We start from the raw sequence: 567,133 nt of genomic DNA, 5'->3' as shown, positions 1-567,133 counted from the left end.
TCATTTGAAAGAAGCTAGGTTGAAGGCCGTTTTAAAAAATTTCTTTTGACCCATTCTTTTTCTTCCACAGGTAGAAAACAGACATGGTTGGATTTTAAGATCAATATTCCTGGCTCCATTTCTGCTTGGTATTTCACACTTCTTAAAGTCTCTTAGGAATCAGTCATTACAAAAGACAACCAAAGAGGTTTTTCAACATCCCTAACTAGGAGGTGAGCCAGACCAAAAAACTTAAGTCTAGTGAATTAACGCTTAGTGGAAGGAAAAGATGTCCAGAATGCCAATCAGATAAAATGCCAATAAAATGTTTGCTATTTAACATTGTAGCAAGTCAACTGGATAGCACATGAGTATAAAGAAACTGTTATAAACCCTTAAACACATCATTCAAGGGAAGGATGGTGAAGAATGAAAAACTCAGGCTGGGATTCCAAGGTGGCTTAGACTAGTATTTCCACAGTGATATACAGAAGATCCACTGGGGCAAGGAGAAAATATTAGAGCTTCTATTGTCTAAGCATGAAAAACGAAATGCTACTGACATTTAACCCATTAGTAATAAGCACAGATACATACACATACAGAAGTATAGTGAACGCACAAATAATACATAAGTGGAGGTGACGTGGTCCCCCATTTTTTACTTGTAGTACAATGGATTAATGACGAATTTGTTTAGTTTGACACTTTTGTGAAATTTATGCCACATAAAAACATTTAAAAAACTTTACACCATGTACCACTGCGGCCTCTATTATTCTCTCCAGTCAGGAAAAGGAAGTATTTCATTCCAAAGCTCAGATGAGTTAATTCTGTTTACATTTCTTATTCTATCAAGTTCCAGAGGGCAGGGAACAGGTGGACCCTGTGCACAGCTGTATTCTCAGAACCGAGCACTGGGCCTGGCCAATCCATCAGACCAACCGACCCACCTTATCCTACATGAAGTCACGCAAAAACACACAAACAAAAAACTCACAAAAAACAAAACTGTCTTCTGCCAATAGACTTTACAGCAACTATTCTTACTTTGGAGGTACCCCTTTGACAATATAATAAAAGTTGGAGGCTGTTTATTTACAAAAATACACACAACGGAAGCCAGTCCAAGGGCCTTAGGCTAACGACATTAGAAGAGACCTGTTAGAGGCATGTGCTTCCACACTGTGCCATCCTCACACTCAATCCCACTGAGATCTTTCCCGCACCCTTGAACAGTAACGTCTCACCATGGACGCCTTAATGTTACCGAGTTCAAGCTCACCCGCTCACCGCAGGACAGGCCAATAAACCGAGAGATGAGTTCTTGGGGCGAGGACTAGGGAATTTGTTTGGAGAGCTGCGGCAGACTGAGATGGGGGACTCGCGTGCCAAAGAACCATCTTGCCTGAGTTAGAATTCAGGCATCCTTTATACTAAAAGGGAAGGGAGTAAAGCCAAACATTTCCTGGAGTTCCCATCAGCCTCCGGAGGGGGTGTGTTAATTTCTTCCTTCCTGCAGTGATTCACAGGTGGGCCTGGTCAGGCTGTTTCCTCTGAGCTAAACAAAGGTATTTTAGCTTCATGCTCATGACCTGGGAGGCAGGGTTCCCAGAGATGGGCCATTAGGTGTAATTTAAGCTTACAGGCAACATCCCTTTAGTGATTAACTTGTAAGAGAATACAAAGGTTCTTCCCTATGAAATGCTTTCTTACCAAAGCTTTTCTAGAAAGATGCTGATTTTGCGGTTGTTTCTCCTGGATGAGCATGCCTCGCTCTCCGTTCTCCAGTTGCGATTTTAATGTCGGCCTCTGACAAACACAATCAGGGAAGTCACTCGACAGCACATACAATGAATAAATGTGGCAAAGTGCTGGGGCAAATTCAAATAACCGAGTCACCTGTAGGGAGGGCAGTGCTACCTCGGTGTTCCAGAAAGCAGACTCGACCACCCTCCTGGGCACAGGGCGGACCTCAAAGTTAGGCTAATCTTCGCCCGCCGCTCCTGCGCTCTCCAGCGGACTTCCCCGCCCCCAGCAGTACTATCTAGCGTACCCCCCTGCCCGTAACGTTTTCAGGAAAGCAGTCCTGCTGCTTCCTGGTTGGGGCCTCCCCGCAGCCCCCCAGCCCCCCAGCCCCAGGCGCCGGAGCCGCTGGGACGCCTAAGGGGGCGGAACCTTCGGCTTCAGGAAGCCCTCCCCCCACTCTCCTCTTGTCGCCACATTCGTCCCCAGACCTACGGCGGAGGCCCTAGGAAACATCCCCGCCCGCGGAAACTGCCCCCACGGCAGCGCCTCACCTCGCAAGACAGATAAGACCACGAAGCCCCGCGCCAGGCCCCCAGCACCCGCCCCCCCCCCAGCGCAGCCCACGCGCCGCTTCCCAACTCTCAGTCCTGGGACCCGGGGCAGGCCGTCCGCACCACTGCCTGATGCTTCTCAGCTATTTAAAAAAAATTGTGACCTCACAGGGATTTAACTCAAATACTTGTATCATATTATTCTGATATAGTTTAATTTAATTTAAACCTGGCTTGACTCTTAAGGTATCCCCGCTCGGCTGCGAACAGGCGAAAGCTCCGGCGACCTCTAACGAGGTCCTCTCTCCCAGAAGCTCCTGGTTGCTCCGAGCCCGCCTTTTCCTGTGGGCGGGGTTACCGGTCGGCGCGGCCGGGGTCGCACCACTGCGCAGCCGCGGGTGGGCGGTACCACGGCGGCTGCGACATGGGGGGGCGCGGATCAGACGCCGGAAGTAGAGGTGGTACGGGTCCCACAGAGGGGTACTCATCGCCGGCCGCTTCCACCGGAGCCGCGGTGAGAGCCAAGGCCCGAGGGTGTGGGCGTGGCGGCCGCCGGAACACAACACCCTCTGTTTTCTCTCTTCGCGGAGCGGCGCCGCGTCGCTCGCCTCCATCAGCTAACATGAGCGAGCGCCTCCGCCCCAGGTGAGACCGCAGGGGACCCTCTTCCTTTGCCAGCCCCTCGCCGGTTGCTGTGTCTTGGCGGTTGGAGCCGAGGGGGCGCGTGACGCGGGGTCCGAGCAAGCGTGGGCCCGGCAGGTCTCCATCTGGGTGCTTTGCAGTCCGGGGGAGGAGGGGAGCGGGATGCGCGGGTGATCGGGTACCTGGTCCCTGGGGGCGCCGAAGGAGTGACTCCCCAGGGCCCAGGTTTCTCTCGACCCCATCTTTTTCCCCCATCTTTCCCTATTTGGAAGGAAGTCTGATCGGTCCCGGAAGAGAGACGATGGCCCTAAAGCTTCCCTGTCCTAAATTTAGGAGGGTAGGGGGATGGGAGGAATGTCTGATCTTCGAGAGGAGCCCCTAGGGCGTCTGTGAGAGGACGGGGCGGGGAGCTGGTCTCCCCAAGGTCAGAAAGAAGGCTTGGGCTTAACTCCGCAGCAGGAAAGGGTTAGGTTAGACCGAAGAACTTGTGTCCTGGGCGGTTGTGAACACAGAAGGGCCGAGGACCCAAAGTGGCTTGTGGATTCTCTCTCGGCTGTAGCATTAAGAACAGGCAGGATTCTAAACTGTTTGGATGCGGAGCCGTTTGACTCGGAAGGCGGGAGGTAGGATTATATCGTGATGCACTACTTTTTCTCCGAGCCTAGGCCCTGGTCTTAATTTAGGGGGTGTTATGATTCCTTGAGCCGGACGGAGGACAGTCCAGACCAAGCTGCGAGTTTTCTTTTTCTTTTTTTCCCCTTATTTCCCCCTGTAAACAGGTGGGGAGGAGAAAGTTGGGATTGTACCCCAGAATGAAGAGGATCGGCTTTATTCGAAATTAGAAAATTCCCTCATCCTGGAGTTTGAACTGAAAACTGTAGATCAGCAAGTTCAGTCTTCCATATTTGTGATGAGGAAAGAGATTTAGAGAGCTCAGTGGGTCTTTATAGGTTCACTGCTCTTTTCCTTTATTCTGTAAAATCTCAGTAAGCCTTAAGTGAATAAGATAGGATTGCCTTGGTAGATTATGCTGGATCTTTTCTTGTCTTTCTGTGTTTCCATTGGCTTTGAATGTAATTGACAGTCTTTCCACAAGGACCCTACTCTGGAGCATGGTAAATTCATGGCAATGAGATTCTCATAAGCACCCTGAAGTTATTTGGGCCAATAGCGAAAATCTAGGTTCTCCAAACTTCTGCATATTGACTTGGGTCATGCAGTGAGTGGGGCATAAAGCCTCTATTTGTATATTAAAGAAGAGTGGACTAAATTTGAAATTAGGAGCCAGGTGTACCAACTTGCTACTGGAATTAGTCACAGGATGCTTAGGTACAGTAAGCCTGATCTAACTGCCTTTTTTTTCCTTCCCAAACCCAGTTCGTACTTCCAGTAGTCCCTTGGGATGTCTCACATATCTGAAAAAGTCGAAATATTTCTTAGCAAAATATTTCTTTTATTCTGTGCTATACACGGGTAATCTGAGTGTGTTTATACTAGTAACAGATTCTTTTTGTCTAGTTCACACAATCTCAACATGGTAACTTCTTTACTATAAAAGAAGTCATTTGATTTGGCAGGGGTTTCTGTCGTGGAGTATGATGGACCAGCTCCAGCTGTCTTAGCATCTCCAAGTCAGTTCTGGTCTCTGGATCTGTTTCCTCAGCTTTAAGATGAAGGGTTGGTCTAAGACGGTGCAAGAGGGGTAGGTTTGTGGGAGGGAGGCTTCTACTTTAAAACAGATCCTTTATCTCTTATGGAAATAGAGGGATTTTTTTTTTTGGTAGGACGAAAGAGTTCTGTTACTTTTTTAAAAAAAAATTGAAAACCACTAGTCTCCGTACTCTAGGATTTCTTCTATGCTTGATCTCTAGGAGATGACAGGAAGATTGGAGAGAAACGAAATGAGGAAAAGTGATGTATTTCTGCCATCCTTAGAAGTAACAGGTGGTAAACAATAATCTGTAACTAGATGGCTAGGGAGAATGTAATCAGTTATAGGGTGGCTGCTCAAGCTATAACCTGGTCTATGGCATTAATGTTAAAAGTTACAATCTGACTGATTGTGTGGATGGGGTTAAGCATGAAGCTGTAGTTTTGACAATTATTAATGATGTTGTTGAAAGAGAAATGTTTCAAGGATGAAATCTGCAAAGAGCTTAGGAAAAGGAGAATGAAGAAGAGGTAGGGCTCCTCCTCAATCTAGTGCCGCGCGAAGAAGAGGACTCCCAGGGGGCCGAAGAGATGATTCTGGCACCTGGAGAAATCAACTGATTCTGAGGCAGGGATATTTCATGAGACTTTCCCAGAGATTAATTGAAATCTTCAAAACCAGCCTATCCTCTTGACATTCATAGTCTTGTCGCTAGAAAGATGTATCTTATCCCCCATTATAAAAGAGGAAATTGGCAAGATTTGGTCAGGCTCAGGAGTTTGGTTAGAGTGACTCTGCAGCCCAGGCACAATCAGCTGTTGGCAGACTGATAAAGGAGGAGTTTGGGGACCAACACGCTGTCATTTGAGGAGTTTCTCTTTGCGCGTCAGCTGGCCTTCCATCAGGCAGTGTGCTTTGTAAGTGGTCATATTAGAACGAACGTAGCAATTTCTTGGTTCAAGTAGCACATCCATTTAATGATGATTCAAACCTGATATTTACCTAGTTTTTAACCTCCAGTACTTCAGGATGAGATCTAATCCCCTAAGAGAAAGATAAGGAGATCTTATTTTATAAACAACTGAGTCTTAGAATGAGGTAAATGGTGTAGCCCTCTGCAGGTTGGTTAATGCTTTATCAGAACCGCACACCCATTATTTATCACTCCAAGCCTAAACTATCCATACTCGTTCATTAATAATGTTAGATGTATTCACAAGTACAGAGGATTGAGCTTGGGGTGATAACTTAAATTTTCTCCGATGTCCAGACCTCAACTCAGAGCCTTAGGGTTAAGGGCCTACCACAGTAAGCCACCCTACTCACATAGAAAGTATAACTGTATAGAAGGTACTGTATGTTCAAATTCAGTACTTTCCAAAAAGCTCTTTTACCCTCTAGCTATAGAAACTTGAACCCTGAAGAGATTTCATTATAATAGATTGTGCTGCTTTGTATAAATTGGCCTCTAGCCAGCACTGCCCAGTAGAACTTTCTACAGTGGTAGGAACATCCTATATCTGTGCGGTCCCATACAGTCGCCACTAGCTATGGGTAGCCACTGAGCGCTGAAAGTGTAGCCAGCGTGATCGAGGAACTGGGTTTCAAATTTTATTTAATCTTAATTAATTTAAATTAACAAATATATCTCGTGGCTACTGTATTGGACAGCACAGTTCCATGTAATTTGACTTAAAATTATACCTCCTTTAATTTATTTCTGATTTCTAACTGGGGTTTGGAAGTCCTGATAGCACTTGATTCTTGCATAGAAAACATACAAATTTTGTCTTTCTTGTACATCTCAAAACACTTGACTGAGAAATATGTGTGATTTTTCTTGAAACCTGGACATTTTAAGTGGCTGGTGCTACAATCGCACAGTAACAACCTGGTGAAGTAACTTCTCGTAATACCAGGTGGTGTGGCCGGAATAATCAAGTTAACGTGTCCAAGAGCAGCCTTTCCAGTGATTGTCCAGAAAAGTAATTTAATATGTTAGCGGGCAGAGAGGTTTCGTGTTAATGTGATAATTGGGGAAAACTCAGGGCTGAAAGAAAATGAAAGATTAGAGGCGACCAGAACCTCTCATGCTCTTCCTGTGTAGCACCATTTTTATAAGGATTTTAGGTGTAAATAGGCAAAGGCAGTCACTCCTGTCTTAGATGTTGTCATACGGACAGGAGTTAAATTAGGTAACTTGGAATCGTAGCTTCAGGAGATGTAGGAAAAGATCACATTAATTAGGTGGCGTTTGAGAGCTTAGTCCTTAATGTCTTCCTGATCTTATTTGTTCCCAGCAGGCATTTCAAATTGTCAAGCTTTTTTTTTAGAAATGAGTTTTACTAATTTAAGCTCGACCATACTGCTGCTCTTTTATATTTTTGTTCTTCGTGCCTGGCGACGGTGTACTTCTAACTTTTTTTTACCTATTGGGATATCATGTGATGATTTATCTTTTTTTAGGCGAGAGGGCAAATTTATATGTTGTCATGGTTTACAGTTTGAAGTGTCCAGAAGGTCAGTTGTTGAATTTTTTTTTTTTTTCCTCCTTGTGATTTAATTTCAGGAAAAGGAGAAGGAATGGCAGTGAAGAAGACCACCATCTCCCCCCACAGACCAAAAGGAGTAGCAGGAACCCTGTCTTTCACGATTCCTGGGACACAGAGGTAGGAAGTGTGGTCCAGAGTATCTGCTGTTTTCATTGCTTGAGCTAAATAACCCAGTTACTTCCACGTAATTAAAATTTTTTTGAATAAAGAAAAGTGATCTTATTTGATTGCAGTGTTTTTAACCTCTTTTTTTTTTGAGTCATGGCCTTTTTTTTTTTTTTTTTTTTTTTTGGTACAGAATACAGAAGCCAGCTTATTGTCTAATCATTTCTAAACATTAATTGTCCTTAAGACAAGTATATTTTGCTGCTTCCATGTCTCTTAAAGATAAGCTTCCCATGTTTTTAAGAGAAACCGTACAAGCATTCGGAATATATAATGTATGTGTATGCGAAGTCCTATTTTTAATTGTGTTTATGTTTTCATTATGTTGTTCTGAAAAGAGCACCTGTGGGAAGCAGAGTGGAGTGGGGGAGAGGGGAAAGGGGAAAGTTCAAACTTCGGTTTGAGCTTTGGCTTCCTGGGCGCTGCAGTATGCCTCCGGTGCACTTGAGCACCTGGTCTGCAGTGGGGCAAGGAAGCTGACACTGAAGGGATGCTGCTATTAAATTACGCACCTAAAGACTTGACCCTCAACAGTTGTCACCCTAAGAGAGAAACTCCTCAGTGGCAAAGATTCCTAAGCCCTAGTCTCATCACTTAAAGCAGAATTCCATAGATCACAGTTCTTCCACAGCCAAAGTAATTTGTATTTTAATTAGTTCTCAGTAATAGGATTTGACCTATATCCAGTCTTTACCAGACATCCAAAGTAATTCCCTCAGGGAGAAAAAAAATCAGTAACTGTCATGTAGCAGTTGATGCACCGGTGCAGACTAGATCCTTTTACATGGAGACTTAAATTTCTATAGCTTTTATCCTCCCTTTTAAATCTTCCTATCACCTTTTTTTTTCTTTGTTTTTTTTTTTCTCCCTTAAGATTAACAGAAAAGTAATTGAGCTTTTGGTTAAACTAGGGAATCTCTTTTTTCTTTGGAAGAAAACCAAAGATTAGAGGCTGCCATGAACATCTAATGATAAAACTAACAGAATTGAGTCTCCATTATTCTTTTGAGTTATAAGACTATTCATTAAAAAGAGTATGCGGTGATTACTTTCACGGTATCACCCTGAATATTTCTTTTTTTTTTTTTTTTTTTTGCGGTACGCGGGCCTCTTACTGTTGTGGCCTCTCCCGTTGCGGAGCGCAGGCTCAGTGGCCATGGCTCACGGGCCCAGCCGCTCCACGGCATGTGGGATCTTCCTGGACTGGGGCATGAACCCGTGTACCCTGCATCGGCAGGCGGACTCTCAACCACTGCGCCACCAGGGAAGCCCCTGAATATTTCTTTACTTGTGTCTGTATGTCAGTCCTGCTATATGATGTTTGCATTAGTTCAAAGGTACAGTAGATCTTTTTTGTATTGATCTTTTTTCCCTATATCTACAATTTTGATGTTTGAGAACAGGAGTATAAATTGTCATTTTTTAAAAAATCAAACATTTCTGATCTCTTATTTTGAGTAATACTCCTTAGTATTACTGTTTTGGTTTGTTTTAATTGCTGTTTGTAGAGAATGACCTTCACTCCCTAATACCTTTCTTCTTCTCACAGAAGAAAACAGTGTATTGTTATTCAACCTGTGGGTTCACGTGTCTGGTTCTTACTTGTCCAAAGAAATTCAGTGGTTAAACCACTCTGTAATCATTAGTCTGAAGGATGGACTGGATTGCCCTTGTAATAAGTAGCAGTCAATACAGGTACTTTTTACCTGTCACGGTAATCTGAACTCACCATTAGATCCCTCACAGGCGGTCACGACCCTCCGACCCTCCGTTTCAGCACATTTACCGGCATCTGGTGCTGTCGAGTAATGAGTCTTTTTTTTTTTTTTTTAATTTTTATTGGAGTATAGTTCATTTACAATGTTGTGTTAGTTTCTGCTATACAGCAAAGTGATTCAGTTGTACATACACATATATCCACTTCTTAAAAATTCTGTTCCCATATAGGTCATTAGAGTATTGAGTATAGTTCCCTGTGCTATACAGTAGATTCTTATTAGTTATCCCTTTTATATATAGTAGTGTGTTTATGTCAACCCCAGTCTCCCAATTTCTCCCTCCCCCTCCCCTTGAGTAATGAGTCTGAGTGAACCCAGGGAGAACTAGAGCAGCAAAAGGCAGGGGAAAACTTTAAAATGGAAAGTTAAGTACTGAATAATTGAATCGTGACCACTGGAGTAGATCATTATGTTTATAGCATAAAAATATCCAGTTTAGGGACATTTGGCTGCTTGTTGACAATTGTGTATAAAGGGGGAAATAATAAAACACGTCATTACTAGTGGATTCTTAATTTTATTAATTTACATGACAAAGTGTATTGTTAATGAAAACGGTATCTTTTAATTCTAAGGTAGGGCCAACGGGGTAAGTTTCCTTAAGAGACTAAGTTAAGAGGAGCCATTTCCTGTGTCTTTATTTTATTATTATTTTTAAAAAATTTATTTATTTACTTAATTTTGGCTGTGTTGGGTCTTCGTTGCTGCACGTGGGCTTTCTCTAGTTGTCGTGAGCGAGGGCCACTCTTCGTCGTGGTGTGCAGGCTTCTCATTGCAGAGGCTTGTCTTGTTGCGGAGCACGGGATCTAGGCGCGTGGGCCTCAGTAGTTGCAGCACGTAAGCTCGGTAGTTGTGGCTCGCGGGCTGTAGAGCGCAGGCTCAATAGTTGTGGCGCACGGGCTTAGTTGCTCCACGGCATGTGGGATCTTCCCGGACCAGGGCTCAAACCCATGTCCCCTGCATTGGCAGGCGGATTCTTAACCACTGCGCCACCAGGGAAGCCCCTCCTATGTCTTTCTTGAGATACTTAAGTTTAGAATTTTTTTCTTGTAACATAAAGAACTTTCATTTGGAAGTTTATTTTCATTGTAAGAGAGATTTAAAACTGTTATTTATAATTAATTTCCAGAACTCACCTTTTTCTCCTAAATGTGATAACATTGGCAAGTACTGGGAAATAAGACACGAGGTGTTTGAATTGTTTCCAACTGTGCCACAAGTAAGTCATGTGTATCTGTAAAATGGAGATAGTATGGGCCTCTTTTTCCTAGATTCTAGGAAGCTGAAGAATGTGAACTGAAGAATGTGAACCGACTTGCCAGAGGAGTTATGTAAAGAGAAACTTTGTACATTTTCTTCCTGTCAGTTTGGTGGTTATTATGATCTCTACTTTTCAGATGGAAAAATTGGGGCACAGAACAATAAAGTCCCTTGCCCAAAGATACATAGCTGGTGAGAGGCAGACTGGGGAGCCCCAGAGTCCGAGTGTGAGCTACGGGCTCCTGCCCACGGTGTGTGCCGCCTCCCAGAAGACAGATCGGAAGCTCTGAGGGACTTTGCTACATATACCCAGGGCCACTAGGTTCTAGACTTCTCTTGAATCATAGGAACAGAGAAGAATAATTTTCCTCCCTCTATCTTTTAGCTGGAAAATATTTTTCTGAGTAAATGCTATGACATGGTATTAGCTGGAAAGCAGTTTTAGATTTCTAGCTACAAAAAGTAAGGAAATTGGGGTATAGTGGTTTTTTTCATAACTCGAATCTGTGTTTGCATTGAAGATCTTGAATTTTAACTCCAGTGACTTAGGTTTAATGCCTTGTGAGCTTTAGGATACTGGTTTTTAAATTGAGATATAATTTACAGGTATAGGAATAAAAAAGTTTTTTGAAAGGCATTCTAGATGATTCCTGGTAGTTAATATCTAAGGCAGGTTCGTTTTTCTCTCTGGTGAGCAAGGAGTGAAGTGATTTGTCACTCTGCATCTTCCTGTTGGGTCCTTTACAAAGGTAGCTCCATTCCCTGACCTCAGACAGTTATTGGATGGGTAAAAACTAGCTAGATTTAACTTATTTAAATCCATTTTCTTAGGCTGGCCGTTTTGGTTTGAATTGTAGCTTCACTTGTAGGAATAATGCTCTTTATTTTGAGCTTGAATATCTACAAATTACATTAGACACTTCCAGTAAATCTGGCTTCTGGTATGCAGGTATATGCCTTACAAGAAGTACTGCTACCTGAGTGAACAAAAGCAGTGCCTTTTTCAAATACAAAGACCCCAACTTTTTAAAAATACCTTTAACTTACCAAGACCGTTTTGATTTTTTAGATCACTACGAAGTAACAGCAAGTAGAGAGCGAGAAGATGTGGAAGTAAAACAGAGGTGGCTTAATTGGAACAGCCTCTGTCTTTTTTCTTGTTTCTACTAGAAGGGAAAATCTTTGATGGCATAACTCTAAAATCCCAAGGGTATTCTTAGTTGGCGTGTAGAGGCATGACAGATAAAAATATTACAGAACCAGGGGAAGCCATGTATCATTAAAATTAGGATTCTATAAATCCATTTGTTTTAACTGATAAGAATTGGCAGTATGTTAGGTGATTTTTTTTTTTAAAGCACTGAATTTAGATGACCCTGGGGATATTTTGCATAATTTTTACAGAAGGTATTTTAACACTCTTTGTTTTTGTTCATTCTCATCATTAATCTGTCCTAGTAGTAGGACCAGCCTAACAGACAAAACTGTTTTGGCAGATTCTGGGGTAAGGTGTTAAGGTTGTGTGTTTAAAACCCTGTAGCAAATTAACTCTGAAATTAACTTCTCAAAAGGTCCGTTCAAATGCAGGAACAGTCCTTTCAAAAGTTAACCCGATTTGTAGTGTCCGTCTTTAGAAACTTTGCTCACAGTTCAAGTCCTTGAAATATTTGTAATATGTTGCATCAACTCACAGCAAGAAAAGCCACCCCAAGCAGTTTCATATTGAACCTGAATGTTATCTGTTTAGTAATGAGAATACATACATGTTTTTAGGCAGAAACTTCAAACAGATGACGTGGTCCAATTTTATCTTGTAAGGATATGCCATTTACTCATTGACACAGAAAAGTGACCACCTGTGTTTTCTTCCCTTGCACATTTAGAAAGTGGTTTTAATTAGCCCACTGACTGCATTTGGAGTCTTATGGTCTCACTGGTATTAGCAGACCTGGAGCTCTCTTAAATCACTGGGCACTTTGGAAGCACAGAGTTTTACATTAGAAGCTCTGATAGACTTGGCTAGGATCATCCCTTGCACTTAATTCAGATTCTGCAGTGGCCTTAGGGTGAACTTCATTCTGACTCCAGGGATGGACTGTGTAATACAACGAGCAAGATTTCTTTTTTCATTTGAGGCTCATGTAAATTTAAAAGCACCACTGGATGGGGAGATGGATGTGAGGGGAAGCTGGGGCTTGAAAGCAAATAAAATACGCTGTTGATCTGCTTTTCTAACTAACAGAAAGCATTCAGCTCTAGGTAATAAGTGTACACATATACTCTGGCTCTCTTTTTATGAAGCAGACTCAGTAACAATCCCACCTGGGGGACTTCCTAAAGGTTATTAGTAGAAAGTGTCTTTAGAGCTATTTTGTTTCTACCATGGGTATAAATGGGCTCTCTCTTAAACTGACTTCACACCCTGGGAAAATAAAATTCAGGGCAGGCCTAGCTGAGGGGTCAGGAGCTCTGTATGATTTGAGCCCTTGGGACTAAGAAGATGAACTTCAGCTTGTCCGCCCTCTGCTCCATGATTTATGTGTATTCCTTCTGCTACAGGCAGTGCGCGTTCTTCTGCCTTTATCTGCTCTACCTTCTCTCAAGACTCCTGAAAGCTCTTTCTAATACTTCTCCCTTCTCTTCATCTCTGCCCCCCAAACAGTCTGATACAGAGAGGCTCCACTAAGCAGGGGAAATACAATTTTTTCCGTCTCGAGTTTTTTGGTTTTATAAGACAAAACGATTTACTTCTTCATACATCTTAAGGCTCTGATAGAGACTTAAAATTTGGTTTTATGCTTTTAGGGTTAAAAGGAAATAATGGTCTTTCCTTTATCCTACAAAGTTAGACCACTTTGATGGCTGACAGCGTTAAGACCCATTTCAGTAACTTTCAAACTTTTTGACCCGGTCCCACAGAAATGCCATATTTTGTGACCCAGTACGTACCAAATATACTTGTGCATCACAAGAGAAGTTTCACAGAACAGTCACCCTTAGCACGTTGCACTGCTTGCTTTTATTCTGCTGGTTGCTGCTTGGCCATCCGTAGATGGTGAGATATTCCCTAAAGCCCCTCGATAATGCCAAGAGCCATCTGAGTGGGGTGAAAATAGGAACCAGTGCACCTTTGAAAGAGATGTATTGTTCTTACCTTTAATGACAGTAGGGTGTAATGTTTTATGTGTATTAAGATAGCGTGTAAAGTGCGCTCACCCAGATTCCCAGGTTCCGTATAGGTTCTCTCTTCTTAGTCTAAGAGCATCATCGGCCTGCTGTCTGCTACAGTCAGCTGACGCAGTTTAGGGGTTCTTAAGCTGTCACGGGAGGCAAACAGCCTTCCTAAAATCTTACTGACAGTGTCAGTGTTTTCTTTAAGTCTCAGTCTTGAAGCTACGAGTGACTGGAGACCTTACTCTCTTTTGTAGTAGCACTCTTTAGTTCTCTTACTCATGACTGTATTTTGCCCTCAGAAGAAGTATTTTTTGTAGAAGCTATAGAAAATAAAGTTTTTTTTAAAAGTAGGAGGTCCAAATTCTAAATATTTTGGCATGTATATCCTTCCAGAATATTTTTGGTGTACATATATGTATACATTAAAGAAAACACTTTAAAAACCAGTGGACCTACTATACGTTGTTTTGTAACCTATAAAAAAGATGTTAAAGATCTCTTTCTACCTTGGTGTATGTACCTCTCTTATCCTCACTGTTACCAGCAGAATAGAATTTCATCGTTATGGATTATAATTCCTGTATTACACTTTATATACATATACCATAGTTTAACCAGTTTCCCTATTTTTATTTTATTATTTTTAAAAATACATTTATTTATTTTATTTTACTTTTGGCTGTGTTGGGTCTTTGTTGCTGTGCGCGGGCTTTCTCTAGTTGCTGCGAGCGGGGGCTACTCTTCGTTGTGGTGCGCGGGCTTCTCACTGCGGTGGTTTCTCTTGTTGCGGAGCATGGGCTCTAGGCACGCAGGCCTCAGTAGTTGCAGCACGCGGGCTCAGTAGTTGTGGCTCGCGGGCTCTAGAGCGCAGGCTCAGAGGTTGTGGCGCATGGGCTTAGTTGCTCCGCGGCATGTGAGATCTTCCCACACCAGGGCTCGAACCCGTGTCCCCTGCATTGGCAGGTGGATTCTTAACCACTGCGCCACTAGGGAAGTTGCAGTTTCCCTATTTTTAGACATTTAGGTTGTTTCCCATTTTTAGCTATTATAAACAGGGCCACACTAAACAGTTTTATACGTGTCTTTAAAAATCTGAGTTACAAGATACTTAAAATGGACTAGAAATTGCAGGTGTATTTGTCTCCCTCTCTCTCCTTTTTAACAGTTATTGTACAGCAATCTTTTTTAACCTGTTTATTTTAAAGAATTTTTATCTTTTCTCAGAATAGTGTCACCTTTGCTGTTACAGTGTGAAGTAAATATAATTTGAGACGGAAACTTGACTTACTAGAAACTGATTCTAGTTCTTGCCTTAATTTTCAGACAGTACCTGTAACGAGAAACAGGAAAGAAAACAGACTGAGAGGAGACAGAGTGCTCTGTGCTGTGGGCCTCCTACCCAGTGTGGTGACCTGCTTGTCACCGAGTAGCGGCCTTGCCGGCTGTGCCAGTGGCAATTCTAGCTGATTCTGTGCTAGGTTAGGGGAGGCTTTTATGGAACACAGCTTTTGTTTTGAATTGTTTTGAATTGGCTTTCACTTAAGTCTTTAAGTAAATGTAATCGCTGCTGCTGTTAACCCTGCCACCTGACCTTATTCAGCCCATTATCATGCTTTCATCAGTTTTTTTTTTAAGAAGATAGATAGGTTGTCTCCTGCTACCTGGGGGCAGTGGGCTAAGTGACCTGTTAAGTGTAAGTGCCTCCAGATGACCTATGGACCATGATAATTCTTGGTTAAGTGTTAAGACTGGATGCCTTTCGTGAACATTGCTTTCTTTGCCATTTTAGATAAGTTTATTTATGTACGTATTGTTTATGTACATATTGTTAGGTATAACTTTTGATCAAAAAAATGGATAGAACTAGTATTTTAAGAATCATTTTTAAAGTATCTATGTAGAAACAACATTTTATTTATACATTTACTTTTATAATGAAAATAGATAATAACCACATTGCAAAAAGTTGCAGTAAAGGGTAGAAAAAATCACTAACTATAACCCCTCCGTTTTGACCTAACTACTATGACCTGCTTCTTGGCAGTCTTTTCCCTTACATGTAGATTTCACACGGTCGTAAGCAGGCATTTCAAAACCATTGTTTTTGTATAAACGAATATAAATTTAGAAGTATCAAAGGGTAAAATCGTAAAAAGTTATACACCAGCTCATTAACCTCTAGAATTCTAAATGTCTCACGCATTGGTTCCTTCCAGCACAACATTGTGCTGAGTTGTAAACAGAGAGGTGCGCTGTTAATCAAGCTTTTGGGGCTGCCACTTATTAGACATAGCCAAAGACTGTAATTCGGAAAAGGATCCATCCTTACATTGCCTTCCCTTTGAAGATCCTCGCATCGGAAGGAAGGAGATTTCTGAGAGTGACTCTTACCAGGGCACTCTGAGTAGCCTCTTCAAGATGACTAAGACACCAAGTGACATTCGGGGCATTAAACAGAAAATTGGGCACGTGTGCACATGCGTACACATAGCGAACTGCAGAAATGCTAATGTAACTCTACAAGAAGTATATTCAAGTCTTTCAGGACAGTACAAACTACTAGGTATAAAATAAGCTACAACACAGGGAGTAGAGCCAATATTTTATAATAACTATAAATGAGGTATATAACCTTTAGAAATCGTGAATCAGCATATTGCACGCCTGTAACTTGTATTGTATGGCAACTATACTGCAATTAAAAAAAAAAGTCTTTCAGGCTATGTGTTCTGCCTTCAGAGGGTACGGTTTTGTGCCCATGAGATGTTAACCACAAAGTTGTCAAAATTTTCACTTGTGCCCAGAAGCCACCTTACTTGTTACGAGGGCACCTGTTTCATACCCTGTACCAATGACTGATGCTTCCCTTTGGAGGCTGAGAACTCCCTTCTGTGATTAGTGGAAATGATAGGAACGCGTGGTAAAAGCACGCAGGGAAGATGCGTAAAGGAATTAAGATGTAGTGGAAGGGATTTGCGGTCGGAGGGCCCACGCTGGAGTCTGGGACCCTGCCTCTTCCTGGGGGGGGGTGTGTTGGGTCATCACCCCACTTGACTTCGCGGGTAGGTGTGAGGACAGAATGAAGTATCTTAGTGAAAATGCTTTGTAAACTCTAAAGCCCAGTGTGTGTTCTCATGCTGATCCTCCTCAAACTGAGTAGGAAAACAGTCCTCAAGAGGGTATTTGAGGTTAACGCCCGTTAAGCTCCTAAGACCCTGAACAGCCTAACTGTGATGCCGTGTCTTTTCCCCCCGTTCCAGTCTTCAAGCAGTGACAGTGGCGGGAGCAGCGGCAGCAGCAGCAGCATCAACAGCCCGGACCGGGCCAGCGCGCCGGAGAGCGGCTCAAGCCACCCCACCGCCCGGTCCAGCCCCCACGGCCCGCAGCCCGCGCCCGTGCCGTCCGCGCTGTGCCAAAGCCCGTACTTCCACATCAACCAGACCCTGAAGGAGGCCCACTTTCACAGCCTGCAGCACCGAGGACGGCCTCCCACATGATGTGCCGGCACTTTCTTGCCTTCTGTGAAGGGACCGCGCTGCGCAGATTTGATATTTCAACTTAACGATGTTTTAAAAAGAATTGCACAGAAAGATGCCTGTTGGCTTTTCAGTCTATATTTGAAATAACAGGTTAACAGGCCGTCGTTTACTTGTGGTTTTGCTGTACTATTGCGATTTCAAAGGGGCTTTGAAGCAGTTTTTTATAGGATTCTTTTGAGGGTGGGTATGAAATCCAGGGCAAGTCAACAGTAGGAGGAAATCTCATCTGCGTGTTGAATCCATAGTTTGTCCAAGTCAGACTGGTTTCCAGATCTGTCACTTAGAAATTCTACTTTCTGTAAAAAGGCCTTTTCATTTTGCGGGATCTTCAATTTTTTAAATTCAATAAACTAGTAAAGAGTATCTACTTTCCATGAAAAAACCTAAGTTTTTTTCCAAAACATAGAAAGCTTGATTCAGTCTTGCACTGAAATTGCCATACTACCTCTTAGTATGTAGGTGTCCTGTTGAAAGTACTCTGTCCTCTGTGACAGGAGAACCACCAGATTGCAGTCAGACTGTATGATAAAGTCAGCACCCGCCCTGATAACCGTCCTCTCTCTGTTATATATTTGTATTTCCAGAGAGAAGGTCTCTCAGACCCTTGGATCCCCAGATAAACTTGTTACCGTTATTCCTCCAGAGCCTACATCTCAGACTTAGAAAACACTGCTCAGTTCGGACAGTCAAGGAATAGGTAAATGACTTTGTCTTATTCACAGACTTGTCCAGCAGCAGCCTGTGTGTGCTCTCTGATAATGCCGCCTTGTAGTGTCGAGAATTAAGGCGCTGGTGAAGGCTGACACAGTGTAAGCTCTCTGAGCTGGTGTCTGAAGTCACAAGTGTTGTGCAACTATTGGACAAGGATTCACTTCATGCTTAAGGTAACCCCCAATGGGAACCAGGGGGCCCCATCCCACCACGGCAACTGGAAAGACTGGTGTGGCTTAGAAACGAATGAGCAGAGGCACTTCTAGAAGAAATAATGCAGGAGTATTTATTTAGAGAGACGGATTGTCCCGTGTCACTTGGTCATACTAGAGAGCCACCCTAGTTTGAACAGTGAGGGCGCAGACGAGTCTTCCTCCTCGGTGACAAGCTGTCTGAACAAGGAGCCGGCGTGCGTCGGGTCATCTGCTCGGGAGAGTGCCGGGGGGACAGCAGCCTGCCGCTGTACGTAGAGGAAAGTGCCTTAGCGTCTACTGGACCCCCGGCCTGCTCGCCCTCCACTCCGCTTGGGGTCCACACGGCACACACAGCAGATCTGAGAAGCACGGACAGCTCTAGAAGGGCACTCTGCTCTTAGACCAGATTGGGAAAGGACACGGGCAGAACGAGATTTTAGTACGTGACGGAAGTAAAATCTGAAGCTGAGGACTGTAGGAAGAGGGTAAACGTGTACCTTCTCTTCATGGTTTGTTCCTCTCATGCGGGTAGAGCTGAAAGGTCAGTTACTTGAAGCAGAAACGGAGAGTTGTGAGGGAAAGGTACAGCACAGGCCTGGGCTTACAAAGTGGGAGGCTTGTGCAAAAACTTTTTTTTTTTTTCCACTACCATCTCCCAAGTTTTAAAACCAGATGTTTGACGGAGGATTTTGGATCTTACTGGGTTTGATGGCAGGGAATATGGAAAGGATACCTGGCGAATATTTTGTCTAATCAGAAAGCAAACAAGGATTAAATGCTGGAAGGAGGCAAGCTGTTGGAGCTCTCAGACACATGCGTACACAACACACTTCAGAAATACCCAGGAGGACTCCCGCAGGCTTAACGGATGGCAGCCTACTGAAACAAAACGTGTGTTAACAAGAACATGTAAACTTGAGAAAGCACATTTCCTTGTATTTCCCACCCGACTAAAAGAAATGAGAGGTGAAACCATCACTGGAACAAAGCAATTGTTTTTCCAAGTAAGTACAGTCGTAGTGCAGGGTTAGCAGTTAACTCTCTTACCCTATTAAACACAAGCAGTGTTCTCCATCCCGTCCTGCATATCTGCTACAGCCTTGGCAGCCTGAGATACATTTCTATCATGAGGCTACTTGATAGTGTCAGTGGGCATCTCTTAAAACCTCTATTAGCTCAAGCGAGTAACACCGTGTACTTCTGTATTGCGCCGCCATTAAAAGCAGCACTAGTGCATCCTGTCATCTGGTTCTTTATTGGTTATCGAAAGGGGAGCTGACGGGTGGTTTGGTGGGAGACGGGGCAGGATCGATGGGGGTGAACATCTCGTCTGCGCACTAACCTGGGCTCTGGTTTCGATGCTTCTGCCGGCTGATTTGGCCTTTCGAGGGCTCGTCATGCTCAGTGGAAGAAGTCCAAACCTCCAAGACAAGATGAGGGCATTTCAGTAGAAGGACCAGGAAGCTTTGGGGCCCCAGCAGGAACCACTCAGAATCATTACCTGATCTGACTCGATGCTAGTGGCAGTACGTTATGGGCTTCCTGGGAGCTGAACGTACTGCTTCTGGGGGTGAAGTGATTCTCTGTAGCCGTCACCAATCCAAAGAGAACCTGCCAGACGAGAGACGGGGCACAGTAACAGGCTGGGTGTTGGTACTGTCCGCTTAAAAGGAAATTCTGTCAGTAATCAGTCACTACTTTGTTTCTAACCATCCTTTTGGGGAAATGCTCTTTTGAGTGTGTTTGTGCTCCAAGATTACTTTCATCACTGCCCACAGGTCAGAATCTCCCAGTCCAATGGCTCTTTGTATTCCTCTCTCTGAGGCCTGGATAAAACCTGAATAGTCCTTATTCACAACTAAAGGGGTCATCCCGGGGTTGCCTCAGCCCTGAGGTTTCATCTAATCCTCTTTTCGGCCCCTGTAACAACCCAGCTCTGTGTCTCAGCCCCTCTCCCCACTGTGTCCTGGAGCACTGTGTGTTGGGCAGGTCTGTGCTGTAATCTGAGCCCGTGGCGCTGCGTTCACGTTCACGGTGAGCGTGTTCTCCCCGGCTTACAGAAGTCCGCCGCACCAGGCGGTTGAGGTTGCCGTGGAGGTGCGGTGTGAAAACGTCCAGGTCAAACGGGTCAATGAGCGCTTCAAGGTAGTCAGCCACTTTCTCAACTCTGAAAAAAGGATCGAGTGGCTCATTCTCCACGTTTTGTAGGACAGAAACCAATCTTTGGGTGTTGTAATGCTAGACAGGCCCTGGAACTGGGTCTGTTCTCCTTAACTGCTGGCTTAGCCCCACTTGTCACTGATCATTGAGCTTAAATGATCCTCAGGAGTTTCCACCAGATGGGATGTCTAAGTCCAGTCCACAACTTCCCCAGGTTGTTTCTGGGGAGGGTACCGGAGGTTCAAATGACACCCAACAGTTGGTAGGCTGACTCAGAAGAGAGGCATGAGATTCCCCGTACTACACTTGACTGTGGAATCTATCCAGCAGGTGGTCGTTCTTTCTCTTGCTGGTAACATGAGCCCTTACTGTTGAAAACAAACACAACTAATGGGCAACGTGAGGCTAACTCCAGTGGCTTCCCAGAAAAGGGCTGTGCAGGTTTGGGAGAGATGCACGGGAGGGTGAGCCTACCTACCTGGGATCCTGTTTGCTGCGGCCACTCTTCAACTCTTCACCCTTGGTCGTCAGAACGATGTTGAGATAACGCAGATCATAAAGCAGCTGCAGTGCCCGATTCTGGGTCATTGGAAATGCACCTTCTTTCTGCAAATGAATTTCCCGTCCCCACCCATTAAGGGAGATGACTTGTTATCTGAGAATAAACAGCTTTAGGGTTTGGCTGCGTTTCAGCTGGTTATTTCAGAAGCTTTTTATACTCAGAAGGCCAGTTTAATCTCATAACAATAACAAAAATAAGTTATGTTAGATACCTGGTCTTAAAACTAAAAACCTAATGGCCAGGAAGAGACCCGGCCCTTAAAAAAAGGTCTCAGGTGCTGTAGACAGTCATTTTAAAAGAAAAAAGCTCCTGGCATGAATGAAGGAGAGGCCTTTTGAGGAAACTCAGGAGAGAAGACTTAATATGAACTCCTTCGCAAGTCAGGAGTTGGTCCTGTCTTAAAAATGTCAGTAATGCAATGGGAGGACGCGCCAAAGGCAGAGGGCTGCAGCGCAGTAAGGCAGGAGGGCTAGGCGACAGGAGCTCCCACCGCGGGTGTGCTGGGCTTTGCTACTGTTCCCGAGCCTTCACACTACCCCCCACCCCCCAAGCAGCGCACGTGACCCGCTGCATCCTGAGGAAACAGGTTAATGAGCTGCCCAAAGCCTGCAGTGACCACGTGGCAGTGCTGGGCTTGGAAAGCAGGTCTTTTTAAAAAACTTTCAGGCTTTCGTCCTCGCCACTGGTACGGAACTGCCTTTTCAGTGACGACCAGCTTGACCCTTGGGAATGGGTGTGATTGAAGTCGAGGAGCTGGAAGCCACTACCGATTAGATAGCCCGGGGCAAGTGGTCCTTATCACCTGGAATCCTGGGTGCGAAGCGCCCAAACCCAAGAAAAAGCTACAGTTTTTGTTTTTAATGGGAAAAAATTCACACACCTACCTTCACCTGTTTTTCTTCTGAGAGTTTCTCATAGGCAGCTACTACTTCAACCAGACAGGTTTTCAGCATCTCCTGCAGTGTCACCTTGGGCAAGGCATGGCCTCCAACCCGATTAATTTCCTGGCATAAGCTCAACAGGAAGGACTGTACATACCAGGACGGCTAAAAGAACAAAGGAATGTCCAGTTGCCAACTTGCCCCAACGCAGCGAGACGGGCTAAGAGTGGATTCATTTACCCTACCTAGGCTTATACGCCAGGACCTTGACCCCCGCAGCCGGCCCCTCTCCGAGCAGAGACCAGTGAACAGATACAAGTGACGGCTGCTGCCATTCCCTTGGTGGCCTGGCACCGTGTTTTCCATTGCTGTTTCTACTTTAGGGCGAGTGGTTCTCTAATTAGCACAGAGTCTGTGCTGCAAAAGGCAAGACTCATGAACTGACTCCTCAAACAGTCTCCTATTTACTTGGCCCTACGCCCTCTTTGCTCCCAGAGTAGAAAGTTACACGTCTTACTTGCAGCCCTTCCTCAGAAGCTGTATGCTGAATGATTATTTCTCAAGTCTCGGTCCTTTCCACAGAGCAGGTTTTCCCCTTCCCAGTGGCGGGCCCCTCGTGGCGGCCCTTACATACCTGGACAGGCAGTCGGATCTTGGACGTGACACTGCTGCCAGACTCTGCTTCCTCCTGGATTTCCAGTTCATCCCAACTGGTGGCCGTGGCCAGGACTGAGCCAGCATCATCTAAAAGTAATGACTGGGTGAATCCATGAGCCAAAACCTGGTAATAGAAAGCAAATATCCATATGGGCCACTCAGATCCTTTGTGGAGTTTGTTGCAAACTACTCGAGTCATCTTGGGACGAGCTTCTGCTGCTTGCGCTGTGTGTGGGATGGCGAGTGGCACACCTCACTTTTCTTCTAACTGCTGATGCCAGCAACGGGGATTTCGTTGCCAACTACCCTACAGATGTCAGGGGCCACCTCTTAAGACACCAGTGGAGACGATGACATTTAGGTTGAAGAGCAGAAAACAGAGACCCTTGTCCAGGGAGAAAGTCTTTCATTCTCATCAGATGGAAGGAAAAAAATCCAGGGTTTCTGTCTATAAAATGTAGGCTAAAACGAATAGAAAAGTTTTTACATTTGAGCTATCTGGCAGAGATAAATGAAAATAACTGTGTGAAATAAGAATTGTTATTCCCTTACTATTGAAAGGCCTTATTGAGCTTGGCCAGCCTGGACTATGACAAAAAGGGGATAGAAATGGGGACTGCCTGGCGGGCACAGAAGGAATACGTTTACATGTCACTCACCTTCACAACCGCCGAGCTCCAGACCCTGTAGCCCATCACGCTCTGCTGTAGGAGGAGCTCCTTCACTTCCTGCCACTTGGCCTGCGTGGGAACTATTTCCTGAGTTTTCCCCTTCCCCTGTTTTTTCAGAGCCCTCGAATCCCTTGCTGGTTTCTCGGTGCTCCCTGACTTTCCCAAGATGCACTGCTTCAGGTGGGGACACAGTTCTCCCAGTGACTGGCAGAGTCTGGCCATGAAAAGGACCGAGTGTAGCTGGAGCCCGTCGAGAGCGTCCTGCTGCCCTTGTATAGCCTGCTGGATGCGCTGCAGCTCCGCCTGGACGCAGTCCGTGATGTGCCTGACACAGGCCGTGGAGTGCGTCCGCAGCATCTCCTGCACGGTCCCCGCGTCTGCGTATCTGTCAAAGGCACAGCTCCTGGCTTGCGCGGGAGAGACATCCTTGGGGGGTGACGGGTCGCCAGAGGGAAGGTAAGCCAGGAGGTCCTCCAGTTTCACCTTCAGTTTCGAATCTAGGGCAGAACAGAAGCTCTGTACACAAGGGCTAACGGCTTGTGCTTTCATGGAGAGCCCACTGCTCGGAAATTGAGCCCGGTTTGACACGCTGACCCAGGCAGCGTCGGGAGGCAGGTCGCTGGGACTCTCGGACCAGAGGAAGAGAGACATGTTATGCTCGAAGTGGATGTGCTTATTTGAAGTGGAGCTGCTGGTGCTACTTTCAAGTTCCCGCAAGGCTGAAATGAGGAGCTCTTTGGAACTACTGGAGATGGAGTCAAAGCCTTCTTTTGTCAGAGTCTGAAAGCAAAGGAGAGAAGAGTTCTTCAAATCCCAGTTCTTTCCAGGAAATCGCAAAACCAGAGCACTAAGTGGCAATCTATCCCAACATCCAGTGTTCTCCACCACGCTCAGGAAGATGGCATGGTGGTGGCAGAGAACAATGTCATCACTGATGGGCGTGGACATGTTCCCAACCACCCGACAGACGCCTGGCCTCTTTTTCAGCGCCAGAATCCGTTCATCTTTACGGCTCATTATCCAGAAGAGTCAGCCCTGGAGTAGGTCGGCAGGGAAAGAATATACTTAGGAAGTGGCGGGAATCTCCCCAGACAATCAAAAGATCACACCGGGACTGGCCACCGAACAGCTGGACCACGCGATTTCCCACCTCACCTGCAGTCGGTCCAGGAACAGCTGCTGCATCAAATCCTCCCAGAACAAGAGAGGCCTGTCCAGAAGCCGCCGACAGATCACATCCCAGCTGTGATGGATCGACTCATTGGCAAGTAACTCCCACGTGGCATCCCGGATCGCCGCGAGACCTTTCATGCTCGTCACGTACATAAGCAGGTTGCTGATCCCATTTTTAATGTCTTCATTACACCTGCAACAAAATCATTTTCCTTGGGCTTCATTAGTTTCGTGGTTTTCACACCTTTATTAAGAAAAATAGCTGGACTCCACTTGAAAACCTCTTACCTGGGTCCTACTATGTAAATATCTATTATGTATCAGAGTGTTTATAAATATATAAACACTTCAAGGAGTTTGGGATTAACATGTTCACACCACTATACGTAACACAGGTAAACAAGAGCCTAGTGTACTGCACAGGGAACTATACTCAATGTCATGTAATGACCTATAATGGAAAACAATTTGAAAAAGAATATATATGTGTATGTATAATTGAATCACTTTACTGTACGCCTGAAACTAACACAGTATTGTAAATTAACTACACCTCAATTAAAAAAAAACAAACACACACAACACTGCACTAAATAAAAGCATAGGAGTGGCAGAACTCTAACATAAAGAGGGTCTAAAATCCTCTACGTCACATGTTGAAAGACAAATTCCCTCTTGGTTCTCCCAGTGGGGGCTAAGCGCCGTGAGCGCAGTGAGAGACGGCTGAGGTGGGGCTGGCCTGGCCCAGAGCACCATCCATACGGTCAGGGCTCTCCCTCCTTCCTGTGGTCACAGGCGAGGCTGGGTGGGTCCTGTCCCCCGCCAGGAAAGCTCTGGCTACTTACATGTGGATCCACTTCTGCAGTGTGTCTTTCAGGTACTCCTGGCTGATGGGACGCGCAAGTGTGCGGAGAGCTGGCTGGAACTCGACGACGGATGCGGGCAGGTGTTTGAACCAGCTGCACAGCTTCATGCCCTCCTGCAGGACACCAATGCCCTTTCCTAAGGAGAGGGCCAAGGGACAGGTCATCGGGACCATCCTTTGAACGGCAAATTAATAAAGGACCTGGAAGGAATTTCCAAAAATCATCCAGTCTTCCTCTGGGCAGCCGGACTAGACCCCTGAAATAGGGGGAAAAAGAAAGCACAGAGTATGTCCAGGCCTCCCCTCATCAGGGAGGGAGTGTGGCAGCTTCCCTCCAACTCTGCCATCCTATTGGTTGACAAGGCAAAGGACAGAGAGGAAAGGAATGGGGGAAAAATGAGAAAGGAGGAAAATGAGGGCTATGTAATGCTTGGCATTTTAAAAGTAGAACTTCCGTTGGGAGAACTTCCGTTGGGAGATAAAGTAAGCCAGAAATGAGACTGTTTAATACACATCTCTGTCTGAAAATGACCTCCGGCTGTCACCACGTTCTACTCGCTTCCCTTCTACCTTTGGCCGTGCCTCCTCCGTCTGACCTCTGAGTTCTGGAGTTTCCTGAGGCTCAGTCCTCCGTCATCCCCTCCCCTTACTGATGTCATCCGCCCCAAGGCCTCAAACAACAGCCACTGCAGACGCACCGTGTGTGTCTCCCCGGCCAGACCGCTCACTGCTCTCTTCTGGACCCACGGTTGCCTCTCCACTCCACGTTCCCACTCCAAGGTCTCAGCTGTTTCCAAGGCAACATTTTCAAAAGTAAACCCATCAGCAGCCCTTTCAAACCAACTCCTTGTCGAACCTCCTACACTGTCAGTGGGAATGTGAATCGGTGCAGCCACCATGGAGAGCAGTATGGAGGTTCCTTAAAAAACTCAAAATAGACTTGTCATATGATCCAGCAATCCCACTCCTGGGCATATATCCAGAAAAGACGAAAACTCTAATTTGAAAAGATGCACGCACCCCAATGTTCACTGCAGCACTATTTACCACAGCCAAGACAGGAAAGCAGCCTAAATGTCCGTGGACAGATGAATGGATAAAGAAGGTGTGGTACAGATATGCCATGGAATGTTACTCAGCCATAAAAAAGAATGAACTAATGCCATTTGCGGCAACATGGATGGAGCTAAAGGTCATCACACTGAGTGAAGTTAAGTCAGAGAAAGACAAACATCATATGATACCACATATAGTGGAATCTTAAAAAATGATACAGACGAGCTTATATACAAAACAGAAACAGACTCACAGACATAGAAAACAAACTTATGGTTACGAAAGGGGAAAAGGGCGGGGAGGGATAAATGAGGAGTTTGGGATTGGCAGATACAAACTACTATATATAGAACAGATAAACAATAAGGTCCTACTGTATAGCACAGGGAACTATATTTAGTATCTTGTAATAAACTATAATGGAAAAGAACCCTAAAAAGAATATATAACTGAATCACTTTGTTACACACCAGGAACTAACACTGTAAATCAACTATACTTCAATAACGAAACAAAACAAAAAACTCCTTTCTAGTAAACTTGGACCCCTTCCTTCCACACCCTCTGCAGCCAATCCCTCACCAAACTGTCTGCTAAACACATGTCCAAGTTGCCCAGTCAGCTCCATCTCTGCTGCCCCCATCGTCTGTCACGTGGTCACGGTGAGCTCTCAGCATCCACTCCAGCCCCAGGGGGAACCACCGGCACATAAAAGCCAAACGCATTTAATTCCAATTGGGACAAATGCTGCCAAATAAAAGTACAGGGTGCACGGGAACATATAACAGGAGGACCACCAAGCCTGGAAGGTCCTAGAAGGCTATCCACTGCTCTGTTCACACAGCGCTGTATTCTCTGCTCCCAAATGATAAACTGGCCACGTGTCTTCTCATGCTACTCCTCCCCTCACCCACTTCCCCTCAGCTTCCCCTGCTTTTTTTTCAGTTCCTCATATACTAACATCCTCCTTGCCTCAGGACCTTTGCACCTCCTCTTCCTTTTGCCTGGAACCCTCTTCTTTGCCTGACTAACTCTTACTCAACCTTCAGGTTTCACTTTAAATATCCTGTCCCCAAGGAAGTCTCCGGCCTTGGTCCCTCCATTCAATGCTACCAAGTCAAGTTGCACTCTGCCTTTATAGCAATGACCAATATTGATATGAAGCAGATATCTGCATATCCACTAGACTCTGACCTCCAGGAAAGTGGGCCCATATCCGTCCAATTCACTGCTGTATCCCCAGAGCCCAGCACAGTCGCGGGCAGATGGCAGATGCTCAGTAAATGAATGAACCAGAAAATAAAAGCGGTCGGCTAAGGGCTCACCAGTAGGGTGCTGGCCTGTGATGTTGTCCAGAGTAGAGAGGAGCATGCCACAGGGCAGGGATGGATCTGGCAGCAGACCTTCCGGTAAAGTGTAGAAAAGAGCATGAGCTTGGTTCAAAGTGGTGGCCAGCAACTCCACTAATGAGCAAATCTGAGACTTGACACCAGCACCTACGAGAAGAAGCCATCCTCTTTTAACAACTTTCCTTCAGTAAAGTTAGAAACAGAGGACGCTGTGGAAGCTTCGGCCTCCCTCAGCTTGTTCTGCTCCGTCCCCGGGTTTATGGCCCAAATCCTGTGGAGAGCAGCCACACCCACCGTGGTGCTGCTGGTTGAGCAGTTTCTGAATAGCTGCCTTTCTGGCCAACAGGAAGTCCGCTAGGGCTTGGCGCGGAGAACTCTCTTCTAAGAGCATCACAGAGCACAGGGCCTCGGCCACGGCTTGGTCGGCCACGGCTTGGCATGTAAGCAGCATCTTGCTCTCATGCAGGATGGCTGACCTAGAGAGAGGACGACAGAGGTCATGGGGAGCTTTTTACATCTGGGGAGAAGAACCCCAGTACATCAGGAAAGGAGACACACTCCATAAAACTGGAGTGGGGGAGCATGGCCATCACCAGAGCAGGTCTTTTTACCGGAAGTGGCTGGCCGCCGCCAGCTGCTGGCTGAGTATAGGGAATCGGGAGAGGACAGGGCTGTATCGGGAACTAGAAGGATCCAGCTGGAGCAGCTTGTGAAGGTGGCAGCAGAGCAGGTAGAGCTGTGTGGCGTGGAGATACTCAGAGGCCTCCATGGAGCTCCAGATCTTCTCAGGAATTTCTAGCAGTAGTTTGATCTGGGCAGCCATGCTGTAGAACTTCTCCTGGGACGGCTGCTGTGGCTGCGGGGAAAGGCACAGAGCTAAGTCAGGACAAACAAAAGCGAGGTCAGCGTGGGGCCGGCTAGGGGAGAAGTATGGGGGCATCTGGGGGGGTACAAAGCTTCCACGAAGCCAGATTCAATGCCGCTCAGCAAGGCACCAAGGTTCGTGTAGCAGAATTACTGGAGTCAAGCTTTTCCTACCGGTTGCACCTTTGCTCCATCCCATGGAGGGGCAAACCGAATCTGGTCATCGCACAGACAGGCTATCAGGGAGCCGATGCTCCGCCCCTCGAGTGAGCTCTCCCCTTCCCTTGCTTGGCGCTCGGCCTCCCTACATTCTCTCCTGCTGCTCTGAAAGCATCGTGGGCTTCTCTGCTGGCTGCTTCTCTTCGCCAACCTTCCACCAGATCTTCATGTTCCACTCACCTCGGTCTGTCCTCTTCCTTCACGATTCTCCTCCCTGAAGCGCCAGCTCCAGGCAGATCACCACCGCATCTTGTAGTCCCCCGCTGCCCTGAATCCCCGTCGAGCCTTTTCTGCCGCTGCCAGACATCTCCCCTTGGAACTTTCGCTGCTATTCTATAATCAGTATATCTAAAACTAAATTCATCTCCCTATACCAAAAATTTTAGCCATCTGACCTCCCTCAACATCTTCACATATACCAATCACTCTGTCCCCAGATCCCAGGAAAGTCAGGTCCTTCTGATGGTTCTGTCGACATCTCTACGACCTAGGTTTCTGCTACCACTTCCATGATTCTACTGCGGGTCATCATCATCTCACACTTCGATGAATCCAAAAACATTTCGCTTGCTCTGTGTTCATTCTCTGTCCCCTCCAACCTATCCTTTTCCTTTGCTGTCAAGTCAACCTTCTTCACAGGCCATTAAGATCGTATCTTTGCTCAGTTCTAAAAGGCTCCTTACTGCCTAGTATCTTAGCCTGGTGGTCAAGGGTTTCCTGTCCTTCCACTGCTTTCTTCCAGGGACCTATTCTTTTTTTAAAAATATTTATTTGGCTGTGCCGGGTCTTAGCTGTGGCACACGGGATCTTAGTGGCGGCACACGGGATCTAGTTCCCTCACCAGGGATCGAACCCAGGCCCCCTGCATTGGGAGCACGGAGTCTTAACCCGTGTTTAAGACAGGACCACCAGGGAAGTCCCTCTAGGGACCCTTGAATCCACTGGTTCTCATGTGTGGGGAGGAAGAGGATTTCCTCCCCCAGGGAACACGTGGCAATCTCTGGGGACATTTCTGATTACCACAGTCGGGGACAGGAGTGCTACTGGCACCTAGTGGGAAGAAGCCAGGGATGCTTCTAAACATCCCTCGATGCCCTGGATAAGCATCTCCAACAAGGAATGATCCAGTTCAAAATGTCAACGGCACCAAGGTTGACCAACCCTGCTTTAATCAAATTGATACTTGGTTTTAATTGTCTTTACATACTCCAGACCCCCTATTCCAAATCTCATCTACCCTAAACGCCTCTCCTAACTAAGAAGGACCCAAGCCTGAAGTGACTTCCTTCAGAATTCTTATGGTAAATGTACACAATTATTCTGGGAATCAATCACCCATTATCCTAAAATGTCTTCGTCTGCTATTCTAAATTGGTTACATTTTTCTCATCAACTTTCCATGGATATAATTTCTCAACTAGATTGTAAGCTCCTTTAGAGCAGAATTCTGATTCTTTGTGCCTTGAACACAGAAGGCGCTCAAATTTTTGTGGGTTTGACTGAGAATAAATAAGATATAACAGGAATAAAAATAAATGTTTCCAAAAACAAGCCAGCACAAATTAGCTTAGGGAGGGATGAAGTCTCTCATTTCAGAAGTTAGCGAAGAATTTCCAATCTTCTATGGTTCTATCGTGTGAGTCCAGCCTAATGACCTGCATTTTTCTAAAACCCAGACTGTATTAAAAAGCTCCAAACTGGACCTAAACTGTACTTTTGCAATTTCTTCTTCCACGTCGCTGCAAGGATCTTCTCCCAGGTTTAAGGACAAGTGTCTACCCTTCTCACTCTCCACACCCTTTCACTGTGCCACCCTAAGTCATCGTTCTTTAGGAGCACAAAAGGCTGCTCCACTTTTAGGATCAGCATTTTTCCACGTTGGGTCTAATCATTAGCGTCTGGGGCGGGGGGCAGGGGGGAACACTTCGGATCACCTGATTAGAAAAACCTGAGTTCCTTAAAATGAAAATGTTCCGCTATTAAAAGACGAGAGCTGGATGGGCTGGTTACTAGCCTCCAACGACTCCCACGGAGGGTAGCAGAGCTCTTTGGGGCCGTGGGAGTTATTCTTGGGAGTGGGGTGGGGGCGGGGCTGGGAGGAAGATTGGGAGGAGGAAGGAACGACTTGGGGGGAAGGTGTCAACACGGGAGAACTCTGTTCCAGCGACAATGTCAGGAGACGTGATACAGGGAACGAGTTGAACAGTCTAGCGAGAGACCCCTGGCGTCTCCATCTCAGGTGGGAAGACAAGCCCGGCGACCCCACGGGTGAGGTGAGGGGGGCGACGCCCGGAAGCGCGGGAAGGCTCCCGAGGAGACGGCCGAGGGACCGTGGAGAACGGGTCAGCAGCAAGGGAAGGACCGCGGGCGTCCCCCCAGGAGCCGAGCGCAGTGGGTGGCGGGAGCTCTTCCAGAGGCAGGTGAGGCCCAGCCAGGGGCGCCGACCGACCCGCGGGGGTGGGAGCGGCCGGGCCGGGGGCGGGGGCCCGGGGCTGACCTGCGGGTCCCGCGGCGGCCGGGGCGCGGCTGAGCCAGCCTGGCGGAGGCGGGCGCAGTACTGGTCGGTGGCCTTCACGGCGCCCACCAGCCCCTCGGCGCAGCGGCGCATCTGGCCGATGGTGTCGGCCGCCTCGATCAAGTCGCGGTACCGCTCGCCCACCATCTGCCGCAGCTCCTCCTTCTTGTGCTCAATCTCGGCCCGAACTTGGCGCTCCAGCCCGCGAATCTCCTCAGCGCCATGGCTCTCGAAAAGCGCCGCGGGGTCCCTAAGATCCAGCCGCTTCAGAGCTGGGGAGGCGGCCGCGGCTGCCATGATGAACTCGTCAACCGCCCAACAGGCTACTTCCGTCCGGGGGAACGCCGCCCGGCGGCCATCTTGGTTGGGGGCGGAAGCGCTTCCGGCCCGCTGAGGGCCATGCTTGTTCGGGGGCGGCCGAGGGGCGGGACCGCCGATGGGCGGCGCTTTTTTAAAAGGAAACTGTGTGGTGGTTGATTCGCGAAGGCTGGCGGTTCCTCTGCGGGTCCAGCCTCTAGTGGATTTGAAGCCCCTCCCAGCGCGGGTGGAGCCTTTCCAAGTTGGAGGTAATTATAACCAAGCGCCCGCGGTCTGATTGAAACGCCTTCTCGGGATGCTCGGATCCCTCGCTGGGTCTGTCGCGCCCCGGGACAGGGGTCCTTCTCCTGAGACGGCGCAGTTGCACTCTCGGCCGGTCCCCTTCCCCTAGGCTCCCTCGGCCGCCCCTGTGTCCTGGGCGGGCTGGGGAGCCGGGTGGGCGCGCAATGCTGACCGTAGGTGCTGGACCCTCACCCCTGGCTCTCGGCGTGCAGCCTTCTGGGGCGTCCTTGTTATTCGTTATTTACTCTGGACATCCACCGAATGCAATGTTAGGAAAAGGGAAGCGTGAGTCCGTTTTTGTTCACTGGAAAGTAACTTCACAGATGCTGTGTACCGGGCCTGAGCGCCGGCACAGGCTCTCTCTTAAGGGGTGTGAGCGCGCGCTCGTTTGCTTCTGGTTTTCTTTTGTTGTTGCTTATTTTGGGGTTTTCGTTTTGTGTTTCAAACCAGTGTTATACCATCAAAGATGTCTTCCCTGATATAACCTTACACTGGCACCAGCACCAGTCTGGAGAGGAGGGTAGTGGGCAGTGAGGAAACGACCTAAATGCCTGAGAAAACAACGCCTCGGGGTGGGGCAAGGGAGCCGGGTTGGGGGGAGGACGCCTAACACTGACTCAGTGATAATGAAACTTGGAGAGTGTGGCCTCTCTCTTCTAAGTATTTCCAAGACCCTTCATTAAAAAAAAAAAAATTATTATTGAAGATTTCATATCCACACTAATGTAGAGAGAATGGTATAATGGGCCCACCAGCTGGGTTTTACACTTACTAAGTCACGGTCAGTCTCATGTATATCCCTACCTACTCCCTCTCCCTCCCACTACCTCCATTATTTTGAGGTGAATCCTGTAAATGAATCATTCATTTATAATATTCTAGTTTACCTCACAATAGCCCTACGATCTAGGGAATTTTACAGGTGGATAACCTGGGCCCCAGAGAGGCAAACAGATTTTACTCAGTGTCATTTTCAAAGCCTGTCCACAAAATGCTCCGATACACTTCAGCCCTGCAGAGTAGGTAGGAATAATTATTCTATGCATGACAAAAAACCAGAGAAGCTTGTTTATTCCTGTCCACGTCACATGGTTACTAAGGGACAGAATCAGCCCTTAGACCTAGAATTCTGAATTCCTTTTCTACTTTGTCACACAACTTCCCACAAACTCAAAGCACTCCCTGGTGGCAGGTATGCACTTTGCTGTCACTGCAGTGCCATCCTGTAGGGACACTTGTTGGTGTTTGACTTCCCAGCACCTGCAGAACCTCTTTTCTGTGTTTGAGAAAATTACTGCCTTACGGCAAGATCTGTTCCCCTTACAGCTGAGCTGGGATCAGCCAATCAGACACAACCAGCTAGGACTTTATTTTTTTTTTTATAAAGATACTTTTCATTTATTATTTATTTATTTTTGGCTGCATTGGGTCTTCGTTGCTGTGTGCAGGCTTTCTCTGGTTGCGGCGAGTGGGGGCTGCCCTTCATTGCGGTGTGTGGGCTTCTCACTGCGGTGGCTTCTCTCGTTGCAGAGCATGGGCTCTAGGCGCGTGGGCTTCAATAGTTGTGGCTCACGGGTTTAGTTGCTCCACGGCATGTGGATTTTCCCGGACCAGGGCTCAAACCCGTGTTGCCTGCATTGGCAGGCGGATTCTTAACCAGTGGGCCACCGGGCAAGTCCCACCTAGGACTTCATAGATGGAGAGCTAGTGATGTCAAGGAACAGGGACAGTGGAGACTTTGTTTTCATGGTGACAGAGGCGTCCCCTGCAAACATCCAGTCTCCGGGGGCAGCGGAGACATTGAATCCAGCTGCAGCGCTCAGCTGCCAGTGCCAGCAGTGGTCCTGGTGACAGCTATGGGTGACCAGAATGGTGTCCTCACCAGAATTGCCCTGAGGCGTGTTCTGACTGGGTTCTGAAGGTTAGTTTCCCTTTGTCCCTGTCTGTTTGCTGAGCCCGGTTCCCCACCTTTCCCAGAGATTCTATGAGTCGTCTGATATCTTATCGATAAATTTCATTTCTTTGAAAAGCAAAAACACTTTCAATTGCTTGCCTTAGAGACCCTAACTGACCCAGACTCCCCGAATTTCCAGCTCCACGAGAGTTTGGCTGGCCTCTTTCAAACGGCAAGAGGGAGGAATGTGAACAGTCAGCTAGGGTTTGCACGGGGTGGGGGGGGGCACTTGCGCACACACCTGTCATTTCAGGTAGAGGAAAGGCAAGCTCGTCAGCTGACATCACCGCAGAGCGTGTTCTGAAGGCAGGGCTTTCCCTACCCCTTCTCTCTGCTTCCCTAGCCAAGTTCACCGCGCTGCCCTGAAGATGCCGCTGTTGCTCTTCTGCTCGCAGATCCGAGTGCCTAACAGAGGCCGTTACCACACCGGCTTCTTGCCTGGGTGCTGCGAAAGCTCTGTGTCTTTGACTCTTTATCCTCCACACCCGCTTTCCCATTCCCCCGGCATTGAAGAGGCAGCCCTTTCTTTTTGCGCCTTCTGCGTTGTCGCCCCATAAAACCAGGATGTGGGCAAAGAGCTCAGCTTCAGCAGCTGGGCAGGGCACTGGGCTGAACCAGGGGCAGAGATGAGAAACCGTCTTTTTTTTTTTTTTTTTTTTTTGTCTCAGGGAGGCACACAAGTAAGAGGCACCTCCTCGTTTTATTGCCATCTTTTTTTTTTTTTTTTTTTTTTTGCGGTACGCGGGCCTCCCACCGCTGTGGCCTCCCCCGTTGCGGAGCACAGGCTCCGGACGCGCAGGCCCAGCGGCCATGGCTCACGGGCCCAGCCGCTCCACGGCATGCGGGATCCTCCCGGACCGGGGCACGAACCCGTGTCCCCCGCACTGGCAGGCAGACTCTCAACCACTGCGCCACCAGGGAAGCCCTATTGCCATCTTTTAATTTTGGCTTAGAGATGAGTGCGTATGTGTGTATCTTGTGGCAGTCTTGATGTCAGATTTTCTTCCTTTCACGTTAAATCTTTTTGGGTAGAATTTTAAGCATCCAGTATTTAAGTTCAAGAGATTCCATGTAGATCACATTGGGTTTCTGAAGTCAAACCTAGGCATTCTGCCAGTTATATAATATAGCTGTAGTTTGGAGCACCACCTAGGCACTCCGCATATATCTTTAATTCTCACAATAATTCTATAGCATAGCTGGTCTTACACTCATTTGATTGGTAAAACAAGGTTCAGCAGGACCAAGGCGTCCGCCTGAGATTACGCAGGTAGCCAGCGGCTGAGTGTGTCTTCAGATCCCAGTTAGTTTGACTCTCCAGTCCTTGATCTTTGTTGTATCGTTAGCTTCAAAGAAAATTTCAGAACATCAAGAGGCAGGAGAGCCAAACAATCTTGAAGCAAAATTCAGATGGTACCCACACTGCCTCCTGCCCTTTGCCCAAAGGTGGGGCTTTACAGGTACAAGCAGGGACTTCCCTGGTGGCGCGGTGGTTAAGAATCCGCCTGCCAATGCAGGGGACACGGGTTCGAGCCCTGGCCCAGGAAGATCCCACATGCCGCGGAGCAACTAAGCCCATGCGCCACAACTACTGAGCCTGCACTCTAGAGCCTGTGAGCCACAACTACCGAGCCTGCGAGCCACAACTACTGAAGCCTGTGTGCCTAGAGCCCGTGCTCCACAACAAGAGAAGCCACTGCAACGAGAAGAAGAGTAGCCCTGGCTCGCAGCAACTAGAGAAAGCCCCGCACACAGCAGTGAAGACCCAACGCAGCCAAAAATAAATTAAAAAAACAAATTTATTAAAAAAAGAAAAACAAGTACAGGCAGTTGGGGGACCCAAGCTGGAGCGGCTCTCCAGTGATTTGGGGGACAGATGACACATGGGGTGGCCATGCTTGGGAGGCAAGTTGTCTGCATGCTCGAGGGCCCTCTTTTAAAACTGGGAGCATGTTCCGATAGTTTCACTTTCTCTGGGCCCATCAGCACTGTTACCTCACTCAGAACGTTGAGGGGGCAGATTTCTCCCTACTTGTTAATAGGAATGTAGCAGGCAAGCCAGCATCATGCCTAAAATAGAATGGTTTTTTGAAAACAGATTTTTGCAGATACCACATGTCCTCCTCCTTTTATGCATTATGTGGTCTAGCATCTGGACCTTGGCTCCCTGACTAAATGATTCAATAAATATTTGCAAAATGAGTGAATGGCGTCATACATATATGTCACATAATCACAAAGTATCTGCTCAAAGGACGCATTGGAAAAGGCAAAAGAATCTTTTGCCATCAGTTGCCTAACAGCTGAAATACTGAAAGCAGTAAGACAGTTTTCACCTATGTCACAGCCCCTCCGATGCCTTGTTTCAGTACCTCTTCTTTTAGGGAAGGTAGCTGTATCTCTGGCCTGTCAGTGTGCAGTGTGAAGCGTGAACCTGCTCAGTCTTACATCTGTCTGTACTTGGATGATGTTGGAGGGAAGGCTGTTTTCTCATAGGATGAGGGGGGAATGGGGGCTGGGCACACCAGAGGAGAGATGATAAATGGAAGAGCCAAAGTAACTGAGGAAAATTAAAATAAATTTAACTCGGGCTCAGCTAGGAGAAATGGCAAGGGAGAAAGCAAGATGGTAGAAAAAGAAAACGGAGAGGAATCTGACAACAAATTAACAGAGGGCAAAGCAAAGAAAGGGAAATTTGATCTGGTCAAGGATAGACTGTGTCAGTAAAAGGAGTGTGAGGTTTTCTCAGGGTATATGCCCAGTAGTGGGATTGCTGGGTCATATGGTAGTTCTATTTTAGTTTTTTAAGGAACCTCCATACTGTTCTCCATAGTGGCTGTACCAATTCACATTCCCACCAGCAGTGCAAGAGTGTTCCCTTTTCTCCACACCCTCTCCAGCATTTATTGTTTCTAGATTTTTTGGTGATGGCCATTCTGACTGGTGTGAGGTGATACCTCATTGTGGATTTGATTTGCATTTCTCTAATGTTTACTGATGTTGAGCATCCTTTCATGTGTTTGTTGGCAATCTGTATATCTTCTTTGGAGAAATGTCTAGTTATGTCTTCTGCCCATTTTTGGATTGGGTTGTTTGTTTTTTTGTTATTGAGCTGCATGAGCTGCTTATAAATTTTGGAGATTAATCCTTTGTCAGTTGCTTCACTTGCAAATATTTTCTCCCATTCTGAGGGTTGTCTTTTGGTCTTGTTTATGGTTTCCTTTGCTGTGCAAAGCTTTGGAAACAACCTAAGTGTCCATCATCGGATGAATGGATAAAGAAGTTGTGGCACATATATACAATGGAATATTACTCAGCCATAAAAAGAAACGAAATTGAGCTATTTGTAATGAGGTGGATGGACCTAGAGTCTGCCATACAGAGTGAAGTAAGTCAGAAAGAGAAAGACAAATACCATATGCTAACACATATATATGGAATTTAAGAAAAAAAAATGTCATGAAGAACCTAGGGGTAAGACAGGAATAAAGACACAGACCTACTAGAGAATGGACTTGAGGATATGGGGAGGGGGAAGGGTAAGCTGTGACAAAGCGAGAGAGTGGCATGGACATACATACACTACCAAACGTAAAATAGATAGCTAGTGGGAAGCAGCCACATAGCACAGGGAGATCAGCTTGGTGCTTTGTGACCACCTAGAGGGGTGGGATAGGGAGGGTGGGAGGGAGGGAGACGCAAGAGGGAAGAGATATGGGAACATATGTATAACTGATTCACTTTGTTATAAAGCAGAAACTAACACACCATTGTAAAGCAATTATACTCCAATAAAGATGTAAAAAAAAAAAAGAGTGTGAGGGGCCGGACAGAAGATCGAGTTACGCACTGCTGCCCAGTGTGATTGAGACATTTGGTGTTTGCCCTTCCCTTGGCTGACATGCCAATGGGATAAGAGAGCCTCGCGAGAGGTGGTCTTGGCATCTTCACGTCAATGTCTATCAGCCTGTGTCAGCTGGAGGTGACATTTGTCATAGAAGGGATGGTTATTTGACTTAACTGTTTGCAGATAACTGAGACCCTGCCTTCAACAAATAGCCCGGCAGGCGTCACACCTGATAGAGGGAGCTTGGATGTCTGGGCTACACACATTCTCAACACCTTGACTAAAAAGGATGATATCGAAAAATTGCACTCCAAGCATTTTACCCTTAATTAGTGTGTATTCGAGTACCTACTGCTGTAACTAGCTCTGTGTTGGATGCTGTGGAGGATATAAAAGGTATTTGATGAAAAGCCAATGATTCTGACACAAGCTCTCACTTCTTTTCAAGCCTCCTACACTGTCTTTTCCCCTTTCCCACCATTCCACCCTAGCGGATGAACCTTCCCACAGGTATGGAGAAAACAGAAGTAATCAGGAAAGTCCTCATGTTACATCTACTAAATCTAACTCTGGACCTCACCCCTCCCACCTCTCAAAGATCTCACCCCCTTCTCTCTCCTCCATAATTTTCTCCTTCTCAGCTACATTGTTCCCATTATCTCAGAAATATTCCCTAGTGTCTCCCATTTTATAATCATGCCCTTTTGTCTCCCAGTCTCCTTCCAGCCCCCGCCCATTTCTCCTTTCCTCATCACAACGGATGGTCTTGACCTTTGGTCATTGCTGTCTCCACAAGACGCCTTCCATTCTCTTCTCCAACTCCATCCATTAGGGATCCTCGCATCATCACTGCATCCACTAAAATACCTCCCTCCCCATCTTGTCAGTTTCAGTAGTCACTTCTCAGTTTTTGGACCTTTCAACAGCACGGCTGACCTGCCCCTTGTTGACACAGTTGCCTTTTGATTTCTCTCAAAACACGCTCCACCAGCTTTCCTCTTACCTCACTAGGCCTGTCTTCTCAATCACTCCCCCCACCCCCTCACCGGTACGCGGGCCTCTCACTGTTGTGGCCTCTCCCGCGCCTCCAGACTTGCAGGCTCAGCGGCCATGGCTAACGGGCCCAGCCGCTCCGCGGCATGTGGGATCTTCCTGGACCGGGGCACGAACCCGTGTCCCATGCATCGGCAGGTGGACTCCCAACCACTGCGCCACCAGGGAAGCCCCACAATCACTTCTGCTGGCTCTTCTTCCTTTGTGTAACCTCTTCACGTTGGATGGACCCAGGCTCAAGCCTTAGCACTGGTCTCTTCTTGGTCTTCAATCCCTGTCTAGGTGATTCCATCCTGTCCTGTCGCCTAAAGAGTTAGAGCATTACTCCAGTGGTTGAGATGGAAATTATGATGGCAGTGGAAATCGAGAGAACGGAACGGATGTTTGCAGATGACTCCGATATTTGTTACTACAGCCCTGTGCTCCTGGATTATATATACATCTAGCCACCTCCTTAGACTCTCCACTTGGATGTCTAAGAGAAGTCTCAAATCTAACACGTTGAAAATAATAATTCTCTTCCTGCCACATCCATCCTGAACTCTTTTCTAGTCAACCCTATCTCAGGAAATGGCACCACCCAGTTATTCCGGGCTAAAACCCTCCCTCTCTCTCACTATCCACACCCAATCCATCTACAAATCCTATAGACTCTTCCTCCAAAACAGGGGTTGATGCAATTTAACTATGAAGAGGCAGATAGTCAGTGGGTGTTGCAGGGCCTGTGGTCTCCATTACAACTATTCTACAAGGCCATTGTAGCAGGAAATCCGCAGCAGACAGTAGGTAAATGAATGGGCGTGGCTGAGTTCCAATAACATTTCATTGACAAAAGCAGTCAGAGGGCCAGTTTTGGCCCACGGACAATAGTTTGCTGACCCCAGATCCAAAATATATCCCTGTCCTTTTCCATCTCCACTGTCACTAGCCGAGTCCAGGTCATCAGCTTCTCATCTGAGCCACTCGGATTACCTTTTTTTTTCTTTTAGTTTTTTTTGTTTTTGGCCACCCCACATGGCACGCAGGATCTTAGTTCCCAGACCAGTGATCGAACCTGCGCCCCCCGCAGTGAAAGCATGAGTCTTAACCACTGGACTGCTGGAGAAGTCCTTCAAATTACCTTCTAATTCCTCCTGATTCTACTCCTGTCCCGTTAGTGACTCTCCTCACTATAAAAGCAAGCTGAATCTTTCAAAAGTATAAATCAGGCCTTGTGTGTCGCCTGCTTCAAACCTCCAGTGGCTTCCCAGCCCTCTGGGTCAGGTTCCAACTCCTATCAAAGATCTTCAAGACCCTGCACGACCTGGCCCCATCCCATCCCACCCCTCTCTCGCTCTATTCCAGCCTCACTGGCCTTCTTTCTGTTTCATAAACAAGGCTTGGTTCACTCTTTTCTAAGGCCTTTGCTCTGACCGTTTCTTTTACCAGATCTTCACATGGTGGTTGCCTCCTCTGAGAAGCCTGCCTGGGCCACCCCAATCTAAATCAGGAAATGTTAACATTTATAAAGCGCTCACTGTATGTCAGCCAGTGTTATAAACTCTGAATATGAATTACCTTATTCAGTTCTCACAAAAAGCCCTCTGAACTAGATCCTGTTCTTATCTCCATTTTATTGAAGAGGAAATTGGGGCCAAGGGAGATTGTATAATTTGCCCCAAATGATTGAGGAAGTAGCAGAGCTGAGATATAAACCAGGCTGTCTGGCTCTGGGGTCCATGACCTTAGGCACCTAAGGCACCTAAGTAAAGACAGGCTCTTCACTGTCTATGTATTTTTATCATAGCATTTGTCACTGTGTTGTGATTACATGTTCATTTATTTGTGCTTTTGTTTGTTGAGTGTCTCCCCTACAACAAAAAGCAGAGATCTCGTCTGTCTTTTATCTCATCAAATTCCCAGCTTCTAGAACAGTGTCTGACACACAGTAGACATTCAGTACTTGCTGAGTGCATGAACAGTAATTTAACTTTGTAGCAAAGTAATTTATTGATATGCTGACAAATCTGTAATATTCAAAGTACACCTTACCTTAGAATTCCTATGAAGGAAAGGAATAGATTCATTACTCTAATTTCAGCAATGTTGAATTAATTCATAATCTGATCAGCCCTCCCCTCTCCCCCAAAATACATGAATTCTTTGGAATTTTGTAAAAATAAATTTATTTATTTTTGGCTGCATTGGGTCTTCAGTGCGGCACGCGGGCTTTTTCTCTAGTTGCGGCAAGTGGGGGCTACTCTTCGTTGCGGTGCGCAGGCTTCTCATTGCGGTGGCTTCTCGTTGTGGAGCACGGGCTCTAGGTGCGCGGGCTCAGTAGTTGTGGCGCACGGACTTAGTTGCTCCGCGGCATGTGGGATCTTCCCGGACCAGGGCTTGAACCCGTGTCCCCGGCATTGGCAGGCGGATTCTTAACCACTGCGCCACCAGGGAAGCCCCTCTTTGGGTTTTTGAATGTTACTTATGGAATTAGAATAGACTCCTGTCCATTTAACCTTCTTATTCCCTTATCTTGTTGCTTCTGGGCTATGTATGAGTGTGTTCATACACGTTGATACTCCAGGACAGCAATCCTGAAGGTCAGGATAAGTTCAAGGGAAGGTGGTCCCTTTCAGTGTGGCTGAATGTTTTCAACTTAAGGACAGATCTATAAGAGAAGCTGTTTTATTACAGTAATCCTGCCCTTGCCTTACCTAGAGAAGTACTGTGGCCAGGCACCCATAGCTGCCTCCGGAGAATATTCAGCTGTAATGATGACGGTTTGGTGGGGTATTTCCCTCTTGGATACAGCATAACTGGAGAAGTAGCTTGGGAGGAAGCAGTTTTCAAGTGTACCTTTCCTAGGGATGAGCCATTGTGAGGATCATGTCCCATCCTGGGATTCACACAACCTAAAATTATAAATGTCAACTAAGGAGGTCTTAGAACATTGAGCGTTCAAAGACTCCAACTGGGGAAATCAGATCCCTGAGGAAACTGCAGGGTTTTAGGAGGAGGTATGCTTGCAGGAAGCTCTGGTTCTACTGGGACGTGAAGTTTGTTTGTTTTTGTTGTATTTGAAGTTGTACTAGGTAAATCAGAAACAACCTGCTCGGCCCAAGGCTGGATGATAAAAGACTCTGAATCCTCAGGCTCCAGAAAGTTTGCAGTTTGGGTACTTGCAAATAGAGTTTGGGGGAAAATGCCACCAGTTGACTAGAATGTATTGAATTGCCTGGGCTTTTTTTTTTTTTTTTTTTGCCGTACGCAGGCCTCTCACTGTCGCAGCCTCTCCTGTTGTGGAGCACGGGCTCCGGACGCGCAGGCTCAGCGGCCATGGCTCACAGGCCCAGCCGCTCCGCAGCATGTGGGATCCTCCCGGACCGGGGCACGAACCCGCGTCCCCTGCATCGGCAGGCGGACTCCCAACCGCTGCGCCACCAGGGAAGCCCGTAGCCTGGCCTTTTTGATATGCTTTTGGTATAGGTGGCGGTCGTGGAAGAGTGCACTACTCGACCTTGGAATTTGAAAAGTCATGCCGATGAGTTTACATCTTGCAAAGGGAGATCATAAAGTTGCATTCTGCATCGGCCATGCCCAAAGCAGAATCTTTGGATGTTGACCACCTGGAATCCTGTGTGAGCGGGTGTTGCTCTAATCCTTCATCCCCTCTGCAGCTCCCAAGCTGTCCAGTGGTTATATTCTGAAAATCCAGTTTTTCTTCTCGGAATTTAGAGAGTGCTTTGAACGTTGGAAGGCCCCGAGAGCCTCTCAGTTATGCCTGTACCTTGGTGGAAGTTTAATGAGCCTGCTCCAGCTATTCCAGTAGACGGTGGGCAGCTTTGAGAGTGCTGGGATCCCGGGAAGGGGGGTGTCTCAGGAGGGGCCACATCCTGATTCTCCATCCCTCACGCCATCCGTTCTGCGCCCCTCTCTGGAGGCTGCCCTCTCTGCACTATCTCCTTTGGCCCTCTTACCTTCTGGCTCTGGCTGAATTCAGCCACGGGAGTGTTCCCGACCAGGGCTCTTGGCCTCCTTAATCGATAGAAATTGATCAGAGGCCAGACAAGAAATTCAGGCAAGGCTTTACTGGGGTCCCTGCTGCAGCAGCGGAGACTGAAAACAGGTAACGGGGTCCCCTGCTCACTCACCCTTTGAGCTGGTTCCTTATATGGGGTGAGGGTGGGGTATATCCAGGGTTTGGGCCGGAGGGGTGGCTTGGGGGTTTTGCCCACCCGCTTGGTGGTGCTGTGTGCAGGCGGCCTGCACAGTACCCTGCTTTTGCTCCCGACACCCTGTTTTTGCTCCCAGCCCCTCAGAAGTGTCAGTTGTGGTTTTGGTCTTTTTGTATCTTGTTGTTCATAATTTGCCCCAACTGCTCATGAGTGCAGTTATTTTTAGTCCCTTACAGTTTCTTTGTATTTTGTTGCTTGAGGAGATGTGTGTTCGGGGGCAAGCAGTGAAGCAAAGGGCCCCAGATCCCAGGTCCCAGGCTGTCTCAGGAGGAGAGCAAAGGGATGCACTGCGATTCTGGCCGATTTACTTTACAGGCACAGCTCCCGTTGGGTCTTACCTTCCTCGTGGCTTCTGCTCTCACTCGGCTGGTGAAGTCTTCCTTCCTCACCTGGTCTCCGGGCCCCTCATCCATCTCTTGCTGATTCCCTGACACCTCCCCACCCCTCTGTACGCAGCTCCTTCATTACATTCATTTTAGTTAAACCCCTCTGAGTGCGCCATCTGTTTCCAGCTGGACCCGTGAGCGATACAGATGGTTACAGTCCCGGACTAACGGCGTGATCCTCTCCCTCTGTTTAGCACCAGGCCCCAGGCCAAACCACGTTTTCACCCTGGAGGAAGAACAAAGAACTCAGATATTTAGAACACGCCGTGAACCCTAAGTTTCTAGAACACTTGGACAATATGAGGCTCTGTTTACGGAGCTGAGACGTTATATCCCTGGTCCATTCGGGCAGAGACCGAAGTCTAGTTAGGCTTAGCCGAGGAGCAAAGCCCTCTAGCCAGAAAGGAACACTCTGTGTAGATAGAAATCGTGTAGCGCCTTATCGGCAGACGCATAATGCATTTACTTTTCTGCACCGGACTTGCTTTCACCTTGCATCACGTGGTCGGTTGTGTTAGTGCCAGCTGAGCTTTCCTGATGGCAGGATTAGAAGCCATGGTTTAATGTTAGCCAGTTTGGAAAATCGTTGGTGGTTTAATAACCCAAAAGTTCCTGGTCTTCTCTTGCTGCGATTCAAGGTGAGGGGAATTTCATGTTTACTGGACATCCCTGTGCACCTGGTGATGTGATAAATTATTTAAAATATTTTATTTCAGGTAGTCTTTACACCACTCTGGGGGGTAGGTGGTGTGATCCCTATTTTGCAGACAGGGAGGCAGGGGCTTGGGAATGTCAGGCCCAGGCTCCAGGTCACACCTCCCATAGGTGGAAGTGCAGTGATGTGGTTAAGAAATCAGGTTCTGGGCAAGTGATGTAAGTACTGTATGCCTCAGTTTCCTCATCGATAGAATGGGGGTAACAGCTGGACCTACTTCATAGAGCTCTTGTGGTAACTGAACGCAATGATGAACATAAAGTGCTTAGAACAGGACTCAGTGCATCCAGAAGTTAGCTACTTTTCTTTTCTGATTTTAACAGTCTAACGCATAGTTAAGATTCTGTTTTAAGCACCTGGAAATTTTTGTTATGTTTTGATTTTGAGTGAAAGAAGTGATGAGAAGGTGATAAAAAGTCATTTTCTTTGACCTGATTTTCAAACTCTTGATATTTCTCTGTCATCAGTTTTGCTGTCAGCAGAGCTGACATGTCTTTATGACATTTTTAGAGCATCCCTTTCATCATCTGCTTTACAATGACTTAGTCATGCTATTTAAATCAGGTTACAAAATCTGGAAGAAATCAGATGAGGCCGTTAAAAACTGTCTGTGAACAAAATGGGACTCACTGGTGGTTGTTTTTTTTTTCCTTTTGCTACTGGACAAACGATGGCTAAGACATCTAGAAAATGTTTTGTACACTCTTTTGGGGGCTGGGAGTTTTAAGACAAATTGTAAAATTCTAAAGTTTACAGTTCCGTGTTTTAGGAAACCTGGGGAGTGTGGGTTACGTCACCTAGGACTCTGGCCCATTTTCCTGAATCTCTAAAGTCTTTCCCGGAAGTAGGTGGGAACCGAGGTGAGTCTGCATAGCTGGCCTCTTGAACAAACTTCACCCTAAGTCCCTTATTTGAGAGTGTGATTTCATGTGAAGGTAGTTTATAAAACAGTACCCTTGCAGAAATAAATAAAGTCACTAAAAAAATGTTCGCTTTCTGCTTTCTAGTATATAGAATCAATTATAACAGCAAAGATCGAGGTAAATTTATCTGACAGGAAACACATGCAGTTACCAAGGCTGGTGTAGCTTATTTGAAAACACAAGCAGTATTAGCTATTTTGTCTAAATACTGGACGCTCAGGAATGACAAATTAGCAGAAATAACCACATTCAAGATATCACGAGAATAGTAAAAATATCTGGCTTCTGTGCACACCTGTGCTCGGCATATTAAAACCATCCATCGTGGCACATAATTAAAACTGTTTTTGCCGTTGGGGCTGCTGAAAGCTTTTTCTGGATGTCCCAGGTTTCCGCATATGCATAGAGCATGGAAGGAATTTCTTATCTCCACCACCTTCAGAAAGGGGGGGCCAGGAACAATGCTGGGACCTCTCAAAGGAACAGAAAAGGGGGCGAATTGCATGTGAGAGCGTGTGTGAAGAGTCTTCAGTCTCCTTTGATGATGACTGATCTACTGTTTGTCAAAACCCGCTGTTGTTTACGGTGAGTGACAGCTGGGGAGTGATGGATAGATCAACTATGGAAGACGAGTGAAGGATAATTTAGGAAAAAGGCACTGCCCACTAGACGATCTTCACCACGTTCTAAACGTCAACACCACACATTCCGCACTCTGTTCTTCCCTAGTGAGATGGTTCCCAGGCTGCTGGAAACTCGAACGGAGACTCCTCCTGGGGAAAAAGCTTTCAGATCATTTGGGTAGTTGGATCGTCTGCCGTTATTTTCTTTTTTGTAAATTTTTATTGGAGCGTCGTTGCTTGACGACGTTGTGTTCGTTTCTGCGGTGCAGCCTACTTGGCATCCGATAGGGTGCGCTCGGTGGCCCTGTGGGGCTGCGCTGGCTGGTTTCCTCCTCCAGACGGGAAACCAGTCCTCGTTAGCAGGTGGTTCTAACTGGGAACCTTGTCCTCCCACTCAAACACGTATTAAACTGCTTCTGGGGACTTCCCTGGTGGCACAGTGGTTAAGAATCCGTCTGCCAATGCAGGGGACCTGGGTTCGAGCCCTGGTCTGGGAAGATCCCACATACCGTGGAGCAGCTAAGCCCGTGCGCCACAACTCCTGAGCCTGCGCCCTAGAGCCCGCGAGCCACACCTACTGAAGCCCACGTGCCTAGAGTCCGTGCTCCGCAACAAGAGAAGCCACCGCAGTGAGAAGCCCGTGAACGCAACAAAGAGTAGCCCCCGCTTGTCACAACTAGAGAAAGCCGGCGTGCAGCAACGAAGACCCAACGCAGCCAAAAATAAAAAAAAAACAAAAAAACCAAAAAAAACAAACAAAAAAAAAACTGCTTCTGTCTGAGGCGGTGCAGTGATGCAAAGGATGGAGAGATGGGGAAGAAGAATGAACGAGGCCTGGCTCTGGACCATCCACCCGCAGGAGTACATGCCTCTCTGCTGTTTCCTTCAAAATCCGTTCCCAGCCTCATTAAAAATATATATATATTTACTTAGGGCTTCCCTGGTGGCACAGCGGTTAAGAATCCGCCTGCCAACGCAGGGGCACGGGTTCGAGCCCTGGTCCGGGAAGATCCCACATGCCGTGGAGCAACTGAGCCCGTGCGCCACAACTACTGAGCCTGCGCTCTAGAGCCCGTGAGCCACAACTACTGAGCCCGCGTGCCTAGAGCCCGTGCTCCGCAACAAGAGAAGCCACCGCAGTGAGAAGCCCGCACACTGCAACGAAGAGTAGCCCCCGCTCGCCGTAACTAGAGAAAGCCTGCGTGCAGCGACAAAGACCCAATGCAGCCAAAAATAATAAATTAAATTAAAATTTTAAAATATTTATTTATTTATTTGGCTGCGCTGGGTCTTAGTTGTGGCACGTATGGGGGATCTAGTTCCCCGACCAGGGATCGAACCTGGGCCCCTTGCACTGGGAGCTCAGAGTCTTAACCACTGGACCACCAGGGAAGTCCCCCAGCCTCATTTTCTGAAAATGAAGTGTCCCTCTCTATTTAAAGGTGGGCAGGTGGAATGCTCAAAAGTAGAAATCGTTTCAAAAATTTCAAACTTTAAATGTAAGTATTAGAGAACACTATTTGGAAAGATGGACAGAGGAAATAAAGGAAACGAACTCTGATAGGCTAAGTTTTAAGAAATGTGCCCCTGTCTTGACTACACCTCTGGACCCTTACTGACCTTGACACCCTTTAAGAATGGAGCTGCTTGGGGGCTTCCCTGGTGGCGCAGTGGTTGAGAGTCCGCCTGCCGATGCAGGGGACGCGGGTTCGTGCCCCGGTCTGAGAAGAGTCCACGTGCCGCGGAGCGGCTGGGCCCGTGAGCCATGGCTGCTGGGCCCGCGTGTCCGGAGCCTGTGCTCCGGGGCGGGAGAGGCCACAACAGTGAGCGGCCCATGTACCGCAAAAAAAAAAAAAAAAAGAATGGAGCTGCTACTTCCGTGCCTTGCTTTGGTTCTTCTCTAGCAATTAGGATTTACTTTATCAGTCCCGGAGGCTGTAAGGAAGCCCTTGAGATCCCAGACCCTCTAAATACCCATCTCCATGTTGGCCCACCAGCCCAGAACCATGTTGCCGCTAGCAAACCAGATTTTGGGTCTGCTCGGCTGTTCTAGAGCTGTTCTGTTCAAGATTGAGGAGGAATGGGTTTCCTTGGTTGCAGAGATAGCCCCCAGCAACACGCCGTGTGGCTGAGGATGCGACGGGTGCCACCTTCCCGTCCTCAAGCCCTTGGAGCTGGGAACAAGCAGAGGGGGTCGCGTGAAGGTGCAGGAGAGAAGGACAGTGAGACAGCTGTGGTCTGTCGCTTCCCGGAACGAGCCTGCGATGAGCAGGGCCCATCCACCTGGGCGAGCTATTTAGGGGACTGTTTTATTTTATCTTGTTTACTGATGAATCATTTATTTGAACAAGACAAAAACGTCTCCACATTGTTTCCTTTTATACAGAAATTGGAACAGTTCAAATATATTACTTTTTCTCTTTTTCAACAGATCTTATTTGAGTCTGGTCCCAGGAACTTCTTTTCATTCTAGGATTCACGTTTTAGTAACACACATGCACCCATTACAGCCAAAACAGCATACTCGAATTTCGGATAGTCATTCATTATTATGGTGACAGTACCAACATATGGTAAAAGCCCTCTGGCTCTCCCCACCATGTCCTTCTTTTCGAGCCAGTTCTCGCCTTCTTTGTATGAACCTCTATCATCAACTTTAATATTATCTCCTTTAGTCAGAAATTCGATGTCTCCATTATCTTTCATGAACTTTGATTACTCTGTGTACTGTTGGAATGTAGGAGACTATTTTAATCTGCAAAAAAGCGTTTAAGTGGAAGCCAAAGTGAGTCTTCGTCCAGTCTGAGCCTTTGCTCCACAAGTGGCTAGACTCCCAAGTTGACTGTGCAACTGGGACTAAGCTAACTTTAGATAATCTTGAGCATGAACCCTGGAGACAGACCCCTGTTCATCAAAAAAGGCTGTAAGAAGACATTCTTCCCCATCACATACTGGCTGGTACTTAAAATGCACGAGACGAGCTGATGTAGGCATCCCGAGCCATGGAAATGGACTGGGGAGGGAGCGGCGGATGAAGGGAGGACTTCTTTTATCTTGAAGACACTCTTTTTTCGTGGAAGTGTGTTCACAGCTGAGAAGGAGAACTGTGATTCATTTTCTCAGTGGCCGAGCATCTCAGCTTCCCCCAAAAATGTTCAACCTAATATTTGCATTAGGAAGCGTGGCGGCAGGTGGGGAAGGCCTATGAAAACACTGTCCTTGATGAGAATCAATTTAAAAATTATTTGGAGCGACTTTTCTGCAAAGAAGTTGTCTTGTTTTTCTTATACAACATTATTGCTGTGAGCAGGACCTTCACTTTAGGTTGGTTGATTGGTGAGGATGATAACCCTTTTGCCAACCCTGTTTTTTTTTTTTTTTAATTTTGAGGTGTTATTGCAGGGACAGCTGGCTGGGGCTAGGTGTGCAGTGTGTGACTTGGCACGGAATCCTCCAGGTGAAAAATCACTGCAGGCACAATGTCCCTCTCCCCTACCAGGAAAAAAAATGACTCAAGGGCTTCCCTGGTGGCGCAGTGGTTGAGAGCCCGCCTGCCGATGCAGGGGACGCGGGTTCGTGCCCTGGTCCGGGAGGATCCCACATGCCGCGGAGCGGCTGGGCCCGTGAGCCACGGCCGCTGAGCCTGCACGTCCGGAGCCTGTGCTCCGCAACGGGAGAGGCCACAGCGGTGAGAGGCCCGCGTACCGCAAAAAAAAAAAAAAAAAAAAGACTCAGTATCCTTAGACTTCAAATGAGTTAGTCAGATTCTAGTTCGCTTCCTCAGTTGAAAGCCTTGGAGAATCTCTGCATTGGAGGTCTTGCCCAAAAGATACAGAAGGTGCGTTGTGTGTGCACGTGAGTGTGTTACACGTCCGCATGCATGTCACGTGCACACGTGTGAATGTGTCCTTCACGTGTATGTGCATCACATGTGTGTGCCTGCGCTCCGTTGCGTCACCCGTGTGTGTCTGAGCGCACCCAGTGCAGCGAAGGTACCAGTTGAGCTGAACTTGAGAGCCTTGGAAGACAGTCCATTTCTCCGGAGTAGTGGGATTCTGGTTAATGTTAAGAAAACAGCTAAGGCTTTGTTTTGTTATTTGAGAAGCATTTGGGGTTCTTGTTAAAAAACAGTGTCCATGAGAAAAAACATCGGCTCTCTCAGGAATGACTATGTTGCCTGGCCTGGAGGATGAGGGGTCTCAGAGGAACTGACTCCCAGCCAGCGGCCAGGTTGGGGCGCAGGACGCACCGTCCAGGAGGGCATTGCTGCTCCTTTGTGGTATCTGCTGCGACTACACATAGTCCTGCTACTGGTGGCTCTTCTTCTCTTGAGACTAGCAATCTTCTCTCAGGGGCCCCGTACTGGCTACCTAGTAATCTTTTCTTTGAAAGGACCTGGGACCCCTGTGTCTTCTGTGTCCAGGCTACAATAGCCTTATTTGGTAGCTCACAGCACACACCTCTTTCTCTCTTCGGGGACTGCCACTGCCAAGGGACCTTCTCTACTGCTTAAGGGATTGGAGGTCCCATCACTGAATAACTGGAGTCGGTAAAGCCCTGGGAAGCCGTTTCAGATTTCTTTTTAAGTGGGCCTTGCCTCCCATTCCTCGACGGGCTTTTCGAAAAGGATGGGGCAATTATATCTCTAACCAGTACATTCCTTTTCTGCTTCCAGTCCTTGTAGGATCAGGGTCACAAATAAGCCCCCTCTCTGGACCAGACACATATCCTGGCAAAGAGGTCTTTTCCTCCCCCGAGTCTGGCCCTTCAATGATGCCAGGAAAGGAGAGAGATGAAAAAAATAAAGCCTCTCCTTCTCCGTGAAAACTCCCTCTCTGCCCACCTGAACTTAGCCTCTGTGTCATCAGCTTTCTCATGCTGAACATCTTTGTCCTACGGGAGCAGATGTTCATGGAGCCCAGCGATCAAGCTACAGCGTTTCATTTAATGATATTATACTCACTTTCAATCTTAGGAGAATCGATAATGTTTTCTATTTAACTTGGTTAAGTCTTGGTTAATATTTAGCTCTGTTTTTAAGCCTAGTCCAGATATCTACAACCTGACACATCTAAACGAGGAAACTAGGTGCCCAGCCTGTGTTCAGTCACTGCCAAGTTAAAGGAAAGGGTGGTCAGTCACTGCAGTTGGCGGTGGGAGTGGCAGGTGTGAAAGCTTGGCCTTGAGCTGTTATTCTTAGCTCTGATGGTCTGCCGACTCGGCTAACTGTTATAAAAGCTTTCTAGCCGTAAGCAGAATACAGTCCCTGGTGCCTACTTTCTAGATGAGCTGCTAGGGAAAAAAAAAATTAGAGGCTCTGCCTATGAGAATGAAAGTTGTTTTGCTTCTAACATATTAGACGCAGAACAACTACTTAGGTGAAGGTTTGCTTTGCTAGAACGTTTGATAGGAAATTTGGTGTTTTTGAATCTGGCAAAAAATATGGATTAGAAAAGTGGCTGATTATAAGTTATTACTTATAAGCCCAAATGCTTGGTCCGCTAAATATTGTGATTTTTTTGTGGTGATACATGTTTCAGAAACACTCATCAGACCTTCTGCATCATATAAGGAACCTTTTGAAGGTTCTCTTCCACCTTTCTTCAACAAGGCCAAAGTTCATTTCTGTCTTTCATTGTAACTTGATGGTCTTGATTGGACAGCCACGTCTGGGGCTGATTACGAACATCTATCTCGACAACCACCTACTTGCTGCCTTTGTCAGTGACCAGGCTGTACGCTTTTCCAGCACGAGGCTCCTACTTAGGGCAGCTGGGGCCGAAAGCTTCAATACCTGTATTCTGTCTTGGAGGAGAGGATGAGTCTGTGTAAGCAGACTCCAGCTCACTGCCAGCTCTGAATTCCCAGCCACCAGCCTCCATCTTCTTATCTGCCTACCATTTATGAGAGATAAATAAGTTTATGCAAAAACAAAAAGAGGTACAATTATAAGATGACACTGTAGGGAAAGTTGTTACACAAAAATGCATGCAATAAACTATTATATATAGGATGGATAAACAAGGTCCCACTGTATAGCACAGAGAACTTATTCAATATCCTATGATAGGATAGACCTAGAGTCTGTCATACAGAGCGAAGTAAGTCAGAAAGAGAAAGACAAATACCGTATGCTAACACATATATATGGAATTTAAGAAAAAAAAATGTCATGAAGATACCTAGGGGTAAGACAGGAATAAAGACAGACCTACTAGAGAACGGACTTGAGGATATGGGGAGGGGGAAGGGTGAGCTGTGACAAAGCGAGAGAGAGGCATGGACATATATACAATAACAAACGTAAGGTAGATAGCTAGTGGGAAGCAGCCGCATAGCACAGGGAGATCAGCTCGGTGCTTTGTGACCGCCTGGAGGGGTGGGATGGGGGGGTGGGAGGGAGGGAGACGCAAGAGGGAAGAGATATGGGAACATATGTATAGGTATAACTGATTCACTTTGTTATAAAGCAGAAACTAACACACCATTGTAAAGCAATTATACCCCAAGAAAGATGTTAAAATATATATATATCCTATGATAAACCATCATGGAAAAGAATATAAAAAATAATATATATAACTGAATCACTTTGCTGTATAGCAGAAATTAATGACTTTGTAAATTAACTATATTTCAATTAAAAAAATTTTTAAATGCACGCAGCAAAATCACACATGATTACTCAGGATCAGCTACGAGTTCAACTCCGAACTGCCCGGCACTCACAGCTAATGGAGCGTGACTCCTTCTCCTTCTCTTTTCTTCTTCATAAAAACAAGCAAAAGAAAGAAGTGCAGCGTCCTTCTATCCTTCAGTGTCCTTGTCCTCGTGTCCTCTTAGACTGTTGCAAGCTATGGCATGAACCTCACCAAAGTTCCAACCCCATGTCCAATATTACTCAGCTCTCTGTGTTAACTGAAACACAAGCTGACATCATATTCCACACAGGCCCCAATGTCCTATCATCTCTCCTGATACCTTTCTCACTACATCCGCTTAGGTTTAAACCGCTCTTCACCACCCATGAGAATGGAGGGTAAGTAGTAGCTTGCATAACCCAAATGCTCTGATATCCTAGAATCAATGGAGTACCTCACTTTTTATTCTCTCCTGGCATCCAGCCGATCTGTCTTCATAATTACATGTTGAGTGGAGGCTAGGATTAAATTTTGGAACTAAAATGGTGTTAACGTTTAAATGAAAATGTGTATCCCCTCTTTTGAAGAAAAGAAATCAACCGGAGAGCCAATCATCCTAGAAAGAGATCGTTCACAAAGTGGAGAATACCTCCTCATAAAATAAAAACCTGACTTCTTATTTGGACAGAATGATAACACCAGGCTGAAAGGCCCTGTCCTATAGGCTTAGGATGACCATTCTGCTGATGCATACCCGCCATCTACCTGGGTACGTGTTTTAAGGCTTTAGATGGCTGCTCTGGACTCTGGCCTCCTTGCAGGTAGTTTCTCTGATTGCAGGGGCAGGAGTGCTATAGAATTAGTCTTTCTGCCTTGAAATTATTTCTACAGATTCTTGGTCCCTTGGAATCACTTCTCTAAGTAAATGTCAGCGTTTATACAAAGACCCAGGAACATCATGTATTACAATAATGGTAAAGTTGGGTTTAAAGCATTTCATTGCAAATCTTTGCTTGTTTTTTTTTTTTTTTTTGGGCACGTGGCATCTTAGTTCCCTGACCAGGGATTGAACCTATGCCACCTGCAGTGGAAGCGCAGAGTCTTAACCACTGGACGGCCAGGGAAGTCCCTACGGCATGCGTTTTGTGTAACAAGTTTCCAGATAGTCTCATCTTACAATTGTACCTCTTTTTATTTTTGCTTGGATTTATCTATCATTATTTATTGAACATATCTTCTGGGCCACGGTGCTTTTGGAAATGAGGTGGCATGAGTTACATAGGCAGATAGAAGAAAAGCAGCACCATAACCACAGGTGGAGCTCTTAGTCATTCTAACTGTCAGGCAGCCCTTGCCTAGGGAGCCAGAAGAGGCAAGCTCACTCCTAAATATGGTATAATTGATACGTGAGACACTAAGAGTGAGGCTTTCATACAAACCTAGAGACAATGGCATCATTGCAAACACCCGAGTGTGTACTTCTTTGTACTCTGGAAATTGTGATCAGCCAATGAAATGGGCATCATCTCTTTTCTTATTGCTTGTATACAAGCCCATGTACAATTTCAGGGACAGAAAAACGTCACTGATGGTGTGAAGTGCCGGTCTGTAACAGTGCTTGACGAGTAGCCCAGGGAATCCGTGGATTAAAGGTCGATGTTTAGTGTGTCTGTTGTGGGTGAGCAAGGTGGCATGGCCATACTTTTACTTTCTTTTTTTTTTTTTCCCAAAAACATACGGCCATGTGAACATACTGCCAAAGCAAGAGAGATCCCTGAAGCTTAAACTTTATTGGCTTCAGGGTAAGTCCATTCCTGCGGGTACCATATTGAAATAAACGTCCACCTATACTATGCACGTTTGAACTTTCTACTTGTGTACATGAACTCAGGAAACGAAGGTCATGACTATACAGGGACTAGATAGGAACAGGCAAGTATAAATGTAAGACCACAAGATTACACATTGGGCTTTAAACACACAGATAGGGTATTCTGTTTTTGTGGAACTTCAGCGTCTCCAAAGATCACCTCTCCAGACTCTGAATTGTCTGCCTGCATTTAAATGTTCACTTTAAGGGGGAGGTAATCAGCTTAATACATTATCATTCACTCAGACAAGCCGGACTCAAACACCATTCTCTGAAGTGGACCCATGCTGAGCACTTCCATATTCTAGAAGCCAGGTGATGGGTGAGGGAGGGAAAGGGGGTGGGGTGCGGAGCACACAGCCGGTTGCAGAGCTTGGCGCTTGATTGATTGATTTTTCAGGCAGTTCAGATACTGGTCTGGAGGTCTCCATTGAGGAGGGTCCTCTGGGTCTCCGTGGTCTCATTCAGCCGGGATTTGTCCTGCTTACTGTCACTTCGTTCCCCGTCGTCTGTGCCGCTCACCTTGACCAAGCAGAGGACATTCTGGAAGCTCTTCTTGAAGTTGTCAGACAAGAAGGCGTACAGGATAGGGTTGGCACAGCTGTTAGCATAGGTGAGGGCCACCACAAAGTCAAACATGCCCTTAAGGGCTGGGGTGGGACTGATGGCCACGGACACCGAAGAGACATTGAAGATGTAGAAGGGGAGCCAGCAGAAAATGAAGACGGCCACCACAATGGACACCATCCGGGTGACCTTCTTCTCAGACTTTTTCCTCTTGGAGGAACCCACTCGGATTCCAGAGGACTTCACTTTGATGATAATGAACAGGTAGCAAAGACAGATGATGGTGAGGGGCACCAGGAACCCCAAGATGAAGGCGTAGATGATGAAGCCTGTGTACCACGCCCCGGATTCGCCTGGCCAGTTGATGGTGCAGCTGCTTCTCCCCCATTGGTTGCTCCGAAGGCCAGCATATATCATGATAGGCAAGATGACCAGCAGAGAGACCCCCCACACAGCCACGTTGATCATCTTGGCTGTCCGGGGTCTCCTCCACTTGGCCGACTTGATGGGGTGGACCACAGCCAGGTATCGGTCAACGCTCATAACTGTCAAGCAGAAGATGCTGGTGAACTGATTGATGCCATCCACAGTCATGACGACCCGGCAGATGGCCTTGCCAAAGGGCCAGTGGACCAGAGCCACCTGCATGGCCAGGAAGGGCAGACCCAGCATGAAGAGTTCGTCTGCGATGGCCAGGTTGAGGATGTAAACGTTGGTGATGGTCTTCATCTTGGCATAGCGGAGGATGACATAAATGACAAGCGTGTTACCACACAACCCAATGATGCAGACCACAAAATATATGAAGGTGAGGACTGCATTGCTGGTCAGGTCATAGTATGGCTCTGTTTGGTTTGAAATGTTGGCTGTAGCCACGGAGCCACTGAGGCCAAATGGAGAGGAAAGCCAAGGTTGGGTCCCATTGAGTAGTTCATATGCCAGATCCATGGCTGCCTGACAGCTTAGGCTAGTTCCAACCAGCCAGAGATCTTATTCTCCCCTTCACGGGTCCTGGAGGCAAAGGATCCGCTGTGACATCTGCAAGGAAAAAAGGAAAATTGATTCATCAGAGGCTACATAAGTTCTCACCAGCTTTCCGTGTTTCTGGTTTGCCTTGTCAGATGCTCTTCAATTGGAAAGTGTGTTATCTTTCACATCAACGTGAGCCTACCAGCCCATTCTCATCAGCGTGCAGGCTTTTTGAGTTGTTTGTCCACTGGGGGGAAAGGGTTTGAGTTAAGTCATCAGAGTTTATCTTGTCACCTTTGGTGACGCACACATGGGAGTTGGTGGTGGCTGCAACACAGCGATTCCTAAGAAGCTAACTGGTCTGGACCTCTCCAAGCTCTGTAAAAAGGCAGAGCTTGGAGAGGTCTGACCTCAGAGGAGTCTGACGCCGGCATTCCTGGCCTTTTCCCCTTGGGGAAATCTGTGTTGGCTTGTTGACTGCTTTGGAGTCTTTCCATTCTGAAAAATCCCATCGTGGAAAAATCCCAGACTTTAGAGGTGAAAAAAACCTAGGGTTCACCCATGGAGCCCACGTGACCCCACGCCAGGCACTTAACCGCTCTGACTCTCACTTGTTACAGTGGAGGTGTCACGAAGGCCAAGTGATGTGGTGGAGGTGAAAATGCCCAGCACTCTGCTGGCTTCATCATCAGAACTCTAAAAAATTTTATCTTTTCTCCCTTTTTCATCTACCATTTTACTTATTTCTAATTTATTGAAAGCTGCCTATACGAGGAACCAATTTGTAGTCTTAACTATTAAAAATAAAGATCTGGCTTGCTTTTATTTTTCAAATGTATGCTGTAGTTGATTTTTGTTTCTTCCGTGTTTGTCTCTCGTTACTCTGTGCTTGACCTCCTCATGCCTCGGAGAGTCCTTGCCCAAGTCCCTCGGCAGGATGCTCATCTTTTCACACCTCAGAGAATTTGCCTGTGATCCCCTGATTACGCATAACAACAGGAACCGGTGTGAGGGAGGAAGGCTCATTCACAGAAGTGAGTTCCAAACACGGATGTCGCTCGTTCACATCCGCTGTCCCCTTGACCTTGCCAACCATCCTATGAGGTGGGGATAATTATCCCCATTTTACAGATGAGGAAACTGAGGCTTAGAGAGTTTAGGGAACTTGTTCCCATTCCCTTGTACATCATTGGTGGAGCTGGGATTTGAACACAGGACACCCAGGTCTTCCGCACTTTTCGCAGCATCACAGCTGCTGCTCAGTGGACTGGAAAACTAGGGGCTGATAACCGGGCTTTGGTTTGAAGCAGCTGGCTCCTGTTTCACCTCCATGCCGAGAAAGTAATTGTAACACTGTTGGCTTGTCCTAAGATATAGAACAATAGCTCATCACATAATTAAATAATTTATCTACGGTCATTCAGAAAACATCACTGGGGGGCTTCTTTGTTCTGGATACCAGGGGTATGGGAATGAACAGGATATGGAGGTGACAACTTAGGAGGGGAGACAGGAAGGATGCCAACTCTTACAGGCTGTGAGTTGCATGGAGATACGAACAAAGGATCTAAGAATGCCTTTCTCTGCTGGGGGATTCAGGGGAGGCTTCACATGAGGAATGTTTGAGCTGGGTCTTGAATACATGAAGCATGAAGCCACGAGGGCAGGTAAGAGGTCATTCTGGGAAGAGGGAGGCTGGAAAAGGGGTGATGTGCTGAGCTCATAGCGGGAATAGTTCATTTGGTGGACACATCTCCTCTGAGCAGGGCGCTTTTCCTGGTGCCTGAGTGGAGACTGGAGACAGCTCCTTTCTGCTTGGAGAGACTGCTGATGAGTTATCGGGGATTTAGCCAGCAACGAATGCCTCAGGGTGCTCGTCCACCTCTGCCTCCGGTTCATTCTGCACCACCAGGCGCGTTGCTCATCCTTTCTGTGCTGATTTCCCCACTACACAACTGCCTGTAGAGTGGGGTCTGGGCTTTGCAGCTGATCTTTCTGCAGGGTGCTTTGGCGACCCCGGATTCAATGTCTGCTCTGGGTGAAGAGCGTAAACTGGCAGCTGTTAAAAACAGAAGCTGTGAAGAAACCATCTTTGGCATCCCTGGGTTAACACAGGTTGTTTCCAATATCATTTCTATCTGTTTTGCTAGTTACTTAAATTCTTCTGACCCAGGATCTTATTTAAGGCGCCTGCATTGGAGTATACATTCATCACTAGCATTTCCAGGGTCCCATCTATGTGATGTGCAAGGTCACACTCCTATGTCTGGGTGAAACTGAAGACCTCTGGGCTGCAGAAGCCCTGTGTAGCGCTTTGGGGATAGGGGTGGTGATACAGGCAGGTGAGGGTGGGTTGGTTGAATGCAGACCTCCAGCCCTGACTGCCTTTTCCGCTAGAGTCTCACGAAATGGGATGGAATTGCATAGGGTCATTTTTTTTTTTTGAAATTAGGCTGAGAAGCTGCATTCTCCACTTTTGAGAGAGGTAGCAACAGACAGAGTTCAGAGCTTGGTGAAGGTGGCAGAGATGGTAAGCTGGGGAACCAGTCCGGAGTGAGAAGCCTCCTCCAAAGAAGAAATGAGTTTGAATCACAGTGAATCTTATTGCATCAACAGTGAAGTCAGCTGCCTAAGGTCTCTGAGTGACTTTGCTTCATTTGTGTCTCATTGGAGTCCGATGCCAGGCATCATTAGTTGCTGGATTGTGGTTAAATGCACCAGGAAGTTTGGTTTTTCTGCTTTATTTTTTCCAGCCTAAGAATTGTTAGATACTGGAAATGCCTGGTTGTTCGTTTCCTCTGAGACTGACTCCAGCTCTGTTGGAGAGGAGGGTGAGAATGGTCTAGAGCATCCCCTCCCCTCCCAGAGGGGCTGTGGTTCCCAGCCTAAAAATGTTGGGATGGGGACCATGCATCCGGGGTGGTCTTAAATCCTGCTCAGCTTCAGTTTTTCCCTTCTCCCCAGCATCTTTCCCTCCATTCAGGCCCCACCCCACTTCCCTCGGGCCTCCTAAACCCCAGTGGGTCACCGGGCGGCTGAAGCGTGAGCCCCACAGGTGGGGGGAGACTCAATAGCCAGATGCCGGCCACCGAGGTGCTGGTGCGCCTAGGAAAAGCCAAGGCAGCGCTGGCTGAAGGGCAGTGGGGAGAGGTGAGACTCCGGACCGCCCAGCTGGCTCTCCAGGCGGGCACAGAAAATCCTCCTTTGCGCCATCCACCTCGCTGGCCATCAGACCCAAGGGTTTCCTGAAGGATTCCCTTCTATTTCCAGGAGGAGGAGATTAAAGATTGTCCTGCCAGCACCCTTGTCTCTGAAGGCAGAGAGAGGCCGGGGTTATCAGGCACGGCTGGGAGCGGGCGACAGCCGCTTGGGGATTTGGCCGGCGGCTCGCGGGCGCAGGCCAGTCAGAGATTCGGTCTCTCCACACCTAGTCATCCTGTTCTCTCCGCCCGGGCGCTGGGGAGCAGACCCTGCACCGCTCGGGATCCGTGTCCCAGGCCCGGCGAGAAAGAACAAGGGAGGAACCCCCTTTCCTGCTCCGCCGCTTCCCACTCACAGGCTCGGATCCCGGGTGCGCGCCCGCAGGAGCCCCGGCGGTGTCCCCCGCCCCGGCCTCGCTCTCCTCGCGTCCCGGCTCTTTTGCGGGCGAATGGGAGAGAAACTGTCGCCGTCGAAGCTGTCATCTGGACACTCGGCTGGGGGACCAGGACCGCACAAGGGCGCACGCCACGCACACCAGCATGCAGCTGTGCGGACACGTCCGTTCCAGCACACACGACCCACGGCGCCCCACTCACGCCGGGACACCCGCTGTCGTTCATTCCCACCAAAATCACCCCCAAAAACACGAGGGTGGAGAACCACGCACCGGGACCTACAGTCGGGCACACCGACGCGCGCACCCCCATGCAGCGCAGATGCACCCAGGTGCCCAAGTGCTTGTCTCTCTCTCTCTCTCTCATACACACACACACACACACACACACACACACACACACACAGAGCTCACCTTTGCTTTTCCGCTGCAATCCGCCAACTCGGCTCGCCGGCACCCAGCGGCCGTCCCCAACCCAGCCGGGTGCGCAGCCGCTTGGCCGGCGCTCGGCGTCCAGAGCTGCCCGCTCCGCTCGCGAGTCGCACCGCCGAGAGCTCGCTGGGCCCACAGATCCCGGGCGCCGAGCCGCGGACTGAGGCTCCGGGCGCGAGTGACGGACCGCGCGCGCGGGTGGCTGCGCCGCCTGGACTGGCCGTGCCGAGCGCGGGCCCCTCGGCTCATTTCCCCACGCCCCCCCGTTACGTCACGGCAGCTCGCTCCGCCCTCCTGGTCCTGTGGGCGGACAGGGGTGAGCCGCACCGAGAATCCTGCGGGGGGCTCCGGGCGGAGGTCGTGGGCGCCCGGGGTAGAAGGGGACGCGTGTGCGGGGCGCGAAGGGTCGAGCGATTTCGGCCTCCCCAAGACCGGTGGCAGGGACACGCGCTGTCTTCCGTCCGCTTTCACAGAGTCTGTTCTGTTTCACCCAGCCTATTCCAGGCAGCTGGAGTGGCGCCCGGCGACCCAGACTCGCTCCGCGACCTCTGCCATCTCTGCATTCAGACAAGTTTGCAAAGCAGTGGGTCATCCTCGGGCGCAGGGCCAGGGGATGGAGCGGGAGAAAACGGGTTCGGGGAAGGCCCTTCTCCATGCGGTGACCAACGCCCCTCCGCACAGGGTGTGAGCCCGCACTCGGGTTCCAAAATTCGGGTGTGGGAGCAGTCAGAGGCCCAGCAAGGGAGCGTCTCATCCCAGCCCTCCCAGCTTTCCACAGCTTGGAGACACAGTGGCCGTGCAGCCCGTCCCCTACCTTAACCTTGACCGTGGGCACCTGCTGGTCGGACTCTGCACAGCCCCTCCTCTTCCCTGCTGTGAGGGAGCAAATGCATACAAACGTGCATGAAGCAGGTGCTGTGTCCCGTACAGGTAGAGCTATTTATTTTTTGACTGTGATGATTCAGCTTCTGTTCCAAGTTTAATGTCATAATTGGTCCTGCAGCCTCTCCTTCCTCACCCTCCTCCAAGTACACACACACGCACACACACACACACACACACACACTCACCATCCTGAGTACAGTATTAGAAGACGGGAAAACAGAAAGCAAACGCCAACTATAGTTTTTTTTTGTGGGCTGAGCTGGCTCTGACTGTGCTATTATCTGATTTGCAATTCACCAGTGAAAGTTACAGTCCAGAGGCTGGTTAGCAGGTACGGTGAGCCCTAGAGATGGGTGAGTGACCTGGGAAGTTGGAACCACCAGGTAAGGTAGCAATCAACTGCTAGTTTTTATCTGGGCAAGTCTGTGTCTTGGGGTACCCACTGCGAGGGTGGAAATCAAGGGTTATCATTGGATGTGTCTCTTTCTGAGATGTCAGTCCTAATGGGGCTTGAATCGTTATCCGGGTAGCTCAACAGAATAGGGGTGCCCCTGCTCACCACCAGCTGGAAGAAGGAGGGGTGGTCATAGTACCAGGAGACAGAGTGGAATTGAGCTCAAGAGAACCCTGCATGCTTGGGGTGGGGGGGGTCGGGGGGTACAGAGCTGCTGCAGTAGTACCTGTTGCAACTTCTAGTTTAAAACCAATGACCCAGGGCTTCCCTGGTGGCACAGTGGTTAAGAATCCGCCTGCCAATGCAGGGGACACGGGTTTGAGCCCTTGTCTGGGAAGATCCCACATGCCGCGGAGCAACTAAGCCTGTGCGCCACAACTGCTGAGCCTGCGCTCTAGAGCCTGCGAGCCACAACTACTGAGCCCACGTGCCACAACTACTGAGCCTGTGCGCCACAACTACTGAAGCCTGTGGGCCTAGAACCCGTGCTCCGCAACAAGAGAAGCCACCACAATGAGAAGCCCGCGCACTGCAACGAAGGGTATCCCCTGCTCGCCGCAACTAGAGAAAGCCCACGCGCAGCAACGAAGACCTAACGCAGCCAAAAATAAATAAACAAAAAAAAATACATTTTTTAAAAAATTTAAAAAAACAAAAACAAAAACGAATGACCCAACTGGTTTCCAGGAAAAGAGGAAGAAAAGGAAGATCCAGGAAATGCCTATTCCGGTCTCAAATTCCTTTCCTGGGAACCATGTTATCTTTTCAAAGATCTTGAGCTGTTGGTGCCAAACTCCTGTGTTGTTTTTTTGAAAAAGAATCGGTTTTCTAACCTATACAATAAATGAACCAGGGGCTCTCAATGTCCCTCTTCCCGTCCCCTCCCAACCCTCAGGGTAACCCTGACGGAACAATGCTTCTGTTTTAGTTTTATATAAATACTACCAGCAAAAGCAGACTGCCCCAGATGGATCGGCGGAATAACCATCTCCCTTCAAGGCAGCTAGCTGGGGCGGTTAGTGGTCGTCTTGGTTGCAACCTCAGGGGTTTCCCAGGTGAAATTCAAAACTGCCTCCCCTGGACACGGAGGGCAAGAAGAGACGGAAGAAAGGTAGCCACTGAAGATTGGTGGGTGGCAGTTTTAAGAAGCAAGAAAGTCACACATGAGGCTTATCTTGGGTGCTGCAAAATGCATAGATCTCTGCGCCCGCCCTCCAGAATCTTAGGCATTTATATAAAGGCCTTAAGGGGGTTCAGTCATGTATTCGGTCCCGATGGCCTCGACAACACATTGCTCTGAAGGCTTTGAGATGGTTCCTAGCAAGGGAATGTACATTCCAAGGACAGGGGAGGGGGCACCGAGCCTCAGATTGCCCTGGTCCGGCTCTCAGGTCAACCGGCTGTCATGTCTTCTCCAAGACCTCCTCCAACAATGCTCTTTATCTCAGATGATCTGATCCAGTGAAATCCCCCTTCGCTGTCCTTTCCTGGTGAAGCTTCCTCTCCCCCGCCTCCCCATAAGGCAGGTGGGGTGAGTCCAGCCTGGAAAAAGTACTGGCCTGATCCATCCACCTCAGGCACGCCTGTCTCCTCTCCACCGCAGGGCTGGGTGAGTGGGGTCTGAACAATCTTGACCTTGACAGCAGAAACTGTGTAATCTAGAACAATTGTTGATTTTGTCCGGACAAGGGAGGCTTCCTTCTCCCGGCTTTGAATGACTTGAGAGAGCTGTTCGATTTTGCTGCCACCTGCACTTGGCAGCTACACTCAGGGTTCCGGTCCCTCTTTGAGTCCTGATGGCTATTCTTCCGACTTCCCCTCCATCTGCCAAATGAAGTCTGCACTGTCACCGGTGGGGCTGCCTCCCCTTCCTCTGCAGTTTGCTGAGTAACTAAGTAACCAGACCTTGAGCCAGAAAAATAGAAGGGTTGGAGAGGAGATAACCTCCATCCTCGCTTGTTTGATATCTTTGAAGCAATTAAATAGTACCTTTCCCTCGTTCAGCACTTAGCAGAAAGACAATAGACAGCAGGAAATTAAGAACAGGGTCAGGACCAAGGATAGGGCCAGTGCTCTGCCTGTAACGTGGGGAGATGCCGCCGAGTTCAACCTTCTGTGAGAAGTTCACAGCCCAGGGGCTCTGATGTGAATACAGAAGTCCCAAGTAGGTCATTGTGTCTCTTAGCGGTGTAATAAATTAAATGGGCGAGGAATCGTGACCCTGCAATCAGTTTAGTGGAAGGAAGTCTTGCAGTTAAGCCTAGAGGAAAGCCGGAGAGCCCTGGGAGGAGGCTTGGACCCGGCTAGGAGAGGTGGATGCCCATCCAAACATCCAGGGTGGTTTTTACTGTCTCCATGGGAATGCCAAGGTGGAGGCTCGTCACGTCTATAGATGTGGGAAGGGCAGCGCTCCTGGGGTGGAGAACATACAGATGTACAGAGGAAGGGACGGTCCCCTGCGTGTTGCTCATGTCACATGGACTTCCTGGGATACTCCTGTTTTCAGCTGTTCTGTCCCTTGTCACCCACAAACCATGTGCCTCTTACCAAAATTGAGATGTCAGCTTCCACATTCCGTCTCCGAGGCTGCATCTTTTAACCAGTGGCACGAAAAACCCTTTCTGACATCATGGGTCCTGATGGTTAGTTTGGAAAATATGACATATGGTCACCAGAACTCTTCTAAAACTCTGACCTTTTGGCATGGTGGGTTGAACAGTCTCTTTAGATACAGAAGGGGTTAACGTGGGCCCTTTCATCCCCTCTCAATTCCCCAGCCCTTGACAGGTAGGAGTTTGGCTAGACACTCAACCATTTTTCTCTATGAGATTCCTCAATCCATAGGGAATGCAGTGGCTGAGTGAGTGAGCAGATGTCAGAACCTCTCTGAAAACCAACCCTAATAAGTCTAGAATCAGGGATCATGCTTAGAATACAGTATGGTTTAGATAGTGTTCCTTTTTCTCTGCCCTCCCCCACTGGGGCAGAACTGCACATCAACATAGAATCCTGGATCGAGAAGGGACCTTAGATTAGAAGTGCTCAAGTGTATAGCCCATGTTCCATCATTATACAGGTAAATAGATACCAGGCTCGGAGAGGCCCGGTGACTTGCCCAAGGTCACCCAGCTAGAGAGTGGCAAAGTCATGCCGAATCAGCTCTTCTGGATCCCAGGCGCCTGCCCCTCCCGTGGGGACACGACCCTGCACGATGAGTATGGGAAAGCTGGAGGAGGGGGTTCCCAGCTCTCCCCACCCTCCAGCCCAGCACTTTCTTCCATCCATATCCTTTTCCTGATAACCAAATCCCTGTAGTTCTCACCCTGGCCTAGATCCTTTCTTTCAGCCCCTTGGCGACATAGTTGGAAAACACGAGGCCATCCCCCTCTGGGTTTTTTCCCAGCACCTGCTTCCTATTGCACAGTTTCTGCCAGATGCTCTGTAGGAAAAGAGCAGGAGTCTGGGAAGCGCTGCATGTCCGCTTCTCTTAAAGATCCCTCCTCCCCGCCCCCGTGCTTATTAATAACACTCACGGGTAATGTTTATTAAGTACCCATTATGTGCGTGGTGGAGACTGAGCATTCCACACCATCATTTCATTTAATCTTCTCAACCTTTGAGGTCCATACCATTATTATTATTAATATTGTTATTCTGAGAAATCTTTTCATGAAGAAACCTATTTATCTTCAGCCCAGTGTTCTCCCAGTTCATTTCGCCATGGGGAATCTTCCCTGTGAATAATTTTGAACACTTGTTGAGTGTTTACTGTGTGCCAGGCACTGTAGTGGACACTTTATGTTAACTCATGTAATCTTGCTGAAACCCTAGGAAGCCTGTCACCATTATGACTCTCCCCATTTGTGAATGAAGCAACCAAGGCACAGAGAGGTTAAGTACTCGGCTCAAGGCCACACAGTGACCAGTGCCTGAAGCAGGATTATGCAGAGCAGCTTGGTGGAGAAGGGGGTCCTTCCTTCCTCCAGTCACACCTGGAGGCTGATTGAGGTGGAGGAGGAACTATGAATACCTTAATTGTTTTAAATTCTTCTCCCTTCCATTTATCCCCTAATCTCAGGGTGTTTGTTGATGAGTTTTGGATTGTTTCCAAGTTCTCCGAGGTCCAGACAACCATCCAGTCTTTTCTAGGACCCTTTTTCCTCCCCCTTCCAGGTCGAGCCAGGTAACGTGTGTCTGGTGCTCTCCTGCTGTGTGACCTGTCCCCTCTCCTGCTGTGTGACCTGTCCCCTCCCACCTCCATGCTGAATTGCCTAATTAGCTTGCTCTCTGGGCAGGCCTTTTCCTGGGAAAGAAAGAGCTGCCTTTAGGGTCAGATTTATAGATTCAGGGAAGCCAGATGGCCCTCGGAGAGCAGCTAGTACAGGGCTTCACGACCAGGTGGCACAGCAGAATCACCTGGGGAGTTTTAAAAACTAAACATGCCCTAGATCCATCCTTAGCGATTCTGATATAATGGACCTGGGACGGAGACCAGATCATTTGTTTTAAAGTTCCCCAGATGACTTTAATGTCAACTAGAGCAGAGAACCTTCGCTAGTTAAACCTTCTCATTTTAAACTTTTTTTTTTTTCTGTAAATGTATTTATTTTTGGTTGTGTTGGGTCTTCATTGTTGTGTACGGGCTGTCTCTAGTTGTGGCGAGCGGGGCCTACTCTTCGTTGTGGTGTGCGGGCTTCTCATTGCAGTGGCTTCTCGTTGCGGAGCACGGGCTCTAGGCGTGCAGGCTTCAGTAGTTGTGGCCCGTTGGCTCTAGAGTGCAGGCTCAGTAGTTGTGGCTCACGGGCTTAGTTGCTCCGCGGCATGTGGGAATCTTCCCGGACCAGGGCTTGAACCCGTGTCCCCTGCATTAGCAGGCGGATTCTTAACCACTGCGCCACCAGGGAAGTCCAACCTTCTCATTTTAGCGGTGCAGGAACTTTGGATCAGGTAGGGGAAAAGTCTGTCCTGGGTCAGACAGCAAGCAGCTCATCTCTTTACCGGGGCCGCTGTGGACTCACAATGCAGTCCACAATTCCAGGAATCCTGTGTCACTGGTAGAGGGGGTGCTGGGCAGGATTGGTGCAGGCGTGGGGCCTGGGAGCATCTGCTTTACAGGCAGATGGAACCAGAGTTTTTCCCTCATAAGGAAAAGTGCCACTGAGTAATGAACACCCTCGTTTCGTCGAGGGGTACCCGGGTGACATGGGGGCGGTGGCACCTTGGTGCCCTTTGGCAGGTACTCATTACTGATGCTCTGTCTCTTGTAGGCATGGGTATTTCACAGCTTCTGAGAGGTGGGCCATGATCCCCCAAATGGGCTAGAACCAGTAAATGGGTCTCAGTGGTTTTGTTTGTGTTTAGGTCGAGGAAGATCAGAGCCAGATTTCATCCTGGCCAAGTTAGAGAATCACTGAGCTGGGTCAGCCTCCTGTTTCTGGCATGTTTGCTCCTGGCGTCTGTGCTCCCCTGTCACCAGCAGCCAGGGACCTGTGTGAGGAATCCCACTGTGTCCTTTTCCCACAGCTAACTCCTTATGACTGTGACATCCCCCTTGTCCTTTTTTTCCTGTGTTAGTTAGCTCACCCTTCATAGGACATAGAATATTTACATTTTAAAGGGCTTTGAGGGAGGCACAAGCCCACAGGAGAGGATCTCCAAGTGGAGATGCCGGCCTGATGTTGGCAGAGGGGTCTTCATTACGAGAGGAGAGGCATCTGTCTCTGATGGCAGAGCACATACGTATCTGGCTGTCTTAGGATCAGGAATTTCAGATGCCCGAGGGCCTCCATCCCCCACGAAGCAAAAGCCGGGAGTTAATTCAGTAACTGCAGTTGCTAGATTTAAATGCTCTTTCCAAAGAGGCTGCAGTTCCTCTGCTGGCCCCAGGGTGGCGTGAGCACACAGAACTCACCGTCCCAGCAGGCCTCTGCCAGCTTGGGCCCCAGGGCTGGCAGGATGGGGGCCCCAGCCCCATCCCTTGGCTGTTCTTTTCTCTCTTTCCTCCCCTCCCCACCTTCCTGCCAGTCGGGTTTGGGCTGCAGCCCTGGTAGAATGAAAACAAGATCACAGTGTCTGGAACCCAGATTTGCTGCAGATCCTGAAATCCTCCGGATAAGCAGCCCCTCCCGGCTCCCCTGCCTGTGGTAGCTCCATCTCCTCTGGCATCACTGGCAAGGATCTCCCTTTGCCCTGGTCCCTGTACTGCTGGGCGGCCTTGCTGCGAGTGAGGCAGCTGCAGCTTTCGGTAGCCTTGTCTGGGGTGAGATGTGGAGGCACTGAGGGCGGATGCACATCTGCCAGGGGAGGTTTTACGGCTGGATGGGGTTGGCGAAGGGTTTGGAAGAGCTTTCTCGGGAGCCTAGTACCTGCCCTCGGGCAGCGCGCTGGAGCCTCAAGAGGGGCTGTCGCCAAGAGGGGCTGTCGCTGGGTGGTGCAAAAGTTTCCTCGAGACAAAGAGGCTAAATTGTCCCTCCTTTCTGTGGGAGGATGCTCCGTGAAGACCTGTGGGCATTGACACTGTGGTTTTTTTTTTTTTTTTTCAATAGAAGTATAGTTGATTTATTGATACAATGTTGTGTTAATTTATACAGTAGAGCAAAGTGATGCAGTGATACATATAGATACATTCTTTTTCACATTCTTTTCCGTTCTGGTTTATCCCAGGATATTGAATATAGTTCCCTGTTCTATACAGTAGGACCATGTTGTTTATCCATCGTATATGTAATAGTTTGCATCTGCCAATCGCAAACTGCCGCTCCGTCCCTCCCCTGCCCCCCCCCCCCCCCCCCCCCCCCCCCGCCCTCTTGGCAACCACAAGTCTGTTCTCTATGTCTGCGAGTCTGTTTCTGTTCCGTAGATAAGTTCATTTGTGACACCGGTTTTAACTGCAGCGCCAGGAGGGGCTACGTTGAGCTGGGTGAGGCTCCAGGGATGGGGCCTGGCCACTTCCCAAAAGTGAGAGACAAATGGCGCTTCTCCTTGTTCCTTGTGGGGAAGCCGGCCTGTTGGCTTTGTTTGCTGGTCTCAAGCTTCAAAGTGCCTGCCCAGTGCCTGAGGCCCCAGAGCAGATGGCTGGACTGGGGAGGGAGCCCTGAGGGTTCCATCCCCCGCAAGTCATTTGTGTGTCCGCCCCCCTCCCCCCACCTTCTGCAGCCAAATCTCTTCTCTGACAGATTGTCCCGTGGCTGCTACCAAACATTAATTTCTCTGTGCCACTTCAGACACTCCATCTTTCTCCCTGGCAAGACCCTTTTATTTGGGATTGTGAAGTGTGACAGTTTCTGGGTTTTGTTTCTAGCCTGCTGGCACGTGGAATCCTTTTGAATAATCAGCTTCACGGCGCAGAAGGTGTTTTTGCTCCTGGTAGAGGTAGGCGGGCGCACTGCGGAGCCCTAACCCCACCAGACAGAGCAGGTGTTGGGGGAGCTAGGGCTTGGCCTCGCCGTGGGACTCTGCAGTGGGACTCACTTTAGGGATCTTTCAATAATAAGTTCATTTAAACAGAGCTTATCTCACATACAACTATTCTAAGTATACACGGCGTATATAAATTTGAAACTACTTAGCGGATTACGACTAGTTCCAGAAACCAGCCCCGGCCCTAAGACATGATTTGTCACCGGTGGGTCTATTCTAAACATTGTGCTTTGGGCTCCAAAGTGAATTTTCAAAGAGGAGATCCAAAAATGATTTGGCAACAGCGATGTTGCCTGCATATTTAGTTTTCCAATATGAGCACTTTTGTTAGACTATTTAGAAATGGCCAACACTTCCTTTTTTTTTTAAGTTATTTATTTATTTTTGGCTGCATTGGGTCTTCGTTGCTGCACGTGGGCTTTCTCTAGTTGAGGAGAGCGGGGGCTACTCTTCGATGCGGTGCACGGGCTTCTCATTGCGGTGGCTTCTCTCGTTGCGGAGCACGGGCTCCAGGCGCGCGGACTTCAGTAGTTGCGGAGCGTGGGCTCAGTAGTTGTGGCTCGCGGGCTCTAGAGCGCAGGCTCAGTAGTTGTGGTGCAGGGGCTTAGCTGCTCTGCAGCATGTGGGATCTTCCCCGATCAGGGCTCGAACCTGTGTCCCCTGCATTGGCAGGTGGATTCTTAACCACTGTGCCACCAGGGAGGTCCCTAGAAGTAGCCCATACTCCCTTTGATGTACAGTTCTGATGTGATTGGCACAAAGAAGCAAACCCAAAATGTAGAATGGGCATTGGCAACGTGGACATGCTTCTGAAGATTATATCTGAACGTTATCCTCCTACAAAGGTACAGACCTTCACTCATTCGCTCATCCATCTGTCCATTTATCCAGTAAACAAACAGCCATATCAGAGAAAAATGGAGAAAAATTCTTTTCTAAGTTCTGTGATCAAACTTTGGAGTGTGCTTTCTCAGGGTGAGAGAACTCAGAAGCCCCTACCTCGCACCCTAATCCTTAGCAAGTGCTCAGAAAGCCTGCAGGGTAATAACTGCATTTGATGTACCTCTGGGTCTTTCCGAAATTAAATGTTTTTTCATGGTTTCTTATAACCCACACGGCAGAGAGGCTAAAAAGGGCCGTCATCTAAGACTGTCTTTGTCCCTGTTTCTGGTATCTTGCCACAAAGCGGACAGTTGGTCAGAAAGCAATGAGCGGTGCTTGACTTAATGAGCACTGATGCATTTTTTCAGTGGGGTAGGAGGGCATCAGTGGAGCCCTGTGGAGCCCGAGGCTGCCTGGTGGGTTCGAATTACTCATCCTGGTTAATATCTTCTAAAATGATATCATTCTCCACAATTTGAGGTCCAGATAGTAAAATGTAGGCTGATAATATATGCTGATCTTCAGTACAAGCCGGTAGAAGGAATTGCTTGGCCAGTAAAATCTTTTTATTTTTAATCTCGTTTAATTTTTATCAAGTAATGTATGTACATGGTACGAAAGTCAGTGGTAGGATTAAGCTTTTAATGAAAAACAGCATATTCCTGCTCCCTCCTTCTCCATTTCTGACAGTACCTAAGGGCAAATGCTTTCAATTCTTTTTGCTCTTTCTTCTACTTATTTACCTCCTTGTTTCTAAATAACACACTTGCATTTCCATTTCTTGATTTCTGTTTTAGATTATTTGGATTATTTATTCCTGCCATAAAAAATCCCCAACTCTTTACTCATACAATGAATTTCCCTACCCCCGTCCCTCTCATCATAGTTACCATCCTTTCTGTCAAATCACTGGTCAGTGTTTGCATTATTATAACTATGTAAATATTACCAAAAGCTGAGCCAGGCACTATTCTCTGCTGGCCTCCTCTTTCTTTCTTTCTTTCTTTTTTTTTTTTTTTGTACCCATGTGACCCAAAGCAACAAGAACATTTTCAGGGAGTGATTTGGAGAGTAGATTTTTCTGCCGTCATTCAGAATGTTTTCTGGCTCCTAATTTACTGGCTGCTCTTTTCATATACAAATCCTTATCTACTCTTTCTGGTCCAACTCAAATGTCATACTTTTTTTTTTTTTAATTTTATTTATTTATTTTTGGCTGTGTTGGGTCTTCGCTGCTGTGCGCGGGCTTTCTCTAGTTGCGGCGAGTGGGGGCTAGTCTTTGTTGCAGTGCGCGGGCTTCTCATCGCGGTGGCTTCTCATTGCGGAGCACGGGCTCTAGGCGTGCGGGCTTCAGTAATTGTGGCACGTGGGCTCAGTAGTTGTGGCTCATGGGCTCTAGAGCGCGGGCTCAGTAGTTGTGGCACACAGGCTTAGTTGCTCCACGGCATGTGGGATCTTCCCAGACCAGGGGTCGAACCCGTGTCCCCTGCAGCCTTTTGTTTTCCATGGAGTTAATGATTACCTCTTTCAAAAACAAAACAACTTGCTTACTTGTCTATGTAACTATCCACAGTTCGTCTCCTAATTCTGATAGAGTTGAAAATCTTCTCTATGAATTTATTCAACATATTGGTTCCATTTTGGGGTGAGGGCTTGGAGGCATCCTTCCTGGATCCCTTCGTCCTTAGGCTCAATCCGGACCAATTGCCCTGTGAGTCTTCTGTATAACTCTTCTCTCAGGACTTCTCTTCACCGTCATCCTGAGGATTTTCTTTCTTGCTTTCAACATTAGTTTTCCATTTCCTCTTTCTCGCTCTGTGTCTGGCTTACTTTTTTGTCTTAGTGGAGCATCTCCTCCAGGAACTTCTTGAGAAGGATATGTGGTAGCCAGTCTCAAAGACAACCCTCAATAAACCCCATCTCCTGGTGTCCTCCCACATCGTACCAGGATTGGTCTGTGTGACCAGTGGAACTCAACCAAAGTGATGGTACATCACTTCAGGGATTAAGGGATAAAAGACACTGTGGCTTCTGACTCTCCAGCTTGCTCTCTCTCCTCTCCCCTTCGTCCTCCTGGTTCCCTTCCTTCTCCTCCCCGCCACCCACCCCATCTACCATGAGATCATCCCTTCTGAGGAAAGCCAGTTGCCGTGTTGTGAGCAGTCCTACAATGGTGAGCAACTGGGACCTCCAGCCAACAACCACGTGAATGAGCTTGGCAATGGGTCCTCCAGCCCCAGCCTCAGAGGACTGCAGGTTTGGCTGACACTGTAATGTCTCCCTCATGAGAAGCCCCCAACCAGCGCCACCCAGCTAAACACTCTCAAATTCCTGACATACAGAACATGGGAGATAATAAGTGTCCATTGTTTTAAGCCACCAAAAGTTGGGTGATTGGTTATGTGGCAATAGATATGACCATGGTAAATTTTTTGACACTGGGCTTATCTGAAAATGTCTTTCTTATACCTTTACATTCAGCTGATGATTTGACTGTGTGTGGAAACCTCCTCCCTCTGAACTTTGAAGGCATTCGTCCATCGTATCCTGGCTTCCAGTGTGGACGTTGATGTGTCCAATGCCTTTCCTTTCCCTGTAATCTGTTTGAATCCTCTCTTCATTGCAGGTGTTATGACATTTCACAAGGTTATGCCTTGGTGTGAACCACTCTTTTCTTTTATCATTGGTTGTGTTTGGCATTCAGTGGGCTTAATCTATAATCTGGAAACTTGTGTCCCCTATATTTGAAAGATACTGTTAATGTTAGTTTTTTGAAGACTTTTCCACTTCTGTTGTCACTGGTCCCTCTTTCTGTCATATTATTCAGAGAGACCATTTCTCCAATTCCCTTGACTTTTCTTTTTTATTTTCTATCTCTTTGTTGTTTTTGTTTTGTTTTCTGAGTGATCTTTTATCTTCTAACGCTTCTATTGACTTTTTATTTTAACGGTTGTATTTTCAATTCCTAAAAGCTTGTTCTAGTCTATATACACTCTCTTTATAGCTTTCTACTGTTGTTTCATGGATGTAATATTTTGGTCGCAAATTTCTAAGGATTTTACTAATTTTAGTTTCCTTCTACTTCTTGCTTACCTGTTTCTTTCAGATTCCTTTATCTATTTTTATCTTTCTGCAGATGTCCTTGGCGATCCTTGATTGATTGTATTTGAGAGTGAAGTACTATAACGTGTATTGGAGGGTCTTTGCACACAGGTGTGGCTGTTGGCTGGTGGGCTCACTGTAGGATTATCAGGTGAGGGTCGGGTCACTTGCTTGGGGAACCTCCCTAATCTGTAGGTTGTTTTCATCGGGCTGGTTAGATTCCCGCGAATCCCCAAAGCTTGGATCTTGGGGCTTTATAAGCCTGGCTAACAGTGCTATTAGAGCAAAGTAGGAGAAGATGGTTTAGGGTTTCACTGTTCAGTATGTAGATGTTCGTCTAGTTTCCCTGTTCGTAGTATTGTAGCATAACCCCACCTTCCAGTGGACCTGGTGTCCCCAAGTCCAGAGACTGGCTGTTTCAACCACTTCACAGAGTAAACTTTATTTATTTAATTAAACTGGGGTTAAGGGAGTGTGCAGAATGGATCTAAGGATCTAACTACTTCTTTTTTAAAAAATTAAAATGAAGATTAAGAGAAGTATTGATTCATTTTTCAAATCGAGGTAAAATTGGTATATAACATTGTATAAGTTTCAGGTGTATGCCATTATAATTCAACATCCATGTACATTGCAAAGTGACCACCACGGAAAGTGCAATTACCATCCATTACCATATAATTGATCCCCTTTACCCATTTCGCCCACCCCCGCACTCTACACTTCTTATAAAGTCATTTAACCATCCTCTTTCCAACCCTACCTGGAGCCTCTAAGTCCTGGATCTTTCCGGAGTTCTGCCATGTGAACTGGCTTCCTTTCTGGTTGGCTTTACCCATTCGGAGTCATATCTCACCTTCTCAGTTCTGTGAAGTCACTTATCTCCCTGTCTGTTTTCCAGCTTCCAAATTTTTATTGGCATTTTCTTGTTTGTTGTCATTTCTTCTGTCATTCTCTTTCTCCTTAAACAGCTTTGCTTTTTGAAATTTCCTTACTGTCATTTTAGAGGAATTTGGAAGGGACGAGAGAAAACTACATGTGTTCCATTTGCCGTATTTAACCAGATGTCCTTACAGGTGGTCTGCACTCGAGTTTTTATTCATTTGTTTGCTTCTGTTTTGCATGCTTATCTATGTGAGTGTTTTCAGTTTCTGTTTGTTTTTAACCAGCTAAGTATTAGTGATTTGGTTAGCTTTGGACTTGGCTATTGACTTGGTTAGCTAAGTGTTACTGAGTGTGGATCATCTCACTGCTTGGTCCCAACCCCCAGGATGACTTGCTGCCCACTCTGTAGCTCACACTCTATAATCTGGTCATGGTGGGGATGGTGGCCACTGAAGGGCCCAGCTGGGAGTGGAGCTGGAATGGTGCCTGTCTTTTCGCTCTGGACTTACGCTTCTGATGACTAGAATCCTTTGCTGGGAATTGGACTCTGACTAGCAAAGTGGAGTGGCTCCCTCAGATATGTGGAAACGTAACTTCTTTCTAATTAGGGTGTCTACACATGGCAGATGGTTGTTAGTTGGCCTCAGGGCCAAATGATGTAATTGACCACCTCCTTCTTCTTGAAACTGTCTCTTCCATGAACCTGCCTTCCCACTTGCTACCTTATCCTGTTTTCTTTCCCCTGCCTCTCTGACCCTTCATCTGTCCATCTATTCACTCAACCAAATCGCTTGAGCACCAGCTATGTGCTAGGTCCTGTCTGAATAAGGTACAAACGTGTCCATCATGGTGTAGACACAGAGGCTATCTTGGGTGTACAAGGAAGGGCCTTAAACCCAATTTTGAGCTGGAGGTAGAGGGTTTAGGGAAGGATGTCCAGAGCAGGGTCACTGGCTGGGACTTGGAGGATGAATAGGAGATTTTAGAGTAGAGAAGGAACTTAAAGATGCTCCAGGTAAAGGGAACAGTGTATGCAAAAGCCCAGAGGCAAAGAAGAGCCTGGTGACAGGCAAAGAGTCTTTATGATTGGTCCATAGGGTAAAGGGGGGGATGGATGGCAGGAGCTGAGACTGAAGAGACGGTGCCCATGCTACATACGTCTTGCTGGATTTTATGCTGAAGGAAATGAGGGGATGTTGGGGGTTGTTATTAGGAGGGTGATGCAATCGAGTTCTCCTTTCATGGAGACAACCGGTCCAGACGTGGAAGAGTGGATCAAAAGTGATGACTTTTGGTTGGGGGAGGGAAGGGACCAGTTAAAGTCTGTTGGGGTGATTCAGGAGAGAGCTGTTGAGAACTTGAGCTGCAGCAAAGGGTGTGAAACAGGGACACAAATCTGAGAGCTTTTAGAGGGAAGACTCAGGAGTGCTCATGGCCTATTGGATCTAGGGGATGAGGGAGTGGGGGTGTGGTGGGAAGACGAGGACCCCAGATTTGTGGCTTCAGTAACTCGATAGATGGGTGCACCATTTACCTTAAGAGGAACAGAGGAGAGGAGCACACTGTGGGCAGAAGGGAGTGAGTTCTGTTTTGCTTGAACTGAGTTTGAAATGCCTGTGGGATGCTGGAGGGAGTGCCTAGTAAACAGTTTGATCTGTGAGTCTGGATACCTCGGGGGAAGGAAACTGAGCTAGACATTTAAATTTGGGAGTTATTATCTAAGGGTGATAGTTGGAAGTAAGGGAGAAAATGTGGTCATCCAGAGAGAATATAAGGATGAGAAAAGAAGAGAATGGGGAATGCCAACGTTTAAGAGATGGGTCCTTTTAGAGACAGAGATAGAGAGAGAAGTGGTGTGGGGGAGAAATGGGGAAAAAATATATATAGAGAGATGGAGACGCACACACACACAGGCAGAGAGAGAAAAGCAGGAAGGGAGCCTGGTTGTGTCTTGAATGGCAGGGGCAGAGAGAGTCTCCCAGGGAGGGAGGGTGGAGGAAGTAGGTGATGGAAGAGGAGAACTGGAAGGTGAACGTTGGATTTGACATCCAGGAAGTCACTGGAGCCTCGGGAGGCGGTGTGGGCAGAAGGCAGATGGCAGCATGTTGAGGAGGTGGAGGTGTGGAGGGAGAGGTGGTAGAGACACGAGTGTAGTCAGTTCTCAGCAGCCTAGTTGAGGAGAGGAAGGAGACAGCGATGGGTAGAGGAAAGCATATGGCTGGGAAGAGTTTTTTTAAAGGTGGTAAATGTCACGTATCTGTAACAGGACAGAGAGAGGGAGGGAGAGGGAGATTGAAGACATGGGAGGAAAGATAGACTTGGATAGCAAGTGGGGCTTCTCCTGCGTTGTGTTTGCAGAAGCTCACCCAGCCGGGAAGCTCCTGCGGGCGTTACAGGGGGGTGTGGGTGTGGCATACAGAAGAAGCAGGGAAAATTTGAGCATATTTGGTCCATGAATCTTCCATATAGCAAACACGTTTTGACCATTTACTCAATATAGTTCCAGACGTTGTAGTTCTCGCTGGGACAGGGAAATGAAAAACACACCCCAGCCTTCAGGGAGCTCTCTGTCTAGAGGGGCAGACAGACAAGTGGGTAAAATGTCAGGGGAATCCTGCCTGTGCCTGGAGAGGGGGGTGGGGGGTGTCGGGAAGCCTTCATCAGGTGGACTCTGGTGCCCACCCTGAAGTGAGGTCTGAAAGGAGGAGAAAGGGTTTTCAGGGTGAAGCATGTGCTTGGCTGTGCAGTTATTAAGCACCCGTGTGTATCAGGCACGATGCTCGCACGCCGGGTGTAAAGGCAGAGGCGCCTGGCGTTGGGCTCGCTCCCACAGAGCGGTATCAGCATCGGGGGGCGGAGGCTACAGATGGTCTCAGTGTCATGTGCTTAGAATTCTGACAGTAGAATGGAGGTCCTTTTGGGGAAACAGAATGTAGTTTGGTGTGAAAGGAAAAGAGAATACGGGAGAGGGAAAGGCAGGCAGGGCCAGGGTCAAGGTTTTAAAGGTCTTAGGTGCTTAGGTATAATGGGTTGGCTTCCTGGACTGGCTACAGGCTATAGGTCAGAGATCTGTTTTTTTTTTTTTTTTTTGCGGTACGCGGGCCTCTCACTGTTGTGACCTCTCCCGTTGCGGAGCACAGGCTCCGGACGCGCAGGCTCAGTGGCCATGGCTCACGGGCCCAGCCGCTCCGCGGCATGTGGGATCCTCCCGGACCGGGGCACGAACCGGCGTCCCCTGCATCGGCAGGCGGACTCTCAACCACTGCGCCACCAGGGAAGCCCAGAGATGTTTTTATACACGGTCTGGCCGTTGCCTGTTTGCATATCAGTCTCTCACAAGTTACGAGGAGGTCATTAAGGTAGGTCCTAATCCAGTATGACTGGCGTGCTTATAAGAAGAGACACAGAGATACAGACACACAGGGAGAAAGCGGTGTGACAACGGAGGCGGAGATTGGAGGGAGGTGGAGATTGGAGGGATGCAGCCACAAGCCAATGATTGCCGGCAGCACCAGAAGCTGGACGAGGCCAGGAAGGATTCTTCCCTAGAGATTCCGAGGGAGTATGTTCCTGCCAAGACTTTGATTTCAGACTTCCAGCTTTCCGAGCCATGAGAGAATACATTTCTTTGGCTTTAAGCCGTCAGTTTGGGACTTTGTTATGGCAGCCCTAGGAAACTCATATGGATAATCTATTGGTAACTGGGGGAGGGGCAGAGTTTCCTGTGCATGTGGTCTGTGGGCCACCGGCTTTAGACTTACCAGGGGGCTTCCTAAGATTGTTGAATCTGGGCCCCTTGCACATACCTATGGAATCTCCAGAGAAGGAGCTGGAGAATGTGGATTGTAGCAAGATTCCTTGGTGACTTTTACACTCACTAAAATTCCAGAACTGCTTGTGTTCAAGGGCAGTCAGGCAAGGGTTTGGGGGAAGGGAGTAAAGCAGTCAGACTATGTCTAAAAAAGATGATTCTATGGAGAGAACCATCCGTTTCTTCAACAAATATTCTGCAAGGAATCTAAACACAAGACGGAGGGGAAATCTGTAGATTACAAATGCCTGAAAAGACACATCAACCCATTTAGTGGTTCGAAGGTGACAGGGCCAGGTCTGTCTGTCCCTGCAGCCTAGGAGCACTGCACCCACTCCAGTTCTCAGAGGAGCCTTCCTGACCCTCCCCCACCCCACAACTGAAGCACACCCCCTCTTTTGTATGGGGAGCAAGCTATTGGCCATTTCTTGTGACTTTTGTCTCTCCACTGGCCCTCAAACTTTAGTGTGTACAAGAACGGCCTAAGACACTGGCCTAAACCCCAGACTTCCTAATTTAGTGGATGGGGAAGGGCCCAGGAATCTGCATTTAAACCATCGTGCCAGGAGATTTCTCTGAGGTCAGCCAGTTCCTGGTATGCCGTCGACACTGGTACACGAACAGATGAGTCATGATCACGTCACTTCCCATCCGTAGGTGGGATCCAAGTCTTCATCCCACCCTAGTCCTTTCTTCCGTATTCTTGCCACTTGTCTTAGTCTATTTGGGCTGCCATGAGAAGATCTCACAGGCCAGGGGAGCTTAAACAACAAACATTTATTTTCTCACGGTTCCAGAGGCTGGAAGTCCAAGATCAAGGTGCCAGCAGATTCAGTGTCTGGTGAGGACTCTGTTCCTGGCTTGCAGATGGCCACCTTCTTGCTGTGTCCTCACATGGTGGAGAGAGAGAGATCATCTTTCTTGTGTCTTTTCTTATAAGGGCACTAATCCCATTCATGAAGGTTCTACCTTCACGACCTAAGCTACCTCCCAAAGACCCCACCTCCAAACAATCCTCCCCCTGGGGATTAGGGCTTCCACATGGATTTGGGGGTGGGGAGACAAAAACATTGAGTCCATAGCACCACCCCAGGAGGGGATTGAGGCTTCGGGCCTTTTTGGGGGCAGGATAGAGGTGGGGGAGGAACCAGCCCCGTGTTTTGCCCCCATGTACATTTTCAAAAGAGATCTTGCTTGTCCTTTTCCTTCGCAGCCCCCACTCCTGCCCATATCCATTTTCCTGGTGATCATGATCATAGCATGAAAGAATTTGTGCTCAGTGAAGAGAACTTGGAAAACACAGAGGAGCACAGAGTAAAAAACACAAACAAAAAAGCTGGGTTAGGACTTCCCTGGTGGTCCAGTGGTTAAGACTCTGCGCTTCCAGTGCAGGGGGCACGGGTTTGATCCCTGGTCGGGGAACTAAGATCCCACGTGCTGCACGGCATGGCCAAAAAAATTAATTAATTAACAAAGAAAAAAAAAAAGTCTGGGTGATCTTCTTAGCCATACCAGCCTCTGTAAAAATGCTATGGACAGCCTTCCGGTGTTTTCCATGCATGATGTGGCTCCATATAAACATATCCTCTTCCTCCAGGCACATCCAGCAGCTTGGTTTCCTCAGCCTCCCCACTCTCCTTAGTGCCCAGCATGCTTCCAGGTATCACAGACCCACCTGTGCCGTCCGCCAGCTGCCGGGTCCCTCCCTCGCTCACCCCTCCCACAGGAATCACTGTCTTTGGGGGCAAGTGCTTTACTGACAGCACGTAATACCCCATCTCCCCTTCTCCTGTCTTTCTCCCTGCCCAAGGGCTGGGGGCTGGGGGCAGGTGACATCCTCTGTATTAACATTGTAAAATGTTGGACAGCCAGTGAAAAAAACCAAAGACCTAGATTCCCTCTGCTAATTGAAAGTTAAACAGCTCTGCAGGGGCTATTTCCCTGTGTCCCTCTCTTCCCTTAGCAGAGATGTCCTCTTGAAATCTATAGACAGGCTCGGCTTTGTCCAATCTCTCGTTAAAAACTCGGAGGCTGGGGCTTCCCTGGTGGCGCAGTGGTGGAGAGTCCGCCTGCCGATGCAGGGGACACGGGTTCGTGCCCCGGTCCGGGAAGATCCCACATGCCGCGGAGCGGCTGGGCCCGTGAGCCATGGCCGCTGAGCCTGCGCGTCCGGAGCCTGTGCTCTGCAGCGGGAGAGGCCACAACGGTGAGAGGCCCGCGTACCACACACACAAAAAAAAGAACAGGAGACAGGAAGCCTGGCAGGGTGGTTTGGATACTGTCAGTGTGAGGCAGAATAACAGCCGTCCTGCTTCCTCAGCATTGTCAATGCCATATTTTCACATCGTATTTAAAATCCTACGTTGAATAGTCCTACCAGAGCTGGCAGAATGAGTGCTTCACAGATGAGCGGCTCTGAAGTACACAGAGAACGGGTGAAGGACGAGGGGGTACAGATATCTGCCGTGTGCTCTCTGCGCCTCCCAGGGATGTCGCTTTAGGTGCCACATCCCATCCGATCCTTAGAACAGCACAAGGATTTATCTTCCTGGGAGAAAGGAACTTCCCACCTTCATTCCAGAGAGATCAAGGACTTCCTTTAGTTCTTGAAGCCAGTTAATGCAGAATCGGAGCTGCTTTGACTCCCAGACCCTTGTTTTGTTCCCCCATGCCCTTACTCACTTTCCCGGATCACTGAAGGAGCCCAAGGGGAAAGTGTCAAGGTTATCCCACAAGTTCAAAGAGAATATTATCATCTAATGGAATATAAGCTAATGGAAGGGCCCCAGCACTACTTGGAAACAGAACTGAGTTTCCAGGAAGCAGAGTTGGAAAGGATAAGGCCCCGCGGGGCCTCCAAGGGTCCACAGAGGTGCTTCTGGAGGAGGGCGGTGCTTTGGGGGAATGGCAGCAAACAGATGGTCCAGGCGCCATTTCAACTTCATCTTCGTGACCAGCTGTCACTAGGGAAACGTGCTTTAGGCTGGAAAGGAGCCAAAGGAAGGAGGGGAGAAAAATGCAGACATCCAGAACGGGTTTATTATTCTATCTTCTCCCACCGCCCCAGTGCCAGACGGTGGTGGTCTTTAGGGGAGTGTAGACAGCCAGTAAGAACCTTCCAGGTCAACCATGGGAACGTGGGTTTGCTGGCTCTGGGGTTTGCATCTCCTGGAGGGGATCTGTCTGCCCCACCCCATCTGCACCTGCTGTCGGGTCATCCCCTATGGTCCATCTGTGCCGGGCCGCTGTTTGCATATGCTGGTGCCGGGCCGGTACCTGGCCAGCAGGAGACTGCAGGACCCAAAGGGGCAGCCTGTGTGGCAGCAGCATTGCTGGGCAACACATGAATTTCCCACAGGTCTGACTTCAGCGGTGGAACTCCTGGCAAAGCGCACACACAGTGGGGGCATTTCCCGAGCAGGTGGGACTGGGACTTGTCTCCTGAAACTCATGACAGGAGATATGGTCCAAAGCACGCTGGCTGAGAGGACAATTATTTTCTCCAAGCACTGTGTGTGTGTGTGTGTGTGTGTGTGTGTGTATGTGTGTGGTGCACGCTTGAGTTGATAATTTTGGTGGACCATGGGGCAATTTCATAATATCTTATCAACTTTTTCAGAAAGGATTTTTGAGTTTTCTTTTTATGATTTCCTCCCTATTTAAAAATCTCTGATTAAAAACAATGTTTTTAAAACAATGACAGTTATTCTTATTTTTTTATTGGCTGCACCACACGGCATGTGGGATCCTAGTTCCCCGACCAGGGATCGAACCCACGCCCCCTGCGTTGGAAGCTCAGAGTCTTTTTTTTTTTTTTTTTGAGGTACGCGGGCGTCTCACCGTTGTGGCCTGTCCCGTTGCGGAGCACAGGCTCCGGACGTGCAGGCTCAGCGGCCATGGCTCACGGGCCCAGCCGCTCCGCGGCATGTGGGATCCTCCCAGACCGGGGCGCGAACCCGTGTCCCCCGCATCGGCAGGCGGACTCTCAACCACTGCGCCACCAGGGAAGCCCGAAGTTCAGAGTTTTAATCACTGGACCACCAGGGAAGTCCCTAAAAAAAAAAATTTTTTTTTAAGCAAATAATTCCTGTTCTGTGCTGATGGTAATTGTTACATTTGGAGACCACCTTGGTATCCAGTAATAGAGGCTTGATGAAACGTGCTGTTTTCCTAAGAATGACTAGATCCGTGCGTGGTCGAGGATCTGAAATACAGCCAGTGTTTCAGAAGTTCACTTTGCACCAGGTGTCTGCTCACAGCTTGGCAGACCTTATTTCTTTGAAGCCATACAACTACCCTATAAAAGAAGGGGCATTAACATCCTTTTTTTTTATATAAAAGAGAAAATGGAGCGTGGAGAGATCAAGGAATTTGCCCAAGGTCGTGGGGTCTTAGCCCTGGCAGTTTAAACGCAGAGCCTGTGCTCCAAGCCACTGACCTCAAGCTAATAGTACTTGTCATTGAGCAGTCAGACTGTGGGCATTTTTTTTTTTAATTTATTTATTTATTTATTTATTTTATTTTTGGCTGTGTTGGGTCTTCGTTGCTGCACGTGGGCTTTCTCTAGTTGCAGCATGTGGTGGCTTCTCTTGTTGCAGAGCACGGGCTCTAGGCGCGCGGGCTTCAGTAGTTGTGGCATGCGGGGTCAGTAGTTGTGGCTCACAGGCTCTAGAGCACGGGCTCAGTAGTTGTGGCTCGCGGGCTCTAGAGTGCAGGCTCAGTAGTTGGCGCAGCGGCTTAGCTGCTCTGTGGCGTGTGGGATCTTCCTGGACCAGGGCTCGAACCCATGTCCCCTGCATTGGCAGGCGGATTCTTAACCACTGCACCACCTGGGAAGCCCATGTGGGCATTTTTATATTTGTCTTTTCTGTATATTCTTACTTTTAACATGTACACATTCCTTTTGAAACGGGGGGAACTCCCAAACTATGTAAAAGTAGAGAGGAAATAAACAATAAAAGAAAAAGTCTGAATGTTTTGGAATGGGGAGAGTTAAAAGATATTTCAGTCCACTTTCGTGCAATTATTCCTGCTTTGCTGTTTTGGCAATGCTTGTCAGTTTTTTAATTTGCAAAGTCGCTGCAATAACCAAGTATCTATTTATATCTTATGTTGGTATACAGATTGCTTTGTAATCTCCCCTAATTCGTTTGAATGAATTGGTGGATGTTAAGGCTGTTTCTGACTTTTCGCTGTTCTGTATACATGGGGCTCAAAGTAAATTAGAAGTAAAAACCACAAGGCAGAAAAAAAATTGAATTGCAGAAAAAATAAAGTGTTATAAAACCACTTCAGGGTGTTCCAGAATGATTGATACTTGGGGAAAACATGAGGACAGTAGTTGGGTCAGACTGTCATCCTGATAAAATTACATTCAACCAAATTTTTTTATTTTTTAATTTTTAAAAAGTTTCTATTGGAGTATAGTTGCTTTATAATATTGTGTTAGTTTCTACTGTACAGCAAAGTGAATCAGCTATACATATACATATATCCCCTCTTTTTTGGATTTCCTTCCCATTTAGGTCTCCACAGAGCATTGAGTAGAGCCCCCTGTGCGGTAGGGTAGGTTCTCATTAGTTATCTGCTTTATACATAGTATCAATAGTGTATATATGTCAATCCCAATCTCCCAATTCATCCCACCCTCTCCCTTTCCCCCTTGGTATCCATACGTTTGTTCTCTATGTTTGTGTCTCTATTTCTGCTTTGTAAATAAGATCGTCTATACCGATTTTTTCAGATTTCACATATATGCGCTAATGTATGATATTTGTTTTTCCCTTTCTGGATTACTTTATTCTACATTCAACCAAATTGCATTGTGATGGATTCTCGTCTTCGTGGTTGTCCCTCTGTCCCCCTTCTGAGACAGAGCTCACCTCTGGAATAACCAGATATGACATTTCCTAGCCTCCATTGCAACAGGGGCATGGGTGCCATGAGCTGGGAAATCCTGGTCATAGGTACCTGCACATGGTTCTGAATGAGAAGCTGGTGACAGAAAGAAGAAGGGACCATGCTGAATCATTCATTCTTGTGAAGGTGGTGGCAACAGCAGTGATCATGTCCAGGTTCGAGACTGCAGCATCCACGCCCTGAGAGGGGCCGTGTTGCAGGACCACTGGCCTCACTGGGTTAGTTCTGTGGTGTAATTATAGGATTGCACCTGGCTCTCTACCTCTCTTTCTCCTGAGGATTCTGCGAGCAACTCAATAACCATTTAATACATTTTATTTCTGTTTAAATAAATCAGAGTTAGTTTCTATTTCATGCAACTGAAAACTCTGATGGATATTCACACATTACCATTTATTTCTATATATTTACCATGTATACCTTTAATTCAATAGTTTCTTTATGCAATAAAATGATCGTAGCGCCAGGAAATGCATTAAGGATCAAGAGAGTTTTTTCTGAATTTGGGAGCTTTAAAAATGAATACCAGGGCTTCCCTGGTGGCGCAGTGGTTGGGAGTTCGCCTGCCAATGCAGGAGACATGGGTTCGATCCCTGGTCTGGGAGGATCCCACGTGCCGCGGAGCAGGTAAGCCCGTGTGCCACAGCTACTGAGCCTGTGCCCTAGAGCCTTCGAACCACGGCTACTGAAGCCTGTGTACCTGGAGCCCGTGCTCCGCAACAACAGAGGCCACCGCAATGAGAACCCGCGCACAGCAACGAAGATCCAACGCAGCCATAAATAAATAAATTAAAAAAAAAAAAAGAAAGTTACTAAAAAAATGAATACCAGATATTTGCATGATTTATAGTTTATGAGTGATTTAAGCTTAAAATTTTATGGAAGCCACTGGAAAGAATTCTAGAGGGATTCTTGTTTCTTTTAGCTAATAAATTGGGTCCTATATCTAAAGTTTCAAAGGGCCATGAAGGTTGGGATGAAAACATTACTTATAATGAATCTCATCCTTAGTCATTTTCCCGAGTGGTGGTACATTTACATAATAGTAGGAGTTCTGTGATGAAGTCTTGACTTTTCATGTTACTGCAATTCTAGCTCATTTAATCCAATATGGTATTATTAATAACTCATCTTTATACACCATGGAAATCTCAGTGTCTGGGGGATATCCAAGAAAAAGAGGATATTCTTTTTCCAGCCATCCTCCCCTTCTCTCCAGAAGTGTAAAACTACATATCGATGTTCCTAGGTCAAGGATTCTGTGAGTTTTTTAACCATGTATTTTATTGCGGCTAGTGAGGGAAGGAAATTCATGGGCTAGAGTCTAGAGTGCAGGGAGTTGGTCAAACATATAGCAAGCATCCTTCCAACAAACTCTCCGAGTCCTTCTCAAGTGCCTCAGCACCTGCCTGCTCTAGGTGCTGAGGCCATTCATCACTTACGATTAAGTTCAACTCCAAGTTTAGAGAACCCAAAAGAACCATGGCTTAAATTAGGTAGAAAAAGTCTACAAGGGTCCAGGGCTGATTCTGTGTCCCACAGTGTGAGTGACCCAGTCTCCTCCAGTCTTGTTGCTCTGCTGGGGCTTGCTCTCATCCCCAGGTCCTTTGTGGGGATGTGATATGACATTTCCTAGCCTCCATTGCAACAGGGGCATGGGTGCCGTGAGCTGGGAAATCCTAGTCATAGGTATCTGCACATGGTTCTGAATGAGAAGCTGGTGACAGAAAGAAGAAGGGACCTAACGCTCTTTATCCAGGGTGGCCATGTGCCCAGCTAAGAGCTGGGGTTTCTTTAACTGGGGACAAAGAGGAGAATGGATTCCTGAAGACAACTGGCTGTGTTTACCCCAAGAAGTTATGAAGAACAGGGTGAGATTATTTTCTAAGAGAGGAAATCAACACGTCCACTTATTAACTACCATCCAGTGTATTAAACGTGTTAACAGTGATGTATTTGAAGGGCATGGGAGGGTAAGAAGGGAGAGGCCGCGTAGTATAGTGTAGAGACCCATCGAATCTGGTCTAGAGTTTGGCTACCTGGGCGTGAATGTGTTTTTGACATCTCCTAGCTCTGGGACCTTAGGCTAGTTCTTCCCCCACCCCCTGCTTCCTAGGGCTGCTACATAAAATACAGGATGCCCAGGGTCCTAATATTCGAGACATGCTTAAACTAAAAAAATTGTTATTTATTTGAAACTTAAATTTAACTGATTGTCTTGTATTTTTTTTTTTTTTTTGCTGTACGCGGCCTCTCTCTGTTGTGGCCTCTCCCGTTGTGGAGCACAGGCTCTGGACGCGCAGGCTCAGTGGCCATGGCTCATGGGCCCAGCCGCTCCGCGGCATGTGGGATCCTCCCGGACTGGGGCACAAACCCATGTCCCCTGCATTGGCGGGCGGACTCTCAACCACTGCACCACCAGGGAAGCCCTTGTCTTGTATTTTTATTTGCTAAATCTAGCCACCCTACTACCCCTTCCCCATCTGTAAAGTAGGAATTATTCAACTTAATAAACAAATAGTTAGCCAATGAATATACAAATGTATATTCTCTGAGAGCTTACTGTATGCTGGATACTGTTCTAGAAATGGGGATAAACTTACACTATGGGATTATTTGAAGATTAGACAAGAAAATTCATGGAAAGGGCTGGGCCTGGCCCAGGATCAGAGCCTGTTGACTAGTTATGTTGCTGCTACCCTTGCTCTTTGGCCTGGGGAAGCTCTGATGGAGAAGAGGCTGAGGGGTCCCAGCAGAACAACTTCTGATGAGTGATGCTTGGGAACCCATGACAGGGTAGACAGACGCTGACCATCTGGAATGGCCACGGGGCATGTCCTGCCCATCCCGACGTCCAGTCCATGGTCTCATCTCTCTAGAAACCCTTCTGGAGTGCCTCTGGGGAAGATGGTCTTTTGGCCATTAAGGAAAAAAATGTCCTTACGTCTTTCATCCCATAAGACATGAGGTTCCGTAGTTGGCAGTTTCTCGTTGACTGCACTGGCACAGCTCTCTTCTCTCTCCCTCTCTCTCTCTCAGTTATTTGATGTTCTGTGGTCTCCCTCGCTTGTTTGCAAGCTTCCTGAGTTCCAAGGCCATGGCCTACAGTCCGCAGAAAACATTCCTTCCAGGTTTAGTAGCTTCAAGGTGCCTCTGCATTTCCCGAGAGGCAGGCCCCACCAGTCTTTCAGGTCTTTGGCTGGAGAGTAAGTTTCAACCCCGCCTTGCTCTCCCTGGGCATCTGCTGGGGGAGCCTGTGGAGTCTTCTCCTGGTCTGGCCGTCGGCCACAAAGCTGTCATCTCTGAGTTTGCCTTTGCCTTCCCACCTTGCCGTCAGCAGGGTGGTGGAGGGGTGCTCTGGGAGTGTGGGTGCATCTCCACGTCAGCCTAAATCACGCATCATTAGGAGGATAAAGCTGCTGGGTGAAGTAGAGGGAGATGGACGGCTTCTGTTTGCATCTAAACTCAGTTATAAATGCCTTTGCGTTATCCACGGCTTGGATTTCCTGTGCCATCATGTGCACGGTTGGGAGTTGGCTGAACAGCAGAGGAAACAAAAGAGAGCAGAAAACTTGTTGGCTCTGGAATAAGGAGTGAAACGTCTGCCCTCCCCTGCAGTAGGACACTGGGTTCTTTCACTACAGGAGAGGCCCGCAAACTTCTGGAAAGGACCAGAGAGCAAATGTTCCGCTTTGAGGGCCGTGTGGTCTCCGTTGCAACCACTCAACTCTCACCTTATAGTAAAAATGGCCCTAGACAACCCATACATGAGTGACCATGGCTGAGTTCCAGTAAAACTTTATTTGTAAAAACAGACGGTGAACAGATTTGGTCCCAGAGCTGTAGTTTTCCCACCCTTGAGCCACAAAATTCACGAGGACCCAGTTCACCCCTGCGTCCTCCCTCCCTTTGAAAGTTTCCAACAGGGCAGGTTAGCGGGCCCCCCTGGTTCCCGCTCAGTCCCTCCTGGGTCCCATTGCCTTCTGGGAGAAACCCACTTTGATTTGTCAATGGATCTTGACATTTTCTGGGCCGTGTTTTGTGTAGCCTAGTTCTTGGCATAGAGAGCTTTAGCCAGCTTTTCTTGTTAATGACTCTTGTTTCATAAGCCTGTTTGGATGGTACCCCTGCAACTCCATCCAGCTATGTAACGCTTTTCCAATCTGTGCTGATGGGTTCCTGGACACCAGAGATGAAGCCCAGGACTCATCAAGGGTGTTGCTGTCCAAAGCCTCACCCACCAGGGTGGTCCCACTCCAAGCCAGGCAGCAAGGGTCTCACGGGTGCAACCGCCCTCTCCACAGGCCCATTTATGAAAAAAAAATTAAAAATGGATAAGTATACATTTATCTGTATGTGTGTCTACAGCTTTTAAAAACTGTGGTAAACACAATTTACCATCTGTGAAATGATAGAAAATATATATACTTTGCTCTCTGCCCCTGGTTCTTGGCACAGAGGTCCTGAAATTCTTGTAATTTCCTAAGGAATCAGAGCGCTAGGAACATCTCGTTTTAATCTTTGGTTTATGATCCCATCCCTGGCACAGGAAATCCTTGTGAATTCCTAAGTGATAAAAGTACTAGGGCTTGGGATTAGCAGATGTAAACTAGTATAAACAATATAAACAATAAGGTCCTACTGTATAGGACAGGGAACTATATTTGATATCCTGGGATAAACCAGAATGGAAAAGAATATGAAAAAGAATTATATATACGTGTGTATAACTGAGTCACTTTGCTGTACAGCAGAAATTAACACAACATTGTAAATCAACTATACTTGAATAAAATTTTTAAAAAGTACTAGGAGCATCTTTTGTTCTGATGAAATGACTCTTGGTGGGCTCCTGGATGGCTCCTGGATGGGGGCTGGTCACCAGAAAGACCGAGCCATGATTGGAAGCGTAGAATTTTCAGCCCCCTTCTCCCCGTTTCTCCAGAGAGGGGAGAGGGTCTGGAAATAGAGTTAATAATTGATCATGCTGGACTTCCCTGCGCTTCCAGTGCTGGGGACGCGGGTTCGATCCCTGGTCGAGGAACTAGGATCCCACATGCCGTGCGGTGTGGCCAAAAAAAAAAAAATGATCATGCCTACGTGAGGAAGTCTCCATAAAAATCCCGATAGTACATGGTTTGGGGAGCTTCCAGGTTGGCAAACACATCCACGTACTGGTAAGGGCCTCCCCTACTCCACGGGGAGAGAAGGTCCTGTGCTCAGGACCCTCTTGGACCTTTTGCCCTGTGTATCTTTTCATCTGGCTGATCATCTGTATCCTTTCTCACATCCTTTCATGAACTGGTAAACACAGGTGTTTCCCTGAGTTCTGTGAGCAGCTCTAACAAATTAAATGAACCCGAAGCAGGAGGTGGTCATGTAGCCAAGTCAGGCCGAAGCTGTGGGTAACCTGGGGACCCATTACTTGTGATCTGCGTCCGAAGTGGAGTGGGGAACAGCCTTGTGGGACCGAGCTCTTCACCTGCAGGATCTGATGTCATGTCTGGGTAGATAGGGTCCGAACTGAGTCCAGTTGTAGGACACCCAGCTGGGGTTGTGGAGATTTGCTTGGTGAGGGACCCACCCCCCATATTTGGTGACAGAAGTGTCTGTGAGAAGTGAAGTGTTCTGTGTGAGTGTAAGGGCGACACGCAGGAGGGAAAGACCGAGTTTTCCTATTGCACCGTCTTAACCATTTTTAAGCATACAGCTCAATATTTTTTACTATCTGCACATTGCTGTATACTAGCTCCCTGGAACCTTTTCGTCTTGCAAAACTGAAAACTCTATACCCATCAAACAACAACTTTTCTTCCCCTCAGCCCCTGGTAACCACCATTTTACTTTCTGTTCCAAGAGTCTCACTACTTGGGGTATTTCATGTGAATGGAATCACACACTTTTTGTCTTTTTGTGTCTGGCTTATTTCACTTAGCATCATGTCCTCAAGGGTCATCTGTGATGTAGCGTATGTCAGGATTTCCTTTGTTTTGAAGGCTGGATAATATTCCCTTGGTTGTATATCCTACATTTTCTTTATCCACTCATCTGTGGGTGGGCATTTAGGTTGCTTCTACCTCTAGGCTATTATGAATAAAGGTACAATGAATGTGGGAGTGCAAATATCTCTTCAATATCCTGTTTTTAATAATTTTGGATATATACCCAGAAGTGGGAGGGCTGGATCATGTGGTAGTTCTATTTTTAAGTTTTTGAGGCGCCTCCGTACTGTTTTCCATAGCAGCTGCACCATTTTACATTTCCACCAACATATTTATAGCTTTTTTTTTAAAGGAAAAAATGTAAACAGGATAGTCTATATAGTTTCATTCACTCATTCACTCAAAAATATTTATTGAATGCTTACCCATGTCCAGTCACTGGGTTACTGTGTTTTTTGTTTTTTTTTTTTTTTTTTTTTTTGCGGTACACGGGCCTCTCACTGGTGTGGCCTCTCCCGTTGCAGAGCATAGGCTCCAGACGCGCAGGCTCAGCGGCCATGGCTCACGGGCCCAGCCGCTCCACGGCATGTGGGATCTTCCCGGACCGGGGCACGAACCCGTGTCCCCTGCATCGGCAGGCGGACTCTCATGGGTTACTGTACTGAACCAGGCAAATCCTTGCCCTCTTGGAGTTAGTCTTGTCGGGGAGACAGTTAATAACAAATAGACATATAATTCCGCTAGAGAAATAAGAGTTTAATTTAGCTACGTTTAGAAGGAAAAAAACTGACAGTGGGGTTTCCCAGATAGAAATGGAGGAAGTGGTTCTGGAAACCCCAATGTCACTTTTTTTTCTTTCTCCCAAACTAAATTAAAGTCTTCTCTTATTAACCCTTCCCTAGTTAGGTAAATACATCTGCAGAAAACCACCGCTGGAGCTTAACTATGGTGAACCTACATCTCATAGACTTTTAAAAATATTGGGGTGAAATTCATAAACCATATAATTATTTTAACTGAAAAATTCAGTGACATTTAATACATTCACAGTGTTGTACAACTGTCATCTCTCTGTAGTTACAAAATGTTTTCCTCACTCCTGCTTTCTGTTTCTATGGATTTACCTACTTTGCCTATTTCATATAAATGGAATCATACAATCTGTGGTCCTTTGTGTCTGGCTTCTACCACTGAGCATAATGTTTTTGAGCTTCATTCACATTGTAGTATGTATCAGTACTTCATTCCTTTTTATGGGCAAATAGTATTTCGTGGTAGAGATAGAACCCATTTTGTTTATCCATTCATTCGTTGCTGGATGTCGGGGATGCTTCTGCCTTTTGGCTACTGTGAATAGTGCTGCTATAAACATGGGTGCACAAGGATTGGTTTTGTTACTGAAAGTGGGGTCTGGCTGCTCATCACTCAAAAGTAAATAAAGAGGCAAGGTTGGTGGAAAGGAAAGTTTGCTTTATTTCGGACACCGGCAACCGGGAGTGGGAGAGGGAGGGTGGACTCCTGTACAAAGGCCAACTCCCCCGCCCCCGCCACCCCCAATCAGTGGGCAAGAACTTTCATAGGCAGAAGGAGGGGCTACATGCAGAAACAGCCCAGTCGGCTCTGACAGTCATCTTGAAATTGGTCACGCGGTGGTCTGATCAGCGTCGTCTTGATTGTTTTGCTTCCATGTCCTGGCTATTGTAAATAGTGCTGCAGTGAACATTGGGGTGCATGTGTCTTTTTGAATTATGGTTTTCTCTGGGTATATGCCCAGTAGTGGGATTACTGGGTCATATGGTGGTTCTATTTTTAATTTTTTAAGGAACCTCCGTAGTAGCTGTATCAATTTACATTCCCACCAGCAGTGTAGGAGGGTTCCCTTTTCTCCACACCCTCTCCAGCATGAGCTTCTCGTATATTTTGGAGATTAATCCTTTGTCAGTTGCTTCCTTTGCAAATATTTTCTCCCATTCTGAGGACTGTCTTTTCATCTTGCTTATGGTTTCCTTTAATGTGCAAAAGCTTTTAAGTTTAATTAGGTCCCATTGTTTATTTTTGTTTTCATTTTCATTACTCTAGGAGGTAGGTCAAAAAAGATCTTGCTGCGATTTTTGTCAAAGAGTGTACTGACTATGTTTTCCTCTAAGCGTTTTGTAGTGTCTGGCCTTACATTTGGGCCTTTAGTCCATTTTGAGTTTATTTTTTTTTTACGGTGTTAGGGAGTATTCTAATCTCATTCTTTTACATGTAGCTGTCCAGTTTTCCCAGCACCACTTATAGAAGAGATTGTCTTTTCTCCATTTTATATTCTTGCCTCCTTTGTCATAGATTAGGTGACCATAAGTGCATGGGTTTACCTCTGGGCTTTCTATCCTGTTCCATTGATCCATATTCTGTTTTTGTGCTGGTACCATACTCTTTTGATTACTGTAGCTTTGTTTGAAGTACAGTTAGTCTTTAATTCCAGGGTCGGTTTGTTCCCATTTCTTTGAGGCCAGTTCTTGGAACTGTGGCAGCTTATGTCATGGCTACAGTCTGGTCATCATGTAGTTAACTTCCTCCACCTGGTGGGGCTTTCAGGATCTATAAAACAGCTCACAGGATATGGCTCAGAATATTATCTGTAGCCCTTGAGGAAGAACTAAAGGTCCTTGACTTTGCTTAATGGCTAAACTGTTATTATTTGGTCTCGTTGGACTGTTTTCCTTTGTTACTGCATTTTCTCACTTCTCTGATTAAACTTATTGTTTGGCTAAAGTTTTTCCACAGATAAAAGGCAGGCTGAGGACGTGGTGGGGAAGGACCATGAGGTCCTGCTCTGTTTCAGTTTGAGTACCTGTTTTCAATGGTTTTGGATCACAGACGTTTGCCGCTTGGGGGTCACTCAGGGTTTCCATCCTGTTATGAGAAGCAGAGCAGTGATGTGACTTGCCCCGGTGAGCTGGTGCGAAATCTAGCGCGTGAACTGGGCTGGGACTTCCAGGCACTCTCTCCCTCACCTTCTGAATCTTGAAAAGCTCCTACCCTCCTCACACAGTCCCCAACCCCCATAAATCACCTTTAATCAGAGAGAAGAAGAATTTACACAGTCAGCCATCCTGGAATCCCAAAGCCCCTGCCTGCTCCGGGCTGCCTGGTTCCCATCTGTGGCCTCTGCAGCGTCCCCTGGCAGATGTGTCCTGAGGCTGTGACTTCTCTCTGTCCTTTCTAAAGGGGTTGGAGGTGAGGGTGTCCTTGGGTATGGGAGAGGTGGGATTGGACTTCACATCTGCTCCGTGGAAGTCCTTTTGGGATGTGGGCTTTGCTTGGGGGCAGTGATAGATGTTATGGGCCAGTAGACATGACCAGGGGATGTTGTAGGACCCCTTCCCCAGAGGAAAGGATACCCTCTCCCTTGATGGAGCCTCCTCAGTGGATCCCCCTAGTGGATCCCCCAGAGCAGGGAAGAGTATTTGTCCTGGGATTGATGTTCAGAAGATTTTAGGATTCTCTAATCAGGTGCGGAGGAGGCCACAGCCCTTGGTTCTGAGCTTCTCTTTTCAGCTGCTTCTATTTCGGGGTGAGTGATTCGTTAAACTCCAGGGGTCACCGTTTGGTGATTTCTGGACTGCCATCTTTGGTAGGGTTAACTATAAGCAAGAAAGAGGAAGATGGGACAGTGGGAGAGAAAGAATGGAGGAGACGCAGTTGAAGGAGAGAACATGCCCTGGTGGAGAGGGTCCTGCCTCTGTGGGCTCAGCATCCCAGTTGTATCCCATGGCTTTGACCTCGAGGGGCTGAATTCTCTCTAGCGTGTAAGCCTCTCCAGCACTTCCTGAAGAGCCCAGTGTTCGGTAGATGCTCAGTAATGAGTCCGTTAATGTAAATGAATGACGTCTTCCATTGAAATGAGACCAGCATGGGGCATGCAGAGCTCACCAACGTGCCGCCCGACCCAGACCTTTGGGATGTTTTTCCCTGTAAGATGGTAAATCACTTATTGGGCATCCAAGTAACACAGTTACCCCTGCTCCAAACGGAATTAAAATGAAATGTCAACTGGTAGCTTGGTTTCCGTTCTGGAAATAATCATGTTTCCTGCCCAGGTCAGCCTGGCTTCAGGTCCTCAGAGGTCTGATTGACAAGGGTTGCGAGAACTCTGTATTCACTTATTAGTCTAATGAACAGGCTAGATGGTGGCTTCCCAGGGCAGAGCTGCTTTTATGGTCCCCTGTATTCCTGGGGCATAACTTATCACCAGGGAACATTCGCGTTATCTAATGTGTTCCTTTGAAGCATTTCATTCTTGTTGGTTGCTGCTTAAAGGTCATTTCCAAATAAACATGGAACGAAAGGTCACTGCACCCAGCAGAAAAATCATCAGGAAGCAGCTTTGGTTCTGTTCAGTTCCAATGCCAACCTCCTCACTGGCAGAGCCTGTTCTTGTTGTGTGTGGCTAATTGTGTTGCCGTTTACTTCTGGGCTCTAGATTTGGGGATGGGGGTTGGCAGTGGGGTGGCAACAGGTGCAAATCTTGATTTATGGAAGTGCAGGCCCATGTGTGGGTTTAGGGAATGGGGGTTAAGTCCTTTCCAGAGGTCACCAATGATACAAGTTCTGGCTGACATTACTGAACAACTATGCTCCTGGCCCAGGTGAGTTGGATGCCTAGAGACTTGTGGATGAAACTGTGAATTTGCTGAGAAGGATCTTAGAAGAACACAAGGAAGGGAGGTTATGGCAAAAGACAAGGGACGTTCACCTTAGTCTGTGTTTTCCAAATAGTAAAGAAAGACTTCAAACCAACGCTTGTTAATTTACTGCCAGTCCCGGGGTGTGTTCTTGGAACAGACTACTCTATAGGTGGTTTGTGTGCTACGGGGGAGAAGCTGCTTTGGTGTCATCCATCAGTTTTCTCCATTGGCTTAGTTGGCTGGTAGATGTGCTGTGGACATGGTACCATGGGATTTTAACAAGGCATTCACCAAGTGGGCCTGATGCTTGGGCAAGCTGGGTGGGCTTGAGAGCTGCCCACAGGGGCAACATCCCAGGTAGGTGTGTGGGTCCAGACAGAGGGGAGGGGATCTGCACATAAAGATGGGCTGCCAGGATCTACATGGATGGACCTAAAGATTATCATACTAAGCGCAGTAAGTCAGAAAGAGAAAGATAAATACCATATGATATCACTTACGTGTGGAATCTAAGATATGACACATACGACCTTATCTACGAAACAGAAACAGATTCACAGACTTAGAGAACAGACTTGTGGTTGCCAAGGGGGACGGATGGATTGGGAGTTTGGAGTTAGCAGATGCAAACTATTAGATATAGAATGGATAAACAACAAGGTCCTACTGTATAGCACAGGGAACTATATTCAATATCCTGTGATAAACCAGGATGGAAAAGAATATGAAAAAGAATGTGTGTATATGTGTATGTGTGTATATATATATATATATATATATATATATATATATACACATACACACATATATGTATGTATGTATAACTAAATAACTTTGCTGTATAGCAGAGACTAATACAACATTGCAAATCAACTATACTTCAATTTTTAAAAAAAGATGGGCTGCCAGGATAAGAAAAAAGAGTGTAGTCAGGAAGATCAAGAGGATTAAGGAGAAAGACAAAAAAACAAAGAATAGTGGGACAACCAGAGGTGAAATGGTGGTTGGGAGAAGTGAGAGAAGGAGATGGCTCGTGTAGGATGTATGGAATTCCACGGACTAGCTTACATTTAAAGAGGGGGGCAAGGGTTCTGTGCTAAGTGCTGTACCTGTACCATTCCTGCCTCATGGCAGCTCTGAGTTCTCCCATTTTATAGATGGAGAAATCGAGACACCGTCAATAAAAGGTAGAGGCAGGGTGAAAACACTAGGGCTTGTGCCCTCAACCACTGAACCCCGTGTTTCTCTGGGGACACAGCGGGCACATTAACACATAGGAGGGCCCCAAACATTGGGGGAAGGTTATCAATGAAGTGCTGTTATTCCCTATCATATTTGGAAAAGAAAAAGAATTCCCACTCACTGATAATGCAAGTGGAATTTGGAGAGCTCTTTCAGAAGTGTCATTTGCTGACGTCTGTCAAGAGAAAACCTGCACACACCTGAGGGCCCAGCTTGCACTTCCAGGAATGGATCCTGGGGAAGTATCCTCATCCATACTTCAGGATAGAGTCACAAGAGTAATTACTAGTGCATTGTCGATACTCGCAAGAGATTAGAAGCATCCTAGAAGTCCTCCAGGAGGGGGCCAATCAGTTAAAGTACAGCTCATCTCCGCAGCGGAATCCCACACAGCGTGAACAAGAAGGAAAAGGTAATGTCATAGGGACCAGCTTGGGAGATGTCTATGGTAAGAAAAAGAAGTTGTGGAATTAGATATATATATGTGTAAAATAAAAGAATGTGATTGTTCTGTACAATAATATAATAACTATGCAATATTGTAATAGTAATATAATAATTGGATAATTTTCATATAAATCAATTTATATTTATAAATTTGAATTATATAAGTAATGCATACAAATATATAGCATCATATAATTTAAATTATATGTATACACATGTTTGTGTGTATATATGTATATAAACATAGATATGCGAATATACATACGTGGATATATGTGTATGCATGTATATAAACAAATGTACATACACGCACACCTATATACACATATACAAATATACACACGTGTACATATGTACGTGTGTACATGCATATATAGCTGTGTGTATAGGTGTGTATATACACACATATACACATCTATATACGCATGTACACATATACACACATGTATATGTGTACGTGTGTATAAGCATGTATATAGGTGTGTGAATACATACATATACACACCTATATACATATATACACGGGTATATATGTATATAGGTGTATGTATACCTACATATATACCCACATATACACATGTACATATATATATACACACACACACATACACAGAAATATATGGGACGATTTTTTGGTCTTTTTTATTCTTTTTGGTATTTTCCAAATTGGAAAACAATGAGGGAAAACATGAGAGGAATCAACAACGCTGCATGGATGGAAGCTTTGTGCCACTAGCAGGGCAGGCAGGGCCGGGGGCTCTCTGAGAGGGTGTTTTTTCAGCTGTACCACACCCTGAGGGAACCAGTGTGGGTGGTGAGGAACCTGGGCCAGGTCATTGGGAGAACAGTCGGAAAAACCCATGTTTAGGTTGGAAGGGGGTAGAGTTGGGATGAACTGAATGCTGTCTTTAGGTCACAGGAAGGAGATGTAGGAGCCTCCAGAGGCCAAGCTGGACCTACTGGGTAGAAATTCTATGGGGAGAGATATAACGCCTTCACTAGGTTGGCGGTAGGGTCCCCGTCATAGGTGGGGTTCAAGAAGAGGCCACACGTCCACGTCTGGGGGATGTTGTAGGGGATGCTTGTCCTTTTGGGTGTGCCACGTCCCAACTCAGCAGATGACCGCTGATTTGGTTCAGTCGTTAACTTAGATAAGCCAAGGTGGTGGCTCTCCACTGTGTCTCTGCCCTGACACGCTGAAGGATTTGTGGCCCTCCCGCCCCCCCCCCCCCCCCCCGCCCCGCCCCAGCGGTGTCCGCACGGCAGTTATCCTCAGTTACAGGACCTTGCCAGTCGAGATGTATCTCAGAAACTGTAATCATTAGTATGGGGGCATGCCCCCATCTCTTTATCTGTAAAGTGGGCATGGCATCAGTCACTAGCCTCATTAGTTGTTGGGAAGATCAGATGGGGGTTAAGTATTTAAAACGGTACCCTGGGCAAGTGAAGTGTTAGCTATTGTATGTAATTCAAACAAATTCCCAAGGTGATCCTGATATATCTCCCTGCCCTTTCCGCCCCTCTCCCCAGCCTGACCAGTTGAGAACCTTCAGTCTAAGCTAGAAGGAGGGCTTTGAACCAATGGAGTCACTGGTGAATTCAGCAGATTTATTTTTGAGCACCACGACCTGTGCAGGTTCATTTCCTTCTTTCGTTTTTTTTTGGCCGTGCCACGCGGCATGCGGGACCTTCCTCGACCAGGGATCAGACCTGTGCCCCTGAATCACTGGGAGTGCAGAGTCTTAATCACTGGACCGCCAGGGAAGTCTTTTTTTTTTTTTTCAGGTTCATTTCTTTAGGGGCTGGTGATTCGAGGCTCAACACTGTTTTGGGACTTTCATTCTCGTAGGGAAGACACAGCCCACCAAACAGCGCAACGAACACCCGTCCCCTTAGCCACCCACCGACTGCCCGCAAGTGAAAACAAATAAATTGCATGTTGCAAGTTATTTAAGTTTTCGTATGCTGATCCCAAGATCTACACCCTTATCTGGGACCCTTTCGTTCAATGAACGTTGAACATCACCTCTAAGTATTTAAAGCCACTGTGTCATACGGTGCTCAACGCCGAGGCATCATTCCGTTTGGATGCCTCCTTAAGTCCACCTTTGCAGCTGAACTTTCTGATTCTCTGCCGCCCAAAGAAAAAGAGGGCCTGTCTCTCTCTCTCTGGGCTGGGCTTGCTTCCAGAGGCCAGGCCAGAGGGCTAAGCCCACTGCTGCTTCTTGTGTCATGTAAGCCACCAGGCTCCTATCATCCTGTTTCCCTCTAGGTTGTTTTTATCTGGCTGCAAAGCAATTCTTTTAGCCTCTAGTCAATTTCTGTCGGATTACAGAGGGACCTCAGAGCTCTGGCAGGCCCTGAGAGAGAAGTCAGGTTGAAAGGTCCAGGAGCTGCCGACTGGCAGCCTGTACGTCACCGAGGGCCGCCTCTCATGCTGATGTGCTCGCTGCCTTCTTTGGTTTCCCGACTTACTTGAGAACTCTGGGGTGCTAGGTCTTACAGGGGCCTTTGTTTCTGGGTTCACAGGCCCTCGCGGATACCCTAACTCAGTTCAGTTTCAAGGGTTGCAGCCGGCCTCTGCCAGCAGTGCACAGCTGTCATCCAGATGTCCAACTCATACTTTACTGTAGGTGCTCGGAGCATCCCAGGAAAGCCACAAGGATGCTGAGAGGATTGGGGCTGATGCGCGGTTCAGAGCAAGAGCCTAGCGGAGGGAAATAAGGCTGAGAAAAGGTCCATTTATCATCTTTTTTTTTTTTTTTTTGCGGTACGCGGGCCTCTCACTGTCGTGGCCCCTCCCGTGCTCCGGACACGCAGGCTCAGCGGCCATGGCTCACGGGCCCAGCTGCTCCGCGGCATGTGGGATCTTCCCGGACCCGGGCACGAACCCGCGTCCCCTGCATCGACAGGCGGACTCTCAACCGCTGCGCCACCAGGGAAGCCCCCATTTATCATCTTTGAGTGTAGGACACATCCTTGCATAGAAGATGGTGACTAGCTGTGGTCTAGCCTTGCTGAAGAAACGGATTAAACTGTATCACAAGAGATTTCAGTTAGACCAAGCAACATTAGCTAAGAGAACATGCATTCTACTGAATCTAAGACTCTATCAACTCGAGGAGGCGCTGTTACTTTGTGAACCACCGAGAAAGAAAAAGAAGAGACTGCCCCAAACTGTAAGACTTGCTTATAGTTAGACATTTTAAGTTTTACTTATTAAAAGAACTCATTTATGCTTCATTTTCTATCATTACGTACACATAAAGGAAAATATACATATACACAGATATGTTATGAATAAAGGCAATATAATTAAAATTAACTGGAAGAAGAATCATTTTGTGACACTTCTTTATATTTGATTTCTCAAGTCAAGAGTATTTAGGTAGTGCTTTTTTCTCTCATACAGTTTAGTCCTCATTTAGAGTGTTGCTGATGTAGCATTTCTTTCTTTCTTTTTTAAAAAAAATTTATTTATTTTGCTTCTTTATTTTTGGCTGCGTTGGGTCTTTGTTGTTGCGCGCAGGGTTTCTCTAGTTGGGGCGAACGGCAGCTACTCTTTATTGGGGTGAGCAGGCTTCTCACTGCGATGGCTTCTCTCGTTGCGGAGCACGGGCTCTAGGTGCGCGGGCTTCAGTAGTTGTGGCACATGGGCTCAGTAGCTGTGGCTCGCGGGCTCTAGAGCGCAGGCTCAGTAGTTGTGGTGCACGGGCTTAGTTGCTTCGTGGCATGTGGGATTTTCCCGGACCAGGGCTCGAACGCGTGTCCCTTGCATTGGCAGGCAGATTCTTAACCACTGCGCCACCAGGGAAGCCGTGATGTAGCATTTCTTAAAAGAATCCATAAAACAAATAAAAGCCATTGGTGCTAATCTCTTGATTTAAGCCAACTTTATAGATTTAAGCCAAAAATCTAGAGGAGTGCTTCTTCAGCTTAGGCATCATCAGAATATCCTGAAAGGCTTGTGGAAACACAGGTTGCTCGACCCCATTCTCAGGGCTTGTGATTCAGTACGTCTGGGGTGGAGCGTGAGAATTTGCATGTCTTTTTTTTTTTTTTTTTTTGTTGCGGTACGTGGGCCTCTCACTGTCATGGTCTCTCCCGTTGCGGAGCATAGGCTCCAGATGCGCAGGCTCAGCGGCCATGGCTCACAGGCCCAGCCGCTCTGCGGCATGTGGGATCCTCCCGGACCGGGGCACGAACCCGCGTCCCCTGCATCGGCAGGCAGACTCCCAACCACTGCGCCACCAGGGAAGCCCCAGGGGCCACATTTTAAGTGTGGATGTAGGACTGGCCCCCTCTGCTTCCTTCAGGAATGTCACTCCCTACCTCCTCACCCGTGCTCCGTGACCGTCTATCTCCCAGGGGCCAGAAGGGTCCCCCTCTGCTCCCTCCCAACTTCCAAGGCCCTACTGAGAATCTCATGCCTGTGCTTCCAGTGTTGGAGCCTGATCAGGCTGTGATGGCTGCTTCCCACCTGCCACCTGGCTGATGGCAAGTGTAACGTTGCGAGATGAATCAGATTTCCGAGATGCCAAATTGAGGGCGGGGTGGTGGTTCATGCATCTTCAGATGAACAAAATAGAGTCGTTCCTTCTCTCCGTTCCTTGAGCAAGGGTGAGGCTCAGGCTGGCCTGGAGGTAGAGGTGGGAGCTTCTCCCCTGTCCCCAAATTTTCTGGGGCCACTCAGACAGTAGACAGTACTGCCAAAAGTAGGGGATGGAGCTGCCAGTGCCCAGGGCTTTATGCCTTGTTACTAGGGCTGAGGACTCAGCCAGATGGTTGACTATGGTGATTCTAACAGAAACTACCCAGTCTTTTTTTTTTTTTTAAACAGCGCTGTTAGAAATCCTCTGATATCATTCAGCATGGCACTCTACTAAGAAGGCAGAAAGGCCTTCCTTGTCTCTGTGGTTAAACACTAATAAAGAGCAGCTGTAAGTGGAGGGGCAGGCGGCCTGAGCCAAGGGCAGTGGGGCCGCTCGTCTTCATTAGTGTCACCGCAGACAGCGTCGCCGTGGACATGGGCTGGGCCTTAGGTCACCCAGCTGGTTTTCTCCCGGAGCCTGCAGGGATCAGCCTGGCCTAGTTTTCGGGACTTGAACGAACTCCCCGGCAGGCAGAGCGCCCTAATCTGTCCTCTCAGTTCTCGTTGCCCTAATCTTTTCTTTGTCTGAGATGGTGGTACTCAACTGCGGGCTGTTTGGCCCCTTAGGAGACATTACTCGTTGTCACAGCTGGGACGGGCTGCTACTGGCATCCCGTGTGCAGAGGCCAGGGATGCTGCTAGACATCCTCCCGTGAACGGGGCAGCACCCCGCTTGCCCCAGCAAGAGACGACCCGGCACAGAATGTAAATAGTGCTGCGGCTGAGAAATGCTGCCCTAATAAATCAAGCGACCACTCGGTCTGAAACGTTGTTCTGGCCTGTTGCAGGCTCTTTCTCGAAATCTGGAGAAGAGATGGAAGAGAGGAAATAAGACCACTCTTTTTTTTTTTTTTTTTTTTTAGCAGATGTTGGGGTAGGAGTTTATTAATTAATTTATTTATTTTTGCTGTGTTGGGTCTTCGTTTCTGTGCGAGGGCTTTCTCCAGTTGCGGCAAGCGGGGGCCACTCTTCGTCGCGGTGCCCGGGCCTCTCACTGTCGCGGCCTCTCTTGTTGCGGAGCACAGGCTCCAGACGCGCAGGCTCAGTAGTTGTGGCTCACGGGCCCAGTTGCTCCGCGGCATGTGGGATCCTCCCAGACCAGGGCTCGAACCCGTATCCCCTGCATTAGCAGGCAGATTCTCAACCACTGCGCCACCAGGGAAGCCCCTAAGATGACTCTTGAGGCAGGATCCCCCGTGGCCTTCCTGCAGCGGGATGCTGTCATTGCTAATAAAAAGCTGTAATTCACTCAGCACTTTGGGATGGTTTCCCCTGATGTTGAAATGAGAAAAGACATAGCACATGCGCAGACGCACGGGCCACTTAAGGAACGAATTTTATCCCTGAACCTCCTGCCCCTCGGGGTTGAACGGTGGGTGCCATAATTCCAGTGCCTCTGTCCGGGACGGAGTCCCCAGTCTGCTTACGTGTAGGTTCTGATTTGTCACGTCGGGGCAGGGCCTGAGATTCTGCATCTCTACCGGGCTCACCCCTGCCCCAGGGGCTGCTAGGTGGAGCCCTTGCTGCAAGATCATAGGTCACTCGTTGGGTAGCAAGGTACTAACCTGACCTTCGAGATTCCTAAACCTGTGGACGGACTGGAGTTATGGCGCCCACCATTCAATCTGGGTAATGGAAAATTCTAGCAAAGCTCTGTGCACGAATAAGTCAACTTCCCTTCACGTGAGTGATGTGATGTGGAGAGATATACTCATCCTGGTGTGCCCAGAACTGTTCCAATTAAAACCCAAAGTTCTGTTTCCAAGGAACCCATCAGTCCTTTGAAACCTGGATGGTTGGTCACCCTATGAGCCCCGCTATAACCCCAGGAAAGGCAAGGTTGGAATTTTCAAATTTCCTTTAATAAGGAAGGCTCTGAGTCCCACGCTGTGGGGACTCAAGGAAAGCCTTTTATTTAGTTGTTTTAGCTTCTCTTCTGTTCTGGAAATAGCAGCAGGTATGATGTCAGGAAACGCCACCGCCTAACGTCGGGGCACATTTTGCGTCTCCAGGAAGATTGCGTTTCTCTCCCTGTGAGTTGTATTGTTCTCTGAACACCCTGCCTTTTCTTCCTCCCATCCTTGTTACCCACTGCTTCCAGATTCTTCCCCACCTCCTCCTCGGAGCAGGCCACTCCACTGCTCTAAAACTTTCAGCATTTCCTGACTGATACAGTTGTCAAGGGTTTTGCCCTCAAGGAAATAAGTTTTGTGGTGGGTAGAAAAAAGTGTGAGAGGTTACCAAACTCTTAAGTAGCTTATATTCCTAATGGTTGACGAATATTTGACTCTTTTTTCTTTTTTCCTCTTTTTTGGCTGTGTGCACAGCTTGCTGGATCTTAGTTCCCTGACCAGGGATTGAACCCGGGCCCTGGCATTGAAAACACCGAGTCCTAACCACTGGACCACCAGGGTATTCCTGTATGATTCACTTTTTTAAAAAAGGTCCAAGGTTTTATATAATTAAGGGTTACCATGCTAGATGGAATGTAGGGTCCATGTTGATGTGACTTTGCAGATGATTTAGGTTGGAATCAGTAAGCATGCTGTCTAAACCCTCCCTGCTATGGCTTGGCTAGTTTCTGTGTAGTTTTCCAAACATTTTGCCTAATTTCTGTCTCTGGGTCTTTGGGTCTCCCATCAAGAATGCCTTCTCCTTTCCTCTCGGTCTACCCCACGACATCCTTCACTGTTCTATAGGTTCCCACCCTCACTATTCCAATCCTTAATGATCTCTGGTCTAAAACTTTTAGCATTTAATCGGTGTGGCACTGGTTTCCAGCTGAGCAGTAACTGCAGTCTTGCCCAATGAGGTTCAAAGATGGGGAAACATCTTCAAGAGAAGAGAATGAATAAGCATTTACGGAGAAGAGACCATCTTAGGGTGAGCTCCTCCCCCAAGTCCGCTGTCAGCCTTGTCACCTCAAGTCTCACCGGCGTCCTGGAACAGCAGCTGCACTCAACTTCTCTGATGAATTTGGCATTTAGAGGTCTTGGTGAGATCACGCTCTAGAAGTCTTGCCTGGGAGTGTGCGCTGTAAAAATTAAGAGTCTTTAAAAAAATGCAGGTCACCACTCGTTTATTTGACAAGTATTTATGAAGTGTCTTCTCTGTTCACCCAAGGGATGGCACACATTCACTATCATTCTCTTTAGGGTTGAAAACCTCATGGGTAGCCATGTTAGAACAGCAATGGACAAGGGTTGGGAGCTACTCGCATAGTTAATTGTTTGGTGTGGATTTATTTGTTGTTTTCCTGGCTTCTCAAAGCCAAGGACTATGTGTTTCATTTATTCCCCACCCCCTGCAGCCATGATTCACAGCCTGGGGTTCCTGAACTTGAAGGGACTGCCTAGTACGGTGTTTATCCATTATTAATACTTCCCAAAGCCGAACGAGGCAAAGTCAACTTCAGATCCAATCTCTTCTGCTTTTGGTTGGAGTGAAGGCCTCTCAGTTCTGTGGCCCTGGTATCTCATGTTGATTTGAAGCTCTGATTGGTAGTTACCTCAGTGTATCTTTGATGAATTAAAAAGCGAGGAAAGGGACGAATTCTTGCTCTAACATCATTCGTTTGACTAAACGCTTTCAAATTATTTTTTGGAGGGGAGTGCAGTTGGAGACGGAATAACAGGTGGCTTAGAGAGCACAGAGGTGGTTACATACTAGATCATCCATGCTTGTTGCAATGAACCCAGAGTAGATTTTGGTATTAAAATGGACTAGAGAGTGCTTCCCTGCTATGGCTGTGGAAGCTTCTGGAAGATCTCAGGATAGCCCTCTCCACTCCAGAAGCAGGCACCTCCGGAGACATTCTGAAGTCCAGCTGTCACGAGGCCCCCCTGAAGGCAGCTGGGTAGGTGTCAGGGGCCCCGTGTGAAGGCCCGAACTCTGTGCTTTTCTGGGTTTTGGGATGGAGGAGAAGAGGAGGCTTAGGTGTGAGCGCTGTGCCCTGAGCGCATGGTCTCCTGGGAGTATCTAGGGGTCCTTTGAGATGGTCAGAGGCAGGGCCTCCGGCGGGCGGTGGGAGCCCCCACGTCTGCGGGCACCCCAGGGCTCACGTGTTCTGTCCGAGCCAAGGCCCCACCAGCCATCTGTCTGTGAGCTGCAAGACAGGAAACGTGACCTGCATCGTGACAGCCCTGCCTGGTGGTGACAGGCAGTCCCAGGGGCTCTGGGAGGAGCATGTGCGTGGGAGGGTGTGTGGCAGCGGGGGGGAACCGCCTCTGGTTCTTGTCATGGGCAGACGACCTCATCCTGCAGCTGGCCTGTTGGAGAGCTGATGAGGTGAAGAAAATCCATGGGAAATGACCGATTAAAACAAATCGTGGACATTTTCAAGGGAACCTGGCTTTCCGAAGCATCCAGGTGGTTTTGGATATAAGCACAGAGTCTACGTTATTGACTGGGAGTCTTGTGCATAGAATTAGGAGAGTCTACATTGGGTTTCACTACTGACCTTAAGTCATGTTATTTAAGCTCAGTGAGCCTTGTTTTCTGGATTCATCTCCTTTTATACCTGCTTGAAATGTGTTTAAATTATAAAAAGAGGGGACTTCCCTGGTGGCGCAGTGGTTAAGAATCCACCTCCCAATGCAGGGGACACGGGTTCGAGCCCTGGTCCGGGAAGATCCCACATAACGCGGAGCAGCTAAGCCCGTGTGCCACAACTACTCAGCCTGTGCTCTAGAGCCCATGAGCCACAACTACTGAGCCCACGAGCCACAACTACTGAGGCTTGCGTGCCTAGAGCCCGTGCTCTGCAACAAGAGAAGCCACCGCAGTGAGAAGCCCGCGCACCTGAAGGAAGAATAGCCCCCGCTCAACGCAACTAGAGGAAGCCCACGCGCAGCAACAAAGACCCAACCGCAGCCAAAATAAATAAATAAATTAGAAAAAGAAATTATAAAAAGAACGTAATGTTGTAGAAAGGGGGGAAAACGCTACACTCTCATCACCCAAGTACTTTAATTTGTATGAATTTTAGTTTTCTGTTATTTTTTGCCATTGTAATAACAAATGGTGTATATTTTTGTATATTGCTTCTTTCACAAAGCACCATATCATGTATTATTTCCTCTGCTGCTACAGTGTTTATCGTTTTGACTAACTGCCTAAAAGTCTACTGCCTTTATGTTCTGTAATGTATTGAACTCTCCTTCTTTTGTTGAGCACTAGAGTGATCAGTATCTTTTCTCCTCCCTATATTTTAAATCATTTTATTAAGCGACTTCCTGGGAAATCACACTGATGGATCAACCCCATTAGTGGAAACAGAGGGTCCAGGCCAGTTTGCATGGCTCCATCATTCCGTTTAATTAGACAAATGATTTTTTTTTCTGAGTGCCTCTTATGTGTAAGGTTTTCTGTCTGTATTGTTATCTGTAGCCGGTCCCGGCTGATGTTTCCAGAATATGTGGCAGGACTGTAAAACCTCAGCAATTACAACAACTTTGGGTAAAAGGCCAGGGTGAGTCTGTGTGAAGTCTCAGTGAAGTAGTATTTTTAAATAGTTGTAGAAGTCTGTCTCACCATGAAAATAACTATAGTATACGTACCTCTTGCTTGCAGGATCGTTTAAGACGGGGATTGGGAATGTCAGTTGTTTGTTAGTGGGTCCTCCTGGAAAGTACTCGAAACATTTTTATGACATTTGGTATTCCTTCTTTCTTTCTTTTTGGCTGCGTTGAGTCTTCGTTGCTGCGTGCGGGTTTTCTCTAGTTGCGGCAAGCAAGGGCTACTCTTCATTGCCGTGTGTGGGCTTCTCATTGCAGTGGCTTCTCTTGTGGTGGAGCGTGGGTTCTAGGCGTGTGGGCTTCAGTAGTTGTGGCTCACAGGATCAGGAGTTGTGGCACATGGGCTTAGTTGCTCTGCAGCATGTGGGATCTTCCCGGACCAGGGCTTGAACCCGTGTCCCCTGCATTGGCAGGTGGATTCTCAACCACTGCGCTACCAGGGAAGCCCGAGCTTTGGTATTCTGACCCATTTCCCTGTAGTCTTGCTTACAGTAATCATTTTCATGGTTGAGCCAGAAAGCTAGGACTCTGATCCGACAGCCCGGGAGGATTAGGGACTCACAAATGTGTGAGACATGGGAGAAATGGGGCTGGTGGGAGGTGTGGGTTCCAGCTCTGCATCCAGGGTTCCATCTGTGAAGCGAGGGGACGGGGCCAGAGGCTCTTGGAGGTTCTTCCTGGCGCTAAATTTTATGGTGTGGCCTACAGTGACCTTCAGCCCTGTGTTAGTTTCCCAGGGCTGCTGTAACAAAATACCACAGACCGTGACTGAAACGACAGAAATTTACTGTCTCACAGTTCCGGAGGCCAGCAGCCCCCAGTCAAGGTGTCAGCAGGCTTGGTCCCTCCTGAGGGCCGTGGGAAAGGGTCTGGCCAGGCTCTCTCCCAGGTGTGCGGATGGCTGCCTTCTCCCCGTGTCTCTTCATGTTGTCTTTCCTCGGTGTGTGTCTCTGTGTCCACATTTCCTTTTTATAGGGACAGCAGCTCTATTGGGTTAGAGCCCATCCTAATGATTCCACCTTAACCGGATTACCTCCGAGAAGACTCTGTCTACGAATAAGGTCACATTCTGAGGAACTGGGGGTTGGGACTCTAACGTGTGAATTTGGGGGTGCACAGTTCACCCATGAGAAGTCCAAGAATGGAAACCGAATTAGGAAACCTCCCTGTTAGGTTGAGATAGTTCGCGTGAGCACAGAGAGGTGATTTTTGTCCCTCCCTCCCTCCCTCCATCCTTCCCTTCCTCCTTTGCTTCCTGCCTTCCTGCTGGTCCCATTCCCTGGGGATGATGGTGACAGTAGGAAACAATCATCCCTTCCGGGTAGGTTCACCTGGCCCTACTTTGTCCCTATCACCAACCGTCTGCAAACTACAGCAAATCCATGTGAAATGAGTTCTGTTTCTGCTCCCACTCGGAGAGAGAAATAAAGCTTCTTGGAATCCAGCCTCCCTCCCCATTCCCTGGGGCCTCTTAAGATCTCTGTAGCTCCCTAAACGACTCCTGCTTTTGGAGATCTCAACCCATATCGCCCTAAGCATATTAAAATGCTCCCACATTCCACATTAAGTACTCCCCCCCCATAAAATAATCAGAAAGATTTTTTTATAATTTTGCTTTTGAGATGATTTGTCTCGAAGCTTATTTAATTTATGACTGGTTGTGATTTCTTGGCCACCATTGTGCCTACTTAGGAATTCTCTTGAAGGGAGAAACACTAAGACTCAGATTGTTTTCCAAATGTAATTAAATTTTTATGAATACAAAGTCAACAATTAACAAGGTTTTATAGACATTGCGTTAAACACTTGTTAATTTAAATTTCTACCGTTTGTTTTTTGGGAACCAAAACCCAATATGCTTTTTTTCAGTTCGTAACCTTTTTTTTTTTTTTTCGGTACGCGGGCCTCTCACTGTCGTGGCCTCTCCCGTTGCGGAGCACAGGCTCCGGACGTGCAGGCTCAGCGGCCACGGCTCATGGGCCCAGCCGCTCCGCGGCATGTGGGATCTTCCCAGACCAGGGCACGAACCTGTGTCCCCTGCATCGGCAGGTGGACTCCCAACCACTGCGCCACCAGGGAAGCCCAGTTCGTAACCATTTCACAGGCCCGTGGAAAACTTGGAGACCCCAGATACTGGTCCACTGGTTTCTGGTTGCTGAGATGCTCCTGCTTATTTTCTTTCCTAATCTCTCCTTCCCAGTAGGAATTGGAATATCTCCTTCCCAGATCACAGGCTCCCTCTGTGGGGTGTCCAGCCCCTATTTCCCATCTCCTGGGGTGTCTACGGCTTCCCTCCCTGGGCTGGCTTTGATGACTTTGGCCTCTAGTTGTGGTCTTGTCTGTACTTTCCCTGCATCTTCAACACCCTAGTTCTCAATCTCTCTGTGGACTTTTTTGCTGAATAACCAACCCTGGCCTGACTCCACCCCCCCCCCCCCCCACCGCCGTCCCCAAAGGCTCCATGCCTGGGTTAAAGCTCTGCTGTCACTGTCCTGAGATTCCTAATAATTTTATCTCTGAACTTGTGTTTTATAAGCAAAGTCTGATGGGACCATGGAGTCTGCAGTGAGCAGATGCAGAGAAAAGGAAAAGGTTTTATATTTTAATACTTTTAATGGCCTTTCCCCCCACTGCCTTTTGATTAAGGGGCCTCCCATTTTCATTTTGCACCAGGCCCCCAAAAGTATGTAGTTGGTCCTACCGAGTGGACTAAGGGTGAGGGTCCTGGTGGTTCATAGTTCCACCGGGGAAAGGTGTCAGTGAAATGAGATGCTTCCAGGCAAAAGAAGTGTATTCGTTTCCTACGGTTGCTGTAACAAATCATCACAAACTTAGTGGCTTCAGACAACATAAATCATTACTGTTGTGGATGTGGGAAGGGCTAACATCAAAGTGCAAGGCCACCTGTTCCTTCCGGAGCTTCTAAGGGGTCCTTGCCTTTTCCAGTTTCTAGAGGCTGCCCGCATTCCTTGGCTTGTGGCTGCTCTGCTCTGACCTCTGCCTTCTCTCACTCTGACGTGCTGCCTCCCTCTCTTCCTTTGTAAGGACCTTTGTCATTACAGGGTCCCACCCGGGAAATCTGGCATAATCTTCCTATCTCAAGATCCTCAGTCACGTCAGCAAAGACCCTTTTGCCGGTCAAGTAACACACCCAGGTTTCAGGGGTTAGAATGTGAACATCTTGGCGTGGGCATGGGCAGGGGCACTGCTCTGCCTGCCGAAGAAAGCTGTTTTCCAGCTTCAAATCTCCCAACACTTCAGATCTTCAAATCTTCCACCTGGGGCACATCAGGTTTTGTGGGTTCTGAAGTTCATGCCATTTTAAGGTGCCCCTTGAAGAAAAAAATGAGAAATTTTGGTATTAAAGTGAATATTCCTTTAGAATCAAAAAAAAAAAAATCCATCTTAGACTGGGTTCCTTTTCTTCCGAGGCCTCTTCGGCAAGTATCAGCAATGCTGATGCTGGCGTGTCCCCTGGTGTCCTCGCCACCTGGGACACTCTGCTCCTAGCAGCCCCCTTACAGGTGAGGGCCCCAAGCTTGGCTGTGTGGGACAGTTGCCTCTCTATCCACCAAAAGAAGGAGGTTTTCTCCTGCTGAGTTTTCCTCACTGGCTGGGGAGATTGCCCAGCAGTGGAAGGCATGGGTGTTTCTTTCCTGGAGAATAAGAAAAGGGAAGAAGCAGCTGAATAATACCATATAACAGCTTTCATCATAAGCCTTAATTTATAACACACTCAAGGCAATGCCTGCGGCGTCTGCACTGGCAGCATCGTGAGGGCACAGGTTGTCTCTGTCCTTTGCTGATGTGTATCCAGTGCCTCAAACATGCCTGTCACATAGTAGGTGTTCAGCAAACGTTTGCTGACTGAGTGAGTGAACCAACAGGCTATTCGTGTGATCCACAGGGCTCTAAAGGAACAGGCTTGAAGTAGAATTTACTTGTTCAGTGATTCCCCTTAATAAAACCGAGCAAAGTGGACTCCATAGAATTACTTATGAGATGCCAGGAGAGTTGTTTGAAGCCAATGTGGAAAAGATGGAAAGTGGATTTATGCCAATGATCATCTCAGAGACAGGGTTGATTTTTCATATTTAATCAGTGGTGGTTTTTACCTAGTAATTCCATATCTTTTTTTTTTTTTTTTTTGCGGTACGTGAGCGTCTCACTGTTGTGGCCTCTCCCGTCGCGGAGCACAGGCTCTGGACGCACAGGCTCAGCGGCCATGGCTCAAGGGCCCAGCCGCTCCGCGGCACGTGGGATCTTCCCGGACCGGGACACGAACCCACGTCCCCTGCATCGGCAGGCGGACTCTCAACCACTGCGCCACCAGGGAAGCCCGTAATTCCATATCTTAATTAAGCTGCTGGTTGAGCTTACTGCAAACTTCTCTCCCGATAATAGGTTCATATAAAGTCAGGAGAACCTGCACTTTTCTTTTTTTTCTTTTTTTGGGGGGGGTGGTTTGAAATATTACTGTCTTTTAAAATTTTATTTATTTATTTTTAATTGAAGAATAGTAGATTTACAGTGTTGTTAGTTTCAGGTGTATAGCAAAGTGATTCAGTTATACATATATCTAATAAATCCATCCTTTTTCAGATTCTTTTCCATTATAGGTTATTACAAGATATTGAGTAGAGTTCCCTGTGCTACACAGTAGGCCCTTGTTGGTTATCTAGTTTATGGATAGCAGTGTGTATATGTTAATCCCAAACTCCTCATTTATCCCTCCCCTCTGCTTTCCCCTTTGGTAACCAAAAGGTTGTTTTCTATGCCTGTGAGTCTATTTCTGTTTTGTAAATAAGTTCACTTTTTAGATTCCACATGTAAGTGACATCATATGGTATTTGTCTTTCTCTGTCTTACTTCACTCAGTGTGATCATCTCTAGGTCCATCCACGTTGCCGCAAATGGCATTGTTTCATTCTTTTTTATGGCTGAGTAATATTCCATTGTATATGTACCACATCTTCTTTATCCATTCATCTGTCCATGGACATTTAGAGAACCTGTACTTCCAAACCCTCCCTCCAACCTAGCTGGTGCAGGTTCAGAATTAATCAGTTGGACAAAGGTGAGAAGGGCCATGCTTGCTGCGTCCGTTTCCCCCTCAAGCCCTCGAGGGCAGCTCTTCCCTGTACGAGGCTCAGAAAACTGGCATCAAGTCGCTGTTGGCTCCTTTGGATGGTGCTTAGATAAAAGGCAGGTCAGAATCTCCCCTTCCTCAGTTTATCAGTTACATTGGAGAGCAAATCTTAAGGGCAGTTAGACCTGTTCCACCTGCCAGAGCCGTTCCAGGCATTTCCATTTAGGAAGCCCTGTGATGTCATAGCATCCTGACGTCAGAACCTTAAATAATCAGAACCCAGGAGGGTCGAGGGAATTGAGCACCTAGGAGGTTTGATTGTAGGTGTATCTTTGCAGTGATTGGAATATAAAGATTGGCTGGACAGTTGGTTCTCTTCTTTCTTGCCTTTTAGGGTGAATCAAATGCTAACTAGTGCTTTGACGAGGCTGGATGCTTCTTGAAGGGTGTGTTACATTTTAAAGAGTGAGTTTTGTCATCACTTCATACTAAGAAGAGTTATTTTATGGGATTACACCAGGGCTTCTCAATCTTGGCACTATTGACATTTTGGGTCAGATGATTCTTTGTTGTGTAGGCTGTGAGTAGTGATGGATGTTTAGCAGCGTCCCTGGCCTCTACCCACTAGTTTACTCCAGAGGCAAGGAGGAGCTCTCAGAGGCTTTGCAGTAGTAGACTGACGTGGTTGGACTTCTGTCTTTAAAAAATCACTTTGGCTACTGTTTGGAGGACAGACTGGGGGCGGGGGGCGGGGCGGGGATGCACAGTGGGAATCAGGGCAGGACGATGAGTCAGAGCTGTTATTTTGGGCAAAGTGGATGAATTCTGGATATATGGGTGGGGCATACTTAGAAAATCTCCTAGAAGAACAACCCCCCCCCCCCCCACATTTCAATAGCACTTCTTTGAACTGCCTATTACTTTCACTTCTTTAATCCCTTCAGCATATCAGCGCCAGTTCAGCTGGGTTTATCATCCGCACTTGGAAGGAACCGGCTCCCCAGGCTCAGAGGCTTATCTTGGTCCTCGTGATGTGTCAGTGGTCAGACTTCAGGAAAGGGAAAGAAGTGAGAGGCCAGAGAGGCTGGACCAGGTCACGCTATCTGTGTGTAGCTGATCTCCATGTGCCAGGGCCCAGCAGAGCCAACAGAGGCCCATGACATATCCACTGGATAAATGCATTAGTGAATAAACGAAGGAAGGAGTGAGGGTCGAGGGATAATGATCCTTCAGCCTGCCGTGATGGGTGCCCTGCTGGATGGTAGGAGCTTTGTTCCAGTTCCAGTCACCTGTAGAGAGAGCACAGGGTGATTACTCCCAGACCCAGGATGGCGAGACTGCGGCTGAGAGGGGTTGGGGAATTTGTCCAAGGAAACTCACGTGCCAAGCTGGGCTTCTTCCTGGGCTGTCAGATTCCAAAGCCTTTGCTTAATTGCTGCAGTACCTCCTAAAAGAAACAAGATTTCAGAGAGGAAAGGAGGGAGGGATGGTGGGAGGGGAGGGAAAGCGGGGGGGGGGGGGGGGGGGGGGGCAGAGAGACAGAGAGACAGAGAGAGAGAAGAAGGAGGAGAAGGGAGGAGGAAGGGGTGGGGAGGAGGAGAGAATAAGAGAAGCAACAGTGAAGACATTGAGGACTCACTGGGCTGGACCACCTGTGTCCATCTCCTGTCCCTTCTCCATCTCCCCCAACACTTCCTGTGAAGCTGTCTCCCTCCACCCCCTGCCCCGCCCCGCCCCGCCCCACCCCGCCCCATGCTCCAGTGGGAGGTGCTTGCTGCCGGCAGGTTGCTTAACCAGATCAAGCTACAGCAATTCCTCTGGAAAGGGCCACCATCCCACTGCCCTGCGGATACCTTGCTGACTGTCAAGTTCGTTCTACGGCCTTTGGACGTTTGGGAGGCAGCCCTCTCTGCCTGCACGGCACCCGCCACCTTTTATTCATTTTATTATATTTTAAATTTTATTTATTTATTTATTTTTATAAATTTATTTTATTTATTTTTGTGTGCGTTGGGTCTTTGTTGCTGCGCGCGGGCTTTCTGTAGCTGCCGTGAGCGGGAGCTACTCTTGGTTGCGGTGCGCAGGCTTCTCATTGCGGTGGCTTCTCTTGTTGCGGAGCACGGGCTCTAGGTGCACAGGCTTCAGTAGTTGTGGCTCATGGGCTCTAGGCGCGCAGGCTCAGCAGTTGTGGCACACGGGCTTAGTTGCTCCGCGGCATGTGGGGTCTTCCCGGACCAGGGCTCGAACCCTTGTCCCCAGCATTGGCAGGCAGATTCTTAACCACTGCGCTGCCAGGGAAGTCCCCCACCACCTTTTAATGAGCCCCTGCTAATTAGTTTGTTCTTACACACTCATCTCTTCTCTCCTACCCCAGCTTATGGAGGCTGCACGGCACAGTTTGCTTTGGAGGGAGAGAATGGGAATGGGCTGGGGATGGGCTGGAGGTAAGAGCCAGTGTACTTAGCTTTAAGGAAACATTTTCTTTTGGGCAACACTTGGGCACTTCTTACCATCAGTGAGTGCAAGAAAGACAGAGGCAATTTGTATGTCTGGGTTGGTGTGTGTGTGTGTGTGTGTGTGTGTGTGTGTAAGGGGTTCAGTGGGAAAGATGGGAAATGGCAGGATTTGTCTCCTGGGGGTTGGCCACCCTGCTTTAGGGCACTGGCATGGCTCAAGGGAAGAGAGACGTTTTGCTGATCAGGGTGTCCCGTCCCATCCTGTGAGTCCTGAATGTCTGAGGCAGGAAGAACACCATCTCTCGCGTCAGCTGGGCTTGGTTTTCCATACCTCCCTGTCAACTTGGGCTCAATACAGAGCTTTCCTGAGCCTCAGTTTTCTTATCTGTGAAATGGGGTGTCTTAGTCCCTTTCGTGCTGCTGTAACTAAATGCCACAGACTGGGTAGCTTATATACAACAGAAATTTATTGCTCACAGTTCTGGAAGCTGGAAGTCTGGGATGAGGGTGTCAGCGTGGTTGGGTGAGGGCCTCATCTGGCTTACAGACTTCTTGTGTATCCTCACATGGCAGATGGGGCAAGGGAGCTCTCTGGAGCCTGTTTTATAAGGATAACAATGCCATTCACGAGGGCTCCACTCATGAAATTCATATGCCGAAGCCCTAACCCCCAATGGGACTGCATTTGGAGATAGAGCTTTTAGGAGGTAATGAAGGTTAAATGAAGCCATAAGGGTGGGCTTCTCATCTGATAGGATTGGAAGCGTTATAAGAAGAGAGAGAGAGAGAGAGATCCCTCTCTCTTCCTTCCTGTGTGTGCACCAAGAAAAGGCCATGTGAGGACACAGTGAGAGGCAGCCATCTGCAAACCAGGAAGAGACCCTCACCAGGCTCTGAATCTGCACCTTGATCTTGGACTGACCTTGGACTTGCAGCCTCCAGAAGTGTGAGAAAACAGGTGTCTATTGTTTAAGCCACCCAGTCTGTGGTATTTTCTTACGGCAGCACTAGCTGACTAAGACAGCTGACCTGGCTCTCTCCCTGGTCTGGGAATCTCCTGAAGGCAGAAACCAGCTACTGTCACCACGCCGTCTTCCCTTCCTGGCCCAGTGCATGGATCTGGTGCAGTCATCAGTGCCCACAACTATGGACAAAAGTGGTCTGCTCCTATTGGATCCTCTGGTCTGTGGCCACTGTGATTACGGGCAGTGTTTCTGGTTACCCTCTGGTAGGGTCATCAGATAAAATACAGGACACCCGTTACATTTGAATTTCGGATAAGCAACAAATATGAAATATGTTTTTAGCATAAGTATGTCCCCAATACTGCCCAGGATATACTTACACTAAAAAACTATTTGTTGTTTATCTAAAATTCAAACTTAACTGGGCATCCTGTCTTTATTTTTGACTAAATCTAGCTATCTTACCCTACAGTCTTTTTGTAGAAGGCCTGGAGAGCAAAGCAGCAGTTCTCAAAGAGGGTTCCCAGGGGACCAGAGCAAAAGCAACAACCAGTTCAGAACAGAAAACCTCGGGCCCCACCCAGGCTTCCAGAACCAGAAGCTCTGAGGGTGCCAGCATTCTGTGTTTTGACATTTCTCTGGGTGGTTCCACCGGACGCTATAGTTTGAGGGCCATTGACCTAGAGAAGGATGCTGATGGTGGGAGATTCCATTCCCCACCCTCTCCAAACGCTTCCTGCTCTGTTGCTCACCCAGGGCGTTGGACTCAACTGCCAAAGTGTAGCAACATAAACGGTATCAAGGACGTTGCGAAAGGTGTCCTTTCCTTGGGCGTCTGGGGCTTCTTGGAAGATTGCAGAGGGTTCTGCAGGGCTGTTCCACCCGCCCCGATCTGCTCCCGAGCCCGCAGAGGCTGTGAACCAGAGAATTTCTTCTCCCGGCCGGATCTGCCAGTCGCAGCAGCGGGGGCGGGGCCTTAAGGCCGGGGGACACGTGTGCCGGGAGGGAAGCAGGAAGTGACCGCGGAGTGTAGCCGGGGAGCCAGCGGCTGCGGGGCTGATGGAAGTGGAGTGGGGGCTTGAGAGGGCACCGAAGTGAGTCGGCTTTTCTCTCCTTCGGCGCCTTCGGTGGGGCTGGAGGCCCGCGGGCTGGGGCCAGCGCGACCAGAGCGTGGGACTCGGAAGGGCAGCCCCATGCAGTTTGGAAGGGGGTGTCCCTGGGAGAGGAGGGGGTCGGAGGAGAAGCGGGGCGGCCTTGGCAGGTGGCAGAGGAGGGGGAGGGGTGCCCGGAGCCCCACCTCGGCCCCTCTCCAGGGCGAGCCGGAGGCTGTTGGCCTGCCCTCCTTTGACAGTGGTTCCCCAAGATCTCCTTTTCATTTAGTGCTTCTCGGTGGGCATGTGTGGGGGGCCCGGGAGCCCTGGGAACGGCCGTGGCTACAAGTCCAGCTGCTCCGAAGCCCCTCCTTCTGGTTCTGGGGGTCAGCGGGACCCCTTGAATTTGGCTGGGAATCCGGTTAAGTTGCAGCAGGCCCGACAGGGTGATTTCTAATCAACCCCCAGGTCGGCCGGTCCTCGGACCACACTTTGAGTAGCCAGGTGTTAGAGAACATTCTCCGCAGTCACGTCAGCCCAAACCCGAATCATTTTGCTCAGTTCCACTCTCGAAGTCAGGACATGTATGTAGGTTTCGTGAAGTGCTCTTTCCACCTCTGCAACTTTTTCATTGGCATCTTGAAGCTGACTCTTGGAAGCAGGGTGACAGGTTTAAAAGAGAGAGAAAATAAATAAATTCTCTATCAGCCAGGAGCCGTGTGCTGCTATGTGTGGCGTGGTGCTGGCATCTTTAAAGCCGGAGCGGGCAGAGAATAATCCTGCCTTCCGCAAAGCAGCCCAGGTTTATGTATTAGTATCAGCTCACGAGGAAGTCTGAGCCCCATTGCAGAAGCGGCTTTTGAGGTGCCCTGGCTGACCTTCCCGGCTCCCAAGGCGCTCCTGGTCTACCTGCTGGAGAAAATTTTCTGTTCTCTTGGGTCTCTGTGGCAGTGGCCCTGCTGATCCCTCTTAGGGCAGGAGAACTCACTTTCTAAGTTCTTGGTCTTGTAGAAGTTGTTCCAGTTTTAGACCTGTGCTTTCCACTTTGACGTGCGTAAGAGCCCCCCATGGGACTCGCTCAAATGCAGGTTCTGATTCATCAAGTCTGGGGTGGGGCCTGAGATTCTGCATTTCTAACTTAGCTGCTAAGGGCGCCTAGTGCTGCTGGTTCTGGGACCACCCTTTGAGTAGTGAGGATTTAAAACGGCAAATGGAGGAAGCTTCTCCAAGGGGCACTGAGCTTGCGTTGCTGACAGATGTGCTGTTGTAGGGATGGGAAGGATGGCGGCTTTGGTCTTCCCTCTGTGTCCCTTTTTCTTACATCTCAGGGTGCTCGGGTGTGAATAGGGTCTTGAAAGGGTGTTTTCCCCTCCCACTAGCCCCCAAGAACACCCGCGAGCTCCCTCGTTTGCCAGCTCACAAAATCCATGTTGACTTTGGCCCGTTGGTGAATGTAAACGGTTTCCTCTTTTCTGTAGTTATTAAAAGGCACATTCAACGCTGAAAAACAAAGTTGTTTTTTTTGTTATGACCTGTCTTGGACGGTAAGTACTGAGGAGATGATAGCTGTGTGCCTTTCTTCGTAAATGCTGTTTGAAATTTTATCCGCGAGCAGCTAGAAGGAGAAGGTTGGTGTAATGATCTGGATGTCTCTGTTTAAAGACAAATGTGAACCATTGTCTGTAGGGTACCCTAACTAGATGGCATATGTAAAAAGGTGGGTTTTTTCTAATATTTGCTTTTCTTTATTTGGTGCAGTCATCATTCTGAAGTCCACTTAGACTATGGGGACCCAATCGGAATCCAGAGATTCTGTTTCTCTCCAAGGATTCCTGGCACCTCGGCTGAGCCTGGGCACAGCTGGGCTCACCTGGGCTTATCTGGGTTCACCTGGACTCGCAGCCCTCCTAGGTCTGAATCCTGCTGTGTTGTTGACCCTCGTGGCATAAGAGGGCCCTTCCACCCTCTGCCCTGGTTTCCTTCCAGGGTCAGAGGCAGAATCTTCAGCTTTTGATCTGCAAGCCCAGGCTTCTGGCTCCTCTCAGACCACTCGGGCCTGGCAGGGCTGAGCCCAGCGGGGTCGTGTCCAGCCCTGTGGTTGCTGGAAGATGGCGGGAGCGGGGGGCGAGCTGAATGAGCCCTTTGAGATGAGGCCCTGACCCCCAGTGTTTATGTACCAAAACACAGGGCTTTTCAACCAACAGGTTTCTCCGCCTCGTAACTTTCCACAGGGAGCGTCTGATTCCCTGTCATTTTAGAGCTAGAATTGAAAACATGTCAAATCTAGAGATTCCCCAGCTTTGGGAGCAGGCGTGCTCAGTGGACTGGCGGAAATGCCCCTTGGGTCTCTGTTTCCTTGTTCTTGCTGAGTGTCTTATTCAAGTTAAGCTGGCCCTTTTCAATTCAACACATAGTTTTGGGGTGTCAGAAAGCCCTATTTTACAGGGGTGTCAAGTGTGAAAAAACATCATCCCTGTTTTTAAGCAACGAATGATATAAAAGATGAAGGAGGCAAGCCCACACAAAGAAAACACCAAAGGTGTGTCCTCGGACGGGAGTGGAGAGGAATCAGGGAAGCGTGGAATTGAATTCAGTGTTAGGTGGGCAACAGAGGATTCAGTGGGTCTGATGGCTGGAGGGTGTGGAGGAAGGCATGCTGGGAGGAAACCGGATAAAGAGAGACTTGGAGTAGGACCATCTGGGGCTTGTCAGAGGTTCTGGGAATAATTGGGTTGAGTTGGAATACGATGCCCACGCAGGGTGCAGTAGTCGAACAGTTATTGGGCTAGTTGCAGGTCAGTCTATGGCGTGTACCCTTTGCAGGCCTTGGGAACCGCCGTGGGAACCGCCCCGGGGAGCTATTGAAAGTGTGATCAGGATGTAGGTGGAAGAACTTCAGTAGGGAATCGGAGCTAGTCACCTGTGTTTGGAGGAGACAGAACCGCTGATGGACGATAGGCAAGGCCAGGTAGAAAAGGCAGAATGTGCTGGAAGGCTGCAGTCGCCAGACCCTCCCGCGCGCCCTTCCTCCAGGCTAAATAATTCACATTCTTTGCGCTTCTTCTCTTTGGAACTATTTCCCAATGTCGTCCCTTCTGTCGTGGCGTCTACTCCTCTGGCATCTCCCTATGCGTCCGCATGTCCCTCCTTTGGGAGTTAGATGATTTCCAGTACCGGGGAGAAGCTGAATGAAGCCGCCCGACCTGCGCCGGGTCATTGAGGTCACTGCGGGATGGATGGCGGAAGGGTGCGCACCAGCAGCCCAAACGTGGGCCAGCTCGGGTGGAGGGGCCGCGGGTGCTGACCCTCTCGTGCTCCTCTGCACACAGCTGTATCCAGCATGCTCCAAGGCCACAGCCCTGTGTCCCAGGCCTTGCTGGGGACCTTCTTCACCTGGGGGATGACGGCGGCTGGGGCAGCTCTTGTGTTCGTATTCTCTAGTGGACAGGTGAGTTGCCTCGGTTCGGTTCTGGGGGTTCTGGGGGTTCTGGGGGACTCTCTTAGCGAGCTTTGAAACCAGCCCCTTCCGCCCAGCCGGGCTGCAGACTCGCTCATGCCGCCGGCCACAGCTTCAGGTTGGGATGACGTTGGCTCTGCCCCCTTGCCTCCCCTTGTCCCCTCCAGCTTGCTGCGCCCGTGCTTCTGGGTCCCCTGCTTCCCCCCTCCTGACTCAGAGGGAGCAGTAAGTGAGAAGACCAGGTACTCAGCCTCCTTGAGCCCTCTGCCTGATTTCTATCCTCCGTCTAGTTTGGGTCCGGAGCAGGTGGTGATGTGCGTGAGGTTTGTACCTCTTCTGCCCTGTGGCCTTGAATTAGAGATGGTTGAAAAGACCTTGGGGAAAAGGGGGGGGGGTCGTCTGTCCACTTCCTCTTTTACCCCATTTCCAGGCTCTTCATGGACTCCCTCACCCTCTTTGGGATGAATACACGCACACCTGCCTCCCAGGCTCCTATAGACCCCACATCTGCCTACCCCTCCCACCCCTGCACCCCTAGATCCCCCAGACCCCACCTCTCCCTCCGCCACACGCTACACCCTCCTACACACTTCATGCAAACTCCCACGCTCCTCTCCCTCCCCTCTCCCCCCAGACCCCTACACTGGCCCTGTGCATCCCCCTCACATCCCCAGGGCCACCCTCTCCCCCCACCACTGTACACACCCCACCCCTCCCCTCCCCTCCCCTCCCCACGCCCCCCTCTTGTGCCCGGAAGTCCTTTTTTTCCTGCAACCTTGACACGCCAACGGCCTGGAGCCATCAGCCATGGATGCCTTGATGAAAGCGAAGCTCCTGCGTGGCTCACGCAGCCACAGACACTGTAGGGGTGGTTAGCCAGAAGTGTGCTGGGAGGCCTATCTGGAAAGCAAAACCCATCTAGGAAGCCGGCCAGCCGGGCACTCTTGTGTTAGAGCCTGAAAAGCAGTGTTGATGTTGCCAACAAGGTGGGGCCTCCCCCACTGCCCTCCCCTGCCTGGGGAGACCCACAGCCCCGAGGAGTCCCGGGTTACTGTCGACAGGTGACCTAACCCTCCTCCCGGTTCCTGACAGCCACGCCAGGTCTTCTGGGGTCCTGTCCTCGCGCCCTTCTGGTGCAGAGCACCTTCACCATCTCATCTCGTCTCATTTTCACCAGATTCTTTTGCGTTGAGAAGGCGAGATCTGAGTCGAAATAGCTGGGGTCTAGCTGGCCCACCTGGCCCTGGAGACCCGAGTGGAACCCCACAGCCCCGTGTGGCCCCAGCCGATGCTGTGGAAGCTCCTCAGAAGGGAGAAGCCATGGCAGAGGTGCCCCCTTCCCCTTGGGAGCCGCAGAGCCGCTCGTTTGTGTCGTGTTAGTGTAATCCCCAGGCCAGTAGGAGGAACTGCTGAGTCCTTTCTCTGTGTGGAGGCACACAGGGGCTCCCCGAGACCACTCACGCGTTTGGTGATTCGCTAGACTCGGAGGACTCAGCATCGAGTTGTTTTCATGGCTCAGGTTTCTTACAGCGAAAGGACACACGATAGCATCAGCAAGACGGAGACGGTCAGGGTCTGGAGAAGCCTGTGCCCAGATTTGGGATCCAATGCCCCCTTCCTCCCGTGAGGGGGCACAGAGCGTGCTTGTTCCGCCAGCAACGAAAGTGCAGTGACACGTGGGCCATGTGTCAGCCCAGGGATGCCCAGTTCAGACTCGGGCCCCAAGGTGTTTACTGGGGACTGGTCACGTGGGCATCTGTGCTGAGCTGCCAACCCAAACCCCAGACTTGAAGAAGGAAAGCAGGTGTCGTGCACAAATCACCTTGTTTGTGAAGCAGGCACCGGGGCCCACCCTTACTGCTCAGGGAGTGGGGCGAGCAGACCCAGTGCCAACTTCCCAGAAGCCAGCCAAGGGCTAACCTTGAAAGTGGGACCTTCTAAAGACAGCAGGCCCAGCTGGGCTGTGTGAGCCCTCTCTGCACAGGAGGGGTGCGGGAGGAGTGGGAAGGGGCTCCAGCACGAGGGGATAAAGCCAGCCGTAGACGTGAGCGCACAGGGGTTGGCTCTTCCCCTTCCCCTCCCTGGGGAACCTCAGTTTTCGCCCAGCTAGAATGGGGGCTGTGGTGACGGTCCCTCGGGATAGCAGACACTCAGCCATCTGCCCTCTGCTCTGCTGCTCTTGGCAGCATTGGCTCAACCTCAGTCAAGATTCATTTTCTCGATTGAAAAACTCACGTCGTAATTGTAGGAAGCTTGGAAAATATGGAAACGCTGAAAGAAATAATGAAAAAGTTCGTGATCCCGCTTCTCTGAAAGGAAAACCGAACATATTTGTTCAAATGTATTCAGCTGTATTTGAGTGAACATAAGTACAGACATATCTGTTTTCTTTACGTAATGAGGAGCAAACTGTCTGTGATGTTTTATAACCAGCGTTTCTCACTGGATGTTGTAAGTACGCCTCCCTATATCCCTAAATGGTTTTTCCATCATTTTGATTCACTCTGGTTCCTTAAACGGCTGTAGAATATCCCGCCATAAAAATGCATTGCAGTTGAGTTAGCCAGTCCCCAACCGCTGGACAATTAGTTTATGTCCCTTTTTCTTGCTTCTAGAAGCAGTGTTATGACGAACATGAATCTTTGAGCACACATCTGATTAGCTCCTTGAGACAAACGTCTGAAAGTAGAAGAACAGGTTTACTGATCTTAAGAAAAGTATAATGCTTCTCCTTTCAGGATCCAGAGGAACGCTGAAAGGATGATTCTGCCTGACTTTTGAATCATATCTGTCTGCTTTGATTAAATTAGTTGATTAGACCAACTTGGCTTATGTCGTGGCAGGCCTAGAGGAGAGTGTCATTTGTGTGGCTCACTGGGGTCAGAACCTTCCATCCACCCCTTAGCCACACAGAGGTGGGGAGAGGGTGCCTGTAGCCGTGGTGATTACCTGTCAGCACTAGCTTCCCAGACCTCACTGGGAGGCTCAAGGATCGGGGCACTAAGCATCTCAGTGTATCTCTAGTGTGTCCATGTGTCCGTAGATTATATCCCTAACTTAGGCCACTCCCTAAAAACAACAATAACAGATAGAAAAATGCACATTGTATAAGTGCACAGCTTGATAACTTTTCACCAGTGAAAATAGTACCCAGATCAAGTGCTGGAACAGGACCAGCCCCCCCATCCCCCGGCTCCCACCAGCCCTTTCAGGGTCCCTTCCAATCTCTGCCTCCCCACCCCTTACCTCCACTCCAAGGGCAGCCCCTCTCCTGCTCTCCAACTGCAGAGATTTGTTTTCTGTGTTTTGTATAGTATATAAATGGAGTAACCGTATAGTATATGCTCTTCTCTGTCGGGCTGATTTCACCCTATTTATTTTCCAGTCTGCTGAATGCCCCTGCCCGACTGTGAGCTCCATTCACCTGTATATGTGTGTTCTCATTTCCACGTGGTGTTCTCTTGTATGCGTACAACCTAATGGTGTATCCACTCTGCTCGTGGTGGGCTTTCGGTTAGTTTCTAGTTTTCGGCTCTCACAAATAATGCCGCAAAGAGCATTTTCGTACACGCGTCTGGTGAATCCAAATATGCATTTCTGTTAGGTGATTATGCGTGGCACTGCTGGGTCATAGGGTATGCTTAATTTCTAGTGGGTGCTGCCAGCTTTGCCAGGTGGCTGTACCAGTTTGTACTCTGCCTCTTTCAGTGTGGGAGGATTTTGATTGGTCCACATGCTCCTTGCCAGTGCTTGTCACTTTCCATCGTTTAGACCAGCTCCTTACTAAAGGTTTGTAGCCATAATTCACAGGGAGAGCCGAGGAAGAGGCAAAACACGTGGACCAATGAAAAGCAAGGGTCACACTGAGAAAATGCTCTGATTGGCTGTGGGATGGATGGAAGGTTTCAAAAAAATTTTTTCCCCCTGGTTCTTGGCCCATTTTATAAAGGCTCTGGTCCAGGATTCCAGATAGGTTCGCAGAGTGAGGCATGGGCTAGACTTTATTCATGTGGCTCTCTTAGGCCTATGGTTTCCTCTTATCCCACGGAACGTCCCTTAGAAACTGAAACATCTTGTTTTCATTTTCAGAGGCGGATCTTAGATGGAAGCCTTGGCTTTGCTGCAGGGGTAAGTAGCACGTGGTAGGAGGGATGTAAGTGGAGGACGTTTATTTTGTTATTTCTCTGCTAAGGGGTATTTCCAGTTTCTCCGCATGCGGCCAAGCTGCATCTCTGTGATCTACAGGTGCTAATGGCTCCCTCTTCTCGCTGACCCTGTTTGCATCCAGCGTACTGAATGCCCCTGCCTCTCCTTAGACAGTGAAAGAAGCTTGTTGGCAGCTGTCTCAGGACTTGTAAATAAGTATTTCCAATAAGATAATATTTAGGGAGGGCTTAGCACAGAGCTTTGCTGGCACTAATTAAATATCCTCTTTCTCTCCTCCTTCTCACCCTTGAAAGACCTTATATCATAGACATTATCTTTTTTTTTTGGCTGCGCTGGTCTTCGTGACTGCCCGCGGGCTTTCTCTCATGGCGGCGAGCGGGGGCTGCTCTTCGTTGTGGTGTGCAGGCTTCTCATTGCGGTGGCTTCTCTTGCTGCAGAGCACGGGCTCTAGGCACACGGGCTTCAGTAGTTGTGGCTAGTGGGCTCTAGAGCTCGGTAGGTGTGGCGCACGGGCTTAGTTGCTCTGCAGCACGTGAGATCTTCCCGGACCAGGGATCGAACCCGTGCCCCCTGCATTGGCAGGTGGATTCTTAACCACTGTGCTACCAGGGAAGTCCCCAAGACAGTTTCAAGTGTGTAATAAAGTGGAGCGAATCCTATGAGGCAGCCCAGGTACCCACCACCCAGCTTCAATCATTATTGACACTTTGCTAATCTCAATTTCACGTGTTTTCCCCCTCCTCCCACCCCATATTCTCGGGAGGTGGAATACTGTGTAAAAGCAAAGCTTAGACATCATGTGATCTTACTTGTAAATTCAGTGCACAGCTCTAGTTGAATGACTCTTTCTTTCTCTCTTTCTCTCTCCCTTCTTTCCTTCCTCCCTCCCTCCCTCCCTTTCTTTCCCTTCCTCCCTCCCTTCCTCCGTTCCTTCCTTCCTTTCTCTCTCCCTTCCTTCCTCTCTCTCTCTCCTTCCTTCCTTCTTTCTTTCTTTCTTTCTTTTGTTCTTTCTCTCTCTCTCTCTCTCTCTCTTTCCCTTTCCTTTCTCCCTCCCTCTCTCTCTTTCTTTCTTTCTTGCCTCACCACGCGTCTTGCAGGATCTCAGTTCCCCGACCAGGGAATGAACCTGGGCCACAGCAGTGAAAGCACTGAATCCTAACCACGAGGCAACCAGGGAACTCCCTGAATGACTTTTTAAAAAAAAACATAATCACCATGGTATTATCACAGCTACCAAAATTAATAATTCCTTATTATTATCCAACACTTAGTTCACATTCAAACTTCTGCCGTTTTTAAAAAAAATTGTCTTCTAAAATTGTTTTCTTAGGATCAGGATACAAACAAGATTTTCATATTGAATTTGTTTCGTACTGAATCTTTTTAGTCCCTTTTATTCTTTAGCAGTACCCCCCACCAGCCCCGCCGCCCCACGGCCTTTTTTCCCCATGCTCGTAATATGTTAGAGAAACTGGATCATTCATCTGTAGAGTGTCCCACATTCTGACTTTGGCAGATTGCTTCCTTATGGTGCTGTTGAACTTGTTCCTCTGTCCCCTGGGTCTCCTGTAAGCTGGGAGTTGGACCTCAAGGTTTGCTTAATGCAGATTCCCTTTTCCAGGCACGAATCACGTGAATCACTGTCACAGTGGTGCTGTGTATTCCAGTCACATCAGAAGCCATGTTAATATGTGGTTTTCCCTTGTGGTTGCTCAGAACTTGGTTCCTTTCTCCTCTTTTTGTAGTTCTGTGATCCGCAAAATCTGACCCGGGTGTGGGACCTCCCGGAAGTTCTCTAAGTCAGCAGCTGTGAGACTGGCATCTGTGGAGACATTCTGGGTGTTTCACAGGGCATGGAGAGTGGTCACAGAATCAATTCCCAGGTCCTCAGCTTCCAGTTTTGTTCTCTTTCCCCAGATTGCTCTGCCTGAGAATACCCCAGTGGCAGGTCCTGTCTTCCCAGCTTCCCCGACACAGTTGTCCTCTCCTACTTCACGAAGGGAAGATGCACTCTTGCCTTACTTCCTTGTCTTTGGGTAGCCACATCTCCACGCACAGACGGAGAGACCCTTGGCATGTTGGTGCTCGGGTAGAGATAGTGAAGGACTTGAACTACTGATCGCTGGACACAAATCCTTTAGCAATTTGGAGACTGTCCCGTCCTTTGAATCAAACTGTTAGCAGAGAAATCCTTTAATGTAGGGCATTCCCTGGTAGTCCAGTGGTTAGGACTCAGCACTTTCACTGCCGAGGGCCTGGGTTTGATCTCTGGTCAGAGAACTAAGATCCCGCAAGCTGTGTGGAATAGCCCAAAAAAAAGCCTTTAGTGTAAATTTCCATGGTGGACCACTCTGGGATTTTGAGCCTCCTTGGATAGAGTTCAAAGAACAAAATGACAATATTATAACAATATATCTATTTTTTTCTATCTTCTTTACATGAACACGTTTTCTCTTTGTTTACTTTAAGAAAAGAAAGAACCCAAAGAAAATCAGAAATAAAATCGATGCTTAGCCCTGTCTTATTCTAGCAATAACTTCGTAATGTTTATTCACAGTTATATGAAGGAATTGAAAATATAAGAAAAAAAGCCTCATCCATGAGAATATGCATTTCCAAGAATATTTTACTTTTGAGTGTCTAATAATTATGAAGCAGCATATTCAATTTTTGTTATTATGAATGTGTTCTTGACCACTAATAGTTCTAAATTTATTTATTTATTTATTTATTTATGGCTGGGTTGGGTCTTCGTTGCTGCATGCAGGCTCTCTCTGGTTGCGGCGAGCTGGGGCTACTCTTCGTTGCGGTGCGTGGGCTTCTCATTGTCGTGGCTTCTCATGTTGCGGAGCACGGGCTCTAGGTGCGTGGGCTTCAGTAGTTGTGGCATACAGGCTTCAATAGTTGTGGCTCGCGGGCTCTAGAGCGCAGGCTCAGTAGTTGTGGCGCATGGGCTTATTTGCTCCACGGCATGTGGGATCTTCCCAGACCAGGGCTCGAACCCGTGTCCCCTGCATTGGCAGGTGGATTCTTAACCACTGCGCCACCAGGGAAGCTCCTCGACCGCTAATGTTTCAACGGTCACTCAATCCAGGAAATTGTTATTTAAGCAGTTGGAGCCCTAGGCTCACAGGAAATTTTTAAAAATTAAATGGAAATGAATAGAAATATTTTTTTGCAAAGCAGTATGATAAAGAAACCAGTGACAGACTTTCTAGCATACAATGTCAGTTGCTCTAGGATAAAATTCTGTGGGGAAATGCAGTTGAAGTACAAATAAGGAGAAAGGAGAATGATGTACATTTTTTGACTTTTGAAGAAGAGCTTGCACATGTGGTTTTGCGTGTAGAATGTAACCCTCGAACAGAAAAGTGCATTAGACATAAACGCACAGCTTAGCTTGTGTATATTTTTAAGTGTATAATGGGAGAGTCAAATCCCTGTGCTGTTTATTTTTACTTATTTATTTGGCTGCAATGCGCGGCTTGCAGGATCTTAGTTCCTCTGCCAGGGGTTGAACCTGGGCCCCGGCAGTGAAAGTGCTGGGTCTTAACCACTGGACCACCAGGGAATTCCCTCTCTATGCTGTTTAGATCCCACTGGGTCCATTTAAACTACCGACGAAGCAGTTTTACTTGAAGACATCAATATTTACGTGCCAGAATTTATGTCTTTTGCGACGCTTTAAATTTGAGATGAAAATATTTATTTTTTATTTTTATTTTTTGAATTTTATTGAAATATAGTTGATTTACAGTGTTGTGTTAATTTCTGCTGTACAGCAAAGTGATTCAGTTTTACATATGTATATTCTTTTTCACGTTCTTTTCCGTTACGGTTTATGACATGATAGTGAATGTAGCTCTCTGTGCTATACAGTGGGACCTTGTTGTTTATCTATTCTGTATATAATAGTTTGCATCTGCTAATCTCACACTCCCAGTCCATTCCTCCCCCATCCCCCTTCCTCCTTGGTAACCACAAGTCTGTTCTCCATGTCTGTGAGTCTTATTCTGTTTCGTAGATAAGTTCATTTGTGTCGTATTTTAGATTCCACGTATAAGTGGTATGATATGGTATTTGTCTTTCTGACTTAACTTCACTTAGTATGATAATCTCTAGGTCCATCCATGTTGCTGCAAATGGCATTATTTCATTCTTTTTTACGGCTGAGTAATAGAAAACATTTTAAATGTCAATTTCAAAATGAGTGAGAGGGTACCTAGTTTTTCAGAATTCTTGTAGAGGTTACACAGATACAGAGTCTGCAGAACTGTGTTCTGTGCTGACCTGCCTCTTGGGTGTCCTGATCTAGTTTGCTCTTTTAGGCCAGGAGCCTCTGTAAGATTTATATAACAAAAGACAAAACCCAAGATGAAACAAGGGGGGAAACAAAAAACAGGTAGAGTATACCAGTCTTCAGGACCTGTAAGAATGAATTTGGGAGCATTAAACCATGAAAATTTAAGAGTTCCTTAAAAAACATCATCAGACCAGTGTTTTATGTTCTTTTCACTATGAGGATGTAAAATAGTTTACTTCTGAGTTTTAAAATAGTTGGTGGAAAAAAAGAGATTCTAAAAGTTATCTTTGTGTCTTTATTAGAAAATAAGTCATTTGTTTTTCTAACCGTGACCTCGAGAATATGCTAGTTGCATAGAGGAGCTCCTGACCAGTCTCCCGATGCAGCGAGAAAAGTACAAGCTTGGTGGGGGAGACAGATGGAACTCAAACTCAGGAAAATTCAGTGGCATTGGTGACTAGAAGTGGATTCTCATAAATGCCTCCCCAAACTAGAGGAAGGCAGTAGAGCCCCAGTAGTCCAAGCTGTAATAATTGCTTGTACTTATCATGGACCGATTTATATTTAATACAGTCAACCTACTGTGCACCGCTACGGTTGCACGGCTACAAAGAGTAGCCCCCTGCTCGCCGCAACTAGAGAAAGCCTGTGCGCAGCACCGAAGACCCAATGCAGCCATAAATACATAAATAAAATAAATAAATTAAAAAAAAAGACAAAGAAGAAGAAAATCCCCTTTTCTTTCTTACTGGCTTCCCAGAGGTCACCACCATTAACCCTGAGTGTGTGTCTTTGGAGAACTTTTATGACGCACGTACAAAGTGTCAGGATGGTTATTAGATGTGCCATAGTGCCTGATACCCTAAAGGCTTTGCTGCTTCAACACTGCTTTCAGGTGCTTTGAATCTACAAAAAGGGAAACCTGGCCATCAGACATTTGACTGGGGTCCCATTGCACCTTGCACAGGCATAACATGTTTCTACAGTCAGTTCTGCATACATTTAGGTATGTGTCGCATGTATATTAAAATCTGTCTCTAACACAATGCTGAAGTGACATATTAATACTGTATATAACTGTGCGCTGAGACAAGTGTTTCTGTGAGAGAGGTTCCCAGGACAAAGGACATAGGTATTTTTTAAAAATTTATTTTTATTCTTAAAAAACATCGCTTAGATGTTGCATTTATTTTATTTATTTTTTATTTGTGCCTGCCTGCGGGCCTTCTCCAGTTGCGGCGAACGGGGACCACTGTTCGCTGTGGTGCGCGGGCCTCTTACTGCAGTGGCTTCTCTTGTTGCGGAGCGTGGGCCCTTGGCGCACGGGCTTCAGTAGTTGTGGCACGCGGGCTCAGCAGCTGTGGCTCGCGGGCTCCAGAGTGCAGGCTCAGCAGCCGTGGCACATGGGCGCAGTTGCTCCGTGGCATGTGGGATCTTCCTGGACCAGGGCTCGAACCCGTGTCCCCTGCTTTGGCAGGCGGATTGTTAACCACTGCGCCACCAGGGAAGTCCCTCCGATGTCTCTTTTTCTGTGAACTAACTAGGAATCTCTAAATCAGTGTATATTCTCTCTCAAGGAGGAAGCACTTGTGTGGAATAAATATGACCATGAAACTGCAGAAGACAAAGATAGGCTACCAATCCAAAAGCTTACTTCTAGGCATGAAAAGGCAATTTAATATCTATTATTTAATCCCATAGGGAGCTGGCTCCTTATGAAAGACGTGATTTTTCTTAAGGAGATTTTGGCTGAGTCTGCTTTTGTGCCACAAGTGGTGAGTGATGTTTTCTCCAAATAACTGGCTCGCTGTTGGAAGTTAATGATGCTCTCCAGTGATGGCCTTTGAGTCTGGAGGGATGACGTTCTCCATTTCCATGGAGAAATGGATGGGAAGAAATGGACTTAAATTGTAGCATGAGAGATTCAGGGAGGAGATTCCAGCCAGATCCATTGGAAAGGTTTCTTCTAGAGTAAATAGGAGAGAGAGAAGGGCCAGGGGTGCAGAGTAGCCATTGAATCGGGGCTTCAGAAAGCCTAGCCTTTATACTCCTGGCTCTACAGCTCCTGGATTACGAAGTAATAATTGCTCTTACCTTTTCTCCTTCTTCCTGCCTGAGAGATAGGGAAGCCTGATACGTCCTAATGGAGATTTTCCAACGTGAGGTCTTCTGGACCACACTGAAATGGGCCGGGCCACCACCAGACAGTATGAGTACTCTGATGGGCTCTGGTGAGGCTCCTGCAAAGATCATTGCTGTCTGTTTCTCTGATTCTCTTCTTTATGAGGCTGAGTGAGATGAAGGGCCCCTGATGGCCTCCTGGGGATGCTGAAGCTGTGTGGACCTTGAGGAGGTTCCATCCCCAGCATCACCTGGACTGTGGACAGGTTACCTTGGAAGTTTCATGGCAGTTGTCCCTTGCGGACTCCTCTCTTAAATCTGCTTTTTCAAGATTTGAGGAACCAGGGAGCCCCAGGGCCTCCTAGATTTTACTGTCTGCAGCTTTTCTCTTGCACTGGGATGCAGAGACCAGGGAGGTGATGTTGGTCTGTTCTAGGGCTAAGGCCGCCCTTCTGGTGGGCGCTCAGTGCAGGGAGGGCATATTCCAGGGTGGGCTTGGTGGGACTTTGAGCCGCCTGTCACAGGGGTCTCGTTTGACAAGGTGGGTGTGGCCCGGTACAGGAAGAAGATGTGGGGCTGGGCCCTCCTCTTTTCTTTTTTTGGCCGTGCCACGTGGCATGTAGGATCTTAGTTCCCCGACCAGGGATCGGACCTGCGCCCCCTGCATGGGGAGCAGGGAGTCTTAACCACTGGAGTGCCAGGGAAGTCCTGGGAAGGGCCCTTCTCCAACCAGGACCATTCACTATTCAGGGTGCTTGTCGTTACGGGGCACCTGCCGCTTCTCCACAAGGCACTTGCTTTTTAAGGGTCTCAAATGACCAGTTTCCGGTGGGAAACTTCTGTGTCTCAGTTGAGTGTCCTCAAGCCATGCCAAGGCCAGGCAGGAGACACTGAACGCATCACAGGGGACAAGCCTGATTCTTGGCCGGCGCCCCCGGCCCCCAGACAGTAGTGGTTCCTGTGGGCGCGAGGACGACGTGGTGACAGCTCTTCCCCTCGGCCCTCCCCTCACCCTGTGCGCATGTGCGGGGCAAGATGAGGCCCTTCCTTCCCAGCACATCCTGACTCCACGTTGGGGGGCGGGGAGCGAGGTCTTGCTGCAGGGGAGGGGGTGGCGAGGCGAGAGAGAAGAAAGGAGAAAGGGAAGAAACACACTCGGGACGGAGGCAGATGACGATGGTTATGCTTGTGTTTTTTCTTTTCCATTCCATGCTTCAGACTTCCAGCACCCTTGTAAGCAGCGCAGGGGAGGAAGTGATACATGTTGCCTTCTCTCTGCAGTGATGGGAAGGAACCGCGTTTGCGTTGGTGGCAGAGCCCACATGTCTGAGCACCTGGGGTGGGGCAGCCCGGAGCCTGCCCAGGGCCCCGGATGGACGTTGCTCCCTCCCGGCCCCCGTCTCGCCCCATCCCCTGTCCTCTCCTTCCCCACGTGCATCCTTGGGCAGCCTCCACTCTCATGGCCTGGCAACCTGTTTCCCGCTTTCTTCCTCTGCTTTTCCTTGTGGTCCTGGGCCGACTCTACAGTTGGGCCAGGGCACCATCCTTGGGAATATCTGTGCCACTTTGTCTGGGGGCCTCCTCCCCTGCGCCCATGAAGGAGGAGGTATGAGTGTATGTCGGTGGCCAGCAGGGCTTCAAATAGTCAGATGTGAGTGCCCCAAAGTCACAGTAACCTCTCCCCTCCCCTCCCCTCCCCTCCCCTCCCCTCCCCTCCTCTCCCCTCCCCTCCCCTCCTCTCCCCTCCTCTCCTCTCCCCTCTCCTCCTGTATTCCAGGCACTGTGTCAAGTACTGAGCAGTTGAAAAAGTGCCAGGAGAGAGGGTCTCTGTCTTTAAGGGAGTTCTGATCTAGCGGAGGGGTGGGCACACTACACCAGTGGTCCAAGTCCAGCCCTCTGTCTGTTTTTTCCCCCACTGTCTGTTTTTGTAAATGGAGATTTATTGGAACCCAGGCACGCCCATTTGTTTACATATCAATATTATCAGCGGCTGCTTCTGCATGACAACAGCAGCCCTGAAGAGCTGCAGCAGGACTTCGTGGCCTGCAAAACTATTTGGCTTTTTACTGAAGTTTGCTGATCCCTGATGTAGTTGCAGGTAGGTGATGGACCACTGGGACCACAGCTCTGTGCTGTGCAGGGCTGCAGGCTGCAGGTCGTGGAACGTTCCCTGGAGTGTCCGATGTTCCCGAGTTGGTGATTTTCTGGGGACCTGGGCTTTGCTCCTGAAGTCAATGCTACTGCTTCCCTTTGCTGGAAGGGGGCCTTTAAGAACCTCCAGGGAATGGCTTAGCAGTGAAGCCTGATGAGTTATGTGGACCCTTTTGCTCCGTTGTCCTTGTCACATAAGGCACGCTGTGGCCATCAAGACGGACAGCCACAGGTGAACATGTGCAATTTGAGTTGGTGAAATAAAGCCAGGTGTCCCCCAGCTCAAACCGAACTCAACTTTGCCACTGTCATTGGCATCCATGGTCTAGCAGAGTGAGCTAACTTGGCCTAGCGTCCTTGGTGGTTTGATTCCAGGGAGCTCTCTGGCTTTGGGGAAGCTCCCTTCCTTCCGATGCAGTGGTTCGCCACCCTGGCCGCACGTTAGAATCACCTGGAGAGATGTGAAAAGCCCCATGGCCTGGGCGCACCCTGGACTACATCAGAATCTCCAGGGGGTGGGATGAGGCTTCAGTAGTTTCTAGAGCCCTCCCCTCTTCAGTAGTTTTAGAGCCCCCTACCCCCTCCACCTCCCATCCCTTTGATTGCATGGTGCCAAGGCTGAGCACCCCTGTTGTGATGGGAACCGTGGTTTAGTGAAGGGTGAGCTGGTGTTTTGAAAGAGCAGACTCCCTTCAGAGGCTCCATGCATCTGTGGGGCTAAGGATCCAGCTGAGCCAACACGTCGGGTTGGGGTCATGGTTAGAGGGGCACTGGACGTGGAGGATGGGGCCTTGGAACTTGGACGGGGAGCCCAGGAGGAGGCTCCGGCCTCTGGGTCCATGGAGGCTGCCATGATGGAGTCCACCATGTACTTGGCAGTTGGCTCCCAAGGCTGGCTGGTTTTGATACCAGCCTGGGGTGGAAGGGGACGGTTGTTGTACGAGAGAGGTGTATTTTCCAGTTGGTCAGGCGATGGTGGACATCCGCCATCTGGGAACTCGGGCTCTTCCTTGGGGCTCCTTGGAAGATGGGAGGCAGAATCTTTGCTGTTTGGAGACCTTGAGCTTGAGTTTAGATTCTCCCTTCATGCACTGTCCTCCGTGGATCACATATTGCGTCTGGAAAAAAAAAAAAATCTCAGGACTGGTGGGCCTTTCTGGGAGTCACCTCAGGCACCCTCTGCCATCAGACAGGGCAGTATTTCACCCAGTCCACACGGATGGTGGGAGCACAGCTTGTTCCCAAAGACTTTTGCGAAGAAAGACTTTATACACGTTTTCTTTTTGGGTGATCTGAGCGTTTAGTTAGCTTATTAGAAACTTACCTAACCTAAACGTCTTCTGCAATTTAAATAAAAGAGAGGGAGTAGCTGACATCACTTTTCATAGGCATCTCAGTACAAATCACATTAGAAAGCATGTATCGAGTGTCAGCTCTTTTGCAAGATACTCTGAGCACAAGGAATCCAAGTTAATATCGGTTAAGTTTTGTCCCTGAGCCTTCTCATGCCAGGACCATATCTATACATGTTACTCACATAGCGCTTTGTGCCAAGGCTGGTGTTGGGTGGCGTGTCCCTGCTTTTCCCCAGTGGCTAGTTCACCAGTGGGGAGAGGAGCGAATAATCAAAGCTCTGTGAAGGGCCCGTGTGAGTTTAGACATGGCCCAGACACGTGTTCTCTTCGCAGAAAAGCCCTTTGTCTTGGACAGGGAGAGAATCATCTTCAGGCCAAGCCATCTCACCATTTCCTGAGCACCTACTGTGTATTTGTGGGGAGTATGCAAAGAAGTAAGATATAATCCCGCTCTGTGGGGGGTTTAAGGTGGGTTAGGGAAGAGAGGTCATATTCATCTGTAATCAAGAGACAGGTCAGCGCCTGGTTGTAAAAAGGTAATTGATGGCAGGTGGTGGGAGCCCCCTGGGACAGGGAGGTTATTTCTAGTTGGGGAATAGAGAGCACTTCTTTGTGGAGGCAGCTCAGGTTGGAAGGATCCGTAGAGTCTGGGGGTGGGGAAGGAGGAGGGGAAGGAAATGAATTACAGGCGGAAGAACAGCAAACTGGAAGTACAGAATGGAAAATACTGGAGTGGTGATTGGTTTGGTTGGCCGGTGGTGCCAGAAGGGTAGGCTGGGGCCCGATGTGTCCAACCTGGGGTCCTGTGGAAGGGAGTTGGTGATCTGTTCTCTAGATCGATGGGGGAGACCCTGGAGGTTTTTGTGAGGGTGACATCAGAGCTGTGCTTTCAGGAAGCGCATTCTGTTGGTAGCAGATAACGTGGCCGTAGGGAGCATGGAGGGGGAGGCTGGCTATGGGCAGGCAGGCTGGAGGCTCTTGCATTACTTTAGGTGATACCTTGACTCACTGGAACCCTTGACTTTGGGCAGAGGCAGAGGAGTTAGGAGGGGAGACAGCAAAAGACATTCCTGCTGGAGAACTCGGGGGCTTGGCAGTCCTTTGATTATGAAGGTAGCCCAGGAGGTTGAAGCCCATCAGAAGTACTGTGTTCCTGGGGCTACCTCCCCTGGGGTTGTTAGAGAATTTAGCTTCACCATCCTGGCTTAAGGGCTGAGGGGGACTCTCCCAGAAATGGGGAGGTGGGGAGCCCCATTTACAGCTCATTGGCCAGAACTTATTCGTAAGACCGCATCTAGCTGCAGAGAAGGCTAGGATACATGGTCTTTACACTGGGATTCTGTTAGTGAAGAAGAGAGAACAGTGGAAACTTGAGCAGGTAGTTAGCACTCTCGGCCATACAGCCTAGTGCAGAGAGAGCTTTGAGCCCTAAGATATCATTGCTTTACCTTCTCTGTGTACATTTTCTATATGCTCTTTTAGAAAATGGGCTGTGTTATTTCTTTCTTTAACTTCTTTCGAAATGGAGGAGTAATACATGAAGTTGGTAAGAAATTCAAGTAGTCCAGTAAAAAAATAAGTCCCTCCGTCTCTTTGCACCAGGCAGGGCCTTGGCGGGGTGGGTGTGGGTCACAAATGACAAAAACCTAATTCAATCTGGCATAAGGAAGAAAAGACATGTATTGGTCCATGCAATTAAAATGTCCAGGCATGGGGACTTCCCTGGTGGTGCAGTGGTTAAGAATCCACCTGCCAATGCAGGGGACATGGGTTCAAGCCCTGGTCCGGGAAGATCCCACATGCCGTGGAGCAACTAAGCCCATGCACCACAACTACTGAAGCCCGCGTGCCTAGAGCCTGTGCTTTGCAACAAGAGAAGCCACCGCAATGAGAAGCCCGCGCACCGCAATGAAGAGCAGCCCCCGCTCGCCGCAACTAGAGAAAGCCTGCGCGCAGCAACGAAGACCCAACTCAGCCCCCCCACCAAAAAAAAGAAATGTCCAGGCATAGAACTGACCTCAGAATCTGCTGCATTCTGGATCAAAGGCCATCACTGGGACCTGCTTTTCTCCATCTCCTGGCACTGCTTTTCTCTGTGTGGCTCCATTTTCAATAGTCTGTTCACATCCTCTCAGGCTCAGCGTCCAGATGAGCGAGGTCTTTTTTCACACCTCTTGGAGTTGAGTTTCACGGGCAGCGAGCAACTGACCTGACTTGGGTTATGTGTTCATCCCTGAATGCTAATCCCTGTTCCCATGGGGATGTGACATGTGCCCTGTGGCCAGGGCTGGGCATGTGACCTCTCCCCTGCATTAGATAAAAACAAAGACTAATCATGACTAACAATGGGGGGCGGGGAGCAGAGATGATTTCTCCAAAGCAAAACCGAGGTACTGTCGCCAACGCGGGGGCGATGGGTGTTGAGTAGCCAGCACACAGCAGATGTGCCCGCACGTTCCTCGGCTTGGTTAGAAACCACCCCAGGACGTCGTGACTTAAGTCAACAACATTCCATTATTCCTTTCGATTCTGGGTTGGCTGCACTCAGCTGGGTGGTTCTTCTGGGCTCGCCTGGGGTCACTCGTGAGGCTGCAGGCATCTATCTGGCAGCTCAGCTAGGCTGGAGGGTATAAGAGGGCCTCACCCATGGTCTAGGGCCTTCATGCTACCAGTTAGTTGTCTGGCCCTCTGTCCACACATGGGGTCTGTCCACCTCATGGGTCAGTAGCTTAGTCCGGCCTTCCTTACAGGGCAGTGGAGGAGTTCAAGAACGTGCAGGTGGAAACCGCCAGGCCTCTGGAGGCCTGGACTCTACACACAGTCACTCCTCCATGTTTTATTGGCCGAAGCAAGTTGCCAGGCCCCACCAGATTCAGGGGCTTGGGAAATACTCTCGTTCTTAGCGGGGGGAGCCAGCAAAGCATCACGGCTCTGCTCTGCCATCTCCCCCCTTCCCTTGCAGAGGGGAGGCCTGTTGACAGTCTACCCTTCCAGGACCAGTCTTCCTGTTCTGTTGCCTAGTGCCTTCGTTGTTGCCATTTCCAGCGGTCACTGGACCGCTTCACTGGAACTCCCTTTGTCTTGTTTTTCCACCTGCCTCTTAGCTTCCCTCTGGACTTCCCACCCAGTGAGACAGAGTGCTGGCTTTCTGTGTTTCCATTCGGTTTGTTAAACACCCGAGGAAGAAATTCGAAGAGCCAGTGAAGCTTAATTTGTTTTCTGCAAGCAACAGAGAAGCAAAACCTTTATGAGAGGGATGAATCATAGGTGCTCTGGCCTCCTGGGAGGAAACGGCTCCGGCTCAGTTTTTCTCAGTACAAGGGCTACATTGTTCTAGAGGCAAGAATTAGCTCAGTATTGAGTGAGGTGGCCTTCTGTGGCTAACAGTAGTATAATCTCCCTGGAATCGTTCTGTGGGGAGACACTTGGCTTCTTGAGAGTGGGTGTGTCCGGGCCGTGGATTTGGAAGAGGCGTGGGTCAAATACTGCTTTTGTATATCCCATATGCTTCAGCACTTCTTGGTTTCATCATCCTGCACCTGTATAACCTTGATTTTTTTTTTTTTGAGTCCCCAAATTTCTGTTTGTTTTTTTTTTTGCGTTACGCAGGCCTCTCACTGTTGTGGCCTCTCCCGTTGCGGAGAACAGGCTCCGGATGTGCAGGCTCAGCGGCCATGGCTCACGGGCCCAGCCGCTCCGCGGCATGTGGGATCTTCCCGGACCGGGGCACGAACCCGTGCCCCCCGCAACAGTAGGCGGACTCTCAACCACTGCGCCACCAGGGAAGCCCCCCAAATTTCCTTTTAAATTCAGGAAGCAATCTTCTTCCCTCATTGCAGGGGAGTCCCCGCCTCATTTGGTGACCGTAAGTTATGGTTGTAAAGAGCCTTTTGCTGAGGGCAGGAGAGATGGAGAGAAAGCCCGTCCCGGTGTGTCTCGGGCAGGTGTGTGGGCAGCGCATTGGGTGGTGCCGAACTGTGGATTTTACTCCTCTCATTGCGCCCCCCCCCCCCCCCCCCCAACGAGGGTGGTGAGAAACGTGGAGCTCAGAGGAGCCATGGTCATGGGCTGAGCATCCTTGCTTGCCGCCTTTCCCAGGGCCTGGAGAGGTTTGTCTGACTCAGGGTCCAGGGTCGGATGTGAGATGGAGGTAGGGCCTCCCTCCCCACTCCTTCCTGATGCCTCCCAGCCTGAGGAATTGGACCTCAGGAGTGATGTCTTCCCTGGGGGAGAGGAGCCCCTCTTGAGGCATCTGAGGCCAGGAAGCAGAGCTCTGAGCCGACGACGCAGTAGTAAAGAGAGAGAGTGTTTGGGCTAGGACAGGGGGTCCTGAGGCCTGGGGTGCATCTCTAGCTGAGCTGCTTAGGACCCCCGTGATTAGTGGCAAGTCCTGTAACCTCCAGGCAGGCGTGTCACGGCTCCACCGAGACTGAAGTCCTTCCCCTCCTACCGTGAGAACATGGTGGGAGGAAAAATCCAGTCATGACTGTTTAATGCTTCTGTGCTCTCTGGAGCAAAGAGAGAACGAAATCCCAGGGAGACAAACATTTTAATAGCTTGCCCGTGGAAGCTGATCTTTGCTATCAGGGTGCCCTGGCTTTCAGTCCCACATCTGACTTTGGCTCGAGGCCAGGAGCTGATACCCTCCTGGACTTGCAAATAGTGAAGGGAACAGAACCATCAGGCCTGATGGAGATTCAGCTGCTCGAGAATCATGCAATTGACAAGCAAGGGAAGGGAAGGCTTCATCTTACCTGTACACAGATTTTCTTTTCTTTTTCTTTCTTTCTTATTTTTTTTGCTATAGCATTTCATTTCTTTGGAAACCTTTCTGTTTCTGAAGCTGTTTCTGGTCTTCTGTGAAGAAATCAACCACGACAGCCCTGGGGCTAAGTGAGTGAGTTCTCCAGGAGGGTGGAAAGAATATATATCTGTTAAATGTGTAAACCAGGGGAAAACGGATTAGTATCGTATTTAAGGCAGGAGGAAGGGGCACAGAAGTCATTGCCTATGCGTAACCTTTAAATAGATTTTACCGATCTGAATGTGCGCGACACTTTGTAATTATGCATAAATAAATCCATGGGGAGGGGCGTGTCCATGTGTGCACTTCAGGGGACACTTGCCTCTTATGGGCTCATGAGTCCCAAATACTATTATATGACACTGGTGTTTTGCTTCATAATTTTCAAAGCCCTTTCCCATCCATTACTTCATCTGACCCTCCCAGTAATCCTGTCGCTTGTAGGTTTTATTATTTGCATATAATAGATGAAGAGTGTGTCGTGTTCCATGCTGGACTCCTTTGTCTGATCTGTGCATGGGATGCTTAGGGCAGAAGGGGAAAAAAGGGAGCCTTCAGTGGTCCTCCTGCCGCCTCGCCCCAGCCCAGGGCATGCCAGATGGATGGAGATGGATGGATGGATATAGATGGATAGATAGATGAATGGATGGATGGATAGATGGATCAATGGATGGATGGATTTGGATGGATGGAGATGGATGGATGGATGGATGCAAGAGGAAGGATGAGTCCTAAGCGCCCCGCCCCATAGATTTGTGCTTCCTTTGAGAGCCTTAGAGTGCCTGAGTATTTTCGTACCCCCATTTTATGAGTCAGTGTGGACCACCCTAAGTGCGAACTTACCTCATGTAGTCTCTGGAGAGGGAGAGCCCCTCCCTGCTAGTGAGAGCCAGCATACAACTAACTGGCTTGGAACAGGAATGTGCCTGGCACTGTGCAAGTTGAGTTGGAAGTAAATTGTTGCCAACTGATCCAGGGAGAGTTTGCCTATCATTCACTCCACCTTGTCTTTCTCATTATGGACCTGGTTCTGAAAGCCCTGAGGATTTGCCTGCTCTGTCCCTCTGGGAGCCTGGTCCCTTCCAGATCCTTGCCATTGCAAGTTTCCTCCTTAGGGAAATTGACATCTCATTTTCTCCACTGTAATCTCTCAGGCCCCTCCAAGATGGGACTTAATACTCCTTGACAAGCATCTGTAGCTCTTTGTACTTACTCTGTATTGCACCTGTCTCTAGATGCTAACTGCTTCTTCATTCTTCTTCCTTCCCAAAGTAGAAGTGCCTAGAAGGCAGAGGCTGTCATTTTCACTGTGGAGACTTGGTCCCTTGTAGACGGTACTTTTGAGATAAGTGTTAAATGAGTACGGCACGTGCGTTTGAGATTTTCTTTGGGGTTGGCTGCCTACAGGCCCAGCCCAATTTCTCCAGATCCTCTGTGTGCACTGATTTAGGGTCCTGGAATCTCAGAATGAAATCTCCAAATAGGCAGTGAGAAACCCTCCCTGCTGAGTCTGTAAGGAAATCGGTCTTTCTGATTCTTCCAGTGAAGGAAGAAACTAATTGAATGTAAACTCATTACATCTCTGAAGCACTTTGAAAATTTCCCCACGATTTAATTATGATGAAATTCTCAGGATGTAGTCATGCCAGGAAATGTCACAAGCCATCAGCCGTGTGGGTTGAGCTCAGGCGGGAGGCCCTGGGCACCGAGAGGTAAAGCCTTTTTCTTAGCAGACGTGTACTCTGGTGTTACAATGAGCCCTGGAGTCACCTGGCTTGGGTTCAGTCCAGATTTCTCAACTTACGAGTTGTGTGAGCTTGGGCTAGTTACTTAGACTTAGTAAGCCTCAGTTTCCCCATCTGTTAAGCGGAGATCATAGTATTGTCTCCATCATAGGGTTGCTATGCAGATGAAATGAGTAAATGCATTTGGAGCACTTAGCACAGTGATTGGCACCTTGCAAATGTCCATTGCCTGTTGATCATTCTTATGTCTTGTCAAGGGAAGTGGTGGAGGACACATGAGGAGTTTGGGATTGATATAAATCAGTGAACTTGGGTATTACGGTTTTGGAAGAGTTTTCCTCCACTCTGTGGTCCTCGGTGTTACTAAACATCCCTCTTATTCATCCCCGGGAGACGCCTCCAAATCCCTCTTCTCAGCAACATACTCTTCTGTACTTCCTTTGTTCACACATAATTTTAAAAGTGGGATCATGCCATACATAATGCTTAAAAAGTGTTCTTTCACAATAAATCTTGAACTTTTTCTTGTTATTTTGGGGGTTGCATGGTACTCCATTACACAAATTGACCATAATATTTGTTTTCATCTTTATTGAGGGATAATTGAAGCTCATTACACTGCATACATAACTGTGGTATTTTTCACTAATGACTTTTTGGACATGTAAGTGGGGCTCAATTTTTGGGACCATTGTTTATTTTTATCAGAGTAATAGATGCACCCATGTGGAATGAGTAAATGTTAATAAAAGGCTTAGAAGGAAACAAACAGCAGTCCCCTCCATTCCCTGCCGCTGCCCATGGCCCCGTCCTCTTTTCTAGAAGTAATCACTTTTGTCTGTTTCTTGAGAAATTTTCTCCCCCATTTTTGTGAGTAGATTTATTCTGCAGTTTCTCGATTTGGAAGCCAGTGTCTTTTAGTTCTGGTAAACGCTATTTGATGTTCCTTTAATAGCTTCCCCCCGCTGGTCCTCTAGTCTCTGTTTATTAGTCTTATTGGTTGGCTATTGGACTTCCTGGACCGAGCTGCTCATTTTCCTCTCCTTTCTCCTGGTTTCTTATAAAACCTTGGCTGTTTTATTCTGCATGGTGGGGAGTTTCATCGACTTTAACGCCATAAAAAGAGCAAATGTTTTTTTTGTTGTTGTTGTCTTCAGAGTTTCCATTTCTGAAAACGATTTCTTGTTCTCCTGTTTTTGGTTTGTTTTTTGTTTTTCTCCAGTGTCCTGTGCTTTTTCATGGATATAGCCCCTGCATCCATAGCTCTATGATAGTAATGATAGGTTTTTCTCTTAACAGATGTTGTCTCCCTGAATCCCCTGGGTTCCCTCTGAGAGCCTCCATTTTTCCTGTTTGGTTATTTTCTTCAGCCATTGACTCCTATCATAGGCCACTTTTTAATTTTTTTTATTTGCGGTACGCGGGCCTCTCACTGTTGTGTCCCCTCCCGTTGCGGAGCACAGGCTCCGGACGCGCAGGCTCAGCGGCCATGGCTCACGGGCCCAGCCGCTCCGCGGCATGTGGGATCTTCCCGGACCGGGGCACGAACCCGCGTCCCCTGCATCGGCAGGCGGACTCTCAACCACTGCGCCACCGGGGAAGCCCGGGCACTTTTTATGCTAAGTGTTTTAGATGCTTTATTGCATTTAATCCTTAAAACAGCTCTAGGAGATCAGCACCACCTTGGGGACAGTGTTATGGTCAGCGACTCCAGAGCCGCACTGGCTGGGATTGCATCTTGGCTCTGCTGCCTACTGTCGTTAGTAACGACTGTGAATGACATAACCTCTCTGTGCCTCAGTCTCTCCATCTCTGAAGTAGAGATAATAATGGTACCTGACTCTTAATGTTAGGCGGATTTAAGAAAGTTCTGGCATGCACTCAGTCTTTATGGAAATGTTGTTATTGTTACTAATCCCATTTTATTTCTGAGTGTCACTATTATTTCCATTTTCCATATGAAGAAATAGGAGCCCTGGAGAGATTTACCCACGGTCTCCCAGCTGGGAGCTTGACGTGGTAGACCTTGAATTTGAATCAGGTAGTCCGACTCCAGAGTTCTGCCTTCTATCCACTACTCAGTATTGCTTTTCATAGAGAGTGAGAGACAAAAAAAAAAAAAAAAAAAAGATGGGAGATCTGCCCCAGAATTGCTGGTGGGGCTAGCCAGGGTTACCAGATAAAATATAGGATGGTCAGCTAAATTGGAATTTCAGATAAATAGTATTTAGTATAAGCCTGTAATTTCTATCACCGTAAATGGGTTTTGCATATACTTGTACTTCAAAGGAATCACACAGGGTAGGGCTGTATGTGTGTGTGTGTATTTATATACAGGCTTCTTTCACTCAAATAAAAAAAATGTTCATTGTGGGACTTCCCTGGTGGTCCACTGGTTAAGACTTCACGCTTCCGGTGCAAGGGGTGCGGGTTCCATCCCTGGTCGGGGAACTAGAATCCCTCATGCTGTGCGGCCAAAAACTTAAAAAAAAGGAAAATTCATTGTTTATCTGAAATTCAGATGTAACTGGACGTCCTGTGTTTTTATTTGCTAAATCAGGCAGCCCTAGGTGGGATTTTTTTTTTTTTTTTTCATCCTCCACCCAGTCCCTTCTTGAGATTCTGCCCCATTACTCTGGACCTGTTGCCCTCCATCTCCCAGGATCACAGCCACGGTACTGATGGCAGTCTCCTGCATCCCATTTGACAACCCAGGTTTTCACGTGTGGCGAAAACAAAGAGTGATTTCGTTTGGAACGAGGGGCGGCATCTTTCCTTCTTGACCTTGAAGATCCCGTCCCTAAGCCTCCCTGACGATTTCTTTCGAGCCAGGAGGGAAGCCCCAGAGCCGGTGGTTTGGTGGTTTGTCCCCTCTCTGGAGGGGGATCAGTGAAGCAGCTTAGACCTTGGAGTTTTCTCTCCATGGAGCCAGATGGCTCACTCTTCTCTTCTCCTTCACGTGTTCGCGGATCTTGCATCCCAGCCAGATCTGGAGCAGATTGGATCAGCGTGAGTGAGTGGTGGTGTTGGGGTGAGGAGGCTTGACCAGCTGGTGCAGTTGTCCATCAATAGGCCAAAGTCAAGAGGGTGCTGATGGGTGGGTGGCTGGGTGCCACGGAGAGGTTGCTTTGGGCAGCATCACGTTCTCACTCTCTTGGTGACCAGCTGGTGAAGAGATTTGATAAGGACACCCCCCCCCCGTTTTTTTTTTTTTAGTCTACATGGAGTTAATGATTTTGGCAGGCTGAGAGATTCTGGGAGTCCTCCCACATCTAGCTTGGCTGAACGTGCCTTGAAAGGACTAATGCATGCGTACACCTCTCTGTTATTCACAGCGGTGGGTCTGTGCAAGAGGAATGGTGAACACAAGCAAAAGGTCTAAATATTCTTTGACTTTGGAGCATCACGGTCTCATTTTAAATGTAACTAAGGTCATTGCTGGTAGGCGCTCCAGTCTAGGTGGGCATCTTACACACTGTAGTTACTTAGTAAATGTTTGTTGAGTTGAGTTCCACTTGGGAACTTAGATTTGGAGCAAGACTGAGCTCGATGGCTAGCTCTTTTTTTTTGATTTATTTTTAAAAATTTTATTGGATTATAGTTGATTTACAATGTTGTGTTAGTTTCGGGTGTACAGCAAATTGATTCACTTATACATACACATATATTCATTCTTTTTCAGATTCTTTTCTCATATAGGTTAACACAGAATATTGAGTTGAGTTCCCTGTGCTATACAGTAGGTCCTTGTTGGTTATCTATCTTACATATAGCAGTGTGTGTATGTTCATCCCAGGTGCCTGATTTATCCCTCCCCCCCCCGTTTCCCCTTTGGTAACCATAGGTTTGTTTTCCATATCTGTAAGTCTGTTTCTGTTTTGTAAATAAGTTCATTTGTATCATTTTTTAAAATTAGATTCCACATATGAGTGATAGCATACGATATTTGTCTTTCCGTCTCTGACTTATTTCACTTCATACGATAATCTCTAGTTCCATCCATGTTGCTGCAAATGGCATTATTTTATTCTTTTTTATGGCTGAGTAATATTCCATCGTATATATGTATCGATGGCTAACTCTTTTTCAGCCCTTTTTTCCTCTGCTTTTGGCAGAGGAAGTTAGAATTAGGTTGTTGGTTGGTAAATTCCAAGGCCAGATGTGTCTTGGGTGGTCGTCCTACCTTTAAGGCACTTAACTACAGTGTAGGTAGGACCTCACCAGTGGAGACCTGTGGTCTCTGAGAATGGATGCTGGGAGATCCTCTGTGGTATGATTGACAGATTTTTCTAACACTGCTGGCACTTAGGGTTTAAGAATGGCCTGACTCTCAGCTGTGGGCCTGGGCCTTGCGGGTGCTTGGTGATTGTGTGGGATGACCCAAGCCTATCCCCAGAGGAAACATTTTAGGGTGGACCCTGGAACCTGGATGCACGGTATACTATCTGTGGTGCAAATATGGCTCATTGGAATCTGGGGCAGCCTTCCTAAGAGTTAAAAAAAAAATGAATACAATTTACATGTAATAATATGCCCAGATCTTCAAGTGTCAGCCCAAAGGGTTTTGACAATTGTATACATCTGTTTACCCGCCACCCAAAATGGGATCAAAAACACTTTTGTCACCTCAGAAAGAACTTCTGTTACCTAAGTCAGTTCCGCCTCTCCTCAGGCAACCACTTTGTAATTTCTATCACCGTAAATGGGTTTTGCATATACTCGTGCTTTAAAAGGAATCACACAGGGTGGGGCTGTATGTGTGTGTGTGTATTTATATACAGGCTTCTTTCACTCAGTGTAATGAGTTTGAGACTCCTCTATGTCGTTATGATATCCGTAGTTCTTCTCTTTTTATTGCTAAAAATATTGCTTATAATATTTCATTTTATAAATGGACTACAGTGGGTTAGTCCGTTCTGCTGTGGATGGCCATTTGGGTTCTTTCCAGGCTTAGGCTCTGAGTAAAGCTACTGTGAACAGTCCTGTGTAAGTCTTTGTGTGGACGTACGTTTTCATTTCTCTTGGAGCAGGTCTCTAGGAGAGGAATTACTGGGTCATAGGGTAGACTTTTTTTTTTTTTTTAAGCTCAAGTGCTCTTTCCTAGTTTGGAGAGCACATGCAAACTGGTAGGCCAGGCCCCTGCACATCATTTTCACCGGGTAGGTTGTAGCTAGCAAGACTTAGGTCACTCAAGCGAGTCTGCCTCGATTAACAGCTATCATTAAGGCTGAATGTAAATGATTATAATTTTGAGCTTTTAGGCTTCATTTTGTAAAATTATATGAAGCTGGTATGTTATGAGGGCTTTTTGGTAAGAGATTAGTTACAGATAGAGCCCCCCTATGAATTGGATTCAGGCTTGAGTCATGACTAAGAATTGCCATGCTGCATCGGAGAGCTGAGTCAATGCGGAATTTATGTGGCCACCCAGCCTTGGCTTCTGATGGGTGACTTGATACTGAATGGATGTGGGCGGCCTCATTCTGGAGGGTCACATGCTGGTTTCCCCTTTCCTCCCCATCCCTCTGCTTCCATTCTGGTCAGGCCTTCACTGTCTCCTGTCTAGATCATGTCAGTAGCCCGGCACCTGGGCTGTTGCTTTCCCATCCAGGAGAGTCTGTTCCAGTAGTTGTAGAGGGGCCCTGGCAAACTTATAGAGACAGAGGGTAGAATAGAGGTTACCTGTAGTTGGAAAACTCCAGGCAATTCTGCTGTGCAACCGGAGCAGGAAACAGCCCACTCATTGCCTTGAGGCCAAGCCATTCTTCCAGGCTTCTTCTTATACCCAGCTATCTCATGGTACCCCTGCCAGGCAGATCACCCTGCAGTGCCCACAGTGTAAGCTTTGGCAAGCTTGCCTCCTGGACTGCTCGCACGGATCTTCCCAACTAGAGGGTCACACCTTTATTTTCCTTTCCAAACCATGTCCAACTTTCAAGAGCCCTTCACCACATTTTCTTTGCTGTTTTATTTTTTAACAACGTTGTCATCTCCTTTCTTGGAATGGCAGCAGGCTCTCTTCATTTGTCACTCTTGATGCCTTTCAGACGTCTTCTGTTGCCTCTCTCATTGTGGGACATAGCCAGTTCCTCAAAGGCAGGACTCAGATCAGCCTTTGTATCCTTTCTTCCTCCCTCCCAGCCCCCTAGGGTCTAGCATAATGTTGGTCGTGGAATAGTCACTGATTAGGTACTTGTCGATTGACTTTTAAGAATTAATTTAACATCTGATATGGAGACAGAACTTAGAGGCATTACTGGCTTCTGTACTTTTGGAGCGATTGTTGCCTTGATTTATATGAATTGCAAGTTTGTGCCCGTTCCTTATTTAGGCAGCGGCCTTCTTGGGGTAGAGTCCATGCTCACGTGCTTCGGCAAACATTTAAGAAGGACCTAGTCTGTGGCGGGCTCGGAGTTGGGTGCTGTTATTTCTGAACTCTTTCTGTCTTCTGTAGACTTCCATGTGTACCTTCTTTAGCAGCATGTACTCATTGAATAGCTGATACTGATATTCAGAGTGTCGTCCATAATCTTTGTGCAATAATTTCCTCCCCCTTTTTTTATTAAGAGGGAAATTTTGTTTTGTAGCTTGGATTTTCTTCCAGTCTTTAAGCTGTCATTACTGTCATAAAAGAAATGCTTAAGTGCACCCATCACGCCAGACTACGCTGATGTAGCCCTTAAGAAACTCTTCACAAATGCATGTATATTTCCAGAGCTGAAATTATCCCCAAATGAGCACTTAAGCAGAAATGGAAAGGTTTGCCTGCTGTGGGCTAGGTGTTTAGCTGATTGTTTTTGATTATTCTATGCCGGTACCCCTGATACCAGAGGGAAATTAATAGCATTATAAAATATGGATCCCTGTGGCATTTTGCATGATATTTTGAGAAAAAGAATCATAGGAGTTTTGCTAGGTTTGGGGAACTATGGAAGGGGAATGGGGGGTTTTACTCTCAGGCAACTTGAGAAAGAGCTTGCAAATGTCTGCTGCTTTTTTTTTTTTTTAACATTAAAACAATTTTTAAATTTTATTCGTGTATAGTTGATTGTCTGCTGATTTTAAATGTCTCCTCCTCCAAAAGTCCCATTTGGCCTTTTGGTGTCAAGGCTGCGATTTAGGAGCCTTCAACAAAAACACACAGTCCAGACGGGTGTCTCATTATCATGCAGAAACACGTCTGAAAATTCAGTTTTTGTCCATAGGATCTTCTTCCCGCATTGGGTTTTCACTGTGAATTCAGGGTCTTCTATGGTTAAAACATTAAAAGAAATCATATACATTTATTTATAACATTTACTTATATATTTACATATTTTAAAATCATATTATCAATTTATTAAAGAAAGTTTCTCCCCAAGATATATGCACGTATCGTTTAACAAGTTTGCTTTACGGGGCTTGTAATAAAGAGGTCTGCCGACCTTCCCCACCCCGATTCCTACTTAGGGATAGTGTGATAGCCGTTTCTTCACTCTTTTGCCTGTACGTTGCTCAACTGCATGCTACTCTGACGTTTCTTTTTTTGCGATACGCGGGCCTCTCACGCCAGAGCACAGGCTCCGGACGCGCAGGCTCAGCGGCCATGGCTCACGGGCCCAGCCGCCCCGCGGCATGTGGGATCTTCCCGGACCGGGGCACGAGCCCGCGTCCCCTAGCATCGGCAGGCGGACTCCCAACCACTGCGCCACCAGGGAGGCCCTACTCTGACGTTTCTTGACTTTTTCAGCTTTAAACATCTGCCGTGATTTCTTGGCGTGGAAGATGAGGATCTGGTTCTCTTATCCCCACCTGGTACATTATATTTTTTAGGTTAGTTCAGTCGTCCGATAGTCACAGCTTAAAAATGGAACATTGTTCAGCCTCAAAACGGAATGAAATTCTGACAGTGTGGATGAATCCCGAAAGCATTATGCTAAGTGAAATAAGCCAGACACAAAGGGACAAATCCTGTAGGATTCCCCAGATACGAAGTGTCTAGAATAGGCGAATTCACAGAGACGGAGAGTAGGTTAGAGGTTACCAGTGGCTGGAGGGAGGGGAGACGGGCACTTATTGCTTCACGGGGTTACGGAGTTTCTGTTTGGGCTGGAAAGGGTTTGGAGCAAGTGCTGATGGTTGCACACCTTTGTGAATGTAATTAACGCCACTGAATTGTCTAGACTTTAAAATGGCAAATTTTCTGTCGTATATATTTGACAGAAGTATTGGGAGATGTAGTAGTATTGGGAGATGATGTTCCAGGGATTTCTCCATGACCATGCAGACCAGGCCTTCTGAGCTAAGAACATGTTTGATAAGCAAACATGCTTTGCGAGCTAGAGATAATATATCCTAGAAAGATTTGGAGATGAAAACTCTTCTCTCCTAACACATTTGCTTGTACTCCAGCATAATAACCTACAAACTCCTTACCCACTCCCTTGGAAGACAATTCTTTCGTATATATTTGACCACACAGAGAAGTACATTGGTTAGTAATAAACAGTAGCTTACATTGTTAAGACTGTAAATGGTATTCACTTACTGCCTTTCTTGTGCAATTTTGGTGTTTTCCAGAGTTAGTGATGGTCTCCTTTTTTCCCTTTGCCTAGTTTCTTGGGCCTGTCATTAATCGGCCACGAGTCTCCCACTGAGAAGTGTAAAATCTCCCCTGCACACATTCAAACCTATAGGGTTTGAATCTGCTCTTTCCCGGAGCTCTCCAGCCCCTCTTCCCGTTTGGGGTCTAGTTCTCTGAGCCTGTTGAACTGTCGCTTTGACATCCTTTTTTTACCACCAACCTGGGGATGCCCTTCATTCCTCTCCCCTGTCATCGACTTTCTTGTTTTACTCCCTCATACCATAGAGCAAACACATCCTTGAGTATCTTCCTGAGAAGGGGCGTCAGAGAGGTAGGTCTACAGCTTCCCCAGAAGCAGAGCCTGATGTGGGGACACCTGCACAAGGAATATAGGGAGCATGAGCTCTGGGGGGAGCAGCCCCCAGGGGGTCAGGGTGGACGGGCTGGGGAAGAGGCTGGGCTGAGATCGGAGTGCGCTGGGCCCTCCCATTCAGCATGTAGACTTTCCCTTTCTCCTCCTGTTCTCAGTGTGGTACCCACCCCTTAGCTGGCGGGGGTCCATGAGTGCCTGGTGCCGTGGTTGCTTGGCCACATGGGATACAGGGAGAATCTTGGGGTGCCATGGCTTCTGATGCAGGCTTTCCACCAGTCCTCTTTATTGGCCTGTTTCCAGTGACTCCAGGGCCTTCCATCCCTGCGCTGTTCTGGGGTTCTGTGGGGTGAACCCCCTTGCTTCCACTGGGCTTAGGTGTCAGCCTTCTTGTGGAGGGGGGGGTCAGTCAGTCATTACCTGCTCCCTCTTTTAGCTTCCAAAACCCCATGACTGCCGTCTCCTCTCAGTCCTTTTGTCTTTGTGGTTGAATTCTTCCTCATCCCTTTACTTTCACCCTATTTCGGAGCAAGCAGCTTGTGTTCCATCAGCCGTGTTTAACTAGAAGTTCTACAAGTTACGTTTTGTGACATTCAGAAATGCACTAGGATTGACACATGAGCACAGCAAATACTGCTAGTTAAACATCGTCGACATTGAGCATTATACTTAGAAGGGAATTACTCTCTGATTAGATGTACTGAGTAGGTGATATTCTGAGCATTATTGTTTTTATTTATTTATTTTTTCAGAGGAATGGACCATTTATTACTCTCAGCAAGATTGGCAGATTGAAGCAGTTCCCCCCAACTGCTAAAGTGCCATAGGATGAGAGTCAGTAGTTTACCTGTGCATGCAGGGGTTGCACTAGAGGAGACGAAACACAAAACTGGCAGATCAGTTTTACATGGGACCTGCTAGTACAGCTGCCTGTCCCTTCCTCCAGAGGGAGATCTTATTCATTAAGGAATTCTCTTCCAAGGGAGTGGGTAAGGAGTTTGTAGGTTATTATGCTGGAGTACAAGCAAATGTGTTAGGAGAGAAGAGTTTTCATCTCCAAATCTTTCTAGGATATATTATCTCTAGCTCGCAAAGCATGTTTGCTTATCAAACATGTTCTTAGCTCAGAAGGCCTGGTCTGCATGGTCATGGAGAAATCCCTGGAACATCATCTCCCAATACTACTATGATTTGGGGGTCATTTTGTCTAAATTTTTTCTTTACCTACTTAAAATCAAAATACTTACATTAATTCGCACTTAAAATATTTTTTTTTCAAAAAAGCAAAACTCTGTGACACGCCCTAAAAATATTTCTTTTTGTTGCTGTTGTTGGATATTGCTTTTATTTTTTAATTTTTTTTGAATTTTATTTTATTTATTTATTTTATACAGCAGGTTCTTATTAGTTATCTATTTTATACACATCAGTGTATATATGTCAATCCCAATCTCCCAAGTTATCCCACCCCCCACCCCCCTGCCCCTTGGTGTCCATACGTTTATTCTCTACATCTGTGTCTCTATTTCTGCCTTGCAAACCGGTTCATCTGTACCATTTTTCTAGGTTCCACATATAGGCGTTAATATATGATATTCGTTTTTCTGACTTACTTTACTCTGTATGACAGTCTCTAGGTCCATCCACGTCTCTACAAATGACCCAATTTCATTCCTTTTTATGGCTGAGTAATATTCCATTGTATATATGTACCACACCTTTTTTATCCATTCTTCTGTCTATGGGCATTTAGGTTGCTTCCATGACCTGGCTGTTGTAAATAGTGCTGCAGTGATCATTGGGGTGCATGTGTCTTTTTGAATTAAGGTTTTCTCAGGGTATATGCTCAGGAGTGGGATTGCTGGGTCATATGGTAATTCTATTTTTAGTTTTTTAAGGAACCTCCATACTGTTCTCCATAGTGGCTGTATCAATTTACATTCCCACCAACAGTGCAGGAGGGTTCTCTTTTCTCCACACCCTCTCCAGCATTTGTTGTTTGTAGATTTTCTGATGATGGCCATTCTGACCAGTGTGAGGTGATACCTCATTGTAGTTTTGATTTGCATTTCTCTAATAATTAGTGACGTTGAGCAGCTTTTCATGTGCTTCTTGGCCATCTTTGTGTTTTCTTTGGAGAAATGTCTATTTAGGTCTTCCGCCTGTTTTTTGATTGTGTTGTTTGTTTCTTTAATATTGAGCTGCATGAGCTGTTTATATATTTTGGAGATTAATCCTTTGTCCATTGATGCGTTTGCAAATATTTTCTCCCATTCTGAGGGTTGTCTTTTTTTCTTGTTTATAGTTTCCTTTGCTAGGCAAAAGCTTTTAAGTTTCATTAGGTCCCATTTGTTTATTTTTGTTTTTATTTCCATTACTCTAGGAGGTGGGTCAAAAAGGATCTTGCTGTGATGTTTTTAAAGAATTTGAAACATGTACACAGCTTCAGGATTAAGGGCATGGCCTGGGTTTCAAATCCCAGCTCTGTCACTTCCAGCAGGGTACCCATGGGAGAGTGACTCACCTTCTCTAAACCACAGAGAGGAGGCTGTAGGTCTCAAGGAAGTGAAGCGTGTAAGGCACGCTGTCCCCTCTGACTACTGGGAATAGCGTGGCCCCAGGTCAAGCGCTTCGCTGACCCCAGAAAGCAAACTCTGGGCTCTCTTGGCTTCAAATCTTTGCGTGCACGGTTCACGCTTCTCAGCTGGAATGATCCCCCTCAATCTTCTCTTAGGCCTCAGTAACTTTTTATTTTAATAAATTTATTTATTTATTTCTGGCTGCATTGGGTCTTCGTTGCTGTGCGCGGGCTTTCTCTAGTTGCGGTGAGCGGGGGCTACTCTTCCTTGTGGTGCGCGGGCTTCTCATTGCGGTGGCTTCTCTTGTTGCGGAGCATGGGCTCTAGGTGCGTGGGCTTCAGTAGTTGTGGCACGTGGGCTCAGTAGTTGTGGCTCGCGGGCTCTAGAGCACAGGCTCAGTAGTTGTGGTGCATGGGCTTAGTTGCTCCACGGCATGTGGGATCTTCCCGGACCAGGGCTCAAATCTGTGTCCCCTGCATTGGCAGGCAGCTTCTTAACCACTGCGCCACCAGGGAAGTCCCTCAGTAACTGTTACTATTAATTTTTAATAAACTCTTTGATTTTGCAAGTATTTTAGATTTTCAGAAAAGTTGCACAAATAGTACGGGGAGTTTTCATATACCCTTTATCCAGTTTCCCCTAATGTGAGCATTTTATGTGACTACAGTACATTTTGTCAAAGCTAAGAAATTAACATTGGTACATTACTACTACCTGATCCCAAGACTTTACTTGGATTTCACCAGTCTTCCCACTAATGCTCTTCTTCTATTCCCAGGATCCAATCCAGGATACATGTTGCGTTAGAGTGTTCTTATTTTAAGGTGCTGTCTGCAAGAGGGGAAGGTTTGCCTTCAGTTCAGAGCCCTAGGCTCACAGTATAATAAACTTTGGCTTTGTTTTGAAACCCCAGCTTTAGCTGAGCGGCTAGGAGGGAATCATAGTTTTAGCTACATAATTACTTGTTTCCCTACCCCTAAGGCAGTTAGGGGCTATTAATGGGTTTAGGTTTGTAGGGTCTGATGTATCTCGCAGAGGGCCATGTTTAACAAGATCGTTACCACTGTTTACTGGTCGCCAAATATTTCCTTAGTGCTGGGTTTTCTTGGACTAGCTCCTATCGCAATAGTGGAGAATGTCCGTGGGGTTGATGACATTTGGTTATTGCTAAGGCTGATTCATCCCGGCCTGTGGTTCCGGGATGCTTTGGCTGATGATAAGGAAGACAGCAGCTTAAACCTTGTCTTTATTCTGCAGCTCTTAGGATTTCTTAGAAGTCTCTGGGTCAGCGTAGGGCCGAAGGATGGCACTAAGTTGATCCGGGGTGGTGTAGTCAGCTTTGGATGTCATGAGCTTGCTTTGCGGCTCTGGGGAAGCCACTGAATCCCCTTGGGTCTCAGTTTTTCCCTCTGTTCAATGAAGCCTTTGTTCTAGGTAGAGCCTCCTAAAATCCCTTTCAACCCTGTAACGGTGTGATTATGTCAGTAGACTATTCAGTGGAGAGTCCATGAAGCTCTGGAAGTTCCGTCAACTTCTCTCCACGCCCGAGAAAAACTCCGTTATTTTAAACAATCACTCATCCCGTGTTTGTCAGAGGAGTGGAGGCATTTGAGTATGAGCCTATACAGTACTTGATTTGGAAGGTGAAATCACTTTAAAATTAGGTAATAGACTAAAAAGTGAGTGTTGAATCACTCCCCGATTACGCCTTCTTCCAATTTCTCCGCCCCCATTGCTCCCTTTCCTTAGCAAGGATAACAGAGCACTCATCTGAGCCACAAAGAGTGAACAGCTGCTCCGTCCAGGACCACTCAGATGGGTGGGAGCAGCATGCAGAGCTGCTCCTAGCACAGCCCTGATCCTAGAAGAGGGGGAGAGGGTGAGGCGGGGAGGAGGGTGCGAGCCTGCTGAGTGAAGGCATGCTTGGGGGGAGGGAAGAGTCCAGCACAGCACAGCTTCAACACGTACTTCCTGCCAGGAATTGGATTGCTGCGGTATACGCGTTGCCCCATGTAATTCTTAAAACAACCTTGTTAAATGGTTTGTTGCCCCCATGTTTAGTTTTCTCGAAACTGAGCTGCAGAGAGCTTAGGTTATTTGTCTAGGACTCCCCAACTAGTAAGTGGCAGAGCCAAGGTCCAAACTCGGACCTGCTTCTAAATCCTGCACGTTCCCATCCATGATATACGTGGACTCAGGTAAAGGGTGTAGGATGCTTGAAAGAAAGGGCATGAGAGATGGGTCTTGATGTTTTGGCATTTTCACAGGTGGGAGTGCCTGGGCCAAGGCAGGGGGGCTGGAGGGTTCGGCACACAGCCGGGGATGGGGGCAGTGGTACAAGATAGGGTTTTTTGGTTTTGTTTTTTGCGGTACTCGGGCCTCTCACTGTTGTGGCCTCTCCCGTTGCGGAGCACAGGCTCCGGACGCGCAGGCTCAGCGGCCACGGCTCACGGGGCCCAGCCGCTCCGCGGCATGTGGTATCTTCCCCGACCGGGGCACGAACCCGTGTCCCCTGCATCGGCAGGCGGACTCTCAACCACTGCGCCACCAGGGAAGCCCCAATTTTTTTTTTTTTCCCTCAGCTCTTTTTTTTCAGGAGCTGTTATTGAAATGCTCACTCCCTTCAGCATCTTTGATTACTGAGCAAAAAATTGGGCTGCTTTGGTCTTAGCGACATTTAGCTGGAGGACGGGCTCCAACACAAGCTTTCCCATGGCTCATTTGATTGATTGGGCATTACATTTTCTTTTGGGGAATAAAGAAGCAAAAAGGACTTAGGGGTGCAGCGAGGCCCCTGTCACGTGCGCGGGAACCTGATCATGCATTCCTTTTGTAGACAGAGGCAGGAACAGGGAGGGACGATGGCCAGCTCCTCACGTTTACGTCTCATATCTTCAGGTCTGGTGCTGCTGCTGCCGAGGCCAAGCTCATACTGCTCACGGCACGACAGGCCAGTACATCGAGAGACGAGGTGCTGGGGCAAGGAATAGTGTCTTTATTCAGAAGGCTGTCAGACTGAGAAAATGGTGGACTCATGTCCCTAAGAACCATCTTACCCTAGTTAGAACTGAGACTTCTTTTATACTAAAAGGGGAGGGGGCGTGGTTGGTTGTGGCCAGCTTTTGGTGTCAGAATCCTTTGTTCTTGAAGCTGCCCACAGTAGGTCAGGTCATGATGTTCCTACAAGCCTCCCTTAAGACAGATGTTATTCTCTGTTCTGCAACTTTTTCTCTCTGTACAAATGGAAAGTGTTAGTCAGAGTCCTAAGAATGGACTGTCCTGTATATTTCAAGCTACGGACAACATTCTTAACTTGTAGCAAATGCAATAGAATACATTTTTCTTTTTCTTTTTTTTTAGATCCCATATATATGTGTTAGCATATGGTGTTTGTTTTTCTCTTTCTGACTTACTTCACTCCGTATGACAAGACTCTAGGTCCATCCACCTCACTACGAATGACTCAGTTTCGTTTCCTTTTACGGCTGAGTAATATTCCATTGTATATATGTGCCACATCTTCTTTATCCATTCAGCAGGAATAAAGCGATAGATATAGAAAATGGACTTGAGGACATGGGGTGGGAGGGCGGAGCCGGGGTGAAATGAGAGTAGCATCGACATACATACACTACCAATGTAAAATAGTTGGCTGGTGGGAAGCAGCCGCATAGCACGGGGAGATCAGCTCGGTGCTTTGTGACCACCTAGAGGGGTGGGATAGGGATGGTGGGAGGGAGACGAGGGAGGAGATATGGGGATATATGTATATGTATAGCTGATTCAGTGTTATACAGCAGGAACTAACACACTGTTGTAAAGCAATTATACTCCAATGAAGATCTGTTAAAAAAAAAAGGAATAGAATACAAAGGTTAAAGAAAAGGAAACAGATCCAATATAGAGTCAGATTTGTTCTTCCCTATCACACTACCAGCCCAGTTTGCCTTTATAAGCAGGGCTGCAGCTGCAGGAGGACTTTTGGTATCTACAGTCTGGAGTCATAAAGGGACTGGTTGACAATGACTTGTGTTTTGAGTTCATTCCCTGAAGTCTTGGGCCCAGTGGTTACCACCTCCTCTTTGCTAGACTATCGCTTCCAAGCTCTGCTTCTTAGGGGTAATTGAAGGTTAATCAGATATACTGCTTCCTGCTTCTGTATCAGCTAGTTAATATGTCACTACATCCAGATTTTAAAAAATGCCCGACATTTAAAGGAGCTTCGTTAGTGTTGACAGTTTCAGGGAAGTCACCTATGTTGGGGGATTATTAAAAAAAAAAAAAAAAGGTTTATCATACAGTCCAGCAGTCACACTCCTTGGTATTTACCCAGGTGAACTGAAGAGTTATGTCCACACAGAAGTCTGCACACAATGTTTACAGCAGTTTTATTCATAATTGCCAAAACTTGGAGGCAACCAAGATGTCCTGTAGTAGGTGAATAGATAAATAAACCGTGGTCCATCCAGACTATTATTCAGACCTAAAAAGAACTGTAAAGCCACGAAAAGACTTGGAAGAATCTTAAATGTATATGACTAAGTGAAAGAAGCCAGTCTGAAAAGGCTGCAAGACTGTACAATTTCAACTATAAGGCACTTCGGAAAAGGCAAAACTATGGAGACAGTAAAAAGATTAGTGGTTGCCAGGGGTTGCAGGGGAGCAGAAAGAGGTGAAAAGGTTGGAACACAGAGGATTTTTAGGGCAGTGAAACTACTAGTTGTGATACCAGAATAGTAGATACATGTCATTATGTATTTGTACAAACGCATAGAATGTGCAACACTAAGAGTGATCTCTAATGTAAACTATGGGCTTTGGATGATAATGAGGTGTCAGTGTAAGTTCATTGATTGTAACAAATGTACCACTGGCGTAGGATGTGTGTAGTGGAGAGGTTGTGCGTATGTGGTACAGGGAGCATATGGGTATTCTCTGTATTTCCTGCTCAATTTTGCTGTGAACCTAAAACTGCTCTAAAAAAAAAAAAAAAAGTAACGTATGCCTTTATATGCTGTGTTAGTTTTCTGTTGCTGCTGTAACAAAGTACCACAGGTGTAGTGGCTTAAAACGACTCAGTTGTATCATCTGACAGTACTGGAGGTTAGAAGTCCAAACTGGTTTTAACTGGGATAAAATCAAGCTGGCAACAGGGCTGTGTCCCTGCTGGAGGCTCTCGGGAAGACTCTGTTTCTTTGCCTTCTTCGGCTTCTAGAGCTCACCACCCTTCTTTGGTTTGTAACCTTTCCTCCATCTTCAAGCCAGCGGCAAAGCATCTTCTAGCCTCTCCTTTCTGACTACGATCTCTGCTTTTATCATCACATCTTCTCTCTGATGCTGACCCATCTCCCTTTCTCATAAGATTCCTTGTGATGACACTGGCCCCACCCAGATCCAGGATCATCTCATCTCAAAATCCTTAGCCACAGCTGCAGAGTCCCTCTTGCCATGTAAGGTGACGTATCCACAGGTTTTAGGGATTACGATGTGGTCCTCTTTGGGGAGAAAGTCATTATTTTGTCTGCCACATATGCCCTTTATTTAATTAATTTATTTATTTTAATAAATTGATTTTATTTATTTATTTTTGGCTGCGTTGGGTCTTCATTGCTGCGTGAGGGCTTTCTCTGGTTGCGGTGAGTGGGGGCTGCTCTTTGTTGCGGTGTGTGGGTTTCTAATTGCGGTGGCTTCTCTTGTTGTGGAGCACCGGCTCTAGGCGCGCGGGCTTCAGTAGCTGTGGCACGCGGGCTCTAGAGCACAGTCTCAGTAGTTGTGGCGCACGGGCTTAGTTGCTCCGCTGCATGTGGGATCTTCCCAGACCAGGGCTCGAACCCGTGTCCCCTGCATTGGCAGGTGATTCTCAACCACTGTGCCACCAGGGAAGTCCCCACATATGCCCTTTAAATAAACTTTTTTGGGGGCCCTATCGTCATTTCAGACAGGCAGCCCAATCTCTTTTCTCTCTCTCTCTCTCTTTCTTTTTTGGCCGTGCCATGCGGCTTGCGGGATCTTAGTTCCGTGACCAGGGATTGAACCTGCGCCCTCGGCAGTGAAAGCGTGGAGTCGTAACCACTGGACTGCCAGGGAAGTGCCCAGGCAACCCAATCTCATTTCAAGATTGATCCTTGGTCATGTTCCAGTTTATGTGGGAGACAGGGAGCCTGGCGAGGAAGAGAAATGAAAGAAATCCATTTGGGTTCTGGATCTGACTGGAAGGATAAAGGATCATTGATTCTCAAGGAGGGGACCCACCTGAATCGTCTGGGATGCCTTTCCATTTCAAGCATCCCAGATTCTGGCAAACCCTCCCTTGAGAGGCACATCCCTTCTGCCTCACCTTGCATCTTGTCCATGAGAATATGGTACATTGCTCACGTGCAGGGGACAGAAAAAAGATTGGTACCCAGTGATGCATAGGGATGGAAAGGAGCTTTGACAAGAAGAGGTTGGACTTGGTGTTGAGAAGGCGATGGGGATCCGAGGCTGGGGAAGTACCCCAAGTGCCATTGACAAGGATGGGATGTGGGGAGGGACTGGAAGATGAAGCGAGTGGCCTTACTGGTGACATGGTCTAAATGGGAGGCCCTGAAACAGGCAGGGATAGAGGTTGCTGGGCATGCCTGTGCCTCTGTGCTGGTCATCCTTGGTGGGAGCTTACCGTGAATGGCAATTACAGACTGTTGTTGAATTCTAAAGCAAGTGAGACAAAGTCCAGTAAAGGGATGGGTGAGCCCCTGGCATAGAGAAGGCTCCCACAGGCTTCCTTTGGTGGTCCCATGGAACTGAACTGATGAGCTGTTTTCATTGTTTCTGGGAGTCTCTGAGGCAGGTGCAATTTTCTACGGGCGGCGCTAGGACCTTTGCTGGGAGAGTCCAGTGCCAAACCGGTGACTGTGTGTAGGTGATGCATCAAAGAAGAGAAATCATTTTCTTTTTGCACAGATTTGTTTTTTATCGTTGCATTCGCAATACCTGGTTGCATCACTCTGAATGTTACTTGGGAGACGGATGATGCATTTATTTTAAAGGCAAGGCGTAGTTAATTTTAGAAACCCATTCAGCATTTTATACGTTAGTGCTGACTGTCATACGGTTACAATGGGTAGTGGGTGTGCTCTAGCCAAGATGTCATGGTGTCTGTAAGAGTAAACAACTGTGGATGAGTGTTTAATTCACTAAATGTCGGAGAACCTTTAATGAAATTGACCTCCCCGAGATTTGAGTCCAGCTTCAATTCTCCCTTTTCCCTTTTGTTTTTCCCCCTCATTGAGGTGATGATGGTGCCACTTTGCTCAGTTCCCTGGATCTGCCACTTCCTGGCTCTGTGACCTTGAGCAAATGATCTTATTACTTTGAGATTCAATTTCTTTATCTACAAATAGCAACGGAAAACAACTTCTTCCTCCCAAAGCTGTTGGGATGGATAAAATAAGATATCAGATGTGAAGCTTTGGTCCCTGGAAATAGTAGGTGATCAGTAAATATAAGTTCCCTTCTTCCTTTTTAGAGATGAGAAAATTGATGAGACAGAGTCGACATAGTCTCACTGGTTGCCTTCAGGTATTTCAAGGGCTGTCACATATCACAGGGGACAGACACCTTCCTTTAGTGCTCTGGAGAGCAGATGTGGTGCGAAGAGGTAAAAACCGAAGGGAGACAGATTTCAGCTCTACTTAAGGAAGAACTTTGTAGTAATTAGAGCTGTCTCACATCCAAGGCAGTGGAGCTCACGAAGTAGTGAGCAGTCTAGTTCTGGTAGTATTCAGTTAGCACAGAATTTCTCAACAGTGCCACTCACCTTTGGGACCAGATAATTCTTTGCTGTCAGCGGCTGTGATGTGCGTTGTGAGACGTTTACCAGCTTCTCTGGCCTCTGCTCACTAGATGCTACTAGTAACCTCCCCCTCACCTCCAGCCCTACTTGTGACAACCAAAAATGTCTCCAGACATTGCCAGATGTCTCCGGCAATGGTTGAGAACCACTGAATTAGAGGCTAGATGACAGCAAACTAGACTCCCTCTTCCCAAGGTCAACTCCATCCTACCCCACATGGAGTTCTTAACAACATTAGAATTCTCGCGGCGGCTTTGTGCTTTGGGATAGTACCTACCACCGAGGATTAAAGGCCTAACCCAGGTGACACTGTGGGGACCAGTTTGGGCCATAGAGAGCGAGGGAAGTCCCCACTTGGAAGGCCTTCAGGCGATGGTTTAATGGTTTGTTGCTTATCGTGGTTTTGCAGGTCATGCTGGCCGCTTCCTATTGGTCGCTCCTGGCCCCAGCGGTGGAGATGGCTACGTCCTCTGGTGGCTTTGGCGCCTTGGCCTTTTTCCCTGTGGCTGTCGGCTTCACCCTCGGAGCTGCGTTTGTCTACCTGGCTGACCTCCTCATGCCTCACCGGGTGAGTACCACTCCGCTTTGGGCTCTTGTGTCGGGATGTATCTAGCTCTGTGCCATGGATTTACTCCTGTTCAGACTTGACATGCCAACTCGTGTCTATGTTAAGTAGCCAGCGATATCGAAATAGATATTTCACACCATTTAGGTCTTTTACCTGGAGGAACGGAATTGTGACTTAATGCCTAAAAGAAAATAAGCTCTTGGTAGTCTGACTCATCCTCTCCTTAGTTACATTTTGATACGTTCAGATTTTAAATATCAGATCTCATTATAAATATAGAGTGCAGCTGATGTCGTGTGGTACAGCACTGTCTGTATGAGTGGACCTAGACACTGGGGGAAGGGAGTGCCCGTGACGGTGGTCCTGACTCTTAGAGAGCTTATGATGTCACCAGGGAGATGACAACACACCCACCTGCAACATAAGACCGTCGACAAAGCATCGTATCCACAAGGGCTTATTCATAGGAGGGCGAGGTGGGGAGACCGGGCAGTAGGGCCCTGGGCTGTGCTCACTTCTGCCATGAACCGGTTATGTGTCCCTTCTCCCCACTTTTCCTTCTTACGGCTTGAGAATAACTCCCTTATAGGGGCTGCCGAGTGAAAACTAAAAAAATGGAAAAAGGCGTCAGAATTGGGGTGTGCCGGCGATTTAGCTTTTTTATTTTTTTTGCCCTAAATAGTGCTGGTGGGTTGGGTTTGGGGGATGGGCACGTACTTGCTTACAGAGAAGCACAAAATGAACCACAGCCTGAAGTCTGGCTGTGGTCACTGAGCAGAGGGAGCCGAGGCCAGGCCACGAGATCGTGACCCAGCGCCATCTGCTAAAACCGGGTCGGCTGAAGGGTGGACGTCAGTAGGACCCAGTGCGGGCACGAGTCACCTTAGCAGATGCAGTGTCCCAGCAAGTCCCCGAGGTGGGCAGAAGGCCCCTTAGAGACCTGAGCTGGTGCTTGAATCCTCTGTTCACCCAGGGTGGGGGGAGGCACGGCGGGGACCGTGTCGAGGAGCTGAGTTTCTCTGCTGGGTTGCCGTGGGCAGGGTCAGGTCCGGCTCACTGGAGTCGTCTGGGCATGTACCCCAGGAGGTAGGCTCACATCCTTTCCCCGGCCCACCTGCCTTCTCCACTGGAACGTGGCCCAGACACTCGTGAGAAACTGATTACTCATGTTCCAGAATGGCCAGCCTCTGGCCCAAACAGCTGGATGTGATGGTTGGTTGGACAGCTGTGATGTTGTCTCGGAGGTGTGTCATTCTTGTTCACCGAGAGTGTGAACAGCCGTGTCAGGTTCTGCCCCCTGGGCCCTTTGCTTCCCTGTTGTCAAGGAACATCTGCTTGCTAATAGCTTTGAGAGGTCCTCAGCATGGATTGCCGTATTCTGTCCTCAAGTCCGCCCTGGTTATCTGTAAACTTGCTGCTGGGATGTATTCTACTTGCCCTGGCAGGAAGATCTGGCAGCCAGGGGCCTTAACTCCTGAACAGCAGACAGGGGGCTGGCTCAGCTGCTGTGCACAGCCCCTGCTGGTCTCATTCTGCCCTTCCCACCTGGGCCCACCCGGGCTTCTAAGGCAGTATCTTGTCCCACCTGGGCCCACCCGGGCTTCTAAGGCAGTATCTTGTCCCACCTGGGCCCACCCGGGCTTCTAAGGCAGTATCTTGCAGAGGGCTCTTTACAGTCGTGAAGGGTCGCCCTTCCCTGATACTGGGGCCAGGGAGTGGGGGCCAGGTGTATTTGACCAGCTGCGTGAACGTGACGGCTTTCTCTGGGCAGCGGAAATAGTCATTCGGCCAGTCTGTTCTGTGCAGCAGTACTTTTTTTTTTAACCTTTTGCTTCCTGTTTGTTCTACTGTATGCTTTGAATATAGAGGAGATCCCAGGGGAAAGTCTTGGGTCGAATACACAGAGAATTAGGCCTGGCTGGGGAGTGGTGGGTGAAGTCAATGGGTTTTGATCTTGAGTCCGTGTGGTTGACTGGGCAGCCACGGGGCGTACAGTCCTCTGTCGGGGAGAAAGCGGGGGCTAGAATTTGCTTTCAGAATGCTTGCTGCGATTGGAGTTTAGGAACCAGGAGTTCTGTGGGTCAATTCAGACTGAGATCTTTTCAGTTTCCTGTTCACTCCACCTTATGACAGAGCCCCACCGCTCAGCACGTGGCCCAGGGAGAGGACGAAGTGGTGAGAGCAAAAGGCTTTGGCTGCACTGGTGGTGGAGGGGCTCGTCCTGCAGAGCAGGCCCCAGGGGAAAGGGGGACCTGCCTGCAGAAAACCCCATGGCCTCCCTCCTGTCCTCTGGGAGGACCGTGCGTGGAGTTTGACGGGGTGAGAGGAAGTGAGTCAGTCTCTGCCTTATTTTACCTGCAGAAGTGAGCCAGTGCAGGAGTCCGCTCAGCACAGACGTGTGGTTTGAGCGATCCTGACATTGACTCGTGACCGTCCAAGCACAGGTGCCACCGCCTGCCCGCGTCGGAGATGTCCACCCTGGTTATACTTACATGTTCAGGGTGGCAAGACTCTGGGTGGGTGGGAAGGAAATGGTTAACAACCGGCCCTGTTCTCCAGCTCCATTTCCGTCGTTCAGCCTTTATTCCGATGTGTTTGTGCCCCTTTTGGAGCCGGAGCGCCATATTGCTCATGAAAAGGGTTTTACTCATAACAGCCTGTCAGGTTGAGCCCACTGTAGCTGTGTTAACTTCGGATGCATCAAATCGCTCCCTGAAAGGGTATTTATTTTCATGTATTTATCTGGGGATAGAGTAGAAAAGGCTCACGCGGTAACTGTTAATGGGAAATGAGCTGACAGGGTTTTACAGAGGCTTTGCCAAATGATATCTTAATGAGAGGGAGAGAGAGGCGGGGTAGGCAAGGAAGGTGCAGTCCGCCAGGGCCGGGAAGAGGCCTGACAGGAGGACGCTGATGGCGAATGCGGCTCGGGCCAGCCTGAGCCTAGCACTCCCCTTGGATGGTTCTAGGGAGAAGGGGAATGGACCTTGAACAGCTGTTTGGAGATACTGACATTTTTATGACCTTTGCAGTTTGCTTCTATATAAAGTTAAGGATGGCAGTGGGTGCGAAGACTTCACCTTTAGTTTAAAGCTGTGATTTTCTACTGGTGGGTAGAGGGGAGAGGAGGAAGAGGGTGGATGTGTGTCACCATGGCCTTGTGTCTTTCTTTATAGTCATATTAGTATTACATCAACACAGCACAAAAATCTCATAAAAATTAAACAAACTTTAACGTGTGACACTCCTTTCTTGCTGTAGACTGTGTCCTCTCAAAATTCCAATGCAGTGGTATTTGGAGGTGGGGCCTTTTGAAGGTGACCAGGTCATGAGGGTCGTGAGGGAGCCCTCACGAATGGGATTAGTGCCCTGATAAAGGAGCCCCCTTCCCATTCTGCCACATTGGGACACGTACACACTGTTTGTGAACCAGGACGTGGGATCTCTCCAGACACTGCATCTGCTGGCACTTTGACCTTGGACTTCTCAGCCTTCAGAATTGCCAGAAATAAATTTCTGCTGTTTATAAGCCACCCAGTCGATGGTAATTTGTTAAAGCAGTCTGACCAGGGTAAGAGGCTCCCCTGTTTCCGTACTCTTCCCAAACCAGTCAACCATTGTCATCAGTTTAGTGGGTATCCTTCTAGATTTTTCTCTTTTCTCTTTCTTTTCTTTTTTCTTTAAGAAAACGAATTACGTTGTGTCCTGTAAATATCGAAATATAAACACTGTCCCCTATGCTTGTGTTGTTCAAGTATGCTTTAAATCAACTCTACAGCTACATGAATCCTGACTCATTTATTTAGACTTCCCTTCTCTTTGCTTATGTACGTGCATGCATGCATTTCACACAGTTGGAACCGTCTGTGCGTTCTCTTACGTGTTATTTTTAAAATTCGAAACGATTTTTATCTTTAGTCATTTTAGTACATATACTGCACCCTTCCATCTTAGTGTAGTTCACCGGACCATTTCCCTGTCACTGAGGAGCTAGATTGCTCTGTGCTTTTGCTTATGTGTATATGTCTCTCTGGAAAATGTCATTTTGTTGTGTGTCTCCTGAAAAACAAGTGGTAACGTCTTGGCTGTGTTGTTGACACTTGCTTTTCCAGCTTTGCTTTGCATCTTGGCAACCTTCTCTCTGGGAGATGTGTGTTCCCCGCCCCCTCCCCTCCCTCTCTTGGGATTTGACATCCAAAGAGACTGCCCAAGGACTGCAGGGGGAGGGAAGGTAGTGGTGTCTGAGTCTGCCTGAGACCCTCGGGCGGGGCATCGCAGCTGACGGCCCCGCCCAAACGTGCTCAGGGCAGCAAGCGATAGGGGTGCGACCTTCTCCTCAGTGCCCTCCTTCATGTATCTGTGTCCCAATCCTGTTTAGTTTCTCTTGGTTTTCGCTGTGATGGCAAAGAAGATGCCTCCACTAAAAACTTAAACGAGAAGGATGTGCGCCTACCTTTAATATGCCCCTAACTGTTGCTGGTGTCAATTTCTGGCCACTGGAGTCGCTATGAGGGACCAGGTATGACAACTGTTTGGAGGTGACAGGTGATTATTTTCCCCCTCAGGGGTGGTGCATGTTTTCCTCCTCTTCATAGATCCTTTCCATCTTTAGCTTTACGAACGAATACCTAACAGAGGAGACTGGGGGTGGGGGAATGGCGAGAATCGCTTACAGAAGGAGAAATCGCAGTGGCGTCCACCTGTAGGGTCCATAGCATAATTCTGATATTATGAGATAAGCCCAGCTAGCTTCACAGTGAAAACCGGCTCCCTGCCTCCGTTTTACCACCTCCTTTCTTTTGCTTTGCTGTGGTTTGAGATCTGCACTTCTCTTTGATGCTCTGAGGTGCATCATGGGGTTGATGGACGGTTGACATTTCAGCTGGCCTGGAGAGAGTCTCCGTCCAGCTGAATCACCGGCTTCCTCCAGCGTGGGGGTTAGGGCTTCAGCATTTGAGTTTGCGGGGTGGCGGGGAGCAATTCAGCACATAACAGCATCCTCTCCGTTTCTTTTGATATCTGTGGTACTAAGATTGAGAGATAGTTCACCCTGTGGATGTGTGGAGGCCCTCAGTTCAGGCACTGGGTGTGCTGACCAAGAGCAGGCTGGCACTTGAACGGGCACGCTGAGTGGGCAGAGCTCGCTGATGAATACACGACGCTAACGAATACTGCAGTTTCTAATGGAGCAAAGCCGCGAGCTTGCTGGCATTGGAAGCCGTGGCTGGTGAGTCGTGGGCTGGGGAGCGTTGCCAAAACCTTGTCGTTCAGATGAGTCGCCGACAAAGGAGCGTTCTGAATCTTTTGTGAAAGCCAGTTTATTTCATCATACTGGGGGCTCTTGGCCCACTGATGCCGCGGGCCCTTCACAATGAGGTGTTTGTAGAGAGCTGGCGTTCAGGTCCCCCTGGGTCCCAAGCGCCCATTTCCGAGGTGCCTGTGGACGCCGCAGCCGAGGCTGTCTCCTGTGACGCTTAGGAAGGTGCTCGGTGTCGGTTTTGGTCCCGTTGGCATGCAGAGGGGCTCAGAAGGGGGTTGAGGCAGGCTCTAGTGTGGCGTGCTTGCTGACTCCCAGAGAAAGCCGTGGGTTAACCGTCCTGTGGACGCCCTGCTCTGCGCATGTACCTGCTGGGAACGCGTATCACAAACTCCCTTCCTCTCCACTTGCTCCCTTTGATCTCTAAGGCGGGCGGGGGCGGGGGGGCTGCTGTTCTACCCCTGTGTATGCCTGGGTGTGTTAGCTGCGTACCCAGTCCTGGCTAGTTGAGGCTACAGGAAAAATGTCTGTGGCTTTGCAGCCGAAGGCACAGAGCATCTGAGAGGGCCCAGTCAGAGCTTGGAAACCTACCTCTGTGGGTGCTGTGTATTCCCAGTTCCCTTCACTGGGTCTGGCACGAAGACGTGCACGTGTGCGCGCACATGTGCACACGGAGCGGCCATTTCAGCACAGGCTGGCTTGCTGAAGGGACCTCCCCAAGCACTGAATGACCCTTGTTATTTTAATAGAGTGGTGGGGATTCTGGAACGCAAATAGGCACGGTTGGGACCTTCTGAGACTTGGACTTCCTTCTCCATGCTTAGAGCACCTTTTCATAGTTTAGACCGTAAAGTGGTGACTGAATACTTGTATTCTCTTGCCCTGTGTTGAGCCAGGCGGCAAGATTATGAGAAATATCTAAGAGGCCACCACGGAAATTTATTGAACCAGTGGCTGGTTGGCAAAGATGACGGAGGCAAAGATGATTTACGAGGCTGGCTGGCTAAAGGAATTGGGTGTGCGTTTCATCATAATTCCTTCCTCCCGAGGGGTGGGCGGGGCGCGTCTGTCGGCTCACAGGTGTACCCCTCTCTAGGTGGCTGGTGCATCAGTGCCCGATAGAGCAGGTCCCGGCCACGCCTGTCCTGTCCGTCTTCTCTCAGATTGTGGTGGTGTTGGTGATAGTGTAGACGGCTCACCTCAAGGCTGGAGAACCATAACCCCAGAGGAGTTAGAGTTCTGGTATCAAAGAAGAAAAGAGGAGTGAAGTTTGGGAATGTAGATGTCGGATTGGCCAGTTCTTTGAGGGGAAGGAGTTGGATTAAAGCCCCTGGAAAAGCTAAAACGTTGTTTAGCTTTAGCTCGACGTCCCCATAATGAGCCCCAGGGATAAATGACAGAAGGCATGTCAAGGACGGTAGGAAATGGAAACGCCCTCTGAAGACGCTCTGTGCAGCCCCACGCCTGCCGTTCCTTTTGTCCTGTGCCCTAGGACTGGGAGGAGGGCAAGGGATCTTCAGCCCTGTGTCTCAGAAGCACACGTGTCTCCAGAATCCCAGCCAATCCCCTTCAGAGCCTCCCTTTTCCAAATGCATGGGTTAGCAATAGGAGGACTTACCTTGCCTCGACCTGAGCGAGACGGGGGAGTTCTGAACGTAATGCAAAAGCCAGTAGACCATTACCAGCACGCTGGCATGGTGCCCAGCTCAGAACACTGTCCCTCCAGCGTTCGCAGACTCTCTCCTAGTTACCCTGCAGGGCACACTGTGTGTGTTCCTTCAGCAGAAATCTTCCCTGGCAACCCCAGGTCTTGGTTCCACTTGGCACCTCCCCCATCTTGCCCTGTTTCTTCCCTGTGCCGTCATCACCGGTGGGGCTGGTCACTTGTGTCCTGAAGGCAGGGACAGGTCTGCTCTGGTCTCCCCTGTGACCCCGACAATACCTGGGCATTGTGCGTCTCCAGGAGGTATCCGATGAATGAGTGAATGGAGATGTTGGGAAGATCAGGTGAGATCGTTGTTATGAAAACTCCTTAGAGCCTCAAAGTTGAAAGCGCTTTACAGCCATGAGTTATTTTCTGGAGGCAGACCCACGCTCCTTGGCAAGTGGCCACTTTTGAGGCACTATAGACACGAGGCACAGAGAGTTGAATAGAAAAACTTAATCTGATTTGAATCTGCTATATTCTTGTTCACGCTTTATTTGCTTTGTTAATTACGTTTGCCTAAGACTCTAAAGACTTACACTGCTGTTTAGAGTCAACATTTTCCTAGCAATTCGACCAGGAAGTGTGTTAGAAGGAATGAGGGTGGGGACGGGGTGGGAAGGAGCTGGGAAGTTGCCTTCGGTGCTTTAGAGAAATATTGATGCCTGGGCCTCCCTCTGGAGGCTCTGAGTCATTGTGTCCCAGGTGGACCCTAGGTATCTAAATGAAAACATCCCCCCAGAGGCCCTGATGTTCAGCCGAGGTTGGTGGCCAGCAATTGAAGGCAACTTACAACTCGCTTTGATTCAAGTGATGGTTTTTGGATGGTTTACTGCAATTCAAGTACCGTTCTCTTTCCCTTGGCAGCCAGTCTTACGATTTATTGCAAAGGACTCAGTAAAGAGGGAGAGAAGGGCTTCCTGCAGGTGATGAAGGTACAGTCTCAAGACGAAAGGGGGGAACTGACCTGGTTCTATGGGTTGCAAACTTCAGAGTGCACCAGAATCCCCTGGGGGGGGGGGCTTCAAAGATGCAGGTGCCTGGGCCCACCCCAGACTCAATGACTTCTGAGCTCTTGGGAGGCAACCGAGGCCTCTGCATTTTAAAGTAGGTCCCTAGGGGACTTCTGGTGCGCAGCAAAGGGAGGGAATCGCAGAACAATCCGGGAAGGTGTGCCGGAGGAGTCTGGAAAGCTGTAGTATGTGAGGGGCACAGACAGAAAACTTGGGAGGTGGGGTACCCAGAATCCTCTATGTCTCATGGTCTCCTTAAAAATGTATTTTTTTATGACACAAATGAACTTATTTATGAAACAAAGACAGACTCACAGACATAGAAAATGAACTTGTTACCAAAGGGGAAAGCGGGTGGGGGAGGGATAAATTAGGAGTTTGGGATTAGCAGATACAAACTACTCTATTTAAATTAGGTAAACAAGGACCTCCTGTATAGCACAGGGAACTGACTATATTCAGTATCTTGTAATAAACCATAATGGAAAAGAATGTGAAAAAACATACGTATGTGTATGTGTAACTGAATGACTTTGCTGTATACCCGAAACTAACACAATCGTGTAAACCAACTATACAAAGAATTCGTTTTTTAATTGATGTGAAATTCACATAACATAAAATGAACCGTTTTATTATTTATTTTTATTTATTTATTTATTTTTGGTTGCACCTCACGACTTGCGGCATGTTCCCTGACCAGGGATTGAACCCTGGGCCACGGCAGGGAAAGCCCGGAATCCTAACCACTAGGCCACCAGGGAACTCCTAAAATTAACCATTTTAAAGTGAACAATTCAGTGCCATTTGGCACCTTCCAGTTTTGTGTAACCAGCATTGCTGTCTAGTTCCAAAGCATTTCCATTCCCCCAAAAGGAAACCCCCATCCCCATTAAGCAGCCGCTCCCCCTCCCTCCCTCCCTCGTCCCCAACCCCTGGCAGCCACTCACCTGCTTTCTGTTTCTGTGGATTTACCCACTTAGGCTGTTTCATAGAAAAGCAGTCATACAGCGTGTGACCTTTTGTGTCTGGTTTCTTTGACTCAGCATAATGGTTTCAAGGTTCATCCGCATTGTAACCTGGGTCAGAACTTCATTCCTTTTTACGTCTGAGCACTGTCCCATTGTATGGATGTGCCGTCGTTTGCTTCTCCATCCCTCCGTTAACGGGCATTTGTGTTGTTTCCACCTTTTGGCTATTGTGAACAGTGCTGCTGTGAATGTGGGGTACAGGATTTGTTTGAACACCCTAATTCTCCATCCTTTGGGGGTATGTATCACGATCTCCACTTCACTGGTGGTTAAATCAGGTCAGTCCAGGTGGGCAGCCTGGCTGGCAGCTCAGATGACCCACAGTTTGCTGGAGTAACAGATGCAAAGCTCTCTGAAGCTCAGCTCTGAATAAGGAGTGGCCAGGAGGGCAGTTGGGCAGTTAACAGGGCCAGAGGGAGGGGAGGTCTGGAGGGAGCTGGTCAGGGGCAGGGCAGTTCTGTTTGGCTGTAGCTTCAGGCTAGCTTCCGTTTTAAGTGCCTTTTCTCAGCAAGGTTACAATGGAAACAGCCAGAGTAATCTTATTAGAAATACATTTCTGGGACTTCCCTGGTGGTGCATGGTTAAGAATCCACCTTCCAATGCAGGGGACGCGGGTTCAGTCCCTGGTCAGGGAACTAGATCCCACATGCGTGCCACAACTAAGAGTTCACATGCCACAACTAAGGAGCCTGCCTGGTGCAACCAAAGTAAATTAAAAAAAAGAAAAAACATTTCTGACCGTTCACTCGCCATCCCAAATCCTTTGCAATCTCCCCAATGGATCCAAGCCTTTTTGTCTTTTTTCTTTAACATGGACTTTCTTCTGGGCTCTCCTCCAGGCGCCTCCTTACCTCCTTAGCTTCAGCTCAGGCCAGTCCTCCGCCACTTGAACCAGCCACCAGCTGCTGCAACGGGCTCTCAGGACTCACGTGCCCTTTGTCATCCTGAGCCTTTCCTCGCGGTCTCCCTCTGCCGGGAACCACTTTCCTCCTTTAGCCGTCACCTGGCCAACTCCTCCTGGTTCCCCTTCAGGTTAGGACAAAGGCATCCTTTCCTCCAGAAGCTTTCCCGGAGCTCCGATCTGGGCGAGGTGCCCCTGCATCTTTGTAGCTCTCCCCGCCGAGCCCCTGCCTGGCAGGGGCTTCCCTGGTGGGCCGGCAGCTCCTTGGGGGCAGTGGCTTGGTCAGTCTTGTTTGCCCTGAATCCCCAGCACCTGCCGCGGAGCCTGGCCTGGAGAAGGGGGCTCAGAACGTGATTTGTTCTGACGTGAGGAAGGAGTGAGTGTGTGTTTGATCCTGGGACTTTATTCTTCACTGCATCCTCCAACCTACATCAGTGCCTGCAGCAGGCTAGATGCTGTGGCCCCTCTAACACCTCCCAACACAATAAACACTTCCTAAATGTGGGATTGTTGAATGAAAAGGAGAATTGTATGTATTGCGTGTATTTATGTATGTGCGTATGTGTACGTGCACATGGCATTTTTTTAAAACAAACAATTCTAAGTAAAGTAGAGGGGAGAAGGCTGGTTTTGTGGAGAATCAGGTGGTCAGATGAGCTAAAACAGGGTCAAAAAACTTTTTCGGAAAAGGACCAGAAAGTATGTATTGTGGGCTTGGCAGACCTCTTATGGTTTCTGTTGCCTTTCTCGTTTCGTTTCCTTTTCCTTCCTTCCAACCCTTTAAAAATGGGAAAAACATCTGTACCTCATAGGCCGTACAAAAACAGGGCACTGGCAGCATTTGGGCCACGGGCTGTAGTTTGTAGACTCTTGATCCGCAAGGTCCTTTAAGGCCAGTTGCTTTTTAAACTTGGCTTTAGTGGTGTCATGTTATATGCATTTATACGTGGCCCTTTTTTCTTGATGGTTAAAATTATGTGTGTTAATTGTAAAAAAAAAAAAAAGCCTAGAGAATAGAAAAGTTCGAAGACATAAGAAAAATCTACTTTTAATCCCACTGCATGGGAGCAACTATAATTCATGTCTTGGAACATTTGCTTTCTGTATCTTTTCCTGTTGTTCTTTCTTCTCCGTGTGGGAAATGTCATAATAACTCACAGTCGTGGAGCATATACTGTGGGCAGGCACATTACATGCATAATCCTGTGGGGTCAGTGCTATTGTTGATTTTATTTTACAGATGAGGAAACTGAGGCTCACTTGTGTGATACGAGTGATCTAGATGCATAAGGACCCGTCTCACTAAGTAGCAAAGCTCAGGGATGCCCGGGTGGTGATGGCAGATGCGTGTGTTGAGGAGAAGCCTCTGTCCCTGGGTCCCTGGGTGGCTGGAATGAGCAGAGGTCCTGCTTGTAGAAGAGTAGGGTAGTTTGTTATTGCAGCAAAACACAGCCCATCCTGACTGATACCCCGAACCACTGAGACATTTGGGTAGCATCAGTGTTAGTCGTGTAATGCTGTCTCGGGGGCCTCTGTACCCTTGTTTTAGATGCCAGAGGCATTTTGGTGGGATACTTCCTGTTTGTTTGTGTGTTTTGTTGATGAGAAATTAATCAGTCCATCTAAGATAGAAATGGGAAATGTTATTTGAGCCTAAATGAGGATTATAACCTGGGAACAGCATCTCGCAAAGCTCCGAGAATCGTTCCACCCCTTAGAAGTCAAGGCACAGTTACATTAAGTGTTTTGAGACAGAGGGCTGTACATTAAATAACGTATTACTATTAAAAAAATTTTTTTTAACATCTTTATTGGAGTATAATTGCTTTACTACAGTGTTGTGTTAGTTTCTGCTGTATAACAAAGTGCATCAGCTATATGTATACGTATATCCCCACATCCCCTCCCTCTTGCGTCTCCCTCCCACCCTCCCTATCCCGCCCCTCTAGGTGGTCACACCGCACTGAGCTGATCCCCCTGTGTTAAGTGGCTGCTTCCCACTAGCTATTTTACATTTGGTAGTGTGTATATGTCAGTGCTAGTTTCTCACTTCGTCCCAGCTTACCCTTCCCTCTCCCCACGTCCTCAAGTCCATTCTCTACGTCTGCATCTTTGTCCCTGTTCTGCCCCGAGGTTCATCAAAACCATTAAATGACGTCTCATTGACGGTTTACACAATCCAGATGTGAGTGTCACCGTGGCGGGTCATGTGACCTCTTACAAGATCAAGAAAGAATGTTATCTTTTAAGGAGTTGTCTTGTTAACACTAGGAGAATGTTGCCCTTTATGGTTGAGCAGGTATTTCTGCGGATTGGGGGTGGTTTGGTGGATGCATAGTGCAGACACACGATGCACAGTGGTGGGGAGAGACGAGGCCAAAGGGCAGAGGAAATTTTTTTATGTTTAAATTTTTCTTGCCTTGCCATAAGATATGAATTTGATTTCACAGTTTCCTTATTGATCAGTCATCCCATTTGGACTCTCTCGGGAAGCAAAAGAGGACAGAATTAAAGGGATGCTTGCCACTGCTTTCTGCTCACCCCTAAATTCCATCACGAAGGAAAGCGTGTGGGCAGCCTTGGATACCTGTTCCCTGTGATGGTGATGTGTGAAGTGTGGGTGAGGCTGTGTTTCTCGCTTCCTCAATCCCAGGGGCTCCAGGCTCCTTTTGGGGCATTTGCACTGTTATCCCTGCCTTTCTCCTCCTCTTATTCTCCTGACAGCTGTCGTAAAAATAACCGCCTGCTTTGTCTGACACCCTGATCCCGACTCTGCTCACCCCTCCCCGTTTTGCTAGAAGGGCTTGCGTATGGAGTTTCCATATGGTGCAGTGAGTGGCAGTTGGAGGAGTCCCAGCAGACTGGCTCCTTGGTGATGCCCAGGGTTCCTCCGGTTCAATGGCAGGAACGATTTAGGGCAGGACTGGCAGGTAACGAGCCCGGGGAAGTGCGAGCTTGTGCTGGGCTCACATGCTGATGGGGTTCTAGGTTGGCATTACACTTGGGGCTAGTGCTGGGTGATTTATGTTATATGATGATACACTAGAATGTAATGATATATTACCTGACGATATACGATATAACGGTATTCCATAATGGCATTATGTAGCGACGCATCATTAGCTAGAGCGTACCATCATGCTTTCTAACACCCCCATGTTCCCCACCCAAGTCCACATTTCTCGGTTGCGTGAAAGCTTCTTTAGAGGCAATGTGTCGTACTGGAATACGCATGGACATTGGATCAAATTGCCCTGGACTCACAGGGCTGTGTGTCTTGGGGCAGTTACTTAACCTCTCTGAGCCCTGGTATCCTTATCTGTAAAATGGATATAGTCCTACCTGAGAGGGTGGCCATGAGGATTAAATAAAATGAATGCCTATAGAGTACCTAAGACGTAGCCTGGGCAGCTCACAGTAGGTCTTTAATAAATATGAGTTATACCAAGAAATGTGGAAGCAGCTGGGGATAACTTTTTGGTTATGTTTCTTATTTGCACGAGTTGTGGATTCAGGCATGATGAAACATTTGTAAGTATATGTGTCTGTGTGTGTGTGGGCTGCTTTTCTCTTTTAATCATTTCTCTGTGGTTATCGTCACAGGAAATAGCATCAGCTCCATTCCATCTCTCTGGTATCCTACGTGGTCTGGCTTTTCTTGCATCTTCACTGAGATGTTTCAGCAGGGACCCCCCCCCCCCACCAAACTTTTGCTTCCCTTTCCCATTCTGTTCTGTGGCTTGGTGACTGGATGAGTTTTTGTTACCATGAGGAGTACCCCCGAAGCAGCTGCATGTGTCAGAATCACACTGTGATGGGCATCTGGACCGGCACACTTTTGTAGACCTTTGCTGTCTTCTGTCCTAGGCTGAGACTCTTCTTCCCTTTTCCTCCTTACCCGCTACTGCCCTGTCCCCACCAGGTCTATTTTTCTTTGATTCATTTAGTGCCAAACTTTGGTACCGGTCATTTTGCTGGTCCCAGGGATCAAAAGCCCTATAATTAGATAAGCAATGGCAGAGCAGTAATTGCTATAGTGGAAGAGTATAAGATGAGAGCCCTGATAAATCATGACTCAGTCTACCTGGGGAAGGCTTCCTGAAGTTGGTGCTTGAGTTTAGACTTAAAGGTTAAGTTGGAATTTGTCAGGTAGATGGCCTTGACAGGAGGTGGTGGGGTATACATTTCAGACAAAGGGAACAATATATCTAAAGACGCACTACAGCAGGTTGACTAGTTCATCGTTGCGGTGGTACAAAGCATGTGTATTCGTTAGCCATTGCTGCCTAACAAACAACCCTAAGATCTCAGTGACACACCACAGTCAGTAAGGATTGATTTCCCAGCTGCCTGTCAACTGGCTGGGACAACTCTGCCGATGTCAGCTGGGCTCACTCATGCCTCTGTGGCTCAGCTGGAGGTCAGCCAATCTTGACTGCTCTAAGCTGCAGGACTGCAGATGGGCGTGGTGAGTCTGCTCCAGGTGTCTTCTTGTCATCTGCCTCGGGCCAGGGCACATTTTTCTTCTAGCGAGGGCAGAGCCATGAAAGGAAGAGCAGAAGCAAACAAGGCCTGTTCGGGTTGAGGCCCAGAACTGACACCCGAATACTTCCATCCATGTTTTATTGACTAAGCAAGTCACATGGCAGGATCCAAGGTTGACGGTGGTTGTTCTGGGATGAAGAGTGATCACCCCAGATCCGTTTGTTTCCTGGAACCTCAGAATGTGACTTTACTTGGAAACAGGGTCTTTGCAGGTGTCATGAGTTAAGAAGAGGTCATATGGGACTAGGTAGGCCCTAAAGGCAGTATGTGTTTTTATAGGAAGCAGGGAGAAGAGACGTAGGGGAAACAGAGAGAAGGAAGGCCACATGAAGAGGGGGCAGGGATTGGAGTTCTGCCACCACAAGCCAAGGAATGCCAAGGATTGCCAGAACCACCAGAAACTGGAAGAAGTAAGGAAGGCTCCTTTCCTCTACAGGTGTCAGTAGGAGCACGGCCCTGCTGACACCTTGCTTTCAGACATCTGGGCTCCAGAACTGTGAGAGAATAAATTTCTGTTGTTTTAAGCCCCCCAGTTGGTGGTTATTTGTTACAGCAGCCCTAGGAAGCTAATAAAGTAGCCATATATAAACCATGCCCGTGATAGGACCATGACGAGCATGGATGCAAAGAGAAGTAAAGAACTGGTGCCCGTGAGTGCACCTGCCACAGAGAGACAGATCCTGGTGGTGGAGAGAGACGGGGCCCAGACAGGTAGGCAGGGTTGGCATATCGTAGTCTACAAAAAGCTTGGCTTTTCTTCTGTAGGCAATGGTGAGAATGAAGGTTTGGGGGCACGGGCATGACTTCTTCAGATGTGGGTTTTAGAAGGAGGGGTCTGGGGTAATGGAGGGCAGAGTGGAGGATGTTGGTCTAGACTCAGGCTATGACAGTAAGCCAGGTGAGAAAGGAAGAGGGTAGGAATTAGGGTAGCACTTTAGAAAGAAATGGGTAGACCTAAAAACAATGTTTAGAGGAAATAGTTGGATTTTGTAATCAGTTGGACGTGGGAGGAAAGGAAGGCAAGAATCTATCTAGATTGATCCTTATTTTTGGCTGGGGACACCTAGTGGATTGGGTGCCTTTCCTCCAAAAGTGAACACAGCAAGCAGAGGAGCTGTTTACGGAGCGGAGGCGTTCAGTGGTTATGGGTCAGGCCTGGTGTGGTGCTCACTTCACCTGCTCCCTTTCTCCTGGTCAGTTCTTAGTCACATGCCCGTCTGCTTGCGTGGAAGGCAAGTCACATGACCAAGCCCAAAGTCAAGGGGTGGGGAAATATGCGATGCACACAATAAGGCCACGGCAAGGACACAGGGAGGGATAAAAACTGGGACCCATCACTCAGCCTGTGGCAGAGAGCGTGACAGCTGTGAGATATGAAGTCAGGAGAGGTGGGCAGGCTGGATCACATAAAATCTACCGCTGCGTCCAGAAAGAAGAGGAGAACGTAGGTGTCGGTAGGGATGGCTGTTGGCTCCGTGTGTTGTGTGGTTTGCTTGTGCATACGCTTGTGTGGTCTTCACCACAACCAAACTGCCGGTTTCAGCACCCCGAAATTCCCTTGTACCCCTTTGCAGTTAGCCCCCCACCCCCAATCTAATCCCAGGCCGTCACTGATCTGCTTCTGTCACTACTGCTTAGTTTCAGGCCTCAGGAGTTTCAAAAGCTCGTCAGGTGATTCTAATGAGTAGCCAGCTAACGATAAAACAAGCATTTTAAAATTTGCTGACATTAACAAACAAACAGAAAAAACTTCTCTCTGACACAAGACACCATAAAGTTAAAGCCACGCCAAAGTCTGTGAGATGTTTGCTATGCATATAACTGACACAAAGTATTGGTGTCTAGAATATATAAAGAGCTCCCACAAATCAATGAGAAAAGGGCAAACCATACTCAATAAAAAAATGAACAAATTATTTGATTAGGAATTTCAGAGGAGGAAACCCTAAAGGCCCAACAGATAGGTGAAAAGATGTTCAACATCACTAGTAATTGGGGAGATACGGTTTAAATTCTCACCCATTATATCTGACAAAAAATGAAAAAAAAGTTGATAATACTATTTAACAAGATTTGGGCAAATGGGAACCTGCGTGCACGGTTGGTGGGAGTGCAAATTAATTCAGCCATCGGAGTAATTTGGAAATATCTAGTAAAACTGAAGGCATGTATACTGTGACCAAGCAATTCCAATTTCAGGGATGTGCTCTCTAAACATTCTTGCAAATGTATACAAGGAGCCAGGTGTAGGAATTTTCCATTGCAGCACTTCTTGTAATGGTGAAAAATTGGAAATAAAATACCAGTCATCAGATGAGTGGATAATTAAATTGTGATAAATTCATAAACGGTGTGCTAAACAGCAGTTAAAATACGTGAGCTAGATCTATAAATCAGCATGGATAAATGTGCAGTGTTTAGCAGAAACCACACGTAAGTTGCAGAATGCTGCACGTAGTAAAATAGTATTTAAATTTTGAAATTGTGTCAAGTAAATTACCTATTTTATCTACAAATATTTTATATATGAAATTATAGGGGGCTTCCCTGATGGCGCAGTGGTTGAGAGTCTGCCTGCCAATGCAAGGGACACGGGTTCGTGCCCCGGTCCAGGAAGATCCCACATGCCGCGGAGCGGCTGAGCCCGTGAGCCATGGCCGCTGAGCCTGCGCGTCCGGAGCCTGTGCTCCGCAACGGGAGAGGCCACAACAGTGAGAGGCCCGCATACCGCGAAAAAAAAAAAAATATATATATATAAGCTTGTCTATGAAAAGTGTAAAAACATGGCTAAGAAGGGTACCCATGAGCTTTTCCAGTTATTTAGTATCTCTAAGTGGTAGGAGGAGAGAGGAACTTCAATTCTTTCTGCAACATTTTATTTAAAAAAATCTGAATCAACTATCGTAAAAGGCTAAGCTTTATTAACTGTAGGTGGGAGGTGCATGGATTTTGATCTTGTTATTGTCTGTTCATCTCTGAAATAGTTCCTTAAGGAGGAGTCTTAAAAACTATAGATAAAATTGTAAATAATAAAAATAAATGACATCAAAATGAAGGAAGAAAATTGTGTTTGACAGTGGATTCAGTGGACTTTGTGTTTTCATGTGATGGTTACCAAAACATCTTGAACATTTTTAAGTAATGGTCCCTAGCCTTGGACAGTCATATAATTAAAGTACTCTTAAATTTTTGTATATAAGCTATTAAAAAATCTGTAAGATTTTGGTGTGTGTGTGTGTGTGTGTGTGTGTGTGTCTGTATGTTGGGGGAGGGAGATAATTATTATAAAATCCTAAAATTAAAAGGAAATGCCTACCTTGAATGTATTTACACCATTATACTTGAACCCCACCTATTTTTTTTTTCTTCCTGGTCATTTCGTAGCGACTGTTGTTACATTGCTAATTTTGATAACTACTGAGAATCAAGTTGTCAAAATGTGACAGTCTTTGGGTCTGTAACTGGTTGTAAGAATTGATTCTTAGTGGTCATCAAGGTACTGCACTGTTTTGAATTCCAACGTTCTAACTTGAAAACCAGGCAGGACACAAGGGCAGTCCACATCACCAGTTCTTATTTTGTTAATTAAGTTCTCAGCCTAATGCTTGCTCCTGAGATGGAATGCTTGTGATGTTATGCCTTTCACGTAATGAGATAGACAAGCCATTTACAGCATCATCCGCAAATAGTCCGATAGTATGTGCAGCATTATCCATTTTTATGCTTTGTAATTTAGGATGCCTTCTCGCCAGAAGAGAAAATTGATGACTGGAGAGCCTCTTGCAAGAACATTCATTTTATCCTAGGTGACAGTAATGACCCCAAATAATGGAGTTTTGTGATATCCATATGCGAAGACCATCTTTGGAAGAACAATAGCCCAGGACTCAGATACTGATCGATACTCTTCTGCAGTGGACTGTGTTTAATTTTCAAGGCGGGACCTTATTTTTCTCTTCATGAATGCAAAAGTCTACATCTTGAAACAGTAGAATAAGAAAAGCTGTCTTCACTCAGAGCCTGGCTTGGTAAACTATAGGAGATGAGGGTGCATGACAGATTGTCAGTATAAGTTAACATACTTCCCAACCACAATGCTAATTTCTTAGAACAGAAGATGCTCTTTTAGAATTCTATTAAAATTCTATTAAAAGATGAAAACAAAGACACCAGACTGCATTGTTTAAAGGTAATCTCTATCCTTAAGACCTATCTTGGGGTGGTGTAAACAGAATGACATGAATGGAATATTTAGAACCTTGCTGTTAATCATGTTTTAAGGCATGATAGTTGCTCCAAGCAATTTAAGAGACACTTGGACCACTGCTCATTATTCATTGTTATCATGGGAAAATCATTTCATTGCAAATAAAAGTAATAAGCAATTAGAGGAAAGGAGATACCAGAGTAAAGAAAACAGTTTAAGATGCAGCCAGGATCTGGCACTCCAGCCTCCAGCATTTAAGGAGGATGGCTGACTGTTTTCTTTTGTTGTTGGTGTTTTTTTTTTTGTTTTTTTTTTTTTTTCAATTGATGTTGGACTTCATTCAACTTAAATCTTCTGCTCTGGGAAAGACTTTGTTAAGAGAATGAAAAGATAAGCCAAGAGACTGGAAGGAAATACTGGTAAAACAAATGTTTGATATTGGACTTATATCTAAAATATACAAATAAACCTTAAAACCAAACCATAAAGAAATAAACAAATCCAATTTACGAATAGGTAAAAGATGTGTCCGACAAGTTGGCCAAGATGGTGAACAGATGGCAAATAAGTATGTGGAACAATGCTCAATATCTATTGTCATTAGGGAATTTCAAATTAGGACAACAGGGAAATACCACTACACACCTATGACAACGAAGAAAGAAGGTCGGGGGAACATGCAGTACGTATTGCTGGCGAGTATTGTTTCGTTTTTCTTTTTGTGTATTGTGGTAAAGAACACACAGCATAAAATTGACCGCTTAACTGTTTCTAGTGTACAATCCAGTAGCCTTAGCTATGTGCATGTTGTTGTGAAACAGACCTCCAGAACCTGCTCATCTTGCAGATCGGAAGCTCTATACCCATCAAGCACCAGTCGCCCGTTTCCTCCCCCCCCCATAGTGGTTCCCTGGTAACCATCATCCTACTTTCTGTTTCTATGAACTTGACTACTGTAGATACCTCATATCAGTGGAATCATATAGTATTTGTCCTCTTATGACAGGCTTTTTTTTTTTTTTTCTAATAAACTCGTTTATTTATTTATTTTTGTCTGCGTTGGGTCTTCGTTGCTGTGTGCGGGCTTTCTCTAGCTGTGCTGAGAGGGGGCTACTCTTCACTGCGGTGCACTGGCTTCTCATTGTGTTGGCTTCTCACGTTGCAGAACACGGGCTCTAGGTGCGTGGGCTCAGTAGTTGTGGCTCGCGGGCTCCAGAGTACCGGCTCAGTAGTTGTGGTGCACAGGCTTAGTTGCTCCGCAGCATGTGGGATCTTCCCGGACCAGGGCTCGAACCCATGTCCCCTGCATTGGCAGGCGATTCTATTTTTTTTTTTTTTGAGGTATGCGGGCCTCTCACTGTTGTGACCTCTCCCATTGCGGAGCACAGGCTCCAGACACGCAGGCTCAGCTGCCATGGCTCACGGGCCCAGCCACTCCGCGGCATGTGGGATCTTCCCGGACCGGGGCACGAACCTGTGTCCCCTGCATCGGCAGGCGGACTCTCAACCACTGCGCCACCAGGGAAGCCCTGGCAGGCGGATTCTTAAGCACTGCGCCACCAGGGAAGTCCCTATGAGAGGCTCATTTCACCTAGTATGTCCTCAGGTTTCATCCATGTTGTAGCATGTATCCGAATTTCCTTCCTTTTTAAGGCTGAATAATATCCCACTGTGTGTGCGTGTGTGTGCGTGTGTGTGCGCGCGTGTGTGCGTGTGTGTGTCTGTGTGTGTGCCACGTTTAGTTACCCATCCATCTGTTGATGAGTGTTTGGATTGCTTCCACCTCTTGGCTATTGTGAGTAGTGCTGCTATGAACATGAGTTTGTAAATGTCTCACTGAGATTCTGCTTTCAATTCTTTGGAAACCCGGAAGTGGGATTGATGGATCGTATGGTAGTTCTGTTTTTAATTTTTTGAGGAAACTCCACATTGTTTACCATAGCAGTTGCACCGTTTTACAATCTCACCAACAGGGCACAAGCGTTCCAAATTCTCCACATTCTCAACAAAACTTGTTCTCTTCTGTTGTTTTCTCTTCCCTTCCCTTCCCTTCTCTCCTTTTCTTTCGTGATGTCCCCTCCCTCCCTCCTTCCTTCCTTCCTTCTTTGGTAGTAGCCATCCTCATTGGTGTGAGATGATATATCATTGTGGTGTTTAATTTCTCTTATGATTAGTGATGTTGAGCATCTTTTCGTAAGTTGGCCATTTGTGTAGCATCTTTGAAGAAATGTCTATTCAAGTCCTTTGCCCATATTTTAATAGGGTTATTTGACTTTCTTGTTGACTCTTTTCCTATCCAGGCTTTTCAATTTAATTTACTGGGGGAGAAATTTCTTTTCAAATATGGCACCTCTGTTTTTTTAATTGAAGTATAGTTACTGTACAATATTATATAAATTACAGATGTACAATATAGTGATTCACAATTTTTAAAGGTTATATTCCACTTATAAAATATTGGCTATATTCCCCGTGTTGTACAATATATCCTTGTAGCTTATTTTATACATAATAGCTTGTGCCTGTTGATCCCCTACCCCTATACTGCCCCTCCCCTCTTCCCTCTCCCGACTGGTAACCACTAGTTTGTTCTCTATATCTGTGAATCTGTTTTTTTTTTGTTATATTCACTAGTTTGTTGTATTTTTTAGATTCCACATATAAGTGATATCATACAGTATTTGTCTTTCTCTGACTTGCTTCACTTAGCATAATGCCCTTCAAGTCCGTCCGTGTTGCTGCACCTGGCAAAATTTCATTCTTTTATTATGGCTGAGTAGTATTCCCTTTACTATGTATTTATATATACCACATCTTTATCCTTTCATCTGTTGGTGGACACTTAGGCTGCTTCCATATCTTCACAACTGTAAATAATGCTGCTGTGAATATTGCGGGGCATGCATCTTTTCAGATTAGTGGTAGATATATACCCAGGAGTGGAATTGCTGGGTCATATGGTAGTTCTAGTTTTAGTTTCTCTGAGAAACCTCCACACTGTTCTCCACAGCGGCTGCAGCAACTTACATTCCCACCAGCAGTGCACGAGGGCTCCCTCTTCTCCACGTTCTCACCAGCATTTCTGTTTGTGTTCTGTCTGACGAGAACCATTCTTACAGGTGTGAGGTGATATCTCATTGTGGTTTTGATTTGTATTTCCCTGATAATTAACGATGTTGAGCATCTTTTCATGTGCCTGTTGCCCATCTGCATTTCCTCTTTGGAAAAATGTCTATTCAGTTCCTCTGCCCATTTTTAAAATAGGGTTGGTTGTTTGTTTTTGATGTTGAGTTGTATGAGCTGTTTATATGTTGGCTATTAATCCCTTATCAGTCATACCATTTGTAAATATTTTCAGTAGGTTGTCTTTTTGTTTTGTAGATGGTTTCCTTTGCTGTGCAAAACCTTGGCACCTCTATTTTAAAAAGTGGAAATCAGTGGCAAAATAGAACCTTCCTCCTAAAAGAAATCAACTATTTATAGTTAACTTTAAAAAACAAAACTTTTGATTTCATAAAATGAAAGATAGCTATACTTGCAAAATGAACACTTGGCTATTTAAAACACAAGCCTGGGAATTTTTTCGTTTGTTTTAGATCTACTCAGCTAACAAACAAAGAAAAAAAATGGAAACCAGTTACCATCTTTTATGTGTATCTCTTTTCTGGTTTATGGACACTTTTAAAACCATCCATGCTGTGGCTCAAATGTAATGTAAACTAGGCTTTTCTCCTCTAGGGTCCAGGACAAGAACATTGGAAGAAACAGTCTGTCCCCCACCCCCACCCCCGCTGTTTATTTTTAAAAGATGTCATTTTTTGGATGGGCGAGTGGATGAGAGATACCCTTTCTGCTTGACTTCACTTTTTTTTCTTTTTTGGGCTGCGTTGGGTCTTTGTTGCTGAGCGGGGGCTACTCTTCATTGTGGTGCGTGGGCTTCTCACTGCGGTGGTTTCTCTTGTTGTGGAGCACGGGCTCTAGGCACACGGGCTTCAATATTTGTGGCACGCGGGCTTCGGTAGTTGTGGCACGCGGGCTTCAGTAGTTGTGGCACGCGGGCTTCAGTAGTTGTGGCTCGCAGGCTTCAGTAGTTGTGGCACACAGGCTTCAGCAGTTGGGGCACATGGGCTTAGTTGCTCCGTGGCATGTGGGATCTTCCCGGACCAGGGCTCGAATCCGTGTCCCCTGCATTGGCGGGCACATTCTTAACCAGTGTGCCACCAGGGAAGTCCTTCTGCTTGAGTTTAGAATGTCACCTCTCTCTGTAAATTTCATAAAGTTGGGAAATGGGGAAGGACCTGGAGAGAGTAGTCTGGTTCAGAACTTTGTCTTCACTCAAAGAAAAAAAAATCTTTTTCTTTTTAAGAGATTTTCCGTAGAAATCTGATGCAACCCACATGTTCCTGTAATAGCCCATTCTCGTTCCTTGTTCAGGGCGTGGGGAGCATTTTTAGTACGGCCCAGTTTGTCATGGGGAGCAGTAGACTCCTCTCATTGAGTTCTTCAGTGGACTGTGGGCTGAATTGTTCGTTCTGTTCTGTTTGGCGCAAATCAGAGTCTTTGCTAAGTGCCCATTCAATCAAGTTGAATATACTTTACCCAAGTCCCTCTGGTGAATACTTAATGAGAGAGAACTTTGGGTCTCTGCAGAGCTCCGTAATATCCTATCCTTTTATTCTTCCCCTTCTTGTATAAAAAACTGTAGTCATTGTAGGTGAAGACAGTAACTAGGGCATCCCTTAGTTTTTTGGGGGCTAAGTAGCACTTATTGAGTGCTTACTATGTGCTAGGTGCTGTCCTAAGCCGTGCCTGTGTATTAACTCTATTAATTTTTTTTTTTTTTGCGGTACGTGGGCCTCTCACTGCTGTGGCCTCTCCCGTTGTGGAGCACAGGCTCCGGACGCGCAGGCTCAGCGGCCATGGCTCACGGGCCCGGCCTCTCCGCGGCATGTGGGATCCTCCCGGACCGGGGCACGAACCCGCGTCCCCTGCATCGGCAGGCGGACTCTCAGCCGCTGCACCACCAGGGAAGTCCCTGTGTATTAACTCATTGTCTTCCGTCCCATGAGGCAGGTACTGACTGCATCATCCCCATTTTCCAGATCAAAGACTTGAGTCCCAGAGTGGTGCCGCGAAGGAGTGCAGCTGCAGTGTCCATGCCGTTGACGACTCTGCAGTGCTGCCTCTTAATTCTCATTTGTTGATCCTTTCCTCGAGCATCTGCAAGTGCTTTTCACACCTGAAGGTGTACATCATTCGCCTAGGGAATCTCGCTAACACGCAAGATTCTGATTTGGTGGGTCCTGGGTGGGCCCGGGATTCTGAATGTCTTACAGGCTCCGAGGTGAGGCTGGTGTTGCTGGTCCCTGGGGCCTGCTCGGAGCGGCCGGTGGTGGAGGATACAGCTGTGTAGCAGTGATGGAGTCCAGCGGTTGGAGGGGCCCTGGAAGAGTCTGTGGGTCAGTGCTCGGCGGGTGGCTTCTCATACCCGACCCTTTGATATTCTGATTTAGGAGGCCTGGGGTAGGGCTCAGACATCTGTATTTCTAAGAAGCTTCACCGGGGGCTTCGGATGCACAGCCAGGTTTGGGAACCCACACAGCTAGTCCGGCTCCCCAGCTGTGGTTTGAATCTCTGCCTCAGCACCTCTCCCTGTAGGTTGTGCAGAGACTGGTAGGTCCCGCTTTTAGAGGCAGCTCCCAGTGCCCTCCTGCCTTGTGGGGAACTAGGGTCTCCCTGGAGAGTGTATTAATTTCCTAGGGCCGCTGTGACAAAGTGCCACACACTGAGTGCTTTAAACAACAGAAATTTATCATGTCAGTTCTGGAGGCTACAAGGCTGGGTCCAAGGTGTTGGCAGAGCCGTGTTCCTGAAAGCTCCAGGTAGTATTTTGGCTTCTGTGCGTCTCTGTCCCTTTATCCGAATTTCCCCTTTTAATAAGGACATAGTCACGTTGGACTAGGGCCCACCCGAATGATCGCATCTCAACGTGATCATCTGCAAAGACACCATTTCCAAATCAGGTCACATTCACAGGTACTGGGGGTTAGGACTCGAGCATCTTTTCGGGGGACACAGTTGAACCCATAACAGGGAGGTAGGGTACATATAACAGGGGGATTAATAGATGCCAAATTAAAATAGCAGACATTGGCATTAATAGGGGAGAAATGAAATTGGGGCTCCATGCTAGTCAAGGGTTTGGATGGAAATGAACATCTCAGGGCTTCCCTGGTGGCACAGTGGTTGAGAGTCCGCCTGCCGATGCAGGGGACACGGGTTCGTGCCCCGGTCCGGGAGGATCCCACATGCCGTGGAGCGGCTGGGCCCGTGAGCCATGGCCGCTGAGCCCGCGCGTCCGGATCCTGTGCTCTGCAGTGAGAGGCCCGCGTACCGCAAATAAACAAACAAATGAACATCTCAGATGAGCACCGCTTGACGTTGGGGGGGGGGGGTACAGCAACCAGCCTTGCCAGTGGAGCTGTGGGCGGACACTCAGGGAGCGATGGTGTAACTTGATCCCCTCCAGGTGCCTCCAGCTCTTTCTGCCCAGCCTGTTACAGCTCTCCTTCCCCGACCACTTCAGGCCAAGCAGCTCATTGCCTTGTACGTGGTGCCACGCTGAGTGGGCACACTCATGGGTGATTTGCAGCCCCCGATGAGTTAATGACCTTGTGCCCAGCCGGCCGTAGGCTGGGCCACCTAGCGCTCTGAGGAACTAAATCAGGGCAGGCTGAATTGTTAGGCGGAGTGACTTGTTTGTTTCCTAACCAGAGAAGATCGATCCTATGAGGGTTATTGCTGCTGCATACAATTCGCCAGTTACTGGTTAGCAGAATCATTAGCTTTAGAAGTAAATGAAATCGACTTGGGATATTGTTAACATTTCCTATAAACATGCGGCCTTCCTCCTTATTCATTTAGTCTTCTGTTTCCAGGGGGAAATGGTGGATGACTCAGGGCCTGATGTCATACTTCGGGGCACAAGGGACTGGCTGCCAGATGCGGTGTGACGGTACTTTTCTTGGCTTCGGTAAAAGGCTTTGCCTGACTGCAGTGGTTCTCACACCTTAGCTCGTGAATCCCCTGGATTGCTGGGCCCACCCCCCAAGAGGGTGAGGGTTCAGGAGGTCTGGAACGGGGCCTGAGAATTTGCATTTGTAATGAGTTCCTGGGCTTTTGCTGAGGCTGGCCCGGGTCTCACAGTGACCCCACTTTGAGAACTGCTGCCTCCCCGAATACAACCCAGGCCCCTGGGAAGCTTTTTGGATTCAATGTGCCTAATCTTACTCCCAGAGAAAAGGAGTCTTATTTTTGGCTGCGTTGGGTCTTCGCTGCTGCGCGCGGGCTTTTCTCTAGTTGCGGCGAGCGGGGGCTACTCTTCGTTGTGGTGCGCGGGCTTCTCATTGTGGTGGCTTCTCTTGTTGCGGAGCATGGGCTCTAGGCGCACAGGCTTCGGTAGTTGTGGCACGCGGGCTCAGTAGTTGTGGCTCACAGGCTCTAGAGCGCAGGCTCAGTAGTTGTGGCATGCAGGCACAGTAGTTGTGGCGCACAGGCTTAGTTGCTCCGCAGCATGTGGGATCTTCCTGGACCAGGGCTCGAACCCGTGTCCCCTGCATTGGCAGGCGGATTCTTAACCACTGTGACACCAGGGAAGTCCTGAAAAGGAGTCTTGTGTTTGAGTTTTTAAGAACTGCTGGCCGAGCTGACTGTATAATTAGCAAGTAACATTGCAAATAACGTCCACTGAGGTCATTTAACGGTGATGGGCCTGGACATTTTCTAGCTTCCATCAGTTTGCCCCTAGGTCCTCATCAAAGTCCTGGTTTATGTTGGCCTTATCCAACATGAAACCACTTTCTTGGGGATCAGATTACATGTTAACTGCAGCCCTGTAAGGGCCATGAGAGTGTTTCTCGGTCCACAAACCCCATGTACCTAATATCTCTCTCCAAGCTCTCTTTCTCTTGGGATGGCAAAAGCTCAGTCCTTGTGAATTTAGAGTTTTTCCCCACCCTCCTCCCCACTCCCCAGCCTGGTACATCATTTCAGGGGCTGAGGACCACAGGCATATGATCTAGGTCCTCTCTGGCCCCCATGGTCATTGCTGAGTTATTCTGTGTTCCCTGGACCGGGGTCAGCAATGTTTTTTTCCTGTAAAGGGCCAGATGGTAAATATTTTCAGCTTTGTGGGCCATATGGTCCCTGTGGTGACTATTCAGTTCCACCACTGTAGTGTGAGAACAGCCCTAGGCAATACATAAATGAATGGGCATGGCTGGGTTTCAATAAAACTTTATTTACAAAAAATGGGCCGTGGGGTGGATTTGGCCCATATGCAGTACCAAGCGTCTTCAGGTGTCTAGGCTGCCTCTCTGCCTGTCGTGGGGTTGGGGGTGGCTGGGTTTGTTCTTCTGCTTTGTGGACCTCTCCAAGGCCTTTCTCCTCCATGGGGGAGGCATGGGTGCACAGGCTGGTTTTCGCTGTGCTCCCCAACCTGGATGGTGGAAACTTATTAGGCTTGCCCCCAGTTCCCCCATCTCAGCGTGGCTTTGATGCTCCCAGGATTATTCCACTATTCCAGGGCCACGTTGGGTCAAAAGAAAACGATGAGGCTGTCTCGAGTTCTCTGCCTGGACACTCGCAGCTGACCCCCTCTGGAGCGTGCTGCCTGCCCCCCCTCTGGAGCGTGCTGCCTGCCCCGAGCTCCACCCGGGAACGAGGGTCTGGAGATCTGCTCTTTGATTCCCAAATCCATCTGGGAGTTCGGGCCCAGCAGTGGGGGCAGGCCACAGGGCTCTTTTTTCTCAGTGACCTGCCACTTCTCAGCCTTCCCTATGTCATGTCTTCTTTCCCACTATTGGGAATCTTTACCGAGACGGGGTGGAGAGTACCCTGGCTCTTGTTTGAAAAAAATAAAACCGTATGCCCATGGCTCACCAGTCAAAAGGTACAGAAAGGATGCTCAGTGAAAAGTGAGTCTCTCTCTCACTCCCGTCTACCTGTTACCTATTTCATTTACCCAGAGGGCAAAGTGCCCTATGTCTCTCTTAGCACCCAAGTATAAATGTGTCGAAACTGCTTTACGCCCTGATTTCATCATCTCTTAGAGAAGGGTTCTATATCAGCACATCTAAATGAGCCATCTAGGTTTTTTGGGGTTTGGTCTTGTTTTTTTAACTACTGCATAGTATTCCATCAAATGGAGGCCCTGTAACTTTTAAAACCAGTCCCCTGTTGAGGGACATTTAGGCTGATTCATATGCTTTACTCTTATAAACAGTGGTGCAGTGACTATCCTGGTCCATTAAATAGACATTTTTCATTGTTGTTGAACTTGACTTAATGGAGTTGCTTGATTAACAGACGCTCTGTGTTTGTTACCTGTAACACTTTGAATACCAGCTGGTGAGATCCTGCCCTGTCTTCAGCTCCCCCAGAGTCAGTTGTTAAATGCAGCTATTTATGCCAGTTGTATTTGTTGCAATCATTTGATGTAACCAAATATTACACAGATTGATGAAATATGTGGGTGAAAAAGGAAAAGGAGTTTGGATGAAAGTTCAGTCAACCACTTTGAATAGATTTGCTAGTGTTGAATCGCCAAGCTTCTGTCAAATAAGGCATAGCAGAGACAGCTGTCAAAGACGGGGCAACGAATCAGAAAAATTGAGAACGCTTCTGTTTTCAGATTTCTTCCCACATCTTTAAGTCCTTACACCACTTTAAAGAAGCCAAATCTGAAGATTATAAATGAAATATTATGGGTATGGTTTTTGCAATGTAGATGAAGCCAGACTTGATCAGTTGACCTAGATGCACTGATATGGCTTCTGTGTTAACGTCGTAGGACGGGCAAGTTAACGCACATTTATTTGCTTGAAATTAAAATTATTTGGGGAAGGGAGATTCATCCCTTTGTCCACCATTAAAATTAACTAATGACCAGTTTATGTCACGTCAGAAGGGAGAATATCTACCGTGTACAGTTGGGTCCGTGTGTCATGTCTTTAGTAGAAATTCCTAAGAGTAGGATTTGTGAATTTTCCATTTTTATAGAAATTGCCCAGTTGCCCTCTGTAGAGCTTGTACCAATTCACACTGTTTGTTTTTTTTTTTCCGGTACGCTGGCCTCTCACTGTCATGGCCTCTCCCGTTGCGGAGCACAGGCTCCAGACGCACAGGTTCAGCGGCCATGGCTCACGGGCCCAGCCGCTCCGCGGCATGTGGGGTCTTCCCGGACCGGGGCACGAACCCGCGTCCCCTGCATCGGCAGGCGGACTCTCAAACACTGTGCCACCAGGGAAGCCCCCAATTCACACTTTAACCAGCAGTGTGTGAGAAGGACACCCTCAACACTGTGGGGTTTTAGCAAACTTTTGGATTTCTTTTCTTTTTTTATATCAATAGGGATAGACAGAATGTTATTTTGTGGAATCTTTTGGGCCATTCTCTTCTCATAAGTCAGCTTGGGCATCTTTCCATATGTTTCAAAGCCATTTATATTTCCCTTTCTGTGTATCGTCTGTACCTTTCTATTATTTTTCTATTGTGTTGTTGGTTTTGGAGTTGCTTTTATACTGAGGAAATTATCTGTCATATTATCACAGTTATTTTCTCAGCTTGTCACTTACAACTTCATGGTGCTTCTATGTAGATTTTCATTTAATTTGTACTTATTTGAACTTGACAATTTTTCTTGAGTCTTACTTAGTAAAGTCTTCCTCATTCCAAGATGATTCAAAATACTATTTTTTCTATGCCTTTGTTTCACAGTTAGTTTCTGTTGTAAATGGGATCTTTTCTTTCATAGTGTAGTCTATCTGGCTGTTGTTTTTGCGTAGGAAAATTATTGATTTTTCCAAACTATTTGTACTGAACTGCCAAAGTGAGTACTCTTATTGACAGTTACTGTTCTTTTTTGGTTTTTTTTTTTTTTTTTGCGGTATGTGGGCCTCTCACTGTTGCGGCCCCTCCCGTTGCGGAGCACAGGCTCTGGACGCGCAGGCTCAGCGGCCATGGCTCACGGGCCCAGCTGCTCCGCGGCATGTGGGATCTTCCCAGACCGGGGCACGAACCCGTGTCCCCCGCATCGGCAGGTGGACTCTCAACCACTGCGCCACCAGGGAAGCCCCACAGTTATTGTTCTTTAGATGATTCTCTGACTTATGTATATACAATAACATCTTTATCATTAATTTTGGTTTCCTTTTCTCCCCAATCTGAGTGATGGGGCTGCCTGACTGGGAACAGCAAAAACCCTACGGATACAATGAAATTCTGGAAAATAGCCCAAATAATTCAAAATATTTGGCACTGAAATTGGGGCAGATGTGAGGAAGTTCGTTAACACAAGACTTGTGTTTTTTTACAAAAAAAAAGGAGTAAGATTGGCTTTATATTTGAGCAGCTCTTATGGGAACTCTAATGTTTCTGTCGTCATGCTCTCTGGGGGTTTTATAGCTGTTTGGCCGTAAAGCCATCTCTCCTATGGGTTTATCTTTCATCATAAGTTGGGCCCTTTCAGCTCTAGCTTATGTTTCCTGCCTTGTTTAAGCAATAACTGAACCCAGCGCTGTTCCAGGCTTGGTGGAGAAAGGGAGGTCCATGTCCTCAAGAACTGTACAGACTCTTGGAGGAGACAAAAACCATGCCCTTTGGGACTTCCCTGGTGGTCCAGTGGTTAGGGCGCGGTGCTTCCACTGCCGGGGACCCAGGTTCAATCCCTGGTCAGGGAACTAAGTTCCCGCCAGCCACTTGGTGTGGCCAAGAAACAAATAAAACGAAACAAACAAACAAAACCCGTGCACTTAAAGGCAGGAGGGCAGTTCAGGATCTCAGACACAGCGGAGGGAGATGGGGTCGTGTGTATCACACAGAAGTGTGCTTATGTTTGGGCGTCTTCGTAAGAAGTATTTATTTATTTATTTATTTAGGCTGCGCTGGGTCTTAGTTGCGGCACGCGGGATCTTTTAGTTGCAGCATGTGGACTCCTAGTTACGGCATGCATGTGGGAATTGGTTCCCTGACCAGGGATCAGACCCAGGCCCCCTGCATCGGGATTGCGGAGTCTTACCCACTGCACCGCCAGGGATGTCCCTACAACTTCAAGTTTGACGATTTCAGAAGACTAGCTGTTTGGCAGATATTTGATTAGTGATTGGAAGCTAAGGAGGAGAAGAGAAGGTTTGGAGCATCTGCTGTGAAGAGTTAAGTCGTGAAGTTGGAGGCTGGATGTGGACTTGTCAAAATGTGTCCAGCCTCCATTGTAAAGTAAGCTTCTGTGACTCAGATCTCTCTGGATCCGTCGTTTTGTCCAAGATCAACCTACAGAATAGGCAGGGGCAGAGAGACGGGGTGCTCAGGGGAGCAGAGCAGAGAAAGTGTATGTTCACTGGATGCCCTTCACAGCCAGGCGTCCTGAGCCACACAATGCACAGGTGATTTTATTGAAACTTTAGAACCATAGGCAATATTTGCTCCATTTTATGGTTGGTGAAACCCAAACTTGGAGTAGTTAAGTAATGTACCCAAGGTTAAATGGCTAAAAAAAAAACAAAAACAAAAACAGTGAAGCTGTGCATTGGAGCCCGTTCTGTCTGACTTCCAAAGCTCTAATCCTGTGTTCCCTGTGTTCAGGACAGTGGGGATAATTTCGTGTTCACCTCGTAGGGCTGGCTTTGCAGAAGCTTGGATGAATGAGAGTCTAGCGTACCAGCAAAAGGAGCATTGCAGCTGCTGTTAAAGTGTCCTGGATGGGGAGGGAATCCATGGGGTGACCGTATGAACCACAGGGACAGGACCTAAAGGTGAAGGGACCTGGTGGCCTCCGGGCAGACTGTCCACGCAGTATGGAAATCTAGGCTTCAGTTTGTCTAACAGGTGGTCATGGTGCCCTCTGTTTTGGGACGATTCTATGAACCAGAAACCTATTATTTCGCAAAATGGTGTATTCTACTTTTGAACAATATTGAGTAAGGTAGTTCTTTTATTTTTCTCTTAAAACGAGACGAAGGAGTGAGACAAAGCAGAGGTGAGAAATGGATTCTAGAATCCTACCTGGCTTCAATGAATGGCTTTTTCTTATAAGGCAGGTGACCTAAAAACTCTGTGATGTTCCCTAGACATCAGGCTTGCCGTCAGAGAGCTCTTCAGAGTAAGTTAACAGCCCCAGGTTCCCAAATAGGGAAGCAGTCACTTGAGGGACAGAGGGCATTTTGCCGGCTGGGAAACATAGCTTAGGAAGTATCCATTGGAGACTTAAATGGCTTTTAGCAGACTCAGCAGAGCCTTTGCAGAGAAGAAACCAAGTGTGCAGAAGTATTTCAAATGCTAGCCAGACTAAAGCCTCCTTGAGCTGGAGTGAATATGTTTAAAGCAAGTAAATCAGCCATTTGATACGATTTTCTTTGGCTTATCCTGGGCTTGAGTATCAAAGGGGCAATGGCATAATCGCTTTTGGAGTCCCTGACTCTTTTGTTTGTTTGTTGAATTCTTGGTCTCCTTGGGCAAAAACTCACCAGATGGCAACTGGAATGGGAAAGTAAACCAAAAAGGGGTTGTTAGATGCCCAATGTAGGCAGAAAGTGGTTTGCTTGCTGAAGGTTCCTCTAGTGATGGCGGGCTCCTGAGATGGTGGGTCTCAGAGCTTCAGGGAGGTGACACTACAGAAGCCTGAGTCTAGGGCATTATTGTACTTGCAAGTCAAGGAGAGAGAGCCATGCTCCGTACCTCAAAGGCCAACCAGGAAGCCAGCTCAGCTAGAGTCTAAAAAGTCTTGGGATGGCTGTTGCTGGGAAACTCTGGGGATTCCTGGGTGGACCCTGCTCGGAGGGCTCCTGACCAAGCTGGTGACCTTCTCTTCTTTATGGTCTGTACACCTCCCTCTCCATCCCTTTTCCTGTTACCTCAAAGTTACTGTTGGAGCCATAAATACCATAGTCCTGGTATTTATGGCCTCTTGGGTGGTGGGAAGTGGCATGGGTGGTGATCGTGAGAGCAGAACTCTGGAGTCAGATCGCCTGGCTTTTATTTCCCAGCTCCTCCAGGATTTACCGTGTGTGTATCCTTAAGAAAGGTCATTCAGCTCTCCAAGTCTTAGTCTCCTCATTGGTAAAATGAGGACAAAAAAAATCACTTTTGCCCCGTAGGATCGTTTGAGAGAGTTAAATGAAAATATCCATGTAAAGCAATAATCTCAGTGCCTGACATTTCAGCTTATAATAACTATTACTATCTTAAGTGAGACTGTCTTAGCAAAAATAACTGCCTTCTTGTTTAAGGAAAACTCAAGAGCCTGAGGTTTTAGACTGGAGGATGACTCCACGGCAGGCACCTAACGAGGTCCAGGTCTTTCCTCCATCTTCACTTTGACTAGTATCACTCCCCCTTTAACATGAAAGTATGGACCCAAATGCCTGACCCTTCTTTGCTGAGATAGGCTGACGTTTTTAGAGGCTTTGTTACGATGGAGGGAGGATAACAAGGAAATGCAGAGTGCAGGTTCACTCCCAGGATCGTGGGACCTTCATCCTTTCACACGACAAGTGAGGCAGCTACAGTCCATCCCCAGAGGGTCGGCACAACCTCACAGGCGTTTTGCCTCCACCCTTTTCCTCACTTTCCACTTTTCTCTGTGTGGCGCCATCAAGGTCAAGGATGCCGAAGAGTGAGGCGCCCCCAGAGCACTTTCTCTGCCTGAAGATTCCCCTTCAGGTGCCAAGCCTCAGAGAATCTGGACTTTGTTTCATGGTAGAGCATGGCCTTCCCTTACGTCTGCATCCTTCCTCCTCCTTAACTACCAAAAGATGCTTGTGACCCTACAGTGGGAAGCGGCCACTGGCTCATTGACACCTCTTTCCTGATTTCTCCAGGTCTCCTCGGTAGCGTTTGCTGACTCTCTGCTCCAGGGTGGAGCACCTGTTCCCTCCAGGTGCCCTGGCTGGCGCTGGCTCTACTGCAGGGTTCTGGCTGCACTTTGGCTGGGAGTCTACTTAGGTGGGAGGAGCCGTGATTCAGCTGGACAGAAAAGGGGCTTTAGCTCCTAGCGTGTCTTCTGGCCGTGCATCTACTTAGGGGTGGAAACATTTTGACAAGTGGACTGTTCCCGTTCCCAGTTCCTCTGTACCCGCAAGGAAGGCAGTTGAGTTGAGTGACTGTTCTTCTGAGGGGTGTCCCCGGGCTCTTGGAGCTCTCCTGCTGGTGCGGTTTGTTGTTTACTCAGCTGTGTTGCCTGGTGGGTTCTTCAGGTCGGCTCTGTGGATGTTGACTCATGTTTCAGTGACTTGAGTGTTTCCCTTTGGTGAACCCTACTGCAGTGATCACTCCAAGGAAAGCCTGGGGCCTCCTTGCAGGCCCACCATGTTTTAGCTTTCCATTTCCTTCCAAGGTTTTGCAAGGAAACTAAGGAAGCAACCCAGTGGTGTGCATTGTGGATCCCACTCCATCTTCGCCAGGAAGCACTAATTCCACCTCTCAGAGCTGGGTGTAAGCATCACACCATTCAAGGTCGAGTGTCATTATTCCTTTGCTTTAGGAACTTATTGGGTGGCAGTAATGGGACAGCGAAAGAACAAGGACTACTGAAGTATTTTAGCCAGAAGTTCAGTAGGGCTCATCCCTGGTGCTCTAACCCTCATTTCTCACGTGCATTTAGGTATTTGTGAGTACAAGATGCTTCATCACAGTCGGTGCCTTCGTCTCAACTTGTGATGTGTATTTCCACGTCCTGTCAATGGAACTGTATTAGAAAGTAGTCTGGGAGATGTTAAAGCTGCTGGGTGAGGATTGTGAAAGGACTGTGTCTGCGATGCTCCAGTCTCATCTGAGACCTTCCCACTCAAGGTGTGGTCCATGACCTACACATCAGCATTACCTGGAGCTTGTTAGAAGTACAGAACCTGGAGCCCTGACCTTGTGCCACTGAATCAGAATCGGGGTGTAACAAGATCCCTGTGTGCTTTGGGTGCACCGGTTAAAGACCAAGACGTGCGACTCTAAAAGCTTTAGAGGGTTTAATCGAGATCTTCCAGGAGCAGTTATGCTGCTGTCACTCCCTATGCTTTGGGTGAGCTGTCAGTCATTCTGGAACTTCAGAGGAATAGGCTGGGGGTGGCCCAGGAAGGACGCTAGAAGTGGCAGGAAGGTGGGGAGGGTAGGTGTGTACGGGCTTTACGCAAAACTCCCCAAAAGGGTTGAGCTATCTGAGCCACGGTGTCTAAAGGAATGTGAGAAATTTAGGCCAGTTCAGTCCACTGTTAATACCCCAAAAGGCCCAGGGCCCATGAGTTGTGGGGCCGTGGCATTGGGAGTTTACACATGCTGGACATGCTTGGACTCGGGCAGGAGCTGGGTCTGATTCTGCTGGGTTTTCCCAGGACAGGCGGGATGCCTGCCAGCATCCTGGCACAGCTTCTGGTGGAGGGAGTTACAGATGCAGAGATGGATGTCACGATCCTAACAAACCAGGTTGGCTGGGGATAGAGCAGGGCTGCTGTCCCACCTGGACCACAGGTGTGCCAGTCAGTGGATCCGGGCCCGGGGGCAGAGGGCAGGTCACAGGAGGCTGGCGAGCGGCTCTGCCTCGGCGCGCCTCCCGCACCTTGGGTGGCAACAGCTCTGGTTTGAGAATCTGCCAGCCGCTTGGCCTGAGGTCTGTTTCCTGGCACGCCACCTGCTGTAGGCACGATTTGTTTAGGTCTGACGTTGTAGGTGGGATTGGGGGGGGAACCCCGTTGAATGGCCTCTTTGCAGTCAACTGAGTAGGGAGGACACAGATGGTTCCAGAATGATTTCCAGCATTGGATGTTTCCACGCCTTCCCAGTCTCCTTTCCTAGAATGTTCTGTCTTGCTGCTTCTCAAGTACCAGCTGGGGACAGATGGGGTTTTCCCTGACCCGACGTGCTCTCACATGGGGCCCACGCTCCTCTCCCTCAACACTCCCTTAGCGGATTATCGGTGCCACGGATTCGTCTTTATTTCTTAAGTTTCTGGCTCGATGGACTCCTCTTGGAAGGGGCTGGGGGCATCGCCGTATCCAGAGTCGGCCTGCAGTGAGAGCGTGTGATGAGAATAAAGACCTGTTGTTTCGTTTCATTCTCAACAGAGGAGTGCTATTGGCTCTTTTCTCGAAAGGTCTCTGGAATCCATTGCATCTCCACCGCTGACGTCCTAATCCATCATGGGCTCTTGCCTGGGATTCCCTCTGCAGGAGCCTCCCCGCAGGTCCCCCCCACCCGCCACTGGCACATACATCGCAGCATGCTGCCTCCCTGCTCAGAACCCTTTGACAGCTTTCCTTTGTACTTAGAACTAAGGAAAAGGTCAAGCCGTGGCCTCTGGCTTCTGCCTGGGTCACCTGGAGCTCGCCAAGCCCTGTCCCTCCTGTGGGGCTTTGTGCCCGCTGCTCCATGTCTGCTTGGGCTTTGAGCAGCTCTGCGCGCGGCTGCCTCAGTGCAAGTCTCTCCTCCTCCCCGACCTCCCGGTGACATGCGTGGTTCTCCCAGTTCATGCCCTTCCTACAACTTGTCACCATCCTTCACTCCCCAGTTTGTTTCTGTGGGTTTTGCTGCTTCTTCTGCTTTTTTTTTTTTTTTGCAGTTTGTGTTTTGCTTCTGTTTTTTTCTTAATTTAAAAACTTTAAAAAAATTTAATTGACGTGTAGTCGATTTACAATGTTGTGTTGATTTCTGGTCTACAGCAGTGTGCTTTGCTTCGTGACCAAGTGTCTCCCCAACCAGAATGTAGGCTCGTTGAGGACAGGAACTGTCAGACTTGGTCCCAGCTGGGTCGCCAGCACCCAGCACAGGGGGTGACATCGGTAAATGCTCAGGAAATATCTGCTGAGGGAAGGAAGGAAGGAAACCCCCAGGGGCAGGTAAGGTGAGTGCTATCCTAGGGTTTACAGATGGCGGCCCGGCCCGGAAGCTGGGGGCAGCCGGGTTCTCTGGCCTCCCTAGTTCTGCCTGCAGGCTGGCCCCCATGGCTCCCAACAGCCAGCTAGGAAGCCGATGATGATGGAGAACTTTGGGGACTGGTGCTGTGTCACCTTTTCCCTGGTGGTCCGGTGACTCACAGCTGGTTCTCATTCCCACAGCTATGTGGGTGAGAGGCCCCTGGGAACGGATGCTGATAGAGTCGATTTCCTGGGTACCTTCCACCTCCAAGGCAGCTGGCTCGCTGCTGGTGCTTTCCCAGCCGTCTCAGCCACTTTACTGCTTTGTTGAATGAAGGCATTTGTTTACTCTGGGAGCTGTTGCCCTTTGGATCTCACCACTAGTGCGACTCTCATCTCACCTCCCCACACTCATTGTTGCTGTGTGAGGGTTTCTGTTGAGCTCTTTTGTTTGTGGCTATTATACGGGGGGGCTGGCACCCTGTGGGGAGTCTCCACCTACCCTGCTGAGCCCCTCTCTCTGCAGCAGGGAGCTGCTCTTGGCTTCCTCCCATTCTCCGATGCTTCTGCAGGTGGTAAATCTAAATCTTGTTCCAGGGCCAGGGCCCGTTGTCCCACTGCCTCAGTGATGTACAGTATGAGCCTGGTCTGCGCGGACCAGGCCCCTGGGCCATACCGCTTTGCTCTGCCCTGCTGTGTTGGCTTCCTCTTGCTCTGTAACAAATTACCACGCACTGAGTGGCTTTCAACAGCACCCAGAGTTCTGCAGGTCAGAAGCCTGGGCTGGCGTGGCTGGGTCGTCTGCTGGGATCTCACAGGCTAAACTCAAGATGTTGGCTGGCGGCATCGTCGTCTGGAGCTTGGATGCCCTTCTGAGCTCCTTCCTGCTGGCAGAACTCAGCTGGGTTGTAGGAGTGGGGTCTCCGTTCCCTTGCTGGCTGTTAGCCCGGGGCCTCTCTCAGCCCCTCAAGGCCACCTACATTCCTTCTCGCGTGGCCATTCCCACCTTCAAGCCAGCAGTGGCGCAGCAATGCAATACCTGCGAAGCTCAATAAAGTGAGGGCTGCTTGTCTCCACTCACTCCTTCCTCCTTTCTGATGGAACCCCAGATTTGTTTGATCTAGTGATGTGCCAGCCACGAATCCTCAGTCTGGCAGCCTCCCTTGCGGCTAGACCCACGTGATAGGGTCGGCAGAGAAATCTTAAGGGACGGCTTTCCTTCTCATCTTCTCCTGACCCCTTCTCCTTCATGGACCAATGAGAAGCACCCGGGCATGCTGCACCATCACTGAGGGTGACAGGGCGGGGAGCCAGAAGGAGCATGGTTCCTCCTGGCAATGTTGGATCCACTGTACCCTGGCCTTCTTGCTGAGTGAGACAGATAAACCCTTTATGTGTCTGAGGCACTGCAGTAGGGTTTTATGTTTCTTCCAACCTAATCTTAACTAGTTATTTGAACTGACTTCTGTTCAAGGAAAAGAGAAATTCCATAATTTTTCTATTTTACCGTGAGCTCAAATTCCCTAAATAAAAAGGACAAGCAGAAGAAGGCCTGGAGGTATCCTTGGTGGGCACGAGGGCTCGACTGGAAGTCTCTGTGGTTGCTGCAGAGAAAAGAATCAGATTGAAGGAGCTGGTCATGGTGTCCAGCAACCCACAGCATCCCCTTCCTTCCTGCCCGACCTACCACAGAATTTGGTATTTATTTTTTTGAGTTCTGGACAAAGGAAAAAAAATGTCCAATGAGAGGTCTGTCCAAAACCTCACCCTGGCAGAGGCGGCCGGGGCAGGAGGCCAGGCAGCTGACTGTGATGCCCAAAGCGATTTCCACGGGTGGAACCATATTCTGTTTCTGAAGTCAGCTCCAGAGGGCCCAGCGCGGCTGTCTTTGGTTGATGCAGTCTGGGAAGGGAGCCCCACGGACCCCAGGAAATAATCTGTGTTTGGCAAATAGAGGAGAACAAACTTCGAAACAATGACCTTTCCTCTTTAAGCTTCTCTGAGGGCTGTAATGATGGAAAATAATTATTAAGTCTTGGTTGGCCCAGGGCCCCTGAATGGAAATGGGAGAGGGTATTGATTACCACAATGACTCTTTAAAGAGCTGGCTGTGTTTGCCCTCATGCCTCATACGCAGGCAGCTTCTTTTCTTCATCATACTTATTGGATTTTCGATGGCAACGCACACAGATACTGCTTTCTCTGGGTAAATATTAGGCTTATGATTGGACGGGGAGACCACAGAATGAATCTGTCAAACGGAAGGGTCGGGGTCGGGGTGGAGGGGAGCAATCTATAAGGTAATGGCCAAACCGGGGCGGCTCTGGGCCCTTTCCTCCACCTCCTTCTGCCCACTGGTTCTCACCGTCCACTTGCCTGTGGTGACAGCCCACGGTGGTTGGCACCCACGGCGTAAGGAGAAAGCAGTGGCTGATAATCATAAAATGTCTCTTTCTCTTCTGCTTGGGATACACTTTTATCCACTCGCTTAGGTCTGAGTGGTTGACAAACTATAGCGAGTCCATCTTTTCCCCTTCCTTGTGTTTCCACTGCTAAGACAGTCCCAGTAATAGTATTGCGTGTAATAACGAGGATGTTGATGATGATACAGCTAATATTAACTGAGGGCTTGTCGCGTGCGAGGCGTCCTGCTAAACTCGTATAAATGTCTTTATTCTCATTCTAGAAGGACACTCAAGTCCCCGCAGGTTGCAGGCAGAACTTGGATTTCTGTGTCCCTGAGTCGGATTTCAGCTCCTTTATGCAAACCACAGATGCTTTGTAGATAAAATCTTGTCTCCCCAAATGGCTTCATGGGAGGTCTGCAGCCCCTTCACTGTCTCTGGCTTCTCTTCTTTAGTTAAACAAACTGTGAACCCATTCAGGTGTTTTGTGCCCAGTTATCCTGGGGTGAGGAAGCCCATTCAGGGGGCCCTGGGCTCCTAACAGCTGTCCTCCTCCGGGGCGGGGTGGTCCGCCTTCTGGAGAGGGAAGAGCCTGACCCGCAGGTGCGGCCCTCACGCTCTGCTCTGGCCCAGGCTGGACTCGAGCTGTTTGGAACCACGGCCCATCTGCTCTCTGCTCCACTCAGAGCTCCTCGAAGAGCTCTTGATCACAAGGGCCGGTGGCGCTCTCACTCTCGTGATCTGTATGTTTGCTCTCCATCTGGATGGAAGACAGGAAAAAGCACGTTCTCAGTCGGGAGGGGTTTGGGAATAAAGGGCTGCGGTTTTCATTAAAGTCGGGGCATTGTGCCATTTCCTGTAGGAGGCACAGCTGAACAATCCACCTAGAACGTCTTTCTTTGCCAGCTGAGAAATAAACTGATTTTCAGAGATAGAGAGAAAATGAGAATGTGCGCGTGTGCTCAAGGGATGGTGAATACACACCTCGATCACCTCTATAAGCAGATTCTAGAGGTAACTGGCTACCAGAAATCTCACTTTAACTCAAGCTCTCAACCAATTCCCAAATCTGTCCTGAGAGGGGGCCCTAGAAGGCAAGCCAACACACCGTGTTTTATCGTCTCCCACCTCCCACCTCCCACCTCCCTCTTGGGGTAAAAGCAAGGATTGATCAAAAAGCACAGAATGTGAGCAAACAAAAGGTCTGGGTGATTCTGAGGCAGGACAGTCAGCCTCTCAGTTTTACCATCCAGCAGCGCAGGGCAGGTCCGGCCGACGGCCAGCCTGTGTCCCGCACCCTGGAGAGGTGGGCAGGGATGCTGAGTCCCAAGCATCCCGGCGAGGTGCAGTGGCGCGGGGAACACGGAGTAGAGCCCAGTGGGCTGGGCTCTGAGGATGCTGGGCCCCCTGAGGTGAGCTTGCCTGAGTCCTTTCAGGAGAAGTGAGTTTCCATTGGTTCTCTGCCTCGCTTTTGATGGGGAAGCTTCCCCTCCCCGCCTGGGGAGCTTAGAAGCCCTGCGTGACCCCAGGACTCATAGTCCTTTGACTCAGGCCTCCCTGGATTGCCGTTCTCTTAGCTAATCCCTCCGTCGCCTTTTTAATAGGCATAGAACAAGAGCCTTCTGGGGCAAATCCTGGTGTATTACAGCTGACTTAATTCTCATCAGCAAGTTTGCCCTCAGCGAGATGTCAAAGCTGGGTTTCTCATGTAGATATTAAGCTGATGGGGCTGTAGTATATTTTGTCTTATTAGTGGCTTCTCTTCCCCGCCTGTCTGGCAGTCCGACAGCACATATGCTCAGGATTTTCTTTGTTTCAGGCATGAAAGGGAAATCCTGTATTAGTGCAGTGTAGCTGGGACCAGAATGCGGTAGCTTCTGATGAATGGCTTGTCACCTGCACTAAGCTCCTGATTACCGGCCCAAGTTAATAGTACCGCAGGGCTTCCCTGGTGGCGCCGTGGTTGAGAGTCCGCCTGCCGGTGCAGGGGACGCGGGTTCGTGCCCCGGTCCGGGAAGATCCCACATGCCGCGGAGCGGCTGGGCCCGCGAGCCATGGCCGCTGGGCCTGCGCGTCCGGAGCCTGTGCTCCGCAACGGGAGAGGCCACGACAGTGAGATGCACGCGTACCGCAAAAAAATAGTGCTGCAAATGTAAAGGTGAGAAAGTTGGGTGGAAGGCGGGGCTCTGTGGACATCATGTGGCCCTCGGCTCCGCCCTCCCACCTGCACCCACAGGCCAGGTGTGGATCTGGGCGGAGGCAGGTGGGCTGCAGTAGGCATGTCTGAGGGGACCTGACAGCCCATTAGTCATTTTCCTCCGTGTGACCTTAAGCCCGGCCAGTGGCCCTTCAGTCTCTCATGTCCTTCCTTCCACACAATTGTCCTGGGCGGGGACAATAAGAAATGGGGGGAAAAGAGACAAAGAACAGCAAGCAGCCGGGTGGCAATGATGGGTTCAAACTGTTTCTTGCGCTGAGCCTTGGGCTCTCTGTATTTACCTGCACAGGGGCACCCGTCTAAATTCAGCAACACATGCCTTCCCTTCCCGCGGCCCCTGTAGCTCATGGGGTTGCTTGGGCAACAGCTAAGTTTCCAGATATGCATTTGCTTCTACTGCCAAATCCCAGTATTGCTTTCCGGTGCCCCCCAGAGAGCACATTAATCTTTTTTCCCCATCCCTGTGCCCGGGGCAAGCAGGAGGATGTTACAGGTTAGAGGAGGGATGAGGCCGCCAGGAGGGGGAGGGTGGGGGGGAGGGGGTCTGGATGATCTCAGTTGCCCTCGGGGAGGGCAACAGCAACAAACAGCTGCAGGTGGAAAAGAACCTGGCAGGCAGAGGAAAGCGCTCGCCTTAGGTGTATGCTCCAGGGACCAGGACACAGTTAACCCTCCCTCGTGCCTCTCATATCCTGGCAGTGACTGTCTCTCCAGCCGGCTCTCTCGTTAATCCGGGGCTGGTTTGCTGGCCTCCTGCATCCGCTCAGAAGGTGTATAGTGTGAATGCCTCCTATATTTTTCCACCTGTGGCTACGTGGTGGAGAAAGGCAGTCAGTACCTTTTACCTGTCATGGGTTTGTGGTTTTGTTTTGTTTTGTTTTGTTTTTGCAAAAGGCTCTTTCGTCTGTGTTGGAGCTTTCCATGTGGATTCTTTTTCTAGTTTGGGAAGGGATGCTTGTGATTTTTCTCTCCTAAATTAGTCCACCTCTGTCAGTGAACACATCAATCCTTTGGCCTCCTTCGCAGGAGGGCACTCTGATGTGGAGGCCAATTTGAGGACTTCTGCCATGATGTATTTCTATCTGGGTCTTCCAAATAACAGGGACACACACACACACACACACACACACACACACACACTTGTATATGCATATTCCTCTTGGCAGGGTGCTTTCTCTATAGTAAACAGGTATAGTATCTAACTGTAGCAGGTCCGTGAATATCTAGATACAATATCACCTTCAAGACGTTCACATCTTTCATGTGTGGCTCTTTCCCCGGCTTCCCTGTGTGATGCGGAGGGAGTTATCTACAGATCATCCTCAGGGCAGAAATGCCCTTGTCTGAAAGAGTCTGGGCTGGCTTGTGTGGGCATCACATTTTCCTCTGTTCAGGCTCCGCGTTGAAGCCGGGGGAATCCATCCTCGGAAGAGATGGGCATTCTTCCTCTCGAGCACCCACTGGGTGTGATGTTCCCACGAGGAGCCTTTACCTGAGAAGCGGCAGCCCTGCTACGCGCTGCAGTGAGAGGTGCCAGCCTCCGGCCCAGGGAGACGCCCTTGAGGGTCTGGAGTGGCTGCACTGTTGCCCTCTGCTGGGTTGTCACCCTGATCCATCTGGGGTGAAGTCCCACCTTGCAGCCCTCCTTAAGATGCACTGTCTCAGCGGCTTGGAAAGTTAGGGTGTGGAGGAGGGATAGTTGGTGGGATTCTGTCTTCCATGGCGTGAGAGTTGATGTCTTTGTCTGGAACTAGAAATTTATAGATTTCTAGAAGGTTGGGTGTAGAACAGGCCTCAGGGACTGACCAGTCTGAATCCCCTTGTTTCTCGAGCAAGAGTTGAAGTTCGTTAATAACAGAGCTCCCTGTGTGACCCAGTGTCGCCACTCTAGCAGGGGATGACACCCCTGCCTCTTCCTGCATCTTCCATTGTCCATCCCGGTTTCCTTTTCACCCGTTCAGCCTTGCCCTCTTCTTTATGCTTTTATCCATCTTGGCATCTTTCCGTCCTTTCTTTCCCCCAGCTCGTGTTGGTATGTTTCTAGCCCCTTCCATCTTAATGCCCAAGTGTCACCTTAATACTTACCTCTGACACCGAGTGACACGCTCAATTTTCTCCTCTCTCGGTTTCTTTTTTAATGAGATGATCTCTTGACATTGTTCATGATAAATAGTCTTATGCCCATTTCCTGGCGTGTGAGGAGGGTTTTAATCGCTTCATTTGTGTCCTCACGTCCCGCTGGAGGCCATCAGCTCCCAGCCGTGAGGTGGTTGATGGCCGTTAGGTCTCCGACATAACCATGGGGCTCATCCAGGGACCAGACCTTGTTAGCCCCGTGTTTACAACTTCAGGCTGATATGTTCCCATCAGACTAATTAGCGTATCAGCACCGTCCTGCAGTGGCCGGGGATCTATCCTGCTTTGTCACTTAGTATTTTCAATTCACTTATTCCAAAGGTCAGCACTGTAGGACCCCGGGCTTGCCTGAGTCCTCTTTCTGAGGGAGAGTCAGATGCCCTCTGGAGTCACTGTGGGACTATGCAAGGAAAACCCATGTGTACCTTGAAGGGGCACCACTGCCAGGCCCACCTTTGGACCTTTGGGGGCCGTAGGAGCTTTCATCTTTGTGGACCCCTTCCTCCACCAAAAAAAAAAAGATGGAAAATTATATTTTATAGCTATGTTGGCGTAAAGATGAATATAATCCAGGCTGGATTCGTTAGTGTGTTTCATTATTATTCGTTTCTTCTTATTTTAAAAGAAATTAAAACATTCTGGGGGGGGAGCCCTGAAAATGGGTGCTGGGCTCTACACTTCCTGTACCTAATGGAGCAGTTGGCCCTGTGGCCACCACCAGTCTCTTCCGCATTGATGGCTGAGCCTCTGCCTCTGCCTGGTAGAACTCCTAGAATATGCCACCGCCTCGCCATGGATTATTGATGAGCCAGAAGATACTAGATGTGTTGTATGAGGTTGGGGCTTTGATGGAGACTTTGTGCTACAAAGAATTAGTGGACCACTAAATCTTGTCCATAATGTATGGCTTCCGATTTAGTCATTGAAGGGAAAATTTAGCCTCCAGAAATCTTAGGGTGATAGGGATGTTAAAGAGAGAGTTTTGCACTACAGGGATTGTGGTAGGTGGAATCCCGAGACAGCCCCTCTGAGTCGCACCCCCTGGTGTGCGCGCCATGGGATCCCCTCCCCTCGGTGGGGTTTCACTGCCATTACTTACTGCTCAGGTCCTCTGTCGGTTGACTTCTAGTTCATCAATAGGGAGAGTATCCGGGGTAGGCCTGACCTAATCAGGTGAACCCTTAAAAGAGTGTCTTGGCCCTTCTTGAGGTCAGAGGGATATGAAGTGAGACAGCGTCGTCCCCTGCTGACCTTGAAGAAGCCAGTAGCCGTGCTGTGAATTGCCCACAGTGGGGGCTGCCTGCAAGGACCTGAGGGTGGTCTCTGGTTGCTGGGAGGAGTCCCCAGCACCACCGCCAAGAAAATGGGAACCTCTGTCCTTCATCTGCAAAAAGCTGAATTCTGCCAAGAACCAGTGCACTTGGATGAGAGCCTCAGATGGGATCTCAGCCCCAGCTGGCTGTGATCTTTCTTTTTTTAAAATAAATTTATTTATTTATTTTATTTTTGGTTGCGTTGGGTCTTCGTTGCTGCGCGCGGGCTTTCTCTAGTTGCACCGAGCGGGGGCTGCTCTTCGTTGTGGTGCGCGGGCTTCTCATTGCGGTGGCTTCTCTTGTTGCGGAGCACGGGCTCTAGGCGTGCAGTCTCAGTAGTTGTGGCACGTGGACTTCAGTAGTTGTGGCTTGTGAGCTCTAGAGCACAGGCTCAGTAGTTGTGGCACACGGGCTTAGTTGCTCCACGGCATGTGGCATCTTCCCGAACCAGGGCTCAGACCCGTGTCCCCTGCACTGGCAGGTGGGTTCTTAACCAGTGTACCACCAGGGAAGTCCTGGCTGTGATCTTGAATTTATCCCAGTGAGATTCTGAGCAAAGGACCCATTTGAGCCCCTTCCTGGATCCTTGAACCGTGGAAACTGAGCGATAAGAAACGAGTATTGCTTTCAGCCCTGAATTTGTGGTAATTTGCTCTGCAGCAGCTGAGACCTCATATGGGCCTGCTGTGTGTCTCAGCTTGGCTGTTTGCTCTGGGACTGAGGCTTGGAAAAGACAGAAAAGGGGAAGATGCTGGTCCCCAGGTACCCACAGCAGGAAGCAGAAAAACATTCCTTAGAAGCAAGCTGCTTCCACCCCTTGTCAGCTGCCAAGCCCTCATCAAGCCCAGATCAGCTGAATAATTAATTCTGCCCCAAGCAGAGTGATGCTTTGGATAAAACCCCATTAAAAAAAAAAAAAATCAAGCATGTTCTTCAAAGCCACAGCTTCTGTTTTGAAGTGGTTTGCCTGCCATTTGCACACTAGCTCCTTAGCATAAAAATGCACAGGGATTTCCACCCTCTTCCAGAGCCTCTCCCTCCCCTCCCCGCCCTCCTTGGAGTCACTAACTGGCCCCTGATTCCACCTTTCCCAGCCGGCTTTCTTTGGGCTGTAGACCCTGGTCAGCAGTTCCGTTTAGGAAGCTGTGTGTCTCAGCCTTGGAGGCAGCAGTTATCAGGAGGCAGAAAGACTATTTCCAGAAACGGTTTGAGGTTTCAGATCCTGCTGGTCAAGGCCCCGTGGGTATGGGATGCTGCTGAGAAGATGGCTGGCCGTGTGAACAGGGGCCGAGGCCGGAGGGTGGACGAAGGCGTTGGCTGTGAGGGTGAGAGGCAGGGGCGATGCTGTGAAGTCCTTCCCGCACCCCAGGGCCCTGCGGTTAACGTCGTGCTTTGCCTGAAATGGTTCAGGAGACAAACGCTGAAGCCTTCCTGACATCTGAGTCCCACTGCTGCTCTTTCTCTCCTGGGCTGGAGTGGGTGCTTCTCGCTCCGATTGCCTGGACGCCAGTCCCCTGGACAGATGTCTGATGGCTCGGGGCCCCCAGCATGGCGCCGAGGGCACCTCTGTCCCTTCTGGCGACCAACCTCTCTCTGCCTTACTTCTCATTTTAGATCATCTTTTAACAACCACAGTAACATTTCCCCATTTTTTCCCTTGTAGCCTGGAGACCTGGTTTTCAGTTGGGTCCTTACCCCATAGAATCTTGCTAGTTTCTGTCCGTCTGCATCCGTGAAGTGAGTTCTCATGGGCCATCGTGCGTGGTTCATGGCTCCGTGTCTCTGAAATTCTGCCAGGACCACAGACAGGGGCACTGATCACCCCTCCGTGTCAACATCACACTTGGACAGCTCTCTCCGCTGAATGTACTGGCTCACAAGTCACAAATTGGCACCTAGTGTGTGCATTCCCACGCACACCCTTTGGGTTGATATGGGTGGGGTTGCTTCTTGAAGTACCCCCCTCCCTTGTCTTAGTGTATCCCTGGTTGATCACAGCGTGGTGGTGGGAGGAGTAGGGAGATTTGGAATCCGAGGTCCTGGGTTCGCACCTTGCCCATGCCTCCGATGAGTAGTGTAATGCTAGGTCCTGAGCTCCCTCAAATGTAAAGTAGGGGGATGTATTCGTCTGCTAGGGCTGCGTAACAAACTGCCTCAGACTGGACCGCTTAAACAACAGGTATTTATTGCCTCCCAGTTCTGGAAGCGGGAAGGCCAAGATCAAGGTGATGGCAGGGTTGGTTCCTCCCAAGAGTGATGAGGGAAGGGTCTGTTCTAGGCCCCCCTCCTTGGCTTGTAGGTGCCATCTTGTCCCTGTGTCTTGACACTGTCTTCTCTCCACGCATGTGTGTGTCCAGATTTCCTCTTCTTACAGGAACACCAGTCATATTAAATTAGATCCCATCTAAAGACTGCATTTAATTTCATTACCTCTTTAAAGAGCCCATCTTCACATAGAGGACCATTCGGAGGGACTGGGGGTTAGGATTTCAACCTATGAATTTTAGCAGGGGTGGGGTGGGGTAGGGGTGCAACAGTTGAGCCCATAATGGGGTTAATGACACTGTCTGTCTGTCTGCATCACAGAAAGATACTGAGGATGGAGTGTGACAATACAAGAAAAGGCGGTTAGAAGCTGAGCACGGGATAGACAAGAGGCTTTGTGCAAACATTGGGGTCAACACCAAGGATACTTCTTTCCAACCCACTCCATCTTCTCTGCCTCAGCTCACCCTGGATCTGGTGTTGCATTGTTTTAGTACTTTGATTCCTCACCAGAATTTTATGGGAAGAGGCCTCTTGAGTAATCAGTTCGCCCTGTGGGTCGTGACTGTCTTACAGATGCTCTTTTGCTCTCTCTCTCTCTTCTTCCTAGAGTTAAGAAAAATCGTTTTATGATTTTATGGTTGTCAAAGCTATATATTGGTGATGAGCCAGAAATATTAGCTTTTTTCTCCTCAGCGGTGCTCTGGTAGAGATCTCTTTTCCAGCACTGACTGTTTATATATAATTATTATTTTGTTACTATTATTTATAGTCGTTAAAAAAAAAAAAGGAAGGGCTGCGTTTTATAGAATAATTACCTTCTTGGTTTTCATAATATCCAGCTGGTGTGACTGCAGGGGGAGAAGCACACACAATACATTCTACTGACTCCTCTTTAAGGATAATCAGCAGGCCTGTATTAGTGAAAGTGATAGATATTTGAGGCCAAGATACCTCATCCAGCCTTTTGATTTTTTTCTGGATAAATATGATCATATTCCAGCGTAAGCAGCAGAAGTATTTTGCTGGATGTTCTGAGCATTGGGAACAGAAGAGAATTGCTTTGAGCGCTCTTCCCTTAAAGCTTCATCTGCCGAATATTGCTAAGTTCTGTGTGTGGCCAGTATGGGAAATGTAGGTTTAAACAGAACCACTTCTTTGCTGTGGGACTTAAGAGTCTTTATCTCTTCTATATGGACGTTCTCAAGTTTTCTGCGTTTATCTGTGGAATCCTTTCTCTTGGAGCATCTCGAGGAACAGGGGACCCTGGGAAATGGCTGCTCAGGACAAAAGGGGTCATTCAGGAGATTTTTGTCCACACACAGAAGTGTGTATGGTGTCTCGGTCAGCACGCTGCTTTGGCTACAGGAGGCCCAGAGAGTTGTGACTTCAACAGTCTCCATTATTTTGAGCGTAGAAAACCCATCATTGGGTCACTGTGTACTGTTAAGTTCTCAGTTTTAGAGAAGGGAAGGCAGACATTGCTGTATTTTGAAGGAGAGTTGATACGGCGGGAAACCCAGAGGAGGAGAAACCATTGTTTCGCCCTGTAGACCAGTGTTTTTTCCCCCCGTTTGACGCAACATACGTATTCATTTGAAAGGGAGTAAAGCTCACACAGCCCCAGCGTTGATTCGAGCTATTTTGACTGTCCCATTACAGACGCATTTATAAGCCTGAACGTGCACGAGTATGACGTTAGGGTATACGTTAGTCCTTATGCTTTTGGCTCTTCCCCAGTCATGAAACCAAAGCGTGTCCGTGCGTATCAAAACAACAAAACCGATCAAATCAAAACCAACAACATTTTTGTGATGTGACAGATGAGGTTTTGCCCAAAATAAACCACCGATTCCAAGAGCCAGGTGTGCTGACTGCCGCCATCAGCTGCCTTTGCTTGTGGCCGGTCTGTCCCAGGAACACTGCTGGAAGGAGTCAGTTCTCCCGCTGTCCTAGAACTACTTGGGAACCTCCCCCATCTACACAGGCCTTCACGAAGGTATTTGGCCTGAGCTTGGCTCCTAGTATCATCTGTCCATTGAGCCTGCCCTCAACAATGGAAGCAGTACTGCTCGGTCGGTCCCTGCTCCGTCATAAACACAAAGGCCAACAAAGGCACTGAAATCCAGCGGTAGGATTTGGTTATAAAGAGGCCACCCTGGTGATTCAGACTGTGGTGTTATTATTTTTTCTTTTGATTATAGCTTATTTTTATTTATTTATTTGTGTTTATTTTTGGCCGCGTTGGGTCTTCGTTGCTGTGTGCGGGCTTTCTCTAGTTGCAGCGAGTGGGCTTTTCATTGCGGTGGCTTCTCTTGTTGTGGAGCACGGGCTCTAGGCACGCAGGCTTCAGTAGTTGTGGCACGTGGGCTCGGAAGTTGTGGCTCACGGGCTTAGTTGCTCCACGGCATGTGGGATCTTCCCGGGCCAGGGCTCGAACCCGTGTCCCCTGCATTGTCAGGTGGATTCTTAGCCACTGTGCCACCAGGGAAGCCCTCGATTATAGTTTAAGTGAAAATACAAACTTAAAAAAATTTTATAGAAAACTTTCTGACCTCTGCGAATACATCCTTGGGTCGCCATTGGAGAAGCACTGCTTTAGGCGTGTGAGATTGAGTTTTGAGTCTCAGGATCCAGAGAGCTGTGTTTTGTCTGTCTGTGCCTATGTGCTGTGGTTGTTTGCAAAAACGGCCACAAATTCTCCCCCTGTTGTTATCCATACGGTGACACGTGACCCTGGACCCCACCCCTCCCCCCTGCCCGCCCACACACACAAGAGGTACAGTTGGTTTATCCATCCCTTCAATCTGGATGGTCATTGACCTGCTGTGGTACCAAATGTGATGCAAGCAGAGACTTGACTGGAGCACTTGACATTGGATGTTTCCTTCTCTTGCTGCCCCTGAAACCCGAGTTTGCCATATGAATGAGCCCACTTAGCTTGCTGGAGGACGGCAGGCCTCATGGAGAAGAATCTAGCAATAATAGTTATTGATGTTCTAAGCCACTAAGTTTTGGGGCATTTTGTTACCAACAATAAGTGTCTGATATGCATGCATTGTTTTTCCTGGGAAGAGAAATCTTGTCTTTTAGCAGATTTCTGGAGGAATCTGATACTCTCCAAAAGGATAACAGAGGTCAGAAAAAGTTGCCTGGAAAGACCAGCTGGGGGGTTCTCAAAATATTAAGAAGCCAGAAAAGGGTCAGCCTGGATTTTTTATATTTTTATTTTTATTGGGGTATAGTTGATTTACAATGTTGTGTTAGTTTCAGGTGTACAGCAAAGCGAGTCAGTTATACATATACATATATTCACTCTTTTGAAGATTCTTTTCCCCTGTAGGCCATTACAGAGTATTGAGTAGAGTTCCCTGTGCTACACAGTAGGTCCTTATTAGTTATCTATTTTATATATAGTAGTGTGTCAGTGTGGATTTTATAGATATATTTTAATGATTTCTAGGATTAAGGATAATCATTGAGGATTAGAAAGAAAATACTTCATTGTACTTAGGTATTTGCGTTCATTTAGATTTATTTTATTGTTTTAGGGAAAAGTCATATTTTAAGTTATAAGAAAAAGCATAATGCTTTGGAAAACTCTGCCACTCGCCGTCTCTCTGTCGACCATGCTAGTAGGAAACCTGGCTCTTTGGAGCACAGCACAGAGCCACTTACGTGGAGCAGCGATTGGAGGGCTATCTTTGCAGACCCTCAGGGAGCTGTACCTTTGCAGAGAGAGCTGTGTGGTGCTTTAGAATCTGTTGTATGTGATTAAATAGGCTTGATTATGAATAGTAATTTGGCATCAGAAATAGGAGAAGGTTTTGTCCCTCAAAAGATAGTCTGAGTAATAGCATACTTACACAGCTTAAACATAACTAGAATTCTGTAATTAACTTTGCCTTTGGGAAGCTTTAGGCTGAGGTCATGGAGGAGATGGGGAGGAAGCTGAAAGATGTGGCCTTGGTGGGATCCTGGGCTTCGGGATGGAAAGATCTTACCTTCCGGGAAGTGAGCTGGGCTGCCCCGCTCTGAGTATTTGTGCCAGGAAGGGGAGTAGAGCTGGAGCGTTTGGGTGGAGAGTCACAGGGTAGGTGGCTGCCCATCCCCATGTGGTCTCAGGGCTGATGTTGAGGGTCTTACACAATCATCAAGGGGAGAGAAGCTGGCGCTGGGTAGAAAGTCATGCTTTTTGCCATTACCGGGAAACTCTGATACTTCTAAGCCTTTTCTTGCCGTCTCTGCAGTAATCCCTTTTGCCTTCTTTCTTACGGCCTAAACATTTTGTGTTTACCCAGATCTCTGTCTTCTGTGTTATACAACATTTCCCCTCTCATTTTGGAGGTTTTGTAGTATCGCTCATTCCTGTAAATTCACTGAGTTCTTGGTCCCCGGACGCTGTGCTAGGCCGTCATAGGAGAGCCGGAAGACACAGCTCCTGCTTTCAGAATCTCATGATTTTGAGATAGCCAAGGAAACCGAGAGTTACCGTGCAGTTTGGCAAATTTGATGAGGGAAACGTGTGGGATGTCAGGGGAGCACAGAGAGGGAGGCGCATTTAATCCCGACTAGGCTGGGTTTATCCAGGAAGGCTTCCTGGAGGAGGGAGCTCAGACTTCCTCATCCAGGATTTTAAAAGCATCAAGGAAGGAACAATTAGAAGCTTGAAAACCTGCTTCACTGGCAACGGACGGGATGTCATGCTGTTACTGTAGGGAGAAGGGGCGGAGCTGGGTTGGGGTGCAATCTTAGTGCTCTCAGACAAGATGAATTGTGTTTCCCAAACCAGTAGGGACCAAGGACTTTGGGTTGTCCTTCTCCTTGTCTTTAGGGCTCCTGGCTATGACCCGGGATCCCTCAGTGTGTAGGCAAACGAGGCAGGGAAGACAGCAGCTACTTGTCCCCTCTGTCACTCTGTATCCCTGTTGGCTGTGAGGCCGGCCGCTCACCGCCCCGTGCCTGCCCGGCCCCGGGCAGCAGGGCGCTACCGGCCTACCCCGGAGAGAAGGAGCGTCTTTTCCAGCTCGCGTCTCTTGGCGCCGTCTTTTCAGAGTGGGTGGAAGTTGCTCTGTTTATTCTGAGCCAGGGATTTGCCCCAACCATTAATAATAATAATAATAATAGTCACCAGAGAACAATGATCTCAAGTTCCTTGGTCCTGGATGGACGTCGCCTGGCGCCTCCCAGCAGCCCCCTCCCTGCTCTCTGTACCGAGCTGGATTTGGAGGATTGGGTGGGGATGGGGGAGGAGGGCAGGTGAAGCACTCGATGGGGGGGTGGGGGTGGGGGTGGCAGGTGATGCAAAAGGAGAGGGAGATTTGTAGCTTGGGAAGCAGCCTGTGTTTCAGTGCCTTGACATTTGGGAGCTACAAGACGACGACACAGCAACCCTGAGCTGCCCAGAGTCCCGGGAACTCAGATGAAACAGTCAGGGGAAGGAGAGTGACTCATTGCCCGGCCGATGGGCAGCCTAGCGGGCTCTCAGGGATGCTGTGCAAAGTCGAGAACAGCTTGCATTAGTCAGATGTTTGCCCTGGAAGCGATCACGCCCTCACCTCGCCGTCCTTAAAGGGGCTGCAAGGATTGAGTGAGGTAGCCCCGATGGAAAAGCTTTGCAGAGATTTAAAAAAGCCTCAGAAGTGAAAGGCAGTGTTGATATCAAGTAAAGAGGGGCATGCTCAGCAAAGCAAGAAGATGTAGAGAAGGAATTTCCCCCCCAGGGGACTTGGTGGCCCCTGCTCAGGCCAAGCTGCGTTTATTTAAGGCTCTGGTAAAAAAACAAACAATGCAGCATCCCCTCCACCTGCAGTGTCCTTGCTGGGTGAGGAGACAGGGCTCCAGGGAGTGAGGGGTGGTGTCAGGCCTGCGGGATGAGAGCCCCTTGGCCCTGCAGGTGCTTCCTGACTCTCCCCCGACATCATGGACATTATGGTAAAGCAACCAAGGCACCGCTGGTGTCCCTTGCCAGGCTGTTCCTTGAAATTCCAAGGGATGTATTTCTCTGTTTTCTTCATCAGCAGTTGAGAGTGGAGGGAGGGGATGTTGGAATCCCGAAGGGAGTCTGAAAGGAGCCCCGGGAGGCTGGCCGGTGCCTGGGCTCAGGGATGCTCAGGGAGCACCAGGGCGTAGAAGCTGCCCCCCCACCCCGGCATCACCCTGTGGGTGTTCCCTGCCACTCCCACGCTGCACAGCTGCCCCACCCTTCCCAAGGCCACACGTGGGACCGAGTGCCCAGGACGGGGGTGAGTACAAGTGGGATCTGCTGGGGTTCTGTCCAGCTTTTTATTTTATTTTTTTGTGGCACGTGGGCCTCTCACTGCTGCGGCCCCTCCCGTCGCGGAGCACAGGCTCTGGACGCGCAGGCTCAGCGGCCATGGCTCACGGGCACAGCCACAAGCGGCATGTGGGATCTTCCCGGACCGGGGCACGAACCCGTGTCCCCTGCATCGGCAGGCGGACTCTCAACCACTGCGCCACCAGGGAAGCCATTGTCCAGCTTTTTAAAAGGCAGCCTCTAAGTGAAGCTGGGGTGGGATTGTATTAGTATACCCCGCCCCCCAGCACTGAAATAAAGCAGTACAACCAGTGGAATGTAGGTTGATGAAATGGTCAAAGGATATGGCCGGCAGGGGCGTCGTGGTACGGGGTGTTTGCTCACCTGCTCTGTGCCTGAAACCCCATCTTCAGAAATCAGTGTGGCTTGTTCCCTTCTGTTCAGGTCACTGCTCAAACACCGCCTTCTCAGAGAGACCTCCCTCAGCACCGTATCTGGAGGAGCCCTCCAGCTTTGCATTTCATAATGAGATGCTAGGGGATGCTAGAAAAATGCCTGGCATGGGGCTTGAACCTGGTACACATGACAATTGTCCCATGTAACTATGGCGATGAGTTTGTTTTTCTTCTCAACATTATCCCAACCTGGCCCTCGACTTTATAATTTATTGTTAGTTTATTGTGTGTCTCTGGAAGATCCGTGAGGAGAGGGGACTTGACTGTTCTGTACCATCAGGACCTGAAATGGTTCTGGTGCACAGCTGATGCTTGATACAAGTTTGCCAAACACATGAAAGGCAGGCTTCCTGGAGGAAGCGGGAAAATTCTTATCTTGACAATAAAAAGAGGGTCTGTGCATTCTCAGCGTGACCAGCAATACAGGGAGGTTCTGATCGTCCTAAATCTTTCTGAAGCAGAAGGTTTCTCAGCTTCAGCACTGTTGGCATTTGGCCGCATCACCCTCTGTGGTGGGAGCCGTCCTGCATGACATGGGGCTTTTAGCAGCATCGCTGGCCTCTACCCACTAGCTGTCCACACCCTTCTTCTCCCCCACGCCCACATACAAAAACGCCCATTGCCAGATGTCCCCTGCGGACAGAGACACCCCAGTTGAAAACTGCTGTCCTCGATTAAAACCAGGGTCTCTCCCAGCTGCACCCGACTGATTGGCCCCCGTCAAAGCAGCAGCCTTGAGCGTATTAAGGTGGCCGCATCTCTGCTGTAATGAAGTGGTTCTCTTTCCATATCCTTCCCCCCAGCTCTGCATCCATCACATTCTAAAAAGAAGCAAGACAAAGGAAGAAACACCCGCCGATGCGCGCACTCTCCTAGTGAAACATGTCTTTCACGGCTGCAGTGATTCCTCAGATGTCAGCATGAGATGTAGGATTAGAAATAATTAAAGCTTATAAACAAACAAAGAGCTGCGACTATGTGGCCCAAGGCACATGGCACAAACACCAGCTGTCACTCAGTGGGGGTGGGGTGGGGGGAGACGCTGGCCTTCCCCAAGTCCCTTCTGTCCCCAAGAGTCGTCCATCTGCAGCGTCAACCTTGACTTATACAGTGGGACAGTCTGCCTCTCTTGGTGCCTCTCTCAGTGACAGAGCAGGTGAAATCCCACAGCCCCTAGGATTCTACAGAGGGTCCTAAGAACTTTAACGAGGGCAGCTCAAACCACACCACCAGGCTTTTTTTCCCATTTAAAACAAAGTTAAAGGAGGTGTCGGTACCCTTATTAAAGTGCATTATAAGGGAACTATATTCCATATCTTGGGATAAGCCATAATGGAAAAGAATATGAAAAGGAGTGTGTGTGTGTGTGTGTGTGTGTGTGTGTGTGTGTGTATGAAACTGAATCACTTTGCTGTACAGCAGAAATTAGCACAACATTGTAAATCAACTATGCTTCAATTTTAAAAAAGTGCATTAAAAAAAAAAAGTGCATTCTAGGACTTCCCTGGTGGCGCAGTGGTTGGTAGTCCACCTGCCGATGCAGGGGACACGGGTTCGTGCCCAGTTCCGGGAAGATCCCACATGCCACGGAGTGGCTGGGCCCGTGAGCCATGGCCACTGAGTCTGCGCGTCCGGAGCCTGTGCTCCGCAACAGGAGAGGCCACAGCAGTGAGAGGCCCGCGTACTGCAAAAAAAGAAAAAAAGTGCATATTATAGAATACATTGTAAATAAATGATTAGGACAATATCAATATATTGGAGAAATGAGAGGATGTGAGAGGAAGGGTCTATGTTCTCGTTGTTCACATTTAGTTGGACAGAAATAATGAAGTAGAATGTCAGAATCATTAGTTTCTCTTTCTGATCCCTGATCAACATGATAATGAGAAAACAAGAAGGTGTGTGTGTGTGTGTGTGTAAGACACAGCCAGGCATAACTTTAGTGAGATTCCTTCATGAAACTTACCCAAGAAAACAGTTTTAGTATTTGCTTATGAATAGATGGATTTCAGTGATTGGATTAATAAGCCTTCTTCTCTCCCCTATTAGGGACACACGTTTATTTATTATTAATTAATTAATTAATTTGCACTGGGTCTTAGTTGTGGCAGGCGGGCTCCTTAGTTGAGGCTCGTGGACTCCTTAGTTGTGGTGTGCGAACTCTTAGTTGCGGCATGGATGTGGGATCTAGTTCCCTGACCAGGGATCGAAACCGGGCCCCCTGCTTTGGGAGTGCAGAGTCTTGTCCACTGCGCCACCAGGGAAGTCCTGGGACACACATTTTAAATAGAAACTTCTGTTTAGAGCTGTTTTTGCCTGGTTTTCAAAAAATATCTGCTGTTTCCTTCCCCATTGAGGTGATCCTGTTCACCGTCCCTTAGGGCCAGAGGGTTCCTGCACATGTCTTTGGAGGAGAAGCTCACAGCCCCGCTGTAGGTTCACTTGTTTGCCCCTCCTGTGTTCCACTGGAACATAAGCTCCATAAGAGCTAGAACTTCGTTAGTTCACCAAGTATCCACACCGTTGGCAGTCAATAAATATTTGTTAAATGAACATGGGGGTCAAAATCAAACTTTGTGTGGTTAATGCAAAAACAGTCAAAATGACTGGTTAGGGACAAAGCAGAAGGGTGACGTGGTGATCTAAGGCTGTCTGGGCTTGCCTCCAGCTGTGCTGTGTCCTCCACGACTGTCACTCATTCTCCTTTGAGGTGCTTTTGTTTGACTCTCGTCCCCTTTTGATCTCTGGAGAGGTGGTGACCTCGGTTCCTGCTGCGAGGCTGCCATTGAGCGGACCTGCCCTCCAGGCTTCTTTTGACAGTTGGGGAACTGAGTCCCTTCTGCCATCTGCCCGGCGGTGATGAATTGTGGAGGGAGGGGGGTTTGATGTTCGACCCGATCCTTCCCAGTGTGTGTTTTTCCCATTTCTAGGATCAGCACCGACGCCTCAGTTCCCGCTGTTGTCATCCTCAACGTTCTGCAGCCAGAAAGCTTGTCGCCTTGCTCTTGCCTCAGCCCAGCCTGACAGCTGGGTCTGGCCCGGGGACTAGGCTGGCCCGGGGCTCTCGGTAGAGGAGGGCAAGGCACCTTGGCTGCTGGGAGCTGGAGGGGCCGGGGGAATGAAGGCAGACAGGTGTTACAGTGATGGCCCTGCTTCTCGTTTCAGGATGCAGCAGAAGACCCCCAGATGGCCCTGGCACTGAACCTCGACCCTGCGTTGATGAAGAAGTCTGATGCTGAGGGTCCCAGGCCGTTCTTCCCCGAGAGTGAACTTTCCATCCGGATAGGTAGAGCTGGGCTTCTTTCAGGCAAGCTCCCTGCTGCAGACCCTGGGCCGAGTGAGACAGGGGAGACTCAGGCCTGGTGGCAGGAGGGATGGCAGGGAAATGCTAGGTGCTCTGTCCTGTCCTTGCAGAGTACCCACCCCACTGTCGCACGGCGCTGAGCCAGGGTCTGGCCCCGTGCTTTCCTTCCCCATTGGTTCTGCAAACCACCTGCCTAGTGCACAGGAGGTAACAGGGCCTTTTGATTTGCTCTTCCAACTTGGACAAGTGGGCAAGGGCCACTCTGATGGGACTGGGCTGGTTTGGGTTGGAGTGGATGGGCACCTGTCCCTCTGTCTCCGCCTCCCTGACGGACCCTGGATGTTCCTTTCCATTTACGTGGCTTTCATCTTTTTGGTCCATCTGGGGAAACTGGCTGTTGCTCTCACTGATTCAGTTTGGAGCCAGAAAACCTGAAAACACTGATGACAAAGTCATGCTTTTTGTCTTAAGTTAGAGGGAGTGCGTCCCTCAAGAGGAATAGGGTAGGAATTCCGGAATCTCTGTCAGGGGAGTGCAGACTGGGCCAGTGCCCCCTGAGAAGGAGTTCAGAGGATTATGCCGGTTTCCAGTCTCCGTGTAGGACTCCCCACTCCTTGCCCGGTCATGGCTCACCCAGGGCAGTTGGCTAATTTAAGCACCAGTTTGCACCAGGAGAGGTGGATGCCTGTTTTTTCCTTTGCATTTATTCAAGTCCCACGTTTAGCGGGCGAGCGCCACCCCCCTCCCCCCACCCCACGCTGTGAAACGTTTGTCCCTCCCCCTCCCCACTTCTGTAAACCTCAGACTTGGGAACTAAAACCAGGCAAAGGATGTTGAGAGTGGCTGTCTCCTGCCTCGCTTGGAGTTCTCCCTTAGGTGCGTCAGAGAGAAACAGACTGGTGACCAGTCGCTGTCTTCACATTAGTGATTTAAGGGAGAAAGTCCTTTCATGTTTCTGGGCTGGGACGTTAATTTTCTGTTTCCACCCTGTGTTGGCAGAGGTGATCTCTAGACCGCGGTACAGTAAACGTACAAAAGTTACAGCGATGCCCCGGCCAGTTCTCAGTTCTCTGCGTTCAGCTTATGTCCTGCATGAATTATTCATGGAGAACTCGAATACCTTCTCCACTTGGGTTGCGGCTCACTGCCGCCTACCGCTTTGGATGTGGGATGTAATCGGGAAACGAAAATCCATCTAACGTGAGCTCAAGTACTAGAGGGTTAGCACGAAAACCTGCCCACTGTGTCCAGTCAGTCTTGTCATTCATACTCAAATCAGAACCACTCGGTGCTGTCTGCTGTTCTCCTCTTATTGGAGAGTCAAGAGCTGTCCAGTGACCAGCGTGGGGCACCATCCTCCAGTAGAGATTGTCATTTTCCATGCCAAGTCGTGGGAACACAGGGACAGGAGGCTTTCTCTCCATTCTCCCCAACTATCTTGTCGTGGAGCTCCTGTGATCTGCTATGAAGACATTATGGTCCTGATTCTTTTTTTTTTTTTTTTTTGCTATAAAAATAGAATAGGAGGGCTTCCCTGGTGGCGCAGTGATTGAGAGTCCGCCTACCAATACAGGGGACATGGGTTCTTGCCCTGGTCTGGGAAGATCCCACATGCCGCGGAGCGGCTGGGCCCATGAGCCATGGCCGCTGAGCCTGCGCGTCCGGAGCCTATGCTCCGCAATGGGAGAGGCCACAGCGGTGAGAGGTCCACGTACCGCAAAAAAAAAAAAAAAAAAAAAAGAATAAGAGCACCTTTTAATTTATTCTGAGGCCAGTAATACCCTGATACCAAATGGATATCAAGGCATCACAGGAAAACTACAGACCAGTATATTTTTTAATAAGACAGAAATACCCAAATCACTCTAATGCCATATTTACGTTCCTAATTCTGAGCCTTCTCTACGATGAAGAAATTGGCTAGATTTTATTCTATCCCATTTTTTATCCCTATCCCACAGGCGGGAAGGTTCAGTGCCTGTCAATCCATCAAAAAAAAAAAAAAAAAAAAAGAAAAAAAGTAAAAAGGGGCGATTCCTTTGAGATGAATCTTTAACGCTGGGGCCATGGGAATATAGGGCCAGCGGGAGTTGACTTTCCTGGAAAGTCTCCCAGGATTGCTGGATCTTCTTGGCCACCCCAGTGTGGAGCCGTGAGCGGAGACTGCATGGGAGACGATGCAATCCCGTCCTCTGCTCAGAAACACCTAGGCATCGCCTGTTACCAGGTTACCAAGCAACCCTCAGTCGTTGTTGCTACCTGTTCAGATACAGAGGCAAATGCAGCCTTTGGGGGAGCACAAAGATGGTTTGCAGAGACCGAGGGAACCCAGCCACCTCCGGAAAGGTTGCTTTTCCTCCCACCTGGGCACACGTGTGGCTGTCAGGCAGTTGAAGACTGTTCAACTGGTAATGGTATTTGATGACTGGCCTTGTGCAGATCAAGTCTGAATACCTGTTGTTTGTACCATCTGGATTTGCCCTTGAACTAGCTGTAAATGGAGCCCGGAGATGGGTTTAATGGGTGTTTAGTGAGTAACATCAGCCTTTAAGAAGTAATGTTGGCACTGCTGTTATAATGTCCCATAATTGGTTCAACAAGAGGAAGGGCCAGAAAAACCACGCTGTGGGAGAGGAGGTCCGGCTGCTCTGAGCATCGCCAGCAGCCCGAGCTGGGAAAAGCATTTATGCATTTATGAGTGCTTTCCTATGTATGTCTTGGTGCCAAATGTTTTACAATATCAACTGTTCTCAGGGCCGGGGATATTTTGGGACTTAGCTAGACCAGAAGTTCTTATAAATCAGTCTCTCTCTGTCTCTCTCTCTCTCCCACCCCCCTCAACTATTTATCTCTCTCCAGCTAGCTTTCTTTTAATTAATTACTTAAGAAAGTAATAACATGGATTACAAATAAAAGTAAATTTTCTTCCACTTTCAGATCCCTTATGGTCTAGGTTCCCATCTCAGACACAAACACTGTTTCTAGGTTCTTGTGTTTCCTTTCAGAAATATTATGTTTATACCATCATACTTGGCCCGTTATTCTGTGCCTTGTGTTTTTCACTTAATAACACATTTTGGTTTTTGTTTCCTGGGCATTCATGGATTCTTATTCTTGGCCATGATCTTACCTAATTAGTCCCCTCTTGATGGCCCTTTAGGGTGTTTACACTCTTTTGCTATTATAAAGAAAGTGGCACAGAGCACTTTCATGCATACATCTCTATGGGCAATTCTATTGTAGAGTAAATTCTAGAAACGAGGCCAGGGGTTCTGTACATCTGGGGTCCATGAGTGGGCGCCAAAGGGTTTATGAACCTCTTGGAATCTAATGCAAAAAGATACGTGTTTTTGGAAGGCAAAGATCTATAACGTCCATCACACTTCAGATGGCTCCACGACCCCGGTGTTTATCTAGAACTTGGCTTTTTTGCCTCAGCCTCCCACATTCAGCCTCCAGTGGACTTTTTTTTTTTTTCTCACTAGCACTCTCTTTAGGCTAAAGAAGGGTAATTTTTTTTTTAATTTAACATCTTTAGTGGAGTCTAATTGCTTTACAATGTTGTGTTAGTTTCTGCCGTACAACAAAGTGAATCAGCTATATGCATACATATATCCCGATATCTCCTCCCTCTTGTGTCTTCCTCCCACGCTCCTTATCCCACCCCTCTAGGTGGTCACAAAGCACCGAGCTGATCTCCCTCTGTGACGTGGCTGCTTCCCACTAGCTATCTATTTTACATTTGGTAGTGTATGTACGTCCATGCCAGTCTCACTTCGTCTCAGCTTACCCTTCCCCCTCCCCGTGTCCTCAAGTGCATTCTGTACGTTTGCGTCTTTATTCCTGTCCTGCCCCTGGGTTTGTCAGAACCATTTTTTTTTTTTTTGCGGTATGCGGGCCTCTCACTGTTGCGGCCTCTCCCGTTGCGGAGCACAAGGCTCCGGACACGCAGGCTCAGTGGCCATGGCTCATGGGCCCAGCCGCTCCGCGGCATGTGGGATCTTCCCAGACTGGGGCATGAACCCGTGTCTCCTGCATCGGCAGGCGGACTCTCAACCACTGTGCCACCAGGGAAGCCCCAGAACCATTTTTTTTTTAAAGAAGGGTAATTGTTAACTGCCCCATTTCCATACGTTGTTTGTTCTGAGAGAGGAAGCTGAAACTTTTCAAGAGTTTTTTTTTTCATGGATCCATTATCATGGCAGATGGAGGATTGTCTGTAATTTTGTGTACCTGTGGAAGGAACAGAAGTAAGCATTATTCTCCAGGAGAGAAAGAGGTGGATTTAATTTGGGAAATTAGTTGTGAAGTGGCTTCTATTTATTATCTATAAACCTTTCCAAAGCTTGTCGGGTGGAGAAGTGAATGGGGATTTAAGTCAGGCAAGAGTAAGCCGTAAGAAACTCTGGTTAGAAACACATTTTTCCTTGATGCCTTATTCTTTTATGTTAGGAGAATTCACCTGGCAATAATTCTACCTGGACAGCCTGGCAGATGAGAAACCATGTTTTGCACAACAAAACCGATGCAGACCTAGCGTCAAGTGGCTTATAAATTTGGAGAAATTGCCAACTCCAGTCACGTGTATTTGTTTGTATCTTAGGAATTCCTCATTGGTTGTGCTCCGGACTTGCTGGGTGGCATCTTTCCGTACAACTAGAGCTGATCTTGGGAGACAGAATTTGCCTTTTCCAGCTCAAGTTTCCCAAGTGCCCGACCCCCAGATGAGCATCTACAGGGCTTGTCCACTGAGAGTCAGGAAGGCGCTTGGATGTGCTCTGATTCCCTTCCCCCTCTCCAAGGCGCCCCCATCTCTCCTCCAGGTATCATACTGTCGTCTTTCAGTCATGCACTTGGAATCATTCCTCTCCGCTATTTTCGCCTTTAAGTATCCTCCCTTCGGTGCCTCTGGGAAGAGACTTGATCAGCTGTTGAACGGGGAGGCATCAGTTATCGACAGTGTTTTACTCCCGCTCACGTGTTACGTCTTAACCAGGGACAGTTTCTTTAGCTGAAGGGTTTTCACACTGGTTGGCCTTTGGAGGATTATATTTTCCAGCACACGTGTGGGCCTGGGGCCGGGAAGCCATCGCTGTGAGGTGAGATCCCTTCTCGGAGGCCAGCTGCCTGTTCGCTCTGTAAGACCAGCCACGTGTATTCAACTCCCAGCTCCTAGATTTCCTTGGCACTGATATCCTTTAAAATAGCTGAATCCCAGGGAAGCAAAGAGGACTTTTTTTAAACAGCTTCAAGCTTCCTCTGACAATCACCTTTTTCTTCTCCCATATCTTCTAATTTTCCAAGTCTACCTTGTCTTCTGCCACCGATATTTCCACTCAAATTTAGTCACTTAAATTTGATCAGGAGCCAGATGTAGCTCTTAGGAGAAATTTTGATTTTCTTTTCTTTTCTTTTTTTTTTATGACTAAGTCTCCAAAATAATGTGTTTAGGGAAGTCTCTGAGAGGTTGTTCGTAATTTTGAATTTTTATCAGTAAGCTCTCTACAGATGAAAGAATGACATCACAGTTATTCATGTAATTTAATGTCTTGGCATGTGGTTTTAGCAATTAGACTCTTTTTTTTTTTCTTCTATAACTGGTTGGTCAGGGGACATTTTCAGGTCTTCTCCTGGCCTCCTTGAGAGGAGTTGCCTGGGACCTGAAAGATAGGCAGGTCCTGGCTTTGCTTTGTCCTTTCTGGGTGAGGGCCTGTAACCTGGGCTTCTTCATTCAAAAGGGCATGAACCCAACCTGTCAGCACATGGCAATCGCACTGAGGCTATTAGGCTATTAAAATATGCCACGTCTTAATTCCAAAACAAAAAACAAACCCAAAACTATTTTGCCAGAGGATAAAGAGCAAAGTGTTCAACAATAATAATTACCAGGAGCTCTTTAGCATCATGGAAGTTAAATAAAATAAGGAAGTAGTACAGAAATACCTTCCGGAACAGGGCTGTCTGTGGGTGGCCTGAGTGTCTTGGCTCAGGGGAGCATTATTAGGTGGATACATTTTCTAGATTTTTCTGCCTCTGATGAATGTTACATTCTGCCTGCCTCAAATTTACCACTCCAACAGCACTTTTCCTGTTTATTTGCTTTTTTTTTTTTTTTTTTCCTGTCCCGATTTTCTGAGCTAGGCAGTTAACTTGGAGTGCATTTTCATGGGGCCCAGGCCTAGAGGCAGTTTGGTACTTGTATACGCTTGCTTGGGCTCCCCTAACAAAGCACCGCAGGATGAGGGGCTTGTGCGGTGGAAATCGATGTTCTCACAGTTCCGGAGGCTTGAGGTCTGAGATCAAGGTGTGGGCAGGGTTGGTTTCTCCCGAGGCCTCTCTCCTTGGCTTGTAGACGGCCGCCTTCTCCCTCAGTCTTCCCTCTGTCTGTGTCCTAATCGCCTCCTCTTACCAGTCCTGCTGGATTAAGGTCTACCCGAATGACCTCATTTTAATGTAATTACCTCTTTAAAAACCCGATGTCCAAATACAGGTAAATTCTCAGTACTGGGGCTTAGGGCTTCAGTGCATGGATTTCAGGTGGACATGACTCAGCCCATAACAGTGCTTAACAAGTTTTTTGAAACGTTGTCTTCCCGTGGATGGTAACCCACCTGAAGGAACACCAGGTGGCACAAGCTCTTACTTGGTTCCCTCCCTTCCTTCCTCCCTCCCTTCCTTCCATCTTTTAAATTCTCTCCCTCTATTTCTGTCTCTTTTATCTGTTTGTCTCGTACCTGGATGTGCTGGGAATGCTGAGTAAGTATGGAAAAGAGTTGGATGAAGTTGGAGAGTTTCTCTGAGACAGCAAGTAGAAAGTCAGATGATTCAAGGCCCGATCTTACAAGACTCCTGGCAGGTTTGCGGTCTCTGCTAATGAAATGAAAAGGGTGGGGCAGTGCTGTCCACCGCCACCATCACCTGACATGATCGGCTCAGGTTACTTCTAGGGAGTTATTCATATACATTGGAATGTGTAGGTGTGCTCTCCTGACTGTGTTGAGTTCCCAGGGCTGCCATAACAACGTACCACAAACTGTGTGTCTTCACAGAAACGTTTGCTCTCACAGCTCCAGAGGCTAGAAGTTGGAAGTCAAAGCGTCCGCAGGGCCACCCTCCGATAACTTCCTTGATTCTAATAACTTCTGGTGGCTCCGGACGTTCCTTGGCTGGTAACCACACCACGCCAGTCTCAACTGCAGCTGTCACGTGGCCTTCATCCCTGTGTGTGTTTCTGTGTGTCAGTATCTGAATCACCCTCTTTTGTCTCCTACAAAGACACCAGTTGTTGGATTTAGGGCCCACCCTAATCCAGTATGACCACTTTTTAACTAATTCCATCTGCAAAGACTCTATTTCCAAGGAAGGTCACACTCTGAGGCTTAGGTGGACATGAATTTGGGGGGAACCCTTTTCAACCCGGTCCATTGATCAGCCCCACGCTCCGACCCCCTCCGTGGCCAGGCTTCAGGGAGCTTGGTTAGTCCGGAGGGGCTTTTGTCATGCACAAGGGAGGGAGAGGGGAGAAAATGGGAGGAAACAAGGGGAGGCTAATCCTGGCAATAATAGAAACCCACTTAAATTCACCGGGAGCCTTTAGAGCAGCTGCCAGGGCTCTTTGAAATATTCATTAAGCGTCTACCAAGGAGTTAGGGATACTGTCTCCTTATGCAAAATTTAACATTTGCTGGGCTAGCAGGTTCTATCCTATTTATTAGCATTCTGACACATTCATTTCAGCTCACAAGTCTATTGAACAGGGAAATGTGTTTTCAATGTGCTTTGGGGGAGCAGAGCAGACAAGTGTCTTGGGCAGCGCCAGCCCCGTCAGGATATTCCTGCCAAGCTTTCATTACCCAGAGATTTCGGGGTGCCAGCTGCCAAAGCCGGGCAACCCGGGCTCTTTTCAGATCATTTCGTTTTGTTTCCCAGATGTTAGTTTTTGCAGAAGCTCCTGAAGCTGGAGAAGCATAGGGCGGCACTTTGGTTTCAAGTATTTCAGATCTTCAGGGGTCCTTTCTATTTATTCACTCCCATCTCGATTGTTTATTTTTCTCCCCTTCTGGCTTTTATGGAAAGAGCCCAAGGCGGGAGCTGGTTTTGAGCCCATGAAGCTGGGAGGAAATGGACGCCACTTACTGAGCGCGGCAGCCGTAGAGCAGGGGTGTGCTGATGGGGTAGATGAGGAGCTGGGCTTTGAACCTGTGTCATCGACAGTCACAGCTCCGGCATCTGGGATGAGGTCAGTGCAACCCTGCCTTCAAGAAAAGGCATCCGGGCTTCCCTGGTGGCGCAGTGGTTGAGAGTTCGCCTGCCAACGCAGGGGATGCGGGTTCGTGTCCCGGTCCGGGAAGATCCCACATGCCGCGGAGCGGCTGGGCCCGTGAGCCATGGCCGCTGAGCCTGCGCGCCGGAGCCTGTGCTCCGCAGCGGGAGAGGCCACAACAGTGAGATGCCCGAATACCGCAAAAAAAAAAAAAAAAAAGAAAGAAAGAAAAGGCATCCGTGATAAGCTCCATTCAACCTGGGCTGTCTTTGTCAGCAGGTACCTCCTGCTTGGCCTCCCATCTCCTCTTTGGGCGATGTGTGTTCCGGTATTTTGTTCTGCTTTCTTCTCTCTGGTGCATTTCCCCTCCTGGCACCAGAGAGAGAAAACAGCTCGAAGTGTCTGAATGCTAAATCAGCTGTTGATGTTGAGGGTCGCAATATTTTGGAGATGTTGAGGGATGTGCCAGTGAAACAGTTGGTACCCAAAACAGGGCTGACTCTCAGGGTTCCCGACTCCTGATAACCCCAAACTAGTCATTGGCCTTGGGGGGGTGTGGAGGGGAGGCAGAGGCATTCCTTGAGGAGGGCAGAGGAAGCATGCAATGTCTCTCGCAGCTCTCTGACACGTGAGCCAGAGATCCCTGCTGTCTTCCCTAGGAAAGCAGGCTCAGCCAGCGGTATTGCTGCCCCGATCCCCGGCAGGTCTTGGAAAGATTTGCTCAGGTCAGTCTCAGTAAACATTGATCGTCGTGTTCTTTCTATTAGGGAAGTGCCTGTTATACACATAGAAACAGTTAGGAGACATATGCCTTCAAGGAGATTCAAGCATTCTTGGGAAACGAATCTGGGCATTTTGTATGGTTCAACCTAACATATGTAAACCTCTGACCATCCCTCAAGTGGGTCTTGAATATGTCCTTGGTGCTCCCACCCAGAGCCCTCTATTTTGAGTTATTTTTGGGTAAGGAGTGAGGTCGAGTTTGGAGTTCAGGCTTTTTTTTAATGGGGATGTCCAGTGGTTGCAACACCATGTATTGGAAAGACTGACCTTTCTCCATCGAATTGCCTCTGTGCTTTTGTAAACAATTAATTGACCATATTTGCGTGGATCTACATTTTTTTTTTTTTTTTTTTTTCCCGGTACGTGGGCCTCTCACTGTTGTGGCCTCTCCCACTGCGGAGCACGGGCTCCAGACGCGCAGGCTCAGCGGCCATGGCTCACGGGCCCAGCCGCTCCGCGGCATCTGGGATTTTCCTGGACCGGGGCACGAACCCGCGCCCCCCGCATCGGCAGGCGGACTCTCAACCACTGCGCCACCAGGGAAGCCCAGATCTACTTTTTGACTCTCCATTCTGCTTCTTTGGTCTATATGTCTATTGTTTCACCAATCTCCCATTCTCTTAATTATGGTAGCTTTAGTCTAAGTCTTGCCATCAGATATCGTGTGTTCTCCCACTTTATTCTTTTTCAAAATTGTTTTGGTTATTCTAGTTCCTTCGAATCAGCTTGTTAATATCTACAAAAAATCCTGGTGGGCTTTTGGCTTTTGGTTGGGATTGCATTGAATCTATAAATTAATTTGGGGAAAACTGACATCTTAATAATCTTGTCTTCCATTTCATAAACATGGTATAGCTCTCCATTTATTTAAGTTGTCTTTAATTTCTTCTATCAGTGTTTTGTGGTTCTCAGCATATATATCTTAACATATATTTGGTTAGATTCATACTAATTATTTCCTTTTATGGTGCTATTATAAATGGTATGGCGTTTTAAATTTAATTTCTAATTATTCATTTCTAGTATACAGAAATATAATTGATTTATACATGTTAGCCTTGTATCCTGCAACCTGGCTAAACTCATTTATTAGTTCTAAGAGTTGTTTTGTAGATGCCTTGGGATTTTCTATGTCATGTCTGTGAGTACTAACAGTTCTGTTTCTTCCTTCCAGTCTGTATGCCTTGTTATTTCTTTTTCTTGCCTAATTGCACTAAGATGTCAGATAAGACTGGTGAGAGCAGACATTCTTGCCTTATTCCTGGTCTTAGGGAGAAAGCATTCAGTCTTTCACCATTGAGTACGATGTCATCTATACGTTTATGGCAGACGAAAGGCATTGATATTTGAAAAGCCGTCCAGTTCCTGAAAGGTGGCATGCTGCAGAGACGGTACAGAGTTGGAGTGGGTCAGAGAATACTGGATAACTGTGAGACTGGGTTTGAATTCTGACTCCACCTCTTAGCAGCTGCTAGACCTTGGGCATCCTTCTTACCCTGCCTTCTCCTTCAGTTTCTGTACCTAAAATGGGGATAACAGTAATTACTTGACAGAGTTACGGTGAAGACAGGCTAAGTTAATGCGAGTAAGACGCTTAGAATAGTGCTCACTGCTTTGTATGTCCTCAGTGAATATTAGTTATTATTCTGTCTGGACAGCAGTAAAACTGGCCAGAGCATTCAGGGTGCCTGAATATGGGATTTTTTTTTTCTTTTTGGCCCAGACTGTAGAGATTTTGCTGCCCACCTGGAAAAGTACAGAGAGCTTTTGGGTTTGGATGTGGTTTTCTCTGGCCATTCAACACCCTTGTGTCTCCAGTGCTCTCCAGGTGCTCAGAAAGATGGACAGAGCAACAAACCAGGGATGGAGTATCCACACTAGAAAAGAGCAGATTGTCCTTAAGCTGGAAGAGGAGGTTTCTCAGAGGAAAAGGAAATCCCTAAAGAAGTTAAAGGAGCACCAGTGTGGTTAAGGAAAAATGTACGAGAAGATTGATGTGAAAAATTATAGAGAATCATGGGGTGAATGGAGAAGGAGAGAGAGAGTGTGTGTGTGTGTGTGTATGTGTGTGTGTGTGTGTGTGTGTGTGTGTGTGGTGAAGAGCGGGGGGAGGGTAGAGTCAGGATATGTGGTAGATGTGATAGTAACATGGGCTCATGGAATCATGACTGGACTGAGCTCCCCGTCACTGGAAGGATTCAAGTACAAGCTAGGTGACCAATGGTCAGGGAGGTTATAGAGGGGCTTCCTGTGCAGTGTGAAAGTGTGGGCTGAGACCCCTTTCTTGCTCCACAATTCCTCACTCATCAGCCAACCAAGAACACTGGGGAGAGGGCTCCTCTGCCCCCTCTGGCCTTTAGGGGAAGGGCTCACGGGACCTGAAAATCTGGGCCAGCGGGTTCTGGTCTGAGACCTTGGAGGTCCTGAGTGGGAGCTTGGGCACAGGCTTCCAGGCACAGTCTCCCAGGTGAGCAGAAGTGGCGGCAGGTATGGCCATCAGGGGCTGCAGGTGTCTCCTCTGCAGGGAGCTTGGTTAGTTGAAAAGAAATGTTGGCTCCAAATCAGGGGGCAGGTGTGTTTTCTAAGGTTGCCGTGATGTCTGTCTAGATGCTCTGGAGTAGCTACTTGCCTCTTTCCTGTTTGGACCCTCACACGATGACCCTCCACAACCCATCATTCTCAGAACATCTGCCTAGACCATTTTGTGGGAAGGAGACCACCTGGGCACCTGATGAAAACCACAGACTGTTGGGTTATTGGCATTTGTGGAGGGACAGTTCTTTGTGGTGGAGCGGCGTCCTGAACTTTCAGTCTGCTCTTCACTTCACCCCGATCCCCGGGAGTCCCTGTGGAGTTGGATCAGCAGAGAGAACCACTGGGACCCACCATGACCCGGAGCTCTATGCCGAGGTGCTCAGCATCCCCTTTTGGGGTCAAAAGATAACAGCAGATTAAAAAGTAATAAAACTGATGTGAACAAACACCGCAGAACTCATCTGAACAAATGAGTTTGGGCTCCCCAGAAGCGGTCAACTTGGGAGGATGGTGTTATTTGGAAAACTTTGGGAAGTTTATTAGGAGGCTTCTGAGGGTTGATCTACAATCCAAGTTTTTTTTTTAAAAACGCAGTCTTTTGTGTGTGTGTGTGTTTGGGCATGATCTTTAACAACAACAACATTCTCAGAGTAACTTTCTTCCTCCAAAACACTCAAGATAATTATTGAATTATAATTTTTCCCTGCTGCTTTCCAACAGGGGGCTTCCCAAGGCAAACCCATTCCCTGTACTGTGGTCTAGGACATTTTCTCATGACTATTTGGCCTCTGAGGCTTTAGCTGGTCTCCTCCTGGTCTCAGGAGCCATCGAGGTTAAGTGAGAGGCTACCAGAAGAATGCAATGGAGAAGAGAGATGAGGACAAGCTCGAGATACAATTTGTCATCTACCGCCTGGCTGGTTTAAAAAAAAGTCATGGTTTGCATTGTTGCTTTCATTATTAGTAAGTTTCACTGTTCGGTGACTCACAAAGATGATGGCATTGACCCAAAATTTGAAGGAGAGTGTATCCATATATAGAGCCAATTGTGCTCTAAGGCTCCTTCCCGGGAAAGAGGAAGAGTTAAAAGCCTGAGGGCTCACATGTGACTCCAGGTACAGTCCTTACATTAGAGCGTATGCTGCTGAGAGTTTTCATGTTGACTTCATGTATCTGAGTGTAACAGGCTGTATGCATCAGCTTTGCCTTGTAACAAGCAGCTCTCAAATGTCAGAGGCTGAATCCTGTTTGTGAACATACCCAATGTAGTGGGTGTTTTCATCTCATCCTCTCTCTCCTCACCCTCTATAGCACACACACACGTGCTCGTGCACTATCCCACCCCAACCTTTGGAGACGTTCTTTTGGTAATGCTTTGATAGTGGGGATGCATTTTAAGATTGACAAGGAATCGTGCCTCTTTTATTTCTGAATCCCGCATTTCAGTACAGTGCACTGTGTGTTCTGGATCATTAAATTCCACTTAAATAGTTGCTTATTGAAGTGAGAGAAGGCTATGAAGTTGAGGGAGGAGCAGATGCTCTTTACACTAATAAATGTGAAACTGTCCTCTGGGCATTTGGAAGTTTGTTTGAAGCATGGCTTCCGATTCAAGCTGGGTGCTTCTGCAGTCATTTGATATGCAACTAGAATGACCTCTCTGTGTCTCCCAGTGCACTTGATTGTGAGAGGTTCCTCGCTGGTGCTAAGGTCTGCAGCAGTGGGAGCCGTCTCTGTTGGGATGCTTCTGTGGGAGGCTTCTCAGACAAACCTAGGTTTGAGTTCTTGGAATTCTCGCTTATAAGATAGGAATCGTAACGTCACTGCATTGGGACTCAGGTAAAACGTGTAAAGGGCCTAGCACGGTGCTTGACATGCGGTGTAATTTGTAGATTCCAGGACTCTTCTTTGCATTTTCAACATCTCTGAAATTAGTATTTGTCTTACAGCCAATGGCATAGTGGAATTGACATGCCATCTAAAATAAAAGTGTGTCTTAAAATTGTTGTGTCTTAAGATTTGGTGAAGTATGGTAGTCAGCACTTAATACGTGGGTGTTTGTGGGACTAAAACGAGTTACAGAAAACATGCAAGTGTAAGTTAGTGTTTCTGGAAGTTTTTATTTTGGTCAACGGCCACTTTGAGAAGCTGATGAAAAGTATATCGATCTTTTTCCGGAAGTATGCATGTTCCCACAGGATTCTGCGTATAATTCCAGGGTGTCTTAGAACACCCCAGGGCTCTTCCCTCGACCTCCCCCCTTGGGAAAAGGTAAAGCTCTTGCGCCTTACTGTTATTGTGACTGCTTTTGTTTTTCCTTTGCCTCCACTCCAGTTTGCTCACCGAGTCGTGTTCGAGTTGTAGCTGTTTTCTTTTTTTTTTTTTTCGATATTTTAGGAAATGTACGTCTTCCTGCGACAAGTGGCAGCCCTGCGGGTCTCATTCACCTGTCCTTACCCTCCCTCTTATCTGACTTGGCAACCCCGCCGAGGAAGACCGCTAGCCTTCAGCACCCAACTGCCCACATCCCGCCCCCGAGTCCAGCACTGGGGCAGGTTCTCAGGAAGTACAGTTCCGTAGTCATTGGTCCAGGCAGGGAGAGGGAGCAGTGCGCTGGGCTTGCGTTCTCATCTTATCCATTTCCCGCAATGAGCAGATCCTTCCTGTGCCTCCCGGATGTGTTCTAGGCCCCGGGCTATACAGTAGGAAGCAGAAGTTGGGTACTACAAATGAACCCGATGGTGAAAACGACATAGAGAGCCGACATTCTGGTGGAGGAGACAAGAAGTTCCAAGTGAGTGAAATACATTCTGTGTTAGACGGTGTCGGCGGCTAGGAGGAAAGAAACAAAGCAGGCGAGGGGATAGGAAGTGGGTGGGTGCGTGTGTGTGGGATGGAGGTGGTGTGAACTTAGGTGTCAGGGTTGGGGGTGTCACCTGAGAGGTGATATTTATATAAAGACCTGAAGGAGGTGAAAGACCAAACCGTGCCCGTATGTAGCGGGAGGAGCTTTCCAGGAGGAAGGGACGGCCGGTGCTAATGCCTTCAGGTGGGATGCATCTGACATGTTCAAAGAAACCAAGAGGGAGGTGTGGCCCAAGCAGGAGGAGCTGGGAGGTGGGAGATGAAGTGGGGGCCTCCTACGTCATAGCAACGCTTGGCTTTGGTGCTAAGGGGTCCAACAAGCCATGTTGGGTTCGAACATGGTCTGACTTGAGTTTTCAGACAATCATCCTGGCTTTGGTTTCTGCCCCGGCTCTGGTAAACTTTCCCCTGGTGAATACTCATCTACTTACGTCTAAAAGGTTCCGGCAGTGTTTGGTGGGCAGAGAAATTGTTAAGTTTATAACTTTTTTAGTAAGACCTTTAGAAAATTACCATCCAGGCCAAATTTATTACTGTCACTCTCTCTACCAAAATGGAAAATAATCCAAGATCTGGCTTGTGGTCCATGTCTCGCAAGCATCGTTGGATACTGTGAAAATCTATAGCCACACAGCATTTCAAGAGGTCCTTGAAATTCATCATGACCAGATTTGTCCTTGTCAACAGAGCTCTATGAAAATGAATTTCGGCCGGATCGTGCGTTCCCAGTGGGGCAGTGGGGTAAAGCCAAGTGTCACAGACGCAGCCCCAGCGGCTGCGCTGTCCAGTCACCCTTTGAAGCTTGGTTTCTACCCCAGGTGGAGTCCTCACGGTCAGAGGGCTCTGAACTCCTCCTGTGGGTTGTCAGTTGTTGCCCTTCTCTTCGTTTCTGGAAGATCCACTTCCGGGCTCTCTGGGCTCCGTGTATGTCACTGAAGCTTCTCTAGGCTCCCCTCGGTGTCGCTGTGGGCTGCAAACTTCTGTCTCCCCATCCTTATGATCACAGTAAATGGTTCGTTTGGTTGTTCGTTTCTGTTTTTCTGAAATAGCTTTACCCCTTTCCTGCCAGTTCCTATTCTATACCTTTTAAAACATTTTTGTAAGAGTGGGCAGAGGCTGTCTTCCAGCACCTTCTCCTTCTCTTCTCCTCCATTTCTGGGTCTGCTGTGGCAAATTGGGAAGTTTGTAGCGGGCCCGGATGGATAACACGGAGAGGTGTATTCTGTGAAACCAGCTTCGGAGGCCTGAGTTGGGGTCTGAGCCTGCTTTCTGAGGCTGGCCGCTTCTCTCTTTGGGTTTGTGGCGCTCTGCAGGCTGACTGTTGCTGGATTATAAGTGTGTCATCAATACTGAAGTTATTGGCGCAACAAGGGTAGAATTGGGGGAAAGTTAAGGTTAGTTGAGAGGGACTTTTCTTCCTTCTCTTTACCCTTCTTCTGAGGCCAGTTGTGATCAGTGCTCTGAATTTCTTCCCTTACACATTTTCTGGGAGTTCTGTCAAGTACCAGAGCTCTGGCCACGGCTGGGGTGGGGGTAGAGTGTGGCCCATGTACCAGCTCCTGAGCAAGGGTAAAGGAGCACGAGAATGGTGGCCGTTAGTGTCGGGCACACCAGGGTTCCCATTTTAGCCCCACCCACCCAGTGCTGTGTGACTTTGGTGAGATGATCCGTGTCTCTGACCCTTAGCGTTCTCATCTGTAGAATGGGGATAACAGCACTCCCATTTGTGCTTGTTGAGGATTAAATGACAGCCCGGAGCGCCTGCCCAGTGTTCTTTGCCCTTTGCTGCAGCAACGAAGATGGAGTGAAGGAAAGGAAGAAGGGCCTGGAGTAAATTTGCATTTTGGGTGCCTGAAGGCTGCTTGCCCCACAGCAGAGCCTGCGAGTTTTGCTGTCATTGCTGCTTCTCTCCTGAATTGTCTGAATCAGCACCTGATGGATCGGGGAACCTCAGGGCTTGGATTAGGGTGAGACAAGTGAGACACTCATCTGAACATAAAATTAAAGTGAGCCCCCAAACCCTCAGTAGTAATCGAGGTAAAAGTATTTTAATGCGACGTTTTTAAAATTACAGATTAATGCAAAAATCCATAATAAGCAGAATGCCAAAGTGTTAAATACAGATAGGATTCCATAGTGTTGGGATTAGGGGAGGTGAGTAAGGCTGGCTTGTGTAACTGCAGGGTCAGATCCGGTCTTTGTTTAAAATGTTGACATTTTCATCATGAATTTAAAAATATGTTTTGTAATTTCATTGATTTTTAAAAAAAATATATTTTTACTAATTTTTTAATATATTTTTTAAAAATATATATATTTTAACGGAAGTCCTGTTAAAAATTCGTAACATGACCCCTGGTCTCTGGTCTGGCATATAAGAAGCTCGGAAGACACCATTTCACCCTAACGACATGTAAAAAGCTAAAGAAACAAAAAAAGCGATCTATCTTCTTAGATCTGTAAGGGAAGTGAGGTCACAGGGCAAATTGTTGCCCCTGCATTGGAGAGACCAACAGGTGAATGCAAAGACTCACCACTTTCCAGAGCTGACACTCACAAGCTGACACCCCATAGGCACTAGTGCCTGGTAGGAAATCTGAGCTGTAATTGACCAGTTGCTGGAGGCAGCAAGTCTGAGAGGGGATCAGTGATGGTGGGGGGGGCCCACACATTTGTGTTTTATCTCCAGGAGCTCAACCGGGTTCCCACAGGAAATATCAGGGAAAAAGAATCCTCCTGGGCTTCTGAACGGGAAAAGGAACTCTTTTGAAATACACCAGAGCACTGTGTTTGAACAAAAAGTCTGCCCTCTGGACAAACTATATACTCAGAGCTTCAGTGATGGGGCGGAAGGGAAATACCCAAGTCCAGTCCACTCTAGCCATCCTGTCCCACCTAAGGGGGAAGAGAAAGACTGAGGAAACACTTGTGAAGGTCACAGTTCAGAGGCACAGGTTCCCCCAAGACTGAGACCTAATCATAGGACTATAGGACCTTCCCCTCCCCCATACCTCAGCATCACATTATCAAAGTCCTGTTTACCTGGTACATCATGTCTAGCTATTAAGAAAAATTACAAGACATACTGAAAGGCAAAAAGCACATTTTAGGAGACAGAGTGAGCGTTAGAAGTATATTCAGATATGGCAGAGATGTTGGAAGTAACAGCCCAGGAATTTAAAACAACTCTGATTAATACGCTCAGGGTGCTCATGGATAAAGCAGACAGCATGCAAGAACAGATGGGCAAGGTAAGCAGAGAGACAGAATTTCTAAGAAGGCACCAAAAAGAAATGCTAGAAATGTGCTTAGAGAACACTAAACAGAGATGAAGAATGCCTTTGATGGGCTTATTTGTAGAGTAGATGGCTGAAGAAAGAATCTCTGAGCCTAAGGGTATCTCAATAGAAATCTCCCAAACTGAAAAGCAAATAGAAAAAAGAAGGAAAAAAAAACCCAGAACAGAATATCCAAGAACCGTGGAACAACCACAAAAGGTGTAACGTACATGTAATGGGCATACCAGAAGGAGAAGGAAGAAAGGAACAGAAGAAATATTTCAAGCAGTGATGACTGTCAGTTTCCCCCAAGTTAAAGTCAGACACCAAGCCACAGATCCAGGAAGATCAGAGAACACTAAGTAGGATAAATGTCAAAAAACTCTACCTAATAGGCGTATAATTTTCAAACTGTAGAAAATCAAGGAAAAAATTCTGGGAGAAGCCAGAAGGATGAAAAACACCTTACCTATAAGAGGAGCAAAGATGAGAATTACAGCAGCTCTTCAGAAACTATGCAAACAAGAGAGTGGCATGAAATATTAAAAGTGTTGAGAGGAAAAGAAAATGCCAACGTAGAATTCTTTACTCTGCAAAATTATCCCTCAAAAGTGAAGGAGAAATACTTTCTCGGACAAACAGAAATTGTTTCCAGTAGGCTTGCTTCGCAAGAGATATGTAAAAAATGCATCATGAAGTGTGTACTCTTAACCATTTCTAGGTATACAGGTCAGTAGTATTAAGTATACTCACATCGTTGTGCAATCATCACGGACATTTTTGCATCAACTTTGATCTTTTAAAACAGCGCATTAAAATACCGTCTGTCTTGTTCCTGAGGTTTTTGTTGCCCCCTTAAATTTTGTGCCCCTGGTGAGTGCCAGGCTCACGTCACCCTGGCCCTGACATGCTGCCAACCCCCACACCCGCAGAGCTACGTGGTGATTTACACACAGGTCGCTCCAGAACAGCTGCAGTCAAACCCGTGACTAGAAACAGATTTGTGAGCTCTGGTAACAGACCTGAAACGGATCTGACTGGAACAGACGCCTGCTTCATATGAATTCATACCACACAGTTGATCAACTAAAGCTTCCTTATTTACCCTGGTCCCTGCATTTTCTAGTAGGTCCTCCATAGAAGCCAAAGATAGGATTTTCTGGGCATGACCAGTGTGAAAGTAAAAGCTGAGTGTGACCATGGTGCCGATGGGGGATCTTTTTTGTTTTTTAAGTTTGTTTCCTATGTCTGTGAGTCTGTTTCTGTTTTTTTTTTTTTGCTGTATGCGGGCCTCTCACTGCTGTGGCCTCTCCCGCTGCGGAGCACAGGCTCCGGACGCGCAGGCTCAGCGGCCATGGCTCACGGGCCCAGCCGCTCCGCGGCATGTGGGATCTTCCCGGACTGGGGCATGAACCCGTGTCCCCTGCATTGGCAGGCGGACTCCCAACCACTGCGCCACCAGGGAAGCCCTGTTTTGTTTTTGTAAGTAAGCTCATTTGTATTATTTTTTAGATTACACCTGTAAGCGATATCATACAGTATCTGTCTTTCTTGGGGGATCCATTGGCTACCACATCAGGGGTATTTGGAGTTTAAGTGGACCTTTGAAATCACCTCCTGGCTTAACGCTTTCGCGTTGTAGGTAAGGATACTGAGTCCCTCTAGGAGAAACATATCCCAAATAACTCAGGGCATCTTGTGAGTTCGGCCCATGAAGTTGCAGTCTGCTCTTTTTCTTCTGTAGCGGGCCAGGTGATGGAGCTGGTGAGGCCAGGTCTGCAGATCCCATTAGCTTTATCCCGTTCCTGGGCCACCTGCAGCACCTAACCCCAGTCGCAGTCAGAGACCTTCCGAGTGTAGGTAGGTGGTGGTCATAGGTGAGACAGGGAAAAGCGTGACTGGCTCAAGAATGTCTCCTGGAGGACCCAACCCACTCATTAATCCTCACTTGTTAATCCTGGTCTCCCAGAGAGGACGCAACGGGACCCTAGTGTCACACATTCACGTCTCGGTGATTTATACACACTTTTATTTTATACCCAGCCCAATAAAGAGCAGCGGGCTGATTTCAGCATTGCCTGCACACCACCGGGACTCTGGCAAAGTTGCAAGGCAAACGAAATTTTATTTTGGAATGCTTCACCTCCCTCTTTCTAAGAACCTCTCCCCCTTCCCAGATTTTCCAGTGCCCCCAAACTCACCTCTGGCTTATGCAGACCTCTCCCTAGTGAGATGAGAAGTGAAGATTGCTGTCCCGCATACGCCCGGCATCGTCCCCATCCCCGGTCACTCCCCACTTCTTGCCTCCAGCCTCCTTCCCCACTCACAGTTCTTCTCTGAATTCATTCGAGGTGGAAGCATTTTGCTGTTGGGCCAACTCCAGAGAGCAGGGATCCAGCCTTCCTTGCCTCCGTATCCACAGCCCAAAGCCCGTGCTCGGCGCCTGGCAGGCGCTTCGTAAACACTGGCAAAGCACAGTCATTTGGGGGCTTAACCCAGGAAGTGGCGAAGAGAGTGCTAACGCTCGCGCACCCTTAGTCGGTGGGCTGTGGGGTACAGCCAAGCACTCACGGCTCCTCTCGGCAGCGTCATGTGTCCTACAGTGGCTGAGGCATCGCAGTGGGGGTGGAGCGCTGCTCGCCTCTTTGGGTATCATTTTACCAAGGGGAGAATCACTTCTTACCTGGTCCCCGAGGTTAGGGAGGGCAGCCCTTAGCCAATCATGACGTTTACACCCCTCCTCTTTCCAACTTCCTCTTACCCCTGTTAAATTTGTGGAAGTTCTCAGAAGTGTACAGTTCCGTCACAACCTTGACTACGGATGCAGTCTCCCTGTGTGTATGGGGCGTGTGTATACTCCTGGCTTGAGCTTAAGCTGTGTCTGCTAGCGGGAAGCCACCCTGTCTGGGCATGTGTGATAAATTGATCAGGTGGGCTTGACGTGAGTCAAGGTGCAGATGGGACGCGGGAGCCTCCTGGCAGCGTTCGTTCTTGGAGAAGGGAAGCCAGCCACGCGTGGGCCCAGGAAGACAGACTCAGGGGCCAAGGGGAGGCTGGGCTTTCTCCTTTGAACTTGGCCTCTGGTTCAATTTCAACTGTTGGGTTCCTGCCCAAGTACTAAGGAGAGAGAGAGCAGAGAAAGGAGGGCTTGTGAAATAGGAGGAGTGACATCCTGGAGAAGTGGCCGTAGGTCCCAGCTAAGCTGCCGCCGTGATGACAGCTGGACACGGCTGCCTCCGGGTTAGGAGGCCCAGAAGAAGACTAGGAAAGAAAGAAAAGGAAGATGCAGTGCTTGCCGCCTGCATAGCAGTGGGACCTTGGCGGAGCTCCTGGGACTGGCCTGAGGCCTCCCAGAAATACTTGTAGGAGGCTGGAGGCCTGCCTTAGCCAGTGTGGCCAGAATTGGGGCCATATGGTCATGTTTATGTTCGAGGCAATCGAGTTGTGTTTTAAGGTCTTTCTTCTCTCCTGTTTTATGTTTGGGCGTGTGTGTGTGTGTGTGTGTGTAATGTGCGTGCATTTCACTACTGTGAGAACGACTTCCAGCATGCCCTGTCTTGGAGATTACATATAGTATTGAGATTAATGGAGTATTCCAGGTAGTATTGAGATTAATGGAGTATTCCATGGAGTATTATATGTAGTATTGAGATTAATGGAGTGTTCCATGTAGTATTGAGATTAATGGAGTATTCCATGGAGTATTATATGTAGTATTGAGATTAATGGAGTGTTCCATGTAGTATTGAGATTAATGGAGTATTCCATGGAGTATTATATGTAGTATTGAGATTAATGGAGTGTTCCATGTAGTATTGAGATTAATGGAGTATTCCATGGAGTATTCCATGGAGTATTGAGATTAATGGAGTATTCCATGTAGTATTGAGATTAATGGAGTATTCCATGGAGTATTGAGATTAATGGAGTATTCCATGTAGTATTCCATGTAGTATTGAGATTAATGGAGTATTCCATGGAGTATTCCATATAGTATTGAGATTAATGGAGTATTCCATGGAGTATTGAGATTAATGGAGTATTCCATGTAGTATTGAGATTAATGGAGTTTTCCATGGAGTATTCCATGTAGTATTGAGATTAATGGAGTATTCCATGTAGTATTGAGATTAATGGAGTATTCCATGGAGTATTGAGATTAATGGAGTATTCCATGGAGTATTCCATGTAGTATTGAGATTAATGGAGTATTCCATGGAGTATTGAGATTAATGGAGTATTCCATGGAGTATTGAGATTAATGGAGTATTCCATGGAGTATTGGGATTAATGGAGCAGTCACATGCAGTGAACTCCAGGGCTCACTCACTGAGCAGAAATTCCCATTGTTCTGAAGGATGGAGCGGCTCCCCCCCAGCACAGTCCCCTTTTGAAAATCAAAAGGCCAGATCTCCCCTGTGTACTGGAGCATCCCTGGGTAAGTCCAGACGCGTGGACACGTGTTTTGTCGTCGGCACTAGACTTCAGCATACGGTTCCGTGGGTGTAGGTGGCTGGTTTCTGTTTGCGCAAAGAGAAAAGTTGAGGTTTCTTAAAAATGTCTACTTAGCAGACTGTTAAAAAGAAAAACTGAATTCAGGGACATTTCAGTTAAAACAGGCACAAAGGTGTGAATCTAGGAGCTGCCACGGTGTGAGCTGCTCCAGGCTGGTGATGCTCAGGACCATCTGGGCCCTGTGGTTTGTGGCTTCTCATCCGACTGGCTCAGCTGCCACCCACTGCCAGGATTAGCAAGGTGCTAGCATGTGAGTTAGAGGTGCGGGGAGCCGGACCAGGGGTGATGGCTGGAGAGAAGAGAGTGGAGGTGGGGTGGGGAGTGGGGGCCTCATTTGGACCCGTGGGATTTTGATACGGAGGTGACCGAGTGATGACCTGGAAAGAAGAATTTCTTACCTACATTCCCCAAGAGGAAGGGGCATGTCAGGGCACACAGGGCTGCAGCAGAAGCATGGTGGGGGCATCTGGAGACAGAGGACAGGAGGGAGGGGAAAGCCCAGGCCAGAGCCTTTACCGGGGTTTCCGTGGGAAAAGCAAGGCAGGCACGGTAAACAGCTTAGCACTGACTAATTCCGGTAAGCTCTGGGCTCTAGGAGCTGTCCCTGGTGGTCCAGTGCCTGGCCTGGTGTGTGAGAGTTTGATAAGGTGATGGTTGGTCTGTGTCCAAGAGGCATTCTTCTCCCAGGTAAGTTGTTTACTCTCTTTAGGAATTAGCTAGTCCTGGGAGGGACCATCGTTCCCCAGGTCGCCCGGATTGGCAGGATCCCCCAGATGTCAGAACATCTGCATGATTAACACATGGGGTGGGGGTGACAACAGGCTTTCAAGGCTGGGCGCAGCCGACGTGAGGTCAGCAGAATATCCACAAAGAAAGAATCAATCAAGTTTTCCCACTTAAGAAGAAACTCATCCAACGGTGCCCCTCGAACGCCAGTGGAATGACTTGCCTGGCCAACAAAAGCGAAAAAACAAAACCCCTCCATGAACGAAAGGCTCAGATAGTCAGACTTTTACGTACGGATTTCTTTTCCTTTTGCAATTGCGCGTTTTAACTTTGCAACACTGACATCCAGACTTCCTGATGTTTCCACACTTCCCTTGTCGACTGGAACTGGAGACATTGGAAGGGTATGGCACAGTGATTGTGGTGTATGCACACTGAGGTTCTTTTCTTCCAGGTGTCTTCTTGGTTATGCAACCAGAGAAGTGGCCTGGTTGCCGGAGAGCTGGCCCATAACCCCGTGACACTGCAGGCGGTCTCCCCGTCAAGGTCATGGTCTCTAACCAAGGATGAGCCTTGAGTGGAAGTTCCTGAGCCTTTAACACACACCACGTGTGCTCCCTTGCTTGTTTCCCCATGGTGACCAGTCCACATGTTTACCTGTCTCCCCACACCTCCTGCCTCGTCCTTGCCTTTTAGAATTTTCATTCTCAACAGATGATGTCATCTCCTATTTTACTGAGCAAAATAGAGCCTCCCGGGAAGGGACTCCATCAGCTTCCTTCCTGTTTGCCAACAAATGTGCTTTGACTTTGCACTCCTCCTCCTACTTCCTTTCAGAGGAAGTCAGGCCCCCCTCTTTCTGCAGCATTAATTTCTCCAGCTGTATTCTGGTCTCTTCAGGGAGCTTATCTCAACAGTTAGCTTTTCCTTTATTGCTTTTATGACAGTAGCCCCTGCGTTGATTTGCTTCATTCAGCTTATAAAGATGCTCAAGGCTGTCCATTAAAAAAATGTTTTTTTGGACCTTTTACATCTTCTGTCTCGCTGCTGCCCTCGTAGCTCATCGCTAACTTTCTCTGGTCTACAGCAATCTGAAATGTAGGCTGAGGACCTCTGGGCATTCAGAGGATAAATCGGGACCTTTGGGAACTAGACACAAATATTAGAATGGTTTTACTCCTACTTTGTTACCCAAGAAGAAACAAAGCAGCTGGGCGGCTCCTATCCTGGAACTGTGTCTCGGGGGAGCTCTTGATGGTCAGCTATCTCACAAGTCAAAGTTTTCGAGCTAATTGCCCGTGGAAGCGGGAGGGATGGGGGAGAAGTTAGAGGAGGTGGTGGAGCTCAGGGTCGGGGCTGTGGGATGGTGCGGTCAGGGCTGGGATGGGGGAGTCACGCGTACGATTGCCGTCTTGATTACGTCCTCTGCCTTCTCCACGTCAGCGTCCCCTTGGCACGGAAAGAGCCAAGTTAGATGCTCTCACTGGTGCCTCTAACCCAACGTTCACTCCTCAGTGTGACACCTTCAGGATCTTTCCCCTACTCGTCTGCTGGAGCTGCTTTCCTTGAGGACCCTGTCTTACGTATTTAATCATCTCGTCTTAACGTGACCTCCAGGGTGTAAATAATATTAATAACCCCTTCCTCTTTTTTAAAAAAATTTTTATTGGAGTATAGTTGATTTACAGCGTTGTTAGTTGCAGGTGTACAGCAAAGTGAATAGGTTATATGTATACCCCTTCCTCTTTTGATTTAAGTCGTCACTGTCTCCAGGTTCTCCTGTCTCTTTGACTGCTTCTAAGAGTGGGCGTGGCTTCAGTACCTCCAGTGTGCCAGGCGCTCTGCAGACGCCGTGAAGCGCAAACTTGCAAAACCCCCTGCAGGGTGCGCATTATAGGACTGTCCTGGCTGGAGATGAAATTGGGGCCCACGGAGGCCTGCTTGTTCAGCACCCCCATGTATTAGGTGGAGATGCCAGAGGATAAACCAGGGTCTGGCTCTCTCTGAAGCTCTTACTTTTCTTTGGCTGACCACTTTCTGCACGCCCCCTGGGTGATTTCTTTCATGCCGACAGCACCAATTATCCCCAAGAGTATGCCTGTGAATCCCCAATCCTAATATGTACCTCAGAACTGTTTCTTGAGCACCAGCCCTGAATTTTCGACTGCTTATTAGAAACGTCCAAAGTGACATGGCCATCAGACTCAACTTCTCCAAAACTCAATTTATTTCTCACTGTCCAAATCTGTCTTTGTGTATTCCTTCTACTGCTGAATGAAGCCGCTCGTCCACCCAAGTCAGAATCCCAAAGTCGCCTTTGGGTGTTTCACGCCCACTTGATTCTCTTCCTTAGAAACATCTCAAATCCATCCCTTTCCTCCCAGCTTCTGCCCCACTTGGTTGTGTCGTGTTCGTGCCATCTCCTGGCTGGCTGTTTCCGTAGACTCCTTAAAGATTTGCTCGCCTGGAGTCTCACCTCGCCAGTTTATCACTCCCCTGCTTAAAATTGGTCACTAGCTTCCCATCATCTCCAGGATAAAGTCTCAATCCTCAGCTTGAAGCTCAAAGCTCTCACAAGCTGGCCCCTGGCCTCGGCTTCCTCCACTCTTACTCACAAACGTTGAATTCCAGTCCCCTTGGACTGGTTGCTACTCCACGGACAGGCAGGGGCCGCAGCACATGCAAAGGCCTCGGGGCAGGAAGGAGCTTGCTTGTGTTTGGGGAATAGAAAGAAAGCCAATGTGGCTGGAGCAGGCTGAGTGGAGGGGAAAAGGAGTGAGCTGAGGCTGGAAAGGAAGCTCAGACCCAGAGCGCACAGGGCCTCATATGCCATGAAAAGGAGCTCGGCTCTGTGCTCTCTGCATTCCTTCTCCTTGCCAGACCCGAGCTCCTTTTCTTGGCAGATGAGGCCCTGTGTACTCTGCGTCTGAGCTACCTTTCCAGCCTCAGCTCACACCCCCTGTCCCCTCCACTCAGCCTGCTCCAGCCACATGGGCCTGCTGCCTAGTCAGCAAACACATGAAGCTCATTCCTGCCACAGGGCCTTTGCACAGACTGTGCCCTCTGCTTAGAATGCCCGTCCCTCCACTCTTCTCACGGCTGGCTCCTCTTCATTCTTCATTCACTCCTCAGCTCCTGTAGCCCACTTATCTCTCTGGACCACATTAACCTGTTTCTTTCTTATACTTATTCTCTTGATACAATCTTGTTTCTTTATTTACTGGCTTTTTGTTCACCTCCCCCATTAGAATGTCACTTCCCTGAGGGGGAGGACCCTCTCTGTCCACCTTTTTTGTTACATTCCTAGTGCCTGGACCAGTGCTTGACACACAGCAGATGCTCGGGAAAGATTTGTTCCATGGATGAGTCTGGGACCCAAAGACCATGCTGTGGTTTATTCAGTGTCCGTTCTGTGCAATATCTTACATGATATCAGCTCTTCCCTGGACACAGCACGTCACAGAGGTGCAAGGTGCGGGAGAGCACAGGATGTTTACAAACAGAATGGTTTGGGGTGAAGTTTTAAAACCTGGTTAATTTCTGAGTCTGTATGCTGGAGGCGGTGATACTATTTTATTTTGCATGTGTGGGGAAGATCTCTTTCTAAAGGTATAATTACTCAATTGCCTGGTTTATAGGTGGGTTTTAATATGTTTTAAACAAGAGAAAAGAATCTGTACTGAGTCTCCAGTAAAAGTCCCACAGAGATATGGTGGGAAGCGTGGAGCTGTGGCCAGGGTGACTGTGGTCCAAGAACAGAGTTTCAGGAATGAGGAGACTCTGGTTCTGGTCCAACCTTCTCCAGTAACTGTCAGAGAAACGCGAGCAAACTGGCCCCGGTTTCCTGATGTGCAAGGGATTTGGCCCAGATTAGCAACTCTTTATTTTTGCCAATATGGCCCTGTTGGGACTCTATCGAAGCCGAGAATCCTCTTCCCTAAAAGTATATACTTTTTTCCCTTAGGATTTTGGATGGTTCCTGAACCTCTGAAGTGCAGCGTATAAACCCCTGGAGCAGCTTTTCTTTATAGTTTTCCAAGTCAGTCTCCCCAGAGTGTATACCACGGAGACCCTTCCCTTGGGTGCCAGGAGATCACTAGTGAAAAGAGTATTCTCTGGGCAAACGAGCTCGGAAAATGTGATTCCAGTTAAATGGGTTTCTGAAGTGCCAGACCTCTCGAAGGTCAGTACTCTCCCCAGGACAGCACTTCTCATACCTTCTGGGCTGTTGAACCCTCTTTAGCCAGAACGGTGCACGTGACTAGTTAGAACTTTCTAGAATGCACCAGTTCTAAGGAAACCATTCTCTGAGATTATTTTCAGTCATCTAAGAGGTGTAGTTTTGAGACATCTCAGTTCAGCTTTGGGGTTCCACATATGGAGATACTTTTCGGTTAACCTTCATATACTATAAGACAGCCTAATGGGTCTCCCATGGTTTGGAGAATGTGAAAACATCTCTGGTCACGGTTTAAAATTTGGAAACGTCTCTGGTCAGCATCCTTTCTTGCCTGAGTAGGTACGGTCATAGTTTCGGCATGGGTGGAAATGTCTCTGGTCAGCATCCTTTCTTGCCTGAGTAGGTACGGTCATAGTTTCGGCATGGGTGGAAATGTCTCTGGTCAGCATCCTTTCTTGCCTGAGTAGATATGGTCATAGTTTCGGCCTGGGGGCAGCCAAAAGTCTCTGCTCCCTGTCACACTGGAATTAACTGCTGTTTGGACTGCATGTTTGTGTGTCCCCCAAATTCATGTGTTGAAACGCTCATTCCCGATGTGATGTCATTAGGAGGTGGGGCCTTGTGGAGGCAACTAGGTCATGAGGGCGAGGCCCTCACAATGAAGTTAGTGCCCTTGTAAGAAGAGACAGTAGAGAGCGCGCTTTTCTTTGTGCCCCCCGCCTCGTGAGGATACAACGAGAGCATCTGCACACCAGGCCCTTGCCAAGAACCAAATCTGCTGGCACCTTGATCTTGGACTTCCAGCATCCAGAAGAGTGAGAAATACGTTTGTGCTGTTTAAGCGCCCCCAGGCTATGATGATATGTCCCAGCAGCCCAGGCTAAGCCAGCCAGGGTACAGGTCTCACCCATGTGCTGACTGCCAGCATCCTGGGGTCCCATCACCCTCTGTTATGTAGCACCCACCTGGCGTCATTCCCATGGCATCCCCAGCTCCTCTCTCACTAACAAGGGTGGTCATTTCCATTGGAGTAGATGCTTCTTCAGAGCCTTCCTTAAGAGATCTGTCTGCCGTGATGGTCTGTGTGGATCTGCTTTCGTTGAGAGCCAGCCTAGTAAGCCAAGGGTCTCTGGGTAACTCTTCTCGTGCTCCCGGCAGAGATGGTATGGATAGCTGTGTGGTGTCACGTGGCTAATTGTGTACCATCTTGGTCGGGTGTAACCATATTGTTTGGGTTCTAAGGTGGTGAGTTGGGCCCGGTCCATATGGGAAGCACATTCCAGCAGTGCTTTGGAGGGGGTGCTAAGACCTTACCTCCCCCGAAATCCCTCTCCCACGATTCCTCCTGCCTTCTACCTCCAGAAGAATACTATTCAAAGGCCCTTTATTTGAAAAAGCATGGAGGCTCCTAGGTTCCTCCCACTCCCACCTGTGGATTTATCAGGCTGGGTGGTTAATATGCCAATGTTGGGGGTCTGTGGCCACTGAAGCCTGAGGTTTTGGTGAGGGCAGTCACAGAAGGGACCAGCCCAGGATGCCAGAGGCTAGTCTGGGGTCTCGCTTATGGTGGGTCCCGGAGAAAGAACACGTGGAGGGAGAGAGAGAAGAGGAGGAAAGTTCCCACCCCGCAGGGTCATCAGGGCCATGCCTGCCCGGAGGCCTGACCAAGGGCATCCCAGGATGCTTTGGGTGCTCTGTGGACCAGATGAGAGTCAGGCTGGAGTCCCGCTCTTTCTCTGCTGTTCTGTCTGCCTTCCCCTCCACTCCCGTGCACATCCCCACGCCCAGGAGCAGCGGTTCTCTTCCTTCCATCCCCTTCTTGTCCCCCTTGCACACTAACCCTCCCTCTTCTTCTGTGACTGCCCTGGGCTGGTTCACCACGTCCTATGGCACCGGCCCTGCGTGCAGAGCTGTCTGCTGGAGGGTTTGGGGTTGTCATCCCTATACGCGATAGGAGATGTGCCGGGACCTGTTCGGGGGCCCAGCTGAGTGGAGGTGGGATGCGGAGCAGTTAGATCTGTTCGTTGTCGTCGGGAGAAGGCGGGGGAAGGACAGCTATTTTAGGATGTTTGCGAGGCAGGAAGATGGGTGCCCGTTTCCACTTGGGTCCCGGCTCCGTGTAGGAAGGAGGTCTAATGCCATCTTCCTGACTCATTCTCTTCTGACAGTGCTTTCCTTCCACACCCCTCCCAGGACCGGGAGAAATGCGAGCAGGAGAGACCCCTGAAGAAAAACACAGGAAAAATCACTGCTTCCTAAATGCCACCTCTGCCGCCCACTTCCCTCCCCGTGCGAGTGTGGGGCTTTAATCATCCAGCCTTCTGGCTTCTGCGCGGTGGTATCTCATGCGGTACGTAGGGAAACTAGCTGTCAGAGCTTCTCGGGCAAGAGCAGGCATTTTTTTGTTTTTTTTTGTTTGTTTGTTTGCGATACGCGGGCCTCTCACTGTTGCGGCCCCTCCCGTTGCAGAGCACAGGCTCCGGACGTGCAGGCTCAGCGGCCATGGCTCACGGGCCCAGCCGCTCCGCGGCATGTGGGATCTTCCCGGACCGGGGCACGAACCCGCGTCCCCTGTATCGGCAGGCAGACTCCCAACCACTGCGCCACCAGGGAAGCCCGGAGCAGGCGTTTTGATGAGGCTACCCTGGCTCGCATCTACCCTGGCTCGCAGATGCAGGAGTTGACTCAGGGGCTTTGCTGGCGGGATTTGTCTTGAAGGGTGGCCTGGATCTACTCTGTCACGTTTACATCTAGGTTTCCACCCGAGTATCATCAGGTGGACGAGAGAAGAAGTACCGTCGGGGTCTGTAAAGTTTGTCCTAGAGGGGAAGGGTTATCTGAGACATAACTGCATTTTGATTTTAGACCCTTTATGAGATTTATTTAAGGAAGCTCTGCCAGTGGGTATTATTCTGTGTTGTCCATTAAAGCCACGTTTCGTGAAACGGTGTATTTCAGATGAGTTGCCTTGTCATCACTTGGAGTCAGGAGGATTTAGTGTCTGTCTCTTGAAGCACAGCAGGCCAACTGAAATACCCTAGGCATGGGCATCATTCCGGGCACTGGATCAGAAATTGCCTGGCATCGTACCTCCCTAGCCCTGTGCTCCAGAGGCTATCCACCTTTTCCTCCTGTAGGCTCAGATTCAGCTGAGCCCTAAGCCCATTTCTGGTTTGGGTAGGAAGGAAGTAGAGACCTTACCGCTGCTTCCAAAGGCAGGGGTGCCATCCTGACCTGTAGTGCCCATGTCTCCATCCTGACTTCGTAGGACTCCTTGGCCTGGCTTCCTGGCCATTTGCAGCTCAGATTTCTGGCTGACTCCCTCACCTTCTCTTCTGGACTCCTCGACAGCGTCAGAGCTCTGGACACGAACCCCCAGCCAATTTCCCACCTGCTTCCCTTTGCCATCCCTGACCTCTGTGGATCTGATATTTTTCCCATATGACTTACAGGAACCTTTAGGTGTCCTCTGGCCAGACTCCTCATTCTGGTCCTTCTGGTCTAATCTATCTACTTGTGAGCTTAAAATAAACATTAAGCATTGAGACCTTCTTACTGTCAATGCTGCGAGTGGTCATTGCAGGGGTGGAGGTTGAAACCAGAGGTTAGAGCAGCATGGAAACGGCGTTTGCCAGGACCGGTGATGCAGGAGACGCAGCAGCACCTGTTCTCAGAAAGTGAAATCTAAGAGCAGATCCGATCAGTATCTGCTGGGGTCAGGTTAGGAGAAGCCCATCCAAGAAAAAGAAGAACCGAGGTGATGTGGACCTGGGGCCTGGCCTGACACAATGTGTCCGCAGAGGTGTGCACTTGCGTTTGTGCCATCTACTCTGAGAGGCGTGTCCTGAGGACGTGCTCCAGGCTACGTATGTGTCCCTGCTCCCAAGATGCTCCTGGTAGAGAGGACACCTGGCATGTTTGCAGTGCCTTGTAGACAGAGCTCTGAGTGGGCCAGAGCCTAGTGATGAGATGATTTTTCTGAAGACATGTAACGGGTCAACATGCCCCCGTATTTAATGAGCACAAATTGTCTTGCTTCTCAGGCACTCGGGTGGAATATGGCCTGGAAAATGCTGGCACGTCTGAGGGCCAGCTGGGCACTGCCGCTGTCTCTTTGTTTGTCCTCCCTCTTGGCAGGGTTCCCCCTGAGCAGTCCAGGGGAGTCTAACTCACAGTGAGTGGATGGGGGAGGGGTGGGGACGGGAGGTCGGTTGTGCGTCCAGTTGAGGTTTTGCCCCTCCACGTGGGCAGTCCAGCACGGTCCTTGTCCAGGGGCCTGTAGGTCCTAAATTCGGTGTCCCTAGGTACGACAGATGGGGACGGGCAGCAGAATTCTGGGGACAGTCCTCCCTCCCTAACCCCGCTCCAGATGGCCGGGTCACCTCCATCACGTGCAGCCTGTGGCTTTCTGCACAGGCCTACAGCATAGGGGTCGAAGGTCAAGAATGATGGGGTGAGAGGCCAGAGGCTTGTGGTCAGCAGAGAGGCCTCCAGCAGCAGCTGTGACCCAGTGGCATCGTCCGCCGTTGCCTTTCTCTGTAGTCAGTGCTCCCTCTTCTCGGTTTCAGTCTCTTTCTCGTAAGGGCGCTAATCCCATTCATGAGGGTGCAGCCTGATCACCTCCCAAAGGCCCCGGCACCCGATACCACTGGGGATTAGGTTTCAACCTATGAATTTTGTGGGGACACAAACCTTCATTTTAGAGCACCCTTATTCCTGGAGTAGTCCTTCCTGGGTTCCATCACCAGGCTCCCTCATTCCCTCTTTGGATGGAGCATAGTCACTGCTCCTTCATCTTTGTCTTCCCCCTCCTGCAGGAGTTACTGCTGGGAATTACTGGTTTCTGAAGTCCCTTTCCCCAGCAAGGCCCGAGCTGTGTCTTCTTCATCTCAGGGTCCCGAGTGACCAGCATCCGGTCCCACAATCAGCGGGAAGAAGTGTGGGGAATTCCCTGGTGGCCCAGTGGTTAGGGCTCAGCACTTTCACTGCCGAGGGACCGTGTTCGATCCCTAGTCGGGGAACTAAGATCCCGCGAGCCACGCGGCCGAAAAAAGAGAAAACATTAAAGGAAAAAACCCCCCAAGGACTTAAAAAAGAAAGAATCGTGGCCACCAGCGTGTTTCCCTGCCCGGGAGCTCACAGGCTTGCATTCTGTATACGGCAGGAGCGGAGAGGAAGGCAGGGTGGTGGTTTCAGGGCAGGTGTAGCTGAGTTTACAGGTAAGGGAAGGAGGCTGCTTATCGAGCCTCCAGCATCTTTTGTCCCCTTTTCCTCCGGGCAGACAGATCATTCCAGACAGATAAAAGACCAGTCAAGCCCAATCCTTTTGAAAAATTATGATTCTTTTCCTCCATTCTCTTCTCTCCCACCTCCCCCCTTTAATTTTTTTTTTTTTTTTTTTTTTTTTTTTTGCGGTACGCAGGCCTCTCACTGTTGCGGCCTCTCCCGCCGCGGAGCGCAGGCTCCGGACAAGCAGGCCCAGCGGCCATGGCTCACGGGCCCAGCCGCTCTGCGGCATGTGGGATCTTCCCGGACCGGGGCACGAACCCGTGTCCCCCGCATCGGCAGGCGGACTCTCAACCACTGCGCCACCAGGGAAGCCCCCCCTTTCAAATTTAATGGAAAATCAAAACGTGAAGATGAACAATCTGGTTCTCCCAGCCTCTGGGAGATCTCGTGTCGGCTAATTCCTCTGGGGGTTGGCTGCCCCTCTGTGCTGTGGTACAGCTCAGGCCTCTGCAGCCTCGGTCCAGCAGGTAAAGCACCTGACGGCTTCACAGCTGCTGGACTTATTACAAGTGGTGGCTGCAGAGCACTGGCAAAGTTAGATTCTTTTTTTTTTTTTTAATCTTTATTTTTTGCCACGTTGGGTCTTCGTTGCTGCACGCGGGCTTTCTCCAGTTGTGGCGAGCGGGGGCTACTCTTCGTTGTGGTGCACGGGCTTCTCATTGCGGTGGCTTCTCTTGTTGTGGAGCACGGGCTCTAGGCACGCGGGCTTCAGTAGTTGTGGCACGCGGGCTCAGTAGTTGTGGCTCGTGGGCTCTAGAGCGCAAGCTCAGTAGTTGTGGTGCATGGGCTTAGTTGCTCCACGTCATGTGGGATCTTCCTGGACCAGGGCTCAAACCCGTGTCCCCTGCATTGGCAGGCGGATTCTTAACCACCGCACCACCAGGGAAGCCCAAAACTTGGATTCTTTTTCTCATGCCTGACGAGGGGCGTCTTAGAAACTAGGAGCTATTGCAGGTTCGGGTGTAGCTCCAAGACACCCGGCATCAGGGGCTGAAATGGGCTTTTGCTGGGGAGCATCCATCCAAGAAGCCAGGCCTGCCCTTGCATGCCTGTTCTGCCTGTGGCCGCTCCTGTGTCCTTGGATGGAGTTTCCAAATGACCTTCCTAAGCTTTTTCCTAACTACAATTGAGCATCTTTGACTAAAAGGAAGAAAATAATTCTTGGGTTCCACTACCTATTTGTGAGGCCAGCTCTGCACTGTAATGGCCACGGGGACAGAGAGTGAGTGCCTGGGACAGGCCTTGGGTCTTACCGAGCATCCCTCCTGGGCAGAGGGGTGCCCACGAGAACAAAGCGGTTTTTAAGCTAATACTGCGCTTTCTGGTTTTTTCCCACCAGCTGCATGTCAAACCTATTCTTTCTTTTACCGGTTTTCAGAGCATGTCCAGTTATCCTGTCTACATATACCGGCTCTTGGTGTGGTGGTGTGAACCAGCCTTCCCTTTCCTTTTCTCATTCGTCCATTCATTCATTCCTCCCTGAGCTGCTGTATTAGGAAACTACTAGGGCAGCTGTAACAAATGACCGTAAACTTGGATGGCTTAAAACAATAGAACTTTGTATTCTCATGGTTCTGGAGGCCAGGAGTGCAATGAAGATGTCAGCGGGGCCATCCACGCTCCCCTGAAGGCTTTTGGGGAGGCTCCTTCCTTGCCTCTTCCTAACTTCTGGTGGCTCCCTGCAGTCCTTGGCTTGTAGCTGCATCACTCCAACCTCTGCCTCCGTCTCCACATGGCCTCCTCCCTCTCTGTGTGTCGTCTCCTCTTATAAGGACCCACTCGTGGGATTTAGGGCCCACCCGACGCCAGTATGCCCTTAACTTTATTACATCTGCGAAAACCCCGTTTTCAGGTAAGCTTACGTTCTGACGTTCCAGATGGGCGGAGGATGCTCTTCCATCCACTGCAGCCAGTATCGTCAAAACGCATAAAGCTTGCCGGGCGCAGCGCCATCTGCTGGGAGTGGCGCGCAAACGCGGATGTGGTCCTGCCCTGCCAGACTGGTGGGGAAGACAGTGATAGAATCTTTCAGTAGGCATCCAGGTGTGAACTGGCGCCCCTCCCCTGCGGTCTGCTTTTCCCGTCCTCCCACCCGGGGCATCGTTTTCATCCGTACCTCGTCTGGATCTTCACTTCTCATAAAGGGAGTCGGGGCACACCTGAGGCTGTTGTCTTGGTCCCCAGCCCAAGAGGGCAGGGCTTTTATTGTCAGGCCCCGACCTTCCCCTGCAGCCCACACCTCTAATGAACTGTGTGGGGAGCAGACGCTGAGCCGCGCGCTGATCATCTTCAGGGTGCAGTGGCCTTCACCCCGACGGAGGGAGGACTGTGGGTGAGGACAGTCTCCTGCCTGGGATGAGAGGTCCAGTAGCTGCAGTTAAAAACCTTCATCACCCACGATTCTGGCCCATGTTGGAATTCCAGCCGTGAGGCCACCTCATTGGTTTTCAGCCTTGGTTCTCATAAGTCTGCGGGGAGAAAGCTCTGTCGCCAACTTTGCTTAAACCCGATTTTTCACGTCTTACCAGCGTTGCTGGTTCTCTGGGGGATTCTTCGGCGTTATGACCTCACGTAACACCATTCTTCTGCAGGGCGGCTTGCTTTCTTCCTCTGATCGGCATGAAGGCCATGTTTTGAAGCTTGCATTCTGCTTAGGGGGAAGAAGCAGCTGAAAACAAGGGCCCCCTCTGCGTGGTTGCCTGTGGATGCGGACCCTCCAACGGCTGCCCTTCCCTAATTAGCATCCGCTCTCCAAGCCCAGGGTCTCAGAAACGCCTGCAAGCGTGGCTTCTGTAGTTTATTGTTGTTGCTGCGTTCATAACTACAGACGAGGCTGTCTGATGAGGCTCCCACGAAATAACTGCTCCAAGTTACTTAACCACCATCTTCTCTGCCCTGGGGGGCTGCACCTGCCCCCTCACCGATCCCGTTCACTCTTCCCTCCTACAGTCGGTTTTTCAGCGAGCCAGCCGAGTGACCCTATAAAAATGCAAATCAGATTGTGTCAGAACCAAGTCCTGGGGACCTAACCGTGGGCTTCCAGGCTTCTGGCTGCCCTTGTGGTCTCATCTACTGTGACCCCCACCTCTCTCCTGCTTCTCATCCTCACTGGACCTGGCAGGTCCTCAAACGCACGAGCCTTCGACCTGCCCTTCCCTCTGGCTGTCCCCGGGGCTTGGTCCTCCTGTACTAACCTCTCTGCTCAAATGACACCCCGTGGAGAGGTGATCACCGCCCACTGAAGAGCATCCCCAGCCACTCTTCCTCTCCGTTTCCTCGTCCTGCGAGTCTCTCTCGGCCGCGCTCACAGCGCGCAGACCTTCTGTTTACACGTACATTTCTTTTTGGCCCGTCTCCCCTCCTGAATGTAAGTTCCAGAGACCTTGGGTTTTCTCTGTTTTGCCCATCGCCGTAATTCCAGTGATGAGATACGTGCTTTAGAGGTGGCACATGTTGGTGAAGGGGGATTGTAGTGTTGAAGAAATGAAGGAGAATGAGAGAGATCGCCAAGTCTGTCGGACCCTTGCCTTGCGGTAGGATTCTATTCTCCCCTCCTCAAATCAGGACTTGACACAGAGAACGTGGGATTTACAGAAAAACAAAACAAAAACCTTTAGATGGCTGTGATTGTTGGGCTAGTGGACGAGGAAGCCAGTGGGATTCAGGGTCTGGTGCAGGCTTAGGAGGGAGATTCCGGGAGCTTTTTTCCTTCCCCTCCACCTCCAACTTTGAGCGAGTATAGGTTGGGGAGGGCAGGAGCGGGAAGCTGGGGCTGGGCGGGTACAGTTAGGGCAGTGGGGCTTCCTGTTCACCCAGCTTGGACCCAGGCAGGCCCGTTTCAGCCCAGGCACTGTTAAGCCCAGCACAGCTAATGCCCACCTCAGACGGTCGCTGTGTTTCCTTTTTCCATGTTTGGGTTTCTAAAAAGCCGTTCAAGTTCCTGGATGAAGTCAGAGAGGTTGCAACCCAATTACTTGGGCTGATGGGGCTCAGTTAAGTGGCTTTTACCCAAATGGTTCTGGACGCTTGGCAGCCATTCAGGCTGGACACCGCGTGATCCATGAAACGTCACCTCCTTCCCTGCAAGAAACATTCTCTGCTTTCTCTTGGCAGTAGGTTCCCTGAGCATTGAGCGGCTGCTGTGGAGGGAAGAGTGCGGGGTCTGGAGGCGAGAGATCTGGGTTCTACCAGGCTTGGCCACTGTAGAAGACAAGAGAGAACAAGGGCAGTGTGTATGTGGTGCATGCATGAGCACAGATGCATGTGTGTGCACATGTGTACATGAATGCAAGTGTGCGTACACATGCATGCACGCACCCTGCACATTCACGCGTGTATACGAGTGTGTACATGTGTGTATGTGCAAACACGTCTGCGTGTGTGCACACTTGGGCCTGGAGTGTGCATGCGTGTGCACTAGCACGCACATGTATGTGTGCCCTCACCTGGATGCGTGTTCATGCGTGTCACGCCGCATATGTGCATGCGAGTATGTACACGTGTGTGCACACATGTGTGTACATGCACACAACTGTGTGCACGCATGCATGTTTGTGTGTGCATGCCAGTGTGTACACATGCCCGTGTGCACACATCTGTGTACGTAGAATTTATTTTTTCTTGAGGTAATATTGATTTATAATATTATATACATTTCATGGGGACAAAATTATGTTTCTACTTCTGTATACCCTACAAAAACTTAGTGTCCATCAGTCACCATGCGGTTGAGCCCCTTTACGTGTTTTGTCCCCCCCCCCGCCACCCCTTCCTCTTTGGTAACCGCTACTCTGTTCTCTGTATCTACATGCTTATTTTTGTTTGTTTGGTTTGTTCATTTATTTTGTTTTTGGTTCGTGTTTTAGATTCCACGTATAAGCAAAATCATACAATATTTGTCTTTCTCCAACTGCCATTTCATTCAGCATAATACCCTCAAGGGCATCCATGGTGTTTCAGTAGCGAGATTTCATCCTTTTTTTATGGCTGAGCAGCATTTCATTGTACACATAGACCACATCTTCTTTATTCATCCACAGATGGGTTACTTAGGTTGTTCCCGTATTTTGGCTGTTGTCAATGATACCACAATGGACATAGCGGTGCATATATCTTTTCGAATGAGTGTTTTCATATTATGTGGATAAATACCCAGAAGTGGGATATTTCCAGCCTGGTATTTATTCGTCTTTTGGAGTCCTGTGTGTGGTACAGCGCTAGTAAATGTTTACTGAGAGAATGAAGGAGGGTTGTGGATAATCTCCCGAGTGTGCTCCCTTGGGCTATGGATCATATTACATGCTTCTAATATTCGTTGTAAAAATTCCATCTATTGAAAACTCGTATAACTTGGAAACTATTTTCATAGTACCATAAAGTAAGTTAGATTCGCTGAGGACTGTTGATTTTAAGTTACTGAATCATACATACACACGGCAGAAAAAAAAAGGATTAAAAATATCTCGAATAGGGCTTTGGGATCAGTGCACTTTATTAACCACTAATTCTTTCAAAATTGGCAACTTGTGTATAATCTATATTAGCAATTTTCATTTAACTACAGTATTTGGTTAAATAAAATACCCCTTTCCAACCGTTCTGCAGGGAGAAAGAGTTTATTTATTTTTATTTTTATTTTTTTTGCGGTACGCGGGCCTCTCACTGCCGTGGCCTCTCCCGTTGCGGAGCACAGGCTCCAGACGCGCAGGCCCAGTGGCCATGGCTCACGGGCCCAGCCGCTCCGCGGCATGTGGGATCCTCCCGGACCGGGGCACGAACCCGTGCTCCCTGCATCGGCAGGCGGACTCCCAGCCACTGCGCCACCAGGGAAGCCCGAGAAAGAGCTTATTGAACATTGTCAACCGGGTTTTGCTGAAGGTGATGTGAATGTGGAATTTTCTTTCCTTGAACTCAAAGCAAAACTATGGTGGGGAGCGCTGAGTTGGAAGAACAGGAAATAGAGGAGGAGGAAAATGGAAGTGGAGACTTTGTTACGGCTGGTGGGGAGCTAGCAGCTGAAGTGCTTTGCTTCTATTTAGAGGAAGGGTCGGGAAAGGCTCTTCTTCATCTGAACAGCACATTTAGGGAAGTATTTGGCCCATCTGGGCAGTTTTCACACCGGGCCAGGGCGGTTGCCTTCTCTCCAAGCACTAACATCTTGGGGAATGTTCGGCAGCCGGCTTGTCTGCTGCTTGCTGCCCTCCTGCTTCCCCTACCACCTGCCTGTTCCTTCCCATCCCCACCCCATTCCCAGCCGTGCTACCAGCGGTATTCCTCTTGAAATAGCCACCCTCCCCCCATCGCCCCCAGACCTCCACGTTCTTCTGCTTTTAATCACTCAAGCAAAGATAGGGCTACGTGTCAGTCACCGTGCTGGGTTCTGGGAGACGGCGGCAAATAGGATGCACGTGGTTCCCCCTTGCGGCACTTCTCGATGGCTTCTTGCCGCTTGCAGGATCAAGTCCACACTCCAGCCTCATGCAGGAGGCCTTTCCAATCCGACCTCAGCCCTGCAGCCCCACCGCTCCACGCTACCCTGAAATGGTCCTCTCTGCTTGAGGTGTCTTCCCCACTGCCTGGTCATTTCAGAGTCATTCTTCGAGACTCGGCTTAAGTAGAGTTTTCTCTATGAAATATTTATGACTCATTCAGGTGGGGGGAACAGCTCCTTCGTTCAGATTCCCTCTGCAACGTTGTTTCCTATATTTGATACTAGCATTGGTTATTTTGTATTCTCCTGTATGAATCTATGTGTTGATCTCACTCACTACTTGTTTCTTCCAGATGTTGTGTCATATCTGTCTTTGTATCCCTAGCACCAGAAGTAGTCCCTGGTATGTGGCAGGAGGTCAGCAGGCATCTAAAAGGAGAGCAGTATTCTTATGGGGGTAGTAAGTGCCTTAGTAGCCCAAGAGAACTTACTCTCTTTCGACCCAGCAATGACTTATCCTATCTCATGTGGGTCTTTGGGGCCCTTCTTTTTCTTTCTTTCTTTTTTTTTTTAAATCGAAGTATACTAGGGGAATTTCCTGGCAGTCCAGTGGTTAAGACTTGGTGCTTTCACTGCAGTGGCCTGGGTTCAGTCCCTGGTTGGGGAACTAAGATCCTGCAAACTGTGCAGTGTGGCCAAAAAAAAAAAAAAAAAAAATGAAGTATAGTTGATTTACAATGTTGTGTTAGTTTCAGGTGTATAGCAAAGTGATTCAGTTATACATACACACACACACACACACACACACATATACTTTTCCATTATAGGTTATTATAAGATATTGAATATAGTTCCCTGTGCTGTACGGCAGGTCCTTGCTGGTTATCTGTCTTACATATAGTAGTGTGTGTATGTTAATCCCAAGCTCCTGACTTATCCCTGCCCCTGCCCACATTTCCCCTTTGGTAACCATAAGTTTGTTTTCGATATCTGTAAGTCTGTTTCTGTTTTGTAAATAAGTTCATTTGTATCATTTTTAAAAATTAGAATCCACATATAAGTGATATCATATGATGTTTGTTTTCCTCTCTCTGACTTACTTCACTTAGGTGATAACCTCCAGGTCCATCCATGTTGCTGCAAACGGCATTATTTCGTTCTTTTTTATGGCTGAGTAGTATTCCGTTGTATGTATGTATCACATCTTCTTTATCCATTCATCTGTCGATGGACATTTGGGTTGCTTCCATATCTTGGCTATTGTGCTGCTGTGAACATTGGGGTGCATGTGTCTTTTCGAATTAGAGTTTTCTCCAGATATATGCCCAGGAGTGGGATTCCTGGATCATATGTTAGCTGTGTCTTCAGTTTTTTAAGGAACCTTCATGCTGTTCTCCATAGTGACTGTACCAACTTACATTTCCCACCAACAGTGTAGGAGTGTTCCCTTTTCTCCACATCCTCTCCCCTTCTTTTTCCTAGTACCCGTTAGAAGAGTGGCATCAAGGTCTAGAACCAGATCTTGTTGTAATCAGTCTCTTTCTAACCATGGTTCTTCTCATGTGTGTGTTGGGGCTTTTGACAGCAAAGTCAAGCTCCTCCCCCCACCCCTTTTCCTACCCATTGTTCTTCTGACGTAAGTGTGTCAGGCAATCTAGCAGGAATGAGTTTCAAGGAACAAATTGTGGGTATAGGTGGCCAGGGAGCTTCCTGTTAGGCTGAACTTCCTGGTCCACATGCCTTTACTCAATAGTATCAGGTTTCTTTTTCCTTTCTCTCTCCCTTTCTCTCTCTCTCTCTCTTTTGAGGGGGTGGGGTGGATAGGGGGTATTGTTTTCTTACAACTTTGTAAAAAACGATCATTTCGACAAAGGAACAAAAGCCCTCATCCTGATGGGCACTGTATTTGAAATCAGAGTCACAGCTATCATGATGAAGACCTCATTTCCTGGTGATTGATGTAACATAATTGCTTCTTGGACAACTTACCCTGGAAAATACATCAATGTTGGCAATGAGCTACGAGCTGCTCTCATCCCTTCAGCTCGTCTCTTGGAGCCAGTGAGTCAGTTAGTTGGAGGAGTTTGGTGGGCAGTGGCCAAGAAATCTCCTTGAACAGTGCCATGCTTAGCTCTTTCTAACTCTCCAAATTGTGTGTGAATCAGCCGAGTGCCTGGTTTGTGGACCAGTTGCTTTAGCATGGTGTCATCTCACCTAGAATCTCTAGAAATTTAGAGTGTCTTTTATAGCCCTGGAACTGAGAGATTCAATATAGTCTGCTGCTCACTTAGAAAAGATCTGGGAAAAAAATCATCCCAAATCAATGGGGAAATTGACCACTCAACCTGGAAGGAACTGTACAATATTATTAAACTATTTCTCTTCATCCTTCTTCTTCGCCAGGAAGATAATTATCTCTTTTTTTTCCCTCCGCTATGACTCTCAAGGGAAGAAGATTCTGTACTTTTCATTATCATCTATTCTGGTCCCTCAGTAACTTTTATAATTAGAAAAGAGAGTTATAAATGCCTTTTCTTATCTTGTCATGGAAGCTCGTTTCATCCTGTGCAGTAGTTGGTAAAAATCAAGATCCTTACCTCTATCTACATTGGTCCTTTGTAGCGTTTAGTCAAGAAATCTTTATTGAGCACCTACTGTGTGCTGTCCTGTCCAAGTTGAGGCTCCTTCTCTCAGCCCCTCTTACTGTGGAGCCAACCAAGAGGCAGGGTTCATATCGCTCTTATTTTAACCCTTCATTAAAAGCCCTTCCTCTTTGAGGCTTGTGCCGTCTGCCTTTAGCACTCCTGTTTCAGTCAGCACAAGCTAACTGCTGTAACAGACAGCCCCAGATGCCCCAGTAAAGGATTGTTTTTTTGCTTCAGCCACAATCCCGTTTGGGTATGTTGGGAAGGGGTGTTCTGCTCCATGTGCTGTCCCATGCTCCTTGCTGTATTCTGGTCCCCAGACTCCATCCATCTGGTGGCCCCCAGGGTCTTAGGGTTCCCCACTAGATCCTCTGCCTTTGACCTACAGACAAAGAAAGAGTGTAAGCGAGGAGGATGTTGTGAGGAATGTTTTAGGGGCCAAGTCTAGAAATGATACATATCTCTTCTGCCCACGTTTCATTGGCCAGGACTGAGTCACATGATCCACATAGCTGCCAGGAATGCTGGGAAATGGAGTTTGTCAAACCCGTAGCACACACACACACACACACACCCCGCCGCCCCCACACCATCGCTTTCAGCTTCCATGTGGACACTTCTTGGTGTGCTCTTCATCAGTCCTCCCTTGTCACTCCCTGGGCCTTGTTCTCAATTACACGTCAGTATCCTGTCCTCTGACCTCAGCATCCTATCTTTCCATGCCCCTTGTTATCCCACTTCCTCCAGAGACCTCTGTTTTGCACATTTTTCTTTTTGGACATCCCTCCTTTCCTTGGTTTCTTTCTGATGTTTCTGGTGACCCTCTGAATTGCCCTCTTCCAAGCTCTCTCACTTCCCTCACACCTTGTCCTCCGACCTCAGCCTTGTCCAGTCCTACGAGCCACCTTTGCTTCCTGACTTGAGCTGCCAGGGGCCGCTGAGAAGGGGCACACACAACCCCGGGGATCAGTGCCATTCCGGACTCCAGGTCTCCAGCTCTGCCCACCATCAAGGCTTGGCCAGCTCTTTCCACCAGGCATTCGGTGATTATTCAACGATTCCCCAGACTCCTTAAGCCACTTACCCTCCTTCAACCTTCTAGCTCTCAGCAAACAGCTTCGTAATAGACAATAAGACAAGGTCACCCTCAGCTTCCTGCTCCCCTCGCTCCAAATTTACCCATCCACCAACCACCTCTTTCTCTTCAGACCCAGAAGGTGAGGTGTCTGCTCCCCCAGGTCAAGGTCGGTCTGTGTTCTGCCACTTGGTCTTCCATCAAAGATTCCTTTTTCCCCTCTACCCGCTCCTCTCCTGACTCTTGCAGGTCATTTCATACATGCCTCTTTTTATCTTGAAAAAAACCCAACATCTTTCCTTCAGCCCCGCTACCCCTATCTAGCCACCACCCACTTTCTTCTCTCATCTTTTCAATAGAACTTCTGAAAATAGAGGGCCACATTAGCTGCTTTCATTTCTTCACCTCCCATAACCTCCTGACCACCAGAGACTCCTAAATTGGGTCCAACGGGATATGGTGTCATCTGCTGAAATTCCCGGTAGACGTACAAGGGTTAGCCTGTGCCTCTTCTCGAAGTATCTTCCCCTCGCTTCTGTGCTTCCCTCCTCCTTCCCGGTTCTCAGCTCATCATTCCTTTCTGGTGATATTTTCCCCACCTCCCTCTGGAGCTTCTCTTCTTTGTCGATTCATTGAATTAGCTTTTTTTTTTTCCCCCACTAGCATTTCGTCAGCAGCCCTCTTTTCTTTTTACTCACATTCCCTCCTGGGGAATCTCACTCCAGGCTCACAGTTCTACTTCGAACTTATGGGCTGAGGCCCCCGAATCGGTTGTTGCGTTCACCTCTCTTTCATGGGTGTCAGCAACAAATATCCCTACTCTTGTTGGATATCTTGACTTTGTCTGATAGCCACTTAGGTTCGATAGGTCTAACATGAAATGCCTGCTCTCCTTTTCCCCTGACCTCAGCTTTCTCTGTCTTCTTTCTTCCTCATACCAGGAAGAATGTAACAGAACCAAGTCTACTCAGCCTCCCAAGCCAGAAATCTGAGCATCATTTACCTCTCCTCCTTTTCTGATTCTAAATTAATGAATTCAGCAGTGCAGATAGACTTGACGATCCCGTCCACTTCTGCATCTCCGAACGTTTACATATTCAAGTTAGCCAACTCTTTCCTTTGCAATGGGAAAATGGGGATTTGCCCTAGATTCAGAGTCAGTGTATATTGGGGCAATATAAGAGTTTATTCGAACCTTGATTAACTCTTAGGCCTTTTCACGATTATGTTTGAGCTCTGTGACTGTACCTGGTTAACGCCCGCCCCCCACCCCGCTCCCCAACACTTACCTTGAATGAAACAAGCTTAGAGCTGACCAAGGAGGCAAAGTAACGTCTCAGCATGGGACTCTGAAAAGGTCATGGCTTATATGATGCTGAGAAGCTTCTCTCTTTGGGCTGGTGAATGTTCCAGAAGGCCTTTTGAAAGACCTCTCGTTCCTAAATCCAAGTCGGCAAGCAGCCACCACCGCATCTGTTGGTCATGGGTAGGACTGATGGATTTGGGTCCTCTTGAGTGGCTTTGTTCACAGTTAGCCCAAGTTGATGGATGGAAAGTTAATATGTTGAAAGCTCTGTACAGTCCCTTCCTTAGCACTGTGGTAAGATACCAAAGAAATGGAAGGCATATTTTAGGCTTTTGAGTACCTTATAATTTAATGGAGTTGAAAATGTAGAAAATAATTTTAGTCTCAGAGTCTTCAGATGAATGTTGAAGCCCTCCATCTCATGGGCGATAGCTTCATCTCAGTGTCCGTGGAATAATTATTCAGTCCTGATCGTATGACTCTGGGAGGAATTTTCCAGCTCTTGGGATGGCTCAGTTAACAAAAAGAGAAAGCAAACAGTGACTTGAGGGCAAGAGAAATGGAGTTTTCAAGGAGGGATCGGAGCAATCAGGGAAACTTTCATTTCTAAACTCCCACTGAAAACAATCAAGAGATGGGGAAAAAGAACTTTTTCCACAGTCACATTCATATTTAGGGTTTAGGCTTGTATTTAGCTAGGACTGGGAGAACAAATGCAAGCGGAGGTCTGCTGAGGAGAGCCGGTATTTTTAATGAGCGTTTTTTTCCCCCTTTCTATATTTGCTGTAGTCCAGGCAAGCGTGTACACAGATAGCCGCCATTCGTAAATTGTTCCTGACATATTTCCTGCTCTTTGAATTCCCTGAGTGCCTGCAACATAATTAGAAAGAAGCAATCTTTAACATCAGTAATGGGGGAAAAGGACATGGTTTCGGCATGCAAATAAGATGTTACCTAAACAGAAAATTATAGATGCAATCAGTGAGTGTTCTCGTCGTGGGGACAGAGGGGAGCTATTGGAGGCATCGGGAACTCTTCCTAGCTCTGCCTGCTGACATATCTCTCTGCTGCCCAGGGCCACCTACTGCATACACAGGCACAGGGAAAACGGTACAGATGAAAAAGTAGGAAGCAAAGCCCCAGGAGAGGTGTGCGCAGTCTTCACAGATGTTTCCTTGCTGGGTTTAGCGTATGGACTTGAAAACGGAGTTTTTGTCGTGCTATTCTGCCCTGCTGCATAGGCCCCTTTCTGATACAGAGCAGAAGGGCTAGACAGACTTTGCAAGGGGCGCAGCTTCTAACTTCAGTTGATGACCAGTTGATTGACTGATGGACTCATTCATTCATCCACTCACCCAGTGAGCACCTGCTTAGTGCCATCCTAAATCCTGGGGCTACATCAACATCCTACAAAGGACAAAGTGCCTGCCCTACGGAACTGACATCCAGTGGGGGGGACACAAAGAGTAAACAAAGCATAAGACAATGTTCTCTGGTTCTGTGGGGAAAAATAAAGCAGAGAACAATAAAGCACTTCCAGAATGGAAGTGTGACTGGGCTGTTACTTTAGGTAAGGCAGTCAGGGAAGAAGACATCTCTAAGAAGGTGGCTTTTGTAAAGAAGGAGGGGACCATTAGAGTGTCTGTGGAGAGGGTGTCCTCGTCAGGGGAGGATCCCAGTCAAAGGGAACATCCTGGTTAAGGCAGCATCATTGAGAAGGCCCTGGAGCTGGGAAGTGCTTGGTGTCACACAGCCAGGAGGCCAGTGTGAATGAGGGGAACCCAGAGAACAGGCAGCCAGTAGGGTGGGTGGGCCTTGGACCACTAGGGCCTTCAGACTTCATTCCAAGTATGACAGGAAGGAAGTCATCAGGAGGTTTTGCTGAGAGGAGTTGCGTGAGTTGACTCAAGTTATAAAGTATTATTCTGGTGGCCATGTGAAAAGGAGATCCTGGGGGCTGGGGGACAAGTGTGGCATCCAGGTTATCTGTCGGGAGGGTATATTGCAGTGGAGGAGGGGAGACTTGGACTGAGGAAATAATGGTGGAGTTGAATGTGGGGCTGATGGGGTTTGCTGATGGATGGGGGCACTGAGAGGAGGAGAAAGGTAAAAAAGATTCCAAGACCTTTGGATCGAGCGGCGGGTGAGTGGCTGGAGAAGAGCACGTCTGGCGGGGGCGGGGGATGTGAGGAGCCTCGTATGTGATGCCCTGCGAATATCCAGGTGGCAATATTGAGCAGGCAGGTGGAGCCGTGACGTCGGAGCTCGTAGAGATGTACGGGCGGGGGACATAAATGTGCGGATGGTCAAAGCCATGGGGTTGGCTGAGATCCCTTAGGGAGCGAGTGTGGGCAAGAGAGAGAGGACTGAGTTCCGAGCGCTGGGACCCTCCGTTTAGACGTCAGGAGGTTGAGAAGAATCCAGTAGGGGAGACGGGAGGAATGGCCAGTGAGGACGCGGTTATACCAGGAGAGGATAAATAACATCTTGGAAGCCGAGTGAGGAATGTTCAAGGAGGAGGAACTGACGACCACGTGAAATTCTGAGAGGATAAGCAAGATAAGGTCTGAGAGGTGACCATTCGGTTGGGCCACGTGGCGACCACGGGTGACCCTGACAAGAGCCGTCTCAGTGGGTTGGTGGACAGGAAAGGCTGATTGGAGTGGGAGAGACCGGCAGGTGAAGGCAGTGAATACGGAAGATTCTTTTGAGGAGTTTATGCTGTAGGAGGGGGGCAGAGGAATAGAGAGGTGGTGGAGGCGTGTGTGACATCTGTGGCAGGACTTGTTTAAAGAGGGGAACACCATAGAAGGTGTATGCTGATAGAAGCAATCCAGGGGAGAGGGAGGGCTGCAGGAGCCACGTTGCTGGTGGGTGAGAGGGGCTGGGGTAAGAGGAAGGATGACCCATACGTGTGTCAGGGCAGAAGGCAGAGCAGATGGTGCAGACACAGGAACGCTGGTGCATCTGGTGGTGGCAGGCTAAGAGGGATCTCTTTCAATGTCTCAGTGAAATAAGAATGAAGGAATAGAACATCAGCTGGGAGGAAGGAGGTTTGGAGAAACTGAGAAGGAAAGTATGGAGTAGACGGACACCTTTGGAAGTGGGAGCATGTCTTCTCGAGGGGAATGCCGCAGAAATGTCAGGGAGCCCAGAGAGATTTCAGGTCAAGCCAGGCATCATGGTGGGATGCTTTTCTCCAGGCCCCTTCAGCTCTCTGGGGACAGGTGCAGAGAAGATGGGAGGTTGACATTAATTAGGCACGTGCGAGGGTGGTTATAACACAGGAACACTGCTGGCTAAGGAGGGAAGTGAGGACACAAGGTGAGTGTTGAAAGTAGAAAGGTGGTTGGGCCAGTGGAACAGAGGTGCCAGTGGGACCAAAAAAGTCTTGGATTGCGGGTTCAGAAGGAAGGAGCTGGAAGGATAGAAGGCAGGTGGTCAGCCATCTGGGATGCCTAGAATTGAAAATTTGGAGGTAGTTCCTTTATTAATAATGCCCTTGGGATTCATTGGGTAAAATAGTGGGTAGGATAAGTTCATTGAAGGTGAGGCAAGTAAGGAACCAAATAAGGGGTTGAAACTAAGGTACTGGATGGTTTATCTACATGATAAATTGTGGAGCTTAAATCTTCAATGAACGGGGAAGGGTCTAGGTGAGAACGCGATCCTTGTGAGAGATGAGCTCTTAGCTATCAGTATTAGAGGGGTGTCAAGAGTACGGATAGAATTAATCCCGCCTTTGGGATAGAGTCACAGCTGCGTAGACCCAGTGCTTGCTTTGAATAAATATGAAACTTGAGTATTCAGGAAGCATTGACATTCCAGGCTCCATCACAAGCTATTTCACCTGAATAGGTAGTGAGGAAACAGATGCTGAAAAGTAGCCGGTCTGAAAATGTAGGAAAAACCTAGCATTTGATTTTAGAATCCAAACCTAGTCCACAGGAAATCTCTTCTCTTTGGATAACCTACGAGTATCATCAGAAGTCCTTGAGACAGCTGGATAGGGATTGCTGTGTTTTCAATGTACTCTAGAAACGTACACACAGAATCATTTGAGCGCTGTGTGTAATGCCTTTGTCGAAACAGCCTTTTTAAGGTGAGGATAAATCTAAAGAAAGTTAAGTATCCTTCTACAGCAAGAAGGATGTCTTCATTATTACTGTTTTATAAAATACTCAGCGACGAATCCCACTCAGGATGAACTTGTCTTTTTTTGCAGATGACTGTGAGACTCTCTTTGTCCCGTGTAAACATTCTACTGTTATTTCAGCTAGAATTATATTAACGCCGTGAATTTGAAAAGAGTTCGGAGCTTTATAGTTTGTAACCTTTCCATCCGAGAACACAGAGTATCTCATCTCTTTCTTATTTTATGTATTTCAGTGTTTTCATGCTTTCCTTTTAAAATCTACCATTCAAGACAGACCCCGGAACTTTCTTGCTTACATATCCCACCGTCGCAGTGCAGTCCGGTCGTTAAAATACTGAATATGGTAGTTTAGAACAGAAGGCTGCCTGGCAAATCCGAAGCAAGATACAGCACAGGTGAACGAACAGGGTGTCCGTTCCGTCTTACTGAACTCTGCATGAAGCAGAGAGCAGATCATTCACTGGAGGTCGTCATGCTCACTGCAGTTTTGTCTTCCTAAAGAATTAAAACTGAAGACTTCTGAGCACAGCCTTGTACTGCAGTAGATGAAGAGCTGGGTGGGTAGAAGTAATGCTCTGAGGATTCATTGTCTGAAATGCAACTGAAAATAATGCACTGTTCCTGCACTGGCTGGGTAGCAGCCCCAGCACGTAGACCAGCGCTATCCTGGACCGTCTGCAGTGACCTGTTGCTTTGTAGAGCACAACCACGGGACAGCCAGCAGGCCTGGGGGCACTGTGGGCAGAATAGCAGATTCTGCTTCCCATGGGCAGAGTCGGGCTAAAGACCAGTCCCTCCTTGGCCCCGCAGGAGAAGGTCACACGTCAGTGTTCAACCTAGGATATATATAACGATGGCATTTCTTTCCCTCTAAAATAAAGAGGGATGGGACACGGATGGTAGCCATCTTCATGGCTTTCCACCAGACCAAGTCTTTTGGATGAGGCCAGAACACATTTTTATAGGCTGTTTCTCCCTCACAACCTGCTGACAATGGTCATTTCTCGGTCAAACCTCAGAAAATGTGGTCACTTCACCCTGGATCCATCAGCGCACCAGAGAACAGAGGTTTGAGTCTGGAATGCCTTCCCTGGAGCTAAGTGGCTAGGTCCTACCTCCATGAAACTTTTAAAAGTTTTGGTGTAAATGACGCCTGAGCATCGGTTTTGCATATTTAAATCTGACCCAGAAGGATGCATCAAGAAGGTGCCGCTCTGGGTCGCCTCTGTGATTTTCATCCAGATCTTTTGGCAGCGGCGCTCTGTGGCTTTATAGAGGATTTAAAGAGGAAGCAGTACTGAGAAGACAGAGCCGGTACAGGCAGCTCTGATAACGTCCAGGTCCGCCAGCAGAGCAGCCTCGGGCGTGCACGCATTAACAGTAGGTGGTGGAGTGAATAGAGCGCTCTTCATAGAACACAGCCCTTGACATATTTTATGCAGTTTCTGCTCACAAGTGCCAGTTCTTCCCTTTGAGCCAATCCACCTGAGTGACGTGGGGCTGAGGGATGAACCCTCTGCATGATTCCACTTAAAAGCATCCCCTGTCTCAGGCAGGCTGTGAGATCTTTGATCCAGAAAAGCAGGCGACCCGGTCTTGTTCAAGTCGGACGTGACTCCTTGCCATGATTAAAGCTTCTGATGACGCTCAGCCTACTAGATTAAATGATTAATTGAAGAGACTTGAGAGAGAAATAGCAGAGCAGGCCGGCCAGATGACATGGTTAAAAGGCATCTGTGGAGAGCTGCAGCTCTCGGGGTCAGTCCTGGAGTGGCCAAAGAAACTGGGAACAGGGCGGTGAAATTTACAGTACACTATGGCGTTCCAAGAGTTCGGAATCATCTTTCTTATCATCGCCCTTGGGTTTTCTGAGCTTTTCTCTTCTCCTTGTCTGTTGAACTGTGGGTGTACGTGGTGTGTTCCCTTAAAAAGGAGGGCTTCCTTAGGATGTCCCACTCCGTCCGGAGCGCCCAGATGATTGAGTGTTCCGGTTCCTCCATATTCTGCAGTCTAGTAGGTGTGTAATGGTATTTCCTTGTGGTTTTAATGAGCATTGCCCTGCTGACGAATGATGTGGAGCATCTTTCCATGGGCTTATGTGTCATCAGCTCTGTCTCCTCAACTCCAGGAGCCTGCCAGCTTCCCCCCGAGGCCCCTCTTCTTGTCTGCACCCTGGAACCTCTCTCAAGGTGGTAACTTGGGGACATCACAGGGCTCATTTCATTTGTTTCCCCTGTCTCAGAGATTACTGTCTTTTATTTCGTGTTGCCCACTTCAGATGGTTGTTTTATGTATTTTGTCTGTTTTGTTTTGGTTCTTTCGGGTGGAAGGTTAAATCCAACCCGTTACTCCATCTTTGCTGTAAACGGAAGCTTCTGAAAATACTGTTTTATGTTTATTTGGCTATGACAATCAGTTTTTCTTACCCTTTTTTTTTAATCTCACAGAAGTTTTGTTCTGGAGCACATATTGACCGAGATGAGATTGTGGTTAATATACTTGGTCAGGGAGCTCTATGCTTTTCATTAGCGCATACCAGATTTATTTCAATTACAGCCTCTATAATTCTTCCTTGCATTTTCATTATGTGAAATGTAACGTGATGTGCACATTTCATCTTCACATATCAGGCTTGTAGTTGACGCAGATGTCAGCGTTTCCATTTTAAAAACGAGGAAAGAATGTCACACACGTTTTTAATGAACATCTTTCAGGCATACTGATCCTTAGTGAATAGAGGTCTAGAAATATCTTTTTGCCTTTATCCTGGTTATGTTGAAACCTCCGAGGGATGTACCACCAGATTTCAGGACGAATGTGGATTTTCTCTCTAATCCATCATCGAGCTGCTGTGAATGTGAGCTTCCTAAAGATGCAGAATTGATGCAATGATTTTTCTACTTAGGCTTAAAACCTCCAACAGTTGTAGGATAAAACCCAATGTCCTTAACACAACAAAACGCTTTTATTATCTGCCTCTTGCCTGTTTTTGTGGCGTGATCTCTTATCATCCCCCTCCTCCACACCCTGCATTCCAACCACAAGGGGCTACTTGCTGTTCTAAAAAGAGAGCCCCATTCTTTGACATTTCCTTGCCTCTAGGAAATGTTCCATCTGTTTGGAGAAGCACTTATCCTTCAAGATGCTTCAGGCATCTCTTTTGATCTTTAGACTCCTTTGATCTTCCAGGCAGAGTCATTACTTTCTCTTGCTACCCTGGAGCCTCAGCAAGCCTGACACCAGTGTTATCATTTTGTATTAAAACGACCTGTAACCATAATTCGGAAACATACCTGCACCCCCATGTTCATAGCAGCACTGTTCACAATAGCCAAGACATGGAAGCAACCTAAGTGTCCATGGACGGATGAACGGATATAGAAGGTGTGGTCTATATATGCAATGGAATATTACTCAGTCATAAAAAAAGAATGAAATGATGCCATTTGCAGCAACATGGGTGGACCTAGAGATGATCATATGAAGTGAAGTAAGCCAGACAAAGACAAATACCGTATGATATCGCTTATATGTGGAATCTAAAAAAAAAATAATAATACAAATATATACAAAACAGAAATAGACCCACAGACATAGCAAACAAACTTATGGTTACCAAAGGGGAGAGAGGATAAATGAGGAGTTTGCGATTAACACATACACCCTACTATATATAAAATAGATAAACAACAAGGACCTTCTGTATAGCACAGAGAACCAGACTCAGTATTTTATAATAACCTATAAGGGAAAAGAATCGGAAGAAGAATATATAACTGAATCACTTTGCTGTATACCTGAAACTAACACAACACTGTAAATAAAGTATGCTTCAATTAAGAAAAAAAACAGAAACAAACTATCCATACGTTCCTCTCCCCTTCCTTCAGGTGCGCGAGGCGGTGAGTGTTTTTAGGGCAGCAACTTGGTCTCTGTTTATCCCTGCGTCTCCATTCCTCCTGCAACAGTGGCTTCAGTGCAGGGGCACCAAGGATTGAGCCCACCAACACCATATCTCTTCCTAGCTTGCTGGAGAACCAGCGAGTGTAGACAGAGCCTCCTACGTGTGCCTGACACAGTTAAATGACCAGGTGAATGATAAAAGTCCATCCCGGTAGGTCTGTAAGTCTACCGAGGAGACAGTTTAGTAATCTCTGCCTGAAACAGAGCCCTCCTGCGGTTCAGACCAGCATGCATTGGGGTCTTCACTCACTTCACTTCACCGTGTCTGTGCCGTTCTGGACTGGAGCTTTGGCCGTGTGGGGCCCGGTGTGTCTCTGTGGCTGTTTGAGACAGCTGGGCAGTGCAGCCGTCGCTTCTCAGAGTCGTTCCAGGGCAGCAGATCCCTTCAGACCGCTTGTCTCTCCTCCTTGGCCATTCTCTCCCAGAGAGGGTTTGGCTTTGTGGGATTTTACGTCCAAGTCTCTCAACGTCCTTCTTAGATTCTGCAGAATGAGGTGGTGTCTGGTTGTGGTTCAGATTTGTTTGCTTATAGTTCTCAAAGAGGTTGTGCGTGTTGGTGTTGAAGTGGATCACTGTGATTGGTCAGGAGGGAATATTTTGCTCCATGTTTAAATAATGGTTTAAAGAAGACTCTTATTTATTGTCTTTCTGGATGGAGGTAGTCATCTCTGTCTCACAGGTTTCCAGAGGTGGTTGTCCTGAAAGATAATGTTTTAACAAATGTTAGAATATGCATGTGTGTGTGTGTGTGTGTGTATTTGATCTCTTTTTCCTTCTCGTTCTCCTTTTTTAGTGGCAGAGATTCAGAGTAACCACAGCACAATGCTACCATGTCTCAAAAATATTTTTAAGTACTTGTGCTGCAAATGTACTGTTTCAAATATATTATTCTGCCCTTCTGAAGCAGTTATTGTGTTTACTTGCATTACTCCTTTAGACCTAAGTAGTGACTAATATTGAAAAGCTGAAGTGTCAGTTCAAAAAATTAAACTTTCTATGTGTGGGTTAGCTTTTCACTGGACTTAAGTTTCAAGGCTAAGGAAGAATTATAAGTGCAGTATGAAGTAAGCTTTCCTTTGTCCAGAATTTGGTGTTGATTTCCTAGTTAATGGGATCAGAGTCAGCTGAGCATTGGCTCCAAGATGTGGGGTAAGGATGGGGGTCTTGCTGGCCCAGAAGCTGCTTCATAGAGCATCTTGGTACTTCTGTCCCTGCCACACTTTCTCCCTAGGATAGAAGTTGATAACGTAGGATTAATTAATAACCATTTGGAGTTGCAAGAAATTTTTGTGTACATGTACATTTTTCTAAGGAGACAGCTAATACCTTTTATCAAATTCTCAAAGACTGGGACTTCCCTGGGAGCACAGTGGTTAAGAATCTGCCTGCCAATGCAGGGGACATGGGTTTGAGCCCTGGTTCCGGGAAGATCCCACATGCCGTGGAGCAACTAAGCCCACGCGCCACAACTACTGAGCCTGCGCTCTAGAGCCCGCGAGCCACAACTACTGAAGCCCCTGCGCCTAGAGCCCATGCTCCTCAACAAGAGAAGCCACCGCAATGAGAAGCCCGCGCACCGCAAGGAAGAGTAGCCCCCGCTCGCCGCAACTAGAGAAAGCCTGCATGCAGCAACGAAGACCCAATGCAGCCAAAAATAAATAAATAAATAAATTTAAAAGAAATTAAAAAACAATTCTCAGACATCTGACCACAGAAAAAGTTAAAAATCACTTTTTTGGGACAAGATGTGGGAAAGATGAACGCCAACACTTATATTTCTCAGGCGCTGTCCCCCAACCTCAGATTTCTTAGTTGTTGTCATGAGAAGCTGGTCCTGACCTTTTCAAGAATCCACTTCGGAGATGGAAACATATTGAAATGCAGGTTAGCTCCAGGGCTCCAGAGATTCAGACTAACACCAGGTACCTCTTACAGACCGAAAACCAAAGCAGAAACTCTTTATTTTTATTTATTTATTTATTTTATTATTTAAAGCAGAATCTCTTTTTTTTTGTTTTTTATTTTTTTAATAAAAAATTTTTTTATTAAAGTGTAGTCGATTTACAATATTGTGTAAGTTTCAGATGTACAGCACAGCAGTTCAGTTATACATATGTATGTGTGTGTATATATATTTCTTTTTCAGATTCTTTTCCCTGACAGGTTATTACATAATATTCAGCATTGTTCCCTGTACTATACAGTAGAATCCTCGTTGGTTATCAGAAACTCTTGATACAACTTTTTTCCTAAAATCCCTGGACCACCGTGCTCTCTCTGATAGGTGAAAGAACCCCTTAGATGTTAACTGGTTTAGCATCTCAATTCATCTTCCTAATGGAAGTTTAAGCAGCAACGGTACAGACCACTTAAGATGCTAAGAATGTTTAGAGCAAATTCATTATTAAAGAAGAGCAGAAATTACTTTCTCCCTGTTTCTAGAGGAGGAATGCAGAATTAACTGTTGCAAAAAGGTTCAAAAGTGAGAAGGGGATGAGAGTCACTACACACAGGGAGAACGAGAGATACCCCTACCCGTGTATTACCTTAAAATACCATTACTGCTCTGTCTGGGTCTGCAGCTCTCAAATGAGCATGGCTTTCATGGACTTTGAAGGAGTACTTCTGTGGTCAAACAGTGGAACCAGGATGGTAGCCTCCCCCCTCCCCCCCAACCCTTGCATCCTAGCAATTTAGGAGGCAGTTTTAGGAAAGAATCAAGATCTACAAGTCACATTCTCTCATTTTTCTCCAGGAACCTGTTGAAAGGAGCAGCTCATGAAGCTAAAATTTGTTTCCTTCCTCCAGGAATACGGAAGTATTAGTTGGCTGACAGCTCTGCTGCCCTCAGGTTCTGGTGAAAGACTAGAAACAAAGCCCTGGGGGTTCCAAAAGGTCAGTCTCTGAAGTCAGAGACTATTCTGTCATTTTAGATATATCAAAAAAAAAAAAAAGAAACGGTCAATCTTCGTGACTGTTTTTGGACTCTAGAAAATATATGAGCAGAGAAGCTAATTATCTTGCTTCCCTTTCTGCCGTCTCTTCAGAGAAAATGTGTTGTGTGTGTCCAGTATGTGCCTTTCACCATTCCTGGTTCTGCTCTCAGGTCCCAGAGCCCAGTGGTGGAAACAGACGTTAAATAAACACATGGAAATACACGCATGGTTATCACTTTCGACGTGTATTATTAAAGAAATGAACATGCTGTTACGATTAGGACCAGAGGACCTACTTTATTTTCTTTTTCCTTTCGACTTTAGTCATTTTCACAAAAACAAAACATACTCTTTGTAAACAGTTAAGAAATATGAAGAGTCCAGAGGAAAAGCCAAGAAATCTCCCCCAATAATCCCAGATATAATCCACCTCCCAGAAATAATACAACTATTTCGTAAACGCAATTCTAGAATCTGTCTTTGCATCTTTACAGATAACAGGAAGGATAGATGGAAAGAATTTAATTACTATAGAAAGGGGGTTCCATGCTGTTTTTTTTTTTATTTGTTTGTTTGTTTTTGCGGTACGCGGCTGTGGCCTCTCCCGTTGCGGAGCACAGGCTCCGGACGCGCGGGCTCAGCGGCCATGGCTCACGGGCCCAGCCGCTCCGCGGCATGTGGGCTCTTCCCGGACCGGGACACGAACCCGTGTCCCCTGCGTCGGCAGGCGGACTCTCAACCGCTGCGCCACCAGGGAAGCCCCTCCATGCTGTTTTAAAAATAAGTATTAACTTTGATTTTATTTGAATTTAGCTGAAGCAAAAGAAAATTGAAGTATGGCTAAAGGAATTGCTAAACTATATTTATTTATTTATTTTTACTAAAAGAGACAGTCATTCATAAAAGACCTAGAAAGATAAGACAAAAAATAGTATGAGGACCATTAAAGATAGGGTTGATGTGTTTTAATTTTTAAAATTTGGAATATATATAAATATTTTATATGTTACAAAATGATTCTGTTACAAAAGTATACTTTCTTCTGCCACCTTTCTCCCAGCTCCAGAATATGCGTTCATATGAGTTTTCATTGTGATTCATATTTATAACCCCTTCCTGCTGTTTTGCCATCTGTAAGTGCACTCACTGATCACCACAGCTTCTGTTATGATGGTTTCTCTGTTTGTAAGTCTTTTTGGAGTGAATCCATGGATGAATGAATTTCATCACGAAACCATCTTTTTTGAGAGAAAAAGATGGTGCTATCCTTCCCTCCTGGGTTCTTGCATCTTTAGTTTGGGGCTATTTGTGAATAAAACCGCTATGGACATTTTTGCATACTTTTATTTTGAACGTATATTTTTACTTGTTTTTTGAAAGTAGGAGTGGAACAGCTGGATCATAGGATACATGTTTGTTATACTTTAGACGAGATTGCCCACTGGTTTTACAAAGTGGTCGTGGCATTTGACACCTGTAGCAGCTGTGTAAGAGAGTTCCTGTCAGCATCCTTGCCAACATTTAGTGGTGTCGTTCTTGTTAGTTTTAACCATTCTGTCGTCGAGTTGGTGTGAACTGGTATCTTGTAGTTTCAGGGTATGTTTCCCTGATGAGGGAAATGTTGAATACATGGCTAAGTTCCTGCTGGCTCTTTGTATATTTACTTCTGTGAGGTTCAAGTCTTTTCCAATTATTTTTTTATTGGGTCCTTTGTCTTTTTATTATTGATTTGTAGACCTTCTTGATATATTCTGGATACAGGTCCTTTGTTAGTCCTTGTTATATGTATTGTGAATATTTTTAAACCTGTCTGTGGTTTGCCTCTTCAGTTTTTTAATGGCATCTTTTTCTTTTTTTTTTTTCATTTCATTTATTGGCTGCGTTGGGTCTTCGTTGCTGCGTGCGGGCTTTCTCTAGTTGCGGCAAGCTGGGGGCTACTCTTCATTGTGGTGCGTGGGCTTTTCATTGCGGTGGCTTCTCTTGTTGCAGAGCACGGGCTCTAGGCGCGCGGGCTTCAGTAGTTGTGGCTCGCGGGCTCAGTAGTTGTGGCTCGCGGGCTCTAGAGTGCAGACTCAGTAGTTGTGGCACCCAGGCTTAGTTGCTCCGCGGCATGTGGGATCTTCCCGGACCAGGGCTCGAACCCATGTCCCCTGCATTGGCAGGTGGACTCTTAACCACTGCGCCACCAGGGAAGTCCCTTAATGGCATCTTTGATGAGAAAAACTTTTAAATTTTGATCAAGTTTAATTAATCAAATTCTTCTTCTGTGGTTTGTGCCTTTTGTATCCTGTCTAAGAAATCTTTGCCTACCCTCAGGTTGTGAAGGGACTGTCCTAGATTTTTTTCTAGATGCTTTATAGTTTTAGCCTTATACTTAAGTCTGTAAAACATCTTGTATTAATTTTTGTTTGTGGTGTTATGGAAGGGTCAAGATTTAAGATTTCCTTCCTTCCTTCATCCATCCTTCCTTCCTTCCTTCCTTCCTTCCTCTTTTAACGTATTGAAATTCAACACCACTTTTGGAAAGGCTTTTCCTTTCCCCGTTGAATTATTTTGGCACCTGCTAACCATCTCAACCCGGGGTGGGCACAGGTTGGATCTATAGCTCTAGAAGAGCTGGGCTAAGGGTCCAAGTCTCTTTGGCAAACTGCAGGCGGCATCATGCCTCATCCCGGGCAGTGTGGCTGGAGCCTAGCCTCGACTCTTCAGCTACTGCCAGCTTCCCCTTTGCCCAGATGCCCCCGATGCTTGGAGATGGCAGTGAAAGGGGCAGGTGCAGGCTGACAGAAATCCTAGGGCAGCTCTGACAGCTCACTGGGTTGTGCTTATGAAGAGTCATTTCCAGGGTTCACAAGTGCAGTCAACATGCCTCCATCCTGCACTTGGACATCCTGCATTTTGCTCATCTCATCCCTGCGACATCATGTCCTCACTTGTAAAGTCCATGAAGAACGGGACCCTGCCTTGCTATTTTTTAAAATTTCTATTATTATTTATTTATTTATCTTGTTTATTTTTGGCTGCATTGGGTCTTAGTTGCTGCACGTGGGATCCTCGCTGAGGCACGTGGGCTCTGTAGTTGGTGGCACACGGGCTTTGTAGTTGAGGCGCAAAAGCTCAGTAGTTGTGACACATGAGCTTAACAGTTGTGGCACGCAGGCTTAGATGCCCCGTGGCATATGGGATCTTAGCTCCCTGACCAGGGATCACACCTGCATCCCCTGCATTGTAAGGCAGGTTCTTTACCACTGGGCCACCCGGGAAGTCCCCTGTCTTGCTATTTATGCCCATGAGAACCCGCCAGTGGAGAAGCCTGATCACAGAGTGATGCCTGAACACGAAGGAAAGGACCCCGGTGCCGGAGAGGTGTGATTTCAGAGTCCCACCATCCTCCCTGCCTTTTGGCATCCTCACTCCTCCATTGAGACGTTGCTTATCGGTCAAGCCAGCTCTGCCTGGGTAGATTTCCTGTCTCGTTCAGAGCAGCCATGAGCTGGGGGTTTGAGAGCTGTTGAGTCAGACGGGCAGGCTTGTTAGAAATAAAGTGGTGTAATTCCCTATTTGCAGCTTTTCTCCAGATTCTCTGCCCAGCAGCTGCCAAGTCAGCGTTTCTGACAGTCCGTAATTGAACCTCTGTGATGGGACAGGCTCCATCTAAGAACCACTAAGAAGTGGTTTTATTTGGTTGGTAACGTATTTATTCTCTTTTTCTGCTTGTGTTTGTTTTGCCCGTCTCTCTGTCTGATACCACATACATATGCAGCCGAGAGCGTCAGACCCGGGACCGGAAGGCGAGACCTGGATCCCTGTGTAACTCTGGGCAGAAAGGAGGACATTGACCTTTGTTCCTTTGGTGGATGCTACAAGGATCAAAGGAGAGTTGTAGGATTTTGTTTTGTTTTTTAACTTGAAAATAAGAGCTATGCAAAAATACAGCACAATGACATCATTCTCTGTGACTTTCCCTATGTAGATTCTGGCTTAGTTTTTTTTTTTTTTTTTTTTTTTTTTATGCGTTACGCGGACCTCTCACTGTTGTGGCCTCTCCCGTTGCGGAGGACAGGCTCCGGACGCGCAGGCTCAGCGGCCATGGCTCACGGGCCCAGCCGCTCCGCGGCACGTGGGATCTTCCCAGACCGGGGCACGAACCCGTGTCCCCTGCATCGGCAGGCGGACTCTCAACCACTGCGCCACCAGGGAAGCCCCTGGCTTAGTTTTTTGGTGGTGAATTCATGGCATCAGCTGCAACCAGTGTGTGAGGTTTTGTGACTTGACCACTTTCCTTATGCTGGTCTTTTCTCAGCCCCCTGGTCCGTACTTTGCATCCCGTATAGTGCATCACGTTTGTTTCTCAACCTGGAATTTGAGGTCCTCAGCCCCCGGAGCATGGTCTGTATTTTTCTTGTAACCTATTGTTTACTTCCACATGTTATTATTTAAGGGAACAAGGGGCCCTCAAGCCGGTCCTTCTGAAGGGCCTGCTGGGTGGAGCCGGCCAATGAGATAAACCCAGACCTGCACCGGACCGCACCTGTGGACCGCCCATGCTGGAGGTCGTCCTTAGGTGCAGATTAGCTTAAAGGGAAGGTCAAATCCACTTGTGAACTGGGTTTTTCTTCTAAATGCTTTCTGAAGCCAGTCATGACTCACGAATACCTTCTGACTCCATGACATCACTTTTTAGAAATCTTTTGCCTTTTTGAAACAAACTTTTTCAAACCCATTCCAAAAGGCTTTTTCCAACCCTGGCATTTGGGGAATGTGGGCTTCCTGTTTCATCTTGTGCTCTTCCTTGCTGTCCCCCAAATTTATTCCTTGTGACTTAATTTTTTTTTTTTTTTCACCTGGGAGACCTCATGTATCGCACTCTGCCTTCACCTTTAAATGCTGCTGGTGCAAACAAACGAGCAGCTCCCACATCCTCAGTGATATGGAAATGCCTCCTACTGGTTCCATTATACAGGTTTTTCTGTTCATTCATTCGTTGATTTATTCAGGAAGTATTCATTGAGCATCTCCCCTGTGTCTGGTACTAGGGGTAGGACATTAAATGAATTGACCACCCCCGCTGCCCTCCTAGAGCTTGTGTTTGTATGGGGGACTGCCAGTGATGGACAAAGTGAAAAGGCAGAACCTGCAGGACCTAGATGGCAGTGAGTGATGGGGAGGAAAAATGAAGCAGGCAGGGGGGTGTTGGCGGGCGTTGATGCTTTAAATGGGGTCCTGCGATTATTTACCGAGAATAGGTAAGGGGAGGTAAGGGGACAACCCAGAGAGCTGTACCAGATGGACAGAGAAAAATGAAACCGTACAACTCAGATGGGACTTGAACCTAGCCAAAACCCAGAATGGGACTTGAACCCACTGTCTTTTTTTTTTTTTAACATAAATTTATTTTATTATTTTATTTTATTTATTTATTGTTTTTGGCTGCATTGGGTCTTCATTGCTGCGTGTGGGCTTTTCTCTGGTTTTGGCGAGTGGGGGCTGCTCTTTGCTGCGGTGCACGGGCTTCTCACTGCGGTGGCTTCTCTTGTTGTGGAGCACGGGCTCTAAGCGTGCGGGCTTCAGTAGTGGCACGTGGGCTCAGTAGTTGTGGCTCGCGGGCTCTAGAGCACAGGCTCCGTAGTTGTGGCGCACGGGCTTAGTTGCTCCGCAGCATGTGGGATCTTCCCGGACCAGGGCTCGAACGCGTGTCCCCTGCATTGGCAGGCGGATTCTTAACCACTGCACCACCAGGGAAGCCCGAACCCACTGTCTTTGAATTGAAATTACACACCTGGTCTCGGGACTTACTGAATGAAGTTCAGGTTCCTTATGTCTCATCGCAGAAAGAATTCAGTGAGAGACAAAGTGATAGGTAAGAAGTGGATTTATTTAGAGAGAAACACATTCCACAGAAAGAATGTGGTCCGTCTCAAAAGGCGAGAGGCCCCGAAATATGTCGTGGTTAGCTGGTATGGGCTGGGTAATTTCATAGGCTAATGAGTAGGAGGAGTATTCCAACTATTTTAGGGAAGGGGCGGGGATTTCCGGGAATTGGGCCACCGCCCACTTTTTGGCCTTTTATGGTTGGCCTTGGAACTGTCCTGGCACCTGTGGGTGTGTCGTTTAGCTAATGCATTACAGTGAGTGTGTAGTGAGGCTCAAGGTCTACCTGGACTGGAATCTGCCACCATCTTGGACCTAACCGGTTCTAACCAGTTTATGTCATATCCACAATGGCTATGTCATTATTAAAGGCTTGCCCCCTTCCCTCCTGTTTCAAAAGCAGAAACAAAAGCTCTGAGGCAGGAGCAAGCTTGGTGTGTTCAAATAGGACAGAGGCCTCGACATTCGTGTGTTTTCCTGAACTGTTCAAAGAAAATACAGTTGACCCTTGAACAATGCAGAGGTTAGGGGCTCCGACCCTCCTCGCGGTTGAAAATCTGGGTGTAACTTAGAGTGGACCCTTGCTCTCTGCGGTTCCTTGGTGCTTGTGGTCCAGCTAACCGCGGATGGTGTCCTACTGCAGTATTTACCATTGAAAAGAACCCATGTACAAATGGACCCGCGCAGTTCAAGCCCATGTTGTTCAAGGGTCAACTGTATACTGACAGGCTGTCTTTTCCCCTGAAATCTCCAAGACGAGTGACACCCTTCCCACAGTAGTAGCAAAGGCTGACCGTGTCGGTGTGACGGAGTTACTGTGTTTCCAAGAGCTTTGCTTCTTGCCGGGGAGCACCTCCAGTTCCGGAGAGGAGGGATCTGCTTGTGCTGTTTTCAGAGTGAAGACAAACCCCATCCAATCACTTGCCCTTGGTGTGAAAACGTGAGCCCACCACAAAGCACACTCGTCTTGGGGCTCTGTCTGTCCAAATCTGTCACGACTCTGTGATCTATCACGGGCAGCATGTTTGATGGGCTCCCCGTAGGGTCAGCCCAGGCCAGTGGCTAGAAAAATCCCGTTCATCGAAAATCACCTGCAGTTTTTCTCTGTGCCCAGCTGCTGATTTTTCTTCCGCCCTAATTATCTTCCACGAGTAATTGGAAAAAAAAATAATTGGTGGGTTTCCGTGAGCATCATACCCAATTGCAAATGAAAGGTTTGGATCTCTCTTCCCCGTCTTTCCTCATTTTAACGTGACACTGACCAGAGTGAAAATAATTTCTTTGTGGGTCTAACTGCCTGCCCTTCAGAGGAGTCAGGGAAATGGGCCTGATTATAAAGCCACGGATAATTCTTGCCTTGTGAATTACTGTTCAAAGACCCAGTGTGATACATGATCACGAAGCAATGGCTTAAGAGAGGAGGGAAGAGGGAAGCCAGCTAGAAAAGAGGGCGAGAGGGCCACACAGTACATTGGAAAGACGTGAATGATCATCTCGAAGTCTTTCTCAGCATTTCCCCTCAAAAGCACACCCCTTAACACACCCCACCTTTTCTCAGTATAACTTGAGACTTAACACGTCTTTCTCAGACACGTACAGTGATCTTTCGAGCGTGCGGTGCCGCCCTTGTTGATTGAGGTGTTGATGCTTTTGAATCTTTTGGTAAGAGGGTGCTGAAGTTAAGTTTTATCTAAACCAGGTGGGACACTAAGTCCCATGATGCACCTCCTCTTGGTCACCTCCTCACCAAGGGCCTGCTCGTGCCGGGTGCCTGGCTGGGGCCTGGGGGCTCATGTCATGGCTGTAGGCACAGGGAAATTGCCAAGGTCCCACAGGATGTAAGTTTTGGTGATTGCGGCCCCACTAGCACTGTGTTCTAACAAACGTTCTGTCCAACGTTTAGAGCTTAATGCCGTGCTCCCTCGGCTCTTCCCTATTTGACTCTGGTTTTGGGGTCAGGGGACATCAGCCCCTGGTAGGAAGCCTTTGGCTTCTGCCAGCTTCTCTCTATAAGTGGTCCACAGTCACCCTTGGTTTGTTTATTCTTTATTCAACCATCACAATCCAGCCTTTATTTCCACCCCGTGAGCTGGAGGTTTCTGGACATGGCAGAGCATAATGTCACAAGAAAAATTCCAGGTTTAACTACGAAGAAGGAGGTGCCTAACACAGTAGCACTGAAAGTGCTCTAGGGGAAAAGGAAGGAGATGGGCTAGGAAGGGAACCCTGACTTCAGGACAAACGATCATGAATAAATGAGCACATACACACGGCGTAATGAATACGAACCACACAAATGGAGGAGGACAGACACATGCGTGGTGTGTGTGCGTGCGCGCGCACGCATGCATTGGTGGGAGGTGTGTGTGTGTGTGTGTGTGTGTGTGTGTGTGTGTGTGGAAAGGAAGGATGGGTGGATTGTAGAGCATTTGGCCGGCGTATGCTGGATGACCTCAGGGGGTTCCAGGGTCCCTTCTGCCCTCCTAGGGAGTCCTCAAGAGGGTGGCCGCTGTGTTCAGAAAGGTCCCTGTCACCCAGGACATTATGAAAAGTGCATCTTTCTCTTCGGGCGGCTCTCGGGGACGTGAAAAATGCTCCACCCTGCCTGGGTGTAATTGAGCTTTGGGCTGAAGTTTTCACCCTGCAGCTTTGCTGGCAAATTCAGTAATGATGAATTAAGTGGAATATACGCAGCGTTAACGTGAACAGGATTTAAAATAATGTCTGCAGTTCACTTAATTACAGTCCTTGTGGCTCCCCGCCCCCCACCATTCAAAATGTTATTCCAGCATCCAGCCTAATTGCACCACAGCTTTCCCTCCTCACAGCAGCCCCCACCTTCCTCCTCTCCTCTCTCCACGGCGATCTGCTCTGTCTTTCTCTCCTACCGTGTTTGAGATACATGCACCCTCCTGGGTGTTGTGGCTGTGCGGTTTCTTCCCTCCCCCCAGTTTATTCAACCTGCAGCCACTGTAACATCCCTTAGTTTCATTTGGGGTATAAAAGGATTCGGCCTTGTTTTCAGGGGAAAGAATCAGCTATGAATGGGTGCCGAGCCCTACCGTCTCAGTCCAGCTTGCTCTGTCCACTGTTGGGTGGGAGACCCTGGCTGTGCCCTTTCTCCTCGGGGAGGGGCAGGGGCAGGGCTGGGGCCCTAGCTCAGCGTGGCCAATACAGACAGCACCCGCAGTGGCCACCACGTTCCCCCCCACCCCCCACCCCATCAGGAGCACTTCTGCTCATTTGTTGACGGCTCTCTCTCTTTCTCTCAGGGTTGCCCCTGGTGGTGTCTCTGGGGGCAAGGTTTTGAAGGTGAAAGCAGGAGACAGACACCTCCATTTTTTTTTTTTTTCTGGGCTGATAACTTCCGGCTCCTGTATCAGCTCCAACGGGAAAGATGTACAGGACCTGGAGCTACCAAGCAGCGGGGTCTTCCCCTTTCTCCTGGCGTGAGGGTTGCTCAGCATCCCGAACAACCTTGGAGATAGATGTCCCGGCACTTCCTCCTACTGAGCGTCCGGCCTTGCTGAGGAGGAAGCTCCTGCCCCGCCCCCCGCCCCTGTTTAGGTGTAGAATTGGGTCTGGGGTGCGGGGAGAGTGAGCGTAGATGTCGCCGCATCCGTCAGGGGAGTTGGAGTGGACTCGGGAGTTTTCTCTTTTCTTCGGAGAGAAAACCATCCATGCTCATCTCTCCCGCAGGCTTGCTTTCCCTGGGCAAACATTTAAGTGGTTATTTCCCACCTACTAGTCTCTTGTTCCACCGTTAGCCGTCAAGACTTTCTTGCAACTGTGGTTTTTGTCTTTATCAAAAAAAAAAAAAAAAAAAAAAAAAAAGAGCTTGCAGTTGAAAGGGAGGGAAACCCAGACTAGCCAGAGGAAGAAAGGAGAATGCATTTTCAGGACCTTGAATCCAAGGGCGATGAGATCAGTGGGGCCTCGTGGGCACTGCAATTAGGAAATGCAAAGCTGAGGGCCCGTGTTTATTCATTCTGCTCTGCCTCTCCACCAAGGCCTCTCACTGCAGCTTTCCTTCTGTTTTCTTCACTCTGCAAACACGCTTTGCCAGCTGTGCCACAGCGAGTTAAGGGCTACCCCACAGCTCCCAGGGTGCTGTGTTCTCAGTTCGAGAGAACGGTCGAGTCTGAGAATCTGGCAGAGTTGGTGAGTGGGACCTGCCTGGTCCAGGTGACCCACTCCTGGGGAGCATGGTGGAGCACGCCTGTGTCCCAGGCTCTCCCGCCTGGGGGAAGGCACCCTCAGAGGGTGTGGCTGGGGTGTGGGTGGAGGTCTGGGCCCCCCTCCCCCGCCGGAAGATCTGTAAGTCTCGGATTTAGGTCTCCGCTTCCAGCTCCCCTTCCCTCCAGGACTCTGTCCTCTGGATGGGATCACCTGCCTGTTCCTGGGCCCCGGCATCCGGCACTCTCACAGGCCTCCCCGCTGCAGATCGCCCAGTGATAGGCATCATCTCTGCAGCCAGGAAAGGGGGGTGGCCGGGGATTTGGGGAGGTAGTTAGAGGAAGGATATCATAGGCTCATTAGCAGGCAAACCTTTTCCAACTGAAAGATCAGGGAGACCGGAAAATGATGCTTCGGACCAATCAACAGCGACGCTGTCTTTGGAGCCACTTAACAGTCAACCACAGATCTGCAGGAGAGTGTGGCCCGAGGAGGAGGGGAGGGAGGGGCCTCTCTGCATCCGGAGAGCCTCCGGGGCTGTGTAGGGCCAGCCTCTCGGCTTCTTCCTTCGCTTGGGCATTGAACCGACATTGAAGATGGATGAGTGGTGATTTGGGGTCTGCCCATGGTGCTTCGCAAGTGCACTGATTGCTTCAGGGCACACCGTTTTTCAGAGGTAAAGCCAGGAATAATTTCCTGCCTTAGTGCCATGTGACCCCCCAGCAGTTATCCTGAGACCCTTGCAGGTGGATGAAGAGAGTCTGGACAGGAATATCTACCCACCTGTACTGTGAGAGCAGTGACAAGGTGCAGGCCATTCAGAGATATTCCAGGGCTCTGCCTGTTAGGGAGAAGTGGATGGCGTTTCCAAAGCCTCTGCGTGGATTGACATCACAGGCAGAGAGAGTGCGGTCAGGCTTTCTCAGCGCACTCTGCTGACCCCCCGTGTTAGAATCACCGCAAACACTGATTGCAGATGTGATTCCTTCCTTCCTTTAAACCTACTTAAATGGACAAGGTAGGTTTTTTTAAGTGCAGATGTGTAGGAAAATCTACAGGTTATATTAAACAAAAAGAGCAAACTACGAAACTGGATACACCCTTATTTCTTCTGGGTAGGGAAAAGACTGTTGAAAAGGGCATAAATCCTGGAATTGATCTAATATTTTTTTTTCTGAAAGCCTGCATTAAGATCTGTGATCACTGGTTACCTAGGGAAGAGAGACTCCGAGTTTGCATTTCAGCCCTTTCTGTTCTATTTGCATTTCTAACCATGTATCTCTATGACTTTTATGCTTTGGAATGTCAGCACGGATTATCTGGGCAGTGGGATTACGTACCATTTTCTTTTCTTCTTTATGCTCTTTTCATATGAAGAAAATCAATTTTAAAAACTGCAATTTAGAAATAGGAATCTGCCACTGGCTTCCAGTACCAGATTCTCAGGGGAAGGAGCCCAGGGTTCCGTATTTAACAGGCACACCAGTATTTGAGAATGTAGGGGATCCGAGCATGCCACCCCAAAATATGCCACTTGGGCGTATTGATTATTTGGAGCTAAAAACACCTCAGAAATGGCAGATGCGGGACGCGCTCTCTGACCTCCCTCTTTCTACCTAAAAACAGGACATAAAATTGCCCGTGACAAGGAGACCCTCCCTGCATTAGGAAGGGCAGGAGTCTTCACCTCCAGAGACTCTTATCAGCCCAGAGAAGGCACCAAGGAATCTGTAACAGGCCTTCCTAAAACAACGCTTTTCCTCCATTAGTTCCCCTGTACATTGACCTTCTCAGCTTGTCATTCCTAAAAGCCTAAATCTCTTCTCCTTTGTCTTGTCCCTTCTCTACAAATTTGTTGTTCTTTGTTAAGGTGCTGCATAGGCTCCAAGTTCTAACCGCCCCTTTGAGTTACTCATCACTGAGTTTCCCCCATGTGTGTGCGCACTGCACACGTTAATACTCTGTTTTTCTCTTGTTAATCTGTCTTTGTCAGTTTAATGTACAGGCCCCCGGCTCAGAGCCTAAGTGGGCAGAGGAAATGATTTTTTCCCTTCCCTATAAGAACCTGCCACTTAATTCCACTTACTTCTAAACGTACTTCTTGACAAATGCCCAGTCAGTAAGTGCTGTCTGCTGCTTACTTGTTACTTCCACTACTACCACTCAGGGGTGGCAGCGGTGGGGCACTTACTTGGGGGTGCCCCCCGGACATGCATGTTTCTGAGCCTTATCCCCAGGGAAATCACTGACTTTCTCCTCTGGGACCTGCAAGAGCAAACTCTCTCTTTTAAAGAGCTCATGTGGTCAGGCCAGGCCCACCTGGCACGTCTCCCTATCTTAAGGTCAATTGTGACTAATCACAGGAGTGAAATCCATTGTATTAACAGTCCCAGGGGTTATACAAGGTGTGTACACAGCGGGGAGCGGGTATCTTGGGTGCTGTCTTTAGAATTCTGCGTACCATGTGGATGCTAAAGAGAAGATTTCTGTTTTTACCATTAATGTGATATTTACTATGGATTTTTGATAGATACTTTTTGAAAGATACTAAAGATAGCTCCCTTATATGCTTAGTATTTTGCATCTATGTTCTTAAATGAGTATGGCTTAAAATTGTTTATCTCTTATGTTGTATTTCTCTGGTTTGAATATTAAGGTGATACCAGTCTCATCCAGAGTTGGGGTGTTTTGCTTTTTCTTCCTTCCCCCCCCCCCACCTCAGTTACTTCTCTGGAATAGCAAACTTGAGATCGAGATTATTTAATCCTTGATAATTTGTGAATATAAGTGATAAAAAAAAGCTTTTCCTATACTCTTAAGTTCTGTCTGGGGCATGTGAATTAAAGTGACAAGGGACAGATTAACAGGAGAAAAGCATACAAATTTTATTTTTAACTTTATGTGCACGAGGGCTCCACAGAAAAGACATGAAAACTCAAAAAATCGTTTGCGGGCTTCCCTGGTGGCGCAGTGGTTGAGAGTCCGCCTGCCGATGCAGGGGACATGGGTTCGTGCCCCGGTCCGGGAGGATCCCACATGCCGAGGAGCGGCTGGGCCCGTGGGCCATGGCCGCTGAGCCTGCGCGTCTGGAGCCTGTGCTCCGCAACGGGAGAGGCCACGGCAGTGAGAGGCCCGCGTACCGCAAAAAAAAAAAAAAAAAATTGAAAAAAAAAAAAAAAAATCGTTCGCCTTGAGAGCTTATGTTACCATTGTAACAAAAGGCAATAAATCATAGAGAAGTGACTAGACGAAAAAAACAGATTTGGGCTTCTAGGGGCCATAAATTGTGGGAAGACAAATACCTGGGGGAAACTAATGGTAGATAAGGGCTATTTAGCAAGGTTTGTTATCCAGGTTCACGCCATCTCTGGTGTTTGCCTTTTCCTGGTACAGGGAAGGGAGACACCTTCACAAATGAAAATTTATATAACCTTTACAAAGGGAAAGTTATGTCCCACTTTTGGACGGAAAGGGAGAGGACAGAGAGTTCTTTCTGTGTCTTCTGTTCTGAAAGGGAGAGGACAGAGAGTTCCTTCTGTGTCTTCTGTTTCTCAATTGCCTTAAGCTCAAAATACTCCATATGCCATAGTGGTATATTTGAGGGAGGCATATTCTGATCTCCTTCAATACTTTTACCAGTGATACTGTCTTGCATCTAATGTGTTTGTGTATACATGTGTGCATGCATGGGTGCCTCGTCCAAAATACCAGAGGCTGTTTACCCTGGAGGCATGCTGTGGGTGTTGGCATGGCCTTGTTCAAGATGGATACTGCTTCTCAACATTTTCTTTTGTCCTTTTTATTTACCATGCATTTTCTTCCCTTTTTTTTTGTACTTTTTGGGGGTTGATTGATTTTTCTTTATCTCCCTCTTTTTTTTCTTAGTCTTTATTAGTTTGGAACTTTTTTTTTTTTTTTTTGGCCACGCCGAGGCATGTGAGATTTTAGTTCCTGGACCAGGGAGCAAACCCAAGGCCACCTGCAGTGTAAGTGCAGAGTCCTAACCATTGGACTGCTAGGGAACTCCCAGTTTGGAAGTTTTTTTTGTTTGTTTGTTTTTTTGTGGTACGCGGGCCTCATTCGCGGCCTCTCCCGCTGCGGAGCACAGGCTCCGGACGCGCAGGCCCAGAGGCCATGGCCCACGGGCCCAGCTGCTCTGCGGCACGCGGGATCCCCCCGGACCAGGGCACGAACCCGCGCCCCCTTCACCGGCAGGCGGACTCCCAACCACTGCGCCACCAGGGAAGCACCCCCAGTTTGGAAGTTTTTAATTCAATTTCTTTCTTTTGTGGCTACTTTTACTTTTTTAACACGCATACTTGACTCAGTGACATTCAGAATCAATCAGTATCTCTACTCTTCTCCCTAACAATTGAAGGACCGTAGAATGCTTTAACTTGGTTTACCCCCTCATTGTCCATGTTATTTTTCTAATATTTTAGTTGTATCCTTTGCTTTAATACCTTCAAATTAGTCACTCGTATTGCTATTTCTTAAGTAGACTTTATTTTTTAGAGAAGTTTTAGGCTCACAGAAAAATTGAACTAAAGGTGCAGAGATTCCCCATACACCCGCTGCCCCCACTGATTCATAGCCTCCCCCATTATCGCCATTACCATGAGGGTCGTGCATTTGTTACAACTGATGAACCTACGTTGACACAGCCTTATCACCCGAAGCCCATAGTTTGCATTAAGGTACATTCTTAGTGTTGTACGATCTATACATTTAGACAAATGTATAATGACATGTATCTACCATTATAGTATCATACAGAGTATTTTCACTGCCCTAAAAAATCCTCTGTGCTCCACCTTGTCATCTGTTCCTCCCTCCTACCTGCTGGAGAACGCTGACCGCTTTACTGTCTTCATAGTTTTGCCTTTTCCAGGATGTCATATGGTCGGAATCATACAGTCTGTAGCCTTTTCAGACGGGCTTCTGTCACTTAGTCATATGCATTTAAGGTTCCTCCATGTCTTCATGGCTTGATAGCTCATTTCTTTTTAGTGCTGAAGAATATTCCATTGTCTGGATGGACCACAGTTTATCCATTCACCTACTAAAGGATATCTTGGTTGCTTCCAGTTTTTGACAATTATGAATAAAGCCGCTATAAATGTCTGTGTGCAAGTTTTTTAACTCCGTTGAGTAAATACCAGGGAGAAGGATTTCTGGATCATATGGTAAAAGTATGTTTAGCTTAGTAAGAAACCACCAAACTGCCTTCCAAAGTGGCTGTACCGTTTCGCATCCCCACCAGCAGTGAAGGAGCGTTCCTGTTGCTCCACGTCTTCGACAGCATTTGGTGTTGTCAGTGTTCTGGATTTTGGCTGTTCTAATAGGTTTGTAACAGTATCCCATTTTTGTTTTATTTATTTTTATTTTTTTGGCTGTGTTGGGTCTTTAGTTGTGGCACGCGGGGTCTTCGTTGAGGCATGCGGGATCTTTTGTAGCAGCATGGGCTCTTTGTTGAGGCGTGCAGGCTTCTCTCTAGTTGTGGTGCCCGGGCTCCAGGGCGCGTGGACTTTGTAGTTTGTGGTACACGGTCTCTCTAGTTGAGACGCATGAGCTCAGTAGTTGTGGCTTGCGGGCTAAGTTGCCCCGCGGCGCGTGGGATCTTTTTTTTTTTTTTAATCTTTTATTTTTTTATTTTTTTATTTTTTTAACATCTTTATTGGGGTATAATTGCTTTACAATGGTGTGTTAGTTTCTGATTTATAACAAAGTGAATCAGCCATACATATACATGTGCTCCCATGTGTCTTCCCTCTTGCATCTCCCTCCCTCCCACTCTCCCCCCCCCCACCCCTCCAGGCTGTCCCAAAGCCCCGAGCTAATATCCCTGTGCCTTGCGGCTGCTTCCCCCTAGCTATCTACCTTACTACGTTTGTTAGTGTGTATATGTCCATGACTCTCTCTCGCCCTGTCAAAACTCACCCTTCCCCCTCCCCATATCCTCAAGTCCGTTCTCCAGTAGGTCTGCGCCTCTATTCCTGTCTTATCCCTAGGTTCTTCATGACATTTTTTCCCCTTAAATTCCATATATATGTGTTAGCATACAGTATTTGTCTTTGTCTTTCTGACTTACTTCACTCTGTATGACAGACTCTAGGTCTATCCATCTCATTACAAATAACTCAATTTCATTTCTTTTTAAGGCTGAGTAATATTCCATTGTGTATATGTGCCACATCTTCTTTATCCATTCGTCCGATGATGGGCGCTTAGGTTCTTTCCATCTCCGGGCTATTGTAAATAGAGCTGCAATGAACATTTTGGTACATGACTCTTTTTGAATTTTGGTTTTCTCAGGGTATATGCCCAGTAGTGGGATTGCTGGGTCGTATGGTAATTCTATTTGTAGTTTTTTAAGGAACCTCCATACTGTTCTCCATAGTGGCTGAACCAATTCACATTCCCACCAGCAGTGCAAGAGTGTCCCCTTTTCTCCACACCCTCTCCAGCATTTATTGTTTCTTGATTTTTTGATGATGGCCATTCTGACTGGTGTGAGATGATATCTCATTGTAGTTTTGATTTGCATTTCTCTAATGATTAATGATGTTGAGCATTCTTTCATGTGTTTGTTGGCATTCTGTATATCTTCTTTGGAGAAATGTCTGTTTAGGTCTTCTGCCCATTTTTGGATGGGGTTGTTTGTTTTTTTGTTATTGAGCTGCATGAGCTGCTTGTAAATTTTGGAGATTAATCCTTTGTCAGTTGCTTCATTTGCAAATGTTTTCTCCCATTCTGAGGGTTGTCTTTTGGTCTTGATTATGGTTTCCTTTGCTGTGCAAAAGCTTTGAAGTTTCATTAGGTCCCATTTGTTTATTTTTGTTTTTATTTCCATTACTCTAGGAGGTGGGTCAGAAAGGATCTTGCTGTGATTTATGTCATAGAGTGTTCTTCCTATGTTTTCCTCTAAGAGTTTGATAGTTTCTGGCCTTACATTTAGGTCTTTAATCCATTTTGAGCTTATTTTTGTGTATGGTGTTAGGGAGTGATCTAATCTCATACTTTTACATGTACCTGTCCAGTTTTCCCAGCACCATTTATTGAAGAGGCTGTCCTTTCTCCACTGTACATTCCTGCCTCCTTTATCAAAGATAAGGTGTCCATATGTGCGTGGGTTTATCTCTGGGCTTTCTATCCTGTTCCACTGATCTATCTTTCTGTTTTTGTGCCAGTACCATACTGTCTTAATTACTGTTGCTTTGTAGTATAGTCTGAAGTCAGGGAGCCTGATTCCTCCAGCTCCTTTTTTCGTTCTCAAGATTGCTTTGGCTATTCGGGGTCTTTTGTGTTTCCATACAAATTGCGAAATTTTTTGTTCTAGTTCTGTGAAAAATGCCAGTGGTAGTTTGATAGGGATTGCATTGAATCTGTAGATTGCTTTGGGTAGTAGAGTCATTTTCACAATGTTGATTCTTCCCATCCAAGAACATGGTATATCTCTCCATCTATTTGTATCATCTTTAATTTCTTTCATCAGTGTCTTATAATTTTCTGCATACAGGTCTTTCGTATCCTTAGGTAGGTTTATTCCTAGATATTTTATTCTTTTTGTTGCAATGGTAAATGGGAGTGTTTTCTTGATTTCACTTTCAGATTTTTCATCATTAGTATATAGGAATGCCAGAGATTTCTGTGCATTAATTTTGTATCCTGCTACTTTACCAAATTCATTGATTAGCTCTAGTAGTTTTCTGGTAGCATCTTTAGGATTCTCTATGTATAGTATCATGTCATCTGCAAACAGTGACAGCTTTACTTCTTCTTTTCCGATGTGGATTCCTTTTATTTCCTTTTCTTCTCTGATTGCTGTGGCTAAAACTTCCAAAACTATGTTGAATAAGAGTGGTGAGAGTGGGCAACCTTGTCTTGTTCCTGATCTTAGTGGAAATGCTTTCAGTTTTTCACCATTGAGGATGATGTTTGCTGTGGGCTTGTCATATATGGCCTTTATTATGTTGAGGAAAGTTCCCTCTATGCCTACTTTCTGGAGGGTTTTTATCATAAATGGGTGTTGAATTTTGTCGAAAGCTTTCTCTGCATCTATTGAGATGATCATATGGTTTTTCTCCTTCAATTTGTTAATATGGTTTATCACATTGATAGATTTGCGTATATTGAAGAATCCCTGCATTCCTGGAATAAACCCCACTTGATCATGGTGTATGATCCTTTTAATGTGCTGTTGGATTCTGTTTGCTAGTATTTTGTTGAGGATTTTTGCATCTATGTTCATCAGTGATATTGGCCTGTAGTTTTCTTTCTTTGTGACATCCTTGTCTGGTTTTGGTATCAAGGTGATGGTGGTCTCGTAGAAGGAATTTGGGAGTGTTCCTCCCTCTGCTATATTTTGGAAGAGTTCGAGAAGGATAGGTGTTAGCTCTTCTCTAAACGTTTGATAGAATTCACCTGTGAAGCCATCTGGTCCTGGGCTTTTGTTTGTTGGAAGATTTTTAATCACAGTTTCAATTTCAGTGCTTGTGATTGGTCTGTTCATATTTTCTATTTCTTCCTGATTCAGTCTTGGCAGGTTGTGCATTTCTAAGAATTTGTCCATTTCTTCCAGATTGTCCATTTTATTGGCATAGAGTTGCTTGTAGTAATCTCTCATGATTTTTTTTATTTCTGCAGTGTCAGTTGTTATTTCTCCTTTCTCATTTCTAATTCTATTGATTTGAGTCTTCTCCCTTTTTTTCTTGATGAGTCTGGCTAGTGGTTTATCTATTTTGTTTATCTTCTCAAAGAACCAGCTTTTAGTTTTATTGATCTTTGCTATCGTTTCCTTCATTTCTTTTTCATTTATTTCTGATCTGATTTTTATGATTTCTTTCCTTCTGCTAGCTTTGGGGCTTTTTTGTTCTTCTTTCTCTAATTGCTTGAGGTGCAAGGTTAGGTTGTTTATTCAAGATGTTTCCTGCTTCTTAAGGTGGGCTTGTATTGCTATAAACTTCCCCCTTAGAACTGCTTTTGCTGCATCCCATAGGTTTTGGGTCGTTGTGTCTCCATTGTCATTTGTTTCTAGGTATTTTTTTATTTCCTCTTTGATTTCTTCAGTGATCACTTCATTATTAAGTAGTGTATTGTTTAGCCTCCATGTGTTTGTATCGCGTGGGATCTTAGTTCCCCGACGGGGGATTGAACCCGCATTGGAAGGAGGATTCTTTACCACTGGACCACCAGGGAAGTCCCCCATTTTTGTTTTAATTTGCATTTTCCTGATGACATATCACGTGGAACATCTTGTCATATGCTTCTTTTCCATTTGTATATTTTCTTTTGCGAGGAGTCTTTTAAGGTCTCTGGCCCTTGTTTTAACTGAGTTGTTTGTTTTCTATGTGTTGAGTTTTAATAGTTCCTGGTATATTCTGGATAACAGTTCCTTATGCAAAGATTTTTCTCCTAGTCTGTGGTTTGTCTTCTCATTCTTGATACTGTGTTTGGCAAAGCAGAAGTCTTTTATTTTAATGAAATTCAGCTTACCAATTAGCATTATTTTTTTTTAAATAATCAATGGTTGCTTCTATTTTCCAACATTTTGCTAATTTCTTCACTATTGCTTCTTGCATTGCACTCCTTCCTGGATTCTCTTTTATTTTTCCTTTAATATTTCTTCACTTAGGATCCATGAAGGGAAAAATCTTAGTCTCATCTAAAAATATCTTTATTTTGGTCTGACCTTTGAAAGAAAAACTGAGTTGCTTAAATTTCTAGGTTGACAGAAATGTTTATTTCCTTTAGCATTTTGACAATATTATTCCATTTAGACTGCTTCCATCAAACTAAAGAACTGTGTTATAGGTTGTATATTCTCTGCAGGCATCATAAAAATCCATACGACAGCAGCCTTATTTCAGTTTTCTGGTTGCTTATACGTTTTTCACTTGGTGTTTTTTATTTTCAGTATGACGTAGCTTTGTGTGTGTGCGTGCACGCACGTGTGTGTTTGTTTTGCTTAAGACTTGGACTGCTCTTTTAGTCTGAATGCTTGTTTTATTATTATATTATTCCGGGAAAGTTTTTTAGTAATTATCTCTTCAAGTTTGCCTCTCCCTCATAGTCTTTTTCTTCTCCTGCAACAGTTATTATAACTTAGATGTATATCCTGTGTTCTTATTTATCTCCCATGTGTCTTAAGCATTTCTTAACGTTGTCCATCCCTTTACTTTTCTGTGCTTTAGATCTATTCTCTAGTCCATTGATAAGTCCCTGAGTTGATCCTAGTTTACAATTTAACTTGTCTGTTGAGTTTTTAAGTGAAATGACTATAGTTTTTTATTTTTTAATTGTCCTAGTGGGTTCTTGTTAGGATGTCTGCTTTTTCTTTGTCACATGTGCTTCTTTTCTTATGGTTTTAATTTCTTCTCTTATATCTTTAATCAGGTTGGGCATATATTATATATTATATTTATATAATTGAGGTTCAGTTGTTGTATAATATTATATAAGTTACAGGTGTACAACAGTGATTCACAGTTTTTAAAGGTTATACTCCATTTACAGTTATTATAAAATATTGGCTGTGTTCCCTGAGTTGTACAATATATCCTTGTAGCTTATCTGTTTTATACATAATGGTTTGTACCTCTTAATCCCCTATTCCTATCTTGCCCCTCCCTCCTTCCCTCTCCCCACTGGCAAACGCTCGTTTGTTCTCTGTATCCATGTGTCTGTTTCTTTTTTGTTATTTTCACTAGTTTGTTTTACTTTTTAGATTACACATATAAGGGATATCATACAGTATTTGTCTTTCTCAGTCTGGCTTATTTCAGTAAGCATAATACCCTCCAAGTCCATCCATGTCATTACAAATGGCAAAATTTCATTCTTTTTTATGGCTGGGTAGTATTCCATTGTATATATACCATATCTTCTTTATCCATTCCTCTGTTGATGGACACTTAGGTTGCTTCCATATCTTGGCTATTATGAATAATGCTACTGTGAACATTGGGGTGCATGTATGTTTTAAATCATGTCTGTTACATAAAGGCCATGTGTCTCCCTCTGTGTGTGTCCACTGACTCCAATTCGTAGTGTGTCGTTTTCTTCTAGGCTTTGTAACATTAATCCTTCTCTAGTGGGCTGCATTTTTCCTTAAGGATACCTAGTGTCCCGCATTGTGGAAAACCCTTCAGAGTAGTTTTGTATTTGTTTATGTAAGACCTCTTTGCAGTAACATTAGCCTAGAACCAATTTCTACAGTGATGTACAGATTGGGGTTTCCTAGCCCATATAGAAAGCAGAGACTCAGAAGTCCGACCTGTTCAAAGTATAAGCCCAAGGTTTTAATTTTACAAGTATTTCTTTTTTCCTCCAGAGACCAGGCAGAAACATGTAGTCATCTTTTTTGTCCCTCTGTGCAGCTGGATGGACCTTTTTCTCTAGCCCACTCTTCCACACAGGGACAGAATTTTATGACACTTGCATTTGTAGAATTTCACCTCCTACTTGATGTGGCCCAAGGCCCCCAGGTGGACAGTAACACCCAGGACCTATTCTTGGAAGCCTTGTTAATCCCTAGGCAGCCTCTGGGCTGGTTTTGTTGTATAGGCTCTGGTTTCTAGCCTCCTTATGCTTCCTGATTCCCTTTGTTTGTTGCAAGCTCAGATGTGTATTTGAAGTCCTTTTGATTTGTTTATTTCATGCATCATTTCTAGGTGTTTGTGGAGGGAGATTTTGGTTTTATCTTCATCTTTAATCTTGCTGAAAACTGACATATCTTGGGCAGAGACTTAAATCTGCAAACAAATTCTGCTACGTCTCGTCTTCAGTTGTTCTCCAGGTCCTCTGTGTCCCAGGTTCTGCCAGGCAACAAGCCATCCTTCACCCTCACTTCCTGCAGCTTCACGAACTTGTATCTTTTTCATGACTTGTGATTTGACGTTTCCATACATTTGACAAGGAAATGAAAATATAAACAAATGTCCACGATCCTGAAGACCTGACTGACGTAAGAGGTGGGTTAGGACTTCTGTTAAACTGTTAGGCTGGGAGGGAACTTTTGCATAGGGACTCGTTTTATAAGCGTTGAGTTCTTCGTGAATGTTTGGGGTTCTGAGCGTGTTTGTTTTCCTGTCCCACCTCGCAGCTTGGAGAAGGCATGCCCTGAGGGTGAGGAACCTAGGAGGTGTTTCCCATCTGCATCCAGCATATTCAGAACATGTGTTAGGGAGCTCACCTTGCAGCAGCAGGGGTCTCCTGTTAACCCTTTCACAGTCTGTGGCTCATTTCATGGGCTAGAGGCCATTTAAAGGTCCAGCTTTAACTGAGCTCAGCCCGCCCTGTGAAATACAGAGCTATGGGAAAACCCCAAATTGGTTGGTTTACATTTCTCACCAGGTGAATCTTGATCTATTTATATCAAGACTCCTCAGGGTGCTGGAGAAAAAGATAGAGATGCTTATGTTTGCCCCCGATTTGCCAAAGTCAACTCTCTAGGGACGGAGCCAAAGATCCTGCCTTTAAAATTCACCAGGTGATTCTCAGTCCTACTACCATGTGACAATATCTGTCCTGGGTTCCCGCAGCAAGGAGGTGATGGGGAAGCCAAGGCGTTCCAAAGAATCTTTGGGGCAAACAGAATTTCCTCTGAGATGGAGAGTTGACAGAGTGGGGTTCTCAGGCTGCCCTGTTCCTGAGTGTGCCGTGTGGGAGGGAGATTTGGCTCAGTGGTTTATCAAAAGCCTCATCTTCGGAGGTGATTTTGAGGGGTGGGTGGAGGGAGGAGATTGTTTAAAGCCACTTGGTGACAAGAAAAGACGGGGTGTGGGGAAAGAGGACAGGAGAAAATCTAACGGAGCACTAACTTCCTCGGGGTTTGAGTTAAAACGTTGCCTGGGTTTCAGTGCTGAGCACCTTCTTCCCCATCCCTGGTTAATTGTGGGTTGCCATGGCGGCAGGCACACTGCTATGTGTAGTCCACCCCTGCTACCTGCCTCTGGCACTGGCGGTCCTACAAGCTCTGCTGAGCCCAGACCTGACTTCTCCGCAGGCTGGGGGCTGCAGTGGAAAAATGGGGGACAGATTTTGGTGGGCAGGGGAGAACTTGCCAGGGGGGTTTAGGGTGGGTAAATGCTACACTCTGATAATTTCAAGAAAAGTGCCAGGTAGCTCTGTCTGGGTCGGATGTTCTGTTCTTGTTCATGTGCTTTGGACCAGAGTCAGGGACCGTTGAGCAAAGGCGTGGCACGTTATCCCCCAGACAGAGCACACCTCCGTGCCCCGTCCCCTCCGCACTCACTCCCCCAGCATCCCTCCATGGGTTTCCCCTGGGTCCCCTTGGAACAGGGTTTCTCAGTGTGGGTTCCTTGGGCTTTCTGCACTGATGCTTGCTCCCACGTTCCTCATTTGGTAAGTGGAGGTGATTACGGAATCGGTTATCCTAAGAGTGATTACAAGAGTGGGAACACATTTGGGGCATAAGGTGATGTGTTCCATTCAGTGCAAGGTGAGCAAAATGATGATAAGACCCACAAGTGAAGACACCCAGTGAACAGATGGCAAGAGACCAGGGCTGGACATAGCAAGCTCGGGGGTCCATTGCTAATGGGTTTCCATCGTTTTCCTGGATCCTTCTCTGTCCCCTAAGTTATGTTTTCTAAAGTGTCTGTCATACCTGCAGACTCCTGAGCCCTGCCCAGTTCTACCATGAGTTCCAAGAATCTGCACTTAAAAATTTCTTCTAAGGTACAAGCGTTACGAAAGTTATTTAGGTGATATTTCTTTTTAGATTTTATTTTCTTATGGTAAGCCTACTTAACGTGAGATCTACCCTCTTAACAAATTTTTTTAGTGTACAACACATTATTGTTGACTGTTGGTACAGTGTGGTACAACAGATCTCAAGAACTGAAGCATCTCATCGTGCCTAACTGAAATTTTATGCCCTTTGATTCTGAGGACAAAGAGTGTCACCTGCCATGTCCGTAAACAAAGGATGTTGAGGCCATCAAGCCATCAGCCACTGTAGCCACCCTGGACTGTGCACCCTGAGGGGATTTGGGATGGACAAAAACAGGAAACTGGCCCTAGATGGTTAAGGTGCACATCAAAGGCATGATTTCAATGAGCCAGACGCTTGCATCTTCCCATACAGATGTCGGGTTTTTCTTTTGATGTTCTGACTTTTTTTTTTGCAAAAATTCTTGTATATCCTGGCTCCCCCGCCTTGCCTCTTCGGAGCCTCCCTCAGAGCCATCTGAGAGGCTGTCTCCTGGGCTGAAGTCCTCAGCAAGTCCACCAAATAAAACATAATTCTCAGCTTTTAGGTCATGCATTTTTTTTTCAGTCGATAATTTGTTAACTCCCTATTTCAAAAATATGGAATGTGGGCTTCCCTGGTGGCGCAGTGGTTAAGAATCTGCCTGCCAAGGCAGCGGACATGGGTTCGATCCTGGTCTGGGAAGATCCCACGTGCCGCAGAGCAACTAAGCCCGTGGCCACAACTACTGAGCCTGCGCTCTAGAGCCTGCGAGCCACAACTACTGAGCCCATGAGCCACAACGACTGAGCCCGCGAGCCACAACTACTGAAGCCTGCGAGCCACAACTACTGAAGCCTGCGAGCCACAACTACTGAGCCTGTGAGCCACAGCTACTGAGCCCGCGAGCCACAACTACTGAAGCCCGCACGCCTAGAGCCCGTGCTCCACAACAACAGAAGCCACCGCGATGAGAAGCCCGCACGCCGCAATGAAGAGTAGCCCCTGCTTGCCGCAGCTAGAGAAAGCCCCATGCACAGCAACAAAGACCCAATGCAGCCAAAAATAAATAAATAATTTTTTTTAAAAAAAAGGGAAAAAGAAAAATATGGACTGCTTCACCAGTGTGGGTGTCATCCTTGCTCCGGGGCCATGCTAGTCTCCTCTGTATCTTTCTAACTCTGGCACGTGTGCTGCTGAGATGAACACAAGAACCTGCACTTTGCTCAGGCTTCCGAAATGGTGATCTTCCGTTGTTTTTTGTTTATTCATTTGTTCTTCCTTCATTCACTTTTGCACGCTCAAGTTTGAGAGACACCGTGAAAGACTCTAAACCTGGCCTGGGCTCTGTTAGGGTCTTCTACCATCCAGCTGGTCACAGACAGCTCCTACCATACACATCTTGGCCTCCCCACCCTCTCTGTGTAAGAAGCGCCACAGTGTGGCTTGAGGATGACTGATGCTCTGTCTTGCAGCCCTGTGGTCCTTTTTTGCATTAATGGTCAGTAATAATCTGAACGTCCCTTGGAGAGTCTGTCCTGCGGCCTTCATTTTCAGGAAGGCATCTCTGCTTTGAGCTGAAGCTGGAGGACTACAGAGCTCTCCCCAGCCATGTCTCTCCCCTTCTCTGGACCTCTGTTGGGTGGCATTTGTTTCCCACTAGAAACCAAGCCATTCTTCATGGGTTCCTTGTGGTCGCTGAGTGGGAACAGCATGAGAAAGTGTGTTCCCAGCCTGGCAAGGTTTCCGTTCTGTCCCCATTAAATCGTCTCGTTTCTCCAGGCAGGCAAAACGTGAGCGTGAGTGTGGCCTCCTTCGTCCCCATGCTGTCGTCACCGGTCAGCCCCACTCCATTGGATTCCTAATTCCTCTTATTCCTGCCATCTCAGAACCAGTTTCTTTCTTTGCTCTGTTGGCTCCCAACAGCCTCAGAAAGCAGAAGGCTCAGGGATTCAGCCTCCCCGCACATGGGAAGGGATCCACTGGAGCCCCCTCCGAGGCAGGGGGCCATCTATGCAGAGTGCCCACTGGATTTGTTACACAAAGACAGCCACCCTTTGAAGACCCCCAAATCTTAACCAAAAATGGTAGAGAAAGAGATGTGTTTCCCTTGCTGGGAGCTGCATTCTGTTGGCTTGATTAGTTTTTAGAAACCAATTTTCCTCCCGGCCATTTTCCTTATTAACTGTCTTTATGGTCAAATCCAGAGAGTAAAGAGTGGTGCTTCTTCTCCGCAGCAATTAGCTGTCTGATGCTCTCATTAAGCCATTAAGTTTCAGTTTCCAAGGTGGAGTTCTAAAATTATATGTGTGTGTGTGTGTATAAAATCATTATACATATATGTATAATTTAAAAAAATTTAAATCTGAAAATGGAAATATAATGGCTCAATGAAATAGCATTGGAATATTATTTATATATATTACACAGATCACGTATGTATTTATGTATGTAGATCTGCCTATCTACCCATCTGCTATATCTGTCTATCTGTCTATCTGTGTATATCTGGATAAGCAACCAACCAACCAGCATGCTTCAGGGATTCCAAATGCTCCCATCTCCTTGGTTGTAACATTTTTTAGGAAGTGCAAACTGGTATTACTGTTAACCTCAGTAAACTACATTAGATCAGTAAATCTTTTTTTTTTTTTTAATGAAAGAAAAGGAAGGGGAAAAAAAGTTACTTTGTACTCCAAAGCAAAATTGACAGTGATCTTGAAGGGCACTAGCCCTCTCCTTTTATGGATGCAAAGTCCCTGTTATCTTTAGCAGCAGGTGATCCTTTCTGAAAGTTGAAAATGTCAATGTGATTGTGGAATTTTGAGCTGTTCACATTAACAGCCAAGGCACGTTTCTGCTGTGCGGGCGTGGAGAGTTGGGATTGGATGGCACTTGAAAATTCTGCATTCAATCCGTGATCTAATTTTTTCTCCTTCACTACGAACCTCCTGATTTGGGGGATTTAAGTGAAGAATGGACTAGGTGTACTAGACACGCCATTAGCCTTTCTTTTATATTTTTATAAATGTAATACAAGTCCATGGTGGGAACTGCTGAGATGGAGTTCGTGTTGTATTTGACGTGTGCCCACCAGGGGACCCCCCGCCCCCATCCCCCCTCACCTGTCCTTCAGGGCGGGCAGTATTACCATCCGCACATGGCAAGCGTGGAAACTGAGATCCAAGGGTACCAAGTGACATCCCTAAAGATGCATAACCAGGAAATGGGTAGGACTGGGATGGGAACTTCGGTGTCCGGGGAACCGGCCCCTGGAAAGGGAGTGAACCCAGCATCTCATCTGGTCCCCCAGAACCACTCTTCCCGCACCCTTCATACCCGGTGACAGAGAGTCCCCTGTGTCATTACCTTGGAGAAGAAGGAAAGGAGAGTAGCCTGGAGAGGTGAGAAAAGGGGAACGTGTCAGGGAGCCTGCTGTGGGCTTTTCCCTTTGTCTTTCTTGTTTCCCTGGTGTGTGTCTCCCGGAGGACCCTACGCCTTCAGCCAGCCCTACAGCGACTCAGGCTGGGCCCGCCCACCGTTCTTTGCTTTGACTGACATTCCCCCAAGAGGAAGAGGAGAAACTGCTAGACCACCTCAAAGCAAATAAATTGATCATAATCTGGCTGTGGGCACACGTGTGCTCTCTCTCTCTCTCTCTCTCCCTCCCCCCTCCCTCCTTCCCTCTCCCCCCCCCTCCTTCCCTCTCCCCCCCTCCCTCCTTCCCCCTCCCTCCCTCCCTCTCTCTCTCTCTCTCTCTCTCTCTCCCTCTCACACACACACACACACACACACACAGATGCATACGCTGAAAAGGTGAGCAAAGGGAAACGTCTGGGACTCACAGCCACGGTAGCTTTCTTCCCCTTTAACCCTGGAGCAGGGTGGGTAGGGGGGGAACAGGCGGCTCCTGTATCCGAATCACTGTTGCTGATCTGGAGAGTGGGGAGGTGGTGGCAAACTGAGGCCAGGTCGGCCTGGAATTTCCCCTTGTGCCTCCCTGGCGGTGCCAGCAGATTCTTCTTTCCACGGTCCACCCTCCATCCACAAGTCAAACACGAGTTTGCTGTCATACGAGCTGACTTGTGTTCTTTTCCACGGAGAACAGCCAGGTTGGGAGGGCGGTTTTTCTTTACTAGATGGGACCCCGTTCTTGGAGAGTCGTTTTTTGGTTTTTTGTTTGTTTTTCTTAACAGCGTGGGTAGCTGTGCCGAGGTTTACCTCTGCCCTCTGTTCGAAATTTCTTTTGAACAGATTAATAGTACGGAAGTATTGCTGGGGAGATATTTAGCTGATTAGGAAAACAGACCTTCAGAGACAGACGTTTAGCTGCATTTACATAATGTGTAAATTATTTGCATCTCAATGATGTGCTAGTGGCTCCTTATTTATAAGCCCTAAGCCCGTGCTGATTGGAAATGAGCCCACCTAACCCAAGAATATCCAATAGGGCCTTGGTGGGGCTTCACCTTTCTAGCTTTGTAGGTTACGCTAACATAGGGGCTCTTCTCACCTAAAAGAATACAGGTTTTGGGCTTCCCTGGTGGCGCAGTGGTTGAGAGGCCGCCTGCCGATGCAGGGGACGTGGGTTCGTGCCCCGGTCCGGGAAGATCCCACATTCCGCGGAGGGCTGGGCCCGTGAGCCATGGCCGCTGAGCCTGCGCATCCGGAGCCTGTGCTCCGCAACGGGAGAGGCCACAACAGTGAGAGGCCCACGTACCGCAAAAAAAAAAAAAAAAAAAAGAAAAAAGAAAACAGGTGCTTCTGCCCCCTGCAGGTTCTCTGTGGCAGAATATACTTTGTGATGCCCTCGTCCTGTCCCCCAGGAAAGGGACTTTGCTGATCCTTGTTGAATGCTGTGCCATTTACCCCCGCTTTGTCCATCATCTCCCGGAATTTCTTCCTGGTTAGTAGGCTCCAGTCCCCTGTCCCATCCCCACATAATCCCTTGTTATTCTTTATGTGATTTTCTTGAATCCGACCAGTGTCTGGGAGCTTTCCATCTTGGTGACACAGGGCTTGCTTTCTGGAAGAGAAGAAGAAGGCGGAGGAGGAGACCCGTGCCCACTTGCCCTCACTGCCTCTCTCATAGGTGCCTCTGGGCTCCTGCGTTTCTGGACCCGGTCTTCTCTGGATGGGCTTTGGCACGGGATTGACACGTGACTGGCCTGATCAAGAAGACTGGCTGCTTTTGAGGGCAGAGTGGTTAATCCAGCCAGAGCTCAGGCCAGGAGACCGGTGCAAGGAACTGGGGATCTGCCTTGGGTGAGAAGATGGGCCCGGAGGCCAAGTTCAAGCCCTCTTTGCCCTCAGACGTCTAGTTTGTTCAGCACGGCGAGGGCCGAAGCTACAGGGGGCAAGGCAGTGACGTGCATCCTGGGGGGTCTGCGTGGTGGAAGGAAACGTTCCTGAGCCCCAAATGCTTCAGAGAATTAGTGGGTCGAGGGGATTTGGGGTTTTAGAAGCAGTGGTGGCGAGGCTGAAGGGGAAAGAGATTGAGGTGGTGTGGTTGGTGGAAACGGCCCCACACCGGCAGTCAGGAGATCTGGGTCTGCGCCCCGGTCCCTGCTGCTTTGTAGCTGAGGAGTCCTCATCCCTAGCAGGATCACTCAGTCTCTGAGTCAAGTTTCCTTACTTCAGGTCTGACCTCTCTTGGTTGCTGATGACGGGGATCAGTTAGACTAGGTGGAGCCAGAGGGATTTTTATTGGCTCCCTGGTGGGGAGGGTAGTACTGGGAGTTCATGGGAAAAGGGGGAGCTTCACGAATAGGCATCAGGTCTGGAACAGGGAACATGGCACCTCTGAGGTGACTTCTCCACCCGATGTATTTCCCTTGTCTTTGCTGGCGTGGCCAGGCTCGAGTCCATGGGGCAGGGTCCATGGGCATTATGTGTAGACCAAGGACTTTGATGGGCTGGCTTGAATCATAAGTCCATCCACGCGCTGACCACTGTGGACTGGACGCTAGAGCAGGTTTAGGACTGGGTGTTGGGTCTTCCCTGTCTGAATTCTGAATCAACAGTAAGAAGCAAAGGAGGCAGATGGAAATAACAATTTCACTGTCATTACCAGTGAAGGTTAGGTTAGAGGCATTGGTTTTGTATGCAGCAACAATGGGATTCATGATGTTGAATGCAGAATTAGGCAGACTTAGCCACCAATCACAGACACATCTGTGGAGCCACGTGGGCCCTGCCCCACCCCCCCGTAAGACTTGCCACATGGGGGATTAGACCAGAGACATGTTACCTGTGGGCGCCCTGGCACTCAAGGGAAGAGGGAGGGGGCTGAACCATGCATGTCCGTCCCCCCAGATTCATCTCTCAGGAAACTCACTTCTTCCCCACAGGAGGTGTGAAGGGCGGGACAAAAGGCCAAGAGTATTTAGGGAAAATTCCTCCTCCTGGACCAAGAGGATAGAGAAGAAGCATTACACACACACGCACGCACACACACACACACACACACGCACACACACGCACACTGTAGGCTGTCAGTTACAGGAAGGGGGCGGAGCTGGGGATAGTGGCTGAGCAGCTACTTGGAAGGAAGGATGTTGGGTAAGATAGGGTTCCTTACCTGTAAGATAGGGTTCATACCTCCTAGAGCTGCTTCTAGGATTAAAGAAGATAAAAAGTTCTCCAGGTCATTGAACATCCGGGGCCTTGCAGGGTATACAAGAAACACTCGGTCAGTGATAGTTGATCCTGAATCGGGGAGCAGAGGGGGTCATGAAGCAAGAATCAGCTTCGTCCTGGGCTGCTGTGTGTCACGGGGCCGGGGGGTTGGTGATTATATAAGGTTTTGAGTTTGACTATCCTGCTTTTCGGGTTGGCATTTACTGTTCATGGAACTGCTCTCCCCTCCTTCCCCCACCCCCCCTTTGTCTCCTGGGGAGGATTAGGTTGAAGTAGTGCCTTCTGTGAGTGGGTAGTTAGGATAACACCTCTAATAGGGTTAGTATGCGAAATATTTAAGTAACCTCTGTGCCAGACACCGTGCTGGGCGCCGTAGATGTAACTGTGAGCAAAGCTCAGGCCCAGATACGAGGCGATGGCCTTGCAAACAGACAACAAATAAATGATGAACGGGAAAAATGTTCAATATGATGGAAACGTAGGCTGCAGAAAGCACCCCTGCTTAGACACATGTTCTTTTTCATATACTGTTTAAATCGAGCCTAAGAAGGAAGGGCTCAGAAACCACTCCTAAAGATAACATTTACATCACAGAAGTCTCAGAACAAGAAATATTGGCCCTTTTAAGTTCCACCAACATTTGGCCAATTGTAAACTGGTGATTGATCGTTCCTGTCCAGCCACCTTTCATGATTCTAAACACCAGACCTCGCTGGAGGCCTGGAAGTTAATTGGTTGTACTTGACTTTAAAATGATTTGGACAGTAAGCACATCTTTTCTTCTGACAGGAAAAGGAATCTTGAGTCTGTATTCTTTTTTTTTTTAATTTAATTTTGCTTTATATTGGAGTATAGTTGATTTACAGTGTTGTGTTAGTTTCAGCTGTACAGCAAAGTGATTCACTTATACATATACATATATGCGTTCTTTTTTAGATTCCTTTCCCATATAGGTCATTACAGAGTATTGAGTAGAGTTCCCTGTGCTCTACAGTAGGTCCTTATTAGTTACCTATTTTATATACAGTAGTGTGTATGTGTCAATCCCAATCTCCCAATTTATCCCTATTCCCCTCTTTCCCCCTTGTTAACCTAAGTTTGTTTTCTACATCTGTGACTCTGTTTTGTAGATAAGTTCATTTGTACTATTTTTTTTTAGATTCCACATATAAGTGATATCATATGATATTTGTCTTTCTCTGTCTGACTTACTTCACTCAGTATGACAATCTCTAGGTCTATCTATGTTGCTGCAAATGGCATTATTTCGTTCTTCTTTATGGCTGAGTAATGTTCCATTGTATATATGTTTGAGTATGTATTCTTTTTTTTTTTTTTGCGGTACGCGGGCCTCTCACTGTTGTGGCCTCTCCTGTTGCAGAGCACAGGCTCCGGACGCGCAGGCTCAGCGACCATGGCTCACGGGGCCAGCCGCTCCACGGCACGTGGGATCTTCCTGGACCGGGGCATGAACCCGTGTCCACTGCATCGGCAGGCGGACTCCCAAGCACTGCGCCACCAGGGAAGCCCCTGAATACGTATTCTTAGCTCTCTGTTCGGCTACTGGAAACTCTGCATTGTGCGCATCTCGACCTCTAGCAGCTGACGGGAATCTGGTTGAGAACCTCTGATATGGGAGAATGTATTATGATATGGAACGTATTTACGATTTATTGTTGTGTAAAGTCATGTTTCAAAATAGTATGATTCAATTAAAAGATGTGTGTGTGTGTTTGCATTTATCCACACACAGTATAAATATAGAAAGGATTGTTAGGATTTTTAAAAGGTGGTCACTTCTGGGTGGTGAGTGGTTTTCTGTCTTTCTTTGTGCTCATCAGTATTTTGTATATTTCCTATAATGGATGGGAATTTGGGTATTGTCAGAAAATATTTTAAGGGAAAATAGGGCTTTTACTTGAGGTCACAAAAGAGGTTGATTCCCCAGGGGCAAATGAACTTGCTGCTCGTTTAGAGCACGTCCTTATGTTATGAACGGTTGGAATGTGCTGTCCGTGAAACTCATCTGGGGGAATTTCTTGGGCTAGAACAGAGTTCTAGAAACTCTGGCACTGGAAACAGCCGCTCTCTCCTACTCACCAGGGGTGAGTGGTCATTTAGGCCAGCTGTGTCAGAGGCTGTCTCCAGAAGCATAGAAGGTTCGTGCTGGAAGGGGCCCTGGAGTCTGTCTAATTCAGCCCAGTTACACTTGGAAGAAGCAAAAATCTTGAGCGGTTGGGACTTTCCTAGGGTTACGTGTAGAGCACTGGAGATAGAGTTGGCATGAGAATTGTCTACCATGGATTCCGTTCATTTCGTTGTGTCTTTCTAAAGAGTGAGAAAAATATGGTGCAACTTTAATGTAGAATTAGACATTGCAGACTTAGATGTCTGAGGACGCGAATCTCTCCCTCCCTCTCTCTGCCCCTCTCTCCCCTAGCTGCTTGGCCCCTGAACCCCTTGAGCATGTTTGGGACTCTCCCTTCTGCCCCATCTCGCAAGTCTTGGTGAAAGACAGAGCCTGGCTTTCAGGATAGAAGCTGGACTTCTAGCCTGTCTGGCAGCTGGAGGTGACCTTGGCTTGGCCAGTTAGATGGACCTGACGGCAAAGGGAGCAGTGTTACAGCAGGAGTGGCCAGCATTTTGGGACATTGGGGATAAGGGTGCCACCCCGAGGGCGACGTGGGGGCATTTTGTGGGTGGATCAGGAAGTCCTGGTCTCCCTTGGCCCTGTCTGGGTTCCAGGGTGGGTTCTGTGGCCTTCCTGGGTTGGTTCCACGAGCCCCTCCCTCGGGACACTTCCGATGAATGAGTTGGTTTCTGTTGCCCAGCACTGGGGACTGTGACCAAGAAACACTTCCTACTGAAGCCAGACATGGACTTACAGTCTCCTTTGCATCCGGGTCAAGCCCCAGCTCTCTGACCTTCTTGTAGCAAAGACAAAAAGCAAACCCTAAATCTTCAGGCCTGTGCTCGTCTTCTTTTTTCGTTGTTATCTCCAGCGATTATCCTGTGATCCAGCATCAACTGTTTGTATCCCGAAAAGCAAAGAAAATCCATAAACCAAGAAATATTTATGGAATTTTAGTCTCACTTAAACCTATTTAGAAGCACCATGTTTTCCTTTCAGTTTTGCAGCCTTTGACAAAAGAAAGATTTTGTTTCCCATTGTGGTTTGCAGAATGTCATGCTGTTTGTTAATATTGGCAGTGTGGATACTCTGTTGATTATAGAAGCTAAGAGTTTTCGTCTATCCTGTCATGTTTTGATTCCTGGTGACCAACTTCTAGGATAAAAGAGGAAACGCTATATATATAAATAGAGGGATTATATTGATTTAGACCCTATATAGTCCCTGTCTATAGACCCTATATCAACTTAGGCAAGATGAGTGAGTGTCTTGGTTTGAAGGAATTTATTTTTCTCTCAGTTCTTCTGCTGGTGATTGAATTTCCTTACGATGACCCATATCCTCTTGAAAAAAAAAAAGAAGGATGTTTATTTTATGTAAGGAAATGATGGTTCCTATCAAGATAGTTCAATTACTTTTCATCTTCTAGTCTTAAATTCCTTTACCTTTCCCACTGCGTGTTTGGAAAAAAGTCATATGACTCTTTAGGTGCCCAGCTATGACTAAGGGTCAGATATGTCTCTGTCTAGTACTTTGAGACACCAAATTAGGCAGTAGTACTTGGACTAAAGTACATTGAAAGAAATATTTATTTATTTATTTGGCTGCACCCAGTCTTAGTTGCGGAAGGCGGGCTCCTTAGTTGCAGCACGTGGGCTCCTTAGTTGTGGCATGCGAACTCCTGGTTGCAGCATTCATGTGGGATCTAGTTCCCTGACCAGGGATCGAACCCGGGCCCCCTTCAGTGGGAGTGCAGAGTCTTATCCCCTGCGCCACCAGGGAAGTCCCTGGACTAAAGGAAATTTAAGTACAGAGGTAATCCCTCGACTCATTCGTAGTTGGGCAGTCTAAAACATTCCTTTTTAGAGTGTAGTCTGTATCAGGAATATGTTGGGGTGAGCGTGAAGGGACATATGGCTTGTACAATGCAGATTCCTGGGCCCTTCTCCCATAGGTTCTAATTCAAGAGCTACCGGGATGGGGGTGGTGGTGGTTCAGGAGTCATCTTTTAAGAGCCTCCACCGCGCACAGCAATGGATGTCTTCATTCCACACTTGGAGATACAGTGGTCTTGGCTACGAATGTTTATCCTCAGAATTAGAGGAGATGGCAGGGTGGCCTTACGTCAAAGGTGAAAGTGACACAAATGACTATGAAGTTCATGTTAGCAGTTGGACACAAGCCTGAAATAGGTGCTGTCCTCTTGGACGATACCGCCTCGACCTGGTAATTTACAACCGTATGAGTCAAGTGAGGAGCCCCCATGTTTCCCGGAGAGGTTGAGAGTCCTCTGTAAAGCTCTTATAAGCAGTCTTCAATTCTCCAAAATGCCCTTTCTCTAATGAGGGGGCTGGAACTCTTTTGAAGCAAATGTCTTCTGCTGGTGGATCCCTCAGTAGTTATGGAGGTCTCTTGCCCACCAGGGTATTTGCACTGAACACAATGTGTAGGGTAAGCTAAGAAGAATTAGAGGCAGCTCTGGAGTCCACTTGGGATTTATTTTTGGAGAACAGTTAATTCATCAGGAATGAGCTCATGTTGATAAGGCGGTAGAAGAGCTGACCTGGTAGGTGGACGTTTTAATCTTATTGGAAATCTTGGTTCCGTTGACCGAGAGTAGAAATTATTATCTTACTTAGCTATTTGGAACAAACAACGTTTTAGTGGGTGGTTTGCTTAATGGATGAGAAATCTTTAGCTAATAGTGAACCCATTTCTTCTTCTGATGTACATTTAATTTTTTACCAATTACGCAGACCTACTTGTTTCTCTGTTGTAGCAAAGCAATTGCGTATTCATAAGCATCAAAGCTAAGGCATGGATGACTTTCAGGGCCTGGAAAATATGTACTGACTGAAAAGACAAGGGAATCTAATCAGCCTTCTTACACAGACAGCATTTCACCCTCTGACAATCGTGTGGATTGAGATTATTAGAATGATAAATGGAGAAATCTGTTATAGTTAAAAAGATTGTAAATAAGCTTTTCATTATGTTTCTTAAACTCCCGTTGCGTCTCTGCCTAAAGGTTAGTAACTAAGCAAAGTAAATACTTCAGTTGGGACTTCCCTGGTGACGCGCTGGTTAAGAATCCGCCTGCCAATGCAGGGGACACGGGTTCGAGCCCTGGTCGGGGAAGATCCCACATGCCGCGGAGCAACTAAGCCCGTGCGCCACAACTACTGAGCCTGCGCTCTAGAGCCCGCGAGCCATAACTACTGAAGCCCATGCACTTAGAGCCCGTGCTCCGCAGCAAGAGAAGCCACCGCAATGAGAAGCCCGCGCACTGCAACGAAGAGTAGCCCCCGCTCGCCACAACGAGAGAAAGCCCGTGCGCAGCAACGAAGACCCAACGCAGCCAAAAATAAATATATACATTTACAAAAAGAAATAAATACATATATACATACTTCAGTTATCTTTCCATGAAGTTTCCTTGGTCTCTAACAGAATCTTTTCCTACCCTGGATTATACGTGACCCATGTAGTGCATCATTGAAAGAGTTTTTCACTGAGACGAGTGTGTAGCTGCTTTCAGAGGAAAGTGCAGTCGGTCTGCCCATCTTCTCCCCGCCCTAGAACTCGGACCCTAGATTGGGTAAGTAGGACTGTTGGTTAAAATGCAGGATACCCAGTTAAATTCAAATTTCAGATAAACAATGAATACTTTTTAGCATAAGTATATCCCCTGCAATATTCGGCATATACTTATACTGAAAGTTTCTGTTTTATCTGAAATGCATATACAACTGAGCACCCTGTCTTTTTATTTGCTAAATTCAGAAACTCTAGCAAGGGTCCTGTCCACATTAGATTTTTTTGCTATACAGGCAGACCTCGTTTTATTATGCTTTGCTTTACTGAGTTTGCAGATTTTTTTTTTTAAACAAATCAAAGGTTTGTGGCAACCTTTCATCGAACGAGTTTTTAAATTTTTTTGGCTGCGTTGGGGCTTTGTTGCTGCGCACGGGCTCTCTCTAGTTGCGGCGAGTGGGGGCTACTCTTTGTTGCGGTGTGCAGCCTTCTCATTGCAGTGGCTTCTCTTGTTGTGGAGCATGGACCCTAGAGCATGTGGGCTTCAGTAGTTGTGGAGCACGGGCTCAGTAGTTGTGGAGCACAGGCTCAGTAGTTGTGGCGCATGGGCTTAGTTGCTCCGCGGCATGTGGGATCTTCCCAGACCAGGGCTCCAACCTGTGTCCCCTGCATTGGCAGGCAGATTCTTAACCACTGCGCCACCAGGGAAGTCCCTCGAACAAGTTTTATCAGCGCCATTTTCCAGCAGCATTTGCTCACTTTGTGTCTCTGTGTCACATTTTGGTAATTCTCACACTATTTCAAACTTTTTCATTATTATTCTGTTTGTTAGGGTGATGTGTCATTGGTGATCTTTGATGTTACTGCTACAACTCACTGAAGGCTCAGATGACGGTCAGCATTGTTTTAGCAATAAAGTATTTTTAAGATATTTTTAAGACATGATGCTGTTGCACATTAATAGGCTTCATCGTAGTGTAAACATAACTTTTATATGCACTGGGAAACCAAGAAGCTCGTGGGACTCGCTCTATTGCGTTATTGGCTTCACTGGGGTGGTCCCGAACTGAACCCATGGTATCTCTGAGGTCTGCCTATATGCTGTGCTGCATACAAGAATCCCAGGGGTGTGGGGGGACAGAAGGCTAGGGAAGCAAGAGAAGCTCTCAAATGTCCTCTGCTTTTGAAAAGAGTGGTGTTTCATACGACACAAATGAACCTATCTACGAAACAGGAACAGACTCACAGACATAGAGAACAGACTTGTGGTTGCCGGGGGTGGGGGAGCGGGGGGTGGGTGGGCAGGATGGATTGGGAGTTTGGGATTAGCAGATGTAAGCTATTATATCAACTATACTTCAGAAAATAAATTAAAAAATAAAAGTACACTGTCTGCAAAAAATTAAAAAAAAAAGAAAACAGTTGTGTTTGAATATTGAGAGAGAAAATTAGCTTTTGGGGCCATACCAGGTAGCGGTCTAAATCAAGCAGATAACACTTCGGAAAAAAATTTTATTTTATTGATGTATAGCTGATTTCCAATGTTGTGTTAATGTATGCTGTACAGCAAAGTGATTCAATTATACACACACACACATATATTATTTATCATATTCTTTTCTATTATGAGTTATCACAGGATATTGAATACAGTTCCCTGTGCTCTACAGTAGGACCTTTTTGTTCATCCATCCTGTATATGATAGCTTACATCTGCTAACCCCAAACTCCCAGTCCATCCCTCCCCTCCCCTAACCCCGCCTTGGCAGCCACAAGTCTGTTCTCTATGTATGTGAGTTTGTTTCTGTTTCAGAAGTAAGTTCATTTGTGTCACATTTTAGATTCCATATATATGTGACATCATATGGTATTTGTCTTTGTCTGGCTTACTTCACTTAGTATGATAATCTCTAGGTCCATCCATGTTGACGCAAATGGCATTATTTCATTCTTTTTTATGGCTGTGTAGTATTCCATTATATATATATATATATATATATATATATATATATATATATATATATACACACCACATCTTCTTTATCCATTTATCTGTCAGTGGACACTTAGGTTGTTCCCATGTCTTGGCTATTGTGACTAGTGCTGCTGTGAACATAGGGGTGCATGTATGTTTTTGAATTAGAGTTTTGTCCAACACTTATTTTTTTTAAGGGCACTCTGCCGTCTTGAGAAATGTCAAAAAGGAGTTTAGCAAATGGAGGCTGAAATTCCAGTGTGACCAGGTGGTTTCATCCATCTGATGTGTAATAATACCTGCTGCTCCCAGCTCCATCTCATTACTCACTGACACACATAAGTGGATCACAGGAAAGTTACTCGTATCTATAAGGAAAAAGCTAATCATATTCTCATTCCTTAAAGAGGCCTTGTTCGGACAGAGGACCTTTCACAAAAGAGGAAAGTAATACGCCTGGAACGATGAAAAATGTTCAATTTCACTTGTAGTCAAAGAAATACAAAGGAAGGGAAATGTCATTTCTCCCATAAATGAATACACTTATTTTTAAATGAGAAATACCCAAGCTGACTAAAAAATGGCATGATGAGAACTTGCAAACTCTGCCCAGGGGACTATAAATGGCGTGGCCTTTCTGGAAATTAATTAGACAAATATATCCAGGCCCTCTGATCAGCATTTCAGCTTCTGGGAGCTTTGTTCATTCAGACCTCTGATTGTTTATATAGGTTAAAGATTTTGCAGTGATATTTATAGGGAAGAAAATTTAGAAATAGCCTAAAGGCTCAATGGTGTGAGAATGTAAATAGTACTTTGTACTGCTTGAAATGCTTATAAGGGTTTTTAATCATACGGCGGAAACGTTTGTGTTACGTTTAGTGGGAGTAAAAATAGTCAGCAGTTGTATAATATGATCATCTCAGTTATGTAAAACCACCTGAGAAAACTTGGAAGGACATACACCAAACTCTAAATTTTTTTTTTTTAGCTGATGGGATTTCAGTTTTCTTCTGTTATACTTTGAGGTTTTCCAAGTTTGCTTAAATATGCATTTATATCTTTAGAATCAGAAATGAGGTTATTGGAAGGAGAGTTGTATTGGGGGTACTTGCCCAAAGGAGAGATGGATTAATGGCTGACCAGCCCTGCCTTGACTAGTTCAACCCACTAAACTTATTAAATTGATGACATTTAAATGAATGTCCTGCCATTGGTTCTATGCCAGGACTTTACATTTGCAGCCTAGATGTCGGTCTTTCCAAGGGGTTCCAGAGGATCTAGGGACACTCCTGGGTGGGTGACCTTGTAAGGAATTTCTCCCAGGAAAGGCGTGAGCATCGTTTTTCCTTCCCTCTTTCCTCTGTCTCTTGACCAACGATAGACTGCATTATATCACACTCTACTGCACCCCCAGCTTCCCTGTTCCTGACAGTTGAGGCACGTTTCAAGTGCCCACGGGGTTCTAAAGACAGCATTTAAGGCAAAATATTGAAGCGTCAAAATCTGCCCCACCCTCCTTGAAAATCCTTTTTCTTTCTTAAACCACCAGGACTTGCCTCCTACCCCCCAAGATCAAAAGCCAAGAATGAATTTGTTTTGTTTTTCTCTCCATTTCCACTGACGCCTCTCCTTTCTTGTGAGATCAAATCCAAAATTAATTCCAGGAGGTAGTACTGGAAGGTGGAAGGGGAGCCATGGGTCAAAGAAGGGAATTTTCTGTTGTTTCTTTTCAAATGCATCTATCTGCGTTTGCATTTGTAAAACACATGTGTGATACAGCTCCGCTGTGGTTCAATATTAGGAAACCAATTTTTGGCCGGCAGTTACTTACAAGCAAGCAGGGAAGCACCTGAAAGATTTAAGGATCTTTGCACAAAGATTCCCCATCCACCCCCAATTGCAATAGGAATTTTCCCTCATGTGCTAAGCTCTGTCTCCTGGGATAGGTCAGCCCTTTAACATGTTCCAGCGGTATGTATGAATCATGAAGCCGTAAAACAGAGAACTGGTTCGTGAAGTCAAGCAGTACTTTCCCCGGGTGGGTGGGTGCCCATCCGGGTGGGAGGGAGCCGAAGAGTGCGCCCCCATGTGGCAAGAGAGAAGCACTGTATCTTTTAGCATCTGGAAAAGAAAGAGCGACCGCTCAGGCTTGAATAAAAAAGAAATGGTTTTGCAAATGATTGGCTTGGAACTAAGCAAAAATGCCTTCGAGCCATTAAAAGCTAGAGTCCCAGAGGCTAAGAAATTTGGAAAATATTTCTGTAGTTTTAAAAGAAACAAATGGAATATGAAACTGTATATTAAGATGTATAACCAGGGAATTCCCTGATGGTCCAGTGGTTAAGACTTGGGCTTTCACGGCTGTGGACCCGGGTGCGATCCCTGGTTGGGGAACTAAGATCCCACAAGCCGTGTGGTGTGGCCAAAAAATAAAATGAAATGTATCGTATCTGTAAGGAAATAGCTTAAAATATTTTTTTAATATTTTTTATATTTATATAGGAAAAAATAAAATTCAAAGGAAGTGTACCAAAAAGAAAAAGTATGTATAATCAATTGCGATAACTAACATGAATCGTACTTTTCAGGTGCCAGGTTCCGTGCCAAGTGCTTTACATATATTTTAGTCCTCGTAACAGCCTTCCTAAGTAGATATGGCTATGAAACCCATTTTACTATAAAGGCACTGAGACACAGATACAGCATTTGCCTAAAGCCTTTATGGCTAATGATTGACAGAGTCACAGTCCCATGGTTGACAGAGCCATATCTCCAGCATCTGTTCTCTCTACCACGTGCACTGGCCGCAAATGTGCAAAACATCAACGTGCACATACTGGACGAGGGGTAGGAACAAGTGACAGTCAGTGTATCGGGGATATTGGTGACTCTTTTTGGGGAATGGTTTTTCATGTAGTTATATTTACAGCTTTACAAAAAGGAAACGGTATGAGAATTATGGATAGGTTTAGAGACAGAAACAGGCTGTAGTTTTGAATGTCTCCAAGCTGAGGCGTCTTCTGCCAAGATGGGGAGAACCACGCTGGCTCTTCCTTGAAGTTCCACGTGGCTGCTGAGAAGGGCCTCCATGGGCCTTGCTTTCTCTACGTGCCAAGGTTGATGTAACCCATGTTGAGTAGTTGCTTCACGTTCAGTGTTTCAAATTCAGCCTTCATTATATAAAGGAAGTTGTGCCAATCCCACAGCTGATGGAGGAAACAGAACCAAATTTCTCAGCAAACATTGCCACACTCATGTTGGTAATTGAATTTCTTCTCCCCGAGTTATTCTGATTCTCTGGGAAACAAGAAGGAAGGGGAAGGAAATATAAGTGAATGGATCCTCCTGTTTCCCTCTTTTGATCAGCCTTTGGATTTTGTGTGTGTAGACTGCATAGTGAATATATATCGCGCTTCATTTTAGGTTTTATAGCAGGGGTTTAGAAAGAAGGAGTTTTTCCAGGGATTTGAAGCTTTCTGTGTTTAGCAGATGAGGATTTGCCTGTTTGTGCTAATTCAACCAGATCATCTCCAGTGATACCTTGGGGACATTTTTAAAGCTCTTGTGGCCGGTGATCTGTTAATTAGTGTTGCCGTTATTCACCGGAGGCCCGAGCTTCCATCACTGGGCCTATTAGATTTGGCCGGTTACATCATCGCAGGGACAGCAAACATCCTGTGTTCCTGCTGAGACGCCCCCCGGGTTATGAAATGAAGGTTACCGTGGCATTTATCTAGCAAGATGCGCTCAGTCTGACGACCTTGAATCCATAAGGATTCAAACATTATTTTTAAATCGTCTGTGTATTTTTTTTTTGCTGGAGGGAGGAGTGTAAGCTCCACCGTACTTTCAAAAGCATCGCTGATCCCAAATGGTTTCGAGCCTATGATCTAGAGACATCAAGGCCTTTCACTTCAAGGGGTGGAGGCTTATCCCCTCCCCGCCCCTTCCCCGGCTTGTGCCCACCAGACCTGGCTCTGTTTTTGCCGTGCAGTATAACATGTTGGTACAAGAATCACATCCCTTGTTTGAGGGAGAAGAGCGCAGGGAACAAAAGGTGTCCAGTAAGGTGACCCGGTGATTCAGCGGGAAGAGTGAGCTTCGGATCGGTCTGTCTGTTCTCCTGCGGTTCTCATTCTCAAACTTAGCGATGGGGTGCCTCTCCCGGAAGCATGAAGTGGGGGACGGTAGGCCGAAGCCCAGCACTGGGCCCCTTCTTTCTGTGGATTCACAGACGCTTGAGTTTAAACTTCTTAAAAATGTTTTTTGACGATGGGCAACCTTGAAGCCTTTCCTTTCCACCTTCCCGAAAGGATTGTAACCCTGTGTCGCGTGCTTGGTGTTAATAAATACTTCCTGCTTAACAGCTGCTTTACACTTAAAACAGTAGGTCTGCTGGGTTAAGAAACAGCTTTGCCTGAAACGTTTTCAGGTTTGTGTACGAGCAGGTGTGATTGATTACAGATACGAGGTTCCCTCTGAGCCTTTTCTGCCTTTTCTGGTGTCGTGTAGTGCAAGCTCACTGGACTCTCTCCGAGCTAAACCTCTGGGGTTTCAGCCTCCTAAATGTCACTGCAGAGACTCGCTCGTGACCCTTTTTGGCGAACAGAGGGGCAGGTAACCACTCCACCCCCCACCCCTGGTCAACCACGGGGCCCAGGTGAAGAAGTGGCTTCTGGAGGCAGAGGACCCAGCTTGACTCCCGCATCCATCTTGGACCGGCTGTGTGACCTGGGACCAGTTCCTCCACCTCCCTGTTCTTCAGGTTCCTTGTTTGTTAAAGGGGGTGGTCTCCACTTCATGGGGCTTTTGTAAGGATCGAGGGTCAGTTGAGAATAAGTTCTTGGCATCACCCCTTCCCGGATGTCGCTGATGAAGTTTTTCATTTCTGAACCCGACATCGGGTGTTCCTTCCCTAAAATGTCCTTCCTCTCTGCCAAATCCTACTCGAAAAATGCCCAGACCTTTCCCCTCCCAGGAAATCTCACGGGTGCTTATCACTCTGGCAACACCCCTAACCCCGCGCCAGGCCTCCTTTAAGCGGTCCCTTTGTCCACGGCGCTGGTATTTTACTAGATGCTGTGCAATGGCTTAAGCAGCCTTTCTGGGAGAGACAAGGGTATTCGTTACTGGGGATGCATCCGGACTCTCTGTAATGATTTTTTTGGACTGTTTTTCCTCGTTGCAGACTCATTCGTGGCTGTTACCAAACGGTGGATTATTTAACTTTCTCAAGTGCATCAGGCGTTCATACCCTCCCATTTCCCACTAGGAGAGGCAGTGACATCAGTTTTCACACCTCGGGACCCCAAGGCGAGGCGTGCATCCTCGTCCCGGTTAATAACTCTTTATGCCTCTCGATGTTCCTATTAAACGCGTGTTTGGTGCTGGAATTTGCTGACGGGGCACCCATCATCTCCGTTGTTCTCTGTGCATTATTTGCAGGAAATTCAGAGTCGCATCCTTTTGTGACACTGACAGAAATCAGTCTGGCCTCCCGCGCTTGTTAGAGAGTGTGAATTTCTGTCCCTTAGATTTACAGGAACGTACTCACGTCTTCCCTGTCTGTCCTCTCTTAAATTATAAAATCCCAAAGGGAGGAGATGGGTTTTTTTTGTTCCTATCAATGCCCACTGGAGAGCATCCAGGTCAGGGCCGTGTGTGCAGAGGAGGTCCAGGGAATCTGTGGTGTCCACTGACTGGTCCAGGAGACAGCTGAGCTCCCTTCATCACCACTCGGCTTCCTTCCTACACGGCACTTGGGCCTGTTTGCTTGTGCCTTTAGTGTCTATGGGCTTGAAATCCCACATGTTTTGTTCAGTTCCACGACCAGCCTCTGCAGCCCAAGTCATCAGGTTTTGTCAACGATATAAGAACACCCGTGTGTGCACAGAAACACACACCTATGCATACACACACAAAGACGGTCTGATATCTGAGGCAAGAAAGATGGTACCCAGCGGTAATCACATGCATGTACACACATACACACACACACACAGTATAGATGCCACATGGTGAATATTTAGCTTCAGCTCGTGCAAATATTGTCTAGGAGGAGTTGTTGCTATCCCCTGAGACAGCTGCATCCTCCAGAGGCTGACGACCCTGGCATTTCAGAGGATCGATAAAAGGCCCCTTCTCCCCAGTGGGTCTGAGATCCAGCTGTTTCTAAGAGAACCAGCTGGGGAGGAGTGAGTCTACCTGCTCGCTGGCTCTCTCTTACTGTTCAGCCTGCACTGGCTTGATCTGAATCAACAAACACATAATGGCTTTTCAAAAGAAGTGGTTTTTTCTTTTCATGTTTTTGGCATACAAACCGTATTCCACTAAGATAGGCTCATCCGGAAAGGGAATCAAAGATCTGATCCAGTTTATAGAATGAGACCCTGGTCTTGAAGCACCTGAGGGGGTGAGAGATAACTGCCCTTTTCTTGCTTTACTTCCAGGAGTAAGGAGAGGCCGCACCAAATGCCCGGGCTCAGGCGTAAAGGCTCAAAAGTTTCTTAATTTGACTTTGGGAAAAATTTTCTGCAATTTTCAGCTTAGAGATGAGAATTATTTTGCTTGTGAAAAATTTGTCCCTAGAGAAGGGAAGTAGTTACCACGGAGAGTTCCCTCCTACCCCTCAAGTCGGCTGGACCCCATCTGAGCAGAGCCTCAGTCAGGCTTCTGCTGTTTCCCCCAACCTGGGGAGCCATAAAATTTATCTTTCAAACCAGGACACTTTGGGGAGTGAAAGGGGCCACTAATAATCCCCCTGGGGTAGCAGAGCCAACACTGGGCTGTAGGGTTGCCCTGTCCTGTGGTGGATGTCCCAGAGACAGGCTCTGGTGACCTTCTGTGGCATCTGGGTCAGGCTCTGCAGGTTCAGATGATGCAGGGACGCTTGTCTCCATCTGTGTCCCCAGGTGTTTCCCTTCCTCTTGCAGGAAGCCTGTCTGAAAGATCCTTCCTTTGCTGTGAACCGCAGCCTGGGTTCCCTGCCTCAGTCTCGGTCCTGTGTTTCAGATCCAGGCAGTTTGCCTCCATTAGGGATTAGCAAATAACCCAGGAGACCATGGGTGTTTGGCATAATCTGGCCCTAAGAAATGACACTTTTCAAATATATACCCAAAGGGGAACTTTATTTTATTTTTATTTTATTTTTAATTGAAGTATAGTTGATTTACAATTTTGTGTTAGTTTCAGATGTACAGCAAAGTGATTCAGTTATACATACTAGTATATCCTTTTATCCAGATTCTTTTCCATTACAGTTTACTACAAGACATTGAATATAGTTCCCTGTGCTATACAGTAAATCCTTGTTTATCTATTTTGTATCTGGTAGTGTGCCTCTGTTAATCCCATACTTCCAGTTTATCCCTCACCCCCTTCCCCCCAAAGGGGGACTTTTACAAGGAAGGTAATCTCATGAAACCCAAGGGCTGGGTACCTTAGTCGGCCCATGAGGGTCAGAATGTCCTATGGCACCCAGGCTGCCATTTGTCTGTATTTCTGTCTGTCTGTCTGTCTGTCTCTGGCTGCATGGTTTCCCATCTCTGCTTGTCTCTGTACATCTGTTACCTTCTGTCTCTCTGTCTGTCTGCCCCCTACTCCCATTCGTGCACGTACGTCGTGGCTGCCCTTATATCACATGACCTTTCGGATGCAGAGCCCACACTGGGGGTCATGTGGTCCTTCCCCATTCCCGTCCCCCATCCCTGGGGAGAGAATCTACTTGGTTGAGCCTGGCATCCGAGTTGGTTCCCCCTGAGTCAGTGTGATCTGTAGAGCAGGGTCACCTCCTGCAGGAGGGAGGGGACGTGTGACAGCAGCCACAGTCCACACATAAGCACTTTGTATGGTCTGAGCACTTTGGTGCAGCCTCTCATTTAATTCTCACAAAACCCTTGTGGCATAGGTTCTGTTCTTACCCCATTTTATAAATCAAGAAACTAAGGCATAGAGGGGCAGCACCACACGGCTGATGAGAGGCTGAGTCAGGAAGAGAGCCAGGCAGCCTAGTTCCAGAATCTGTGCTCAGTCCTGCTTCTCTTAAACAGGCAGTGTTAGGATGCCCCATTTTCATCTCTTTGCCCTTTTTTTTTTTTTTTTTTCGTTGATAAGTCCTGTACTCAGAGATAACCGTAGCTTACTATTTGACATTTATATTTTCAATCTGTTTTCGGTACATACACATAAATTTAAACAAAATTGTGCTATCACGTTCTATATTATAATTTTATTTTTATTTATCATTTTATTTTTTATTTATAAATTTTATTTTTATTTATTCTATATTATAATTTTTCCGTTTAGCAACATATTATTCAAATTTTTCCTAACATCTTTCTTGGAGTATACTTGCTCTACAGTGGTGTGCTAGTTTCTGCTGTATAACAAAGTGACTCAGGGCTTTCCTGGTGGCGCAGTGGTTGAGAGTCCGCCTGCCGATGCAGGGGACGCGGGTTCGTGCCCCGGTCCGGGAAGATCCCACGTGCCGCGGAGCGGCTGGGCCCGTGAGCCGTGGCCGCTGAGCCTGCGCGTCCGGAGCCTGTGCTTCGCAACGGGAGAGGCCACAGCAGCGAGAGGCCCGCGTACCGCAAAAAAAACCAACCAAAAAACCCCAAAGTGACTCAGCTCTACATAAGCATATATCTTTTTACCCTGTACATTGGGCACTGAATGTCTGTTCAAGGACTGATTGATGAATGAACGAGTAAGTGAATGACTGCAGGCGGGGAGGACTAGGCAGAAGCACACACGGGCCCTCAGGGAGTTAGGAAATAGACCATTTTCCAGCCCTGAAAGCTTCCTCCAGCTGCTGCTTGTCCAAGTGCTGACGTGCCCGTTTTCAAACTACTCTCTCTTTCCATCCCTCTCTTTTTTGCTCAGACAAGAGTGAGAATGGCGAGGCATATCAGCGGAAGAAGGCAGTGACCACCGACCTTCCAGAGGGCCCAGCTGCCCCCGTGCTGTCTCAAGGGAACCCGGTGCTGCCCGGCGGCAGCAGCTGGAGGAGGATCGTGCTACTCATCTTGGCCATCACCATACACAACATCCCAGGTGAGGTCTTGCCCCGAGCGGTCCAGCCACGGGTCTGAGGGTGAAGTGACTCTGTCAGCTCAGTTGCCTGGCTGGAAAAGGGGCTTGGGCAATCGTGAGGCTGGTCCTTTCTCGAGGGGGCATGGGGGAGGGAGTGCAAAACTTTCTTGAGTTTATTTTTTGGGTTACCGGCTCTGGATCGATCACTGCGTGTTAAAACTTCTGGTCCCAGTTACCGCAGACGATTTCACTCCAGTTTCCACCTATGAGTTCCTTTCTTCACATATTTGATACCAAGTCGTTTGGGCATAAATTCATAGCTGTTGTCCGATCGCTGTGGCTTGCACCTCTCGTAAACACAGAGTGTCTCTGGTTCTTCTTAATCCTTTTTAAAAGTATTGAATTCAGTACAGTTGTACACTGATGTTTGCCTTACCTGCTTTCTTCACGGGGACATCTTTCTGAGATGTCATTACCGTTACCGAGTCCAAGCTCGTACTCCTCACCACGTGACAGGTCAATAAATCGAGAGATGAGTTGTTGGGGTGAGGGATAGCGACTTTATTCGGAAAGCCAGCAGACCGAGAGGATGGTGGACTCGTGTCCCAAAGAACCATCTTGCCTGGGTTAGAATTCAGGCTTCTTTTATACTAAAAGGGGAGGGAGTAAAGTCAGACATTTCCTGGTTCCGGTCAGACTCCGGAGGGGGTGTGTTAATTTCTTCCTCCCTGCAGCCATTCACAGGTGGGCCTGGTCAGGATGTCTCCTCTGAGCTAAACAAAGGTATTTTCTTGCCCATTACCTGGGAGCCAGGGTTCCCAGAGATGGGCCATTATGTATAATTTGAGCTTATAGGCCACATCCCTTTAGTGGTGAATTTGTAACAGAATACAAAGGTTCTTCCCTATTACATTACCAATCCTTTCCTTTTAACATTTTGGAGTAATTTGTTTTGTGTCTTTGGATTTATTTTAGTCGATTGGTGTTCTGTTTCAAAAATAATATGTTTTATATGGAGTAACTAGAAAAGACAGATAAGCGTAAAAAAAGAGTAAAGATATTATTAAAAAAACAAATTGAGAGACCCTGAGGATCTCCTTGGGTTACATTGCGGAATTCCAGCTCTACTACTTAACTAACTAGTTTATCTTGACAAATGACGTGAGCTCCCTGAACCTTGGTGTTCTCATCTGTGAAGTGGGCATAATGCTACCACTGAGATATCTGGGATATTATTTACAAAGTGAGCTATACCAATTTTGATAATTAAAGAAGATTTTATATATATACAGTACCTGGGCCACTTGAGCACTTGAAAAGTGGTAGCTGTTATTAGCGTTAATAATACTCCCGACTCCTTCAGTCTTGTGTTCTTAAACATTCTGATCCATCTTTCATAGTTTTGGAACTCAAGTCTGAGTGACAACCTTGCTCAGGGAGCAGCCCCAGGTGATATATTATCTGAGTCCTTGCAGAGTTCATAATGTCAGCCTGTTACCCCAGTACAGGAGCAGAGACTGGACTAGGCATAGCTTTTGCTAGAGGTACCTATCTCTCCTTGTAGCTCTTGTAGATGTTGCTCTGGTATCTTCTGGCTTCAGTACTGTGGAAGCGAAGGCCACGGCCAAACCGAGTTTCTTCCCCTGTGTGTGCCTTTTGCTTGTGCGGTGAAGACTTCTTCTGGTCATCTTTAAGGAGTGAAAATATCAGTATGTTGTCTGTTGCAGTGTACATAGGAAATCTCTCAGAACATCTTGTCTAATCACTCAGCTGAGATCTTCCTCTAGATGAGAAGCCTTTTCCTCTCTTATTTCTATCCTGATCTTAGGAATTTCTATCATAGGATCGTATAGGCCAATTTGCTCCCAGTTTTTGTCAGCATCTGTTTCCCTTGCATTTTTCTCTTGGCTTTTTTCCCTTTGGGTTCTGAGTCAACTATTTTGGTTGTTTTCCGAGAGCTTGCTATTCAGTATGTCTTGAGATGATGTCTTACGTGGGACCCCAGCACACAAATCTGACCAAAGTGGATTTGCCTGGGTGGAAGGATCTGGTCATACTCACCCCCAGTATGTTAAAGAGCTTATCGAGAGACCAGGGTCTCTGCAGAGGGCACAGTTCCAAAACCTCCACGGTCACTTTCAACCTGTTAAATGCTAATCATTCAAGAAGAGAAGTTACTTAGGCCGTCTTTTCAGTCATAATAGTTAGCGGCTGTCTTTCTGCCATTTAAGACTCCTTCTTTAACCAGCTGAAAAAGAATAAAGATCTAAATACAAATAGATGTGTTTCTGAAGGCCCCCCCGGGGCTCAGTCCCAGAGTCTCAAGCTTCTAACTTCAGTCTAAAGGGAAGTTCACTCGCCCACCGTTGCCTTCTGACAGCTTCGTGCCTTTTGATGAGAACCGTTTCAAGAGCTTGTCTGTCGCCAACTTATCTTTGAAAAGGTCTCTTCTTTAGCGCTAGCCTTCATGGTTTATTAAAAATTTAACTAGAGCTTTGATGTTCCCCGAGACTCTGGGTTTAAAGGTAGATTTTCACAGCAACTAAATGGATAATTGATTTTTTTGAAGTTTTTTTGTCTTGGCTGGTTCAGTTATGTATGTCCTGGGGATGACATTTTGTTTAAAAAAAACTTTTTTTTAAAATGTAGGAGTTAAAAGGAAATCTTATTAGCCCGTGTGCTGTCTCCCAGAGGTTTCTGGAGCGCGAGGACCCACATGCAGACATGAGCGCACACCCAAGGCACTTGGCTTCATATTTTAGACACGTGTGCAAGGATAAATGAGTCCTGAAACTTCTGTGGTTCACAGTGCCCCCAGGAATCTGCTAAGAGCTATGGACCCTCTCGTAAGAGAAGGTTGCACGCAAACCAGTTACCAGGCAGTTTGGGGTATTCACAGATCTCACGAAGTCCACCCACGGCTCCAGAGCAGGAAGGAACCCCTGCTTTAGAGAAACAAACTGTCCAGCCGTGCAAGGACTTGAAATGTTTCAGGAGGAAAGGGTGATGCCCGATGGAGGCCAGCAGACGTGAGCCCTGCTCACCGGCGAGTGGTGGGTTCAAAGGCTCCCAAGGATAGGGGGGGCTTCCCCCTTCACCAAACGTTCCTTCTATGGCTCGGCCCGGGGAGCTGAGTCCTTTGGAAAATGATCTCCCAAGGAAACGGCATGTTTTCTGTGAAAGCAACCCCACTCTGTAGCCTTGGGAGCACACTGTCTCTTAACGGGCTTCTCCTGCCATGTCATACAGACTCCTGGGCTCGGAGCCTTCCAGGGATTTCCGGGCTTTCGGAAAACAGGCTCCCTCTCTGTGTCAGAGTGGAATTAAAAATCAACCAGCCATGGAGTTCCCACTAATCTCTTTTCATGAGTAGCTTACGGTCTTTGTACGTGAGAACGTTAGATTTAGAGCTTAAAGGGATTCTAGAACTTATCTCATTTAAGCACTGCTCCATCAGAGAATTTGGTGGGGTTGGCAGGGAGGGCGGGAGGGGGGGAGGAGGCGTGTGTGTTAATTATCCCTGTGGTTCCTTCCAGCTCTGGCACTGGATGATTCGGTGAGAAAGAAGACAAGTAGTACATTGTTAATTTCACTTATTTCACAGTGTCATCACTCGTTTCTGGGTGACACCTCTCTGTATCCTGTGTCTGCCTCTGTCTTGATAGTTATCACTCTGAATGCAGTTATTTGAATATATCTGTTTCCCCCCATACATGGAGCTTCTTGCAAGAAGACCTGTGCCGTCTCGTTTTTGGAACCCATGTTACACTTCATATTGAAGCACATTATACATTCCGGCTCCGGGGATGGCTGGTGCATTCGGGGACCTGGCCTCCTTTCTAGGAGGGGAGTCAGGTGTCTCAGTTTCCTATCCACCTTGGCCGCCAGGTGGGCTAAGGGACGCATTTAACTTCTGTGGGTCTCTGGGATACATTGGACTTTCCTTGCTGTTTGACGTGATTCATAAAGTTCCATAGAAAAAGAGGCTGGGTAAATCGCACACTTTATATTTACCTCTCATCAGAGCCAGGGGTCAAGTTTGCTTTGCTGGTGTGACTGTGATGCAGAGAGAGCTGGAGGTCACTGCCTGTGTCTCTAGAACATCAGGACAGTTGATTTTAATTGTTTGGCTTGTCCTCCTGACGGCTCCTGATAGGACCCCATTTCATGGCTTTAAATGAGACGCTTGACGTTTTCATCAGAAGTGATTTTGTTTGAGGGAACAAAACCCCACAGATTTATACACTAATATGTTAACAGTGGTTGGTTATTCTTGGGCTTATGGAGTTAGAGGATTACGGCTGATTTTTATTTCCTTCGTGTTTTGTGAGATTTATAACTCTACTTTTCTATAATGAATATTTATGATTCATGTGATCAGATAAAAATGCTTTTTGTTTTTATTTTATTTTTTGTATTGAATTATAGTTGATTTACAGTGCCTTTTAAATTAATTAATTGATTTTATTTTTGGCTGCATTCGGTCTTTGTTGCCGCACGTGGGCTTTCTCTAGTTGCGGCGAGCGGGGGCTACTCTTCATTGGGGAACACGGGCTTCTCATTGCGGTGGCTTCTCTTGTTGTGGAGCATGGGCTCTAGGCGTGTGGGCTTCAGTCGTTGTGGCACATGGGCTCAGTAGTTGTGGCTCGCAGGCTTAGTCGCTCTGCGGCATGTGGGACCTTCCCGGACCAGGGATCGAACCTGTGTCCTCTGCACTGGCAGGCAGATTCTTAGCCAGTGCGCCACCAGGGAAGTTCCTATGGCGTTGTGTTGATTCCTGCTGTACAGCAAAGTGATTTAGTTATATATATATATATATATATATATATATATATATATATATATATATATATCTCAGCCTCCGTGGTCACACTGCATCCTTTTCTGTATCTTATCTCCCCCTGCCTCCTTCTTATAAAGACCCTGTGACTGCAGTGTGGGCCCCACCCAGGTAATCTGGGGTCGTTACCCCATCCACAGATAATCCAGGGTAATCACATCTGCAGAGTCTCCTTTGCCAGGAGAAGGTGACACTCCCAGGTTCCAGGGATTGTTGGTGGCCTGAGCCCGGGCACTTGCTTCATTCTGCCGTGGTCTCCATATGCTGTGGCTTTGACAAGGCTGTGCTGAGCGTGTGTGGAAAGGAGCCAACGGCTCAACAGAAGAACTTACTGAGTCTTCATTTTCCTGGGGCAAAGAGTGAATAGAAAGTTCTAGTAGCCATGGAACTTTCCCGGAAAAGCCCTGATGCAGCAGCCTCCGCTTCACGTTGCTCTGCTCCCAGAAACTGGAGGGACATTTTGTGCAGCCAGACACCCAGGCTCAGTCAGTGAGTATGCTGAGCCCCACTCCACACCACAAATCACTGGCAGGAAAACAATGCCCTGATGACACCGGAGGCCACTGTTTCCTGGGGCCTTTCGGAGCTCCAGACATCAAGTGCTCCACGTATATGATTTAGGTATTTGCACCCCTGGTTTACATTTTAGCAGCTGAGACCCAGAGTGGTCAAAGACCGAGCTCACGGTCACACAGCAGGTCCCGGTAGACCGTGATTCATGCTCGTCTCTGTATGCCGCCTCCAGTCTGCCTGTTGCCATAGGGAGCTCACAGAGCTTTTCAGCCGTGATTCCAGAAAAGTTGAGCAAGTGCGTCTCACTGTTTGGAGCTTGCCACGCCAGATGTTAGCATCCGTGATGGTCACTCCTGATGCCGCAGGCCCATCTCAGCAAGGAGGTGTGGGTGGAGGAAGCCTGGAGCGGAAGCCGCATCCCCGCCAGGGCACCTGCCGCTGTGGGCTCCCTGCACATATGTGTGCGGGGTGAACACCGTGCAGCCCCCTTCACACCCACCACCACCACCGTCAAGCGAGGGCGGTCGGGACTCCCAGGCAGACGGTCACCGCTTCAACCCCGTCAAGGAAGGAGACGTGGAGGGAGGGGCCGAGCACAGGATTTAGAGTCTGAAAGGCCAGGGCTTGGACCCTGCAGCCACCAGCTCTGCCAGCTGGGTGTTCCTAGGTAAGATTATGGGAGTCTCAGTTTCCCCAGCTCTAAAACGGAGATAACGTCTATCTTGCTGTTCAATATTCAGTGAGGTGACAGCATGGCAACAAGCAAGGCCGCTCCCCGTGTTGCCTGCCATGTAGCGCAGATCACGATGCCCGGGACACAGTAGGGCCCGAACAACGTTAATCTCCCTCCACCTCCTCCGGGTCCCCACGCCCCTCCTCCCACCTACTTTTGGCTTCCCTTTGCTCCCCAAAGATCGTTCAGTTCTGGTCTCGGTGGTCTCGAGTGGGACCATCTCAGATCACTTTGCTTTTTGCCTCCAGGAGGTTACATGTGAAGATGCGTTTACTCCAGGAGTTTGGAAACATTGTAATGTTCTCCTGTAATTATCTGATTCTCAGTGCGGAGCCTGACATTATAATTAGCGCAGGCTCCTGTTTGGGGTGACATACTGCTTGGCATATTGTGCTCCTGGGCGTGTGCTGTAGCAGACACTCGTAGCACGCTCCCAAATCAGGCTGTTGGGTTTGAGCGTGAGAATTGGCGGCACAGACACCCAGAGAGTGAAATCGCAGCTCTCGGATCCCCACGTGATCCCTGGAAAGCGACTAGGCGACTTTTAGATTCGCCATCAACTCCGGCCCCAAGGCCAGCAGACACACAGATGCCTGTGCCCTACTCTCTGGCCTTCAGATCAAGGAGGCTACATTCTAAGGCTGCACAAGGATGAGGGTTTGAAATTGAGACCCATTTCCACATCTCCTAGGTTATGTCCTCCTTCTACCTGTTATGTAAATTGAAGAAAAAAGTTAAAGCAAGAGAATTTGAACCTATTTTTGTATCCGGACTCAATCCAGTCACCTCCAGTTGCCTTTCTACTATGGTCAGGCAGATCTTGGCTGGAACATGGTTTGCGTGAAGCCCTTTTGGAGGTGCACTGCCCAAAATGCCAGCTACTAGCCATGTGGATTAGCACAGGGTTTAGAATCAGAAAGGCCCGGGCTTGAATCCTGGAGCCACCAAATGTTCTGCTCTTTATTGATCAGAATTAAAGAAAATGCAGAATCTAGACCCTCAGTTGTACTTTGCCACATGTCAAGTGCTGGAGAGCCGTATGCAGCTATGGGTGCCATATTGGACAGCAGACAGAGAACAATTCCACGGTCACAGAAAGTTCTACTGGATGGCACTGCTGTTGGATGGACCGCATGGAAATGTAACTTCACCAATTATTCAGAGCCTACCCAAGCTTGCCTTGGGACGAGTTTTATTTAGGGAAGACATTTTGTTTCCTGAGGTGGTTTTTCTCAGTCATGGGGTGTGTCAAAAATACGTTATGAATAAAATACTTAGAGATCAAAACTTGCAAGTTATATATTTACTGTTTTAATAAATTAAGGGTGGTACAGGGTCATCATCATCATCATTCTTGTTCCCTTTGGTTCTGATCTGGTTTTGTGGGGATGGCACAAGGTGAGGGCGGCTTGTGCAGGGGAGTCATGCTGCAGGCTTGTGTCATGTCCAGTGTCCGGGGGCAATGGAGGGCTGCTCCCAGGTCAGCTAGTCACGCTCTCCTCTGGGCGCGATGTGTTGTCTGCAAAGAGACACACACCCATCCCCCGAGCAGGGCGACATCATTGGTCTGTGTCAGCTTAGCCCCTCACAGAACAGCCGCTCCTGACTCACCCTGGAGTTTGAAGAAAGGACGTTAACTGTCGCATGAAAATCATCGTGGCATTTATTGTCACATTTTTGCTGGGAACATTGCCCAGTTCATCACCCGGTTCTCTTAAATATTTATTTCAGAATGCACCACCTGGAAAAGCTTTGTCTCCCTTGTTGAAACGATACTTATAATTTAGTGTGTATAGCTTTTTTTTCACCCTCTGTGGCCAAGAAGCCCAGAGGCCCATTTGCGGCTGAGATAAGAATGAAATGGATTCTTCTGGTCTGATTCTCTGAATTCTTCTCTCACTTTACAACCTATTGTTGTTCTGCACTTTTAACCCATTTCAGGAGGAGGTAGGTTATTAATTGGCACAAGTGATTTTATTCCATTGTCACTAGTCTTCTGTGTTCTCTTTCCTGGTCACAGATTATATATCTAACCCAGATACGTGGCCTGAAAAATGCTTTTCTCTGGTTGTGATGGGCACCAGATGAGAGGTGAGGAAGTCATGTTTATAGTGTTCAAATAATCAATCATCAGCAATACTTTCTGGATACTTTCTATATATGGAGCACCGGGATCCCCCTTGTCTAACAGAAGTATATGCAAGCTACGTATCTCATTTTCAACTTTAGAGGAGCCATGTTAAAAAAGATATTTAAAAAAATCAGGTGAGGGGCTTCCCTGGTGGCACAGTGGTTGAGAGTCCGCCTGCCGATGGAGGGGACACGGGTTCGTGCCCCGGTCCAGGAAGTTCCCACGTGCCGTGGAGCGGCTGGGCCCGTGAGCCACGGCCGCTGAGCCTGCGTGTCCGGAGCCTGTGCTCCGCAACGATAGAGGCCGCAGCAGTGAGAGGCCCGCGTACCGCAAAAAAAAAAAAAGAAAAAAAAAATCAGGTGAAATTGGTTTTTAAAATATATTTTATTTACCCTAAATTAGCCAAAGTATGATCATTTCAACATAGAATCATTATTTTAAAAATTGAGATTATTTTACATTGTTCTTTTTCATACTAAAGTCTTTGAAATCCAGTGTGTATTTTACACTTCTGGCACATCATTTTCTGGGTGATTCAAGTAAAATGTTGCCCTACTGCAAAAAGATTTAATATTTCTTCCGTTTTCAAATTTAAACAAATTAATTAAAATTAAATTATTTATTTTCTCCATCATACTAGCCAAATTCCAAGTGTCTTGTAGACACACAGGGCTAGTAGCTGCCACTTTGTTTTTTTTTTTTTAATATTTACTTATTTATTTTGGCTGCACTGGTCTTAGTTGTGGCAGGCGGGATCTATAGGACTTCTTAGTTGTGGCATGTGAACTCTTAGTTGCGACATGCGTGTGGGATCTAGTTCCCTGGCCAGGGATCAAACCCGTGGAGTCATACCCACTGGCCCACCAGGGAAGTCCCACGGTAGCTGCCACTTTGGATGGCACAGATGTAGGTGCTCCCAGAGGTACAAAAAAGAATGCAAGGCGGTCCTTACTTTGAAAGAGTTTGCAATCCAACAGGAGAAAGTTTATACACACATATTATAATACACTGCAGGGTGAATCGATTCTCACAGGAGGCCAGCAGAATCAAGACGAGCTCTCAGTGCAAAGGTGTGATCTTTCTTTTGGTTCAGCGAACATCGAAGACTTTGAAGATGGTGCATAAAAAGTCATATTTACTGTTTAAAGAGTTGTGATTGAGCCCAGACGTTGTAGGACCAATTGCCAGTGTTTGCATCCACAGTAGAGGGGATGAGAAGAGGCCCTGCACACCGGCGGGCAGGAAGGCTCGAAGCCACTGGCTGGCTGGACATCAGGCTGGTCTCTTTCTTCCAGTAGTTAACGAGGTAACTAGGAGGTAATACACAGGCACAGCACTGACCCGCCTCCGTGACTGCGGGGCAGATCACCTTACTGTCAGCAGTCACCTTTTCTGCCAGAATTTTATCACTTCTGCTCTGTTCGGTTGGGCGGCTCCATCCCAGCCCCAGGCTGCGTGAGAAATACCTTCAGACCCTTCCCTGCTCCTGGAAAAACCACCCAGGACAGCACCCCGGTGCTGTCTGCCGCCATCCTCAGTAATTGAAGGTATGATTGTGTTGCTAACTAACTATTCCAGAGTCCCCGCTGGCTTTGCGAGGATCTTTGACAAGAGCTTGACTTGTCCTTGCTTCCACTGTAAAGAGAATGGTGCGTTTCTAAAATTTTGGTTTATAAAAATACCCAGCCCCTTCGCGCTAGCCCGAGAACCCTCCAGGGAACCGTGTCATCTTCCGACGAGTCTGTCTGTCCCCTGTTGAGTGACCTCATTTGTTCAGAAGCTGTAGCAGGTAACAAGTTTCATCAATCGGTGACATCCGAGGCACAGCTAAATCACTTGGTAACATTTGCGGTGCGTCCTTTATAATGGCCTCAGCTCATTCATATTCATAGATGCTAATGTCAGTGCCCATTAATTATGTGTTTAATAAGTCCCTGTTTATTCCATTTTGTCTGTACTCCCTTGATAGCTGTTATGATGTGGCGTGGAAAATAATTAAAATGTTACTGTGTTCTGCAAATAACAGTTAACCAAGGATGAATCCTGAAATCAACCTTCCATTTTCTTTTCCTTTCTCTGATTAAGTACAGCGAGTGAAATGACACCTAAAGGTACTTCGTGGTCCATCCCTGCTCTCGTTTGTTTGTCTCCCTTTTCAGGGAGGTAATTGCCATTCGAACTCCCCACTCAGCACAGATGGGACTTCACTTAACAACGTCCGTTGCTTTGGGCTGACATCTTCTTGGTGATGTGGAGACCCCTTCAGAGGTGGTGCACCCAGCCTGGGGATTTGGGCGCAGAGAGGAGAAGATGCATGGCTCCTGACAGCATAAAGGTTGCCAGTTCAGTCTGTGTGAAGCCCCTTGGGGGCTTTCCATGAAGCCGAGCTCCCTCCAACACCTAGATTTTCGAGCCGTTTCAAACCACCCATCTTCAGAGGCCCAACTCTTTAGAGACTAGCCAACCCCGTGGTCTGTGTTTTTTGGGTATTACCTGCCCGAAGGGGCAGCACCACATCCTCATTCAAGGCCTCGCCCTAATCAGCGGTGACTCTGCCCGCACTTGCCCTGGTTGGGAGCTATTGTGAGTATATATTTGATCCCATTTCCTGTTGCCCCGGACCTTGTGCCAATGCTTGCCATGCCCCCGTGTCCTACAAATTACTCAGCACAGTCACTCCCCCAGCCCCTAATCTTCTCCTCCCACTACTTGGTATTTTTCCTAACCCTGGAAGTGTCCCTAATCAGTTGATCTTTGCAGCCCCTGCTCGAGGTTTCAGCTCCACCCTCGGCAAAGCAGCTATTGGAAATGGAACTCAGATGAGGGCTTGATGGTGAAATCGGGCTTTTCTACTTAATAATTCCACTCAAAGGAGAATGAACGAAGACAGGAATCTCAGATCTGTCATGCTAATGGGCTCCCGAAAAGCATTAATCAGAAAATAACTCACAGCCCCTGGGGACAAGAAAACTTGGAGATTGCATTTGCATTGTAGCAGTTTAGACGAGCCAAACCACGGATAAGTAAGAGTTAGGAATCAGAGTCTCTAGTTTTCATCTCATTTTGAAAATAGCTGTGTGATCGTTACGTTTGACAACTTTCCAAGGTGAAGGAAGGAAGGTGAATAATTCTCACCCCACCCCCTAGTTCACGGGTGATAGAAGAACGAACTATGGTCGTGGAAATGAGCCTGCCTGAGACGTAAAGGTACCAGGTAAACAGCAGTGATCCTGATTGTTGGACATGGCAGTGGAAAGCGCCGTTTACCGGCACCTTTGCCTTCCAAATCTCATTCCCTTTCAACTTCTGAGCTTTGTACTCATCAGCTCTCTTCTCTTGCTGTCATTAAAGTTCAGAGCTTTCATTTCCAGAGATTTTGTTCACTTGCTCCTCTCTGTATATTCTCAGAAACCCTTCCTGCGCAGAGATGCTAGGGAAGAGGTGGGCTTGTGGTGCCAGGGGAGAAGTAAAAATCTCTGAATCCTGTTTTCAGGTGCGAACAAAGTCTTCTTAAATGTCAACCCAGCCACCCTTCTCTTTTAATCAAACACTTTTCTCCAGCCGAGCCGTTTGTTTATGAGAAGTCACGGTGGCATCTTAGCTTTCCTTTTTGTGCCCTGTGCTCCGGGGTCAGCCTCTCCTTCACACACGGGCCACGTAGGGCTTTTCTGTCGGCCGTGGGGCGTGTGAGGGGGGAAGCCAGCTGATGAACTGAGTCACTGACCCCTGCAGAGGACAGAGGCATAAACCAGGGGAGGAGGGTGGAGACGTGGAATTCCAAGCGCCAAGGGCTGGGGGGGGCGGGCGGAATGCTGGGGTGTGCATGGGGTCTGGGGAGGACATTTGGGCCCGTTCACCTTTCCATGCTCCTGGGCCCCTGCCCTGTAAGGGACCAGTTGCTCTGCTCTGATTTGCTTGGTCCTCAAAGGCTCCGGATAAGTGCTGGGTTTTACCTCCCGGTAATTCTGAAGAGTACCCTGTTGCTTAGAGACGGGAGACAGTGCCTGGAGTGGAGATAAGGTTGTCAAGGAAACCGAGCCACAAATTCCCTTGTTTTCCTTCGGGTTGCTGGACAGAAGAGGAAGGGAGTTTTGCTGTGACAACTGGAAGAAGAGAAGTAGCTTCTTCTGCTGTGTGCGTCTTTAACAAATTGATGTGTTATCCAAGGCACAGCTGAGTTAGTACCTGAGTTGACAAATGGAGTTGAGTTTTGCGTCCTTTTTTGTTATCAGTGAGCACTTTCTGATACAGACAGAATTAAGCAACGATTTTAATCCTGATTTCTTATCAGACGTGTGGACCCCAGGACCGCCCCCCCACCCCGCCCGCTGTTATACAACTTGGCTCTTGACTTTGGAGTTTTCATCTATTGTCCCAACTTTTCTCTTTCCGTGGGGGTGAGATGTTCTTTTTGGAGATTTCACAGCAGCAGCATATGCCCTTTTCCATTCTCCATCTTTGAATTATTTGCATGTTTCAGATGGTGGTAATCAATAAACCTAGATATCTTCCTCTGAACTCTGGTGCTCGTAATAAAGGAAAAAAAAAATCCTCACGGCCATCCTCAAGGGATTCTTTGTCGAAGCCACAAAAGTTCACACCTGCTCTACGCTATTGTGTCAGCAGGCTGAAGAATTGAAGGGGACCACATCCAGGAGTGGTACTTAAACGCTCCCTTCCCCCCTGGCGCGTTTAAGGCACAGATAAAGCTTCTTCATGTCTCAGAGGTAACAATTTTAGTTGAGAGGCCCCCAGGGCCATGTGTTCCTCTCCTTCTGTATTAGTCTCCTAGGGCTACTTAACAAAGTACCGGAAACTGAGGGCCTTAAAGAACAGAACTTTATTGCCTCACAGCTCTGGAGGCTGGAAATCCAACATCAAGGAGTCAGCAGGGTGGTTCCTCTGAGGCTGCGAGGGAAGGGTCTCTTCCAGGTTCTCTCCTTGCCTTGTAGATGGCCGTCGTCTCCCTGTGTCTTGTCACGTTTGTCTTCCCGCTATAAGTGTCTTGTTCTATAAGGACACCAGTCATGTTGGATTAGGGACCCACCCTATTCCAGTGTGCCCTCATCTTAGCTAATGTATCTACAACAACCCTATTTCCAAATAAGGTCACGTTCTGAGGTCCTGGGGGTTAGGACTTCAGCATATGGGTTTTGGGGGGCACAGTTGCATCCATAACACCCTCCGTTCAGAAAGACAAGACAAAGGATGTTTACTCTGCCTCTTAAAAAACCTGTAATACGAATATAAGCCAAATATAATTAATCAACTCAGATGAGTATGTTGATGGCATGCCAGTTAATCTGAAGCTGACACAAAGCTGGGACGGACAGGTCATTTGTGGAATGATTAAGTCATTAAATCAAAAGATCTCAACACGCTGGAATTCCAATGGGCCCTAACGAGGTGGAAATGAGCAGAAACAGGGACCCAAGTAGAGTCCTGAAATGAGATCCCCCAAACACGTGATAAAAACATACTCAGGAGCAAGAAAAAGAATTTGGGTTTTAATTCAATAAGAGACATAATCGTTCATTCAGTCATTTACTGGTATCAATATTCATTGCTCACCTCCTCTCCGCGAGGCACTGAGGGAGCCCCGGGAAGCTAAGTCAACCCCAAGAAGTGGTTCCCCTTGGGGCTTCTCCGAGTACCCAAGGGTAGAAGGCAGCTCCACACCCATGGGCCTGCAGATGAGAGCCTCCAGCCTGCTGGGCTAGAAACTCGACGAGGAAGCAGTGGCTCAAATGACTGGACCTTTTAGGCTGGAGAAAGCAGATGTGGGTGATAGAATCTACTTTCCACCTTAGAGGGACCACCATGGCGAAAAGACTCTGGGTTCATCCTATGTTCCCTTCCAAACCGGAAATAGAACCAAGGAGTGAAAAGTACAGGGGACTAGATGTTAGCACAGCTTAAGGAATAGCTTTTTCAGTTAGAACTGTCTAAAAATGAAATACCCTGGCTTATCTTGGGAGGTCATGGCGTTGTCACAGCCAGCATCCACTGAGTGCTTGCTGTGTGCCAACTTGCTCTTAACATTTTCTGATGAAAGAAAGCCCAGGATCTGCTGTAGTCAGCCATTCCTACATCTGCTATGACACAGCTGGCTCCCAAGAACCACCGAAGTCAGAAAATGCTCATGATCAAGATAACTACTTCCTTCCCCAGGCCACAGAGTCTGGAAGGCATAGTTCCTAGTGTGTTAGTGGATTAGAAGTGAATTTTTTCTTTTGGAAAAAGAACTCTCTTCTTCACATCTCTCTGCTTCAGCTTGGGCTGAGCCATGGTGTATGAAATCGAATCTCCGCTACCAGGAAATGATTACTTATTTGAAAGCTTCCCTAAAATCCATTAGGTGCTCTGCCGTATTAGTTTGGGATGATAGAGTTCGTGGCGATGCTGTTGGCGCTTTGGGTGTTTTTGGGTTTTGTTTTTGTATTTCACGCGAGCTCTTCTCTGTGCGTGGCCAGCAGTGAGTGAAGGGATTAGGAGACCCACTGTGACTGACAGACGCCTCTGCAGGTCTGGATCACCCTCCCCACTAGCCTGGAATGTATCCTCCAACCCCTGCTGCTTTGCTTAATATGCTAGCTTTGCGCTCATGGATAATTTGCAGATGCTCTTCAAGTGACTGTGCCACTGCTTTCCAAATGTTTTGCTTCTAATTAAGAAAAAGGGAATTGAATGTACTCTTGCCTGGCTAATTTTTTTTTTTTTTTTTCTCCCTAGCACGGGGATGGGGGTGGGAAGAAAGAGCAAAAGAAATAGCGAAGAGATGTTTTAAAAAATAACTCCCCAATGCCACCGATGCTCAAAGCTGTGTCTGGGAGTTTATGCCTGTAAAAGGTGTAGGGATCCCTGAGTTCAAGCCCAGTCTGAGGAATACGGTCGTGGAGATATACATACACTCTACAACTGGAAGACCACTGTCAGGAACTTTTCTCAACCCACAGAAATCTTGTCAAGATGCTTTCGAAGGAGGCATGTGGGACTTTGAAGACCATGGTATGTAATCTCTCCAGTGGCCTTTCTGATTTCCCAATTAGGATAGGGGGTTGGCTGCCTACACAGAAAACCTCAAGCAACGGTTTCTTCTCTCATTTAAAAGAAGTCTGGAGACAGGCAGTCCAGCATGGGTACGGCAGATACAAAACAAATCCAGAGACATAGGCATTTTCTAGTTTTTTGCTTTGTATGTGGCTTTAAAGTTGCCTCATAGTCCAGGATTGCCATTGGAGCTCCAGCCATCACTCCTTTCTTCCGACAGTACCAAGGAGGAAAACTTCAAACTCTTGCTCTGCCTTCTGCAAAGTTCTAGTACACAGTGTGCTCTTGCTAAGAAAAGGGGGAGAACAGATACCGGAAGTCAGCATCAGCTCTGCCCTACACAGTGGTTTACCAGAGTCTCAGAACCAGTGATGTGCTTAAGCTACCTCTTGAAAAGGGCCCCCCACTCAAGACCACTCCCTACAGAAGTGGCAGTGTGGTGGTGAAGAGCCCACTGGAGTTTGAATCCCGGCTTGGCCACTCAGGAGTCTTCTTGGGCTAGCTGTTGAATTTCTTTGAGCTACCATTTTCTCTATGTAAGATGGAGCTAGTTCTCTATGCCTTATGGCGTTGCCACGGCCAGTGGTCTACTTTCCAAAACTGGCAGGTCTCTGGTGTCATTCTTAATGTTGTTCTCTTACCGTCACCTCTTCATGGGCTTACTGCATCCTTCTGTCCTACCTGGGCTACACCTTTCTCATGCATTTCTTCTAGAACCTTCTGAATTTGTAGGGTAAAATCATAGAATGGCTTTATTTTCACATCCCTGTCTATCTAACTCCCCTGTTGATTCTCCCTTCCTGACCCCTGGGTGCTTTCACGAGCAGATACCTAAATTTTCCAGTAAGTTTTGGGTTGATGAGCACTTTCCTTGTCACGTTCAGTGCTGACGAGCCAGTCCACCGTAACGTCAGTGCCGCCTCTCCACCAAGAGCTCCTGGTCTCATTAGCCTTAGTGGCCTACAGTGGGTCAGAGGTGGGTGGTCTCTCTTTTCCTTGTTTGTTTGTTTTTTTAACCCCCTATTTTGTTCATCTTGCTGGTTCCTTGCAGTTGAAGGAAGAGAGAAGGAAGAGGTAGGAGGAAGCTGTGTTTGGGTGGCGGCTGCCAAAAGGTCTTCCCTGAAGGTCAGGGTTGTGATTCAGTGTTGGTGCCCTCAAGGCAGCATATTCTCAAGTGTGGAACCTTTATGTCATGGGGTCCTAATTTTGAGGGGGGTCTTCTGAGCCTCCCCATGGGAATACCCACTGGTGGAGGCAGGGCTTCTTGTGATGACCACTTAGGAGTCCCCCTCACCCCCAGTGGTCCTCTCTGCACCGGTTGCACGAGAGTCAATGTGCCCTTGTAGTTAGGTAGACCTCTGAGGGGTGAACCTTTACAGATTGTACCAAGTCACCTTCCCTTGGCCCCTTTGCCCTCTGGAAATGAAGGCTACTCCCAGGCAGCCCCCTCTCCTCAGTCTGCCACTGGAGTTCTCCTAGCCACCTTCTGCCCTCGGGACTCTTCCAGGAGAGTTCAGAGAGCAGTTCCCCCAGAAGCATGCCAAGCTCTGCAGGCATTTTCCTTGGAGCGGCCCCTCCCTTGTCTTGAGTAAGGAGACGTTCTTTCATCCTTTTACTCTGATTATTCTCTTCAAGGGGACCCTTGAAATGGTTGTGCTCCTTGCTCCCCGACTTTCCGTGGGACCACTGGGGAGCAGCACAGTTCTGGAGGGACCGCTCCTCACTAAGGCCTGCACAGAGCATCAGGCCCGTCTGTGTAGACCGGTACTGCCCAATAGAGAGAGCTTCCTACGGTGATGGAAATAGTCAGTATCTGCACTGGCCAATATGGTACCCACTAGCCACCCTATTGGATATGTGGGTAGTAATCTTATTTAGTTTTAATTAATTCAAATTTAAATAGCCACACGTGGCTACCACATTGGAGAACACGGTTTTAGAACGAGAGGGTGATGCTGGTTGTCTTTGTCAGCAATAGTTCTGAGACCAGGGAAGTCCCATGATACGTCTCCCTGGGCCCTTTCAAGAAAGTCATCCTCAAACCAGCCTTATAACCAGCCATCGCCAACCATAAGTAAGTAGCACTGTCAGTGACAAGTTTTAAATGTTGGTTCCCAAAGCCACACTAGCAGGGAGATTGACTCTAGTCTTTATTAATGGGGTGTAGGTGTCCTTCCTTGAAGCCCCCCCTCTGTGCCATTCCGCCCTGACCATAGGCATTTTACTCTTCAGAAGTGATGTTGGAAGCCATAGCTCTGGACCACCCGCTAAGAAGCTCATTGCTTCCCTGGCAGAAGAAATCCCAGAGGTGCCATAATGGGCTTTTGGCTGAGTGATCAGCTTCTGTTTTTCTCTCCAGGGAGTGCTTGGTAGATTGGATGCTGCCGAGAGTTGCAAAGGATTCTGGTGATATCCCTGATCATACAGGAGGACAGAACTAGTTCCAGGGTTTGCTACTTGAACGCAGTTGACCTTAGTTCTGGTCCAGCATGATAAAGAGCCATGCTCTTTTACCAAGTTAATCTTAGGACAGTGACAGTAGCAGAAAATTAAGTTTATGACTCGGAATGTGCAATAGCTCCACTATTTCTAGTTAAAGGAAAGGGATGTCTTATTAGATTTTTAAAATCTAGTTGTTGTTGGATTTTTAGGGTACTTAAAAATGAATACAATTCTATTACTTCAAAAGATAAAGTCCCACGATAGACCAGAAAAGAGTTCAGTGTCAGTTAGGATTCTTCGTTTGTAAGCAACAGAGGTCAGCTCTGGCCAGCTTAGTCATACCAAGGAGTTTATCAGAAGTATAAGGAGTAACTCAGAGAGTCAAAAGGAAAACGGAATAGCCAGGCCTTGGAGGACCAAGAGTGAGACATCCCAAGATCTGCAATGATAGGTGTGAGCTAATGGACAGTCTCTTCAAAGGGCTGACACCATAATGACTCAGAAACAACTCTTTTCTGCCCCTGTATTGTTCAGCTCAAGGTTTAATTCTGGAAGAGAAAATCTGATCGGCCTAGTCTGGTGGGGTTTCTCAGAGAAAATCAGAGTGCTGTCTCCACAAAGAAGAGGTAGGGATTCTGAGCATATGAAAACTGAGCCCCTCCCAGACACAGTGCTGCTTTAAAGACCGTCAAAATATTTGCAGACAGAGTAGGAAGTTATAAGAGCAGACTTCATATTTATCTTTGCAGTTTTTATCCATGTATCACACAATAGTAAAGTTCACCATATAACGGGGACTTTGGAAATTATTTAGTTTACCCACTTTACCCAGATCAAGAGACTGGATGGCTTGTCCAAGCTTCCACAGCTGGCCAGTGGCAGAGATGGGACCAGAAGCAGGGCTCTGGAGCCACTGGATGGTCCTGCTACTCCTCCAGTCTGCCTCACTCATCAGCAAAAGCGCTTACGTTGCTCGAAAGCACGTTACCGTCTTGTGTGGTTAACCGTTCCTTCTGCAACCTTAACAGTTGTAGTTGAATTGCTCGGACATCTTTGTAATAGATTGTATCCAACTCTTAGACTCTAAATTCCAAGTCATGGCCACACACCCTGGCCTGGGCTGGGAGTGGGGTGCATGCTTCCAACATGGGTGTGTGGCCCCCTGCTGGCTTTGCGTTGGGGCCAGGGCTTTCCATGACGGTGGCTGCTGGACAGAGATCCATGCAGGACTCCGGGGAAAGAATAGATGGTGATTCCACGCTCCTAGGATTTCACATTCAAACCTGGGGACTCAGAATAAAAATGTATCAGGACAATGTTTACAAGGAAAGGTAGAAACAGGAACAAGGGCTCTGGCACGGACTGCAGGCATTTGTCTCTAAGAGTTCATTTCGTGTGTAAGGTTGGTGAGAATGGGGTGTGATTGATGAGGCCTGAGAAAAAGAAAGGCATCTTACCACGGGGCGGCAGCAAAAACACCTGAATCCTGGCTGAATCATCTTCACCTCCATGGTCCACCTCACCTCCCCCCCTTTTAAGGCCACCGTGGGGAGCTTGGCGGGAGGATGAAGCGAGACTCATCCTTTATTCGATTAAATACCTATCAAGGGTCCACTCTGCCAGGCGTGGAGATGCAAGGCTGAGAAAACTGATGGGATCTGCCCTCTAGGGTCTGAGGACTTGGCTGGGGCGGGGTCAGCTCTCAGTGGGTCTGTTGCCAACCGATTGAAAAAGGACACCAGAAGGAACCTCACCGCGGGGCTTACCATCATCTTTTAAACTCTTTAAGCCCTGCATCCACGAAGGAAGTGGCATGCCATACCTGCCTAGCGCGGCACAGCCCAGGCGCCTCGGTAGCCTGTCTGGCTTCTTTGCATCCCCTGAGTGTGTTGGTTTTCTCTGCCCAAGAGTTCATGCCCAAGCAGGCGGTACAGCTTGTGGATGCACAGATGCTTCAACCCTGGAAAGGTTCATGGTCCTTAACTGTTTATGCAAAGGCAGGGACACAGCCAGTGAAGTCTGCATTTGAGGTCACTTGCCAAGCCCGTGGCTGGCCGAAAGGCTGGCTGGAGAGTGTGAGCCCGTAACAATATTTGCGAGCCCAAGATTCTGGAAGCATTGCCCCTGCTGTACTATGCGGGATGGAGCTGCACTGGGGGTCCTTAACCAGGGGCAGTGAGGCTGGGGGGCAGGTGCTTCAGGGGTGCAGTGTGGCTTAAAGCAGCACATGGCATTGAGATTGAATCTGCTGATGGGAAAACCAAATCCCTTGTTTCTGTTCTACAAACAAGAAAGGAAGACATCCCATTTAAAAAAAAATTAGTTATTTATTTTGAATTTTATTTTATTTTATAAAGCAGGTTCTTATTAGTTACCTGTTTTACACATATTAGTGTATACATGTCAATCCCAATCTCCCAATTCATCCCACCACCACCGCCGCCCCGCCACTTCCCCACTTGGTGTCCATACGTTTGTTCTCTACATCTGTGTCTTTGTTTCTGCCTTGCAGACCGGTTCATCTGTACCATTTTTCTAGATTCCACATATACACGTTAATATACGATATTTGTATTTCTCTTTGTGACTTACTTCACTCTGTATGACAGTCGCTAGATCCATCCACGTCTCTACAAATGACCCAATTTTGTTCCGTTTTATGGCTGAGTAATATTCCATCATATATATATGGACCACATCTTTATCCATTCGTCTGTTGATGGGCATTTAGGTTGCTTCCATGACCTGGCTATTGTAAATAGTGCTGCATTGAACATTGGGGAAGACATCCCGTTTTTGTCTGCTAGAAGGGACCATGCGTTTAATAAAAGAGCTGAGGCTGGGTGCTTGCCTTTGCGGGTCCCTCAGGACTGCTCAGTGGCTTGTCCCAACAGGCAGAGGGATTCTGTGGACACTTCCAGTCTGGGGCTGGCTCATCTGCGATGGGGACTTTGACACATCCTTTGGGCTTTGGGAACACAGCCAGCTGACACATACTAACATCCTCTTTCTTGCTTCCCCCAGGGCATCTACAAAGCCTTGCCGGTTACGATGCACAGTTCTCTCTTGTCCAACAGCTAGAAATGACTTTTCTAGCCCTTCCCCATTCCTTGATGTTGCATCACTTTGCTCCCTCCCCTCCCCACTCACACTGGCCAGTGTGATTTCAGGGCCAAGTTTATCCCTGGGGCCACAAGCCTACTCTCCACCCAGGAGGGGAAATCCTCTTATCTCCCTCGCTGGGTTGTATCTCAGAGGCTGCAGCTTCAGAGTTGAGATTCTTCCCCTTTAATCAGAGCTGTACTCTATTGAGAGTCTTCTGTGGGTCACAAAAAAGATTTTTCTCTTATCCTCACAGTGATTCTGCAGAGCTGTGATTCTCATTTGATAGATGGCTTCGTATATTTTGGAAGCATTTTCGTCCAAATGTATGGAAACTCTTATAGAGTGTTTTATCTACATTGTGAAGTTTTTAAAACATTTTATTGTTTTAAACAGCTTTATTGAGATATAATGGACGTACCATAAAATCTACCAGTTTTAAATGTACAATTCAGTGTTTTTTTGTAAGTTTATAATTGTGCAAACATCCCTATAGTCCAAATGTAGAGCTTTTATCACCCCCAGAGACCCCTCACATCCATATGCATATGTAGTAAGTTTTCTAACAGCTCTGTTGAGATATAATTCACATACCATACAACTCACCCATTTAAAGTGTACAGTTCAGTGGCTTTTAGTATATTCAGAGTTGTGCAACCATCACCCCAATCAATTTAAGAACTTTTCCCTGCCTCCCATACCCTGCACCCCTTAGCCGTATTCTTCCCCAGACCAAGGCAACTGATAATCTGCTGTCTGTCTCTACAGATTTGCCTGTTCTGGACGTTTCATACTAATGGAATCGTGTAATATATGATCCTTTGAGTCTGCCCTCTGTCACTGAGCGTGACATTTGCAAGGTTCATGCATGTTGTGGTCCGTGTCGTACCGTGTTCCTTTTGACCGCTGAGTAATATCCCATTGTGTGGTACAGTAGTTTTAAGTGTCATCTCTGAGTCACGCGATATAAATATGCTACTAATTCTGGCATTTCACTTTTCTGCCCCTTTCATTCCCTGCTTTCTAAATTCTAAACAGCCCATCCCATTTCCGGAGCTGGCTTGGAGTACCCTCCCCGCTCTGGACTCTCTGTTTTTCTCCTTCTCAGTTCTCTATCTGCAAACAAGCAAATCTCTCTAACATCCTGCAAGTCCTTCTTTTGGCCCTGCTGTCCTCTGAGGCGTTGTCTTCTGCCTCGCCCCTTCCTCAGTTTACTTGCAGTGTCTAGTCCCCTATCACTTCATGAAAACGGCTATATATTAATCTGTTGCCCCCCTGGTTGCTAAGTCTGTTAGCGGCTTTTAAATTCTTCTGCATCTCCTGGTCCTAGTGGAGCATCATCCAGTTTTGACTTTCTCCCCCTTCCTCATTCCTGGAATACTTTCCGTATTTGGCTTCCACTCTGCCCTTTCTTGGTTTCCCTCCTGCTTGCTTGCATTCACGTGATCTCTCTCTCTCTCTCATGTATACATGCATGAACAATGCGTGTGCACACACACCCTTGCACACTCACACTCATTCATGTCCGAGTGCACAAGCCAAACCCTCACCAATTCCTCTTGCCTCGACCACCAGCCAAGGCAGGTCCCCCACCCTCGGCCCCTTTCTCTCTTGCTTTGGCTTTCTCACACCCCCTCCGGTTTTCAACTCTTGTTGTCCAAATGCTTCTCGTGCTCTACATCTGGACCTCTCTTCTTTCTCAAGCTCCCCCTTATCACTTCAGTCCGCTAGCTAGGTGCTGAATTTTGTCATGGACTGAATGCTTGTGTCATCCCAAAATTCATATGAATTTTGAAGCCCTAACCGCCAGCATGATGGTATCTGGAGGAGGGGCCTTTGGAAGGTAATTAGGTTGAGATGAGGTCATGAGGGTGGAGTCCTCACAATGAGATTAGTGCCCTTATAAGAAGAGGAAGAGACCAGAGCTCTGTCTCTCTCCACCTATGAGGACACATCCATCGAGAAGGCAGCTGTCTACAGCCAGTAAGAGAGGCTTCACCAGAACCCAACCATGCAGATGCTCTGATCTTACACTTCCAGCCCCAGAACCGTGAAAAAACACATTTCTATATTTTAAGCCACTCAGTCTATGGTGTTGTGTTATAGCAGCCCGAGCAGGTTAAGACCCATTTGGATAGGTTGGGGTGTTTCACACTTCACGCATGTAACCCAAGCCCATCTCATCCTCTCTCCACCAGGAACCCTTCCTTCTATAAGTGATAACACCAGCCTCCCTGGAACCCAAAGTAGATGCCTCAGTCTTACGTCCAGCCCCCTGCTTTCTAGATCTGCACTCCCAACTCCCAAAGTCCCAAGTCAAGTCCGCTGCTCCCTCCTGTTCACTCCTGTGTGAGAGAGAGAGAGAGGGAGGTAGGGGGACACTACCCCCTTCATGCCACAGGGCACTCACTCCTAGGCTGCCAGATCTTAGATGCAAATGCTATCATCAAGCCTTCCACTCCTTGGCATGAAGCGCCCCCCGAGGCAGCCTGAAGAAGTGGTTATGAGCGTATACCTTGAAGCAAAGGACCTGGGTTTGGGTTCTGACTCTGCCACTAGCTTGGGTTGGATGCTTGATATCTCTAAGCATCAGTCCCCTCATCTGGACAGCGATGGTCGCATCTCATGTGTTAGTGGTGAGGATTAGATGAGACCGCGTCTGCCAACTTGGCACTTACAAAGAGCCAGGAAGTGGACCCACTGGTCTGATTACGTGTACTGCAATCGATCGGCCTTCCCCAAACCTTTGGCCCTTTTTTTCCAGCCTTTCCTGGAATAAACAGCACCGCCCATTCTCAGCACCCCATCCTTTAAAGCCCTTGTCTAATGCTGTCTTCTTCTTGCCTGATCCCTTTGCCGGAAGGGAAGGAGGAAGAAGGAAAGACGTTCAAGACCTCTCTACTGCCGGTGGCCGCCTTATTCCTTATCGCAGTCAGTGCTCACAAACCCATTCTGCGGCTGTGGAAACTGAGCCCTGCCGAGGTTCCACATCGCCTCCCAGTAGAGTAGACTGCTGGGCATTCCTCAGGCACATCGTTGTTATTATTTACTATCATTCCCAGTAACACCGGTGATCCGCGTGCTGCTTGGATCACAAGTATCGGTGCACATGTGAACCTCGCGTCTTCAGTTAGGTCGTAAACTCCCGGTGGGCAGATCCTGGCTTCGTCTCAGGCTGTTGCAGTGCCCTGCGCGTGGAAAGCAGAGCACACTCCTCATGCACGCGCAGGGACTTGCAAGCTGAGGCGCTGTTCTCCGTTTGGGAGTAATCTTCCCCGAAGCGTTGCAGGAATTTGGGAAGTTACTGCCCCAACTCTCAGGGGCTGCCGCATCCCAGTGGGCAGCTCCGTTCTGACAACTCTTGTGTGAATCACTTATTTAGCCTGTGGCATCTGCCACCTTGCATTATATTGTCATTTACCCTTTCTCTCTCCCTGTGTGTGTGCGCACGCGCGCGCGCGCTTTGAACGTCAGGACGGGGGTGGTGTCTTTCTGTATACCGAGCACTTCCCGTATCTCGCACGCAGTCAGTGCTACGTCTGTATCGGGTATGATGCTGCGACGCTCTTGGATCTCGGTGTGTGCGGTTTGCTCTGGACACTGCGTGTCTTCTCCAGGGCCTCCCATTGGTGAAACATTGTCTCCATCCTTCCCTCTCCCTACCTTTTCCTGGCAGCCCTCCTCTGCCTCCTGCCCCCGCTCCCCCCCCCTACCCCCGCATCTGACATTTCCCCGGGGGAAGCTGCAAGGTCCCGCCTCCAGAGGCCACTTCTCAGGCTGCCGTGTAATTGGTCATGACAGCCCGATGCCACGGGGAGGGCGTGCTTCCAGGTCTCTGGAGCAGGGGTGCTGGGAACAGCAGGGCAAGGAGCCGCCATACATGTGGGATGACGCCAAGTGAAGGAGACGGGGCAGACCGGCCGGCTGGCCTCCCTGGGTGCTGTTGATGGGAGCTGGTGATTTGAAGCCCATTACTACCAGGAGGACGAGGAAGGAAGCCTCATTTTACAAATGAGATGTGACTTCCAGGCTCCTCTGCATGCTCATATATCAGAAAACAGGTTTTCTGTGGTGACCAGGGGCCTGCTGAGCTGATCTAAGGAGTTTCCTGCCACTCGAGGCTGAGCCCAGGGCTCCCTCCTCATAACTTAGAGTGTCTGAGCTGCAGTCAAAAGAAAGGGTGGCTGACTGGCACGCTGCTCTGAATGGAGTCTGCATTTCATTGTGTTAACCTTGCCCTGTATATTAACAAAAAAAGCCTTGACTTCTTTCTTGTAGTCGTTTCTATATCCTGCTTTTTCCCCATCCTTTTTTCCCCTTCTGTTTGTTCCTTGTTCATTCTCTCATTTATTTGTTCATTCATCCAACAAATGTTTATTGAGCCCCTTTTATGTACCAAATACTGTATTACTCACCAGTTGTGCAACGGTCCTTGCCTTCATGGAGTCTTGGATTTAGAAAGAGAGACAGACAGCACCCTACACATTACACACGCCCGCCCTTGTGACAAGTCGTAAGAAGCAGAAGCGTGGCACGCTGTGACCGCTGAGCCATCGAGCAGGTGGATCTGACCTCACGTATTGGGAGGTTGTGGTTTTAAAAATATGTCCATAAGTTCTTTGATGTTCCTCCCTCCAAGTGGTGGAGCCCAGTTTCCGTTCCCTTGCGTGTGCGGGATTTCATGATCGGGGAAAAGCAGAAGCAACGGTGGGTAACTCCACAGACTAGGTTGTCAAGAGTCTCTGCTTCCATCTGGGTTGCTCCGTTGTTCTTTCTCTCTTGGATCACTTGCTCTGGGGAAAGCCAGCTGCCATATCGTGAGCAGCTCTCTGCAGAGGCCCAGGTGGTAAGAAACTGAAGCCTCCAGCTGGCAGCCACACGGACGAACTTGGAAGTGCATCCCCAGCCCCAGTCCAGCCTTTAGATGACCACGGCCCCAGCCAGCGTGCTGACAGCAGCCTCTCGAGAGGCCTTGAGCTGGAACCACCCAGCTAAGCCATTCCTGGATTCTCGACTCACAGAGACTGAGAGATCATGCTTGTTTATTGTTTAAAAGGGCTAAGTTTTAGAGCAATTTGTTACACCCAAATTAAATAGACAAACAGTTGAATAATCTGGAGTATGGTGGAGATTAATTCTTTGATGCCCTGCTTAACTGAAGTTTTTATTATTCCCTCACTTTGTTTTTTTAAATTAAGTTTCGTTGGAGTATATAGCAGCTTTACAATGTTGTGTTAGTTCCTGCTGTACAGCAAAGTGAATCAGCTATACATATACATATATCCCCTCTTTTTTGGATTTCCTTCACATTTAGGTCACCACAGAGCATTGAGTAGCATTCCCTGAGCTATACAGTAAGTTCTCATTAGTTATCTATTTTATACATAGTATCAATAGTGTATATATGTCAATCCCAATCTCCCAATTCATCCCACCCCACCCCCTTTCCCCCCTTGGTGTCCATATGTTTGTTCTCTGTATGTGTGTGTCTCTATTTCTGCTTTGCAAGTAAGATCATCTATACCATTTTTCTAGATTCCGCATATATGCGTTAACATACGATATTTGTTTTTCTTTTTCTGACTTACTTCACCCTGTAGGACAGTCTTTAGGTCCATCCACGTCTCTAAGAATGACCCAATTTCGTTGCTTTTTATGGCTGAGTAATATTCCATCATATATATGCACCACATCTTCTTTATCCATTTGTCTGTCGATGTGCATTTAGGTTGTTTCCATGACCTGGCTATTGTAAATAGTGCTGCAATGAACACTGGGGTGCATGTGTCTTTCTGAATTATGGTTTTCTCTGGGTATATGCCCAGTAGTGGGATTGCTGGGCCATATGGTGATTGTATTTTTAGTTTTTTTGAGGAACCTCCATACTGTTCTCCATAGTGGCTGTATCAATTTACCTTCCCACCACCAGTGCAGGAGGGTTCCCTTTTCTCCACACCCTCTCCAGCATTTGTTGTTTGTAGATTTTTTAATGCTGACCATTCTGACTGTATGCCCTCACTCGGGGTTGATGACTTGACTGTAGGACAGTACAGAATTCTATTCTACGGTAGGGAATCCTCTTCCCTCGGAATTTTGAAGGCATCCATCCACTGGGTGCAGCGTGGATATCGACGTGTCCAGTGCCTTTCTTTCCATCTCACGGCCCCCGACTCACAGAAACTGTGCGAGACAGTAAATGTTTGTTGTTTTAAGCTGCTGGGTTTGGGGGCGACTCGTCATGCAGCAGTGGGTGGCTAATACAGAGAGACAGGGAGGAGAATAGGAACAGTGTGGCGGACTTGCTCCAGGAAGCGAGAGATACCCCGAGACCTGAAGGAAGAGAAGGGCCAGCCAGGTGAAGAGGGGGTTGTCGGGACAGATGTGCACAGGAGCCCCGCACCCAGAAGGAGTGTGACGAGATGCAGGGAGAGAAAGGAGGCCCTTGCAGCTGGAGCGTAGGCGGGGGGAGCCAGGAGTGGCCGAGATGAAGCTGGGATGGAGGCAGCGGACAGGGTACCAGGGCCTCAGGGAGCGTGTTGAGTGTTCTGCTGCCCGAGAGCAATGGGAAGCAGAGAAGGTTTTAGTCAGGGGAGCAGTTTACCAGACGTTCTCTCTCGACTAGCAAAATGATTGCCTGGGACCCGAGGAAAGAAGGACCCACACTGTGCTGGTCCTCACTGCCCAGGCTGGCTTTTGTGGGGGCTGGTCTGCTCTGCTCTGTTCCCCAAGGCTTTGCTGCCTTCTCACCTCTGGGCGATTCGTACTCCTGGACCACACGGCTGCAATACGCGTGAGCTTCTGAATTCCCTTGTTCTGGGTGAAAGGAGGCTCTGCAACCCACCCTGAGCAGTTTATGGTGACTGTTCCCGGGTGTTACCATCAGCTCCTTTCCCCGGGGTGGCCCTGGGGAGAACGCCACACATCTCAGGCACAGCTGGGTGCTAACCGTGACCTAGATTTGAAGGCTGCTCTAATCAGCTGGAGGTGGGACGTGGGTCTCTCAAGCTCCCAGCCTGAAGACTCTGTCTTTTCCCTGTGTGCTCACGTGGGGTTGGGGACGTGGCTCGGGAAGCCCAGAGCTCTGGTTCACGTTTGCCAAGCAGGACTGTGTTGCTTCCACTGGCCGTGCCATGAAAGGAGAAAGGACCCAGGACGCAGGTTTGGAAACAGCTCAGGTCTACCCTAAACCCTAATCTCTGAGAAGCAGAGCTTGTTTACCATCATTGCTTATCCCTTTCTGTGCCCCTCATGCCATTAATTCAGACAGGACAATGTGCATATCAAGAGGCATTTTCCCCCTTTGAAGCTTGAAATCTATTATCCTTTTGAAAAAACTTTGTTTAATTAATTAATTTATTTCTTTCTGGCCGCGTTGCGTCTTCGTTGCTGCGTGCGGGCTTCCTCTAGTTGCAGCGAGCGGAGGCTACTCTTCGTTGCAGTGCACGGGCTTCTCATTGTGCTGGCTTCTCTTGTTGTGGAGCACGGGCTCTAGGCCCCTGGGCTCAGTAGTTGTGGCTCACGGGCTCTAGAGCAGAGGCTCAGTTAGTTGTGGCCCATGGGCTTAGTTGTTCCATGGCATGTGGGATGTTCCCAGACCAGGGATCAAACCCGTCTCCCCTGCATTGGCAGGCAGATTCTTAACCATTCTTAACCACTGGGCCACCAGGGAAGTCCCAAAATCTATTATCCTTAAGCCTTTTCCTCCCTTATCTGTCCGTTTCTCTGTTCCACACAATTTATTCTGTCATGAAATCCTGTGTATTATATTCAAGAAAAAAATCTGTCCAGTCCAGGGGTTACAACTATAAATGCTTCAGTGGACCCAGCAGTTCATGTAAAGAAGGCAGACCAGCTTCCCTGGTGGCACAGTGGTTAAGAGTCCACCAGCCAGTGCAGCGGACACGGGTTTGATCCCTCGTCTGGGAAGATCCCACATGCCACAGAGCAACTAAGCCCGTGCGCCACAACTACTGAGCCCGCGAGCCACAACTACTGAAGCCCGCGTGCCTAGAGCCCGTGCTCCGCAACAAGAGAAGCCACCGCAATGAGAAGCCCGCACACCGCGACGAAGAGTAGCCCCCGCTCGCCGCAACTAGAGAAAGCCCGCGCGCAGCAACGAAGACCCAATGCAGCTGAAAATAAATAAATAAATGTATATTTCTTCAAACAAGGCAATAGGGTGGGGTGGGGCCTGTGACTAACTGAAGAGCGCTGGCCCAGCCTCAGGACTTCGTAAAATGTGCTCCTCCTTGGCGGCGACCAGGAAATTTGTGAGCCTGATCTGGTCGTTGACCGTCCTACAAACTGTACAAGGACTTGTGTCTAGAAGGCTTGCCATAAGTCCATCCGTCTGTCCCCAGAATTATCTTCCTAAACTGGCAAACTGCTCACTAATCCCCCACTAAGGGCCTCTGCCAACTCCCCAGAGCCTGCAGGAGGCGGTCGAAACCTCTCAGAGATGAACAGAAGGCTCCTTGTCACGTTCCCCAGATGCTACATTCCTGTTTTGATTTCCCCTACCCAGCTGGGAGCTTCTTGAGTCTGTGATGTGTTGCCCTTGCACGCCTGGCTCCTAGCACAGTTCTGGCAAAAAGAATCGGTGCTGTTTGCTGAGTGAATGAGTATACCCTGCACACTGGACCGTGGGTATGCCCTTACTGGTTTACCAGAGGGCCGTGTGGAGGGGTTGGAAAGGGAGCGCGGCCACTGCGTGATGGGCCGTTTAATTCAGTGGAGGAAGACCTTTGCCCTTGCTATCCACAGCCTCCCTGACTCAGCCTGCCGCTCTTCCAGGGGTGTGTTGGCCCAAGGGGGATATGGCAGTTCTAGCAGTGGTGTACGATGATGTAAGGCAGTGGGGAGACAAGGTAGAATGGTAATGAAGACTAGAGCAGGGACTCTGGACCACATGGGCTTGGGTTCAAATCCTGACTCTGTCACCTCCTACCATGTGACTTTGTGTGTTTTAAGGCCTGAAATTCTCTATGCTGCCCTGACATCGTTGAGTCTCAGGGCCCCAGAGTTCTAGCCGTGAGTTCCCTGCTCTCATCAGATATGCTCCCCCCACAGTGGGATGGGGTTCCCTATCAACCCCTCCAGCTGCACCCCACCTGGTCCTCAGCCTAGTTGTCGGGCCTCCCAGCCAGCAGGGCTATTCAACCGAGCCACTCACCTCCTCCCTCAGGAATCAAGAGTCATCTCACGCTCTTGTTACTACAAAGCCTGCCTCCCAGGGCCCCCCTGGCTCACTCTGTTTCTAAATCCAAGCCCCACGTGGCCCTGCGTGGCATGTGGGGTCCCTCCTCCCCCGGCTGTGAATGTCTGTGGCCAGTAAACTGCTGACAGTCTCATCTGCCCAGTGTCAGGTGTCCTGTGTTTGGCCATCTCACACTATTTAGGGTGGGGAGCCCCTCCCTCACTCCCGGGGTGAGTAAGAGGCGGTCAGAACACATTGTAAAAAAAAAAAAAAAAGTGTCCTGACCTCTCTGTGCCTACGTTTCCTTCTCTGTAAAATGAGAGGTTACCGTAGTACCTACATCATCCGGTTGCAACGAGCATTGAATGAAATTGTATCTGTGAAGCACTTAACGCAGTGTCTGACGCACGGGGAACGCAACGTGAGTGTTTGCTGTTACAGTTTGTTCTTACTGACCTAGTGCAGTGGTTCTCAAACTTGAGCAGACATCGAGGTCACCTAGAGGGCTCTGCTGCATCCCACCTACCGAGTGTCTTATTCGGTAGGTCTGGGACGGGGCCCAGGAATGTGCATTTCTAACAAGTTCCTGTGTGCTGCTGCTTCTGCTGATCTGGGGGCCCCACTTGGAGAACCACTAGCTCCGTGGAAAGATGATCTACCAGGGAGCGGGTCAGGGGTTTTGACCTTGACTTGGCTAAGTGACCATATGGACTCGGTCCAGCTGTTTTCTCTTAGCTTCCCTTCTCCCTTTGTTCAGCATCCTATGAACTTCGCATGCAAACGTGCTATGAATTTCAGAAATTCATTGCTTCCGTTGAAAGAAGCATTTTCTTCTTACAGTCTCGCTCCTTGGAGATGCGGTTTCAGGTCTCTCCGTGGTGTAAAGAACATCCAGCCAAGGAAAATACGCGAGCGCAGTTCTGTTGTAGCGCAGGGCTGCCCGCTTCCTTGCCGGGTTCTGTGTGTCCAGGTCGCTTGGTGTATATTTCGGGTGTCCGTGTGTGAGAACTTGACCGTGGGCAACCAGGATGGAATCATTTTTCACAGTCAGAAAACCTCTGGGATTAGCCCAGCCTGCGGTCCTGGATGTACCGGTCTGCTCTCCTAGAGGCACAGGAAACTTTGACAGTAAACGATGCCTTATCTACAGGAAAAGAAAAATAAATGGATATTCTGCCCGGTTTGTTATTCCCAGGTCCCCATTGTGTAGCCATAGATAAGTAGCCTCCCTTGCTACTTTAGAAGCTACTATACATCTTTGAATCCTAGGCGGTGAGTGGATTTGATTTTCATAGCATCCTGGCAGCCCTGATTTCCCCCAGCTCACTTTTCTGTCCTCTGGGAGAAGCCAGAAACCCAAATTTATGTTAAATTCCCTGCACAAACATCTCCAGGTTTGCCAGACCAGATATAGAAGATGAAGCTTGATCCTGTTCATAAATTATCCAGAAGTCCAGGCTGGGAGGTCAAGCTTATTTTATGATTTTAAAATAATTTTTATTGAAATATAGTTGATTTACACTCTTGGGTTAGTTTCAGGTATATAGCAAAGGGATTCCGTTATACACATAAATATATATATATTCTTTTTTTATATTCTCTTCCATTACAGGTTATTACAAGATGTTGAGTATACAGTAGGTCCTTGTTGGTTATCTGTGTTATATATAGTAGTGTGTATATTTTAATCCCAAATTCCTAATTTATCCCTCGCCCCCCCAGATTGTGTGTATTAGTCTTACATTTCCTTTTCCGGGGGCGGGTTACTAAGCATGCCTAATGAAAATTTGGTTTTGAGAAAGCCATGAAGCAAAAATTGCTGAAAACTTAAGGAATGGAAAGTACAAACTGGGACCGCTAACTGGCTGTGTGAAGCCGGTCAACTTCCTTAACTTTTTTTTTCTCTTCTGTGTGAAAGAAAGTGGATAAGCACAAACTAATCTTCCGAAGTTCTCCAGATGCCAATGCGGTATCATTCTCAGGTGAGAGAGGTCATTAGAGAAAACTATACATGCACAGAGACGGGGAAAATGAATTCAGCCGGAAGAAGTAACGGCGAGAGAGCCACTGAGAGAGCTTGATGCAGGTGGGTGCTAGCAAAGGAACCAGATGAAGACGTTTCTAATTAAGGGACCCAGGAGGCGAGGAGGAAATAGCCTCAGGTGCTAATTTGGGTCCAATCAGTGGGGAAATGACCTCGCTTTCCCAAGCCCAGAGGATGCAGTTGGAGGCTCTTTGACTCCCTAAGTGCTGGGGAAACAGTAATGAATAAATCAAAGGCTACTTGATCTGTGCCAAGTGTTGGGGATACAGTGGTTAAGAAAACGTGCTGTTCCCGCCCTGCTGCAGCCCAGTGGGGAGAAGGACATTAATTAAAGAATTATGCAGATAAATGTGAATCTTCAACCCTGATAGGTCTGCCTACAGCAGAGAGGGACATGGTGCCACAAGGGCACACGATAACCGGACTGGTCCAGGGAGTGGGTCCAGGGAGGGAGAAGAATCAACCGGGCGGACAGTGCATCCCAGGAGGGGGACAGAACGGGCAGGGGATGAGGGGCACGGTGACTTTGGATGTGGCAGAAATGTGGCTGTGAAGTTGAGTTTAGCTGACCAGTGATGGATTCTCTGTGTCCTACTTGACTTTTGCTACCTTAAAAATTATCTTTACCCCCAAGGGTCAGTAGACATTGGCTGAGTCGTGACAGTCTGAATAGTTAGAAGGAAGGACTCCAAGAAAAGGGGAAGCAAGTACAGAACCCCAACATTTCAACTTTTAAAAGGGGAATTGCCTTGAAATCTTTGGGTTTCAAAAGTGACAAATGGTAGATGCTGGAGGCGTACTGTTTCAAAGCCTCTTGAGGTGTGTTTGTCCCAGTAAACTGATACCAGGTCCCCTGCACTGTGTCTTAAAGACATGGGATTGCTTCTATGCTTAGAGGCTGCCTCGAGGACCCCGGTCCGTAGCATCCCTCATAGCACTACCTCCAGTATCCCTTAATCTCATCGCCCATCCAGATGTAGATCCCACTTCCTACCTGAACAGAACAGGGAGCGAGTCTAAGACAGATCAGGAAGTCGCTGTGCATACCCCCTGGTCATCAAGGAATGTCCCGGGGTGCTCTAATCTCAAAAAAACACCCCAGAATTCACCGTGACATCTTCTGTTCTCACGTACTAAGCATTTTTAGGCATGGGGAGGGGAGCTTATTTTGGTATCTAGGACTCCTTTCCTATCTTGATTGAAAGGCAAGATGTCTAAAATAAGGCATATACGTGGGAGGGTGGATAGAGCATTTGCCTTTGAAATTGGGTTATTTACAGTAAGACAGGAAGATAAATGTAAAACTTTGGCTGGCACAGGCTGTAGGCTAATTGTCTAGAAGAGTCAGGATCAAAGGCATCTGTAGTTACAGTGTTAACTAAGAATAGAACTTTCCATTGGCTCCTCTGGCACACTCAGAGTCTTAACTGAAGCTCCCCATACGTTTGTAGATGGGGTAGGGTGATGGCTCTATCAGATGGCAGCTGGGTGCCCAGGCCCTGATGCCTGCTTTCCCATCTAGTAAATTACTAAAAGCCAAGGCTGTGCCACAAGGCCTCAGCATGTGCTCACGGCCCTTTGAGGCTACTCCCAACCCACCTGTAGGTTTCTGATCGTTTGCCCCATCGTGATCCACGGATGGGAGGGGAAAATCTCATGCGGTGAGCTCAAGCAAATGACTATTCAGCAGTCTGAAGGAGGACCTTTGATCAGTCCAGTGAAGCTTTTTTTTTGAGCATAAAAGATCATTTCTAGCCAAGCTAATATAGTTTCCTGGCCCAAGGTATTTCTGCATACCTATATGTGAAATGCATGTAGCATCTCTGTGTGACAGGACCGGGAAGATTCAGATGCATATATACCTTAATCTTGAAGCTCTTCTGATTTTCAGCTGGGAGGGCAAGAAAAACACATGGAAAAAAAGAACGCCATTTGCCCAGCACTTGTTTCTCCTCAATCTTTTCCTTCCTTCCAGCAGCAGGAAATTCAAGTCCCCACCAAGTCCTTCCACCTTCCCCAGCTGTGATCATTGTGGCCTCCAACTTCTCTAAAAACTGTGAGGCCACCTGGGTGGAAGTTCCTTCACTCTGCTCTCTCTACCTGTGAGCTTAAATGAAGTCGCAACCCATCTTTCGAGCTTCTCTCCTCTTCAGAGATGGAGGAGCCCCAGAATTGCAGGGCTGCTGCCTCCGTAATCTCACACACTCTCCAGCCGTCTTTCCTCAATCTTGTTCTCTCTCTCTCTAAAGTTTTGTTGGTTATTCTCTCTCCGTATTCTTTCTCCTTGTCTGGCTTCTTCCCTTCAGCCTACAAACATCTCTTCTAGCCTTAGAGGGAAAAGAGAGAGAGGGAGAGGCAAGAAAGAAGAGAGGAAGACGAGGGAATTATCCTCAGTGATAATATCCCCGTCAAGCCCTCATCCTATTTCCTTGTTTCTTTTCCGAAGTAGGTCGAGGCCTTAGAAAATACTCTTCTCGAACTCTGCTTTGCTAGGTTGACATTCTGGTGACAAACCCGCTGCCTGGGATGTGTTTCCTCTCCTTTGTTGATCTTCTGAGCACTTCCGCATGCTTCATTCATCCTCCCTCCCCAGAGCTCCCACACCTGTTCCCACCTGTTCCCACCACTCTTTGACCTGCACTTGAATTGTGGGACAGCCCAGCCCGTGCTCCTGAAGGACCCAGAGCCCCAGAAGCCTTTCCGCACTGGCTGAGTTGGGCCAGGGAGGCATTGAAAGCCCCTAACCTTTTAGAAATTTACACTCACGACTGCTTTTCCGGTTCCTGTTAATTCTTCGGTCCACCACCGTCTGACTTGGGCATCTCTTGTCTCTGACTATTCCCTCTCCCTTCCCTTTGCAGGCCGGTCCTCTGCTGCCTTTTAGAAACTGATGTTTCCTTTGATCTGACCCATAGTTCTCTGAATCCACTGTTGCGTCCTGGTCACCTTTCCCTGCCACCCTGGCTTCAGACTCTCTGTACGTTGATAACTTCCAAATTAAGGTATGCCATTCACAGTCCTCTCCTCCGCTGCAGGCCACATTGCTTATTGCCTCTCACAGTTCATCTGAATGCTCCATAAGCTTCAAGCTCCACATGTTAAAACTTGAGCCTGCATCATTTGCTATAATCTCGATGTCCATTAATATCGCGACAATTCATTTCCCCAAGAAAGAACCGTGATGTCCTCGACCTGTTTTCTCTCATGTATAGTATCTAGTTGATGTTCAGATCTTCTGTGTTAACACCGTGTAAATGCCGAAGTCCATCTTCCACCTTCCATCCATTCTGCCACTTTCCCTCCAGTTGAAAGCAGCTGAACAAAGGTTTAGTGGGTTCCACTTGGTACTTTGTTACAAAGGCTTGTTAGATGTGCTCCCTGTACATTAGGAAAGAATCTCCCAGACTGGCCGATGATTTCAAAACAGTGTGACTGGTGTTAGCGTGGAGGTAAGTCAGCTATGAGGAGGGCATGGGGGAGGGGGGGAGGGAAGGTCAGAGAAGGCCTCCTGGAAGTGGGACGCCTGTGCTGGGTCTTAAAGGGGGATGGAAGCAGGTACGGAAGGAGAGCATCCCATGGCGGGGGGCGCGGGGGACGATGAATAGCGAATGCGGTTCTGCCAGGTGTAAGGATGTTCAGGCTCGTCCTGCGTCTGCCAGCAGTTCGGACTTGCTGAGGGGCTGTTGTCTGATGAGAATCGGGGCCAGAGGGCCTTTACCCTGTAGGCAGTGGGAAATGCCACTTCAATGTACACTTGACCCAGATGGCTTTGGCAGCATCACGGGAAACACATTTGAAAGGGGAAACTAGAGGTGTGCAATGCTCGTTGGAAGGCAGTTGCAGTAATCGGAGCAAAGGCTCATCGGCGCCTGTGTCATCTGGGGTACTGCTGAAGTGTCTGTCACAGACCTGAAATACAGTGGCTGGTGTGAGCTACAAGGGTATTGGTGTCGTGATAGTTTATATGCCTTATTCCAGCTACGGGGGAGGCTAGAAATAAAGTGTCTGGCTTGATGGCCCTGTGCCCAGCTAAGACTCTGTTACTGGAGAGTGTGGAAGGAGGAGAGGATGGATTCCCAGGGTGTGGACTCGGGCTGCCACAGTAATGATGTAGGCTAGGCATGTCTGCTGGGGGAGGTCCAGCATTTACTGGGCTTGGCAGTTGATTGGTACGGGCAAGAGGGGATAACTGCGAGTAGCCCCTGTTTCTGGCTCAAGAGAGACAGGAAGTCCAGGAGAAGGAACCAGGCCGAGAGGAAAGCTGGGGCCTTCTGGCGGGAAATGTGGATTATGAGCTCCCTGTAGCTCCTCTGGGGGCAAACGTCCATCTCTTAAACTCGATATACTAACCTTGAGCTCAGGAGGAAGGTCTGGGCCAGTGAGGTGATCAGGCAGGCCAGAGCACAGTTAGAGGAGGCCCTTCCCAGCGCAGCACTGCCTTAGCCCCATCCCCATGTCCTGCCATTGCACCCCAGTCCCTGGCTCCAGCCACACCGCCCTCCTCACCATCCCACCCACGGGCCACGCTCTCTGAGAGAGCCAGCCTCCAAAGGCTGCTATTCACTCTCTTCGTAGGGTTCTTCCCCTCTTCGCTCCCTGGCAAACCCCTATACATCCTCCAACACCCAACTCAAGAGCCACGTTCTCCATGAAGGCTTCAGGCCAACGGGAACACCTCTGAGTCAAGATGGGCACATCTCTAACCTCACTGAGCGCCCACGTCTCATTCCACTGTGGGTCCCCGAGGCTCGGCCTGGAGGTGTACATACAGAAGAAATGCAGCTGAACTGAAGGACGTGGCCCTTCCCAGCAGGGTCACCCACTCCCCTCCGTGGGCTCCCATCACTCCAGCGCTCATGACTCTGACTTGCACCTGTGCGCTTACCTGTTTGCCTCCGCCCTCGGGCTGCCTGTTCCTACTGAGCAGGGACTGGCCCTGGTCCATCTTTCTATCGCTGGGTCCTACCTGGGGCTGAGTCGAGATCTGTAAGTCAGTTAATAAAAGTGCGTGTGAGACATGCTACGTTCCTATTAGGGCAGTTTGGCGACGGCAAGATGATTGAGGCGTCTAGAGTTTTTTTTTTTTTTTTAATAAATTTATTTATTTATTTTTAGCTGTGTTGGGTCTTTTTTGCTGCATGCAGGCTTTCTCTAGTTGTGGCGAGCGAGGGCTACTCTTTGTTGCGGTGCGCGGGCCTCTCACTGCGGTGGATTCTCTTGTTGCGGAGCACGGGCTCTAGGCACACGGGCCTCAGTAGCTGTGGCATGCAGTGTCAGTAGTTGTGGCTTACGGACTCTAGCGTGCAGGCTCAGTAGTTGTGGCTCACGGGCTTAGTTGCTCCGCGGCATGTGAGATCTTCCCGGACCAGGGCTCGAACCCGTGTCCCCTGTGTTGGCAGGCGGACTCCTAACCACTGCGCCACCAGGGAAGTCCCTAGAGTTTTTTCTTTTTTAATTTTTTTTATTGAAGTATAGTTGATGTGCAGTATTATATGTTACAGGTGTACGATTTAGTGATTCACAAATTTTAAACGTTATACTCTGTTTATAGTTATTATGAAATATTGGCTATATTCCCCGTGTTGTACCATATATCCTTGTAGCTTACTTTATACATAATAGTTTGTACCTCTTAATCCCCGGCTCCTATACTGCCCCTCCCCCTTCCCTCTCCCCAGTGGTAACCCCTAGTTTGTTCTCTGTAGCTGTGAATCTGCTTCCCTTTTGTTCTGTTCGCTAGTTTGTTGTCTTTGAATCGGCTTACTGGGGAGAAATGGGACTGGGAACTTGACCTTGGAGGGTGTGTGGAGGTTCTTATGGACGAGGCAGGGGGAGAGCATCAGGGCTAGGAGAGCCGTGGACGCAAAGGCTCAGGCATAGGGATGAGTGCGCGTGTTAGGAGGGGGCCCTCGGGAAGGCCAGCCCGACAGGAACAGAGAAGAACGTCTGGTTTCACAGAGCAGTGGCTGTCTTCGGGGCAGAGGCAGGCCTGAACACCCACGGAGGAGAGGAGGCCGGGGGCTGTGACAGGTCCCTGGGAAAGGGTGCCACTGGAGTGTCACTTTAGAGAGATGAACCTGAAAGCAGGGTGCTGAGAAGCTGTTCAGATCGTTCCAGAACCAGGTGGCAGGGATCTTGGCCGGGGCTGTGATGGGTAAACGGAGGAACGAGTGAACCTGAGAGGCCTTTTGGAGGAACGGACAGTCCTGGGTGACAGATCGCTTTGGAGGCTGAAAAGGCAGAGATGAGTCACTTGAGTTTTCTATGTAGTTAACAGTAGTAGAGTGGTTAATTTGGGAACGAAAGGTGACCTGTAGGGGAGGAAGAGGACGGGCTCACGTCAGGACCCGTCCCATGAAGGCGGATGTCTGGGGAGTCTGCGAGGTGGGCAGGGGTCAGGCTGCAGCTCTGTTCTTTTACTCGAGCTCTGTTTTGCCACGTTGATGGGCTGTGACCCTGTCATCCATCTGTGTTACCGGGACCCCTTCATATTCAAATGAACAAGTGGCAATTTCAGTGACAGCCTTCATGACAGTCGGGGGGTGAGGCGCTGGCTCTTTTGACGTCTTCCTCGACCCCGCTGTCTTCCCCGCCTAGCAAAGTGGCAGCTTCAGATTCTGTCCCTAGAAAGTGTGTGTCAAGGGGCTCCGCCAGGTGTGTTAGTTTTCAGTAACACAGCACCACACAGCGGCTGGTTTCACGGCTCACAGTTCTGGAGGCAAAATGTCCAAAATCAAGGTGTTGATGAGGTCGGTTCCCTGGAGGCTCTGAGGGGGAATCTCATCCGTGCCTTTCTCCCGGCCTGCGGTGGCTGCTGGCATTCTTGGCTTTGCTTACCTTACAGACACATCACCCCAGTCTCTGTCTCCATCTTCACACTCTCTCCTCCTCTGTGTATCTCTGCCTGTTTCCCCGTCTCTACACTTACAGGGACCTGCCATTGGATTTAAGGTCCATTCTCAGCTGAGATCCTGACCTTAATTATACCTGCCAAGAACCCTTTTCCAAATAAGGTCATATTCACAGGTACAGGGGCTTAGGACTTGGACGTATATTTTTGGGGGAGGGACACAGTTCAACCCACTACAATGCGGGACAGTTTTTCTAGAAATAGAATCTCTAGATTCTCCTCCCTTCCCCCCAGTGGTGATGGATGGAAAGTCTGAAGTATCTTCCCAGGGCCAAATGTACTGCATGTCTGTTCTTTAAAAACAACAGTGTCCTGGATATGCTTTTTTTTTCTTCAAGAATATTGGTAATACGAGCTCCACTTCCGCCCTAACCCCCAACATAAGGTCGGATTAAAAAGGAAAATAGGGGGGTGGGGGTGGGGTGATAAATTGGGAGATTGTGATTGACATCTATATACTAATATGTATAAAATGGATAACTAATAAGAACCTGCTGTATTAAAAAAAAAAAAAAACCTTAGGGACCTAGAGAAAGAAGAAAAAAAGACACAAATCTCTAATATTAGGAGTGAAACAGGAGATATCACTATAGTACCTGCAGCTAGTAAAAGAATGTTAAGGAAATACTACAGGCAACTTTGTGCTCACAAATTTGAGAACTTAGATTAACTGGACCGAATTCTCAAACACTGCAAAGTACCAAAACTCAACCTATGTGAAATAAATAAATGTAGTTGTTCTATAGCTATTAAAATAAAAAGGAAATAAAACAAACTGGTGGAAACTTCAAAGCATTTCCAAGGAGGTGGGAGTCAGAGGGTGAGTTTAATCTGTCCTCGAAAGTTTGTGGGGAAAGGGATTCTCTGAAGTGGATTTTCTTGGCTTACGGTGGAGGGGGAGGTGATGGAACAGAGGATGAGAAGGGCAGGTTCAGGAAGCAGCGCGACAGTGGGAAATGCATGTAGATTTCCCGAACCTTGTTACAGAGAATGTTTATTTTGGTGATGGTGTTATAGGTGAAGCACAGAAAAGAGGAGAAACTGAAGGTGTCAAACCAGCCTGGTGATAAGAGCTTGGGCTGAGATGATTGAGTGTGGGATAGAAAGAAAGAAATTAATTTAGGCAATATTTTACTCAATGCTCTGTGATGACCTTAATGGAAAGGAAATCCAAACAAGAGGGGACATATGGATACGTATAGCTGATTCACTTTGCTGTACAGCAGAAACTAACACAACATTGTAAAGCAACTATACTCCAATAAAAATTTATTTAAAAAAAGGAAATGTGTTAAAAAAAAAAAAAAAGAATGCTGATCTCATACAGAGAAGAGATCAAAAGGAAAGAACAGTTCCGGTCCGTGTGGAAGGATGAACTTGTAAAGTCCGGAAACATTTCTGTACCCCTACGGCACCTCATACTGTGCTGGGCGTGTAGGAGACATGTAATAAATTCCCACAGATTGAATACTGCCCCTTTCATCCTAAGTGAACAACATTGGTCCACTCAGAGTTCCTACTCTCTTTTACATTTTTTTCCCATCATGCTTGAATCCACAAAACATTCGAGTGGAAACAGGGACCATAAGGTTTAGCCCTGTGTCACCTTAGCCACTTGATGGGCCTTGGGTGCACAGGCCGGGGGCTGGTCAACGCTTGATCACCACGAGAAAGTCCGTGCTGGCCTTGGAAGTGGGTCCAGGGTCATCGGGAAAAGAACCCCTGATGCCACACACTCGGAATAGAAGGCTGTGTGGGCTACAGGTAGACGTGCTTCCTGGGTCCCTTAGACTCCTTGCCCTGTCAGGAGGGGCGTGGCTGCCAGAGACCCAGACAGGAGCCCCCTCGTCATTGCGGGGCCATAAGCGAGCCTGATGGCCCTGGTCTAAAGGCAGTTCTGAGTTTGATGATGTTCCTCACCACGGACTGCGTGTAAGTAATCACACACAGTCTGGGGATCACGTTATTTCAGCAGGAACGCAGCAAATGAAAGTAGAGACCGGGAGGTGTGTATTTCCTCTTAAACCTGAAATGCTGCTGTGACCGTGTTGAGTGGGTGAGGGTGGGGTGTTGGTGGCATTCCTTTCCTCAGCAGCTACAGTGAGTGGAGTGATGCGGTGGTGCAGTCAGATGAACTGGCTCTTAGGGGCTTGTCCTGGAGAAGCAGAAGCCAGCCAAGAGTTACCTCTTATGTCCCAGGATCTTTGGGAGGCTCTCTAAGCCAGCCCCCTAAATGCCTTCTAAAGACCATCCTGCCAACTGGAGAAAAAAGTAGATGAACACTAGGTGGACGTGTGTGTGTGTGTGTGTGTGTGTGTGTGTGTGTGCGCGCGTGCGTGCGCGTGTGCATGCTGGCAGCCTGTTATAACTCACTAATTCACTCCCAGCCCCAGAAACCGGGTGCTTCTGCAGTTCAGCAGTGTCGGGGTAGGATGGTAAAAAGCTGTTTCATGGAAAATGCAACCGGGTAACAGGAAATCAGGGGTAAGAGGCTCTGCATTCCAAGAGAAAGATCAGAAAAATCCTGAAGCTTATGGATTTGATGCACAAAAGAACGGGCATGTATCTGGAAAGGATGAAAACCCTAATTCGAAAAGATACATGCACCCCAGTGTTCCATGCTTAGCTGTTGTAAATAGCTCGGGGTCCATTGACAGATACACGGATAAAGAAGATGTGGTCTGTATATACAATGGAATACTACTCAACCATAAAAAGAATGAAATTTTGCCATTTGCAGCAACATGGATGGACCTAGAGATTATCTTACTAAGTGAAGTAAGCCAGACAGAGAAAGACAAATACCACATGATACCACTTATATATGGAATCTAAAAAATAATGCAAATGTACTTATTTACAAAACTGAAACAGACTCACAAACATAGAAAACAGACGTATGGTTACTAAAGGGGAAAGGGGGGACTGAATTAAGAATTTGGGGATTAACAGATACACACTACTATATATAAAATAGATAAACAACAAGGACCTACTCTATAGCACGGAACTATATTCAATATCTTGTTAATAACCTATAATGGAAAAGAATCTGAAGAAGAACATATATATATATATTTATTATATTTATATAACTGAATCACTTTGCTGTACATCTGAAACTATCAAAATATCGTAAGTCAACTATACTTCTACTGGGAAAAAAGAAAAAAGAGAGAAGAATGCTTTAGTCCAGAATACTACTTCTCTTTAGTCTCCGACCAACTCTAAGACATTTGGTTATCTGCTCCCCAGACCTTCATTAGATGAGGAAGAAAGACTAAATGAAATGTGAAAGAGAAAGGACTAGCTCTGTGCAGGCCTCCTGACAAGCAGGAGATAGGAACGCAAATGCCCTAACGACAATGACTGGGACATAAAATTGACGGCCACGTGTCACTCATGCAGATGCCGCCTCCATCAGCAGACCAGCTGGGTGGCTCTAACGAGGACTGACATCCCCTCCTACCTCCAGATGTCTGAGGCCACCGTGTCTCTTGTCCTCACACTGTAATGAATGTTTCTGAGCTGAATCTGAGTCATCAACGCAGAAACGAAATTCAGTTCAATTAAGGATGCAGGAAGATGAGTTGTTTCTTGAGAACAGCTTCTATCAAAATGAAGGAGAACCTCCGTGCTTAAGGATGGGCCCTCAGCTATAGGAAAAGCCATGTGAATTAGATTGTTAGAGCTGACTTCACCTCTCTGGAACACCGCAGGCTTGGCACCTGCAGGATGGAATGGATAACACCTGTGAAATGCCGCTATGGGAACGGCAATGTAACTGAACTGTGGCTCCCCAGAGGTTCTGAGTAACTGTGTTCCGCTCCATCGGGGCCTGTGCGCTGATCACAGTGGCAGGCGGTGAGAAGGCAGGAGCAGCCCTGCTGGCAGTGTGGTCCAATGGCTGAGACCAAGGCTGGCTGATCAGATCATGAGTCCTGCTGTCTCCATAGACCCATGCGCACTTGGCCGAGCTCCGTCGCCTTTCTAAGCCCTCGTGGCCCTCTCTGTGAAATGGTGGTCCAATACCACCCCCTCATAAGGATGAATGAGCAAATGTACTTAAAGCACAGCGCTTATCCCAGAAACTTCCATGACTCTTTGTATCAATTTCCTAGGGCTGCCATAACCAAGTACCACAAACCGGGTGCCTTACAAACAACCCAAGTTTATTCTCTCGCGCTTCCGAGTCTAGGAGTCTGAAATCCAGGTGGTGGTAGGGCTCTACTTTCTCTGAAGCTCTAGGGGTCATCTTGGATTCTTCTAGCGTTCTGGTGGCTGCTGGCAGTCCTTGACGTTCCTTGGCTGGTAGACGCATCGCTCCCACCTCTACCTCCGTGCACACACGGCCTTCTCTCTCTGTCTGTGGGTCTCTATTTTCTCATCTTAGAAGGACACCAGTCATTGGATTTAGGACTCACCCTAATCCAGTAAGACCTCATCCTAAATGATTACATCTGCAAAGACCCCATTTCTAAGTAAGACCATATTCTGAGGTTCAGGATGAACATGAGTTTGGGGGGAACCCTGTTCAACCTAGTACCCTATTCCCTGGAGTGATTTACAGTTTCCCGAGAGGAAAACTGTTGTCGTTTTACGTCTTATTTAAATACTGAAGCCAGTCAGAAAGAGAAAAACAAATACCGTACGCTAACACATATATATGGAATCTAAGAAAAAAAAGGTCATGAAGAACCTAGGGGTAAGATGGGAATAAAGACACAGACCTGCTAGAGCATGGACTTGAGGATGGGGGAGGGGGAGGGGGAGGCTGTGACGAGGTGAGAGAGTGGCATGGACATATATACACTACCAAGTGTAAAGTGGATAGCTAGTGGGAAGCAGCCACGTAGCACAGGGAGATCAGCTCGGTGGTTTGTGATCACCTAGAGGGGTGGGATAGGGAGGGAAGAGATATGGGAACATGTGTATATGTATAACTGATTCACTTTGTTATAAAGCAGAAACTAACACACCATTGTAAAGCAATTATACTCCAATAAAGATGTTGAAAAAAAGAAAATAGAAATGCACATAAAAAATATAAATAAATAAATACTGAAGCCGGGTGTGATTTGAGGGATTCAACACACAAAGCAGGTCCACACTTGACCTCAGCTGATCCCCACAGCCCCCCAGAGATAGGCAGGCCAGACAGCCCCATATGACAGATGAGACGAGCGCAGCTGGGAAAGGTCACGTAGCGATGAACCGTAAACGTCAGCTTCAAAGCCCGGGCCCTGGACTCCTGGACTTGTGGCAGGTGGTGACCAGGTGAGAGGCAGAATCCATGCTTTACGTGGCCAGGTTGTTACCCTGGCCGGTGACTTCATCTCTCTGGACCACCACAAGTTTGGCACCTGTAGGATGGAATGGATGACATCTTCTTTGAAATCAATAACCTGTCTCTAGGTTTTGCTTAATGCCTGCCCTGCGTGATCCCAGGATGCTTTGCATTTGCTAAGTGTCAGGTGCAGTAGGCGTTCGTGGTGGGGGGGGAGAAAGAACGGAGGCAGTGGCTCTGGGTCCCTGCAGGATCCCAGCGTCTGTCCAGCATGGGCACCAAGTGGACATCCTGGGGGAGGTGTGTGACTCCACTCTGCCATCTGGCACTTGCAAACACGCGTCCCGGTCTTGCCGCTTGTAATCCCATCTCGCCCAAGCAGGGGCGTCTTGCCCATCTGCGTTTCCCAGTTCTTCCCGGATGAGCCCGACCCAAGGAGACGTAACCTGTGGCAGCTCCGTGGGATCTGCCTGGAAAGAAGGCTTCGTAAATAACTCAGCGCCACAGGGGACCTGGGGAAGGCCTGGTGGAGGAGTTCTGTGTGGATATCCGTGGTCGCTCAGAAATTAAGTGCATAAATGTGGAGCCAGCGAGCACCAACCTTGCCTCAGCAGCTCAAGAGCAAGGGTTAAAATCTTCTCCTTCATTTCTGGCCCAGCTCCAGAGAAGGGACTTAGTTTGGTCCTTCAAGGCAGACCTGAAAACACGCCTTAAGGTAGAGTCTGGCCTTGAGCTCAGGGCAGGGTGATTCCTGTGTGATGCGCCTCGAGGCTCCACCCATTGAAATGAGCTGCTACCTTGTAGCCTGGCTTCCTGCGGCTGCTCCCAGGTAATCAGTTGATGTTATAGGTCCAGTGCCGCCATGATGGTCTTACAAGATGCAATCCCTTAGGGAAGACTTTGTCTCCTGGAGGCTTCTGTTAGGGTATAGATCTTCCCGCTGGGTCAGCTGTGAGAGCTCCTTTAAGCCCATCTAGTTGTGCCCTGGACCTGGTTCCCCAGTGACTGCAGTAGACAGAGCTAGGATCAGTCTGGCACGCTCGTCACAAGTATAGCTTCCCTGGCCCTTTTGTGTTTCACTGACTCCATAGTGCGTATTTTTGAGGCGGGCCACAGGTGATTCAGAGGCAGCCCATTCAAGGACCAGCCAGGAGGAGTGTTCTCAGTGGGGCACCCCAGCTGCCTGGAGACTGGGCTGCGAGGCTCTGGAGGCTTTAGCAGTGCTCCAGGCTTAGAACCACAGAAGCGGTTACAGAGATAGGGCGAAGGCGCTACTTGGGGTGAGCTCCCCAGCGAAGGGTCTCAGGGATGGAAAGTGGGCTGTGGAAAGTAAGTGGAGCAGAGAAAAGGGCTGGGGTGCTGGGAGAAGTCAGTAGTCACGGCATTAACCAGAGCTTTTTCCCTTTCTCCTGCTGCGTAGCCAGGCTCCATTACTCCCTTGACAATGAGTGCCTGAAAGGTAGACAGGCACGAATCGGAAGATGGTACATCCAGCGTGAAACAGAACAGAGGGGCGAGGTCTCAGTGCCTGAGCCTCGTGGAGAGGAAGAGAAGGGAGGAGAGGACGAAGACGTCATTTTCTGAGCTCCAGGTCGTCTTGGGCAAATGAGATGTCCCCCTGACCTTGGCTCAGAAAGAAGAATAAAGCAATCTAGCCTGAGTGGCAGATACATACGGCTAGATTCAGACAGATGGGGGAATGTTCAAACCAGAGGCCACTGTTTCCTTTTCAAAGAAGCTTTTTAATTTTTTCAATAAAGAACGGGGCACGGGGGCTTCCCTGGGGGGTGCGGTGGTTGGGAGTCACCTGCCAGTGCAGGGGACATGGGTTCGAGCCCTGGTCGGGGAGGATCCCACATGCTGCAGAGCAGGTGGGCCTGTGCACCACAACTACTGAGCCTGGGCTCTAGAGCCCGTGAGCCACAACTGCTGGGGGCCTGTGCGCCTGGAGCCCGTGCTCCGCAGCAGGAGAGGCCACCGTAGTGAGAGGCCCCCGCTCGCCACAACTGGAGAGGGTCCGTGCACAGCAGCGAAGACCCAACACAGCCAAAAATAAATATATAAAATAAATAAATTTATTTAAAAAAAAAAGAATGGGGCACAGAAATGGCCTATTTGTCAGCCGTTGATTGGGTTACTCCCTGGGTGATTGGATTCTTAGGGCCCATTGACACCCCCAATTAATGCACGATTGGGAGTCCCCTCAAGTCACGGGCAGGCTAGTCTGTTTTCCTTTATTTGGTGAAAAGGGGTCTTAGTAGGATCTTAGCGGGCTCAGGCTATTCCAGGGAGATGTCACCTTGGCCAATTTAATTACCTGCTGCTCTGTTTTGCTTTTGCAAAACAAAGAGCTGGAATGGAAGACCTGTTATTTGGTTGCCTGGAAACTAGCGCTCTTACTACCTAAAGTCGTCACCAAGCGCTTCTGGGGAGGGAAGGCGAGCCGCCATAAGCTCCCCCAAGTAATCAGTTTCTCAGGAGCCAGGCATAAATCAGTGGAGCAAAAAAGGGAGATTTCGTGCTGTTGTCCCACAACTGCGGACAACTTGTGTCCCTGCATTTCCACGGACCAAGTCACCGTGCGGCGTGAGGATGCAGAGAACCACAGAAACCAAGAATGATGCCGTGACGTCTCGCAGCCCAAGAGAGACACGTGGCCCAGAGCGGTTAGTTGGAAGCCCAGGCAGCGTGGATTTCAAAGCTGTCCCCACTGGTACTTCTGGCCTGGTTAATATCACCCCTTGCTCTTTGGCTTTTTAATTCCGCAGCCAGGCTGATAGGACATACCCGTGCCTCGCGCTGCAGGCTCTGTCTGTGGGCCAAACTGCTCCTACCAGTTCAGAAACGCTAGGGAAGGTCGATGTTGTGGCCTCCAGCCCCTGCACCCCTCCTTGCAGAAGTGTCTACCTAGTTTATGGTTAAGCCCGAAGTGTTTTCCGGGTCGACAGGTCAGCGATGGTGAAGTTATTCAGGTCCTCTTCTAGCGGTTGTGGAGGTCAGCCTTGTGCCAGGTCACAACCTGTGCTTTCGGCCACTCTGCGGGGGACACCACACCATGCTCTCCCGTGCGTGGGTGGTGGAGGAAGATGGTCTCTCCCTGTCTATAGAAGATGCATCTCAAAGCAGCAAACCAGTCGAGGGCTGAAGCGTGCCTCTTCAGTGCATTTCAGGACAGTTTGTGCCAAAGCAAAGTTCTCCAGCCAGCTCTTCCGGATCCAAGAATATCTGTGTGTTCCTCTCCCTTTCCTTTTCCACTTCTCTGTTCTTTTGATCGCGCCTTCTATCCATTTCACTCATTTGTTTCATTCATTCGTTCACCCGTCACGAGCCACGCCCCATGCTATGGGCAGACTGTCTGCAGTGAGGGTGACAGAACACCAACCTGAACTTAGGAATTCTGCAGCTCGTCCCACTTACCTTCTCTCTCTGTCTCTCCCCCCGGCTGAGTCCTGCCAAGTGGGGACTGGGTTCCCTTATTCATTTCTTCCCTTCACCGGAACCACAGAGAGCATTTTCTTGAGCGGGGTCCGTCATTCTGCATGTGGTTTTGAACACTCACTGTCTGGCTACCAGAGCCCTGGAGGTACAGGAGATGCTTGAGGCAGAGCTGTGGTCCCCAACTCCAGGTAGCTTCGAGACCTGGAAGGGGAGGGGGTATCATATGTAAAAAAACGGATCGAGAAAAGTAGAGGGCAGAGGTGTATGTCACTGTGCTAAACCTCGGGGGTACTGGTGGGCTGGAAACCTGGAAGGTCTTGAACTTGGATGTGTCAGTAAGGGAACAGAGTACTCAGGTGTAATGGGGAAGGAACAAGTATGGCCTGAAGGATGGGAACTCCAAAGACTGCCCTTAGTGGGGTGGAAGGATAACAGCAATTCAGGTGAGGGTATCGGGGAGTAACCCACTGTTTCTTTTTCCGATGACCAGTTTATTGTACTTAAAAAATTAACGCGGTGTGAGACATTACCTTTTCCTTGACTGTTTGACATCTAGAAGAGAAAAACTGTTCTTTCTGTAAATCACACATTTGTTGCTTTCTCAGTTTGCCTTTCACCTTAGCCACGGCTGATGGGTGCGTTACAGCACCGTCTGGTGTTATGAGGAATCTGAGTCGTGTGCTTGATTATCCATTGTCCTGTCTTCTCACTGGCGGTGCCTGGCGTGAAACCAGAGGCGGCTGCAGGAAGCTTCAAAGATAATCCGTCAGGCTGCGGGACTCAACTTGGAGGCTGTGTCATCAGGGCAAAAAGGCTGATTTGCGGGGGGTGGAGGCAGCCTGCAAGGGGGGCCTGCAGGGCCAGGGATGTCGTGATTCCGCGTTCCTCCTCCAGGCCACCTCCTCTGAAGGGTAGCGCACTAGTGGGTCTCAGTACACATCTGTGCTCTCACTCTCCGTCCTTCCCTGAAGTGTAGGGCTGTTTTCGGGATTTTTTTTTTTTTTTTTTTTTTAACGAGCAGAACATAAAAAGTATTAGACAGCACCTGGCGTGCAGTAAATGTTAAATGATGTTGACTATTATTTTTATCATCATTAATTATAAGCAGCTTATACATTTATCACAGTCTCTTGCAGTGTACTCGTGTGCAAAATGGGGAGGAGAAAGCCAGCCTGCCTTGTGAGTGTGGGGTGTACACATGTGTGCCGTCAGCAGGGGCTTAATACACACTTATTAAAATGGAAACTGTAAGGTCTGGAAAAGCTTAAGGCTTTTTTTTTTGCTGCTCTTCCAAATGCATATGCTGTTCTGCAGGGCATTTATTGGGTATTTCCCTCTTTTGACAATGTGATGCATATCAGCTCAGGTCGTTGAAGACGAAGGTACCAAGAAGAGATTAGAGATGGAAGCGGGAGGTGGCAGGGAGAGCCTTCAGCCTGTGATGCAAGCCTGGCACCTGTGAAAGGAGAGGGAGAAGGAAGGAGGGCTGGGGATGAAGAGCCTTCAACCAGGGCACAGTTCCAAGAACGTTTCAGTCAGGACAATGTGGGGGAGGTCACTGAGCCAGAGGCATCCTCTAGGAAGTCTCCTGTCCTGTAGTGCATCCCCCCACCATCACCAGTCACTGGCTGGGAGTGGCTGGGGGCAGGGGATGTGGTGTTGGATTCTGAGGAGCACCAGCCGCAGCAGGAGAGCTGAAGGATGCATGTTCACAGCCACCACAGTTGGTCAGCCTAGGACAGGCGATAATCTCTAGAGACACGGAATGGATTGTCTCTGCCTTTCTTTTTCCCCACGTGGGTGTCTATCGCTTATCTGTAATTGGGGTACGGGCTCTGGGTGTGTTTGCCGAGGCTTCCTCAGGAGGAAGCAGGAGGATGAGCACCCCTTGGGGGTGGGAAGCCTGGAGTCAGAGGGAGGACGAGTGGTCATCAAGAATCGATTGCGAGGTGCTGTCCAACAGCCCTAGTGCTGAATTCTGATCGAAAGACAGCTAGTTATGTGCGGAGCCAACTGCTTCCTAAGAGAACTGGCATCCCAGGAACACACTGCGTATGTTTTCCACCATCCTTCGGCAGATAAGAAAACTGAAAAGCTAAGAGCCAGAATGACGTGTTTAATCCACCACCACCACTGCCTTGTCAGTGGCCAGATCTGAGAACTCACCTTTGGTTTTCAAGCTGCTGGTCCATCATCTCAAGTACCTTGAGGGTCATTGTAGTTTAGTGGAAGGATAATGCACCTAGAGGTCTGAGTATCTGGACTGGCGTCCTAACACCCCAATGAATTTGCTGAGTGGTTTATTCACCAACACATCCGTGTTGAACCGCGCTCAGTCCTGTCAGCGATTACTGAGGCATTAAGGACACGTTCCTCCTGTCCCCGGTGTGCCCGCAGTTTTCATCAGCAGTCTAGCCTACCTATAAAATGATTCTCCACAAAGATCAAGGTTTGGGGGTGATAGTTGGAAATAAATCAGGTCTCCTTCCTATTTCCTTAGAGGTTTGTTAATCAAGGAGCTGATTTATATCAAATTTCCCAATAATGTTAGATGTGGTGTAAGTTTTTACATCTAAAGAGGGCACACATTTTCCCCCCTGCACCTCGTATTTTTTTTCATTGTGGCAAAATATACATAACATAAAATTTGCCACTCTAACCATTTTAAGTGGTGAGGTCTGTGGCATTAAGTACATTCACATTGTCGTGCAACTGTTACCACCATCCATCTCCAGAACTTTTCCATTTTCCCAAACTGAAACCCCGTACCCATTAAATAATAATTCCCCACTCCCTCTTCCCCACACCCCCTGGCAACCCCCGTTCTACTTTGTGAGTCTGTGACTCTGACTGCTCTAGGTGCCTCCTATAAGTGGAATCATACAGTATCTGTCCTTTTATGACTGGATTATTTCATTTAGCGTAATCTCTTCAAGGTTCATCCACGTCGCATGTATCAGAATTGCCTTCCTTTTTAAGGCTGAATACTATTCCATTGTACGTAGCTAATGGGTTTTTAAAGGTCGTGAACCTCTGCTCTGCTGTGTCTCAGATGAGAGATACACTGGGAAGGTGCGTACCAGGCAGGGCAACGAGTTGTTGAATATCATGGGCTCCAGGATCTTACCACCTGGTATTAAGGGTTTTTTTTTTTTCTGAGTCAGAGCCACTGGCTAATAGTGTGAACTCCAGGCCATTTGGGCGGTGGGGGTGGGGGGTGATAAGCAGTGAAGGGTGCCTGGGCCCGGGGGTGGGGGAAGGTGTTTGAGAAACTCAGTCCAGAATCCAAGTGGGATCCCTGCTGGCTCACACCTGGTCATCTCTCAGAGGCTGCCCGGGATCCAGCTGCACCAGTGATTTTGCCATATGCCAGCACTAGAGAAGCAAGGAGGGGTGGGGAGGCTGGAGTCGGCAGGTCTGGGGGTGAGAGAGGTGGAGAAAGCTGCTCCCTAGTTCCTGCCTGGGTCAGTGGTTGGGAGACTACCCTCCGACTCTGGGGTTTCTCCAGGCTACCAGGGATGACCACAGAGGCAGAGGGCGCTAGGGCTCCTTGAAGGCGGAGTTGAAATCATTTATCCATTTATCCTGTTATGTGCTAAGCTGTTGCCTTGATGCTGGGGACTCACATGACGGGAAATAAAACAGACACAGGCACCTCTTACCCAGAGCTCATAGTCTGCGAGGGTGATGGAGGCTTATCCAAGCCCCTCTTCTTTGAGGCTCCCATGATGATCCCATTGAAAGTAGCTCCCTGTGGAGTATTCTCCCCACTCCAGGATTACTTTTCTTTATGGTATTTAACCGATACCTGACCTTATATTCGATCCCTTTGTTTATCTAGTCTTCTCTGTTTCCTCTACAAAAAAGTAGACTCCGAAAGGGCAGAGACTGTTTTATTCATTGCTGCCTCTAAGTACCTAGAGCAGTCTCCAGCCCAGTGTAGGCGCTGAATAAATACTTACTGAGCAAATCAGCAAAAGAAATACTTGGCAATAAACATGCAATTCAAACCGTAGCAAAGGACAAGTGGAAGGTGCCCTGGGAGCATAGAGTGGGCGTGCCTGACCTGGTTTTGGGGGCTCAGGAAGGTTCTCTGAGGAAGTTGTATGAAAACTGAGATCTGAGAGCCAAGTAGGTGTTAACTAGGCAGGCAGAGTAGAGAGAGGAAGAGCCACCAACCAGAGGAAGCAATGGTCCAAAGGTCCCGAGGTCGGAGGAAGCATGACTACTTGCAAAGTCCAGGAAGCTGGACTACGGAGAGAACACAGGGTGAGACAGACAAGGCCAGATGGAACAGCTTTCCATTTTTACATCTTCCTAAGTGCGGAGGAGAGCCATTAGGGGGTTTTAAGTAGAGGAGAACGATGCTGAAATCTGTGCTTTCAAAAGGTGCCATTGACCCAACAATTCCACTCCTACGTATATATCACAAAGAATTGAAAACAGGTACTCAAACAGACGGTCGTACATGAATGTTCATAGCACAATTCACAAGAGCCCAGGGGTGGAAACCAATGTCCCTCAGTGGATGATGGCTAAACAAAACATGGGTTTTATCCATTACCCACCCCTACAATGGAATATGACTCAGCCATAAAAAGAAGTGCTGCTGAATGCTACAACAGGGATGAAACCTCGAAAACATCATCAAAGAAGCTAGACACAAAAGGTGTTTTTTTGGTTTTGTTTTGTATTGTATTGTATGATCCCATTCCTATGAAATATCCGGAATAGGCAAACCCATAGATGCAAAAAGCAGCCCGGTGGCCGTCAGGGGCTGGGCTGAGGGGAAGGAGAGTGTCTGCTTAACGTATATGGGGTTTTCTTTCGGGGTGATGAAAGCGTTTTAGAACCAGATAGAAGTGGTGGTTACACAACGTGGTGGCGAGTGCACAAAACGCTCCTGAATGGTGCGCTTGAGAATGGTGGCTTGTATGCTGTGTGAATTTCACCTCAATAATAGTAGTAATAACAATGTTCTGTTGGCTTCAGTTGTTTGGTGTAGAAGGAGACTCTCAGGAAGCGTTAGTCGATTACGATACGCATGGAAGGATCAGCTAAGACAGCCTTGTGTGCCGGTTACCCCTGTGATACCAACGCTGCCCTACCTGAGCCCATCCTTAAGTGCGTGGAGGCGAAGGACTGAACCTCCCATGGCCAAGCCGACCCCTGGGTCTGTGGTACACGGGCACCATCGCCTAGATATTGATCAATCTGTCTTTACCTTTAGACAGGAAAGGTAATGACAGAGCACCTTCACCCCAGTTTCACAGGTGGCAAAACTAGGTGCCCGTCTGAGATGGATGCAGGCTGGGGCAGCATCTCTGGCTGTTGGTCAACATGACTATAAAAGAATGAGTGATTTCTTTTCCCCTTTTTCTAGAAGATAAGCGGATCCATGAAAACCAAAAGTCCCAAGGACTGGAAAATTCTACCTTTACCAGGAAAACACATTTAAAATGACTAAATTACTAGGTTTTCCTCCACCCAGTGAGGGGTAGGGCTATGATTAGACCCCCTTTTGGGCTATGGTTCCTTTGAGACTAATTGTCTTTCCACCTTTATGGCCGCTGAACATAGGACAGTGGTTTCGGCCTGCTTTATTGTTGGGGAAACCTCTCATGCACCCCATCTCCCTGGACCCTCACCTCAGCCTTGTGGGGTAGGTATCATACTACCCTCCCAGGTCTAGCGCGGAAGCCCCTGGGTTAATTCACGGAAGGACACTCCACTGGTAAATGACCTCAGGCCACTCGGCATCACCTTCACTCCTAGATTTGCGTCTCACATTCCACCACAACACCCCGTGGCCTCTTTTGCCAAGAGGAGCTCCCAGGGGCTTCGTGATTCCTGTCCACACTCTGGCTGCCAGCTGCGGAGAAGCCCGCACAGGCTGACAGCTGCGGTGCTGTCTGAGCTCCAGAGGCTGACGAAAACTTTCTTGTTATCTTGCTGCCAGCGCTGGGCCAAGCTCTGAGTCAGATGAGAGAAAATTTTAAAAAAATCTCTCTTTGGGGGAGGGAACGCAAAGATAAAGATGAAATCTTTATCTCTCTTTGTCTCTCTTAGAACATAAAGATGAAACTGACAAATATGTCATTACCAGCTTGAAAAACAGACGGCTTGCGATTGATCTGTTTTTAAAAGTGTGTGGCTGCGGGGACAGATTGCTGGGACTTCACTGGAAAGGGAAGCACCCTGGCCAGCCCAGCTCCCCAGAGCGGCACGTCAGTGGCGGGTACCTCCAGTCAGACTGACCTGATTCCACCATCACTGGACGGATGACCCTTTGTGGTAGGTCTGCAGAGTATGGTGGCTGACCGCCCTCTCCCGCACCTGCCTTTATTCACTCTTCCTCCTATTGCTGGGCTACAAATTGCAGACGTGTAATACAGCTGCTGCCGGATACAGGATCAGACCCAAACTCCTGATTTGGGAACACGAGTCGGGTGACAGGCCGGCTTACGTCTGCGTCCCCATCACTCTGTCCAGTCCCAGTGGTCCATGCGCTGTCTCACCGGTGAGGCCACTTAGGCTCTTCTTGTTCATGAGACAGACCCTGGGGCTACCTTAGGGGAAAGCATGGGGCACCGGGGGGATCCCAAGGGCTGCAAGTGTAAGAGAAAGTCTGGTGTCCCTGCTAACGACCCAGTGCCTGGAACCAATGCACAGTTCCACGCCAGGGGTCCACTTCAGTTACCGTTACGGATGAATCAAGGGAAACTTGGGGCGGGGGGGTGGGAATGGCGTGGACATCATTCTAAACTGTAGAAATGCCCTTTGCCCCGGGCAAGTGCAGAAGAGTTTTACCTTCGTTTCACCACTGCTTTGCTACTGTGAAGGCCCAGGGCCTGCAAACCAAGGGGGACAGCACAGCACACGGCTCCCCCTGCACTCTCCCCTTTCTGTGAGCTACAGTTTCTGAGACCCCGCTTTCCGTCTCCCACCCCCTGAAAAGGTCAGCCATCATGATGGCCCCTCACTCAGCCACCTGGGACATCCTTGGCCAGATGTGTGACGAGGCTCAGAGACAGACAAGGAGTCAGAGGGGGAAGGGTCTTGGGAAAGAGGCCAGCGGTTAGTGGCCCCGGGCCTCCCTTTGGGAGGGACATATGAACATACGGCGAAGCATTGGATCCAGAAGAAATGGAGTAAACCATTATCAAGGGAGATGGGGGATAACAAGGCAGTGGAAACAGCTGACGAATAATCACGTTTACCAGGTTGTTTCAGGAAGGGGGACCCCTTCCAGGGCCCGAGAGCGGGCTCCTGTCTAACACTGGGAAATGAATTGTCCGAGGAGACAGACGCACGTGCGGACAAAGCAAGAGACTTTAATGGGAAGGGGCGCCCGGGTGGAGAGCCAGCGGGGTAAGGGAAGCCGGGAGAACTGCTCTGCCACGTGGCTCGCAGTCTCGGGTTTTATGGTGATGGTGTTAGTTTCCGGGTTGGCTCTGGCCAATCACTCTGACGCAGGGTCCTTCCTGGTGGCACGTGCGTCGCTCAGCCGAGGTGGATTCCAGCGGGAAGGATTCTGGGAGGTTGGTAGGACATACGGACTGGCGTCTCCTCTCCCCTTTTGACCTTTCCCGAATTCTTCCGGTTGGTGGTAGCTTGTTAGTTCCGAGGTCCTTACCAGGACGTCCTGTTGTAAGAGAACTCATGCAAGTGGTTACTGCCGTGCCTGGCTGGGGCGGCTGGTTTCAGTCCGTGGTTCCCCTAACAAGGTGATCTGGGCTCCTGGGACACAGGCTTTGAGAACAGAACTGGGTGTGGCCAGGTGAGCTGGGGCTGCCTCACCGCACTGGGCACTGACCACCAGCTTTGTTTTCTGGAAAATTCCACAAAACCTTGATTCAAAAATCGCTTCTTCCGTGCAGTCCTCACTGACCCCTCCAAGCCAAGCTGGTTATTCCTGCTTAGAGGGCTACTTCCTTGGCTGGAACACTCGTGTTTCAGTGCATCCACAATTCTAAGCAGACGCCTGGTATGGATGGAGTGAACACTCCATAAGTCCTGTGAGTTGGATAAATGAGTAAGACACACGGAAGAGTGAATTTCCTTTTATTCAAATACAGTGATGTGATGGGGGAGACGGGCTTGAGACCAGCTTAGAAAGCTCTTAATTATTTTGAATCCTCCCAGGCAGTGTTTCCCGAAAAACAAGTCCCACAAAACACAGGTTCTGCAAAGATGTTAACAGGTGTTATCTAATAAAAGGGTTCTGTTGTCAGATACATTTGGAAAACAAAACTGTACAGGTTTCTTCACTGTGGGGAATTCTTCGAGCCTTTAAAGTGTTCATGTGGATTCTGAATATAAGGTTTCCAGAACTCATTAGGTTGGACCATATGAGATTGCTGTTTTATAGTTCCGGGCTGGGGCGCGGGGGAAAGCAACAATTAAATAGCAGTTATATCAGATGGTGGCGGGGGTGGGGGGTGGTGGGGGTGGTAGTGGGATGAATTAGGAGATTGGGATTGACATGTATACACTAACATGTATAAAATGGATAACTAATAGGAACCTGCTGTATACAAAAATAAACAAAATTCCAAAAAAAAAAAAAAAACAAAAAAAAAACAAACCCTCTTCCGTTGTTACTGGTGCTCTGTGCGGCTCCATTTGGAAAACATTGATGTAGGACCTTGGTTTTCCTTTCGTAGGAAGGGAAGAAGATGGGGAGGAGACTGGAGGGTTCATGGATGAGAATTTAAGTCACATGGAAAGCCTTTCCACAGGTATGTCCTCTCCCTGGAGATGCGGCTATGACTGTCCCCACCTCCACCCCGCAGCAGCCGCCTGAAAACCACAGTCCAGGAAGAGAACCTCTAGAAAGACCAAACACTTATCTGCTGGAGGTCAAAGCCTGTTTCCTCATCCCAAACAGGCAGCAGTCTAGGTGGGCCCTAAAAGTCAGAAGAGCTGCAACAAGCAATAATGAATAGGAAATAATAAGGAACAGATACCGGGGAGGCTGGAACTTTCCGGGCGTTCTGGTTGTCTGTCTGTAGTTGTAGAGGAGGGTTGTGTTTGAGCAGGGATGGGGGGAAGGCCTGCAGTGGGTCTAAGGAAATGAGGTCAAGGCGGCAAACACCACTGCTTTGGGGGAACAGCATATCCACGGCCTCCTGGGTCCCTATTGAAGGTCAGGCTTTGCTAATCTGATGAATAGCGATGTAGAGCATCTTTTCACGTGCCTGTTGGCTTTCTGTTCATCTTCCTTGGAGAATGTCTATTCAGGTCTTCTGCCCGTTTTTCAGTCGTGTTTGTTTCTTGGATGTTGGGTTGTGTGAGCCGTTGATGTAGTTTGGATATCGACCCCTTGTCAGTCATATCATTTGCAAACATTTTCTCCCATTCAGTAGGTTGTCTTTTCATTTTGTTGATGGTTTCCTTTGCTGTGTGAAAGCTTTTGGGTTTAATGAGTGAAGCACTTTTAAACCTCAGCCTTCTTTTTAGAACGCTGACCCCCACTGGGTTCACGACAGTGTCCCCTATGTCTGCCAGTACTATTGCTTCTTCACCCTGGTGGGTTTGGTCCTAACTTTCCTTCTAGCTTCTTCGCCCATCTGCTTCCCTCTTTTACCCCACTGCCCCCACTTCTTTATTTCCTGCTCCTCTTTCACCCTTTGCAATCTGCCTTTCATCCATCTCTTTATTAACACTTTACTTGCAAAGGTTTCCTGTAACTTATTTCCAGACAAATTCAGAGACCTTTCTTGTTTTTCAACCATGACCCCAGCAGGTATTTGAAACCAGCCCCCAGGGCTGGTTCTTTCTCCTCCCTCAGGGTCCCCGTGTGTGTGTGTGTGTGTGTGTGTGTGTGTGTGTGTGTGTGTGTGTGTGTGGTCCTAAGCTTGCTGTCCCTGATCAGAGAGACCAGATCTGAGTTTCTATATGACAAACCATCAAGGTGTTGTGTATATATAATAAGGCAGGCTTGTGAAAGCGTGCTCCAGTGTTCTAACATTTAAAACAACTGAGTCAGACTTTTGTTCCCATGTACTTAGGCCGTCTTCTCAGTCTATTTCCGTCTACACGTGTGTGAATTTTTTTTGTGTGTGTGTGTGAACAGACCTGTTCCCAAGAGATGCTCTGCCCCTCCTATATCACGTTCCTGGCAGATGTCACCCTGGCTGCTGCCTATCGCACCTGATGTTTTTGCTTAGGAAGTAGCTATGTGGAGGACATGCCATTAAATCATTTTTAACACTGTAGTAGGTTGTAATCTAAAAATCGATGACACTTAACTTTATTATTCCTGCACTTTTCTCTTCTCCTCCTTGTTCCTCTCTCATCCTCTCTGCCTCAAATGCCAAGTTGAAGCAATAACCTCGTGAAATGAAATTGTTTATTTGCCTCCTGAGGAGACAGACTGTACAGCCAGCCACAGAGGAAGCCCTTCCTAGCTCCTTGATCAACCTTGTTCTGCATCTATGAATGCACTCCCAGAGCTCAGGACCACCAGACGTAGGAGAAAAACCCAGAGAATAGGAAAGAAGGACGAAAGTGAATAAGACAGCCTACCCTGGAGAAAACAGATAACCCAAGAGACCAAAGAAAAGACTGTAAAAATTCTAAGTCGTATGTTCATCCAGTTCAAGAGGATATCATCATACCCATAAAGTAAGAACTGACTATAATGCGAATGGAACAGTCAGAGAATAAGAACGTCTTCCTCAAAATTAACACTGTAATTGTTAAAGAGTTTTTTTGAAGTTAATTGGGTAGACTGATAAGAATATGCCAGATGAAAGGCCAGACTGGTCATCTGGAGGGTTAAACAGAGAACAAGCCTCCAGTTCGCAGACAGAAAGGCAAGCCTGTAAAATGGGAGTAGAAGCACGCAGGGAAATTTGTCCTCAAGGGCAGGAAAACACAAGCTTGCAGATTCAAGGGCGCCACCTGGTGCTGAGAAGTAGGAATGAACAAAGACCTCTCCCACAGATGGATCTTGGTGAGATTTCAAAACTGCAGAAAACAAGGATGGAAAAATTTAAGAGCTCCCAGAGAGAAAAATTAGCTTAACTACAAGGAACCAAGAATCAAATGAGCACCAGACTTCTCAGCAGCAACACTGGGTCCGAGAAGATAATGGGATAATGACCTCGGTATTGAGCAGAGGTCATCCGGGACCTAGAATTTTCCATCAGGTCAAGCTATTAAGTCACAGAGCAAAATCAAAATTATTTTTACAAATGCAAGGACTCAAGGCTTCCCTGGTGGCGCAGTGGTTGAGAGTCCGCCTGCTGATGCAGGAGACGCAGGTTCGGGCCCCGGTCCGGGAGGATCCCACATGCCGCGGAGCGGCTGGGTCCGTGAGCCATGGCCGCTGAGCCTGCGCGTCCGGAGCCTGTGCTCCGCAACGGGAGAGGCCGCAACAGTGAGAGGCCCGCGTACCAAAAAAAAAAAAAAAAAAAAAAAAGCAAGGACTCAGAAGTTTATCACCCACTCATCTCTTATGAGCTCAAGGAGGTCCTCTAACAAAATGAAGAAGGAACCCAAGAAAGGGGAAACAGGACACATAGGAAAGGTGGCGTCACAAATACTGTGTGAGTCCACTCGTAGGGGGGACCTGGAGGTGTCAGATCCACAGAGACGGAAAGCAGATCGGTGGTTGACAGAGGCTGGGGGAGGGGTATGGGGGAGTTAGAGTTTAATGGGGACAGAGTTTCAGCCTGGCAGGGTGAAAGGAATTCTGGAGCTGGATGGCGGTGATGGTTGTACAGCAATGTGAGTGTATTTAATGCCACCGAGCCATACACTTAAACATGGTTAAGGTCGTAAATGTTATATGTATTTAATTGTTAAAAGTAACAATTGGGAAATGAAGGAAGGAAAGAAAGGAAGGAAGGAAGGAAGGAAGATGGTATCTAATTAAGAACTAGAAGGTGGGGTGGTGGGATGAATTGGGAGATTGGGATTGACATATATACACTAATATGTGTAAAATAGATAACTAATAAGAACCTGTTGTATAAAAAATAACTAAAATTCAAAAAAAAAAAGTAAATTTATCTATTTCTCCTTTCAAAAAAAAGAAGACCTAGAAGATGGAAAGAATGCCAAAAAGAACCAAGAAGGAATCCAGCGGGCCTTGACTCTTGGGACCATCTTCTTCAAATGGGAAGAGTTTAAAGGCTCAGGATTGTTTTTCCTTCCCTTCACGTAGCAGCCGGATTATATAAAGAGTAATATGTTAGCACCAATATTGTAAATTCAATTTTTGGACTGCATTTTTTTTGAATTGGCCTGAGAGTAAATCATAAATGAAATGTTATTTACAGAACAATATCAAACGCTCTAACTTTGATAAAGACAGAAAGAAAGCAGAGGTCGGAAGCATGTGCTCTGTATTCCTCAGCATTTATAAGGAAGACTCAACAGGGTAAGGTCGATAAGGAAGAACCCGTCATGCTGTCAACAGACTATCTAAATCAAGACTGTGATAAATTAAGAAACCAACGTATTCATGGTATTTAAAGTGATACCCATCAGAGAATTGAAAATCAGAATTGTTAAAAAAAAATGCTTTACCTTTTGGGAGTAGAACTAGGGGTGGGGAAGTGGAGATAGGGAAATTTATTACTTTAGACTCTTTCGAGCATTTTGAATTTTTTTTCCATGTGTAAGGATATCGCCGTGATTAAAAAGCAGTGTAATGGAAAACAACCACCTTTTAGTTTCCAAATAAGAGTGTGAAATGAGGCCTTTTTATGTGCCTAAAGTCTTTGACAAAGTAAAACTGGAAAATGGTCTTCAAGTTCATGGAAGTAGTAGCATTTGAGATAGTACTAGTACTAATGAGGGTTTCCTGGAAAGCAGTAAAGGAAAGCCGGGGAGAGCAGAGCCCAGGGGTGTGGAGACCAGTTTCCACATCTCTGACAGGACGAACAATGGTACCAGTCTCATAGGGCTGTTGAAAGGACCAAATTAAACGGTTCAGTGAAGAGCCCAGGCGGAGCCTCGACACTTGTTAGCTAGAATTGCAGATGGCTCCCTGAATTCATAGCTCTCATTCCCAACCTGTTGTACGTTTGGAGCCACCTAGAACATTTGCATTCAATGTCTTTTTACTTTGAACTCAACATATCAAAAACCACATTCATCCTTTTCTGCCCAGTCAGTGCCCTTTGCAAACCTCCCCTTTGAGTTAACGCCTTTATGCCAGTTTCCTAGACTTCATCTCGGCACCTCCATCCCTGCAATTTCCCCTCGGGCCTGGGGACTCACCGAGCCTCGCCAGTGCCTGGCAACGCTCTGAGGCTGATCCGCCCACTCGAACCTGGTTCTCACCCTATGCCTGAATATGGCAATCTCTGCCAGCCCGTCCCCCGCCTCCCTTCTGTCCCCAGACTCCAGCTTTTCTGATATTTCAACATTGTTCTCCAGATCGCTCTTTCTAAACGTTTTGAGCAGAGAAATACGTTTCTAATTTTGTTACTCTAAAAGAATATCTAGATCGTGACTCCCTTAAAGATGCGAACCACGTCTCACACGTTTCGTATCCTACACAACACCTAGTGGCTATTTGACGAATATTTGGAGTGGTGGCACCCAAGTGGACCCTCTTGCTGACACTGACTCAGTGCCCCGTCCTTTGGGTCATAATGATCAGTTAAACCGGAAGTCAGTGTGATGTGCTCTGAACCAGAAGGAACACGTGGGCTGAGCATCTTACAAGCTGTGTGGCTTTGGGCATGTTGCTTGACCACCCTGAACCCCACTTTCCTTTTCTGGAAAATACAAATAGTATCAATTTTGTAAGGTCTGGACAGGTTGAAGTCAGATGATGAACCTAGAACGCCTAGGACAGAGTTTGGCTGAATCGTTGAGTCCTTGCGCTGCAGATTGCAAAGCGAGAACTCAGAGTGGTTTAGGAGAAAAGCGGGGTGTTGTAAAGGATGTGGGTGCATCTCAGACACACGAAGGAAGGATGGAGGTGCAGCCGGGCTTCGGGCTTCAGGGATGGATGAAACACAGATACGAACACCTCTGGGCCAGTTTTCTTGTTGTCAGCATGCCCGCGACACTGTCTCCTCCTGTAGGTCAGCTTTGTCTACAAGATGGGGAGAGCCACGACAATGACAGCTTCTGAGCTTTGCATCCTGTGCGTGAGGAGCCATAGCTGTGCGGACAGGTCCACACATCCTGATCCGGACCACGTGGGGCCCACCCTGAGGAGCCCACGGGGCCCCCACCTGGCACCTGGCAGTCCCAGAACTGGGGTGTGCAGGGCTGAGCGTTAATTTCCTCCTGAGTTAACTTCCCTGTAAGAAAACAAGTACCCCTCCCATGCCCCCACTGCCCCCATTAGCTACATCATGGTGCTACACCATCTGCCTTCGATGTACCGAAACATAGCAGTGATCTGAGACGTCAAAATCTTTCCCTTGCCTGGTTTCCGGAGATACTTTGGTGGGAGTCAACTATGGGGCGTGATAATGGGGATTACTCATCATCCTAAAAGAACTACCAAAGTCTCATTTTGTTGAAAAGTCCTCCGAAGGGATTTCACAGATCCTTTCCTCCCAATTTCTTGAGGCTCTCCAGTCCAGAGGAATTACAAAACCATGGCTAAGTACCCCTCCGCGCCTCCAAACGTGTCCCCCATCCAGGCGTGTCCAGGAGTTAGTTACACCCCGGACGCCACTTGCAGGGCAGAGTGCAGCCAGGTGCACTGACAGCAGTGTAGGTGTGACTGCAAGGCAGCTGGCCCTGGGCTGTCCTTCCCTGCAGCAAGGCCGCTCCCCCTGAGCTGGGACGGACCCAGGCTGCAGCGCCTCTTCGGGGGACAAGAAGCAGGGGTCAGTGGCCGTCCACTTCCTGAGGGCTGATAAATCCTCTGGGTAGGATCATTCGCAGTTTGATTCTGTTGGTTTTCGAGGGGCGCAGAGTGGATGATACCAGCATGCTGCTGGGGGACAGCTGACTCCCCGGTTCACCTGCCTTGGCCCTGCCCAGGCATCCCGGTCCTTTGTGGGGTGGAGCATCCTTTGCACGAAGCGGGCAGCAGGCTGGGTTATCTGCTGTGCCTGTGCTCGCTGTCAGCTCCAGACATGTCAGCAAGGAGGGGTATCTGGCTTAATTCCCACTACAGCTTCTTTCCAGTAACACTCTGAAGTGGGAATGAAGCCATGGGAGTAGCTTTTGGCTGGAGTGACTGGAGGAGCGTGGTTTTCTGGGTCCATCGTTGTGTAACTGGAGCCTAACTGCAGACGGTAGAATATGCACAGAACCAAAAAACACCCAAAACACACACACTTGCAAACATCAGTCAGGAAGTTATTTTAATTAGAGCGGGACTCACGTTAGAGTATCTTCAACTACGGACGTCTCTTAACTTCATCCGCTATGAATAGCAGGGTCCGCAGTCCATGGTAGAAGAGCGCGTCGAACTACTTTTTCCAAAAAAATAACACTAAGTTGATAACTTCCATTCTCTAGAGGACCTTTTCGAAAGGCCCTGTAGGAATTTTGTGGCAATACCTGGCTGGGCTCTACCAACATTTTGTTTAATTAATGTGTAATATGATCAGAGTTGCCACCTTCCTGGGTTTCCTTCCCGCTAGAAGTCTGCGGCCAAAGACAGGCCAGGCAGGGGGGGTGAGCATATTGGGGGCCAGTCTCCCCAGAAGGCTCAGCCATGCTATGGGATCAGAGTGGGAATGAGGCAGTAGGACTGCCCCATTGGTGTGTGTAAGCCAGACACGTTGACCCTTGATGGCCAGGGAACCCCTACTGTCATGTGATGTGACACTGCCCCCTCACCTGGCCTGGTACCCATCTCCCAGCTTAGTGACAGTGCCCAGATGGGCAGGAGCAGAGGAGGAATCTAAGCTGAGCTGGCACGGCACCCTTGGAGGCTACGGAGGCCACCCCCATGGCCGCCATGGTCCCGTCCAGCAGCAGATACGCTAAGATGGTTCTTTCTCTATTTTCAATGAGTGACCTGGGAACGAATAAGTGGATGTTCAGACTTTCTCCTAGAACTGGGCCCACACATCATGTTAAAGGGCTAGAAGGGACATTATGAGGCTACCCCCTCCCTTCTTCTCACCTCACCCTTCTCCCCATCACAGCCATCCCTGACTGAGGAGTAGTCACCACCTTCAGAGACCAATTCTCCACCCAGGGGAGGGATATTCTCAACCTCCCTTCAACGAGCTAATCATATGTTTCAAAACCCTCTTCCCTCCCCTTTTCCCTTGGCTAAATCCCTCTGGCTGCAATTTGACTTGTTTTTCTCTCGTTCTGTCCTCAGTGGAGAAGGGAACGAGTAAGCCATCCTGTTTCGCATCATTTCTCCACCTTTTTTTTTTGGCCGCACGGCCTGTGGGATCTTAGTTCCCCGACTAGGGATCGGACCCGGACCACGGCAGCAAAAGCTCTGAGTCCTAATCACTGGACTGTCAGAGAATTCCCCACCTCTCCAGCTCTGAGGTTTGTTGTTGTCATTTTTGGTGGCTGTGTTGAATCTTTATTAAACCCCCACGAGATGTTAGCTGCTGTCTTAAATTTAATATTAAGAAAAGATTTCCAGAACTCATTAGGTTGGATCATAGGAAATTGCTGTTTTATAGTTCCAAAAAATAAAAAGCAACAGTTAAATAGGGAAAAAAGTCATAACATCGCTGCTCATTTCCTGCGTTGCTGTTGTTACCCAGAACAAGAGAAATGAGACACTACAGGCTTCAGCCCTGGTCAGACCACTGAGTTCCATTGCAGAAGCCCCACTCCTGCTGAGATCATCTGACAGCTGGACCCACACGCAGAGGAGCACAGCCAGGCAGGAGGAAGCAGGATGTCCTCACAGCAGCTCGGATTGCCCTGTCTCCACCCCAGCAGGGATTTCAGCTGAACCAAGATAACCCCCTTTCTCTCTACCCCACACAGGTGTTCTTTCCCATCTGCCCATGGAACCCGATGCCCATGAATGTCAGGCAAGGCCGCGATCACATAGGCGCCACTGTTTTTGGAGGCTGGAGAGTCTCTTACAGAAGACCTGTGAGCTCCACCCCATGTGCTTTAAACTAAGGGCTTCTAAGCCCTCAATTGAAAAAAAGAAAATACTATTTGCTATAGTCTGAATGTTTTGCATCTGGCCCCCCAAATTCGTATGTTGAAATTCTAACCCCCAAAGCGATGGTATGAGGAGGTCAAGCCTTTGGGAAGCATTTAGGCCATGAGGGTGGAGCCCTCAGGAAGGGGATGAGCGTCCTTAAAAAAGAGGCCCGAGAAAGCTCCCTTGCCCCTTCCAGCATGTCAGGACACAGAGAGAAAGCACCATCTGAGAACCAAGAAGTAGTTTCTCACTAGACACCCAGTCTGTCAGCATCTTGATGTTGGACTTCTAGCCTCCAGAACCGTGAGAAATAAATTTCTGTTGTTTCTAAGCCACCCAGAAGCCAGTTTACAGTATTTTGTTATAGCAGCCTGGATGGGCTAAGACACTAGTTCTTAACCGTTCCCTTTCCGACCACCTACGCAAACTCCAAGAGCGTTCTAGAATAATTGAAAATTTTTGTGAAAAGTACCCCTTGATGGGAGGCGATGGTTGTGGGGAGGAGGTGTTACTGGCATCTAGTGGGTAGAGGCCAGGGATGCTGTTCAACATCTTGGGCTGTACAGGCCAGCCTGTCACAACAGAATGTCAGTAGTGAGAATCCCTGCCGTGTACACACCATCCTGTAAGCAGAGCGCTATCATCCTTCTTTCCTTTTTACAAGAACCTTAAATAATATACCAGGATTTGAGCCCAGGCCCGTCTCAACAAAAAGCCCATGCGCCGCCATCCCCGCTGTGCCCCAGACGGAGATTCAGGAGGGATGGGGGATGGAGAGAGGCAGCCACACCCACCTTCCAACCCCCGAGAAGATTGGAGCAGGGCTGTGTGGTCGGAGGGATCAGCTTTAGAGCTTATTCTCAAGTTTGCCCTTAGGACTCTGCCTCACCCTGCATCCAGGGGGCTTATAACCCCAGGTTTGGAAGTTTGTTTTCCTTCGGTCTGCATCTGAGTTAATGGCCGTAGCTGTGAAAAGAGATCCGGCTTCCTAACAGTATTGCAGCCACTTTGGATTCTTGTCCTGATTACCTCCCTAATGTGCACTTTTGCTGGAAGGCCTGGGGGTGTGGACGCCGGTCGCATTTTTTCCTCTGCTCTCTTTCACCCCCGGGTTCCTTCTGCCATCTGTTGATCTCCAGTGTCTGCCTTCATTCCCTTAATATTATGTTCTTGCCGCCTGGGTCGTTTGTCTTGGTTTCGCATTAGTTTCGCTCTCAGGTAATCCCTCCACCTTCAGAGACGGTAGCAATTACATTCCCTTCCTCCATTACGTCTTCTTCCTCTCCTTTACTCTAAATCCAGGGGGAGACGGAGTTGGCCACCTCCTAAGGCACCATGTGGTGTGCGTTTGGCGGGGGGCGGGGGGTGTGTGTGTGTGTGTGTGGGAGGGGCGTGGTACCCGCTGTGGGCGTGGCCAAGGTACAGGGCTGGGCAGAGGCGCAACTTCTTTAGGATAGAGATATTCAGATGCCAGCTCTTGCCGCCCACACCTGGGGTGGTGGGGGGCCGGGGGTAGGGACTGAGGGTCAAGCCTGGTTCTGCCCCTTGATGCTGTGTCACTGTGGGCGAGCCCTTCCTCTCCTGCATTAGTTGGGTAACCTAATGAGCCGTTGTGAGCATTAGTAGACCAAGTGCTGCTGGCTGCGTGCTAAATAACTAGAAAGGGTTAGTTTGCCAATTAATGTTAAGTCCCGTCCTCAGGACCGCACTATCATTAACATTAGAATGACTAATTAGAGCAAAATCTTTAACAAAAGAGCCACCAGCTGTTGCTTATGGTTTAGAAAAGCAAGTTTTTTCAAAAGGAGGGATTTGCCCCTCTGATGTCAGGAAACCCCTGGTCAGTCTCTGCCTAGCTTTTTTTTTTTTTTTTTTTGCGGTACACGGGCCTCTCATTGTTGTGGCCTCTCCCGTTGCGGAAAACAGGCTCCGGACGCACAGGCTCAGCGGCCATGGCTCACGGGCTCAGCCGCTCCGCGGCATGTGGGATCTTCCCGGACCGGGGCACGAACCCGCGTCCCCTGCGTCAGCAGGTGGACTCCCAACCACTGCACCACCAGGGAAGCCCTCACTCGGTAGATTTTGACCTCTTCCCTCTTCATAACAGAAGTTCCTCCGGGCCCCAAGCCCTTGGTCTTGATTCTGACCAATATCGGTTATTCTCTTTCCTCTTTGGATTGGGGTTGCACTCCCCCATAGATGTCAGAAAGGGGTCTTCACGTTGTGCTTCTACGCCATTGATCCCAGGCCACTGGGGCAGTTCCTTCCTTTCCTCCCTCCCTCCCTTCTTTCTTTTTCATAGCCCTTCTTACCTCTCTATCAGATACATGCAGACCAGCACGGCTCTTCCACGTTTGATCAGGGCATTGGTGAACTTGGCAAGCTCACTCCTACTGGACAGGGCTTGGAAGATCATCTGTCCATCCCCAAGCTTCAAGCTACACTGTGGTCACACCATCTCAGAGCAGACTGTAAGAGTCCCTGCCATTTGAGGATGGATCGTCAATGTCTGTGATGATGTCATTGGACCACCATATCAACCTTGGACTTCTCGTTGCACGAGCTAATAAAACCCTATGTGTTTAGGTCCGGGGTCATCAAACTCTTTCTTTAAAGGGCCACATAGTAAATATTTTAGGTTTTCAGACGATTTGGTCTCTCATTACTCTCTGCTGACATAGAGAGTCAAACAAAATAGTCACAGTTCATCAACAAACAACCATGGCTGAGTGCCAAGAAAACTTTATTTATGGGCAGTAAATTTTGAAATTCATATAATTTTCATGTGTCACGAAATATTCTTTCCTTGATCTTTTTTGACTATTTAAAAATGTAAAAATCATTCTTACAACTTCCCTGGGGCGCAGTGGTTAAGAATCTGCCTGCCAATGCAGGGGACACGGGTTCCATCCCTGGCCCGGGAAGATCCCACATGCCACTGAGCAACTAAGCCCGTGCGCCACAACGACTAAGCCTGCGCTCTAGAGCCCACGAGCCACAACTACTGAAGCCCGCGCGCCTAGAGCCCGTGCTCCGCAACAAGAGAAGCCACCGCGATGAGAAGCCCGCGCACCGCAACGAAGAGTATCCCCCGCTCGCCGCAACTAGAGAAAGCCCGTGCAGAGCAGTGAAGACCCAATGCAGCCAAAAATAAATAAATAAAATAAATAAATAAATAAAAATCATTTTTAGCTTGCAGGCCATACAGAAACAGGCAGTGGGCTGGATGTGGCCCCTGGGCTATAGTCTGCTGACCCTTGGTTGAAGCTACTGTTCTGTGGATTTTCTGTTACTGGCAGCCTCGTGCAATCTTATGTGACGTAGTGATGGGGATGAACCTTTTTTTTGGTTTTATTAATTTAAAAATGGCAAGCATTTTTAATTAATAAAAAGGATTAAAACAGTCAAATTCAAATGAACTCTGGGACTCAAAAACTTCTAGTTTCTAGTTGCAAAATCAACACATAATGGAAAAATCCAATGACATTTAAAAATGTAAGATCCATTTTTCTAAAATAAATTTATTTATTTTTGTCTGCATTGGGTCTTCATTGCGGCGCGCGGGGGCTACTCTTCATTGCGGTGCGCGGGCTTCTCATTGCGGTGGCTTCTCTTGTTGCGGAGCACGGGCTCTAGGCACGTGGGCTTCAGTAGTTGTGGCACGTGGGCTCAGTAGTTGTGGCTCGTGGGTTCTAGAGTGCAGCCTCAGTAGTTGTGGTGCACGGGCTTTGTTGCTCCCCAGCATGTGGGATCTTCCCGGACCAGGGCTCGAACCTGTGTCCCCTGCATTGGCAGGCGGATTCTTAACCACTGGGCCACCAGGGAAGCCCCAAAAATGTAAGACCCATTTTTTTATGGAGTTCTTTTACTTGCATTTGCAAATACAGCGGTACACCCATTTCGGAGATTAGCCTTAGCAAGATCTGCTTTTAACCTGTATTGCGTCACATCAAAATACTGTTGTTCTGATTTCTTACGGAAGACGTGAAGAAACTGCTTGCTCTTAACAGCTGATTAAGTATAAGCCTGTTGAGTAACTATAAAGTATGCAAAGGAGACCAGGGGATTTGCCAATGTGATGAAGTGTGTAACTGGTTCCTCACCCATCCCCGAACGGACAGCAGCGCTAATCCAGCCCACAGGAGTCTGCTGGCTTTGGCTTCTGAGCAAGCTTCGATTGTACGTGCATGTATTATAGAAAAATGATTCCTAACCCATCGTACTTTTTTTATGTCTGTTTCAGAGGGTCTTGCTGTTGGAGTTGGATTTGGGGCTGTAGAAAAGACGGCATCTGCTACCTTTGAGAGCGCCAGGTAAGCCGACACCTAGTGCCTTAGAGCGTGGCACTGCACCCGGTGGTACCCGGAAGTGCCTGTTGCCTCGGGTGAGCTGTCTGCCCGTAACTGTGCAGCAGCCCCAGCCCCCCAGGTCTGACTGGCGGAGGCGAGGAGGAGGTCAGGGCAGCTCATACCTGAGAGAGGTACTCTTATCAAGAAGCAGGTTTACACCACGTTTTTCCAATGAGCTGTCTGATGGGTAACCGTTTTGAAAACCAACCATGGATATAATCCCATGCTGTTCTCCAAACGCTTTAAATGTGTAAGTACATGATAAAGACAGTGTCCGGGGGGGACTGGTTCCAGGACCCGCCGGCGGATACCAAAATCCTCGAATGCTCGAGTACCACAGTCGGCCCTCGGTATCCACGGATCCTGCAGGTTCCGCATCCGCGAACTCAGCCGCGGGGGGGTGGCAGGACCCGGAGGGCCAGCTGCACCTCGAAGGCAGCAGCTGACGCTTCTCACCGCTCTCTCCTTTAGAAGCCCTCGCTTTCTCTTTCTGGCCACTGGCCTCTCCTGGTTCCTTCCCCTTCCGTCTGCTTCTTCACAGGCTCTTCTGCAGGTTCGTGTCCTACGGCCTGTCCTGAAATATTGATGTCCCCCAGCGCTCCATCTCTGGGGCACCCTTTCTTCTCACTTAGCGCACTTTCTCTGGGGATTCTGCCCCATGCCCATGGCTTTATTTTCCGTCCGTTTGCTGGTGATGCCCGGGTTGATCTTCTGCCTAGATTTTCCTCCCGAACTTACTCTTACGGGTCCGGCCACCATCCATATGTCTCCACTTGGGTGTTACGCAGGATCCCCGCACCCAGCATCTCCAAAGTTGAACTTATTATCCCCATCTGCTGTCATGCAAAACCCCATCATCACCTGGTACCCGGTCGACCAAGCCAAACTCACTGTCATCCTCGGCTTCCTATTTCCCCTCGTCTTCCCTAGACAATCAGCAGGCCTTGTAGATTCTTCCTTTCCTCTGCCTCTGTTGAATTACAGGGCCTAGATAAGGCTACAGCCTTGGGACCATAAAGAGGCGTCATAGAGATAAGCTACCTGGTTCACCTGTGCCCACAAAACCACAAATACTACAGCCTCCAGGCTGAAGGAGGGCGGGTAGAGCCTTCTGTCCAAGGGCGGCAAACTCAGATGCCTGTAGAGAACTAAGAGGTAGCAGATAAGTGCAGACAGACAGGTGGAGACAGTTGGGAGTGGCGAGGACAGAGGTGAACTTCGAACAGACAGCACGCACACTGTCTAAAAGGTGCTGGAAGTCACAATTATTTTGAAAACATAATTCGGATCAAAGAGATGGTCCGGGGGCCACTGGTTTCTGTATCGAAACCACTCTCACTCCACTGCCCTCTGACTGCTATAATCTCAAACTCTACCTTTCACCCGCCTAAGGCAATGGCACCACCTCCTTTAATGATCTGCCCTGTGTCTATGGATCACGGTTGCCAGGAACTAATTCCTCACGGAATCCCTTTCTCCCCTCTTCCCTCGTCCCCAGCCTTGCGTGGGGCCTCTTTACACCCCATCACCTCCTTTTCTCGATTCCCTCAGCTGCTCTGGGGCCCCAGTGTGTCGCTGTAGTCGCTGAATTCTAATGCTTCGTGTTGAGGGACGTGTCTGCTCCATGAAGCCCCAAACACACGTGCGGGCTGGCGCAGTTCTAGGTTGAGATCTTCTCTCTTCTCAATTCTTCTTCCTGCCTGTCGGACTCCCAAGTCACTTCTTCGCCCTGACTCCAGGGTCATCAGTAACAAGATGCCTATGGTGAAAATCACAGGAGCCATGGATGGGGAGAAGCCTTTAGAATGTAAGAAATGTCACCAAAATCCAGGGCTGATGGTGATTCGTCATGCCCCGTGGGGCTGACCCCTTAAGCATCCAAGCGCCAGGTCCTCCCAGAGCTCGGGGAGCTGCACGTGCTCCAGAAATGTCTGTGCCGGCAAGTGACAGCACTGCGCTCACGGGCCAGGCTTCCTGTCTGTTGGCACCATGTCTTCTGCAATGTCAAAATGTCAACTCCGATGTCCCTCTATCCTGTCACCCTGCACTTTCTGCTAATCTTTATGTTTCTGAAGAAAGCAGAGCGAAAGCCTTTCCAACCCAACTCCCCCCTTCGCTAGACCAGACAGATCCCTCTCTGAGTTACATAAACCCTCAACGGGGCTCTTCAGCTGGGATCGGGCTGGGGCGCTGGACTGGGTATTTTCAGCCTCATAAAAACCTCTGATAAACAAGCATCCTTGGGTGTTTTTATGCCCCTACACTCCACCCACCCCCCGTTACAGCTGGTGGGCAGAGCCCTGAGAGCTTTGCCCCCATCGCCACTGTGTCCAGGGTATCAGAAGTAGGGGTGGGGGGAGAGCATGTCCATGCAGGCCACAGAGAGGGAAGGAGGGTGACCTCATGCAGACCCTCTCCTTCAGCCTGTCTTCCCCACTTACAAATCCGTATATAGTTTGTGATTTGGGTGCTTCCTTTCAAATTCCTCTGATCTTACTCTTCAGTGGTGAAAGTCAGAACAGCCCCCAGGCAAGACTCGTAAGCCTTCTCCGCCCGTAGCTCATGCTGCAGACCGGGGGTTTCGTGGGAGGGAAAGGAGGGAGGGAGCGAGAAAAAAAAGGAGAAAACAGGCTAATACTGAGGGGAGGGGTGCAAAAACAGTCATCAGACGATTAAATACATCTTTTGAAAGAGCGAGGTTTTGCTTTTTAGAATTCCACTTCTATGTAATTCACAAGCGACACACCTAAAGCACAACATGCAAAGCTGGCAGATAGAGGAATGAAAAGACACAAGGTGAGTGCTGATCCAAAGAAAGCAGGTGGGAGTCCGCCTGCCGATGCAGGGGACGCGGGTTCGTGCCCCGGTCCGGGAAGATCCCACGTGCCGCGGAGCGGCTGAGCCCGTGAGCCATGGCCGCTGAGCCTGCGCGTCCGGAGCCTGTGCTCCGCAACGGGAGAGACCACAGCAGTGGGAGGCCTGCGTAGTGCAAAAAAAAAAAAAAGAAAGCAGGTATTACAATCTCAGTATCAGACCAAGCTGACTTTACGGCAGACAACCACAGAAAGAATAAAGGTCAGTACTTAATGCAAAGAGAAACAATGTACCGGGATGACAGAACGATCCCGCATCTGTACGCCTCTAGCAACGTCAGCCTCAAAATGCTCAAGAAAAATTGTCAGCATCGCGGGGCACAGCCGACAGAACTGCAGTCACGGTGGGGAGCACCACGCCCCTGTCTGACACCGATAAAGCGTTACCAAGTGTACATCGTGGACACATGTAGACCCCCAACCCAGCAACTAGAAAAACGTAAACATTCTTGCCAAGCACACGTGTGTATGTTTCCCCAAACTGATTACCGTGCTGTGCCACAGAGAAAGATCAATACCGTTCAGACCACACCCTGACCTCAGAGCAGCGTAACTGAAAATCAGTAGCAAAGGAGATAGCTAAAATCATTGGTTAGTGGGCGGTGAAACCCTCAGGTGCCATAAGATAAGCACAGGGAGGGATGCGAACCAAGTGACCTGAGAAACCAGTGGACGAAGGGCAAGGTCTTCCCCCGTCTCAGGGGCGCTTCATAGAACGGGTGGCCTTAGACCAGCAGCGTGGCTGCTGTCCACCTGGAGAAGCGGAGGTGATGAGGTCAGTTAGTACTGCGAGCTGGCGGGTGCGTGATGTCACCGAGATGGGCTTCGTGTGGCGCTTTATGGAAGTAAGACTGGAGGCCAAAGGAAAAGTGCGTTCTTCAGCAAGAGGCTGACAGCCTTGGTGGGTTCCGGTGCCCAGCACTGTCGAAGCCCAAGAGGAGACTTAATCTGGCTCAACGGAATACTTTTGGGGGGAAGAGGTAGACGATCCGTGCGAAGAACCCAGCAGTTGAACAGACGCGATTGACACCACTGCTACGTGTTACAGCAGCTGCGGAGAAGATAAGGGTTGAGTTGATGATGGTGGGAATGAAGAGAGATTGGTGGGAAGAAAGCATTTTAAGCGCAGAACAAACAGGCAGCATTTGTCAACCGATTCCGTTGTCGTGTGGGAGGGAGAATTCAAGTTCGGGAGACATAAGTAATCACATAGGAAGCTGAAAGGGGCTGAGAGGGAAGGAGGGATGGGTGTCTGCATGGATTCGGGAAAAGAAAAGAGTTAGCTGGCAAATGTCTGGGACGTGTGGACCAAGCTAGCTGAGCCAGAGAGAGTTCTCTGTTCATTTAGTGGAGGGGTCGGCAGATGATGGCGTGCGGGACAAATCTGGCCCACACACTCTTCTGTGAATGAAATTTTATTGGAACACAGCCATGCCCAAGTTCCCCATCAAAGGCTCTGACACCGGGAAAGAGGACAGGTAGGTCCCCGGCATGTAATTTGTGTACGGCTGCTGCCATCTAGTGTTCTGATGCTGTTACTTCATCATGTACATGGAGTGCCCCTGCCCCCGGCCCTCTTCCACCTGGTCCACCCTCCTCCTGCGCTAGATAGCCTACATCGTCGGGGGATCCCTTCAGAATTCAGCATCCCCTGAAGGATGACGAGTCTCAGCCAGCAAAGGCCAGGCTGTAGTTCAAGGGAAACACAGCTTTCTTCTTTCTGATCCGGTCCCACAGCAATTCCTTTGGGTTTCACCGCAAAGAACTTCTTCAGACCTCCTGTCCTTGGGGAGTTGGCTGCTTCAGCGGTTTTTCCTTTCTGAAGTATCATTACATCCAGCGCACGCGTGCTCCGGAGAGGAAGCATGCCCTCCGCTCTCACTTACCTCAGTCGCAGGCATAATTCAAACCAGCAGGGAGAGCGAGGTGATTTATGCTTCAACATTTCGCTTCACGCGCTGCTTCCTACTTAAGCTTTGACTTAAGCACAAGTCGAGAGGCGTTTGTAATCCAGGAGCACACCCTGACCGACAGGCACCGCAGGCATCCCGGAGCAGGCTCGGGCAGAGGACGCTGGCCGCACACCTCACGGCGCACCACGCAGAAGCCACAGAGCACAGGCTGGATATATTTTTTCTTTTCTGCTGAGCGCCCCGACCAGCCACTGCCAATCAACACCCAGACACTTAGTAAAGGATGCCTGGTAGCTTAGCCTGCATTCGGACCTAACATAGCTCTTTGAGTTACACATGCAGGCATCAAAGTAAATTTTAAGGGGTGTGTTTGCCTCTCGGATCAAAGAGTAAAGCAAAAGTCGGGTGTATCTTTCTGCCTGGCTTCTAAACCAGTTCTGCCTGTTGAAATAGCAACGCTCGTTTGAGACAGCAGCAGCTGATCAGCCAAGCAGCCATTTGTTTCGAAACGAGGCCAAGCAGTCGATGGGTACGTCTCTGGGCATAGACCCGTATGTGTGCATCCACCTGTGCAAGTTGTCCACCTACTTCCGCTCAAGTTTATTCAGGGAAACACGTTGCAGGGGGAGGGAGGGGATTTAGGGAAACAAAAGATGCGCTTTCTCACTAGAGTTCGCCCAAGCGTCTCTTAAGGAGCAGGCTACTCTCCCAGTGTCCCCAGGCCTCCCTGTGGCAGGACCACGTTCCCAGACGAGACCATCTCTTCCTCAAGGCTGCCCATCTTGACCCCCTCCTGCCCACTGAACTGGGTCCCACCATTCGGCGGGGAGGCAGGAGCCAAAGCCCAGCCTAGGCTCCCTGGAGAGTGGTCTCTAGCCTGAGACGTGGAACCCCGGCGTGAGGACACACTCTGACTCAGCCAGCCACACCCATGCTGTTCTCCCCACCACCCCTCCCTTCCATCACGTCAGCAGAATTGGAAGTCAGTTCTTGCACTGTTGCTTATTTGCAATAGCAGGTGGCATTTTAGCAGATCCATTTTAGTGTATGCAAACAAGACCTTCTCTTGAACCCATGAAACCACCTTGCCTGGAATTCTAGACTCATCTACTGACAGCTCCTTCCCGCAACTTTCTGGTCCTCCCACACAGCTGCTCGCCTTACCTTGAATTATTAAGAGCATTTGGCAGTGGTGGAGGGCAGGCGGTGGTTGGCAGACAGTGCCACCGTGCGGTAGTGGGGCGTCATAGCTTGACTCTGGGTAGCACGCACCTGGCCATCTGCCCGCGTCTTTGGCTCTTACTACCGACGTTTCAGTTTCCACGTGTGTCCCATGAGAGAGGTGGGTTGCATCTGTGGTTCTAAGACCATCAGGCTTTGTGGGACAATAAAAGTGTCCCCCAGGCATGTGAAGACTGGTGTAGAAATGCCTCCTTTTATATTTTGCAAAGTAATGGCGTTGAGAGAAAGCTGCTCTCACTGCCACTCACACTCTCTTAGAAATTGTACTAATCACCATCACCAAAAATTAGTTCGTAAACTCAGGATAGAACAAAGTCCTTTCTGACCCCAGACAGGAACTTACTTCTCTCTCTCTTTCTTGCTCCATTCAAATTCATGAAAACCTTGAGCAATAATAATATGTAATTATGTTCTCAATACAAATTAGTCCGTTAAGTCCCATTGGCTAATGCAAAAAGATGACCTTGACTCTCCAATTTATTCTACTACTGTCTTTTTTTTTTTTTTTTTTACTACTACTGTCTTTTAATCTATGTTGAAAATCCAGTTTCTCTAAACCAGGATGATATATTTTTTATTATTTTCTTTTGTGTTTTTCTTCCCTGTCATCTTTCCGTGTACACAGAAGCCATCTCGCGGGGGAGGGGGGCAGGGGAGAGAGGAAGTTACAGCCTCGGGAGGGATCTTGATTCCTGATTCCTGAATTACTAGTTTTATCCAAAAAAGAGAGCAATTTAGCTTGGGAAAGAATCTGATTCTGGAAGAGACGAAACTCCATTTAATTAATTTTTTTCCCGCTGCTGTGTGGAAATGGGGGCTATAGGACAGGGTAATATCAGGGTGTAAGTCTTGACACGGATACCCATGAAATATGCTCATTTGCCCAAAACGGGGTTTGCGGTGTGAGCTGAGAGAAGTCAAGGAACACAGGCGACTCCAGACCCTTGTCCTCTGCTCCCACGGCCGCGAAGAAAGCAGGTGCTCACACGTGGGGAGGGGGTAGAGCTCCCCCTGCCGGCAGCTGCGCACGCGCGCACGCGGGGAGCCCTGAGGACCCAGTCAGGGAGGCCCCGGGGATGCCCTGGGGGGATGGGGGTGGGGAAGGGGACCGGGACCCGCGCTCCCCAGGCCTCGTGATGTGGCGCAGCCGCGTTCCCAGAGGGCGGGGGCGGCAGCCGGAAGCGGTAGGCGCAAAGCACCCTCCCCCAGCTCCGAGCTGAGGCGCCCATGGGACTGGAGCTGTTGGCTCGCGCTGCAGGATTGGACGTGGCCCTCTGGGGAACGAGGTGGCAGAGCAGTGCCTGTGTGAGGGCAGCTCGCGACTCCGACCTTGTCAACCATCCATCCAGCCCCACCCCATTTGGACTCCAGGCAGAAGGCCAGGTGCCCACAGGGGTGGCTCCCAGGCTACCTTCTCTTTCCCCATCCCCGCCGTTCATGCAGGGTGGATGCTGCAGCGGGAATGGAGCCTCCTACCTGGCTCCGAATGGCACCGTTGAGCCCGGAGCCCTGGAATGCAGGCGCATGTCACCCAGCTGTGAGCAAACTCAGAGTCAACCCCGGCGGCTTCCAGACGGGACGGTAAAGAGCTGAGCACCGCATCCTACCTGGGAGCGACTTAACACCCCCCCCCCCCCCCCCCCCCCCCCCGCTCCTGCATCCTCCCCTTCTATCCACCCGCTTCTCCCAGGGCACAGCCACAGAGCGGTGCAGCCGTCACCACTCTCTGCTTCCGGAACATTCTCGTCACCCCCAAAAGAAACCCCATACCCATGAGCAGTCAGTCCCCCTCCCTTCCTCCTCGTAGGCCCTGGCAACCACGGACGAGTCTACTTTCTGTCTCTATGGATTTGCCTGTTCAGCACATTTCATGTAAATGGAATCAAACCATGTGTGGTCTTTTATGTCTGGCTTCTTCCACTTAGCATCACGTTTTCCGGGTTCAACCGTCTTGTAACTCCTTTTCATGGCTGAAGAATATTCTGTCGTATGGCCGTACCACATTAGTTGACGGAGGTTTGGGTTGTTTCAGCATTTTGGCTATTACAAATAGTGTTGCGGTGAATACTGGCATACAGGTTTTTGTGTGGACATAGGTTTGCATTTCTCTTGGGTACATACCAAGCGGAGGAATTGCTGGGTCGTAGGGTAACTCTAAATTTAACTCTTTGAGGAAGGGAGTTTAACAAATGATCTTCTATGCCAAAACAAAAGGATCCAGATTGGGCCAAGAGTTTACTTTAACCTTGAAAGTTCCATTCACCAAACATTATCATAGCAGGAGCCCTTCCCAGGGCCGATCCCCTTCCTCTTGGGCCTTAAACCACAGGAATGCCGAGTGTTACAACCATAGGTGGTTCCCGCCGTGTCCTTGCTGTGTGCTCCCTTCTGTGCTGTCCTCGCCCTTCGTTCTCTTGTTGGCTTTTTCATGAGAAGACTCATGGGGGAAGGACCCGTGAGTTGCCCCATTTTACAGACAAGAAAGTTGAGTCACCGAGAGGTGCTCTGTCCACAGCCTCAGAGCTGGTAAGGCGAAGGGCCAGGTATGTTCCTAGGTCTCTGGCTGAGGACCTAGCCCTTCCCTGGAGCATCTGGTGGCCTGTGAGGTGCTTTGGCCACCATGAGAGGCTGAGTGACAGAGCCCGCGGGGAGTGGGCAGGCAGGTCTCGCTTCCCGCTGAGCTTCCTTTGCTGCAGACCCTTTTGAGTAGGTGTGTGGTTGGGGGTGGTGGGGGGAGAGTATGGGACAGGCTGGATTCCGGAGCTATAGGCAGCCTGGCTGCATACCCCGGCTCTGCCACTTACCGGCTGTGCGACTTTGATGCGTTGCTTTTTTTTTTTTTTCTCCTGTTCCTCTGTTTCCTAATCTGCAAAATAAGAATAATAATCGTTTCTTACCTCAAAGGGTCGTTCTGAGAATTAACTGAGTTTATACGCGCAAAGCCCCGGCACAGGGCCGGCATGTAGGAAGGCTGTATACGATGCGGCTGTGATGTTTGCTTCCTGGCCTGCCTGTTTCAGACACTACACTCCAGAGAGATGCCCAGTCCACCCCTGTCCCAGCCCGGGCTCCAGGACAAGAGCTCCCTGTCCCCCCTCACCTCCCCCTGCCCCCCAAAAGAGAACCAGTTCAGAAGTGGCTTCCACAGTCTGTGTGGACCCAGCACGCAGGCCAGAGGTCCGGCTCCAAGCCTCCGTGGTCTCTAGGTGTTGCGTCTGCTCTCCCGTGTCGTGGGCTGCATGCCCGACACTAGACCTTAGCACCCTCCCCTCTGTCCCCGCCCCCCGCCTTGGCCCTCCCAGGCTGACTTTGCTGTCGTGTCTCAGCACGGGGTTGGCGTGCCGGGTGTCTCTTGCTCCGGGCTTGCTCAGTGAATGTAGCTATTTGTCCATCCCGCACCCTCACCTGGAGCCTCTTCTCTACCCTGCAGGGGACCCAGGACCAGGCTGGGAGGGGCTGCTCTGCACCTGGCCTCGACGGCCCGCCTGAATTCTGCAGATGGTTTTCTAGTGGGCAGCCCCCTCCAGACAGCACGAGCTGCTGCTTCCCTCTTGCCCCGCCCCCCACGCCCAGTTCCCTGGACTCACTCTCAGGCCCCGCCGTGTCACCACACAAGTTACACGCTCAGAACAAGGAGGGAGGCCCTGAGTGCCCTCCTGTGTCTGCCCAGAGGCAGCCCCTCTCCATCTGCAGCACAAGGAGCCGTTTATGCCGGGCCCCTCCCCCTCCCCGGCCCCCCGGCCCCCTCCACCCAAGTCCCTGGCGACAGGGTTGGCCGTCTTGGCACGGGGGACCGATCTCTACACAACGTGCACCGTTTAGCGTGAAGCAGGCTTCAGGGCAGGCTCGGACCCCGCAAGGCTCTTTGAGAACAGCAGCGTCGTTTCTCTGTGGCTTTCCCAGGCGCTGGAGGTGACACAGACTTTTACCCTCCTCTAGTCCCATCGCTGCCCGGTCCACCCTCCTGGACAGCTTGTTACAGGCGGCGCGAGGCCGAGAGCAACTGTGCTTTACGGAGCCGTGGGCCGTGTTCAGTTGGGCGGCGGGTGTTGACCGCGCTGCCAAGAGAGGCAGCTTGGGCGCATCGGTGGGTTCACCACGTGGCACTAGTGGCTGCCTTTAGGGGCTGTTTACATGCACTGCTCAGTCTTTACTGCCATCCCAGTAAAGAGGGGAGGACACAGAGCCCGGGAACTTTCCCTGAGGTCATGCTTACGGCAGGTGGCATGTTTTGGGAAGCCCGTGAATTAACACCTCTGCCCCTGCTGGCTCTCTCACCCCACCCTTGCCTCTGGCAATCATGGGACAGTCACGAAAGCTAACATTTACTGAGTGCTTTCCACGTGCAGATCCTGTGCTCCTTGACTCCTGGGGAATTCACTAATCCTTAAAGCCCCCTGTGAGGGAGAAATCACTGTGGCCATTTTACGGATGCAGGATGTGCCCAAAGGCACAAGGGAGTGAGGGCAGAGGCAGGATTTGAGCCCAGGCAGCCTGGCCCTGCAGCTTGTGCCCTTAACCCTGACATCCTCCTGCCTCCTGTGACCGTAGAGGCTTGAAAACTGCCCCCCAAAGTGGTGTGGGAAAGGAGGTCAGCGCCGTTGTAAAAAGTATGTAATTTCCCAAGCGTCGGCTCTAGGAGTTCTGATTCCACCGTCCAGTGTGGCTTTAAAATCATGTCTCATTGGGCGAGTTGGGAAACAGAAGCAGATGTGAAATCTCTTCAGGGAGGGGCAGGTTTCCAGCCAGCCTCACTGGCAGCAAACATACATGTTCAAGATCATGTGGCACATCAGTCCTGGCATTTGTTGCCACAGTTGGGAACCGTCACCCTTGCCAGGTGCCTCCAGGCAGCAAGGGCTGAGGGGAGAGGGAGAGAGAAGAGAGCAGTGCAAAGAGACAGCACCAAGATGCTCCAGGCGGCTGCTAGGGTCATGACCAACTTCCAGCCTCACCTCCTGGAAAGTGGACGGACGGGTGGGCTGGGTCACTGGGAGGCTAGAGCTCCCCAGCAAGAGTTACCTGCCTACAGGCTCCAGGACAAGGGGAGGTGGGGGGGGGCGGGTTTTTAGAACGACGGTGTTGTAGTAGAATGGCATCCCCCAGAAAAGAATGTTGAGTCCTAACCCCAGTACCGGGAATGTAACCTTAGTTGGCAGGAGGGTCTTTGCAGATGCAGAGTTAAGATCAGGTCACAGTGGATTAGGGTGGACCCTAAATCCAATACGACTGGTGTCCTTATTCGACAAGGAGAAAAGTCACACACAGAGGAGGACGCCGGGTGACAACGCAGAGACACCCTGAGGGGAGACGGCCATGTGGTGATGGAACCAGAGATCAGAGTGACACAGCCAGAGGCCAAGAAATGCTACCAGCCGCCACCCGAAGCTGGAAGAGCTAAGGAAGGATACTTCCCTAGAGATTTCAGAGGGAGCGTGGCCCTGCTGACACCTTGCTTTTTGAGCATCTAGCCTCCAGGACCGTGAGAATAAATCTCTGTTGTCTTACGCCACCCAATCTGTGGTCCTTGGTTACAGTGGCCACAGGGAACCGATAGATAGGGTCTCCCCAGTCTCCATCCACATCTTCCGAGCCCCACTGGGCTTTCTTCACCTCCTCCCACGGTGGACGGAAAGCTCTGAGCATGACTCTTGAATCCATCCTCTTCTGTATCCCGATGCATTTTGTTATCCCCACCCCTTTGCTGGTCTTCATTTCCTATTTCAAAAGGAGGCTCAGGTTTTGTTTTGTTTTGCTTTGTTTTGTTTTGTTTTTTTCCTTAGGCCTCTCTCGGTTCAATTTGAACCCAACCGGGGGAAAGCAGCAGCTTTCTCCTTTCCTGAGAGGCCGCCTTCAGACGCCGGCCCGCGGGAGTCTGGGCTGTCCCCTGCACTGGAGCTATTAAACTGTCATAAGAAAGAGGCCTTTGTCACGGGGAACACGGCCCTCGGCTCAGAAACAGAGACAGATTGTGCCAGAAAACAAACAACAGAAAAAAAGGTCCAACCACAAAATTCTTTGGGACTTCAGTCATCGGCTTCTCACTTGTTCTTAAAAGACAAATTTCCTTTCTTTGGTGTAAGTCCGTCAGATAGGTCGTCGGGATTTTAGTTCTGTCCAGAACCGAGGGCTGGGGGCCTCCACCCAGCTCCCTGCTTGCATGATGTCACGCCTGCCTGCCTGCAGGTAGGGGAGTCGGAGGTGGCCCTGGACCTGCGCAGGGGGTGGGGTGAGGTTTTGCAGGAGACTGAGGGCCTGACTTAGCTTTCAGTGCAGGGAAGGGGGAGGCGATGAAAATAGTCACAGAGGCCAAGTTACAAACGTCATGTTACAAATGCGTGATGACCTTCTGACTTGGCATTGGCTCTGCCAGAGGCCTCAGAGAGCCTCATTTCATGCAGGAGAGAAACAGGACAGTGACTTGCCCAAGGCCACATCGTTCCCTAATGTCAGACCATTGCTGCCTGCTCAAGACCACTGGCCAAAATGCCCCTTGACCCAGCCTGGCACCTGGAACGGCTGCGGCCCGAGCCTTCTGTTTGGCACATTGACCTCAGCCCCCTCCGGGCCGGCTTTCGCCCTTGACCATCTCAGGGTGGGGTGTGGGAGGGCAAATCAGCATTTTCAGCAGGGTCCCCTGTGCTGGGTTGCACCCCATGGCATGAGAACCATGGTTCTAGAAGGAAAGCGGAGAAGAAAGGCTTAGGGGACCCCCCCCCCCGCCGTTCCCACTGTCCCTTCCGAAGGGGTTTATGCTTCCCAAGGCCGTGGCTTTCCTAAGTCAGGGGAGAGAGGCACCGCTTCAGAGGATGCATCCTCTTAAGGCCAGCATTTCATTGCAGGTGAATGACAACGAAACAAACTTTTTATTACAGGAGGGCAAACGACCACATAATTGGCAGGACCTCACGCAAAATGAAAATGCAGGCTCTCTTGTTCAAAAAGCAGGAAAAAAGCTTTTTCCTTTGTTCTGTGATGTCTCTCTCAACCTGTCATGGTGTTTTGTTTCATTTTATTTTTAAAATTTGTAATTGTGGTAGACTATACATAGCATAAAATTAACCATGTTTAAGTGTATTCTTCATCTCCAGAACTCTTTTCATCTTTTTTGTTTTTGGTTTTTGGCCGCGTTGGGTCTTCGTTGCTGCGCGCGGGCTTCCTCTAGTTGCGGCGCGTGGGGGCTACTCTTTGTTGCGGTGCACAGGCTTCTCATTGCAGTGGCTTCTCTTGTTGCAGAGCACGGGCTCTAGGTGCGTGGGCTTCAGTAGTTGTGGCATGTGGGCTCAGTAGTTGTGGCGCACGGGCTTAGTCGCTCTGCAGCACGTGGGATCTTCCCGGGCCAGGGCTCGAACCCATGTCCCCTGCACTGGCAGGTGGATTCTTAACCACTGCGCCACCAGGGAAGCCCGAAGAACGCTTCTCATCTTAAAAAAATCAAAACCCTGTCCCCATAAACAACAACCCCATCCCCAGGCAACCACCACTCTACTTCCTGTCCCTAGGAATTTGACTACTTACTCTATAGGGACCTCAGAAAGGGAATCATTTCATCTGTGTCTTTTTATGACGGGCTTATTTCACTGAGCACAATGTCCTCAAGGTTCACCTGTGTTGTAGCATGTGTTAGAATTTCCTTCCTTTTGAAGGCTGAATAATATTCCGTTGTATGTATGGACCACATTTTGTTTATCCATTCCTCTGTCGACGGACACCTGGGTTGCTTCCACCTCTTAGCTTAGCTATTGTGAATAGTGCTGCTGTGAACACGAGTGCACAAATATCTCTTTGAGACCCTACTTTCAATTCTTCAGTGTGTGTGCCCAGAGGTGGAATTGCTGTATCACGTGGGAATTTGATCTTTAGTTTCTTGAGGAACGTTGTCATGGTGCTTTTTATCTACTATTTAAGGCAGGGGTGCTTTCTGGAGGAGTGCAGACCCTCATAGGCTCCCAGGGCCGCACTTGATCTTGGCCGGGTGCCTGGGGAGTGTGTGTCCGACCCTGACCTTCCTGGTGCCCAGGCCCCTGAGTGGCTGCCACGGTCACTCAGCCCTGCCTGAAGGAGAGCAGAAAGAAATTGGGGGAGAAAAAGTGAGCGTCGAGGAGCTGCGGTGATGCCAGGTGAGGTGATGTTGAATATGTACATATAAAGGTCTGTGATTCCAGACTTTTCCATCAGTTGTTGTGTGACCAAGCGAACCTCTCATGGTTGGCCTCCTGCATCCACATTCCCTCTTCAGCCAGGCAGGTGGGCAGCCCCGAGGACCCAGGTCTGAACCTGGGGCAGGGGCAGGAGGTGCACAGTTTGCGGGCTCCTGGTGGCCCCAGCTTCCAGCCAGGTTCAGGAAGCAGCCCCGTGATTACAAAGGGTTACTGTTCTCTGGGTCTAAACACAGGCAGTGTTCAAACTCAAGCTTTCTTCTTTTTTTTTTTTTTTGCGGTACGCGGGCCTCTCACTGCTGTGGCCTCTCCTGCCGCGGAGCACAGGCTCCAGACACGCAGGCTCAGCGGCCATGGCTCACGGGCCCAGCTGCTCTGCGGCACGCGGGATCGTCCCAGACCGGGGCACGAACCCGCGTCCCCCGCATCGGCAGGCGGACTCCCAACCACTGCGCCACCACGGAAGCCCCTCAAGCTTTCTTCTTTAGCCTCGGTTTCCTCATCTGTAAAATGGGGTTGCCTTGAGCAGTACACAGCCGAGAAGGTCAGTCTCTTCTGGGCAGCCGGCACTCGAACCTTGGGAGCTGTTAACACCCCCAGCAGCTGGGTTGAGGGTGCAGGCGGCTGTGGCTGCAGCATGTGGAGACCACCCCCCCGCCAAGGGCTGGCTGGTAGCTGGGGGAGCGTGTCTCTCTTCTGACTCTAGGTCCTTATGGCATCTGCTTGTTGGTGATACACAAGCAGTTTATGTCACTAGAGATAACCATGACGTCATCGCTGCGACCTGTGTGCCGTATAACATGTGGACATCTCGGTAACGCCACATGACGGTCCATAACCTGGGTCTTCTGCTGCCTTAATACACTCTGAGGGTTTACCCGAGTCCCCACCTAAAGACTAAAAAGGAACCTGGCATGACATGCTCCTCGGTGTGTACCAGACGATGCTTGAAAAATTAACGTTTGTTATAACCATTATAAATATACCTAATAACATATTTTGGGAACAGCTTTACTGAGATATAATTCACATACTGTATAATTCACCCATTGTAAAGTACACAGATTAGTGTGGTTTTTAGTTTACTTACAGAGTTGGGCAGCCATCACCACAGTCAATTTTAGAACATTTTTATCGCCCTCAAAAGGAAAAAGGAACTCTGTACCCTTTAGCAGTTGCCTCTCCCCATGTCTTTTCGACCCCTTAAGCCCCTAATCTACTTTCTATCTATAGATTCTCCTATTTTGGCCCCTTTCGCTGTAGATAGATAGATAGACAGATATTTAGGTATATATGGAACTTTATAACATGTGGTCCTCTGTAACTGGTGTCTCCCACTTAATATAATATTTTTAAAGTTAATCTATGGGGGCTTCCCTGGTGGCGCAGTGGTTGAGAATCCACCTGCCAATGCAGGGGAAACGGGTTCGATCCCTGGTCCGGGAAGATCCCACATGCCGCGGAGCAACTGAGCCAGTGCGCCACAACTGCTGAGCCTGTGCTCTAGAGCCCATGAGCCACAACTACTGAGCCCGCGTGCCGCAACTACTGAAGCCCGCGTGCCTAGAGCCCATGCTCCACAATGAGAGAAGCTACCGCAATGAGAAGCCCGCGCACCGCAATGAAGAGTAGCCTCCGCTCGCCACAACTAGAGAAAGCCCACACGCAGCAACAAAGATACAACACAACCAAAAATAAATTAAAAAGTAAATAATAAAAAAAATAAAGTTAATCTATGTAATTATATATGTACCAGTACTTTACTCCTTTTTATGGCCAAATAATATTCCATTGATAAGCAAAATATACCACATTTTGTTTATCCATTTATCAGTTCATGGACATTTTGGGCTATTGTGAAAAATGTTTCAGTGAACATTTGTGTACAGGCTTTTATGTGGACATTATTTTCAGTTCTCTTGGGTGTATACGTAGGAGTGGAATTGATGGGTCAGATGGTAAATGTGTGTTTAACCATCTGAGGAACTGCTGAACTGTTTTCCAGAGCAGTTGCACAGTTTTTACATTCCCACCGGCAGTGAATGAGGATTCTGACTTTTCACATTCTCATCAACTCTTGTTATTATCTGACTTGATTATAGCTATCCTAGCAGGTGTTAAATGGTGTGTCATTGTGGTTTTGATATAAGTTTCACTGATGGCTAATGATGTTCAGCTTATTTTCAAGCGTTTTTTGGCCATTTATATATCTTCTTTAGAGAAATGTCTATTAAAGTCCTTTGCCTGATTTTTAAATTGGGTTATGTGACTTTATTTTTGAGTGGCAAGAATTCTTTATATATCTGATTTTACAAGTCCTTTATCAGACATACGATTTGAGAATTTGTTCTCCCATTCCGTGGATTGTTTTTTCACTTTCTTGACGGTGTTCTTTGAAGTACAAATTAAAAAAATTTTAATGAAGTACAATTTATCTCTTTTCTTTTGTTGTTTGTGATTTTGGTATCATATCTAAGAAACCATTGCTTAATCCAGGGTTGCAAAGATTGCCTCCTGTTTTCTTCTAAGAGTTTCATAGTTTTGGCAGTTTTGTTTAAATATTTAATTCATTAGAATTAACTTTTGTATATGGTGTGAAACAGGGGTCCAACTTCATTCCTTTGCATGTAGATATCCAATTGTCCAGCACCATTTATTGAAAACAGTCTTCTTTTCCTTATGAATTGACCTGGCATCCTTGTTAAAAATCAATTGACTGTAAATGGGAGGGTTTTTTCCCTGAACTCTCAACTCTATTCCATTGGTCTATATTTCTATCCTTATGCTAGTACCACACAATCTTGAGTATGTAACTCTGTAATAAATTTTTAATAATTCAGGAAGTGTTAATCCCCCAACTCTGTCCTTCACTGTCAAATATTATATTAGCAATTCTGGGTCCCTTATGTTTCCATACGAATTTTAAGATTGACCCATCAATTTCTGCCAAAAAGCTGAGAGTTTGATAGACTTTGCATTAAATCTGAAGATCAATTTGGGGCATGTTGTCATTTTAATATTAAGTCACTCAATCCGTGAATATTGGATGTCTTTTCATTTGTTTTGGTCTTTTCTTTCTTTCAGTAATGTTTTATAGTTTTCAGTGTACAAGTTTTTCACCTCCATGGTTAAATTTATCCCTAAGCATTCTTATCGATGCTATTATAAATGTAATTGTCTTCTTAATTTCATTTTCAGATTGCTTTTTGTTAGTGTATAGAAATACAGTGGATTGGGGGGGTATATTTATCTTGTATCCTGAAGCCTTGCGGAACTCATTTATAGCTCTGATAATTTTTTGTGTGTGTGGATCGCTTTGGATTTTCTATGTATAAGCTCATGTTATCTTTAAATAGGGGTAGTTTTACTTCTTCCTTTCCAGCCTAGATACCTCAATTATTTTTTTTAATCTAATTTCTGGCTAGAACCTCCAGTATAATGTTGAACAGAAGCGGTAAGAGTGGACATCCTTGTCTTACTCATGTTCTTAAGAAGAAAGGTTTCAGTCTGTCACCATTAAGTATGATGCATGGTGTTAGCTGTGGGTTGTTCATAAGTACTCTATGTCAGGTCAAGGAAGGTCCCTTCCATTCCTAGCTTGTTGAGGGTTTTTATCATGAAATGGTGTTGGATTTTGTCAAGTGCTTTTTCTGCATCTATTGAGATAATTATTTGGCTTTCATTTTTAAAATCCTATTGATGTGGAACATTGCATTGATTTTCAGATGTTAAACCAACCTTGCATTCCAGGGATAAATCTCCCTTGGTTATGATGTATAGCTTCTTTTTATACATTGCAATATTTGGTTTGGTTGAGGAATTTTGCATCTATATTCATAGGAAATATTGCTCTCTAGTTTTATCTTCTAGTGTTGTCTGTGTCTGGTTTTAGCATCAGGGTAATGCTTGGAGTCCAATTAGATGTAAGGGGTGAGAATGATTAGAAAACCTCCTCATGTTTTGGGATTTGTACAGCTAGATGTTAGTTCCTCTCACACAGATTGGGATTCCAAGGGAGATGCTGACCTAGCAATTGCTAATCAGTACTAGGGAAAGTATGGCTCATGACCCATACCTTCCCTGGGATAGTTGGTTGGCCTGTCACTTACCCTCAAAGCTCTCCCATCGACATTCTGGTCAAAGAATGCAGGAGTAGCTCCTGCTGTATACGATGCGTGTACAATATCGAAGTGAGTCTCGTTGTCAGAACCCTCCCCTGTGCTTGGCTCCCACCTTGATACTCAGTTTCTGACCTGGGTTTTAGGTTCTGGCTATGAATTCCTTCAGCCTGGATTCCGACCCCATTGCCTACCAGGTCTGTGGATACGGAAGTCCTCATCCTTCACGCACTCCATGGGTGCTGAGCCGCACTGCCCCAGGCTCGGATAGCATGTTCTGTGTGCCTGAACCTGCTTCTCCTCCTCTACCTTTACCTTCACATGGATTTTTTAAACTGTCTTGTCTGCATGAATTTTGAGCTGCTTGTCTGTTCTTCCTCATTGGTACTTCTCCCATTTCTCCTTATCGTTGGGATGTCGACTTTTGTTTCCCTACCGGGGGTTAACTCTTCTTACACGCTGTCCTGATACCCACTGGCCTCACCTCTCCGCCTTACTCCTACAATGTCTAGTCTGTCCATATTGTCAGTCCTGGCCTTCCCTGGCCTGTCCCGTCCTGCGCTGATCATATCTCAACTGTGACCCATGGCATCGACTTTCAAGGTAAAAATTCAATTTGTTTCCCTCTGTGGTTTAGTTTAATGCATGAAAGCATATCCTTTGACCAAGGGTCTTTATAGATGGAGTAACAGGGAAGTGCTACAGCTTTCCAGGGGAGGATTACCTGTAAGCTGTCTGGAAGGTTCCTCATATCACCCAGCAAAGCACTGGAAACCTTTCAAAGCAGATCAAAAACTCAGACCTCAGAATCATAAGCACTGCTTTCTGGTAGGGCCATATCCAAGATTTTAGCTGGTTCTAATAATACATCAAATGTTCTTTCCCTGTTACCTTTTAGATGGCTTTCTATTTAAAAAATGAGAAGTGGAAAAGGATAGATTAAAGATAGATTAAAATGAGACAGAGGGCAAGTAATAGGTGTGTTTGGTGGAACAGATCCCTCTGAGATTTCCACGTGTTCCCAAAGGGGCAGCCAGATCAATTAGAAGGTGCAACAACCAAAGCTGTAATGACAAATTTTAGGGACCTGGAGGGGGAATAAACGTCTGAGGATGCAGTGGAAGAGAACTTACCGCATTTCAGGTCAATTTAATGAAAAGAAACTCACAATTAGACGTATCCCGGGAAAGTTTTTGAATTACAAAGGTAAATAAAATGTCACAAAACTGTCAAGGTAGGACAAGCAGGTTCCTTATAAAGGGGTTAAATTCAGATTGATCAGAAACTAGCTCTAGTGAAAAGGGACACTCCTTGAAAGGCTACAGGAGATTAGGAGCAAGAAAACCAGCAGCCTAGTGAACAACTGAAGTAAGGTCTAGAAAATCTCATACGCTCACATGCACATACTTACGTACATTCTTTGCATTTAATGCACGGCTCAATAAGGCAGTCAGTCAGTCAGTCCATAATATCTTGGCCCAACAACCACTGTCTATTGAGTATACCTCTCTCTGTTAAATTTTAATTAACTGAGAAAGGGAAGATATTTGGTTCATCTCATCTTTGTTCAGGGAGGGGCCCTCAAACAACAAGTCCAGGACCAGCCTCTATTCACCTTGGGCTAGGTATCCACTCCTGGTCCAATGTGTGGGCACTCCCAACGAAAAAGAGCTTAGCTCTTTCCTGGTCAAGCAAATGAATTGAAGAAGAAAAAGGATGAATATCTGAGCCTGGGTTTCTTAGAAACCAGAGCCTAAGGCAAAGATGACATTCTACAATTTATTAGGAGGTACACTCCCAGAGGAGCAAGAGTGAGGGGGAAAAGAAGTGAATGGCACAGGAAAGGCAAAAAGGAGATCGAAGGCATATCATTGAGATGGTTGTAGCTTCTCAAAAAAGTAATTCTCTCTTCTCAGTCCTGGGTCATGAAGAACATCTTCAGAGAGACTGAATGGGACTGCTGAGTCTCAGAACTGTGTGTTGGAAGGTGCAAAAGGGGTGGTAGAAGAAAGGATAAGCAATCGATCTCATGATCCCTTCATCTCCTGCTTGTTTGGTCCAAGTCCACCTTCCTCATGCTTCTGAATTGTATTACCTGTCCCCTCCCCCCCCCCTCCCCCAGGCCTGCTATGGCTTTAGTCAGGGGGATGTGGGCGCTTCGGCTGCTGTGGGCCCAGGCATCATGGACGAGACACTGAGCCACTCCTCCCTGAGACCATCCCCAGTGTTAGGAGATGAGGTGACAGACTGCAGTTGAGACTTTAGGAATGGCATGATGGATTATTCACGGTTCTCCAGAGAAACAGAACCCAGTAGGATGTGTGTATATATATATATAGAAAGAGATTTATTATAAGGAATAATCTCATGCACTTAAGGAGGCTGGCAAGTTGAAATTTGCCCCTATGGGCTGGCGGACTTGAGACTCAGAAGAGCCAATGGGGTGCAGTTCTAGTCCAAAGGCAGTCTGATGGAGATTTTTTTTCTTATTCTGGGAAGGGTCAGTCTTTTTCTTCTAATCAGTCTTCCAACTGATGAGATGAGGCCCACCCACGTTGTGGAGAGCAATCTGCTTTAATTCATCTTGGAAACTCCCTGGCAGTCCAGTGCCTAGGACTCGGCAGTGTCACTGCCAGGGCCCGGGTTCAATCCCTGGTCAGGGAACTAAGATCCCACAAAGCACACAACGCAGCCAAAAGAAAAGATATTAATCTCATCTAAAAACACTCTTGCAAAAACACCTGGAGTGATGTTTGACCAAACATCATGCATGGCACCCCGCGGACTAGTCAAGCTGGTACGTACAATGAACCATCACACACGGGAATCTCTGGGGCTGCTTAAGGAATTCTCTGCCAAAGTCCAGAATTCAGGCAGGAACACAGGGAAATGGGATGGGATGGAGCAGACTGGTATACTGGATTTGGCAAGCAAACTGATCACCATGTCTGGTACAAGATTATGACTGTGTAGTTCTTTACTGTTCTTCGGAGATTATCACTGGTAATGCGTCTATCTTTAAGTTCTAGTGACTTTCCTCTTGCTGATAAAAAATTTTATCATTTAAACTGGTTATATTTTAAGGATATTTTTTGGCCGTGCTTGAGAAGAATGGATTAAAGAGAGGTTTCAAGTCCGAACTGTGACTTTTTCTTGGAAACTCTAGTTCCACACCACAGAATTCGCCTTCCTGATCGCGTTCTCTTTGTTGGAGAGAAAATGAACCAAGACTTCGGGGCGATGTGCCACCACAAGCTTATGTGCCCGTGTGGGTGTGGGTGTGCTCGGGGGATGATTAGGGACTAGTGCTCCTTATAAATGAAAATGGTGATGTCTTAAGAGTTGCCTGAAGTCATGCGAGTGTTTCTTCTGTCTTTCTCTTCCTGGAGGGCTTCCGTATGGGTTTCTGGTCTACCCCACGGCATTACCCACGTGGTCCTGCCTACACACAGACACCCACTCTCACTCAGGACAGGCCCACATTGTTTTAATTGTAATCGACATAACAACATTGTTAATGATGTAGTTTACGTTGTCTTTTTCATGCTGACTCTTGGGAATCTGGTGAGGACTTTGCATGCACAGCACATCTCAGTTTGGATGTACTATATTTGCAATACTCAGCAGCCACATGTGGCCCGTGGCTGCCACAGTGGATAGCGTAGCTCTCGGGCAGTGGTTCTAAATCTGGCTGCACACTGGAATCACCTGGGGGACGTTAAAACACTGCTTTCTAGATTCTCCCCTGCAGTGATTCCGAGTTAACGGGGCTGGGCTGCTTCAGGCTGAGGATCCTTTCGGGTTATAAGAAGCACTGGTCTGCAGGGCACTCTTCTGGGAAAGTGTGTCCTTTCCCCCACTCAGACCAGACCTCTCTTCCCCTCCATCACCACGAGGCTTACGGTGTAAACAGAAATTAAGCAAGCTGTAACTTGGGTCGGGGGTAGAAGAAAAACAGAAACAGGATGGTATTAAATTCTGTCTGACAGGCAGGAGTGAACAAGCTGAATTCAGTTGTCTTCTCTGGGTCTGTTTACCAACAGACTCAGTAATTATTTGTTCTGCCCCTGCCCTTGAAGCTTGCAATGTGTTTCTTGTTCTCTGAGAATTGAGAATCATTTAGGAACATTGTAGATTTGGCAAGATTTCCCAGCTTCCCCCCATCCCCACCCCTGTTCCATCGGGAGCTTCCAGTGGGAATGAAAGCATTCCGTGGGGAACACTGATTGCTGGAGAGAACAGCAGGAATATATGTGACGGGAAACCAGGGATACCGTGACTTCTACAGAACCCATTTTTCTCTGCCCTAGACAAGTGAACTCCCCTCCACAAATAGAAACCAGTCCAGACAAACCACAGAGACTCAGGTTTCTAAATGCATCCAGAAAAGATTGTTTCAGGGAAGTGGACAAATGAGGCATGAGTAATTCAATCAGCCGGAAAGCAAACACGATGCGACCCCACGTCTGAAACCCAGGGTGCCGGCAGGCAGCTGTTTGCCAGTCCCGGCAGCTCACAAACCCCGGGGGCCCCATCTACCTACTTGGTCCCTCACACTCAAATTGGACTTCCACAGATGGTGCAGAGCTGGGAGCCAGGAATAGAAAATTGCTGAGGGTTTCCTGGGGGCTGTGAAGCCAGAGAAAAATATATGGAGAATAGAATCACTGGGGGCGGGTGATGCTTGCTCGATCTTTACTCTGTTTGCATGTCTTCGATCCAGAGTTCATAGAGAAGTAACTGGTCCAAGCAAAAGCTTTTTGCTATAGTGAGTGTGTTTGGGAAGATGCTTCTAGCCCAGCCTTTGCCACTGAGCTAGGTAGCCCTCCATCTGCTAGGGTGCCAGACCCTTTATGTTGACCTTCAGGTATAGGAGATGGGCCAAGCACCCTTATCCATCCAGCCCTGGCTAGCTGGTGTCAAGGGTACCATGTGGCTATAGATGGGAGGGTTGATGAATAACTCACAGAGGAACCAAGTCCATGAATTAACTAATGACATTCACAGATAATCTACTGCTCCTATCGAAATAGTTCATATAAAGCCAACCCCATTTCTTTCCCATGCTCTCCTACCATTCCATTCTCCTTTTGGGTAGAGGTATGGGGAGAGAGGGCAGGAGCTCAGTGACTAACCTTTTCCTCACTCTGTTGCCAACCAGTATAGTGTCCTTTTGCAACTGTTTTAATAAGATATTTTTAGTTTTCATTTATATCATTTGTAAGAAACAGAAGCATAATGCATACTGTCTTAAGCTGAAAAGAGAATTTACTGGCTCACCGACATGAAGACTTCAGGGATTTGACTTCAGGAACCATTTGATCCAGGGCCACAGATTGTAACATCAGGCCTCTGCTCATTTTTCTCTCCCTCAGCTCTGTCTTCTTCAGTGTTGGCTTGATTCTCAGGTTCTACCTGGTGGCAAGATGGCTTCCTGCTAACGTCTCTAGTCCTGTGTCCTCCCAGGTTCAGGTCTGACAGAGACAGTTCGTCTCCTCTCAGTAGCTCTCTTGGGGTCTGATTAGACCAACTTACATCACGTACTCCCCCTTGAACCAATTACTGGGACTGGAAGGATGGAACTAAAACCGTTTACGGAGCAGTATCTCAGTTTGCTTTCTGGAGCTTGGCATGGAGCCTCCACTGAGCCCCATGGACTGAGAGTGGGGGAGTGGGGGTCCCCAGAGAGAACTTCCTGGTCACTCTGAGGTATGAGAGGGGGCCTTCATACTCTTGGTCCTTCGTGGTTGATTCCATTGGTCCTTCTTGGATGTAACACACACACAGAGATGGTGCTTTGGCTCTTTTTGGTGATTGCATCATTGCATGCATAGAGGCAACCATCAAATTCAGGGCCTTGCAGGACCCACTGGAGATCATATTGAAGGAAAGTACTTGGTAAACTGTCCAGCACTTTGCAAACTCAACGTTTGCAAAACACTTTTTACTGTTATTTCTTAGGACCTGTGAATTTAGCTGTCTCCTTTACTTCTGTAGTCTAAAGAACTGGGGAGTTATTCTCGAGAGAGGTAGCTTAGCACAGCGTTACAAACATGAACTCTGAAACCAGCCTTCCTGGGCCCAAGTCTGGGCTCTGCCATTGATGAGCTGCGTGGCCTTGAATAAGTTACTCGACATCTCTGTGCCGTGGTTTCGTCATCTGTAAACTGGGGATGATAAGACTATCTCCCTCGTGTCAACGTCAACACGCATGAGCTGCTCACAACAGCATCACGCATGTAGCATATACTTCACAGTAAAAATAATAGCTTTAGGGATCATCAACCAACAAATTAATTTCTAAGTCTCTCCCAAAGAGATGCTGAGGTGGAAGGTAGCCAGACTTCTCCTACATTCATTCAAGGTCTTGGTCCCTAAAAACCTTGAGTCCATCTTGGTTCGAAAAGGGATGTTCCCTCTTTCTGAAAAGGATTTAAAGACTGGATCTCCCTGCTCCTCAGTTTGGCCATAGAAGAACTACTTCAGCGCATCAGAACAGTGGTTCGGAACAAGAAAATCTTACTGTGTGTGCCGCACAGGCCCGGTGTCGAGACAAAGAATGTGGGTGACACGCTTGGAGCCCCGTGGGGCAGAGACGTTCCGAGGGTCTCACCCGTGGGCGGGGCCCCTGCCGTTGTTTCCTTCACCCGGGCAGGAAGATGCCCCTTTAAAGGCGTTCCTTTGCCAGCTTGTGTTCCTACTGTCATAGTTCTGCCCCCTCTTTCCCCCGCAGAACTGCTGTAATTAAAAGGCCATCAGCTCTGCACCTCATGACTTGGCCGTAGAGTTTCTGCAGGTTGGAACTTGAGTCTAGAGGGATTGATTTTGATACACAGGGTTTACGTTGTCGTCTGCCTCCATCCCGAAGTGCAGACACAACAGGAACATCGGTCCCACGGGCGGGACTTTTTACTGCCTTATGGTTTGGAAAGGGTCCCCTCCTGATGGAAAGTCCCTAACATTTTGGGAAAAGCCTAACGAAATGAACCTGAGTGGGAGGAAGAGGCAGAAGAACAAAGAGAAGGTGATCCACAGCTCTGGGGCCTGGTGACGGAGCTCAAGAGATCAAGTTGCCCATTTCAGTCTTCTTTGTTCACCCCAGACTCCCAAACCCACAAGGACAGCTGGAATCCATTCTTAAAATTCCTTGGAAAAAAGAAATTCACATCCTCTCCCAGGCATCCTTCCTGCTTTTGTGCAAAAGCGATTGCCAGAACCCGGCATCATTGAGATTTCAGACGGATTGTCCTTGTTGTGGGGGCTGTCCTTGTCCCTTGTAGGGTGTTTAGCAGCATCCCTGGCCTCTACCCACTACGTGCCGGTGGGACCCCTCCCCACAGCTGTGATGACCCAAGATGTCTCCAGGCATTGCCTGGTATCTCCTGGGCAGGGGAGGGAGGGCGGGAGGGCAAATCGCCACACTTGAGAACCACTGCCATAGACAGTCTTGTAACATCTTACGGGAAAACCTGAACGAACTTTTTTGGCCAACCCAATACGTCCTTCAAATCTTTGAAAGCCTACTACGTACCAGGTGCTTCTTCAAGAAAAAAAAAAACAGTAGGTCCCTAAACTTGGACTGAGAAGAACAGAGTTAAACCACTTGCAAATCAGTGGAAATGCGTAGGTCGTGCATTGATGCATCCGGGGTAAACTGGTGATCCGTTCACGCTGACAAATGTCTCTGTTCAGTAAACGGCATTACTCGGCTTCTTCCGACAGGGCTCTCGCTGGCTCTGAGCTCTTCCCACTTAGCTGCCCCTGAAGACTGTCCCGCACACCCTCCTCGGTGGGAAGGAACAGCTGCTCCCCATAGGACCAACGTCAGAGGCTTGGCCGGCTTCCTCTTCGCCTCCCTCTCTCCAGGCGAAATTCCAGGTCTCGAACCTCCTGGGAGGCATTGTGGCTCAGGCTGAAATCGTGCCAGACATCTGGATGAGAACCATAGGACGCGGCCAGCGCTGCCCAGATCTCCAAACTCTGCCCCCGGGGTGGAACGTTCAAGGGGCCCGCCGCTGTGTCATAAAAGCCATGCTTGATTCGGTGCTTTGGGCCGCAGGGTCTGCTGTGGGCGAGGGTGGGGACTCCCTCTCTCCCTCTCTTGGGCCCCCCGTCAGCTCACCTTGGACTCGTCATATGTCTCTTCTGCTAGGGTCCGAGAACCCGAGGGTAGGGGCTGTGCCATCCGAGCTCCTCCCTCCCTGGCAGCCCCCAGCCCCCACTTTTGTGGTAGCGTGTCCAGGAGATGCTTCGAAATGGGTAAATACCTCTAGATGTTTGAAGCCATGTCTAGAAACAGTCAAATGTCCCCCTGGTATTTTAGGTTCCCTTCAAACCGTCTGGTTCCTCAGCGGCTGCACTCACTCCCCAAAGGTTCCATGGGAATGACTTCAGGATCCTGAATCTGAAAATCACCTCTCCGCCTGATGGGAAACCGTCCAGAAAATCCGAATCCAATTCCTCGTTTCAAACAAACTCATCAGAGCAAGCACAGGGTGCAACAATAGGAACTTTGCAAAATAAAGAGAGAAGCGGACGCAAACCTTGCCCATCTCCTGGCAAAGAAGCCAGTGACGTGATGGCGTCCCGCCCCTGAAGGAGCACGGGGACGTGCCGACCTCAAAGCCAGGTTTTCACGTTCTTGACCTTCCTCTTCCAAAGAGCTCCCGTTTTTCCAGAAGCCCTGTCGTTCGTCTTCTGTCTGGCCCTGGCTGAGCTAGCGCAGGTGCGGCTGCAGAGCGGGCAGACTCCCCCTTGGGGGCGTCCCCTGGACTGATTTTTAGGCGTGGGACTCCATCTCAACCCAGATTCTGAAAACAGCCTCCTGAAGGATGAACCTACGCGGCAAACCCTAAAGCTGGCGGTTCCAGGATTTCAGCTGCCTGCCCGCCGCCAATTAAGAGGAATCATGGGCGACGCAGTTAACAGCACGGAGCAGCACAGAAGGCCTTTGTCCCCGGGTCCCTGGTTGACAACATTCACAGCACCGGCAGCTGTTGCCAGCCTCTGCCTCCTGGTCCCCGGAGACCTTTCAGAACGGGATAGACAGCGGTTGGTCCGGAGTGTTTACAGCAGGCCCCCAAGGCGACCAGTGGCTTGGAGCCTCTCTGGAAATACCTCTCAGGGACAATGGGGGTGGCTGTTATTAATGAATGACATTAATAAACAGGTCCCAGCGCACATTGCGGGGACCTCCTAAAGCCCCTGTCCCTCCATCCTGCGCCCAGATTCCTAGGAATAACAGACCGGACAGATTCCCCAGCGGCCAGCCCCTCCCCCAATCCCCAGCAAAGTCTAGAATGATTTCAACCCCCCCTCCCCCCCCCCGACAAAGACCCACCCCCAGAGGGTCCCCTGGAGGAAGCCCAGCCAGAAGTTCACACTGGAGGAATATTTGAACTTCGGGGATAATGTCAGCTCCCCGGGGCCAGGGACCCCGTCCTGTCCACACACTGTTTTCCCATCACCTCGGACAGTATGTAGCACAAACAAACATCTGTTGAATGATTGAATGAGAGGAGAGGGGGTTTTAAGCCATTGCCTTTCAGCCAAAGTGCTTTTTTTTTACCCTTTTTCTTTTTAGCACGGAACATTTTAAACAAACATACAGGGAGGAGAATACTTTAATAATAAATCCCCATGTGCCCGTCACCCAGCTTCAGTAATTACTCAGCCAGAATTGCCTCTTATATATGACTTTTGCTTTTATTATGGAAATTTGTAAACATACACAAAGGTGGGAGCCTACTTTCATTAACCCCGCATGTGCGTCACCCAGCTTCAACGATTGCTAGCAGCAGCAGCCCAGCTTCACCGCCCTGAAAACAGCATGACCGTTTTAGGGCCACCCTTTTGGGAAGTAACCAAATCAGTATATTTCTGAGCTGTTTAGAGAGAGACAAACCTAACGTCTTACAATTAATTATACCCAACTTCCTTACTGGAAAGAGATCCAGAAAATGGCTTTCTCTTCTCCCTTTGGACTGAGAGGCAGCCCCCAAACGCCAGCCGGTGCCCAAGTAAATGCAGACACGGAGACATATATATAAAAGCACCCCACCTCCAGCAGGTCATTATCTGTGTTGATCTTATCAGGGTAATACTAAACCAGGCCCACTTAGAACAAGGCGTTTAGTCTTTGCAGCCTGGGCTTCTGCTTCTAGTCACCAGTTCGGTTTATAAATCCACTGTCCCAGGCGGAAAGCTATTTGAAAGGCAACATTGTTACCGGACAAGGCTGTAACTGTGATAACGGAGCTTGTGTGGCCCCTGTCTGGTAACAAATTGCTGGGCCCCAGGGTTGCGGCCAGGCGGCCTTGGCAGGGCACCGTGACCTGCATTTTCTCCTTTCCAAGCGCATCCCGACGGCCACGTAGAGATCAAATCAGACAGAAGAGTGTCTCTTGAGCCCCTGGGATCATGGAGTGGCGGGGTCTCAGGGGTGTGGTCCCCGCCGGGGACACGTCCCCAGCCGTGCCTCAGTGTTTCGTAGACGGACCGCTCAGCCGTGGTGATCTGATCCGGGGATTTGCCCTGCAGTACAGCGAGTTCATTGTTCTGGACACTTGGATTTTGGACTTCTTTGAGCTGGTTTGGTGGCAGTGGGCACTGATGGAAACTAGGGGAAGTTGGGTGCGTGGTCCCCTGCTTCCAACCTAGCCGTGTTCTGGTCCTTATTGAGGGCAAACTGAAGAGAGATGCCTTCGTGTGGGAGTGGAAGTTTTTGCAGTCAAATGACATACACAAAAGTACTTTGCAAAACCATAAAAGGCCGTGTAAAAGTTGATGTTATTAGCAGAAAGATATAAGAATGCTATGTGCACGGTGTAGCAGAATGCACTGGGCTCAGACAGACGTCACCTGGGGCCGGGGTCCTGAGTTCGTGTACAAAAGGCAGACGCTGAAACATTTCTCACGAGGCTGCTGTAGTAATAAGTTGATAATACATGTAAAACGTCTGGTGCAGAGCCCATAGCAGGGCTGAAAAAATGTGGGCAGTGATAATATAACACAAATATTATCTATAATGATATTTATGTATAATAAATATAGGTTCATGGAGGCGCTAAAAAGAGGGGGTAGGTCTCTATAGGTAAATTGGAAGGTTCCTGACGGCTCGTGGCAGTAAATGAGAAGATTTATGCGGAAATGAGAGTTAGGGGCACTGAGTGTTCCATCGAGGGGTATAAGGGTTTGGGGTTTTCTTTAAACTGAAGTATGGTTGATTTACAATATCATGTTAGTTTCAGGTTTACAGCATGGTGATTCACTTACATATATTTTTTCAGATTCTTTTCCCTTATAGGTTATTACAAAATACTGAGTATCGTTCCCTGTGCTGTACAGTAGGTCCTTGTTGGTTATTTATATATAGTCGTGTGTATCTGTTAATCCCAGCCCCCTCATTTATCCTCCCCCAAGAGTATGGGTTTTTCATGTGAGGCGGTGGACGATCCCTGGAGGCTCTGGAATAAGACGGGGACGGTGAGGGGTCCACGCAGCCCAGGGGGAAGAGGAACAGGCTTTGCAGTCTGATCTCAGTTTGAACGTGCAGGTGTCACTTAACCCCCCCAGCCTCTGGTCTCTGATCTGTAGAATGAGAATTCGTACCTGCCACCTCACATCCTGCAGCTGTCCTGATAGGCACCTTTGAAATGGTGACTATTATTGGCTGTGCTTTAGGAAGATGGCCCGCTGCTGGGGTGGAGGATGGGGGTAGATGAAAGGAAGAAGCTACTTGAGGCAGAGGCCAGCGTCAGGACCAGGTGAGGACCCAGGTGCAGACCTCAGCTCTGCCACTCCTTCCCACCCCTGAGACCTGGGCTGCAACGCCCGCCTCCCCCTCTGCCCTCACCCTCGTTTCCTCTCCATCCCACCAGCCAAACTGTTTGCCCTTTGCAAGCTGTAATTATATATGCTTTTCTCCTTACTTAATTATTATTTGTCCCCTCGCAGACTCTGCCTCACACATGGGTCTGTTTCGCCCCACCTGGCACCCAGGTGTTACAGATGCTCCTCCCTCCGCATTAATCCCTGTGGCTGCCCTAACAAATTACCGCAAACCGAGAGGCTCAAAACAACAGAGATGGATTCTCTCACGGTTCTGGAGGCCGGGAGTCGAGAACGAGGGCAGGGCCACCCTCCCTCTGAAGCCTCCCGGGGAGAATCCTTCCTTGTCTTCTCCAGCTTCGGGGGGCTCCAGGGGACCCCTGGCTCTCAGCAGCCTAATTCCAGCTCAGCCTCCGTCTTCACACGGCCCTCCTTCCCGCCTTCTTTCTGGGTGTCTCCTCTGTTTGTCAATTATAAGGACACTTGGCGTTGGATTTAGGGTCCTTCCGGAAAAGCCCAGATGATCTCACCTCCAGAGCCTTGATTACATCCGCAAAGACCCCTTTTCCAAGTAAAGACACGTTCACAGGTTCCGGGACACAGACGTCTCTTTCGGGGACCACCGTGTAGCCCACCGCACCCTGCTTTGTGCGAGGTCTCCTGGAGTAAAGACGTTTGCAGCAAGAGAGCAGCTTGCCGGGTACCCACTGGGCCCAATGGAGTTTGCCTTCTTTGAGTGGGCGGGGCTGATGGTGAGCTCGCGAGTGCGAATGTGTCCAGAGGCGGACACACGCGCTGAGAAGAAAACTCAAGGCGGCAGGGAGGCCGAGCATGGCCGGGACTGGTGGTGGAGGTGGGTTCTCTGTGGACAGGAGCTCAGGGAGGCCTGCAGGAGGAGGGTGCGAAGGGGCCCGTTTCTGCCCTTCTTGCCATTCCTGACCTCTGACCTCTGTGTAGGCCATTCCCCTGATTGCCAAGGAGAAGCAAGGAATTCTGTACCAGACCAAGAAAAGGGGCAGATTTCTCTTCAAGAGAGGAGAAAACGACAGAAGGACCCAGGGAAGGTCCGCACTCAACCACGGGGAGGGCGGCCCTGCACACACCACGCGCCAGGCTGTGGCTGAGAGAGAGGGACCCGCCCGCCCCAGGAGGAGAATTCGGAGTGGATGCCCACCGGGGGCCCCCCACCTCCAGGCCACAGAGCAAGGATGGCAGAGTCTGTCTGCGGGCGGCCAGTGACGGTCGTCCGGCTGACCCCAGCCCCATGTCTCTTCTCAGGTGGCCCAGGGCTGGTTAAAGGGAAAACGCTATTTCAGATTGTAGTGGACAGACCCTCCTTCCTGCCACCTGATCTCAACCACCGGAGGTGACAGAAAGGACCAAGCAGCTCAGGGGTAGGGGACACCCCACCTCCCCTCACGGAGTGCCAGCCGCGACCCCACAGCAAGTGGGTCCGGGGTGGCTCACCAGCTGGGGGGAGCCGAGCTCCAACTGGTTCAGGGTCTGCAGCCCAACAGGACCTCTGCCTCTCGAGGCGTTTCCGAGCCAGCTCCTTACGAGACCAGAGGCTCCCCGGTGCTGGGGGCTGCAGAGTGGGGGGCGCCATGGAGGCTTTCTAGAGACGGCAGGGTGGTCAGCCCCTGAGGTCACGGGAACCGTGAACCCTGAGAGACATCAGGACACAGTTCCTTTGACGCCTGTGAAACAGGAGCCAGACCAGGAAGCCGCAAAGGATACCAGGGCTCCGGGCACGTCCCGGAGCCGCCTTCCTGCTCCTGCGGGGCTCTGTTTCCCCGAGGCAGTGGCCGCCAGTCGCGGCTGCAGGCGGGGGGCCCCACCTCCTCTCTCTCCTCACTCTCTTCGTCCCCCCAAACTCCCTGAGCACGGCACGCAGACTGAGACCGTCCCCTCGAGCGTCAGGGCAGGAAGGAGGGCACGGCAAGGTGACCATCTGCGTCTCGAAAGAGCCAGGCAGTGAACGTTGAGGCTTTGCACCGGCTGTGCTCGGCTCTGCCCGTGTGTCCCCCAAGCGGCCGTAAGCAGTGGTACAAATGGGCGGGCTCTGGCCGGGCGCCAATAAGACTCTATTTACCGAAACGGGACAGGTTAGCCGCGGCCAGTGGCCGTCGTTTGTCGACCCCGATGTAGATGGTGTGGAGGGTTTCCAAGCGGAGGGACGGTGTGACCAGTTCCGTGCTCTGGGAAGATGGCTGGGGCAGCCGCGGTCGGCAGAGGTGGGCCGGGGGCCGGGGAGACTGAGGTCCCCTTTGCTCGGGGTCTCGGTTGGCTGGTGGACCCAGTGTTGCTGAGTATGAAGCGGTTTTCCCAAGGTAATGCGGTACCTGCCACCCTTCTGGAAAGCAGGACGCTTGCCACTCCGGGTCCACCCAAGGAGCGGACGGTTTATTGATCTAATTTTTAAATCAAGTATTTTAGTAACATTTACAAGCTCTCTCCAGGCCAGGACCCACCCGGCATGTAGGCAGGTTCTGGACCGAGCGCTCTTTTCGGGCTGCTCTGCAGTCTCCACGTCTGTTTTGATTAAAGATGGGAGGGAGCGAGGGAGGAGCTTCCCCAGGCCGTGGGCTTGCTGGACGGCCAGCTCCGGAGAAGGGGCCCTTTGAGGGCCTGTGAGCTCACACACCCTTTGGGGGCCCAGAGGAAATCGGAGAGGCGGTGGCTGGAGGATGTCCCTGACGGGGAGGCTCAGCCTAAATTGGTGGGGGCGTGAGGGGGGATTTGGATTCCGACGTTAGTACTTCCCTTCTTTTCTTCTATTTTCTTTTTTTTTTTTTTTTTTAGAAGTGAAGTGACACCCCTTTGTTCATAAATTCATCAGAGGCAATCAATAGTTTCCAGTCTCTCTCTTTTTTTTTTTAATAAATTTACTTGTCTTATTTATTTATTTTTGGCCGCGTTGGGTCTTCATTGCTATGCGCGGGCTTTCTCTAGTTGCAGCGAGCGGGGGCTACTCTTCGTTGCGGTGCGCGGGCTTCTCACTGCGGTGGCTTCTCTTGTTGCGGAGCACGGGCTCCAGGTGCACGGGCTTCAGTAGCTGTGGCTCGCGGGCTCAGTAGTTGTGGCTCGCGGGCTCAGTAGTTGTGGCTCGCGGGCTCTAGAGCGCAGGCTCAGTAGTCGTGGCGCACGGGCTTCATTGCTCCGCGGCATGTGGGATCTTCCCGGACCAGGGCTCGAATCCCTGTCCCCTGCATTGGCAGGCGGGTTCTTAACCACTGCGCCACCAGGGAAGCCCTTTTCTTACATTTTCGTCTGAGGGCTCTCGCGAATTGAAAATTGATCCAGATGCTTGGTTTCTATGAAGGTTCTTGACATCTGATAAAACCAGCGGGATGCTGGCAGATTTGGACACTCCCGCCGTGCTGGGTGCACTCCAGTTGTGTGTCATGCTGTCGCTTATTGGCAAACAGGTCTCACGTGAGCAAGCGGACCCTGGCGAGGTCAGAGCCCCGTTCGGGTGAGAAGAGGGAGAGAGCTGACAGAATGCTGCCGAGGAACGCAGCCGTGACCTTTCAGTGCCTTTCTCTCTGCTTCTCCCTCTCCCTCGGCCGCCAGCTCACCGGGGAGCACAGGGTCTCGTGGACATGGGGTGCCTATGTGTAGACGTTCCCCTCTCTCCTCACCCCACTCCACCTGACTGCCCTGGGATCTGAGCCGTCTTACACGCCCAGCACAAATAGATAGCCATGCAGTCGCGGTCGGCAGGGGGACAGATTGCTATTCCCTGGGTCGGGTCAAGACTCCTGGGTTCAGGGGGAGAAGCCTGTCCCCTGTCTCCTGATTCCTCAACGCCAGACGTCACCCCGCCTACTCAGCCCACTTGACCACACTTTGACAGTGACAAAGCCGGAAGAGAAATATCTGGTCCGGAAATCCACGTGTATGCAAAGATCCATCAGGGTTTTAGATATAACATTCCGGCATGAAAGGCACCTAGACTTGGACGTGACTCACGTGTGAGTCTAGTGCAATCACACGCTTTATTCATATAGTGTCCACTTGTGAATAATTCTCCAAGATGCCGTGGCGTTCAGTACACTCACAGTGGTGCACAACCACTGCCTCTATCGAGTTCCAAAACCTTCCATCACCCAAAAGGAAACTCCATCCTCATTAAGCACTCACTCCCCATTCTCCCTGCCCCCAGCCCCAGGCAACCACTAGTCTACTTTCTGTCTCTATGGATTTGCCTATTCTGAACATTGCATGTTAAATGCAATCATACGCTATGTGCCCTTCTGTGTCTGTCTTCTCTCACTGAGCATGACGTTTTGGAGGTTCATCTGCATTGCAGCCTTTATCGGTACTTCATTCATCTTTATGGCTGAGTAATATTCTATTATATGCGTATCACATTGTTTACCCATCCATCAGCTGCTGGGCATTTGGGTGGTTGCCACCTTGTGGCGATTGTGAACCGTGTTGCTACGAATGTACTACAACTGTTTTTTTGAGTGCCTATTTCCAAGTCTTTAGGGTATCTGCCCAGGAGTGGAATCGCTGGGTCACACGGGCATTCAGTGCACAACCTCCCCCTTTTTTTAAATGGTGCTCCATCGGGCCTTCCGTGTTCCTCACTAGCTGCACAAGGGCCCAGCTGAAAGTTTTCGAACGGTCACTTGTAAGAGCTGGCTAATTTCTTGGGAAAGGCAAATCCTCCCCCATATATCTGTCTTGGGAAAGCGAGAGGAGGTGAGATTTTATCTTTTCAGTTGCATTTAGAATCACGCGTGTAAGGCTTTAGCATGAAACCAAGGGTCTGGCTGGTCACCTACAAGGTTGTCCCTGTGTGGGATTTTGACTCCAGAGATCAGAAGGGGCAGGGATACATTAGGAGTTTGAGATTAACATATACACAGTCCTATATATTAAATAGATAACCAACAAGGACCTACCGGATAGCACAGGGAACTAGACTCAATATTTTGTAATAACGTCTAAGGGGAAAGAATCTGAAAGATATATATATGGATAACTGAATCACTTTGCTGTACACCTGAAACTAACACAACACTGTAAATCAACTATACTTCAACTAAAAAAAAAAAAAAAAAAAGTCCAGGAGGACTCCCTAGCACAGGTGGCTGAATGTGGGGCGCTGGCTGGCCCACCTCAGATGCCTCCTCCGAGAGGGGCCCTGGGCACCAGAGAGCAGCCTTGGTGGCAGATGGAACACTGGGTGTCTGGGAGTAGAGGAGTGCCCAGAGCCTGAAGGGTGAGTGGACAGATGTCACAGATGAACTTGACATCTTCACGTGTGGAGCAAGGTCGGGGATGGTGTTGCCACAGCACCATTTCCTGAGCTCCCAGAGAGCCTGCCCACCAAGGGGAATCCTGCCCTTCCCACCTCTGCCTGGACCCCTGTACATCAGAGCCAGCAGCTTGGTTCTAGGGATGTACACATGACAGTTGACACCAATCCCTCCCCCTGGGGTCCTACGGTCACCTGTGGTCTTCCTGAAACCATCCCTTGCCCTGTGGAAAGTAGCTTGGCCACTTGAGGCCTCCAGGACATGTACTTGTGAACAGCTCCTGTCCTAACAACCTCCTCCTATTGCCAGCTGAAGCCCTGTTAAACTTGGGGAACCTGTAGGGGACACCCGAGGGGCAGCTAATGCATCTCCCCACTCCTGTATCACAGCCCTCAGAGGGGACGTTTGTCCCAGGGGGAGGGCAGCCCAGCCCTGGACACACGTGCGATGGCCTGGCAGCCAACAATTGGCCTGGCCTGGGTCGAGCTGTTTGCCCACAGTGAGGTCATGGCTGCATGGTCTGCAGTTAGAAAAGTGGCATTGTTTGCCCAGAAGATATTAACGTCATCCCCTTGCTGCAGTAATGCTTGGCCCCGGGGCCCTCTTGTCGCCTGGCACTGGCTTCCATCTCCAACAATGGCGATACTTTGTCCTTCCTTCCCCTTCTTTCAGGCATCTGAGGGCCTATTCTCGTTCTGCCGGGTGCCAGCAAAGCACAGCTTCCTCATTCAAGAGGGCGGAAACAGGCCCCAGCAGGCCCGGGAGAGATCTGGGGTGTCAAAGCACATTTGTCTTTCCTTAAGTTCAAGTAAATCAGCCCAGAGCATTTGACAGTCAGGTCAAGTGGCCTCTAGAGCTGTTGGGTTCTTCCTGGTTTGTAATCAGCTTGGGCCGTTGGACTGGAGTCATGCAGTCCTTCACAGAGAGTTGCCCTCCGATGCCAGTGGTTATAAGTAGGACACATCTGGGGTTTAAATGGTGACTCTTCGGGAGGGTGGAGGAGGCCTTGGGGATGTCACTTAGCCTCCTGTCTCCTCAGTTTCTGCTTGTATAAAATTAGGATAATTCCACCTACTTGACAAAGATTCTGGAGGTTCAACCACAGAACATATAGAGCATTTAGCTCAGCCTGGGCATGTGCTTGCTTAGTAAAAGGTAGCTATCATGAAAGCATATTTTATATATTTGTATAAATCTGAATATGTTTACTATTTTATTAACAGCAAAGGGCTGTTAGGATTTTGTCATTGCATCACTGTTAGCATTTAGGGCCCTTCCCTTTCCTATGCCTCCTCCTCCCAGGCTTCTGCGGCTCCACTGCTTAGGACCTCTGAATTTTCCACGACGGTTTTCCAACTGTCTCTAGAGTTTCCGTGGTGGGAGTGGGGAGCCAGGCTCTGTTCTCATCTGTTTTCAGTGTTGTGCTTCTGTCCAAGACTTCGCTGGAGGAAAAGCATTTCCCAGCCTGATGAATTTGGAAAGTAGCTATCCTAGAAGCCTCTTGAGAGCCTGTTTACTCTCAGCAAGACTTCTTGCCTGGCCACAAGGCCATGGGACGACTGTTTTGCCAGGTAGCACCAATACTCTACATCTTTTTAAAAAATATTTTATTTATTTATTTATTTTATTTCTTTGGCTGCGCCGGGTCTTAGTTGCGGCATGCGGGATCTTTAGTTGTGGCGTGTGAACTCTTAGTTGCGGCACACGGGATCTAGTTCCCTGACCAGGGATCGAACCCGGGCCCCCTGCGTTGGGAGCGCAGAGTCTTAGCCGCTGGACTGCCAGGGAAGTCCCAACACTCTCCACATTTACTGGCAAGTGGCAGAGTGAGGGCCTGCAGAGGCCCCGTCCTGTCCCTCATTTAATGACACTCGGATTTAAACCTCCTCTGCTGCAGCTATAGGGAAATCTGCTGGTTGTCAGTCTGCTCGCAATCTCCCCTCATAAACTAGAACGCATCCCTGATTCCTGCCTGTGGGACATCTCAGGTGGGCACCCTGGGTGGTTATATCTCAGGCCACAGCTGGGCATTCACAGCAGCAGTTGGAGAAGAGATGGGCGGAGGCGTGGCCCTGGGACGCAATCTCTCCTCCCTGGATGGAAGCACTCAGCTCCAGATGCTGAGAGAAGGCTCCACCAGCCAGGCAGATCCAGGGTCTGCAGGGAAGGGCTCCAGGCGGCGGTGGGGAGGGGTGGTGGGCAGCCACCTTTACCAACAAGAACCAGACGAGAGTAGCGCATAACGTGGGGTCCTGGAGGCAGGTGGGGCACGACGGTGGCGGGATTCAGGATCAAGCGCTATTTGAAAACGCAGGCACATCGCGTTCGGCTTTGGGAAGTTTTGTCGCCACACAGCAGGGCTCTAGATGCGGGACGATGGTCCAGGCAGGATGTGGGCTCTTGGAGCAGGGGCAGGCAGCTAGTGAGAGGAGGCTCCATTCCTGGAAAAACTCAGCACCAGGCAGGAAGCTTGCCAGTGACAGAGCTGAGTTGCAGGGACTTGTTCAAGCGTCGGAAAAAGACAGATACCCAGTTTGCAGAACAACAAAGAGGGGATGTTGAATCTCACCTTATTGGACTGGGAACTCCTAAGGGTATCGCGTGTTCAACCAAGATTGGTCCTGTAGGTGGGGGTCAAGGAGTCCAGCACGGATAGATCTCATTCAGAGGATGGAAATCTGGCTGTTTCCAAAGCAGAAACTTGCCCACGTTCCCAAACCATCCCCTAATCCTAGCTGGCTACCTTGCATCCGTAAGGGTGTGACAACAGAGGCCACGCGGAAAGCACGAGGGGCCTGGTTCAAACCCATCATGAAACCTAACCCGTGCCATGTTCCTGACATGAATTCTCTTAGGGCTCATAGCATTTGGAATAAAGTTCAAGTTCAGTCTCCCCCTCACTCAGTAGGCTCCAGCCACACAGGACTTCTTCCCATTTCTTGAGCACACGAAGATCTTGTGCACCTTTATTCTCTCCTCCGCACAGAACGTCCTTTTCCCCTGACGCTCACCCTCAATCTTCAGATCCCAGTTTCACTTTCGCCTTTTCCAAGAGTCCATCTCTAAGCACCCTTTCTAAGTTAGGTCCTGTTCTGAAATTCTCCACCTGTCTGCCCCCGCTCTTCATGAGAGCGTGGAACGTGGCACTTAGGATGCGCTCTGGGCATTTCTGTCAACTAGATGAGTGTCTGTTCAGCGAAGTTTCATAGAAGATCATTTTCCTGCTCAGCACTGTTTCCATCCCTTGCTTGGCCCATCCTGAATTGGGTCAGCTGGAGTCAGAGGCCATGGGGTGACACAGCTGTCACCCATGAGCTTGACGTTTCACCAAAACTCTCAGGGGCCTGGGACAACCCACGTGCTGACAAATTCAAGCCACAGGGGCCCCAGGCTGCAGAAGTCCAGGTTTACAGTAGCTTTGTAGGGTCTGGAGGAAAGTCCCATGAGTTATTCTTGGTCACTGTTGTCAGGGCTGGCTGTCCGGCCCGCCCCAACCCAGGGTGGTGGCTCCATTGGCCTCCCTGGTCAGAGAGAAAGGCCATCTGTCCTGGCTTGTCGGCTTCTTAGCATTTACTGCTCACTTTTATGATGTGTCACCTCGCTCGTAAATTGTCTGCCTGTCCCACGAGCCTGGGCACGGCCTCCAGCCCACAAGCTGGGCCCCAAGCTGCCAGACCTCTGAGAGGAAGCCTGGGCTCAGTCACCTCCAGGGAAATGCAGGCGATGGCATCGCAGGGATTCTGGACTCTCTGGGGAACCCATCCTCCACTACCATGTCTGGCTTTGGTTTCCCGGCTCTGTGGTTACCTACATGGAGTTTTCTACCAGGTCGCCCCTTTGCCTCTCAGCAGGAGCTGTTATAGGTCAAGTGTGGGGTGTGAAATCCCCTGCTGACCCAATTCTGTCCTCTCTGTCATCCAAATCAGCCTCTAGGAAATGCAGTAGCAAGTCCAAAGTGATCATGGCATTGGCTGTCTTTCTTCTCTGTTCTATGGGAGTGTCTGTTCTCTCCATTCAGTTGCTCATCTCTCCTTCCTTCCACCTGTTGAGAGCTAGCTACATGGGAAGGTCTTGAATAGGTCTTCTGCTAACCACAGTTGCTTGTGGGGAAGTAGCATGTTGGAGGCACCCAGAAGATTTTGCAGGAAGCAAAGCCTTCTTCAGAAGATACTTGGCCACGTGACATATTTTCAGTCCGAGGGTCTAGTGCCCGCACCTTCCTGGACCGCCCTCAATTGTAGAACAGGAATGGAAATAGCTCCTTGTAAAGACTCCGGGCAAGAGGTCCTCTCCTAGAGGCTGGTCCCCTGCAGAGGGACGAGGTGCCAGTGGACCGTTTTCATTTTGTTTTTGTTTTAAAGAAGTGGTGCCTCAAGGTAATGCTATAGGTCTTAACTTATTCAGACTTGAACTTTTATCCTGCGCTGGAGATTGACTCGTAAGTCAAGCAGTTATATAAATAAGAGGGTTGATGCGGAGATAGCAGAGACTCCATTTCAATAAACAGCATCCCTTAGGGTGGAAATCACCTCGGGACCGGAGGTGGGGAGTTGAGCTGCATGGCCAGGTTACAGGCAATGGTCTGGATACGAAGATTCCTCCAGACATAGTAATGGGGACTCTTAGCTTTAAAAAAGACCACGTAGACTCCACGTAGGGAGTCCTAGTGGTTAGGACTTGGCGCTTTCATCACTGCCGTGGCCCGGGTTCAACCCCTGTTTGGGGAACTGAGATGCCGCAAGCCACGCGGCTTGGCCAAAAGATAAAAAGGTCATGTAAAGCTTTTGGGGGGCCAGTGAGTTTCTCAGAGTCCAGCTGGGAAGAAGTTCAAAATCAGCTTGACACACCTGTCTTGCCTACAGTAGGCTCTGCTATTGACCCACTGGTAGTTTCAGGGGAAAATGGTTCTTTCTCACCTGAGGCTAGATGTCCAAAGCTATGATGGAAAGAGCAGGAGGGGATGGCAGAATGAAGAGGATGGGACCAGTCACTTCTCTCCTGCCCCTGCCACTCTCGTCTGACCTCTGTCACCTGAACTACCATCCCACCGCCGGCCACTCCTGCCTCCACTGACCCTCTACCCATGTCAGCATAGCGAAGGCTCAAAAGCACAGTTCTGATCCTGTGGCTGTTACTTCAAAGTCTCCAGCTGCTCCTCAGACAAGCACCAAATCCCTAACATCCGGCTCAGCAATTCCGCTCCTGTTTTCTACCCCAAATGACTGAGACAGGTGTTCCAACAAAAACGTGTACACCCATGTTCACAGCAGCACTGTTCACAATGGCCCAAAGGTTAGAAGCCACCCACGTGTCCAGCCATGGATGAATGGGTGAACAAAATGTGGTCGATCCACACAATAAAATGTTGACTCAGCCATAAACAGGAATGAAGCATCGGCACAGAATTTAATACAGATGAACTTTGAAAACATTGTGACAGGTGAAAGAAGCCACCCACAAAAGGCCACATCTTGTGTGATTCCATTTATATGCAGTCCAGAGTTGGAAAACCCCCAGAGACAGAAAGCAGATTCGTGGTTGCCAGGGGCTGGGGGGAGAAGGGGATGGAAAATGGTGGCCAGTGGGTACCGGGTTCCTTTTGGGGCAATGAAATGTTCTGAAACTAGAGAGCGGTGATGGTTGCACCGTATCGTGAATGTACGAAATGCCACTGAATTGTACACTTAAAGATGTTGAGATGGTAAATTTCATGCTACGTGAAGTTTACTACAATTAAGAAAAGAAATCCTTACTGCGTCCTCCAAGCTGGCCTCGCATCAGGCTATCGTCCCCTTGCTCCCTCCTCCAGTCACCACCAGCATCTCCGGCAGCTTCCGGCCACCGGGCTCGCGCAGGCCGGCCGTTGCCTCGCGTGGTCTTTGTCTTCGTGCCTGGCCAGCTTCCCTTAAGGAATATTCAAGAACCCGAGGTCTGGCGTGGCCGTCCTTCTTGTTCCAATAGCTCCTGCCCTTCCCTGCAGAACAGGATCCCCTGGGAGTTATTGCCCCTTCCGTGTTGGCAAGCTCTGTTCTTTGTTGCATCCCCAGCGTTGCGTCCGAGAGAGAATAGGAACTCAGCAGTTACCCACGGATCAATCCACCGCCGAATCACTTCATTCTCGTCACACCAGTGGCACAGGAATTCACTCCTCGGGAGTTTCATGGCCCAGGGCCATTCCTCCAGTCTCCCCCTTTCCGTTTCATACTCATTTCCTTAGTGCCCTCTTGTTTCCTTCCCACTGTTCAGAGGGAAGGCATTTTCCGATAGGAAAAACAAACAAACAAACAAACAGGTTATAGGTGGTGATTCAGGTCCTGAACTCCCCCACAAGCTTTATGTAAGCCGTAAAGTATTTAAATCCTGTTACATGGGCTTTTGTGAGCTCAGTGGGCACCCAACCTGCCATATGTAACACAGCTTTATCGGAAAATGTGCTGGGAGCGCCAAAAAGGTATAAATGTTTTTATTCCCTGAATGCCGTTGAAATTTGGCCCCTCCTCTTCTGTTCATGGGCTGTTAGTTGATGAACGTGACTGACTCTTTCTGAGATGCATCAGGGGAGAAGCAGCTGGATTAAGCTAGGGATTCAGGCTAAACTGAGAATGCGATGTGCCTCGCTGGGCCTGGAGGTGGTGATGTGGCCACGGCCGTGGCCTTGGTGGCAGAGGAAAGGCCTTTTGTGGGCCTCCTTCCTTCCTTCCGCCCCTCACATGATGTTCTGTGACCCTGTGCTACACTGTGTTCTGGAGACCCTCTCAGCACAGCTAGACTCTGGAAACCGAGCGAGGCCCTTCTAGCTTCATTTTCCCAACATCACCACTCTCCACTGATGCTGTGCATCCTGTCTGAGAGCCCGCTGGGTGCAGGGTTTCGGGCGGGCTTTCTCAGCCTCTCAACGCCGTTGATATCTTGAAGCAGATACTTCTCTGCAACAGGGGTGGGTGTCGTAGGATGTGTGCCAGCATCCCCGGCTTCTCCACGTTCAATGTCAGTCACCTGTCTCCAGATGTGACAACCAAAAATGTGTCCAGACATGACCAGTATTCCCCGGGAGGCCAAGTCGCCTCCTTGGTCTACGCAAATAGCGGGGAAAAGTCGCTCTCCCAGATGCCTGCAGTCTTTTCTGGAGTGGAGAACTCGTGCCCTTGTGGTGGGAGGATCCCGCAGCAGGGCCAGGACCCTGCCCGCTGTGAAGAGGGTCCTGCCTGGACTCTGACTTTGGCTGGGGCATCCCGTGCACATCTATGCCTGGTGAAAGGTCCCTGAGACAGGGTCGCCACGTGCAGCTTCGTGGAAGGCTCTGGAACCAGCCACAGCTCCCCTTCCCCAGAGCTCTGCCCAGACAGCCTTACTTGATGAGCCCAGCCGCCCCACGTGGGCCCAGCGGCTGCCCGTGGGGTAGACTCCTGAAGCTCTCATTGCCTAGCGTTGCTTATACAGTTTGGGGGCAGGTAATTCTTCCTTCTCCTAAGCTACAGAGACCTGTTCCTCAGGTTCCCCTCTCTCAGAGACAATTCGGACGTGGGACATGTAACTGTGTGTCTCTGTATCAGTGGTTCTCAAAGTGTGCATCTCCTGGCAGCATGGGTGTCACCTGGGAACTCATTAAAACAGTAAATTCTCGGAACCCACCCCAGTCTCCGGGATGCTCCGGGCGTGGGCCCAGCTGTCTGTTTTAACAAACCCTCCAGGTGATTCTGATGCACGCCCAGGTGTAAGGACCACCAACCCCACACCCTGGGATCCCTGCGCCGAGCCCTCATTTGCCCTGACTGGTAAGCACATGCCTTTTAAAGACAGCCCTGTCACTTCCACTCTTAAACTTGCTCAGCTCAGGATATGAACACAGTCAGTTGGAGATTCCCCCTCCCTTTCCTCCTTTTCCCTAGAGGAGATCCGAGTTCCCAGTGTCCCCCATGACTTGGCCGAGGGGAGAGGCATCTGGTCGGATGCCGCCCTTTCTCCTTGCAGCGTCCACCATGATGTGGCAGGGCCCAGTTGGCACTGGGCACCGTCTCCATTTGGCCTCTATTGCTGGTTCCTGTGGTCCCATTATGACCTCTGGCCCTCGGGTTTATGCACCAACCCTCTTCCAGCCCACTGGCCCTCCCTCCTCTTGAGGCCGCACTTCCAATCCACGGAGTCGGGAACCCTGGCTGCCTTCCACCCACGACCCTGGGCTGTGGCGGGTTCTGTGAGCAGCTTCCCTTAGGTCCCGCCATGCTGCTTCTTGTGCTGGGGGTCCCCAAGCCCACCCCCAGATTTGGCGATTCACTACGAGGACTCACAGCACTCAACACATCGTCGCGCTCACAGCTGAGATGTATTAGAGTGAAAGGATACACGGCAGAATCTGCAACACGGAAAGGCACACGGGGCAAGGTCTGGAGGAAGCCAGGCACAAGCGTCCCCAAGTCCCTTCCCTATAGAGTCACCCAGGATGCGCTTATTTCCGTGAATTGTGACAGTACGTGCAAGTTATTGTCCTTCTGGGAAGCTCATTAGAGGCTCAGAGCCCAGAGATTCTATTGGGGCTTGGTCACGCAGTGCCCTCCGCCTACCACCAAGCTCCTGGAAGGAAAGCAGGCGCTCGGCATAAACAATATGATTTGCACAAACAGCTTAGGTGCAGTGAACGCTCTTATCATTTAGGGAGAGTTTTCTATCAGTGGAGGGAAGAGTTTACCATTCAAGTTCTGAGATGCCAGCCAAGTGCCAGCCTTGCAAACAGGTCTTTCTAAGGAGGAGAGCAGTCTCAGGCCTGCTCTGTTACCTCTTCTCTGCACACTGTAGATGATGAAAAGCAGTGAGCATTTATTGAGCACTTACTGTGTACCAGGCTCCATTTGCAGAATTTTCAGCATGTTGACTAATTTCATCTGCCTCCCAGGCACCATATTGGAACAATGTGATCATCCAGGCTACAGACACCATGTGCACTGGGAATCTTCTCCCTACCCCACCCCCCCAAATTATCTGGAATTTCTGTTGAAGACACCTATCGGAGATTTTACTTTAGAAGGTGGCAAGGGGCTGGGGTCCCTCCCTGGACCACCCACCAGTGTCTAGGTTTCCATCACATCCACATCGACCCACTATTTCTTTTTTTTTTTTTTAAATATCTTTATTGGAGTATAATTGCTTTACAGTGGTGTGTTAGTTTCTGCTGTATAACAAAGTGAATCAGCTATATGTAGACATATATCCCCATATCCCCTCCCTCTTGCGTCTCCCTCCCACCCTCCCTATCCCACCCCTCTAGGTGGTCACAAAGCACCGAGCTGATCTCCCTGTGCTATGCGGCTGCTTCCCACTAGCTATCTGTTTTACGTTTGGTAGTGTATATATGTCCGTGCCACTCTCTCACTTCGTCCCAGCTTCCCCTTCCCCCTCCCCGTGTCCTCAAGTCCATTCTCTACATCTGTGTCTTTATGCCTGTCCTGCCCCTAGGTTCTTCATAACCTTTTTTTTTTAAGATTGCATATATATGTGTTAGCATACGGTATTTGTTTTTCTCTTTCTGACTTACTTCACTCTGTATGACAGACTCGATAAGTCCATCCACCTCACTACAAATAACTCAATTTCGTTTCTTTTTATGGCTGAGTAATATTCCATTGTATACATGTGCCACATTTTCTTTATCCATTCACCTGTCGATGGGCACTTAGGTTGCTTCCATTCGACCCACCATTTATGATTTGCTTTCAACATGTGTGCCTTTACAGTTACTTTCTGTGCCGGGCAAATAATGGTTTCTTCCACTTGCAGCAGTCTTACAATTTTACTTGAAAATAAATTTGAAGAAAAGAAAGGGAGTTGACTTAAAGCAAATAATTGTGCAAGAGTCGTGGGCGTGGCAAACACTGTTAAGGTTGGCGGGAGTGATGAGGCCTGGGGAGGCCCGGCTCTAGGATCCCAGGAGACATGGGGCCCCTGCTGGGGTCGTCACTCACTGATAGCACTCAGAGAGCAATGGCTGGAGACCTGGGTTCTCTGCCAGTTTCCTCGGCCTCATAGGCATGTGCCCAGCCTGTCGGCATTGAAGCTGTTCCTGGGATGTCTTGTCACAGGGGAGCCTGGAAGACACAGGAGGCGTTTGGGTGGTTGAACATGTCTGCCGTAGCTACAGAAGGGAGCATGGTGGCCTGTTGATGACTGACACGTTTTTCATGTATGTGGTGGGGGGGAGGGGCTCTTCTTTACGTTTGTGTGTGTGTGTGAAACTGTTGTTCTTTCTATAGATGGATGAACACACTCGTACACACACACACACACACACACACACACACATGCGCGCACTTTCCCCCCCACTGAACCATTAAGATCTACATATAATAGCCAAGGAATTCTTTGCAGTTACTGACTTGGTCCAGAGAGAAAAGGACACCAGACACGTGTCAGAAGCCAGCCATTCCTTTGAAAACACCGGGAACGTCTTTTTAAGATCATCAAGCAGCATTCATATGTTAAACAAACAGGGATCTTTTTCAATGTTTGTGCTAGGTCCCACCCTGCAGTGGAATATTGGTAATAGATGGCTTCATGATACGAAATATTGCTCATAATCACAGGCTACCCCCCGCCTCTGCCGTAAACTGGAAGATCCACTGTCGCTCTGCCCTGTGTGCAGAGTGTGGTGGGCTGCATAGGACACATGGGTGAAGCCTTTGAGCTCTGGAATCAGCAGACCTGAACTGGAATTTTATCTGTGCAACTATGGGCTGGTGAACTTGGGAGAGATATTTAGCTCTCTAAGCCTCAGTTTCTTCATCTATAAAATGGGTTGATAGCACTTCCTTCATCGGGTCATTGCCAGGGTAAACCCAAAGGATGCCTGAACAGTACTTAGTAAGTCACAGTGGTGCCCTGGCTGTGGTTGCTGTTAGCCAGGCCCCTCTGCAGTCACCACCAGGCATTTCTAAAGGAAGTGGCTCTGATTCGCGGTGGCTGCTTCATCCACCATCTTGGTGTCATCAGTAGCACGTGCAAAGCAGCAGGCGTGGAACCTTCCAGCTGACGATTATCCATGCTGAGAAGCCAAGAAAACAGAGACCTTTCCCAGTGGTGAAGCTCTGAGTCTCCAGCTAGCTAGAAAGCACCCCAGAAATACACAGCACAAGGACGAAAAAGATTTCTCTTTCTTCAGATTTCTTTCCAGCATCTCACCTGGTTTTCCTCAGGCCCAGTCTGCACCCAGGGGCAGGGGGCTGTGGGCACAGTGCTGGTAGGGTTCAGAGTAGAAAGTGGTAACACCGACGTCGATGTTCTGAGTCTTGAGGTTGTGCTGTTGTTTGAGGGCAAGGGTTCAGGGCTGGGCTTCAGGGCTGTAACTTCCCGTGTTCCTGTACTTTTTTTTTTTTTTTTTTTAAATGCGGTACGCAGGCCTCTCACTGCTGCGGCCTCTCCTGCTGCGGAGCACAAGCTCCGGACGCGCAGGCTCAGCGGCCACAGCTCGCGGGCCCAGCCGCTCCACGGCACGTGGGATCCTCCCGGACCGGGGCACGAACCCGTGTCCCCTGCATCGGCAGGCAGACTCTCAACCACTGCACCATCAGGGAAGCCCTGTTCCTGTACTTTTAAGAGAAGTCTAAAGAAGGATGCTGAAGGATGACCAGACACCCCAACCCCAAGGTCTTCTGCATTCGTCCCCCTTGTTCGCAGGACATTGACCCAAAGACTCCCTGTTGTAAACCTGAGTCTTCCTGTGTCCCAGGTTGTCCTGGCCATCAGGCCGTTGACGTCACCAGCTGTGAAATTGCAGGTGTAGAGAGCCCCACGTTTCCCTGCCTGCTTTTCCCCTCCCTGCGCTGCTGAAGAGCTAGCAGGGAGTTCCGAGCCCCTGAAACTCCTTTCACGTGCAAAGGACTATCATCCCTCTTTGTCCTGGGAGCCCAGGCTGGCTGTCAGACTGACTGCATGTTAACGGAGAGTAATCTCTTCCGGGCCACGGAAGGATGGAGGGATGGAGGGTCAAGCACGTTCTAACTACATGCAAACAGCCAGTGATTCCCCACCAGGGCTCAAAGCTCCTTGTTCAGTTTGCATTAAGCTTGCGGTTCAGTTACTTTCCCTGGAGGAGGAGGGGCCGGCGGAGGGGCAGGTGGTGTTCAGCTTTGAACTTGGTGCACGGCCCCCGAGGATAACTGAAGGTATAGTTCGGTCTGAACAAGGGAGTAGGGGGCGGGAAATGGCCCGGGAGCCAGGCAGAGAAGGCAGTGTGACAGCGACTGCCCTCGAAGGCTATTGAGAGCATGTTACTCAGCCACGGAGCATTCAGCTTCTGAGATCGTGTCCAGAAGCCTGTTTCGCGGCTGCAGAAGAAAGAAGCCTTTCAGCCCCTCTCGTGTGGCCTGTGCCGCAGTTTTCGCTGAGCAGCCGTTTCGGAGTTTTCCTCTTGGCATGATCAGTTTGTGCCGTCCAGATGAGCACAGACGGGAAGATGAGCTCTGGCCTCTGCAGCCCCTGGACTCTGGACAACCCACAAGGCCGTTGTCGTGTGGGAGCCACAAAGCTTAGGGTCTGGAAAAGGGCTTGTGGGTCGCCCAGTGTGACCTCCTTCCTGTACAGCCGAAGACACCAAGGTCCAGGGAGTCGTGACATGCTCACTGCTGCCTGCCTGCCTGCCTGCATCTGGGAGCCGACGAGACCTCAACCTTTGCTAGAATTCACGGGCCTGTGTCTGTACGTAGGTCTGTTTCATCGCTGTGCGCATCTGGCACTCTTCTAGGTGCTCAGGACACATCGGGGAACAGACAAAGATTCCTAGCTTGTTCTGATGCCAGGTCAGATGGGAGGGTGACATAAAACATGAGTACGTTATACAGTAGGTTAGAAGGTAAGAGTTGCTGACCAAAAAAGAACAAAAAGAAACATAGACTAGAGTTAAGGGGGCATGGCAGTGCTGGGTGGTTTACATTTTAGAGAAGGGGGTGAGGGTGGATCTCACCGAGAAGGTGACTGTCTTAGTTATGTATTACCGTATAACAGAGTAGCTCAAAGACCATCGGCTCAACCCAGTAAACATTATCTCACTTTTTTTGTGTGTGGGTTAGGAATTCGAGAGCGGCTCTGCTGAGTGGTCCCTGCTCAGGGTGTCCCTTGAGGCTGCAGTCAAGAGGCCAGCCAGGGCTGCAGTCGTCTGAAGGCTGGACGGGGGCTGGAAGATCCGCTTCCCCAAGGTGGTGCCCCCGCACGGCTACTGGCAGGAGGCCTCAGCTCCTTGTCCCGTGGGTTGCTTGAGGGTCCTCACAACATGGTAGCTGGCTTCCCCCAGAGCTAATGGTCCAGAGAGATAGACGGAAGCTGTAGTGTCTGTTATGACCCAGCCTTGGAAAAGTCATACGGCTCAGTCTTGTTTTTTTTTTTTTTTTGGCCGCGTTGGGTCTTCGTTGCTGCGCGCAGGCCTTCTCTAGTTGCAGCGAGCGGGGGCTACTGTTCACTGACGTGCGCGGGCTTCTCGTTGCAATGGCTTCCCTCGTTGCGGAGCACGGGCACACGGGCTTCAGTAGTTGTGGCTCGCGGGCTCAGTAGTTGTGGCACACTGGCTTAGTTGCTCCACGGCACGTGGGATCTTCCCGGACCGGGGCACGAACCCGTGTCCCCTGCGTTGGCAGGCGGATTCTTAAGCACTGCGCCACCAGGGAAGCCCCCGGCTCAGTCTTAAAAAAGGTGAAGCGGTGAGGCACAAATGTCTGAGACGGAATGTTCCAGTAGAAGCGTCCCCTGAGGTGGGAGTAGCCAAGCACATTTGAGGAAGGGAATGGAAGCCAGAAGCTGGAGTAGAAGGAACCAGGGGAAGAGTGTACCCAAAGAGGCCAGGGAGGAACGGAGGGCGGGAGCACGTGGGTCACCAAGGCCATGGGAAGGACCTGGGCTCTGCCTCCGAGTTCAATGTGCAGTGTGTTCTGAGCAGAGAAGCACCATATGCGGACGTAGCAGACGTAGCAGAGGATAGACTCTAGGGGCAAGGGGAGAAGCAGGGAGCCCAGTTAGGAGCCTGTCCCTGCAAACCAGGGAGGAGATGGTGGTGTGGTGGGGGGGGGTCCCACCTGGCTCCCTGGCCACGTTTACTGTTACTCCCTGAGAGAGGAGGTGTGGGAAAGGGCTTGGAGTCCAGCACCGTTTCCCCGCCTCCAGCGACCCAGGCTATGTTCTCAGGCTTATCGCTCACCCTTTCCAGGCCTTGATTCCTACGTGTACAAAATGGAGAATGAACTTAAACCTCCTAAGTGAAAGTAGTAATAAATGCTCATAAAGGCACTTGAAAACGCCCTTTAGAAGACAGTGCCAAAATGCTGGAAAATGTTTTAGTGGTTTGCAATGGTATTTCGTGTGCTGGAGAAAGAAATGTTTTAGTCCCAAGCCCTCCCCTAAAACGTTGATCTGGACTTGACTGCAGGGTTCAGTGACTAGGAGAGCAGAGGGACGAACTTCGGTATCCTGAGGAAACACCCTATAGAGGCACACCTCAGAGACACCAGACCCCTGCCACAAAGCGAGTCACGCGAATTTTGGGGGGTTCCCAGTGCGTGTCAAAGTGACGTTTACTCTCTGCTTCCAGTCTGTTAGTTGTGTGATAGCAGGATGTCTAAGAAAACAGTGTGCACACTTGAATTAAAAAAATGTAAAACAAAAAATTACAGTGGTAGCATCCAAGATGTTGCATACAGATCACCATGCCAAATGTAGTAACCATGAAAAAGTTTGAAACAGTTGCGAGAATTGCCAAAATGAGACACAAAGAAAGTGAGCAAATGCTGTTGGGAAAACGACGCGATAGACTTGCTCGGTGCAGGGTCGCCACCAACCTTTAATCTTTTAAAAAAGCACAATATCTGCGAAGCACCGGAAAACGAGGTGCGCCTGTACAGAGGCCCAAGCCTACGGCCTAAGGCGACTACCGACATGCCACATTCACGGGAGATGAGAGTGCAAAGCCCTTGTGTCCAAAGCCCCAGAACACCGTCGACTGGGGTCTTATACGGCCGCCTAAACTCCTGATGTGAAGTTCAAAAGCAGGCAGCACTGAGCTTCGCGGGTTAGAGGTGAGGGTCATGACTCCTCTTGGGGCCAGGCCAGCGCGGAGCGGGAAGCCCAGGGCTCAGGGGCTCCTGGGTGCTGGTACTGTCCCGTTTCTTGATCTGGGTGTGGGTTTCATGAAATTCAGCGAGTTTGTGAAAAGACATCCAGCTGGCCACTTATAATGTGTGCTCTTCTCTGCACGTACATTCAGCCTCGGTGAAACATCTTTATTAAAAGGAGGTTATGCTCTTCCCAAAAGTCTGACCCCCACCCAGGACTTGAATTCCTGCCTTTATTCTAGAGTCCCTATATTTTGCTCAAATGCATTGTTTTTAAAATAAGAGTGATATTTCTTTTTTTTAAATAGATTAAAAAAAAATTTATTTATTACTTTTGTTTGGCCGCGTTGGGTCTTCGTTGCAGTGTGCAGGCTTCTCATTGCGGTGGCTTCTCTTGTTGCGGAGCACGGGCTCTAGGCGTGCGGGCTTCAGTAGTTGTGGCACATGGGCTCAGTAGTTGTGGCGCACGGGCTTAGTTGCTCCGCAGCATGTGGGATCTTCCCGGACCAGGGCTCGAACCTGTGTCCCCTGCATTGGCGGGTGGATTCTTAACCACTGTGCCACCAGGGAAGTCCCAAGAGTGATATTTCTTGACCTTACTATAAACAAAGTTAAAGTTTAATTATTTCTGATTGAGTATACCACGCTGGGTTTATTTTCTAGCAGGGTTAGTGATTTGTATACAAATGGACTTTTCTTGGTTCTCTCCTGGAGCAGATGGCTGAAAAATCATAATAATAAAATAAAGTTCCAAGTATATTAGGGAGAATTAACCCAAAAAATCGTTGCTCTCGGCCACCGGCACCTCATATCAATTCACGGATGAGAAAGCACAGCTTAGTTTTGCCTGTTTAGAGACTTTCTATAAATAGAATCACAGAGCATTTTACTGTTTTGCGTCTAGCTTCTTTCAGTCAAAATTCTGTCTCTAAGATGCTTCGTGCTGTAGCATGGCACTGGAGATTGTTTATTCTCACTGCTGTACACCGTATTCCATCGTGGGAACGGAACACAATGTATTGATTGATTCTGTCTTGGACGGGCATTTGCTTCATGGCCAGTTTGGGGCCATTATGGATAGGGCTGTACTGTGAACCTCCTAGTACATGGCTTTGAGTGAACATATAAGCATATTGCTCTTGGGTATGTACCCCTGGGTGCTTTTCACATCGCGTAAGGCAGCCTCACACCTGGCCTGTGCGTAGGCTTGACTTACTTGCTGGGATACTTAGCAGGTCAAGGTCCCCAGGGCATCCCTCGGGGACCTAGAGATCCCCTAGCTGTCTGTAGGCTTCTCTGCTTTCTGACAAGGAGAAGTGCACAGAGGTGGCCTGAGTCACCTGCAGACACCACCCTGCCTTGTGGCTTGACTTCCTGGGGCTGCTCCCCGCCCACGTTGGGGAGGGTGCGGACTTGAAGGGAACCCATGGGTCGTCTCATCTTTCCAGCCCGTGGCAGTAAGCCTCCCAGAACAGAAAGAAGGGGTGGGGGAAGATCCCTTGCGTGCTAAGCCAGCTCCACTGAGCAGGTGGGGCCGGGCAGCCCTGCGGGGAGCACCCAGCCCCTTCCCACCTACACGCTCGTCAAACACCTCAGCAAGCTGCTCGAGTGGGAAGCCGGTGATGTCACCGCAGAGCCTGAACAATCAGGCCTTTCATGGCAGGATGATAACAATCAAAACAGTATGTAAGGGCCTGCCACGCAAGAACACACACGCTCATGGCTCATGGGAGGATCTGAAAGCCGAGGTGAAGCAGGTCTTGTCAGGAGTACGCCAAGCTCCTTTCACACTCAGCCGGCCAGAGAACGTAGCCTGGAGAGCCAGGCTGCGGGTTGCAAGGACGCTCACTTGCCAATTTTCAGAGAAAACCAGGACTCTCTCTACCACCTCCCCAGGACGCCTCACCTCCAACCCCAGAACTAACCCCTACGCTGAGCATAAGCTGTGCTTGGGGTTCCAGCAGGCATGTCCCACCGCACAACTCCAGGGGGTGCCGTTCACCGAGAACACAGTGTGCTCCCAGAATTGTGCAGCATTGGGTTTCTGAAGCTACTGCCTTTGGGACAAGGGAGCAGAGGCCTGGTGGCTCTCAGCTGTTGTTTTTACCTTGAATCCCAGGAATCTGTCTTGCTTGAGCTAAGCTCCCTAGAAAACTCGACTCCACTGAGCCTAGAAATTCTCAGATAAGATGCACAAGATCAGATGCTTTTCTCGTTCAGTCTGGGCAGTTTCCCGTGTTCAGATATTTGCTGCGGAAGCAAATATCTCACCTAAACTCTTGCTTACTCTGGGTCAATTGTTCTTAACCAGGGGACATCTTGCAATGTCTGGAGATGTTTTTGGTTGTCCCCGCCAGCGGGATGCTACTGGCATCTAGTGAGTAGAGGCCAGGGATGCTGCTAGACATCCTACAATGCACAAGACGGGCCCTCACAACAAAGAATGAACTGGTCCAAAATGTCAACAGTGGCAATGTCAAGAAGCCTGCTGTAGATAGGATGTTCTGACCCCATTAACCCCGGAGGCCACTTGTTAACATCTGCCCCACCTGGCCTTCTCTCCTGTCTACCAGAGTGGGCCAGAGCCTCAGCTCACTGGTCCAGCAGGCACGAGGCAGCACCTGGTTCTCTTCTGGGGCTTTGAGCCCAGGTAACCGTCTGTGTCCACGATGCTTTGATGGGTCCGTGTGAGGCCCAGAGGACCCGAGGCTTATAGAGTAGCGGTTAAGAGGACCCTCTGTCACTTCCCAGCTGGGTAGCCCTGGAGACAAGTCGCTGAACCTTGTGCATCACTTTCCCCATCTGTAAAATGGGGATAATGATGGTAGGAAAGACTTAGGAGGTGGTGGCGAGGGGTGAGGCGTGTTGCTGCATGTAAAATGCTTCCAACCACGCCTGAAACTTAATCACACTGCGTAAACGGCCGACATGACTATCATCACTCTTATTCCAGCCCGAGGACCTTAGTCTCTCTCTGACGGGCGCGGTAACAAAAGAGAAGCTGGTTTCCGCCGCAGGTTGTTGCAGTGGGATCTGTGCTGCTCCCAGCACAGGCTTTGTGCTGCTGCCGACCCTCGCTGAAAGCTTTCCCCGAGCTCAAGGCCCGCCCGAGACATACATTCTTTTTTTTTTTTTTTTCCTGGCTGTGTGGCATCTTAGTTCCCCGACCAGGGATCGAACCCATGCCCCCTGCAGTGGAAGCGCGGCTTCTTAACTGCTGGGCCGCCAGGGAAGTCCCCTGGAGACATTCTTAAGTGAAAGGCTTGAGTGGATACGGCTAAGGCATGGATTTCAAGGGAACCCCCTTCAAGGGTCTCATTCAGCACAGGGGTCGGTCTCCAAAGATGGGTGTAGACTCCTGGGATGCAGCCTCATACTTGGCCTTGCAGAGACCCCTGGGGTGGAGCTGGGGCATTTAGCACTTGTCCTGAAAAGCCGGGAGACTCAGCTGTGCACAGGAAAGGTTCTTAGGAGATGACGCCAAGGAGAGACGGGCTTTGACTCCAAAGCATCTTCTGCTCTTGTTCGTGCGTTGGTTTTAAATCGGGGAAGGGGAGACAAGGGCAGGCCTGGACTGCCCTGCCCTAGCATCTCACACTGCTGCTTCCATCGTCGCTTCTTCCTGTAGCAGAAGCATCTCCCCATCTCTCTCTAGCTATCGAAAGGCTCCCCACCCTTCAAAGTCCATCTTGAGTGCCACCTTCTCCAGGAAGGATTCCCGGATCACCTTCCTCCCTGTAGGCTCTGTGCTTCTCTTATGGCCTTTGGCAAGCTCTGTGCTGTCCTGCAGTCATTCGTAGGCGGGTTTCTTCACCCGCTATTAGGTGGTAAACCCCTTGAAGATGGGGGCCCTTCCCAACATCTTCGTGTGCTGCGTGAGCTCTCACACATGGCTGGGGCTCAGTGCTGGATTCTGGGGTCACTCCTGAGAAGAGAGTTCCCCCTGGCTGCCAGCTGCTATTGCCAGCCTTGGTTCTGACCCGGAGGTCACAGAATCTGGAAGGGTGGGAAGCATGAGTTGGAGGAGAAATTCGCCTGAAGTCGGAAAGGCCACCAGGCTGCGGGGACCTAGGGGCCTGAGCGTCCGGCTCATTCAGGAGCCTCGGGCAGTTTTCACGCAAGCTGCCATTTAAGGAGCGTCCGTCCACTCTGGGCTGTGAGCTCTGCCCGGCGGCGTTTCACAGAGACCATCCCCCATCCGCAGAAGAGCCCGATTTAGGAGTAAAAGCAGACGCAACGCGCCGGGTCTCAGCGGTGCACCTGGGGATGCAGGCAAGTGACACTGCCTGCAAAGACCTTGAACTTCTCTGTGCTTTTGTTGTCTACTAACAAAGAAGGTGCTGAACAAGGGAACTCGGAAGGCCCCGTAGCCTGGGTGACTTTTAACTCTGAGGTGGGGCAGGAGCGGGGAAGGCAGCCCCTGGAGGGAAAGGGGGTCAGGCCTCTTAGAAAAAGCAGAAGCACCTGCCCACTGGGACGGCCTTCCTTCCTGTCGCCCACCTCTTGGGAAGACTGGTATCTGAAGGTGAGGGTGGGTAGCACCACCCCGCCCAAGCTGGCAGCCCGGAGGACCAGCATTGCACCTCAGAGGCCCTGGCCATCTGCCCCCACGGGCTGGGAGAGCAAGGAATACGAGAGGCAGTGGAGGGGCACCCTGGGGCTCTGGCTTGCGCCCTTGCATCCAGACTGGGGCGTGAGCGCCCACCGCCCCGCCTGTGCCTCCTTGGCACCCCCCGTGGGCCCAGCCCATTCTGTCTGCAGAGAGGCAGTACCTGGGGGTGAGCCCCATGCCTTCCCTGCCCCCTCCAGGTCCCCCCAGCCCCGGGGTTTTCAGCTGCCTTCTAGCCCCAAGCAGGCTGACCAGTCCCCTTGTGCCCCTACCCCAGACGGAGAGCAGCGTGCTTGCTGCTTGTCACTGCAGGGAGGCCAACCTCTCCTGCCCGCGCCATGCCCGGCGACAGAGGGCCACACTCATTGTGGGCCGACCTGACGCTCTTGGGTCTGGTGAGGGCTGGAGGGAGATGTATCTGAGGGGTCCAGGAGTGGTTAGAACGTGCGTTAGACCATCAGAAGCGTTGGATAGTGAAAAACGACAACAACAACACAACATCTGCTCAGCTTCCAAGATTGTGTGCACGTCCTCTGCGGCAAATTAAAATTCTCACCCAAGTTTGCTTCTGCCACCCAGCAGGCTTCTGGGGGCTTCCAAGGATGACCGACCTCATCCCAGTTGGCCCCAGGCGTCCCCCGTTTCAACACCGAACGTCCAGTGTCCCAGGAAACCGGGGCAGTTGGGCACCCCAGTTACCATCACAAAACTCAGACTGCAGTCAGAGAGTCCTGACTTCCACACATTTGCTTACGCTGTGGACAGCATGTGTGGGGGTGGTACGTGGCTGCTCACCCCTCCCCCGGGTCAGAGGAGAGTGAGGTTTTGTCTTCTTCCTTCCTGCCATTCTCTCTTACATCTTGGCATGTTAAAAAAAAAAAAAAAAAAAAAAAAAGACTCCTAGGAAATGAACTTTAAAAACAGCTGGACTGGGTCTGCCCCTCCTAGAAAATTCAGGTTCTTAAGGGAGAGGAAAAGAGAAGTGTGAAGAGTCCAAGCCAAATCCAGCTCCTCTGCAGAGGTAACCCTTCTGGACGGACCCTGGGCTCACCTACCCAGAGCCCCTGCACGTGCACCCCAGCTTCCAGGAGCCATCACCCCCCACCACTGCCCCATGGCCCCTGGCCCTTAACCCTCCCTCCTCCTTGCCCTCTTTCCCCTCCACTTGCTCTCCCCACCCACCCCCCGCCCCGGCCCCGTTCTCCCATAGACTAGCCTTTCCTGGCCTTTCCCGGCCCTTCTCACAGGATTCCCTCCCTTGTTGCTCCCTTAAGTCCTGGGGAGCAGGTCACCGTGGAGCTTGACTTGTCACCAAAGGGCAGGGACCCTGTCAGGGACAGCCTGTGGTTTCTTTCTTAAAGAACCCTTCCTTCCCACTTCCCTCTCCCTGCCACTGACTTGCTGAGGTCCGGACTGGTCACGGTGTCTTTGCTCCCCTGCCCAAAAGAACAAAACCCAGGAGGCAGGGGCCTCGCATCTTCTGAAGGGCCAGGGTTTGGGCTTTTCCTGTTGCTTTTTTTTTTTTTTTAACATCTTTATTGGAGTATAATTGCTCTACAATGGTGTGTTAGTTTCTGCTTTATAACAAAGTGAATCAGCTGTATGTGTACAGATGTCCCCATATCCCCTCCCTCTTGCGTCTCCCTCCCTCCCACCCTCCCTATCCCACCCCTCTAGGTGGTCACAAAGCACCGAGCTGATCTCCCTGTGCTATGCGGCTGCTTCCCACTAGCTACCTACTGTACATTTGGTAGTGTATATAGTATATATACACCATGCCATTCTCTCACTTCGTCCCAGCTTCCCCTTCCCCCTCCCCGTGTCCTCAAGTCCATCCTCTACGTCTGCGTCTTTGTTCCTGTTGCTTCTGAATCCTGTTTGGAACCTTCATAGCCCATCCTGGAAAAGAAGCCTCTCATTCGGGCTTTCCCTTCCCAGGTGTAAATGATGGACGGGAGAGCCCTGGAGATGCCGGCAGGGGCAGGGTGTCCGTAGGCGTGGAGGCCACGGGGGGAGCACAGTAGGGCTGCAGGAGGGGGTGAGCGCGCCTGGAGCGTCCTGCACGCCCAGCGCCCGTGGAGGCTGCGCGCCCACCCCTGGCAGCCAGTCTAGGCCCCCCCGCTCCTGAGTCAGCTCTGAGTTCGGGCTTCCGAGGGACCAGCCCTGCCACCCTGAGCCCGGCCTCACTGCTGCTGCTTCGCACCTGGACACACGGGGCGTTACCCCCCTGTCACTTCTGTTGGTATGTCCTGTGTCCCCAGTCACCCTCCACTTTGATGCTCCTGCGGTTTCCCAGGATCCCCTCCAGCGCCCCGACCTAGTCTGCAGGCCACCTGACTCAGTCACAAGTGGCCGCTGGTGTCCTCGGCTCCCAGCAGGGGCCGGCCCTGGGATGCTCCCTTGGTGGGTGTCAGGTAGCAGGGCAGGGGCTCCTGAGTTGGAGGTGGGTGTGGCCACCGCCCTCATCCTCAACCCCTCTGATAACTTCTTGGGCCAGTGGTCCTCGGCGCGGTCATCACGCTCCTAAAACCTGCAGGCACGCTGCCTGGCGCCGCAGCTCATCGGAATACCCAGGGGGTTTCATTCGATTTCCTGAGCTGATGCAAGTGGCAGAGCAGAATAGAGGGTGTGGAGGGGACTGAACCCTTCCGTGGGGTCACCCCCACAGATGCAGAGCACACGGAGGCCAAGGGAACGTGACGCACTGGCGTGTGTGTGCAAAAGGGACATGTACGAAGGTGGGAAGGGCAGAGAAGCTGCAGTCCAGCCCTTGCTGTGGGCTGGAGGAGCCCAGGTGCACTCAGGAGAGATTCCACGGTCGCCCAGCGAGGCGACGCCCTGCTGAGAAAGGCTGGCTGGCAGGATCCCGAGGGTGTGGCACCTGGCTGGGCTGGCAGCCCCGTGCCAGAGCGGGGGCAGGGCCCAGGGGACGTGGCTCACCAGGCGTAGAAGAATGGGGTTTCTGTGCTGCGTATCAGGATGGCGGCTCCCGGGCGGGATGCAAGGAGGTTCCAGAGCCCGCCCAGCGGATGGCTGCCATCCGTCCCAAGTCATGGCAAGGACTTTGGACGGGGGACCCCACCTCCGACTCACTGGCGACACGGGGCGGCAGCTCCCTCCCGGTTCGGTCTGGGGCGAGTCGTGTGCCTGCCTGTGGACACGGGGGACAGGCGATGGCTTTGGACAGCGAATCAGCTGTACAGTGCTGTCAGACGAGGGATGGAAGACCTGGACAGACACCTTGACCTTCCTCGTTGAAAGAAACCTTGGACCTTTGCAAAAAGTCAAGGAGCTGGTTGTATCCGCTCAGCCATTTGGGGGGCAGTGAAGAGATAGTGAAAAGGTTTGGAGGAGAAAGACGCCACTGTGAGGGTCGGTCAAGAAGGTAGGGCAGGGGCTAGTGAAACATTGGCAAGGATTCGCCCTTAAGGTTCACTCCATCACCAGAAATATATTTCAAAGGCTCCCCACTCCTGGAATAGGAGCTCAGGGTCAGCTTGGGCTATGAAAGTGACAGCAGAAGCCTCTAGAAGAGGCTGTATTCCTGCCCAGGGCTGGTGGGAGCACGCTTGGCAGGGTCCTGTAACTTGAGTGAGGCTGGACAAAGTGACCCAAAGCTGGGTTTGGATTCCTAGACCCGGGACCCAGCAGGTGAGAAGAGGCGAGACTCTTGACTCTGATCCCCAAACCAGCCCCCAGCCCCACCCACCGAGGCCGGCTCTCATCCTCCCCCACCCCCCCACCCCCGACAACAGAGGTGTTTGTTCTCGGGCCTTCTGAGGCAAGAAAGGACACTCTCGACCCTTTCACCCTGCCCTTTAGACTGGCTGGGGAGTGATGGTTAGGGACTCAGAAAGGGAGGAAGCCTAGCTGGCCAGCAGGCCTCACCGCCTTGCACATCTGCCTATTTAAAAAGCAAAGGAGCAGAACAGTAGCTTTTGCCTAAAAATCACAAGCCAGATTTCTCTCTGGACCCTGTCTAATTTCTCCTACTCTCGTTGTCTCCTGTGAAATCGGGGCGGATCTGGGCTGCCGTGGAGAAGGTGTGGGCCAAGGTTCACTCCCAGCCCTCACCTGGCAGAGGTACTTCTGCCTTGGACAAAATCTCAAGGGTCACCCAGGGGCGACCCCCTAGGCTCGTCATCCACTGAGGACGTCCATACTCAGAAAGGCAGCAGGACAGTCAAGTCCAAGCTCATCAAAGTGCCTCGTAAGCCCTCCCAGCAGCTCATGTCCCTTCTGTGCCAAGGGGAGGATCCGTCTCTGGGCACTTCCTGGGTCTCAGCGGGGATGGACCCCGGAGGTGACCAGGGGAAGGATGCCCGCCCAGGGCAATCATGAGTCCGGGGCTCCTGGGAGTTTCTGTGCCCCGTGAGCCGACCGGCCAGCAGCACGCAGGAAGCCCGGTATCAGAAAGACCTTCACGTTCACAGCGGCTCTCCAGGGAGGTACACTTGGCCTGTCCAACCTTACAAGGGGTGTAAATGTCTCACAGCAGTGTCAACAAGAACAAATGAACCAGTGCTGGTGGGGATGTGAGCACAGGTGGGCCAAAGCCAGATCTGTCTGACACAGGACTTTGCAAGGGCATGAGTCTTGACTCGGGGCGGCAAGTACTCAGCCCGTCTCGGAAAGGGGACCTGTGAGTTCTTGGAAAGACCTCCCAGCCGGAAAGGGGTCAGCCCCACCCTGGCCCAGCCCTGCTTCCTGAAGCTGAGTCAGTTCTCTTGTTGACCCTGACTGTCCTACAGTCCCATTCTCTGTCACCCCTCCTGTCATCAGCTCACACTGGAACCTTAGTGATGACGCTCACCTCCACCTCACAGTAGACTCTGATTAGGTTCTCAGGACACGCCAGCTCCTGTGTGCCAAGGGCTTTGGAGGGCCCATCCCAGGGCATCACCCTGGCAACCCTGGGATGCCGGGGGTTGTATTGTTCTTTGAATTTCACGGCAGGGGGAATGGAAGGTAGCACGCCAACATATCGTGGGCCCAGGAGTCGAACACAAGAAGACGAACTGCAAAGCCCAAACTTTACTGTGTGCCAGGCGGCGAGGACCTCAGGGGGCTCACGGCCCAGGGTTGTGGTTCCGTCTTGTCGGATCTTTCTGTACCCCTCAGGCATTAGGGCAGGAGTCTGCCAACTCTGCAGCCCGTGGGCCTAATCCAGCCCCCGACCTGCTTTTATAAATAAAGTTTTATTGGAACTCAGCCATGCACTTTTCTTTACATATTGGCTGCTCTCCCACTGCAGTGACAGAGCTGAATAGTTGCAACAGAGACCCGATGGCCCGCAAAGCCTAAAATATTTACTTACTGGCCCTGTTTGCTGTCCTCTGGATCCTGGGATGAGGTCAGAGCATGTCTGAACCCCTTCCTCTCTAAGAAGTAAAAGGAGAGGGCTGCCTTAGGTAACGTAGGCAAGGATGCCAGTAACCTTGCGGGGGAAGGTCAGCGCCCACTGAGCGGTACCGCCAGGGGCCCTTTGTGGACGTGCCAGGTGGGGTGTCTTCCTGTCTGCCCACTTCATCTTATGAAGAGTTTGGCCTGGCTTTGGGGGGCCACGCTCAATGACCCTGTCAGCCCTAAGCCACCAGAACAGTTCCTTTAACAAAAGACTAATAATAATTTTTCAGATGCTCATCGTCACTTTGATGTGCTGGTGGGTGGATGTTCAGGGGAAGCATCGTGAAGTTGTCCAGAAGGGACAGGGTGAGAGTTGATTAAAGGAAGCCCGTGCAAGATAAATGTAAGTCCAAGATTCTGGAAGGGTCAGGATCTTCCTAAGAGTCTCCTTGACCTGGCAGCTCCCAGGTGGAGGCTCCCTCCTCCCAAGGTGTCTGGAGCTATGAGTCCCGTATGAAGGATGCATGCGTGAGTTGGGGGAATAAAAGGAAACACAGGCTGAGTTTCAGGCCCTCAAACAAAAAGGAGATGAAATACTAAACGCTGGGGATTATCGTAGGTATTCTCTGCCAGAGGTAGGGCAGGAGCCCGTGGCCTAATGGAAGCGTGTCCCTGTCCCAGGATCGTGGGGTAGGTGAGTGGGCAAGGAGGCCAGGGTGGAGCCGGCTGCTGGTCGACAGCACTCCCTGGCCGCTCTCCAGAGCTGATGGGCGGATTCCTGTTGGCAGCAAGGTAGCCGGACGTGAGCACATTGACCAGAAAGCCAAGTGACAGTGGAGTTTCCCTTTTCTATCTAATCCATCCACAACTCCCTCAGGCCACATTCCAGCATTGCTTGCCAAGTGGCAGCCACATGTCATGCCCTTGAGATCCTTAGTGACCAGGTGAGTCCTCGTGGACCTGTCCAGCCAAGGTAGAATCTCGTCTTGGGAGATACCCTAAAACTGCCTCCCTGTTGCCTTCAGACTGACCCTGTTTCCTTCCCATCTTCCCTTTCCTTCCTCTACCAATGGACGTGCAGGTTCAGTCATGGTAGTTTGTTGCGCGGGGAATGAGGCTTCTTAATTTATGTGCGCGCCTGGGGACCTCCCTGGGGGGTCATGTATCGCTTTTGTCCCCGTCTCTTCCTGTTTCTCCTTCCCTTGTACTCCAATACCTGGTTTGCCTGCAAGGCAGGCTCTCGAGGCTTGGCTCCGACTAAGTGACCAATTCACAGAGCCCAGCCCCTAAGTGTCCTGCAGAGGCAGGAGGGCAGAGTGTCACCGTGAGCTCCCCAGGGGCCCCAGGAAGTCCAGTGCCAGTGCCAGACCAGCATGCAGACAGCCCGTGGGGAAGCCCAGCCCAGCCCCAGATCTGTGTCCCCATCAGAGTGTGCATCCGTACTTCCTCGTCCCATTTCTGAAGTTGCTTCTGGACAAAACGTGATCTCTCCATCTCTATGCCGTAACGGAATGGAACCCCAAAAGTGCTGAACACCTCATATGTGCTAGGGACTTCATAGGCATGAAATCAGGCCCCTGGGTGACAGCAGTCCTTCATGGTTGAAGTTAGTACCCCCACGTGACCCCCTGCACGTTAGATCTGAGGTGTAGAAGTTCGATGATTTGTGCAGAGTCGTGCGGCTAAGTGGCAGAACTTGGGTTATCCTAACACCCAGTCTGTGTGCTCCCCGCCGTGCTGTAAGGTCCGTAAACGTGGAGCATCTCCAGGGACCAAGGACAGCGTGAAGCGGGGAGGATCCGTGTCCCATTCCTCCTTGTGTTCACCTGCACGCGTGCCCTGAGCTTTCCCCTTCCCTCACCTGTCACAGGGATGCACTGGGGCCTCTGATACCATAGGAGGGCATTGGGCAGTGGCCAGGGCCCCCGTCCGTGTGGGCGCTCCGTTCTGGACATCCGCCTTCACGTGCCTTCTTGGTCTTTCAGGAATTTAGCCATTGGAATTGGGATCCAGAATTTCCCGGAGGGCCTTGCTGTCAGCCTCCCACTGCGAGGGGCTGGATTCTCCACCTGGAGAGCCTTCTGGTAAGTGCTCCAGACGCCCAGGGTCGGGTCCGATGTGGAGCTCAGAGCAGTCCTCCTGCGGGCAAGAGCAACTTCTTCTGGCCTGGGAGTGAATCTGAAGCTTCTGGAAATGCCAACAACCTGGTTGAATGCTGCACCCCCAGAGCTGGGAGAAGCCTCCAGAAACTCACCTCTTGACCTTCAGCCCGTGGTTCCTATTTTCAGAACCCCTCCAGGGATAGACACGCCCACTCTGGGTGGGGTTTTCTCTCTCTCTCTCGGGTGGGGAGAAGCAAGGCAGACCTTGTGTCCACTCTCCATGTCCCATATGCCCTAAGGAGGCTCACTCACCGCAGCCTGTCCTCAAGAGTCATCACATTAGCTCCCGCCATGACCCTGGTCACAGCGAAGACCAGGATTATGTGAACAGCATCTGGGCAGGTGAAGCTGTGGTGCTCACGCTTTGCGTTTTCATAGCCCCCAAAGGGCTTTCAAGTCCATTCCCTAATTTTACGTTTTCAGTGACCTGTAAGGTAAGGCCCCAGGTCTCAGAGGAGGGGATCATGGCCCCGAGTGTCAGCCAGCCGGCTCATCAGGCGGTGATGCCAAGGCTGCTGCAGGCTCTTCTGCCCCTCAACTCAGGACTCTGAGCCTCAGAACACCTCTTTATTGAAGGAGCCGCTGCTCTAGAATGTACGCTGAGAGCACTCAAGGACTGCTCATAACAACAGTCAAAAAACGCCTTCCAGGGCTTCCCTGGTGGCGCAGTGGTTGAGGGTCCGCCTGCCGATGCAGGGGCCACAGGTTCGTGCCCCGGTCCGGGAAGATCCCACATGCCGCGGAGCGGCTGGGCCCGTGAGCCACGGCCTCTGGGCCTGTGCGTCCGGAGCCTGTGCTCCGCAACGGGAGAGGCCACAGCGGTGAGAGGCCCACGTACCGCAAAAAAAAAAAAAAAAAAAAGCCTTCCATTTTATAGGGCCTTGTGACTTACAAGTTCTTGCATATACTTAAATCATTTTAGTTCCATCCTGTGTCATCTCTTTCTCCATTGCTGGAGACTACAGAATAGAGGTTTCGGGGGAAGGGCAGAGAAACATGGCCCTGGAAATTTTTTTCAAATGTGAGTTCTGTGAGCCCAGAAGCCGTGACTGCCATCTCATACAGGAGAGACTCCAGGGGCAAGGAGGGGAGTGGAGGGGGGTATCTGTGGTCAGTGTCCAGACCCTGAGATTAAAGTGTTTGTTTAACTGGACACACTCAAGAGCTGCAGAGTCTGCGGGCCCGTGCATGTGAGCACAGAGCCGGGAAGCAGTGGCCCCTTGGAGGATGCTGCAGTGCAAACAGTGTCTCCCCCGTGCCCACCATCTGCTCCTGGCCAGGAAGAAGCGGGGGGAGGTGGGAGTTCACAGTCCTATCCTGTCATCTGCGGAGGAATGGAGGGGAAGTTTTCTCTCACCCCCATTTTACAGATGAAGGGACTGAGGCTCGGAGCCAATAATATCTTGCCAAGTGCCCACAGCAAGGAACAGTGGGAAAGATGTCCCAGCACCTTGTCTATTGGTGTCCAGCCTGTACAGGAGTCTCTTGGCGGTAGGGCTTAGCCGTGGGGTTCAGGTACTGGCTTATCTCCTGGCACTGAATTCTCAGGGCTCATGTGGGCTGCTGTTTTAATCGGGGCTCATGTGATTTCATCCTATAGAAACCCACTCTCACTAGCTCAAATAAAGGGAGTTTTTGAAAGGAGAAATCTCACCTTAATCCAAGATGGAGGGTAGTGGGGCCAGGCCCTCACTATATACATGGCCCGGTAGGTCCACCTTGTCGGCAGAGGTAGGTGAGTACAGCTCCTTCAGAAGGGGTGCCGTTGTGGCCGGAACCCCCAAAGATACCAGGCACAGCTGTCCTTGGGAAATGTCCATACCACTCCTAGTCAAGTGTCCTATCCTTCAGAAGACAATGTAGCCATCAGCCAGTGAATGGGTATATAACATGTGGTGTATCCACACAGTGGGATATTATGCAGTCATCAAAGGAGTGAAGTACTGACAGTTTTTACAACGTGGGTGCACCTAGAAAACAGGATGCTAAGTGAAACAAGCCAGTAAAAAGGATCCCCTCTTGTATGACTCCGTTTATAGGAAATGTCTGCAAGAGGCAAGTCCCTGGAGACAAAAAGCAGATTAGTGGTTGCCAGGGTCTGGTGGGAGGGAGGAGTGGGGTGTGGCTGCCAGTGGGTGTGGGGTTTCTTTTTCGGGATAATGAAAACGTTGTGGAATTAGATGGTGAAATGGTTGCACAGCCTTGTGAACATCCTAGAACCCCCTGAACAGCACGCGTTAATTGGGTGCGCCACTTGGTATGTGAATTATATCTCAGTCACAGGACCATGTGGAAAACTTAAAACTCTAAAGTAAACCTGGGAGGGGTGTCTCCTGGAACTCTGTAATAGGGAGCTGGGAAAGGACACAGAGGTGGTGTACAAACAAACAGAAACCAGCAAAGTGCTTTGGCACTGCCATGCCGATCTGATGTGGAAGACAAGGCATCGTTTTCTAGAACTGAGTCAGCAGTCTGGGCATGCCTGCGTCTGCTTGACCCTCCCCGCGGCGGGACGTGTCTCTGTTCTCTCCTTAGGTACGGGCAGCTCAGCGGCATGGTGGAGCCTCTGGCCGGGGTCTTTGGTGCCTTTGCCGTGGTGCTGGCGGAGCCCATCCTGCCCTATGCTCTGGCCTTTGCTGCCGGCGCCATGGTCTATGTGATCATGGATGACATCATCCCCGAAGCCCACATCAGGTGGGAGAGCTTCCCCTCCCCCATCTGTCCTTGTCTCTGTCCCAGCCCGGCTGGCCCCTACCTCTAGATCTGCCCTGTCTTTACTTGCTACTCTGTTCTTTACTCGCACCCCTTCCAGCCCCTTCCCAAGATCATCCTCACCGCCCTGCGCCCCCAACTGTGTTCTTTGAAACTAAAAGAGGAATAACGGGCAGGTGGGTGAAGAGTCAGACCAGGTCATATTAGGCAGTGGCATACATGCCCTGCCCTCCACCCCCAATGAAACAGACTATTATTTTCTTATATTCTCTCTTTCTCTCTCTTTAGATTTTTCTGGGGCTGGAATGAGGGAGAAGTGAGCTCTTAAATGTTGACCACAGCTATTCATTCAGGTTCTCATTGTCTAGCTATAGGCCAAGTGTTGGGGATGGAGGATTCCTCTCTTTGTTTCATTTTGGTTTTTATAGAAGAATGATTTTGAGGCTAGTGTTCAAGGTCAGATTATATAATATCTGCAGGAAATCATCGCTGCTTTTTATTATTCAAGCATGGATTGCAGAGCCATGATGGGTGACCTTGAGTAAGTTACTTACTTCTCTATGCCTCAGTTTCCCCAGAATAAAATGAGGGTAATAATAGTACTGATTTCATATGTTTATCCTTTGGTATTACATGAGTTAGTCAGTTTGCCTGGCATATATATAGTAAGCCCCAATAAATGATACTTTGAAGCGTAGTTAATTTACAATGTCGTGTTAGTTTCACGGGTACAGGAAAGTGATTCCGTTATACATAGATAGATAGATATTCTTTTTCCGATTCTTTTCCGTTATAGGTTATTACAAGATACCGAATATAGTTCTCTGTGCTATATAGTAGGTCCTTGTTTATTTTATAAATAGTAGTGCATCTGTTAATCCCAAGTCAATATTATTATTATTAACGGTAGTAACGTATTTCTCTTGGAACTGGACATTGTGGAGGATGCTTTCAGCCTGGACGCTGTCCCACAGTGCATCAAAGTCTTCCTTTTCTTCCCTCCTAGTGGTAACGGGAAACTGGCATCCTGGGCCTCCATCCTGGGTTTTGTGGTGATGATGTCGTTGGATGTTGGTCTGGGCTAGTTGCTGAAGTACCTCGGACCCCAGGAAAGGCAGCACGAGGAAACAGCCAGGATTGGCTTCTTCAGGACCACAGCCTCTTTCTTCACATCAAAACGTTTTTCCTTTCTCTCCTTTTTGTCTCATTACCCTGATTGACTCTGATCATGACAATTTTTAGTTTTCTTTTAAGGGAGTTAGTGGTTTTATTTGGAATTTCCGGTAGTCACGGAACTACAGATTTTTGCTTGGCCACTACTTGGACTCTTTCTTCGGTGGGAAAACCAAGGACCTACAGATCAGGGAAGTCTCTGCTTTTGCACCTTTGGTCTCCCTCACTGGACTCAATGGCAACTCCTCAAGGTCACCTACAGAAGCAAGCTCCCAAGAGAGAGGTCTCCCAAGCATCTTTGCCTAGTGACTCAGAGCAGAGTGGCCAGGACAGCTCTTGTCTGTCCTTCCCGATCTTTTACCGTTGATCCTCTGTCCATCAAGACTCGAACAGCAGCATCGTGGACAAAGCAACCTACTTCCCAAGGCCCAAGGAGGAACATACCTTCTTCTGCCTCCCCCGAGGGGGAGGCTGCATGGGGTGAGACACAGACAAAGGGAAGAAAAGCAGCTAGTCTTTCTCTCTCTCTCTTTTTTTAGGCAAAGATTGACACTATTGAAGTTAAGGGAATTAGGACGACTGTGAACACACAGTGAGCCCTGTGAAAAGAGGACAGGGTGGAGCTTTGATCAGAGACCTCTGCTCTCTCTGGATTCCAAGAGCAAACCGGTTTGCCGTGGTTTCCAAGTCCCCTAGACATGTGTTTTGATAAGCTTATAGGCTTCATTTTTCTAAGAGACTTGGGGACACCAGCAGACTGCTAGAACTCAACCCCTTCATTTACCTACGGAGGGAGCCACTTAAGCTCATTTAAGTGAACGAAAGACATTTGGAATCTGCACTGGGTCCTTCTCTGTTGACTATTCGGTAACTTACAACGTGACCCAGAGCTCTTAAGCTGCTGTGCTGGATTTTGGCCAGAGAGCTCAGGATAAGAAAGGAAAAGGGGTAGGAAACGAAGAGGTATTTTTAACATTTCCCTTTTAAAGTAAACTTGAGACAAATCATCATTCTAAAATGGCCCTAAAGAATGACTTGAACGAGACTACTCCCTTATCCACACAGCTTCTCCATCAGGGGTGACATAACTTGTCTGCTTCCAACATAGCTCAGGCCTGCCGTCCTCACTGGTCATAGGAGCCTTTGGGACCTTGAGTGGGCTCTGCTGACAAGGCAGGCAGCCCAGGAGGCAGGTATTCAGACAGTGTGTGATCAATGCCTGCCCTGCGTTTACATGTCTCATTGCTGCCAAGGGTGAATACTCTGTTCTGGGAATGCCCTATAACCCTACGCTAGATCTATGTTCGTTCTTCCGGAGCACTGATGATCAAAATTGAAGACACATTCAGAGGTTTGATTGGTGGAGATTCGTTGGTTTGGTGGTTGGCGTATGGGTATTTTTATGTCTTTGTATGTCGTTCTATATAATGCAGACTTCTTTCTGATGGACAAGACCTCATAACTGTGATTAATACCAATAAAGGGGATATTGTTGTGGATGACCTGTGCTACGTCCAGTCCTTTTCAAAAGGCTGCTTCTTTCCAGGGTTGATCATATAAGAGCTAACTAAAGTTAGTCCTAGTATCTACCCTACCCAACACCAGGAGAAGCAAAGGCAGTCCTAGTATCTACCCTACCCAACACCAGGAGAAGCAAAGGAAGGAGTGCACACGAGAAGGGCTAGCTAGATTCATGGTTGCAGACAACAGCATCCAACTCCAGCTTACTTAGGCAAAGAATTTAATGGAAGGTTATCAGGGAGCTAATAGGATCTATAGAGAATCGGGCTTGAAAATGGGTTGGATCCAAGAAAACTATAGAGGTCTGGGACTATGGCCCAATCGCATCTCAAAAACAGCTTGATTTGGAATGCCGTGGTCCCTCGAAACTGGACCATTACTCAGACTGCTGCCATCACCACCATGGGAAGGAGCTCTAAAGTGACCCTGATTCTCTGTGTCCTGGCTTCACGTTCAGCGTTCTGAGCAGGGCAGGACCATCTAGCTGGCAGAGTTTAGATCCTGTGCCCAGGAACTAACCGGTCTTGTCCTCTTATTAAGACTCACATAATAATGGATTTGCCAGTTTGGGGAATGAGTTCAGATGGTGGAGAGCCAAAAGAAGAAAAAAGTAAGTTTATGACAGCCTCACTGTTTTGCTGTTCGACATCTACATATACTTTGATTCTTCGGTTTTGTCTTAAAAACAAAAACAAACAAACAAAACTTCCTGCTTAGATAACGGAGCTGTCCCGAAACTTCAGAATTCCCCTTTCCCCCAGTGGCTAGCTGCCCAGTGGTGGAACACTCCCTTCTTGGATTCAAACAGTCTTAACCAGGTGGAGCCCAACGTTGAAGAGAGTGTGTCATTTGGTAAAATGGGGGTGGCACCATCCCCACTCTCCCTTCTTCCAGACCTGCCTAATCTGGCTACGGGAGAAATAACACCACATGTTGAATACTCATTCTGAACAAACACCCATCTTAGCCAACAGTAGCTCCACCTCATTAGATACTGTCTCCTAGCTAGTCATAAAACCAAATCTTTATTAATTCGTGTCACAGTTCAAAAGAGATGATTGTTTCTGGACAGTGGGATCAAATTCCAAGGATATCTGCTTGTTGCCTCCCCTGTTTGACTGTAAAGTGAATCCCTTGGTCAGAACTAATGTTATAGGATGCCACGATGATAGGACGGACAGGAAGGCTATTCTAAATCCAGACATATGAGCCTGCCTCTTCCATAACGGAAGAGGTCCAAAGTAATCAGTCTGCAGCCAAGCAGTGTGTGGGACCATTGGAGTGTCATCAGTATCCGGGGTCAGGGGTCAATCACCGATCCTATGTGCACTCATTGGCCAGGTCTGATGGATGATGGACAGCCAAGTGGTTGAATCCATGCATTGTTCCATCTTTGGCAACATGGCCACTTTTATTCTTGAATCAGTTGAGAAGGCAACGATGTCCCCGGGGAAAGAAACTGTCATTTGTAGATAGGCTTGGCCACTTACTTAGTAAGAGTCTCCTCCGCAGTAGAGACTATGGGTGACCTTTCACTCGAGGGACAATTATTTCCACACTTGCCCTTTCCTGAGGGGCGCAGCCATCTCTGCCTCCCCAAACGTCTCTGTCACCAGACCTCTAATCTTGCTTCTTTCCAGTGCTTGACCATTTGGCCAGACCATTTGTCGCAGTTCATAAGCTGGTGTAGCTTCTTGCATCAAATCATCTTTCCTTCCAGGCAAAGCGGACGTAGAAATGTGTGCTTAGAATTCTCCCCACTGGGAGGTCTTCTCTTCACCTGCTACCCTCAGTGGAACTCTAACACCACAGATGGGGCCGGCATATCAGCAGAGCCATTGGTAAACTAGGCTCAGCAGTCTGTCCTCTCTCAGTCACTTGGAAACTGTCTTTTTTTAAAGCTGCTAGCACCACTTACCAGGACTGCCTCTCGTCTCTCAGATCCCTGACTGTCTGATAGCAGAAACATCTCATTCCCTCAAGACTTTGCCTTTGATGGACACCTTGACTCATCCCAGGGGACTGGTATGGGACGTGGGGAAGGGAAGTGGGGGAAGGTATGGGCGTCTGGATCTTCTCTGGGGACATTCTCATCCTGCCGTGCTGACGGTGGGACCGGAAGGCCGTTGGTTAGACTGCGCCAGGCAGGGTGCTTCCCGCCCTCGTCATCTCCTTGAGTCCTCCTTGACTTCTATATTATAACCGCACTTGAACAGCGAGGCCGGGGAGGTCCAGGAGTCTTACTCGCCAGGGTGGCGCTGGGCAGCGGCAGAGTCGTTTCTGCTTTGCGCGGAAGATGCCCAAATTGACTTCCCGACCCCCCTCCTTAGGGCTTTCTTGATGCAACATCCTGCACACCTCCACCTTCCACAAAAGTTGGTTGAATCCGTGAAAGGTGGCTAAATGGGAGCCCAGGGGCTGTTCGCCTTTTTTTTCCTTTTAATTGGGGTATGATTACACATACCACCGATCTTCTGTGTTTACAGCACTCAGGGTCGGCCCTGCGGCAGGGTCTTCCAGAGGCGCGGGTTCCCCAGCTCTCGGGTCCCATCTCCGCCTGGCTACTGTCCTGGGCCCGACTGGCCTGCCCGCAGGTGCGCTCCCAGCGCGGCCGCGCGTTCCCGGGGCGCAGCGCAGAGGATCTCCCGCTGGTGCCCGGGCGCGGCGCTGTTCACCTGCTTGGGGCGGGGGCGGGGGCGGGGGCGGGCCCACGGGGCGGGGCGGGCCCGCGGGTGGGCGGGGCTTCGCACGCGCGCTGCCCGCTGCGTTCCCGGCGCCCCGGGACCCGCCTCCTTCCGTCGTCCGCCCGCGGAGCGTCGCAACCATTTTCGCGTGTGACGCCGCCGGGCTACCGCGGGGCCAGTCCACTCCACCAAAGGGACCCCTGGTTTCCCGGGGCTCCTGCCGACTGCGGCTGGTCACTCCCAGCTTGTCTCCTCCGATGATGGACCCGGGTTTGGGTGAATTTGGAGTTTGTGTAATTTGAGGAAAAACAGTACTCGAGTACAAAACACAAAATTAGGCCCAGAGCTTTGGAGGGGCGCCTGTGAGCCAGCGTCCCTGCAGTTCAGGCTTCGCTGGCTTTGAGGTAGGTGCACCTCTGGTCCCCGTGCGTGCTTTAAATTTACCCCGCTTGCCTGGGGGGCGGGGAGGCCTGCAGTCCTAGGGGGTGTCGAGGCGTCAGCAAAAACACTAGTCCTCTGTAGTGAGTTCATGTTTTGACCATCTTTCTAACACAGCTCAGCCCTGCAGCGTGTTCCTAGCAGGAGGAGGTTCCTCCAGGCGGGTTTAGTTCTTCCTCCTGGAGAGTGGACTGGTTCCCCTCCCTCCAGCAAAGGGGCCTTACATGGCCCCCGTCTGTCCCCAAGAGCTGTCACTGAGAGGTCTGCAGCTTCTGTTGGGGCTGCACAGCCTCAGGGCCCCCCAGTATCCTTAGGGCACTTGCTGCTGCCTTCTGTTCCAAGACATGGAAGACGTGGGTGGATGGATGAGCTAAAAGGGCAACGGGATTATGTGGCCCAAAGACAGGCACATACGATTCTTTGTGCAGGGTAAACCTTGGAACCTGAATCCCAGCGTCCCTGCACCCCATGATCCTTCCCCTAGTTAGAAGATCAGACTGGAAATTGTGTGGGATCTTTTCTGATGTAGCCCCCATTCTCTGGCAAACTATGAGCCATAAAATTAATGTCTCTCACTGGCCTGTCTCCAACCAGCAGGGAGGGGTATGGGTCTAGGCTCTTTGGAGCTGGTGAGGACCCAGCCCTGGGGATTAAGGCCAGGCTAGCATCTCCCTCCACTGATGCGGGAGCCATGACCTCCAAGAAGCCCAGGATGTGCCAGGGAAGAATGAAAATACAGCACAAGCTGGGAGGGTGGCGGGGACGGTGGGGTGGGGGAACGTGCAGAGAGAGGAGAGGCCCTTAGCCGTTTTTTTTCAGCTTTCCAGATGTGCGGTAAGGGTGTGACAGGTGTCTCGGACCATTGCCTTTTAGGGATAGAGTTCCATATGCACTGGGGTCTGCAATCTACGTTGGTCACTACCACACCCTGGAAGGTGTCCCATGGGAAAGAACGATGAACTGATGTAAGGTGAGTACAAAGGTTTGCTTGAACGGGAGCCTGCTCCCTTCCTGCTTTTTCAGTGAAAATGCTGATTGAACTTAATGTGTGAAATTATAAGGAACGTAAAAGCGTTCGTGTGCTACGAGCCTACAATACAGGTTGCAGGAAAAAAGACTGCTCTTAAATAAACGGTTCGTGAATCTGCAGATTTCTTCCACACAGACTTTGGTCACTTGGTAGGAGAGGGTCGTTGTATTAGTTCTCTGCTGTCGTGTAGCAGGCTAGCACAAACTAAGTGCAGAGGTGTCTTAATTTTGGTCACTGCTTTTAGTTAGGTGTAGGAGCTTGTGCACATCAGCTCCCCACATGGTGAATTCCATGGCTATGGCTATCTAAGGCTCAGCTATTGGCTACACTTTGCAGGCAAAAGGAAAGGATAACAGTACCCCCCAAACAGAGTCCACTAACCAGATCTATAAGAGCGTATAGACCTAGAAGTTCCCAAGGATTTTTTTCATATATATACCTTACATTCAAAATGTGTATCATAGACTTGTATGATAAAAAGAACAAAAATCTTGTAGGTCAAAATCAAGCCTTAACTTTCTTGCTTTGGAACCCAAACTTGAACACAAAGGAGATGTTTCAGGTCATCTGGCGGAGGTGAGAATGGATTATGCTGTGGAAACCAGAAAGGTTCATGAACCCATATGGCCCTCCTTCCTAAGAGCTGTTTCCTTACCCAGTAGGTTATGCCCGCTTGGGGGGAGGAGGTGATGTAGGTGTGTATTTATTTAATGTAGAATTCTTGGCAAATGTAAAATTCTTGGCAAACCTGTCAGGTTGGCAGGTGCTGAAAAGTAAAATCCTCTTTTTCCAAGCCAGAAAAACTCGGGTGCCAGTTTCCCGTCCTTCTCCTCACGGCGCCACCAGGCAGAGGGCCACTTCTCCTAGCACTCGGGGGACCCAGGCACCAGACACAGTGACAACCTCTGGCTGGATGACACAGCCGTCAAGGTTAAAGGGAGAGCCGGGTTAGATCTTTTCAAGGGGCTCTGTCATCCTGAATATTTGTTGTGAAAGGCCAGGACGCAAAGGGGTGCATGGTTTAAGCTCATCTTAAGGTTAGGGTTGTGGTAGGGCTGGCGGAAAAGGGCAGGTAGGAAAGGAGAGAAGGAAGTTAACGGGGATGCAGTTGGCAGCATCACCACCGCTGGAGAAGTCTGCTGCTGTAGGCCTGGACGCCCAGACAACCTGGCTTTGGGAAAAGGCAAGATTCCCCAGGGGAGCGCCCTTAGCATTCACAGCGCTGACTGAGCATCTGCCCGAGAGGTGACAATGCAGATAGCACGGTAGATTGCGATCAGCCTTGGCAGAGGAGCTCCTAGCAGGGCTCTGTGGTTTGGAAAAGTGCAGTAAGCAAGTAGGGAACAGGGCTCCCCCGGAAACACGCCCTTCTCTGCCACACCCAGGTGCCTCCCACTGTCAGCTCAGCATCCATTTCCTCCCTCCTTTTTTTTCTTTCTTTTTTTTTTTTTTTTTTTTTTTTTTGCATTACGCGGGCCTCTCACTGTTGTGGCCTCTCCCGTTGCGGAGCACAGGCTCCGGACGCGCAGGCTCAGCGGCCATGGCTCACGGGCCCAGCCGCTCCGCGGCACGTGGGATCTTCCCGGACCGGGGCACGAACCCGTGTTCCCTGCATCGGCAGGCAGTCTCTCAACCACTGCGCCACCAGGGAAGCCCTCCTCCCTCCTTTTACTGGTCAGGGAGGCTGGTCCCAACTGTTGGGCCCCTGGAGTCATGACCCACCAGCACCTGATGCTGTGTTACTCCGTCGCTGACTTCCTGCGTTGCCCGCGTCTCATGCACGGGTCAGTACCATTCCTCACTTAGATTTTGTTGGCAAGTGTGAAGAGGGATCAAGCCAGCTCGGGGTGTTAGATGCTTAAATAAGTTGAGACGGTTAGGATTTTGCCAGTGAGAAGGAAAGCTAGCGCCTATGCATTCGGATGTCAAGGTGTCATGATTCAGGCGTTAACTGGTGATTTTTGATATTAACCCTCTAATCGCCACCTCAACCCACTAAGAACAGAAACAGCACGAGGAAAAGATTCGGCAGATTCCGTTACGTGAGCAATGTACCGGTTAAAAATGGAACCGCCGCTCTCTCAGAACTCCTACAGAAGTCATGACAGTGTCCTTCAGGCTGTTGTGATGCTTTACGTGGGAGGACTAGGTGATGAAGAGTGAGTTTTGCCCGTCATGCTAGCTAGCCGATCTGCCCTTCTGCTCAGGAAGTCTTTATGACATCTCCTTTATTTTTCTCCCTCCCTTCCTTAAATTTATTTTATTGACCTATACTTGATTTACAATGTTTTCTTAATTTCTGAGGTACAGCACAGTGATTCAGTTATACGTATATATACATTCTTTTTCATATTCTTTTCCATTGTGGTTTATCCCAGGATATTGAATATACTTCCCTGGGCTATGCAGTAGGACCTTGTTGTTCATCCATGCTCTATATACCAGTTTGCATCTGCTAATCCTAAACTCCCCGTCCGTCCATCCTTCCCCACCCCCGCCCCCTTGGCAACCACCAGTCTATTCTCATGTGTGACGGCTTCTTTAAAACCATCCCTACAACTTCCATCACAGTGTGTCCTGAGTTTAGGAACTGCCTTCAGTCGTCCGATCTCTACTCTGTGACCTAAGTCTGTACTACAGCAGACATATTTTGGGAGTCAGTGCCACTAGATGCTGCTCTGGAGTCCTACCAGAAACGCTGAGTGGTGCATTGTCCAACATGAGCAGGGACTTACTCCCCTTTATAGTCTGGTTAAAAAAAAACCAAACCACCTGTCTTTTAGCCACTACAATGCAAAAGCAAGGCCAGGTCTGATCAGTTGCTGCCTTACAAGGCCTATGTAAGTTCGTAACACTGGCAGATTTATTCTCTACTCATTTTCTTTTCTCTTTGAAGTCTGTTTTTGTTCAACTTTTTATTATGAAGAATTTTGAACCTACACTCAAGTAAACAGAAGGGTGTCCTGAACCCCATGTATCCACCATCCAGTTCCGACAACCATCCCCCCCTCGGCCAGTTTGGCCCCCTTCACCTCCGTCTTCCTCATTATTTATTTATTTATTTCTGTATGGGTGTTGGTTGGTTGTCTTTTTTTTTTTTAATAATTTTTATTTTATTTATTTATTTATTTTTGGCTGCTTTGGGTCTCTAGTTGCAGCGAGTGGGGGCTACTCTTCGTTGCGGTCGCGGGCTTCTCGTCGCGGTGCCTTCTCTTGTTGCAGAGCACGGGCTCTAGGCACACGGGCTTCAGTAGTTGCAGCACGGGCTCAGTAGTTGCGGATCGCGGGCTCTAGAGCGCAGGCTCAGCAGTTGTGGCTCACGGGCCTAGTTGCTCTGCGGCATGTGGGATCTTCCCGGACCGGGGCTCGAACCCCGTCCCCTGCATTGGCAGGCGGATTCTCAACTAGTGCGCCACCAGGGAAGCCCTTCCTCATTATTTTTAAACAAACAAACAAAAAAAGCTCAGACATTGTGTCATTTTATGCATAAACAGGTCCGTATGTATCTTGAAAAGGAAAGGTTTTTCCTTAGACACACACAAAGGAGCATTATATAGTTTACTTTAAATATTGTATATGTCTTACTCCCTCTCTTTAAGTTGAGCAGTGGCCTTGGGTCAAAAACAATAAAACATGACCCAGTATGATTCAGCTCAGATATCCTGTATTGCTAAAGGAATTTGTGCTTTTCTCAAAACTCATTCACTTTCTCATTTCCTTCCCGTAAAGAAGCCTGTGGGGTAAAAGCCCGGGGAATGGGGTCCGGGCAGTGTGGCTGAGTTGCTGCTAGTTGTAGCTCTGAACTCGCCTGGCACACACGGCCTGGGCAGGTGGTGCCAACGACCCCACCCCAGAGGGACACACTCTCCTCTCCCGTCCCTTCTCTCTGTGTTGAGTGCTGGGGCCAACCTAGGATTCTGTGAAGAAACAGTTGTTTGCCCAAGGAAAGCGCTTGTGTATTCCTGGCCACAGTGACTGGCGGTCACGTGGATGGAGAGTGGAAAAGGAGGGGCTGGCCGGACGGAATAGGGCAGCCAGGGATGCTTCACAAAGCTTGTCGCAAAATACACATATAACCTGGGCAGCATCCGCAGAGGCCACTTCTGGGTTCTCTTAGGACACAAAGCCCCCAAACTTCTCTAGAGCCTGCCACCTCTCTGGCTACAAAGGACAGAGTTACACCTTTCTGGCTGGTGTCACATTTGTAGGGAGTCTCATTCGGGAATTCAAACTTCCATCCTCCCTCCTTCCCGGGCAGGGTTCTGGGACCTTAAACTTCTGGCCACGTGAGCCAGGGGTGGGGACGTGCCCTGCACATGTGCCCATCCTCTGTGCCCAAGTAGCTGGGAGATCCCTCTGCCCACATGGGAAGACGATTTTTCTTAATGCATGTCGCTTGGGGCTGGTTTTTAGAAAGGATGCATCAGAGTTCCAGGGACACCTTCTCCGGCCCTGCTTGGCTTCTGGGACTGAGAGCTGGTGCCCTGCCCCCGCCCCCGCCCCCAGCTTACCCGGGTCCCCACCCCGGGCTTGTCAAAGGTTGACTGACACTTTGCGTGTCAGCTCGAGCTGCCTGCTGGAAGCCTGGGGCTTTGCCGGAGAATGTGGATCGTAACTCGCATTGTGTGCATCAAGGGCCCTGACAAGCGCTGATGGATTTGGCCTCCTCGCGGATCCTGAGAGCTCTGGGCAGGGACAAAGGGGTGCATTGTTTGGTGGGGCAGGCCCCTGCCTGCAAACCCACTCATTTGCCTGATGGTAGAGACAGGTGTATCACAGGCTCAGCGTGCCAGAGCGACACTGGGTGATTAAGATCTTGGCTTTGTTCCCCAGGGCCAGGCTTAGAGGAGCAGATGTGCAGAGAGGAATGGCCGTGGTCACTCTCCTCTCCCTGGAAACCGGCCCCTGACTCTTCTTCTCTTAGTTTGCTCTTTGGGGTGTTTCTCCTAAAAACAGCAAGTTGTCGGGATGGGAGACTTTGGATCCTGTCCTGACCTCTCGCGCTTTTTAGCTGCATGGGGACGAGGGGGGCACGGCACCTCCTTACCTGTTGAGCAGGGGCTGTGCTTCCCGTTGGCGCCCTCAGGGACCATTTCCCGTCTCCCAGGAGACTCCTCCAGCCTGACCCACCTCAGCCAGGGGACGTCGCCTGGGTAGGTGTTTTCCTTGCACCTCTGGGTTGTTGCCATAGCGCTCCAAACCATTTTCATCGTTTTTAAAATTAAAATCTTATTTTTTTTTTTTTTTTTTTTTTGAGGTACGCGGGCCTCTTACTGCTGTGGTCTCTCCAGACGCACAGGCTCAGCAGCCATGGCTCACGGGCCCAGCCGCTCCGCGGCATGTGGGATCCTCCCGGACCGGGGCACGAACCCATGTCCCCTGCATTAGCAGGCAGACTCTCAATCACTGCGCCACCAGGGAAGCCCTAAAATCTTATTTTTATTAAGGACCAGGTGAATGAAGCGTCATCAATCGAACAGTGTGATAACATTTTTAAAGAAGTGCAGCCGTGCTCTCCCTTCCTCTTCCTCAGCTGGGAATCTCTTTCCATCTCCCCCGTAGATGTTTCTTTTGCTGTTTCCCTCCTAACATTTCCCAACACCATGCTTGTCCTCGCGTCGCTCCCTGTTTTGGTTTCAGACATTATCTGTCGACTTCTTACCTTGGAAAGTGACAGTTCCCTTAGCTTTCGATTGAGCTTCATTCAACAAAAGTCTCCCTACGGAAGCTTCACCAAACGAGGGTACGTTTCTCTCTCGTAATTTAAAATGTGATAGAGGTCCAGTCTGGGATTGGAGCAGTGGCGCCGTGGTGCCGTGGGGGGGCCCTGCCTCCTCTTACCTTTTCTGCTTCGTAATCCTTAGCATGTGCCTGCCTTACATCCGCTCTCCCCTTTTCCCTGAATAAAATGACCCAGATTTTGTACAAAGCTGCAATATGCCCCTTTTGGTAGACAGAGATGCCTACATCCTAAGCCCCAGAACCTGTGAATATCTTCTGTTACAGGCTAGGGTGAGTCCAGGTTGCAGATGGAATTAAGGTCGCTGATCAGCTGACCTTGAGATGGGGAGATTCTTCTGGATTCTCTCCATTGTATTGTGGGTCCAGTGTAATCACACGGGTCCTCATAAGCTGGAGAGGGAGGAGGGGAGGGCGGGCAGAGTGATGTGATGTAAGAAAGACGGACTGGTCATTGCAGGCTTTGAAGATGGAAGGGGCCATGAGCCGAGGAATATAAGTGGCCTCTAGAAGCTGGAAGAGGCAAGAAAAGGATTCTCCCCCTCGCCTCTGCCGAGACTCCATGACCTTCTCTCCTGTGTTGCTGTCGAATAGTTTGATGCTATTTGGATTTCTGGTCCTTTGTACGGGAGATCTCTGTCTCTGCCTCCTTTCTTTCCCTCCTACCTCCCTCCTTTGAAGGTCTTCTTTTTATTCCTAATGAGCTGAAATTTTATGATACAGGATATTGGTGTGGGTCTGTTTTCATTCTTTGTCCTGGGCCCTTGATACCCCCTTACAACGTGGAAACTCATGTCCATTTTCTTATATTATTTATTTCCCAGTTTTCTCCCCTTAATTTTTTCTGTTTCTCTCCTGGAATTTTTCTTTGTTGGGTCTTGGCACCCCTGGCTTGACCCTCATTCTTATTCCTCTGGATTTACCCGGTCTTTTTATGTCTCTTGGTTCTCTTAACACTGTATTCCAATTCTACTAGTGATTTCTTCTCTTCAATTTCTGCTGTCACATTTGTAATTTCCAAGGGCTCAAACTGCCATAATAATTCTTCTTGGGGTCTCTTGTTCTTATTTCTGGGATGCAGTACTTTCTTCTGTCTCTCCAAGGATAATAACGAAAGGAGTTAGTGGTTTTTGTTATGTTTCTGTTTTTTTCTGCTCCCTGCATTGCCTCCATCTCCCCCGGGTTTCTTTCTTCTCTCCCTAACCCCTGCCTCATTTTGTTGTTTTGGTCTCTGTCTGTCCTGCTTGGAACTTTCCCCCAATGTCTGGTGATGCTTGTCTCATTGAAAGCTCTGTATGTAGGAGTGAGATTGGATGGGATGTGAAAGCTAGTCAGCCCCATGGAAGGCATTTGGGGAAAAACTAGACTTTTCATTGAGGGCCGTCAAATATCATTATTGTTGGGTCTTTTCTCTTGGGATGATTAATTTTACCAGAGAGGAGCCCAGATGTTTCTTGTCAGGGGGATGTAAGTTGAGCAGTAACGTTTGGAGACCTGACTTGGTGAAGGGGCAGGTGGACATTCCTTTAATATCCCCGTCTTTGCTCCCTGCTTTGCCCCTGCCCTTGGAAGTGCCCGTGTCTGGACTCTCTCGCGTTCAGTTTCTCTGGCAACTAAATCCTCAGGCTCCTGTTGGGCTGGGGGTGAAAGTGAGTGCACAGTGTGGGGATGTTCTGGGGGTCTGGGTGCTCTAGCAGCCCCTGGTGCAGACCTTCAAGGTATCTGCTGTCCCCACCCCACCTGACACTCTGCCTTTGGAGGAAGCCAGTGCTTCCAATTCCTTTGCCTCTTTAGCGTACCTCAGAATAGTATAATATAAGCAGCCACTGACACATAACAAATGTTTGCAACTCAGCAGACTTCCTGGAACATCGCATTGGTCAGAAATATGTTAATATGGCCAATCCTAGCTGCAAGGGAGTCTGGCAAAACAAAAGTAGAATTCGTTTTTTCCAAACGTGACAGTTCTGAATTTTGATGCCACTCGACATACCCTGGTTGTAAAAGTGACAAGGACACACCAAGAAGTCAGCTTATTGCTTCCCCAAAGCCAGGAGACTAGGGAACGTCTTCTCTTCTCTTCCCCTGTTCCTGTGACCTCCCTTGTTCTTGTTCTCTTCTGCTTCTCTTACTGCCTCCATCCTGTATGTAACTCAGAGGCGTGTCACGAATATTAAATAAGGTAATATGTAATGAGCTCACCCAGTGCTTTGTTCGTGCTCAAGAAGAATATACAGGTTAGATATAAAAAAAAAAGAAAGTTGGGAAAGACTTTCTGAATGCTGACAACTGTGCAGCCTTAGAGGTGTTCGGGAACTGAATGAGCAGCGTGTGTCTCAGATTAGTCCATGCTGCACTGCTGGAAGGTGGGTCATGACTTGCAGCAAGACTTCGTGCATTTGAACGTGCGGTAAAAAGCCACCCGTAGCCCACTCCTGGGCATGTACCCAGACAACACTCTAATTTGAAAAGATACATGCACCCCAGTGTTTGTAGAAGCACTATTTACAACAGCCAAGACAGGGAAGCAACCTAAATGTCCATCGATAGATGAATGGGTAAAGAAGATATATATACACACACACAGTGGAATACTACTCATGCTTAAAAAAGAACGAAATCATACCATTTGCAGCAACGTGGATGGACCTAGAGATGATCACGCTAAATGAAGTAAGGCAGACAGAGAAGGACAAACATCATATGATATCGCTTACACGTGGAAGCTAAAATACGACACACGCAAACATACCTACGAAACAGAAACAGATTCACAGACGTAGAGAACAGCCTTGTGGTCGCCAGGGGAAGGAGTGGGAGTTTGGGACTAGCAGATGCAAACTATTATATATAGAATGGATTAACAACAAGGTCCTACTGTAGAACACGGGGAGCTATGTTCAGTGTCCTGGGATAGACCATAGTGGAAAAGAATACAAAAAAGAATGTATATACATGTATAACTGAGTTACTTTGCTGTAACAGCAGAAATTAACATGACACTAAATCAACTATACTTCAATAAAGGTTTTTTTAAAAAAAAATCACCTGTAGCGTTTACCAAATGCAAATTCCTAGATTCCCTCTCCCCACCCCTGCTCATTGGATGGGTCTAGGACAGGGCCTGGGAATCTGCATTTTAAACAAGTGTTCCCATTTGTGACCAGATTCCTGAGATTCATTCCAGCTCCAAGATTCTGAGATTCTGCAAAAGCTGAATTGATTTTCAGATACTTTAGGAAAGCAGTGTCCTTATAGCTCTCCACGCCTGGCTTTTTTGATAGGAATTTTGGCATCCCAGACCTTCAGTCTCTGAGGAACTTTCCACAGAGGGGGCTCCTGTCAGGTTTGGGGACAGCCTCGGGGCTGGAGCCACGCTGGGGTGGAGGTAGAGCTGCTGCAGGGCGGGTAGGAAGCGCCACGGCAACCCGTGCTCTGTTATTCCAGGTTACCGTAACCCCTGCAGGCGCACGCGTACACGCACGCACACACACACACACTCACACAGAGGCAGGCGCGGCCACCTGCTGGAACAGAGGGACCGAGGCTTCTGCAAGCACACCTGTACCTGTGTGTACCTGCACACGGTTCCAGGGAAGCGAGGAAATCATCTGGCTAGAAATGGAGTTGGGATGCTGTCCCCTTTGGACATTCCAGCAGCATTTGTTCCTCTGCCTGGCCCTGTCCAGACGTGAAACATGTTCCCTTGTTGTGTGGACTCCTCCGTCTCTGCACCCTCCCTCTGTTTTCTTCAACCTCTGTCTGAGTATCCCTGCCCACATGCTCTCCGATCCATCCTCTTCCCCTCCGTGAGCACCTCTTCAGTGTTCTTTGATATAAATAAGGCGCTAAAAAAAGAACGTACTCAGAAGAGCACCTGGCGCATGGCACGCACTAGACAAGCCCTGGCCGTTATTTATTGTCTTACTCTCCTGGGCCCACCTCTTGCTGATCTGGCTCTCACGCCCATTCTCCTCGCTCACTCCCTCACCCTCTCTGCCCCCCTGCCGTTCCCAGCTCTCTGGGATCTGGAGCTGTATTTTAACGCCAGCCCATTTCCCTGCCACACAAAGGGGGCCTTTGTCACAGGTCCTTCCAGATGTTGAGTATTTGGAAGATACTCCGATCGGAAAGTATTTGTCCTCCAAATGCCCTTGGAAGAGGAATGAATCCAGGACGGGGATTCAGGAGTGGCAATCCCAGACCTCAGAGTTGGGACTCCCCGAGGGACCTGGGGAAAACTGGGGGTGCCCTGTGGTATCATGTCCCCCATCCTCGTCAATTTGGTCCCAGTTGGTTCACTCAGCACTTGACTGACGTGCCAGCAGAAGCCTGGCACCGGGACCCTCTCCCGGCTGTGTGCCTTCGAGTCGGCTGAGCTTGGTCATGTGTCCATTTAATTTGACCCAAAGATCAGTGAAAGTGCAAGGTGCCATGGGTTGAATTGGGCCCCCCTAAAATTCACGTTGAAGCCCTAACCCCCAACGTGACTGTACTTGGAGGTGGGGCTTTCAGGGAGGGAGTTCAGGTTAGGTGAGATCGTAAGGGTGGTGTCTTCATCTGATAACATCTGATAAATTTATAATAAGAGGAAGAGAGAGAGAGAGAGATCTCCCTTCTCCCTGTGAGCCCACAGCGAGAAGGTGGCCATCTGCAAGGCAGGAAGAGAGCTCAGGCCAGAATCTGACCATGCTGGTGCCCTGACCTCAGACTTCCAGCCTCCAGAACTGGGAGAACGTAAATGTCTGCTCTTCAAGCCCCCTGTTCTGTGGTATTTTGTTACAGCAGCTGAGCTAAGACATGGCCAAGAATTGTGATTCACACTCAAGCAAAACCGTGGCTTCAGGAAGAAGGGTGACTTTTAAATGGAGGACACATGACCAGAACTGTGTGTTCTGATTCCAAATCCAGCAACTCTTCCATCACAGCAGGTCTCCTCTTTATCAGTTCCTCAAGAAAAATAGAACATACCACTGTCTGGGGACTCACCTGCAGGGTGGTGTCTGGCTGACCTGTCCTGGTACCTCCTGGCTCTAAGGGGCCCAGTGATGCCTGGGAAGTCAGGAAGGTGGTTCGTAGACAGAGAAATTGAGATCCATCCAGGGGGCTTGGACAAGTTGCCCTGGGCCACACGGCGAGTGAGTGGGAAGCCAGGGCAGGACTGGAGTCTGGCTCTGGGTGGATTAGCACAGGGCCCTTTTCTTTTCTTTTCTTTGCTTTTTCCCGCTGTGAAATTAATTTAACTGTAACCAAAAAAACTAGTTCTGAGAATTTGAGTCATACATTCGGTAGGATTCAGGGAGATTTTGTACATGTGAAACCTGAGCAAAGCATTTATTAAAAAATAATCAAGTGAGGAATGATTACAGAGAAATAAAAAATCAGAACAAATTTTCGGCTTTCAAATGAAAATGGAGACAATGAAGAGAAAGGTATCACTGCAGAACCCTGAACTATTAATGATGTCCTTTCTGGGGTATGCATTCACTCCCCGGAATAGGAAGGGTCAGACAGTAATTTAAAGCCTTGGTAATCCACGTGTGGTCTGGACTTGCAGTGTTGGTTTCCTCCAAGAAATGCAGTGTCTTGGACTCCACTCCAGAATCAAAAACTCCTCTTTTTTTTTTTTTTTGAAAACAAGATTCACAAGTAGTTTATATGCAAATTAAAATACTAGAGCACCGCCATAAGGCCAAAGATTCTAGAGCTGCCTACAAGGTTACTAACCAAAGTACTTTGCAGCCAGCACAGGGCTCTCTTCTGATGGCCTGAAGCAACAGGAGGTGAGAAGCTCGCCCAAGGTTCAGCCATTCCTAGCCATATCAGCCGATGATCAGGCCACGTGGAGGCCGCCCAGACATCCCCCTGCCGGCCGGCCTGCCTTTTCGGAGCTCCCCCTGTTTATAGGCTAGACCCTCTGTTTCTGTGGGTCAGCCCCCGTTTCCAGGGTGCCCCCTCTGCTCCAGCCCGGCCCAGGTGTTCCACATTTCTTGTCAGCAGCTGCCCCCTTTAACCTCTCTGGGCCTCAGTTTCTCTCTTTACAAGGCGGCCGTTCTCCTCCAGAGGGCCTGTTACTAGGACCACAGAGAGAGGACCTCATGAGAGCAGGGGCTCGGGGAGGGGGCAGGGCAGGGGGGTAGTCAGCAGCCGCTTAGAAAGGGTCCGAGGGACACACAGGTTCTCCCACTGACTGTGTGGCCGCTGAGAAGTTGCTTTTTGCTTCTGTAGAGCGGGATAGTCCTCATAATAAAAGCTGGTTGGGGGTTTTTGGAGGTTTAGTCCTCAAAACAGGGTTCCCACACCGTCCCAGTTTGCCCAGGACAGAGGGGGTTTCCGTGATGTGAGACTTTCAGAGCTAAAACCAGGAGAGTCCCAGGCGAACTGGGACGAGTGGGCCACCCCTGCCTTAACCCTCCAAAGGAGGAGTTACCCGTGTTTTGGGGGCAAGCGCTAAACACTGGAGGTTACAGGGGTCCTAGTATAGCTTTGATGGTTGCTCCGTCTCCACGCACCCTCTTCCTCTCCCCGCTCTCCCCACACCAGGGATCTTAGCCTCGGCCATGTCACTCGCTTTGGCCAATGGAATGTGAGCAACCAGGTCAGGGGCAGAGGCTTCCTGGTTCGGTGCTTTGGGCTCCTGTGGTCCACCTCGAGAACAGCATGTCCCAGGTCTCTGCTGGTCCTTCAGTCGTGGCTCCGGCAAAAACACAGGTGGAGTGGATCTGAACCCACCTGGGGCAGATCGAGTGAATAACTCACTGTCTGCCCTGCCCCACCAATGAATCATGCCACCCCGAGTCCATTCCCCTTCACAGCGTGAAGCTGCCGTTTGTGACAGCAAGAGGGGAGCCTGTGTCTGCTGACCCTCCGCCCCTCGCATCTTGGCCGGCGGCCTCGTGATTTGCTTTGACCGATAGGATGTGGCCAAAGTGATGTGCGTGGGATCCAGAGGCGAGCCCTTAGGAGACCTTGCGTGTTGAACCCTCCCTCTTGGGAACCCTGAGCCCCCCATGTTGTGAAGACGTTGGTCCAGATTAGAGACTGAGAGTCCACGAGAAAGAGAACCTGGGCTCCCCAGTGGAGAGCCAGCACTAGCTGCGGGACATCTGAGTGAGGCCATCTGGGACCCTAACCACGCGAGTGAGCCCAGGTGAGATCAGCAGATCTACCCAGCCAGCCCGAGGAATCACGAGAAAGAAGGAAATCGTTGTTTTTCTAAGCTGCTAAGCTTTGGGGTGGTTTGTTAAAGCACAATGATAGAAAACTAATATCAACTCCTAGCCTGGGATCCAAGCTCAGCCGATAGGCAACTTCAAGCCACGGCGCCCAGTTGCGTCCATCCCAGGTTGGCAGAACCGCAGTCGACCTGCAGGCCTGCGAATGTGGGAACAGATGCCTCCTGCTGTGAGACACTGAGTGTTCCCGTGGTGCGTCTGTAGCACAGTTGTGCCAGTAACTGATAACACGGGGGCATCCAGACCCAGGAGAGGCCTGCTCCAAAGCTCATCCTTAACCACCTTGCGGTCCTGGGGTGTTGCCTCACAGGTCACGAAACACCCAGGAGATGCTGATCTGTATGCCCAAGGCCATTCCCAGGCTGTGCGGAAGTGCCCAGAGACCCTTTGTCCAGCCTGGGTCCCACTTCATGATCCTAATTGTAGAGAGCCTTCCATGTTACTGGATGAAGAGGGGAGTGTAAACAGTATATCCTGAAATGTAAATTAAAATAGCACAGATGATACCCAGGAGTGTTGGAAGTAGAGAGAAACAAAAATGGTGGAGAAGAAAACACAGGAAACTACCCTCGTCACTTCAGGGTCGGGGACGTTGCAGACTGCATGGAACCTAATACCATCTTGATGAAGTTCAAAAGCAAAACTAAGCAACGTGTTTCTAGAGGTCAATACACGTGTAGTCAAACCGAAAATAAAGGGATTAATAAACAGAGGTCAGCGTATTCGTCCTTCTGGGGAGCAGAGAGGACCGTGCAAAGAATGTCAGCGGAACCGATCGTGTTCCAGAACTTACGGTGGGTGGTGGCGTCCAGGTCTCCTGTTACCCACACGGAAGGGTGATGTCTGCACAGGAAGCAGCGTGACGTGATACGTAGGTGTGTGGACTCTGCCTGGGTTTGAATCCTGGTTTGCTGCTCGTTGGGTCTTGGGCAAGTGACTTAACCTCCTTGTTTCTCTGTGTCTCATCTGCAAATTCAGGATTGATGGTAACAGTGCCGACCTCCGAGACTCTGCAGGAGGAAGTGCGACGAGTGATGGTTAAACAAATGAGTTACAGATGTTACTTTGTATATATCGACGATTACACAGTAGCTTGGATTGAGTTGGAGGGGACACTCATCTGTGTTCTTTCCTCAGTTCAGCCCCGATTAAACATCTGCTCTGAGCCAGGCACGGGGGCTTATATGGCTCAGCGGAAATAAGTTGGTGAGTTACGCGGCTCCAGCGCCATTTACTGATTCATAAGGAAAGCGTTTACTGCAGCCGGGGTTGTTGTAAAGATGCTCTTTCACAGGTATCAGGGACACAAGGGTTGGGAAAGGCTTCCTAGAGGAGGGGAATTTGGCTTAGCAGTTCGGAGCCCGTCTCCGGGGGTGGGACTGACTCTCTCCCCAGCTGGCCTGCGGTGACGGTGGAGTCCGCCTCGCCTCGGCAGTCAATGGGAGTGATTGTCGTGTGCGTGGGGAGGAGCTGGCTATGAAGTTCAATAATTAATTTGCCACAATTAAACCAGAGACTTCTGTCTCCAGAGCAGATAAGCAGACGGAGAGCTAACAGCAGGGAAGGGAGGGGCAGCTTTGACAAACCGGTTGTGAAGGGCAGGCCAGGCTGATTGAGCGTTGATAGTGGCCGTCATTGCTTTATTGTGGCAATAATATTGTCATCAGGCATCTGGGGGACCGAGGAAGACAGGCGCCTGCCGTGGGGGTCGGTGGGGGAAACCCCAGCCAGGCTTTCTTTGGGCCACCAGGGGAGGCTTCGGGGTCCCCGAGGCCAGCCCGCACTGTCCCTTCCTGTCTGGGCCGGGTGGCCTGGGAACAGAGGCAGTGGGCAGATTTGAGGTCTCCACTGAGAGGCAAGTGAAGTCAGCAGAGGGGTCGTAGGCAGAGATGTGATCAGCCCAGGGGAAATGGCTTTCCTGGGAAGCAGGCAGGGAGCAGGCCGTGTTAGCTTAGACTCCAGGAAGAACTTCCTCCCAAAGCAGCAATAATGAGAATGGCCAACATCTGCTGAGCGCTTGCCAGGCGCCCAGCACTAAGTGCTTGACATGAATTCACTAATTCCTGTAACCTCAAGGTGGGTACTTTTATTATCCCATTATAGGGATGAGGGAACCGGAAAGTTAAATTCCTTGCCCGGGGTCACGTAGCTCCACAGCAGCAGAGACAGGAGTTAAACTCAGACAGCCTCTTCCTGGAGTCTCTAGACCCCAGGTATGCTGTCTTCCTAAAGGTGCCCATCAATCCGAGGTGTTTTGGGACAGTCTTATCTCTGGAATCTTCCTTGGCCCTCTTGTTCTGGCATTAATCGCTGGTCTGGCCACACACACACATCACACCATGCACATACCATATACACATAACAACACATGCAGGCACACATACCACACAGACATGCACATACACAGCACACCCCACCTAAATGCACGTGAACATCACCCCCTCCCATCCCCCCACTCCCCCACCCCTTTGAGGAAGTAGCTCAGAATCATTGACCCTACAGCCCCAATTCCTGGGGCAGCTGGGGAAAGACCGAGAGTCTTCCTGAAATACACCGAGGGTTGTGCTAGACCCACCAACACTTGGCGGCCAGGGCCACACTGGAAACAAACCTCATACTGGCCCTTGAAGTGGTCCACACTTCTGCATACTTGGCTCCCATAATCAGGTCATGTTCATCTTTGCAGGAGGTCTGCTGGGACCCCTTTAACTCTTGAAAGAGCTCATTAAACTGTACAATGGTCATGAGATGATGACTGGGGACCATGTCTGCCCACCTTGACTTTATTAAATTGAGGTCCAGTGAGGGTGAGCGTCTCATGTAAGACCGGTCCACTGGTGAACCACAAATTGAGGAAGGAGAAAGCAAAACCCAAACGCAACCTCCCAAACCCCCAATGTGCCAGGATTGGTAGAGACTCTAAGACAAAGTAATGGGTGCTCACACCCCTTGGTACAGAAGTTACTTGGCCAGTCTGCTAAATGGTCAGGCAGTGACTTAGGAATGCCAGTGTGATTGATACACACCCTCTGTGGATTTGTCTCCAGAGTTAGTCAAAAGGAGATTACGGCACCATTGCACGTGTGGGTCTAGGATTTCCCTCCCTCATGCATCCTGGAAGAATGGGTGGGTTTATGGAACTGTCATGGGCTGATGGACTGACTGATGCCATCTGCAAAATCAGAGGTGGCCTGGGCTGCGGACTGGGTTCTGAGAATTAGATCCAGAGTGGGATTTCCAAAGCTCAGCACTGCGACCTCAGGGCTGGAGCATTCTGTGTCTTGGGGGCTGTCCTGTGCGTTGGAGCGTGTTTAGCAGAATCCTGGCCTCTCTCCACTAAATGCCATTTCCAGCCCCCCCTCCCACAGCTGTGACAACCAAAAATGTCTCCAGACTGTGTCCGCAGGGGGAGGGGAGAGAGACCACTGCCAGTCAGGAACCAATGGTGTCGAGATTTTAAAACTGGGGGCAAAAAAAAAAAAAAAAGAGGGGCTTCCCTGGTGGCGCAGTGGTTGAGAGTCCGCCTGCCGATGCAGAGGACGCTGGTTCGTGCCCTGGTCCGGGAAGATCCCACATGCCGCAGAGCGGCTGGGCCCGTGAGTCATGGCCGCTGAGCCTGCGCGTCCGGAGCCTGTGCTCCGCAACGGGAGAGGCCACAGCAGTGAGAGGCCCGCGTACCGCAAAAAAAAAAAAAAAACAAAAAAAAACTGGGGGCTGTGACTGTCCTCATGCCAGCCCTTGCCCTGTTTCTTCGTCCCTCTGGCTTCTCCGTCCATCCACACCCTTCCCATCTGTTCGATGGGTGTTGTGACGACTGTGGACCAGACCATTTGCTTTGGGAGTCAGGAGGGAGATAAACTCATGCCATGTCTCACAGCACCTCTTCCCCCAGCAAATGTGGTGGCAGGTGATCATTTCCAGAAGCAAGTCACGCCTGGGAGGGTGAGGGCCAGGGAGCTGGAGAAGTGGGACCTTCTTGCCCTTCCTGTCAAAGTCCTCTTTCTCCGCGACCTCTGCGAGTGGCCAGCTGAGACTCGAGTCCACTCTGCAGGCACGGACAAGCCAGCGGCACAAACACCCCTCTGTCCTTCCTCCAAAGGGAGTTTTCCTTCCTCCGTCCTCCTCCCCCTCCCCTTTTAGCAACTCTCATTTTGTTTCCCCCCATCGGTCAGCTTGCACTGCCTCCCCCCCGCACCCAGTCCTGGTACACCTGACTTATTTATTTATTTACGGCTGGAGTGTTTGTGCTGAGGGTTAGTTCGGGTCTATTAAGTTTGCTGCTTTTCCTGCCTGGGAACTCGGGTAATGAGTAACCATAGCGTGCTACAGGCAGCTGTCTCGGACAAACCCCGAGACTCCGCGGGAGCTGCATAAGGGCGCGTTTGTTCTGTGCCTTCTCAATAGTTCCTTGTGCAAGAGGCAGGGTGATGGGAGGGGGAGAGAGAGGGAGGGAGAGGGAGAAAGAGACAGACATTAAATCACTGCACTTTTGACAATCCCTCTTTTCTCGCCTCCCCCCAGCCTCCCCGACCTGTACCCATTATCGTGGACTTCAGACTTGAAGCCTCTTCTCCCTGACTACGTGAACCCCGGGACGGGCTCACCGGGTGCTTTTGGGTGGCTTGTGGATGCCAGGGAGCCCGAGGGCTGATGTTTTTAGCGTGGGGGTGGTTTAGGTGCCCTGGGTCTCCCTTACCGTGTAGATGAACACAGTACCTATTGTCTTCTACTTCCCTTAATAATCCGATAAACCTCTAGATATCTGTTCCCAATCTTGTGTGCTGGGCTGTGCTATTAAGCTGTTTGAAAAGTGCTTTCCTAAAGCAGTGCAGGTCTGTTATGGGGTTAGTCACGTGCTCTGCCAGCAACGTGGAGGCTCATTAGGGCTGGCCTTGATTCGCGATATTATGTAGACAAGAGAGACAGACCAAGAAGGAGACTCTGCACGTTTGGCCTGTGGAAAATCTCCGAAGCGAGAGTCACATCCGTTCATGCTGTACACAGGTATTAAACACCTACAGTGAGCTGGCTGGTTGGCTAGTTCCTAGGGGCAACTACAGAAACGAACAGGGCATGATTTTCTGCCTCAAGTTTACAATGTGGTAGGGAAACTAGGAAAGAAGCCCTGTCCTTAGATTATGGTTATATAAGGTAGAATGGGATAGATGCCCTAAGAGAGGTACGAGCAAAAATATCTAAGGAGAGTGGAGGAGGGAAAGGTCAGAATCTTTGGGGAGCATGAAGGAAGGCTGGGCTCCAGGAAGTAAAGATGGAGGGTGGTCCCTCCTCCAGGCAAAGGAAAAGTTTTAACAGAGAAATTGAGACCGGCAAGCATGTGGCATATCTGGGAAACGGCGAGGAGCTGGGTTGCTCAAGTCGTGGTGTGATGAATCGAGGCCCGTGGTATGTTTTAGATGCATCGAGCTACGGCGTGTAAGATGCATTCAAAGGGGAGGATGTCAGCTACGGCGTGTAAGATACATTCAAAGGGGAGGAATGTCAGCTACGGCGTGTAAGATACATTCAAAGGGGAGGATGTCAGCAATGTCGCAACCAGTTAGAAGATGCCAGCAGTCTAGATAGAAGAAAAGGGGAAGAGACAGGATGGGTGAGACGGTGAAGCATAGGATAATATAGGGCTTAGCAACTGATGGAGAGAGCAGAGGGGAAGTGGCCCTGAGGCTTTAAGCCTAGGTGACCAGCAGGACAGAACTAGGGAAACAGAGCAAATCAGGAGGTCCAGGGAAGGACCAGCACTGAGAGGCAAGATGAGCAGTGTGGTTCGGATGTGCTGAGTTTGAGAGGCCAGCAGGCCACCAAGGGGAAGATGTCCCAGAGCCAGTTGGAAATGGAGGTCTGGAGCTTTGGGGGGAAGTCAGGGCTGTCACCTCTCCCTAGCTCTCCACTCTGATGCCTCCACAAGGGCTAGATCTCTTCCTTTTGCCCGTCCCGGTCCTCTTCCACCCTTCCCCCCCCTGCTCTGTGCTCCAAGAGCTGTTCTATCAGCATGGAATCCACAGGCTCTTTTGGCCTCTGGAGGCAGCCAGTGGAGCAACAGGCCAGAGACTGGCGGGTGAAAGGCAAGTGGCCACAGTCCTTGGCAGGTGGTCCCCCCTATGTAGCTGCCCTCTCTCGATTCTGGAAACAACGGCTTCCCTTGTTCCTGCTGACTTAGCGGGGCTCCAGCCTCACCACTGTGGCTGGTCCTGAGGCTCTGCCCTCTCCCTTGCTGGTTTCCCTGAACCTTTCCTTCCCATCGCCTTGTATGTAGTCCCTTTCTTAAGCTCTCTTCAGTCCCCCAGTTTGTCGGGCCATCTGGTTGCTGTTAGGACCCTGAATAATACAAAAATTAGGGTCAAAAGAGACACAGAATGTATCCTCTCTCTTTCTCACAGATGTTATTCCTGAGGAACCGAGGCCGCCTAAGAAGTGCGCACAGAAGCATTACAATTGAGAAGAGCTTTACGAGCTGACATTTCCGAAATTGTCAGGGTGTCCTTCATTCTAATGAATGTTAACGTACTGGTTCTTCATCTCTTGCTTTTGAACATTTCTAGATTCTTCTCTGTCATATTGTGTCTTCAGCCGACTTACCCAGGTGACTTCAGACCTTCCTCTTAACACTAAGGGGAGTTGCTGTTCCAAGTTGAAGCCACGCCTTTTGATCAGATTCTGCTTTCTTTCCTGCGGTGCCGATAGAGATGGACTTCTTTGCTATGATGGGTCACGGATAGTGGAGCCAGCATTACCTAAGCACAAGGGAATTCTGGGCAGGGGCAGTTGTCTTTTTCAAGTTTATTGAGACTTCTTCTAAAACTTAGGGAATCTTTTAGCTGGACGATTGTCTGTAAGCATCAGTCTACTCTTTTTTTTGGGGGGGGGGGTACGCGGGCCTCTCACTGCTGTGGCCTCTCCCGTTGCGGAGCACAGGCTCCGGACGCACAGGCTCAGCGGCCACGGCTCACGGGTCCAGCCGCTCCGCGGCATGTGGGATCTTCCCGGACCGGGGCGCGAACCCGTGTCCCCTGCATCGGCAGGCGGACCCTCAACCACTGCGCCACCAGGGAAGCCCGCATCAGTCTACTTTTACTTTTATTTTTTTTAATTTATTTTATTCAAGTATAGTATGATTTACAATGTTGTGTTAATTTCTGCTGTATAGCAAAGTGATTCAGAGATGTATATATATATATACACACACATTCTTTTTCACGTTCTTTTCCATGATGGCTTATCACAGGATATCGATTACAGTTCCCTGTGCTCTACAGCAGGACCTTGTTGTTTATCCATCCTCTATGTAATAGTTTGCATCTGCTAATCCCAAACTGCCAATCCCTTCCTCCCCCACCTCCCCTCCCTCTTGGCAACCACAAGTCTGTTCTCCATGTCTGTGAGTCTGTTTCTGTTTCGTAGATAAGTTCATCTGTGTCACATTTTAGATTCCACATATAAGTGATGTCATATGGTATTGTCTTTGTCTGATGTACTTCACTTAGTGTGATAATCTCTAGATCCATCCATGTTGCTGCAAATGGCATTATTTCATCCTTTTCTATGGTAGAGTAGTATTCTATTCTATATATAGAGAGAGAGCTCTCCCTATGTATCGAATATATCACATCTTCTTTATCCATTCATCTGTCCATGGACATTTGGGTTGTTTCCATGTCTTGGCTATTGTGACTAGTGCTGCTGTGAACATAGGGGTGCATGTATGTTTTTGAATTCGAGTTTTGTCTGGATATAGACCCAGGAGTGGGATTGCCCAGTCATATGGCAGCTCTATTTTTAGTGTTCTGAGGAACCTCCATTCAGTCTACTTTTCAATGCGTGCATGTACGCCATGCTGTGGTGGCTTTCCCGTCTTGATAGTTGCTGTGGCTGTCTTTATCACGACCTCTTAGCGCATGGTTTTGGGGCTGAACTTTAGCTGCAAGTGATAGACACTCACCCAGCTGGAACTAGCATGGACCCAAAGAGGAATTGATTGGAAAGATTTGGGGGGCAAAATATAAACCCAAACAGAAGAATGAATTATCCAAGGCAGATTGGGAAGAATACAGTCTGTCCTCAGAACACGTGTGCTACTGTTTATGTCTGCAGGGTAGCTCTCTTCTCTCCTGTTGCAGGTCTGTTCTCTTCACGTGGTGGGAAGAGAAACTGTCCTCAGAGGAAGGGAGGAGTGCTGGGCGAATGAATATTCTTTCTGGGCGTTGTTAAACAGCAGTTTATTTTAGAAACAAAGTGATGAGGATTAAAGAGACTTTACTAAGTTCCACAAGCACCATTTGACATATTCACAATTTAATAGAAGCTATCAGTTAAGCAAATAAATAAATGGGGTAATGGCAGTGCCAGTGTAGGAATAGCTCATTACTTTCTGACTGTGGCTGATAGGGTGGTGACTGAGGCAGTGTGATCATGGACCATCAGTGAGATGACATGGGTTCAAGCCACAGCTTGTGTGACCTTGGGCACGTCACTCCTTGTTTCCCTATCTCCCAAAGTGGGAACCATGGTACTTGTCACCTCGAAGTGTGGTACTTGTCACCTTGAAGTGTGGACATGAAGTTTGAATGATACAATGTTTGTAAAAGGATGTCACAAAGCCTCTTATATTTTAAGATGCGAGAGGGGAGAAACCGATACATAAATACCAACACAGCCTCAGGTTTCTGTAGGCCATTTGCAGCTCACTGAGTTTCAAGGTCACCTTGCAAGATAAGGAGGGATAGGAAAAAGTCTCCCCACATTTGAGATGGAGTAAACAGGTCCAGAAAGGTCGAGTGACTTCACCAAGATCACAGCAGAGTCAGTGCCAGAGTGTGCTAGGCATTCCAACTTCAGCCCGGAACAGTCAACATGACCGGTTAGTCACGGATGCCTTCTAGACGAGCGACACAAACCCCGACATAACTTACGAGTTTAAACAGTGATGACATGTACTTCTTCACATAGCAAGAGTTCTAGTGGTAGGACGGCTCCAGAACCAGTGGATTCAATAGATCAGTGATGTCACTGGGGACCCTGGTTCTTTCATTTTAGCTCTCCCAGCCCCAGAGATGCCTTCACCCTAAGGCTAGTTGCTGGCATGGGTGCAGGTGGCTGCTATTGGCAATTAAGTCTGTGTGCTTCCTTGTTCACAAAAGAAAAAAGGAAAAAGTCATCCGAGTGTGGAATATGTTTATACGTATTCCATAGACAGCAATGATACACTGCTGTGTAAAGAACTACCCCAAAACTTAGTGGCTGAAAACCCACAAACATTGTACTCTATCTCACAGATTTGTAGGTCAGAATTTGAGCAAAGTTCACCTGAGCAGTTTTTCTGTCTCATGTGGCATCAGTGACAGCCATTCAGTGGTTTTCAGCTGGTGGATGGCTAGTCTTGGGGGGGTCCAAGGTAGCCTCACCCACATGTCTGACACTTGGCTGGAGATGTCTCAGTTGGGGTGGTCGGCCAGAGCACAGATGGTCTCTCCAGGGTGCTCTCAGATTACTCAGAATTTTCCACGGCGGCTCAAGGATGCCAAGAAGCTGAATGGCTTCTTATAATTTAGCTTCAGAAATCTGGGAATGTTACTTCTAGCACATGCTCTTGGGCACTAAAACAAGTCACTCGTCTCCAGCAACAAGGAGAGAGACTTAGATTCCACCTCTCAGTGGGAGGAGGACCGAAGCCTTTGTGGCCATCTTTGTGTGTTCTTTGGACTGATGGAGCAAGTTTCTGTCGTGTTCACCAACCCCCTTTCCCAGAGCAGTCACAGTTGCCAGAGGATGACTGTGTCACCTGATCCCCTCAACACCCTTACATCCTTCCACCTGGAATTTCTTCACTAGAGCAATAGAGACCCATTGCTTCAGTTGCTCTGAAGTCTGGCTGGCAGAGAGGTAGGGGATGTCAGGAAAATCTACAGGTTGTAGGGTCAGAATAATTGGAGTTCAAAGCCAGTTCAAAGCCCGCCATGAGACCTTGGTCAAGGTCTTCGGTCCTCTCTAAACCGATTTTCTCATCTGTAAGGGAGGTAGGGTAACGATGGGCTCCGCCACTGAGGTTGGGGGACAGGCTTGGGTGTGCTTGTTGGCTGTTATTACCTACCCCTCCTTTCTGCCGCTCTGCCCCTCAATCCGTCCAGCCCAGACTTTCAGAGTTGGTTGAGGCAAGTGAGGAGGTGATTTCAGAACCTCCAGCAAACAAAGCCTCAGTGTTCCCAGAAGAGGGCAGGTGTGTGTCTCCTCCTTCCTGAGGGGGGGTGGTAGGAGCAGTGGGCGGGCCCGAGGCATTTTTCCAGCACCGCTCAATCACATCTCCCACCCATCTGACCCCCTCCCCGGAGTGGAAGAAATGGCGGAAAGGAGAATGGAGGGCATCTCAGGTGAAGGCCTGGACCAGTGCTTTGAGACGATTTGCATCACAAAACTTCTTGCAGAATCAGGGTAGGGCTTCCTGCTAACCCAAGGAGGACCGCAGGGCCAGTCAAACTCTGATTCCCCGCCACACACACCCGGGGACCCCTCTGTGCAATGCTGTATTTAATTTTGCTAGTTCTGTGAAAAGGAGAAGGCGTATTCTTAGATGGATCCCATTCCTTCCGTCACCTTGGGCCCGGGCGCCTGGGTGTCCGGGGCTTTCTGAAGCCGCTGCGTTTCCAGGGGAAGATGTGTGTTCTGGGTCGAGCAGCTTGCCGTCATGGGAGACGTGGAGGAGAACTGGCTGCTGCGTCTCACCTGGATGTTAGACTGTGTCACACCTGTTCTGATGATGTCCTTCTGATAATGCAGAAGAGGACAAGCTTTCTTTTCTTCCTGGTCATCTCCCTCACATGCACCTTTTCCCTGCATCTTAGCCTTTGCCTCAGCCACCTCTACATCATCCTTTAACCAGACTTCTCTGCTTTTAAAGCCAAAGTAGAGTCCAGCTCCTCCAGGAAGCCTTCTGTGGCTGTACAGGTGTGTGCGCCAGCAATGATCTAGTTTTAATCAGTTTTGTAACTTGTCCTTTCCTTGGAAAAGCCTCTCCAAGTCAGACTCTCGTTTTCCTCTATTACAGCCTCTTCTTTGTATCCTTGTTGGTTTCTTTATTTCTTATCACACTCTGCAAGTATTTAATTTGGTTATTCACTTATTTATTGTTTGTCTCCCCCGCAAGGACAAGGACCTTGACTCTCAACTTTGCAATTATACCCCCAGTGCCTTGCATGGTGTCTGGTGCTTACTTGGTGACAAATAGTTGAATGAATGAGTGATCAGATGAGTGAGTGGTCCCCAGTTCCATGCAGAGGCAGAAAACTACCAACTTCCGTTCTTCGCAGCACTTCTCAGGCCGACACTTTCTGTTTTTTGGGGGTTTTTTGTTGTTTTTTTTTACAGCGGGGGGCCAGGTCCTGTGAGACCTGGTGGCGATGTCACCATTTGAGCCCTGTTCTTTCTCTTTTTTTTTTTTTTTAATTTATTATTTATTTATTTTTGGCTGTGTCGGGTCTTAGTTGCGGCGCGCAGGCTTCTCTCTAGTTGTGGCGTGCGGGTTTTCTCTTCTCTAGTTGTGGCATGCAGGCTCCAGGGCACGTGGGCTCTGTAGTTTGCGTCATGCGGGCTCTCTAGTTAAGGTGCATGGGCTCAGTAGTTGGGGCGAGCCGTCTTAGCTGCCCCGCGGCCTATGGGATCTTAGTTCCCTGACCAGGGATTGAACCTGCGTCCCCTGCATTGGAAGGTGGATCCTTTACCACTGGACCACCAGGGAAGTCCCGACGCTATCCTTTTTGTATGTGGTAACACCACCCACCTTAACCCCTCATGATGCCGTAAACCGTCAAAAATACTGACCGGCAGAATGGTGCTGGTGTGCACGCACTGCCAATTCATTCTACCAGCTTGGGCAGCTGTGGGACCGCGCGCTGGGTGGAGCTTTGTGGCTGAGATTCTGGGGGTTGACTCGGTACAATGTGGAGAATGAATACGTTTGTCCAGTTGCCAGGACACCCTTTACCTGCCTTTCCCTTGTTGCCGAGGTAAGCTTGTCAGCCAAATGTGGACGTAGGCCCTATTGAGGGTATTTTAAAAACATGATATGCTTCTTGACCCTAAGACAATGCAATGTATTGGAGGAGCCAATAATGCAAATAATCAGTGATGAAAAAGAGCACATTGTCAATGTTGAATGAATGGCATGGATAACGGTGTAAAGCAAGCTCTGAGAAGAGAGCCATCACTGGAATGGGGCGGTAGGGAAGGCCAGCCCGGAGGAGCCTTGGAGGGCACGCCTGGCACGGGGCATGGCGTAGGGATGCCACTCAGTAAGGACAAGCCTGGCAAAGGCGGAGGAACATTCCAGGCAGGAAGAATGGGGTAAGTAATAGGTGGGAGGTTATGAGGACCCGAGCTAGGGTAGGAATAATGGTGGAAATCAGACATGTCCAAGCATGGAGGGCTCGGCTAAGGGATGGAGCAAAAGAATCAAAACGGATCCAAAGATTTCAAGCCTGGTGTCTGGGAGACTTAGACAGTCATAGGCACGAATAAAGAATCTAGAAAAGAAATCCAGTTTGTGGCTGGTGGCTTATTTTGAATTCTTCTCAAAGCAGATGTGTACTTGGGTGTAAGTCACTGATTTGGGAGTTTATCTTTGGAAGCACCTTGAAGGATGGGGGTGCGAAGAGTGAATCAGGAGCGGGGAAGTCAGTTAATGGTGGGTTAATGAGAGGTTATGCCTTGGGCATTCAGGGCTGAATCTTACTGGGGACCCTTTGAACAACTGCGTAGAGTAAAATTCAGAATGGCCAAATCGAAGGAGGGAAAGGATGGGCTACTTATCCAACGACTCCCTTCCCTCGTGGCTTCAGGGTTTTCCTTGGAGGCGTTAAGCCCCTGGCACTTCTGAGATGCTCCCGCAAGGAGCTGAACAAGCCCCAGGAGCATACCGAGGAGCTGGTATTTACTGAGCGCTTGCTCTGTGCCAGGCACCGTCCCAAATGTTTTCCAGCTCTTAACTCGTTTGTGCCTTGAAACAGCCCTATGAATTATCCCCATTCTACAGATGATGACACCGAGGACAGATCCATCAGTACCCTGTTACTAGAAAGTACCAGAGCTGGGCTTTGAGCCTAGGATTTAGTGTGGCTCAGATCACCCGCTGAACCTGACGCTTTCTTGCCTCAAAGTGTACCTACTCTTAGGTAGATTTCCCCTTTTTGATGAGCAAAACAATGGAAGCTTAGAGACTTTCCCAAAGTCATGGCGCACAGACCTGTGCCCTCATACCCTGTGTTATGTGTGTTGATTGATGAAGACAAGGTGTCCGGCTTTGAGCACTCACGTCCCAAGCCAGTGCTTTATTCCCACCATCACACTGACCGCTCTCTCCTGCACTGTGGTCCGTTTAGATCCATCACTTTGTTTGTCACCATTGCAGGACTGTTGGAGGCATCTCCTTTCAATAAGGGGGAGTAGAATGGGTGACAGAAGAGCATACGTGGGGCAGGGATGGGGCAGAAGGAAGGACCCGAGAGCAGGTGGAATCATGGGGTCACTAACATTTATTGGGCACCTGTCATAGGAAGGACACTGTGCTGGGTGCTTTCTACCTGTCCAGCCACCAGCTTGAGCAGGGCACCTACTCCTCCTGGAATAGACTCTGGTGCAGCAGGTACAGGTGTAAGAAGATTCAGCCCTTGCTTCCCGGAAATTTACAGCCACACTACCTGGAAGCATGGAGTAGGGTAGAGATGTTTCTGAGAGATGCCTCTGGGTTTGAGCCCTGACTCTGCTCTTTGTTTGCTCCACGACATTAAGCAACTCGCTTAACTGTTCCCAGCTTTGATTTTTCTTTTCTCTAAGATGAGATTAATAATAGCACCTACCGTTGGCATATTGAGAGATTGTATGACATGAGGCATCATAAATGTTCAGGACAGTGCCTGGCACACAGCAAGCTCCCAGAGAACGGAGAACCTCAGCAACTATGACCTTGGAATTGGCGCTACCGGTAAAAACAAGTGTACGCTGGTGCCAGGAACCCTACTGCAAGCACTACATCGAATTTCCAAATACCTCTGAAGCCCCTACTCTGTGCAACATTCTCCATGTTGGGGATAGGAGGATCATGACAAAGAGGAATGAATGCCTGACCTCAAGAAACTTAGTCTAGAAAAGACTCAAAGTGCTCGTTGGTTGAATGGAGTTCTCTCAGGTCATGGACATCTGGGAGGACTTCATGGAAGAGGTGGCATGTGAGCTGGCCTTGGAAGGTCGGTAGAAGATATGTACAGAGCTCCATAAGCAGAAGCAGTCTGGGGAGAGGAGGCACTTGGATCTACAGTGAGGACTAGAGAAAGCTGAGGTCGGCCTGGAAACAGCAAATATTCCAGTTAGCTTGGAGTACAGGGGGTGTTGTTGGATAAGGTCAGACCATAGAAGGCTTTTGATGCCAAGCTGTCAAGTTTACATGTAATTTTGTGAGCAGTGAGGGGCTTCTGGAGGTATTCTTCCTCCACAATTTTCATTTATATGTACTTGAAGTTTAACACACTAATTCTGAATTTAATTTGGAAATGCAGAAGTGCAAGAATAGCCAAGCAACTCTTGAAGGAAAGTGGGTGAAATGTCCCACTGAATATTAAGATCTAAGAATTTCATAAGAATTAAAGCATGTGATGATGGCATGGAGTTAGAAAAAAATGGACCAATAACAGAACAGAACTACGAACCTGCTCTCAAAATGTGGAAACTTGATACATGAGAGAGTAGATACTGCAATTTTTTACCACCTGCATGTGGGTGGATATTTATAAGGGTTGTGTGTGTATATATATATATGATTTTAATCTATTTTAGAAGAGATTTACAGAACAGTTGCAAAGATAGTACAGAGAGTTCCCATATACCTCACACCTAGCTCCTCCTGTTATTAGCATCTTTTATTAGCATCTTACTTGCAACAGTGAATGAATCAATATTGATACATTATTATTGATTAGACTCTTGCTTTATTCAGATCTCCTTAGTTTTGATCTTACGTTCTTTTTCTGGTCCAGGGCCCCACTTTACATTTAGTCGCATATTTCCTTAGTCTCCTCTGGGCTGTGAACGTTTCTCACATAAGACTTTCCTTATTTTTGGTGACCTCGATAGCTTTGAGGGGGCACTGGTCAGGCATTTTGTAGAATGTCCCTGCACTGGAATTTTTCTCATGATTAGATGATAAGGGAGCCCTCTGTGCCCTACCCACCCTCCACACTTTACTCTTGGAAGGAGAGCAGCCCTACCTTAAGGAGCCAGAAGTTGTGCTCTAGTTCCTTCAAGGCAGCATAAGCTACATGAATTTTATGTTCCCTCATATATTTATTTATTCAATTATCCACGTATATCCATGTGGAATCATGCATATTTGTTTTATACTTTGGGTTATAATCCTACACCATTGTACTTACTTTGTTGCTCAGATCATTCCCCGACTTTGGCCATTAGGAGCTCTTTGAATTGGTTCCTGTATCCTTTCGATGTACCCCATCACCGTGTGACGCGAGTGCATGCGCTTTCAGGCAGTCTTACTTTCTGGGGCTGTGAGATGCTCCTGGCTCATCTTGTATATTTCCTGCCTCAGTCCTAGAATCAGCCATTTCTCCAAGGAGCCCTGGTTCATTTTACTGGACAGTGGTATTAGAAACAAACCACGGCTCTAGTGCTTATTGCTACTGGGGTATCGTTGCTTCTAGGACCTCTCAGCAGAGAGAGCAGGGAGATATGTGTGCGTACTAACCCATGTGTATGCACATATCAATAAATACCCTGCAGGACTGTGAGACGATACATTTCTGTAGTTCTAAGCCACGCGTTTGTACAGCAGTCCCAGGAAATTAACACAAGCCCCCCCCCCCCCACCGCTTCAGCCTGTCCCCCTTCCTTCTTTTATACCCTCAGTGTTTCCTCATAGGCATGGCTCTCTTGCCCTCCTTTGTGGTTGCTTTGTGTTTGTGTCTTTTTGTTTGGCTGCTTCCTAACCATTCCTTCCAGAATGAGGTCAGACACCCGCCTTCTGGACAGCTTGGCTGTTGCCCCCAGGCAGGGTTAGGTGCACGTGGTCCATACAGCCTCTTTCACATCCACGCAGTTATCACGATGCCGTGTCCTCCTCAGGCTTGAGTGAGCCCCTCTGGCTTGACTCCTGCTTTCCTGCGTCCAGTGTGTGCAGGTGGTGAATGAACGAGAGGCGGCTGCAGAACTTGAAGCCTGACTGACCGGGCCGTGGGAGCTCCAGAATTTTAACCTAGGAGGGTCTCAGGGTGGCAAGTGGTTTGCACAAGTGGAGCCTTGATTTTTTTTTTTTTTTTTTTTTTTTTTTTTGCGGTATGCGGGCCTCTCACTGTTGTGGCCTCTCCCGTTGCAGAGCACAGGCTCCGGACGCGCAGGCTCAGCGGCCATGGCTCACGGGCCCAGCCGCTCCGGACCGGGGCACGAACCTGTGTCCCCCGCATCGGCAGGCGGACTCTCAACCACTGCGCCCCCAGGGAAGCCCCAAGTGGAGCCTTGAAATCACGTTTGCTTAGCACTTAGGGATGGGGAGATCAGGCCGCCCTGGAGGGTCACCTCCCTCTACGATCCAGTGGTAGCAGACACTAATATCCCGTCTCTGTGTCAGATGAAGAATCCAAGGCATACATGGTAATTCCAACGTGAAGGGCACACAGCTAGTTGTTGGCAGGCAGGGGTTGCAACTTAGCTGGGTTTGCCCGACTCCAGGGCTACTAAGGTTGGTCGTCCTGGGCAGAATTTAGCTCGGTGTGACCCACCTTATGCACAGAGGGCAGCCTAGACCTAACGGAGCTGGCAGTGAGGCTGGAATCCCAGCCTTGTCTCCGGAGTTAGGGCGCCGGGGAGGACAGCTGTTGGCGGGCGGACCCCAACCATCCCTACGCTGCTCTGCGTTTGTTGTGGCTGGAAGACGGAACTACATCTCCCAGGAAACAGTTCGTCCCGCTCCCCGCCCTCCCCACCCCTCCCCGCCCCTCCCCGCCCCGGGCCCGGCTGCTATTTAAAGGCAGAATGGTCCGGCCGCGGGCCGAGCGCGGAGGTGGCGCGGGCGAGGCGGTGTGGTCACGGGGCGTCACGCCCCGTAACTGGCAGCCGCCGCTCGGTGCTTCTCACCTGAGTCTCTCTTGCCCGGCGGGCTCCCAGCCCCCGCCGCCCGGGCCCGGCGGACCTGCAAACCCCAGGCCCGGCGGATTTGCCCTTGGCGCTTTTCCGGGCTCGGCAGAGGGGTTCCCGGCTGGGATCTCTGGGGTCGCGCTGGCGATAAGCAGCGAAGAAAGGCGAGGCGCTGCTCTCCGAGCGCGAGGAGGCGGGGTGCGCTCGCCGGGGTCGCCGGGGCGCCGCTGGGGAACCCGGGCCAGCGAACCCAAGCGCGATTTCCGCGGGTCCCGGGCGCAGAGGCCGGGGCTGCCGGCGCTTTGGCCTTGGATGGAAAGTTGGGAATGGGGTAGGGGCCTCCGGACCCCCTAACGTGGATTACTTGGTGCGTCTCGGCCGGGCTCGGATGACCCACAACCTCGTCTCCATCCGTGGATTGATGCACATTCTACCTAACAGTCGAGTCCCTTACCTGTAGGTAAGTTGCCCCGCGATTCGGGGGAAGAGGGGGGGATTTCACCCCCTGCGTCGCTTTATGAAGGTCATGGGGTTCTGGGTTGAAATTTTTGTTCTTGTAATTGACATCTTTCCAGAGGTCATTTTAGCCATCCCTCTGCCTCCAAGCGGAGTCGATTCTCCCGGTGGCGGTGGTCATCGCCCATCCTGGGCGCTCTCGGTCATCTCCCTTTCCAACGCCTCCTGGCCGCTGGCTGCCCCGGGGGACAGAGCCCCAAGTTGGGGAGAGGTCCGCGTGCTGGGCGTATCCGCCCGACCCCCCATCGCGCTTACCTTCTCACCTTGTCGCCCTGCAGGGCCCGTTACCTCGAGAGCTGAGCCGCCTCGGTGAGCTCCCGTCGTCTGCCCACTGGCTACCCAGAATGCGATCGGGGCGCAGCGCTTGGAGCCCCTCTCGCCGGGGGGGTGGTGAATGTCCCTGGTCCCCGGTCCTGGTTGCTGGTGAGCGGCTTTACTGCAAGGACTGCGCCACCCATCAGGCGTCTTTCTGAACGGGTGGGAGGTAGCAGGCATTCGGTCCAGGGCGTACCCCCGCCCCCCCCGCCGTCAGTGCAAATTGTTAATGGAAGAGGTTTCCCGGCCAGCGCGGGGAGGGGGCGTAGTCTTGAGTCCTGAACTGGAAGCAAGCTGCTTCTGAATCCATAGCCCCCTCCTGTCCTCGTCCTTTTGTGTGGGCGCTGTTTGGAGCGGCGCCGTGCCTGTCACTGAGTAGGTGCAGAGTAGATGTCTGTTGAATGAATGAGCGAATCCGCCTTGATGTGCAGATAAACCAGGGGCCTCCTTTTCCTGCTCCCCCTTTGGCACTTGTCCTCCACTCTTTCCCCCGAAGATGGTTTCCTGGGGGTGCTTTCCCAGATATGGGGTTCCCTCCCCTCCCTCCAGCCCTGTTGGCAGTCTGTCTGTGATGATCCATTTCCTGCCCAGGAGTCCCTCCTGCATAGAACACTTCTGGAAGCTGTCACCGGTCTCCCTTGGACTGTGTGCAGGGTGCCAGTGTCTCCCGTGAGCACCTGCTTGGGAAGAGGGGGAGAGCCAGGCACCACAGGAAGAAAAAAGGTGATGTGTGTTGGTACCGCCCCTCCCCCAGGAGCCTGTGCCCTGGCCACACCCAGGTCCGTGGAACTGCCCACGTTGGTGCAGTATGTACCCTGTGGCCCTTCCTCACCTTCTCTGGGAGAGGAACTGTTGAAATTGCCCCACTGATGGCCGGAAGCCCCGCCTCTGCACCCCTTCTGATTTTAAAGGTAATCCGTGCCCTTTCTCTGTCTTTTATAGAAAACTACAAAAAAGAGCAAAAAACAGGAAAGGAAACACCCAGTTCCCACAGTAATGCAGGCAATTTGACATATGTCCTCACTGCTGAAATCCTGCAATACGTACAACCTTGTTTTCCGCTTTATTCCCCCTCGCTTTGTTTTTTTTTGAACATTTCCCCACATAATGACTGTATTCACTGCAGGCATTGAATCATAGTTTGCGTGACAATTCTCCCATTGTTGGACACCAAGGTATTTCCAAATTTTTACCCTTTGAATTCATGCATTGGTGAGTGTCTTTTGTACATAAGGATTTGCACATTCTGAATTATTTCCTTTGGAAAATTCCCAGAAGTCACTCTCTTTGCTCTAAGTCAGTCATGTCTAAAATCAGAGGAGTGGCCCTCTTGGTAGACATTTACGAGGTGGGCTTGGAGGAAGATTGCACCACTTAGCCAGCAGATAATACCACGGCTGGGAGCCAGAATACAGTAGGAGCCCAGACAATGCTTACTGAGTGAATGCAGTTTTTGTTTCGTTTTGTTTTTCCTGAAGCAAAGAGTTGATCTGCATATTGGTTATGAGAGTAACTTGAAATTTGCCTTCAGGACTAGGGTCGAAATGATATTAGCAATGCCAGAGACTGAGATTTACTAGGAGGCTGTCCTTTTAAAAAGTATTATTAACTTTTGATTTTGATAGAAATCTAGATTTACAGGAGAGTTGTGCAAACAGTACACGGAGTTCCCTTATACCTGTCACCCAGCTTCCCTATATGTTAACATCTTATAGATCCACAGTGAGATGCTCAAAGTGGGGGATTAACATTGATAGAATACTTTGAACTAATCTCCAGGCCTTATTCAAATTTTTCCAGTTGTCCCACTAATGTCCTTTTGCTGGTCCGGGATCCATTTCAGGATCCTGCATGGCAGAAAGTGCTGTCTTGTGAAAAAGTGAACGTTGAGAGGGATTCAGCAGGCTGTCTACTTTAAAGACCACTTAACTGAGGCATGATTGACATACAGAAGGTTATACATGTTTCATGTCTGCAACTCGTGAGTTTGGTGATAAGTATACGCTGTGAGTCTGACACCACAGTCACCACAGTCTTTGTCGTAAGCATACCCATCACCTCCAAAAGTTTCCTTCCGCCCTCTTATTTATTATTTTACTATTTTTTGGCGACAAGAACACTTAATGGACGCTCGCCCCTCTTAGCAAATGTTTAAGTGTACAATATAGGATCCTTAACGATAAGCGCTGTGCTACAGGAGGGCGCTAAAGCTTATTCATCTAGGCAGACGGTCTTTAGTCTGGAGATGGTTCAAAACTGAGAAGTCCATCCTATCTCCTTCCCCAGGTTAACTCACCCCCTCCTCACTGTTTACGGCCAGCAGGGCAGATGAGACCCTCCAGGGTGTAGAGGGGAGAGGACCCTTGACCATGAGTGGGAGAAGCATCTCCGTGTACCCTTCTCCTTCCTTCCGTGGACCTCCCCTGGGAATGAGTCGTTTAGTAGAAATTGGGTTGTAGCCTGATCTGTCCCAACGTGCCTTGGGGGTGTGTGTAGGTGGAGGATGACATCCGGGTGCGTGAGAGCCAGCTGTCAAGCCCCGAACCCGGCGGCGGCGAGTCCAGCGTGCCGCGCCTGTGATTCACGCCGCCTGAGCGGCAGGTGTGTCGGGCGCTAAGTGTGCAAACCCAGCAGAGGCAGCGTTCACTGGTGATCTGGGCAGATCTAAGGGAACACGGGTTTCCGCTCGTGCCTCAGTGTGGATTGAGGGTTTTGTCCAGCAATCTTGGGCTGGGGGGTGGGGTCCCCCTCTTCTTTAGGGCTGAGGAGAGCCAGCCTGGAGGGGTATTTGGAAGCCACTCATGTGGATGGAGGCTGGACCAGCGTCTTTGCATAAGAGAGCACTTGTGTGAAGTTGAGGAAACTCATGAAAGAGGCCCTTCTCCTGCCGCCTGCAACAGAGACCACAGTAGTCCAAACCTTCCACCGACAATACACACGCAAACTCGGGCTGTCTTCTCCAGCTGGGGGTGGCTGCCCGCAGTTAGAGTGTAGGCGATGTTTGTTTGGGATGAGGAAGTTCTGAGGTTACTTAAATCTCAACCAACCAGACTTCTGTTGTCCAGATAGAGTTTCTCATTACTGTTAGGGTCTGGTCGCCTAGACTTGATTTTTCTTATACTCCCAGCCTTCCTGTTATAGCTTGTAAACTGAAAGATATTCATCCTCTCTCTCTCTCTCTCTCTGTCTCTCTCTCTCTCCCTCCTTCCCTCTGTCCCCTGCCCTTTGTGCACTGGCACAGGCGTTTTCTATCACCAGCCAGCTCCAGTTAGGATCATAACAGGAAGTGTCGGTGGGAGAGGGCTTGGGGGATGTTGTGACTAAACGGTCCTGGAACAGCCCTCTGTCTGCACCTGCCTTGTCCCTCTCCTCAGTGACTCCTCATGGGTCCTCCCTGCCCAGCTCTTCCCAGATCAGCGTGGACCCGCTTCAGCCAGCGTACTTGGAGCTGCTCCCCCAGCCCCCTGGCCTGCACCCTGTGGTTTGCATAAAAACGAAGTGCTTGGAGAATTTGGTAAAAATCTGAGTATTCTTAGCAGCCATCCCCACCCTCCCCCCACCTTGAGAGGTTCTGTTTTGGTACATGTCGGGGGTAGCACTCAGAAATGGGTATTTTTAACAAGCACCCCAGGCCATTTTAATACAGGTGGGCACTGTAAGAAACAGGGAGTTGATTGGCTTCTTGGCCGGCTAAAGCCAGAAATGAGCCTTTTCCCACTCAAGCGTAGCCAGCTGCAAAGCTTCTCTGTCCTCCACCTCCTCCAGGAAGTCTTCCCAGCTTGCCTCCACCTGGTCTGGCCCCCACATCTACTTACTTGTTTTGTTGGCACAGGTTGTGACATAGAAGTCTTGAAATCTGGTGCCCTTTGTACTCAGTGAAGACAGAAGCGGCTGTATTTGGGTGAACGATAAAGAACTGCCGTTCTGGGCTTTAGGTATAAGATCTGCAGCCTCTCCTCTGGGGTTTGTGAGTTCCCTGGGAACCTGGGCAGCTTTAAGAGGCAGCTCCCTGGGACATTTGTGTGCCCAGGCAGACCCTGCTACTTCTCTTTCTGGCCAGCATCGTCCTAGGCAATGTCCACTGTCATCGTGGAACTGGTTGGGGTCCTCCACGTCTAGTCGGCACCCCCTTCATCACAGGATGGATGCACTCAGTTCATTTCACAAGAGGACAGGAATGGTCCTGGATAGATTTCCTCTCTTTGAGCTATGCCATTGGCGAAAGACAGTCTGTTCGAAACCACTCCGGCTCCCTTGCTTTACGGACTAGGTTTGTGCCTGGAAGAATATCTGTACAAAAACCAATCTCGGTTGATCACATGATATGTGAAAGGCCTGGAGGAAATTTGTAAGCTACAGGAATGCTGAAGCGGCAAGTTTCTGTCAAAGCGTTCTTCTGGTAACGTGAATCATCACCTCCTCCCGTATCTGGTGTGTTGGTACAGGTTTTTACACAGAAGTCTTGAGACCAGTTGCCTTCTGGGGGTGGTGAAAACAGAAGCAGCCGCATTCGGGCAAACGACAGAGGGACTGTGGTTCTGGGTCTCCGGAAATAAATCAGTCCCTCCCCTCGGGTCCGTGAGGCTCCCAGGTGTTTGGAAAATGCCTCTTATAGGGTCAGATTTTAATGGTTTTCAGACCCGCCGCCTTTGCCTAAAATGTGGGCCCTTGACCTCATTTCTCTTCAGCAGTTTCCTCCCCTTTCCTTTCACTGGTCTGAGAGCCCAGGCAGCACAGGGCGGGAGAGACCATCTCTGCCTGCCCAGCAGTTCCATCAGATAATCCGTTGGGGATTTCGGCCGTGCTTTCTGAGCCACCAATGGAGTATATTCCCTCTCCCTAATTATAGACACATTTCCAATCCGTTGCTTCAGATTCCCTCGCTCGTTAATTCTGCAAATATTGGTGCCTGCTGGACGGTTCTTTATTTTTTTAAGATTTTTTTTTTTTGATGCAGACCATTTTCAAAGTCTTCATTGAATTTGTTAACAATACTGCTTTTGTTTTCTGTTTTGGTCTTTTGGCCACGAGGCATGTGGGATCTTAGCTCCCTGATCAGGGATCGAACCCGCACTCCTGGCACTGGAAGGGGACGTCCTAACCACTGGACCGCCAGGGAAGTCCTTGGCTGGTTCTTTAGACACTGGTGCAGTTGCTTTGGGTCAGCAGCTGGGCGGTAGCGCTCTTTGGGCCGGTGTTGTGTCTCAGGCGTGGAAAAGAAGGTGTCTGAGATGCCGCCCTTTGGGGACAAATTCTTCAGTATGTGAGTGAAATCCTCAGGAGCTCTAAGCGACAGTGCTCGTTTCTGCCCTTGTACCTTCTTCACTTAACTAACTTTGGAAACATTTTTAACCATTCTTAATTATGGTGAGATGGACATAACACCAGTTTACCACCTTAACCATTTGTCAGCGTGTCAGTGGCATTATGTACTTTCACATTGCTGTGCTACCATCACCACCGTCCATCTCCAAAACTTCTTCATCACCCCAAACTGAAACTCGGTGGCCGTGAAGCACTGACTCCCGCAGCCCCCAGCCCCTGGTAACTACCATTCTATTTTCTGTCTCCATCATTTTGACAGCTGTAGGTATGTCCTGTAAGTGGAATCATACAATATGTGTCCTTCTGTGTCTGCTTTATTTCACATCATGTCCTCAGGCTTCACCCATGTTGTAGTGTGTGTCAGAATTCCTTCCATTTTAAGGCTGAATAGTTTTCCGTTTTATGTATACGTCACATTTTGTGTATCCATTAATCTATTGATGGACACTTGGGTGGCCTCTACTTCTTGGCCATGAATAATGCTGCTCTGAACGTAGGGGTACAAATATCTGTTTGGGTCCCTGCTTTCAGTTCTTTTGTGTATATACCCAGAGGTAGAATTGCTGGGTCATATGGTCATTTTACATTTAACTTTTTGAGGAACTGCCATACTGTTTTCCAACAGAAGCTGCAGCATTTTACATTCCCGCCAGCAAGGCACAAGGGTTGCAGTTTCTCCACATCCTTGACAGCCCTTTCCTCCCTCCCTCCCTCCCTCCCTCCCTCCCTCCCTTCCTTCCTCCCCCCGCTCCCTCCTTCCTTCCTTCCTTCCTCCCTCCCTCCCTCCCTCCCTCCTTCCTTCCTTCCTTCCTTCCTTCCTTCCTTCCTTCCTTCCTTTTCTAGTAATAGTCACCATCCCAGTGGATGTGAATTGGCACTTAACTAATTTTAAATGCAAATTGACTAGGACGGTCAGATTTTTTCCCCCCAGTGTATACTCAGGAAGCCATTGGGATCTCCTTCTCACTTTGAGGAAGAATCTTCACGAAGAGCTAAGAGCCCAGGGAAGTAAGGAGCAGAGAGTTTACGTGGGGGGCCCCCAGCTTCGAGTCTGCTGCATCCATTCTTTCTAAATGAAAACGTTTGGTGATCTAGTGGGTTCCTTACGCCCCCATTATTTGCACTGGAGTTTTTCAAGTGCTCTTCTTTCCCTACCCCACCTGGTGCCACCCTCAACCTGCTGAAATGAGTGTCATCCACATTTTCCAGAAGAGGATGTTAAGGCACAGGTGAGGGGAATGACACAGCTAGATAACCACCCAGGACAGTGAGCCCCTACCCCTCACCTCCCACACCTGTGAAAAGTGACACGTTTTTTTAGTGTTGGTGGGGGAGGGAGGGGGTGGGGCGGGCTGGGAAGACAGATGGGATTCATGATTTGAGAGAACTTCGGGGAGGATCCTCTCTCGTGTCCTGCATGGTCAAACTGCATATATGAAGTTTGCTGAGTGTGGGTTTTTTTGGAAAAATAAATTGCTTTTCCATAGAACCCTTTGCTGTGTAGTCGAGTGTCCTAAGACACGCCCTTTTGAGCCTGGGGGTGAGATGTCAGATTTCTACGGCAGCTCTGACGGAGCCCTGGGTTGGCGCCTGGGTTACGATGAGCACCTCTGGTCTCGGGTTTTCTTCCCGAAGCCGTGAGTGAGCCCTGAAAGCTCTGTCTGACCCCATTTGTCATCCGACGTCCCAAGCACGTGTGTCCGGCCTCAGATTGGGCGTAGGGAAGGGCCTGGCAGTAAGTGGTTTTATTGACCCCGGGGGCCGGGTGGTCTGCTCCCCGCTGGGGAGCGGCTTTGCCTCTCTGGGCCTCTGCACCTTCCCCTACGCGGTGGGCGGAAGGCGACCTTGTGTCTCTGGAGCCACCATGAATGTGGTTCTTTTTCATATTTATTTTTTTAATCATGATTTTTTTTTTAATTTTTAAAATGAAGCAACGAGAAACAGAACTGCTATTCCTATGGCTGGGGTGACAGAACAAGATCGTCCCAAGCCAGGAGGAGGCTTTCTTCTCTATAGGGGAGTTGCCACCCCGTGACCCCTGCCTGCGACCCTTCCTCCTCTGGCTTCACACCGGGCGTGTGTCGTGGCCCCAGGGTCACGCAGAGGGAGTTTCTCTGAATCGAAGGGAATCCGTGGCCACTGGCCAACCGGTTGGGAAATATAGATGTTTGGGTTTTTAATTAAATTTCCGAAATGGGAACCAGGAATGTGGTTAACCAGGGAGCTGAGGTGGCCCTGGCTTCTCATTCCACCCCGGCCACTGGGCTTTTCCACCTTTCCTGGAATTGCTTTCCTCTTTCACCCTGGCCCCCGTTTCCCCTCCTTGCCCAGCTCCTTTCCTCTTTTCCAAACGTTTGTCTCTGCCCTTGTCACCCTGGGCAGCTGTCTGTAAGACACTGACGTGGGGGAGATGCTTGTATGGCCGCATTCACTGGTCAGATTGGCCGTTGGATGTCGCCTGTCCCCTATACTAGGAAGCAGCCCTGTTCCTTCCACATCCCCATGTAAGGGATCCACCAGCCAGCGCTGGCAACCGGGAGCGCTGCTATGTTGGGAAGAGAGAGAAGCCAGCCTCGGGCAGATCAGAGCGGGAGGTCCAGAGCCCGTTTTCCTTGGTCCCCACCGCCCTGGGTGTGGACACTCTCATCTCTGACATCTGGGCCTTAGAGAGTTTAAGGAACATCCTTAAGGCCCCAAAGCTTTGAAGGATGGAGTCACGGTTCCAACCCAGGTCGCGGTGCATATGCCCAGCACTGGGGCCCCGTCCCGCCCCAGTCACCAGCGCATGTGTGATCTTGTACAAGCCACTGAGCCTCTCTGCGTTCAATTCCTCATCCATAAAAGAAGGGTATTTCTAGGTGGGTCACTGTTAGCTGCAAGTTTCAGAGAAACCAACTCCAACTGGCTTTAAGCAATGAGTTTGGGGGTGTCCACCTAGCTGTGAAGTCCAGGTGTTGTGCTTTTGGGGGATTTTGCTGGCTCTTCGTTTGTCTCCGCTTCTTTTCATTCTTAGCTTTACTTCCCTAGTGGAAGCAGAAGGAGCAGAAGCATCGGCAGGCCCCCTGCCTCTGCAGACCCAGCAGATGCAAGAGGATGCCTGTGGCTCAGCACCCCCGAGTGACGACCCTGGACGCGCGCTCACCCTTGGACCCATCCCTGTGGCCAGGAGGTGGAATGCCCTGATTGTGTCCTGTGCTCACGTGCCTGACACCTGGGTCTGTGGGTGGAGGCAGCTTCCCTCCCCAGGGCCACGGGGATTCTGCAGATTGGGGCGGGAGAGATGCAGAGAGACAACACCAGATGTTTGCCGTGGACGAACTGGGCTACTGGATAATACAGCAGAGCGTTTCACGGTAGGGGCAGGGTGTTGATCCTGTTTACCGTTGGATACGTGGGACCTGGGAGAGCGCAGGGCAGGTGGATGCTCAGTGAAAGCTGATACGTGAATGAACCTCAGCAGTTCTTTGCTCTGAATTTCTGAACCTGAGAGTCCATTTTTTCTTTTTCCTTTTTTTTTTGGCCACACTGCGTGGCACGTGGGAATCTTAGTTCCCCGACCAGGGGGCGAACCTGCGCCCCCTGCACTGGAAGCACGGAGTCTTAACCACTGGACCCCCAGGGAAGTTCCGAGAGTCTGTGTTTTTTCAAGGGACTTAGTGTCGCTCCATCGGGGAGCTGGGAAGTCCAGCCTCCCGGTGCATCGCCCACGACTGGGTTCTCATTTCCCTGCACAAAAGGGTTGTTCCTGGGAATAGCAGCCACTGCTTAGAGTGGCACCTCTCACTGAGCTTTCTTCAAAGCGAAGAAAAACACCTTCCCTGATTCTGAGCGTCTCTTGACTAGGGGCATTGCTCCCAGTCTACCTTGCAGGGGCACATGGGTCCCGTACTGGGTAGGAGAAGCCCCATGACGGGAGCTGAGGCCAGTGGATTTGTGCCGACTTCTCGCCGGGCTCCTGTGTTTGGCAACCCAGGGAGGAGGCGGGCTACCCCGTTTGGTCAGATGGAGGGCTCGCTCTGGAGTGGCCTCCCAAGTGGATCGACGTAGATGGCTCCATTGTGTTTGCACATCCCTGGGCCAACTTGTGCCCCAGCTTCTGGGGGCTCCATGGTAGAGACACAGCCTTGCTCTCCAGGCCGTTGAGCTCAAGGCGGGGGACCCTATTTTACTTGCTTTGTCCGCACGGTACACAGGTAGCCTTTGTTTGAGGAGCTGTGACTCATGCTCGTGGGTTGTAGGAGCTCTTAAAGGAAACCTTGCTGCCCTGGCAGGTGCTTCCAGCCATCCTCATCTGCCATCGTGCGGAGAAAAGCTCATTGTCATGGGCTGGAGTATCAACAGCCTTTTTAGGGAGGGTGGTGGACTGAGAGGAAAGCGGGTGTGCGAGGCGCTGATGTCCCAGGACGCTGCTGGCCGCTGTATTTAGCGTTGCCCCATTTAATAGATGAGGAAGCGGAGGCTTCCAGGGCTTAAGGTGCTTGTCCAAAGTCCCCTTGCTGGTCAGCGGCAGAGCCAGAACCTGATCTGCTTCCTGGTTGGCACGTGACTGTCTTCATCCAGCTGCAAGCTTGGCTCCCTGCTTTTTCTGAAGAGTGCTAGAAGTCACAAATCACGTGGATTTGATGGCGGCTCTAGAGCTCTCACCCATCCTTCACTTCTTCCTCCCCAATAACACACCGATAAGTCTAAAGCAGTGTTTCTTCCTCCTTCTCCTGGTGGAGGCGAGGCCCTGCGTCTTTCTGGGAGTGGAACTGGGAGTAGACTTGACTCTTCTCTGCAGATGGGACAGCGAATTCAACGTGAAGACCGTTAACACCAAAAGTAACTGAAAGATGCATCTACTAGAGTTTGCCCTGATGAGGAGTTCTCCAGAACTGCTCTGCAAGTTCTAGCCTTGCCCCCAGGCCTCACTCTTCTGCTTTGTCATCCTCACATTCCTCTCTACAGATGTAAAGTCTGCTTTGGAGAGCTGTAAGTCACTGCACACCCCAACTGGCAAGCGCGGAGTCAGGATCCAGATGCAGGTCTGTTTGTTTTCCAAACCAGCACATTTCCCCATAGTATGGTCCTGACTCTGTTCACTTAGGAGATGCCCAAGTCCAGACCACGCATCAGCGTCATGTCCCTTGTTACTGAAGTCCCACGGTGGATGCTGAGGCCAGGGCATACCGAGTTGGGTTCCTGTCGTGTTTCCATCTCCCGCAATCGTGGGCAGGTAGCGGATGACTCTTGTGATAAAGAGGGCTTGGAAGGGTGGGTGCATGTATTTGAGTGGGGCAGGAAAGCAGACGGGCCCATCGTCCAGGCATTCGGTGGGAGTGTTGTGTTGAGGTTCTGATTTTTACTCACTGGAACAGCAGTGTGTACACTTCACTGCATGAGCTCAAAGCTCAGCTGTGCTTCCAGAGCAGACCCGTGGCTGGCCTTGCCCTTCTGATGTCATACTTGGAAATTGGAGAGAGCTGCCGCTGCCGTACCATCGTCACCTCCAAATGCGATAAGGCTCAGGTGAGAAATTGTTGCCCCATCTAAGCTGCAACCCCATCAGCCGCCGTGTACTCTGTCCTTCGCACAATGAAGAGACCCTTTTAGTGGACGTGGTTGGGTGGGCTGGGGGATGGAGCCTGTGTGTCCTTGAGGTTGGAGGATGCAGATGGGAGTCGGAGCATGTCTCATTTATTGGACCAGGTGGACTGAATCTTGGATTTCTCCTCCCACTTATTCTCTCCCCGCTTCTTGGCTTAAACCCTGTGTCGATTTTAAAGAAATGGACCAACTCCATGGCTCTGTCTGCTTGGCCTGCAGTTACAGCTTTGCTCAGATGTTGCTGGGTTTAATTGGGGAGGAAGATTCCCATTTTCTACCCAAGAGGTCCAATTCACTTTTGGCTTTCTTCTTGGAAATGCAGAATTTGGGTTGCAGCCTCCATTGGCTTACGTGCGATGACTTATGTAAAGAATGTCCCCTCGGATGTGCAAGGCAAATATGGCAAATGACCAGCCCCAGGAACCTCTGTTGGCTTGAATGGGGCAGGGCCTGGGGAGAGGAGGCGCTGCAGTTAGCTTTTCCTTCCTGGGGTCTGCAGTGAGCTTATCTCAACCCGTTCTTCCCTGTGACCTGTTTGCTGCTCCTTTCCTCATGGGCTGTGTCCTTCTGTTCTCCTTCCCTGGACTCTCCCAGTGCAAGGTCAGTGACATTCACCAGTGCAGGGGCCATAGAATCCAATATTCTTGTCCGGTGATTGCCCGGATTAGACTTGAGTAAACTCACCAACCGGGCACTTACTCTCTACTTTTGCAATGTTTTCTTTTTCATCCACTCTTTCCCTTTCCTGAACTTCTACAGCACTGATAACCTATAACATTATATACTTGCCTGCCTAATACTATGTATTGTTTCACACGCATGGATCTTTTTTATTCAATGAAATCAGAGGTGTGCACGCTCCGATTTCACAGCAGCCGGCCTGATGCCGACGCCAGTAAAGACAGTATACACTCGGTGACCTGCCAGGTCCAAGGCCCACACTGTTCCACCATTTTGCTGCCGTGTGTCTGTGGATGCTGGGTCCGTGGCCTTGGGCTAGGTTATCCCAACACATGCCAGTGGGAAAACAGCTACGTGTCTTGCTTTCAGAAGGTGTTACTGGTCTTTGCTTGGTGTGGTCCTCAGCACGTTTCTCTCCCTTGTGCCGTTAAGATGGTTGCTCAGCCAGGAGACCTGGTTTCTGCCCATTTCAGTCTCCTAATTTGCCTTGTGGTTTGGGGCAAGCTATGTCACATCGTGGGGCCTCGGTTTCCTCCCTGCGTACTTTAGAAGTGGACTGGGTGACTCCTTGATTAATTTCAGCATGGAGGATGAACAAGGATGTCTCCTTGTTTCCCTCGCTGTCTTGGGCAGGTGACCACGAGCAAAGTAGCGAAGAAGAAATGCCTGATCCTTCCCAGTGGTCCCACCGCTCCCAGCTCTTTGTGGAGCACAGCTTGACTTCTTGGAGAAATGCTCAATTCAACTTAAACGAAATCAAAACATACAACAGGCTCACAGGGCAGTCTTTATAAAACGTCATTTGTGATAGTTTGGGATGTCTTCAGAAATCTGTTAGGGTGACCTTGTACAAAATCAAGAACCAGAAGAATAAATGACCCTCCTCTCCCTGTGGATGGAGAGAATTTTATTTATTTAAGGCCCTTCGGGGGCTCTGCTTTCCCCTTTCCCAGAGTGAACGTTTGGACTCAGATGGCCTTCCAAGGATTGATAATGGAATAGAGGCCCTTCACGTAGGAAAAAATGTGATTCTTCCCTGCTGGCTGGGGGGTTCACATCCTGGATTTGGGAAGCAGACCGGGAACCCGTAAAGCAAACAGATTCGAGTAGAATTCTTTTTTTTTGTATCAAATCTTCATCTTTTATTCTGAGCAAAAGCAGATGTTTACAAGAGTCAAGTTTGAACAAGATTGACATACTTAAATCATGGGATAACATGGCCATACCCTTGGCCGCATACATCAGATGAAGTGGGTTTTTTTTTTTTAACTTCTTTTTTCTTTCTGTTTTTGCTTGTTTGTTTGTTTGAATTCTCCTCCGTGGGGCCTCTGATCTGCTTGCCTATCTGTTGCTCTCAGGCTGAGATGCCTTGTTATAACCTGAATTGTTCTGGGGAGTGAGAAGGCCTCATCACACCCCCTCTCCTTCCCGCCCTGACCACCCTCCCTTCCTCTTAGGGGGAAAAAAAAAAATTCCTTCCCCCTTTCAGCATCTGTGCCTTTAAGAATTCCCTCCATTGTAGCCCCGGGACAGAGACCCTTCTGTGAGAGTCTGTTGGAGGCCTGTCCTCGGTGACACCCCGCCCCCCATATTAAAAGACCATCCGAACAAGCTCCCCATTCTCCTCTGGAGAGGGTCCCTCTGTCCCAGGCCAAGCGACTCTTAAGGGAGCGTTTATCCTGGGACACTCAGTTTACAAAGCCTGCTGGAGTGTCAGATAAACTCACTCAGACCCGCCGAGGAGGGGAGAAGGACAAAACTCCCTTTATTTTCACCCCTGCGTGGAGACCAGCAGAGACTTCGTGCTGGAGATGGGGTGGGAGGTGGGGCCTGAGGAACCTCGGAGGGGGCTGCGGGAGAGTTAGGGGTTTTTACCTTATCATTTTATTTTGGGGGGAAATCTCAGCGTGGGGCAGTGCTGTAACTCTGCTGGAATTACCTTCCCTCTCCTCTCTAAATCACTGGGATGCTCTTTGGCAAGTTTGCCTTGGTTTGCCAGGGAGAAATTCCTAGTTTCAGTTATCTATTTGGATTAAAAAAAAAAAAAAACCCAGAAACACCTCACCCACTCGGTGGGCCAGGCCCCAGCTGTGTGTGTATGTTTAGAAGATGTTCGATCTGAGGGACTTTGGGTAGCAAACATCATGGATAAATTTGGCCACCTGGGTGCGTGTGCGCCCGTGCGCCCTGTCGGCATGCATCCCATCTAGGGGGTGTGGGTGTGTGGGCACCCCCTGCTTCCCCAGGTGGCCGTACCTGTCACTATGTGGTATAGCCCTTTTTAACTACATGGTTCAGAGCTTTTCACTCAGCCGTGTAAACGAGAGGTTTCCGTGATCAGCTATCACGTTGGGCTGTCATTTGTGGAACATGCTAAATGCCCTGCACGTGGATTGATGTCTCAATCCTTACAGCATCTTCCAGACCTGGAATGCTAGGCTCAGAGAAGGAAAGCATCTCCCCTAATGTCGCCCAGCAGTGGAATGCTTCAGCTTCCAGCCTGCCGTGTCTGATTCTAAAGCCTCTGCCTGCCCCAGTGTGAACTGGGAGAGCCGCCCCCGAAATGCTGGGCAGTGGTGGAGAGACCTTGGTGAGACCCTGACCTCTCCTGGGCTCTGCAGATGGACATCCTGCCCAGGGAGGGACGGGCCTCAGAGCAGGTTCCAGGCAGCGGCGTGGGGGAGAGGCTGGGGAGGGTGGATGGGGAATTCAGCAGGGAGCCAAAGGGGGCCCCTGTGAGGCACAAGCTGTACTCCATTCCACGGTTCTCTGGACCTCGGGCACAGTGACTGCACACAGGACAGTTAGCTGGGTGGAAGGACGGAGCAGAGGGGGGACGGAGTTCTTGTCCTGGGTGGGGGGTAGGGAGTGGGAGACGATGGGCACGAGGATGGCGGCTGGAGGGTAGGCTTGCTGGAGAAGCAGCGGCAGCCTCACCTTGGGCTGCTGGAGGGTGGGTCTCTGCATTTTTGGTGTGTTCCTGGACCAGTCTTCCAGAACCAGACCCAGAAAATGCGAATTACTGGCCTGAAGCCCCTGCCCGTCCCGGGGACACTTACCCCGCAATGGCACCGTCCACCAGATGGGGCCAGGGGGCAGGTGGGTGTGTGTTGGGTTCCCACCCCATCCCCCTGTCCCTCTTGGCAGGGTGGCTGCCTTGACAGGTGTGCCCCGGTCCTTTCTTCCCCGTCACCAGGCTGTGAACCCTCATTTCATCCAGGTGGGTGTATTGGACCCACTCCTCGCATGAGGTTTGGGTTTCACTGATCTGCAGAGGGGTGACACGGAGGAGAGGGCGGGAGTCACGTTGGACCCTGGTTCGAGGCTCTAGGTCCCAGTCTCAGCTCGTTGCTTCCTGGATGAGCGATCTCGGTCAGGGTCCTCTACCACTCTGTGCTTGCACCTATAGGCAGAACAGCGGGGGCGAGCTCTCAAGTCCCGTCCAGCCCTGCACACGAAACAATCGCGTTTTAGGATGTGCCTGCACATGGCCTCCTGAGTGTGTCTGGGTGTGTCCGTGGGCTCATCTGTCTCCCGACTCTTTACTCGCATCTCCCCCTGGCTCAGTCGCTCCTGCCCTGGGTAGTATGTCACCCCTCCCTGCACCCTGCCCAGAGGAGGGCTCTTGCAGTGGCAGCAGCGAGGACGCAGAGCCCACTGGCCCATCCGGCCTTGCCGAGGGCCGTCAGGGCGGGCAGAGCCGGGTTGGGGTGAGAAGTCAAGGTGCCCATCTCCTGGGTGGTTGATCTCTCCTGACTGGTGGGTGGTGAACGGGCTTTTGCTGAGCGTGAGGTCGGGGCCCGGAGCAGTTGGCTGCAGAGGTTAGGCAGCTGCTGTCTCTTTCTGGTTTTTTTCCCTCAGTGAAAGCTGGAGGCTCAGGGGACTGTTTACAGACTCCAGAGCAATCCGTGCGCAAATCTGTGTTTGGGTGGCGTGACACGTGGCTCGTGTTTTGGCTCCTGACCCCGCACACGGGCACATCCCACATCCAAACAGCCCAGAGCCCTCCTCACTGGTGATCACCCATCCTGGGGCACCCGCGGTCCCCTCCGGACGGCGCCTGACCGACCTCATCCACTGGGCCAGTGGGGAGAGAAGTCAAGCTGTGCTTGTTAAGCCTCCCCTACCCCTTTCATCATCGACTTTGTCAAAGGGCGAGGAAAAGCCTGCTTGCCGAGGAAAGACGTGTTTTGGAAAACTCACTGAGCGTCCTTCTGCGGCACCGTTGGCCACCTTCCCCCATTCCCTTCCATTCCAGGCTTGAGCGGAAGGGAGGAAGGGCCCGGTTCATGGAAGTTGCTCACTGATGCTGCGTCTCTCTGGACCAAATCTTCACCTGATAGCACGCAGACGGGGAGGCACCGCTAGCGCAAGCCGGTTTCTCTCCCCGCTTGACATAAGCCTCCTGTTCTTTGGCTGGGGGAGGGCAGCACTTAGCACAAGGGAGACTTCAGACGGGCCGGGCCGGGCCAGGGGGGGAGCTGGGCGGGCGAGCGGGGTTAGTGGCAGGAGGTGTGGAGTGTTGTCATTTATTAGGTCTATGGAAACAATACGGGGTTTGTCTCCAGGGTATGGCGGTGCCCGAGGAGGCCGGCCAAGATGGGCCCCAGCAGAAGGAAAACAAGCACAGGTTTGACGAAAATGTGGTGACCCCGAGAGGAGCAGGGAAAAAAGCACCTTTGTTTTGGGAGGTCGGGGCCAGCGAGGGCTGGGGGCAGGGACAGGGCGTGCAAGGAGGACACGGGTGTAGAGAGAATCGCGGCTTCTGTCCCATGAGCCTGGGCCCCTGAAAGGGGCTTGAGAAGCCGGGTGGCTGGTCCGGATGCCTTGTATTCTGGGGCAGATTTCGGGGAACTTCTTCCTTATCAGCTCTGCTCCTGGAGAAGAGACCTGGGCTTTGTGGGGAGAGGATGGATAGAGGGTCTGCCTTGACGTGGAGGCTTCTGGCGGGTTGCAGTTTCGCCTGTCGCTCAGGGTGGCTGGAGAAGCCCCCAGAAGCTGGGTGAGGCCCTGTGGGATGTGGGGAGAAGGGCGCTCCCCTGGCCTCACGGTATAGATGGAGACCTCAGGTGTCTGGAAGCAGCAGGGAGACCCTCCAATACCCCCCCCGCCCCGCCCCCGAGCACCTCCCCATGATGTCATCTTTCCACAGACACCCCTGCTGCCCCCGTGGACCTGTATCCCCAAACCCAGTGACTCAGACTTCTAACTAATGATTATCTGCTTTTAAACCCAAGGGGCTGGTAGGCCTTAAGTAGTTTCCCATCACCCTTCTCTCTTCGGCAGAAGGTAGGACCCTGCAGTCCTTGGAGAATGAACTTGCCCTTGTTCATGTGATGGACGCATGTGGAGGCCTCCGCCAGGCGTGGCTGCCCCTCTGGGGGCGTCTCCAGTTCCCCAGACCGCAGCCCTGACTGCCTGTAAGAAGCCCGTGCTGGGTGAACTTGGACTGCCGGCCACCTGCCCGTGGGAGCCGTGATGGGGAGTCCTGGTGCAGGCTGTGGACGCTCAGCTCTGGGACAGCCCAGGGGCCTGTTTAACCCCCTTGAGGCTGCCTCTGACAGGAGAGAGAGACGTGGTCTGAGAAGGAAGTGCTGCAATGTTGAGGTTGTTACGACCTCAGCTACCACTGAGAGTTAATAATAAGCACTGATGGTATTAGCTAGTAATAGCAATTGCGCATTCTGTGTTCCAGACATCCGTCACTCTAGGCCAGACACACTCATGCACACACACATGCATGTAGGTGTGCTCAGACACACACACACACACACACACACACGCTCATTTATTCCTCAAATAGCCTTATGAAGTGGCGTTACTATTGTCCCTATTTTACCGATGGAGACACCAAGGCACAGAGAGGGCAAGTAACTTATCAAAAATCACACAGCTATGAAGTGGTACAGCCTGGCCCCAAACCCAAGCCCCTGGGCTCCGAGCACCAGGCGATGTTGCCAGGGACCTGGAGGGCTGCTCTGTGCCAGGCATTCCGTGGCTATCTCCACCCTCCCGATAGCCCCGTGAGGGCTGTCATTTATCCTCCTTTCCCCAGTGGCAGAGCCTGCCTGAGGTCACAGAGGCCGCGGGACTTGGCTCAGGGTCCCCCACTTGGCAGCCCAGCTCTGTCGACTCTTGAGGCCCGTGCTCCCTCCGGAGGTCAAAAGGCCTTCCCGCTCCTTGTGGGCGCATTGTCTTGGGAGGGGGCTGTTTGCATCATCAGAATTCTATCTTCTGCGTTTGAGGGGGAGCCCAGAGGATGCAGCAGGTTCACCCCTGCCCCCCTGCACTGGAAGGAGGGGATTTGGTTCTTCCCTTGGCTGGTAACCTTGCCCTCTCCTGTCGCCCCGCTCCCGCATCCCCAGCTGGCCCTGCTGACTCTGGGCTGCCCACCAGCCCCGACTCCTGGGCCTTGCACGCGGGCTGGTGTGATTCTCCTCTTCTTTTTCTGGCCTCTGGTCCTCCCTCATTTTTCATTTATGATGACATGTTGGGCTCACGAAGATGGCCCACTTGGGCTGAGACAGACGCTAAGTGGGACCGTGTCTTCCCCGAAGGAAATGGCTCTTGTCTTCCCTATTAACTGTTTGGGGTCGGGGCCTCCTTCGTCGTCTGTCAGGGGCCCAGAGCCGAGGAGGAGAGGAGTTGGGGGGCCTCTGGGGGAGGAACAGGGGAGCTCGGAGATGGTATTCTGCCAGGCCAGTCCCTTCACGGCTGTTCCACGTCCAGTCTTCACTCCGTTGTGACTCAGTGTGTTCTCCTGATCCTAACTGAGCACCCACTATGTGCCCGGGCCCTGTGACAGCCTTTTTTTCTTTAATTTTTATTTTACACTGGAGTACAGTTGATTAATAATGTTGTGTTAGTTTCAGGTGTACAGCAGAGTGATTCAGTTCTACGTATACATGTATCGATTCTTTTTCAGATTCTTTCCCCATATAGGCCATTACAGAGTATTGAGCACAGTTCCCTGTGCTATACAGTAGGTCTTTGTCCTGCGCCTTTCTCGTTCCTCCTGCCACAAACCTTGGAAGGGATTCCCAACGGGGCTTGAGATGTTGAGTGTCTGCCCAGCATCACAGCTGGGAAGTGGCAGAGCCCGGATTTCAAACCGGACCTCGGGACTGGAAAGCCCTGCTCTTCCCCGACCCTCCTGCCTCTGGTCCACACTGGCCCAGCCCCCAGCTCCTCTGAGCACCCCTCCCTCCATGCCATGCCACCTTGACCTTAGGACTCTTCAGCACTGACTTTTTAGATCCTGGTTATGAGGTTTTGTCCTCAACTACCTCGAGTTGCTTTATAAGTATATCAACAAGGTGGTAAACTTGAAAATAGCCCTTTTCTGTTACTTTTGTATCCCCTAAAGCATCTAGCATAGTACCAGGCGCACTGCGTAGGCCTCTTTAAGTACCTGTTAAATTAAAAGAAGCAGCACTGAAAGTGGCATTGGAGGGCCTGTGACTTGCACCTTCTGGGGACATGACACATGTGGGTGAATATTACTGTCATCATTTTACAGGTGAGAAAACCGAGGCTCGGGGAAGTTGGGAAGCATGCCCAGAATCAGACAGCTGGTGAGGGGCTCAGCCGTTTGGACCTGGAAGCCTGGAGTCTATCCAGCTGTCAGCTGGGGCTGCGGCCCCCGGGTTAGAGGGCAAAGGACATTCGCGGTAAAGCTCACTCATGGCAAGTCATAGGTTTGAGACAGATGCTTGATTCTTCTCCCTCTGAGCTGCCTTCCTGGCCACCAGCTTTTTGTTTTTACACCAGCCGTGTTGAGGTATACTTTACGTACTGTCAAGTTCACCCGTTCTAAATGTACAGTAACCCAGTTACTCTTAGTGAATGTGCCGCATGGTGCGACCGTCACCACCATGCAGATTTAGAGCGCGTCCGTCAACCCCAGGAGGTCTCCTTGACGCCTGTTTGAGGCATCCGCGCGTGGCCAGCCCTGAGCTGCTCAGTGAGCCTGCCGTTACGGACACTTCGTGTCCGTGGAACGAGGCATCTGTAGCCTTCTGCACCTGGGGGGTCTCAGAAGTGTCTTGTCTTCAGCACTTCCTGCCCGGGTTCCCGATCCACGTGTGCCCCCTTGCCAGCCAGCTGTAATGGACCTGGCTTCCTCCTTCCAGCTGTTGTGACTTAAGTCATAATGACAGGCGGTGGAGGTCTGTTTCCTAGCAATTAAAGTCAGTGGAAGATTGGAACTTGGTCCAGCCAGGAAGGACTTGACCCTCCCATCTCATTGTTCCAACATCCAAGGATGTTGGCAAATCCCTCCCCTCTCCAAGGCTCCCCACCCTGCTGATTCCCCCCCACCCCCGGCTGATTCTCAAGGCCGTTTCGTGCAAAAGCAAACATGCCATTTAACTTCATTTTCGGGCCTCTTCCTCCCTATGACCTCAACCCCAATCCAAGGAGACAGGGAGGGGAAGGAGCCATTCACTCAGTCAGCAAACAGGGCTTGATTGCCTGACACGGGCAGGGGAGGAGTAGGTGAGGCAGACGCAGCCCCCCAGACCTTCGGATCTCGAAGCCGGAGTTGGAGGAGAAGATATGAAGTGAACAGCCTAAGGGCCGTGAGTGAATAAAGGCAGAATGAACAAGAACACCAGCTCCCAAGTCAGGGAGACCGCAGCGCTGCCTGGAATCGTCAGGAAGGGGGTGGACACGGAACCCTGAGGGCTGGGACGTGGGGAAGCGAAGAGGGGACTGTGGTGCGGGCAGAAGAGCTCACGAGGCTTTGCTGGAGGCAGCGGGGAGCGCTTGTTCCTGGCGGGGATGCGCCCCGGTGTGGCCCAGAAGGTGGGAAGCTCTGCCCCGAGACAGGCAGCCCCCAGGGTTCCCATCAGGAGGCTGCAGGGCTGCGGCCGCTCCTGACCTGGCTGTCGGGGGCGGGGAAGCGTGACGACAGATGCTGACTCCGTACTCTGGACGCACTTGACCCCGGGGCTGGGGGTGAGCACGCTGGGCTCCTGGACACGCGGTCAGTGCTCTTCTCCGCTGCCGCCCCTCTCCAGGTGCTCTGGGGAGTTTCTGTTTCACACCACTGTTTCAACCGCATTTGTTATTCAGAACAACTTTATATTAAAAAAAAAAAACCCTCTCATTAGAACCCTGCCTCATCATCAAGGGTTTGCATTTTCTGTGGACTTTGCAGGATCATAATCTCAGAGCACGTGATTTCTCACTTTTCACTTAACCTTTTGTTCTTCACGTTCTTAAGTTCCCCGTCTTTGCATTTAGTGTTAATGCCTGTACAGTATTCTGCAAGACTGACCTCACCATCTGCTTAATATAACTATTGAGTAGTAGTAGATGGCTGACTTTTGTCGTATAAACGATGCCCTGAAACGTTTTTTCTCCATTTTACCTTTCGGTGGAACTGGGTGTTTCGAATAACAGGCGTATTCCTGGCCTCTGGCTTCTCCTTTTCTTCCCCTCGCAAAAACTGCACGTCCTGGAAGTATTTGAAGACCCTTCTTCGGTTTTGTTCTTGGACCTGCTTGGCACCCAGCTGCAGCTTAAGGACTGTTTGTCCCCTGAAGTGCACGTCCAGGCTCTGTGTGGAGTGCAGAATTCTGGAAGGACACCTGAAGGAGAAACTTGAGTCTCCGGGTTGGCTCCGGGTCCCTTGCGGACCCTCCGTCCAGGTTGTTTTGGCCTCACTGACCCATGGCTCTACCCGTTGCCCTCCCCTCTCTTCCTGCCCTCCCCTCCTGGGAGGACCAGGGGGCACAGAAAAGCTGGACCGGAGGGAGCCGCTTGCACTGGGATTCCTTCCAGGCGCTGAGAGGTCTTCCTCCTTTCGCGACCCTGTCCCGCTCAGGAGTTCTGCGTGTTAAACAAACACCCCTTGAAAGAGAAAAGCTAATTCTACTCTCTGTGCTGACGTCCTGGCCTCAAGTGCCACCAGTTGCCCCGCCTTGAGAATGGCTAAGTGGCACTGCAGAGTGTGTGTGTGTGTGTGTGTGTGTGTCTGTGTGTGCACGGGCACTCACGTGTATACATACGCGCGCGCGCGTGGGGTGGGGCAGCCAGCTTACTCCAAGAGAGCTTGTCTAAGAAAGGCCTCTCGTAGGAGGAGGGAAGGAGATGCGGAACGTCAGGGAAATAAACAGATTGTGAATGATTGTCGCTGAGGCTGCTACTATACATTCTCATGGCAGCTGTGACATTAAAACTGTGTCAGAAAATTCGGACACCTGACAGTGCCTCGAAGATGGGACATGTCGGACGTCTCCTTGGACATGGTGAGGGATGTCCACGTCACGTTGGTGTGATATACACGGAGTGCAGGTTCCATTCTCTTCTTCGCTTTTATGGCAAGGGTGGCTTTCCTGTGTCTCAACGCTGACGATGGTCCTTCAGGGCCCGAGGGCCAGTGAGTCAGTGGACCGTTGTTTTCTTACCGAGTCCCCAATGCGGGGCTCTCTCTTTCAAGAGGAGTATAAATGGATGATTTTTTTTTATGTAAAGAGAGAGTTGATTCTTGGGGAGTTTGTTTTGAAATTATTATAAGTTACAGCACATTTATGTTGTGAAAAGCCACGAGATTGAAATCACGCCCTTTTCCAAGCAGATTTCTGCGCAGCTTCTGCCACATGGGCCGTCTTCTGACTGATGAGCCCAGTGTTTAAGTGCATCGGGGAGCCCCCACGGGATCAGCATTTACTTCACGCGTGACATAGTGCCCTTCAGTAAAGGCTCAAAATGTGAACACGTGTTCTGGATTTGTTTGAAACTCTGACCAAGAAAGATCATAAATGTTTCTTTCAAGAAAAGAAAAACTGGGGCTCCATTTTTCAGCACAAGCCTGCCGTAAACGTCTTTGTACTTTGTGTACCTTTTTTTTTTCTTTTTAGTAATAGAAACATCCTAACTCACGTGAGTCCCTGATCTGGCAACCATAACCAGTTCCTTGAAGCTCCAGGGAGGCTGGGGGAAAGGAACAAAATGTGGCCCCGATTCCTGGTTCTCTTAACCAGGAGTTTGGAGACGTGGGAGCAGCGGAAGCCCGTGGACTCCGTCGGCTGTGGCCACGGAGGTCTCAGCTGGCGCCTCTCGCCGTGGGCCTCATGCTCTGCTCTCTCACCCTCATTTTTGGAGGGATGCTGCTTCCCGGGCGCTGCAGCGTGAGCCCCGAGTGGCTGAGTTCCCAGACTTGCCCTCTCTGCCATCTCCCATCTCTTAGCCTTCCCTTCACTCCCTCCCGCCCTCCCTTTCTGACTTTGTTTCTCCCGGGACACGTGGTGAGTTCCCTCCCCACTCCACGGATGAAGGTGGTGGGAAACCCGACAGCCCGTGTTTGCCAGAGTGTTGGGTGAAACAGGTTTACAGCCAAGTCCGGGAGAGCCAGCTCGCCTTGCTGCTTCTAGGATCCCCTAATCCAAGTGCTGAATCAGAGCTGGACTTCCCGGGGCCCTGGCTAAGGGGGCGGAGGGGAGGACGTTAGGACAGAAGCCATACACATCCACGTGGGTGTTTGTATGGTTTGCGTGTGTATCTGATTCTGCGCATTCTGCGATTTAAAACTGCCGTTGCCCTCGCCTCTGTGTTTAAGACCCGTGTCCCTTCCTGGGCTGAGCACTTGTCACTGCCGTCTGATGACCATCGCAGAGGTTTGCTTTCCCTTCTGAGCGCTCTCATGCCTATAAAGGGGAGAAAAACAATGAGAGTTAGCCTACAGTGGAGAGTTATTCAGCCACGGGACGCATGAAGTACTGGTAGATGCTACAGCGGATGGATGGACCTTGAAAACATTCTTCTCGGTGAAAGCTAGAAACAGAAGGACGACACTGTGTGATGCACCTCATGTGAAATACCCAGAACGGGCCAGTGTCTAGAGGCAGAAAACAGATTAATGATTGCCCGGGGCCTGGAGGAGGGCGGGGGGATGGGGAGTGACTACTTAGTAGGCAAGGGGCTCCTTTTGGCGGGATGAAAGTGTTCTGGAACCGAGGAGGCGTGATGCTCGCACCACACTGGGAACGTGCTAGGTGCCACTGAATCGGACACTTGAAAATGGTTAAAATGGTACAGTTTTATGCTAGGTGAATATTAAAAATGGGGGCTTCCCTGGTGGCGCAGTGGTTGAGAGTCTGCCTGCTAAGCGGGGGACACGGGTTCGAGCCCTGGTCTGGGAGGATCCCACATGGCGCGGAGCAACTGGGCCCGTGAGCCACAACTACTGAGCCTGAGCGTCTGGAGCCTGTGCTCCGCAACGAGAGGCCGCCATAGTGAGAGGCCCGCGCACCGCGATGAAGAGCGGCCCCCACTTGCCACAACTAGAGAAAGTCCTCGCACAGAAACAAAGACGCAACACAGCAAAAATAAATTAATTAATTAATAAACTCCTACCCGCAACATCTTCTAAAAAAAAGGAAAGGGAACAAATGGGTTGCGAGGGGGTTGGTCTCAGGGGGAAGGCTCCGAGCTTCATCTCCTTGGCCTTCTGTGCCCGCCCAGCCCTCCAGTGTCCCCTCTTGCTTTGTACGCCCCCTGGCCCTGGGATTGGATGAGAACCTTTGCCAAGTGCACCTGTTTTGTAAAGAGTCTCCTGGCGGCAGGAAGCTACGGGGAGCAGCATGGAGTCAGTGGTCCTGATGCCAGGCATGCAGAAGCTCCACCCTCAGGGCCGAGGAGGAGGGGTTTCTTCCAGCCCCTTGCAAGGGTGCCTAAGCTGTCCTGCTTGGGACGCCCGTCTCTCCCCACCCCAGGCTGCTCAGGGCTGCCTTCAGACTTTCATGAGTCCCGGGCACGTTTGCCTTTGTCATTCCCCTCCTCTTTAAAAAGAAAAGGAAAAATTTGTAACTCTGTTGGTATAGCTATGACTACATTAATATTACATATTAAAACATCTTCTCCGGCCTGAAAATCTGTGTTCCTTTTTCTTCTCATTTTAAAAGAAATTAAAACACTTTCACGGGCCTATAAAAGTACCGTGGGCCCTGGCACTGCATCTTCCGGCCCAGCTTACCACGGCCGAGCCTCTCACTCTGAGATGAAGGTCCCAGAGAGGGGCTGCAGCTCCCCCCGGGAGCTTGGCACTGAGACCCACTCCATCCATCCTCCGTGTGAACGCTGATGAGCATGGTGGCTGGGAAAAGGGCTCTCTCACGTCTACTCCAAGCACGGGCCCTGCTGAACCTTACTTCAGGAATTAGGTGGATGAATTAGAATATAGTTCTCCGCCCAAAGCAAAGCTTACTTCCAGATCCCTTTCCCCCGGCATTTGGGTTCATGCATCGTGGGGGACACAGGGCTGAGAGGGGCGTGACGGTCTGTACGGACTGGCTTAGGCTGTGTTATGTAGCCAGGAATTTCAGGGTGGCATGCTCCGAGGACCACCGATGTAGACCAGGCAGGAGTTCACGGTCACTCTGGGCTGCGGTGAGGTGGCATTCATGAAGAGGAGATGCATCATTTGAGGTTTATGTGGGTTTCAACAGATTCATCCCTCTCTTGGATGTCAGAAAGCTAGACGTTGTCATTCTCTGCCAGAAAACCATTCTGGGGGATTATTTTGACATAAAATATTTAGTAGTGGAGGACAAAAAGGGAATATGTCTAGAACAATGGAGCCAGAGTATTTAATCCACATTTTTGACCTTAAGGTGAAGTAGCTACAAAAAAATCAGTGGCTACTCCTGGCCTGTTGGCTCCGACATCAGCTGTGCCCGGGGAGTCGGGCTGGGTGGCAGGGCGGCCACCATCTGTCTGGGAAGCCACAGTCCCTGTTGGCCGTGGGGCAGGACACTGCCTGGGGTGTCCTCTGTTCTCTGTGGATTTGTGGCAAGGCTCCTTGTCTCTTTCTTGTATTTTCCGAGTATCTCTGGGGCAGGACACTGCTGGCTGGTGAATGGGAGGGAGGACAGGCAGGTCTCTCGTGGCCCGTGTGTCTCTGGGGGGTGGGGAACATACACATACACACACACACACTCCTACCCTACTTTTTAAAAAAATATATTTTTAAAAATGTCTATGTATATTTTAATTAATTTATTTTTGGCTGCATTGGGTCTTTGTTGCGGTGCGTGGGCTTCTCATCGCGGTGGCTTCTTCTGTTGCGGAGCACGGGCTCTAGGCACACGGGCTTCAGTAGTTGTGGCTCACGGGCTCAGTAGTTGTGGCTCACGGGCTCAGTAGTTGTGGCTCATGGGCTCTAGAGCGCAGGCTCAGTAGTTGTGGCGCACAGGCTTAGTTGCTCCGCGGCATGTGGGGTCTTTGGGGACCAGGGCTCGAGCCTGTGTCCCCTGCATCGGCAGGTGGATTCTTAACCGCTTGCACCACCAGCGAAGTCCCTACCCTACTTTCTATAGAGCGATGCAGCAGCAGATGTGATGTCGTAATGTACAGCACAAGCTGCAAGTTTTGTTAAGAGCTGGGGTGGGGGCAGCACAGGGCGGGTAAAGGGGCTGCAGACCTCCGAGCGGTGGCTTTTCCCCTGCGTCGCTGGTGATGGGCCGAGGATCCTGGGGACCTGCCCTGAGCTTTGTCAGCAGTGATTCCCTCCAGGTCGCTGAGGGCAGGACTCACTCCTGAGAACAGGCTCTTGTTTGCCTTTTGGGAGGTGCTGTGCTTAAGTGCTAACCGCCCGGTCTGAGACTTCCGCAAGCTCGGCCACCAGCCAGCCCAGACATCAGGCCGCAGAAGTCCCTTGGCACGTTTGGGGCTTGCTTTCCTCATCTGCAGGGTGGGCTGATGGAGCCGTGTTCCAGGGCACCCTGACGGTGTGATGAGACACTGTGCAGGCGGGTGTCTGTGTAGGAGAAAATGTTCTGTAAAGTGACGTGCTGTGCACAGGCTCAGTGGCATCATCTGTTTGTTTTTTTTGTAATCCTCGCAGCGCCTGACACACAGGGGAGCTTAATCCAAATGCAGACCCGGTGGCCCAGGTTTGCAGCTCTCCGTGCCCTTAGGCACCTAAATTACTGACTGCCCTGGGGGTTCGGAGGTGGGAGCCCGAAGAGGGCCTGCATCTGGCAGCATCTTGCAGTCTCCTGCAGTTCGGACGGTTATGGGGTCTGAAGTAGGCTTTTCTCTTATTTTGATGTTTCCATCCCTGGAGCCTTCCCCGGGGCCGCTGCTGGGCCAGCCAGACTCGTGGGCTGTGGTGCCCTCTAGTGTTCAGGTCGATTATTGCAGGTGCTTCTACAAATTTTCCCCAACCCCACTTGGACATTGCTTTAAAAAAGTCACGTGCCTTTGAAAAATATTAAATATATTTAAACCTGGCTTTGTCGCCAAAAGGATTTAAGGAAAGCTTATTTAAAATTTTATTTTTATATAAAAAAGTAGGAAAAATAAAGGTAGAAAAAATAAGATGAAGTCCTGAATAAAGCCAGGATAAAATATTTTAGGTTCAAATAAAGCCTATAATCCCTGTATGATCGCAGAGGATGGCACAGATACGGTCTAGAGTGGTCGAGAGCTTTCTAGATCAGTTCTGTCAATTCTCATAAGACCCCTTTGTCTGGGTGTCATCACCAGTAGAGATGCCCGGGGACTCTGGGCTCCCCAGAGCACCCTGTTCTCACAGGGAATTCTGAACTTTAAGCAACGTCTAGGTTTGTGCCCTGTCACGTCCCTCTAAAGAGGCCTGTGGTGTAAACACCAAGGCCGGAGCAGTGCACTGACACTTGGGTGTAATGAAAGTGCCCTTTCCGATATCCGGGGTGGTGGTTCGCCAGCCTGAGGACATCTGAGCCACCAGGGGGGCCATTAGAACACAGACCCCTGGTCCCGCCCCGGAGTGTCTGATGCAGTAGTTATCAGGCAGGGCCCAAGAATTTGCATTTCTCTAAGCTCCTGTGGGGCTGATGCTCCGGGGCTGGGACCCCGCTGGTCTAGAAAGAACAGCTCAGTGTGCGTCTTTCTGCTCCCCTCCATGAACTGCTGCTGGCGGTGGAGCGTTTGCTGAATCTTCCCCGGTACAACATTGGAAGCCCTGCTCTGCGGGTCCCGCCCTGGCGGCAGCTCTTCTGTGGGTGTGTGTGTTTGCGTGTGTGAAGCAGACGCCCCCTGCCCAGGTGACAGGAGGAGGCTGACACCTTCCTGTGAGCATCGAGGGGCTCCTGCCCCGATGGGAGCCTTGTCTCTGCTCTGCTCCAGCTCAGCCGGCCCCAGAACACAGTGGTCGGTTCCGCCCACGAGTAACACGAACCGCAAGGTCAGGTGCCAGAGTCGTTCCAAGCTGCAGGGTCTGAGCCTAGAACGGGTTTAAAAGCAGTTGTGCCTACACATTTGCCTTGACCTTGAAAGCAAAACCTCTCAGTAAAGCGGGGATGAAACACCGCACCGTTGCCCGGCGAACTTTCTGGAGTCTCCCTGGAGATGCAGGTTGCCCCATGTCCCCCCTGCGGAGGGAGGTGTGTGGTCTGCTATGGTGGGTCTTTGAAACTGAGTAGACAGCAGGGCGGGTGTCTGTTCGGGCTCCTTCTAGGGTTGCCATAGCAACTGTCTCCTCCCTTACGAAGGCATCCTATTCTCTTCAGGGCAGGAGGGTTGAGGGGTGGAGCAGATATACCCCCTCATGGGGGAGAAACAACAACAAAAAGTGGCAAACACTTATTAAGCACTGATTTAAGTGACTTTCACCTGGTAATCTGTTTAATTGTCACAGTGAATCTCGTGGGCTCGGTCCTGCTCCCATCTCCAGGTGTTAGACCAGAAAGGTGAGGCCCACAGCTCAGCCAGGTGCCCAAGGTCACATGTATAGTAAAGCATCGGAGCTGGGGTTCCAGTCCAGCAGTCGGGTTCTGGAGCTGGAGCTCTTGAAGTTTCAGACGGGGGCCAGCGCCTATGCCTGTGTTCCAGGGTGGTGATGGTTAGCACGTTTGTCAAGACGAGTCCTGCTAACCTCTGAAGAGTGAATCTAAAGGTCCACCCCCGCTGCGTGTGTATATATGTGTGCGTGTGTGCGTGCGTGTGTGTGTATCTGAGGGTGTGCCCCTGTGTAAGGATCTCAGAGCTGTCTACCGGTTTTTGCCAAGGAAGGAGTAAGTCTTTGGTTAATTCTGCAGCTGGACCTCCAAAATTATAACAGTGGTCGAGGGACAACCCCTCCTTTCTACCCTTACACAAATCTTGGCCAAGACGAAAGCCCCGAATGGCTTACAACAGGCTTTGCTGCTGGCACTCTTAGGCAGAGGACTGTCTGAGCTGGGTGTGGTCTCTTGTCCTTGGCGGACACTGTTCCTTGACATTGGTGGGGTCTTTCGCCACCTAGTGGTTCCTCTCTGTATCAGCTTTCAAAAGAACCTCTCACGCCGGCGGCTGGGACTGGGAAAGGCATCTGACAGAGGACCTCTCCTGGAAGGGCACCCAGGGCTCTGATAGGACGAGGCGGTGGTCTTCCATGGGTCCAGTCTGGGAAGGGGCAGTGGGGCTCGTGGAAGAGAACACGCGCTTTGGGGCCAGCCCTGGATCAGAGGCACGTCAGAATGCTGTGTGATCTTGTCAGGTTACTTAACTTTCCCCCTGGTCAGTTTCCCACATAAAGGGAGGCTGGTCCTCCTGGTAGTCTGGGGGTTAGAGATAATCAAGCCCGGGCGCACAGTAGCTGCTCTGCTGCCTTTCACGATGGGTCGTGGAGTGAAACTGTGCACAGCTTTCTGACGTCATCCTATTGTATCGTTCCCGGGGTGTGTGTGGGGGGGCGGAGATGATGGTTTGAAGTAGTTACCCACCTGCTGTGTCAAGTACACTTTCCAAAATAAACTCTTTATTTTGGAATAATTCTGGATTTACCGAACAGTTGCAAAGTTAAGTACAGAGAGTTCCTGGATATCATGTGATATCCAGGCTGTTGCCTGGTGAACGTGGGGTTAGTGATTAGGGAGACGTGCCTTCAAGTGTCGAAGAAACAGCCTCTTCTTCCCCAGCTGGAGCTGAGCGAGCACTGCCTGGGTCGGCTCTTTGAACCTGGGGCGAGTGTGTGCACGTGTGTGTGTGTGCACTGAGTCTCAGTGCAGGTGTGTATCCGTGCGATTGTGTGTGTAGACGGGATGTGCACACACATACATGGGAGTGCACATGCGTGAGTCCACGTGTGCGTGCACGCGTGAGGGGTGGGCGTGCACACGTGTTGGAAGGTGTGCACGCACGTGTGAGTTGTGCGCACAGAGGCCACTGCCTCCGGGTTGCCGGCTTTAGCCGCATCAGTGTGACCCGCTGAGCATCCCAGTGCCACTCGTCTGGGGGACTGTCTTCTCTCTTTGTCCCCTGACTTAATTAGCTTGACGCTTCACAGGAAGCGGTTTTTCTTATTTTTTTAAAGTTTTGGGGAGGCATCTCCTGCGACCCCTCATGGACCACTTGTGCAGAGGCACACCCCTCCCCGCCTCCCCTTTTGTGTTTTTCTGCCGCTGAGGTTTCACTGGATTCTATTTAATACGCACATGCGTGGTGCTGATGGCTTTTGTAATTGGGTCATAAATTGTGAGGCAGAGGTACACTTGGGGCGTGTGTGTGTGTGTGTGTGTGTATGTGTGTGTGTGTGTGTGCAGGTGTGTATAAAAGGGGAAGGTGCTGATAAGGGATGGATCTGAGGAGGTGTGAGGAGAGCTGCGTAAAGTGAGGGCTTCAGGGTCTAAAGGAGATGCTCTTTTCCCAGGGGTTTCCACCCCAACTGGCTCAAAGGTTTATGGGATGGCAGAGCTCATGACCCTACAGGCACTTAGGTGAATGATATAAAGGCTTGTTGGCTCCACACCAGCAACTCTCCAGAGAGAAGGAAATGCTACATGACGATCCCCCTAAGCTCAGCTGTCCAAAACAATTACCATCTCATGTTTCTGTGGAGCAGGAACGTGGGCACAGCTTAGCTGTGTCCTGGGCCTCAGGAGGCTGCGGTCAAGGTGATGACTGGGCTGTGCTCATCTGATGGTTCGAGTGGGGCAGGGTCCATCCCAGGCTCACTCAGCGGTTGTCGGCCATATTGGGTTCCTTGCAGGCTGTTGGACTGAGGGCCCTTCGATAGGGCAGGCCACACTGCAGCAGCCGGAGAAGAGAGAGAAAGAGGGAGACTGAGAGATGCACAGCAAGACAGAAGTCATGGCTGTTTACAAGCCAGCCTTGACCAAACAGACGGCACTGCACAGCCAGCCTGGACATTGAATGCTCACCTTTCATTGGTTTGAAAATAAGAGTAATTAGTGTTTGCCACATCATAAATGTGTTTTGGGCAAGATGTACTCACTGAGTGACCTTGGGCAAATTCTCTGAGTCATCAGTGAAATGGAAAGAATAGCACCTGTGTCTTGGGAAGGAATGAATAAAAACTCTCGCTTATGACGCTGTAGGCTTAAGACTCTTTATGTTAGCTTATCGTACCCTCAGCTATAAAGGCAATTGGAATAGAGAGTACATGTGATTAACATCCAGGAAATATTTAATTCCCCTCCGGAGTGATGTGCTGGGCCTTGGGAGGCAGAGATGAATAAAAGTGGACTCCCCTGCCTGACGCTGGCTCAGAAATGTAAATGCATTGTTGCCTCTGATGGTTGTGGGTTGAGATTGGGCTGTGCATTAGGAATGGGGAGGGCACAGAGGCAGGAGGGACCATCCAGCTTTGCAGACCAGAGTGAACGTGCTGTACTGAAAACCTGCATCCAAGGAGCTCTCTGGGTTGTATGGAGTTGTGCTCGTGGCTATTCCAGTGGATGATAAGAGCAGAATCAGCAAAGGGAAAAGGCGTGTGGGGTGGAGTCTGGAGGAAACCAGGCACAAGCTTCCAGGCGGCCTCTCCGTCGGCGGGCGGGGTGGTCCCCCAGAACATGCTGCCCACGACAGCAGCCAGGAGCCACCCGTGGCCTGGGAGCAGGTCAGGTGTGGCTCGTGTGAACTGAGGTGTGCTCTAAGTGGAAAATGCACACTGGGTTTCAGAGGCTTAGTGGGGAGAAAGCAATATAAAAGAGCTCATGCATAGTTTTTAAAAATATTGATTTTATGTTGAAACGATAAGGTTTGAGATTTATTGGATTGAATAAACGTGATTAAAATTAATTTCAGCTGTCTCTTTTTTAACCTCTTCAGTGTGGCTACTAGAGGGTTTAAGATTGTAGGAGGCTGGCGTTTTACTTCTCTCGGTCCACGTTGGCTTGTGTCAGGCACTGTTCTAAGCCACTTCATCCCTCCGACCCCCTCCAAGGGACATCCCATCCTCATCCCATGAGATAGATGAGAAAACGGAAGCCAGAGAAGTGATGTGACTTCACCCAGCTGTGGCGACAGGATAAATAGAGCTAGATTTGTCCCCAGGGTGTCTGATTCCAGAAGCCACCCTCTTGACCACTGCACTCTCTTTTCAAGATGTTGGTTCTCTCAGAGAACTTACCACATAGCCTCTGAAACAAGAAGTAAATACTACTTTTGTAGGGTTCGAATAGCGTTGTGATCTGGGTATACACAGGATGCACAGAGAATTGGTCCTGAACTTTGAGGGGGCATCCTGGCAGGCTTCCAAGAGGAGGTGACATTTGAACTGGGCTCTGAAGGTGGTGGGTAGAGAAGGGGGTGGGCATTCCAGGTGGTGGACTCATGCGGGCACAGGCACAGAGGGGAGAGGAGGTGTGGACAGTTTGGGATGTCTGGGAGGATCCTTTAGGGGAGAATCCTTTAGGAGAATCCTTCACGGGTTTAGGGGGAGATGATGCAAACACAGGGGCGACAGGAGCCTGAGAATCCTGGGCTTTGTGGTCGGGTTGAACTTCATACTGATGAAAAAGGAAAGACATTGCAGGGTTTTAAGTAGAGAAATAGCATGATCGGAGATGGTTTGAGGATGCCCAGCCTTCTGGCAAGGAGGATGGGTAGGGGCAGCAGAGAAGTCCCTCATCTAGGAGGCTGGTCAGAGGTCCAAGGGCGAGATCAGAAGAACGTGGGCACAAGTGGGATAGGACGGTGTGGCTTGAGGGGGACCCTAGGTGTGGATCCAGGGAGATTTTTGGTGTGTGGAGGGTGGATTCAGGATGGGTCCTGGGTGTCTTGTCTCCGTGCCAAATAGTCAGTGGTGCCATTCAGAAATCAGCAGAAAAACGGGAGTGGGGGGGGGCTTGTGGGTGGTGGGAAGAGCACCTTTAGACAAGCTGAGTTCCGGGGAGGGCCCCGTGGGTGAGATAATCCTGTAGGTGCTGGGAATAGTAATCTAGTGCTCAGGGCTGACCATGGCTTTCAGTGATCATGGAGCCCTACTGTGTGCCTCGCATCCTACTAAGCATATATTATCTCATTTAATCTTCTAAATAATTTATGGTGTATAATCCTAACTATGCAGAAGAGACAGCTCAGAGAGGGTGACTAGTTTGCTGACGGTCACACAGCTCTTAGCCAGGGGTCGGGGGTGCAGCCTTGGGTTTGGCTTGTCTCTGAGGTCACCCTCATTCCTCTGCCCATGCTCACCAGGACATTTTGGGAACAGGCGACAGAAATTCCACCAATGAGGAGCACAGAGAAAGAGTGGCCAGATGGCACGAGGAGAGCCGGGAGAGGGTAGCGTCCAACATGCCAGAAGAGTCTCCAGAAGGGGAAATGTCCTCGGGGCCGGAGATTCCTCCAGGAGGGAAGGGTTGCAGAGCACTCATCCTACTTGGCAGTTGGGGTGTCATTGGGGGACCTGGAGTGGAAGCAGTTTCAGGTATGAGCTGGGCGTGGATGTCAGCTGCAGGGCCCCTGAGCAGAGGCCGGGAGGGGCGAATGCAGTGATTCAGGAAAGCCAGCTGCAGGGGACGGTGGAGGAGAGCAGAGGTGGAACTGCCCTGGAGATAATGAAGCTCCAGCCCCTCACCTACATGGGCCCTCCGAGCCCTGCACCGGGGTGTGGATTTAAACGCCCATGTGTATCTATAACCTCATTATTTTTCTTAAAGAAACTGCCCCTCCCTCCAGAAAAATGTAAGAGCTTCAGGTCCCACAAAACCTGGATTCGTTCTCAGGGCGGGGAGCTGGGTGGAAAGACGGAACTGAGGAGGCAGTAAGCAAAGGAGCGGGCTCCAGGCGCCGAGATCCAGGCCTGGCTTTGCCGCTTGCCAGCTGCAGACCTGGGCAAGTTAGTTAACCTCTGGGCACTTCCCTTTCCTTTTCTGTAGAACAGAAGTCATAAAAGTGCCCGTCTTCTAAGGAGCTTGCAAAGGTTAAATAAGATGTTGTGTATAAAGTGATTTGCTCAATGCCTTTGCTATGGTTTCCTGTTATGTAATATTCTTAGTAATATGTATATTCCCGGCTGGCCTTCTAAGGATTTTCTTTTTCTTCCTGTGTCAAGTTTCTTCAGTGGACTAAGATGGAGATCCCATGTTCTTGAGTTAGTTCCCCCATAATCCCAACGTTTGTTTCTGAGGACCAGATTCTATCCTGGGAGGCACACGGGATCGCGGGCTGTGTTCCGGGAGAGACGTGTTCTAGGTTGTAGCCCAGACTCTCTGGGGTCACGTGTACCAGTGGCCCGTCTCACAGGCCTGAGGCTGAATTCCCGATGCACTGCTGTGTGTGCCTCCGTGCCACCCTGGGTGGTGTGACCGGCAGTCCTGCTGCCCATCAGACCTCCCCTTTCCTCTGACCCCACTCTTTTGGGGAAGCAAAACCTTTTTCACTTGGAGTAAGCTGCTGGAGGAGAGGGGTGGGTCGGGTCTGGGATTGCAGAAGCAGCCCCAGAGCATCCTCTGGGGCCGCCGGTTCCAGGCCAGACCTGGGTTGTGTAGCGTGCCTGGACAGCTGCTGTCCGTCTGCAGGCTCCTGCCTTGGGGCCCGGAGCGACAGCTTGGCGGGCCCAGGCCTGGCTCCAGACCCTACCCAGGGCCCATTGAGGCTGGGAGCCATGGTCCTCTTCCCTGAGTCCTGTGCGGCTGTTCTCCAAGCGGCCGCATGATGGCGCTGTGGCTCCACCGGGCGCGGGCGGTGCGTTTGCCGCCGCCTCGGGGCCAGACTGCCCGGTAACCCCAGGCGCCTGGCTCTGTCCGGCTTGTGGGGCGCAGCACCCCCGCCCTCCCCTCCGGCCAGTTTTCCGGGAGCACAAAGGCGCTGCTTAGCGCCCAGGGCCTCCCCACTGACTACCCCCGAGGGAAGAAGCTCGGGTCTTTGGCACAATTTTTCCCTCCTTGGCCTGGCCATGCAGAGAACCCTTGCCACTGATTTCATTATTCTTAAACCATCTTTCTTGTTTTCATTTGTTTATGTGCTTGTACCAAGTTTCTGCGGTCTCACCAATAGCTATTTACCAGGTCAGTTACCCCGAGCCCTGAAGCCATGCAGTTTAATTTAATCTCTACTCTGATTTGGGGGAGGAATTGAAGGGAGACATGGCCGGGCTGGTCTGTTTCTTCTGTTTAAGCTTCCCCGTGGCCCTAACGCTGCTCCAGGAAAATGCCTCTTAGGGCTTGTGCTTGGGAGAGAAAGGTGTTTGAACACCCAGTTCAAGGGAGCTGGCCGGAGTGGAATGTAAGAAGAAAATTAAGAAGAAAAAAGGAGGCGTTTCAAAGAGGAGCTTTTTATCCGACTCCAAGCATTCTGCAGTGGGCTTTGATAAAATGCTGAAAAACACAAAGAAGGAGATAAAAAGCAGCCACGATTTTTCACCTAGAAAAGGACTCTTGTATATTTTAATATTTGGTTCCAAGATTTACTGTCATTCACTGCACAGGCCTGTCGCCCATCATGCCCCTCACGGGATCAGTTTATTCCCTGGAGTGAATGTCTGGGCTTTTAAATTTAATACACGGTGTACGTGTTCCCTTGGCAAGCCGGCTTCTGAAAGTCACACAGAAGTGGGTCCACTTTTGAAGTTTTACATGCAGGCGGCTGTCAGCTAGGTTTCTGCCTGAAAAGTTCTCATGGAAGCCATGATTCAGACATTTGGAAAAGGATGCTGCAACTGTAGCTTCCAGGGAGGGCAGGATGGTGCAGATGGGGTTCTTTGGCCTGGTTGGTTTCGGGTCGCAAAGGGAGCAGCCCCCTCTCGGATCTGCAGCTCTGGGGAGCCCCCAGGGCAGCGTCCAGGCCTCCGAGCTCCCTCCTGCCTCGTGTCTCCTGGCATCTCTCTGCACGGCGGTGGGAGCCTTCCTGGGCTGCCTGGGGTCTGGGGCCGGAGAGGCAGGGCTCAGGGGTCACAGAATCAGGCCCCTGCCCCTCTGGAGGGCCGTGGGACAAATGCAGCAGGCCTGTGTAGGGGCTTCAGGCTGCTTCCCCCAGGCCTGCTCCCCTCCCAGGGTGGGCGCTACGGGGTGGCCCGAGCTGATGTCTTCCGGCAGCTCCAAGGGAGGCCGCCGTGCGGGACTCAGCAAGCCGTGTGCCCACCCAGAGCGGCAGAGGGCAGGCCTGGAGAGCTCGTCTCCTCTGCGGGCAGCGGGGTAGCTACCCCGGAGGAGGAAAGCGTGCTTCTCTTCTTCCTTCTTTTTCAAAAAGTTCCTGCTGCCTGGCTGCCTTCTGGGGGTAGGTGGTTTCTCAGGACTCAGGGGACAGGGACAGAGGAACCAGAGCCCTGATGGCCCAAGGAAGGTGGCACTCAGGTCCCCTGGCTGGCGGTGGCCCTGGGGCCGGACGGCGGGGACAGCCCTCCGCAGCCACGTGCAGCAGTGCCCACAGCCCGGCCCCGCCGGCCTCGTGCTCCGTGCTCTCGGGCGGATCACGCCCGCTCTCGGCTTCAGTCGATGGGCCACGGATGGAGCAGACGCCCCGCGGTCCATCCCTAGGGTGGCTGAGAGGGAAGTTTAGATAACGGATGGTAACTTCTTCAGAGCCGGTGGTTATTGAACGCTTCCCATGAGCCAGCCGTGGTGCTGAGGGCTTCGTGGAGATGACTCCAGTTAACCCTCACAAGGGCCCAGCGCGGGTGCTGTCGTGATCCCCGTGGTGGGAGGTGAGACCCGGAGAGGTCATGGTCCCGTGCCCGAAGTCGCCGGGATGTCAGGCACTGGCGCAGCCCCCGGGACCCAGAGCTGCGGCCTCGGAACCATCTTGCTGATTGGTTGGTGCTCTCCACTCCGCCCTCACCCTTTCCCATTACCCACCCCCCCCCATCCCTGTGGGTTTGGACGCGGAGGCATCGGGCCCGAGGCAGCTCATCCTGGCCTTGCAAGAGCTTTGTGGATGTCTTCCTCCAAAAGTCAGGGGACCCGTTCCCCGCGTTAGAAGCCGTACAGTAAACAGCCCTGGAGTTCTGAACAAAGGAGCAGAGTGTTCTGCAATGGTGGTGCTCAACTGTGGTCATAAGACGTGAAAATAAAGGTATCATCACGTCTTGTTCCCACTAATGGAGAACACGCCTCCAAGCGTGTGTGTGTGTCACGTGCGTGCGCTTGCATGTGTGTGGAGCATCTCACCCCTGGAGGTGAAAAGAACACGGACGCTAGAAGACGTGACCCAGGGCATGAGACTGGGCGACACCTCGAGACAAAGCATCTCCCCTGCAAGGGGAGCTGGGAGGTGAGGCAGAGAAAGGTCCCCAGGGCAGGGTGAAAGGTTGGGGCGACTTCTGGGGCTCCCACGCCTAAGGGCCCCCGTCTCCTTGTTGCTGTACCTCTGCAGATTCCTTCAAGGAAGAAAAAGTCCTTTCACTGGACACTCAGGGGGCGAGGCTTAACAGGGCAGTGCCCGGGGTGACACTTGGGTGTGAATGAGCTTCAATGGAAGCAGAGTCAATCAGCGAGGGGGCCTGCGGGCTCTTCAGACCCTGTCCCCGCTGGAGAGGGTGAGGATGGTGCCAACGGCCGGCGAGAGGAGGCCGGACTCGGGGCGAACCAGGGGACCGGCGTTGCCAGGGTGACGGCATTTACTTTCTGCCGGCCTGGCGATCTGTAGGGAGGGGCTTTTGTTTTGGATGGATCGGTGTGGGCCAGAGCTGTTTCCTTTTTAGGTCCAGCCGACTCCATCAGTTTTCTCCCTAAGATTTGCCGACGTTTCTTTCCATCCTGAGTGACAAAGTCTGGGAAAGCACAGTACAGTTTTGGAAGATTCACGCGCGCGTGTACGCACACACACACACACACACACACACACACACATTGTTACTGGAGTAGATGTCCAGTTGAGATGGGTGTCAGTCACCGCCTGTGAAAACCAGAAGCGGTCCCCCGGCAGATCAGGGTGACAGGATGAAACCAGGCCCCACCCAGGGTCCCAGCCAAGGTGCAGTTATCCTGAGAACACACTGTGTGGTCCCACGTTGCCCTGAGGCTCCCACAGGTGACTCTTCACTCAGCGAGTGTTACTGCTGCTTCCATTTCATGATGCTGGTGGCCGGCCTGTGGATTTACTGCTGGGACGGAGATGCTGGCCCTAGAAATAGCCCCGTGGTGATGGAGTTTGGGAAGCATGATGAAAAAGGTCCTGGGTGGATGTTGGCGTTTCCTGTCTGTCCCAGGTGGGGAGGCCAAGGCTGATGCTGTGTGAGCCTCTTGTCTGCCTGTCCCAGAGACCTTTGTGCATTACTGGGTGTGTGTCACCACGTGTACATCCTGCCAATAGGTAGAGCGTGGTATTCCCAACAGTGCTGTGTTGCATCAGGCCTGTCCTAAGAACACCCTTCGTAGGAAATGAAGGAAGTCTGCCCTCTGGGAGCTTAGAGTTAAACACTCAATGTAAGTACTACAAATGTAATGTAAATACCATAAAGCTCCTGTTTATTGACCACATTCTATGCCCAGATGGTGGTGTTCTGCGTCGGTTATCCCCATACCTTCCACAGTTCTGGGAGGTGGGTGTTATTTACGTTTTATGAATGCAGAAACATATTCAGAGAAGTTACGCAACTTGCCTTAGGTCACACAGCTCTCTGGGGGCAGAGCTGGGAACCGGACCCTCATCTGTCTGCCTAAGCACCCACCGGAATGAGGTTGGGCTGGGGTCTGGATGACACACACACACACACACACACACACACACACACACAGGTCTCAGAGGAACCAAATGACTGACTTTCTCTCTACCCTCCCGAGGGCCTGCTCCAGGTAAGATTTCCCGGCGGCTGACCCACCAGCCCGCTGCCCTGCTCCCTGAGGCTGCCTGGGGTGATGGGCTGGCGGCGGGGGCGGGGGGTGATAGCCCTCTGGGCCAAGAGGACAGAGGAACGTGCCCTTGGCTCCTGAGATTTGATCTTCTGTCTGACAGTAATCCAAGAACCAGCTGGACAGCTACGTGCTGCGGTCCGACCCCTCTGGGGTTTCTGCCTTACCAGTAGAATCTCTAAGAAATGTCTCCAGAAAAGGCACCTAAGACACAACCCGCCGACTGCACGGTGACAGCCGTGTGCACACACCCGAGGGCCTTCACCTCTGCACACGGCAAGCAGGGAGAACTCGCTGTCCTGGGCTTGAATGTCCTCGCAGCCCAGTGACTTGGGTCCGGGGGTGGCTTCCTGCAGGCAGTGAAATGCAGGTGAAGAAGCTGTTATCCTTGGATCGATGCAAGGAGAGTCAAGCTGAGCCTGCTTGGCCTTAGGACCTGAAACCTTATTAGATGAGTGTACAGTGAGGCCCGACCCTCTCATCCTTCCCTGAAATCCTTTAAGACTCACTTTCTGAAAATTCTTAGCAAGAGAGAGCCAAAAGCAAAGCAGTTGTTAGCTTGGGACAAATGGACAGTGGAGAAGTTTGCTTAAGTAAACTGCAGGCTGGACACCATCCCCGCGGACTGTCCTGGGGTGGAGGTGTGTGTCTTCCACTGGTAAACACCTGTACCTGGAACGAGTCTTGATATGTGCTTTGCTTTTAAAAACTAAAGCCTCTTCTCTGTAGATCTTCATGGGAGAAATGTATTCATTTGTTGCTTTATTCAACAAATATTTGTTAAGCTTGTCCTGTTGGCCTGGCTCTGTGCGTGACATGCCGGGGAGACAAAGGTTCATTTAGACCAGTGACCTTGAGGACAGTTCTCAGGTGATGGGTAGACAGGCTTGTGAATGAGTGATGACAGTGACCTGTGATGAGCGGCTGGGGAGAAGTCTGGACTTCCAGGGGAACAGTGAGTGATGGGTGACTCTGGGGCCAGAGGGAAGACTTCCCTAGGGACAGTGTCCCTTGAAGAATAAGAGGAGGTGTTCAAAGAATGTTTCAGGGAGGTGGTGAGACAGGAAGGGCATCTCAGGCAGAGGGAGCGTCGTGTACGGAAGCACAGAGGCTTCATGGGGTGTCTTTAAGGAATGGTAATACAGCAAGTTGGGTGCACACTGCGGGGCAAGGGCTTTGAGGAAGAGAACATGAGACAGTGCGTGTAAAAACACATAGCTCGATCCGGGAAGTAATGCTCAAAAAAACATTAGCTCTTATTATCTGACTGATAATAAGATAACTAACGTCACTTCTCTCCCCCTCCTTGTCAGAGTTTTCCCTCCTTCCTCTTGTATCCTTAGTGTATTTCTTCATGAAAGAATGAGAAACTTTATGATGGATGACAGTTGTCAAAGGAAAACTTGACATAACTATTAATATTATCCTTGTGAAACCTTGGCTATTATTTTTGACATATTCATATACTATGTTGCTTTGAACTGGGGTGATATGTTTCCTTTCAAGAGTGATTGGAATTTAGTGTGGGTTGAATTGATGGCTGGAATTTGAGTTTCGGAGACGTGTAATTATGATGGATAACTAATGTGTTGTGAATGTCAAAGCGAGTGTGTTTTTTAATTTAAATTGCTTTTTCACGCCTTCTGTGTTCTTACTACTCTGAGTTTAGGCTAACACCCCCTCGGAAGGCGTTAGGCTGCATATCTTGGAGTAGTAGGGGGGCTTTATTGGGAGGGTGCTGAGGATGGGAGAAAGGCCAGAGTGGATGGATACAAGGAAGAGGCTGAGGATAGGGTATACAACCGAGATGCAGAAGACATTCTCTTCCGTGAAATGCTTTTCAGGTTTTAACGTCGAAACCCTCCTGGGAGATTATAGACACAGAAATGAACGGATACTTCTAGGAGGTCTAGGGGTTTGGTCTGGACATTTCTTTGCAGCCTGGAAATTTCTTGGAAGTCACCTTTATTGAACCCATGCCACCGTGAAATGACATATGGTAGACCATACGTAACATGGGTTTCCAGCCCCCTCTCACCCTAAACCCAGGCACACGTTACTAAGGATGCTATATCCTGGCCTCTCCTCTCTGTTAAATCGTGGGTCCAGGCACAAGCTCTTCTAGTCAGAGAAGATTTTCCGTTTCTTCCAGTTGGCTTGTGTGTGCTCAACAAAAATGTTCCCACCATTTGGGTAACTCGTGGGCTGCAACCTGCAACATTATTGCGGGCTCTGTTCTTGTATCACAGGCTCCAGATAGCTCCAGCGGGGAATTTTTTTTTTTTTTTTTTTTTTTTTCATCCAGTGCCTTTGTGGGTGGATAGGACTTCTGATTCTTTTGTCCGGATGGGCATGGGAGTGAGTGAGAAGGGACAGCCAGGGAGCTGATGTCCTGCACGATAATGAGAAAGAAAGAAAGAAACAAATGCGCGGAGAGAGTGACTGGGAACCTCGCGGCAACTACTGGGTATTTTTCTGCGGAATTTCAGCGGGTCAGGTGGTTATATTTTAAAGTACAAGGAATAGTCTAACCTGGGTTCTCTCTTGGCCTGTCCATCCTGCCGCCTTGTGGTTCGCAGCGACCAATGGCTGTCGCATCGTTAGGAATATCTTCTCTGTCCTCCATCCCCACCCCCGTGAGACTATCTGAACACGTTTCAGGACCTACTAAGTGGCTAAAGGGTCTCTGAGTGAATTGTGTACAAGCAGCCAGTGCCTCATTCGCAGAGGGAATAGACAGTTTCATGCTGTCAGAGGCAGGCTGCTTTGGGGATCCGTTCTGGAGGCCAGATGTTCCCCATCCATTTTCCAAATTCTTAGATTAATTCAGAGCAAAGGAAGAAAACTCGCTAGAATTCCTACTGTCTGCACTCATTTGTATGATTTTGAAAGCTGATGACTAGGTGTTTATTTGTAGGGTTGTTTCTGGCATTGAAAATGTGAAGCTAATAGGTTCTCGGCTTCTAGAAGCAGTGAATGGACTTGTCTTTAACTGGGATGTGCGTACTTAGAAATACATGTTGCTTTTTCTGGTGTGCACTGGCACGTGTACCTGGGCCCATGCTTCCCGGCTGGCATATCTGTTTGTGCACAGATAAATGCAGGACTATAAATAAAAACCACAAATGAATGCCTTAGAGGGAGCCACGAGGGCCCCCCTTTCTATCTGGTGCAGTCAATGAGGCCTGCAGATCTCCTTAGGCGACCAAGTCCAGGGGAAGAGCAGCTCAGGAAAGGGCCTGGTAGAGGGTGCTGGGGCTCTGGGGGCTTCTGTTTTCCCAGTGGGTGTGTTTTCCTTGTGCTGACTTGAAGGATGCACACTGATTTTGATGCTCCAAGGCCATGCAATGCAGCATGGTCCTCAAGGACAGACTGTTAATCCTCCCTCAGGTCTCCCTGCGGACGGCACCTGTAGGTTTCTAAGGCCACCTGAAGACCTTTGGGGAGGGTGGGCTGGGAGGGACCCTTGTGAGCAGGTATAGTAAGGAATGGAAAGGTCCAGGCCTCTAAGAGTTATCATGCCAGAGGTTGGGTGGACCCAAGAGGGCTGCTACCCCGCTAGTTGTCTAGGAAAATGCCAGCCAAGGAGAGCGTGTGAAACCTCTGCTGGGGGCAGGAGGCAGCAAGGAGGGGGCAAAAGAGGAGGCCAGATCGGCGTATCTGAGCTGAAAAAGCATCGAATGAATGAGCGGAATTGGGGCGGCGAGGGGCATCCGGGCATTGAGAGAATGGCGGAGAGGGTGAAGAGGACTTCGTGGGAACCCAAGCCCAGGAGCCCTGTGCATGCAGCTTCACGGTCCTTAAATGCGAGGTGTGGTGTGGGTGGAGGGAAGTGGGGAGGTGGGGTACCTTGCAGGTTCGGGGGACGGGATGGCAGGGACTGTTGAGAATGAGGTGAGGTCAGGAAGGTGGGGGGAGAAGCTAGTTGATGGAGCGCCAGACAGAAGAGTGAGGATTTGTGTGCCCAGGTAAGGTGGAGGCTGTGGGTGACTCAGGGAAATGATGTGATCACAAAGGGAAGAGGGGAGACCCTGGGGAGCTGGGCATGGCATGGACGGTCCCAGGGAGACCAGCTAGACCTGGCGTTCTTTCTGCTGAGCCTGGGCACCTGAGTCAGCCTCAGCCCATGTTTCCCAGGCTGCGTTGCTCTCTGCTCGGGGGCTGATTCACTGCACCAACTCTGAGCCTCACCCTCAGAGCCTGACTCAGTGGGTCCGGAGCCAGGCCTGGGAATCTGTATCGAACACAGACACGTGCTTGTAATGACCCAAGGGACCAGTGTGACCCCCCCACGGGGATGGTGACTACATACACCATGGGGAAAGCGTTACATTTCCCAGAGGATAAATTAGCAAGACCAGTGGGGACTGAGCGATGACAGGAGGAGGAAAGTAGACAAGGACAAGAAAACAGTCTCCTGTGTAGCAGGAGGTTGGTGGTAACATTGATGGATGTGGAGAAGAGAAGGCGTTTACCTGGCACACACTTTACACACTTTTCTGGGGCTGCTCAATCAGAGAAATGCTGCAGGCCAGAGCACCCTGATTTCAAGAAATATGACATTCCTTTGTGATCTGCTTCTGGACGAGATTGCAATTGTAGAGTAGATACTAGCAAATGTAAGTGTATCTGCAGCCCCCAGTTTGCATCCCCCAGTCTGGGTGGGCTGGTTTTGAACCATGTGGGAGTCTGCGGTGGCTGCTGGCATCTTGCTTGGATGAAGAGTGGTGGACTTGTACAAAGATGGCCCCAAGCCAGGAGGACACTTGGCACGCCAAAGAGGATCGCGTTCCAAACGACCACAAGGGGTAGGAATGATGGGCTGAAAGTAGCGAGACAAAACTCAGCAATGTTGGGTCCTACATTTGCTGCAAAATCATAAGTGTGCAAGGGAGGGAGAGGGCTGATTCTCTGGAAGTCAGTCGTAGGGTTGGAACACCAGGCTGCGTTAATAGGATCACAACGTTCAGATAATGAAAAGTAATCTATTCTGGGCCACACAGAGTACTAAGAGTACTTGGTTATTTTGGGGTCCCATACATAGGAGCATGTTTGGGGGAGCGGAGCCAGGAAAGCCTGGGGCAGGTGCTGGAAAATCAGGCTGTGTAAGAAATGGTTGTCCTCTTGCGGGGTCATCCGATCAATATCGTATGTCGCATGAGTGACTCACCTGGAGGAGAGGGAATCGAAGTGCGAATAGCCACAGATTTGGGTGTTTGAGAGCCTGCCGTGTTGAGAACAGCATATTCCTTCCACGTTTTCCTCTAGTGCAGGAAGAGGACACTTCCGTTAAAGTTCTTGAGTGACAGGTGTCAGCACACTTCGGGGAGAGCTTGACTGCTGAGGATCTCTAGTTGCTTTTACCATTTTCAATCTGCCATCTTGCAAAAAACCATCCAAACAAGACATAAGCTACTTGAACTGAGTTTCAGTTACTCTTTTTCCTCCAGATGGCTTGTTGGTAGAACCAGCTTGGACAACAGGAACGTGGGGTTCACGGGAGGAGAGATGGGAGCTTGGGGAATGAAGTAACTGTTGATTTGGACCCTTTTAAGCAAACAGCTTTGGCTCTAGTTGGGCATAAAATAAACCTGCGGTGATTTTTTTAGAAAATCTATATGTATACATGTGTGTCTATTTTTTTTTTACTAAGGAGTAATATATATAAAATAAATAGGGAGATTGGGATGGACATATACACACTACTATATACCGGGTTGGCCAAAAATTTCTTTCGGGTTTGTCTGTCAGGTGCCATGTAAAACCCGAACGAACTTTTTGGCCAACCCAATATAAAGGAGAGAACTAATAAGAACCTCCTGGTGGATGGACCTAGAGTCTGCCGTACAGAGTGAAGTAAGTCAGAAAGAGAAAAATACATATGCTAACACATATATATGGAATCTAAAAAAAAAAAAGTTTCTGAATAACTCAGGGGCAGGACAGGAATAAAGACGCAGACGTAGAGAATGGACTTGACACGGGGAGGGGGAACGGTAAGCTGGGACGAAGTGAGAGAGTGGCATGGACTTATATACACTACCAAATGTAAAATAGATAGCTAGTGGGAAGCAGCCACATAGCACAGGGAGATCAGCTCCATTTTGTGACCACCTAAAGGGGTGGGATAGGGAAGGTGGGAGGGAGATGCAAGAGGAAGGGGATATGGGGATATATGTATATGTATAACTGATTCACTTTGCTGTACAGCAGAAACTAACATAGCATTGTAAATCAACTAGACTCCAATAAAAGATGAATTAAAAACAAACAAAAAAATAACTCTTAAATCTACAGCTCAGTGGATTTTTCCATACGTGTACCTCCATGTAACCACCATTCAAATCAAGAAATAGAATATTTCCAGCCATCTGGGAGGTACCATCTTGTCCCTTCTAGTCAATAACCGCTCTCTCCCTTAACCACTGTATGGTTAATCGTACCGTTAATGTGGCAGAAGGGAAGGGTTACACTCTCCCAGCTAAATGGTCCACAGACAAACCCGTCCAACAAAGAAAGAAAGGAATATTTTCTTGTGGAGATGTGGCTACGTTTGGTTGGAGTTACAAATGAAGCTTGGTGGATCCTAGGACGATTTTGTGGCTGAAATATTTAGACACTGTATTTTAAGAAAACTTTTTACTCATTTGTAGACTTTTATCTGGCCAGGTTTCCATCCTGAGGGTTTTCCTTTCTACTTATCTGACAAACCATAAATTTTCTTTCCTTTCAGGGCAGAATCAGCCTTCGAGCACATTTATGGCCCAAGTTTTAAGAGCCAGCTGCCCTTTCTAGCGTGTATCTCTGGTTAAGCATGTCTTCTTTTTCTTGGAGCGGACTTCTTAGAAAGGGGCTAAAGATAATGTATTCCTCTAGAGAGAGCTCCTGCCTGCCCAGCAGGAGAGAGGATGCTTGAAAAACCTTCTTTGTCAGCTCTGCCTGGCTAGCCACGTTCTAGAAGTCTTCCTCCTGGTTGCACTGGGGGTCCTTCTTGTTCTTGTGGTGGGGGAGGGGGGTCCTTCTTTATCTATCCTCAGTTGCTTCTTCCTTCTTGGTTTTTAATTCATTCTCTTCTGCCTCCTTTAAAGAGTGGCAGTTTTCTGGGCTTTGGACAGTTCATGTGTAGCGATCCATGTTGATTTTCCTGAGTCCATTTGTTTCCAGAGCTGAAGGCTGCTTTCCAGTGAGCTGCCTGGTGATTGGTTGATTAGTTGGTTTTAGCTTCCCCTTGAGGACACAGTCTCAGAATGTCAGGGGAGGCTTTGTGCCCTTCGCATTGGCTCCTGTCTTGTGTTGGGGCCACTGGTGAAAGAGTAGTTGGCACCGTGACTTTGAAACCGTGTCTGCTGAGGAAGTTTCCTTCCTGCTTCCTGCCCGATTGAGGAGAAGGCGGGTGAAACTCAGATTACCCTTTGAGCATAGAATTATTTTTCCCATTATGTATTTATATAATTGTGGTAAAATGTGCATAACACAAAATCGACCATTTTAACCATTTTCCGGTGTATACTTCAGGTGTGTTAAGTACTTTCACATTGTTGTGTGACCATCACCGCTGTCTGTCCATCCACGAAACTTTCTCATCTGGCAAAAGGGAAACTCTGTCCCCATTAAACAACAGCCCTCCATTCCTCCCGCCCCCTCAGCCCCATGCAAGCCCCATTCTGCTTTCTGTCTCTAGGAATTCAGCTACTCTAGGTGCCTCACATAAGTGGAATCAGACAGTATTTGTCCTTTGGGGACTGGCTTATTTCACCGAGCATAATGTCCTCAAGGTTCATTCACACTGTAGCCTGTGTCAGAAGTTCCTTCCTTTTGGGCTTCCCTGGTGGCGCAGTGGTTCAGAGTCCACCTGAGGATGCAGGGGATGCGGGTTCATGCCCCGGTCCGGGAGGATCCCACGTGCTGTGGAGCGGCTGGGCCCGTGAGCCATGGCCGCTGAGCCTGTGCGTCTGGAGCCTGTGCTCCGCAATGGGAGAGGCCACAATAGTGAGAGGCCCGCGTACCGCAAAAAAAAAGAATTTCCTTCCTTTTTAAGGCTGAATAATAGATCTCATTTGGAGCATAGGGCTTTTTTTTTTTTTCTTAATGAAGTATAGTTGATTTACAACACTGTGTTAGTTTCAGTTATACACATATATACGTGTATATCTATATTCTTTTTTCCGATGCTTTTCCATTATAGTTTATTACAAGACACTGCATATAGTCCCCTGTGCTCTACAGTAAATCCTTGCCGTTTACCTGCTTTATGTGTGGTAGCGTGCATCCGTGGATCCCATACTCCCAATTCATCACTCCCCCCACCCCGCCTGCACCCCACCTGGCCCCTGAGCGTAGAGCTTCGGATACAGGTGCATCACGGACCCAGAGTCTTCCTAATTTCGCGTGTATGAGAAACCTACCATGTTCCTGACCAGGCAGCTGGCGTCTTGTTGGGGGACTTCCAGGTGTGGGTTAAGTGTTTCTGACTTCCGGTGTGCCTTGCGCAGAGAGCTTTGAGGTGTGGTCTGATCCTTCCCTCTTTTGGCCAGCCGCCTCTTGTCGATTTCCAGAAATGTGATGAGGATTGTTTTCCTGGGTGTAAAGGCCACGTGTGGGGACGTTGTTTAGGCATCAGCTGCTGGCGAGGCTGGGGGGATGTGGGATCATTTCCTTGTCCTTTCAGTTAGTGTTGTTGGAAGGCTTTGGCTGGGCCACGGAAGATATATTTCTCGAGAGGTTTAAGTCTCCAAAACAACGTTTCGAGAAATCGAAAATACCCAGCAAGATGAGTGAGGCGACTGCTGGTCCCAGCTTTTCTGTGAATTCATGTCGAGACGCGGGGGAGGTTGGTCATCGTGCCTGGTGCTCAGTGTTCTCCTTGGTGACACGTGGAGAACAGTCCTGCTCTCCCTATGTCACAGAGGTCACTGTGGGGAAAGATGCTTCAAAGCCCAGAGACTTTTTTTTAGTGGGGCACAGCTGTTTTACAATGTTGTGTTAGTTTCTGCTGTACAACGAAGTGAAGTAGAGCTCCCCGTGCTATACAGCGGGTTCTCATTAGTTACCTATTTTATATATATATTAGTGTATATATGTTAGTCCCAATCGCCCAATTCATCCCAGTCCCCCCTTTCCCCCCTTGGTGTTCCCGTCAGTTTGAATGGAACTCCCAGCCCCTCTCCAATCCCAGGATCTTTGTAACAGAGTGTGTGCTCCCGTTCATGCATTTTTCCATCTCACTGTTTCCTCTAAAACGCTTACCTTCCAAAGGTGTTCATCTACTCATCAAATATTCATTGACGGTTTCCTGTGTTAGGTGCTAAATTAACATCCTAACGAGAGAGGGGTGAACAAAATTTCAGACATCAAACGCATGCTGACCAAACTTTTTCAGGGTGGGGAGAAAAAGGAGGATTCTGTGAAATGTCGGCAGATGGTTATAATGCCCAGAGTTTAGCTCGGACTTTGTTTCCAATCCTTATCTCCCTCTCCCCGCCCAAAAAAGTTAAGTTTGACTCTTTTAACAGTTTTTTTGTCCCTTTAGGATGAGTGTCCAGCATGTTCCTGGCACTCACAGATACTACCTTGAGGGCTTAGAGGCAAACGACCTATGTCCCCATGGTTTTCTCTACCAAGGGGAAGTATCAACGAATTATTGATACAGAGCTTGGTGGTGACTGCAGGGGGTGGTGGGTTGTGGAGATGAGTTTTGGCAAATATTTGGTCCAGGGGTTCCTGCTTTCTAAGGAAGAGACTGTCTGAGCCCAGGTATTCCAAGCTCATTTTGCGGACGGCACCTTCCCCTCAGGGCTGAAACTGCAGTAGCCACAGGTATTTCTTAAACTACCAGTCCTGTACTAGGTAAGGCTCAGATGATGAATAACCAAGAGGCAGTTATAAAAGACGCGCTTCAGGTGTGGGTTCGATCCCTGTTTGGGGAACTGAGATCTCATGTGCTGCGGGTGGCGCAGCCAAAAAAATCACCAAAAAACAAAACCAAAAAAACAAAGATGTGCTTTTTTGAGTAGGGATGATGATTGCATCCTGAAGATTGGGACCGAGATTCATGGGAGGGCTCCTTTTGTGAGATGATTCCTCGGCTGGTACAGCAGGAGACAACTCTCACTGGTGTGCTGGTCCAAGTTATGGAACGAGAGGAAGTGCAGGGCCCTCACAGATAAGCTGGAGAGCACTGGACGGAGCCTTAGGAGACCTGCCTCTACCCGCTTCAGCCTCTCCTTCCCCACTGGTGAAACGAAGGAGGTTGACCAGATGCCCCTGTGGTTCTTTGCGGGAGCTTCTGATTCCGATCCCACGTTTCCGGCAGTGTTTGCCTATTCAGCTCGTGGGCACACCACCTCAGGCCTGTAGCTAGGTCTCTGGTACACACCTTGGGACCCACTGCAAGAGAGTGTTTAATACACAACCCTCTAGACTCTTACAAGCCTTTCTGGGTAACACTTACTTCATTGCACTTTTAAAAACTGAAAAAGAAAGAAAACGCTGCTTGGCAGACTCATGGTAATCAGGGCTGACAGATGTCACTCAGAATTTTATTATTTAAAGCCACAGTGATTTTCCAAATAACCTAAAAATATATAATCCAACCTCAAAATAGTGTCCTGTAACAGAGGCCAGGGAACCCTGTAGGAAATGAAGTCAGAATCTTGGCACCCCTTACGCGCTGGTTCAATGGCTTTGAGAACTTTTACATTCTCCGAGAAATACAGGCACATGGAACGGTATCAAGTAGCTGAGTGTGTCTGCCAAGGTGTCGGAGAGTGGGGCTGGTTTTGGTGACTTGCTCCGGTACCTAAGCCAGGGTGACCCCTCTTTCATTCCCCATAAGGAGCTTTCTCCCCATTCCTTGAGAGCTTGGGTGGAGGTAGAACAGCCTTCATCCCTTTTTAAAAAATCAAGCACCTCCCAGTCTGTAAGTTGTTCTGCTGTATTCAGCAGATCACATTCTCAGTCTGGGCAGGTGGGTGGTAGAGGCAGTTGTCAAAGGAAACTGAAATGTGTTGGGGACCTACTGTCACTAGGCAGCGTGGTCCATTCAACCCTCACGTTATTTATTTATTCCCATTAGTTGTTTAAGTATGTACTCAGTAGCCTTGCTATTTATACCAACTACATGAACACATAATTAATCCTAAAACAGCCTTGGGAGAACTGTGGTCCCATTTTATAGATGAGGAAGTAGAGGCAGGTTCAGGGACTTATCCTGAGTGTTATAGGTAGGAGATGGCAGAACAGGCGTTTGAATCTAGATGGATAAGTCGGGATTTTGGAGCCGGCATGAATTTCATTGCTGTCTAAATAGCCTGATCCGGCAGCCCTGGGACAGAGGGTGGGACCAGCAAGACTGTCTTTCTAGGACTGGGAATCTCAGAACTGGCTTGCCTTGATGTGGGAGGTGGGGCATGGGGGCATCTTGCCCTGTCGTGTGTGCCCCGGCCTTTCCAAGGGGCTGTTCCCAGGTGGCAGCTCCTGTACCACATCCGTCTCGCTGGAAGTTATCTCTCCAGATCGGTCTCCAGGAAGCATCTCCGGGTGGCTTCCGAGCTGGGGGAGAGGCAGGCCTGGCTGCCAGCATCTGACTGGTTGTTATTTGGTTTTCTCTGACTAGATCTTTGTTTCCGTGAAACCATCAGCTGCGGAGGCTATCGGGGCCGCATGCGGCGCTAGCCTGGTTAAGTAAACAGTGTTGGAATATTACCTGTCTGTTAACCTGTCAAAATTGCTTTACGGGCCCCTTTTATCTCTCCCCCCACGGAATTTCCCCTGGAGTTTTCTGCCTGCCCTCCTGCCTCCTGCAAAGCTGCCTCCACCCCTGAGTCATTAAATATTGTCAGAGTTCCGCCACTTACTGCTGCCTTGTTTGCCCAGCGCAGATAAACCGTTGTTGAGTCTGTGGTGCAGACGGAGAGCACTGGGCTCCCAGCCCCAAGAAAGTCACCGCGATGCCCTCCAGGTGGGCGGAGGCGGGGGTGGGGGGGGCCTCGGGGTCTGGAGCCGCCGCAGCCTGTGGCTCTGAAGCCTGGCGGCCTCGCACGCCTCTTCCTGTCCTCTCTGCTCACTCCACCCTCTCTTTAAACACTGACTTTATAAATTGGAGGGTCTTAGGGGAACGTCCAGTTCTAAGCCTCAGAGAGGCGAAGACCTGGCTCCGTGGTTGGGTCTCACGCTTGATTGAATAAATTCAAGCATTCTTTAGAGTTTCACGTTTTCGCCTCCAAATCATGGTAGAATACTTAAAACATCGACTTGACACTTGCGATCAGTGGCACGAAGTATATTCAGGACGTTGTGCAACCTTCCCCACTGTCTAGTTCCAGAACTTTAAAAAAATCGCCCCAGAAGGAAGCCTCGCACCCACGAGCAGTCAGTCCCCCGCCGCCCTCCCTCCTCGTAGGCCCTGGCAACCACGAGTCTACTTTCTGCCTCTGTGGATTTGCCGGTTCTGGGTATTGCACGTAAACAGAGTCTCACGCTACGTGGCCTTCTGTGTCTGGCTTCTTGCACTTAGCGTGATGTCTTCGAGGTTCCGGAGATTCACTTTCGGCTTCTGCTCGGGGGGCGGGGGCACCCCTCCAAAGGACAACGGGGCAGTTGCCGGGGATGTCTGGGGTCGTCTTAACTTGGTCCTGGTAGGCTCGAGCCTCTGATTGCTCCATCAGCGGTCTGCTACTACCTGAAACTTTCCACTGCCTCCTGGGGGAGGTTGTTTTGATTTTCATGGAACCCTCCAGGCCCTCCCTGTCTGCCAGGCTGGGCAGAGGTACATGGGCTTCAGAGTCTGGAGCTGTGGGGCTTGGGGAAGGCTGCGTGGGGAGGGGGCCCTCCTGGGCATCTTTCCACCCCCGTGATCCGGCCAAGTGCTGCTATCCTTCCATCCTCTGGATCGGAAATCTGACGGATCCTAGGACCAGCTCCTCACCAGACACCGGGGCTCCGCACATTGTGTAGAAGAGCCCTCACCCGTGGTCAGACAGTCCGTGTAACAGCATTAGGCGTGTGGGCTTCGAGTCAGCTGGGCCTTTGAGTCTTCCCTCTGCCCTCACCTAGCTGCGAGCCCTCGGTTTTTCCACCTGTAAAATAGGGATGACAGTGCCCATCCTTTAGGGCTGTGAGGACTGTATGAGGATTAGATGCGCTAATAACCGTAAATCACTGTGTCGGGTCTGACGTTTAGGATGCGGACAGTAATTGGTTATAGTTAATAAAATCTAGGATAAAAAAATCAGTGCATTATTCCCTCCCTCAGCTCCCCGTCAACTTTCACCATTCTAGACTTCGGGCAACTTCTGGAAAGTGCGCAGGGTTTTAGTGTATCGTTTATTAATTAGGTGCACTGGCTGTTTTTCAGGATTCTGAAAAGCTCCAAACTCAGATCATGGTTTGGTCTGTGACAAGGAGAAAACCTTGCTTCTATAGAAGTCAGCCACAAAACGAAATGTCCCCGTTTCTGCTCTTTTTTTTTGGGGGGGGGGAATTTCTGCCGTTCTAAGGCTGTTCCTCATTCCTGTTTCCATTCCAGTAGGCCGAGCCCAGGGATGTTGGTGACACGGCACTCATTAATCTCGTGTGACACAGGTGGGGTCTGGAAAGTATGAAAGAGTTAGTATGCATCCCGAGGGCCCAGGCCTCACGGGTTAGGGGCGAAGTGGCTTCATTTCATTTGCAGCAGGTTTAGTGTAATTCTTCGAAGTTTCTTGAGCACCTACTACATGGGCATGTGAAGCGGTCTGTGAGATGCTGGTGGGCACGTGACATAGGGTTCCATTGAGGGCTGTTGTGGGTAGGGAGTGAGGTGTGAAAGTTCCTTGCTGGGTTCCACGTCTGTGACTCATTTGCCCTCAGCCCGTGCGTGTCTTGCAGTGCAAAGGGAAACAACAAGGTCCTACTGTAGAGCGCGGGGAGCTATATTCAGTATCCTGTGATAGACCATAATGGAAAAGAATATTAAAAAAAAGAATGTATGTGTATAACTGAGTCACTTTGCTGTACAGCAGAGATAGGCACAACATTGTAAATGAACTATACTTCAATAAAATGAATTTTTTAAAAAGGGGAGGGGGTGGGCCTCTCCCTGCACAGAACCTGGTTCTCAGTCTTGACTGGTGGTCTGTGGGCCTTTCAGGGGAGCTGGGCAGACACAGGTCTGGCCTTTCAGCTACAGGCTTCTCAGAAGGATGTGTCCATTGCTTTGCTTGGCCTTTGGGACTCAGCCTACTTTTGTTTCCTGAACGATGGAGGTTTTTACTTTTAAGTAAAAAAAAAAAAAAAAAAAAAAGCCCTCACTTCAGTCAAGCAAAAACATGCCAATATCCTTCTTTTTTCTCTCTAATAATGTGTGTGTTTTTTCTTTAGGAAGGATGAACCTGTAGATACTTTCCTAAAGTCAGGTTTATTAAGTTCTAACTGACATGCAGAAAAACCCACCCTTTTTTGTGTTGAGTGGATTTTCATCTTTCATGTCAGGCTCCCTTCCTAAAATACCCCCAAGATTTCAGTTTGGAGCCTAGCAACTCTATCTACCTACAGATTTGAGTACCTGGGAAGGCATCCCTCCAAGTACTTAACCCTTGAGATGACATTGTTTCAGATAATGTAATTAGAAAGTGGTCCTAGGGAGACGGATAAAAACAGGTGAAGGGATTTTTCTTTTCTTTTAGGGGAATTGAGTAACAGTTGCTAGGCCTTTGCCCAAATGTCTTAAGGAATTGCTAAGCAGAGGAGGTCTGAACTAGAGGAGGTAAGTTGTATGTCAGCAGGAAGGGTTCGGGCAGCCTTGTCCTAACTCCCCGAGGCTGGCCCGGCTGTGCGTGGGTACCTGGAAGACCCCTAAACCACGGACAAGCAGGGATCCACGGACGGGGAGGGTGGATGTGCAGAATACCCTTGAGCGAGCTGCCCCCTCGCTGGGTGACCTTGTCGTTTGTCTGCAGGAGGCTGAGTCTCCTTTTCTTCTTCAGCCCTGAAAGGAGTTTCTTGGGGTCCTGAGCTCTGGGCAGAGACTGCGTCTTCTTCCCCCTTAAGCCTGAGCCCCCCACTCGCTGGGATGCGGGGAGTGTGATCGACAGTGGTCCTGGTGCCTCTTCCAGTTTGCTGGCTCAGTGCTCAGGCTCTTATGGACTTTGTGTCCCGTTGCTTGGAAACGGGTGGAAATAGGCCAGTTACGATCTAAGTGGGGCAGCTGGACTTTGTGGGCCCACCAGCTTGGAACGAGGCTTCCTGCCCTCACTTTGCAGGTTCCCTCATTGCTCCTGTGTCCTGGGCAAAGAGGGGACAGAGCAGAGCTCTCTACACTCAGATGAGCTGCTTCAAACCGGAGAGGGAAGAGGAGTCAGCAACAGTCTTTGCTTTCTCCGCCAGTTGCTTAGCTCCCTCCTGGGGTCCAGGCAGGCGATTGTCTTGCCTTTCAAGCCCTTGGGAGGATGTAGCCAGCCTCCCGGTGTGCACCTCGGGGATGGTGGTGGGGATGCAGCAAGCCTGATAACCAGAAGGGAGGGAGCTTTAGGAGGCCCGAGAGAACAGCTTTCTCTCCTCCCAGCAGCTCGCGGGCTCAGAGCCACATCCTGGCGGAGCGATAGATAGAGCCTCCAGCTTCTCTGGGGCCGGGGCTGAGTCACCACGAATCTCCCACAGCGCTGGCAGTGGCTGCTTAAAGAGACCCGGGACTGAAATAAAGGGACGGGTTAGAGGTTTTCCCTGGAATCGGGCTAGATCAGGGAATGCAAAGGGTCAGAATCTATCAGAATCTTCCGAGATTCGGGGAAAGCCCAGGCCTGTCTGCCAGGGAAGAGATGAGGGTGGGTCTCTTTGGCTTTGCTGAGGGAGGAGGTCTTCAGGGCAGGCCCTGTGGGCTTTAGCCTGATCCCTTTATTTTAAGCGGTCCTCCTAATAAAGCAAGTTAACATTTATTGAGAGCTGTCTTTCAGCGAAGTCCTTAAAAATGCAGTTTCACATTTAAGCCTCCCAGTAGCCACATGGAGATGGGCCCATTTTACAGATAAGGAAGTCGAGGCTTCCAAGGATGAACTCACCCAAAGTCAAGAGCAGATCAACAAGTTGCTTCTTTGGGTTTTATCTCTACCCTTGCAGGCCAAGTTCATTTGTCAGTGAGGCTGGTCCACCTGGGTTCCCAACCCTCCAAGGGCTCTTTTCAGTTTGTAGCCGTAGATGCGTTACCGCGTCTGTTAGATTAATGTCGGTCTCTCGTCCACTGGACTGGGGGGGTGGCTGGTTTTCTTCCACCCTGTGTCTCCAAAGCCTGGCACAGAGCAGGTTCCTTAATTGTTAAATGTGTGAATGGACGGATGATCCCAAAGCTCCTGCAGTCCACCTTTCTGCCATCTGGTAGACCCCAGCCTCCTGCCTTGGTTGTGTGCATGCAAAATGAGGCCCTCTGCACATGGGTGGCCAAGTTCAGCTCCCTTCCGGGAGATTGGCAGAGAGCTCAGCCGCGTCCTGCCCAGCTCCCAACCAGCCCACGCCATCTGTTTGCTACAGCCTGAAGGCTTGGGTGGCCGGTCCAGGGATGCCCTGGTTCCCCTTCCCCTCCTCTCGCTGTTCACCTCTTGGTAGGCACAGTAAGGAGGGCCGGCAAGAGGGACCCAGGGGTTAAACCAGCCCTCTTCTGGGAGGCTGGAGGGGATAGGGACAAACTAGGAAAGGACACTGGAGGAACCTGCCAGACCAAGTTCAAAGGGACTGAAAACGCTCTGGAGTTCTTACAGACATTTGCTTACAATGCAAGTAAATACGTACTTGGAGTGATTACAGATGATATGAAGGAACAAGGAACTGATGATGGTCTTTAAAGGAGGGGCACGGCTGTCCTTGAAGTACGCCGTCTGGGTTCTCTGACCTGGAGACACTGGGAGGAAGGGGATGTCTGGGGTCCTCAGCCCCCTTCTTTCCAGCAGGTGCTTCCAAGCCCACTCTGAGGTCAGCAACATCCACCCTGCCTTGACTGGAATAAAACCCCCGAGCAGAGGAGTATGTTGTTTTGTCTATGCTGTGGCGCGGCCCGGGGTGGCGTTCTGGATCCAGGCTGCCCACGTCTGCGTCCTGGCTAAGGCGTCGGTGACCCAGCCAGTAGAGGGACTTACAGGAAGTTCTCTGTTTCCCTGGTTCCCTCCTCCCTCTGCCCTCAGAGGTGTCACTTCTGTCACCCCTGTAAGAGTTTTATCTTTTATGCTGGAGCTTGCATAGTGCCATAACACCGTGGTTATTCCTAAACGTCGGGCTTAATTTGAGGCAAGTTGTATTTGATCCCAGCAGCCCGTTTTTATTTACAGTACGAAGGTCCGTCCGTAGTTGCTCTTTCTGTTGCAGCCTGTGCCCCCTGAGCACACGTAAGTGTTCACAATTAAAAGAAAACAAACACAACACGGAGGGAGCATCGCTTATAGCTCGGGGCTTTGGTCAAGCTTCACGGAAGCGCGGTCACTTTTTGCAAATTCCGCTTCACGATCCAACACACGCTGATACCCTCACGTGATTCGAATCCTAAGGTCTGATCTTGTAACGGCCTGAGTTTTAATTTGAGGTCGATAGGTTGAATCACCTAAATGTCAGAGATCTCCAGTTTGGCCTAAAGGGACCCCACTAGCAGAAATGGGCTACCTCACCCCGGAAGACGCGAACGGCGGTGTTTTGCCTTCTAAGGCTTTGTCTCTGTGCAGTAACTCGTTCTTCTTGAATGACTGCAGTACTTCATCAGCGAACAGGAGAAAACGTCTCCTCTATTTGAAAGCCTGTTTTATTTCTTCCTCATACTCAGATCCTATATGCTGTTTCTCAGCTGAAGGCCTCTTCTCCATAACGGCCAGGGTCCCATTTGGGAGAGAGGGACGGGAATGTCCCCTGTGCAGACCTTACATCCCTGTAACCAGTTAGATTTTTCTCTTCCCTGGGCAGAACCTCCTGTGGTTTCTGGGTGGAATTCAAAAGTGAAATGGGTTCTCCCAGCCACTCAAACAGACCCACAGAGGCCCCAGGGAGATAATAAGTCCAAGAGTATGGGCATTGTTCTGGGGGAAACGGACCTGGCATCCTTAGCCTCAGAGAGTTGATCCCTCCTGACCTGAAGGTGTGGCCTTGACCAGAGCGACAAGATTGCAAACATTGGGGTGAAGGAAATGGCTCACGGGGCAGCCCTTTCTCCTCCCAGAATATTCTTAACTTCCTGTTGCTTTTAATCAGTTGCCTTTAGAGAAGAGACTCTTAGTTTAAAGCAGTGTTTCCCCTTCTAAGAGGTTGTGTTGTGTATTAATTCAAGCTGAGTTTGGCATGGAAGTGCGTTCCCTCTGACCAGTAGCTTGTTTTTTCTTTTGCTTTTCTTTTCTTTTCTTTTTGCAAGCCAGGATGGCACTTAAGAATTCCCCAGCATGGGGTAGGTCTCCATTTCTCTGAACTTACCCTGCGACCTTTTTTTTTTTTTTTTTCCTCCAGTCATCTCAAATATATAACATTTTGCTGTGCATGGGGACAAAGTGTTTTGTGTTGAAGAATGGAGTCTCCAGATAAAATATGGGCTTCTTTTGGAAGAGAGACCATGGCCACGGTTAGCATGCTGGGCAGGTCCCTGGTTCAAGCTCTCTTTGAGCTGTTTCTAGATAGGCAAGCAGTTTTGTAATCACTACCCTTCCCCCTGTTCCTTTCACCACCAGAAGGAAAAAAAAAAAGGCATATAACTTTGCTGACTATCAGATCCTTTTGTCCTTCCTGCTACATGCATTACTGCAGAAGCCTGCTCAGAGCTTTCCCTTCTGGGGAGTTTCAAGAGACAGTACAGAGCGATGAGAAGGAAATTAAACTCAGCGAGGGTTGCCCCGTACCCCGAAAGTAACTCCACAACTGAAATGCCAAAGGCCTGAAAATCTCGCCATCCGTCAGGCCCAAAGAGTGGGGCTGGTTGGAATGGGAGAGAATGAAGGTGTAATTTCGGGGTGGCTCTTGAAAATGATCAGTCTGGTTTTGGGGGGCGGGGAATGACTGTCTCAAAAGTCCATTAACTCTTTCCCATCCCATGGTTGTCTCTCTAGAGTGTGGAAGAGTTGGTTTACCAAGACAGTCTTTTATGGTCCCAAATGAATCTAAGTTAAAGTTACTAATCTATTGGTGGGGAGGCAGGTGGGTTCAGGCTTTCAGGAGGAGAGTGTGACCCAGTGAATGAAAAGCCTTGAAGGACATACTCTTGACCTGCTCTCAGCGTACTTCTAGAACTTCATCCTGATGCTATCTCAGACAGGTGTGCACAGCATGGATGTTTGCCTATCCTACACTGACAGAAATGCCCTTTGAAAGGAGGGTATCACCCACTGATAGAATGGGAAGCTAGGGAGCTGTTGAAAATGCTGTTGGACATCTCTCTATGTTGATACAGAAATATGTTCATGACGCACGGTTGAGAAAAAGCAATCTGTTTAAAAACTATACGTGTGTACTACAGTGTGGTACCCCAGACTGGATCCTGGAACAGAAAAAAGACATGGGTAGAAAATGCCGCGGAGCGGGTAGGCCAGTGAGCCATGGCCGCTGAGCCTGCGCGTCCGGAGCCTGTGCTCCGCAGCGGGAGAGGCCACAGCAGTGAGAGGCCCGCGTACCGCAAAAAAAAAAAAAAAAAAAAAATTAACAGATTACCTCTGAGTGCTGTGATTATAGGTGATCTTAATTTTCTAGTTTCCAATGAGAGTTATTTTAGGTTAAAAAAAAAATCAATAAAGCTCACTCTGTCTGGCAAAGGAAAGTAGCCTACGAATATAATTTTGTTGTTATCATTGTTCTGATCCGATAGCCTATCTCTCGCTCCGTTAGATTTCATAGAGTCCTGCAGGATTTTTAGTTCTTCCTCCTGGGTACGGCCAGGCAGGCAAGATGGTCTATTGTGAAGGGCATATGATGAAGCCTCTCTGGAATCAGGGAGTCCCGTGTTTGAATCCAGCTGTGTGGTCTTGGCCAGTTACTTACTTTGTCTGTGGATCATTTTTTCAGAATCTGTAAAATGGGTTTTATGACCCTGATCTCATAAGGCCATTTTTAAGAGCTAATTGAAGTAATACTGTGTTACTAACAGTGGATGCCTAGGTGGTCTCTGTCCCTAAGAGAATCTGATGTTTGTTGTGTCTTACCCTGAATACATCTTTTCTGAAAACTTCTACACTAAAGCATTACCACTTAGATGATAGAAAAGAGTGTGAATTATATTTATTTGTGAATTCACTTAATAAGAATTTATGGGCCGTTACGGAAACGTTGAGTATTGGAGAATAATGATTTTGCTGTTCCCAGTTCATTCCCACCGTCCCGTGCCCAGTGCCCAAATAATCTTTGCGGGTTGCATTTGTATATGTTGTGTCTAAATGGGGCCAATTGGAAAAAAATCCTTCGTAGGTGTGATTTTTTTTTTTTTCTCTCTCCCTCTCAGCCCATATTCTGTCATAAAGGTGCATTGACTTCAAATGTCCTTGCCCTACCTTACCTCTAAGTACTTGAGAAGTCTCCATGTGTCCCTGGGGGCGTGGCTGTGGTCCTCATCCCTTGTGGTGACTGATAAAAGATGTTTCCATAAACTCGCGTGTCCAGGAAGGTTGACCCCAGGATGGTCAGCTCAGAGCCGGAGCCTGGTGCTTTCCTGCGGAGAATGGAATGTTCTGCCCTGGAAACCGTGCCACCTGCATTCTGAAAGCAGCCGGGCCACTGCTGACCTCTCTAGAAAGGTCACTAGAGCCTGTCCGAGCCTCCCTCTCCTCCGTAACAGCATGTGGGCTGCTTAGTTTTCCTGGGTCTGATGTTCTGTGATTCTGGAACATTTGGCAAAAGGAGAGGCACCATCCTCACTCACCCTCCAGAACACAAGACAAAAAGCATCCCCAGCCGACATCAGAGGCTCCAAGGCTTTGAACATACCATTCAGGAAGATGTTTATTTAATATTGGCTAAAAATAGACTACTTTACCTTTGGAAAAAAAAATTAAATAACTAGGAGGGCTTCAAAGCATTTCCTCTCCCTTCTGCTTTCCAGGAGGAGAAATATTTTTCAAAGTCGTTTGAATATTAAAGAGGAGGGCCCCCAAAGCCCTTGGTATCTGAGATGGAGGTCAGTGAGTCAGTCAAGTATTTTTCAGAAGGTGGCTTTGTGCACAGTTTGAAACAGGGACCCTTCCCCTGCCCCGTGATGTCCCTTCTTCCTTTTTCCCTTTTTTATTTCCTGCGTCAATCCCGTATGTGTGCCGAGAAACTTAACCCATTTGTTTCTGAATCATTTCCACTTAACTCAGCAAAATGCTATTTAGCAAGAGGTATTTCAAGTCCAAGAGGTGCTTAATCCGAGGAAGAGGAAATTGTATCTTGTGCGGAGTAACTGACTGCAGACCCAGGCTGCACTGACTTTGGTCTTGACCTAGACCCCGAAGTGAATCTCTACGTCAAGTGGCTTTAAACCCAGCCCTGAGTGCCTCCCAGGTCTGGCCTGCCTCTCGACTCTCCCCAGCCTCCTAAATCTGTACTCCATGGGTTTGTGTGAACAGCTCTGAAAACTCACCACATCAGTGTTCTTTTCACATGAAGCTGTTTGAGATGCCCTGCATTGTAATGGAAAATCACAAATATGTGTACAAATTGAAAGAATCGTACGTTGAGCACCCATATACCCGCCGCATCGATTCTATAATTGACTTTGGCTAGACTTGCTTTATCACATGTCCAGCCTAATTTCCAGGCGTCTTACTGTCCCATATTCTTTGATCCATTCAAAGTAAGTGACACGCACGCGTATGCTTCCCTCCAGATACTACAGCGTGCATATCTTTAGCTGGAATTCGATATTTGGTCGCACGGTGTTTTTGGTTTCGTTTTAAGGTGAAATTTACATGCACTGTTCTGCACAAATTGGAAGTGTCCCATAGAGACAGACGCTCCCAGCACCCCACGCAGCCTCTGCCAGTTTGTCCCCACCCTCACGCTCCCAGTGGCAATGGTTCTGCTGATTCTTTTTCTCCCCAGATTAGTTCTGCCGATTCTGAGGGGAACTTCATATAAACAGAGTCATGCAGTGTGTATTCCATGCTGTACCTCTTACTCTTGTACTCAGCACGGTGTTTTTGAGATTCACCCACGTTATCGCATGTAGCAGAGGTTTGTGCCTCTGTACCGCTGGGCACTGCTCTATCAGGTGACTACCCCACAGTTTGTCCACCCGCCTATTGATGGGTCCCTGCCCTCTTTCCAGTTTGGGGCTTTATTTTATTTATTTATTTATTTTTTTGAGGTACGCGGGCCTCTCGCTGCTGTGGCCTCTCCCGTTGCGGAGCACAGGCTCCAGATGCGCAGGCTCAGTGGCCATGGCTCACGGGCCCAGCCGCTCCGCGGCACGTGGGATCTTCCCGGACCGGGGCACGAACCCGCGTCGCCTGCATCGGCAGGCAGACTCTCAACCACTGCACCACCAGGCAAGCCCCTGTTTGGGGCTTTTTTGAATAAAGGTATCTTGAACGTTCTTGAACAGAACTTCTTGTGGGCACATGTTTTCATTTCTCTTGGGTAAATAAGAGTGGAATCGCTGGGTCACAGAGTAGGTATCTGTTTAGTTTTATAAGAAGCCACCAGACGTTTCCCCAAAGTGCCTGCAGCCTTTCACGCTCTGACCGACAATGCGTGAGTGGTTGTTCCTCTGACACTTGGCACTGTCACCTTTGACTGGTTCAGCCATTCTGGTGCGTGTGTGGTGGTATCACGTGTCCTCACTTTTTGGTGTGCGTGTTGCCTCTACTTAGACACACTGTAGGTTGAGAGGGCAGGAGGAGGGATGCTGAGGTAAGGATGACTTCCTGGGCCAGCTTCCCTCTGGTTTGACCTCTGAGGACCTCAGGAACCTTCCTTTCTCTTAGGAAGCCAGAACTTTCTGATTCCATTTTCCAGTCTCGCTCTTGCAGATCTGTTTTCCCTCCTTAGATGATAAACGTCTCCGTGGCAGGCTCTGTGTCTCCATCAGATTCCCAGTGCAGGGAGCACAGCAGGGCTCCTCGGGGATTTGGGCAAGCACAGCTCATTCCTGTGACTCTAGGACCTTCTACATCACCAGACCTAGCCCCTGAGACCAGGGAGGGCTCTTCAGGTCAGCCGGGTCCCCATGTCCAGCAGAAAGAGAGACACATAATAGATAATCAATATCTGAATAAGGGGATAGAGTTGCCTTTTCCCTCTTGCAAGTTTTTTTATCCATTGGTTCAATAAGCGTTGTCTAAGGGCCTGCTGTTTCCACAGTGCTGAGCTGGGGGCTGAGGGCTGTTTGGAAGTAAATAAGCCATGGTGCCTGCCTTGGGGAGCTCTGTCTGTTCGGGATAGAAGGTGAATGAAAGCAGCTGGACTTCCAGGCAGAAGGTGGTCAATGCTGGGAGAGATTTGAGGAAAGGAAGTGCACACTGTCACTTGTCACCTGCATGAGTGACCCAGCTGTGGCTTATCTCCGAAGCCTCCATGTTCCACCTCACAAGGTGGTTGTGGGGATTAGAATCCCAGCCGAGAAAGTCCCGAGCGTGATGCCTGGTACCGAAAGCTCACTGGAAGAGAGAGAACTCGCAGAATCATTGCATTTACAGGTGTGTTCGATCTGGGACTCAAAAGCCATTCAACTCCAGTGGGTAAGGTGGATCTCTCCCAGCAAAGGTATAAATTCCTTAAAAGCTGGGATCATCTCGTCCGAGTTTTCTGGGCTCTCCCTCGAGTGTATTGTCCCGAGTCTATGACTGCAGACCGAGTGTATGCTCCATGTTCAATGGAGATCCATGTGTAAGGGCTTTTTTTTTTTTTTTTTTTTTAATTTTGAAAAGGAAGCATAAAGCCCACAATGGGTGTGGCCCTAGCTCTGCCCACAGACCTGGATAATCTCAGACAGGCTCTTCAAACCAGTGTTTTAAAATTACAACAATGGATGCTTCATAAGGATTTGATGATATTCTTGGACTCGGGACCCAGACTTCTCTTCCTGCCCAGCCGCGGGCGATTGGGGCTCACCCGGCTGAGTTCGGCCTCTTCTTAGTAACAACGATTGTAAATAATCAACGTGAGACGCCTACAGGGATGAGCCTTTGTGAAGGATGGAATCACGGCCCTATTTCTAAAGTATGAGCGTGGAGAGAGCTGGTGAGCCGACAGGAATCGGAAATCTCCCTGCAGTTGGTCCTTTGCGTCCAGTTCACTTTGGCGTCGCTTCCCAGGGCTCCGCACTTCAAATCACCCTCCACCGTTTCTTCACCTGCCTTCCCCTCTGGGTCCTGTCTCCACAGCACCCTTCTAACATCTGGGCCTGATGTGAGAGGCAGAGAACCGTCTGGATTCCCCTCCCGGCCTCCCTCTCCACCGCCCTTTTGATCCAAGATTGAGTAAGAGACATTGGCAAGAAACTGGGCAAGACAGCTCAATTGTTTGAACTTGCAGAGAGAGGGGGAGGTGGGTTCTCTTCTGCCAGTGACTCATGGACCCGGTCCCCCGCCCCCCGCCCCCCTGCCCTTGGAAAGGTCAAAACCCGATACAAACCCAGCAGCACACCACAAGCAAGCTGCCCCCTTGTCTGTACACACACTCAGAGTTCAGACACCCCTGGAGAGGGGTCCCCCAGGATGAGTTCCCTCTGATCTGCTTTGTATTTCTGGCTCTGTTCTGTGGCATCAACGTCCTGTTTTAGGGGCTTGCTCTGTGGATGCAGGGTATGATTCTGAGGGTTAGGGGACCGGGCCACCCTGCTTAAAAGCCAGGGTGATTGGACCGTGCCCCATACAGCACGCTTCCCCCCTGCCTACCCTGCTCCCCTCCGTCTCCCCCACCCCGTGGTGTTGCGGAGGGCGGAGGGGGGGGGGTCCCCTCTCCGCGGAGCTCTGAGAACAGCTTTTTCTCTGTTTCCTGGACTCTGAAGGCAGGAGCTGGGGTTCCCGGGCCTGCAGTGCGGGCAGATCATGTAACTCATCCAGGCTTCATTCCTATGCAGGACAGGTAGGCTGCAGGCTCTAACAAGCCGCCAGCCAGGCTCCACTGAGGCCTCGGCACCAGTGGAAATTTTAAAAAAAGAGCGAGCAGGAGGGAGTGAGCAAAGAGAGAGAGGGATTATTTTGTTTCAACGTGTTTGAAAGGGGGATCTGTGGCCAGTTGGGTTTTTTTTTTTTTTTTTCCCTCCCCCCACTTATTTACACAGTCTGTTCAGAGACACACCAGGGCCTGTTTGGATTGGGTGTTTGCTTCGGAGACCGGCCAAGGATTTCAGCTCTGCGCGTTGGCACTGCCATCTCGGCGGCACCAGGAGGCCCAGCCGGTCACAAGACCTCACGGGGCCTCCTTTTGCTCTCTGCTTATCCTCCTTTCACCTCCTCTGCTTCCCTTGGTGCGAGTGAGGCTGCCCGCTGAGTGGACTTCGCCTTCAGAATGAGAGCTTTCGGAGGCCAGGGCAGGGGTGCGAAGGGTGGAAAAGACAGAGAGAAGGGCTGGGGTGCAGACCTTGGGATCGATGCTTTTCTAGAAGCGTCTGGATTCCCCGAGGGTCTGTGATGAAACTTGCAATGTGTGGACTAGTTCCAGGCTTGGGGGGTAAGCGGTGGCCGGAGCCCCTGGAAGCGTGTATAAGGGATATTCTCTTGGGGATGGTGAGCTGGAATAAGGCTTGTCTGGGGAGGTAGAAGAGGGCAGAGCCGGCCAGCGCTGCGTTCCAGGCCTTCGCCACACCAAGCGGGTTGCAGCCTCAGCATCCGTCGGCAGCTGGAAATGCAGACTCGGGCCCCACCCAGGCCTACTGAATGGGAAGCTGCATTTTCACAGGGTCCTCAGGTGGTTCGTGGGTGCCTGAAAGGTTGAGAAGCACAGCTCTGGGCCCGTGGTTCCCAAGGGGAGTTTCCTGACATCCTTCTTGTACCTCGAGATGCCCTTTTCTCTGTCTTTCCACTCTTGCACAAAAGGATTCTTTGGAGAATGTTGCAAAATGCACATCCCACCCTCACCCCCGCCTTGGAAATTAATATGCTTATATCTGCTGGGGGAAGTCTCAGAAGTTCTGCAGGAAGAAATCTGTTCAGTTTGCTTTAACCCAGTGTCTCCCCAGTTTGACTCAGATCTGCCATTTCTCCCCCTGGAAAAATACTACTCTGGTGGGTCAGAGTTTACCCTTGGGATCTTCCAAGGGGCTTACTTTTACTGTAGACAAGAGGAATAGAACGTAGTGGTTACGATGTGGACTCAAGCTAAATGCCTGGGTTCTGATAGTGGCTCAGCCACTTACTAGGGGTGTGACTTTTTGCTGTTATAGAGCTGCTCTGTGCCCTTGGTTTTGCCCTCTGTAAAATGGGAAGAGCGATAGTACTTGCCAGATAGAATTGTGGTGAAGTTTAAATCAGTTAATACAGACTTAAATCAGAAGAGTGCCTGGAACGTAGGAACCCCTCACTAAATATCGGCTAGTTAATAATTTTGAGTCTCACTTTCTTGGGGTCAGTGTCTCCCAGGGAGTCTAGATGAATAATCCCAAACCCAGCTGTGCATCAGAATCACACAGGAAGCTCTTTAAAAGGCACAGTTTCCAGAGCCTCACACCAGGTCCACTGAGTCAGTCTCCAGCAGGAGAGCCTGGGAACTTGCCTTTTGTAAGCTCCGTGGGTGATTCCAACGCAGCAAGCCTTTTCTTAGGTGGCTGGGGAGCTACAGCAGTAGAACTGGTTTTCTGTAGCTGAGTAAGGGCAGCCCTGACGTCCCACCCTGGTTTAAGCCCAGCCCTTCCGTGGGGAGTGCGCAGTCTGGTCTGGGACCTGCAATCAGTGGCAGAACCTTCTCTCTGCGCTTCAGTCTCCACATCTATAACATGAGAGAGCCGTGCAGTGTGGTCCTTGGGTCCACCACATCAGCATCAGTTGGGACTCCTTGCTGGAAATGCAAACTCTCAGGCCCTACCCCAGACCTACTGAATCAGAATCCACATTTTAACAAAATCCCTGGGAGTCCTTGTTAAACAGAAACAGCGCCTCTCCATCTGCGGGAGTCAGATGCCTTCCTTCTTGATGAAAGGAGAGCTGGGTGAAGCTGAGGATGGTGCCGAACTGGCGAACGTCGACTTGGTGACCCTCTGGTATCCATTCATCCTGGAGAAGAGGAAATGGGCTTCAGGACTCTCGGGGATTATGGTCAGATTGATGAGATCGTTTCCTGATGTTGAAGGTTGTGAGTTCCTGGGAAGGTTTGCAGGAATAAGTAAGCTTTGGACAGGCGTCTCTAGAGTTTATTAAAATGAGATTGGTTGCTATGCATCATTTTGCAAATGTTTATCTAGCTAGGGGTTAGGGTTAGGGCCGACTCTGTGCTAAGCTTGGGTACCAGTAAGTCGAGAAGCACTTGCAGGAGGCGGTGATTCCGTATCGCTGCGTTTGTATTCATGCTTCTCATCGCGAAGGAGAGGCACATACGTGCTTGTGCGCAGAGCTTTGCACGGACCAGCAGGGCACTCTGGCACGGCTGATGGCCTCGCGGCGGTGTATCACTTATCTACTGCCGTGTAACAAACCGCCTCAAAACTTAGGGGCTTAAAACAGCCACTATTTTATTGTTCATGATTCTGGAATCTGGGCTGGGCTTGGCTGGGTGATTCTTCTGTTGGTCTGGGTGGTAGTTGCTCGGGAAGTTTCATTCAGCTGCGGGCTGGGCTCAACTGGGTCACTGGGACGCCGGCCCTTTCTCTGCATTATCCTGATCATTTCAGGTCTTCTTTTTCTCGACATGGTCTCTCTACGTGATCCCTCCTATAGGGCAGCATGACTGCTTACACGGCTGCCAGATCTCCTTAAGACTTAGGCCTGGAACTAGCACAGCATTGCTTCTGCTACATTCTATGGGTTAAAGCAAGTCGCAGGGCCAGCCTGAATTCAAAGGTGGACAGCGTGAGGCTGTGGTATCAGGAGACGAGTTTCAGTGAGAGTCGCCCACCTGATGTCAGCACAAGAAGTTGAGGCTGCCGATACCTAAAGCTGGCTGATGGGAGAGGTCTCATCTTGTATCTGAGAAAGACAAGACTGACTCTGAATCACAGCTCTGACCCCTCCATTACCTTTTCCCATTCCCTCCATATTTCTAGCTGAATGCTTTGTGGCTAAACTCCCCTTCCTCAGTATTTTTTTTTTTTTAAGTTTAGTCTTTTTTTAAAAAAAATAAATTTATTTATTTTTGGCTGAGTTGGGTCTTTGTTGCTGTGCGCGGGCTTTCTCTAGTTGCGGCGAGCGGGGGCTACTCTTCTTTGTAGTGCACGGGCTTCTCATTGCAGAGGCTTCTCTTGTTGCGGCGCACGGGCTCTAGGCGCGCCGGCTTCAGTAGTTGTGTCTCGAGGGCTCTAGAGCGCAGGCTCAGAAGTTGTGGCACACGGGCTTAGTTGCTCCGTGGCATGTGGGATCTTCCCGGACCGGGGCACGAACCCGTGTCCCCTGCATTGGCAGGTGGACTCTCAACCACTGCGCCACCAGGGAAGCCCCCCCTCAGTATTTTTTAAAAGCAGTAGCGCCATCATTTTTCTGGTTATCAGACTCTAAAAAATGAAGTGAGGTTCAGCCCTTCCCCTTCTGTCAGGTCTCCGATGAGGTTTCCTATCCAGTTGAACACAAGAAGGGGTATCGAGCAGGGACTGGCAGGACTTGCTGGCTATTTCTGTTGCTACTACCTCATGGAGGTTCTTCCTGATTTATTGAGAGAACCTCTCACTGGTCCCTCACCCACACCCATGCCTGTCCAGTCTGTTTACTTCTGAAACGATCACTTTCATTGCCCCTACGCACAACCTATGATGGATTTCTAGATCCTACGAGATAGATTGGAATTCCTTGGGTATCGATGGAATCCTTCCTCAGCCCTTTTTAGGCTGACCCCCTTCTGCTCTGAAACAGAATCTGTGATCCATCTAGGGTGGTCTTCTCAGCGCCCCTCAACTCCGAGGCTGGTTCTCACTTCTGCACGCCGGCTTTCCTCCTGTCCTTCTCTCCCGCTGATTGGAATCAGTCCTGTCTTTTGAAGCCCCCTTTGAAGTCCTACGTTCTTCGTGACACCTTCTCTGAACACCCGAGTCACAAAGAGTCTCCCGTAGCCCTCAGATCCTTGAGCATGTGTCATCTTTACTGGTCATGTGGGAGCCGCTCATGGCCTCCTTTAGTCTGTTAATTCTCTCTCTTCTGTGACATTGCAGCCTTTGAAGCAATGCCTTTATCTTTCAAAAAATAATAATAAAATCAAACACATCCTCATGGCACTAAATTCAGAGCTGTATCCCCTGTAGGGGATAGTTCTTAAATATCTTTTTTTGTTGTTGGAGAGACGCCCTTTTTGTTCTCGATCAAGATCTGTTCTCTCCGTGCTGAAGTTGTTCTAAGATGTTGCCTGCCCAAAGGGCAATCAGTCATCCTACCAGGAAGCAGTCCACGTGGCGTTAATACCATCTTTGAAATCGCAGGATGGAGAAGTAGGTATTTCAGGGGCTCTGGAGGCTGACTTGTCCCAGTTCAGCTCCTGGCTCTGCCTTTGCTAAACACAAACAAACCGGTGTTGCTCAACCGGGGTGTCGCTGGTGTTTAAGCAGGGAGAGTCTTGCGTGATGCAGGCGTTCAGCAGGGATGACAGCTGCCTACCCACGCATGGTGACAAAGCCAAGATGTCCCCGCATCACGGTTCCCCAAATCCCCCACTTGAGAACCTGTGAGACTATCTTGAGGTTGTCTCCGGGCAGCCGATGTATCCTCCTACAACTCTGCAATCAAACCTTAGAGGGTTTTGCTGGGAGAATTACGTTAGGGCGTGACGTGAAGTGTCTGGTACGCCGCTGATGTTTCTTGAGCACTTAGGTTATTAATTTATTGAATCGTCATCGTGGTCACCAGACGACACGTGACCACTCTGGAAGTAGGCCGACGGTCTGGGACAGGCTTTTCCTCTCTCCTCTCTGACTGCCCTTTGCCCAGGTGGCTTCGGCAGCCCTCTGTGCTTCTCTTTTCTTGTCTGGGTGGGTGGGTGGGGGGGGGGGACACACCTGTCCTAACCTGCCTACGGGGTGTGGTGAAGATTACACATCCTTGGTAAAGCACTCGTGTCATTCCGAAGCGGCCGTTGGCTTCTTTGCTAATTGCACATATGAGACTTTGCAAATTTGTCTTGGGAACTAAAAGGCATTTGACAGATGTTTTTATTAAGTGCCCACTGTGAGCCTGGCCTAACTAGGAACTAGAGTGGGACACCAGGCCAGGAAAAAATAAGTGCAAGTTTATTTCTGTCCTTGTTTGTTGCTAGATTGTTCCCACCTGTTCACTCTTGGAATTGCTGAGTGTGTGGGTGTGTGCGTCTGTTTGCATGTGTGCAAGTTGCGTTTTCTGACGGCAGTTGGATAGAGGAAGTGACGGCAGAAGCAGGGAGATGGTAGTTGTGCTTAGTTGGACGAGAAGTAGAAAAAATTGTCAACTGGCCTGTTTTCCTACATGCGATAGTAGCTGGCTCGGTTCAGTAAAGTGTTGAAAACTCACCTCTGGAAATGGGGCTGATGGGCAAGTAGGTCTGATTTGCTGAAGTGGGACTGCCTTCTCATTGACGACTTCTTTCGTGGATACCTTGTTTTTCAGGCTGTGCTTCACCTCGCCAGGTGTGGTCGATTCCTTTGGATCCTGCCAAGTGAAACGAGGGCTGGGGGCGGAGGCAGGGACCCCAATAATTACATGACACAGCCTTGCCAGACGGAGAGCAAAGGGCAGGAAGAGCTGTTCTCCTTCAGGTGTGAGGCACCTTGTCCAAGGCGTTCACGATGTTTAGGGCTTTAAGTTTAATGGTGACTTAATCAGGGTGACAAAAAGGGTCCTCGGTAAGGAGGGAGTCCATCCACAGAAGAGAGAAGGAACTTGGTTCTTGTCTCTGCTCCCCGGAGCTCACAGTCAGTTCTTTCCATTCAGGCCATAGAAGACGTCTTCTGGCGAGTGTACGGTGCTGAGTCCATCTGAGTCGAAGACAGTCAACCCGTGGGTCTTGGGCCAGATCTGATCCATAGGTGTGTTTTGTTGGGCTGACAGTGTTCGGTGTCTTTCTTTTTAAAAAAATAATTTTTTATTTTTTTTTTTTTGCTGTACGCAGGCCTCTCGCTGCTGTGGCCTCTCCCGTTGCGGAGCGCAGGCTCCGGACGCGCAGGCTCAGCGGCCATGGCTCACGGGCCCAGCCGCTCCGCGGCATGGGGGATCTTCCCGGACCGGGGCACAAACCCGTGTCCCCTAGCATCGGCAGGCGGACTCTCAACCACTGCGCCACCGGGGAAGCCCCTTAAAAAGATAATTTTTTATTGGAGTAATTTATAACGTGTTAACTTCAAGGGTACAGCAAAGTGATTCAGTTATACGTATACATATATCTATACTCTTTTTCAGGTTCTTTTCCATTATAGGTTATTACAAGATATCGAATGTAGTTTCTTGTGCTATACAGTAGGTCCTTGTTGTTTATCTGTTCTCTGTGAAGTAGTGTGTACCTGTCAATCCCAAATTCCTAATTTATCCCTCCCCTTATCTTTGCCCTTTGGTAACGATAAGTTTGTTTTCTATGCCTGTGAGTCTATTTCTGTTCTGTAAACAAGTTCATTGTATCATATTTTATTTATTTTTTTAATTGAAGTTCAGTTGATTTACGATGTTGTGTTAATTTCTGCTGGACAGCAAAGTGATTCGGTTATACATATATATACATTCTTTTTAAAATCTCTTCCTTTCCATTATGGTTGTATCATACTTAGGTTCCACATATAAGCGATATCGGATATTTGTCCTTCTCTGTCTGACTTACCTCACTCAGTATGATCATCTCTAGGTCCATCCATGTTGCTGCAAGTGACATTATTTCATTTTTTTTATGGGTTTCTTAAAGTTAGTCACCAATATTGCCAATTGCAATATCTCATTTAAAAATCCCGTTTTCCAGCTTCCCTTGAAAGGTCAGAAAATCTGGCAGCCGTGGGCTTTTCTTTCCCAGATGGCAAAAATCAGTGAGCTGAGTAATGCTGTCACCTTAAGACTGGACATTGGCTCTCAACGTATTCAAGTCCCCACGACTCCTGCCCCGACCCCCATCATGCCTGGCCCTCACGGCGGCCTGATTTCAGTTACTGCTGGCCCCGAGAGCATTCAGTCCGCATGCTAACCTCCTCTTGGATGCTGGGCAAGGAGGTGATGCTATGTGAAGTGCAGAGACTTAGCTGCCGGTTTCTTGGGGCCAGTGGTACCGCCAAGAATGTGTGAATCTCTGCTGCTGGGTCAAAAGGCCAAGAGTTCAGATGTCTCGTTCCAGCTGTGCCCTTGACTTTCACGGTGACCTGTCAGCAATCATTTCACCCGGGTCAAGCCAGTGGCAAAGTGCCAAATACCAGGGCTTCTGAATACGTCTGCCGTGGAACCGTTTAAGAGCGGGGGAAATGTCCCCACATGAATTTTTAACATGGCTCTCCTCACTTTTCTCATTCTTCCCCAGTGTCGTATATCTTAGGGGCAAACATTGTTCTGGGAGTTCAGTTAAAGTCATTCTAATGGACAGGACCATTTTGAAAGACTGTTGGGCAGCATTCGCTAAAGTTCAACATATATATACTTTATGAACATCAATGTGTACCCAACAAAAGTATGTTCACATCGCATGCAACGATGTTACTAGAATGCTCATTGCAGCCCTTTTAAAAAAATTTTTTATTGAAGTATAGTTGATTTACAATGTTGCGTTAATTTCTGCTGTACAGCAAGGTGATTCAGTAATACATATAGATACATTCTTTTTCATATTCTTTTCCATTACGGTTTATCCCAGTGTATTGAATATAGTTCCCTGTGCTATACGATAGGACCTTGTTGTTTGTCCATCCTATACGTAATAGTTTACATCTGCTAATCTCAAACTCCCAACCCATCCCTCCCCCACCCCCTCCTTCCCCCTTGACAACCACAAGTCTGTCCTCTGTGTCTGTGAGGCTGTTTCTGTTTCGTAGGTATGTTCATTTGTGTTGTATTTTAGATTCCACACGTACGTGATATAATATGACATTTGTCTTTCTCCGTCGGACTTAACTTCACTTAGTATGATCATCTCTATGTCCATCCATGTTGCTGCAAATGGCATTATTTCATTCGTTTTTATGGCTGAGTAATATTCCATTGTATGAATGTACCACATCTTCTTTATCCATTCATCTGTCGATGGACATTTAGGTTGTTTCCATGTCTTGGCTATTGTAAGTAGTGCATAGCAGCCCTTTTTGAAATAGCCCCCAAATTAGAAAGCACCCAAATGCCTGTCCACAGTAGAATGAATAAATAAGACTGTGGTCGATTCATTCGCTGGAATACTATACAGCAGTCAAAACTGAGTGAGCTACAGCTACAGCGTGGCTGCATCTCCTGAGCGTAATGTTGAGTGACAGGTATACAGAGGTGATGCACAGACCAGAGAAAGACTATGTCGTGTATTACTCTAGTTACCTAAAGTTCAAAAACAGGCAAAGCTGATCTAAGGTGTTAGAAGTCTCAGGATAGTGGTTGCCCTTGGTTGGTGGCGCTGACAAGAAGGGCTTCCAGGAGTAATGGTAATGATCTTGTGTCTTGATCTGAAGTACTAGCTACACGGATGTGTTTACTTTGCGAAATTCAATGAGCTGTACTCTCATGAAATGTGCATTTTTCTGTTGTATATTTTATTGCAATACAAAGTTAAAATTCATAAAGGCAAGAAACACAAAAACCCAGCCTAAGAGGTTCAGCGTTATAATTTCCAAGTACCCATGCCAGGATTTTTGTACAGAATCCTATATCCATCAGAGTTCTTGTTTGCAAGCAACAGAAATCACTCCTGGCTAATTTAAGCTGGAAAAAGATTTATTAAAAGCAGATTGCATTAGCTCAGCATCTGCATGAGGGTGGGGGAACCAGGTTTGGAGGCTCTGCGGCCAGGAACATGTCTCAGATGCTGTCAAGTTGGTCTGATGACGACATCGCTTCTAATCACTGGGCACTTCCATCACAGCCTACACCACTGATGCTGCATGCAGGAGGCTGAACTAGAGCCGCTGCCTTTCCAAGCAGTCCATCCTTTCTGCCGCTGCTGTTACCGCATCCTCTCCAGAGAGGATTTCTCAGGACTTACGTTGCTTTGTATTACTGCTCCAGGCTCAAAGTCAGGCATGGGTGGGACTGACTGGGGGACCCCAGCCCACTGGTCTCTCCCTACATGCAAGGGAAACTGCAGAAAGAAGGACTAGACATTTTCAGCTTCAGTAGCAGGTGGCAGGCCCGCGGGGGCATTCCCCAAACTCAGGAGATCGACAGGTGTCCACAGGCGAGATGATCTGCCTGGTAACAGCCAACCGGATCTCTCAGCTTCCGGCGGCAGAAGCTTTCAGTGTGACGATCCACATCTTGCTGGTCCTTCCTAGACCAGAGGGAAAGCGTGACCACAAAGAGAAGTCTTTTCTCCTTTACCACAATCCCAGAGTTCTCAAGCAGCGTGGAAGGGGGCATTCAATCCAAGTGCCTTGAAGGGGCAGGATGGAAATGAAGATACTTGCTAAATGGGAAGCTTGTGCCAAAGCTTCTCCCCGAAATCCTAGGGCCAAGGGTGGGTCCCAGAGTCAGAGCAGTCAGCTCTGCAGAGAGATGTGTTGGCAGGATACTTGAAGGGCACCTGGTACAGCCTTCCACCCACTGCAGGAATTGGATGACATTTCATTGTGCCCAAAGTTTCTTGTTGTTTTAAAAAGAAATTAACGTATTCTCAGTATTATCCACAGAGAAAAAAATAAGACTGTTTCTCCAGCAGAGTCATAATCTGAAATACGTCTGCAGGGTGTTATTAAAGCTTGATGTGATCGCGTCTTTGTATTTGTGCTTTTTGGGCTCACGTTACGGATTTCTTGGGCAAAGTCACCTACTCTTTCTAAGCATCAGTTTCCTCTGCTGTACATGGAGGATAATAAGGTTGTTGAGGGAAATAACAGTGGTGAAGCATCAATGGCTGTTAAATTAGTGGTAACAATAAGTGGGTTAGTGAGCCGTACCCTGGAGGGTTTGGAGGTAAAATGTATTTGGAGATAATATACTACAGCCTGATGCCCCTTTAGCTCTCTAGTAACTGTCCTGACGCTTGCACTTTGGGCAGAGCTGGGAGAAACACCTGGCCGGGCTCGCCATCTGCAGAGCCAGCTCTGCCGGCTGGAAGGATCGTCCTGGCAGCTTGCTGACCGGCCCGCTGTGCAGAAGCCCGTGGAGCTCATGGCCGTAGCATAAACAGGATGGAAGGAAGACAGGGTGCACCACGTGTTGCCCATCTTCCTCTCTGTCCCCTCTCTTGGTCACCTCCTGTCCCCTGGCTCATGCCACACTCCGGGCAGCCTGATGGGAGAGGAGCCCCCCTGTTTGTAGGGACAGGACAGGCCCCAGGACAGGAAGATGCTCACTGGAAGAAAAGGCTTTGCCAGCAGCCCAATCCACCTGAGCTGGGCCCAGCAGGGAAAGCTCTGGGACTGCAAGAGGTTAAAACGTGCCCCTGTGTTTACTTTTGTTGGCTGCCACACTGCATAATAATCTGTCAGCACGTCAGGTGCGGATTTATTTGTGTATTAAAAATTGCCTAGAGCGGACGGATGCAGACGCTCTACAGCACGCTGGAAAACGTGCCTCTAGCGCAAAAACAGCCTCTCCAAGTATTTCACCCTCTTAATAAGTGCATTTAATTAAACTCATATAACTTTTTTTTTTTTTTTTATATTTAAAAAACTCCTTTCGCTTGCTGAAGCTGAAAGTAAACTGTAGAGCGCAAGGAGAGCGTATGCTTCTCAGGTCCCTACTCTTGCAAATGGGAAAACTCATCAAGTGGTGTGTTCTCTTTTGCCTTTTCCAGGCTGATTTGAAGAGAGCATCGCGAATGCTTGGGTGGGGAGTAGGGTGTCCATGTGGCCCAGGGGAGGGACCCGGTTGGCCTGGAGACAGTTACAGATCGTGTTTTGTTGTGCGTTTAATGTTACCGGTCAAATGCATGGCCGTGACCGTGCATTCACAGCCCATGTACATCTAGAAGGGGGGTGGCCGTGGAATCAGCCCTTTAGAGAGAGACATTTCACATTTATTTTGAGGATGGACTCAATGACCTCTTAAGACCTTGCCTTCCGATAGTGGAATTTGTGATTTTGTGGGGCGGGGGGTGGTCGGGGGGAGAAGGATGGAGTGAGATGGCAGGACTGGATCTCGGGGAGAGATCAGTATCCGTTTTAGCGCTCTGCATTTTCCTTACTCCCACCAGAGCTTAGCCTCCAAATGGGGTGAGACTGAGTTTGGCTCCGAGGTGGTGACGGCGGCATTATGTCCACTGGCTCTGCATGTGCCAGCGGATTAGAGAGCGTCCTTGAGGGTGGCGGGTGGTAGCAGCCCCAGAGCTGCCTTGTGGGGACCCACCGAGGGCGAGGAGGGGCAAGGAGGGGGCTGGAGGCTGTGTTTGGGATGGGAACCACAGCATACTAGGCTTGGCGGTCTGGAGCCCACTAATTATGCAGCCCAGGGAGCCCTGTGGACCTGCCAGAGCCGCCTGGAGAGGTGGCGTGGAAAACCTCAGAAGGGGTCTGTGTGCCCTGGGGCTCATCAGGAAATAGCCTCAGGGGCTGCGATGCTGGGCCTTCGGGGAAACAACACTGGATGCCCGGCCTGCTTGCATGTCAACAGGAATGGTTTTCAAACCTAGTCTCCTGGTGGCTCTCCGTGCAGGAGAGAATGGAGTTTGGGGGCACCTCCTTCTCTGGACCAGCCCGAGTCTCTGGAGCTTCTGAAATCCAAGGCGCCCATTCCAGAAATTTGTAGAACCAGCCACCTTGGTCTTCAGCTCTCGGGTTCTCCCTGCTCCTCTGGGAACGCCCATGACCTTCTTTCTGTGACTGCAGAATCAGAAATCTCAGAGTTGGTTGCTCAGGGCCACCCAGGAAGAACCAGGTGACCAAAGACCAGGCGGGTTTGGTTTTTGTTTTCAGTTACTCTTCCCTCAGCATCTTCGAGTGATATGTGAACATCGCTGTTGAGGCTTATTTTCCCTGTTCACAGGGAGCAAACAAATCCAAGCTTCAATCCTCAACCTTCTTTTCAAAGTTGAGCCCTCGCCCAGCCCCAGCCGGCCTGGGTTTAGTTTTATGACTTTCCTGCTGTCTCCCATAGCTTTTTTTAAGAAAAGTTTGAATCGCAAGTATCATATATTGTTGATGTTGTTGTTTTGAGTATTTGATAACTCTCCCACTTCCCAGAAGAAAATAGATTTTGTTTTCAGAATTGTTAATTCTGGACCTAAGTCGAAGATACATTCTAAATATTGTTCTTTGGGGCTTCCCTAGTGGCGCAGTGGTTGAGAGTCCGCCTGCCGATGCAGGGGACGCGGGTTCGTGCCCCGGTCCGGGAAGATCCCACATGCCGCGTAGCGGCTGGGCCCGTGAGCCATGGCCGCTGAGCCTGCGTGTCGGGAGCCTGTGCTCCGCAACGGGAGAGGCCACAACAGTGAGAGGCCCGCATACCGCAAAAAACAAACAAACAAACAAATAAATATTGTTCTTTGCATTGTGGAAAACAGTATTAAATACAGGCGTTGGTTAAATGCTGCTTTGGTGTATGAGATACACCTGTATTTTTTTATTTATTTGTTTTGTTTTTTGTTTTAAAGCAGACAGACCTCCCTAAAACATGATAATACTAGGCCAACTAGTCATTGGCCTTGTGTGAAAAACTCTTCCAGGCCGTTTGGACGAACTGCTGACAGCCTACTATTATGTACCAGACACCATCTAGGACTTCACTAGAGAGGCCCAGAGGGGAGAAGGCCTGAAATAATTTTTAAAGCATTTATCTGCTGATTCACCTATTGCTGTATCTGTAGAACATTAAATACAATATGCACTGTGTATTCATAGAAAATTGGAACTAGGGAGAAAACCCAGAGAAGAAAATAAGATCACGGACATTTACCATAATCTCTTACAATCTGTTTTTTTCCCTATTTAGCAAAATTGTCAAGTATTCTTCTATAGTGGTGGTTCTTAGTCTCAGGACTCTTTTATAGTCTTAAATTACTGAGAGCCCCAAAGAGCTTTTTTATGTTGGTCACAATTATGGTATTGACTGCGTCAGAAATGAAAACCGAGAAATTCTTAGAAATTATTTATTTAGAAATAATAATAAGCCCACTGCATTTTAACCTTATAATATTGTTTTATGAAAGATAGTTGTATTTTCCAAAACAAAAAAAAAATTGAGAAGAGTGGCATTTTTTTTTTTTTTTGCGGTACGCGGGCCTCTCACTACTGTGGCCTCTCCCGTTGCGGAGCACAGGCTCCGGACGCGCAGGCTCAGCGGCCATGGCTCACGGGCCCAGCCGCTCCGCGGCATGTGGGATCTTCCCGGACCGGGGCACGAACCCGCGTCCCCTGCATCGGCAGGTGGGCTCTCAACCACTGCGCCACCAGGGAAGCCCCATTTTTTTTTTTTTTTCTATATTTGCTAAGCTCTACTTTGTCTGCCTTCATAGCATGTGGCTGGATTCTCATATCTGCTTCTGCATTCAGTCTATAGAGATGTATGTTGCTGTGAAGTATCTGAAGATC

At 49.0% G+C, this 567,133-nt stretch overlaps 4 protein-coding genes and 2 non-coding genes across 8 annotated transcripts; 3 read left to right on the top strand and 3 right to left on the bottom strand.

Annotated features, from left to right (window-relative positions):
* The first annotated feature begins 2,681 nt into the window (after nucleotides 1–2,681).
* VCF1 (VCP nuclear cofactor family member 1) lies at nucleotides 2,682–17,422 on the top strand. 2 transcript variants are annotated; one of them, XM_065897423.1, is made up of 4 exons: nucleotides 2,704–2,924; nucleotides 7,142–7,241; nucleotides 14,825–14,887; nucleotides 16,762–16,998. In XM_065897423.1, exons 1-4 carry the CDS (start codon nucleotides 2,704–2,706, stop codon nucleotides 16,996–16,998), a joined length of 621 nt encoding a protein of 206 aa, XP_065753495.1. The 2 variants fall into 2 exon arrangements, with proteins under 2 accessions (XP_065753496.1, XP_065753495.1); XM_065897424.1 differs by lacking the exon at nucleotides 14,825–14,887 and having other exon boundaries at nucleotides 2,682–2,924; nucleotides 16,762–17,422.
* A 642-nt stretch (nucleotides 17,423–18,064) lies between these two features.
* On the bottom strand, nucleotides 18,065–31,229 carry COG1 (component of oligomeric golgi complex 1). Its single transcript, XM_065897363.1, has 14 exons — nucleotides 30,900–31,229; nucleotides 27,931–28,175; nucleotides 27,614–27,795; nucleotides 27,296–27,466; nucleotides 24,895–25,051; nucleotides 24,032–24,242; nucleotides 22,865–23,656; nucleotides 22,183–22,329; nucleotides 21,552–21,713; nucleotides 20,584–20,711; nucleotides 20,004–20,112; nucleotides 19,447–19,556; nucleotides 19,288–19,366; nucleotides 18,065–18,205 (listed from the first exon to the last, which is right to left on the bottom strand). The coding sequence occupies exons 1-14, from the start codon at nucleotides 31,212–31,214 to the stop codon at nucleotides 18,065–18,067; spliced, it is 2,949 nt and encodes a 982-aa protein (XP_065753435.1). The 5' UTR covers nucleotides 31,215–31,229.
* A 22,371-nt stretch (nucleotides 31,230–53,600) lies between these two features.
* SSTR2 (somatostatin receptor 2) lies at nucleotides 53,601–59,523 on the bottom strand. Its single transcript, XM_065897080.1, has 2 exons — nucleotides 59,289–59,523; nucleotides 53,601–55,348 (listed from the first exon to the last, which is right to left on the bottom strand). The coding sequence occupies exon 2, from the start codon at nucleotides 55,256–55,258 to the stop codon at nucleotides 54,149–54,151; it is 1,110 nt and encodes a 369-aa protein (XP_065753152.1). The 5' UTR covers nucleotides 55,259–55,348; nucleotides 59,289–59,523; the 3' UTR covers nucleotides 53,601–54,148.
* Nucleotides 59,524–110,497: 50,974 nt separating this feature from the next.
* On the top strand, nucleotides 110,498–453,361 carry SLC39A11 (solute carrier family 39 member 11). 2 transcript variants are annotated; one of them, XM_065897068.1, is made up of 10 exons: nucleotides 110,498–110,543; nucleotides 118,065–118,183; nucleotides 122,282–122,320; nucleotides 158,594–158,752; nucleotides 215,540–215,681; nucleotides 317,546–317,716; nucleotides 386,693–386,762; nucleotides 449,226–449,324; nucleotides 451,938–452,096; nucleotides 453,121–453,361. In XM_065897068.1, exons 2-10 carry the CDS (start codon nucleotides 118,076–118,078, stop codon nucleotides 453,197–453,199), a joined length of 1,026 nt encoding a protein of 341 aa, XP_065753140.1. In that variant the 5' UTR covers nucleotides 110,498–110,543; nucleotides 118,065–118,075; the 3' UTR covers nucleotides 453,200–453,361. The 2 variants fall into 2 exon arrangements, with proteins under 2 accessions (XP_065753140.1, XP_065753141.1); XM_065897069.1 differs by lacking the exon at nucleotides 110,498–110,543 and having other exon boundaries at nucleotides 118,076–118,183; nucleotides 215,540–215,660; nucleotides 453,121–453,199.
* On the top strand, nucleotides 189,077–189,149 carry TRNAG-UCC (transfer RNA glycine (anticodon UCC)). The gene has a single exon. It is a non-coding gene; the product is annotated as a tRNA-Gly (tRNA).
* LOC136139556 (U6 spliceosomal RNA) lies at nucleotides 295,486–295,592 on the bottom strand. Its single transcript, XR_010657079.1, has one exon. It is a non-coding gene; the product is annotated as a U6 spliceosomal RNA (small nuclear RNA).
* Nucleotides 453,362–567,133: the final 113,772 nt, after the last annotated feature.

The sequence above is a fragment of the Phocoena phocoena genome, chromosome 19 (genome assembly GCF_963924675.1).
Source record: "Phocoena phocoena chromosome 19, mPhoPho1.1, whole genome shotgun sequence".
In the NCBI taxonomy this organism is placed as follows: domain Eukaryota; kingdom Metazoa; phylum Chordata; class Mammalia; order Artiodactyla; family Phocoenidae; genus Phocoena; species Phocoena phocoena.
Note: the sequence above shows the minus strand (reverse complement) of the source record. Positions and strands in the feature narration are given on the sequence as shown.

Bases quoted from the DNA above. Each gene is read 5' to 3' on its own strand.
- VCF1 (XM_065897423.1), top strand. From the start codon at position 2,704: ATGGGGGGGCGCGGATCAGACGCCGGAAGTAGAGGTGGTACGGGTCCC. The intron at 7,242-14,824 runs GTAGGAAGTGTG...CTTAATTTTCAG, and splicing joins ACGATTCCTGGGACACAGAG to ACAGTACCTGTAACGAGAAA. The intron at 14,888-16,761 runs GTGGGCCTCCTA...CCCCCGTTCCAG, and splicing joins GAGACAGAGTGCTCTGTGCT to TCTTCAAGCAGTGACAGTGG.
- COG1 (XM_065897363.1), bottom strand. From the start codon at position 31,214: ATGGCAGCCGCGGCCGCCTCCCCAGCTCTGAAGCGGCTGGATCTTAGG. The intron at 21,714-22,182 runs GTATGTAAGGGC...TTGTTCTTTTAG, and splicing joins AGATCCGACTGCCTGTCCAG to CCGTCCTGGTATGTACAGTC. The intron at 19,367-19,446 runs GTAATGATTCTG...CTTGTCTTGGAG, and splicing joins CTAGCATCGAGTCAGATCAG to GTTTGGACTTCTTCCACTGA.
- SSTR2 (XM_065897080.1), bottom strand. From the start codon at position 55,258: ATGGATCTGGCATATGAACTACTCAATGGGACCCAACCTTGGCTTTCC.
- SLC39A11 (XM_065897068.1), top strand. From the start codon at position 118,076: ATGCTCCAAGGCCACAGCCCTGTGTCCCAGGCCTTGCTGGGGACCTTC. The intron at 118,184-122,281 runs GTGAGTTGCCTC...TTTCATTTTCAG, and splicing joins TCGTATTCTCTAGTGGACAG to AGGCGGATCTTAGATGGAAG. The intron at 317,717-386,692 runs GTGAGGTCTTGC...TGTCTGTTTCAG, and splicing joins CACCATACACAACATCCCAG to AGGGTCTTGCTGTTGGAGTT.